General features: G+C 49.2%; 2 protein-coding genes and 1 long non-coding RNA gene across 8 annotated transcripts; 2 read left to right on the forward strand and 1 right to left on the reverse strand.

Moving 5' to 3' along the window:
* The first annotated feature begins 40928 nt into the window (after positions 1-40928).
* On the forward strand, positions 40929-288270 carry FARS2 (phenylalanyl-tRNA synthetase 2, mitochondrial). 6 transcript variants are annotated; one of them, XR_006719611.2, is made up of 8 exons: positions 40952-41063; positions 41469-42073; positions 54893-55052; positions 61350-61481; positions 148116-148276; positions 178463-178614; positions 284263-284441; positions 287973-288110. XR_006719611.2 is itself a non-coding variant. In XM_045505620.2 (7 exons), exons 1-7 carry the CDS (start codon positions 40991-40993, stop codon positions 288109-288111), a joined length of 1422 nt encoding a protein of 473 aa, XP_045361576.2. In that variant the 5' UTR covers positions 40943-40990; the 3' UTR covers positions 288112-288270. The 6 variants fall into 6 exon arrangements, 3 of the variants coding, with proteins under 3 accessions (XP_045361581.2, XP_045361576.2, XP_074204144.1); XR_012500924.1 differs by lacking the exons at positions 284263-284441; positions 287973-288110 and adding an exon at positions 176206-176332 and having other exon boundaries at positions 40929-41063; positions 178463-178602; XR_006719612.2 differs by lacking the exons at positions 284263-284441; positions 287973-288110 and adding an exon at positions 163543-163693 and having other exon boundaries at positions 40937-41063; positions 178463-178602.
* Positions 72354-146090, forward strand: LOC141574189 (uncharacterized). The gene is made up of 3 exons (XR_012500925.1): positions 72354-72431; positions 73226-73293; positions 145941-146090. It is a non-coding gene; the product is annotated as an uncharacterized LOC141574189 (long non-coding RNA).
* Positions 288271-396779: 108509 nt separating the features above from the next.
* NRN1 (neuritin 1) lies at positions 396780-405654 on the reverse strand. The gene is made up of 3 exons (XM_010968595.3): positions 405380-405654; positions 401043-401187; positions 396780-397947 (listed from the first exon to the last, which is right to left on the reverse strand). Exons 1-3 carry the CDS (start codon positions 405432-405434, stop codon positions 397719-397721), a joined length of 429 nt encoding a protein of 142 aa, XP_010966897.1. The 5' UTR covers positions 405435-405654; the 3' UTR covers positions 396780-397718.
* Between the last annotated feature and the right edge of the window lie 70927 nt (positions 405655-476581).

Below are 476581 nucleotides of genomic sequence, written 5' to 3' on the forward strand. Positions count from 1 at the left end.
ACTTCTTTGCTGAATCCCTGGGCAGGGAGACTGGACATGGAGCGATGAGAGCTTTGGCCGCAAGGATGAGCGTAAGAACACGGGAACAGCAAAGCAGAGACCCTGCAAGACCCGCACCGCGCTGGCCATTTAAAAGCGGCCTGGAACTCCCTACACCTCCCTGCGAGGGTTGGCCCCAGCTTGCCCCTCGGTGAATGTGCCTGTGGGGTGAGGTGGCCCCACGTTGAAATCAGTGTCCTCCTGATGGTGAGTGTTTGTTGCACAGGCGTGCTCTCCCTGACCTGTGTCCTCCGTCAGCCCCGCAGAGGCCAGTCCCACCTCCCCTGGACGCCTGGGTCTTGTACACGTGTGTGCACACCACCGAAGGGGCCACGTCCCCTGCTTCACCAGAAGTGACAGGTGGTTTGACAGATATATGTGTTGAAAACTTTAAAACTCTCAGGGATATGATAAAAGAGTTAAGAAATGGGAAAAGGAGGGATTTGGGATGGAAGGCTCAATATTGGAAGGGGTCAATTCTCTATAAATTAGCCTTCACAGTTCAAAGAGCAACCGGAGTCTTCTTGTTGCTGAGGGAGGGACTAGTAAAGCTGTAAGAAAGCACTAGTGGTTTGCTTGTAGTTCTGGATGGTGAAGCCCTTTCTCTAAGCAGCACGTAAATCTCAAAAATCATAGTCAATGATTGATTTCATTATATAAAATTTGTTTCTTTACATAACAGCAAACCCTACAAAGGTACCCACAAACTGGTGATCATTTGTGATACACACGACCAAGAAAGGGCTGCCAGTAACAATCTTAATTTTAGAAGAATTTGTGGATGTAAGTAATGAAAAAACTACCCAATAATTTCTGTGTATGAGACAGTTGACAACTTAAGAAAAATTATACAAATTCTGCTAAAAAAGTAAATGAAAGTGTACAGTCTTATTGACCATCAATGGAAGGTATGTCCATGAGATATTATTTTGGGCCAGTTTGGCAAAAAAAATTTTCTCAGAGCTCATGAGGGTTTGTGCAAACAGAAACATTCACCACTAAAACAGAACGTCCACAGACAATATCAAAATAGAACGCACATGTCCTTTCCCCTAGAAGTCCCACCCGCCTGTACTTAACAGAGGTTTGCTAAAATATGTGGGCAAGGATCTTATTTCAGCATCATCTAACCTGGGGGCAAAGCGCCCGAGTGAGGCACTGGTTAAATAAACCCTGGCACATCCAAACTGTAGTGTGATTTGTAGCCGTCCAAAGAGTGAGGAGGATGCATCTGGGCCGACGGAGAAATAATTCTAATGCATGTTGTCATTAAATGAAAGCAAGATGTGGTATTTGACCCTGTTGGTGGAAAGAATCAAAAAGAATATGTGTTATAGATTGAGTGAGTGCTAAGGGGCCCCCCACGCGTTCGGAAGGGCACAGCAAACGTTAACTGTTGCGGGGAGCAGAGTGGCCCAGGCGGGGCTCCGGGAGGGGCCCTGTTTGAATCTGTGTGTGTATGTGGTCTGTCTATTATTATTTCTACCACCGCAGGGGTTTTCTGTATGCGAGACTGCTGGGCTTTCTTTCTGTTTTAACTTCTCCGTGTTAACACTTACACACATCCATGCAACTCTGATAAATGTTACTAAGAAAAAAAAACTTAAGAGTTTTCTTTATTTGTACATTGTTGTATTGGACTCAGATCAACTTACCCTATTTATCCCGTCCTCTTCAGGCCTATGAAACTCTCAGATTGAGACCTCTCCAGGTTTTGCCCTTGGTGGCTTAATTTGCTGAGACCGTGAGCCTCTTTTTTATGCCTGGAGGGTGAGTGAGAGCTTCAGGGTTTGGAGGTGATGGGCTCACGGGGCTTGTGGTGGAATCTAGCTGTTTGAGAAGGAGAGAGCCACCACAGGCGCTTTCTCCCTTGACTGCAGGGCGTGTCTGATCCGTCTTGACATCATACATCCACGGTGGCTCTGGGTGATTTACCCACTGTAGATTTGTTTGGGGTAAAAGTTAGTTTAAATAACTTTCCATGCCTTATAGGATCTTCTGAAAGTTTATGGGTTTTATGCAGTACACATAAATATTCGTCCACAAACCAAATTTAGGTATTTAAAACTCTTTGACTTGTAATGAGCTTTTTAGATGTGTGCGGTGTCTGAAACTTGTAGACAATTCAGAAGCAAGCAAATGGCTTGGAATGATCTCCTGGAAGCATTTCAGATCGTGAGCGAAGCCGCAGTCCTTCCACGTGTGCCGTTCGAGTGAAAACACAGCAGTTTCGTTCTGAGTATTCATTTACCCCGGAAAGCAAAGTATAAGACTTTCCATACGTATTTCTTCTGGGCTTCTGCTTCCTATTAATCTACAATAAGCCTCATAACTTAACTTTGTGTAGTAGTTATGTGTGTGTGTGTGTTTCAGAAGACTTTTTAAACACATTCTCGCTTAGGTTCCTTGCCGGCCCTGGGAAGCAGTAGACTGGGGGTGGTCTTTATTGTCTGAGGACTTACTGTTGGACGTTTGAGGACAGTGGTGCCACCTTACAGGAGATGTCAACAGTGGTGCAGAACACTGGAGGGGACAGCAGGAAGGAAGGACCAAGGGGACATGAGGACTTAAAGGTGGAGCGCATATCTGTAGCTGCTGGGGATGTGCTCGCTGCGGAGGGTTTTGAAGAGTAGGGTTAATCCCATGATGTGCGGGAAGGTGTGGGGCTCTTTCTTCAGCACCTGCCCTGGGCTCTTGCTTCCCGAAGAGCCATCTCTTGGAGTTTCAAGAGCACAGGGCCACCTACTGACTTGTCAAATTTTAAGCAGTCCAACCTGGACTTGGAGAAAAAATTGAGTGCCCAGTAAGTGCTGGAAACCAGGGTGGGACAGTGAAATCACGGCCCCTTTCCTTAGGAGCTGTCTGCCGGGGCTGCATGGTCACCAAGGAGGACACGTCCCTGCTCCCAGAGCCTTGGTGTTTAGCGGGGGAAACCGAAGGTCAGTAGCAGACCCAACCCCTGGTCTTCAGGGCTGTAGCAGGGGAAGTACCAGCTGCCCGGGTTACGGCCGCTCACCCAGACGTGAGGACTCTGGGTGGGAGAGTGTGAGTGTGAGTATCACGTGGAAGGTGGTGAAAGTGCAAAGTTACCAGCAAAATACAAACAACCAACACCCCGAAAACAAACCTCAGATGATGGTTTATTAAAGATCATTGGATTCCGTGTTGGAAGTTGACCCTCCTACTGTCTGGACAAGACAGATCCCTGGCTGGAATATGCCCTAGGGTCCTTCGCTCAGGTCCCAGGTTGCCTGTCTGCCGAGAGCTGCCTGCAGGTTAGACCTTCATAGCTGTGCACACCCAGAGACTTCCGTCTGCTCCTTCTGCTTCCCCAGTCACTTCCTAAATTACTGCTAGTTCTATACTTCCCTTTTAGGCAGAGTATAAAAATTTATTGGCTAAAGGCCAATCTTGATCATCTTGGCCAGTTCCCAGCTGCACATCACACAACGATTACGGCACAACTCTGCACGCACCTTGTGTAATAGGTGTTTTCCTGGTTGGTGACTGATTGGGTGGCCCTTGGGAGGTAACTTCTGTTAGAGGAGTCTTTAGGAACTCTGCTGTAAGTCACAGCGAGCTCTTTTCTGGGAAGAGATGTGCACAAGCCTTAGGTTGGGGAAGAGTGTTCAGAGGAACAGCCTCCGCCAAGCCCCAGATGCAAGAAAGCTGAGAAGGTGCTGACCACCCAGAACATGGTTCCAGCAGGCTGGTTCATGACCTGGAGTCGGGAGTGGTGAGAGGTGAGTTGAAAGAGGTGAGCAGCGGCTGGTTCAGTGTTCCCAGAACTTTGCTAGCTTTGGAATCACCTGGGAGTTAAAAAATTTAAATATATGGATGACTGGCTCTTACCCCAGACATTGTAACTCCATTGGTATGAGATGTGCTGGAGCATTGGGAATTGTAAAGCTTCCCAGAGTCCAACGTACAGCAAAACTTGGCAGCTTCTAGGTCTTATAATTGCGTGGAGGAACATGGATTTTATGTTTTTGCTGTTTGAGAGCCACTGAATGACTTTAACTAGTAGAGTGACTTGATAGGACCTATAAATTGCAAAGATGGTGCTGCTGGTTTGGGGAGGATGGGTTGGGAAGGCTAAGACTGGGGCAGTGGAACCAGCTAAGGGGCTCCTGTAGATGGGGCTGGCCTGCTGGAGGGAGTGGCAGCAGAGACGGGAAGAGGTAGATGGATCCCTGAGATGCTGAAGAGGTGGGTTCAGCAGGACTTGTGACGGGTGGGGTGGGGGGTGTGGGGCGGAGGATAGAGACCGGCTGGCCTAGCGGGGTGGGAGTGGGGAGAGGGGGAGCGATGTGGGGAAGGGTGGGCTGTCTCCACGTTTCAGCGGGGATCACCAGCCCTGCTGGTTTCTCCCTCTAAGAAGTAGCTCAGGAAGTCCGTCAGCGCTCTGCTGAGCGCTGGCTGCATCTAGTGAATGGCCTGTAGTCTGATTTCTCCTCCGGTGGAGCCTGTCTCTTGGTCCACCTTGGTCTGAGCGGCAGATGCTTTGTCTCTCGTGATCACTCCTCTTGCACATCTCATTTGCATGAGGGAGCCGTTTCAGGGGTTCTCCCCGCACTTGTGTCCCTGGGAGTCCTGGTGGCTCCGGGCTCACCCGTGGCTCGGTGGCACCTGAAGATCTGCAGCTCCCTCTTGTCGAGAACGAGAGAGAGTTGGGGAGGTAGTCACTGCTCTTTCATATCGTTGAGCTGCAGATTCATATTACTTTTATCTGAAAAGTTTTTGGACAATTTGGAAATTTTGTATAGCAATTTGGAGTTTTTTGAGAAAGAAATAAAATCTATGTAACGAAAGTTCAGTTGTGCTTTATTTTAAGAAAACCCAGTACACAAAAGTCTTAAGGGACAAAAGGCACATTCTGGGTAGAGATAATTGGTGGTCGATGATTTTGTGTGAAGTTGTTCCATCTCTTTCCTTGTATGCAGCACCTACAGAACCCCATGGTGAGGTCACTGTGTGTGACATTTTGGCCTGTTGACATAAATATGATTCTAAAGTCATAAATCATATGTAATGAAATAGATTTATCTGGGTCAAAGTGTAAGTGTTGAAGCCAAAAATCACAGAGTTAGATGGGAAAGTCATTTGAGTGACACAAAGGGACAAAGAGACATGATCAAAATACAATCTGAAAAAAAGAACCCACATCCGAAAAATACTAAGACCTTCACATTAAGTGTTTGCAGTGAAGTAATATCTCTCCCCAGTCTTTGAAAGGAAGAATAATCTACCAGCAATAAAACATGTATTTTCCAAAGCATCAGTATCTTCTGTCGGCTACATGTTATTTTGAAATGAATTTGTTTGTTTTATTTCTGAAGAGTAAACTGGTTTTTAAAGAAGAGGGGAACCGAGGGCAGCAGAACACTTAACACGTTTGTGATGGATGGTTACATAGCACGTTCAGAGGAAGTGACTGTAATAAACTGCCGTGCAGGAACCTGCTTCATTTAAATGAAGTCATTTGCCCCCTGCCACCTCGCATGGCATCAACAGATGAGTCGTGCCCAAAAAGCAATGCAGCATGACTGGCGGAGCTCGCTCTCATCTCGCGAGGGCTTCGCTGTGGAGAGGGATGCTGGATGCTGGCGGCTGCAGACGCCCACCTGGCAGCCGTAACCGACTAATGGAGCCGTCGTCTTGTTGGCTGACATCTGCTTTTAGAAGTTGTTTAGAAGGAAAAGATCACTGTAATCAAAACAGCCGGAGGTATTTTCAGGTGTGCTAGGGAGAACGGCAGTGTGGGAGGTTTTAGCGCCTTCTCTAAACGCTTGTGTGTGCTGAGTCTGTGATTCCCATGGGTAAATAGTACTTTTGAATAGCATGTTAAAGGCAAAATGTCTGAAACACACATAGACTTCTGAAGTTTTGAATATTGTAAATATTACTATGAAACTACCAAAACAACACATTGAGACCCAAAAAAGTTGATAGGACAACACGTGAAAAGAGTAGAAGTCCACACTCCTCTCCTTGCAGTAAGAAAAGCAAGCTCAACAGACTGAAAGTCAACAGCTCTTCTCAGGTCTGTCAGAGAATGGAAGTCATGGGGTAAACAGCTGCCCTGAGGAATGGAGAAGTGGGTACCAAGAATCACAGTTTACCAGAAGCAGAAGTCCAAGAGCAGAACCCTTACTCCCTGCCCAACGCCCCAGGGCTGGTAGGAACAGTTAAACCATGACAGGTGAATGGCTGGCGGCTTGGTGTGCCCAAACTTGAGAGTTAAAGACTCCTAGAGCCCAGAACTGGGTGGGGCCGGGGTTGAGGGTAGGGGGATTCTGTGCTTTCATGAATTAAGAAAAAAAAGAAAAAAAGAAACCAGTTATGGGGATGGGGGAGGGTGTAGCTCATTGGTAGAGCGTGTGCCTAGCATGCACAAGGTCCTAGGTTCAATCCGCAGTACCTCCATCAAGGATAAACCGAATCCCCCCCCCAAATAGATTAAAAAATTAAAAAATCAGTAGCTTCCACTGTTACTATGTGCAGAGCACTGTCCCTACCTCGATTTGTTAGGACGGTCAATAATGAGATTTCTTGCTACTGTGAGGCTTCAGTGTGTGTGGACAAACATACAAATAAATCGATGGGGGAAGAAAAAACCTCCTAGGGCCCAGAACTAGGTGGGGCCAGGGTTGGTAGGGGTGCTCTGTGCCCACCAAAATCTCAGAAAAGTCCTCTTCTGTTTCTGGCAGTGGGAAGGGAAAAGTAACTATTCTGAAATATGTCCAGAGCATTCTGTTCTCCTTAACAAAAGGCTGTCTTGGAAAGAAATTGTTTTACCAAAGCTTAACAGGCTGTGGTTTACTAGCACCTAACTGATTTGGGGGGTGGGAAATAGACAGTTCCATTCCCTTCTAGACTTTTGGTCTTACCTAATGGGGTGGTGGGAGCCCCTTGTAAAAGTCGTGTTCCGGTGGGGCACAGGCTCAGGAAAGACAGATCTGATCAGAGCATCCCGTGGGGCTTCCCCGCCCCCAGCACCTTTCTACTCTGTCAACCAGGCTTCTTGATCGTAACAAGGAATTGCAGCTAAAAGAGCAGCAAGGCTCCCCTGTTTAAGGGGAAGCCGAAGGCAACAGGGAAGACAGAAACAAGGACACTGGAGGAACGCTTTGTCTCTGACACCTGCAGCCACAGCCAGCAGTAAACCCAGCCCGTCCTAGCCGGATAAACAAAAGCTCACACTGAAGGCCTGTTTGCCTCAGTTCCTTTACACCATAAACACATCCTGTCTGGCTTTCAGCAAAAAATTATAAGGTATGCTAAAAGGCAAAACACAGTTTGAAGAGCCAAAGAGAGTCAGAGTCAGATATTGTAACTGACCTGGGCCCTTGGCTCATTATTTTTCAATAGTAATTGATAAGAGGCCAGGTGAGAAATTCAGGCAAGGCGTTACTGGGGCTCCCGCTGCAGCTTAAGGGAGTGAAAACAAGAAACAGGTGCCCTTGCTTGCTTCCTGGATTGTGGGAGAGGTCAAGCCATTCCCTTAAATGTGGTGAGGGCAGGGGCGGATCCATGGGTCAGGCAGAAGGCGTGTAGCTTGGGTGATCTGCCCACCCCCTCGGTGGTGCCGTGTGCGGGGATCACAGGCAGTACCTGCTTTTGCTCCCAGCATGTCAGAAATGGCATTTGGTTTGAGGCCTTTTTATATCCTGTTGTTAATAATTGCCACCACTGCACATGCATGCAGTTATTTTTAATCACTCATAGTTTCTTCGTATTTAGTTGCTCAAGGAGTTAGTTCAGATGCAGGCACCGCAGGAGAGGGTCGCAGATCCCCAGCTTGTCTCAGCATGGCGGAGAATTTTGAGTTACCAGACTAGGAATTTAAATAGATTTGGTTAATATGCTAAGGGCTCTAATGGAAAAGGTGGACAAAATTCAAGAACAGATGGGTGTAAGCAGAGACAGAAACTCTGGAAATGCTAGCAATCACAAACCAGTACAGAAATGAAGAATGCCTTTTGGCTTATTACTAGACTGATCTGGGCCAAGGAAGCAGTCTGTGAACTTGCAGATACATCAGTAGAAACTTCCCAAAATGAAAAGTAAAGGAAAAAAGGAATAACAAATACCAGAACAGAATACCTGTGAACTGGGGGACATTTACAAAAGATGTAGCTCATGTGTGATGGGAATCAAAAGGAGAAGAAAGAGGAAAAGAAGAAACATTTGCAGTAATAATGCCTGAAAAGTTTCCCAGAATTGATGACAGACATCCAACCACCAATCTGGGAAGCTCAAAGAACATCAAGCAGGCAAATTCCAGAAAATCTACACTTAGACCTATTATAGTTAAACTGCAGAAAATCAAGACAGAAAATCTTGAGGAAAGCTGGAGGAAATAAACACCTCACCTGTAGAGGGACAGGGCTAAAAACTGAATCTGGTTTCTCATGAATCATAAAAGCAAGAAGGAAAAAACTCATGAACCTAGAATTGTGTATCTAGTGAAACTATTCTTCAAAAGTGAAGGAGAAATAGATTTGCAACAAAAATTGAGGGAGGGGATTTGTCAGCAGCACAACTGCCTGGATGGAAGTGTTAAACGCTCTTAAGAGAAAATGTTGCAGGTCAGACTGGGATGTACATGAAGAGTGGAGGCGTGTGGGAGGAGGAATAGACGGAGGGGCTTCCCCGCTCCCTCCCCTGAGGGCTGTCACCACGCCCAGCACCCATGCCCCCACCCACGCTGAACAGCAGACACGAAGAACTGCGATGCTGGCTCAGAAAAGGAAGAGTCGCTTTCTCAGCCCCCAGCTGCAGCCTCTGCGTTGAAATGTAACTGGGACGGACAGGGCAGTTCTCTGGCTCGTGGAAGGGAGGAATCTCCAAAGACTGGGAAAAAAATTGCAAGTGAGAAATGAAAATATTGTGAAGGCCGCCTCCCCCTCGGCTTTATGGGCTTAAGAAATTGTGACTAATTGTGACTTACCCAACAGAACATTTTCTTACATAATCCTCTGGCCATTAAGTTGTGGTATCATTTTGAGACCAATCACTCAGAGCTTCAAGAAGAAAGAATTCAATACATTGGGTAGACATTGAATTCTTTAAAAGCTCCAAATTATAGCTTTTTAAACTAGAAATGAAAAGCCCACTGACCACTCCTGTATGTTTTAACTTTTAGTAAGGGAAATATTGATTGCTATCACCCACACAAGCAAAGCCCCTTTGGGGTCCCCCTCCCTTTAAAAAGAAAGAATAAAGGCTTCTTGAGACCAAAAAGTGAGGAGACTGTGGATTATCCCCAGCCGTGATCGGTGCTCTCCTGCTGTGACCTCATCAGGAGCCGCTGGGAGGGACCAGGCACCTGTGTGAGCCCCTGGCTGGACCTGGGCTCTTGGCCCTTTAACCCAGGAAGCTGTTGGTGACCCGAGAGACTTGGGCCACAGTTAGCGTCCATCTTTCCTCTTTGGCTTTTTGTCTGTTTTTTCCTCCTTTGTTTTTTTTTTTTTTTTTTCTCTTTACCTCTTCAAAATTTTTCCCTTTTTCTTCATTTTTTAACTTTTTAATTAACAAGAGTCCACAGAGCTCCTCCTGCCTCGAGAGACTATTCCTGAAAGTCCAGACCCTGAGACCTTGAATCACCCCAATACCCTCTTTCTGGTCATGGGGTACATTACTGGAGGGGAGATGTCCAACTGCCTGCTGGACCACAGCCACCTGGAAGAGAAAGAAGCTTTCACAAATTCGTCCAGGTGGCGTCCTCTGTGCAGGACGGGTGTGCAGCCACCAGGAGGGCGTTGTCCACGGGACCTAAAGCCAGAGGACCTGCTTTAGGATGTTGACCCGAATAATAAGTGTGGCAGACTGTGGCTTCAGCAACGCGTTCCCCTCGTCAGCAAGCTGAATACCTTCTTTTCTCTTTATTCCAGGTATATTCTTTTTTGTACAACATGAACAAAACCACATTTTCAGTTTTCTCTTCATGCTCTGTTAATTCTGCAGCATTTCTAACCAGAGATGACAATGACTGTTTTCCTAATAGGATCAGAGATACAAGACATAGAAAACAGACATAGAAAACAAACTTAGGGTTTCCAGGGGGAAAAGTGGGGGTGGAGGGATAAATCAGGAGTTTGGGATTAGCAGATACACACTGCTTTATATAAAATAGATGAACAGCAAGTTTCTGCTATATTCAATATCTTATAATAACCTATAATGAAAAAGCATATGAAAAGGAATATGTGTATATGGATGACTGAAACATTATGCTGTGCACCAGAAATTGACACAGCACTGCAAATTGACTATACTTTAATAAAAGAAAATTTTTGAAAAAGAAAGTAATAAAAACATACTACTGGGAAGGATCTTAGAGAGTCCTCCTTTTTATAGACTCACAGAAGTTACATTACTTGCCCAAAGCCACAGCTAGTTGGTGAAGGAATTGGGATTCAGTCTTGAGGCAAGCTGAGCGCCCTCTGTGGCTTCCTTTTACTGTTCCTGGAGCCCCTCCGAAGACACAGTTATGATGACCCCTCAGTGGGAGTGTGCAGCCTTGGTGTCATCTTTTTTATGATAGTCACCTGGTCCCAGCCTTTTGAGGGAAGGAATTCAAAGGGCTGCATGAGCAAGTATTGGGTGGAATGACTTTTTTCTTTGTATTCATAGAGAATGAAAACCTGCTTAATACATTTCAGACCCTGAACCCCAGCGAGGGGCACATTAGAGGAAATCTAGAGGGACCTGCCAATAGATGGGCTCTGAGACTGGGGCTGAAACTTTTCAGGGAGACCCCCCCCAACCCAACTATGAGGACCCCAGCAGACTGAGTCAGTGCTGTGCTTGGGCTGCAAGTGGGAAGATGTCCAGGACTCGCTGATGGGTCATCACATGACGAAGTGATGGCCACCTGTGGGCTCCCGGGCTACGGGACAGCCCAGCATGAGGGCTGCACCATCACCACGAAACCCCTGCCCTCTGCCGACCCTACCCCAATCTGCAGTCCTGCCCCATCCTGTGAGCTTGTGCTTTAAACCCGGGCTCTGCAGCCTCCCGGGGCTCAGGTGTGTGGCTCTGGAATCCTAGTTTGAGTTTGGTGACACTATGTCTCTTAAGTGGACAGTTCAGTCGTGGGAGAGATGAGACAACCAACCACGTTGTGCAGGACTTTTCCGAGCTCCTTGTGAATTAACTTGCCTGCAGCCCCCTAAAGTCCTCTGCATAAGCAAGACAGTCCTGAGCACAATTCTACTTGGAAGACATGAAAGAAAAATGGAGCTGTCCAGAGTGCTGGAAATGCTGAGCATGGATGGAACCCTGTTCAGCCTGAGGGAAGGTTCCTTGCAGGCCTTGGGCACACATGTGGGCCCCAGGGTGGTTACAGCTTTTGGAGAGCCTGGTCCAGATCTAAACAGGAGGGCAGTGGCTCACGGTGGCCTCCCTGCTCCCCTCCTTTCCTTACAAGCTAGAGAGCGTATGTGGAGTGATGCCTTCCAGGCGGAACATCTGCTGTGTATTTAAAATTCGCTTGTTAAATTGGAAGAGCCCCTTTCCCCTGGCCAATCCTTTCCCATTTTGCACAAATTAATTTATCCAAGTAGTTAATATTTTGACTCCCGAGGAGATGTTGGGAGCTGAGTATGTATCCAGTATGGATAATAAGTATTTGTCAAGCAGACCTATCTATTGGGCAGCTACTATGAGCCTGAATAGTGCTAGAGTTAGACAGGTGAGCAAAGTATATATACTACTTGTCCTCCAGGAGCAATCACTGGTTGGAGATTCATTCACAAGTATTTATTACGTGCCCAGCACCCAGGAAGTAATGAAGAAGGATGTCTTTACTTTAGTTGCTGAATGGTGCAGACAGGTATCAAGATGGAGCACTGAGCCCAGCCTGGGGAGGAGGGAGTGGGGCAGGTGAGGCTTCCTAAAGGAGGAGGAGTGAGTGGGTAGATGGGTGGGAGTGAGCTGACTGGAGAAGGTGGTGGCAGCATGGGCCTTCAGAGCCCTGCCCTGACAGAACAGAACGTCCATTTCAGAAGTGCCTTTAGCAGTGAGCCATTTGTGTAGTGAAACAGCATTCTTTTCACCTGGAGAGGCTGGATTTCGGAAGAGGTAAGTTCTGGGCTGCTGGCGGCTGGCAGAGGCAGACAACTCGCTCCACCTGCTTTCCTGGGTTGCCCGGATCATAGACACTAATTGAGAAGATTTCAGATGCACAAAGTCAATGCTTTCCAGAAGATGTTCTGTAGGACACAGGGTACTTGGATATTAATAAATGCTGCATGATAAATAGGTCCCAGGGTCAAACTGGTTCAGAAAATATAGGAGATCAGAGTCCACTCTGTACCCCATTGTCTGTGCTTGTCCGAGCAAATATATATTTACCAAACATGTGCTTTTCTATCTGCACATCAATTACCTGTCTCCTCTTTGAAGTCCCAAACCACTAACCCCACATCGTCTTTTGTCTTTGTCTGAAGGTGGTGTTTAAGGGGAGGGCTTCAGCCATTAGGGGAGTCACTCAGTTTCCCTGCGTCTCTCCCGTGGTACGTGTCATTAAACTTCTGTTTGATTTTTTTCCCCTGTTAATCTATTTCACGTCTATTTAATTTTTATACTGGCCACAAGAACCTAGAAGGGTAGAGGAAAATTTCTTCACAGCACGGATATAATTAGAATTTAACAGTGACCAAAACAAGCAAAAGGGTTTGCAATCTGGTGAGTCACATAACTGTTCATCAAATAATTATGTAAATAGATATAAATTTAATTGGAATGTGAATTGTTAAAAAGTTAAAGATAAACATCAAACGTTTTTCTCTGCCTCTTTGGGCCTTCTCCCTCCCGTCTAGCACACACTTGCATCTGCATCACCCATTAACCAGACCCTTGGCCCCTAGGGGAGAAATGCCTGCTCAACCATAAAGATAAGCTTTTTTTTGTGCCAGCCATGCAATTCCTTAGAAGATGATGTTCCTTCCTCAGTCCTGCAAGGGATCCCCAGGAGTCACACTCATCTTGGATGAGCAGATGCCTTTGGTGAGCTTGCTGTACCGTGCCCTTGAATGTATCATTTCCCTTCACAATAGCAATTGGTACAGCACGCCCGGCTCAGCCTGCCTGGGATGTACTGGGCAGCGCCTAATGGAAGTTCTTAGCTTTAAAAACTTGCTTGTGATCTTATTAGTGTCATTAGTCGTGTTACTTGTATTCTGCTGATTTTGCAAGATTATTGCTCTTTTTAAAAATCTATTTTTGTTTATTTTGGGGGGGAAGATAATTAGATTTATTTGTTTATTTTTAATGGAGGGACTGGGGATTGAACCCTGGACTTGGTTCATGCCAAGCACACGCTCTACCACTGAGCTGGGCCCTCCCTCACAAGATTATTGCTTTCTGCATTATCAGATGTGTGTCTTTGTCTCCCATAAAAATAATGGTCCCTAGGTGACTTGAAACAACTCGCCAAACATACGTAGTTCTGTAAGATCAGTGACTGTGCTCGTGTGGCTCTAGCAATGGGAAGAAGCAACCGTTTCTTGGACCGTGACAGACGAGTAAGACAGGCGGTCCGGAGGCCTGTGGCTGCTGATCACAGGGCTCGTCAGTAACAGCACACGGAGGGGCCTGTGGGCGAAATCCTCGCCTGACCCGGGAGGGAGCATTCCTAGCCCTGTCCGACAGATTGCTCGTGAAACACTTCCATCATGGCTGAATAAACCCCAAAGGGAGGGGAATGTAAAAAAGTGTTCCCCACCATCCAGTTCTACAAGAGTGAAGTCATTAGCCACTGCAGTCGCTGGCCCACACTGCACCTGAAAGGAAGTCGGGTAGACCAGGATGAGACATTTTGTGCTCTGGAAAGCTGGCAGATCCAGACCTCGGATAGTTAGATATTTTTAGGAGAACATTTTATGAACCCAGTTTCCTGCATCTTCTATGTATCAGACAGGCACTAAAACCACGAAGTAAGATACCTGTTCCTGGCAAATAGCAACAGCCTCCTACCAAGATGTGTGCTTGATTGCAGGTACCCTTCCCCAAATCACATCTACACTGGCCTCCCGGCTGACCTCTTCCGAGCAGTCCTCAGGGCTTTCTGAAAGACTACCTCCCGGGTTACAGTCCTCAGGTTGGCTCAAATAAAGTTCTCTATTTGTTTCTGAGAGTGACTGTTAATTAATTTTTCATCAATAGACCTAAATGTTCAGTAAAATTGGGGAAATGAATTGTGACATGTTCTTTTGATTTAATATGTATGCCATTAAACTTGTTTAAAAAATTCTCAAATGATTGTAGTAACACTGGGTATGCTAAAGAGGGCGTGTGAAAGCATAGATTGTAATCTCTGTTTTATGAGAACAAATGCGTGGTTCCCTCTGCACAGGAAGGTTGGTCGCAGCACCCTGGGCCGCGCTCCTCCCTGGTGAGGAGGCTGTGAAGCTCACGCTGTGTTCTCGTTAAAGATGCTGGTTTGGCCAGGAGGCAAGAACACTGGCTTTTCCTTTGTTTGCATTTACAGTTAGCTGCCTTGCGTGCTTTAAATGAGGAACTACAGCCTTAACCTGTATTCTGTCTTTCTCGGTCTTCTCCTTTGTGTTTTGATGGGGAGGGAAGTGAGCTAAACGTCCCCCAGGCCTCTCCTCGCCGAGCGGGGCCCTGGCGGTCTGGTGGAAGCCCGCATCCATGGGCTTCTACAGATGTGGCCGTGGGCGCCTGTCCCCTCTCAGTGCTGCCCGAGCAGTTCTTCCTCCTTTGCTCTTTGTGTGGGTTGGTTCTTCCTTGTCTGCTGGTTTTGAAGAGGACAGCTCGTGTCCAGAGGGCAAGTTACAGACGGGCTTCCAGGGACACTGATGGGACACTGATAACTGAGTGAGCCTCCCTGGGCATCCGATTGAACTCCTTTGTTATTAATCAGCATTTGGATTGTGCTGGGTTAGTTCCATCCTTCAGAGGGATAGCCCCCATTTCCTACCCTCCTGACCGAAAGTGAGTGTTTTGTTTGAAAGCTTTTCCTCTCGGAAGCCACTGCAGTGTTACTATTTTTTTTAGCTGAAGACAACAGTAATTCTGTATTTCCAAGAGCTTTTTTTTTTTCCTGTCCTTTTTGGAGATGGAAATTGAAAGTACAGTTGGCCATCTTTATCCACCAGTTTTGCATCCATGGATTCCACCAACAGTGGATTAGGAAAAAAATATATTCCAGAAAGTTCCCCAAAGCAAAACTTGAATTTGCTAAGGGCTGGTAACCATCTATATAGGATTTATGTTGTATTTATCACTATTTGCTTAGCCTTTATGTTGTATTATGTATTATAAGAAATCTAGAGTTGATTTAAAGTGTAGGTTAGGATGTGCTTAGGTTAAATGCAAATACTATGCCATTTTATATGAGACTGGAGCATCTGAGGGTTTTGATACCCATGGGGGTCCTGGAACCCATCCCCAGCAGATACTGAAGGACGACATTATTTACTATGGAGGTACCTATGAGATACCTAGAAGGACAGAATAGGGCATATAATTGTCATAAGATATGAAAGTCCTAGAAGTTTTTCCTCCTAGCTGTAATATTTTCCCTCTCAAGAAAGATTTTTTCCCTTTAAGTCCTATTACTTATTTAAAGACCCACTGGGTGATTTAAATGGATCCAGTTCTCACAGACAGGATGATGTTGGAATTGCCTTGCTTTGCACAAGAGACACCAAGGTTTGGCCTTATGAAGATGGGGCTGTTTTTCCACTATTATTTAAGATGCTCAAAAGGCTGCCTGCTGCTTTCCCTGTACCTCAGATTATACAAGTAGCAAGTTATACTTTTGAATCATATATTTCTTATCATAAGTTTGTTATCATATGAATATCTAGGGTAGAAAGAGCTGTCATCCAGAATCTGACCGGGGTTTCCTGCCAGCCACCTGGGAGGAAGGAGCAGGATGGCCAGGTGGGTGAGGGCCTTAGGGAAGAGCTGGAGGAAGCTGGCCTCACCAAGGGCTTCCCACGGCTGCCCTGGTTCTGCAGTGACAGCAGCTCCTATTGAACAGGGCTGCAAATTAACGCAGAAGAGGGCGAGGATTATGCTGGAAACTGGTTGGCAGTTTACCTCTGGGATTTATTTTCTCTACCAATTAACTTATAGTCTGTTCTACCTTTCTTTCCCTTACCTGCCACTCACTGCACTTTTCAGGGATAATTGCAGGAAAGTGACTGTGATTTTCTACCAAGGTGTGTGTTACAATTCCATTCTATTACGTGAACACGTGGGTCCTCCCACCTCTCAGCCCTCATCACCTCTCTTTCAGTTCTTGTTCTGCTTCTTGTAAGTTTTTTGAACATGTCAGTGAGTGAAGGAGCACCTCAAATCACTTTGGTGCAATGAATTTCCATTTGCCAGCATTTGAAGAGCATACATTCCTGGACCCAAAACATAGCTATGTGGTCATCTGTGTACAAACAGTGGTCAAGAAAGTATAGCTGTTTACTTAACACTTGGATGGAATGAGTGACGGAGTCTAGGCTTCCCTCTGCCTTCCGGGGCTTGGCTGGCGGCCCCTGAGATGCGGCTCCCTGTCTGGGAAGATGTGCATCATGGTTACTGTGCTCAGTTGAAGGAGCGTCAGGCCAGCTCCACCAAGAACGCATCACCTGTTCCCTTGTCACGTCCCTGCCTCCTTAGCTCGTGTGTTGAGAGTCAGGCTGTCTTGCTGCAGGAAGGTGTCTGTTAGCAAGCACCGTAGACACCAGGTCCTCGTCTTTCCTGTGCAGCTCCCGGGTGCAGAGCTCCGGAAGTTCGAGCATTTACCAAGGGTGGCTTGCACCTTTCATAATAACCTTTTTAGTTTGGTTATTCTTTTTAGATTAATAAAGAATGTTTCTGGGTTGTTTGGCTGCTTCTTAGATCCATTAGCATGTCAGGTCATCCCCAGGTAACCTGGCAGCCCTGGTGGATGTTTTAAAAATCTGATTTTTTTCCCTCTATCAAAAGGAAGAAGAATTGCTGACATTCTCTGTGCCGGAGCCCGTGAAGCAAATCTACTCCAGCTTTAATACTGCAGCTAAGGAAACTGCCATACAAACTGCTGGGTACAGAGCAGATAAACAACAATGTCCTGGTGTGGAGCACAGGCTACAGTTCAGTGTATTCAATGGCTTGTCATGACCTGCAATGGAAAAGAATATGTGTATATATGTGTGTATGTATAACTGAGTCACTGTGCTGTACACCAGAAACTAATACAACATTGTAAATCAACTATACTTCAATTTAAAAAAGTAGGAAAAAAAAGATTTGAAGGAGACCATGTGAATCTCCTAGTATACTAACTTATCTATTGAAAGATTCAATTAACATTTTCTTTTGACAATTTCTCCTTAATTAAATGATATAAAGAAATCTGGAAAAAAAAAAAAAAAGAGTAAATTGCCAGATTGATGTGTTGTTAATTTTGCTCCCTGATGCTAAGTGCCTCTGGCGGGTCTGCTGTCCAGCAGGGCACAGGGACTCGAAGGACCCCCACTGCTCTGCCTGCGTCCCCAGCAGGGGCTGCTCTCAGCTGTGTCCATGCTCCCAGCTCCAGGAGCACAAGGAGCACTCGGCTGCTGAAGAGCAGGAGCCATAAGCATCTCTGCTGATTTACCTTAGGAGAGGGACCTACCTACAGCTCAAGGAACAGGTTCTGAACAAGCATCAGGTGGAACTATTTTGCACACATTTTCAGGTGAACTATGAAAAAAGTCTTGTTTAGGAAGGTGCCTATCATGATTGATGCTTTGTGATAAAATACTCCACATGATTATTCTTCTTATAAGCACCGTGAGAAAGTTGAAAGGCAGATGACCAGGCATTTCTAATATATGCGATATATGTGATGGACGAATTGGGAAGAAAACAATCAATAGCCCAACACAAAGCAAGAACAGGCAGTTTTTAAAAAGATACATGGAATAAGAATTTTAAACATCACTAATAAGAAATGAATATAAAAGGATACATTTTAAGTCATCAGGTTGGCAGAGATGAAAACACAGTATTCAGTGTCAAGCAGGAACTGGAAATGTGACTTCTGTCTCACCATAGGTGGGAGCATTCATTGACATGTTTTTGTAAGTGTTGGTGGTTTGCTGGTGTATTGTGACAAGTTAGAGACGGCAAGCACTTTTTTGACACGACAGTTGCCCTCGTCCAGCATGGCTGGTACAGCAGTATTTCATGTGGCCATCATGTAACTCACATTCAGGGCTTACACTTAGCCCCAGGGGAAGCTCGGGTTACTGTGCTGGTGACTGAGAGGACACTTCCTCTGGACAGTGATCGCGGACCCTAGAGCAGGCGCCCTGACCTGTTGCCCCGAGGATCACTTTCCGTTTCCCTCCATCACATCACGAGCATTTGCCCGGGGCCATCCCGACAAACCAACCCGGAAACAAGCTGACAGAATGTAATTCCTTCGTAATTAGACCACCTGGTGCAATACCAGTTTCCAAAGTCAGTCACGTACTGTATCTTACTCAGTTTGTCCCAACATTAGAGTGATGTTTCAAGATTATGGCTATGAGTGAAGTCTTGAATGAACTCACCAGTGTCTCTTAATTGACTATACTGTCGTCCTGCCATGGTTGAGGTGCCTCTTAGCTGTCTTGACTCGTAACATTTTTGATACCAAATGCGTTTGTTTGTTTGTTTTTTCTTCCAAATCTCTGGACACCAGCTGGGTGTCCTGCAGTTAAGTTGTGTACTGACTATCCAGAGTTATCTCAAACCCCGTAGGTAAGGGGCTTGGTCCCCCCAGCCTTTCCCTTACTTCAGATGCTAGTCACCATCCCAGGTCTCCCCGTGTACTTTTCACCAACCACCTATAAATCTTTGGTTTCTGTCACCCCCTCCTCGGGTTCAATAATTTGCCAAATTGGCTCATGGAACTCAGAAAGTACGTTGCTTAGTATTACAGGTTTTATGATAAAAGATGTAACTTAGGAACAGCCAAGTGGAGGAGCTGCATAGGAGAACGAGTCGGGAGGAGGCAGGACGACGGGGCGGGGCCTCTCAGGACGCGCCACTCTCCCTGCACCGCGACACGTTCACCACCTGAACACTCTCTGAACCCCATCGTTTAGGGACCTTCGTGGAGGTTTTACTATGTGGGCATGCTCACAAGTACAGGGGTATTGCGGATTAGAAGGAAAATTCAGAAATGTGGGCATCAAGGAAATGTCATGTTCATTAACACACCCCTTTGGATTATGCCTGCAGGCTCCCCCAGAAGTGTATTCATTCGTTTATTGTGATGGCTTGTTGGCTTTGAGTCGTAAGAACATGTGAGCACATGAACACACATGCTCTGTAACTTCTAAAAGATTGCACAGATGTTAGCGTTATTAGAGCAGACGTTAGGTCAGTGCTTGGTGGTGGATAGTCTTGTTAAAGACTGTCAGATATTTTTTGGATCATCATTTCTTATGGACTGTGAAGCTTTCAGGTAGTCTTTGGATGAAGGGTTTAATTCTTTCTCTTTTATTGTTTGGTTGAATGAATCATGGTCTTCATTCAAAGTGTGCTTATTAGACTGATGAGTTGTGGTTTTAAAGTGCTTTCTGTTTAGATGCTCATAGTGAGAAATTAACCAGCACCGTGTTTCACATCTGGGAGCGTTTAAACGTCCCTGTTTCCCCCAGGTCCAGCCTGCCCTGTTGTCCCTGTTTGACACCTTAGGATTCCTGAGCCACAGAGAAAGGCTCAAAAAATAGCGTTCTGTTGGTGGCTGGGGTCTCCTCTTTTCTGACCCTGAAGATGAACTTTATCGACATTGCTGTCTGTGTTACTTTGGAATGTTAGGACCTGCAGTGGAATGCCAGAGGTCAGAGACAAGGACATGTATAAGGCAGAGCTGGGGGTTAGTGGGCCTAGAACTCACATTAGTTGTGACTGGGTCATAGTGGGGTTGGGTCTAAAGGAAGTGTGAGGTCAATACTGGATCACAAAAAAAGCTGTGGGGAATATTCCAGAATGGTCCAGGTGAATTCCAGAGAACATTTGCTGCTTCTCGGCCTGGTACTGCCCCAGTCTGTTTACTGGTCTTAAGAGGGGATTACTGGGAACCCACTGTCTTACTTTACCTGTATGAGTGATGGTCCCAGAGCTTGTGTGAGGATGTGTGCGTGGTTCAGAGAAAACCGTCTACACTTTTTTCAGCCCTCAGGTGCCAGCCACTCTGCTAATGACTTTAAATATGTTGTTTCTCTAGTTTTCATGAAATCTCTGTGAATTGGGTATTCTTTATCCCCATTTTTCAGAAAGAAACTAAAGTCCTGAGACGTGACGTGATTCGTCAGATTAGACATGGACCGTACTGGAGCCAATAGTCAAACCCAAGACTGTGGCCCTCTGGGGATGGGGACAGACCCTGAGCACCTCCTGCCTGGTGGGCCCTGGAAAGGCACCAAAAAACTAAACTACCCCCACCTCCAGGCAGGTGGCACGTCATCCTCATTGGAATGCTGAGGAGGTTCCAGAATGACTTAATTAAAAGCGCTGCATAAATGCATGACATTCTCTTAGGCTGGCAGTGGTTTCCTGCCAATGTATGAAGTGCTGAGAATCAATAGGAAGAAGTATATGGTTATAAAACAAGTCAGCAGAGCAGAGAAAGTCTAATTGAAAGCATAGAATGTTAGAAACGTGCAGATTTATTTATGTGAATTTGGGAAGATGCTACTCCAGCAGTTTCTGGCTGCTGTGGATGATTGATGATACCTAAGATACCTAAGGCGGCTGAATCCTCGGCTTAACTCACGGTGCTGTATTGACAAGCTCGCTGTCACAGAGAACCTTACTTTCAGGGCACCTGAAGGCGTACACCTGTGTTTCATTGGGTGTAAAAAGCTCTAGATCAGAGAGGAAATGGAAGAAAACCCAGGCACTGTTACGTGGTTTCAGCACTATTTGTCAGTGTCCTGCCTGAGGGATGGTGCCCAGGCTCCTGGGATAAAGTGTGAAGGGCGGGGAGGGTCAGTGCGTACGTGGAAAGAGGGTTGCAATCAGGACCAGGGCTGAAGAACGCGGTGGCTCTGCATTGAGGACTATGGGAGAGCAGACACTGGAAATTTGCTTTTATTCAGCAACATGAGTTCCTCTAAGTTGACTCAGTCCTTAGGTTTGTAGATCAAATCAAGAATGTTATACTAAATGAGTACACGTGTGTACATGCCTGACTGGGATGTTGTGCTGTACGCAAGAAATTGACACGTTGTAACTGACAGTAGTTCAATAAATTTTTTTTTTTTTTTAAAAAGAAAAGAATGTCATACTGGCCCTCGCTCCCTCGTCTTCCAAGATGGCCTGCACTATCTATGGATGATCAATCTCTCTGAATGAATCTTTTACTCAAAAAAAAAAAAAAAAAAGACTGTTATACTAATATTGAGTTCCTTATATGATTTCCTGAATTGAATCCAAAATTCTTGTTTTTTATTGGTAACTTCTAAAATATACCATCCTACTTTTTGAATCGTCAAGGCGTTTTCTTTCACCAAGTGCTTTTTTTGGACTGTCCTGGTGGACTTCTGTCAGCCAAATGAGAGAGAACTGAACGATGTTCTTGGGAACAGTCAATGTTTAAGTGATTCTGTGCATTTGGATTCGACTTGAGCTAGGTGGGGAGGGAGGAGAAAGCAGTTTCCGTGTGGAACTGACCCACTGTGTGCCAGGCACCCTCCCAGGTGCCTTGTATGTGTGTATATGTATGTAAAACGTTATCTCGTTTCCCGTGCATACCGTTCGTAACCATTTTGCAGAGAAGGAAGCTGTGGTTTCAAGAGATTAAATGACTTACTAGTTTAGATGCTTGTTTAGATGGGTTTAGAATTTGAATCCAGGACCTTTTCTTTCAAAGCCCTTGTTTTTCTTGGTGTTTGCTGCTATCTCCGGTTTGTAAAGACCTAATTACAGTTATTGGCAAGATGACAGAACCCAGAGTGGTGAAGTTATAGTGGGTTTTGATCTACTTATTTTGAGCACCACAATCATAGTAGATTAGGAAGATGTTTTCAAGAGAGTCCTAGAGTGAGCGTAGAAAATGTGTGAGGAGAATCCTGCCTGGCTAGGTTTTGAGCCTTTTAAAAAGGATATCATCACCTAAAGCAGAGGAGGGTGCCTTTCTGAGTCACCAGTCTCTGCTTGTAATTGATTTTTAGAAATTTTTATTGGCAGCTGTTACTTGTGAAACTGCCATTTGGTGGCTGTTTTGTTTCACTATCTGGCCTCTTGGTATTTTGAGAGGCATAAATGTAGTTGAACCGTTAATTTCCAGGTTTTTTTTCCTATTGTGTTTTATTTTTATTGCCAACTAAAAATTGTCGCTTGCCATCTGGCTCTGTAAGAATAAAGTCACCAGCCACTGCAGTCACTGATTTTCAGCACACCCTGAAAGGAGGTCAAGGTGGAGACCAGGAGTGAGGTGCTCTGTGCTCGGGAAAAAACGGCAGGACAGGCCTTTGGGTAGTTAGGTATCTGCAGGAGACTTTATGAGCCTAACTTCTTGCATCTTCTCATATCTAGAAAAGCACTAAAGTCATTAAATGAGACACCTGCCCCTCATGACTAGAAGTAACCTTCTCGTGATTAGCAGCAAGCCTCCGCCAAAATGTGTGCCTCACTGCACGTACCCCCTGCACCAAAATCACATACATACTCGCCTCCCCCCTTACCTCTTCAGAGCAGCTCCTCAGAGCTGAGAGGCTGTTTCCCAGGCTCTAGTCCTCATTTTGCCCCAAATAAAACTTTGCACAACTCTCACATTATGCTTTTTTTTTTTCCAGTCAGGTTGTTTTTTGGTAAGAAAGCTTGCAGTGGAGGAAAAAAAAAAATCAGTTCTAAATGTATGATTCTGGAGATAAAATACGATGGGTTCTTTATCTGGAAGAACAAAGACTTGGCAGTCTGATGGTTTTTAAAAGTCTCAGAGACTTTATTTCATACCCATGTAAGTGGAAGCTGGGAGTCTTTTCAAAGTGTTTCTAAAACCAAAGATATTTCTTCACATATATGGCATCATAAATCTGTGGGTAAATAAAGTATTTTCAAAAGCCCAGATTTGTTTTTGAAATAAAATAGATGCTTGTGTTTCCCACTTCTGTCTTTAAAATGATGCGAAGAACTATTTATATGGTGTTGGATGTTGAAAAGACCATCAGCATTTCAAAGAGCTGGCATTCTGTCCCAGAGCTCAAGTAAACAGTGACGGACTCTGTCATTCAGTGCAGACATTTTTCCCAATTTCTTTTTTAACCTTTCAAATTTTTTGATGTTTGTAAACATCAAAAGTCTTAAATTTTTATGGAGTCATGTATATGTATCTTCTATTTATTTTATTTACTTGTTAAATAGTCATTCCTCACCCCAGGTGAGTTGAAGAATTACCCATATATGTATTTTTTCTTCTCTTACTTTTAAACATAACAGAACTAGCTACAGTCCATGTTGGCACGTGGGATGAAGTGAAGATCAGATTGTTCTTCTCCCAAATACTTAGTTTCTTAACACTGTTCCTTACATTAGCTATTTTTACATTCTTTAATGAGAGCATCTCAGAATCCATTCGCTGTGTTACACAGTGGGAACTTGTTTTTTCTCACAGCGTTTCTATCGATGTTATGTTGATGCTTCTGGTCCTGGGACTACACTTTGAGAACCACCGTCCTGCATGACATTATTTTAAGTGTTGTTTAAAATAGTAAGTTTAAATTTCCTGTAAACATTTACTTACATGTAAAGCTCATGGCTTACTACATAATTCTTTCCAGAATATCTTCATTTTGTATCGTCCTCCGCGTCACCCCCTCCTTTGCTGGGAAGTGAGAGACTAAGGTCACGGGACTGTTCTGCTTTCAAATGCATGATTGTCTGTGCCGTCCCCTCTTCTGAGAGTCTGCTGTCGGGTTCTTCAGTGCAGAGAAACTCCAAATATTTGTGACTTTTCCAGTTTTGAATTCATTTGTTTCTACTTTTATTCTTCCTTATTCTTAATTTTATTTGGTTAATTTTTTTTTTTTACTATTGGAACCCAAAACTTATTTTTACCATTTTTAAGATTATTAATATAATTTTTTTAGATTATTAATATACTCAGTGCTGTTTTCTCTGAGCATAGGTCATAAACTTCTGTGTCACGCACACACTGCAGAATTCAAAAGGCTATAGTGTTATATAGAAAGAAACCTAGTTTCTCCCCTCCCCCGTCTCCCTGCAGCCGCCCAGGTCCTGGCCTTGGAGGCATCTGCTGTTAGTCGTCCCTTGACATACATGCAATCTCTGCCATTCACCGATTTTGTATTTGTGAATTTGCCTAATTGCTAAAGCTTATTTACAGCCTCAAAGTCAGTGCTCCCAGGGCTTCCGTGGTCATTTGTGGACATGCGCAGAGCCATCAGCAGAGGTGCTTCCCCGACCTGCCCGTTCCCGCTGAGGTTGGACCGGGAGATGCTCTGCCTTCTCCTTTCAGCTTCTACTCTAAACAGGTGTCTGTTCTCACCATCTATTCAGTGCCATGCGTTTTGTGCTTTTTGTGCTTTGTGTGGGTGACTTCGCTGTTCACATGGCCCCCACGTTGTAGTGCTGAAGTGCCGTCCAGTGTCCCTACGAGCAGGAAGGCTGGGACGTGCCTTATGGGGAAGGGACGCGTGTGAGATGAGCTTCATCCAGGCGTGGGCTGCCGTGCGGTCAGCTGTGAGTTCAGTGCTGATGAATCAACTGTACATATGACCGAAGGTGTCTTTAAAGAGAAAGGCGCGTGAAACAAGGTTACGTGGTGTCGATTAGTTGACAAAAATGCGACCGGAGGCTCGCAAGAAACTGACTCTGCATCTTCCCGAGGGCAGTGGTTCAGTATTTACTGACTCGGCGTTCTCAGACGTTCCAGCTCATGACTACCACGGGCGATGAGAACCGACTGCGTGTATTATTTTCAATGCCTGTGTATTTTGTAATTTCAATTAAATACTTTCATGTGCTAGCTAATCCTTAAAGCTTACAAAGCTTGTAGGGACATGCAGAACTGTATTTCTCTGCAGGGGAATTTTAGCAGAGAGCTCAATGTAGGCAGGACTGGCTGGGGCCGATCACGGCTGATGGGATTGTGGGCTTAAATTGCACTCTTCTGCTGTCTTGCCACTGTGTTCTGAAGGTGATTTAGCAAGGACATGGCAGCCTTCTCTGAATTAAAGATTAAAGAGTGTTATTTGATTTCCATCCTTCTTTTTAAAAATTAAAAAAATTTTTTATCCCCACCCCCCTGACTTCCATCCTTGTGAACGACTTGCTCCGTGAACGTCAGTGCTGTTTTGGTTTTTCAACTGGTAGTTTATCATTATTTCTGCTGTGGGGAGAGGATGGAGCAGTTGAAATGTCACTGTGAGTTAAATGAATAGTGTCCTTTCTCAGTGAAACACTGGTGCAGAAATTGATAACGTGGATATTCTTAAGGGGACTATTGCTTTTGACTTGGGAACCATTCTTTTTTAAGGACAAAAACCTTGTCCCTGTCCTCCGGTAGCTCAAGATCTAACAGGTGGACTGATTACGGTTCAGCGAGCGTTTCATGTGCTTTTGGGGGAGAAAGAAGAGACAGCTCAGTTCTACCTGAGGAGGGTATGAAGGATGAGACCTGGGTTCATAGAGGTAAAACATCTCTGGAATTACCTGTTACGTGAATGGTAAGATACGTTTTGGTTTAAAAAGAAAATTCACGAGGAACTTATCAGAATGGTACCTATTGAGAAAAGCAAAGCCAACTGGTGTTTATCAAGAGAGGATGAGCAATGGAAGTGGCAGGGGACCAGCAGGAAGTAGACGGCCTGGACTTGAACCCTGATGCTGCCTTCAGTACCTCCAGTCGCTGGCGTCACTCTTAGATTATGTCTGTCACAGTGTTGTCAAGAGGAGTGGATGAAAGAAATAAGAAGAATAAAGGAAAGGCGTCAGAGAGAAGGCGATGCCACATCACCGTTTGCAGGTAGAGAAACGTTTCAGGCTGTTGGCATCTGCTTGATAATTACGGAGGTGAGGGCGGCCAGAGCCGTTGTGCTAGAATTACTCTTTCCTCCACTGTGGTTGAGACTCTGGGGTTTATACGCAGCGACTTTATTCGGAGGATTTTACATCAAGTCAGTTTATTTAGAATATTTAGGAGAGAAGAATTTTTAACCTGGAGGCTATTTCTTCTGTGTAGCAGTAATATTTGTAATTGCCTAAAATAGTTTTTAATATGCAGTTTAGTGAGTTGATTTAGAACAAGTTTTAATTTTACTTGCCGTGGTCATTCTGCTTGCTAAATTATTTCTGGGTGAACACTTTATTCTTTTTCATTAGCTAAATACTTTTTGTTTTAAGACTGTTGCATGCACGTACATTAGGAGAATTACTATACATTATTTTGTAATGCTGAATTTACTGGGTAATTAATTATGCTGTTATTTTCCAAATGTGCAGCGTGTAGAGCTACAGTAAATACCTTTCGCTGAAACCAAAAGTAAATGATGACTAGTAAGCTGATCTAAGTTAAGATTAACTAGCAATTCTGATGCCTCACTTGACTTTGATGAGATGCTCGAGTACTAAGGGTGAGGCTGTGTATTTGTTTTATAGTCTGTGTGTGTGTGATTTTTTATGCATTGAGAGGAATTTTTTCCCTGGCATATTTAGCAAAGTATGCATTCATACTAATGGTTATGGGTACATGAACTTGATTTTAACTGATGATATATATATAAATTTTTGAAGTGGTAGTTGATTTATGATATTACTTTCAGGTGTACAGCAAAGCAATTCAGTTATACATATATGTACATATATTTTTTTTTCAGATTCTTTTCCACTATATGTTATTACAAGAAATTGAATATGGTTCCCTGTGCTGTACAGTAGGTCCTTGTTGTTTATCTACTTTCTGTATAGTAATGTGTGTTTGTTAATCCCAAACTCCTAATTTATGCCTCCCCTAACCTTTCCCCTTCGGTAATCAGTTTGTTTTCTATGTCTGTGAATCTGTTTTTGGTTTGTAAATAACATTTGTATGATGGCATTTCTCTTAAGTGAAAAATTGTGAAAGAATGGTTGGGAGTCCAACCATAATTCCAAATATGGTGGCATCTTTAGATACTTATTAACCAGCCTTCAAATTAATTTTGCAAGGTCTTTGATCTACAGTCATTCCCTCATGCATTATTTAATTACAGGTTTTAACCTTTTGACAGCAAAAATGATTTCTCTTGGAACTGAGTGCACTGATTTGTGTTTTCAAAAACCTTTAAAAAGTTGTATTTTTCCATTTGTTTTTGTCTCCAGCACAAGATACTTTTTTTGATTACTCCTCTATTCTTGAATAATTAAGAAGTTTTCAGCGTGTCAAAATACTTTGAAGTCTCTCACTCTTGAAAACATGGCATTTGTTAGCAAAAATGGTATTAGAGTCATTTTTCAGCTGAATTATACTGATGAAAAGACATCTCTCCTAAATGGGAGCATGGCATTGTATGCTCAGATAATGATCGTGTTTAGAATTGCTTTCTCTGCTCCTTTTTCCCCCTCAGACTTAATTTTAATAAAAGGTTTTATCTACACGAGAGGTGCTTATTACCACAGCGACCGCAGTGCCCAGGGGTTTCTCGGCCTGTGTGACGCTTGCTCTGGCTCTGGCTCCCGTCGGGCCTGCCCTCTGCGCGGAGCTGCCAGGTTCTTGTGTAACTGTCTTGACAGGCGGCGTGCTCATTAATACAGCAGCTGGGCCTCTGCCCGCTGGTGGAAGCCATGTGCCCCAGGCAGCAAGGTCCAGTGCTAGGTTCTTGCTGGTGGCTTTAGGCCATGCCTTGAATACGTTGTTGAAACCAGTGGTGAACAGTCACTTGAGGTAAGAATTGCGTTCATCCATTCAAGCCGGGTCGGAGCTTCGCGAGTGGTCGGGCTGCAGTGTTCTGAGCTGAGACCCCTTCGTGTACGGGGGCCCCGACTCTCTGCCTGGGGGCTTCCCTCTGTCACTTCTATGCTTGGAAACCAATCAGAACCTCACAGGTTGGTTGGTAAATCCAGGAGGAAAGAGTTTATTCACTTTATTCTATTTGGTGCTGTTCAAGGACCCAAAGTAGACAGGCAAGATTGTTGTTCTCAGTGCCTACAAGCGTATCTAGGACTTAGGCACATCAGATGCTGTGAAAAGTAAGAAGTGTATCTGGATGGACAAAGCTCAAGGGAAGAGCGTGGGGCGCTGCCGTCCAGCTGTGTGTTGAACGTTCTCCGAGGCATTTCACGTTACTGCAGGTTCATGATTTCAAAACACAGTGTCCATGCGACCCTATGTTGGTTACTTTCTAGTGGGAGAGATGTACCCGCCCACAGAGAATTACTGCCGGCTTCATTTGGCGTGAAAAGTGTGAACATGTCTGTTTTAAACATCTGGGCTATTTATACTGGTTTCAGCCAAGCCAGCAGGAGGTAAGTTTTCCTGGTGCTTGGTTAGCGCCAGAATTTGTAGCAACAGTATCTTCTGATCTTTCTGCACACCCACGCTGGACTCTCGGTGGTCTTACTCTTTGCGTGTTGCACAAAGCCCCTCCCAGAGCAACCCCCTGGGTATTCTCCAGGGTGGAGCTGTCCAGGTACCGTGTGGCCTTGTCTCTGATGACTGACTTCCTCTGCCTGTGGCCTTTTTCCTCACAGTCCCACTCTCAGGAGGACAGAACTCTGGCGGGGTCGCCAGGACCAGACCTGGACTTGTAAGACCTTTGCCCTCTTTGTACAGGTTTCAGCTGTGTTCTTGGCTCCTCAGACTCCCTTGGCTTAGGTAAACATTCTGTAGCCGAATCCTTTTTCTCTACAATTTTGATACAGATTTTCTTGAATTCAGAGCAGGCTTCTACTAACATATTTTACTTCTCCAATATATTAAATTACACTTCCCTTCTGATTAATGAGTTAGGAGTGGGGAAAACACTTTAATTGAACCCAATTAATGTTTTGCCTTCTAATTAAAATTCCAGTTAGCCTATTAATATGCCTAAATTAATATATCAGAATGGAAGAAAATGCTGTTTATGGAAGGACTCAAAATCCTAGGGTCATTCCCTAACACGTAGGTGCCTGAGAAGTGAACCATGGGGTGTGTTCTGGGAAGGAAGCCAAGGGGAGGCAGGCGGGGTGGCTGGGGACTGGGCTGTGAAGTAATCTGGACTTACTGTTGTGTAGTGCTCAGGGTTTTCCAGCAGGGCCCGGCACGGTCACATCCGTACTTGAGAGGGGCCTCCTTGGATGCCCAGTGTGGTTGGTTGGAGGGGAAGCTAGGAAAGCTGAGGGAGGGGGCCAGGTTGGGGGCCAGCTGAGGCGAAATGGTAGAATTAGGACCAAGTGAAAGCTGGGCCCACAGTCTCTTGTTTGCAATTCTAAAAGCTGAAAAAACTGAAAGCTAACCGTTTGAAGGTCTGTCTGTGAAACCTCTTACACACGTGGGACCCCACCATGTATAACCGAAAGAACCAGAAAGGCGAGGTGTGGACTTCTGAGAGGGACCTTGATGACCAAGGACTGGAGACACGTATGAGAACATTACATGGCCAAAAACGTGCAGATATGGACTGTGCATTAATAGACAGGATTGAACAGCAAAGAACTGAAAGCGTGGCTTATTGGTTAGGAAGTAACTTAGAATATACTGTAGAAAGCTGACTGTCAGAGGTGAGTATAAATATTCAGAGACTGGCTGCAGACATTTTAGAAAGTTCACGGTGTGAAGTGTGGAAAGCTTTGCTCATTGGGAGCTAGTCTGAAAATCACACCGATGGATTTTCTAAGAGAACAGTCGCTGAAAGCCTTAGTCCTGAGTAGACTTGCGGTGTCGGTGACACAGAGTCGTACTGGGACTGGGTTCCTAGAAGCCATTCAGGATGACCAGTGCGAAAGCACCAGCTGGCTTCAGATGCTAACCACTGGGGGGCTCCTCTTGGATATGCGGGTCCCGCAGACACACAGGATTGTGTTGGTAGAGAATGGGGAAAAAAAACAAACCTACTCAAGGTGTTTGAAAGGTACACTCGGTTTATTTACACTCATAAGAAGGCAGAGGTAGCCAGAGAAACATTTTCTGACCAGTTGATTGCTACTTTGTTCCAGCAGCACAAATTCAGTAAAGCTAAGCTGGACAGCAAGAAAAGCAGATTTTTGTTGTTCCCAGACAACTGTTCCACGCAGCCTTACTTGTCAATGTCCTGTGAAAAGTAGTGTTTTTGGCTTTTGCCGACCCAAGAATATGTCCCCTGAAGACCAGCTGTGTAGTCATTACACAGTACAGCAAACCCGCTTGCTGGAGTTAACAGATTCCTCAGGTTCTGAGACCTGAAAGAACTCAGCCTTCAAAATGCTATTTCTGCAGTGGCCAGTGTTTGGAATGAAGCTGGTAAGTCAACACCAAGAAATGCTTGGCGCTGCCTCTGAACCACAGTGTTTGACAGTGAACCTGTGGAGAAGGCATTGAAGGCTTCCGTGTCGCTAATGCAGAGATGCCCCCACGTTTCTCCTCTTCCAGAAGTTGATCAGCCAGCACAGTGATTAAGTTGAACAGATGCTGAATTTGATACTCACACCTCTCGTGCATTCCTTGAACGATGGGGAAATTGCTGAATGGTGTTCAATTCAGACAGGCTTGAGGAGAGCAGGGATGATGATGACGTGACGTCATGAACGCAGGTGTGATAATGCAACTTATAGTGAGAAATATGTTTGGTCTTCTTCCTTGTTCCTAGCACATGGCCCCTAAAACCCTTCTGATTGTAATTTGTCACCGCGGGGGAAATCTTTTGTTACAATACTCAGGTTTGTTCTCAGTTCTTTAAAGAGCTCCAGGGCCACGGAGGTGAAATGGGTGTCTATTTGTTATTCATAGAACAAGCCCTTTTCCACCACACCTGAGTTTGTGTTAGTGAGCTGTTTCTGGCAAGCCCCTAGGTAACCTGAGGATGGGGGCTGATTGCCAGGGAGACCAGCCAGACCTCTGGGGAGGTGGGTTTGTGTGGGACATTGATCTCAGTGCTTATGACAGTGGCCAGTGATTTTGTGAGTCATGCTTTGGTACTGAAGCCTCCCTAAAACCCCAGAAGGATGTGGTTCAGAGAGCTTCTGGGCTGGTGGCCATGCAGAGGTTCTGGGAGGGTGGTGTGCCTGCAGGGCGTGGAAACTCTGTGACCTTTCCCCTGCACCTGGCCCTGTGCGTTTCTCCCATCTAGCTGCTCCTGAGTCATGTCTTTTTATAATAAACTACTAATATAGTAGTCAGCTCTTTCCCTGAGTTCTGGGAGCCACCCCATCCAAGTAATTGAACCCAAGGAGGGGAACCTCTGACTTGCAGTCTGCTTGATCTCCTGGACTTGAGCTTGGCATCTTAAGTGGGGAGAGACAGCAGTCATGTGGGACCTTCACCCGTGGGATCTAATGCTACGTCTAGGTAGATACTGTCAGAATTGAGTTAAATTGTAGGACACCCAGCTGGTGTCTGCAGACAGTCGGAGAATTGCCTGGTGTTGGAACACACACATCAGAGTGGGTGAACAGTCCCCATAAGCAGTAGTGCAGGATGGGTCATCAGTTAACCCCTGGCCTTGAACAGTGAGTGCGCAGTGATAGCGATGAGCGAGGGGGCTCAGCTGAGGGGAGCCTGCTTGGGTAGAAGCCCACGTGAAAGCGGCAGGAGGCTGGGACCGGCCATGTGTCAGGGCTGGCCCATCATTTGAGAATGACATTGCCGGTCCACCATCAGAAGTCCAGTTGAGGCTTACAGTTGCCAGTGAGAGCAACACGGAGAGCCCCAGACAGTAATACAGCCTATGTGTTAGCCTAGTTTGAACTACGTTTTAGTGAATATTTTCCGTAGAAATTAGAAGTATTTTTTCTTACTAAAATACATCATTGTAGCTTTAACATGTATTACAGACTTCGTTAATGGGTATATTTGAGAAACATTTCCTTGGTATAAGAGCCCCATATTACCAATTTCTTAGGAAATCTGAGTGTCTTGGGAAAAATGGCATTGAGTGCTTGGCGTTGTGCTTATGACAGTTGATTTGTAGCTAGGGGAAGAAGTTTGGAAAGGCAGAGAAGGGTTTTACGTGCCAAGCGTTTCATCTGTGTAACACGAAGCATGCGTGTTGTCCACATCCTGTTCTGCAAGAATCACGTCACGAGCGCCCGCAGCTGCTGACCTGCAGTAACTCTGAAAGGAACTCGGGGTGGGGATCAGGATGAGACGCTCAGTGTGGTGGAAAACAGGCAAGAGGCCTTTAGGTTGTTGGAAGTATTTTAGGAGAAATTTCTTATGAGCTGTATTCTTGCATCTCGGCATGCTTAGGAAAGCACCAGAATCATTAACTGAGGTATCTGTTCCTTGTGGCTCACGGTAACCTAGTGAGACGTGTGCTTGACTGCACGTACCCCTTCTCCAAAGTCACATGTGTACTACACTGGCCTCTCCCTCTGCCTCTTACAAGCAGTTTCTCAGAGCGATGTAACAGGCCGTCTCCTGGACTATAGTCCTCAGTAAGTCCCCAAATAAAGCTGAAACTCACAGCTCTCATGTTGGGCGTGTTTATTCCAAGTCAACACCTGTGTTGTTATAAAAACTAATCTCTTAGCTGGTCACTGAATGCAATTAATCCACCTATGGCAGTGTTATGTTTATACTGGCATTTATTCTTTTTTTTTAATTAAAAAAATTAAAAAAATTTTTATTTTGGGGGGAGTTATTTTAATTAATTAATTAATTAATAGGTACGGGGGTTTGAAGCCGGGACCTTGTATATGCTAATTAAGCATGTGCTCTACAACTAAGCTATACCCTCCCCCCATACTGGCATTTATTCTTCATATAATTATAAGTGGGCTTAATACAGCCTGTTAAAATGGCCAGAGCTCAACTTGCCATATTTTTAAATAACTTTTTTCTTACAAGTCGATTATTTCCAAATAACAGTTTTAATAAAAATGTAATAGATGTCTATTTAGAAAGTTTAGAAATATGAAAATAGAAAATAAGGACCAGGGATAATAGCTATTGGATCTTCCATGGTTTCTAAATATAATATGCATGTATTTATAGATACATATATACAGAGTTAAGATCACATTATACATACAATTTTATATCCTGTTTATCCCTTTATAAGTATGTAGTTAAGCCATTGACTACATACTTTACAACTGTTATAATTTAAGATTGCACAATGTTTCACTGTGTAGTTCTATTATAATTTACTTAATCACTCGCTCTGGGGGAACTTTATGTTGTTTGTAATTTTTTCCTATTATAAATCATACTGTTATGAAAATTCTTTGTGTTTCATGTGTGCCTTCGTTTACATTATTTCTTGTGATAAATTCCTAGAAGGGTAATTACCCTGTCAAAGGGTGTGAACAGTTTTCAGTCTCTGGGTGGAGCTGAACTGCTCCCCAGAAAGGCTGCACCAGTAACACTCCCACCAGTAATATAGGGAACTGCCTTTTTACAGACATTTTCTTTGTATTTAAACTACTCAGCAGGAACAGAAACATACTCCTGCCTTGCACTTTTATGAGTAAAAGTTGGTGGAAGTTGGCCATTTCCCCAGCATTACTTAGTGGGGTAAAATGTGTAAACTGTACATTGACTGAGGCAAGCTTTGTTTTTCTGGGTAGACGCTGTCAAAGCCCTGGGTCTGCAGGTGAATGGAATGTGCCTGATGTCTTTGTGTGGCTGTGACCAGAGGTGGTCGTGCCTGCTCACCGCGGCCCTTTCCACTAAGCTCATTGTGCTTCAGAGAAATTACAGTCCGGGAGATTCCCTGCACTGCTTAGTCTCCCCTTTACGCACGAGACTGAGGGCGATTGAAAGACTGTGTAAACAGCTACAAATCCATCCTTTCTAACAACAGACGTTTGTGTGTTTTACTGCTTCTTGACGCTGCTGGACTCATCGTGGTAAAGAAAGTTTACAGCGTTCTCAGCGTGGCCTTTTGGACACCCAGGAGAAGCCAGGTGTAATCCATTAACAGGTAATAGGATGCCTCAGATACCTTTATGTTTTTATTGATTCATTAATTTACTTAATTTAGCTTAATTTTTAAATAAAAATGTATACATGTAAAGTAAACAAGATGATGATTTGACACATGTGCACCTAATGAAATGATTTCCACAGTCAAGCTAACATTATCATCTTGTCCGGTAGAGTTACCCTTCTTTTGTGTCTAATAAGAGAGCCTGAGATCCATCCCCTTAGTGCATTTCCAGGCTTCCGTGCAGCACGATTAACTCTAGTCTTCCTGCTGTACATTGATTGGCTCTCACGACGTCTTCATCCCGCAGACTGCAACTTTGTGCCCTTTGACGCACTCCTGCCCACTTCCCCCACCTCCCACCCCTGGTAACCACCTTGCTACTCTTTGCTTCTGTGTATTCCAATGTTTTGGATTCCACGTTGAAGTGAGATCTTAACTGGAATTAACCAGTAGACTGAACGTTTACCTGGGAATCAGGCCGCTGGTTCTGTTATCACCTCCGACTACTTGATTGGCTGCAGATGGAGGAGTACAGCCAGTCTGTGACTTGTTTTCCTTTTTTACAAAATGTGAGCTCTGGACTCAGTAACCTACTCAGTGACCTCTGTAGGCCTTCCTAGTTTCTAATTTTTAAAAAATGTGTTCTGCTCGAGAGTGAATATCTCCTTCTATTTACATAAAACTGAAATCCACTGATTATTTTGGAAGCTAGTTTGTATATTAAGATACAGCCTCAGGGATCAGTTCTCATTCTCTTGGGTATAGAATTCCCATTTTTCTTACGTGAGGGTCCAGATCTGCTCTAATATGGTAGCTACCCGTCACAGGTGGCAATTTAAATTAAAATTAAGTAAAATTAAATAAAATTAAAAATTGAGTCCCTCAGGTGCCACATGTGGTTGGTGTCCCCTGTATTTAATGGTGCAGATATGGACGTTTCCATCGCTGCAGAAAGGTCTTCAGGGCGATGTTCAGAACGAGCTCCGTGTTAGTAAGAGTAACATTTGCAACGGAAGAGGCTGGGGAGGGGGCCTGGTGTGAAGTGTGCTGCTGAGACACCTTGTTGCCCGCATTCAATTCCGCTGCCAGTTCTTCAGGAAGCCTTTTCTGTCCTAGTTGGGACATAGAACTAAGTACATGGCTTTTGACACTTTTAGAAAGTGGACTTGAACTTCAACCTCGCTTACATGAGGATTTCACAGTGTTAAAACTTCACTGTAGAATTTTGCTTTTAAAACTGTTTGCCTGGAGTTTCAGTTGGGGATGATAAAGAGAGGTCCAGAGACGGGCGGTGGTGACGTTGTACAGTATCGTGAAAGTGATAATAAAGGACACTGAGCTGTGCACTTAAAAATGATGAATTGTATGTTATGTCTGTTTTAACCACACACACACACACACACACACACACACACACACACACACACACACACACACTGTCCTGATCAGTGGGAAGAAGAGCGTCAGGGTGGCAGTGAAGCTGTGTTTTAGGAGGAAGAACAGAGCACCCTGCTCTGTCGCAGTCTCAGGAGGCCAATTCCGGGATGAAGATCAGCTCTCAGGGCACTTCTTAACTGTGTGGTGTTGAACTTGGCAGTGGGACGGGCAGGTGGGCAGAGGGAGGCACAGCGCTGCAGCAGTCCCAGTGAAGGTCCCGGCCGGCTGCCTGGGGCCCCTCCGCCACCTTGTCCCGGATGGTTCCCCCGCAGTGGTGACGGATACAGGCTGCCGGGAAGCAGGCAGGGTTTTGGAGAAGGCACTTTTCTTCTGGTGAGGCTGTCCTCCAAGGAGGCTGAGAGGACCAGCCCTGGGCGAGTGAGCCGTCCATCCCCGAGGGCATGTTTGGGCGGTACACGTCAGTTACCCACACCCGTGATCTGTCTCCAGTGTGTTTTCCAATAACCCGCATTCCTGAGCTGTATGAACAGAGGACCAGAAAAGTGGGAGAAACAGGGCTTTCTCTCGTGGGGTCAGCTGATTCCAACAGCTACTAACGCGAACGTGAGAAAGAGCAGGCTCCTTTCAGGTTTTTTGTTATTTTTCAGGTTATTTATTTGTAATTCTTTATCTTTTCCTGTAAATGTGAAGTTACATAATAACCATCAGTAAAATGCCGTCTAGAGTGCAGTAATAATTTATATCCTCTGACCTTTAATTAGTCAGAGTCATTTAAAATGCTGTCTGTTGGCATAATTTGGAAGAAGAAGGAAGGAAGATGTCAGGGAGTGAATCAGCCCACAGTGTACAGACCGAGAAACTACTCCTGTGTTCCCTGTTTTCGTCAACAACCGGCAACCGCAGTGAGCACTTTTTATGGAGCTCCAAGACCCGCACTCTGAGAGCCTGGAGGATGAGTTTGCCTCCTTCAGACTTTTATGGGAAAATATACTGAGAAAAAAGGTCAGCATGAATTTACCTAAGTAGCCTTTTAAAAAGTTTTGACCCACCGCGACCTCTCAAGATGTCCTTGTAAATTATAAGGAAGAGAGGTTCCTCACGTGTTTCGGTACTGCCGACTCTATCCAGCATATTATTCTTAAGTCCTGATGGAGTGAGAGGTACGGAGTTCCTTGTATGCTTAATGCACGACATTTTTATATTCGTTTTATAGGACTAACACATTCTACCAACGACTAGCGGGACGCTTGCTTATACCTTTGTTTTCATGCTTTTATTGACTCTGTCTTTCTTTTTTTTTTTTTCAGAGGTTTAGAGCAAAGATCATGGGATTTTAAGGTTAGGAGATTAGGATCTGAGCCCCATAGTCACTGCTTTTATCCATGGGAATTGAGTTATGTTGTTTATGAACCAGTATTCTTTATCTGCGAATTGTGACTAATAAATCGTGTGTACCTCAGGAGGTATTACGGGCATCAGCAAGTAGCAAAGTACATGTGAATTTGTTTGATAAAACATAGAGCATTCTTGTTATTACGACTGTTCTTCAAAAGCTGCCGTTAACTTCTTGATCAGGAGCTGTACTGTTTTCTTCCTGTAGGAAGAACTGACTTGGAGACGATTGGTTGATCTAAAGATGGGCCTAGCATCCAGTGAAGACGGCTCTGTTAGGCAAAAATTGAGGGTGGGCGGGGAAGGTAGACTGTCTGGTACTAAAGAGAAGTGGTCAGAGCAATACACTTATCTCACAGCCACCAGAACCCTTGGTTGGTGACTTCTTGGATTCCTCCCAGAATGTGTAGTAACTTTTATTTTTTCTTTTTAATCACTGTCCTTCGAGTTTATCTAGAAAAGTTTCCAAGTGACTGTTCTCTGCTCTTACTTCCTTACTGAATGACAAAATTATATTTACTTGGTAAACGTTGAGATTATCCAGATTCTTTTTCTTCATGAATATAAAGATTTCCTTGGGAGACCAGGGCCATCTATAGGATGTTCCCTAAACTTTCCTTCCTTTGGTTCCAGAAGCTTTTAATACGTGTATCCACTCTCGGATTGGTACCCTCCTTCATTTTTACATGGTCCATTCATGTGACCCCATTGTGACCCAACTTCTGTCCTCACCCAGCCATCAGTCATTTTGTCAAATAGCTCTTTTCTTTGCCCCCTGCCTAAGCTCTGTGCTGCAGTGGATCCTGTTGACCAATTTTCCTTCCATCCTTTTCTGTTTCTCCTCTTTCCCTTCCTCCTTCCTCCTGCACCCGGCTTCAGGTGTAATGCTGGACTCCGGATATGCAAACATTTACGTAAGAGAGGCTGTGTGTGTTCTGTTATCAGGAACCATGTAATCTAACAGGGAGACAGACAAATAGCAATAATACGGCATGTTAAGAATTACATACAGTGGTGTTTGGTTCAGAAATAACAGAGGTTTCCTTCTGGAGCCTCTGTGCCCCAGGCTTCTGTGAGAACCCTTGGGTTCTCTTACTCTTTCCATCCCTTCCCTTAAATAGGATAATTTCCCAGGGCTCTGTCTTTTGCCCAGTTCTGTTTTCACTCTCACCTTCCCACGGGTTCTTACTCGTCTTTACAACATTAATTCTTACCTCTACGTGAGTAACCGCCAAGGCCTGCCTTGCTAGCACAGATCTCTTACCGTATTTCCATGCCCTCGCCTCAGGCTGAGTCCCAGGAATGATCGGATGGCCGTCTCACCCAGACTGAACTCAGCAGGTTGTTCCCTCCCCACCACAAACACCCATGTGAAAAGCATTTGAACAGACACAAAAGTCATCATGTGTTCTCCATCTGCTTCAGCGAATGACTGTCCTGCTCTGTTACTGGACCTAGAAGCCTCTGGACCACTTTTAACTTTTAAGTTGACTTATCCTGTGTGTTTGATACCGGGGGCAATGAGTTAAGTACATTATGAACAGGACGTAGCTTAATCCCTTCCGTATGAGGTAGGTCTTGCCTTCTGCATCTTCTGCACAGGAGCTTGAGGGCCGATAAGGTCAAGGACTGTGTCCAAGGCTGATACACAGAGGGCCTATGTGGCCCACCTGGGGTCCCCCCCATGGGTGTCTCTGCTCAGTGTGGCCTTTCGCCCGGGGTGTCGCCCTGACCCTCCCCACCATTGGTCTCTTCTGTTCCCGGGTTAGCGCGTTTAATGCTCACATCTGTACTCTTGTTACTTTCAGTGGCTCTGTCACCTATGTTTATTTGTGACTAGGAAGATATTCTGAGTAGTGTGGAAGAACTTCTCAGTGAGTTAAGCTGGAACTTCTCCTGTAAAGGACAAGGTAATGAGTATTTTAGGCCTGGCGGGCTGCACGGTCTGCGTGGGAGCTCCTCAGCTCTGCCTTTGGAGTGGAAGAGCCACCACGATGGGAAACAAGTGGGCGTCGCGGGGTATCCTCAAACACCATTTGCAAAAACAGGAGCTGGGCACGTCTGGTCCTCAGATCCTGAGCTGAGTGGCATTTCTTTTCCACCATGGAAGCTGCTGTGTTTTCTTTGATTCATTCATCCCTGTATTTAAAATGCACTGAGGTTTAATCTAAATTGGTCAGATAAGATAGAAGTTAAGATCAGTAACTAAAGAGATGTCATTTGAATGTAACAGTCTTGGTTTGATTGAGAAGTACTTGAATTGCTCAGAGTTCTGAACTTTGTCTGGGGGTAGACGCATGAGTTTTTGCAAGTTGCACAATCTCTTTGAAGCCTAGTTTCTTTGTAAAATAATGAGCATCGCCCTTGCCTCCCCGAGTTGCTGGAAGGAGGAAGCCCACTGTACCACAGAGGTGGGACTGGCGCCGACTTGGTCTTCCTGGGTTCCTGTTTTTTCCAGATGAATTCCTTCGCATTAGAGAAACTTGACGGGGGAGAAAGGCACTTACTTCTCAGATGGGAGTGGGAAGTCTGGCATAGTCACGCTCCCTCTGTAAGAGATGGTAATAGAAAAAAACAACAAACAAATTGTTTTGGGTGGGGAGAGGTGACAGATGGGGCGGAGCAGATAGAGAGAAAGTCTGAAAGCAAGGGCAGGAAAACCTTTCCTTAGCAAGCCCGGGGTGGCGTGAGGATGCGGCGTCTCTGTAGCATCAGAGCCTAGAAGTGGGTCTGGGGTCTGGGGAGCTGGGAACCGAGGGGCGAGGAGGGTGAGCGACCCGTGAATTGCAGCCTCAGAAGCACCTTCCCCGGGAGAGTCCTGAGCCCGGTGACAGCACTCGCCTCCGGCAGGAGAGGTGCTTTCTCGTGTCTGGCCAAGGGCGCTAGGACCTGGCGCTGGCAGCCTCCCAGCGTGACTGCGCTGTGATGCGGAAGGCGGCCTGTGAGTATTTAAAGTCTGCATCTACCGCAGTGACAGCAGCGAACGCTGCGGAGGGAAGACTGATTTCTGCTGAAAGTCAGCCAGAAACGCTTTTCACTACAACTCTGCCAAAACGGTGCCACACGTGCATAAATCCAGTGCCTCTGAGAACTTCTCAGACAGACGAGCTCCACACAGGCTTCTCACGAGCGGTGTCACCCGCGCGGTCATCCCACTCGGAGCGGGTTCTCAGCTCCACGCTCCGGGTGACCCGTGCTGGCTGGGGGCGTTCTCGCTATGCTTTTGATGGTCGCTCGGAGCAGTTTAACTCCCCCGATGCAACATCATATCGCAAAGTCACGTGTTTTCTCACTGTGATTGTAGGGTCCTTGAAGTAAAGCAGCCACAGGGTCCTATACCTTAAAGTGCCCCAGTGGGTAGAAACGGAAAGTTTTAGAAGATGGACTTGGCTCCTTTAAGGTCATGGTAAATTTTTTATGAACATAGGAGTATGACATCTAAAGGTGTTCGTTGCTAAGCTCCTTGAGTCAACTTAAACTTGCTTCTGGGCCGGGGCAGAGAGCCCTCGTCAGTGGTCCAGAATCCTCCATTGCTACCTCAGCTCTCCCAGTGCTTGGGGTTCGGTCAGCTGTGCCTGGTCTTGGTCACCTCATTTCTGACGTGAACAGCCAGTGCTTGGTGACTACCGCAGCGACTTTCAGCTGGGAAGTCCAGTGTTGTTCTTATTAAATTCTGGGTATTAAAAAAAAAAGTCTGGTCAGTACTCTGACTCTGGCTGCTCTGAATCACTTCCCAAGTCACTGTTCCTGGCTTCCTGTGGGTGCGTAGTAGAGAGTTGCCTGTTTACAAAACCAGCATGTCATTGATGGGATTCTGCAATGGTATTCTGTTTCAGTGACATGACCAGATGTGAGGATAAAAAAGGTTTGCATCTGTGAGAATAATTTCTGCTGTCCGTTGGTATAGTCTCTCACTCAGTGTCAGCTTTCCTTAAATTTTTTATTTTTATTTTTAAAAGTCTAACATAGAAAAAGCACTCCTGAAAGTGGTGTATTTTATTGGAAACATCCAACAAAAAACCCCCAACGTGTTGTTCATGTCATTTTGTAAGATGGTCAATGAATCCAGACGTCACGCGTGGTCAGAAGTGGGCAGAACTTTGTGGCTGTGAGGACGAGAGGTGGAAATGGGCGCACGTTGCTCACACTCTCCTTCCACCCTTCAGAGGCCGGCACGTCACCACGTGCTTCCTTTAACTGGTGAGACTCTGCTGGGGTCCAGCCAGCTCCTGCTTTAGGTGATTCCTCTCAGGCTTTTGGTTCTGGAATGTAGTCAGAATGAAAGGAAGGTGTCACATTTAAGGTTTTATTCAGCGTGAGGGGTTCAGGACATGACATGATAAAGGAAATTTTCTTTGAACTCATGGATATAAATGTTAAGAAAGGACAGCTAGAGGTAGGGGATCTAAAGCGACAGTCCTGATTCTTCTGATTCAGAGCCTCTGCTGGCAGATTCCCTCAACTGGACCTTCTGTCTGTGTGGAGGCGGGGGTGGGGAAGACACAGCTGTCAGGACGGCGGTGGGGGGCTGGCAGGAGACAGAGGACATGCTCATTTGCCACAGAGTGCAATGTAACTGGTGCTTCGCGTGTGTGCTCTTTCCAGAACCCGTGAGAGAAGCTGCTACCATGGTTTGCTCGGCTCTCAGGAGGCTCGTCCAGGTGCACGTCTCCCTGGCGAGGAAGGCCAGTGGTGTCTGTCGGGGCCACGAGCATCGGCCTGCCGCCCCAGGGGCCCCGGGTGGCGTGGTGGAGCTGCTGGGGAAGTCTTACCCGCAGGACGGCTATAGCAACCTGTCCCGGAAGGTGCTGTCCAAGGTGGGCCGGAACCTGCACAACCAGCAGCATCACCCCCTCTGGCTGGTCAAGGAGAGGGTGAAGGCGCACTTCTACCAGCGCTTCAGGGGCCGCTCGGGGACGCCGCTGTTCTCCGTCTACGACGACCTGTCCCCGGTGGTCACCACCTGGCAGAACTTCGACAGCCTGCTCATCCCGGCCGACCACCCGAGCCGGAAGAAGGGGGACAACTACTACCTGAACGAGACGCACATGCTGCGGGCGCACACGTCGGCGCACCAGTGGGACCTGCTGCGCGCGGGGCTGGACGCCTTCCTGGTGGTGGGCGACGTCTACAGGCGTGACCAGATCGACGCCCAGCACTACCCCGTGTTCCACCAGCTGGAGGCCGTGCGGCTCTTCTCCCGGCACCAGGTGAGTCGGAGCCCCTCCCGCCTGGGGCTTGGTGGGTTGCCTGGCGGAGGCCACGAAAGTCCATCCCAGTGAAGCCAGCGCTGCTGGCCTTGATCTGGGTGCGTTGCCTTGGTGAATCACCCTCCTCGATGGCTCACACATACCCTTCATCCAAGATGGCTCGGGGTACAGCGCTGAGGCCTGCGGTCAGGTTACCCCAGGTCTCAGTCAGCGGGGGTTACTGATGTATTCGTGCTGTGAGACTGGAGTGGATTTCTCAGATGGTGCAGGGGACTGGGGGCTGGCTGGCTGAGACTGTAAGCTGTGTGCTCATCCCCAGACCCTCCCCTGCCTTCCCCTGTGTTACACTTTGGGCGCTTTGCATTTTTCCATTGGGAGGCTTTGTAATTATTGCTCTTTTCCAGGTATGTGTTTGGCGGCGCAGAGCGTTTTAGGTCCGGAAGCCTGACATTCTGTCCAGTCTCCAAAGCGCCCGCTCCTGGCAGCTGTTAGCTGACATCCTAATATGTTGTAGGCATCTTTTTTTTTTTTGTGGGCAGACGATGACAATTCCTTAAAGCTTGAGTCTGTTTCCTAAAAAAGCGCAAAACCACTTGTTTTTCATTCATTTCTAAACTGTCTCTGTTTTTATGTAAGAAACAAATGGAATCAATGAGACACAGAAAATATCTGACTTGCATCCCTTAGTACTTCTTCCAGACATGTTCATTGAAACAGGATGGGTAATTAGCATCACAAAACTCCCTCCTGCGGAACTCCAGGAAATGGGCTGTCCGTATGAACAGGAAAGGGATAGTGTCCTTAGGCTGAGGAGTAACCATCATTTGTTGTGTTAGATAAGTCACGTTGTCGGAGGAGACGGTTTGCCCGGGACGCACTATCTTCCTGTGAGTCTGCGGTCGTACAGAAGTCAGTTACCTTTACAGGCGTGGCCCCCCCCAGCTCGACCCCAGCGCTGCTAGATGAGCGCTTCTGCCACTTGGAACAGCTGGCTGTTTCCTAAGTTGGGAGTGATAATAAGGACACAAGAAGGAAGTGGACAAAGACAGGTCAGAGTCTGGGGCATATGGCCAGGTGATGGAAAGTCACCTACAATTAATGAGCCAGAGGAGATGTGACGCCCGAGACGGGGACCAGGTCATGGCAGTGGCAGGTGCTCAACCCCACTGATCTCATAAAAATGAGAAGGAGAAGCGCCCACGGAGTGGTAGCCCTGTGAGCTGTGGCCGTGGAGCTGTGAGCCTCATGCTGGCGGTTTTTATTCGGGGGGCGGGCAGGCAATTAGGTTTATTTATTTATTTTAATGGAGGTGCTGGGGATTGAACCCAGGACCTCATGCGTGCTAAGCATGCACTCTACCACTAAGCTATACCCTCCCCTCTGAAAACTGAAAATGTAAGAGCAATGTAGAAAGTCTTATAAAGGTATATTTATTCACTTTAAAAGACTCTCCCTTGTCCTGAGGTGACTTCCTTGTTACTTTCTTTCATAAAGTGATGGTGATAATTAAAAATTGGCCTATATTTGGCCAAATAAATCATTGCCAACCTCTTCTTTGTCCCTTGAATTTTTTGGAATTTTTACTGGTCTATGAAATACAAAACTTAAGGTCTTAATAACTGAAGATGTAGTTATATTACAGAGAAGCTGTAAATATTTTATAATGAATGCATAATTCATGAATATTCACACAGAAATAAAAGGGCATGTTTTGGTAGATGAGATGGGTGAAGGTGTACGGAGGGGTAAGCTTTTGATACAGTCTTGACCACAGCAGTTACTAAAATACTGCGTCATCACGATGTCTGTGTCAAGTTCATCTCCCATCCTGCTCCTCTTTGAAAGTAATCACGTTGCTCCCCGTTTTCTCCTGTGGGTTGGGGCTCCGCTGTAGGCTGTGCACTTGCCTGTAAAGACTCGGTCCTGGTGGAGTGGACATCCTTCATTTCAAATGACCCCTTTGGCATCCATTGTGGTTCAGCTGTGTTAGAAAGCCACTCTCATTTATCGTTAGAAAATTTCGTTTCTCTCCCTTTGGTACTCTCTCCCACTTTGCAGATGGTTTGTTAGAACCCCGCCGTTCGCGGCTGCTTCCCCTCCGCGCCCCCATGGTGCTCTCGCTGTGCGCCCAGGGTGGTCTCTTTCTTCTTGCTTTCTGCCCCAAATCGCTTTCCCGTCTTTCAGTGAATGACAGGTTTTATTCTCCACCGTGTGGTTTTTGGGTTTCCTTAATAGCCTCACGCGCAGCGGCTTTATTGAAGGCGTCTTTGTTTAGCCTTGATAGGTTACAGTCATCATGTCTCCCTAATCTCTTCTTCAGAAGCTTTTAGGGAGAATGCCCCCTGTCAAAAACACACTTCAGCTGAAATGGCCTTTCTCTTTTAAAATTCTTTTTCTCTACTCAAATGTGCACTTAGGTTTGTCTCCTGACAGGGAGGCAAAAGGCATCAGGTCACAGCCGGGACCCACGATCCACTGGGTTGGAGGTCCAGCCCGCTACGGGGGAATGGGGAGCGCTTTGGAGACCCATTTCAAGAGAGTCCAGTCTCTGTTTTTTGTGGCTCAGGGCTTTTGCAGATAGTTAGTTCTTGCCTCTGACAAGGTAGAAATGAATGGCCTCAGCTTCAGGCCCCATCACTGACCCACGTATTGCCCGTGACCTCGTGGAGCCGTCGGCGCCCACCGCCTCCAGCTGCGGGTTTGGGCACCTCGTTCTCCAGTTGGTGAGTCAGTTCCTGCAGGGCGCCGCTCTGGCTTCCCTGTGCCTCGTCCCGTCTCCACCCTGGATCCTGCACAGAGTAGAGGTGGGGAACGTGCACTCGGTGCCTCCCTGGTTCTGCCCACGTCCACCTGGTGAGAGGTGGCAGCTCCCGGCACCAACCGCGCAGCGGTTCCTCTGTGGCTCCTCTGGCCGGGCAGCTGCTCTCAGGGCCGCATCTCGTGCTCCGGCCCTCCCAGGAGCCGGCGCGTCGGTCAGGGCTGGATTGCAAAGCAGAAGCCGCCCGTGACTCCATCGGGGAGAGCTTCACCTACAGATTTATTAAGAATAACACTTGTACGTAATGATTGGGCGATGACGGGGTGGCGAGTGAGAAGAGAGCTTGAGAGAGCACAGAATGAAGATTCAGGAGCAGCTGCCGCCCCCAAACCGAAGCTGAGCCCCCGAGAGAGCCCTCTGCCCCCAGGGGTGGCTCGTGGAGTGGCACTGAGGTGGCTGGTGGTTTCGAGGTGGTGGAACTGCTGGAGAGCCACGTTCTAGAATTTGCTGGAAATCTGCTTTCCGAGGTGCAGGAGAAGCTGTCCGGGGGGAGGCTCTTGCAGGAAGTGCTGTGCTGGGAAGCTGCCTCAGGGGGTGGTGGCGCAGGGGGCAGGGCGCACGGGTCCTGCAGGCAGCATCTCTCCAGCCAGCCCTGCTGCCTGAGCTTAACACCAGGCCAGCTGGCAGAGGACAGGTACTCAGAGGGCTCAACTCCATTTTCACGGAGCCATCAGTGAAGGGTGGATTTGTGGCCAAGAGGGGATGGACTGATGCTGGCACAGCCAGCTTGCTCCCTTTCCTGATACCTGGAAGGCTTCAGGGAGCTGGGCTGTTACTCACCCAGTGAGTGAATGGCCAGGGAAAGCCACGTTTAAGGAGGCACAAGCATTTACTCTTGATTCTAATTCAGTGTTTCTGATCTAATTTCTGTGATAGAGAAGCCATCTAGTTATTGGTTCTTAGTACAGGGATCGGGAGGGTAAAGGCCCCGAACCAGCACAGCACCGAGAGGAAAACAGGCGAGTGTCTTCTGCGTCTCACGTCTCGTTCTTCCTGGATCTCGAGGACGTCGTCACCATGTACGTTCTCCCTTTGCTCCTGGAGGCCAAGAGGGCCTTGTTAGGTTTTCCTGAATCCGCATGATTACAGTAATGGCATTTCTTGTGCCAGCTCCAGTGCGGTCTGGAAGCAGCAGAAGAGTTTTCATGGCGACGTTCCGCTCCTTCACGGTGGACGTCACACCTTGCTAGGGCCCACGTCTCCCGGCCTGGGGCTCGCTCCTGGAAGCTCTTGTGTGGAGGGGGTGTGATTGCACGTCTTCGGCCTGCTCAGTGCAGGTGGCGTGGTGGTGCCAGCCTCTACCAGCCAGCCTCGGCCGGGCCAGCGGCCTGTGACACAGCCCAGTGAGCTGTCCGTTCAGATTCCCGAGGCTGCGCGTAGATGTAAACGGTTACCCCAGCTCTTTAGCCAACAGCGTGCCCTTCGGCAGGTACTTTAAATGGCCTCCTTCTGGGGCTTTGCCCCGGACTCTGTTGTCTGATGTCATCCTCCAGCCTTGTCTGGGGTAGGTCTCGGTGAAGTTGTCAGCTTGTTAGTATGAGTGAATTTGAAAGATAAAACAGGCTTTTCTTAATCTAGACACATCCTCTAAACACAGGGCCTGTTTTAGCTGTATACGGACTGTATGTAATGTGTATGACATCACAGCATTTCATCATAGCAGTGATTTCTAACCTTTTACCATTTGAGAATCGGATGAGAGATTTAGACACGAACGAACACACACACACGCTCTCTCTCTCTCTTTGCATGTAGTTTAAGGGGTATGATGGGCACCTGGACTAGATGGTGAGCTCACCAGTCAGCGTCAGGGAGCAAGTTCAGGCGTCACGTGGCTCATCCCCAGCCTCAGTCTGGAGTACATTGGAAAACCCTGCTCTTATCCTGTGTCGGTTCCCTCTTCCCACTTCTGCTGTTTCTGTGTCGTGTCTTGGATCCTGTTGCCAAGCTGGGATTGCGCTTGCTAGGTGATTTGAGCTGTTGGGTTGAGGTCAGGAGTTAAGAGTCAGAGGCTGTCTGGAACAGGAGGGTGAGTTGTTCGTATCTGGGGAAGCCAAGGGAACAATCTCTGTGTAAGTCTGAAGGGCCTCTCTCCTGGGGCAGGGAACGTTCCTACGTAGTGGTCATTCCCGATCCAAAAGTGGCAGTGGTTGATCTGTGTTTAGAAAGCTTGGAAAGCAGAGAGCTACCTGGAGGTCAGACGCAGGCACAGAGCCAAGGGGCTGGGTCTTGTGGGAAACAGATCTTACCACACGTCCGACCAAGAGGTGACTCTTGGAGGCCTGGTATGTGTTGGGATTCAGATAATTTGTTGTATGTATCGTTTAAGGTTTATGACTGAGGGTCAAAGCAGGGAAGGATTTACGTCAGATGAATGGAAAGAAGAACTTTCTCAGCATAAGGACCTTGAGTGAGAGACCGATTTTCAAAGGGGATTTGGGCGCCACCTCCAGGGTGATATTTCTCACTACCCTCAGATGAGGTGACAGACCCCTCAGCTGAGCTGCCCCGCCACTCATCTCTTCAGTGCGCAAAGTACTCTGACAGCAATCGTGTGTCAGGCTGCAGAGAATTTGGCGGTGGGACCACGCGGAGTACGGATCCGTCTGCTTTGGCAGTAGTGGAATGAATGGTTCTTATTTGAATTACAGGGTTTTACGTATAATATTAACACCCAGTTGTTAGATGTTGAGTCCGTCAGGCCTGAACACGTTCTAAGTGTTTAACAAATAGCCCACAATAGATCCACAATGGTACAGCTAAGAACCATTGACGGCTGAGGGCTCTACCAGCATCAAACCTACAACCACCCCACGGCACCGTGCAAGGGGCAGCGATAGTTTCCTTCCTGTGAACTGTGGTGATTCCAACTTTTCAAACGTGTTCCAGGCCTGTGGGGCCTTTTTAGTGTTGCCCATTTATATTAGCCAGGATTCTGTAGAGAAGCAGAACTTGCAGGGGGCTGTGTGTGTGGGCAGGGGAGAGGAGATGCTTTATATAAAGAGATTTATTGTAAGGAGATGGCTCCCCTGCTTGTGGAGACTGGGAAGTCTCGGCCACGGGGAGCTGGTGGTGGAGTTTTACCCTGAAGCCGGGTCTGACAGCAGAAGACAAGTGTCCCAGCTCAGAGATAGTCAGGCAGAGGGAAAGAATTCTTTCTTAGTCTTTCTTCTCTTGTGGTCTTCAGCAGACGGGTGAAGCCCACCCACATGGGGGAGGGCAGTCCGCTCAGTCCACTGATTCAGATTTTTTTTTAATTGAAGTACGGTCAGTTACAATGTGTCAATTGCTGGTGTGCAGCACAATATCCCAGTCAGGCATATGCATACATATATTCGCTTTCATATTCTTTTTCATTAAAGGTTATTATAAGATATTGAATATAGTTCCCTGTGTTATACAGAAGAAATCTGCTTTTTTAAAATCTATTTTTATACATAGTGGCTAACATTTGCAAATCTCAAATGTTAATCTCATTTAGAAACACTCTCAGAGACACATCCAGAAATAAAGTTTAATCAAGTATCTGGGGACCCCATGGCCCAGTTAAGCGGATACACAGAATTAACCATCGCAGTCCTGGGCAGCCTGACTCTGTAGTGGAACACGCAGCGTCCCCGTCATTTCTGAGGACACCTCAGTTTTGCTCTGTGGATGCCACATTCTAGAAACACTTAGCCAGTTTCTAGTAAATCACCTTTATTTATACATGACAGTTGGAAAGTATGGAATTGTGCACTCTTTGCCCATCAGGACTGAATGAAGGACTTGAACTTCTGGCTTCTTGGCTCTTGGAGTCCATCTGTGGGTCGTGGCATCATGTGTGGAAAATGTTCCTCTTAGCAGTGTCTGTCATTCTGGAAATGACACCAGCGTTGGGGAGTCAGATCCTGGCTCTGCAGCTCACTCTCTGATGGCCGTAGATGGGTCCTTTAACCTCCCTGAGCCTCAGTTTCCTTAATTAAAACAAGGATAACTATTTTTTCTTTCTTTTTTTTTTTATTGAGGTATAGTCAGTTTACAGTGTTGTGTCAGTTTCTGGTGTACAGCACAATGCTTCAGTCATACGTGAATATACACGTTCATTTTTCTGTTTTCCACCATGAGCTACTACAAGATATTGAGTATATTTCCCTGTGTTATATGGTGTAAACTTGTTTATCTGTTTTATGTATACCAGTCAGTATCTGCAAATCTCGAACTCCCAGTTTATAAACAAGGACCACTCCTGAGTGTGGCCGGGGAACCCGGCAGGGTGTCTGATGAGTGGGAGGCGATCGGCAAGTGTCAGCACCCCCGGCCCCCACCGTTTACCTTGAAATAGATGTCTGGCCTTTCCGTGCTGGGTAAGCGTACATCCACCTGCGTATCATCCACGTGAATCGCTTATCTCATGGGTCCTACTTTTTTAGGTCTGATCTACTTCTTTTTGTTTTTCTTTTTTTTAAGCCACTGCTGTCTTTTCTGTGGCTGGTTAGTCATATGTCTTCTGTCATCTCCCTTGAGGGTAGGCGACAGTGTAGCCAGAGTCTTGCTGGGTCCTGCTGCTTTTCACCCACTGACATCACAAATGAGCCGACTGGCCCTCTGAGGAGGAAAACGCACTCTCTCTCTCGTCTGTCATCGTGGTCTAGGAGGAGGAGGACCAGACACCACGATTTTCTTGTCGACAGCTGAGTGGGCGAAATTCTCTCCAGTTCGTGCCAGGACGGGGTCTTTTTGTTGTTGCCCTGTTGGTTTTTGCCTCCACACGTGCAGGTGTCTAATCGTTCAGGTTGTTTGTGTGCAGCTTCCTGACACTTTCTTGCTTTGAAGTTTCTGATGTTTCCTCTGTGTAGGCCAGAGCTTGGCGGAATGTTAATCTCCATCCTTCTCCCACTGGTACCCTTTGGAGAACCCGTAAGAGAAGGAAAGTACTGAAGAATATACTTTTCATGATGTGTCGGAGTTAATTAAAGCCAAATAACCAGCTGGATTTCCCGAGTACCCAGGAGGCAGAGGTCACCGCTGGCCCTCACGACGCTGCTGACCCCCGCGGGCTAGGGGGTCCGCTGCGTGGAGGTTTGGGTGCTCACTTCCTGCCCCCAGCATCTTCCTGACCCTGGCTCCTTGGGAGCATGCGTTCTCAAGGACCTGAACAGCCTCTATGATATATTCAACCTGAGTTGTCGCTCCTGGAGGCTTGAGATTTTGACAGACTGGGTTGGGCCGTGGAGAACCTGTTTTGAGTCTGCAGGTCAAGGTCTGGCGTGGGGGCTTCCCGAAAAGGCTCAGCTGGAAACCCCTGGAACGTGTCCACTTGGAACTTGAGCTTCATGTCGGGTGTAGCACCCTCGACAGCCAGTGCTTTGTTCAGCTGCCTGGCAGAAGGAGCTTTTCAGCCACCAGGATGTTTCTTTCGCCACATCTTTCGTCACAGAAGTTGACGGTTGCAGATCTGTTCCCATTACTGCCCTGGCACAGGTCTCACGGCAAGGAGAGGAAATGCGACAGGCAGCCAGAGACAATCCCGTGTGCCCTCCGCAGTGCACAGATTCAGTGCACCCTCCTCTGTGCTAATCTCTGTAACTTGATTAATTGGCGTGTGGCGCGTTCCCAGAAATCCAGGCAGCCACAGAACTGATTCAGTCTCAATTAGCTACAACAGATCAGACTTCCCACAGAGACCCCAGGACAGAGCTGCGTTTAGCTGGGCCCTTTCAAACATGAGTCCTCCCAAATAAGAAGCAGGAGAAGATCTCACTGAGGGCCCAGTTGTTTAAAGAAATGAAAACCCGTGGAAATTAGCAGCTGAAATCCACTTGGATGAGTTGGCTATCCCTTTAATATGTCTGTCTGTTCATCTCACTAAGACATCCCAATCCTTCTTCCAAAGTGATTTGAATACTTAGTATTTGCTGAAATGCTCTGGTTGGATTTGAATAACGTAATTGAATTTTCTTGCTGCATCCAGGGCAGCAGAAGTCTTGGGAGTTCCTGTGCGAAGATATGTGAACTTGCTTATTTTTAGAAGTGATTCTTACTTATTTCTCTGCCTGTGAACCAAGAATTAATAAGTGGTGGGCCTGCCAAGTAGAATAGGCTGCATCCGTCAGAGTTTCAGGCTGTGTCTGTCACCCTCGAGGCGAATGGCGTGTCCCCGGGGCTCAGAGGTGATCGGCGCAGTGACTGGCTTTGGCTGAGCTGAACTGGGCAGAGAGTGGATGCCAGACGTTGTTAGGAACCTCATCCTAAGCGGGCTTGTTGTAGAGTAACACCCTGACTCAGTGCCGCTCCTCTGGTGCACGGCCGAGTGAGAAAGGCAGAGAGACTGGAACGTCTGCACAACACAGTCGGCAGCGTGAAGGGAAGAGGCCGAGGCCCAGAAGGAGGAGATCTTTATCCCAGGGGTAACGATGGGAGGCTGGCCAGAGGCTCTTCAAGAGGAATTTGAAGTTCTGCAGGCAGAGATGGGGTGCTGGGTTCCAGGCGGTGGGAGGTGCGGACTTGAAGGTGTGAAGTCAAGGGTGGACGGCGCCGCGGGGCGTGTGTCCTGGAGCGGCCGGAGCTCGGCGGGGTGACCGGAAGTGATGTCAGAGAGAGACGTGAACTCTTCCTTCTCTGTAAATTCTTGGTGTTGGAGCTCTAGTTCCAAAAGAATGAGGAGCCTTTGTAATTTTTAAGCAGAAGAGGGTGCCGTAGGGTTGGCATTTGAGAGGAATCTGCAGGGTAGCCCGGGGGATGGCGCCGTGGAGGGCAGGGTCGGTCGTCTGAGGACCGATGTAGACCAAGCGGAAGAAATGGCAGCGATGACAGGTCTGCGAGGCGGGGCTGGAGGGGCGTCAGGGAGGGGATTGGCTGGATTTGATGGCGGCAGGTGGGGAAGGGAGGGCGGGGGAAGCAGGTGAGAGGTGGCTTGCCTTCTTGGTGCTGCTCCCAGAGTTCGGGCTCACGGGAGGAGAAGCGTGTTGGGGTGGGGTCAGGAGAGCCAGTGGACTTCAGGGCAGGTTTACGTGGCGGCTCTGCTAGGAGACACGTCCAGTGGGGTGGGTCTGTGTGTCTGGGACGGAGATGGAGATTGACATTCCATCAGTATCTGGGGGGTGGAGGCAGCTGCGAGTTTCACTGCCTTCCCCTCAGGGACAGTCAGCAGACTAAGAGATGTGCCCGGGTTTCATTCTGAGTCTGTTACCACCCACTTTCTGGTAGGCAGTTAATCTTCATTTCTGATTCATCATTGCTGTGATATTTGTTTATTTTTGTTTTCTACAAATGAGCAGATCTGTGTGTATTTTATTATTTCCCCTTATTTCTGACATGAAAAGTACTGGATTAAGGTTTTTAAAAGTAGTATATAATATATGCCACTTTTTTCACATAGCAGTATATCTTGGGAATCATTACATATCATTTCCGAGAGATACTCCGCATTCTTTATTACGTCCCTAAGTACTCTGTTGTAGGGGGTGGACCGTGGTTTATTCAGGTTCTCTCTTTTGTACAGACATTTCTTTGTGTCCAATACTTCGCAGTTACAAACAATGCTGCAGTGTACAGCAAGATGATTTAATTATACATGTATATATATTCTTTTTAAGATTCTTTTCCATTATAGTTTATTACAAAGTATTGAACATAGTTCCCTGTGGTATACAGTAGGTCCTTGTTTATCTGTTTTATTTGTAGTTTATATCTGCTAATCCCCACCCCCTAATTTACCCCTCCCCCCTTCTGCTCTTTGGTAAACATAAGTTTGTTTTCTATGACTGTGTGTCTATTTCTATTTTGTAAACAACTTTATTTGTATCTTTATTTTAGATTCCACATATGAGTGATATCATATAGTATTTGTCTTTCTCTTTCTGGCTTACTTCACTTAGTATGACAATATCTAGGTCCATCCATGTTGCTGCAAATGGCATTATTTTATTCTTTTTATGACTGAATAGTATTCCATTGTATGTATATACCACAACTTCTTTACCCATTTATCTGTTCATGGACATTTAGGTTGTTAATATGTCTTGGCTATTGTATATAGTGCTGCTATGAACATTGGGGTGCGTGTGTCTTTTCAAATTAGCTTTCTCTGGATATATGCCCAGGAGTGAGGTTGCTGGATCACATGGTAATTCTATTTTTAGTTTTTTAAGGAACCTCCATATTGTTCTCCATAGTGGCTGCACCAATTTACATTCCTCTGGTGGTGATTTGAGGTCAGCCTAGTTTCTCACTGATTCCCCTCTCCCCTCTTCACCTCAGTTTTTCTCAGCTTGTCCTTGTTTACCTCAAAGGGTGGGGGCGCAGTAGCTTTCTACCCCTCTCCCTCCGTCTCTCTCGGTCTCTGTGGCAGCTGGCTTTCCTTCCTTCCTTCCCTCCTTCTTTTCCACATACAGTTACTTTGAAGTTGAGGCGCTCTTTGTTTCCTGCTGAGGGCATGGCATTTAGTAGTTACATTTTCTCTTTTTCTTGTTCTAAGTTATTTTTAGAGGAAATATTGAAGGACACAGACATGGCAGTTGCCCTATCTTTAGTTCTTACAGGAATAATTTGAGACTTGGATAGTAGAGCCTTTTTCTGAACCGATTTGTGCTCGATTTTGCTGGGCACTTCGAGGAGCCAGCACTCTGGGGTTGCCCTAGTGCGTTCCACGGCCTAACGTTCTCTCTGTTGCCAGGTGAGGTGACACCTGGCTGGGAGTCTGTACAAGAACTGGGCACTTCTTTGTTTGTTCTTCCCCCGAGTACCCTCATCACCCTTTAGTCCCAACCTGTTCGGACACGTGAGCTTCCACTTTGGCCTGACTTGCATGATAAGCTGTCACGACCGGTGTTCCATGTCCACTTAAAACCTCGGCTGGGCAGACAGTCTCGTGTTTCTCCCTGGCTTTGTGCTGTGCTTTTTTTCTGGCTGCGTGCTTCCCCACAGAGTTTTGTTTGGTAAATCCTCTCTATTGTGTTACTTCTTCAGTGCTTTTTAGAATTTTTGTACTTTTTAGTAGATTTATCAGGAGATTTGGTTCCAATTATCCAGCCCAGTATTACTTTGAAACAGCAATTGATTCAGTCTTTTATTAAAACTTTTTTTTTTAATGTTTGATTTCATGGGACTTTGGGTGGAAAGAATGGTAGATTGATTTGGTCAGCTCTCCATCCTGAGTTGGTCTCCTGACACATAAGGACCTGCTTTGTTGTTCTAGATGGGGACACTGTAACAACAGCCTCTGGGGGGAAGGTGCAGCTCAGGGGTAGAGCGCCTGCTTAGCATGCGTGGGGTCGTGGGTTCAATCCCCAGCACCTCCAATCAGTCAGTCAATCAATCAATCAATCAATCAGTAAACCTACCCCTTCCTCCCCAAAAAACCCACAGCAGCCTCTGACTTACAACACCTGTGATTAGTAATGACAGTTGTGACAACAATGAGGAAAATGTATTTTGCCACCACGATGAGCCAGGTACTCCATGCTTTTCATGTACTGTTTTATTTAACGATCATAAAGTCTGTTAATTTATTGTCATTATTCCCCCTTTACACACTGTTTCCCAAGGCTTAGCTCCCACATCACTTTTTGGGGTTTATTGGATAATAAGTACAGGGACACGTTTCGGCCTTGTCTGGCCTTTGGAATTCCAGGGCGGCCGAGGCCTAGGAGGACTTTGTTCCTAGACTGTCCCTCCTTCCCTAGTCTAGGGTCACACTGCAAGGAACTGGAAACCTGATTCACTGATATTTCCGCTAGCATGGAGGATAATGTCTCTTGTGAGGAAGTGACTGCAGGTAGATTAGTGCCAAAGGAAAACAGAGGGACAGCAAAGATGAGAATGGTGTCTTTTAATTTCCTGAAGGTTCCCCACTGCTTGTAGCATAGTGCTTTGTTCAAAGTAGGTACCAAATGCGTCTTAATTTCAGTAGGTTTGCTGACTGTAAGATTCACTGAGTTTTATTTCCGTATTATGTTTTTTGATATAGACTGGTCAGGATACTATTTTAATTTATTTATCTCATTCTTCTTGGTTTACAGTTATTTGCTGGCGTGAAGGATGGAGAAAGCCTGCAGCTCTTTGAACAAAGTTCTCGCTCTGCCCATAAACAAGAGACGCACACCATGGAGGCCACGAAGCTTGTTGAGTTTGATCTTAAGCAGACACTTACTGGGCTCATGACCCGTCTTTTTGGAGATGGTAGGTACTGAATGCCTTTGTCTTCCGGGGCTTCCGTATTCAACAGTTACCACCTTCCTAAAGTCATTAAGCCTACTTGTGTCTAGATTTTTGGTCTAAGTTGTGGCTTCATGGTTTCGGTCCTCAGTGCAGTAGAACTTAGGGATTTCCTGGTTCATTCGATTTGAAGAGATGGAGGCTATGAAAATGGAATTAGCTAGAGAAGGAAAAATGATTACAACCTTTGATAAGAATGATAATGGACTGAGGTCAGTATCATCAATGGGAAGAAAGTGTGCAGGCTGGTCAGAGTGGGAGTGTTACTGTATTATCATTAGGTCAGACAGGTCCATGGGGCAAGATTTGTCACCGTGGGAGGGGGCCTGGTGTAAGGTTTTACATATTAACACGCTGATTACTACTGCCAACAGCAAAATCTTAGCAGCCCATCTCCTGGAGGAAAAGCAATCATTTGAAGACCTGGGTTCTCACGTTAGTCACTTGTCCTCCATTATTGCTCCAAGAAGTTTTTTTGTCTGTAATGTCCCCCTCCAACTATTTCTAACTTGCTTAAGACACTGCTTTGTTTTTAGAAAGATGTAAAAAGAAAGTAAAGAGGTTTTCCTTAATTGTGGCCTAGATTTTAAAAATGCTTGGAAGACAGAAGCCCTGGGTGGTTAGGGTTATCTTTTATTCTCTTATTCTTGTGAGTTTTTTTTTTTGAAAGAACCACTTTATTGAGGTATAATTGACATCAAACTACATATTTGAAGTGTACAGTCTACTGAATTGACATGCAGTAAGCAACACGTTTACACAAATTTGGAAGTTTTGACACAGTGCACACGCGTGAAACCACTAGCGGCGTCAAGCTAATAAACTTGTCCATCACCCCACAAAGCTCCCCCCGTGCCTTGTAAGCTCTCCTTGCTCCTCCCTGCGCCTGCTCACCTCAGGCCCCAGTGACCTGCTTTCTGTCACTGTTGTTTACTTTGCCTTCTAGATGTATATAAATGAGATCCTATAATGTGTGCTCTTTTTTTTTCCCCAGCTTACTTCACTTAATATAATTTTTCTAAGGTCCATCCACGTTGCAGTGTATATCAGTAATTCATTCCTTTTTAGCAGCATCCAGGTCATAGTTTGTCTGTCCATCCATCCAGAGATCGCCATTTGGGTTGTCTCCAGTTCCTTGATGTTACAGGTAAAACTTCTGTGCATATTCGTGGACAAGTCATCATACGGACGTACGCTTTCATTTCTCTTTGGTCAATGCCTAGGAATGCATTGGCTAAATTGTATGGCAGGTGAATTTTAGCTTGCTAAGAAATAGCGGAACTGTTTCCTGAAGTGTTTGTCCCATTGTACATTCCGTCCAGCGGTGTATGAAAATTCCACGTGCTCCTCATCTTCTCCCACGTGTAGCGTGGCCAGCCGTCTTAATTTCAGCCCTTCTGACAGGAGAGCAGTGCTATGTCATAAGCACTGATGTGTAAAGAGCTCCCGCAAGTAAACAAGCAGAAACCCACCTGCGAGAGAGATGGGTGCACACGGAGGGGACGGATGATGTAGCTGGCCTGACTCAAGAATGCGTGAAAAGATGCTCGCCCTCATTATTAATCAGGGAAAGCAAACAGAAACCGTCTGAGCCATCCTTTGTCACTCTTCATGCGTGAAGAAATGTAAAAAGCTAACATTTGTTAAGTGTTGACAAAGAAAAACAGGATGTAGTACACGGTGTTGGCCTGACGTCGAGTCTCAGTCCTGTCCTCACTTATCCCTCATTCGCCTCCGCCTTCTCACCCCTCTAGATTTCGCCTGCTTAGGTGCGAACTCAAACGTGTGTTCGAAAGGATTCTCATTCCAGTCTTTGAGCCTCAGCTTCCCCGTTTCAGTGAGGTTTGTTAGATGATCTTGACTGCTGTGCTGTCAAACGCACAGTTCATGTAATATTTAAGAAACCGCTGAATGATTACATATGTTCTTTATATACATACAGTTTTAGAAAGAGCACCTCAACCTCATGCCAGTATCTTTTTCTAGGAGGCAGAGAATGGTGTTAGGGAGGAGGTACGAACCAGGCTTTCAAGTGTTCGTAGTGATCTACTAAACCAAGGAAGATAGGAAGTTAAATATGACAAAATGTTGTGATTTGATAAAACTGAATAGTGGGCGCATGGATGTTGGCTGTTTCCTATTTCTGTCTCTTGGTTTGGAATATTTCATATTAAAATGGTATAATGTAATCGTGAAACAGGTTTCAGATGGAGATGGCTGATGGGAAAATCCTATTATAGCCAGCCTCTCTTTACTTTCGTGATAAAAGAAAGGAATTGGGATCTTTTTAGTGGTGATAATCCGGTTAACACGGGCACGGGGAGATGGACGGTGCTGTTCAGGCCATTTTCGAGGCAGGTGAGGGTAGAGGGGTTCTGTATCTGAGGGAGACAGTGTTCCTCTTCACAGAGAGATTCAGGCTTTCTGCATTTTCCCATTGTCGAAACGTGAAGGAGGTTGCTTTAGAGCCCTTCTTAGTTATGTCTTGCTGCACATTTTATCATCAGATGGTTTACTGCTCGGAGAACACGTCTTGTTCCTATGCACTGAAGTCTTGTATGTGAAAAAAGCCTTGTATTTTTTCTTTCCTTCCAGCGGTGAGATCGTTTTTCACCCCATTCACACAGTAGCCAAATGTCCCCCGAATCTTCAAAGACGCCTTAGCCACGCAGTCTTGCCCAGCCATGTGCGCCTGAGCTGCACGTACTGCTAAGGAAGCTGTCGCTGGGAGGGGCGTTTGCACGTTTGTTTCATCTGCTAAGATGCTTCTCAGGGGAGGTGCAGGCAGGGTCGGGAGGTGCCCCAACCAGGCCCCTTTTGGGAACATCAAGGGTGAGGGGCTGTGTTGTAGGAAACGAGCTGAGTGCTGTCCCCGTGCCCACGCTGAGTCTTCACCGCGCCCTCAGACTCGGCTGTTTCTTCCTCACTCTAAGGGGCAGGGCCCTGCTCCTACGTTGGGCGTTTCAGAGGGTCACTTAATTGTTGCATTTGACTGGGGGAGGGGAGGTGCTAGTTGCTGAAAGATGTCTCAGTCAGCCTGTCTGGGTACCAGCAATCTGGATGTCCCTTAGAGTGACAGTAGCCACTGCAGTGATAGTGATAGTGAGAGGAAGTAACGGTGTCAGAGGCTGCTCTGAGCAGGCTGTCAGGATTCGCTGTTCCTGTTCTGACCTGCGTCTGCGAGATACGGTTATTAGAATCTTCATTTTTAGTTGAAGGAACCATGTGACCATCACACGCAGGGAGCATTTGAGGCCTGGTTTCAGCCCTGTCGGTTTGACTTCCAAGCCCAGGTTAGCGCTTCCAAAAGGAGAGAAGTCATTTTAATAATATTTCAGGGGCTGTGAGGCCCACAAAAGCTGTGGTGGTAAAAGGGGTCTCTCACTAGGTGGGCCCCCTCGACTCTCCCTGTCGCCAGCTCAGGGCAGAGCCCTGCCCGCTGCATCATAGTTACTTGCACCTTATTTATTTTTTAATTTTTTTGGTGGGGAGATAATTAGGTTTATTTATTTACTTATTTAGCAGAGGTACCTGGGATTGAACCCAGGGCCTCGCGCATGCTAAGCAGGTGCTCGGCCACTGAACTGTACCCTCCACCTCATTTACATGTTAGGTACCAAAGCTCACTTAGAAACTTCAAATTCAGGCTTTCTTTAATTAGCTAATGAATAGGAGCTGCCTCAGAATTATTCCGCAACTCTTTTTATGTTTGTTTTTATGGTCTGAGCTTTTTGCTCTTTTAAATGATTAGTGTTGTATTCCTTTGTTTTTGAAAAGCAAAATTAAAAATTAGAACACACTGTTTCCTCGTGGCAATTTGTTGTTATTACAGCTGCTTTAGTTTCAGGGTTGTCTGGTTTTTTTCCTCTTCCCCTCTCCAAAGCAGTTTATTATTTCCTGCTAACATTTCAATTGCACTAGCACCCTAAGGCTGTTAGAAGAGAGGTTATCAGTTTAGAATTGGAAAGAAATAAAATCACATTTAGAGAGTTTTTGTGCTTGTGGAATTTCACTGTCATTTTTTTATCATTTCTTGATTGGTTTCCCTTCAATTTTGGGGCCGTATTTGGCAGATCATTTCTTTCAGGGCAACTCAGGTGGGGCTTCGGATTTCTTGCATTTTAGTTTTACTTTCTGTCCTTCGGGGTTTACAGCTGTCTTTAGTACCATCTCCTTGGTGAACGTTGGGATTTCTGTTTAGAAAGCGTTGGCTTCGTTGCACAGTTCAGGAGAACAAGTCTGAAGGAGAAACAGATTTTGATTTTCTCCTGCTGTCCAGATATGGTGCTGTGGGCAAGTCGTGTCCCTTCTCTTCTGTTTACAAGCAGAACAGTCTCGTGGGTGTCACTGAGATGCGCTCCGAGCGTCCCTCCCGGGACCGGGCTGTCGGGAGTGCAGGTGGCTGCAGCCATCAGCTCCCTTGGGACGGCCTCCGCTGTGGGCAGCCTCCTTGGCCAAGGACATGCCCTTCCTAGGGCTGCCCACATCCCAGGACTGGTGGTGACAGGAATATCAAGGTCCAGCATTTCGGCCCACGGCTCACCCCCGACTGCCCCTCACCCTGCCCCACTCTCCCCCACCCTCCATGGGACAGTCCTGATGGGCTGTGTGAGCTCCAGAGCTCCAGTGAGTTAAGGTTTTTTGGGTCTAATTGCAGTTGGTTGACCTCCCTCTGGCCCAACCTCTTCCTTCCACAGGTGTTGATTCTCCCCAAATAACTTGTCAACCCCACCTCCACAGGGACCTGCGTGTGGCCCTTACCTTGCAGGGCTCTGTAGCGTGACTGTCATTCTGGTCGGGAGTGAGGTCACTGGGTAATGAGGATCTCGTGTCTTCCATTTCTTTTGATGTATTCCTCTGCCCACAAATCCCTATTAATATAAATGAAGTGAAAGAGATTGAGAATTGAGTTTAGAGTGGTTAGTTCTCCTTTGGTCCTAAAATTGAATCAGATTTAAAAAGTGTTTAGGCACGATACTGTAATAATCTTTAAATCCGCTCTTTTGGGCTGTCTAGCGTTGTCTGATTTGACCTAAGAGATTTTTTTCCCTATCTGTGAAGTGGGCTGACAGAGGCATAGTAAATGCTCAATAAATGGAAGCAATATTTGTTGTTGTTTTTATTCATTTCACATTCTGATTTCCACAAGTTTTTTTTTTTTCTTTTTTTTGGCTGTGGGGAAGTAATTAGGTTGGTTTGTTTGTTTATAACAGAGGTACCGGGGACTGAACCCAGGACCTTGTGCGTGCTAAGCACACACTCTACCTCTGAGCTATACCCTCCCACAACAAGATGTAAAATGCAGATAGACATGGGTGAGAAAATGATATTTTAAACCCACAGGGGCATGTTACCATGGAGAAAGGGAGTCAGGAGTGTTCCCTGACAGAAGAGAAAGATAGTTACACAAGTGGAAGGAAGGTGGGGAGGGACCGTGGATGGCTTGCCCAGTGCCCACTCTTTGGGTGCTCCTCACAGTGGGCATCTGGCTACTGGGTGACCTTCTAATCTCGCTTCGCTTCTTTTAGTGACCTCTGCTCTTTGCAGGCTTTAGTTGTTTTGAATTTGTTAGTCTTTTCGTTTGTTAAGTAACAACATCATTGTTCACAAGTGCCATGTTTATGATTGCTCACTGACAAGTACATCCTGTTTACCGTGTCCTTTTTTTGTTTGTCTTGGTTGTAAGTATACCGATCATTTATCTGCAGGAAAAATGTTTTGACTTCTTAAATGTATTGCTTAAATTTAGCTGATCTTATTTTATTTAACTTTTTACTAGCTCTTAAAAACTTAATAAAAATTAATATATCTGTTTATGGAAGTGAAAGTTAGTAAGTTGATCTTAAATTAGTCATAATGTTGAAATGTAAGTTTGAAGGACAATATAGTAAAAATAGTTCTTTAACTCTAAAAAGATGTCACTTTCACTTACAGAAACTGGCAGAATTACCTGCTTGCCCATGATCTTGACCTAATTTTTTCCTCTGCCAGGTGGTTGCAGGGATTTGACAGGTGATTGATTTGGTTTCAGAGGGTCCTGGAACTGCACGAAGTGTTTTTCTTATTGGAAAAGACGTGCCCAGTTTTTCACACGTTTTAAGATTTATTGCCTCCCTCTAAAGTGTTGCAAATTAATTTGTTTGCTATTTATTTGACTCAGAATATAGTAATTGGTGTCATTAGCCAAAGGGCAGATTTGATCACGGGGAAGGGAAGACTGCCTCTGACTCTCTGTGTTGTTTTTCTCTGGCGCATCTGCAGGACTGGACATTAGATGGGTGGACTGCTACTTTCCTTTCACTCATCCTTCCTTCGAGATGGAGATCAACTTCCGCGGAGAATGGCTAGAAGTTCTTGGCTGTGGGGTGATGGAGCAACAACTGGTAAATTCAGGTAGAAAAGAATCCAGCATTTATTTGCAGGCTCCCTGAAAGAGCACTCTCTTCCCAGTTGATGTTATTTGCATACTAATTTGCATACACATCTACATACCCCTGGAAGTCCCTCACAGGCTCTCTCTCCTTGCATTGCCCTGCAGACTTTTCCCTGGCTCCTTGCTCTGGGAGAACACAGTCTCTCCCATCTCATCTTGCAAAGGCTTCTTGGTTTTGGAGGGCTTCCTTGTCAGCACTAGGGTTGGGTTTGTACTTGGTGATTTGGTACCTGTCGATCTGTGGCTTTGTAACTGTCCACAGGTGTTTGATGCCTGTCCCAGGAGAGCAGTTTGTCTTCCAAACTCTTTAAGAACGAAGCCAGCGTGTAATCCTTTTCTGTTCTTAGTGTGTTTGGAACAGTGCCCCTGATTCAGCAGAAAAATTCATAAATACGCCAAAAACACAATTGAGAAATGCTTAGGCCTGTGGTGTTTGGGTGTTTGCCGTGCTCAGTGTTGGCAGTGCCGCGGGACTGGGATGAGTCAGAAAATGGGGTCCCTGATTGAATCTACCGGTACTGATAGGTACTTAAGGAAGATCTTTCCAGCTCTTCTTTGCAGGACCGTGGCTTAATTAAAATGATTATTTCTAAACTTGATTTCAGAGCTGTGAGGTTTTTTTTTTTAACAAAAGTCTCTCTGAATTTAATTTTAAACATACTTGTTCACAGTTTACATCCTCCATGGGAGGCCGGTTGCGATGCGGTGTTTGAGCAGGGGCTCGCTGCGGCAGCAGTAAGCGCAGGGCAACTGATGGGGTTGTGCTCGCGCCGCCCCCCTTCCCCGCTCCCCCCGCCCCGCCTCTTGTAGAAGGTCGTGCTCTGGGCCTAGGAGGGCGCTGGCTCTGGCCTCGTCCGGCACAGTGGAGAAGAGCTGTTGCTCTTGGGGACTAAGAGATGTGGATGGACCACGGGTGAGGTCACGGGGTCGGAGAAGGAGGGAGTGGTGAGACCCGAGCCGCGGCGGCTGTGCGATGCGGGAGTCCGTACTGCCCGGGCTGGGCGGGCGGAGGCCTGGCCTCCCTTCTTCCTCTTCGGGGGCCTCCGTCCGTCCGTGGGGCTGGACGCAGTCGGCGCACAGATTCCTCTCTGCTCTGCCGAGCAAGCCCTGGGCCTGTGAGTCGAAGCCGGGAGGCCCGGGCCGAGCGCCCGGAGCGCCGGGTGTCCTGCGGGATGACGGCTGTGTCTTCAGGCCGGCTGTCTAACGCCCGCGCGGCGCGGTCCTCCCGTGGCGGAGATGAGCACAGCTGCGCCTCCCTCAGAATTTCTTCACGAGGATTAGCTGAGGTGTCTTTGACGCATGGAGCGCGCTTATCAATAAGCACAAGGTCTGACACTTAATAAACATTCAGTAAAAATTAATCTCTAATGTTATTAAAAAAATTTTTTTTTTCAAATGGTTAGAACCATTTATTAACAGAGAGACTTAATCGGAGAGACTTAAACAGAGGGTGCCCTGCGTGTCACAGAAACCGTTTCTAACCACTGGGAACTGCATTACTTCTTTGATGTTCGTCATCTTAGTACCTATGGTTCTGGATTGATTTTAGAGGAGGAAGGAAAATTAAGAGTCGTAAGAAACAGGAAAATCAGCCTAAGAGATGTATATGCTCTTAATAGGAAACACAAAATCCTGGGAGCAATTATGTGAGATTTCATGTCTTCTTGGATGGGCGCTAACTCCAGCTATGTCTGTGGTTTTTGTTTTTTAGACAAAAGATTTGAAGGAATCCAAGCCTTCCTCCCAGGAGCTGTGGTGTGAGGGGCTAGACTCAGAAAGCAGATGGGGGAGGATCAGTTACGTGTCAATTGTTGCTCGGAATTGTGCTTCCTTGTACATTTCCAGTGTCCTTGACGGGTTTTTATGAGGTTTGTTCGCACAGTAATTGGCTGAATGTAGTTATCTGAAACAGGTTTCCGAGTCATTATTGCACGTTAATGAGACTGCTGTTCCACTGTTGGATCAGCCATGTCAGGTATTCTTGGAGGAAATGGCAAAGTGGGAAAAAGAAAAAGAAGGAAAAAAAAGAAGACGTCTAAGATGCAAATATTTCTGGGAGATTCACCGTGGTGGTAGGACGTGCTTTCGTTTGTTGGGAAATGGTACCTAGAAAATTTAAATTAAATACCTTGCAAGAGAGAGAGACCAAAGAAAAGAAAGAAGAGATGGTTTTATAAGAGAAAATCTGTGTGGGCTTTGCTGTTTGAACTTGAAGTTATTATGACAGAGTTTTGCTTCGTGTTCTCAGGCTCGAGTGCGTTTTGACATCTGTAGTTAAAATTCTTAAACTGTGTGCCTGGCAGTCACTAAACACAGACACGATTTGCAAGTACAGCTCAGTTTCTGTTTTCCGAGGTCCCGCGGCATGGAGGAAGGCTGGCTGTGTGCGCTCGGTCCCTCCGGGTCAGTTTGCCATTCTTGCTGTCTTTCCTCCCTCGTTTTCTCCCCTCCCTTCCTCTGCCTTTTTAAATAGAGCTTCCAAGAAATGGTAAAACTGGTGGTTGTAGAGCCTCCATCTTTATGGTTCTTGCAGAAGTGCAGGGAAATGCTGAAATTGCTGGCGGCTGGAGAGGCTGATAGAGCATGAGTGACGCTAGCTGAGCCCTGACTGTGTGTCAGCATCTCACTGAGTGTTCTGGATGCTTTTCTTGTTGAGCCCTGATGACAGGGCTCTGGGTGACGCTGCTATTATCCCCGTGTGACACAGCCTCAGGAAGGTGGTCAGGATCCAATGGCTGGCAGTGCGACTTCGCCCACATCTTTCCAATAAGTCAACAACTATGTCCTGCTAGTAATTATAGTAAATTGCATGATTTTAAAATGCAATTTTAAAATGGCTAGAAATTCCTGACAAATAAGTTTTTCTGCCTAACAAAGAACGAAGAACTGGCACCAAACGCAACAACAGCAAACAGAATTTATTTGTGGTGGTGGTATTTGTTCCCTGCAGAAGGGCTCTGCCCCCGTGAGTGTCATCTCATTGACAGAGTGCACTCAACTGAAAGCATGAGATGAGACTGCTAATTTGCACAGGCCGTGGAAATGCTTTTTCACACGTTTAAGTTGACTAAGGCGTATGTGTGCGTCTGTGCACAGTTCAGGGTGAGGCTCTTGGACAGCTTCTAGAATTTTGCTGTATTTCTTCTTCCTTCAGTTGTAGTGCCTTCACCAGGGCTTTCAGACGCCTTGCATTTAGTAATTGTGATGTGGATGGTGACTGTCGTCATGACGATTGGATTGGCTTTTCCTTGAGGAGGTGTTCTGAGAGCAGCACTGAGTCGTGTCTCCGAACGCGACACACTTATTTCCCACTGGGCTGACTCAGGCTGCCCAGTTCTTCCCAGGTTGTCCGCAGAGTGTGCACGTCTCTCCCTGGGGTGACTGTGGGTGTCGTCGTGCCAGGAAGGAATGTACCATTTATTGAGCCCCTGTGAAATTTAGAAGATTGTTCAGAGGCCAGGGAGCAGAAAGACTCCACAGTGGAAAATAACTTTGAAAATGGAACCGGCTTCCTTTACCTCGTCATTAAAATTAAAAACTTGCCTCTTTAGGGAAAACTTTATAGATATGTACATGAGCAGTTTCTAGTTTTAAATAATCATTTTTGTTGTTGTTCATTCGTTTGCCAAATATTTCTTCAGTTCCTTCTAAGCCTATAGAGAAACGAATAAGCATTGTCCTTGCCTTTGAAAATAGCACAGCACACACAAGGCTAAAAATAAATGATTGCCGTGCCATGTGGCGAGTGTTTCTAACAGAGGTATGGTGGGCAGAACGGGAAGGAGGCAGGGATTGGAGAGGATCGTGCCAAGCCCTTGTCCTGGTTACACCCGGGATGGAATATGGGTGGTATGGGTATCTGCAGTGTGCATCGCAGAATAAGTTAGGTTCCTGTTTGCAAGGGGTTATGCACTTTATCTTTGCTTGGATGCCCAGCTGGCGTACCTTATGCTGCTTCTCTTGTCTAAGTGTAAATTTGTTTCCAGTCTCTTCCTCTCTTTGGTAGCCAGTCTCTGCAGCCTCTGCCCGCACTTACATCATTCAGTGTGATTGATCTAAGATGGACCAAGACTGTACCAGTGCCGTGTTATCAGGTGGACATGCCATGCATATACTTAGCATCATTTCTGCATAAGGCATGGTGCTAGACAGAGGAAGACAGAATGATAAGATCTGACTTCTCCCTGTAAAACTTGGAGTGTCGTATGGAAGACAAGACTATAAGAGCATGGTAGCTCTGGTGCCATTCGTGAGATGCAGCCTTGGGATACGGGAAGAGGCAACTCGGTCCATCGTTGAGCCCAGTGGAGGCATCAGAGAGGATCCTCGTGGCATTTGAACTGGGTCTTAAACAGTGGTTCTCAGATGTGTGCCTAGTAATTTTCTGGAGAGCTTATTTAAAATGCAGCTCATAGGGCATCAGATTCTGTAGGTGTGGAATGGGGACCGAGATGTATATTTTAAACAAATACTCTGGATAATTCTTGTGAATGACCTGTACTCAGTCCATGCTTCAAAAACTCTATCCTTAGGATAGGCTGAATATTTTCCCCAATTTTGGGGGGTGGGTATAATTAAAGTAAGTGAGTTGTATGTATTTAAAGTGTACAGTGTGATTCATTTTTGACAGGTGAATATACCCACAAAACTGTCATTATAATCAAGATAATAAACATTTTCATCACAAACCAATGTTTCCATGTGCTCTTTTAATAATGTCTCCCCCCCTCCCACTTTCCAGGCAACCACTGATCTACTCTATCATGATAGCTTAGTTTGGATTCTCTAGAATTTCATATAAGTGGAATCATACAGTCTATATTCTTTATACTTTGCTTCCTTCCCTTCCTTGGCGTAGTGGTTTTGAGATTTGTTGTGTGTGTCAACCAAAGTTGAATGTATCAATTTATCCTTTTTATGCTGAGGTTTGTCTCATTGTGTAGGTATGCCCCAGTTTGTTTATCTGTTCACTTATTGATGGACATTTAGATTGTTCCCAGGTTTTGACTATTCTAAATAAGGCTGCTATGAATATTTGTATGAAAGTCTTTGTGTGCACATGTTTCCATTTCTCTGGAGAAGAAACCTGGGAGCAGAGTGTTCTATAAATGCGAAATAGGTCAATGTAACTGAATAGTGTTCAGCTGGTTTTCTGTGTCTACTGATTTTCTTGGTCTTAGTGTTCTGTCAGTTTCTCAGAAGAGAGTGTTAAAATTTTAGACTATGAATGTGGACTTGTCTATTTCGCTTTTTTTGTTCTATTAAATTTTCTTCGTGATTTTTGAAGCTATACTATTATAGATTTTACATTATATATATTATACATACATGCATCATAGATGCAGGCACTTTTATAGCTGTTATGTCTTCTGCATGAATTTCCTCTTTATTGTGAAATATCCAGCCTTATCTCTGGTAATTCTCTTTTTCTCAAAGTCTGTTTTATTTACACTGAAGTACCTATTCTAGCCTTGCTTACCCCCCTTCTCAGTTACCTTTATGTTCTTGTAATTATATGTATTATGTCTACATACATTGAAAACAGCATCATTCAGTGTTAACTTTTTTGCTTTAAATGGTCGTATGCATTCTAAAGGACTTAAGAGGAAAAGAGTCTTCTTTTGTATTTAACTGGCCGTTTATCATTTCTCTTGCTCTTTCGTTCCTGAGGATCCAAGATCCCTTCTGGTACTTTTCCCCTTCAATGTGGAAGACTTCTGCTATCATTTCTGGCAGAACGTGTCTGCTGGTGATGAGTTTTGTAGTGTTCCTTTATCTAAGGACGTCTATTTGCACTTTATCATGAAGGATAGTTTTAGTGAGTACATAATTCTGGATTGATAGATTTTTTTCTCAACAATTTATTGTCTTCTGCCTCTGTGGTTTCTGTAGAACTATGTCAGTCATTGTTCACCTGTATGTAATGTGTTCTCTTTCTCCAGCTACTTTCAAGATTTCTTTCTTTATCTTTGGTCTTCAGCAGTGTGATTTTGATGTGTCTGATTTTGGTGTGTTGTTTTTTTTTTTTAATTTATCTGTTTTTAGGTTCACTGAGCTTGACTATAAATTGATGTCTTTCACCAATTTGGGGAAGTTTGTGGTCATTATTTCTTCAGGTAACTTTTCTGTCTCAGCCACTTCCTCCTCCACTTCTGAAACTCAAATTACATCCATGTTACAGCTTTTGATTTTATCCCAGAAGACCCCAAAGCCCTGCTCACTTTTTCTGTCCCTTCTCTCTGTTTTTCATGCTGGATAATTTCTTTTGATCCATCTCCATGCTCCCTGCTTCTTTCCTCTATCTTATTCACCCTGCTACTTTGGGTGTCAAATATATTTTTTATTTTGGACTTTTTTTTTTAGTATCAAAATTTGTATTTGGTTCTTAATTTTTTCTTGTTTTTTTTTTTCCCCGGAGAATTCCTTAATTTTCATCCCTACCGAGTATGTTTTTTGTTAGTCACTTGTATATCATCTTTGGAAAAGTGTCTGTTCAAGCCCTTTGTCCATTTAAAAAGTTGGATTGTTTGTCTTTTTGTTGTCATACTGTAAGAGGTCTTTGTATATTCTGGATACTAGACCCTCCTCAGATGTATGATTTGTAAACATTTTTTCCAGTTGTGTTGATTTTCTTTTCATTTCCTTGATAATGTTCTTTGATGCACAACATTTTTTAATTATGATGAAGTCTACTATATCTGTTCTTTTTCTTCTCTTGCACCTGCTTTTGGTGTCATATCTAAGACTCTATTGCCAAATCCAAGGTCAAGAAGACTTACCCCTATGTTTTCTTCTGAGAGTTTTGAGGTTTTATACTAAGGTCATTGATCCATTTTGTGGTAATTTTTGTGTATAGTGTGAGGTAGGGTTCCAGCTTCATTCTTCTGCATGTGGACATCCCATTGTTCTAGGACCATTTGTTGAAGAAGCTGTTCCTCCCCCATTAAAAGATCTTGGCACCCACGTCGAAAATTGGTTGACCATCAATGTTTGGGTTTATTTCTGGACTCTTGATTCTGTTGCATTGTTCTGTGTTCCTGTCCTCATGTCCACAGTCTTTTAAATCCTGTAGCTCCGTAGTTAAGGCTTGAAATTGGGATGTGTGAGTCCTCCAACTTTGTTCCTCCTCTCTTCAGTCTTTACTCTTTGCCATAGACATGCTTAAGTCTCCCTAATTAAAAATTTTTTTTCTTAAAATTTTTCTTCATTGAAATTCTTTATTCTGATACTTTAACTGCCCACCTCTGTCTCTGTCTCTGTCTCTCTTTCAGTCCTTTATTCCAGGATCCACCACCCAGCTTAGGAGTTAGGACATTATACAGGGCAAGTCCCCTGTGTGTCCCTCCTGTTAGCGTCTTCCCTTTTCCCCTCCCTCCCGTGAGCAATCACTACTCTGAATTTTGTGTTGTTACCTTGATTTTCATTTAGTTCCGCTATGTGTATTGTAAAACTTTTTGTGCTTTAAGAAATGGAATCACACTGTCCCTCCTCTCCTGACTTCCCATGCAGTGCTGTGACGTCCATCTCTGTTGTCATGTGTAGAGCTTTAGTTCATTCATTTTTCACTGCTTAAATTCTGCTGGGTGAAGATGCCGTAGTTTGTTCATCCATTCTTTCCCGGACGTTTGACTGTTTACAATTTTTTTTTGACTGCTACAAATGCTACTCCTGCACATCTTTGTGCATCTCGTATGTAGAGGGGGAGGGTTTCTCTGCGGTATGTTTTCTTTAGCTGTGGAATTGCTGAGTCAGCACTTCTGAGGATCTTCAGCTTTATTAGATGTCACCAGATTGTTAGATGTCACCAGGTCAAAGCGGCTGGGCCAGTTTACACGGCCTGAGTCTTTGTGTGCAAGTTCTTGTTGCTCCACATGCTCTTCAGTGCTGTCTTTGTTCAATTTATTCTGCCAGTCTGGTGAGTTGAGAAGAGTGCCTGACTGAGCTCTCCTTTGCCTTTAGCAGCCTGCTGTTGAGGTTGGTCAGATTTCTATATATTTATTTGACACATATGGCTTTTCTTTTGCTCATTTTGAGGTGGGGCTCAGTTTTTTGTTTGTCTTTTAATAATGGATTGGTAGGAATTCAACATTTATTTGAAAACTTCTCATCTGTCATTTTTATCTGTTAAAATTGTATTCTCTGGGTTTGTGGCTTTTCTTCTTTTTTTTTTTTTTTAAGTTGCTTTTTCATGAATGGAATATATATATTTCTAACTTGAGTAGCTTTAGGTTTCTTTACATAACATCCTTCTCCCAAAAAGTCACTTCGTCAGGAAATGTGAGTGGGTGTAAGTTGACAAGTTCTGTGAAGATAACCTTCTGCTTGTCAGGCTCGATTCTAGCAGTTTAAGTCTCTGATGTCACTGCTGTATCATCCATATTTTCAGCGTGGGGCATTCGGAACATTTAATGACTTTCCGACATCTCCCCTCTCCGTCCCCGTGCGCTGTCAGGTCTGGTCTTGCCCTCTGCAACAGCTCCTGGTGCCGGGAAGGCATGGTCTGGGGTGCTCCTGTTTGACGCGAAGAGGGAGCTCAGAGCCTGCCTGGGGACTCCAGTTACCCTGTTTGCACAGAATCTGATTCGTTTCCTGGTATATTTTTTAGTTCTTTCTCATCCTGCTTAGAATCCAGGCCATCCCCTCCAGTATTTCTGTCACTGTAGTAAGAGCTGAGGTTTTGGTAACTTGACTCAAGCTGTTGTATGTGCATGTATTTCTGATGTCTTTGCAGCTGTCGTAGTGAGTGTCACGTACTGTCTCGTGGCATCGTCTCTATACACAGGAGACTTCTGGGAAGCAGAGATTCTGTCCTGTGTCTTATTTTCATCATCTAAACTCTTGGATATTTAGCAAACATAAAGCAATATATGTAAAACAGTGAAGAAATTTTCTTTGCCCTGTCGATGTGGCTTAATTTTCCATTTCAGCTGTTTTCCTTTTTCCTGTTGTCTCCGCATTCCTGAAACAGTGACCCCAGTGATGATGATGATGATGATGATGATGATTAATAATAATACAGCCCAAACATTAGCTTTTGACCTTGTGAGCCTGGAGTGGCTTGTGAGCTTCCAAATAAAAGGTGTGGATTAGAGAGAAATGGAAGCTTGGCACGTTTGGGCTGCTGCAAGTGACCGTTTCTTCATCAGAGCCCATCATTGTTCCCAGGCCGTCCGCTCACCCTGTGTCCTCACACTATGGCCCTGACTTTGAAGCACTTTTTGCCTTTTCACTGCGGGAGGAGGAGGGTACTTCTGTGCCCATTTGAATTTTGGCTTGGCCACCTGCCCGCTCTGGCTAAAGGGATATTAGCAGATGAAGGAAAAGAGGCTGCAGAGTCCTTGGCAGTTGGTCGTACCCTCTTTTGCCTCTGCCTCTGTTAGGGGATGAGCGCGCACAGCCTGCTTGTTCTAGAACAGGAAGAAGCATGTGGAGGGGACCTGAACCAACCCTGCAGCCCAGAGCCCAGCCCAGTCTGGACCAGCCAGGCCCCCGGCCCGCAGACCATCGCTGGGCTGCAGACCCTGAGGCTTGGGGCGGTGTGTCCGTCCGCGGTAGCCGGCTGGTGGAACGCACGCTGTGGTCGTCTTACACGGTCTTTCTCAGCTGACCCGGGCCCCCGAGTGTGCTAAAGCATCTCTCCTCCAGTGGCATCGCACAGAATTCACTTCTTTCTGTTCCTCACCGTCTCCCTTTCTAGCTTAGTGAGAAGGATGATTTAAACAGAGCCTGACTGCATCTGCTTCCCTCCCTCCCTGGAGAAGCCGCTGTAAGAGGCTCCCAGGGCTTGGCGGGCGTGGTGCTTGTTTCCCGAGCCAGACAGGGATCAGGGGTGGGATTTATCTGAGAAGTCCTCCTTGTGAGGACTTTTCTGAGACGCTCCTGACCTCCGGAAGACCACGTGTGTGTGTGTGTGCGTGTGTGTGTGCACGTGCGATCACATTCTCAGTATATCCTTTGTAAAGTTTTAGTTCCAGGTGTCTGTCTTTAATCGGTCTCAGGTAGAAAGCTCTGGAATCACTAGAATATAAGCTTCTTGAGAGCAGGCACTGTGTTGGTTCTGATCGCTGTTGTATTCCCAGTTCCTAGAACAATGCCTGGCACATGGTAGACACTCAGTACACATATTATAAATGAGTGACAGGCACACGAGTGAGTGGACCCCTGCTTCCTCGTCCCGCTGTGCACTGTTCTTTCTTCAGGCTCCTTGAAGCAGTAAATGTGGAGGGAAAGCACTCTGGTTCCCCAGGCTGACCCCTGGCCTGTGTGCCCCCAGCTGCTCAGTGCCTAAACACGCCAGAGAGGTTTAATGTTAGTACCATCCACAGGGGGTTGTGCCTTGTTTTATAGCATCACGTGGAAAATTGCGTAACCGCTGAACTTTGCACGTATGGCTGGTTAATCAGGTTTCTTCCCCGTACCCCTTAAATAAACTCTCAGGAACTATGAAAAAAATAAAAAAGGATGCTCATACAATTGAATTTTCTTTAAACTGTTTATGACGCTCTTGCTTCACGGGATCACTGCAGCCTTGCAGGCGGCTAGTGATGAGCTGCTCAGTGGCTCAGTTTCATTTTCTCCCTTGCAAAACGGCTCTTCAGGAGTTTAGGAATTATTTATGGTTCTGTGGGGATAAACACGATCTGCTGAGTTATTTTTCTCAGGGTTCGTTTCTGTATTTTAGGCCGGAAGCAAGGTCTTTGTGAAATGGCCGTGTTGTTTTGTCCGTGGATAAAGTGAAGTAACATCATTAGGCCAAAGTTTACCAGATTCTCACACGGTGTTTTTTAACTGACATTATTCAGGAGCTGGCCACAGACAGCATTTCTCACAGGGTGTGACCTAGAACCTGGGTACTCCTAGGTGCTTCCCAGGAAAAAGAAGATGTGATCTTCTGCTGAGTGTGGAAACTGGTGAGTTGGAAGAGTCCTGTGTCTCTCTTTACCGGAGAGCATCTCTGAGCTCCAGGGCGCCTGGGCCAGGCGCAGAGTGAGCAAGTCCCCCAGACCCACGGGACACAGGATTCCTTTATGAGAAGAGCCATGTCCCTTGGCTGCTGGGGGGGACCGTAAACTGGGAGACAAAAGGAGTGTATTTGCGGCGATAATGACGAAGCATAGTGAGATATCCTTTTTAAATTTTACCCCTAGGGGTGCCTTCAGCGTGAAGGGAAGCAGCTGATATCAGCATACGTAGTTTAGAACATTCATGTAATATTGTAGACTGTTTGTCTACAGAGCCCTGGAGACTGAGGGTTTGTGGGCTTTGAAGGCGCTAGGAAGGGAAAGCTCTCAAAATCCATTACTTGATTCTTCCATTTACTAAATCAGCCTTTCCTCTCTCCGTCCCTTCCTTCAACGAACATTTAAGGAGGAGCTGCGTGGCAGGCGCCATGCGGGGTGCGCAGGTACAGAGGCCACCTCTGCCTGGCCGGGTCGTGAGCCCAGTGGTGGAGCCTGGCAGGCCACGTGCTGTGTCCCGGGTGCAGGGACACAGCTGAAGGGTCACGGTTCCTGGAGAGACAGGGCAAGGCTTCAGGTTCCACGACAGGTGGAGTGAAGGGAGGGCTCTTCCAGACAAGGAGAGCGCTTGTTTCCTGCTCTAGGAACAGCCCTCATAGCCCCGCTCACTTTGTTCCCAGTTGAGACTTTTAAGTGGAGAAATCATGCGATCAGATTTAGTTTTTGTTTTTGTTTTGTTTTGTCAGAGAATTCCAGAGCAGTGAAGAACTGGTGCTGGGAAGACAGGATAGAAGCTGTTAATCCAGATGAGAAGGTGATGCCTGACTTTGAGCAGTGGTAACGGGGAGCGCAGGCGAAGGGAAGGTGGGCTCCAGGGGTGTTCCTGGGGCGACGTGGCCAGCTCTGAAGTGGGGGTCGGGTGGGGCTGAGAGGTGGGCCAGAGGGAGGATTTCAGTGTGATCTCGGCCCAGGGTGCGGCCGAGTGCAGCTTGTGTGACTCGTGACACCACTTCACCGGCTGGAGCGGAGGAGGGTGGAGGTTGCCCCCGGGCCTGGGCCTCTTAGGTCTGAAGTGCCTGTAAAGCACCAGCTAGAGATACCTAGGAGGTGGTTGGAAATACAAGACTGGAAAGTGTGAGAGAGCTTCATACGAGAATTTGGAGTCATCTGTGTTGTTCAAAGTCACGAAATTGAGATGATGTCAAGAGATTATCATGGAGGAGGAAGAGAAAGACCAAGGAATACCAGGTTTCAGAAAAGGACACATCCTCTGGGGTCCCTTCTTCACTGAACTCACTCGTATTTGTTGGCCTAGGGGGAGGTCTCACGTGGTTCAGCTTTCCATTCATTCATTCGTCATTCATTCCTTCACTCACTCAGTATTTGCTGAGCACCCGGTACCACCACGTGGCGATGGAGGTGTGAAGCCGGAGGCGGTCCCTCCCTGGCGGAGCTCGCAGTCCGTGTGCAGTGACCACGTGGCGCTGTGCCTGCCCTGCAGATGGAGCCCGTGGCGCTGCGCGAGCAACAGGATGGGGCTTCAAGTGCCACGTCGGGGGCGGGGGAGTCTTCAGGAAGACCCCCTCATCTGGGGCTCGAAGAAGGAGTGAGAGCCAGCGGTGAAGGGAGTGGGGAAGGGGAAGCCGGTGCTGGGCCAGGAGCTGGCAAACCTGTTCTGGAAGGACCAGATGGTGCACATGTCAGGGTTGGCCGGCCATCTGGTCCCTGCTGCCGTGACTCAAATCTGCTGTTGTTGCGCGGGAACAGCCGCAGACCTCAGCAAACAAACGGTGTGGCCGCGGTCCAGTGAAACTTTACTGATGGCCGCTGAACATCACATGTAATTTTCATGTGTCATGAAACGGTATTCCTCCTTTGATGCTTCTCAACCACTTCAAAATGTAAAATGCAGCCTTAGCCTGCAGGCCAGGCACACACAAGGGGAGTGGGGCCGGACTTGCCTGCAGACGGTCGGGCCAACTCCTGTTCTGGATGAGAGGAACCGCTTGTTCAGAGATCGAGAGGTCAGAGACGGTCCCTGGCTCTTGGAGCATCCTTTTCTGAGCTGATCTCCTTGCATCCAGGATCTCCGGTCCACCCTACAGGCAATTACTGAGGGGGTCTTCCTGGACTGCCTGTCTCATTACGTCTGTGCTTTTTGGAGAAACTTCCAGTGATTCTGCATGAAGGTGGCTGAGATTGTCCCCTCACTTGTCTGCTTTGTTCGCCTCAGCTCCCCTCCAGGGGGGATGTGGGAGAAGTTTTATTCCACTGACACTAACGTCGTGTTTTAGATGTGATCGGAGGTGTTGTCAACGCTTCGGGGCTTTCCAGGTCACTCCTCGTGCCTCTGCATGATGAGTTTGCTTTCCTTCTTAGCTTTTTGCCTATTTCCTGGAAAAGTTACTTTTGGATTAATTTACATATAAAAGTCCAATATTTTTCATCTCGTTTTTATCCTGCCACTTCAGGTAGAGGGAAATAAATGAAAGTCTTCAAATGTTGACTTCTAAGGCTTTATTACCACAGACAGCTTCATTATGTCTGTGGCGATCCAGTGTGCTCTGAAGGAATTAATCCAGCCTCACTTGCAATCTGTATATGTTTACATAGAATGAACAAACATTGCATCGCGTTTCATGAAAATTCAGTTACTCCTGTCTCCAGGAAGTATGTTCTTCTTAGCGTTTAATTCTCAAGTGAGTCAGTATGATGCTCTTTGAACTGTCGTAAGAATTTGGGATTCGGGGCTCACTGCTGCTGTTTATAATCGGGAGAAACGCCTGGTGAAGCCTTCACCCCTGCAGCCCCGATGTTGTATTTGGGGTTGGGGGCAGCATGTGTCTCCGTGGTATCGGGCTGATATGGGCTACTATTCTCGCTAGATTTTTCTTAGAATTAAGTAAAGTGAAGGCTAATGCTGCACATGATTTATATTTTTACCTTGGAATCTACTATATAGAGAATCTATTTGAAATCTCCATGACGGTTATCAACTTGTCAGTTTCTTTCGCAAGACCCTAACCTCCTTGAGGGTAGGAACCCTAGTCAATTCCTCCTTGTCAGCAGCTGCGACATTAAAAACTACTGGAGAAATGCTGAGTGGGGCTTCTGGCGGGCGGAGGTGGGTGCGGGGACGGTGACAGTCTGATTTGGGCTGAGGGCCTGGTTGCTTGGCGTCTCTGAGGAACAGGTGGACTGGGGGTGGCTCAGGATTGGGAGCTGGGACGGGGTCGGGAAGGGAGGGTGCGCATAGGTCAGGGAGCACAGGTTGGGACTGGGGAACCGCTGAGGCTTCTCAACAGTCGTGTTGCGGTCAGGGTGGCACGTGGGTCCGTGCTGACCCGGCCTCTGCCCACCCCCCAGCTCCTGCTCCTGCTGGAGCTCCTCCTGCCCCCAGGGGCTCCCGAGGGCACGTGCGCCCTCCCCAGCACCCCTGCGCTCGCTTGCCAGCCGTGCTGCCGTTTGTTCGGGGCTCGGCCTCCGCTGTGTCGGGGTTTATTTCTCCGTCACCCGCTTCACATACGCCTCCCCTTTAGTATGCGCTCAGTAGAGATTCGTTAGATGCGTGAATGAGTGAATGCAATCTGGCACAAAACCTCCACCTCTGGACTGAAAGGTGGATGGAGGGAGCAGAGACGGGAGGCAGTGAGTCGGCTAGGAGGGTCATGCAGTAGCCTAGAAGAGAAATGTGGGGGCTTGAATTACATCTGCGGCAGCAGAAATTCCAGGGAGGGAATCACTTCTGGAGACTCGAGGAGGTAGAACTGACAGGCCCTGGAGATCAACCGATAAAACGGGTGCTGTGAAGACCCCAGGGACGCAGAAAAGCAAGAACGCACTTGGTCCGCACCTGATCATGTCGCTCCCTGGATGGTTCAGTGGGTGGCGGGGAAGCCATTCTGTGTAGGTTTGATTGAAAATCAGCTTAACTAAGGGTTAACTGTCTTGGTTTGAAAACTTCTATTATAGAAGGTTGGACAACAGAGTAAATCATGGGGCACTTTTTACTTAATTGTTTGATTATTTAGATTTATTCATAACCCAGTCCTACGAAGGCTGCGAGATAGCAACATCTATATAGATACAGATTTATCTGGATGAAACAAAAATCTGGGGAGAAAAGGGAAATGACAAAGCTGGGTGAAGCTTGCAGCAAAGGAATACACATCTATCTGTGTCGCTGGAAGGGGACATACGTTTGGCTCCAGCTGCCCAACGGTAAAGGAAAGAGGGAAGCACGGTTAGTTAATACACTCTACAGTATCTGCAAGGTCTAGGCACGCCCCGCTTTTTCCCCAGAGAAAGCACGATGTTCTTGGCAACGAGGGCTGAGAGAAAATCCTCTCTCCCCCGTGAGGCCCTGTCTTCAACACAATGGGATTTCACAGTGTGTTTCTTACGTCCCTTAGTCTCTTCTTACTAGTGCGATAGGATTTGATTTGCTCTGCTTGACACGCAGCGAAGTTAACTGTGGAAGATCTCAGATCGGCAGATCATTTCCAAATCCCCTTTTCTGTCCTTTGCTCACCGCTCACTTGGTAAGCCCCACCTGCAGCCCCCATTGCAGCCCCCACGTGTGCGGCGTGTCACCAGGTGCCCCGGGGGGTCCCAGAGTGTGTCGGAATTGAGTCCGGAGCTCACCGTCCTGGCGAGCAGTCTGGGTGCAAACCCACGGGCGGTGTGTTAAACGCAGTGGGCGGAGACATGAGGTGAGGTCTCTGAGTTGAGCGGGTGGAGAGGGGCCAGTGCAGGCTGGAGGGGCCGAGGCAGGTTTGAGAAGAAGGAATGACTTGTTTATGATAGCCTCGATAGTTTTATTATTCAGTTTATGCAACCAATTGGAAATTGAGTCATTAGTTGATTCCTTCAACAAGTTGTGAATTTTCGTCAGAAACATTATGTTCCCCCATTTTTGTTGCTGCTGTTGTTGTTGTTGTTTCGTAGAAGTGTGCCTGGCGGTTTTGTGAGTGCCATTTGGGTCACTGAATATGCCGTCCTCCGCTCCACGGACGCCTGGGCGTGATCCTGCTGTCACTCCTCAGCGCTGTGCCAACAGCCTTCCGGCCTAGTTTACATCCTTTTGTTTGAAGTGGTTCATACTGTTCTGAGACATAAACACTTGTTTTGCAAAGGGTGACCTTTTAACAGTCAAGTCTCTGTCGTTACGATCCCTGTATAATCTTTGGCTCCTTGATGCTCTGAGGGTCAAGTCCAAACCCTCCACTGATGCACCTTGCAGGTGGTGCCTGCTGGGCTCTGGTCCTGGCCACCTCTCCGGCCCCACCAAGCCAGTAGCCCGGGCCCTTGGCCTTCCTGCCACAGGCCTCTCAGGTCTTCCTTCCTGCTCCGGCCCTGCACATGCCCTTCCTTCTGCTGGAACCAGCCCAGCCTGGCTGAGGGTCCCATAGGACACACCTGTGCCACCTGCATACGCGTCCATGTACGCGTCCCCACGGCGATGGTGATTGTGTCCCTGATTCCAGCCCCCTGGCCAGACTGTTAAGTGCCGTGAGGACGAAGCGCAGCGTCTCCCAGCCTCTGGTGCAGAGCTGGTGGTCACAGACACTTACTCTGGAGCAGCGGTGTCATTGTGAGTTCCCTTCTCCGGTCTTCATTTAAAACTGTCGTGGTTATCTCCCGTGTGTTGTTTTGTTCCTTACCCTGCAGATGGTTATTTACCAAACAGCTTTTTTGATTTTAAACCTTTGCAGAAGATTCCAAAAAGCCACTCCAAAGAGGACACCAGCCTCTGTTTGTTGCCTTTCAAAATATGTACACTTTTAGTGCCAGGGGAAGGTTTTGAAGCTTGCTGGTCTCTGGGGAGCCGGCGGGGAAGGCCCGACGGGGGGAGTGTTAGTCGAGTAAACGTCTGATGTGGTTTACTGAGCAATTTCAAAGCAGAGTAACGGAGGTAATCTCAGAAGTTCTAAGCGGCGGTGCTATAAACTCACAGAGAGCGTTGCTTTCACTCCACTGACCCGAATCAGGGTGTTTCCTGCCTCCTGCTCCCAGCTGGGTTTTTATTACCTTAATATTTTGTGTCACTGAGGTTCTGAACATTTTCAAAATAAAATTCTTTGGAGATCTATAATCTGCTGGTTTCTGATTTCATTGCTTTTAATTATAGGGCATTGAAAATGCAAAAAACTGGGAGGAACGTGGGACAGTGCAAAGTTTATCCTCCGCACCTGGAGGCCCGAGTAAGCGTTGTGGTTACTGCTCTTTCTCGGCTGACTGTGTGACGCTGGGGGCTCCTTTGACGCCTCCAGGCCTCCGTCTCCTCGTCTGTAACAGGAAGAGATGAAAGATACATTTAAGATTGCTTGTGGTCTCAGCTTTGTTTGTTCATGTAACATATTTATTGCATGCCTACTGTGTGCTCGAGACACAGCCGAGCGCAGACAGGTGTGCTTTCCGGCCCTGCTGCGGCCCGTGTTTAGGGGCGTTGGAAGGTTTAAGCAGGTTTCACCAGGACCGGTTCATTACGGTTCCGTGTGATTAAATGGCCTGGCTAGGGAGTGTGGTCTGAGAGCAGAGAGGCGCTGGGCAGCGGGACCGGAAAGCCAGCTCCATCCCGCCTTGGCTGGTGGACCCCCCTACCCGCCCCACTGGACATTTCTCACAGTGCGGGAAGGAAGGGCCACCAGGGAGGAGCGGATGTTCCTCGTCCCTGTCCCTGTCCCTCCCTGGATGTTCTCCCTCACGGCAGCAGAGTGGGATGGCTGCGGGTGGCTCGCTGGCCTTGGCCTGGGCCCGAGTCTTTCCCGCTGTTGATTCAAATTCCAGACGTGGGGCTCCCAGCGCTCTGGGATGCTCCACTCTCTGCAGGACAAACTACAAAGGCCAGCTTTTCCAGCAAGGCTTCCCTACCCTTCCAGTTACCAAGTCCAAATATTCTGCTCTCCACACAACAGGCCAATAAATTGGGAGGCGGCTTGCTGGGACAAGGAATAATGACTTGAGCCAGCAGACCAAGAGATGGGGGACTAATGTCGTGGAGAACCATCTTCCTCAAGTCAGAATTCAGGCTCCTTTTATAGTAAAAAGGGGAGGGGGTGGGGTTGGTTGTTGCAAACTTCTTGGTGTCAGAATCCTTTGTTCTTGCAGCTGTGCACGTGGGTCAGGTCACGGTGTCCCTGAAAACCAACAGCAGGACAAATGCCGTTTTCTATTCTGCCGCTCTTTATCTCTCTGTGTATGGGACAGTGCTAATACCCTTAAAGGTCAGAGCCTGGAGAACGGGCTGTCCTGTACATTTCAGGCTCTAGGCAACATTCTTTTACAAAAGGCGCAGAACCAGCAGGACCGAGCCCAGGGTTCGAGCTAAAGAAACAGATCCAGCATGGAGCCAGCTTTGTTCTTCCCCGTTACATTCCCACCCCGTGCCCGGGCAGCCCCATCACTGGGCTGTGGTGAGGCTTTCTCACTCATAGCTCCACTTCTCCATCTCCGCCGGCCAGTATCATCCGCCTCCAGGCATGCCGTGTTGTCACATCCTGCGCAACTCCTCCCATGGGACCCCTGGGGACCAGAGCCCCTCCCTCCCTCCCTGAACGCCCAGCCCCCGCTGCACTGTCGTCCCATGGAGGGCAGGGCTGGCTGACGTCTGTTGATCTTCCGCGTCTGACACAGCGCCCCGCGTGTTTCAGACCCACAGAAGTGTCTGTCGAGTGGACTGTTGACTTAGCCTCCTGCGATATTTACCAGAGTTTACCTTCTGCTATTATTTGAGGATTTTTTTTTTAACCTTCTATGTCTGAGCTCCTTGACAGCAGGGCCTGTGTTTGTTTTATTTATTTATTTTTAAATCCCTTGAAGCACCTGGTTCCTGGACTCCATGAATATTTCATGATCCGAAATCGACAGAATTGAATTCTTGGATAGCTGGATTTGAGGGGTGGGGATAAGCATGTGGTTTCCATTCCTGCCTCTCTGGGGAGAAACTGAGTCAAAGAAAAATAGATAGCTGATGAGTTGATTTTTCAGCCAAGGCTGGAAACTGGAGGGTGTAGCTGAGAGCTCAGAAATTAAGCAGAAAAAGAGCATTATGATTTTAAAAGCTTCCAGATCTCTCCCTTACTGTGGAAGTGTTTCCTGCCTTTGCACTCAGACCTGCTACGCAAACTGTGCTTCACTGGCTGAAAAGCTCCCTGATGCTGAATTGGCTTTGCTGTGGCATCAGCGGAGTCCGTGAGTTACAGTGGAGGGGACACAGGGATCGCTCTGCCGTGGCTTCCTTGTGGCTGTTGTGGGTCCCCTGCCCGCGACTCCCCTGTGGGGGCCGCAGCCAGTTCCAGGCACGGCTTGTGCGTCTGCCTCCGCGGCCGAGGCCGCAGGCTCCCTGCCCCTTGGCCCTGGTTTGGCCTGACTCAGCCTTCTGCTCCTGAGGTCTATCTAGGTCCTATGCTTTGTAATCATATCAAGTGAAGGCTGCCCACAGCTGAAGAGGGGTTTGGGCAGGAAGCCCCTGAACCGTGTCTAAAACACTTGTGGCCCTGCCGTGGAGGGAGGCGGGCAGCTGGGCAGGCAGAGCTTCCTCCCGGGGCCTTGAGCACTGCTCTCCGGGTCGGGGAGACTCTCAACTGCTCGGCCGGCCAGACCCGGGCCCACCGAGGTCTACAATGGCACACGAACTCACAAATGCAAAAACCTGGGTGTGACCTGGTTTCCCTGTCTCCCAAATAACCACTAATAATAATGAATCATTAATAGCCTAAAGTCAGGATCTCGTTTTCCAGGTGGAGATGAGGCCCAGCGGCCCTGGACAGTTCGGTAACCCGCCCCGTACCCGCGGGGACACGGAGGCTGCCACCTCCCCCTAGAGCCTGCCGGGGAGGGCACTCGCACCGTTCCCTCCACCCAGTCGAAACGTCGCTTGCTTCTTATTCCTAAGGATGGCAGGGAGTAAAGGATTATTGGTTTCCCTTGATATTTTTCATCTTAACAGTCAACATGGGCAGATTTATAGTGTTCACAAACATGCTGGTGGCAATCTGACTACAGGAAGAATGAAATTTCGCTCAGGCAAGTGCAGATCCATCTGTGGTGCTGAGCAGGGTCTTGCCTGTGTAAGGGGTTCGGCTCTGCCCTGAAGATAGATTTGAGTAGACGATGGGAGTGGTTTTTCTTCTTCTTTTGTTCTCTCAGATGCATTAGATTGAAAATTTAAAAGAATGAAATATATTAACTTGACTGAATGGAGCCTTTGAGCTGGATGTGTTGCTTTGTAAAACTTTTGCGTTGACTCCATCACCCATAACGCTTAACAGAACTGCTAGAAGCCGGTCCGTGAGGACTGCGTATGGAGGGAAATACAACTCCTGAGAGCAGTCAACGGCGCTGCTCCTTGGACCAACACTGCTTCCAAGGAAAACAAATCAGTTTGACATATTTCTGGAAACCATGACTCTTGGATACCTTCAGAAGCAAATTGGAATGTAGGCAATCTAATTAACCTTTAGCTCAAAATGTTGGTGTTTTCACAGCTGTTTTGAGACAGAGACTGTTAGTTATTAGTGCTTGCCTCAAACTTACTTAGATACTTTCTGAAAACCAATTTACGATTTTTTATTTGACCCACTGTAGACTAAAATGTTGCTTTTATATCCGATCTTTTTCTCTCACTGGAGTTAACGTTTTATTTGAGCTGTTTTCCTCTTTTGTGCCCTTGGCCTTTCCTGTTGGGAGTGGCCGTGGGAGGCGCCCAGGTGCTGCCCCTGTGGCTGTGCCCAGAGCAGGCTGTCCCCAGGGCCCGGGGTGGAGGGATGTCCCCCAGATGTGCCCAGAGGGCCCCAGCCTCCGAGTGACAGGGGCAGTCTGTACCACTTCCTTTTTTCTTCCTTTCTTCTTTCGTTTTATTCAAGTTTATTCACTGCACAGTGTAGGGGTCAGAGAGTTCTGCTAGGTTGAGTACAAGCCCCAGCAGTCCCTGGTGCCTCTGCCCCTCCCCATGGCCCTCCCGTTCCCTCCCCCAGAGGCATCTGGGTCCAGCGCTTAGCGCTGGCTCTGAAGTGGCCCTCTGCCTCTAAGTGACCTGCCCATGTTGCTGCTTCCTGATTTCTTTCCATTTGAAACTCTCTTTTGACTATGCGATATGAAATGTAACGACAGCCATTTCTTCTCCACCCAAACAGGTCCCCTGCCAGCCTCCCAAACTCCTCCATAGTCACAGCATAGTTTGGAATATATATATATATATATACGTATTTTATTGAAGTGTAGTCAGTTTACAATGCTGTGTTGGTTTCTGGTGTACAGCACAGTGCTCCAGTCATACATGCACATACGTATATTCGCTCTCGTATTCTTTTTCACTGTAAGTTACTACGAGATATTGAATATAGTTCCCTGCACTCTACAGTATGAACTTGTTGTTTGTTCTATATGTATAATTAGGGTAGGCTGGTGCTCTATGTTAGGTTGTTTTGACTGGCGCAGCGCCATCCACAGGTGAAATATTTAGTAAACTCTGGTTATCTTTTCTCTCCTGCACAGCTTTGTATTTAGTCTTTTCGTTTGCTTACTTTTCTGTATCCTTTTCACTCATGCAAAATCACATCCTGCAAGTTATCTGAACCTACTTTCAATACGTTCCCATCCATCAGGTTCTTTATCTGTTTCATCTTTCCACACTTTCTCCCCAGAGCCTCAGACCAGCTCCTGTCCTCCCATCCGGGCAGGTGTTTCCTACACCTGCTGCTCTGCAGGTGTCTTGCTGTCTGACTCCGTGGTACTCCTGGAAATGTCCTTTGCCTGTTGTTCGTATGGGCTGTACTTACTGCTTCCTGTGTCTTCCTCGTTTGTCGTATTATCTGGGGGTTCAGTTGGAGGAGACCAAAATGACACTAGATATTTTAAACAGAAAGGAATTTCAAATAGAGACGAGGTGCCTTCCAGTTTTTTGGAAGTGGTGGAGGTGTGGGCTGGGGGACGGGCGTCTGGGAATGCCTGGAGCCACACGGCTGCCCTGATCTGTCAGGAAGGCCTCGTCTTCTGCCACATTAGGATGGGACGGACTCGGAGGCCACCCCGGGGGCTGCCCGTTTCAAGGACCTTCTGCAGTAGCTGCCGTCCAAGGATTAGACCCTGTTGCAGCTGCTGTCTCTCGATACCCTGTGAAGCTGATGGCAGCTGGACACTGACCGCTTGTAGAAAAACCCGTTGGTCCCCATGCAGTGCTGACCAGCAGAGAGAGCCAAGCTGCACACAGACGGCCTCCAGCTCCACATCCCAGATCTTAGCTGAGTGTGTCTAGTTGGAGGAGCCTAATGTACTCAAAGAACCCCGTCACCAGGAAGGCTGGGAGGTCGTGGCTGGCTTCCCAGCCTCTGCTGGGCAGAAGGGTACACGGACACGGGCGTGAATGCTGAGTGCCCGCTCACACGCCGCTGCACCGGGGCTCTGGGCGTGTGTGTGTTACTATCTTGTCCCGAAGCACCTTAGGACCCCACGCCTTTCTGAGAGAGGATACCTTGGGTCCCTGCGAGTCAGTTACTCTGTCCTCAGCAGTTACACAGTCAGTCAGGATGTAACTTTTTTTGTGAAAATCTTTTCCTTTTAGGATGTTGAACATGGTTTGATAGATTCCAGCGTTCCACTTTCTTGTTTTCATTTTCAGGTTATTTGTTGCTGGTAAACAGAAATACAACTGGGTTTTGTTCTTTCACCTTGCTGAGCTTGTTATTGTCACAGAAGGCTTCTTGGGCTCCCAGGGCTTTTCAGGAACCTCTTTTTCTCGCTATATTCTGAAACTTCACATTGTATGCCTTGGTCTGGGTCCATCTGATCCATCTTGTTGAGGTGACTTTCCTGTCACCTGTAACAAAACGGACAGAGGAACCCCTGTCTTGAGTTTAGAGGGTTCATTTTGTTGCTTGTCTCTGTAAGGAAAAGTAAAACAGCGCAGGTGTGTTATTACATCTCCGCTGAAAACACCACGGGGAGATTTACAATGGTAATGGATTTGGTGAGACTTTAATAACACAGATCATCTATAGATTCCTTCCTTGTGCCCGTGGCGTAAATACGTAAACAGCATTTGCAAAGGATGGTTGCTTAGGTGTGTGCTATTTTTATGAGCAGATTTGATTTCTTAGAAAACGCTGGATTAAGGCGCACCACACATGCCACTTTTTGTGGCTTCTGTGCACAAAAACTGCTTTACTGATTCCACGTGTTAGAATCGCTCAAGAGCACGTCTCAGCCCCAGACTGCTTCCGTTTTTCACTTGGTTTCCGTTATGGCTCTCCTCCTTCCCCTCCCCCCAGTAATCTCCAGTTGAAGAAGGCCTTGTTAAATGGAAGGAACAGAGAAGTCTTCACTGAGGAACGCCATCATGGTGACGTATTGAGGTGAAGGAGGTTTTGTCAGGCGGCCCCTGGCGGGGATTCCTAGGACCCGGGAAGTGGTCCAGGATTCAGTCTCTGACCTTCAGCATCCACACCCGGTGGCTGTTCTCCGTCTTTCTCTGAAGGCTTGTGATAGTAGACCAGGCTGGACGTGTCTCTTGGAGGCTGATTTTAGTGACCATTATTCCTCTGTGCATTCATCAGTTTATTAACCAGTTTAATAATTGATTCAGTGACACTTCCTGAGGACCTGCGGTGCTGTTTCGTAGAGACGTGAAGAAACGCGAGCCCCGCTCGGGGCAGAACTCCACCTGGGAGGAGACAGAAGCGGTTCTTGCGCGGCCGCCCCGCCGAGCTTGAGAAGGGGCTGTGGCCCAGCGGAGCAGCGGCGCCGTGTGTGCAGGCCCCTCCCCCTGCAGACGCGGTCAAGACCTTGCCCGTTTCTCAGGCCCATGGCTTCAAGTCCACTGGGGCAGTCTGCGTGGAGTCCCCGGGCGTCTCAGACTGACTGCCAGCTCAGCCCAGAATCTTTCTCATCATCTGAGGTGGATTGGGGTAGAAACGGCCTCCTCTGTCAGGCTTTCTAGACCCCCCCCCCCCAGATTGTCTGGTCACTTAGTCCCTTCTCCATTTCCACCCCCCATCCTTTATTTAATTGTCATTGATGAGAACATTCCTTAATGGCACTCGGCGCGTCCTCAACCTACCGGAGGTCTGCTTCCCTCTGTGATTCACAAGCTCTTACAGTCCCGGGGCCAGATCAGGATTGTCAAGTCGCCGTGAAACCAGAAGCAGGGCCAGCCCATCCCTTAGCTTCTTACAGTGTTGAAAATTTTCAAAAACTACAGCCACCCCAAGTCAAAGAAAAATACCTCTTAACGTAGACAAAACAAAACAACAGAACCCCCGACACCCTCCCCGAACCCCCACAACGAGGTTTTAGAGGCGTCGGTGACCTCATCGTGTGTCTACACGATTGAGTCTGAGGAAACCGAGGAAAACCGAGTGGCCGTCTTTCCGTGAAGAAGACGCCACATCCTGTCCGGAGTCCTCGAGGGCACAGGAGGAGGAGCCACGCAGACTGCGGCACGCGGCGTGGGCCAGGCGCGGGGGCGGCCGGGCCCGCGGGGAGCAGCGGGGGCCGAGCTGCGTCCCTGCGCGGGAGTGAGCAGACGGCCTTGTCCTGGGGGCCCTGTTTTAAACGTAGCCGTCCTGAAAGGAACGGTCTTTGGAACATCTTCTGGCAAGACAGTTGTAACCCCAGGTATCTCTCAACTCTGTTTATTTAAAAGCAAAAAGAGGTGGAAAAAAATCCAGATTTTACGACTTAACATTTTGGAAGCTGTGTTAGGATGGAAATTGGACATAAGTTCTTCATCTTCCGTGACTGTTGGTTAGATCTCTGCCGTGCTGGCTCCAGACTCCATCCCTGTGACCTTATGAGCTTTTTAAAGCCCTGTGGTCTTTCCACTTTGTGTTTCATTCGCATGAACTCCGCACAGATAGACACACCTCTGCTTCTCCAGCCAGTGGGACCTTCTAGAGCCATTCCAGCAGAAATGCTCCTGTGAAAACCAGTCCATCAGTCTTTTGCATTTTTTGGAAGTTATTTGACAAGCACTCGGAGATACCTCTTTTCTCTCATATTGGAAGTTTTTTGGTATAAGCATCATTAACATTTTTACTTTTTCAGTTCTAACTTAAATGTCATAAAGACCAGACCTCTCACAGTCAGTCTTCAGTGACGTATTCTTTGGTGATCTGCTGTCTCAGTCTCCTTTGCTTGAGCCTCTTCCTTTGCCAACTGTTTAAAGTGTAGGTTTCCGGTCCTGACAGGCTTATTTTTTGCCCCACGTTTTTTGCTACCTATGCTAGCTGAGCAATCTGATTTTTTCTGGTAGCTTCCACCTTCCCCTCTGGAGGCATCTAGCAAATCACTTAACCTCTTCGTGGCTGGGTCTTCCCCTCTTAAGATGGTGAGAGCGAGAACTGCCGCCTGCCTGTGTTTCGGTTGCTCAGCAGTCCATGGTGGTTTTGTTGTGCTGGTGGAGGAGGCGAGCTCCAGGTGCCTCCCCACTGTCTTGACAGCATCTCCCGGGATCTGGTTTCTGATTAACTGCATGCCCGTCTTCTCTACTTTTATTATTTTAATTTATTTTTTTAAATAAACATTTTTGTCCCTAGTTTTTTTTTTAAACTTTTTAATTCTTTTTTTTTAATTTGTTTTGCTTTATGGGGGAGGGGTAATTAGGTTTATTTTATCTATTTGTAGAGGAGGTGCTGGGGATTGAACCCAGGAACTCGTGCCTGCTAAGCATGTGCTCCACCGCTTCTCCTTCTACTTCGGAGGCTATGAATATCACGTGCTATTTTGGGCTCTTCCAAGGAGGTAGCATAGAAGAAGAAAAAGGTTTCTTTGTTGTATGTAAGAGAGCAGCTATCAAATAAATATAGTTTTGCCTTTCTGCCTCCTGCCTGCTCAGCGCGCACCACCACACGGCCCCCAGGTGAGTCGCTTCACGAGAGCCTTGGTGGCCGCGGAGCCCAGAGGTTCTCGGGGAGACCTGCTAGCAGAGCTTCTGTTGGGTTTCAGCGTGTGCTTCTGTGTCGAGTCAGCACCCATCCTTGGAGCACGTGCTGGCTGCCTGCTCCCCTGCACATCCTTGGGCGGCTTCTGCTTAGCGCCTCGTCCAGGGGCCCGTGTCTGCATCTCTTAGGTGCCTCTAAGTACCTGGCACAGATGGGCCCAAAACTGTGGGCGTGGTAGTCCTGAAATGCGCAGTCTTACCTTCTTTAATTCCATGAGTTGAACTGTAAGGACTTGGACAGTTTGTGTGGAAAGGTGTGGTTTCCCATGGCTTTGTGGGGTTAAGAGCAGGGCTGTGGGATTAAACTGCTAGGTCCCAGCCTTTGCTCTGTCCTTGCTCCGTTCTTGCTGTCTGGATGAACTTGGACATGTTATTAACCTCTCTGTGCCTCAGTTTCCTTATTTGTCAAAGCAGGGATGATAATACTAATGTTTATCTCTTAGATTTCTTAAAAAGATTAAAGAAGATGGTATGTGGAAAACACTTAGAGCAGTTTGACACATAATTGCCTTTTGGTAGACGTTAGTTTAAAACTGCTGGTGTTTTTATTAGTGTTATTGTTATTAGTGTATTTCCTCAGAGTTTTCTGTTTCCTCCTCCGTAAGATAAATAATAAATAAAATAAATGAGGTTGCACTGAAAGATTACGTCTAAGATTCCTTATGCCTTTACCATTTTTATAGTTCTGAGATTTTTAGATAAGCACTTTGATAGTTGTAAGTGTTCACTGCCTTAAAGTTATCAGAAGGGAATGATAAGTCATGTTTCAAAACATATATTTTCTTAATAGTGTGACTTACTTTAGAATTCTATTAAATAGAATGTACACCGGTGCAATGTTTAGCATCCGTTTTCCTTATCGAGAGACCGAGACCAGCCGTAAAAACCTACAGTCACCAAACATCAGGGTTGGAAGTGACCTGAAGGAGTGTCTTGTCCATCCTTGGCAGAAAGCCAGAGGTAGTCTCAGCCCCAGATTTCTGGTGACATTAAACACATAAAGATAAACTCCTTAAAGAGCTACAGTGTCATGGAAACCCGAGGGTCAGCCGCATCAAAGCCGGTGATTTTATAAGTGGTATTTCTCATCCTGTAATGCTTGCGAAATAAAATTCTTAAACTGTGAGAGACTGCACGTCTGTGGTACCCAGGTTAGCTTAATATTTCAAAGCATGCCGATTAGATGTTTTTTCCCTGGTTGGTAATAGGAAAAAAATTAGCCATATTAATGAAAGGAGAATTTGTGTGATGGTAAAGTAACATTGTATCTTATTCTAGTAACTGAATTCCTTTTCCTATTGTCCTCAAGCATTTCCTGTTTAGAGAGAACTATTTAAGGGTAATCCATAATACTATAGAAAGAATACTCATTTTTTAAAATACAGTTTGACCAGAAATCTTTACATCTGTCTCAGAGGGGCCACTTCACTCTTAAAACATGTGACGTAATTTTGAGTACTCGAGTTCGATCTTTCAGCTTCTTCCTGTGTTCACGGAAGAGATGACAGATTCCCCGCACGATCCGTAAACCATTTCATTTCCTCACAATTAGCGAGTCATTCACACTTTATACAAGAATGGGAGGCCTGGGATGCTGCGTTCAGTTCCTGTTCTTAGACGAATTGATTGGGAAATAGTAGTGAGAGGAGACTGGAAAGACAGTTCCATCCGGCTCTGTAGGGTCAGGTGTGGGAGATGTCCCTGTGTGGTCATAGCCCTTCCCGAAGGGGGAAGGTTAAGGATTTCTGTATCTGGAATTTGTATCTGTGGATACACATGTCGATGGGTATTCAGCGTGGTGTCTTTTAACCCCATTTTCCAGCTATTGTGTGACGGAAAATCTGAAAACATGTCTTCCTGACTGTCTCAGTTGGCTGGATTCTGGTCATTTCTAGTCTGATGGGATTTGGGTCCTTGAAAAGGGCCAGAGACTGATGGGGACCCCTGACGCAGAGGTCAGCTCTTGCTCCCTCCACTCTGACCACCCCCTGGGGTGCGCAGTGGCAGCCCCGCGATCAGCTGCCCACCGGGCGGCTGTCTTGTTTTCCCGCCTGGCTCCTCGCCGCCCTCTGGCCCCCGAGGCTCTTCCTGGCAGAGCTGGGCCCCTTCCGAGCAGCCAGCAGACCCGCTCCTGCTCCCTGGCCCTGCAGGCCCCACGTACACATCAGACCCCTGCTCTGTGTGTCTCCTGGCATCTGCTGGAGAGACTCGGGGCAGGAGTGATGGGCCAGTAATCCCGCCACCGGATACCTTCTTGTCCTTCTCCCTAGACAACTGCTTAGGGCCCAGCGACCCCTTGTCCCCATGCAGAGGTCAGAACCAGCACTGGCTGTCCACTGCTGTTGAGCAACCCACCATCTACTGGCTTGGGACCCGTGTTCCGATCACCAGCCCTGGTGTTCCTCACTGGAGCGTGATTCTGTCAGGGACACTGACTCAGGTCAAGGGCAAACTGATGATGTCCCATGAGAAAATGAAAGGTCAGGGGAAAATATGTGGTCTTTGCTTCTAACAAGACGAGGTTTGAGTTTGGGGGAGGAAATAGATAAGATTAACAGAGTGTTCATGAGTTTGGTTTTTCTTTCTTGGAACTAGATTCCATGATGAACAGCTCGGGTCCAGGCTCCTCAGAATTTGGTTCTGCTGTGTTCTTCAGCATAGTTCAATGGTTAACCATGTGTGCTGAGGACTTAGGTGGCCTGGATTGGAATTCTGGCTTTGTCATTTGTCAGTGGTGTGACAATATCCTTGACAAAATACTTATTCTGTGTATCTCATTGGTCTAACTCAGAAGTGGCACTGGCACTGAACTTGAAGAGTTATAAAAATTAAAGAATGTTGCATGTAGAGTGCTTAGAACAGTTTCTGACCCAGAAAAAGTTCAGCGAATTTTAGGCTTGGTTTTTATTTGGTGTGTTGTTATTACTACTCGTATTATTATCAGCGCCTTTCCACAGGGAGTCAGTTTTTCATAAAGAAGCAGAATTTCTGCTGTGTGCTATCCAACCTCAGCTGCGAGCTGGACTTGCATTTGCAGTTGTTTAAGGGGCGTCATTTACATAAGGGAGAAAAGGATAAAAGTCATGTCAAATTCTCCCCTTTTTTCATCTGCACAGTTTTCTGTTCATGATGATAACTGGTGAGAACCCCTAGGCTGAGAAGTGGGTCTGTTTGTACCGTGTTATGGAGCACGGATCTGGGTTTCTTCAAGCTAAACTCAGAAGCGAAGTCGGGTGCTAACCAGTGCTGTGTTTACATGTCCAGGGAAAACGAGGCTTTCTGTTTCCCCTGACTTCTCTAGAAAATGGATCAATCAGTGAGATCCTGCTGTTACCCTGGTTGTTTTGCTCTCCTTGTCTTGAAAGACTGTGAGCAGAAAGTAAGAGACTCCCTTTTCTTTACCCTTTAACATTTGTTCGTGATGCAGATTGGAGCACTGTGAATTTTCCCAGACCGTCCTCACCTGCTCACAGTGGCCGTAGGTACTTTTGAGTCGTCTTGGTGCGAGGATGTTCCATCTTTAACAGTCAGCCTGTTGTCTGTTTCCTCTTCCTCTTCCCTTGCACCTTTCTTCCTGCTCCTACTGGTAAATACCTTCCAAGCCAGAGTGTAGGAATACTTGCTGACAGTTAGGAGCCCCAGCCATGGGGATGGCGTTTCAGACGCTGAGGCTGACCCAGAAGCAACAGTAGAGGGCGCTCCGCCTCTCGTTTGCTGGTCCCGCAGCCGCACTGGACATCTCCCGTTTGAGGAGCTTTCTGAAAATGAATTGCACATACTAATTAAGTCTTGCAGAGACCTTGTTCAGTGATCCACTGCTAAGTGCCTAAAATACGGAGATCTTATTTTAATCTTGGGGAAACTAGGTACAAGAGGGAATTTCGTTGGGGAGAGTCAGAATTTCAGTGATCACCCAGGAATCTTTCTCCTGCCTTTCCTCGCTCTGACCAGTATCCCAGTGTTCCTTCAGGAAGAACCAAAGGGAGGACCCTCAGGAGTTTTAATTTCCTCTCGAGTAGTTCCTTTAATGCCAGGTATATGAGATGTATGCCCTAAATAAACCAGTTACCTGCAGCACCATACCCCTGTTTCATTTTATTTTGTGTATTTTTTCATATCAGCTACTTAAGATTTTTGTAACACAGCTATTCCAGTGGCTCTTCGCTTTTAACAAAGGCCCTTAGAAAAAGGAAAAGGAAAAATAAATTGCATTCCTGGAATCCGTGCAGACAGATCATTTTCCGCGAGAGCTTGTTCGCTCACATTATGTGGTGATTAGAGCAGGGCTTCAATCAGCGCGGGGATTCCCCAAGGCAGGGTCTGGCCCCACCAGTGCACGGGGCGCGCCCCGTCCGACACCAGGGCGGCTGGAGAATTGAGCCCCGGGAGCCGCAGTGCGGTGCAGCAGATGCGCACCGGAGGTTGCCATGGAGACCGCTAATACCGCCGCAACTCCGAGAAAGGGCACTTGCCGCAGCTCAGGGGCCCGCCCGAAGATGAACGGGGAACAAGCAGAATTCAGAACAGGCTCTCAGCTCCTTGTCCCACGTGGAGTTTTAATTTCCTTTTCTTTCCTCTTCCTCTTCCCTTTTCAAAGAATAGATCGAAAACATGGCTGTGTTATAAAGCATCCTCGGGGACCCCCTACCCCGCCCCCCGACCTCACTGCAACCTGACATGTCCTTGGAATAGATGTATATTAATGATGATGCATGACTAATAGGATTGGGGGTGGGGGCCGGGGCCGGGCGTGTGCGGCCCTTCTGGAGCCCGGTGTCGCTTGTCACTGGGGTTTAGTAGGCACCTTGGGATTTGTCTGCAGCATATGTGCGGCTGTTAATGATTGAAAAATTACCACAACAATTAGTCACGGATCGCTAAAGGCAGGGCCCCCAAATGTGATGGACAATGTGATTAAATCCATGTATGTGACAATTAACTCTCCTGCAGGTTTATCCACCAAGGCGGATGCCCTCGGGGTGAGAGCAGAGGGGAATGAGAAGGAGGAAAAAGAGGGTAACAGAAAGGCGCTGGAGAGAATGACACTGCAGGATGGCCCGATACAGCTGGCACCAGTGGGTTTAATCTGATCCTGAATTAATCACAGTTTGATTAATCCTGGTTTATTGCACCTTCCTATTGCCCATTTATTTATTTCTCCCGTAATTTTATGGAGGCATGACTGATTAAATTCTGCCCATTCCATGTTTTTTTAAATTTTAAAATTGGGTCTTGGTATTTAATGTGATGTTCTAGGTGGTCCAAGGTGCAATTATCTCATAAAAGCTAAGCAGGCACCAGACAGAGCCTGTCAGGAACCCCCTTATGTATCACAGCTGAGTAACCCAGAATAAATATTTGTTTGCTCAATATTCTGCCTAAGCAAAAAAAAAAAAAAAAGAAGCCTGGGGATGTCAACCTGCTTGCTTATTTGGGTGGAAGAAATAAGAAACAGACACTCACGTTTCTGTTAAGTAAGAGGAGCCCAAATACAGGTGGGTCACGTATAAAATTTTGTGCACAAGAAAAAACCACCGTTAACATTTGGATGACCTGTCTGCCAATATATATTCACAGCATAAAAGGGTAATGCTTGTAGTCCACAGATCCATTCAGTGTGGGATCCTTTTTAACCAGTATGTACTATGCTGTTTCGTTCTGGGTTTAGATGTTATGTTTGGTGTTACTCATATTTGTGTACACACCACTGCAGTTATGTAATGCCAGGGAGGCGGAGACACAAACCAGCGCAAGCAGAGCCTCCTGTTTGTAACTCACATGCTTGTGCATGTGTGTAAACTAAGAATGCCCCGTGCCGGATTCATGACAGGGCACCGAAAGCTCTAGAAAATGTCAATTACGTACACAGACATGGTTTTTATTCTTTCAGTGCTCCTTAGGGTTATTCCATTGCTTGTTTAAAATGAATTTTGTAGAAGACTCAGTTTTTTGTTTTTGCTTTTGTTTTTGTTTTTTTAAATGGAGGCACTGGGGATTGAACCTAGGACCTCCTGCACGCTAAGCATGCATGCGCCCTACCACTGAGCTGTACCCCTGCCCCCAAGACTCAGTTTTTAAATTTGGAGACTAAAGCAGATTACCTTTGTTACTCACCTCCCCAGGCCTGCAAGGTCAGAGCGCCTGTCTGTGGCGGGGGGGGGGGGGTAGCACAGCAGAGCTTCCTGCACTGCACACACAGCACAGGTGCCCCTAGAACTTGTCTCCCTAATTGCTCATCTCACCACTGTTTAGAGCACCAACCAAGAAACCCAGTCTGGCTGCGGATGATTTGGGAACCTCAGGGTCCCCCCGTCGCCAAATCTGTGCTCTCCGTGTCACCCTCCTGATAGACCTTCAGTTCTGCCAGGAATTAACGTAAAGGCAGGAAAGCACCCCGTACGTGCCAGACTGACGTCACCACGCGCTTCCTGCGCCACTGTCTCGTTTCTGTAATCCTGCTCCAGAAAATCACATGCAAGGTAGAACTTGGCAGGTGCCACGAGAGGAAAACTAAAGTGATGTGACGGCTGGCAGATGGGAGAAATGACTTCTCCCCGGGCCTTGGAAGGTTTTGTGGCCTCTAAAGAGGTTCCCAGCGCTCTCATAGCCCATGGCCAAAAGACTAGCTTTCTTAGACAGTCCCTGAAAAGCACTGAGGTGGTGCGCAGGCTTGACGAGACGGATGTTCTAGGCGTGTGCAAGCATATGTTTGTAGTGTGGCTTAGGACATTAACAAGAGAAGAGAGTTGAATCTGTGCGACGTGGAAACAGTTGTCGGAGCCGGGTCGTGGAGGACCTCAGATGCTCAGCCAAGGGGTTTGCACTTCGTATTCTAGTCCATGAGTTGAGTCAGAGGAAAAGAGAATGAGAGAGTGTTTCATGGAGCATGTGTGTTTCCGACCAGGTCATCCTCCCGACCGCACCCTCCGAGCCTCTCGTGAAGCTGCGGGCGGAGGGACGCATCCGGCCCAAGGCCTCCGAGCCCCGCGCTTCCGGCCCCTGCCCGTCGCCCCGCTCCCTCAGCGCCCCCTCCTTCGCCCACTGCGCTGTGCTCACACAGTCTGTTGTCTGAGCAGGCAGACCTTGTCTTTGCCCGAGTCTCTCCTCTTCCTGATCTCGTTTCTCAGACACTCTCCCGGGCTTTGCTGGTCCTCCCCTTCCCCATCCTTGAAGTCACAGCGCAGTGTTTACCCATTTCTCAACTCGCCTCTCTCCACCTCAGCCCCAAGTGGCTTGCTGTCGCGGACACTGGCCCTTGCTCTTTCTTCTTATTCTCTGCCCTGATTTTGCTCAGGTAGCCACGTTGGCCCCAGCTCACCAGTGGAAGGGGCTTCCATCCCTCCTCCAAGGAGAGGCTCTTCTGCCTGTGACCAGTTTGGTCCCTGGCACGTGGCCCAGTGCCAGATGAAAGAGATATGAGGGGCAGCGGACCAGGGGCTTCTGGGGGAAGTGTCCTCCTGCGCAGGAGGTGTCACGGGATGATGTGGTCTCTTCTTCCTCCCCTGGGGCTTGACCATCAGACGGCACAGTGTGGGTCTGCTGTCTGAGGGTAAAGCCAACACCCGGACAGAGGCAGCGCCTCAAGGGGAATCCTGACGGAGCACGCCCAGAGCCCTCCACGTCGGGACTTCTCGCTTCCTGAGATGTTGTTCTTGCTCACGACCCCTTGCGTCAGGTTTTCGATCCCCCGGGTGCACAGCGTTCTCGTCAATGTGCTTGCTTTGCTGTGCTTTCTTCATGGCATCCGTTACTCTGTGGATCATCCTGCTTATTTACTTAAATGTTCATTGTCTGTCTTTCTCACCAGAATTTAAGCCTCATTTGGGTCGGTACCTCTCTGTCTTACGACTGTTGAGCCCACAATTCCTACAGCAGTGAGCGGCGTATCAGCGGCTGGTCTGTGGGTATTCACTGGCTGCATGAATGCAGTGCAGGAGTGAGGTTAATGTGGCCTCGTATAAAATATCACGGAGGGGGTTTGGACAAGGCTGGTGGAAAGCTATTGCTATTGCAGAGAAGTTCATAAAAGAGGCAGGGAGAGCCTGCCCCTTGGTTGTGGCATCATAACGGAGGCAGGGCCAGACCAGAAGGACGCAACAGACCTAACAGGGCTTAGCGACTGACTGCGGGGAGTGGGATTTTCTCTCGTAACGGGTACCCACGGTTGTTGAAAGGAATAAGGGATGTAGGAGTCAGAGTCAGCTAGGCCCACTCAAGTTAGAGTTTGAATCTTATCTTACTAGCTGGGTGACCTTAGGCAAATTACTTAACCTCTCTGAGCTTCAATTTACTAAATATTATAAATAAATTAATTTTTCTGTGTATTGTGTATTATATACATACATAATTTTATATATTAAACATCATTTATATATAAGCTACATATATATACAGGTTATATATTTATATACACATGCAAAATTAGTATCTTTTGAGAATTAAATGAATTAATCCATATATTTTGACAGTGCTTGGCCCATATATAAAGTGCTATGTCAGTATTAACCTGGCACATGGGGGCACTCAATAAATAAGCGTGGGCCACAGATAACATAATCAGTGGGGAAAAACTGAAAACTTACCCTCTAAGATATTGTACAGGGCAAGGATGCCCACCTTTGCCACTTTTATTCAACACAGTACTGATTGCCAAAGCAATCAGATGAGAAAAAGAAATTTCCAATTGGAAGGAAGAAGTAAAATTATCTCTGTTTGCAGATGACATAATCGTATACTTAGAAAGCCCTGAAGACTCAGCGAGAGGACTGTTAGAACTAATAGGAGAGTTCAGCAAAGTTGCAGGACACAAAATCAGCGTACAAAAATCAGGCACATTTCCATACACAAACAGTGAGGTATTGGAAAAGGAAGTGGAGACAGTCCCGTTGCAATAGCAATAAAAAGTGAAACACTTAGGAATAGTCCTAACCAAAGAGTTCGTGAAAGACTTACACTGAAAATTATAAAAAATTGATGAAGAAAATTAAAGAAGACACAGATAACTGGAAAGACATTCTTTGTTCGTGGATTGGAAGAATGAATATTGTTAAAGTGTCCACATTACTTACAGTGAACTACAGATTCAGTGCAATCTCTATCAAAATCTCACTGGCATTTTTTACAGAAATAGAGAAATCCTAAATTTCAAGTGAACCACGAAAGTCACAGCAATTTTGAGCAAGAAGAACAAAGCTGAAGGCAGCATACTTGCTGATTTCAGACTTTATTATAAAGCAGCAGTGACTACAACGGTATGTCCCTGGTATAAAAACAGCCGTATGAATTGGAGAGAAACAGAACAGGGGGCCCAGGAATGAATCCACACGTTATGGTCGATTGATCTGCAACAAGGGCACCAAGAACACCCAGTGTGGAAGGGATGATCTCTTTAATAACTGGTGCTGGGAAAAGTGGGCATGCACGTGCAGCGGCACGCCGTTGGATCTTTATCTCACACCATGTACGAACGTCAGTTCAAAATGGATTCAAGACTTAAATGTGGAAACTGGTAAACCATTAGAGGAAACACAGGGAAGAAGCCCCGGGACGGTGCTCCGGGCGACAGCTTCCCGGGTGTGACGCCAAAGGCACAGGCAGCGAAAGCAGGGACCGGCAAGCGGGGCTGTACCAGAGCAGGAAGCTCCTGCACAGCAGAGGGGACCATCCTCAGAGTGAAAGGCAGCTCCTGGGCTGGTAAAAACAGTTTGCAAACCACGTGTCTGATAAGGGGTTAATTACCCATCCGATTCAAAGTCCGTTATCGTCTATGCCAGCAGATAGCACCGCGAGGAGGGCAGGATGCGGGTCAGGAGTCCGGACAGGGAGTTGTCCTTAGTGTCGCCATTAGTCAGTGTCTCCTTAAAGCCAGGCACGGGAGGCTCTCCTGATACTCGTCCAGTTTTGTCCCCCAGCAGGATAAAACCATTTCTAGAATGTAGTAGTTTATCTTTTAAATTTTATTCACTTCTCTGATTCCCAACTTCAACTTTTGCATAATATATCTATAAAATTTATCACCTCTTGTAACAAATGCCGTTACATTTCAAGTCTCTGCATACTAAAACAATTGCCAAAGCCCTCGGCAGTGACCCAGTTCAGGTGGTATCGTTTATATAAAATTCCAGAATAGTTTTTCCGTTTTTTTTTTTTTTTTTTTTTTAGCATTCTGGTTTCAGCTAATAGCATTGACTACCTTGCAACTTAAAGCTTGACTAACAACTTTAAAGCAATTAAGCCAAAACTTACAGAGCTACACATGAGTATACTAATCTCTGGTAGACAGCAGTGAGCCATCTCAGTGCACCTGCCTTAGCGCAGCCCTCTGCTCCCGAGGAGGGACGGATGGGAGGATTAGGGACCAGGAGTCTGTTCTCTCCATCTGTGTATGTGGCTCCCCCACCTCCCCACAGTGGTGAGCAGGCATACACCAATGCAAGGTGCACACACACTTGCACACACAGACACATGGACACACACAGATACACATGCACACACAGACACACGGACACACATGAGCACACACACAAATAGCCACACGGACACATGTGTAGACACATGGACACACGTGTGCACACGTGAACACATGGACACACATGTGCCCACACACGGACACATGGACTCACACACAGCCACATGGACAGACACACACACACTGTATGGAGTTTTCTTGTCTCTAGCAGGTTAGGTCTCAAGTCCCACTCCTAACAGTGGGACTAGGCTGAATACAGGCAGGAAATGGTTTGTGCAAAATGAAGGTCCCAGGCAGCTCCCTCTGTTCACAGGAAAGTGGGTGAATCGTCTGGAAGACAGACGACTGGACCAGGGGCAGGTCTTCCGAGACCCGGCTCAGTGCCCATCCAGTAGAGCACCTCCAGCACGTGGTGAAACAGACATTGCCAAGGGCTCGGATTTTAGGCTTTTGCTGTTGGAGGCAGGTTTTTGTTTTTTTTTTTAAGTTCAGGTTCTGCATTTAATTTGTTTTATTTCTGTGGGTTTAACCTTAGGTTTTTAACTCACCTATGCAAAATTCTAGTAAATGGAGTGTTGAGCCATCAGATTGTCATTCCCTGATGTGGAGAGGATGAAGCTCCGGGAAACAGGAGGTGACAGGTATGAACTGAGGCTTGGGTTGCGGATGCCTCGTTAGGTGTGACCAGCCTGTCAAGGCTGCCAGGACTTGGCTGGAAACTCCTCCCTTCTTGCCGCGGACCGTAGTACCTGCATGTGTCTAACAGCAGGTGGAGCCCACATAGATTACTGTGTGTCAGGATATCCACAGGGCATTTGGTGAATTATCCGCAGCAGAACCTTGTGAATCACACGGAGAAACATGGAATGCTGCATTTACTTGGATTTGTATTTATTTGGACAGATCTTTCCAGGTGTGGGTTATCGGCTTAATGAGAACCTGCAGGCATATTTACAGGGGAGCCAGGCTAGCTCTGCCTTCAGACTTGTCTTGCTCACAGTTTTTATCAATGACTTTGATGAAGACCTGTTTATCAAATTGGCAGTTGACTCGAGGCTGGGAGGGACAGCTAGTATGATTGGTGACTTGATCTGGAGTCAAGAAAATCTTGATCATCTAAAATGCCATGTTAAAAATAACAGGGTGAAAAAGAGTAAAGACAAATATAATGTCTTTAAAATAGGTTTTAAAAAATGAATTGCACAACTCCAGCACGGGGAGAAGGGGAGGATGTAATTTGTCACAAACTCGATGTGAGTTAACTTACGAAAAGGCAGCTGAAAAACACAGACGACAAGGCAGAAGCAGAGTGTGTAGTTCAAGAAAAGCTTTAACGCTGAGAGACCATCTGGATGGTGGTATCGGATCCCTGAGATCTCCTGGAACTCAAGGATGACCCAGTTGTGTGTCCCTTTTAATGAGTTAAGTAAAAATACTCAATTGCAATCTGAGATCTATAACTGTTGGATAAACGGTTTGATATGGAGGAATGGCTACTTCAAAGGACATCTTGGGAAATTGTTAAAAACCTAGAAAAAGCCCTGCCCTTTGCTCTCTTTTTCTGGGCTCTTCCAAATCAGTGTCTTCTTTATTGAATGAAATCTTTATTCCTTATACAGATTTAACTGCATGGTGAATTTAAAGGTTTTTTTTTTCTTTTCTTTTTTTAAATGGTTCTATCTGTAGAATAGACTTCAGCAGCCTCTATGGAGGATTTAAAAAATAAAAACAGCATTGTGCGTGTGCCTGCCTGTGCCAGTCTGTTGGTTGAATCCATTTGGCAAAATTAAAAATGAAAGCACTCTTAAAAAAATTCTCTTTAGCAGTTAGCCTGCCGCATGGTGTTTCCTGGCAGCAGGAAAAGGCAGTCAGTCCTTTATGCATGTCTTACACCTCCCTTTCAGCCCCTCGTCTTTGCCCTGGAAAGAAAAATGTTCTGGCAGGAGCATCTTCCAGTCGCCTCTGTTTAGATCGGGTACCACCTGCCCCCAGAGCCCAGGGGAGCCCTGCATGTGGCTGCCCAGGCCACCACATGGCGATGGGGACCCGGTGCCAGGCCTGCTTGCTAATGGGCCCGGGAAGGGGAGGGTCGGGGTTGGTGGGGTGGGGGGAAGCACTGAGTTTACAGATCTCCTGCCCCAGCCCTCTTTATTAGCTTGTTAAAGCTGCCTGTGGTGTTATGAGGGGGAATAAAAGGACCGGGCACGTTGCAAGCTGTCAGTTGGATGCAGGGTGCGAATTGTAATTACAACCATAGTTTCTTTTCCTTCTTCCTCTTCTTTGAGCCACCCTGCACTCACGATTGTTAGGCTCAGGGATGGGGACAGAGACTCTAACCTTTGATCATCAATGGTCCAGGATGTGTACACATTAAGTTGACTCTTCAACAGAAAACAAAACCGTGATGTAATCTCTTACCACCCTTCCCACTGCCATGCACAGCACTGCAAAAAGAACTTCCTTCTGCATTTCTCACTGGTTATTTCAGCTTCTGCATTCATCTTTCCCTAGGAACTTGGAGTGTCTGTGTTAGTACACAGTGTGACGGGCGGCCGGCGGGGCAGGCTCTTTTGAAAACACTGCCCTGCTTCCAAACACTCCCTCCCGGTTGGCTTTGTGGTCCTGGGGACCGGTGACGTGCCCTGCTTCCCTGTTCCAGGCATAAGGAGAGGCAGGGCCTGTGACTGTCCCCAGAGGACTTTCCTTCTAAGTTCCTTCTCAGCATGAATGAGGTCATCGAAAGCTTTCTTGAGCAGAGGTCTTGCCAGAGTGAGGAGTGAGCCTCGTGAAGTGGAGTGGGAGGAGTGCCAAGGGACCACGGACTGTCTTCCCTGAATCCTCGATATTTTTTAATTGGTAAAATGCTAATAATAGTATCTGTCTCAAAGGATTGCCAACTGAAATCTTTTTTGGAACCAGATGTGAGGTAAATATCACATTTTCCAAAATTCCAGGAAGTAGAGGTTTTTTTCCCCCCACATTTTTGTTCTTCTGAAGTCAGTATTTGTCTTATACCCAGCCTTTTGATTATTTTGGCAGTATTTCCTAATGGTAAATAAAATAATGCAGCATCGAATAATCAGCGGTGTCTCAGGTTGGCGAAGGCCTACCTGACCAGGGCTGCTGGCGGATTAAATGAAGTGACATGAAAGGCAGAGCTATACAAAGGCCTGTGCGATTTGTCAGGACCAAGCCCTTTCTCTTGTGAGCCGAGAGCACGTACGTGGGTGGGGACTGGAACCCTTCCTCCCTGCGTGGTGTCTGCACATGCTGGCTTCTCCTTTCCTGCTTCTGTCCCCTGGGCGCCCAGGCCCTGAGACCCGTGCACCTTGCTGAGTGCTGGGAACGGAACTCCTAGAGGTGAAGGGCAGCTTTGCTTGCAGGGAGCTCGGAGTCTAGCGGAGAGAGGCCGTCTGTGAACACACACTTGTTTGTGATCGTGACGAGTGTTGCAGGGTGTCGGGAGCCGGAAAAGCTTCACAGAGGAAACCGCCCAGGCTGAGTCCTGCGGGATGATGAGGGGTTGGCAGGGAAGGTCCTGGGTGGCACTTGTGAGAAACTACAGTAGGACAAGTCATGCTGGTTCTCATTTGCAGAGATGCCTGCCTTGGGGAGCTGCCTCTCCACCGCTCCGCCCAAATCTGGGTCCAGCCCCACACACTTTTTGCCTGGAGGTGTCTCCGGTGCTGTGGGCACTTGCCAGGCCCCACCCGAAAGCTTCCTTGGAGTGCAGCCTGGGGCCGCGGGAGCGGGAGGGCCCCGGCTCGCAGGTCTTGCTGCTCCCGGGAGCGATCTCCGCACAGCCCCAGTGTCAGCTCTTCTTCTCGCGTCACTCTCCCTGCATCCTCACTCCATCTTCCCAGGACCACTTCCTCTAAAGACCTACCTGCAACAGAGCCCTGTCTGAGGCTCTGCTTTAAGCCACCCGAGCTAATTCACCCCTAATTACTTCCACCGTCATTACCCAGAGCTGGTGTTGAGGAGGTTGGAGCATCTGCTGTCAAACAGGCCAGCAAAGTGGGCCCGAGAGGTGCAGAGGAGGGTGGGTGGGTCCCAGCAGGCTGTTGGGCCAAGCCAACCAGGAGCTCACTAGACGGAAGATAAATACACATGTGGCTGTTGAGCTGGAGGTGCACCTGTGTGTAACTGAGGAACTAGATTTCTAGTCTGATTTAGTTTTAAATAGCTTAAATGGGAGTAGACACATGTGGCTCTTGGCTGCCTCAGTGGATGGTGCCGTATAGAGTGTTAGAAAAGGACACGGAACTCTGACAGCGCGTGTGTCACCTCCAGGGATGTCGGGGGACGGTCAGTGGGCCCAGGGCAGACAAGTGCAGAGCACCACCTGAGGCCCAGGGAGACGGGGCAGAGCTTCGCAGACCCTGGGGGGCCTGGACTCCTGGGGCTGCGTTCCTGTTGAATTTTAGGACCCTCTGCGAGAAAGCCACCCTGTCTTCAGAGACGAAGGAAGCAGCCAGGGAGGAGATCTGTGTGCCACGCCCGCTGCCCCCACGCCTGGGGGAAGAGCAGAGGCTGTTTCCCCTCGGAGGGAGGCCAGCCCCTGCCTCGCGCCTCTGAGTGGACCAGCATGGATCAACGTGGAGCGGTGGGCATCAGGGGCGTGGATCGGCATGGACTGGCGTGGACTGGCGTGGATCGGCATGGACCGGCATGGACCGATGTGGATTGATGTGGACTGACGGGATCACAGGTGTGGACCGCATGGACCAGCATGGACTGGCGGTCGTCACGACTCTCAGATGCTCGCCTCTTCTTCAGCTTCTCTGGGAGCTCGGAGTTACCACTTCTTCGATGCAGCGCTGAGCCCCATCGTGTCCCCATTTTCTCCCTTATAAGCGGCCTCCTTGCCCCTCGAGCTGTTTTCAATAAGATACGAGACATGGAGGCAAAAGCAGCTTGTCAGAGCGAGCTGTTAGTCGGGGGCTGACTGCACAGAACTTAATTAGGCCAGGCCTCGGTCAGCACTTTCTGCCTGTGCTCCGGCTCCGATCGCTTAACCGCTAGGATGGAAGATAGGAAAAGGCTCATACACCATGATTTTTAATGTCATCCTCACACTAAGAGTGAAACTGGGGAACTGGCTGGGACTCTCACCTCCCAGGGGCAGCGATCACAGTTGGGAGGACGGCCCCCGGGCCAGGGCCCCCTGACTGTCTCTGTCAAGGGCCAGGTCGTGAATATTTTAGGTTTTGGGGTCATATGCTGTCTCTATTGCTGCTGCTGCTTTTCTAAAAATCCTTTTAAAAATATAAAGGACATTCTTAGCTTGTGGTCTTACAGAAGCAGGCCGTGGTCAGAGGCCTCTGGTGTCACAACCCCTGCTCCAGAGCTGCTCTGTCCAGTCCAGTGTGGCGGCCACCGGCCTCCCAGGGCTGCGTACACTTGAACTAATCGAAATTCAGTTACCTTTCACATTAGCCACATTCCAGGTGCCTCGTCGCCGCGGTGCCCGGTGGCTGCTGCCTGGGCAGCGCAGACGCGGTATTGCCAGCACTCGGCAGGCTCCGTCCTGGAGCTCGCTGGAAGCTAAGCTCGGTCTCTCACTAGCCTGGGGCACCGAGACTGCTGCTTCCCTCTTTCTGAGCCTCTGTTCCGGAAACTGTAAGAGGGACGTGAGGGCGCGGCCTCTCTCAAGGATGCGGTCACGAGTTCTCGCACGTGGAGTCCGCAGCCCCGGGCCCGGCCACTCTCCGTCCGCGTGAGCTGCTGATATCATAGACGCAGCCACAGTTGTTTACTGTTAATTCTAATAAGCTTCACTTTTAAAAATTCTGTTTGGAAGGAGGGACCATCATCCTTTCTACAAGACATTCCTCACGTATGAGGGGGACGACGTTTGGTTTGGGTGTTAACATTGCCCCGTGAAGAAGTTCTCCAGGTCCCCAACTGTGGTGCCACGCAGGGCAGGGGCCTTCGGTCTGTCACCCCTAGGACTTGTTTTCAACTGAACCCTCTGTTCCAATTAGTGATCATCCGATGGTAATTTTGTGAAAAATCAAAGATAAATATTTGCTCAGCTCAGGGGTGGGGTAGAGATGAGGGCTGGCTCCCAGGAGACAGTGCCCCGAAATCAGAATTGCAGAGTAAATGATTGCTTTCCTTTTGCTTGTGAAGGAGTTCCAGGCAGGGCCGCGTTGACTAGCCTCGCTGGTGCTTGTCTGTGACTTGTTGCTGAGCAACGAGACCTATTCCATCTGCTGGACCGAGTCCGGTGTGATGTCGGGAGGCCAGCCTCTGGGCTCGGGGCTCCTGGTGCTGCTTCCTGTCCTTCCCCGTGGGCAGCCGTCCGCCATGTTTGCACCCTGTGAACGTATGACGGAAGGGACCGCGCAGAGCCCGCCCTTTCCAGGCAGAGTGATCCACCTCTGTCCTTGCTCAAGAGAGATCGTGGTCTTTACCTGCTAACGGCAGCAGCTGACGATGGTAATACTATTAGTCATCCCAAGTGATCGGCCGAGTTGCATGACTTACAACCCAGGCTTGTGTGTGCGCGTCCTGTGCACGGGACGCTGGGAGCGTCCCAGAGGGTCCCCATCATTACCAGAAAGGAAGGGGCTGATGTTGGTTGTTCACATCCTGGGATATTGGTGATTCTTTCAAAGAAGTTCCAAGGTGCCATTCACTTAGAAAGACCGTCCTCAGCTGAAGTAACCGTGCGCACGCAGAGAAGGTGTTTCAGTTGTTTGTTTTTCAATTTGCACATCGAGGTGACTTGATTCCCCTCGGAGATGTGCAGTCCTGTGTGTGTGCCTGGGCTTCTGGGTTCACCACGTGGACGGACTCCTTTTCAGGGCAAGCAGGCTGCTGGCGGGACCAAGGGGGGCCCTGCCGGGAACTCCTGACCTCAGGGGTCAGCAGCTGATGGTCTCGCCTTGTGAGTGTGGGGCGGAGAGGTTCCAATTGGTGACGGGTGAGAGCCGGAAAGTGGGGCCTCCAGCGTAGGGTACGTGAGCAGTTAGGGACCAGCACTGAGGCAGAGCGCTGAAATTTCAGGAACCAAGGGATCTAGACTGAAGGCTCATGCAGCGAGTTAAACACAGTAAATCCTGGAATGGAGTTTATGAGGATCCATCCCTAATACCCGTTGGATGAAACAGAATCCGGGTGGCAGCAGCACCAGCCAGCCGTAGAACTGCCAGCACTCTGTACCGGGTACCACGGCAGGAGAGCACCTCAGTCACCTCTGGTATTTACAGCAGCCCCTCGGGCCCCGATGACCAGGGAGCTGGAAAAGGCAGCCTGGCCCAGGTGGCACATTTAACCCAGGAGAGCTGGGTGAGGCCCAGGTGGTCTCTCCTCCCCGTTCCTGCACTGCCTGCCTGTGCCGTCCGAGCGGGTCACCGCTCTGGGCCTCGTCTCCTCGTCTGGGGACTGAGCAGCTGGACTAGACTGTTCTGGTCCTTTTGGTGGTTGGCAGGCTGTGATTTTGTAAAACCCCAGAATCGTCTGTCTCCCCTCAACATCCATACTCCTTTCCATGGGCTGAGCCCGTGATGAGACTTGGGACATAGTGACCAGGTGACTGAAACTCTGTCCTGCTCCCAGTGCCAGGGGTCCGGGAGTCGCCCGAGGGACAGTGCTTGTTCCGGAGAATATTCTCCCCTCGAGGCAGCATCTGCTTGAGGACAATTTCCTCCAGGCTTTTTTTCCACTGGGTCAGCTGTGTCGGGACAAATGTGTTTTTCCCTGTGCCCTGGACTCAGTCTCTAGTTTCTGTGTCAGGCCCTGACCTCTCCTTTAGCGGTTCCTCTGAATCCTGCCCGCATTTCCCCTCCACCTCCCCCCAGACCACTGTGGGTGAGATGCTCGGGCTTCAAAAATTTGTGGTGCTGTCCACAAGGCTGGCTGCAGTCGGCTGTGATTCTGTTCTTGTGGAGGACCCTTTCCCTGGATAATTTGTTACACAGCAGTAAATAACACCACGAGTTCTAGTTTCTCCACATCCTGAGCAACTGTCAGTCTTTTTAACTGGGGATTCCAGCAGGTGTGTGTGCTGTCTCATGGGGTTTTTAATTTGCGTTTCTCTGGTGACTAATGCTGTTGGGCATCCTTCATCTTTCTAATTGCCATCGTGAAGTGTCTCTTCCTACTTTTGTCCATTTTAAAAATAGGCTTGTCTGCATTTTAAAAAAAAATCATCCTGTCCTGCAAATCTATTGCACTATCTCCACAGGAGATGAGACACCTTACCAGTTGTGGTCTCTGTCATTTTTTGCTGAGCAGAACTGAGTAGGCCTTGCAGTAATTTTTTTTAAGCAGCATTTGACCATGCTTAGCCTTCAGTTCTCAGTCTCTGGCTTTCCCTGGAGTGACACTGAGTTAGCAGTCAGGCACCACTGACGCTCATTGTCTAGCCCCCGCTCAGAATCTTCGCCCTGTCTCTTGCCAGTTCCCGAGAGCTGCGTAGATGTGGCAGTTTTTCTGTGTGGCACAATTCCTTCCCTGCCTTTAGAATTTTTTCCCCTAGCATCTGCTTTACTCCACACACAGGTGCAACATGCATCATTCTATTGCCTGATTAGTATTTTATAACCATCTCTAATCTTTGTCTCCATCGTGATCTTGCCTTCTTCCTGACTGGTCCTGTTAGCGCTCGCTGCTCTTGTGTTTCCCAGATGTCAGGAGACTCATGGGATTCGCCTCACACCTCAAAATTAAGTAAAAAATCTTAGGCAATTCTAGTAGAATGGTCTTCAGTCGGATTAGCAGAATTTTTAAAGCACCCCCCTCATGAAGTTGTTGTGAAGATTGAATATGGCAGCATATCTCTTGACTTTTCCATCTTAAGAGATGCATTGAAGGATAGACTCCAAAAAGTAACATGTTTTGTGCAAACATTAGTACAGTATTGCTGTTCACTGCTGGTGCCAAAAATACTTTAAAAAAAATCTTCTATTTATTTCTTCTGAGGCTTGTTTTGAGACCCAAGGTTCTAATGTATCATTTTCCTTCTCCCTCAGAAAACTTAAGGGTTTAAATGGGCATCTCCTCACAGCTTTATGTTAAGCACAGATTTTAAATTCTACCAGCAATGGAATCATGTCAGCAAATATTTATTAAGTATCTGCTAGGTGTGCAGCACTGTGCTGGGCCTAGAAGTGCCTGGCATCTCTTCTAGGAATTTTAATTTATTTGCTATTGGGCAGGTATTCATCCAGTCCGCGTTCTGGGCAGAGGGTTAGGCAGCACACACGTGGAAGTAAATAAGCCGTGAAGCCTGCAGTCCGGGAGCTCGCGGTTGGAGCGGCGGGCGCACCGGGCAGCGCCCCCCCCCCACCCCGGCCCCGGGGCGGGGGGGGGGGGGGGCGCAGGGCTGACGCAGCGGGACTTGCCCCTGCGGAGCCGCAAGCCCGAGGCAGCTCCCCGGGGCGCGAGGCCACTTCTGCCTGCGTTTGCCGGGAAAGGTTTCCCTACGAGTAACGCTGGGACAGAATTTTGAAGGGCCGGTAGGAGTTCGCCAGGTGAGGGGAGCAAGGAAAGGACGCGCCGGGGCGTGCAGGGCGGAGTGCGGGACGAGGAGGCCCGCAGAGGCCCTGGGCGCGGAGTGCGGCCGGTTCCGCGTGGGCTTCCGGCCTCGCCCGGCGGCGTCCGGGTCAAACGGGGCGGCTTCCGAGGGACGCGGCGGAGCTGGTGCTCTTCTGTTTTATTCGGTGACCCATTTACTCTTTATTTCAGCATCGACCCGCGTGATTTATGCTACCTTTATTAGTGCGCTTGCTGCTTCTTTTTTGGTGATTATTAAGTGCTATGTACTTTGATTGTTTCAGTGCCTTTGTTATCTATTTGGAACCCAAATTAATGTAGCTTTAAGTGAGAGTTTTAGAGGGAAGGGGATAGCCCGGTGGTAGAGTGCGTGCTTAGCAGGTTCCATCCCCAGTACCTCCGTTAAAACAAACAAACAAACAAACACATTTAAAAAATTAAAAAATAAACTTAATTACCACCCCCTCCAAAAAAAGCGACTTTATTCTCACTTGATAAATTCGGTGTTGCTAAACCAGTGTGATGTTTCTCCCTGCAGCCTCTGCCTGTGTGATTTGCTCAGGGACTGCCACCAGGTGGCGCTGCGTCAGACTCAGCAAACCGGGCTCCTGTCCTGTCCATCCTGTCCTTCAGGGGTTTCAAGGACAGGAAGTCCTATCCTGCCCCGTCCTGTCCTGTCCTGTCCCTTAAGGGTTCAAAACGTGCCTCTTTGTGGAAGAAGTCCAGCGTTTGCCTGTGACCCTGTCAGCATGGTCTCAGTGGTGCACAGAGCCACTCCAGGCGCCTTTCTTTGGCCTTTGCTCCTCTGGACCGGTGTTCTGTGCCGTCCTCACTGAGAAACGAGCCACATGCCGCTCTGCCCTGCTCTCGCGGAATTCAGCTGTTGGATAATTCTCATTTCTTTCATTTGTTCCTTATATTTCCAGTAAGATTTTAATATTCCTGAAAGCTGGGGTTGTCCCAGCCCTTAGCAGAGTGCTCAGTAGAGAACAGTGTTTAAGAAGAACCTTTTTCCATGAAGGAGGGCTCTGACAAATGGTGAGAGAGTACATGCCTTTAGCTGTGCGACCCAGGTCTGGGTTAGGCTGGCCTAGGAGGGGGTCGCATTCTCCACGGGCGACTGCACTTCTCCACCAGGTCACCAGGCCTTGGGGCTCTGACCTCCAGCTGAATTGCTAACTGGCTTTGCAGCCTTGGAGAGGTCACGCGGAGTCTCCCAGCCTCTGTTTCCTCCTCTGTAAGGCGTGGGCAGTCATAGGACTCGATCACAGGGTTGCTTTTTGGATGCAGGGAAGCGATGCCCAGAAAGCACTGGAGTTGAGCACCTCTCACGTAACACTTAAAAGGTTGTTTCACAACACTTTTGTTATGAAGCGCTAGAGGTGCAATAATAATTCAATTACTTTGTAAAGTACAAAGTGTTACAGAATCATTTTACTGCCATTGGTTTTATTTTGGCTGTGGCATTCACAGTGATCCCTCTATATTATGGAAACGGTTTTAATTGGAAGACAGTGGGTAGTGCCGTGGGTAGCAGTGACAGCGAGACTGTCGTTGGCGTGTCTGGCCATGGGTGTTGGTTGTTGGAAGTCACGTCCAAAGCTGACCTTGGTCCCCTGCTGGAGTCGCTGCAACACCCCTTGTACTGCTTTTCTCTGGTTCTACTTTTCTGTTTCTCTTTTTTTTCTGTGATACCAAGTCGTCTTTGTGGGGATGGTTTAAAGTTTGGTTTGTGTACTCTAAGTTTCAGTAATTGGTGACTACTGTTTGAGTCAGATTTGGTTTTCAGAAGTACAATTTTGGAGGGAAGTCCTGGGAACCATCCAGTCCAACCACTCCCCATCTTATGAGCGAGGCTCTGCAGGGCCAGGACACCTGCCCGAGGTGGCACAGCCCGGGATGGGAATGGCTATGTTCCGGGGCCGTCTGTCCTGCCTCCTCCGCGTCCAGGGGAGCATCACTGTTGACGCCCCTGCTGTGTCTCGGTCATGTATCCTGGTCCCTTGTCACGTCCTCACCCCAGTGTCTTCCCATTACCAGCAGGAGCAGAGTAGAAACGCATCCCCCGTGTTGGGGATGGTGGCCCCTGGTGGGGGGGCAAACCGTGGTCAGATTCCCGCTCCCTTCCTCCTCCCTCTTCCCACTGCCTGTCCTTCCAGCGTCCGGCGTCCCCTCTCTTGTCCCTTTTGTGTTCCATCCTTCGTTACTCGCCCCATGTCTCCTAGCTGTATCACCGGCCCGAGTTCACGTGTTTGATGAATGAAATTTCAAACATCGTCTATACTGAGAGGTTCTATCATTTCCTTCTCTCTCCCCTCCCCCTTCCCCCTAGAGCTTAAGTGCTCAAGGGTCCTCCTGGTCTGAAATGTCAAAAGAAGACTAGTGAGGAAAAAGCAACAGAAAGTAACTCTACTACATGCTTCCTCACAGTGCAGGGTCATCTCTTCCTTCCTTTTGACTCTTGTAGACAGACATGCTGGCCCATCTCAGGGGTAATTGCTCTTCTCTCGGGAACACTCTTCCTGAAATGCCTCGCTCTGGGAGCCTTTGTGTTCCAGGGACAGAGGTTGGCAGGAGTGGGGATCTTGGTTGTTTGCCCTCCCTGCCTCTCATCACCTTGGTTTTCTACCCTCTCGGAAAATAAAGTCTTTTTCCAGCCATGGAAACCACAGGGTCAACAGTGTGACCGAGACGAAGCCCCGTGACGGCTGCAGCCAGCTTCCACTGTGGTGCAGTTTTTAGCGTTTGATCCAAGGTGGGGTGCCAGCTGGAGGATGCAAATTGGCCACCATTTTCTGCCCGTGTTTCATCTTTTCCCTCCTTTTCTGCATTGGCATAATTCTCTAACTTTATTATATTTTCCCCTGTTTCTCTCTCTCTTGGTAAACCTTTGTGTTCCCAGAGGAACCAGAAGAAATTGGACATGAGGTTTTGATATCTTGCCAACTCTTTTCTATAATTGAAAGTGAATTGGAAATGTGAACCCTGCCTCTGTTCTGCCGATGCTTCTGGGGTCTAATAGAAAAAAAGTGCAAAGGAAGAATCTGGAGGGAGGAAGGGAAAATGGAATGCTATTCAGGCTAAAGGTTCCTAATGGAACATAAACCCTTAAACCTTTGGGTTGCCTATTTCAAACTTGCTCTTTTATTTGGGTCGGAAGAGCACCTGTTAAGTTGTAGCCACAAATAAACGTGTAATACTGAGGTACTAGTTCATGGCTTCAGGATTGGCTTGATCCACATTAGTTGTCTTCTCAAGTGAAGTAATCCAGAGCAGAAACCTACACAGAACTGTTTGGAACCCTGGAGAACTTTCTACTTAAATTCCCATGCTCCGAGCAGGAACAGGAACCAGAGTGCAACCCACGTGTCAGTCCCAGTTGACTGGCCGCCTGGAGTACAGGACTAGACGGATTGCAAGGACTAGACTGGTTAAGATGTTGCAGCCTGGTTAGGCCCCATCTAGGCAGCTAACCAGCCCTTCACCTTGACATCACTTTTCCTTAAATTCTCACTGTTGCCTTGCATACCAGTTAGACTTGAAGCTCTGTGGAGACAAGGAACTCGTCTTTCATTGCACCTTTGGAGCCTAGATCTGTTCCTGGCACACGGTCAGCTCTCAGTAGGTATTCGATGAATGAATGAATGAAAGAAATGGGAATCTTTTAAAGGTTTCAATTTTAATTGGCGAGTTCTGTAGTTAGGTATGTGGTCTACCTATCCAATACATGTCTGTATTGAGGTAGGCTGGACATAGAGGTGATTCGGCAGGAAAACCACTGGACACTGACCTGCCAGAGGAAGAGCCAGGGGCTCAGAAGAAATGACACCAACAGATGTGTGACCAACAGCATCTCGGTCATCCTATAGTAGCTTTAAAGTTTTTTTACTTTTTTTTTTTTTTGAGCTATCTTATTGATTTTGTATATTTTTATTTAATTCTTTTTTGTTTGTTTTAGGGAGGTGATTAGGTTTATAATTTATTTGTTTATCTATTTTTTAATGGCGTTACTGGGGACTGAACCCGGGACCTCGTGCACGCTAAGCACGCGCTCTGCCCCTGAGCTACACCCCCACCTCTAGTAACTTTTTTAAATCACAAGAATTGTAGGTAGATTTTCAGGTAAACAGTTGAAAGAGATGACCTCTAAAGTCTTTTCCTTGTGTTTTACCAGTAATTTCACCTCTTCGGTGTCCTGTCTACTTGTAAGTAGATAATGTGCACAGCAAAGTAGCCTCAAAAATTCAGTGAAGGAGGAAAAAGAAACAGTTTTCTTGTTTCATGAACCATCAACTGGACTGAAAATGCACGTGATGAGGAGGCTTATCCATCGGGCTTCCTGTGACACGTGGGGAGGCTGCCAGGGTACTTAGTTCTTTCACGGACAGCCTGCCCTTCATTTGTTTGTTTAATTTAGCGTCATGATATTTAGCACAGAGATGTCTGTGTTTCTCTCAAGATCCTGTCTTTCCTGCAAAAAGGAAGGTTTTGTTCTTAAATGTCAGCAAAACATTTTTTGGCCGAATATTCAGTTCCTTTCCCTCGCGTCTCCATGTGGGAGAAAACTCATTTTCTCAATCATCGGTGACCTCCCCCTCCCCAAATTCCTGGCTTGTCCTCCAGGATTTTCCCTCCCGCGCCAGCTGTCCCTCTGCTGACTTCCTTCCCAGTCACTGTGGCCACCGCACATAAAACTATGTTTCTCGTCTTCCTTCTCTCCTTCTTGGAGAGGTTGTTCATTTCGCTCTGCTGCTCGCTGTTGGAATGTGCCACCTGCTTTTCCAGGTCCTTGGTAGCAGAGCATGTGGCCCAGGTGGGTCATTTGTCACTCAGATGTTTTTAGATGATGACTCTACTGTTGGTCTTATGGGAGTTGGTCTAAGACTATTAAAAGTGGGACTGCATGAGATAGTTGGCATTCAGAACATTTTGTCCACGAAACAAGGAGGAGTTTTGAGAAACTGGCGAGTTTGCTCTCCTGCAAGCTGGAATCTGTGTGCAGCATCCAGGCGGTGGGGTTGTGTTAGTGTGCTGCAGCTGCTGTAACAAAAGTCCTGCAGGCAGGGGGTAGGAGGCTCAAACAGCGGGAAGTTCACTTCCTCGCAGCTGTGGAGGCTGGACGTCCAAGATCAAGGCGTTAACAGGGTTGCTTTCTCTTGAGCCCCCTCTCCTTGGCTGGTAGATGCCTCCTTCTCCCTATGTCCTCACAGGGCCATCCCTCTGGGCACATCTGTGTCCCGATCTCGCCTTCTTTCGAGGACACCCATCCTGTTGATTCAACATCCACCTCAATGACCTCATTTTACTTCACTACTTCTGTGAATACCCTCCCTCCAAATTCAGTCACACTCTGAGGTCCTGGGGTCAGGACATTGGGACTTAAGCGTATGAATTGGGGAGGATGCAGTTCAGCCCCTAATGGAGTGAGACCTAATCCCATGTCAATGGGATTCAATGGAAACTTGCAACCAAGAATAACTCCCTTATAGGTTGGGACTAAGGATTAAATGAAATTGCGTGTGTGGAGATTTTTGAAAACTCCAAACCCCTGCTAATAAGAATGGAGTGTCATTAGCATTGTTACATAACATATAACAGAGAGTGATTATTATAATATAAAATGATAATGCTATTTGAAATGGCCAAATCCACATGAGAACTGAAAGTGTTTGAACTGGTGATACCTTTTCCTGGAGCCCCAGGGAAACGTGTGCGCGCGAGGAGGCCATGGAGATGCCGGGACGGCGCGGGCAGCCAGCATCTTCACGTCTGTCCGGTTTTGAGCATCTCTAAGGAGGGGATCTTTTCCCTGAGAATGAAGTTTTTAATGCCAGATAAAGGACAAACTAAACAGTATCTGAAATGATGGACTGTCGTGGATTAAATGTTAGAAAAATGAGTGAAAGGAACATTGTGCTCTTTGCTTAATAAGAGAAATCAGCACGTTTTACCAAACATCTCACCTTCAGTTATATGCCTGTTGTAACTATCACCGTGATAAGTAAGGTACTAACACTGGAAAAGAACTTCTTAGAGTTTCCTAAATATACTTGAAATGTTTTCCTCGATGTTGTTCTGATCACGAGCTGTAGATGTGGGGGATTCTGTTTCTCCTGGTTTCGTTATCAGTAGAATTTTAGAAAATGTCTGCTTTAAAAATTCAATCCCTTAATTTAGTCTCCTCTACTCCAAACAAGTCATTCATTAACCTTTCATTGTAACAAGAGCTGGTGCATCTGAAGCCAATTAAATGTTTTACATTATTGCTCATTGTGAATAAACAGACAGTTTCCAGCCCTCCTTTCCCCAAACTGCTATAATTTAGGCATCGTGTAGCTAATTACACAGCTCTCGAGCCAGTGTTGAGAAGGATAAAAATCTTCCAAACACATCTGCTGTGGCCGCCTGTGCTGGGGACCCCGGGTGGAAAGGGGTCCCTCTGGGGGTGTTTGGGACTTGGATACTTGCTGAGTTAGGCAACTTGAAGCTGCTCGTAGCTTCCCTAAATGGAATCTGGGACGCGTCTTAAAGGATAAGGAGTGGTAAACATTCTTTTTTCCTGTTTCAGAGTTCTACACGGGAAATACAGCCGCCTCTGACAGCAGTGTAGTCAGTTCTAGATTATCTGCGAAGACAGGTTTATTGGGTGGTAGTGTTCAGGCTCTGTATTTTCTCCCTCTTGCCCTCAGCATCAGGCTTTTGGCTATTTCATTTTTCCAGTCATCGCTCCGGAGTGCCCACAGGGGACAGAAATGCCAGGGTGAAAATCAGATCAGCCAAGTTAGCCACTTGACAGCGAGAAGTGTGACGGAGCTTACGTCGCTCATCATCAGGCTGAGGGCGTTGCGGCCAGGTGTGTGTCTTCTCTGGGTTTCAGATTGCCTGAGGGAGGTCTCTGTTCACCTCTGCGTCCCCAGCAGCCGAGGGGCCCACTTACACTGGTCATCCGATCCGTGTCGTCTGAGTTGATGATTGAACTGGGTTTATGATCGATGGAATTTTTTTGTTTTCCGTTTCCGCAAAAAATAAAGTCGGCTTTGTCTTGCCTGCAACTCCTCAAAGCGGCTCCTGCTCCAGCTAGCACCAGCTCACAGCCACTTGTCAGGGTGAATCCCTGACTTTCTGCAGCAGGGGAGCAGCATCGAGACAAGGCTACGATGGCTGCGTTGAGGAGAGCGGCTTCTCTGTGAACCTGGGATAACCAGGAACACCACTGAGCCAGGATGCCGAAGTCTGAACGCGGCGGTCACATCACAGCTGCACCCTGCCCTTCACTGGCTGTCCTCTAACCCGATTCCGGCCAGAGTGAAAACCAAGGAACCAGGGAGGCTGGAGCAAACACCTTTTTTCAGAGTCAGGCATCTCGGGAGCAGAAAGAGGTGAGGCAGGTCAGGCCAGGCAGTGCTTCCCAGTGGCTTTACGAGGGAGGTGCGGCCACGTCGTTACTTCAGGAGATGCAAGCTGTGCCTGGGAGTGTGACTGAGGGCGGTGTGCGGGAAGGGAAGCGTGGCTGAGAGTGGAATTAGGGGGGCGGGTGCAGCTCAGGGGTAGAGCCAGTGCTCAGCATGCCCGAGGTCCTGGGTTCCATCCCCAGCACCTCCATTAGCCAATAAAAGGGGGGTGGAATTAGAAGGTTGATTTCTCATCGCTGCTCTACCACCGGTCAGGTACGTGACCTCGGAGCAGGCGTTTCCTCTCACCCTCCACCTGCGCGGCCCTTAGGTGGGTGAGGTACACAGTTTGGTGGCTGATGATCGCTGCTCTTGAATTCTAAGCATCTGGAAAACTCGCAGCCCCAGGCTCCTCACAGTGTTCCCAGTGTCTGCTGCACTCTCAGCTGTGGGATCTTCCTCCCTGTTTGGTTCCCTCCGGTGCGGGGACGTCATCTTTCGCAGATTTAGAAAACTGATCCAGGCCGCTTACCTATGTCCGTGTGCGCCAGAATATCCTCGGTGAGGCCGTACGTTGCTGTTTTACTTTTGAAAACCGAGTCTGACTTGGGTCGCAGCACCACCTGCGTGGACGTCGGATGTGGCCGTGCCTGCATTTCCTGTGCATTTGTGCTGGTTTCCAGCCTTCTGCCCTCCCTTCCCTCTGCGTGGACGATGATCCGGGGCGTCGGGGATTCTGGCAGAAGCAAACGCCAGCTGGCCAAGCTGAGGTGGCGCTTCTGGGGCCCTAGTCCCTTGCAGTGTGTTGTTCCGTGAAGGTGTGATTTCACACGACCCTTTGCGTCCACAGCTGTGCCGCCCGCCGTCGTCCCAGAAGCCATAGGATGTGTGGTCGGGTTCTCTGCCACTCGGCTGTGCTGCCCCCACACCCCCTCCTCGCCTCCGGGAGGCTGTTCCCCCCGGCCTGGGAGAGCGTGTGGAGCGGGGACACGTTCGGCCGCATTTCCTCCTGCAGCTTGAGAAAGAGGCCGGCGTGGAGGCTGGAGGAGGCTTCAGAGGAATGCCGCTTTCTCAGGGCGGCCGAGAGCCGCCTGTGATCTTGCGGAGGCAGAACTGGAGGAGGGAGGCAGCACATTGTAAACCGTCTTTCCCAGACACGCCAGGGGACGTCGAGGCCACCGCTCCAGCCCAGAGCAGGGCAGAGCCGGCGCTCGAGGTGGAGGCCTCCCGAGGACAGGTCTGCGCCAGTGCCCTCCAGTCTCTTCCCATCGCGGCCTGGCCAAGAGCAGGCCTGTCCGGCACCAGGTGGGGACTCGGGAAGGTACCCGCTACCGCGGTCAAGGGCACGGACTCTAGACAGGCCTGGAGCTCATTTCTGAGGAGGCAGGGCACTTCTGTTATGAGCCGTAGGAGCTGTTACTGGCTAGCTGAAAATTTTAAAAGGGAGCTGGAATGTATTAAAAGGACACATTAGTTCATGGAACCGGCGAGGCTCAGAAGCGGCGGGAACCAGGGTAGCTCTGCTTTCCAGAACAGCATCTCCATGATGCTGCGACTAAAATGACGTGAAGTGAAGCGTTTTCTGTGCTTGTGACATTTCAGCCTAGTCCCTGAGGAAGAGAGGTGAGTGGTCTGGCCTTGCACTTCCTGGGGGGTGAGTGGGGCCGGGGTGTGGTGATTAGCATACACAAGGTTGGTTCACCCAAGAAAATTGGGCTCCCCTCATGGAAGGAAGGGGTTGGGGCGTTGGGGAGACCCAGCCGACTTGTGTGTATGAGACAGATGAATGCCGCCAGGCAGGCTCCCAGCGTCTGAATCTGCAGGAAAACCTCGGAGACTTGGGGAAGGCCTCGAGGACCCCAGCTCTTGTTAAGAAACCTAAAGGAAGTAGTCCACTGAAGAAATCGCCCCCATTTCTGGGGACATTAAGAAAGGTAACGCCAACATGGATGGACTTGGGGGGCATTACGCTAAATGAAAGAAGTCAGACAGAGAAAGACAAATTCCGTACGATCTCACTTATATGTGGGATCTAGAAAATACACCTGACTAGTGAATGTGACAAAAAGAAGTGAACTCACCGACAGAGAACAAGCTCGTGGTTCCCAGGGGGGAGGTGGGGAGGGGCAACACTGGACGGGGTAGTAAGAGGTACAAACTATTAGATACAAAATAAGCTACAAGGATGTCCTGTGCAGTATGGGGAACATGGCCAGTGTTTTACAGTAACTGTAAATGGAGCATAACCTTTACAAGTTGTGAGTCACTGTGTTGCACACCTGTAACGTATAATACAGTACAGCAACTGTACTTCAGTTAAAAACATGTACGTATACACACGAGGAGGGGGAGAAAGGTGACGCCTGTGAGGCTATTAGCATGAGCCTGCGGGCAGCAAGTTCTCCTGATTTTCAGCTATTTAGTCCTGTTTTCTTAGCAGAGCCGTCATCCATGGGGTGGCCCTAACACATGTCAGTTTGCTCAGGATGGCCCCAGTTGCTGCCTTCATACCTTCCAAATTCACCCTGTCTCTGATTTCTCATTTTTAAAATCAAATATCATCATTATTGTTTGCATTAAAATAAGCCAGGCTGGGCTCGGCAGGCCTTGTCCTGTACTTGCGGCCCTGGCCCGATGTCCCCAGTGGTGTGTGAGTGCAGGGCCAGTGGGCAGAGTGCCTGAGGGGCTTGGAACCTGACTGCCAGTGCCCTGCCCTCCTCCCCATCCCTCTGGACATGCAGCCTCACCAGTAGCTTCAAGAGTGGCAGGCGAGGGGCTCCGCTGGGTACTCAGGGTCTGGTCTGCCTTGGCTGCTGTGCCCACCAGCCCCACCCCCGCCGCCGGAATTGTTTCGCTCCCCTCCATCCTAGACAGCAGATGGGCATGGCCCGCGACCCCAGCTGGACAATCACAATTTTTGCACAGAAATTTTGGGTTTAAGACAATAAGTCGTACAGACCTTTTCAGTGCCTGAAGCTATAGGATGTGAAACCGGGAACATTTGGTGGCCGTGTGTCTCGTACGTGGGACTTGAGAGTCAGCACACAGACAAGATAGAAAGAAGGAGGCAAATGCAGACTGAAGGGCAGGGTAACGTTTCATCTCCTGGGTGGAGTTTTTCCTGAGGCTCCCCCTTGGGTTCTACCAGCCACCTGAATATTTTTACAATAAATTAACCTTTTGCTGTTGTAAATTCGAGTTTAATTGCTGTCAGTTACCACCAGAAGAGCCTTATTCTACCTCCTGAGCTTAAAGCAGATTAAGAATAAGACAGCGAAGCCGATGCAGGCAACAGGGCGCCAGCTTGGTTTCTCCTAAGGTGGTTGGACTACCTGACTTGACGTCCCCATCCAAGAGGGCCGTTGTCACCCGCCCCCCCCAGCTCCTCCCCTCCCCCCCAGCTCCCTCTCCCCCAGCTCCTCCCCACCCCCCACCTCTTCGCCTCCCCCCCAGCTCACCTGAGGGACCTGCGGGGTGGCTAACAGCAGGCATTCTCCAGCTGAGGTGGAAGCAGAGGAAAAAGCAAACTCCCAGTGTTTGAGGTCTTTTCAGAGATTAGCTCTGCCTCATCCAGAAATAAGGACCAGTCAGGAAATGACGCCCTCCAGAGGGACTTAGCTGTGGGCAGAGTGCGAGGTCAGAAGAGTTGCTCTACTGGGAATTTCTCTACAGATGGAAACACAGGACTGGCTGAACAGAGGGCACCTGGCACAAGTCTGAACTAAAGCCTGAATTGCAACTCTGGAGATGAATGGCCGCCAGGATTCAGATGGTCGCCTGGAGCGCCCAGGCCTGGGGTAGGGCTGGGACAAACAGTCCCGCTGGTCCCTGGGGTGCCCGCTGTCCTGACGGCCATGCCGGTTCCTGTTTGTCATCCTCTGAGTGCCCTCCCTGTGTTCTTGCTGGGATCAGTGAACACGCGTCCCTGGCTTGTCCCTTCACCTCCCACCACTGCCTGAAGATCCCCAGTGTGTCCCGTCTGCCTAAGACCAGCCCCTCCAGATGGCGGGTGGCACCGTTAATGCTTGCCGGTCACCTCTCTGACGAGGCTCAGGACCTGGGAAGGGTCTGCCCTGGGGGACAGTGCAGATTTAGGCCACAGACGTGGTTCCAGTGAGAACAGCCGTCTGTTGTAGTGGTTGGTCATTTAGGCAGTTGTGAAAGCAGCTGGTGAGAAAACACTCTGAAAGCCGGTGGACAATAGGCTAGCGGGGGAATCTGACTGTTCACCATCCGTCTTTGGTGTTGCTCTGGGCATTCCAGAGTTTTCCACAGAGAGAGGCTAAAAGGCTAACTGTGTATTTGAGGACCACCCCCCTGTCCTGGATGTGTGTCTGCTGTCAATGGCTTTGATTTTTCAACCCAGGATCACTTCTTTCCAGTTTTGCAACATTTGGGTGTACACACTGCTGTTTTGGGTTTCAGATCTTCCTGAAAACTGATGCCTGCAGACGCCTAACCTCTCTGAGCCCTTTCTGCCGCCTACCTTCTCTGTGAATACAGTGCTCACAGCCTTTCAGAGACAGAGCTTTCGGAATTTGGCAGCAAAAACTTGATGGCACCCAGCACACTAGGGGTTACCTCCCGCAGCCGTGCCCAAGTCACGTTCCCCTGGTTGAGTGTGGTCAGGCCACCACCTTCGACCTAGAAGCTGGATGCACGACTCAAATGTTTACGTCCAGGACCCTCTTGGGGTCTGAGGTATCATCTCCCACGTATATTGTACTGAGTCATAAAAAAGAAACTTTTTTTTTTTAAAGACTATCCTTGGCTCTTTCTGACTTGTAAGGGCTGAAAATGAGTCTGAAGTGTGTTCCTTTTCATCTCTTCTTCTAGGTAATCATTTTGCAAAAGCGGTTAGACGTGCAGGTTCCCAGAAAAGAAGGCATAATTGGCGGGCTGAGGTGGAAGACGAGGGCTGAGGTGGAAGACGAGGACGAGGGTGATGTTTTTAAGAGAATAATGACCTTAGCTTTCGAGGGAGGCAGAAACGATCATTGGAGCTTACTTGTTCAATTACGGTCATTTTGCAGTGGCCGTGCTCGGCGGTCACTGGTCTCTGGGATTGTAGGTCCAATCCCGAGGGGTGATGCTGGCATCTCATGAAGAAACAAGGAGAGGGGACCAGGGAGATCGCAGAGGAACAAAGCCGGGGAGAAAATGTCCTGGCCTCTCTTAGGAATTTTATAGCAAGGTTTTGTTATTTCCTTGAAAGTGCGTTAGCCCCAGAACAGAATATCGATAAACACTGAGTCTGTGGAGACCAACCATCCACGTGGGTGTCCGAGGCCGGAGCGCTGACCCCCGCTGGAGGAGTTTCCCTCTTCCTCCCAAACTCATAGTATCTGGTCAGCGCGTGAAGACTTCCGGGTTTCACCGTAGTTATGGAGAGTCAGCACGCCACTGGGTTTTCTTAAAGCAGGGCCTACTTCTGTCTCACGATCAGTTAACTTTTTTCAGTTTCTCTACTTGTTACCTATCGCTGCGACATTATCCCGTATCCCAGGGGGGCTTCTAAACTCTCGGAGGAGGTACAAGGCAAAAGTGTGAAATCCCTGGAAAAGAGCTAAATACGTGTTAAGTAAGCACGCAAGTCTCAGGGCCGTGTGTGCTCCCACAGGAGGAGTTTTGCCGAGAGTGTAGGTGGGACCGCGTGGCATTTTGGAAGCCGCCCCTCATAGAGGCTCGTCCCCCAGAGGACTCCCTCTGAGCAGACTCTCTGGTCCTAAGTTGTTTTTTGTCACCGATGGAATCTGTGAGGTGAGCAGGTAACTCAGCAGGAAGCCAGGTGGGAGTCAGTGAGTTCTTGGCTGCACAAATTGGACCAGGGGGCCGAATGGCGATCAGCCTCCGGGGCCCAGGAGGAGATCCCAGGTGGGAGATGGGAGCAGCGTGGGGTCTGGGCGGGGCAGAGGAAGCCAGTGCTGGGAGGAATGCCTGGGCGTGTGAGCAGCGGGGAGCGCACCAGCCCAGGGGGCCTGGGAGCGAGGGGCACGCCTGACCTGGGGGCCCTGGAACGAGGAATTAGGAAGCTGGCTTTGGTGACAGAAGAAAGCACGTGAGTCCTTGGGTGTGGGTTTGAGAGGAGTCAGTGGGGGTCAGAAGATCGGTGGAGCCATCCGTGGAAGTGAGGGAGTATAATTAAATTGAGAAATTCGATAATGAGAAATTGAAGGAAGAAATGGCAGGATTTAGTGATACCTGTCAGGTAGGAGCCAGCTAACCTTTTCTGTAAAGGGCCAGACGGTAAATACTTTCATCTCTGTGGGCCGGTTTCCAGCTGGTCTCTGTCACTACCCTGCACTGTCACTGTCGTGGGAGAGCAGCTCGGACAGGACAGACAGGAGTGGGCGTGGCTAGATCTGGCCCAAGAGCCACAGTTTGCCAGCCCGTGACAGAGGGCCGAAAAAGAAAGACAATAAAACAGTTCGAGCCCTAGGAGGAGAAATAGGCACTGGCATAGGCTGGTTACCTCCTGACCGAGATTTCATTTCACACAAACAAAATGGTGACGGACACATTCTTCTGAGACGCTAAACGGCCAGCATTGCCCAGTTCTGCTCCAGGTTGACCTCTGCTTCCACGGGGCCTCTGCCTGATAAACAGTTCCTAGCTGACGTTACGCAGCTGATGAAAATGTCACAGAGCAGTTTCAGCAAGCGTGTTGGCAAAGCGGACTGATGGCGGCAGAACAAGCTCAGCCCAGCTGTGTGCAGTCCACGTGGAGCTCAGGAAACGAGGGCCAGCCCCGGGGCGCAGGGGCCAGGAAAGTGCGTTCCTCCGGATAAGGAGAGGGGTGCTGGTAACTTGCGAGGGACCGACTTTCCAGGGAGGTGCCGGTGAGTGCGAGAAGGACGTGTCAGAGGGCGGGGAGCCAAGCCTGGCGCTGGGGCTGGAAGGCAGTGGGACAGGAGGAGGTGGGCGGGGCCTTTACGTGGGTGGCGGCTGCAGGTTTCCAGAAAGCAGGTTACCGGGGACAGCACCGCCCACAACGCGGGGTCTGTGTGCTCCGGCCCAGAGCATGTGTCTGCTTCCCTGGGTGTCTGTACACACGCACGGTTTCTGGTTTACTTTCCTTTTACTCAAAATACATTCTGTCTCCTGACTTTGTTTTCTGATGCTACACAGAGCTCTGTCTGGCGGCGTTGACTCTAATTTTCACTTTACACTTTGCGAGGCCTGCCCGAGTGGGGCTGCGGACTCCAGGGGCCGTCTCCTGGGGAGACGGCCAGGAGCGGCGGTGAGCCCGGGGGGTGAGAGGGGAGGCAGAGGGCGGGTGGGTGGGTTGGTTTTTCTCTTTCCTTTTTAGGCAAAGATTTTTGCCTCATTTCCATTTTTTTTTTTTTTTTAAATTTGGTGGTTCGGTGGTTATCTGAAGGGTGAAAGTTTTACTGCTCTGTTTTCCGTGAGGGCAGCTGTGTTAGGTGTTACCCGGGGAGGATCACGCTTGGTCCCTACCCCCTCCCTGTGTGACACCGGCCCGCCAGCTTCCTCGTGTGCACCCCTCGCACAGCCGTGGTGCCAGAGCGGCCCCTTCTGCTCACACCTCCGTGCACTCACTCTGAACCCGTTTTTGGCCGCAGCAGCAGCCTGCTTTCCTCCTCGTGTTGAAGGTCTCGGGGGCCCCAAAGCAGTGGGTACAGAGCTCTGCACTTCGTCATGTTTGTGGGGAGAACGGAAGAATCTGAGCTGTTGGAGCATCAAGCCTGTGTCTCCTTCATCTTTGTGATCCCCATGCTGAGGAGAGAGCCCAGACGTCACCCAGGTTTGCTGAGTGAGTCCGTGGGTGCGTAGACGATGGGACAGAGCCACGAGCCTGACCTTGTGGGGCTGAATGGGTTCTGAACTCTGGTCCCAAGTCCTGCCACCATCCCCGTGTCCTTGTGGGGATTCACTGCCAGGGAGGCTGAACTCACAAAACGAATATCCAGGTGATCAATGAGCTGCCGTCTGTTGATGGCCGGGCGAAGGTCCAGGAACCCCTCCATCTGTGCAGGGCTTTTTCATGGACGCCGACATGAGTTCTCCTGCTCCCGCTGCTCATCAGGGCTGGTGGGGGCAGGAGGGGCTGAGCCTAAGTTATCCTTGCCCCTGGCGCTGAGCTCGGAGAGGACTGGCGGGGCCGTTCACGCTGAGGACACACTGGGTGCGCTTCACGAAGGTGGAAATGTTCCCCGTGCCCACCCCGCACTGGCTGGACTCGCTGGTCAAAGCCGGGAAAGAAGGGGAAAAGCAGAGGGATGGGAACGATAACCAGAAAGAACAGTGGAAGCCGAGATACAGTTTGTCCGCACGGGAGGGGGTTTAAGAAATCTTGGGATTTTCTTGCCAATGAAAATGACGAGAATGAGGCAGCTGGGCTGCTGAGGGAAAAAAAAAACCCATAAATTACATTTAAATAACTTTCTACATACATATAAATCATGAAGTTACATAAAATCATTTTAATTTCATTGTGTCAACGTTAATAAAGTTTAATTTTCAGGTGCATATGCCTTAAGGCCTCAAGGCTCTCAAACACAAAACAATCAGAAAGCTAATTAATCACAAATGGGCAACTTTCCCAAATGACTCAAAGAACAGTTACAATTAAGAAATAATACCCTCTCTACAAAGTAGAATAAAAATGTACAAATAGACAAGAAACGTAATTACCAGCCATAGAAACCAGAAAGGAAAAACGGGAGAGGCTCATTTTCTAGGCTAGGTAGTGTCTCCAAACGTACTGGGGGGAAAACTGAGGCTCAGGGTCACTTCGCAGACCTGGGCCCTTCGTGGCCTTCTCTCTGTCTTCCTTGTCAGACTCACCTGCCTTTAGGCCACCACAGCTCGACTCGGACCTCTGTTGTGTTAACTGTGTCTTCCAGCCTTGAGAGACCTAGACGTCTGGTGAGCGTGCCTTTCGTTCCTCCCCCCGCCTGCTGAGAGCCCCAGGTAGAGAAGGGCGCGGCGTCAGGCTCGCAGGCGATGCGGGGGACCGCTCCCCGTGCCTGCGTGTCGGCGCATCAGAGCCTTCTGCGTGTTGGTTCAGCAAGTTTCAGATCCCTCTCAGTGAACGGTGCAGCCCTGCTCTCTTTCGTGGGGCGTCTTAAGAGACTTCAGCCAAGTGCTTTGCTGTCATCCAATATGCTTTATCTGTGGCAGCTTTTGGCTGACCCACACAGTAATGCCACCACCAGGGACACTGAGAGTGGGGTATCAGTCAGCACTCTTAGTTTCAAGAGTCAGAAACCCGACTAGAGCAGAAACAGGGCTTTCGCGTGCTTATGTGAATAGGAGGCCCGTGGGGGTGGGCTGGCCTCTCATCCAGCTGGGTCCAGGTCGCATGGCAGGCGGGAGGCAGAGCTAGGGCCAAAATCTCCTTCTGGTCCCCCGACTCCCGGGCCCCTCTGCTTCCGTTACGGGTGCTACCTTCATGGCACGAGGAGACAGGAAGGGCACGTCCTCCCTGGCGTCGCTGGAAGGTTGTTCTCACCCCCTTCTCAAGGCCTGCACACTCGCGTCCCTGAGGGACACCAGCAAAGGCACTGGCTTCTCACGAAGGAGGAACCGTTGCTCTGGACTCGCTTCATTCCACGCTGTGTCCTAAGCTTAGGTAGGCGATTTGTCCAGCAGTCGTGTGTCCCTCCGTTTATTCTGCAGATGACCTCTAGCGTTTCCTAGGTCACAGATGCTGTGCTGGGCATCTGGGATGCAAACGTGCTGAAGATACTGACAGTTGCAGATGAAGGACCTTCAAGCAGAAGGCTTGGGAAGTGTGCAAATATGATCACCTTCATTTGTTCAGTCTTTTAATCAACACATATGTATTAAGCATGTGGCAGGTGCCAGGGACCGTGTTAGGTGTCCCTGGTGGGCATGAAAGAGAACACAAGTGCGAAATTGCACGTAGCTCAGTGTGGCAGACGTATAGGGTACACCACGGGGGGGATGGAACCAAGGGCCGTCACCAGTGTCGAGTCTTCAGATGCGACGGGGACCCCAGACAGGTTTGCCACAAGAGAGCATCGTGGTGCGACTTGCATTCCAGGAGCTGCAGTTGGAGGCGTGTGTTGGGTCGGAGAGGGTGGGGACCAGAGGCTGTGGGAGTTGTTCCTGAGTGAGAGGACAGGCTGCTGCACCAGGCGGCAGGCGTTGGGATGGAGAGAAGCTAGATTCCGGACAGCATCCCCAGCAACCAGCCTTGGTGTCTCCTCAGATGTGGGGAGGGAGGGAGGGAGCGGTCAGGACGGAGTCTGAGCGTCTGGGTGACCAGTGAGGTCACGGTGAGGTTTGGAGCTCTGGGCAGAGGAGCAGAATCTTGTTCATGTCGTGTTCATATTACCTAGAGCAGTGCCTGGCACACAGCCAGGGCTCACGTGCACTTTTTGAGTGAACACCTGAATAAAACAGAGAGGACAATGTGGAGTTTTGTGGAGGAACTGGACGGCCATAGAAGGCCTCCCTGCAGGGGTGGCATTTAACCCACAGCGGCAGACGCGCGGGAGTGGGACACTATGTTTGCGTGTGACTCTGGAGCTCCATTCGGGGTGGCGTCTCAGCTCCCCCCCGCCCCGCCCCCAACTCCCGCCTTCGCCGCGAGCGCCTCTGGTCTGTCCGGGAGGCAGTGGGTTGAGAATGAAGCGAGGAGAATGGTGGTGACTGTCGCGGTACCTCCCGCTTGTGAAGCAGTTGGGTGGCACCAGTCTGCCTCAGTGGCCACTTAGGCCCAGTAGGGGTCCCTCCAGGTCCCCAGGCTGGGGAAGGCTTTATAGACCATTACCAGCTCTGAGAATCAAGAAGAAATGATTCTATGTGGTGTAATTTTGGTTCTTAAAAATCTGTTGCCAGGTCATATGTGGTATTTTACCCTTTCGTGTAGTTGTCTCTCTTCTCCCGTGTTTCAGGCGCGAGGGTGCGCACAGGAAAACACATCACACAGCGAAATAGCAAAGAATAAAGATGAAAATGAAAATCAGGGGTAGGGAAAGACGTAAGCTGCAGTGGATCTGGGAGTGTCCCGGGTGTGTTCTGACTTCTGAGAATTCTGTGTCTTGCAGTCACAAACGTTCAGCCAAACTCTTCAGTGCAGCGCAAGTAACCTGCCAACCGTCTAGTTAAAACAACTTGTGTGAATTGTAAGGAAATTCTTTCCAGCAAAGTACACATTTTTAATGGAAGGAAATAACTTCAGAGGAGCATTGAACAGACGCAAATCCTGACGGTCTCGGAGATGCGGGAAGCCGGGCTCGCGTGGTGAGTCCGTGATAGTAATTGGGAACGACCTAGTTCAGTCCATTATTTAGAAAGGGTTGGTAGCACTTTAAAGTCTAAACATCTATGAAAACCTGTTCTAAATGTCTGAAAGTTTTTCTGCATGAATTTAAAATTCAGACATTCAGGGCATTCACCCTACAACTGGCCGAAACTATCCTGGCTGAAACATGAGGTAATCGTGCTTTCAGTTTGCAAAATAACCAAGTGTTGCTGTGAGCAGCTCTTCCTGGTGGAGAGTGTTTTCTGTAAAGCTGATGCCAATTCTAAACTCTTCCCAAATGTTTCGATACAGTCTTCCACTGACATCCCTGTATGTACAGTCAGGAGGCTCAAACTGCACATTATTAATCCTCCCCCAAAGCCTCCTTGAAGTTCCAGGGGACATTTGTCAGTAGGAATTCCTCATCGGTGACTCCCGTGTGTGAAGGAAGCCCCAGGTCCCGGTCTCAGGCAGAGACCCTGACTGGGGAAGCCGTTTCATGAGGATAGCGCCAGGTTTGGAAAAAGTGATCGGTGCTGAAATCCTGCCTCACCATTCGGTTTATCCTCTGTGTTCTCTACGTGGATGCTTTTATGTCCTTAACCATGCTTTACACCTGATACATCTTAAATTTAATGGATCATTTATTATATCATTTGAAAATAAAAATAGTAGCAGAAAACACTTCAGAGCAGATTTATATTTAGTGATTTCCAGTAATATTCATTACGTTTGCTACAGTACTGGATTTCCAGGTACAGGTTCTTAGGTGTGTAATTTAGTTTTCTGTCGGTTATTGTTCTGGGTAATTAAGCATGAGCTTGCGGCCCCTGAAATACAACCTCAGAATCCCCATGATTCAGCACGAGCAAAGTCGGTTTCTTACCCTCGTGGGGGCCGACCCCTCCATGCGGTGACTCGGCACAGCAGGCCCCTTCCAGCCTGCGACAGTGCCGTCCCCGTGCTGGTTCGAGGGTCAGGGAGAGGAGTACCGAGGTGGCACATCCTGTCTTAAATGCCTCACCCCAGAGGTGCCACGTGCCACCTGCACGCATGCCCTGCTGGCTGGAACTAGTCCCGTGGCCCCGTGACCTGTAGCGGGACCAGGAGCAGCAGCACAAGGGATGTTCGCCAAGTGCTGCATTCTCTGCCCGCCATCTTAGGAGGAATTGACAGCAATGATAACACACAACTCCATTTTCAGTTGTACAAGTTTTGCCTGATTTTAAATGCATTTTAATGACAAATTTTGGTTAATGTGAACAGTTGACATGGCCACACATGCTGAGCGTAGGATGGAAAACTTCAGGGGCCCGGGTACGTTGTCGCGGTGCTGGTTCTGCGGGAGCTACTCGTGTGAGTTTGCATTCGCCACTCAGGTTCTTTCACCTGTTTCCTCCTCGTGTGCAAATTAACTGGATCACGCTGTGATCCCTCGTAACCTCAACCTTTAAATGTTATTCTGCTCATGTGATCGGTCCCACAGGTGTGATGTTTTCATAAGTAGGCTCTGCATTGAAAGAGAATCTGTAAAAGGACTGAGTCTGTTTGCAGTCTGTCCTTGCATCCTTTTTGTTAACCAAGGATATAAAATGTTCACTCAGGAACCCAGAATTGAAACGTGCGGACAACCCTGATTTCCGCGGTGCACGCGCTCCTCTGAATCTTTCTATTTCTTTCTATTTTGACGAAGATTTAGTTGTCGCTACTATGTATCAGCATTTTGCAGGCTGCCTGGGGTATAAAAATAAGTACATGTGGTTGGATTTTGCTCTGGAGGATGAGTGTTCTAGCATCGGAGACAGACGTGTAGATAGATGGATTCACGCGCTCTTTGGGAAGTGCTGGGAAGGTGGGGCGCACAAGGAATAATGGACTATGATGCTAGTTGGCATAGCTTGGGAAGGAGGAAGGGTTGTCTGAGCTACGTCTCCAAAAGTGAAAATGAGTAAGTTTGGAAAAAAGAACAAAGGCATAAAAGAGCGTGGTGTATGGGGAAATGCGTCAAGCGTCTTGGTGATGGCGCTGTACCGTCCAGCATGGTGGCCATTGGAGTGGAGCTCGCTCAAACTGAGATGTGTTTAAGTGTGACACACAAGGTTTCAAGTACTTAGTTCAATGAAGGAATGTCAACTATCTCATTAATACTTTTTAAAAATATTGATTACATGGTGAAATGAACATCTTAGATATATTGGTTAAGTAAAGTGTGTTAATATAATTAATTCCACCTGTTTCTTTTCCCTTTTTTAACGTGACTTCTAGAAAAATTTAAAACTACCTGTGTGGCTTTCCATTGGATGAGGCTGTTCCAGAGCATCACTCATGAAGGAAGGTGTGCGGGAGCTGATGTTGCAGTGGGTGGTGGGGGCAGGCGTCAGGGCGAGGAGAGTCCTATTCTCGCGCAGCCTCGTCTGTCACTCTCTAAAGTGGAGAACTTTGCACAGCGGAGTCACAGTCGTGTTTGCATGTGCGTTAGCTCTGAGCTCTGTGCGGTTCTGTGCCAGGCTCTTGAGTGGAGTCTGGGAGTCTGGCCAGAGGCTGTTGCCATATCCAGGGGGCCAAAGGCGAGGGTTGCAGGGCAGTGGCCGTAACTATGGAGACTGGGAGTCAGAGCTTTGGAACAGGCATCAGGAGTGACTTGGGTGTCTCAGGTGACCGGTGGGCATTTGTGCCACCAACTGAGTTCTCAGTGTTGGAGAGGCAGACGGTGCATCGGGGAGGAAACCGTGAATGCAGTTTTGGAAATGTGGACCTGGCTTGGTTGTGACACATCTGAAGGGTGTTTGGGTAGATGAATCTGAAACTCTGGCAAGAGGTCGGGGCGAGAGAAAGAGACGTGAGCGTGGTCAGGTGGCGAAAACAACGGAATTCCGTGTGTGATTACCTAGAGGAACGTAGGGTGAGAAAGACACGAGGCAGAGATGGTTTCCTGAGAACGGCAGCATCTAAGGATGGGCCAGAGGAAACTACGTGAATGAATAGGGCTGTAACTGACTGCTTAATGTATAGAAGTCTGTGCCCGTAACTGATCCCGTAAAGGATCACTCATTTTTATTACAATTAGTGTTACAGTATAGCGTTTCTGTTAATAGTAACATGACTGTCGGCATCATGCAAGAAATGTAGATTTTTGGTAATCATTTGATAATAATTTTTATTTGTATGTGCTATTTATAACTAGTAATTCCTAATAAATTCGTTTTTAGTTTTGTAAACGTTAGCAATAAAACTAATTCCTAGGAAAATATAAAACTTTCTGAAACAAAGAAGAGCTTTGTAGCGGTCGCCATGTCAGCGTTTGCGGTTTCGCTGCACGTTTGGGTTTTCCAGCGAACCTGAACTGACCCAACACTTGTGATGTCGTAAGGAACCATTTTTGCACAAAGTAAGAATGATTATTCTACAGTAAAAATTTCCCTATAAAATGTCGACATGGTAACACTTGGTGTAGCGCGTAACGTGCAGATCTCTGCGTCCAGTGAGAAGCATCATGGGAAGTTGGTCTCAGCTGTGAGGATGGTGCCCGGGCTCTGGCCGTGAGGAGGCAGGAGGCTTGCCAGCACAGCCACGTCGGGTGTGCGAGCGAGGGCTCGTCCCGACGGAACCTCAGGAAGCACCCATCACGTGGGGTGACGTGCAGCCCTTCAGGAAGGAGGGCGTCCGTGTCGGAAGCGGCGCGCTTGCTGTGAGGGCGCTGTCACGGATGGAGTGTTTGTTTTCTCCAAATCCATGTGTTGAGACCCTGGTGCCCAAGGTGATGGTGTTAGGTAGGGGGTGTGGCCTTTGGGAGACGATTAGGCTCCACCCTCACGAGCGGCATTAGTGCCCCAGCAGAGGCCCGGGAGAACTCCCTTCCCCTTCTGCTGCGTGGGGGCGCGTGCACAACAGGCCGTCTGTGCAGCAGGAGGCAGGCCCTCCCCAGAGACTGAACGTGCTGGTGCCTTGACCTTGCACTTCCCGGCTTCCAGATCTGTGAGAAGTGAGTTTTTGTTGTTTATAAACCACCTAGTTTTTGGTATTTTTTTATAGCAGCCTGAACAGACAGGCGGCCAGCCCTGGGAGGCGGCGTTGACTTTGCTGGATGGGGCTCTTGTCCACGTTCGCAAACGTCATCTTAATGGGCTGGTGTGGTGGAAGCCAGATTGCAGCTGAACTTGACTGTATGGAGGAGGCGATGGGGGCTGAAGGTTGGAAGCAGTGAGTGTAGACTGCCTTTTCCAGAAGCTTGCCCAGGAGCGAGGAGCAGCGTACAGCAGCAGCAGGGCAGGGAGCGTTTTGAAGGGAGAGCTTTAAACGTCGATTGGTTGAAGAAAGGGGTCATGATTTGGGATGCTGGTTGCTGGGTGAGGCTTGGGCGCGGAACAGACACAGTTCTATTGATCTCTCCATCGACCCTACACCCCCCACAAGGCCCAATGAGGAGATGTCTCTGATGCAGGAGCTGCTCTGTAAGCCAAGTATCCTTTTTCCCTATACTCTTAAAGCCCCTGTGGCTCTGAGCCCAGTCCCCTGTGCAACTTTAAAAAATAATGAAATAAAGTAAGAGTCCCACTGTGCTATCAGATTTAGTTGTGTGGCTGTTGATGCCATCGCAGTGTTTATTCCATTCTGTCTCACTGGGTGCATCCGGGTGTGTTCTTAATGCTGAGCTACGTTGAGAAAGTGGATGATTTGTCTATTCATAGTTTTCTTGTGTTGCTTTGAATAAATGCGATTAGAAGAGAGAATTCAAGCTCAGAAGCCTTAGCCATAACCCTACGTGACTTCCTCAAAGTTCAGTTTTGTTTCCCGTCAAGTGGAGTGACTGAGATTGTGGTCTTCCTGACGAATAGTCCTGGCCAATTGTCCACAATGCCATTCTGTCAGTAGTGTTCAGGGAGGTGGATGACAGTTTTTTTGACCAAAGACAGAAATATGCACACCGCTAACTATTAGAGAAATGCAGATCAGAACTACAATGAGGTATCACTTCACACCAGTGAGAATGACCATCATTAAAAAGTCTACAAACAATAAACACTGGAGAGGGTGTGGAGAAAAGGGAACCCTCCTACATTGTTGGATGGAATGTAATTTGGTGCAGGCGTTATGGAGGACAGTATGGAGGTTTCTTAGAAAACTAAAAATAGACTTACCATATGACCCAGCAATCCCACTCCTGGGCATATATCTAGAAGGAACTCTAACTTGAAAGGATACATGTACCCCAGTCTTCTTAGCACTAATTACAATAGCCAAGACATGGAAGCAACCTAAATGTCCATCGACAGATGAGTGGATAAAGTTGTGGTCTATATACACAATGGAATACTACTCAGCCATAAAAAATAATGGTGTTTGCAGTAACATGGATGGACCTAGAGATTATCATACTAAGTGAAGTAAGTCAGAGAAAGACAAATGTCATATGATATCCCTTATATGTGGAACCTTCAGAGATGATACAAACGGACTTATTTACAAACCAGAAATAGACTCACAGACATAAAAAACAAACTATGGTTACCAAAGGGGAAAGGAAGATTAGAGTTTGGGATTTGCAGATACGCTACTATATGTAAAATAGATAAACAACAAGCACCTACCATAAAACAAGAATGAGGAACTAGATTCAATATCTTATAATAACCTATAATGGAAAAGAAGCTGAAGAAAGAAAATATATATGTATGTATGTGTACAATTGAATCACTTTGTTGTACACCTGAAACTAACACACACAACATTATAAATCGACTATACTTCAATTAAAAAAAACTCCAAATTTCTAAAAATTTCAAACTGTATTTGAAGAATGTGTTTGAGGACCCTGCTGCACCCAAGGCTAGTGAAGCCTGAGCATTGTAAAGTCGATTCGGAGATGAAACATCTTGCTGGACTGGTGGTGGTGGTTATTATTTAAGACTGTGTCTCTCTCAGGTTTCTAAGGCCCAGATGCAGGCATCTCAGAAGAGGCTGTGTTTGTAGCTGGTGTCCATATAGTCACACTTCCTGTCTAGGTTCTGGCTCCTGCTGGGGACAGCCACCTCCAGTTCACAGCTGCCTTGCTAGGAAAGTACTTATGTCTCTTGCTTTCTTAGACTAAACCTGCGCAGTTATTTCTTTGTGTTTGGCAGTATATGAAGGAAGTGCCCTGTTCTGTCCCTGTCCTTGCAGGGAACATTTTAAAAATTATTGTTAAGAAAAATTTCAAGCATTCTACAAAGTATAGAGAATAAATCAGTAGATACGCTGTTCACATCACCAGCTCCTGAAATAAGACGTCGTGGGTGCAGCTGAAGCCCCTGGCAGCAGTGTGCACTCGCTGTTTGTCCACAGTCCTGCCAGCATCTCTCATTGTCCCACTGCAGTGTTTGCCAGTTTGATGAGTGAAAAATGATGAGGCCCTATTTTTCAAATTATCTTTGGAGTTCCTGAGAGGAGGTAACATGTGGAGGATAAGTACAGCAAGAAATACAGCCCCCAAAGGAAGTAAAATATTGATTAAAATTCATGAGGAATTTATTAAAACTGAAAATGAGGGAATATCGACAGGTATGTATGTTAGCGTGTCAGAGTGCTTTGAACGCACTGTTGGGTTTTGATGGGTCACTGAGTGATGGATGTGGCTGCTGCCCCCAAGGAGGTCGGGGGAGGCTGACTTTCGACAGGTGCTATTTAGCAAGGAGAGTGATAGCCCTGGACCTGCTTCTGTCCTGACGGAATCACCCCAAAGATGAGCTCCGGTTCTTAGGAGGTTTCTAAAAAAAAATTGTTGCCTACTTTTAGGAGTTCTTAGAAACCCTCTCTTTCCCTATGTAATTATCTTTGTATTTCTATTCTGTTTGCCTCTCTCTCTTTTTCACTTTTAAATTGGAAATTCTGAAATTACTGGAACCTGGAGGCTTGGAGAGGATCTCGATGGTTTCTTTTCGGCTTTTACCTAAGGACTGGGTTTGGATGATGGCAGGCGGTGGGAAATTTTCTGTGCGTCAACGTCCAGTAACATCCAGCTTTCAGAAAACGGTTGACAGTTGACACTGAACTTGAGAAGCAGTGTTCAACATCAGAGGTTGATCTTGTCCTGCCCAAAATATGTGAGGAGACCGTGTGAAGCCAGTTGGCTGAGAACCTGTAACAGAAGAGGCCGGGCCTCCTCCTTTCCCCGTCCTGCCCCGGGTAGTCCCTGCGCTGTGGACACGCCCACAGGTGGCGCCCACCAAGGAGCTGCTGGCATCAGAGGCCCCTTTATTTTCTTCCTATAATAGAAAGTCTGTGCTTAAACAAAGAATTATAAAGCTGGGAAAGCTCTCCTGGGAATTCTGACCAAGACCGAGCTCTGGCAAGGCAAGGGACTGACTAAAATTCTGATGCAGGCAGGACTGGGTGATCGCCAGTCTTAATTGTAGAGGCTTCCAGAACTCGTGATAGCACGACCTCTCTGGGTGACCTGTTTTCAGGCCTAGTTCCTCAGACTCTCAAGGATTTTGTCTTATATTTAAGCTTAATTCTTGCTTTCTGAACTTTTGCACAGTGTAGGAACATCATTTTCTTGATCACAGTTCACAAGTGGCTGACTGGCTACAGATCCCCTCCAGGGTTTATGTGAGATGTTTATGCTGAGTTAGCAAAATTGTTTTTACAAGACAAGGGGAAGTGGCATTGATCTCAAGAGTTTGGTACCAATCAGAGGTTCTGCGGTGCTTCAGTGAGTCCGATCCCGCCATCATGTCAGAATGCTAGGACTGACTAGCAGCTAGGAGAGCCTACGGCGTGCTGTGCTGACAGATGTGAGAGTGTGTTTCTCAGGCAGAGAGAGCCCACTGTGGAGTCCTCCGTCCGCGTTACAACCTCTGCAACATGCGGCTGCCAAGGTCCCCGCAGCAGGGGAAGAGAGCGGGAGGGTCCCCAAGGGCCAGCCCTAGGAGGGCGGGGCTCCTGCCTGCTCAGACTCCATTGGCTGGGGCAGGGTCACATGACTCCCAGGTTCTGCAAGGAGGGTCGGGACAGACGCTCATGTCCAAGACGCTGAGAAGGAAGCAGGCTTTGGTGTTCACGTAGCACTTCCCCCCGCGTGGACCGTCCTCACTGGCCTCGGTGTGACTTGGCAGAGTTCGCTGATGAGAGGGACAGTCTGTCTCATTGGGCCACCTCTGCCGATGTGGTCTGTCTGAGGAACACATTATGTTATAGACGTTTCATGTGCTTTGTGTTTTTAGCTTTGCCAACTGCTGTCTTATTTTTATCCACCTCTGTTCCAGTGTCTGTCTGAGTCCCCTTCCATCTGTTTTGTCTCTTCTGCTCCGTCGCCATGGCTAAAAACGCACTGGGTTCCTTGGGAAGGAGTGGAGATGTTGCTCACGTTTAATCCCCATTCTTCTGTTCCCTTGTGCTCTTCCCCATCATTTCTGTTCGGTTTAACACTATATGCTACTCGAATTCAGGTCATGAGTAAACAGTTTAAATACTGAGTATTTCTTTGTTACCTGTGGGCATAGCAGGTGTGGGACATTGGGAAGCACCGAGGGAGAGAGAACTGATGAGGGGAGGGGGGTAAAGTAAAACATGCTTACTGCATTCAATGTGCTAGACTCAGGAGACGTAAACTTCTAGAACAGTTTTATTTTTCACACCACTGCCTTCAACAGGTTCTGTCTGATCACCCTTCCTCATCCAGAGTGAAATTTCAAGCAGCTCCCAGAGCTTTCCTAGTCATTTTCCAGTCCAGTCCAGTCTCATGGCTAAGCTTCCATCTTCCATCCAACTTAAAGCTTTCCCCTCCCTTCGCTCCGAACAGGGTACAGGTGTGGAAGCTGGATGAGGGGTGATGGGGGAGCAGGGAGCAAGGGGTGAAGAGGGTTGGGTGGGGAGGAGAGAAGCGGGCAAGGGCCAGCAGAGGGCTTCTTTTGCTGTACAGCTGGGGCCTGGCATTGGTGACTTCAGGGAGTGACCAGTACCTTGATGCTGACTTTTTTCTCCTGGGGTGCTTGGTGGATCCCTTAATGTGATTCCCGACTCATGTGGACTGGAGGCCTCAAGAATGGGTTATGTCATCTCTGGCTGATGAGTGAGTGCCACCCCGGGTCTCTATTCAGTGGTGTGTTTGCAGGCTCTTGCTGCTGAGGTCAGCTCATCCACCACAGGACACCGGTGGGTGGGGTGCTTTCGAAGGTGGCTCACACGCAGCCAGCTGCTCGCTGCTCGGGTGCCCATCCAGGCTGCAGGACACCCGCCGTTCTCCTGTGCCTTGCACATACCTGTCTTCCCGCTCACTGCTCCGGCTGTTTCCATTCCATCTTCAGCCGTTAGAGTTTTTCAGGTGTGCATTAAGGGGTAGTCTCTGGGTCCCCCAGATCCAAGGAGACACATGCCAAGTTCTCTAGTCCCCACCCCCACTTCCTTCAGGGAGAGTCACCCCGTTTTCCCTGGGAGGGAGGGAAACGCATCCGTCCTGCGGCAACTCTCCAGAGAGCCCATTTCTCCAGCACAGTGAACTCTGAGCTGTTCCTAGCAGAGCGTGGAGGTGGGAGGTGGGAGGTGGGTGGCGAGTGGACCCGTCCCACTGTCCCGGGGCACTTCCAGCTTCTATCTTTCTTAGCCTTTGGAACGTCTGCCGACCATGGGGATATTCCTTCCGACGTGTGACATGCTGTTTTGCGTTCACATCTCCTGAAACGGCGGTGATGCCTCTGTGAGCAGGAGAGGGTTTGTTCACCTCTCACCGGAGTTGCCTGCTTACAGCAAAGGGTCCCCGTGGAGCATTCTGTCGGCTGCTTTCTGGGTTTGCGTCTCCGCAGACCGTGATGGTGACTGTCACGGGCATCCGCTGGGCCCGTCCTTTGCTCCAGGCCCCTTCTGAGTGGTGGCTGAGTAAGAACTCAGGGATGCCTCAGGATGGCTGCGTGAGGTGGGTTCTGTTGACTATCCTCACTTTACAGGTGGGGACGTGGAGTAGGGTCGCCCGGCCGGTCAGTGGTGCAGCCAGGGTGAGCGGGGGTCCAGCGTCCTTGCTCTGAGCCCACCGGCTCTCCGGGTTAACGGTGTGTGACCAGGTAACTGCAGAGGAAGAACCTTGCTGAGGGCCCAGTGTTCCTCTGAGGGGGACGAGGGCCGCTGGCCGTCAGCAGCAGCTCTCGGGGGCTCCCTGCTCTCCGGACGGGCAGGAGCCCCAGGGTGGGGAAGGTGGCCTGTCACCAGGCCTTTGTGGGACACAGACAGGCTGGCTTCCTTCCCCTCTCACACACATTTTCCTGGGGAATTTCTAGAAAAGGAGCAGCTGTCCTCCACTCACTGAGAGATGCCTCTCTCCTCAGCGTCCACATTCTCCCCAGCGACCAGATCCCGCACAGGGGAACTCCCTCGTCTGCCGGTCCGCAGGCTGCCCTGACCCTGAAAGGAGTCTGTCTCCTGCCCAGCGCTCGTCTCCAGCAGGTTCTGAGAGCCCAGAAATGTCCAGAAAGGGGAAGGGGCTGGGCTGAGAGCAGAGTCCCCGAGGGGACTCCGATTTACAGGGTGGGGGGGCTGAAAGAGGCCTCATGTGGGGAGCCACGCAGTCCTGCTGCTCAAGTTCAAAATGCACCGTTACTGATGGTGCATCTTGCTATAGAGGCAATAGGTGGCCGAGACCCGAGCAGGTTAATGGGAAAGGGGGAAGGGGAGACTGGGTAAAGGCTGAGAGGGGAAGGGGTTACAGTGTGGGGCACCGACATCCCCCGCCAGGTGTGTCCAGCGGCCTCCCTTGACCTGTCAGAACCACAGACAGCCTTATTAGGAAGGGTTTACCAGATGACCACGGGCTGGGGGTGGGGCTGGGGCAGGACGTTGCCTTTCACAAACGTGTAGAGCTGTGCTTGCTGTTTGTTTTTTTAATTGAAAATTTTCAGAATAACAGTAGATTCATTTGCAGTTGTAAGAAGAGAGAAATCCCGTGTACACTTTATCCCGTTTGCTCCGATGGTGACATTTTCCTAAACCGTAGTACCGTCGCATCAGGTTATGGACAGGGACACAATCCTTTGATCTTAGGCACCTTTCCCTCTTTTACTTGGCTTCATCTGTTTGTGTGTTTAGTTCTATACAGTTTTATCCTGTGTAGATTCGTAGATTCACCGCTGAAGTCAAGATACAAAACAGCTCTGTCACCACGAGGGTCCTTCACGCTGTGTTTCTATAGCTGAATCCCCCCCATCCTTCTCTGCCGCCCCGCATCCTTAGCCATCACTGATCCGTTCTCCATTTCTAAAATTTTGTTTTTTAAAATGTTAGAGAAATGGGATCATACAGTATCAAACCTTTTGGGTTGGTGTTTTCCACTGGACGTAACTCCCTGCAGACCCATGCGGTTTGCTGCGTCTGTCCCTGCGAAGTCTAGGCCTTTGTGCTGTGTGGACCAGTGTCCTGTGGTGTGGATGTCCCACTGTCTGTGCGGCCCCTCCCCTGAGGAAGGACGTCTGGTGTGCTCACTTTTCACCTCTTGGGTCATAGGCTGATTCGCCTTCTACTGGCTGTTTTGACTTTATCTCACTCTTTTTCACTGTATCCACACACCAGCAACTTCTGGATCGATGTGTATCTTATGTTGATAGAAAACAAAAGCCATTTAGTGTATTTTAAACCCAATTAGAGGCTTATTATTGTTACAATTGGATTATTTCTACATCGCTGGCTCTCCTACAGTGGGAAAACAGTAGGTGGCCGTGTGTAAGGTTGCTGGCTGTGTGCACATCCCCTTACAGAGTGAGTAAGTGTGTCCCTCTGGAGTTGAGTTAGGACCTGACATGTGTTGTGTCCGGCTTGTTGTGAGTGCTGCCCGCAGCCGAGCCAGTCGGACCCAGAGCAGCTCCAGGCTGGACACTGGTCCCTGCCTCCAGTCAGCCCCTGATGACTTTGGTTTCGAAAGGGAGGTGCAAACACTCTGTCAGAGAGTGACGTCCCATAAAGAAAGCTGTGGGAGTGCCCGTGAGGGGGACAGAGAACCGGCGGAAAAAACAAGGAGGAAAAAGTGATTCAAGTAGTTTGCCAAGAGAATTTTGGTTAATTTGTCCTTAAGCTATTTGGGAATAGATTGTAGCAAGGAGTTTAGCTTTCGCTCAGAGATCTTCTCTTGCGTATTGATAATTAGCTTGGCTTGGGCCAGGATTCCTAAAGGCCCCTGAACCGTGCACTTGGGCCAACATTAAAGGCCGGCTTTTCTCTTGGCGTAGGCAGTCGCTAAGGTAGATGGATTTAGACAGCTGAAAACAGCAAAGACCATAAAGGTGTAACTCAGAGACTCTGGGCCGCTGGAGCAACCCGGGAAAGAGAGCAGACGTCTTCGAAGATTCCCCTATTGTTTGTTTTCTTTTTGGAAAAGTCAGAAAACATGTGACGCAGTGCGATCAGTATCTGCCCAGCAGCAGCCAGCGAGCACCGCCCGGCTGTCCGTGCGCTGGCGGGCGAGACTGGCGCCCGGGCAGGAGGGGCCGGGGAGACGAGTTCCCCTGGGCGCTGCTGGCCGCTCTCGGGGGGTGAGGGGTTGCTTCTCAGTCGCTTTTCCTCTGTGGGGGTGGGGGTGGGGGTGGGGTGCAGTTTGGTTGTTACTTTGTTTTAAATGTCGTCTTTTAATTATATTTTGGATAATGATGAAGAGAGAAGCAATTTGGTTATGAGAGTAAATCTTAAAAGGCTCCGTGGCTCCTTTATCTACTGCTGAAAACGACTCCCACGAGGAAGAGTATTTCATTAATTGTCGTTACTTGGGAATTACGGAGTCAGAACGGCTGACGTTTCCCTTATCAGTCATACGTGCAAGGGACAGTGGCCTTACTTACTCTAAATTAAGTTCCTTCCATGGTTAAAAAAGTAAGACTATGACAAGAAATAGATCACTATTACCTTTTATTTTGGAAAGCAGTTTTTCTCACGGAGACGTGAAAGTACACTTTTTCCAACCACGAGGCAGGAAGTGTCATTCCTTGGTTCTGTAACAGGCAGGAATAGATGAGTACATCCAGCTTAATGCTTCAGCGTCTCAGTGATGGGACGAAGCCTGTAACAGGCCCCTTCCCCGGGGAGGAGAACGTCCTGCCTGCCTCACTCGCGCACTGCAGCCCCGGCGCTTCCCCTCTCGTGGGAGGGCCTCTCAGGTGGGAGCTGCCCCCGGAGTCTGTGTTTCGTGGTCAGAGGGATCCAAGCAGGAAATGCTGGTGGTGTCGATCGGCAGGACTGTGTTGACCTGCCACCCAAAGGCCTGTCCCTGAGGGTCTCAGCAGTCCTGTCGTTCGGGCTCAGGGTTTCACTTTCCATTCCTGCTCCTTCCTTCCTGAAGGACTTCTCAATTCTAGTTCGCCTTTTGCTTGTGACCAAGTTTTGTTTTTTTTTTAAATTGAAGTCTAGGTGATTCACAGTGTTGTAGGAGCAAACTCACTGAGCAGTGGCGGGGGCTAGTTTCAGGCGTACCGCAAAGTGATTCAGTTACACATATGCATGTGTGTGTATATACATTCTACAGAAGAACGAAATCTAGGCCCCAGAAAGAAAAGGGGATGTTCCAGAGTGAGTTTTCTAAGGTGGGTGTCAAAGGTTTTATTGTTAATGGAATGCAGCCCAGCTCAGACCGTGTTAAGGACCTCCGTGTTGCCGGCCTGTGGAATCTGATCACAGTATGTCCCCTCACACGGAAAGGTTCTTTTTGAAGGTCCCGCCTTTGGCTCGTGTGAAGGACACACTGACAGAAGTACCTACCACTAGGGCAAGTTTTCAGGCGGGAGATCGATCTCTGGGCATAGCTCGGAAAGTCGATCATCCAGTGACAAGTCTCTGAGGAAACAGTTCAAGAATTGTAGCTGGATAGTGGGGGATCAAGGACTAAGTCCGCGGTGGGAAGGGAAGCCATCAGAATTTATGTAGCCGTTCTGGCCTTTCCAGGCCTGCCTCTGGATGGGCGGGGTCGCCCTGGGCTGCGGGGGGTGGGGGGTGCTTTTACTCCTGCGTGGCTGTCATTGTGACTAACAGGAGATGGAAGCTTTGGTCGAATAACCAGTGCTAAACCCTAGCCCCGTCAGCTCTCTTGGCAGGTCTCTGTGGAGATCTATGAGATCCAGGGTGAAGGGCATGTTCAGGGTGACGAAGCCCCCCCTTCAGAAAAGCCTACCCGTGTATTTAAGCAGCTACTTAATGCAAACCGTTTTACTAGCTTCCCTGGAATGAAGACGACCTTCATCAGGAAGCTGGCAGTTACGAGCAGAGAGCGTACAGACAGAGAGGGAACTTCCTGATGCTTTGAAATGCTTTGAGCAGAGCCCCTGAGTTACTGTGTGAGTGTGAATCTGGGGAAACGTGCATTGACCGTAAGCTGGAAGTGACAAAACCCACGGGCTTGAGCTCCTTTGTCCGTGTGCTCTTGCTGAAATGGTGTTTGTTTTTTAAGCAGAGCTAATGATACCAGTCTGACATCCGCTATAGGGTCACTGTGAGGATCAGAATCAAGATAATGCAGGTGAAGTGCCTTCTAACTGGTGAAGTTGTGGAGAAGACCTGGATGTTAACTGCTGGGTTGTTTCAGCGTCTCTCGTCACAGTTATGCTGGGACAGTGTCAGTTCACTGAGTCACGGCGTTCCTAGAGATCAGCCTCTGTTGACTGGGGAGAAAAAGTACACTAAATAAATCAATAATTTTTTTTTCCATATGTAGTAAAGTTTTAATTTGACCCTTGGCTTTGCACAAAGCAGCCTGTGAGAGGAGACCTCAGGGTGCAGGGGCCGTTTCTGTTTCAACAGTTGGGTCACGGGGGGAGAAAATTAACCAGGACGAGGGAGATGGAGGCAGAAGCCCAGGCCCCAGGGAGCAGGCTCGGGGGGCACCGGTGAGGTAGGTGAGGGGCAGAGTGTTCATCCTTTTCCCCTGTTATTTCTCTGTTTGTGTTCCAAGCTCTCCTTCCTGAGAAGTCTTGTCAGAAATGGCATCTCTAATATCACCTCATAATACAGTAGATAAAATCTCTCACAGATAGAATGTGAAAGTCACTGCCTGTATTAACAACTTCATTTTACAGCATGAAATTCATCCTGATACAACCCATTGAAATAGAGCCGGTGAATTAAAAAGTGGAAAAAGCGCGAAACCTTGCCCTCCCGCCCCTCGGTCCTTTCCTCGCGATGCCCGAGCCCTTGTCCCAGCCGGACACTGTTCCAGCCCCTCCAGGCGTGTTAGCCATGGGAACTGGCCCACATCCTGGCCCCTTGGCTCCTTCCCCAGCAGCAGAGTCTGACAGTAAACAGTAAAAAAAATACATAAATATGAAAAGTTACGGTGTCTCAGAAGGTGACACTGTCAGAAGACAACGGGGCAGAGTGGATTGGGAGTGTAGCTGGTGGAGACTCTCAGAGTTTTAAAGTGGATTGTAGGGGTGGGGAGGGTACAGCCCAGTGACAGAGCGTGTGCTTAGCGTGCACAAGGTCCTGGGTTCAATCCCCAGTCCCTCCATTAAAACAAATAAATAAACCTAATTACCACTCCATCCCCCCCCCCAATAAAGCAGATGTCAGGGAGGCCTCCTTGAGAAGGTGATTTTGAGCAGAGAGCTGAACGCAGGTGGAGGGGAGGCCACGCCTTCTTTGCCCTCCCCGCCTTCTAGCATTCCCTGACAGAAGTACAGCCCTGTAAAGGAGCCTTTTCGCTGTGACTCGGGGTCATTGCACACTTGAGATGCGGGCGTGTGGCCTCACCTTCTTTGGCCCAGCCCCAGTCCCGGCTTGCTCGTGTGGAGACCTGTTTCATGGTCAGCAGCTGCCCGTTCTCAGCCTTTTCCCAGGTCTTGTGAAGTGGCCTTTTGTGCACGGCCCGGTGAGTTTTCTAAGGACTTCAGGATGGAGGTTTGAAAAGTGTCTCCCTGCCCCAGTGCCTTCCACAGACAGCACGGGTGCCCTGTGCCCTCAAAGGCGCCATCTGTCCCCAGTGCTCACTGCTCCCTGGCAACCCGTGTCCACCCACGTGCAGGCCCCCACTGTCCCTCTGAGCGGCCCTGTGCCCGCGGGGCCTCCGGCGCTGCAGACCAGGGCTGCACGCAGAGCGCTGTGGCCTCTCCCTGGCGGGCGCTGCTCTCTGTGGCCGCGGGGCAGAGCCCGGAGGACCACGTCCTGTCGGAGGGGCGGCTTGTGCGCTGAGATGGTTTCAGGCTCCAAGATCAACTTAGTTTCTCTACTTTCATTCTCCTGATTTCTTGCTGTCCTTTTTCCTGTCGCCATCCCCTCCCCCACCTTCCCCCTCCCTCTCCCCCTCCCTCTCCCCCTCCCCCGCCTCTTCTTTTCATGCTTCCCCATCTCTGGACTCTTACCGCACATTATTTTGCTTTTACATATAGGCTGGCCTTCTTAGAAAGATTTTTCAGCCACAATAACAAAAACAAATCTTTTTCATGCATGAGATGCTCAATCCAGTACAAAATTACATTAATCCAGATACCGACTTGCTCGCATCTTGAATGTGCTTGTTTACCTGTGGATGTTTCTTTACAGTCAGTTTTCTGCTCCAGGGATTCTCGCTTACTGGAACCCTCCAGTATTGGAATAGAGAAAAAAATACAGCCTTAAAACCCTGTCAGCCCATGAGCACCCGGCAACAAATTGCAGCCGAGGACTGCCAAAGACCTGGAAATTAGACCTGCCTGGGCTGACAATACCTTTAAGTGTCTAGTTATTTATGGCTCACTTTCCTCCATAAAGAATTTGAAGTGCTGAATAAAAGTACATACAAGAGGATAAAATAAGTAGTTGAGATAATCAGGACAAAGAGGATATAAGGATAAGAAAATAAAACTTGGACAAGAGTCACACAGAGAAATGTACCCTGGTAGAGGTGACCTATGGATGGCTCTAAGCTTCCACGAGGTCAGAGTCAGGAGTGAATTAGGATCAATCATGTTAAGTCAGGGTATCCTTAAAATGAAAGCAGTCCAGTTGTTTAGGAGAAGGAAGTTTTTTCTGTTCCCATGTTCTTAGATCTGAGATCAGTTTATTTCCTGAAGACTCATAGGAAAAACTAAGTAATGTATTGATCAGCATCCTTGGCAAGGAGTTCCTGGCATCTTAAGAATGTAATAGGCTGATAACCCAACACAGGGTGCAGTTCAGAAGAAGTAATTCTAGATGGTACCAAAATGAGGTGTTGGGACAGCTCAGCAAAGAGATGCCCTTTCTTGTGGCCCTCCGTGGTAGTCGGCCATCACAAGCAGGCTTTTCGATAAGCATGATGGTGAGAAACAGAGGCTGTGGGCGGTGGCAGGGAGCTGGAGGCCAGCCTAGTCCTTATGCTTCTACACACAAGGTGGTTGGGATTTCAGGTGCTGATGGGACGGCCCCCTCGCTGGCCTGAGCATGGGGTCCCCCCCAGGCCTGTCTTCACGGACAGCCAGGTGGGACTGGGGACCCCCGAGTCACACACACCACGGGCTTCTGTATATTGTGATCTTCCTAAATTCACATATATATTGGTTACCTTTGAAATACATTTCTGAAGAATTTTTATGTAGACAATCATGCCATCTCCAAATAAAGGCAGTTTTACTCTCTCGTTTCCATTCTATTAAGCTGGTTTTGTTTTTCCTTTACCTTTTCCCCCTAGCTAGGAGGTCAGGTTAATAGAGACAGAAATAGAACTGCTGAGAACAGATATCCTTGTCTTCAACGTGACCCTGAGGGCCAAGCAACCAGCCTTTCACCACTGAGTGTAACATTAGCTGTTGGTTTCTTATTGTGTCTTTTATCAGATTGGAGAAGTTCCCTGTGTTCCTCGTATGCTGAGAGTCTTTATAATAAATGGATGCTCAATTTTGCCAGTTGCTTTTTCTGCATCTATTAAGATGGTCATGTTTTCTTTTTTAATCTGTTTATTGAATAAATCACACTGATGGATATTCATATGTTGAGCTAACCTTGCATTCCTGGGATAAATCCAGTCATGATGTAATGTCCTTTCACGGATTGCTGGATTCCATTTGTTAATATTTTGTTACCATTTGTTTTTCTCTGTTCAGGATGCACATGGAATCCTCTTGAATCTGCCTCACTCATGTGCCTGCTGAGGGGACCAGGGTGACGAGAAAGCTGGGTTCACCTAGGACTGTCCTTGGAGTGCGTCCACATGGCCTCTCCATGTTACTGTGTCTCAGAGCTCAGCAGCTGGGTTCCAGGAGGGAACATTCTGGAGGGAGAATCAGAAGAGAGTGTCTGGAGAATGAGCATCCCAGAACCCAGGGGTTGCCATGTGGCCTTTTTCTAATGCAGCCTCGGAATTCACAGAGCATCACCTCCCCCAGACGCTAGTGCTCACAGCAGTCACAGCCCGCTGAGATTCAAGGGAAGCATATTCAGGAATTTGTGGTTGTTTTTTGAAACCCACACAGTTAATGACACTGATTTTCCGGGCTTAGAAATGCATTGGCTCTCACAGAAAGAGAGAGACCGACGCAGGCTGTGAGGGGGACGTAGAGGTCTGTTTTCACTGACCATGTGATTTTCCTGAAAGTCTGGTACTAGGGTGACAAAACAGGAGCACTTTGTTCTTATAACCTCTCAAAATAAATGGAAAAGAAAGGACTGTATTTTATCCAGCCATGAAACTTTTTTATCTGCAGTATTTCTTTTCACCTCTTTACGTAAAAGGCGTGTGATGTAAAGTCTCCCCGTTGTCTTCCATTTCCCCAGTTCTCTCCCACCCACCCCCCGAAAAGACAGACAGCTGCTGCTTTTAGTTTCTGAAATCTGTCTTTGAATCTTTCCTATGAGTCTTCAGGAAATAAACTGATCTCAGATCTATTTAAGCAAACAATAACTCTCCAATTTAAGGGCATAGCAGTGTTTACTTAACCAGCTACCTATTCATGGACATTTGGGTTGTTTACAGTCTTTTATTTTGTCTTAAGCAATGCTCCAGTAAATAGCCTTAGACGTTCGTAATTTCCCCTAAGTAGGAAGCATCGTCGTAGCTGCAGCAGCAGGCTGGCGTGGGCGCTGGAACTCCGCGAGCAGGGCTGTGGGCGCCCCCTCAGGCCCCTGGGTTACCGGCCCTCACGTGCTCCCGCCTGGCGGGAAGGGAGGGCTGGGCTCCCCTCAGCTTTGCTTTCACGTGTGCAGTGAAACGTTTTCATTTTTACCAATCCGATAAGTAAAAAATGGTACCTGGGTGCATTTTTATCTTGCGTTTTTCTTAAGTTAGCTTTTCGTTTGCTTAAGGACCGTTTTCTTTCCTTTTCGGTGAATGTCTTCCTATTCCTCACCCATTGGAAAAATTAGATTGTTGCTCTTTTTCTTACCTAGTTTTAGGGACTCTGGGTTTTTCTTGTTTTGCTTTAGGGAAGTTTCAGGGAATGAGGAAGAAAGTGAGGGCTGTGGATGAAAGTAGTAAAAGCTAAGACGCTAAAAATTGCTGGATGTGAAATAAAGTCAAAAACCCCAAATCTACTGCTCGTTCAGTTATAGGTACTGGGCTCTCGTGCTTGGTTTAATCTAAAAATTTCATAATAAAGGCCTAAAAGATTTAATAATTAAGGAAGAGCCTAACTCACAAAGCAACATTAACATTCTCACCTATTTTTACTGTTTTTTTATTTGAAAAGATGTTTCAGAAACATGTTTTAAAACTGTTATCATTATAATCTTTGAAGATCAGATTTTGTTTTTATTTTTTTACATTACCATCCTCATTTATACCTATTTTAAATAGTGTCATAGTACATACTCATTTTATCATAACTATCTTTCATAATTTCTTTTAGGCTGTCACTGAATAGACATTTATTTGTAGAATTATTATTTTTAATGACTATATTAAAATGTACCATAGTTTTTAAGGCCTTCCCTAATTTGGGGTATTTAGGTTATTTTCATGTTTTTGCTCTTATAAGGAATACAGCTTTGAGTTCCTTCCTTCATTTATCTTTTTTCTTCTGTCGAATTATTTCCTTAGGCTAAATTCCTGACTGGAATCACAGGGATAAAGAGCTGGAGCGTGTTAACGGAGCTTCGCATGTATTGCCGTGCTGTTTTCCCAATTGCTACAAGAACATACAGTGTGACCAGGGATCACTGAGGGTCCTGGGTCCCCATGACACCGGCGGTGCGGGAACCACATCGCCAGGACTGGACAGTGTCATTTAAAGAAAAATTATTCTTTTAGTCCACAAAAAACAGTCTATCACACTTACATTAATTTTCATATTCTTAATTAGTCATCAGCCCTCTCTTCTATGGTTTTCAAGCATCGGGATGAATTCCTCTAAATAGCTAGCCTACCCTTCCGTGCTCCCCTGGGCTGCTGGTCACGTGGTCAGCGCTGCGCACAGCCCCTCGCGGCCCATGGTCTGTGGCTCAGTGCCCCCTCTGTCCTCCTCATGAGTTCCTCTCACTCAGGACCCCAGTGCCCTCCGCATGAGCCCAGTGCCGCGCTTTCCTCCCGTGGGTCTTCCCTCCCACCATTGCGCCATCCCCTCCCCCTGCCTTTTCCTGTTTGTGATCTCATTTTGAATGCTTTTTATCCATTCATCTTTTCACCAGATCATTCGATGAGGGTCCTGCTTCTTCGTGGCTTCCATTGTTACACATTTGTCCTCGGGGTTTCATTTATAAATGATGGTGGTGGCAGCCCCTGGCCAGAGTCAGCGCCACTCCGTTGTGTCTCACCTGCCCCTAGCCTGCCCCATCCGTGTTTCTAGAATCCACTCCCAAACCCGCCTCCACGCACTTGCCTCCAAGACGTCTGTCTGGAACTCCCTCTCACTTCTCTCCACATTTTGGATCAGGATTAGTTTCCTTTGCTGGGTAACAGACAAACCTCATACTTAGTGGCTTAAAACCACACACATTTATTATGTTACGATCTCCCCACATCTCTGGCACAGATGGGCTGGGTCCCCTGCTGCCCAGGGTCTCAGCAGATTGAAATCCAGGTGTCCCTGGGCTGCATTCTCATCTGGAGCTCGGGGTCCTGTCTTCCCTCCTTCAGGCAATTGGGAGAATCTGTTTGCTATGGGAGTGAGCTAGCCATTTTCTTGCTGCCGGCCAAGCCCTCCCTCGGCCCCGGAGGCCCCCTCCGGTCCTGGCCATGCCCTGGGCCTCCTCACTGTCCATCAGCTCACCTCTCCTGAGCCGGCAGGAGGATCTCTCGAGTTTGCTGGGGCGGACCCGTGTAAAGCAGCCTTACCACACCAGGGAGGCTGCTCCAGACCCGCCGGCTCACAGGGGGCCCACCAGGTGTGTGCGCCGGGCGGCATCTCGGCCTGCCGGGTCCTGCTCATCCTGTGGCCTCCAATTCAAATGATGCTCTTTCCTGAGCTCTTTTCCCTGTAATGGCTCCCTTGCCTTCTTTGTCCTGTAGTTTCCATCTTCTATCTCCCTCTGCTTCCTGTAAACACACCCGGGAGCCCATGGCGTCGCTCTGGTCTGAACCACACACTGGCCTCGGAGGGGGTGCGACCAGGCGTGCGTTTCGCCTGCGCGGGCTTGCTCCCTGGTGCTACCGGGGTGGCTCTTACTAAGAGTAAGAGTTGTGTTCTAATGGAATCGAGGGCTCCCAGAGGCCTGACACACACTTTCTGAATATTGACAGTCCATGTTTTAAGCAAACCTGCCCATGTAGGAAGCCCCTGGGGGACAGAGACTCTCCCTTCTGTCCTCTGTAACCTGGACCTAGTGGGCTCAGTGTTTGAAGAAGGGCAAGCAAGGATTATGGGAAATAGTACCTCAGAGGCAGGAGCCTGGGCTCAGTGAGCCCAGGAGTTAATCAGAAATGACAGGCGGGGGAGGGAACAGCTCAGTGGTAGAGCACCTGCTTAGCATGCACAAGGTCCTGGGTTCAGTCCCCAGCCCCTCCATTAAATAAATAAATAACCCTGATTACCCCCTCCCCCAAAATGATAAGAGAAATGAAAGACAATACTGGAGAAGTGTGACTCCAGACCGCCCCAGGGCCGGAAGCAAGGAATGTGAGACTGGGGTCCCCAGGATGCCCCCCTGCCCCTCCCCTGCGCCTTGCCTCCGGTGGACCCTCACTCACAGCGCTGGTTGGGTGTCGGGGCGGGGTGGGGGAAGGTGCCCGAAGCGCCTCGTGCTTTCTAACCTGTTGCTTGGTCTCTCCTCCCTGTAGCTGGTGCTCAGGACCGGGTGGGCTGGGCCTGCGGCCTCGGGCTGGAGCGCCTGGCCATGATCCTCTACGACATCCCCGACATCCGCCTGTTCTGGAGCGAGGACGAGCGCTTCCTGGGGCAGTTCCGCGTGGGGGACATCGAGCAGAGCGTGCGCTTCCAGGTACGCGGTGGGAAAACCAGCCTTCAGGAACTGAGGGGGTCGTGTACTTGAAAAGATAATTACTGCACTGAAAGGTAATGTGACTTTGAAAAGAGGCTTAACGAGAGATTCATAAACCCCAGAGGAGATCGTAAACCTTCAGGAATTACATGCGGAGAAAAGGGATTTATCAGGCCTGTTAGTCCAAGCAGAGAACCAACCTTGGGCTTTGTTCACGGCCATTTTATCATAAAATACTCATCTTTTCACTGATGAGACTTTCACAGTTTCGTTTTTCTCATTTAATATAAACACACTGGCTTTCTTATGATGACTGTTTTTCAAATATATATTTTTTTCATCATTTCATTTTCACTCTATATCTTTATATCAAAAGTGTGTCTCTTATAAACAGGGTCTTTTTGTAAACCCAGATGTAATTGGAGTGTTGAACACATCTTACATTTAATGTAATTACATGGGATATTCTTGGGTTTCATTTTATCATCTCTTTAGTTCTTACCTGTTCTCTCCTTTTAAAAATGCATTTGGAAATTGAGGTTTTGTGGGGTTTTTGGTTTTTTTGTTTTTTTTAACTCCGCTTTATTAGCCCTGTTGCTATTTGGTTTCATAATCTTTGTATGATTTTAAGTGGTTCTTCTAGATCACAGTGTGCGTAGTTAGTTCATCACCCTTTACCATGAGTAACTACTACGACTTCATGAAACATTTGAAGACCTTGCAGTGGTGTGATTCTGTTTCCTGCTCCTGTTTCTTGTATCATTATTGTCGTGTTTTACTTCTCTCTGTGTTATAATCCCGCAGAAATTGTTCTTTCTCTTCGCTTCAAATAGCCGATTGTCTTTTAAAGAAATTTAAAACTATGTTGTTTTTTATTTCCCTCAGTATTTACCCCAGTGATTACCGTTCCCTTCTGCCCGTCTTGAGTTTTCCATGTGACCATCTCCCTGACGTCTGAAGAACCTCCTTTACTCTTTGTTACAGCGCAGCATGAATCTTCCCAGCCTTTGTTTGTCTGGAAATGCCTTTGTTTCACCATTATTTTTTAGGAATATTTTCCATGGATATCGGTGTCTAGGTTGCCAGTGTTTGTTCGGTTTTTTTTTTTTTTTCTTCTTGAAATGTGTCATTTAATTTATCTTTTTACTCTGGTTTTTAGCAGGTTGGCTATGTATGATTTTCTGTGTGATTTATCCTGGTTGGGGTCGCACGGTGCTGGATTAGTGTCTTTTTGACTGTCTTGCAAATGCTCATCATATCTCTTCCAACAGTTCGACTCCCTTCCTCCTTTGCTTTGCAGACTGCGACTGCATGTAGGTCAACCATTTGGAATTATGCCGTAAACTCTGGTGCCCAGCGTTTGTTTTTTATTATTGATTTTATTTTTCACTCTGTGCTTTATTTTGGGTAGTTTTCGTTGTCTTATCTTTGGGTTTACCAGTCTTTTCTATTGTGTCCGGTTAACCACTAAGCCCCTCAGTGAGTTAACCATTCCAGATCCTGTGCTCGTCTGTTCTACAGATTTCTATCTGCTTCCTTCGTAGAGTTTTTATTACTCTGATGAAATTCTGCATCTTCCCACCCATCTTGTTTCCCTTCAATTCTTTAGCATGTTCACAATCATGATTTTTAAGTCCTGGTCTGTTATTTCCAGCGTTTATTTCCCTGCTGTTCTCCTGTTAGTCTCCCCTTTCTTCTTAGTTACAGGTCACCTTTCTCCTGCTGCTTCTCTTGTCTTACTTTTTGAGTTGTGTTTAAAAGAACACAGGAGCGGAAGTGAGCGATGCATCCTCAGGAAGCCTTCCCCTTTCCCCGGTCAGGTGGCGAAGGTGATGCGGCCAGCTTTCTCTGTTGTAACCAGGAGTGGGGACCGGATGCCTTGCTGGTGAGACCCGGCCGTGTGGCAGAGCTGGGGTCTGCGAGTGCGGCCGCGAGAGCTCTCTCTGCTTTCCACCCGGTTGCCGGTTTCTTCCACCACTAGCGCTTGCTAAGCAAAGCTGTCCTGAAGGCGAATTGGCTGGCAGTGAGGGCAGGCTGTCCCCGCGTTTTCCAGTCTGCCACACCAGCCAGACTTGGTGATAAAAATTTGGCTCATTTCTCCTAATTCCAGCAGAATTTCTTCCTTAACAGCAGGCAGGCCTTCTGCCCACCCTGCCGAGGGGTGGGGGCAGCCTCTGGGGTCTGCTGCCCGCCGGGCCCCCCTCTCTCCAGGATTTCTTTCCTGCCCACGGGCATCCAGGTCTCTCCAGTATCTTTCATGGCAGGAGAGTTCTAAATTTATTGTTTTCTTATTGTTACAGTGGGATCGATGGGTTTTTTGTGACATTTTGTGTTCTAACCAAAAGTGATACCTCCTGTCATTTATTTAATTTTCTGGTTTCCATCTTTAATGGCCTTAAAAAATCCTATTCAAAAGAAATAAGCAATTAATTTTTATTCTAGCACCAGGTCCTTCTAGGTTGATTTGGAATAAAGCACCATCTAAATGATCAAAAGGATTGGCTATGGATCTAAGTCTTTCTCATTCACTTTTTCATCTATTCGGTCGCTTATTAAATTGGCAGACGTGGATGGAACACTAACCGGCATTGTACAGAGCAGTGGGCTTGACACCGCGGAGGGGCGAGCACAGGTGAATGACACTGTTGCTACCGCAAGTTAGTGGCTTAAGTCCAGTTTTAAGTGTGCTCACAACTGTCTTCTCTTAGGAGACAGAGATACCCGGAGTAGACTATGGCCCTCTTGTATTAAACATCATTTAAAAACATCTTTCCTGCCGTCAAAGCGTAAAACCAGCATCTGCATACCTGCACTGTTACATAACTACGTGGTTGCCTTGTGTAACAAACTTAGGAACTTCAGGTCGGTAGTTAGGGTTTGATGGCTGGAAAAGCACATGTCTGTAAACTGCTTTGTAGAGGATAGATCACAGAGCTGTTTCCTAATTATTCACTTATAATTAGAACCTATCGATCAGGTTCTGCGTGAGTTTCCTATTGCCCGTGTAACAAAGTGCCACAGACCTGGCAGCTGAAAACAGTATGTCTTTATTACTTTACGGTCCTGGGGGTCAGAAATTCACGGTCAGTCGGGGGGCTGGCGCTCAGGGGGCCACAGGGCTGGCCCCTCGGGAGGCCCCGGGGAGAACCCCTCTCCTGCCCTTGTGAGTTTGCCTGTGTGTCACATTGTCTTCTCCCTGAATCTTCGTCCCCTTCTTACAAGGGCCTTTGCGACAAGATAATCTCCATACATCAAGGTCTTTTTGTAATCATATCTGTCAAGTTTTTTTGGATGTAAGGTAGCGTGTTTGCGAGTCCCAGTGTCTAGGACGTGGACATCTTTGAGGGTCAGTATTCAGCCTTGTCTGTTCCATTTTCATCACAGCATACTGCTTGCTGCAGGCCGAGCAGAGCAGACTTTGTCGCTGGGCATCCGCGATACAGATCGGGCGAAAGTGTTAGCAGTTTTAACTCTGTGTGTGGAAGAGCTGTGGTTCTCTGGATGAGGGATTAAGAGGCCCCTTCTTCCATTTCATGTTGTTGGACTGTCTTAAGAAGAGTATTTCACATGACCGCAGTGCTGTGCAGGACCCTCCCGCAGCGGAGAGCGCGGGCACGTGCGGGAAAGGGCTGCCGGCTCTGAGCTCGGGCTTCCCTGGCCCAGAAACCCCGGGGCCACCTGGGAGCCGTATGGTGCGGGGCTGGTGGGGGGCAGGGCTCCTTTCCCCCACCTTCTCCCTCCAGGCCCTCCTGGGCTCTGCTTCAGGCTCTCCTGCCTTCCCTGGCCTCTTCTCCACGTCGTCTCCACGTCTCAGAACCCGTCCGTCCAGCCGTGACCGCACTCCAGCAGGTGCCGGCGCAGTCGGGTTTCTGCCCCCGGGGCTCACTGGGCCTGCCCTTCCTGAGCGCCTTGAGAACCGTCGTTGATTCTAGTGAGTAGGACACTCAGGCTCTAATGTGACTTAGATTTCGGTTTTCATTCTCCGTGTTTTGTGTCTCTCTTTGCTCAGCCTGGGAACTCAGCTGTGGTAACTCTCCTAGTGAGGGACAGAGCTGGGGCTTTCCCTAAAGCTGACTCCGGAGAGCCCCTGACATTGAACTGTGGCCTCCGCTGGGGCACTGTTCTGGGGTCAGTGCGGTGACATGGACAGTTCCGGACTTCAAGTTGTTTCCAGTCTAGAAGAGGAGATGGATTTCAGATCAGGAGATAATCATCAAATAATACAAAGTACACTGATGGGGCCACACATAGGTGAAGGTAGAATTTTCCTGGTACTGACCAGTCCGTGTGGAGGTCAAAATTTTCCTTTTTTTTTTTTAATCCTGTTTTGCTACTTAATTCTCTAAATCCTTCCGCATCTCCCCAGAATTGTACTAGGACTTGAGCCTGTGATTACTTGCTAATCTCCAGGGCTTAGAATAGCCCCTAGATCTGGTTTCGCTGTCATTCCCAGAAGTGTTTTCTGATAGAGACTTAACGCAGGATTGTGCAGTGTCTCCACATTCTGTTCCCAGATAAATCCGGCTGGGAGAATCCCATCAGCTCCACTCTGCTGCAGTGAAATTGGTGGCTCTCAAATGTTTTCACTACTTCCATGAGCATTTTTCCCATCTCAAAAAGAAAAAGGCACATAAATATTTGTCTTTTTCTGGAAAGGGGATGTTGATCCCAGAAGAAAGTAGCAGAGGAAGAAGCAGGGAAGATGACCAGATGCGGGACTTTTGCACGTGCCTTGGGGTCACTGGTGACCGCCAGGTGCGGAGAGGTGCAGTGGGTGAGAGGGGACCCGCTGGTCGCGGGCGTCACCGCAGCGCTGAGGTGTAAAGCGGTCACAGCAGAGCCTGTCGTCAGTGAGCTCTGTGCCCACGTCAGCCGCTGCCTCTGTTTCCGCCACCGCCGCGACCGCCGTGACCGCCGTGACCGCCGCCAGCCTAGGCCGCCCTGAGCACAGCGGCCGCAGTCCTGGTGTTCCTGGTCCGTGTGCCGCGGGTTCCATCCTCAGCCTTGGCAGCATCGACATCACATCCCAGCCTTCGGATGCGAGGACATTTCATTGAGCCGCAGTCCACTGAGTCCTCTGGATTGTGGCCCCGTCTTCAGACTGGGGCCTCTGCCATCAGAGGCCTGTGGATTTGTGATTAATTTTTATTTTTGTGAACGGTGGGTCTGGTGGTACATTTGCATATTTTGAGAATCGCCACCACAAATGTCTTTCTTGTTTACGGCACTTGGGAAAAAATAACAATGAGTCCTCGGCATCTCCTCCCGCAGCTGGTTGCGCTGTGGATCGGAAGGGTGTATTACGCCACCTTTGTGTGGACACACACCCAGTCTCCGTCTTACAGCTTCTTGGCCATTAACCTGATGCAAATGTGCAAGGACTTCCTGTTCTTCAGCAACGCGTTAAACCTTAGATCCTGCCGACGCCTATGAAAGTTGACCCATTAGGTGCAGTGTGTTTAGGAGAAGGTCTGAGGAGAGGAGGTGTTTGGTATTTCTAGCTCCGGAACCACTGGGGTAAGTTTATAGTGCACGGGATCATTTAAATCAGATCCTAGTAGCTGATGGATCACAAGTTAAAACTTAATTATCTTTCATACCGTATGTGTATGTCTAACTATCACCTTAAAATCTATACAGTTCTGATTTGTCAGTTACACCGCCATAAAGCTGAGGGGAAAGTTGCAGTTTAAAAGGAGATCCTCGGAATAGAGACCTGCTGCCGCGGGGAGAAGGAACTCGTCGATCAGGCGGTGGCGGAGGGGCCGGTGGGCTTTCCCGGGTGTGGAGGGGGAGGGACTGTTGCAGGACAGCCGTCCGGATGCTTTGCTTCAGCCAAGGAAGGCCCTGCTCACGTGGTTTACGTGAGAGGCTCAGAGCAGGAGGCCTTCAGCGACACCAGGGCTCTAGATCGTGGAGTGTGTTTTCTCTCCAGCTTGAGCGGCAGCAGCAGGAGCGTTAACCAGGACCTCATACCACAAGGTGCAGAGGCAGGAAACAGAACCCCCTTGTTTCCTTTCTAAGCGTGAAGAAGAGGAGGCTTGTCACATCTCCTTTTCGAGGGAGTTGGTTGGTCTGTGACGTTAGCCTGCTGTTTTTTGGCGTTTCTCCTGAGCTCTTAGAGTAAGGCTTCTGCTCTTGCGTTATTTCACCACCGGCCGTGCCCAATGTGGATGACGGGCCCTTTCGGCAGGGCCCTCTCTTGCTCCTGCAGGCATCAGTATGAGGACACAGCCACCCAGGAAACGGGCTGATGGGCCGCTGGGAAAGCTGTCTCAGCCTCACGTCTTTTACCTTCCGCTTCCCAGTGCTTGACATCATCCCTTAGACTTTGCTTCCTTTAATCTAACGGCTGTGGGTATTTTTTTCTCTGCTTGAAACTGAGCACAGAAATCAGGGTCCTCATGGCACATCCAACTAAATTAACTATATTGGCCAGATGTTAACCTCTAGGGGACTCAGCCTGGGACTGAGAACCTCGGAGTTAGCGAAGAATAGCCAGTGTTGATCAGAGCCATTTCAAATGGAAAATTCATGGTTTTTAATGAATGTTCTGGGGACCAAATAAAATCAAAATAATTTACCCTACTAAATTATCGGTCAGGAAAGGTAAGTGTGGTTGTTCTGTGTCTCTGATTTGCCTCATCCGGTACTGAAGGAAAAGCAAATCTCTTCCTTTTTTGATTAGGGATGTGCTCTGCGTCTGTACTCGGAGGATGAGAGGAGCAGTTGGGTTCATATGAAACTTAACGTTGGCCTGTGTGTAGACAGAGAAATGAGAACTGCTTCGTGATGACATCATCGCACAGCCTTTCAGACTGTGCGTTTCAGTTGGCATTTTTTGTGTATGATCTGGTGATCTTGAAAGTGAAGAATGGTTAAATAAGCAGTAATTTATATGGTGGATAGCTTAATTATTCTTTCTATCACTTGGCTGAGTAATGAATCCAATGTTTTCTTTTATTCTGAGGGAAGAATTTATCTTCTCAAGGGCCTCCCTGTGAGATTTGTAAATTATAATTATAGGCTGTAATTCGCGGCCAAGGAGAGTGGATTATAAATAAATGACCCTTGTAGCATCCATTCAGCAGAGTTTGAACTCCTGGTTAACTGCTGTTTGAGAACCAAGTAGATGTTCTGTATTTATTTTTATTCATTTTTAAAATGATGAAATAGTCGGAACATACAAGCATATATCTCCCGATTGGGTTTGCTAATAACACAGAACTGTGCACCCTCCACCCAGCGACCACGCTGGGATTTGCCGCAGAGCCTCGTAAAGAAGAAAAGCATTCAAAATGCACTTGACACACCGTGCTTCCCTGAGGACCCCCTTCCCGCTTCCCCCTCCCGGAGGTGACTGCTGACTTCATTTGGAGGTTCGCCGTCCTCGTGTGATTTCCGCATTTACGTTTGTCCAAAAACAGTTTGTAGATTTGCTTCCAAATGTACATTAAATGGCAGCAGTAGTTAAAAAACAGCGGTTCAGAGAGGTTTTATGAGTCATTTGATGAGCATGTTCTGAAGTTTATATGGAGATGCAGAGAGCCAGGCATGGCCAGATAACCACGTTGAAGCGTCTGCTTGTTCTGATGTCAGGTCTCCCTTGAAAGCTGCAGTCACTGTGGCAGTGAGCTGATGCCGTGTGGACACCGGGGCCCAGGGAAGGCAGCCGGGAGCCCGGAAACACACCTCTGTGTGATTTCTGGGCTGTGGGGCAGGTGGGAGGAGGAGACGTCTGCGCAATGGAAGCCGGGATAATTGAGTATCCACAAGGAAAAGATGAAACTTGACCCCGTACCCCTCATTATTCAAAAATGAATTCCAGGGGGTTTGCAGATCTAAGTGGGAAGGCAATTTATTAGCTGCTGACTTTGAAAAAGTTGTTTTACCGTGAGTGATTCTTTGATTCTTGTTGGAGTAAATTGAACTGGGGAGATTGAACTAAATGAACTATGGTAATGTAAAATTAAAACCTAATTAAGTGTCTGATCTTGAAAGTTTTGAAATAAGTATTTATTTAAAGTGGTTGCTGTAGTTTTTTTGTGAAAAGCCTTCTATCAGATTAGGGATGTTTCCTTCTATTTCCAGTTTGCGTAAGAATTTTTATCATAAATGGCTATTAAAATTGATCAAACCCTTTCTTATAGTTTGAGGTGATCTCATGACTTTTTGGCTTTATTCAGTTAATGGAGCGACATATAGTGATAGTGTTTTGGATGTTAAAACAACCTTCTGTTCCTGAAATATAATTTGGTTGGGATATATTATCATTTTTATATATTTCTGGATTTGATTTGTGAAGATTTGATTCGGATTTTTAAATCTGTATTCAGGGGTGAGAGAGGTCTGTAATTTTCTGTGTTTCTTATGCCCTTAATAGGTTTTGATGTTAAGATTATGCTCTCCTCACAAAAACTAATTTGGAAGTATTTCCTTTTTTGGTTCTCTGGGTTTTAAAGATTGACATTATTTCTTTCTGAAGTGTTTTATCATATTTACGAGTGAAGTCTTCTGGGCCTGGCTTTTTCTTGTGGGAAATTTTAAACCGCAGATTAAATTTCTTTGTGGTTATCAGGCTGTTCAGATTTTTTTATTTTGTGTTGGTTTGATAAACTTTTTCCCCTAGGAATTTGCGTATTTCCTCTAACTTTAAAATGTATTGGCATAAAATTGTAATATTCTGTTATTATCCTGAAATTTTAAAAAAGCTTTTTTAAAAAAAATTAGTCAAGAGTTGAGTACATTACTAACATTTTTATCAAATTCTGTGTTCACCTTTTTTTCCCCGCAGAGCCTTCTCTTAGGGTTTGTTTTTCTTCTTAATGATGTACATCCTTTGAATATTTTTCCTGTGAAGAATTACAAGAGGTAAACTCTTGTGGTCTCTGTATATCGGAAAATGTCTTCACGTTGCCTCATTCTTGAGTGTTGACGTAGCGGGGCCTGAAGTTCCGGGAGGGCAGTCGTTCCCCTGTGGCGCCTTGAAGACACCGCTTCTGACCTCCGTTCTGCGAAGTCTCCCGGTGACCGCAGTGCTATTTCTTTGCAGACGATGATTGTCTTGGGTTGTGCTTAAGCCTCCCTCTTCACACTTGTCACCCTCCCGTTTTACTCGGATGCATCTTGGCATGGACTTGTCGTTATTTATCCCACTTGGTGCCTGAAGGTTTCTTTCCTTCCACCCTCGGAGCGTCTGCGTTGTTGTTGCAGAGTGGTTCCCCTCAGTCCGCTCCCTCCCTCCCCCTTTTCTGGGTCTCCTGGTGTCTGTGGGAGCATCTTCATTATCAGCCATATGTTGTAACTATTCTTCGGTATTTTTTATTTATTTGTCCTCCTGTTTTAGTGAATTTTTTAGTATTTTCTACCAATTCAATCATTTTCTCCAAGTTTTTTTTAATTTAATAACTTCTTATTTCTAAGATCACTAATTTGTTCCTTTTCCTCTCTACCTTTGTGTTTCATTTCTGTCTGGTTTTGTTTCCTAACTCCTTGTGTTTTTAAATGGTTGTTACTACGCTGAGAAATCTGAATATCTTCATTTTGCTTATTTTAAAGTCTTCAGCTATTTTATGATGTTAATTTTATCTAAAGTGAGTCCATATTATGATTGTCGATTTAGTTGGCTGTGTTTCTGGGTATTATAAGTTTTCAGTGTTTCAAAAATCTGGCTTTGCAAGCTCACCTTGAACAACGTTCATTTTCCCCCCATTTTGAAAAATCGTGGCTGCTCTGCTCATCCCTCCTTGTCCACCAGCCTGTGTGGCCTCCGTGCGCCCCAGGTGACAACTGGTCTTTTAATGGTGGGAGTTTGGATTCAAAAGACTGTATCGTCTTCCTTCTGTTTCCCTGGCCCACAGCTTCCTAGCAGCAACGGGGTGATTCAAAGCCTGAACCAGAGCAGCTTCATGACAGGAAGTTGAAACGAGACCACGGAGCAATAATTTTCTTAACATTCAGGTCTTTGGATGAGTCTCCTTGTTCACCAGAAACCTGGTGATGAGGCCTGTGTCTGTGTGGGTTACTGGCAGCCATTTCCCTGCCCTGATGTTTGTTGACACAACTCACTTCCCCACATCCATCCAGGCTTCTGAACTGTGAGTAGCTCTGCCTTCCTTCTACGAAACCCACAAAGCAGACTTTTATGTGAGTGAGTCAAATTGATATTCTTAAAGCGACATCTTGACTCCACTCTAAATATATTATACATATTATAAGTAATTTTAGGTAATATAGAAATTTGTGTTCTATATAAATTATTATAGAAAATGTATCTATATAATATTTTAAATTTGGGTAAAATAATATGAAATTTGCCATATAATAATTTTAGATTAAGCGGCAATAAGTACCCTCATGTTCTTGTGCGACCATCACCACCATCCGTCTCTAGAACTTCTCACCATCCCAGACTGAACTCTGCACCCGTGATGTAATTATTCCCCAGCCCCCTATCTCATGGCCCCTGGAACCCACCACTTCACTCTCTGGCTCTGTGAATCATAAAGGGACCCCATACACATGCGTCTTTTTGTGACACATTTTATTTATCCATTCATCTGTCGATGGATACTTGAGTTGCTCCCACCTTTTGGCTGTTGTGGAATAATGCTACTGTGAACCTAGATACGTGAGTATCTCTTCAAGGCTCTGCTTCTAATTCTTTCGGGGAATATTTCCTATATACCCAGAAGTGGAGTAGGTGGATCATAAAACAATTCTGTTTTTAACATTTTTTGTCGAACTGTCATACTGTTTCCCACCACGGCTGCGGCATTGTGTGTCCCACCAACAGAGCAGCGGAGTGTGTTTCACTTTCCCCACATCCCTGCCAGTATTTTCTCTCGTGTTTGAACGATGGCCGTCCTCGTGGATGTGAAGTTGCATCTCACTGTGGTTTGGGTTTTCGTCTCTCTAATGATTTGTGATGCTGAGCATCTTTTCTTGCGCTTACTGACCGTTTGTGTATCTTCTTTGGAGAAGCGTCTATTCTAGTCCATTTTTCAGTCAGGTTGTTCGGGGTTTTTTTGTTGTTTTTATATATTGTAAAAAGTAAATCTTTTGCAGATTTGGCCATCATGGTGCTGGCAACACGTTAGTGGCATTACAGACCACGGTCGTCAAACAGCATGGTTGAAAATTCAGTGTGCCACACCGAAGCCATCCCTGACTGCAAGGTCACTGGTCCTATTTGCGTGTGCTTTTCTCAGTCCATTCTTTGTTGTCTCTCTGTATTTTTCTAGGCACATCTGTGTTTTGAGGGCAGCCCGGTGCCATGGCTTTCGGTAGGTCTCGTATATCAAGTTTCCTACAGTTCAGACAGCAGGTGGAAGAGGAGTTCTGTTCTCGCCGTCTTTGCGAATCGTGCATGCAGTTTCTGACACACCGGTCACATGAGCCCCCAGCATCGCGTCTGAGTGTGTGTTTGGAGCGAGTTGATCTGGGATTCAGAAGCCTTGGGCCGCAGGACTGGCAGGCAGGCACTAGGCTTCTTTGCCTTGGGCTGCCCACCTCAGCGCGGAGTCACTGGGTCTCTGCGCTGGTGAAGTAAGTCCAGCCCGGGACTCCCAGGCCGTTCCACGGTCTGTGATGCCAAGAAAGCGAGGAGGATTTCTGTGTCTCCTCCGCCCACCCCAGATGCACTGCTGCTCCTGGCAGTCACTTGGACTTCATTTTGCCAGTTGAAAAAAAATTGCTGGTCATGGAAAGAGGTTATAACTGTTCCTGGGCCCTTATCCCTCAGAAAAGTCCTGTCAGAAATACCTCAATATTAACTACTATATAAAAAAATAGATAAAACCCAAATTTCTCCTATTTAGCTTGCTGTTTTTTTCTTTGTGACACTTTCTCTCACTCCGTCCCTCTTTTAATATGTGGTTCGGATCCAGGTTAGGATGTCAACATAGCAAGAGGGAACTGGTCCCAGGCTGTGTGGAATCCACAAAGGGAGTTCTTCCCCTGCTGGTTATTGAGACCCTAGTCCATGTGTATGAAATGTGGCAGGATTTTCTCAAACACAAGAGCATTATCAGCTATTCACTCATAAACCTCTGAGCATCTGCTCTGTGCCAGGCGCTGTACCGGCCACTGTAGATGCAGGGATGGTCCCTGCCCTCGGGTAGCTCATGCACTAGCGGAGGAGACGTTGCCATGGTGACGTGCTCCGATGAAGGTCCCCGGAGTCTGGACTGAGTGGGAGGCCTGGAGGCACGACCCACCCGTCGTCTGGGGCTGTGCTCAGTGTTTTTATAGGGAGTGCTCTGAGACCAAAGAGGGTGTGGACAAGGGCGGGCTCTAGGGTGTGAGGACTGGGGTGTGGATTTTCTCTGGAAGGCAGTGAGCAAGGTACCAGATGTCTTCATCATCAGGTGTCCATTTTAGATGATCCCAGTTCTGAAAATAGGAAGGGTGGGCCGGGGCCACAAAGCGAGGACTTTGCTCCAGGCCTAGTGCGGTGACGCGGGAAGAAGTGATGTGAGATTGCAGAGGGCATCGGTGGAGAGACTAGAAGGCAGGGTTTGGGCTCGAGACATTTTAGGAGACACACCTGGAAGGCCTTGGGTCCTGGTGTGTGCAGACGCCGCGACCATGTAGTTTGTCACGTAAGTTGAGACTTGCCCCCTGTGACAGTTGAGGAGGTCTGCTCGTAACTGCACTTGTGCAGACTCGTGCTGACCTGGGCAGGCTGGGTGTTTAAACACCTTAGGTAAAGGTGTGTGAGAAAGAGGAGGAGTCTTCGGGTTCTGGCTTTGGGGGCTGGGTTGATGGGAAACAGGAGGGAAAAGCAGAATCCGATCTGGAGCATTTACCTGAGAGGAGACATTTAAACCCGATTCGCCAGCCTCGCCTGCACTGCACACTCGCTTTCTGTTGTGGCTGTCTCTGCCAGTGCTGCTCTGTTTGTCTTCGTTGGCACAGACGGTCCTCGGTGCGGGCGTGGCTGCAGGTGTGTCCATGCCCGCGTGACCGCTCAGGCCGAGGCAGAAGTTAGACATTGGAGCAGGGCCGTCTGCTGTGGAAGGTGAGCCGGAGCTGCGTTCTGCAGGGCGGGCCAGCATCCCAGGCGGCCCAGGGCGGGGTGAGACGGATGTGGGCGTGTCGCTACCCAGCGAGACACAGTTGGTGAGTGAGTCCAGTGTTGGTGCTGGGGAGTCGTTCAAAAGAAGACAGTGTGTGAGGGCCAAGCAGCGAGATCCGGATGACCAGAGGACCACGTTAAGAGGGGGCGGGGATGGAAGGCGGCAGAGGCACCGGCCTTCAGTGGTGCCCGCTCAGCCGGGTGCACTGCTGACGTCACTGTCTGAAGATGCTCTCAGCTCTTGAACTTTGTTTGAGGACAGTTACATAAACGCCAGTCGTCATTGAAGGCTAGCGACCAATTACTACGGGGGGGGGGGGGGCAGAGAATGGGAAGGACGGTGGTTTTAAGGTTTGGAGATCTCTTCCAGAACAATTCTGTATGTTAAGTGGAACATATTTTTTCCTTGACCAAGACTGAAAAGTGGAAGCAAAAAACAAATCAAAACCAAATATTCTGGTAAAATCTATCCACGTCTGAATGTTCGGAAGCTCTTCCCAGGGTGTATTTTGTTGGAGACGTGAGGACACGAGCAGAAAAGGTGGCAATGAAGATTGGTTGCATTGTTTGTCTAAAGCTTCGGCAGCCTCGAATATTACAGCGTGCCCTCTGCATCCCCGGGGATGACTAAAAGCCGTAGCATCTCCTTTTCTCGCTCTTAGTCTTGTATTACCATAAATTTCGCATCTTCGGAAGGTGATTCAGTTGCCCTCTTCCCAGACACTGCAGATTTCTAGTGTTAGAGGATTCCTCCTTCTCCCCCAGGTTCCCAATTATCACCTTGTTAGCTGCACACCTGCTTCACAGAAAATTGCGCGGTGCCATTTAACCTTTGAAAAGAAAAAAAAGAGAGAGTGGAAAACACACCTCGTTAATCAGTGAATTCAACCTCAAAGAAAGTGATGTCTCTGGGTGTGGGCCTTGAGCGGCTGCTGAAGGGAGATCCAAATTATGTTAATAGATTCTAGAACCAGCACGAGAAAGATGACTGGCAGGCCCCCGGCATCGGGGCGCGCGTCTGCCCTGTCCCAACTGCTGGCGTTTTCAGCTCCAGACCAGAGGTCAGGCCTGGCGAGCAGACTGCTCTTCCTGTCCATCTCTGCACACCTCTTTCTGGAGGAGGCAGCTCCTCCGCTGTGTCATTCTGAAATCATTCTCTAATCGCCTCATCTCTGCTTAGCTGTATTTCCCAGCGTAGAAGGAATGCACAGAGTCGCCGGCTGTTTCATTTTCAGATTTCCCCCGAAGATGTGGTAACTTAACACCTAAATGGTTATTTATTTATGATAAATAAGTGGTTATTTATTTATGATACACTTACGCCGCATCTAATAAAGGCAGACATGCCTCCGTTAGTATGCGAGGTGAAGCAGAATGGGCGTCCGCTGGAGCTGTCCACGGTGTTCCACGATCAGGCTCTGACTGCGCCTTTCTTGCAGGGCTGCCATGGAAGTGCTGCCTCGGCCTCCCCGTTGTGTTGTAGCAGGACCATCAGGTCCATTTGCCCCCCGTGTTGAGGGCAACAGCTTTGATCACTAGGTTGACATAATGTCCGCCATATTTCTCTACCAGGAAGAGCTGTTCCTTCTCCCCGACTTATTTATTTATTCATTCAGTTGTTCACATAGGATAGACTTAGGGCTTCTTATTTTAGTCAATGAATTTTACTCCATTATTATCATTTTTTATTGTGAACCTCTCATTTCCCCAAATTTGGCTGGTGAGAGCCCCTTCGGGCTGGCTCCTAAGCCCTTTTGATGTGTCTCTGTGAGTCTTAGACAACTTTTGTGTTATCTGGGCTGATTGGAATGTTCTGTATCTTCATGGCTGGGTTCCAAGAGTGTATCACCTCCATCGCGACCCATGAAAATGTGCAGTTACGATCTGTGCATTTCACATACCTATATGTTACCCCCAGAACAGACTGAAAAAATACTGCCCTCTAGTCACTAGGGTCTCCTTTAACAATGGTGTGGGTGAGTAATTCTGAACCCATCTTCTGTTTGTTCTTGCTTGAGCAAAAGGGTAGGTAATACTGAGGGTTATGCGAGTCTTGCTTCTCACTATTGAAGAAAAGAGTTACAGACACAGAGAAGGAAAGGCAAGAACGCTAGACTGGAATCAGACGAACTGTATTTTTTTAGGTAGAAAATACAAATGTGTGTGTGTGTTCTTCTCCCCTCCCCAGCTCTGCCCACTCTGCGGGCCCAGAAGCAGTGATAGACGGCATCGGTGAGCACCCCGGTGCCCGGGTCTTGGTTTTTAAGCACCATCCTCCACTAAAAGGAGGCAGCGTTCCTCGTGGAAAAGACCGAATCTGCGGCCAGAGCAGGGGAACTGTACGTACACGAGCCTGGAAGGTGGTGTTAAACTTGGCGTGATTCTGTCGTATTTTTTCTCTGTGGTCATTGCTGAAGTATAGAATTGCATTCGCTTCTTCCATTCAGCTGCTTGCTAAGTCTGTAGGGACGCAAGCCCGTGGAGCCTTTGTGGGAGCAGAGACCCGGAGAGCAGGAGATGCTGATATCAAGGGGTGCTTTGGAAGAAAAGGCAGTTTGATGGCCATTGTATGTCTTGTCGTTCCCTCTTGAAGCTGTTCGTCTTTTTTTATTAATTGAAGTGTAGTTGATTTACAGTGTTGTGTCAGTTTCTGGTGTGCAGCATAGTGACTCAGTTACACGTACATATTCTTTCTCATTATAGGTTGTTATGAGATATGGACTAAGGTTCCGTGTGCTGTACGGTAGGACTTTGTTGTTGCTGTTTTATATATGGCGGTCAGTATCTGCAGTCTGGTCACACTCCTCTCCTTTGGAGGAGAATGAATAGTGGACAGGTCGTCTGGTGGCTGCCTGGCCTGGCATCTCTGCCCTCAGCACGTTTGGTGTCCAAGAGCCATTCCCGGCCAGTGTCCCAGCACCCCTGCTCCCCGACCCGCCTGGCAGCTCGGGCCATGGCCTGTTCCCACTGGGTGGGGCCACCACCTGCGGAGGCGCCCTGGACTCTGGTGGGATTCTGCTCAGACACCTTCGCAACCCCCAGGCTGCCTTCTGCTCCTCCAGCAAATGACCACGCAGAAACCCACGTGCAAGGCAGGGTGTGGGGGGACGGTGGACTTCATTACCTCTCGGGTCAAAGAGAGATTCAAAGCTAAACTAAAAATACTGTTAGGGCACGACCTCTGGAGCCAGACCACCTGCATAAGCCCCGGCCGTCCTGCGTACAAGCTGTAGGGTTTCTCTGGACTCGTTTTCTCACCTGTAAACGGGCAGTAATATTAACTCCTACTCGCAGGAGAGCATTGCTGTGAGGAGCACGCCGTTTAACTGTACGTAGTATTTTTAGCACAGTGCCTGATATAGACCAGTGTTACGTCGGTCTTGACTATTCTGTCAGTAAATGTCAGTGTATTCATGTATTTAAATGAACATAGTAAGTTCTGTGTATACACCCTTCTCCTGCCACGTGAGAAGCTGCTAAATTTACTTTAAGGTAAAGGTACTCCCCAATTTTTAGAGCTCTTACTTTTTGTCAGCATGACTTTGCCCACAAGAAGGAAAAATCATGAGGTTTTAATGCCTTTTCTCCGGGTTCAGCCGGAGGACCAGGCTGTTTTTCCCCCAAGCCAGTGTTCTTTTGCTTGTTTCAACATCCTTCCCTCCTTAGTGGAGGGCATGTGCGCTGAGCATCTGTGAGCGGCGCTGGATGTCGTGTTGAAGCACTGTTGATTTCTCTGTGGTTATTTCTTTCCTATAAACACGTAAATAATCACCAGGCAACACTATCACTCACTGGTGACACAAATAAGACTTAATATACCTGCAAGTCTATTCAGAAACAAAATTGCATTTAAAAAAATACTGTCCTCTCGCTGGGACTCAAATCTTCATCCTCTTCTTTGCCTTTTTTTTTTCCTGCCTTTGATTTCATCTACTTTTTCTCTGTCATAAGTTAGTACTCATAGGAAGAAAGGGTGGAGTTCGTTCAAGACAATTTGTTTTTCTGGGTTATGTTACCTTCATTTCTTGTTTGAAGAAACCGAGGCCCCAAGGTGTGTCTACTGTACTGAATAGTCCAGTCAAACAGGAAGGCCACCCCCAGAAACCGGGTAGCCCTGTGCTGAAACCTGCACTCACCCAAAGCCCAGACCCCCAGATGGCCAGCAGCATTGTCCCCCTGTGGTGCTACAGCCAGAGGTTTATTCTTTCTAAACCTCAGTTTCCTCTCCTGTAAAATGGGTATAATATCCCCCAGACTCGCATGGCAGGAGTAACTGAGACCTTGCATGTGGAAATCACTTTGCGTGCAGGGCTAGGACTGGACAGTGCTCTCAGATGTGAGTCACCACTGTGCTCCTGGAGACCACCATTCACGCTGTGAAAGCTGAGAAAGCCCTTCGGGTCCAGGTAGCCCTTTCACTTCCAAACGGAGTGCTGGTTCCATCTCCGCTAAGATGCACAGACATATGAAGTATCTATCAACACGTGCAATTAGTGGAGAACTTGGGTGGCCAGACCCACTCTCGTTTAGTATAAAGGATACACAGAGCCATTGGGACAGTGGTCCACTCATTGGTTCTGGAAAGTTATCCCTCAACGTGCATGGAATTATTAAGCCAAGTATTTGGAATCCTAGCAGCGTGGCCGAGTTGACAGAAGTCAAAAAAGGACACGGTTGTTTGGAAGGTCTGCAGCCTCTGAGTGTGCAGGGTGACGAAGAAGAGAGGCCATCATCAGGGCTGGCTCTGCTATTCTCCATCTGTGTACTGGGGGTCGGGTTCGTGTCCAGTGCTGGGAGGGCTCCTGCCTTGGGGAGCACTGGCACCCCCGGGGAGAGAGAGGCTTCCAGAACGTGACCAGGACTGCCAAAGAAGTTAAAACAAAACACACAACACAACAAACAAAACCAAGGAGAAGAGAGGGAGCCCTTTAGATGGTCTACATTTTGCTTTTTATTTGAAAAAACAGTCACCTGTCTCGCCTGCCAGCACTGCTGCTGGAGTCACAACCAGTGTTGTTGACAGGGTCCCGCAGGGCACCGCGCGGGCATCTCGCAGGCGGGCTGCCAGCCAGGGGTGCGTGAGGAAGCTGGGCTTCTCTGCTCTGCGCTCTGGAACCCTCCTCTGGCTGGCAGCTGCTTTGTGAGAACTGCGGCTGCTCTCAGTGCCAGAGAGGGAGAGAGATGGCGGCGGCAGGGCCATGTGCCCTGCTGGGCACGCAGGCTCTCGCTCCCCAGGGCACTCTTCCAGGACCACAGTGAGATGCTCCCCGTCCCGGTTTCTTCCTGGAAGTTGGCATCAGAACCAGATGCGAGCATCGTTGCTGCACGTAATGAGTCCCTTTATTCAGGACTGATGTTCCCACAGTGACAGTGCCAAGTACTGTCCACACATTTCTACCATCTCTATGACAACACAGAGAATGGACTCAGGATATCCCCGTTTTATGGATGAGGAAACTGAGATTTAGAGAATGCAGAAATCTGCCCTAAGTTATCCAACTGTCAGGATGAACCATGTGAAACTGCTTTTGGGGGTGGGAGTCAGAACAGCCAGCCACACCAGTTTCCTGTGAGTGGTTCCATCTGACCATCTGGCCGGGCCTTGGTTACCGGACGGCTCCAGGCTTGTGCACGTGGACTGATGTAAAGCTGTCCATGGCCAGGCTGCCTCTAATCAGACTCCATCCACTGGAGAAAAGACCTTTACCAAAAGTAGAAAAAACTTTGGGGGGGACAATCTTGTAACAAAACAGGGTGGTCCTTTATGTTAAAATGTGAGGCTTCTGATGTCATTCTGACCCGAGAGCACTCCACCTTGCAGGCTCTCTGGTGTGATGTGTTATATGTTCTGTAACATATACATGTTACATGTTAGTTAGCGTCTGATTCCTGGAGTGTTTTCAGAGCAGGGTGACCAGTGATGGGCACTTAGAGATGTTTGAGGCCTGTGACAGCAGTGCTTAGTAAGGCCCTGGTCCATCCATCGCTGGACCAGTGACACTCAAAACAAACATCTTACCAATGAAAGAGTGTTCCCTGGGCCCAAAACATGATCCCCGCACTCAAAAAAAAAAAAAAAAAAAAAGTCACTGTGAAAACAAAGTGGTGAAGTGTTTCGGCGTGCTGAATCCATCACTGTTCTTCCATAGTGATTAGAATCTGTAAAAGGAATGAAATTAAAATAAAGGACACTTCTGGCAAGGTTATGTTCCCAGTTAAGTCTCAGGCCTCAGGAGGGTCAGTTCAGGCCCCAGTGTTTATGGAGCTCCCGTGGTGCGTGCAGCTGGATGAGGCCATGTGGAAGAAATACATATGCCTCTGTGTGCCCTCCAGTGCCTCAGTTTCCCCATCTGTAAAATGGATGAAGATGAAGACGGCTTTACTTCTAAGCGATTTCATTTGTACAACAGTTTAAACTCTTCCAGTGAAATGGGGATGCCAGTTAAATTACTAATAAATCAAATTGTTCCATAACAGAAGCCAGCCCACTCACTCTCTCCTTTATTTATAGACTTGTTTGTTTGTCCTTATCGCACGCCTCCAGGCACTGTTCTAAGCACTTTACATAAACCCTATGAAATGGATACTATTAATATCCCCATCTTACAGAGGAGGAAACCAAGACCCAGAAAGGACCCACCATGGGCCCCGGGCCCTCGCTCTGAGAGTAGACACTGGAGCCAGGTCTGAATGCAGGCTTTCGGGTTCCTGCCGCCAGTGAGCACGTGACAGCCCTGCCGTCCGATCTGGGCCCAGGCAGGTGGCCGTTGTCACTGGGGAAGCCTGCGTTGGCGGGTTCTCTTTTGTGTCCCTAAATGTGAGGCCTTCTGAGGAAATTACTGCTTCTGCCTCAGGGTTCAATAGCTTTTCCATCCAATTTGTGGTGCAGTTCAGAAGCAGAAAGGTGGATTTTTCCAGGAGATGTCTCTGTTTCTGTTGGGAACAGCACCAGCTTGGCCCTGCTTCCTTGGCTGCCCCTCCCCCTCCCCCTGCGTGTGCAGGCGAGGGTCCCCGGGAAGAAGTGGGAGGCAGGGTCCGCCCGCTCCCGTCCACTGTGGATGCCACCCCGCACCAGAATTCCACTCCCCCCCCCTTCCTTTTACTTTCATGAGCCCGTTCATCCAAGCTGTAAGGCGGACATAGCAGAGTTCAGCAGGCTCTCTGGCAGAGCTGAGCATCACATGCGCCGTCAAGGCAGACAGGCAGCCGTCCATTCCCATCTGCATCCTCAAGTGCTTATTACCCTCTGCATAGGAATGGCATGTATTTTCAAAGAGGTTTTAAACGTCTTTTTGTAATGAATTTCTCCTTCCTCCCCGATGCGTGTGAGCACGTGCACGTGTGTGTGTGTGTGTGTGTGTGTGTGTGTGTGTTTCCAGTGTGTCCTTTGCAGAAAGATCGTCTTAGGTTCTGCAGTGACACATTTCCTTGATGGTTATTTTATCAGCATGGTCTTTTTTCTCAACCTTCCATAGATATGTATCTGCCTCCAAATAGCATTTAATGAAGAGGTGTTTGAAATAAATCTCTGAAAACAAAAGCTCCTTTATCCATCATCTGCGCGGAGAGCAACCAGGGATGCTCATCTGTAAAATGCATAATTAGAACCCGAGGACCATGTGTGTGCACAGGCCCGAGCGTGGGTAGATATCGATGGTGTTAATAAAATCCTGGTTTCGGTTCCTTCTCCTCTGATCAGAATAAGAATTAGGTTACATGGAAACCAAATGATGAGAGGCAGCAGACGGAAGAGAAATGCATTATTTTTGTTACTGTAATAGCCTCCTTCCAATACTCTTTCTCATTCCAAAACATGGCGCCAGGGGTCTTTAGGAATAACTACATGTGAAAAGAAAGCAGAGTTTTGTGGGAGAAATAAACATTTACTTTTTTGTAGAATAAAAATAAAAGCCTGTATCTTTTTTAAGGCTGTTGGTCCTTAGGATTGGCTCCTTGATGTATTCAAGTCCTAGTAATCACAATAAAACTAAGCCATGTTATTCAGAAGCCTCGTTATGATACCTTCTCTGTAAACCACCACAGTTGAGGAATTGGGTCAATCAAGAGTGTGGTTATCCGGGAGCTGTATGACTTAGCTGGAGGACCCATCCTACAATGACTCTGTGTGTTGGATTCATCTGGTGCCTTTGCTTTAGAGCTCCTTGCTCTCCTGCCTGGGCTCTCACATCCTCGTTCCCCTCCCATCTCCGCTGTCTCCCTCATCTCCCTGCCAGAGTCCGAGAAAGGGTGAGGCCGGCACGGCCTCCCTGAGCGCCCCGGGCCCTGTCACGGTCCTGGTTCGTTGGCAGTGGGCGGAATGAGCGGGGAGGGGCAGGCGGCAGGTCACGAGTGTATCGGCTCAGGGCAAGTTCAGGGTTCTCCAGCAGCTCACTCCCCTGCCCGTTCTCCCGGGAGGCTCACCACTCCAGCACCTCCCTGTCGCCCTCCCCAGCCTCTGCCTGACCAGCTGATGCAGGTGCGAGAAGAGATGTGGCCAAGAAACACAGCCCTCCAACTGGACGGGGGAGTCAGTCTTCTTCCCTTCATCCTCACCCTTTTCTGCCTCCCTCGCCAAGCAATAAACAAATAAATAAGAGATTCAGGGCCTTGGAGAGCGCTGCCAAGCAGCTGGTTTGTCCAGTTGCGGTTCCTCACACTTTCCGTGGGAGCGAAGACGGGGTCTCCAGGGAGGCCCTGCAAACCAGTCCAACCCGCAGGTGACTGGGAAGGAGGTGACTGGAAAATAGCTCCTAGGAAAATGTTTGATGCCATTTTATTCAGGCTCAGGCTTAAATTCCTTATGACCTTGCAGGGCGGAGGGGAACAGGGCGGAGGGGAAGCCCTGGGGGGCAGGACGGAGGAAGCGTCCTGTGCTGATTGATGAGAGCAGGGGGAGGTTGTCTGAATCGGTGCTGTTTATCCCGCAGTTAATACCAGCCCCTCGGGGCAGCAGCTGGCTGGACTCCGGTGGTGCCACCCTGGCTGAGGGTGGTGGGGGGGGGTCTCGGCCACATGGCAGCCTCCTCGGTGCGTCCTCCAGCCAGTGCATCCTCCCTGAAGCACCAGCCCCTCCTGGTGCTCCTCACACATCCTTTCCCTTTCTCGGGGCTCTATCAATAAAACCACTGAGTTTTGTTATTGTTTTTGTTTTTGTTTTTGTTTTGATAAAGGAATAGAAACTTGAAGGATCCTAGTCTGGTATTTTCTTCCTTGCAGGGATGGAGGTACTTTAGTTGAGGGTGTAGCCCTCGGAGAGCTTTCTTGCTGAGTATTGAAGAGACGGAGACGGGGGGTAGGGGTGGGAGGTTGCGGAGGGGAGCCAGTCCCTTCTCCCTCCTCCCGTCTGCAGCCACCCTCCTCCCGTCTGCAGCCTCCCTCCTCCCGTCTGCAGCCTCCCTCCAGAGAACCACTGGCAGAACAGAAATGCCCTTTGCTGAGCCCAGCCCAGCCTCACACAGATTGAGCAGAAGCAGGTTTGGAGCCGAAGCAGGTGATTAGTAACTGGCCCACAAGGTCAGCTGCTGTGCCAGCCTGAGAGGAAACCCGAGGGCTTTCCCCCAACCTCGTGCTCAGCCTGGGGCACCCTGTGCTGGTTCCCCCGTCTCCGGCTCCACAGTCGACCTTGCAGCCCTCAGAACAAAGTCTAAGGCGGCCCTCAGCATGTCCACGTTTCCTGTCCATCATCCCTTCATCCCCTCGGCCAAAAGGATCTGTCCTTTAATCCTCTGAAGTATGTACCTAAGGGATAAGGCCGCCCCAGCGCCGTGGAAGTGAGAATGCGGTCCTCTTCTGGCCTCTGGGAGGAAGGGTGGCACGGCTCGGATGACCAGTGGGTCAGAACAGTTGGGTCGCACTTGGTCCTTGTAGTTTAAATTTTAGGAAGCCCCGGCCTGAGGAGGAGGAAGGGCCATTCCCCTGCCAGCACTTCTCAGGTGCACTTGACAAGATGGCCTTTGTGACGTCATGGGGGACAGTTTTGATCAGACGACAGTGTGAGGTGCTAAGTGCTTTCTTGCAGAGGTGGAGACTTGGGCTCAGAGAGAAGCCGAACCCGGGGACTCTGTGCGGTGGGCGTCCTGTGACGGCAGCGTCTTCCCGTAAAGTGATCACTCACCGCCTTGCCCTCCTTGTCGGGGGGTTCTGGCCCGACAGAAGGCCGGGGTGTGTGCACTCCATGTTTTCTTCTTGTGTTGAGTTTCTCTTACTGAGACTTCTACCTGCTTCGTGGAAGGTGTGACTTCCCCAGGAAAGGGCCGTAATCTAGTGACCCCATTCAGGCTTTGAGCCATGTTTACAAAGATGGCGGTGTCTGCCCCTCTGCCCCAGGGCACGTACCACTTCTCACGACCTCCTTCCCTCTGGCCTGTGAGCTTTTCGGTGGCAGGGATGGTCTGAGGAGCCAGGGGAGCCGGCACAGGCAAGACCCAGAGCAGGGACTGGTGGGTGCTGGCTGTCTTGTTCCCAGGCTCCAGTTCAAGCCCCTCTTTCTGCCATCTGTCACCTGAGTCAGGGGCGGGGCTCTCTCCATCAGGACCCCGAGTTCGCGGTCCGTTTACCTTTACCTAAGGCGTCAGTCCCACCTGCCCTCTGTGAACTGTGTCGTAAACTTTGTTGGACTCGTGTGGATTTGGAGCAGAAGAAAATCCTGCTTCATGTTTCTCCCTGACGTGAGGAAGCTGAACTCTTTGTTATTGAAACAGAATCTAATATCAACAGATGGAATTTTATCTTAAATATAGAAAAAGAACAGTTTCTTTTTAAAATGTGACTCACCAGCTGTGGCCATTGTTTCCCTCTGTTATATAATTTCTCTGGGCAAATGACTAAAAATTGATATCACTTTTTCTTTAATTTTCATTTGATCTAATATTTGGAAACTAAAATGTTTGTTAGAAAGTATAATAATACAGTGGATGCCTGTACAGCCACCACCCACCTGATCACCAGCGTCTTGCGTATCCTGGGATTTCCTCCCATCCCGTCCCACCCCACCCCCTGCTCCTCCCTCTCCCTACGAGGTTTTCTCAAAAACAGGTCATCACAGTTAGCTTTGTGTTCCATATCCATTTCTCCCCTATGACTGAGGGTTGATTTAGACTATTTTCTTGAAAAACCAAATCAGTAAATGTTTTCAGAAGTAGTTTGCCCGATGCCCCTCCCCTGGGCATTTCTGGCTCCGAACAGGACAGAGCACAAAGCTTTAGACACAGATACAGGGGGAGGTCGGCCCCCGGGGGCTAATTCTTATACACTGTGGGGTCAGGAAGAGATACCAACCCATAGTATCAAGGGATCTGGCCTAAAAGGAGCAGCAGACGAGTGGAGGGGGAAGAGGATGGGGTGAGGAGGGAATGAAGAAGGTCGGGTCCAAGGGAGTCCATTCTATAAGAGGCCTAAAGTTTGATCTTTTCTCCAGTTTTGAACAAGCCACTGGAAATCAGATGTCTGAAGTTCTTCAGGTTAATTTTGGTTTTGCTCCTTTTCCTCTGAACACTGGAAGAGTCAGAAGGCCCGCTCTGCATGAATGCAGGCAAGTCCAAGTTCCTGGCTCTCCCTCACGGCACATCCCGTCCCTGTGAGGACGGGGACTTGCCGAGACTGAGATGATGTGAAATGAAACAGAATCCGCGAGCACCTCAAAGAGGCCCTGCTCGGAGCTTCTGCCGTTTCCAGCTTCTGCCGTTTCCAGGTTACTTGGGGTTGGGGGTTAGCAGACCTGGCTGCCCGTGATGTATTCTCTCCTCTAGGACCTCCGTTCACGGACCTGAGGCACACGGAAGGGAGAAGGGTAGATCCCGGTAAACACGGTTAACTGGGAAAGCTTGTACTCACAAAACTCTAGGTGATGGCACTTGAAATACAGTGATTGTATAAGGCTGTGAAGATACAGGCACGAAATTTAATGGAAGATGTAAATGGTTGTGCAAAACTTCTCCAAGTATTTTACCTCTGGGAAGAAAAGCTAGGTAATGCTGGCCCTGAAGTCTCCATCTTTTAACCTGAAAAAATGAATTTAAGAAATGAAGCCTGTGGTAAGTTCTGAAGGTGACATACAGAGACCGAGTAGAAGACGGAAGTTTTCCATTCTAGAGACCCGTATTTCTTCCTTGAGACATTTATTTACTCATTTATTGTTTTCATCACAGTTTTGTTAAGATGTAATCCATGTCCTCGACAATTCACCCGTGAAACTTGTGCGACTCAGTGGCCTTCGGCAGGCTCACAGAAGTGTGCGACCTTCTCCACAGTCCATCTCAGGACATGCTCGTCACGCCTAAAAGATATTCTTTGACTTTTGGCATCTGTGTTCTGTGCGAATGCTCGGCCCGTGCTCTAAGGCAGCAGTCTGCGCTGCAGGCCTCACCCCGCTGCGGTGCCTTCTTTAACCCTCAGAGGCACGGGTGAAATTTTACTTGAACAAGGATTGCTGAGGCTTACTTTTTTCGTTGTTTCTTAAGTTCAAAACCATGACATTCGGGCAGGGCTCTTAAACTGTGCTCCGGACCCCTCCGCCCTACAGAGCCCGTGGGGCCATGTGCGCTGGTGGCCTTTCCCACTTTCCTAACTGAGGTCTTAGGAGCCACCCTTGTTTTCCTTGCGCCTGGTCATATCTGATTTGCTTTAAATAAAGAATTCTTGAGCTTTAAAGGAAATTTGAGATTGCTACCAAGTCCAAACTCGTTCTGCTCGCCGCATGACAGGCTAGTAAATCAGGAGGAGGGGTGTTGGGGCAAAGAAGAACAATTTTAGCCAGCAGACCAAGCCGGGGGACTAAAGTCCTGGGAAACCATCTTCCTCAAGTCAGAATTCAGGCTCCTTTTATACTAAAAAGGGGAAGGGGAGGTGATTGTTGCAAACCTCTTCGTGTCGGAATCCTTTGTTCTTACAGCTGTCCACATGGGTCAGGTCAGGGTGTCCCTGTAAACCTCCAACAAGACAAGTGTTCTTTTCTTTTCTTTTCTTTAACTTTTTATTGAAGTATAGTCAGTTAGAGTGTATCAATTTCTGGTGTACAGCAGAATGTCCCAGGCATACATATACATACACACACATATTGGTTTTTATATTCTTTTTCATTAAAGGTTATAATAAGAAATTGAATATAGTTCCCATTGCTGTACAAAAGAAATTTTTTTTTTATCTAAACAAATGTCATTTTCTATTCTGCAACTTTTTATCTCTGTATGAATGGGAAAATGTTATAACCTTAAAGGTCAGAACCTTGAGAATGGGCTCTCCTATGTGTTTCAAGCTCTAGGCAACATTCTTTTACAGAATGTGCAGAACCAGCACGGCTAAGCCCAGGAAACAGAGCCCAGGGTTAGAGCCAAAGGAACAGATCAAATATGGAGTCAGGTTTGTTCTTCCCTGTTACAAGAGGATTCAGTAAGATTTGAAATTCTGTTTCTGTTCTTAAGAACTTCAGTAGATAGTTGGGGGCCGTACTAGGGAAACAGGAAGTTAACTCCATACAAAGTTGCCAGAATGATTGTTCCGCGTGATCTCATTGTGGAAATTCTTTGTTTTCTGTGGATCTTCAAACAGAACTGAAATTCTGTCAAAAGATAAGAACAAATATGGGAAACTTCCTGAAAGTTTGGAAGACTGCTTAGAACTTGGTGTGGGTCTCCTGTGGTTTCTTGATGAAGTAACGGAACAAAGGTTTCCCGAGCGGGCTCTGTGCCTCCTTCTGACCAGCACGCTGTGCTCCTGGCGCTCGGTGAAAATAAGTAAGAGGAAAACAAAATGTTGGAACAAAGGGAGGAAATCTGTAAACATCAAGACAGCATGAAGCCTTGAGTTAGAACAACCTGAATTTGTCAAGTACCAAACCTGCCAGCCAAGTCTGAGAAGCAGTTTTTTTATTACAAAACAATTGGATAGGATTAAAGTAAGGGCTCTCATTTGGACGTAAAGCCAAGTCATGGGTGGTGCACACTATTTTTATAGGTAACACTGATTTTTAAGTTAATTTAGAGAAGAACACGATCACATAGACGGTAAACAGACTATAAGTGCTTACCAATCAAGATAATTAACCTAAAAGCTAAATGAGTCAGTGAGAAAGGAAATGTCGCGGAAGGCACCCTGGGGATAAACGTTAGATTTGGCCTCATTTACAGTTGCTAATTGGGCTGCAGGGGCCACGTGAGGGAACAGGGTTAGAAGCTGAGCTGGTTCCGTTGTTGCAGAAAAAATGTGTTATAGCTCGGTTGTGACAGCAACCTGGATCCAGGAGAGAGACCAAGCAGCACTCGCAGAGTTGGAGAAGTCAAGTTCATTACACCAGCGAGCCCAGAGGAGTTAACACTCCAAGCTTTGGACCCCATCTGTACGTTTACACAGGCTTTTATAGGCTGCCAGTTTACACTTTGCAACATCATATGCAAATAAGGTATAATGAAAGTTGACTAATTAGGAATAAGCTTTGTAGAAATGGACCAATCAGGAGGGAGAGAAATAACCAATCAGAAGTGAGCTCCATGCAAATGAAGTACTACAAATGGACCAATCAGAAGTTAGGGAAATGAACCAATCAGGAGTGGAGGAAATAACCAATCAGGAGTGGAGGAAACAACCAATCAGGAGTGAGCTCAGGGAACCAATAGAATTTTAGGGGTAAGTAAGCCGTTTCAGAGGCAAAACGTGAGAGAGAGGCTCTGGGCCAGGGAGCTGGATGGTGCTGGCGGGAGGGTAGTGGCGGTGCCTGGGGGCCCTGCCTCACCGTGAGCCCTTTGTTTTAAAGGGGAGGCCTTAAAGCGGAGGGGTTAAGAGCCCGGCCTGGCCCAGCATTGGGTCGTGGCTCTGCTGCTTCATGGCTGGTTGACCGTGGAGCGTTTTCACCTCACAGGGTCCATGGCGACATCAGGAGGGGCGAGTCCGGAGCAAGGAGCCAGCTAGGACGGAAGCGTCCCGTTAAACCCCAGCCTCACTTCCCGATAAGCCCCGTGTCCCGCCCCAGGCACTGTGGCGTCCTGGTGAGTTGCCGCCGGGTCTTGGGCAGCTGTCAGACTGTGTGTCCGTTGAACTGTCCGAGTCCGAGTTTTGGTTAGAAAACGATGAAGGATGTGCTATAGGGATGTTATTTCATGTCCTCCTCCCTGCGGTCTGCTCAGCAGACACTGTCTCTGTTTTATATACGTTTTCCTCAGGGGTGTGAACACCGGCAAGGCCGAGGCCGCCGCCTTTGATCTGACAGCTGTCCTTCCCTGGTGTGGAGCAGGGAGTAGCCAGGGCCAGCTCCCCGTGGTCCTCCTCCAGGCCCAGGAGGACGCCTGCCCCCAGAGGGGCTGGGCTGTTTCCCGGGGCCGCCGTGGCGAGCACCACCCTGGGGGCCTCAGACACCTGTTCTCCGCAGACCTGGAGGGCCTGTCCCCAGCCTCCCCTAGCTTTGCAGACTTTGGTGTCCCTTGTCCTGCAGACCCATCACCCCAGCCTCCGGCTTTTTCCCACGTGGCACCTCCCTGGGTGCACATCTCTGGGCTCAAATTTCCCTTTTTATAAGGACACCAGTCATTTTCGAGTAGGGGCCTCATTTTTAACTTGAGTCCCTCTGTCAAGACTTCTCCAGGTTGAGTCACATTCTCAGTTATTGGGGGTGCCTTAACCTTGTTACCGTTTGTTCGCTTGAAGCAGGTTTGCAATACAATAGTCTGGGTTTTTCTCCGTGATTTTAAAAACTGTCTCTGCCATAATGTCTACTGTATGTTGTTATTTGACGTCTGGGGGGCCCCGTATTCCGTTGACTGCGTTGTCCCCTTGACTTGCTCGTGGGTTCCTGACGCCAGCGCTCACCGCGGTTGGGCTCCTCCTCCCATGTCTGTCACTGAAGAGGAGATTTCATGCTAATTCTTGGCAATCTCTGCCTCTAATCTAATCTCCCTAAATTTCCATGTTCCTTAAGTGGCCAAAGGGTCCTGTCAAAGGGAAAGCACCGCGTAACCATCCAACTCCCGCATCTCTTGTTGCTACACTGCCCCGCGGATTATTTATCACAGCGTCTTAACTCTTAAGAAAGGATGTTTCTTGGGAGCTGTGGTGTTTTGTCAGGAGCGCCTGGATGAGAGCTTTATTATGTTCACTTGAAATGTGTGTTCCGAACCCATGCTTTGGTTTGACAGCTTTATTGATATTTCAGTTTGAATAATCATTTATGTTTGAATATTTGGTTCTTCAGAGGTTTTGCCATTTAAAAAGTTGTGTACTTTTTCTAATCAGTGATTCACCAAGGGCTTTATCAGGCTTGGTGTCAGTGAACTTATAAACTTGTTCTTCTAACACACTTACAGTTGTGGCAGATATTCCCTTGGCTGGAAGGTTTCATAATTACATAGTGAAACGTTTAATGAAATGTTTTTTTGCTGTGGTGGTAACGTATAGACATACACCACCACAACCATCTGTTCATAAGTGTGCATATGTGATACATATATACATATTGGTGAGGTACGTGTGTAAGCCATGTAAACAAATGTGCTAACTTCTAAAAGTATCTCATTTTAAATGTAAATTTTATATAGTGAACTCATTAGTGAGCCCTAATAAACTGGAAAAGTGGGGTAAAATGGGAGAATGGCTCCATTTGTGTTTATCACATCCTTAGGGGCCTAAGTTATTAATGATTAGGAGCACTCCCTTAATAATTAGAAATACTAACACAAATAATGACATTTCTAATTGAAATACCAATTTTGACAAGCCCTTACTTATTTCCCTATTAAAACGGCTTCCTGAAAGTATCGCAGGAAGTTAATGAATTGCTTGTTAATTAATTGTGAACTTTTCTCCTCTAGTATCCAAGTGGAAAAAAACTGAAATATGATGTATTCAAATTACTCTGTACTAAACTGAACATTAGTGATAATGTAAGTATAATATATAGTAATGTCACACATAAGTGTGATAAGAATCTGTAACAGTCATAATGGAATTTGCTAATTTTGAATACTGACTTACTTTTTAAGTTCATTTTGTTCCTGAAAATTCAACTACTGAAATAATGTCTTGCCAGCAGTTTCTAACTAACCCAAGTGAAACTTTCCATGAAAACCTTAAACATTGTCAACCAACTAACCAATCAGCCTGTCTTTCCTTCTCTCATTTTGTAGCCTCTCAGCAAGTACCCTGCTGTGATGAACGACATCTCCTTCTGGCTACCTCCTGAGAATTACACCGAGAACGATTTCTACGACTTGGTCCGAACAATTGGAGGAGATTTGGTGGAAAAGGTTGATCTCATAGACAAGTTTGAACATCCAAAGTGAGTAAAAAAAACTTTCTGATTTTATCCCCTTTTGTCTCGACGTGGCAAATGGCATATGGAAATATATATAATACAGTTTTGCTGAAACCCAGTGCACAGGAGACAAATGTCTTCTGAATTTATAGTGAAGATACAGCGTATCAGAAAACTCTTTCTATATCGGTACTTTCTGAAAGTCTTTCTAAAGTGCATTTTTAATCTTTCCTGCCTTGTAAACAAAGTACGTAAAGCAGAAGGTTTTAAAGACCTTGGAGTTTCTCAGTATTGTTTTGGGAAGTGATTTCTTGCCGTGTCACATTCCAGGCACCAAGGAAATGAAGCAGAAAGAGCAGTGTGTGGAGGAAAAGCTGTTTTATTAGTCTCTCAGTGAATATTTATTAAGTGCTTACCACTTGCTGAGGCCTGTGTTACGTCCCAGGAATTAAGTGTGTTCCAAACAAACTTGGCTCTGCCTTCTCTGAGGGTTTACAGTCTTGTGGGAGAAGCAAATATGAAGTAAATAACTGCACAGATTTTTGGTGAGTGCTGTGAGGGGAAAAAACATGGGTCATAATCAAAACACTGAGTTTGGTCAAGGAGTCAGGGGAAAACCTCTTTGAGAAAGTGAGGGAAGGGGAAGGAGCATTCTAGAACGTGCATGTGAACCCTGGGGGGCGTGTCATATGTGACTTCAGGAGGGGCAGAGAACACGGCAGCTCAAGGAGCTGGGGCAGTGGGTGAGAGGCGGTGGGAAGAGACGTGGATGCGGGGTCAGGCAAGAACCAGGGCTTGCAACGTCTAAGACTGGGAATGGTACCCTGATTGCAGTCAGAACAGGGGACCATCGTGCGCCCCGACCATCTGGAAGCTTGCTCAAGGACTTAGGGAAACAATATTCCCTGAGCTCTTGCATGTGCAAAGCTGTTTATCTGTTTATACTTAAATGACAGTGTTCTTGGGTATAAAATCCTTGGCTTGCCCATTTTTTTAGTAAGGATCTTGTAAGTGTTGCTCAATTGTCTTCTCAGGTTTAACTTGAAATAAAGAAATCTGAGGCCAGACTCCACCTTTTTCCTTTTCTCCCTAAAAGATTCTTTATCTTAACAATTTAATGACTGTGTCAGCATCCATCTCAGTGTTGACTGGTCTCCCTGGTGAGTGTATTGTTGCCTCTCACCAGATTTGGCTCTGCCTGGGTCTTAGGGAAGTTTTCTTGAATCATATCTGTTAGGATTTCTTCTGAACCCTCCTTCAGGGATCCAGACATGCATGACCAGCACCTCCTTTGACCTCTCTGCCTGCTGTTTTCTCTCTCGTGTTTTAAACTCTTTCTCTCCACTTCGTTCTGAGGGTTTTCCTGGTCAGTACCGTCTCTGTCCCCCCAGGTCCTCTGTGGTCGCTTCTGACGCCTGTCCCATTTCCATCTTCAGTTACTTTGCTTTTCCCCCTTTTCTGAGTTCTTCAGGCTCACGTTTCAGTTCTCCTGTTTTCTCCCTGCCTCTTCCTGGAGTCATTTCTGCTTTGTGATTTTTCCTTCTTAGAGGAATCGCTTCATTTGGTTTTTAAAAGTCACTGCAGAATATTTGGCTAGAAATTTCACATGATCAATGGCAGGATTTTTCTGTGACTTCCCTGTTAGTAAGTTTTTCTGCCACTTTCCATATTTTTTTCCCTGTATTTTAGTAGCTGCATCAGTGGTGTATATATAGATGCCTTTCTGTCACTCGTATTTGAAGGCATTGCGTTTTCTGAATCAGCGTTTGCACAAGGCCGAGGGCCGAGGTCGGGGCTGGCGTGGTGGGAGGGGCCAGGCAGTCATTCAGGCTAGTTGTTTTCACAACTGTAAGGCATTTTTCCCTCCACTGCCGAAAACCGATCTTCCTTTAAGTACGGCTCATTCATCTCTTGGATTCTTTGCGTGGGTCTGCCTCCCCCCCAGACCTGCCCTTGTTACACACAGATTTACCTCTGTGCAGGCCCATTTCAACGCTTGGCGGTGACGCAGGCTTTGCACCTGAGAGTGTAAGCCCGGCTGCGGGGAAGACATTCGTGCTCGTGCTTGCTGAGCTCCGCCGCTCTGTTCCTACTTTTCACTCCCTCCCGTTTGGCTTCTACTTGACTTCAGCTGCTTTGGCAGATTTTAAATATATTTTGGAGCTTACAGACAGTATTTGTCTGCTGACGTTACAGAAAATAGACTATATCATTTGCCGGGGTCCCTGGCACGGGGGAGGTCCTGCCTGGAGCGTGGACCTGTCTTCCTAGGAGGCAGGGATTGCCGTAAGGTTCCTGTGGCAGAGATTGCTAGTCATCACTCAATATACAACCTCCCACTGTAAAAATAAAATAGTCTTGTTTTTATCTCAGTAACTTACCAACCAACTAAGAGTGTACACTTCTGAGCTTCCAGAGCAGCAAAGTGTATCTCTGTGGCCAAGTTTAGCCAGTGATTTATAAGCAGACATTTTTAGTGGTATTTCCAGAAGTTTCCTTAAAAGCTGGACTGAGGCTGTCCTTTTCCCTTTTTGCTGCCTGGAAGTGGATGTAGTGGCTGGTGCCTGGGCAGCCATTCTGGACCACGGTGTGACCTTGGCAATGGAAGCTGTGTGGTGGGAGCAACAGCATCAGAGTTGCCTGAGTCTCTTAACACTAGGGTCGATTCAGTCCTGGACTTTGATGTGAGAAGGAAGTATCTTGTTTAAGCTGATATTTTTCAGATTCTTATCAGTACAAACCTTGCTTTTATAGGCCTGAGGAAAGGACCTAGTTGAGGGAAAGAATGCGTTATTTAGTAAACATGGCCCTCTGTGTACTGGCTCTCGGGGAACAGCTAGGGCGGGGTGGCAGGCTTTTTCTGTTGGGATCAGATGGCGAATATTTTTGACTTTGTGGCCCCCATGGTCTTGGTCACATCTCCCCAGTTCTGCCGTGATGGATGCAGCCACAGACGAAGCAAAACTGAGTGAGTGTGGCTGTGTTCTAGTTGTGCGTTACTCACAGAAACAGGTGGCGGGCTGGATTTGGCCCATGGTTTGCGGGCCCGTGATATTGGTGGGAGCAGGGAGATACAGGTAATTTTTTAAAGGACCCCCTCTCACAGACTGTGAACCCCCCCCCCCCGGGAGGTCTTTCCAGGAGCACCCTGTGTCCTCCTGTTCTCCTGTTAAGAGCCCCTGCCTCAGTGGAGAGGGTGTCGCTCAGTGGGTAGAGCGCGTGTGTGCCCGGTGTGCACGAGGTCCTGCGTTTAGTCTGCAGTACCTCCATTTAAAAAAAAAAAAAAGAGCCCCTGACTCAAGTGGTGGCAAGGGACCCTGTGCTCGTCAGTGCAAACCTCAACCTCAAGATTTATTTCCTTCTCTGAACATGTAAGTCAGGTATTTCCGGGTAGTCCAGAAGGGCTCTGCCCCCTTCTTTGCCTCACATCAGAAACTGTGAAAAATACTGGGACAGAGTGAAGGACAGAGGCTTGTCTCTGAATAAACAAGTTGTTGGACAAATGAGGTGTTATTTTTTGAACGAGAACAGATCCCAAGATGTTTCAGGGGGAAACTGCTGAGCAGAAGCCTAATTTCAAAATGTTAGACGAGTGAGCAGTTTTTTTCTTGATTACAAGTAGCAGTTTGAGTCCTGAAGGAGGATCGGTGTTTCAGGTTTGAAGAAGGTGATGTTTTGTTCCAGTTCATCCCCCAGAACCTTCTCCCAGGGGCAACCTTTTCCACTTTATGTGCACCAGTATTTTTAGAGTCCTGAAATTTCATGTCACAGAAAATGTAACAGTGATTGCCTCTGGGGAGAGGAGAGCTGGCGTCACAGGGTGTGCTCTGATACCTTTGGAATATTGCACCACATGCATGTACTGAATAATGAGAAAACTTCAGAAAATAAATTACGTAAGTCAACATGAGAACCTGGTGGGAAGAGTGTAGCCCAGTGGTGGAGTGCGTGCTTAGTGTGCACAGGTCCTCGGTTCAATCCCCAGTACCTCCAGTATGAAAAAAAGTAAGGAAGGAAGGGAGGAAGGAAGGAAGAAACCTAATTACTTCCCTCCCCCCCAAAAAAACCCCCAAATTTTTTTAAAAAGAACCTAGACATCATTTTTTGATACATTCATGAGTACGCTGATCACTTTAGTCTCTAAGTCTGTGCAACTTCAGGAATTGTGGTGTGCGCTGTTTATCGCCTCCTCTAGAGCAGTTGCTCACGCTGGTTCTCAGCCCTGGGTTGGAGAAAGAGCAGAGCTGAGGGAGAGGAAGCCGTGGTCTTCACCTGCCCCCCCTTCGTCGGGGGTGCTGCTCAGCTATTCCTGAGCCGTGGAGATGGGCTCTGACGTGCCCTGGACTTGGGTGGAACCAGCTTGGCTTGAGCCGAGGGCAGAGCTTCTGGAAAGTTAGAGTGCAGGGATTTAAGAGAAGTATTTGATTGCAAAGAAGAAGGGGTCGGTGGTGAGAAATGTCTCAGGTGTCTGCGGCAGGGGTTGGCTGGAGATGTCCCCAGGTGTCCTCTAGTTGTCCCCAGACCAGTTTTGCTTCGGGATTCACACCATGGTCCCAGGGCCACCGCTCGCTCTGCCACGTCCTGTGGTGCAGTCACGGACCCGGTTTCCTGAGCCTGTGGGCGGTGGGTCAGGGTCTGGTGGGGGAGGGCTGAGGGGAGCAGGCCGAGCTCCGGACACCAGCCCCAAGTCTCCGCCCTCTGCCGCCCTTTATCTTCCTAGCAGCTGGTTCTTTGTGGTAATTTTTAAAAATTCAGCAGAAGTTGTGCTAGAGCACTTGCCATCATTTGTAACAGAATTCTGAGAGGGGCCGCAGCATGAGGGCCTGGCCCTGCCTCTGAGTGGGTGCGGGGCGCACGTCACGCGCTCACAGCTCCTCCCGGACCAGTGGGGGCACAGTGCGGATGCGGCAGTTCGGGTCTTGTCCTCCCCCCATCCCTCCAGCCTTTCCTGGCCTTCCTTCTTTTCCTGGGGTGTTGATATGGCCTTGCTGTGTCAAATTGCATCCAGCAACAGTGCCAACACGTAGAACATCTGAAGTAGGAAAGGGTGGAGGTGCGCCCGGCATCTCATCTCCCGAACACGACAGCTCTGACTGTCATCACATTTTCCCCCAAGCTCGGCTTCTTCCACGTGTGCATCAGGTGGCACCTCCTGCATGCAGAGGCTGGTAGACGCTCTGTGTATCACCCCCTTGGCCTAGGGCAGGGCTTTCCAACTTCTGCTCTACTGATGTTTGGGGCCAGGTAATTCTTTGCTCTGGGAACTGTCCTGGGCACAAGATGCTTAGCAGCTCAGCTTACTGGGTACCAGTAGCATGTCCGGCCCCACCCCCTTATGACAGCAAGAATGTCTGAAGACACAGTCAAACGCCTGTTAGTTGGCCAAATTGGCCCTAGTCGAGAACCACTGGGACATGGGTTAATGGAGAATGTTTTCTTATGAAAAAAGCTTCTTAAAATGGTGCTTGATTTCTGTGTTACGACCAGTGAGGTGAAGAGAGAGAACCTCACACGGGGGGAGGGGTTTGCTCCACCGGAGCTCCTGGCGGTTCCACGGATCACACCTGCTGAAGCGCGGGAAAGCCGGGCGGGCCGGACAGGCTGCAGGGGGACGAGGAGCGCGGCGGCTCTGACCTCTCTGTCCCCGTCGCTCTGTGTCTACCCAGTCGCGACTTCTCTGTTCCATTTTGTTTCTCACACTCTCTCTGCCCACCGTCCCACCAGGTAGTGTCTGTGATTCCTGTATCTTGCAGAGTTCCGAATGCCCTGCCCAGCCCGGGGTCTGCGCAGCCCTCAGACTCCAGCTCGAGCACCGGCTGCAAGCCCCCCGCCCAGTTCTGACCCCCTCCACAGAGGAGTCTGGTCAGTTCAGCTCAGCTGCTCTCGCCCAAGCGGAGATCACTGAGCAGCCGGCCAACCGGCTCCCTGGAGTCGGACGCCCACCCACGGTCTGATTAGCCGCATGGGCCAGGTGGACAGGCCTCTCACCTTGCTTCACAAGGGAGGAGGGTTACTGTGTACACAGAGCTTTATGTTTTCTTTAACCTGGACTCAGTAGCTTCTGACTCAGGCACCACCATTTCTAGACTTCCTTGAACCTCACACAAGGGGCAGGCTGTAAAGAAATTTACCAATTAATTCTTGAGTGCCTGTGTTACAGGAAACATTGGCTTAATTGGGGGCACAAGGGAAGATCCCAGTTTTTATGGAGCCAAGAAACACAGGAAGAGTGAACTTAGCAATAAAAGGCACGAGGTGACAATACGCTTGGTCAAGCCTAATGAAGGCTGCCTGGTTTCTTGCACGTAATTGATGCTCAGTAAACTGTCATTGACCCAGAATGAGAGGCATGTGTCTAGGGCTGTAGATTCAGAGGAAAGAGGCCATCGGCCTGGAGAGATTCACCAGGGAGACAGGATGGCAGGCTCTGTGTGTCCGCCTCCCTCCTGACACCCTGTGACTGGCACATACCCTAGTCTTGATTCTAAGTGACGTGAGTGAGCCCTCTTTCGTAGAAACCCTCAGTTTCTGTAAAAACAACTCTGGGTTGTTGGACTCTTGTTGTCAGGACAGAGTCACAGTGGCCGCTTCAAGACAAAGGGGATGTATGTCAGGAAACACCTGAATGAGAGCTGGAAAGCCCCTCGGAACTGAGGCAGGTCCAAGGCCGTCTGCATCTGGGGGCCTCTGGCTCTGTCCCCCTCCTCGGTCCTCCAGCCAGTGCCCCCCCCCCCCCCCCCCAGTTACACACACGTTCACGTCTCTGCCCCTTTCTGCCTTGACTGCAGTGTTCTCCTGCCAGTCTCTCCGTTGTCCCAGGACAGATTCTGGAAGGAACCAGCCTAACTGGCCGAGCGAACTGTCGTCACCCAGGATGGGCAGAGCCCTTGGCACCAGGCCACTTCCTGGGGTTCTAGGGGGTCTGGAAGAGCCACTGTTGGTTCAGGAACTCAGTGCTGGCCAGTCAGGGGCCACCGTAGACAGCCCGGCCCGCCCTCCTGGCAAGAAGCCAGAGGCTGAACATCTTCAGCCAAGTGGGCCCACTGGGCAGTTTTCAGAACAAACGTGAGCGCCGCCTTCCTGGTCCCCATCCTTGTGTCAGGCCCTGTACCTCCTCCTGCCCGTGGGCTCAGTCCTGTCTTTTATTCTCCATTTGCACTTAAACCTCTCCAGGCTGCTCCACTTGATGGAACTCACTGGGGGGTCCAGTGCACGGTGGCGCCCCTCCACCTTCCCTCAGTGCCTTAATTGGATGCTTAGTTAATCCTCTTTCATTCCTTAGAGGCACTGTTTTCAGACGGCTGGAAATAGCTTACGGCATTGGAGGGAGAGGCAGTGTAGTCCAGCAGGAAGAGCTCGGGGTTCAGAGCCAGAAGCCATGGGTCGATTCCTGACTCTCCACGTCCTGGGTGTCTGGTGTTGGGGTACTCTGAGCCTCCGTTTCCTCAGCTGCCATCTCTACCACTGTTATCTTTAAGTGGCAGCTGCAAAAATAAGATGGGCCTGTATATGTGAAACGCTTTGAAAATCACAGAATTCTAAAAAAAATTGCTTGGTATTAGAGGATGAATCAATAACTCTCACAGTCAGCCTATCTTGGTTTTTGTTTCTGTTTTTGTTTTTTTAAATAAAGAATGACCTCAGTGTAGCTAGTAGTCTTGGGTTTGGCAGTCAAATGCAGTGACGAGGGAGCCCTGATCCTAGGTGGAAACAGAATGAGACCACACAGAAAACTGTCACTCTGAGGTATAGTCCGTCACAATGTGTCCATCTCTGGTGTCCGGTGCAATCATGCATATACATATATACTTACGTTCATTTTCATGTTCTTTTTCATTAAAGGGTCCACATTATGACTGACTGTACTTCAGCTTAAAAATTTAAAAAATAAATATAAATAAAATAAGCTGTCACTCTGAAATGACACACAGTCTCCCTACAACTTGAGGAGGCAATTTTTAATCAAGACAGAAAATTAAAATACTTTTTCCCGTGGGGTGGATGCTGGCCAGCAGGGCTCTGTAGTCAGGGCGACCATGCTCTGGGTTGTCTGCTGGCAAAGTGCAGTGAGCAGTGGCAGGTGGCCTGGTGCCACTGGTTTGCAGATCACTCCATGGTCTTGTTTTTGAGCCAGAGCCAAGTTAAGTGCAGTTAGCGGAACTTAGAGACTGGCCAGCCAGGAAGAGCCAGCTTCAGCTGGTCTTCAGAGGTGATGTCCCCTTGAAATTGACAGCTCACAGTACCAAGGAGACGGCCGGAGGCGGCGGGGCCGGCTTAGAACTCTCCTGGCTTCTTGCCCTTCCTTCACTTTTACTGCAGCAATGGTGGCAGGAGTGTAAGAACGTCTACTGTCGCGGCTCAGACAGCCCAGAAAGCAGTTCTAAGATAGCTATTTTTAACCTAATATTTCTTTTCCCTGTTCCTTCGCTCCTCTTCTCCTCAAAGCCTTCTTTTTAAAGCAGCCCACGAGGGGTACATTTTATCGCTAACACAGAGCAGCCCCGCCGGCCAGCAGCGTGAGACACATTAAAACACAATTAGTTCCGTCCCTGACCTCCCCGTCCCCTCCCTGTCCCCCATCACTATGTACTGAGGGATTCTACTGGATTACCTTCAGCAGGGCCCCAAGGAGCAGGTCTGTGCAGAACAGGGAGGCAGCAGGCGCTGCTGGGTGAGGCGAGGCTGGGCGGGGGGCCGGGCACTCCGTGGGCTGCGTCCCTGTGACCTGCTGCGTCCCAGCCCACCTTTGTGGAACTGAAAACCAGCCAGGAAGCTGCTCTCTCCCCATTCATTCTCGAGTAGCAGTTCTCAGGGGGTTCTCTGGCTGTGTCTCCGCTTGGCATCCTGGGCACCTTTCTGTGATGTGGAGACGGAATGCTCTTTCCAAGATGCAAGGTGGGAGAACTTCACAACCCTCAGTGTCACCCTGTCCCACCCCCAGCAGCACTGATCAGAGTAAAGCAAGTGACAGTGTGCCCCAAGGGCGGCCCATCAGGGGCAGCAAGTCTCAGATTTGTTGGCAGAAATGGGATGGGGAGGGGCAGCCCCACCCCATCATTTGGGACAATTATGAGAAAGGCTTTCAATCATTTGGGGTCTTTAAAGTTGTTATCTGTGTTCACAAGACCACTTCTTAACACTGGCTGCCACCCATATAGATGCCCAGAGCCAGCGGGGAGAGGCAGCCTTCCCCCACCCACCCCACTGCCCGTCCCCTCATCTGTCACCTCATGCTTCACACCCCAAAGAGGCTTTGCCCCAAATGTACCACGCCCCTCACGGTCAGTGATGCTGTCGTGGTGACCAAGAGACTCACAAATCCAAATATGGCCCTGACACTGCACGACCGCAAAACTGTACGTAGCATCACCACACAGTTGTCCTCATGGGCGGTTTTGGAGCTGGGTCTCTAAAATGGGCCTTCTAAGGAAGTCCCAGGTGCGGACAGGTCAGACTGTATGGTCACTCTTCAAAAATTCAGATTTCTGAGCAGAGACGCCCTGGCGCTGTGAGCGTCCGTCAAGCCCTGGGCCTTGAGCTTTCTACTGTATTTGGATTATAGAACATAGTAGCTACTCGATTAAAAATGTTTATGCATGAATGGTAAAGAGCAAGAAAGAACGTCCATTCTGTCATGTTTCCCAGGATATAACCAACATCCCTTTTCTGTGTAGACCAAAAAGACACCCCAGTTGGTAGCATTTTCTGGTTGAGTGACCAGAACTCTTTCCTGTCGATATGATTGTTTCTTACGGGAGAGAAAAGCAGGGTGAGGACTGCTACTCAGGAACAGGAGTCAGGTTGCAGTGAGCTGGGTTCTGAGTGAACTGCTGGTTTAAAAATAGTGTGGGTTGGACCAAATGTTCAGACAGAGAAAAGGAAGGAAAGAAAAAGAGGGGAAAGTGCTTTTCAGAAGGTTGGTCGTATCCTATATAAAATGTGTTTTAAAGCTCTGAGTTCCCAGGATCAGGAACCTGGGGGGTCGGAAGGAAGCAAATTACTCATGGTTTCCTAGGAAACCCTTTTCTGATTGGAAGAGGAGCGATCACAAGGCTGGATAGAAATTCAGGCAGTCACATGTGATGTGTTTATGTGGATGCTTGTTTGCCACAAGATGAGGAGCTAGGGAAGTTACAGGAGGAAGGTAACGTAAGCGGAAGGAGATTGCTGTCTGCAGACGGAAGGCAGAGAAACTTCAGATCTCCTGATCGTGGAGTTTGCAGACCGCTGTGCACTGAAGCCGTCCTGTCGAGAGGAACAGGCGTGGGGGACCCGACGTGGCTGTCGGCCCCGCTTTCTGGAGGCAGCTTTGGCTGGGCTGCACACACAGGGCTGATGGGGGAGCGTCCACACTGGTCCATTGGGTCTTGCCCCTCCGCCCCGTTGGTTGGCCCAGGGTGAGCACCTAACAAAGCTGGGCTAATTGGCCTCTTCTTGGTAATATTTGGGTGAAAAACACAAGAGCTTAAGCTCTAAGTGAGCTTCCTGGGGCCCACCCCTGGCCATGTTTCCCACGGTGGGGAGGACGGGGGAGCAGAGAGAGAAGCAAGCGGCAGAGTGGAGTGAGAGATGGAGAGAGAGTGCTGGGGGTTGCGTACCCCCCCCCACCTCCCTGTGCGGGCTCCGCTGCGCTGGCCCCTCCCACAGTCCTTCCCCGACTCCCCCCACCAGTGTTAATTCCCCTGTCGTCTCAGCTCTTCACGTGGGTTTCCATCACTTAGAGACCAGATGGGTTCCAGTGACTCTGGGCAGTGGAAGAGGGCAAAGAGGGAGAGGAAACAGGCTGAAGCCATCAGCTTCCTTGTCCAAGAACTTGGAGCAGCCCACAGGTGTGCTGCGGCTGGCCCTGGGGCTCCAGAGGTTTCTATTCAGTGCAGGTTTTAAATGGAGCCAGAGTAGCTAAAAATTAATGCTCTCAGTGTGATGCATCCATCCCAGTGAACACGCATTGAGCGCTTGATGCGGGGGAGGTCCTGGGCTGTCTGTGGTATTCGTGGTCAGGAGGTATAACGACGACTGTTAAAAATGAGCTCTCGTCCTCAAGGAGCCCCCAGTCTTGACAGGAGGTTGGTGCGCGGAGATACCTGCTATCGCTGGGCAAAGGGCCTTAGACGAGAGAGGCCCCGCCATGGTGTCAAAGAGGGGCAGTCTCTTGCTTTGCCTTAAATGCTCAAGAAACTTTTCCAGATCACAGTCCAGCTGAATCTTGAAAGGCAGACAGGAGTTAGATAGGGACAGGGCAAGGCAGAGCAGGCAGCCTGCACGGAGGCAGGAGGACAGAGATGGGAGAGGAGTTCAGTGCAGTGAGCCTGGTGGTGGGTGGGGGTGGGACAAGCCGAGAGTCTGAAAGGGGCCAGATCGTACAGGTCTCATGTTCCCTTCCAAAAACATGGGCTCACCTGTAGAGCACATGGGGCATCATCGAGCTGCTTCACCTGTTGGCAGTTTATGAATGATGCTCTGTCTTGCCCGTGGAGACCAGGAGTAAGGTTGGCAGCAGGAAAGGATGTCTGCTTGGTCCAAGTGAGAGGAGGTGAGTCTGCACCCAGACGTGGCAGGAAGGAGCCTTGATGGAGAAGATATGTAGGGATTAAGATCCATGGGAAAGGTGCGGGAGAGAGGCTGGAGGAATGACAACTCCAGAGCCTGCATGCGGTGACGGAGAGGATGGCGTGGATACAGAGGTAGGGAGGGGGCAGGGAGAGCAGCGCTTCGGCAGGGGTCACTTGATGACTTTGCACTTCTTGAGCTCAGGTGGGGCGCACAGGAAAGTCGACCTGAGAGCTCATGAGATGGGGGCGGGGATTAGAACACGTATTTGGCAGCTGGAGCACCAGACGTGCCCGAGACCCCAGTAAGTGTCCAGAACGGGAGAAGAGGCAGATGTGGAGAGGGCCCCAGGGAAGACTCAGGGAACAGAAGAGACAGTGAGTTGAAGGGACTCAGCAGGGTGACCCAAGACGCCGAGGTCTGGGCGCAGCGGCTGGGATAGAAGCCGCAGGAGGGCCAGCCTCGCCGAGGCGCCGCGATGGAGCCCGGTCGCTGGTGCGCCGCGGCCACGTGGGTTTGGCCCTTGGAAGGTCTTCAGTAGCAAGTTCAGTTGTAGAAGATATTTTGGATAATCAATTTCTTCACCTTCCACTGCCCCTGTCCAACTTTCACTTATATTTATTCCACAAATGTTAGTAATTAGAGGATACATGAATTATGGACAGATAGCTAGGGCTGAGTTGTTCTGGAGCAAACAGAACGTCCCGACTCTGGCAACCAGGCAGACTTGCCTCTTGGGGGCTGTGTGACTGGTGATCTTCCCTCCGAGTAAACGCTGTAGGGAGGCTGCGCCTTTCCGCCACTTCCCTGTTTTTGTGTTCCCTCCTGTATAGTCAAGGGGTGGAACAAGGCAGCTGAAGGAGCTCGCCCAGGCCCCCTGTGCGGAGCAGGAGTTGTGCAGACGTGGTGCTGAGAGAGCAGCTCCCCGCTGCGGGGGCCCCCTTAGGACGAGCCTCACTGGGTCCGCCTCCTAGGGCGGAGCCAGTGCATTCAGCTCAAGAAAGGATGTGGCCTAATAATTAAGACCTGGAAATATGAGTAGAATTTAAAATTTGAACAATACTTTGATCAGCATTTCTTAAAACAGCACGTGGAGAAAAATCTCCTTAAGATCACACACGCATCCCGCTGGTTTTGTGTGGCTACCAGGGCAGGGTCACCTCCTCCAGAGCCCGAGACCCCTGGGAACGGAGCGCAATACCGGACAGTGAACGCGCAGGTCTTGAAATCGGACCTGACCTCCACTCACCTCTCAGCCCAGAAACAGGCTTCCCAGAGCGTGAGGAAGAGCGCCAGGAAGGAAGTGTGAGGGACACGTTGCAGGGAAAGCAGAGGAGAGTCGATTATATTTAGAACGTTGTTTTTTAACCTCGATTGAATCAGTGAATACCTGCCCATTGAGCGTCTCCGTTTCAGGATTCCTGCTGCAAGGGAGCCTGCTTAAATATGAGTCCCCAGTGCTGGTATCTCATGTCTGGTACAGGAACGTACCCGGCAATATTACACAGATCAGACTCTGGAGAAGCCTCGGCTGAACAGAAGCTATTCTTAGCGTTGTTTAAGTAAAGGAGATCAACACAGCTATTCAAGATGGAAAAATCCTAATAGCACGACATCAAAATTCAAGGACCCTCCAACCTTCAAAGCAGAGCTGTTTCAAGTGTTTCTCAGGAAGCGAAACAAATGTGTCTTAGAGATTTCAGCGGGGCCCCCAGGCTACTGGTACCCACTCCTCCACACCCTACGCCCTGGGTGGAGCCCCCCCCCCACCTCTGCATCACCTGAGGTCTTGGATGCCGCGCTGCCCTGCAGGTGCCTTTGCTTGGCCACTGGCTGGACCAAGTGCAGGTTGAAATTGGCCTCTATAACAGGACCCAACTTTGACATCTATGTATCGAAATCATGCTATTTGACGATTTTAAATTAGACTTTGACTTGGTTTCCTGTGTAGCGCAGTACAGCTCATGCTGTAAAGTAAAAACGGCAGGGCAGTTACTGTTCTCGTAACTGCAAATTTGTTTAATTAAAATTACATTCGATCGTGCTGACACACTTCTAAGTAATTGTGAAAAAGAGCTCTGATGGTACGCAGCCTTGAGTGGCTAATAATTGTACTTAAAAGGAGGTTTTAGTTCCATGTTGTCAGTAAACGTGAACGTTAAAGTTTGAGTAAAACAATATCAATAATTTTAAACCTTTGTATTTGTTTATCACTTGGGCCTTTGCATTGTTTTTTTCTTTGTTTTACTTTTTTTATTGAGTTATAGTCATTTTACAATGTGTCAAATTCCAGTGTAGAGCACAATTTTTCAGTTATACATGAACATACATATATTCATTGTCACATTTTTTTCACTATGAGCTACCGCAAGATCTTGTATATATTTCCCTGTGCTCTACAGTATAGTCTTGTTTATCTATTCTACATTTTGCATTGTTTTTAAAACCAGTTTCTCACCCGATCTCCCAATGAAAACAGGGAAATGATATTTGTTAAAATGTCCGATGGGAGTGTTCCATGGAAAAACAGATGTAAACAATCCACAGCAGGTGTGAGGGGTCCCGGCCTCACGGGCATTACTGCATCTCAACTCTGAATCCGGAGACTTTCAGACTCAGGGATGAATGACAAAGTTGGAAGGCCCTCTCCCAACTTGTATTTTTTACTGCGGTGAGATTCACCTGATAAAGTTAGCCATTTTCCAATGAGCAATTCAGTGGCATTTAGTAGATTCGCAGTCTTGTGCAGCCATCATCTCTGTCGAGTTACCTAGTTCCAAGACATTTTCATCACCCCAAAGAAACCCCGAACCCATTACACAGTTCCCTCCCATTCACATCTCGAGCCCCAGCCCCTGGCGGCCACCAGTCTGCATCCCGTCTCTAGGGATGTCCCTATTCTGGACACTTCAGACACTGTGTGACCTGTTGTATCTGGCTTCTTTCACTTAGCATAATGTTCCTGAGTTTTATCTACATTTTAGCGTGTGTCGATCCTTTATGGCCCTTTATGGCTTGTTCTCTGTTGTATGTGACACTACGGTTGCTTATTCATTCATCCTTCAGTAGACACAAGTTGCGTCCACCTTGCGGCTACTGTGAATAATGCCGCTGGAAGCATGTGTGTAGAAGTATTTATTCGAGTCCCTGTTCTCAGTTCTTTTGGGTGCACACCTAGAGTTAGAATTGCAGCGTCGTTTGGTGATTCTGTGTTTACCTTTCTGAGGACCTGCCATACCGTTTTCCACGATGGCTACATCAGTTCTCACTCCCAGCAGCAGCGTGTGAGGGTTTCAGTTTCCCTACATCCTTTCCAGCGCTCCTCCCTCCCTTCCTCCCCCTCTCCCTCCCTCCCTCCCTCCTTCCTTCCTTCCTCCGGGTTTCGATTTGTTTTTCCTTAGTGACTAAACGATCTTTTCATGTACTTCTTGGCCATCTGTAAATCTTCTTTGGAAAAATATATATTCAAGTCCTTTGACAGCTATTTAATTGGATTGTTTGATTTTTTTTTTTTTTGGTGTTGAGCTGTAAGAGTTCTTTATATATTCTGGTTTCTAGACCCTTTTTGCTGCAAACTTTTTATTGCCTCCAAACCTTTTGAAGCTTAAAAATTATTTCCTTCTTTCCTTTCTTCCTTCTTTTCTTTTTTTACATAGTGAAAGTACTGGATTTTGATTTTGAAAGTAATGGATCTTTATTTTAGGAAAGGAATGCTTAGGGAAGAGAATTTAAATTCCCCACAGTTCTTCCACTCAGAGATAAGCATTCTTCTGTCCTTTTTTCCACTCTTTTTTAAAAATATGTAGGATAAGCATGCATATGTTTGTATTCAGAGAATTCTGCTTTCATCATGTATTCCTTTAAGTTTTAATGCTTTTTTTGACATAGAAAAGTCACATTTATTTACATATACCTACCAGAGCATGTTGTTTCACTAATTAGTGAAAGGCATCTTTCCATATATTTGTTAATCTTTTGTGTTTCTCTCTTAATGTTCAAATGCTTGCTTTGCCTACTTTTTCTATTGGGGTTTTATAAAGGATAAAATATCTGGTTATCAGCTTTTATTAATCTATTTATATACCAGGAATACTAGTCCATTTTCTGTTAAAGTTGTTACAAATTCTTTTCCAATTTTTACCTGCCCTCTATTATTCTGTTTGGAACATAGAGATGTTATTATCTTTTTTTTTTCTTTTTGGTATTGTTACATGAAACATTTTTTTATTCTTTTCATATAAAAAGTCCTTATCCATCAAAGGATCATATAAATATTTACTTACATCTTTTTTCCTAGGTTGTTTATTAAAATTTTTATTCCTTGTTCCCTCTGGAATGTGTCATGTGTTGTGAGATGAGAGAATCAAACTTTTTTTTTTTCCCTGAGCAGATAACCATCTTTCCTGACGTCATTTATAAGTTTGGTAATTTGCAGTAAATGAGTCTGTCACCAAAGACATGAAACCAGTAATTTTAAAAGACACTTTAAACAGTGGCTTGTATATGAACTGGATCATCTGTGGCTTAGTTTTCGGGGGTCCCATTCTCACTGAGAGTAGTCCCGCGGTCCTTTCAGACCAGAGTGGCCCACGAGGTGGTCCCAGGTCCCTTCACCAGAGGCTGCCGTGTGGCAGAGGGAAGTGGGAAGGCCAGGCCCCGCATGCCTCCCTCCAGGCAGGCACTGCCTGTTCTGTTCTGTTTTGTTTCGTTTTTATTTTTGTTTTCTGGTCATTTTTTTCTTATTGTTTTATAAAAACTCTTTATATATTATAGATATTAATTCTTAAACATGTTACAAATATCTTTATTAGCCTGTCATTCCTTGAGTGTCTTTTCCTCTATACAAAGGTTTTTCCTTTTCAGTTGGGCCGAGTCTGTTGATCTTTCCTCTTAGAGCTTCAGTTTTCTGTCTTATGTGGAAAAGTGCCAGGTGCCAGACGGTCCTTACATGGTCAGATTGATCCATCTCCTGAGATTGGGCCGTGGTTCCTGGAGCTCGGTTCACCTGCAGAGGCTGCGTGATATGGTTTTGTCATATCCTGGCTGATGTGTTACTGTGTCCTGGGAGGATGGAATGTGCCATCCCTGGGGCGGGGAGGCCTTCGCAGACTCGCAGCTCCAGCATTGGCCCTGGGCTCAGGTCCTGGCTTTGCCACCTGGCGACTGTGGGACTTCGAGCAAGTCGCTTTCTTTCTCTAAGTTTCTTTGACTTTAAAATGGACTTAGCATTAGACTCTATCTTAAAAGGTTATTTTGCAGTGCCTGGCACGTACGTATACAGTAAGTGTTAACTGCTGTTGGTGGTGACGGTAAGACCCTAGTGGTGAGTTTCTTCTGGAAGAAACTAATTGTAACAGAATGTTGGCGCTGACCACACGCCAGGAACAGCAGTTCCCAGTCAGAAAGCTTTGTGCATCCTGTTTACCGTAGTTACGCTCATTGTTGTTTCCTCAAGGTCTAACCGTTTTGGATAGAAGGGGAGAAAAGAAGGCTGAGGATGTGGTGAAGGAAGAAAAGTGTGATGGGGTTTAAGACCCGAGAAAGGAATTGTTTCCACACCTTAAGGAAAGGTTGCGATATACTTTTTTTTTTTTTTGAGCACAGTGAGTGCTTTAGGACGTAGTGGCCCGATATTGCTGATGGAGGAAGTGGGAAGAAATGACAGGACTGGAATTTGCAGCCGGAACACCGGTTTGCAGGGCAGTGTTGGATGAGGCCTCCGTTCTGGGCAGGACTTGCATCCTTGTTTTCAAGGTTTTGATTCCGGCCAGACGTCTCCCCTGTAGGGTCTAAATTCCCCCAGGGACCCTGCAGCAGACAGCCGGTACTTTGTATTCCGATTTGGGATTCAGTGAGCAGCTGATCTGATGCTGTGCTCGAATACCAAAGAGCTGCTGTCAGTGTTCGTGAAATGAGGGGTATCTGTCATTTTTAAGATATGACACTCTTTTGCCATCATCTGTTGGTGTTTTCAAACCTATCTTATGGTAAAATAATTTCCGAAGAGGACCTCTTTTAAAATAGCACTGTTACACTCATTTGCAAAAAGCAATTGGGTTTCTTTTTGTGTTTTAAAGAAGTGTGATGGGTTTCTTTGTTTTTTCATTCATTTTCATCAGCATGTCTGTTTGGAGATGTCTAACGAGCATTCCAAAGTTCAAAATCATATGTGAAATGGTAACACTGGATGCAGCTGAGAAAGTGGCAACACTTAGAAGGAAGTCCAGAAATAAACAGCTCTGCTAGGAAGTGTCATTCATATGAGAGTGGGTTTGAGTTTGACTGTAGAGCCCCGAGCTTCTGCATCTAAGGCTTGAGCACATGACAGTGACCTTTTGGGGTGTCTCTCTGGCTCCCTGTGAGTTCCCCTTCTCTGAGAACTGCTCCTGTCTCCCAGTTCAGAGTGGTGAGCCCTGGCAGCCATCCCCACCCCCACTGCCAGCGGGCTGACGTGGATGGACGCTTGACCCACAGAGGGAATTCACAGTTGTGATAGAGGCCCCTTCCTTCCTGTGTGCCTTGAGAAGCAGAGGGGCAGAGCATGGCCGTCTGCAGAGGAGGGTTGGTGATGTTAAGAGGGAAACCGGGATGGAGCCCGGGGGCCGTCAGGTCCCTTACTCCTGTGCTTTCTTGGGCTGGAAGGCCTGCCTTGCCCTGGGACCCTCAAACCAGTTCCCCTTCCTGACTCTCTGACATAGGAGCTGCTGGTGCCAGGGCAGTGGGTCAGTGAGGTTCATAAACGTACATCCAAATATTTTTTTTAAGCGGAGCGATTGGATTTTTAAGTTTAACATGTGTTCTTCAGCCCCTGTGCAGCCACCGCCGAACCCCAGCGCCCAGTGTTTCACGGGGGTTATCCTGTACCCAGAAGCCGCGCCGTTCTTGGTGGTGGTTTGGAATTTGCGTATGAAATGTGATCACAGTTGTGCTGTGTGTTCCCGGAGACCTGGGCTCATCTGGGAATCAGCTCAGGTATATTCACAATATCTTCGGGGATTTTCAGGAGTGAAAATAGATTGATTCTTCTTGCTTTGGGTGGAGTGGACTGGGTCAGAGTTCATTGGACCATATGCACAAATAGCCCATAGGAGAGTCGTGGGAGCCTGGGAAAGTTCGCACTTAGCTGTAAGTCTGGAAACCAGACCTACCTTCCTCTCTTCTTTAAAAGACATTTGGTTCTTTATTTGCAAATCGAGGATGAAAGGGAGGCCAGTGTCAGTGAGGCCCTCGCAGTGTGGGGCTTTGCTAAAGCGTGCGTGCGTGTGGGGATTCCGCCGACTCACAAGTGGGTCCTTGAGAACCGGCGCATCACTCACGTGGTCGGCACCGCCCGCCGCTGCCTCGGGTGCAGGTGTCTGGTTAGGACAGGAGGTCTCTGAAGTCTCACCTGCTTCTTCCTCCTGTTTCTGAGCACAGCGCCCGAGGGCCACATACTTCTCTAAGGTAAGTTGTCTCTAGTCAACTCCAACCGTCTGGTGGGTTTCCAAATAATCCTTTTTTATTTAAAAAATCACACTCTGTTTTGCTGCTGTCTGCTTCACTTCTGGACTAAGTTTTTAAAGGTTATATCCTCAAGATAGTATTTAACTTTTTTGTGAGTGTACGTCTTTCAAGGGTCTTCTTCCTGTAATCCTACGGGGGCAGTTTAATGCATGTGTGTGAGTGTGTGTGTGTGTGTGTGCGCGTGTGTGTGTTCGCGCGCAGTCGCACGGGCTGGTACACCTGTTCTGTATGAGGTACTATAATGTGTACTGGTGCAGTGGGAGGACTGAGGCTCAGAGAGTCCAAGTCACTAGCCTGAGGTCACACAGCTGTTAAGTGGTCCGGGCAGGACGTAAAGGAGGCATGGAAGCTCTCACTTTGCTTCATGTCATGCAGAACAACCGAATCAAATCTGGGCGTCGGCCGTCGCCCCCAGTTGGAGCACCTGAAATTCTGTTTTTCCAGGTCAGTGTAATAGACTGAAGTCCTGGCGCGCTCACGTGGTAATTCACATCAGAGGTTTTGTGACCAGTGCGCCTGGAGACAGGCCAGCTTCTCTTCCTGTTGGGAGGAGCACCGTTAGGAGGATAAACAGCTCTTTCAGGAGATTGTCCTGGTTTTCAAAGCCCCATTCACTCCCCTTGGTGAGCCTCTCACTCAGGGCGGTGTGTCAGCCCAGCATCCAGAGCGGGAGGCACGCTAGCTGACTCTGTCCCCCAGGTGTCCCTGTAACCAGCTGTCTGCTGTATTTTACATGTCAACGGTCCAAGGACCGCACACCCCCAGGCTTTGTCCCCTGGATGCCTCGTGCAGGGAAGGAGACGTGGGACTGGTGGTGGCCCGGGAGCTGATGCAGGAGCTGCCACGTCTCCAGCATGGTTGTCCGTGAGCCACCACACACACCAGGCATGGGTTCCCCGGGGGCGGAGGGCTCACATCCGAAGGCCAGCCAGCCAGCACCTCCACGATGCAGCTCACATGGTTGTCCGTGAGCTACCACGCACACCAGGCGTGGGTTCCCCGGGGGCAGCGGGTTCACACCTGGAGGCCTCCCAGCCAGCACCTCCACGATGCAGCTCAGGGTTTAGGAAGCCTTCCAGGATGCCCCTCTGAGGAGAGTTGGTCACCTGTGCTGTGCACTGTACCTGCTGTCCGTCCATCCAAAAGCCATCTTACCGCACTTCGTGTTCTCGTGTCCCTCTCACTAGACTATACGCTCGAGGGTCGGAATTTCGACTTACTGATCTGTTATCCTCAGTGCTTACCATAATGATTGGACAATTAGTGCATAGTCACTGAATGAATAGAATCCCCCTAGCAAAACTCTTGTGCTAATAACACATACACACCTATATGTGTAAATGCGTGTGGTAAGGATTTTAATGTGCATAAATATAATACATATTTTAGACACCTGTAGCTTATCGTTTTGGGGGGACAAGTTTATTACTCTAGAAAACTATGAATGTCGAACAGTGGAGGCTGAAAGTTGAGCAATGACTGATTGAGGACAACCCGTGTATAACGAGCTTTTGAATAATGTAAATCCCCGATGTGACTTCAGTCACTCATCCACTGTGTAAGCTTTCTGCTTGTTCAGATTAAGGACTAGTGATGGTTTACTCCAAGATAAAACTGTTACTTTGAAAAAAACGTACCAAGTTAAAAGCCTTTTGGAATATCTGAAGTCACTCTTTCCCCATCGATGCAGTAACTGAGAGTTAACATTATACTACGTCTTGCCTTTGCCCCATGCGTGGAGTCTAACCTAGCGCCACGAGAAGGAGACTGGAAGAAGATTTTTTAAATTTTCAAAAAAAGGAGGAGGGGAAGGTATAGCTCAGTGATAGAGTGAGTGCTTAGCATACCAGAAGTCCTGGGTTCAATCCCCAGCACCTCCGTTAAAAAAAAAAAATTTAATTAAATAATAAATAAACCTAATTACCTCCCCCATCTAAAAAAAAAAACTGGAGTTTGGAATTAACAGATACATATTACGATATATAAAATTGGTAAACAACAAAGGCCCATTGTATAGCATGGAGAAATATATTCAGTTTCTTGTAGTGAGCCGTAATGGAAAAGAAACTGAAAAAATACATATGTATGTATGTATGTATGTCTATGTATAACTGAATTACTTTGCTGTACATCTGAAACTAACATTGTAAGTGGACTACACATCAATGAAAAATTAGAATGAAAAAACAAACAAAAAGTCTAAAAAAAAAATAGAACTTCCTCCTGTGCACCTCCCTCCAGCCTCTGCGGTGGGCCTTGGGTGCCTGCTCTCCAGGATCAGACAGGAGAGTAATTTGCACTGCCGTAAACAGCTTAAAAGGATGGCTGTGGAGTGCATTGTGCTGGGTGGGTGCTCATCGTGTAAGCGTCCACTGTCGGGGAGGGCAGGCACAGGGAGAAGGGACCCATGAGCACCCTCACTGGCTACATTGAACCCTCCAGAGCCCAGTTCACATCTTCAGAGATCTCTGTGTGTCCTCGTGGTACTCCCACGCCCGGCAGCCTTGATGGGCGCATTGACTCTGGCTCTGGTCGGGTCTGGTCTTGCGGTACACAGCATCTCGGAGCATAGCTCCATCCCAGAGGGACGGGATGGAAGGAAATAACATTGAGGGCTCAGAACGTGAGCTTTGGGAAAAAAGCTTGATTAGTGGCTTCTTAAAGAAGTATTTATTTTAGGCTAATTAAAGAAATAAATAGCTCCACTCTGAGAAAATCTCTTCACTCCCTTACAATCTATCTTCACACACACACACAAATTTTCTTCCAGGAGGAGGGAGCCAGTGTACGTGGGTGAGACAAAGAACTGAAATAATAATCCAGCTTTGATCAAAACGCCTTGTTATGGTGTTCCCTCTGAAAATGATTTCTAATCAGTGAGCGTTACCACAGCACGCAGAGGAGTAATTTACCTTACATGTGTTTCACTCTGAGCTGTGATTAGAAACAAGATGTGAGATCAGAGGGGCGTAAAACGAAGATAAGAAGGAAAAAACCTCAGATAGGAGCTGAAGTGCACAGGCCGTGGGCTGCCGACGAGGAGCTGCCGACGAGGAGCGGGGGCCGCTCTGGGGGGGGAGGTCGGCTTCGCCCGCCCCCTCCGTAAACACCCCACTGCCCTGGGCAGCTGGCGGCAGCCGTAGTGCGCAGGTCACTTCCCCGGCGGCTCTCATTAAAGCCCGAGCTTGGAGCTCGCGTTCGGAGGTGTTCCTGTAGCAGAGCCGGACTTGGGCTGCTCGGGCCCCTCCCGCCGGTTCCCCAGGGGTTGAGGGGCAGCTCTCGGCACAGACCGCTTCGTGCTCAGCCTCCAGCCTGAGCAGCCGTTGAACCTGGGCTTTATTCATCCAAGAGGAGACACGGGGGCTGGGAAAGGGAGGACACGCCTTGGAATCGTCCTACCGGTGACAGGGAGACCTGAGAAGGGGCGGGGCCCGTGGGCAGCGGGTGGTTGAGAAGGTGAAGACCACGTGGTGCCCGTCCAGGAGACGGGAGGCCTGTGGCCCCTGTGCCTGCTGGATGCGAAGGCGTTCCCAAACCTTTAAGGTACACGATGGTAATGAAAACACGTGCACGCTGAGAAGCAGGATGTTTATGGTGACTGTTGAACTGCCGGGCAACCCCCGATCCGAGACAGTTGTCCTCCCTTATCAGGGAGACTGATCCCTCTGCCACACGGTCATGGCACAGCCTCTTCCTTGCCTTGGGGGACGCCAGGCAGGCGCACTGGTTTCGCTTGGCCCTTGTCTCAGGTAGCCGTGAGGATGGCAGCAGGTTTACCCGCGTGATCCCAAACGCCCCTCAGCGCGCGTGGCCACGTGAGCCCCTTGGGGGCACTCTCGCTGGGTGGTGCTCTCTGCTGAGGAAGGCCTGGGGGCTCCAGGCTTGGATCTGCCAGTTTTAAACGCAGTGCCAGTGGTTTGCTTTTGTGAGGGCATTTCTGGGCTTTAAGCTGCACTCCTGCTCCCACTAGGTAATAACACAATGTTTAAAATTCTTACCCTCTGCAAAAGGATTGAAAGAAGCTAAAATGAGTGGCAGGCTTATTTTAGTGATCGTTCTCTGAATATGTTTACAAACAAGAGGGCTACAAACTCTAAATGTAATGCAGGAAAGAGACTAAACTCTTAGTTGACTCAGATCTTAGGATTCTGAAGAGGTGATGCTTAGCCACAGAGTAGTGCCTCACTGAACGTCTTTGCATCAAAAACCAGCCAACTTGGTTAAGCTAGCCTCCCGCCCTCAAAGACGCTTACGTTCTTCCCAGACTATCGTGCAGACCTTTCACCCATCAGTAAGTATTAGCAGCCTCTGAAACAGCGAGTCACGGTCCTTCTGCATCTGCTGAAAACACCGGGGCCTGACCAGGGTGCCCTTACCTGCTGGCAGAGTTAGAACAGCCAGAAGGGGCTTTCAGTATCGAAGGAGGAATCAGGCCAAGGCTCTGGGCCAGTGCGTCTGTTGTTTTAGTTATTCAATTAGTCACCAGCAAAGGAAACTGAGCTGCGTGGCTGATTTGAGTGTGACGTGGAGGAGACTGGAAAGAGATGAACAGACCCTCGGCGGGGAGGGGGGCCAGGCCCTCCCTCCATCTGGCGCTCAGGCAGATCCATCCCCGCGGGACCAGAGGCACAGCCCAAGAGCAGGCGCGCCTTTGGGGCACGGCCTCCTGGTCACTTTCCTGCTTCACATCCTCTGAAACCTCCTCCGTGGGTGTGAGCAGCGGCAACAGTGAAGCTAGCATGTGTGGAGGCCTTCAGGCTGAAGGGGGCCTGAGAGCCAGGGGGACTGGTTCCCATCGAATTAGGCCTACGTCTGGCACAGTCAGCTGTGTTGCATCAACCTGCTGCTGAAAAAAAAAAATCGGTGCATGTGCAATATTACAGTTAATTGCTGAGCCTCATATGTTCCTGTAGGCTGAAGGATAAATAAACCACGCATTTCCACAAAGAAAATTTACAGCGCTCCGGTTTTTAGTGCCACGTCGCAATTGGCTGTCTCACGCTTCATTCAGAGAGTGAGACAGCTTCATGTTTTTCACTCACAAGTTAGTAGGGGGACGCGAATAGGACGTTGCAAGGACACCAGCCTGTTTCCAGGAGCCAGCTGGTGTCCTGAGACATGAGTCTCATGGTTGGGGGCGTCGGGGTGATGGTGTTTTTCTGTGGAGCAGCAGTGGGAGACGCAAGATGAGAAGGGTCAGGTTTTCTTGGGGTTACTTTGTGCCCTTAATTATGCCGTTTTAACGTCATCCTTACCCCCACGGCCTCTCCCTGTTCTCAGAACGAGGCTGACGCTGCCCTTCACGTTGGAGCTCCAGAGGTACGACGGGAATCAGGTGAGGGGGGAGCTCATCTGGGCTGCGGTGGCCCTGCCACCAGCTAGCTGTGTGACCTTGGACCCACCTTCTAGCTGCGAAAGGAGGGGCTGGTCTCCCCATCCACGCAGCCCTGCCAGGGCTCCTCTGCTTTGATAAAGAGGAAGCGGTTCAGGAAGAAAGCCCAACAGGGCTTGGATGGTGAATCTGCTGAAACCAGTATGTCAGCATCCTCGGAACTGTCTTCAGCGGAGACTCGAGAGGGGCGAGAAGGCCTCCTGTCCCCTTCCTCGTGGCCAGCACTGGCTGGCTGGAGATGTGGGAGCAACACGAGAACAGAGGCCCAGCCGGACGTTTGGTTCGGTTTTGGTCTCTGTGTCCTTCACCCAGTTAGGGTCCAGTCGCTCTCTGCTGCAAGCTTCTCTCCCCCCAGGGAGGGTCTTCGCTCATCCCATCCAAGCCACGAGCTCAACTTCGGTCCTGCCCCTTCCTGCCTCCTCTTCCCTTCCTTCCTACTCATCCTTGTACCCTCAGTGTAGTGTGTGATGCACAGCAGGTAATCAGTATATTGATTGACTGCCTTGGTTCAAAGTAAGCCAAGAGGCTGAGAAGGAATATTTGAAATTAAAATCGAAAGTTGATATAATCGACTCAAACACGATGCTGTACACCAGAAGTTGACACAACATTGCAAACTGCCTATATTTCAACAACCAAAAAAATGGAAATAAAATAAATGCCAAGCTGGTGTTGCCCACCATCGTGAAAACGTATTTGCTGAGTTAGGTTAATAGGAGGTAATCTACTTACCGGTCTTCTGCGCTGGCTTATGTCTTAAATGATTACGGAAATGGTCAGTGGGCTTCCATTTATGCCCCTGCCCCAAGTTGCACAAAAGTCAACGTTCCGAAGTATAAAACAACAGCTAAAATTAAAAATATCAAAGTAAAAAAAAAATTTTTTTAAGTTAACATAACCATGTTCTCAAAATAAAATGGAATTAACGTTACAAGCATGGGAGGGTGGAGCGTCAGCCACTTCCCAGCCAGCCCTGCACGAGTGTTGGATGGGGGGGCATGAGTGTTGGATGGGGGGACACGAGCGTTGGACGGGGGGGCACGAGCGTTGGACGGGGGGGCACGAGCGTTGGACGGGGGGGCACGAGCGTTGGACGGGGGGACACGAGCGTTGGACGGGGGGACACGAGTGTTGGACGGGGGGACCTGCCAAGTTCTTGTGCTTGTTCGGTGGCCTCTGATTTCCGTGTCTCTGTGGAAGATGTGTCGCTTACTTGGTCAAACCCACCCCCACCACCTTCTTCATTCAGAAAGCCGGAGAAGCTTGTCCCTGACACATGAAGCACCTCACGTGAGCCCCGTTTCATGATGGAGCCCGATGTTCACCCACGGAAGGGGCAGGTGGTGAGATGCCCGGAGTTGAATTCAAGTGGAACAAGCATGTGCATTGACTTTCACAGACTAACCAAGGATGATCCTACCACACGTCCCAACAGCCGTGTGGCCCAAACGAACTTCTAGAGCGACTCCCTCCCACGACATGTGCAGTCAGCTTGGGACCTCGTGGCTGGGACCTTGCAGTCTGGAGCCCGCCCGCCTGGGCGTCACTCACAGCTGGGCACTCGGCCTGCTGGTACTTCAGTCTCTCTGTGCCTCTGTCTCCTGATCTGTGAAGTGGAGGTTATAATCGTAACAACTACGTTTAAATTGTGAGAAGCAAACGCACGCATCTGTGTAAAATGCTCCCTCGATCTCAACGACAGTTACTTTTCTCATCTTAAACAAATGTCCTGTTGTTTGGTTTATAGATAGTCTGGGAGAAATAGAATAATTTCAAAGAAATTCCCTTCAGGAATGTCATATGTCCCAAACCAGAGTAGCTTCTCCAAATTAGATGCCAAACGAGACCCCTCCCGGCAGCAGCCAAGGCCCTTAACATCAGTGCCTCTCAGGCCGGAAATGGGACTGGTCCCCTAAGGCGCCCTCGGCCCCTGCTCCGCCCCGCCCCTGCTCGGCTCGCGGTCCCCAGACCCCCCATCCCAAGTCGGCCAGGCCCTCCTGAGCGTGCTCTCTCCTCCCCGGGAGCTGGCTTGGCGCTCCAGCGCCCTCTGCCTGTGGGGGGGACCGCTCACAGGAGGCTGAGGAGGGAGGGAGCCGGCGGGGCTCCGCAGGTGAACTTCCTCGGCCCCTGCTGTGTGTGTGCAAGGGCTCCTTAACCTCCTGCCTGGTGCGTCTCTTCTTCATCTTTGTCTTCCCCCTTTTCTCTCTTTTTCTTTTCTCTCTCTCTCTCCCCTTTCGAGAATTCAAATCCTTTAGGCTAGCCTCTCTATTTGAAGTGTATCATTTAAGTCCACTACCCTTTTAAAAGTTTCTTTATGGCATTTTTTAGTTATATAAAAATATTACTTATCAGCATGTTTAGAGTCTACCAGCAAACCTGGGGATGAGAACTTGGTGTCACCCTGCTGTCCCCAGGCCCAGGCCGGCCCTGGCACTCAGTGGGAACTCAGTCGTTGCTAAAAGAGTGAGTGCTGTGTAGAATAACGTGCTCCCGAGGACTTATCACGTCTGTGAGCTAACAGTCAAGGCTGGGCGTTAGAAGCGCCTCATTTTTCTGTTCCAACAGTCTTATTACAAAATGTCTTAAGAAATCACCTAAACTCACCATGTCCCAATTTGCCAGAGGGTTGATTTCTGTAATTCCGATGGTGCTTGGCAAAAAATCTCTTTGAATTAATGTCTTGCAGGGTTCTGGCTGATGTGAAAAGGTATATAGTTAGCATCGGTTTGTTCTGTGCATAGATCTCTCATCCATGCTGTATGTATATTTTAAGGAACATTTCTTCGGGTGCTGTGTTTTTTTCTATTTATGTCTTCAGCATAAAAATATAAATAGATCGTTTTATCTCCGGTGTCCTTCAAGTAGCTTGCATCATTTGAGCTTTTACATAACCAAAATTTCTGCCCCCAGTACCCATTTGGGGGGAGTTGTGAGTGGTTGGAAACAGCCCTAGAAACACAGAGGCTGGCGTCCAGAGACCCCGACTCTCACTGCAGGGCCCGAGCTGCGCCGCTGGCCATCGGGCCCCCTTCCTGGTGACACCATACAGGACACCTGCTCTGGGTGCCCTGCCTGGCACCCGGCCACAAACCACTTACAGGTAGAGCTGATTTTCATTCATCCTTGTATCCCCCCCAACATATAACACAACTCTCTAAACAGAGTCGATGCTTTAATAAATCTTCAGTGAATTTGTAACATAAACATTTCTTTTTTATTGAGGTAAAATTGACATACAACGTTGTATTAGTTTCAGGTGTAACAACATAATGTTTGGGTATTTATATAATTGTGCAGCGATCACCATGATAAATCTAGTTAACATCTGTCACTGTACGTAGTTACAATCTTTCCTTGTGCATAAACATTTCTTGAATGTGGTAATAGCAAGGAAAATAAAATATTAGCTAGTCTTTATCAGCTGTGCGCTGCTAAGTATTACACTTAATGTGTGGCTCATAATTCTTATTTAAACCGATGGCAACTCAACAAAGTCAATGCCGCGACTGTTACCATTTTATAGATGAGAAAACAAGGCTTAGAGAACGTGCACAACTTGCCCCGAGGCCACGCATGGGGTAAGTGACAGAGCTGAGACCTGCCCCCAGCCTGTGTGATGCTCACCCACTCGCCGCACAGAAGAGACTGACCTGATCAGGACCCACAGGGCAAGGTTCATGTGGGGTCTGGGACTGATCACGAGATGACAGCCGTGACAGTTGGCGAGGGAGACCTACAAGTATTCTTCTCATTGCCTTTTGGGCAAAAAGAACCCAGACATTTTCTGAGAAGGCGTTTCTTTGATTTCACAGAAATACTTTGATCACTGGACAAGGTAACGGTGTGATTCTTACTAGGCCAGGGCCCCGCTGTTAGGGCCATTCCCTTCCCTGTTAGGGGCCCTTTCAAACTAAGGCCCCGGGGCCGAGCCTGGGCTTTTGGTAGGATCCGTGGAATGCAGCAGGTGTGGAATGGGGTGTGGGCACAGCAGAGGCTGAGAGTCCCCTGAATCTTCCAGGGCTAATGGTATCTATGCTGGTACAGATCTCGGGGCACCGATCTCTAACAGATGACTCTGAAACGAGATCCCCTGCTGCTCTGGGGAGGTTGCGAGCGCTCGTGGAAGGAGCTGGCTTTCAGGATCAGACCTGAGTTCAGGTTCTTATTTCATTTCTTACTGGTTTCTTGAGCCTCAACAAATTACTGACCCTCTCCTGGTACCTCAGTTACCTTCCCCAGGAAGTAAGGTTGATAGACTTTTGATTAAAGATGGCAGGTTGAACAGGCGTTAGCCTTGGTTACTTCTCAAGCACTTACAAAGCAGGACGGAACCAAAAACAAGAAATGCAGGTTGAAGGAAGCGTAGACCATGGAGGGAGAAGAAAACATGAGAAAGAGAACTTGCCTTTAACATCTTCAGGGAAGTAAGAGATGATCACGCACTTAGCAAGAACAGAGAAGATTCATTATGCAACGGGATATTCAGAGCGAAAAGGAGCACTTGAAAATTAGAAATGTGATAGCAGAAATGTGAAGATCGCAGAACGGTTGAAAGCTAAAGTTGAATTCAAGAAAGAAAAAGAAAATTTCAGAGAAAACATAAGAAAATTAGAGCACAATGCAGGAAGTCCAACATCCAGCTAAAAAGAGTTCTGGAAAAGGAGAGGAAAAGCTTCTTGAAGAGACAATGAAGGAACATCTCCCGGAACCCAGGGCGTGGGCCTGTGCCGTGGCCGCACTCGCCGAGCACCCAGCGTGGGGAGGAAGACCAGAGCCGCACCGTGATTCTCGGGGCCTGGCTGGGCGCTGGCGGCAGAGTGAAGAGCCTGGAGCTGAGCGGGGAGAAGGCGAGTCAGGAGCGAGGATGGCTTCACAGGTCCTGCCACTGGAAGAGCGGTGCTTTTAAAAGCTTGAAGAAAAATAATCTGTAATCTAGAATCCGATGCTCAGCCAGGCTGTCCATCAAACCTGCGGGCAGAGGAACAGCACTTTGAGGACACCAGAGGACGTGCCCGCCACAGTGAGAAGTAAGACGAGAAGAATGCTTGAAGCAGGAGCTCCAACACCAGGGAAAGACACTGAGCACCCCGTCCCCGGGAGGATGGAGAATGGCTGTCCCAGAGCCCCCGCCGTGCGGCGGTCCTCCCGAGGGGCCCGTTTGACTGGAGCCGAGCAGGAGGCCCCAGGGAGTCTTCAGCAGGAAGTCACAACCAGGTGCCTGGCAGTCGTCACCTCCACTTACCTGTGCTGAGAACTCACTGTGTGTCAGACACAGCCCTCAGCACACATGTATTCACAGGTAAAGCCCAGCAGCCCCCTGTCCAACAGGTCATCGTGATTATCTTCCTTGTGCAAATGAGGGAATCGAGGCGCTCCGTGCTCAAATAATTTGTCACATAGCTGGTCAGCGGCAGGACAGAGATTTGCACCCAGGCGGTGCCCCGCACCGTCCGCGTCCCTCACCGCAGGGGGACCTCACCACATCCCTCAACACGTCCCTCAACACGTCCCTCAACACATCCCTCACCACGTCCTCACCGTGGGGAAGCACACGCTGCAAAGTCAATGCAATGAGAAGTCACTACAGTTACGAAAGCAGGGAAAACAAAGCTGCACAGGAAAGGAAAACTGACCACTGTGTGCGCCACACGGCAGTGCGAGCCCTGACCAGCTCCCGGGGACATGGGGGGACAGGTGTGTGCAGAGTGGTGGGTGGGGGCAGGGCTAGGAGAGCTCAGGCTCTTCCTCTCCAGCTGGGCGGAGTGTAGCAATGCTCCAGACAAAAGACGAAACCTCAACAGGTAGCGATGAAAACATCTTATTTATTTGTTTTTAATTCTTATTTTTTATTGAAGTGTAGTCGGTTTACAATGTTAGTTTCAGGTGCACAGCAAAGCGATTCAGTTACGCACATACATGCATACATTATATATATTTAGATTCTTCTCCATTATGGCTCATTACAAGAAATTGAATATAGTTCCCTGTGCTATACAGTAGGTCCTAGTTGTTTACCTATGTTTAAAATTTGTTTTTATTTTAATTAATTTGTTAAATTTTTAAATTTTTGTGGGGGTAATTAGGTACATTTGTTTATTTATTTACTTTTAATTGTTTAATGGAGGTACTGGGGATTGAACCCAAGACCTCGTGCATGCTAAGCACATGCTCTGCCACTGAGCTGTGCCCTCCCCCATCATTTCATACATACAAGTGGGTATCTGTTAATCCCAAACCCCTAATTTGTCCCTCCTCGCACTTTCCCCCTGGTAACCACAGTTTTTTTTTTCTATGTCTGTGAGTCTATTTCTGGTTAAAAGCATCTTATTTAAAGATCTGGAGATGAATACCGAAAGAATCACCCAGAAGGGCTGGAAACAGGGTCCCCCTGGGGGGCCGATGGAGGAGTGGGGCTGGGGCTGCTGTCTTTCAGAACAAGCCCTAGAATTATTTGGCTCTTCAAATACGTGCGGATAGAACTTTGATAAAAATAAAAACTAAATTTCAGAAGGAAGACGGTGCAAGACTATTATAAAATAAAGCCTTTTCATCTTCCCAGGAGCTCCGTAAATGTGAGCGTCTCCCCTTCCTGTCTCTTCTGAGGCACCACGTCCCCCTGACACACAATCAAAGATGGGCACGCGGCCGGCTCACCGACCACTTTCCTCTCAATTGCTCGGCTCCCCTTCAGCTCTCTCATTTTTTGTTCCTGACGTCCGGTGAAAAGAGAAAAGCAAGGAGTTCTGTGGACAGAGACTTCTGATCAGGGCTCGTTAGCGTCTGCAGGCCTTGCTGGGCGCCTGGGTGGAGGCCAGATGTCAGGTGCAGCCGTGTGGTTAGAGAAACCTCCGGCCTCGATGGAAGGGCATTGAAAGCATCCCCCCGCGCGGGTGCGGGTGCGTCCAGCGCGTTTCCTGACCGAGGGGGTGGACGAGCTCTCCCCCAGATGGCCGATGAGGAAACGGCGGTGTCGGAGGTCCTGGCGGTTTCTGTTTGGGCCCCTCCCACTAGGGCCAGAGGCCAGCATCTCGAAAGGCAGAGTTTGGGGTTTGTGTGTGTGAAGGAGAGAGAGACAAAGTGTGTATTTTTATAAAGCATGCCATATGCCGTTCGTTCAGTGCAATATGCATTTTATTTTTGTCTCTTCTTACTTCAAAGATAGGGACAGCCTGTCAGTAACCCTAGTCATCTATATGTGTGTCTGTCCATATATATCTGTGTTAATGTCAAGGTTGATGTATTGATAAATCGATTTCAAAATGCTTTTCCCTTCTGGATATTGGTGAATCTGCATCCTCATAGTGGGAGATTACTCCTTCTTTTATAGGAGTTCTTTCTATTACAGGTTAATTATGAGTTTGAAAAAAAACAGTACATTGATTTGCTATGATCTTCTCATCAGTAATCCAAGTGACATTTAGATGCAGACCCTCTCTCTCCAAAATAATTGGAGAAAAGATGCCTTCCTGATTCAAATCTTCTGGTATTTATTGACGGCACTGGGTTGGATGCGATGGATATAATGACAGATCAGGTGGGCTCAACCCTTGGCCTTTTACAGTTTATTCTGGAGAAGAAATTCATGCGAATGAAGTGACAGCAACACAAATCTGAAAAGAGTAGCATCTGAGAGGAATAAACAGGCCCTTCCTGGGGGCTCAGCGGGGAAGATCTCTTTTGGAGAATCAGGGAGACAGAATACGAGTTAAGTCCAGGGGTTTGCCGTATTGGAGCCATACTGTAAACACAGCTCCAGCCTCCTTTCACTCATGCATTCACTCGTTACACAGATGTGAGGGCCCTCTGGCACTGCGGATGCGTCAGTGAACAGGCCCCCTTGATGGAGAGCTCAGTCCCACTGGAACAGCCTCCATCGGTGATGCTCAGACGAGAGATGCAACAGGGAGGGCTGCACCGCCTCTGTTCCGGCTCCAGCTCGTGCCCGTGCCCTTTTGCAGGTTCCCTGTGTGATGCTCACGTGACATCAACCTTCAGCAAGGCTTGGCGGTCCTTGGCGGTCCTCGTTGGTCTCAGGGTCTGGCTGACATAGATGCTGTGTGTAAATGCTGTATCAGTGACACCCTGGGTTCCCTGACAGCCTCCGCGACGTCACCGGTGGAATGAGCAATGCCCGTCAGAGGGCAGAAGCTCCTGGCCTGGCCCTTTGGCCTGCGAGTCAGAGTCCAGTGGGGGTCAGGCCTCCTGGGAGAGGCAGGAGCAGGCCAGTGCTGAAGGCCAGGCTGCCGCCCGCCCCCCGCTGGGCCGTAGGAGGGCAGGACCTGCTTTGAGGGTTCACGACATCCGTTTCTGCACCTCCCTGCCGCCACGCCCGTGTGCCCCTTCTGGCAGATCGTGGGTCAGCCAGCCCTCTCCCAGCCCTTTCTTCTGCAGTAGCTGTCGTTTCAGAGCGACGAGGTCAGAATTTCGCCACGTTTCCCCCAGAGCCGCAAGTCACGATATTTGCCCTTCAGAGACAGACGCTGTCAGACTCGCGTCGCTTGGTCTGCGTCAGCTGCTTGGGGGTGAACTGAAGGTTTGGTGAGGAGAATCATGAGACCAGTAAGCTTTTAAGACTTGAAATTAAAGACCTGAAGCCCTGCGAGGGGCCGCCAGCCGTTGTGGACTGTGCGCGCTGGAAGGCGTTGACTTCCTCCCTGGCTCACTCCACAGGCCGGCCGGCCTGCCGCCCCCGCCTCGCCCCGCCATCCCGGAGGCCAGTTGCTGGGCACGTCTCGGCCATCATTCTGGTTCTGTGCTGTGGCTTTCTAGCCACACTCAGTCTTCCATAAACCCAGCAGAGCTTGACCTCCCCGTACGTGATCTGAGCAAGCCCTCTTTTCCTACAGTTCGAGCCATGCTCCTTTCCTACTTGATTTATTATTTCATTCATTCGTGTGCCCACTCACGTGAGGACCGCCCGCTGTAAAGGAGGTGTGTTTGTCTCCTACAGCCGCCCTCACAGGTTAGCGCAGGCTTTGTGGTGCATGACAACACGGATCTGTCAGCTTACAGCTGCGGAGCACGGGAGCCGGAGACCATTTCACTGGACCAAGAGGAGCTGTTGGCAGGCTGGGTCCCTCCGAGGCTCTCGAGGGGAGTCCACCCCCTCCCCTTCCCCGGCTGCTGGGGACCAGCTGACTCCGTGGCTCCACGCCCCTCCCAACATCACTCTGACTTTGCTTCTGCCATCACACCTCCTCTCTGACCCTGACCTCCTGCCTCCCTCTTTTAGGGTTCTTGTCGCATCGGGCCTGCCTGACTGGTGCTCGGCTTGCCCTCTCTAGACCCCTAACCAGCTGCAAGTCCATTTTGCCGAGTCAGGTAACTGGTTCCCGGGATCTGGTGGGAGACCATTCTTTTAGCAGAAGCTAATTTTAAAACCTTTAAAATCAGCTGATTGTTTCTTTTCCCGTTCTCCGGCCCTAAATACTTATGGGCCAGGCTTTCAAAATGCATAATGTACTTTCCAGTCATAATTTAGGAGCTTTGAGAAATTTTCTGTTAGTTCTTTAAAATAGTTAAGAAACAGATCAGCTCTCTGTACGCTGACTGGGAGTTACCCCTTGGAAACTTGACCTCCCACATGCATTGGATGTAATCCTGGGGAATCAGTCTTCGACTCTCTAGAAAGACCACCATCTCTGTTTTCTTGGAAACTTGCCTTTTGTCTCCCAGTGAAATGGAGAGCAAGGCGGGTTGTTCCCGCCACTGTCACCATCGTGGTGTCGGGGCTTCTTGGGGTCTCCGCAGCCCAGTGTGGAGCCCCCGTTCCTGCCTGGGGTCCCACTGCTCTTCCCTGGAGAAGTCTCAGCTCTCACACACACACTCCCTGCCCTGTCTCCAGGCTTCCGTCTGCCACCCGATTCTAATCAGGCGTGAGCTCATCCGAGGGTTTGCAAATGAGAGGAAGCAGGCTGGGCGGGCCACAGGCTCGAGCTCAAGTGTGCCATCCGCCTTCTTTTCTTTCCAGGGCTCACCCGCCTTCCAGAGCAGTGAGCCCCGAGCAAGCCCCAGACAGCAGCATGTTAACCTTGCTCCCTGCTCCGGCCGCCTTAAGCCCCCATGGGGTGTGTCCCGGTGCAAACGAGGATGGCCAGCCGGGCTTGGGTGCGTTTTGTTTTGGTGATCCAGTGAATGTTGCCCAATTGACTTTTGACCAATACTTTAATATTACACAGATACATTATAAATACTAAAACATTGCATACTTTACACGTTATTCTGGAATACATACACATATTGTGTGTACACATTATAGATGTATTTCACATGCGTTATATGTAACATGTAAAATATATAATAACACGTAAAATATACCATAATATGTAAAATTCTTGAAAGTTACTTTTAATTGTTATCCCCTAATTCTTTTTTCATGGTATATATATATATATATATATATATATATATATATATATATATTTAAACATGATAGAAAGTGCCCTTCACTGTTCAGCCACCAGCACCCCCTCTGCTTAGAAGGCTGATAATCCCTGTGTCTTCTTAGGTGGAGCCTTTCTCTATAGAGGGTCCAAGAGCTTGAGTCCCCCTGGCTGAACACAGATTAAGAGTCACTTGGTGCATGAAGGCATATTTCCACTTTGCTGCACTGATCAGATTGCCCAGTCGAGCTTAGAACAGGAAATGGCGTGGACTATCAGACGTGGGAAATCACTGCAGTATGTGCCCTCCTGTCAGAAGAGCACTGAAGTCCACTCGCCGTGGGACCCAGAGGTGTCCGCCGTTAAGATGCAGGGAGGTGGCAGCCGTCAGAATGGCCCTGGCGGTTGTCGTTCTAAAGCCCTTTGTCCTTGTGAGTGAGGGTCTGGCTTCAGAGGGGCTTTGGCTTATTAATATCCATCCAGATTGACATGCATTTAGCTACAGGAATTGCATTAACGATTTGTAAAAGCAGAGAATACTGAACGGGAACACAGTCACTTTCAAAAACCAATGTTCAAAGTTGTAACTCAGTTTTCAGTAAAAGTTTACATTATGAACTTATAAAGTAGCTTATAAAGGCATACGATCGAGTCGTGGTTGAGAGTGTGGGCTTGGAGGCAGGCTGCCAGGTTTCAGTTCTTGGCATCACCATGTACTTGCCGTGATGCCTTAGGCACGTTACTTAATTTCCTTGTGCCTCAGTTTCCACACCTGTGAGATGAGGTAGGACAACAAATAGTGCCCTCCTCAGAGCTGTCATGGAGATTGTGTGAGTTAACGCACAAAATCACGCAGGATGGTGCCTGGCACAAAATAAGCACTCAGTAAATAAACACTGGTGGTTAGTCCTGTCACTGAGTTATTATTGTTACTACTCTGCAGAGATTGGAAGCATTGACATGTCTTTCTAAGATTTTCATCCCAAGTAGTTAAAACCAAAAGCACATGTGGAAGCTCCAAGCGAAGGAGCACAGAGCTCTGCAGATGTGTCCCTCTGGGGCAGCCGTTTAACTGCATTGCGCTACACAGTTGCCGACTTGCACACGTGCTTCTGTGAGCAACACGTATCACACAGCAGTGCGTTGTCCTGGGCATGGTGCCGTTTACATTGCATAAACTGGAGGGAAGTTGCCAAGAATTTTCCATTAAAGAACTCAGTTTTTCCAGATTGTGATAGATACGTTGTTAGCAAAATATATGACTGGAATTTCTGCCAGAAATTTTCAGAGAGATGAGTTTTGGGAGAAATCAAGCATTTTTCTCTCCTAAGATAAAAACCAAGCTATTAGATAATTTTAAATTCATGTCAAATTGCTTTTTCCGTACATACTGATTATAGTAATATTTTATGCATGCTTATATCCCATTTGAGATTTGGGGATTTTTTTGGATTCTGTTTTTTTTTTTGTTCTTTTTCCATCTTTTTTTTTTTAATTGAAGTATAGTCAATTTACAATGTTGTGTCAGTTTCTGGTGTACAGCATAGTGACTCAGTTATACATATATATATTCCTTTTCATATTATTTTCCGCTATAGGCTGTTACAGGATATTGCATATAGTTCCCTGTGCTCTACAGTTGGACCTTGTCGTTCATCTGTTTTAGATATAGTAGTTAGTATCTGCAAATTAGATTCGGGTTATTTTTTATTTATATTTATTTTGAGCTACTGCCTCCTGACCTGCCAGGCTACTCGGCACTGATACTCATCCATGTGTTATAATTGTTCCCGATAATGGTTTGCAATATATTGAGAGGCTTCCATGCAAACTGCCCATACTGGGCTACAGTTGTTCCCTGACCACGATCCTTCTTAGCAGTGCCCGATAGGATTAGCAATATGCAAGGTTTTTCTTTAAAGTCACACGTGATTCATTGCGATCAGTACAATTGCTTAGGCCCTGGCTGTCCCCAGCTTTTCTCGCTTCTTTGGATGGTCAATTACAGATTCATCAAATGCTAGAACCGAGAAAAGATCCTGTAGATTGTGCAGCTCCTACCTCATTTCACTGTCAAGATATTAAAGCCAGAAAGATGAGACTTTTCCATCCAACACTTACCTTGCTAGTTAGTGTAAAAGCTGTGACTAGACTTGGATTCGTTTGGTAACTCAGTTACGGGGATTGAGATTACCGACACCTTCTCAGCACAGAGACAAACAAAGAGGCCTGCCGTCCTTGGGGAGCTCGCGGTTCAGGGAGGTGGCAGTCAGGTGAGCAGATAATTACGGTGCTGTCCTCCGACTCCCAGCCCAGCGTTCATTCCCTCCTCTCAGGTGCCTCGTGTCAAGGTCATACAGTTATCTGGTAGACACCGTTTTAGTCTGTGGACACAGTTGTAAAGTAGGCAGCTTTGTATTTGAAGCCTAGCTTTCCACTTCTCCAATTATTTATTTTCCCATCTGTGAAGTCATTCATCAGAGAACAGTTGTGGGTGCCTGAGCGGTGCTGGACACCAGAGTCACTTCAGTGCTCCTCGCCGGGGAAGGAAGCTCAGGGTCCCTGCCTTCGAGTAATTTATACTCTGGTTGTGGGAGACGAGCATGTAAAGAAACAGTGCAAAGATGTGTCCGAGGAGCTGTGATACAAATAAATACGGCGGGGTACGCTGGAGACGCAGTTTCATTCCTGCTAAATCCTGTAGGTTTTCACAGACATCTTGCGTGCTAGTTAACGGAATGAACTTTAACGCGGACCTTCTTGGGGGCATTTACACGTTCAGGTAGGTTGGAAATCCTGCTGTGGTGTCTTCTCTCCTCTGCTTCGTTCCCTTTCCTTCCTCTTGGGTTGTGGGCTTGTCTGGAATGCGTCATTTCTGGAGGAGGGCCTGCTGGTCGACCCAGCCCTTTGCTGCAGAACAGAGCAGCCACCTCCCATCCGAACCCCACTCTGGAGGGAGAGTGCACCGGCGGCTTCTCAGTCTGGTTACTCCCTTCACCCGTTAGTTTATTCACTGCTTTGCGTCTTCAGCTACATGCCTGCTGTGTGCATGTGCAGCAGGTGTGGTGAGAAGCGGACAGACCTGGCTGGTGTTCCCCAAGAGCTTAGAGTCCAGACCAGCTGGAGAAACTAACTTTAATCAAATAATCACACATGTAAATGTGAAATGCCTACTGGGAGACGAGTTGTCAACACGGTGCTTTAACTGCAGCTGGACGCGGGAATGGAAGTTGAGTGCTGGTGGGGGAGGCGGGGAGAGAACGGCCAGCGCTGAGCAGCAGCACGGGCAGGGCTCGGGCAGGAAGAATGGGTGCGTCAGGGACCCATGAGACGGCCAGTGTGGCCATCAGATACCCCATGAGATGGCCAGTGTGGCTGGACAGGTGGGACGTGATAACGAGGCTGAGGCGGTGAGGCCAGACCTCACCAAGCCTTACAGGCCGTGGAAGGGTCTCTCACTTCATCCAAGAGCGGCAGGAAGCCCCTACGACGTGTTGAAGAAGCAAAGCACGTTGCATGGTCAGAAGGATGCACCAGGGCTCCCCAAGGAGAAGGGACGAGGGGGTGCCCTGGGCCAGGGGGAGGTGATTGCAGCGGCCACACAGGTGGTGACGGAGGCCGGGACCAAGCTCCTGGCCCAGGGGATAAGGGAAGTGAACGTTCCAAGATGAACAGGAACTGAAATCTCCAGAACTTGCTGCCTGGTTGCGTCTGAAGTCCTGAGGGGCGGTGCCGAGTGTCTGACTTTGGTCAAAGGACAGGGCTGGCTGAGGTGGTGAAGTTTGAGTCCACTGACCACTGACCTTGAGGTTTACCTGAGATGCTGAGACAGGCGATTTGCACAGGCCTGGGCGTGTGTGGAGTGGTCTGGAGTTTACAAGAGATGTGGGGACTGGAGTGTGAATCTGTGAGGAAGCTTCATTTAGGGTGTATTTGAAACCGAGGGTGTGAAGATCGACCAGAAGTACCGAGTGAGAGGACGAGGGACACGGGGCGAGTCTGGAAGAGCAGGGCACCTGGTGGCCGGGTAGTGGACAATGGTCCTGAGGGGGACGGGGGCGCTGGGGACGGGAGAGCCAGGGCGTGGCAGTGTCAGAGGCCAGAGGGTCTGCAGGTTTCCAGATAATGAGAGGAGCCACCATATCCCAAGGTATCAAAAGGCTCATGCTTTGACAGTGGCTGACAAAGAGCCACTGTATTTAGCTCTGGGGGATCGCTGGTGCCCTTCGTGAGTGATGGTGACTTTGAGGGGCAGGAGCCAGGTTGGATTACCTGCTCTGACCTTAGGGGATGGAGACAGCAAGTAGAGACACCTAAAGGGGAGGGGAGAGACAAGGTGGTACTTAGAGGGTCAAGGGAAGCTCTGTAGAAATGCAGGGAACTTCAGCATGTTCACAAGTCGAAGGAAGAGCTCTGAGAGTGAACCCTGATGTGAGCTGTGGACCCTGCGGGACGGTGTGCGGCTGTGGGTCCATGGACGCTAACAGGTGCGTCCTCTGGTGGGGGTGCTGTTGGTGGAGGCTGTGGGGGCAGAGCGCGCGTGGAAAGTCTCTGTGCCTTCCTCCCAGTTCTGCTGTGAACCCACAACTGCTCTAAGAAATAAAATCTGTTTTTTAAAAAGTCAAAGGAAGGATCCAGCAGAGAGGAGATGCTGACTATGTGGGGTGTGGTGGGTGGGGGAAGCAGTGTCCCTGAGAGAAGGCAGGACGTCGTGGGCCGGCAGAGCTGACCCTGGGAAGGAGGAGAGACAGGGAACTGGGTGAGTGTGGGCACCGCCGGCTTCTCAGCTCAGCGACTGGAGTTCCCACCCGAGGGGGCTTTTCTCTGCTCTGTGACGCAGGTGGTTTGAGGACAGTGCAGAACATCTGAGGGCGGGTGGCGGGTGGGGGGCAGGACAGCCACGTAGTTAAAGGCCTGCGAGGGGTGGGCGCTGGTGAGCAAGGGGGACCGTCCTCCTGCGGTCAGCTCCGGGCCCAGGTCCTTCCCAGGCGTCTCCCGAAGCCAAATGCGTTCCTGTCTGCATCCTTCCTTGGGAAACCTCTTATGAACTAAGCTCTTGAGAAGTTAGTATGTTCAACTGGACAAAAAGGTATTTTACATTGAATGAAAAAGGAAAGGAGAAACGTTCTTTATTGTTCTGCTTCCATTTCCTGCCCGGATTCATCTCTGACAGGGGTCTGGGCCACTGGGGTTTTGTTGACTTCTTACTGGGGGTCACCCCGCCTCAACGTGTTTTTAAATTGGCAACTTTTTTTTTTAATCTTCTTTTCTTCTCTTTATTGCGGACTGTATTTTTCATGGGTTATATTTTCCCCGGCCTTATGATGTGTTGCTTGCAATGTTATTCCTGCTGTTCTGTGTGCATATTATTACTTTAGTTTTGCAGGGACTTCCCTGTTGATAGCAGAATGTAATTTATGAAATACGATGGTCACTCTCCTAACACCTCTGTACTGTATGTTCAAGTCACTCAGCAGTGATGTGGGCGTGGGTAGCTGCCCAGACCACCAGCTTCATGTCGCCTCTTGCGTTTAGAAGGCCCCTCCCAGATCCTCCCCAGGATGGAGCATGCTGCCCGCCCACCCCCATCTCTGGAATTTGCCAGCTGAACTAACTCAGGAACTGGTGTCTCTAGATTCATGCAAGTGTGTGTAAAGACACACAATTCTACTTTAAGTTATTAATCACTTGTAATATTTAAGAAAGTGATGTTAAGTAGTCATTTTTCGGGTCCTTTCGTGAGAAGCTAGCGACATATGGTTGGCGTGTGCAGCGGTCAGGAGGGAGACGGCTGGGGCGTGACCGCTGGAGCTGCCCTCTGCTGGCCCCGTGTGACCTTGGGCAGGTCATAGTTTTTTTGTGCCCCAGTTTACTTCTCTATAAAACAGACTTAATGCTACTCATCACATGTGATTATTGTCAGGGTTAAAAGAATTAGTTCACATAATGCTCTTAGAACAGTGCCTGGCGCAGGATCAGTACTCGGCAAATTCTAGCTGTTATCAGATTATGTTCGATCCTGTGATTTTGTGCTGCCTCCACATGTTGGTAGTTTCATTTAGCAAACAGTTTTCACCATATGCAGCTCAAAAAGTAAGTTCTTGTGAGTCTGATTTTTCACGTCTGAATTTATACGCTCCACAGTAATAAGATTTTATATGATACGAATATTGATTTCTCTCCTCCCATATATGTAATAAGCAATATGTATTCACTTTGCATTAAAAATAGCCCCCTCCTGCCAGGACTCCGTGGCTCTTAGACACAGGGAAATGTCTTCCGCCAGCTTGGTACAGATAAAAACATCCTTTTCCAGCCCTTTTAAACAGAGAAATCAGATGATTGAACTTTCAAGAGAACGTCCCTCCTAAGTCTGGATGGAATCATTTGCTGTAAAGATCCAGTGTCATTCAGAGCCGCTCTGTGCTCCCTTAATTGAAGAGCCTTGACATTGCTGTTGAAGAGGGATTGCCTCTGGGGCCCCCGGTGGACAGCTTTCTTTACCATCCTGTATGGTTAATGACTCAGAGAATGTTTTCCAATGAGATCAGAAACGGTCCACTAAAGAAAAAGTGAAGAGGACTTGAGAGCTTAGGAGAGTGGAGAGGAGGGATGTGAGAAAACCTAAAAAAAGACCAAAGTTGGTTTGGAAGAAGGGGTGGGGCTGGCTTTCATCCCAGCCCAGCTACTCAGAATCTTTTCTCGAGTGGGAAGAGATGAGAAGAAATCCTGCCTCAACCAACAGTGAAGATGCCTTTGAAATGATGTGAGGGAAGCCGGAGACAGACGTGGAGTGGGGCTGGACCAGGTCCTGCCCCGCGGCTCTCGAGGAAAGATGCACCTAGCATTGCTGTTCGCCCTGGGCCGTAGACGTGTCCGCTGGAGGCGTGGAGGACGGACCGCCCTGCTGCCGAGCGCCCTGCCCTGCAAGTGCTCCGCTGTCCCCAGGGTGGGCGGCTCTGCTCACAGCCCCCGCTGCCGTCTTCCTCAGCAGTGCAGGTGCAGTGTGAACACTGAAATCAAGTGGCCGTCTTGGGGTTTAAAGAAAAAGGAAAACTTTTTCATTTTAGAAATGAAAAATGTAATGTCTCCCGTGTCAGTTCACTGTACGTCCCCCGAAATGGTTTCATCTCTATGCTAATTTTATGCTGAAAACAGAAACTCTCCTGATTTGGAAGAGGAGAGAAAGGACTAGAAATCATAGACTCTCTGGGTGGCTGAGAGCCAAGCGCACCCCTCGATTCAGTCCCACTTAGAGAATGTCCTCTGGGTTGGCCTGGCCCTCAGCACAGCCGGCCTTGCACGGAGGGCTGTTGGGGGAACCCAGGGCTTCCCTCCCCGCCCAGGAAGCCAGTTCGCAGGCCAGGGGAGAGGCTGTATGTTTCTCCTCGCTCTTAAACACCAGTGGGTCCCTCATTTGTCCGGGTCCCCAAAAGTGACTTCTTGGGATTTCCTCCCTTCTGTTTTAAATGAAGAATTCATTCTTAAAAAGGATCATCCCAAAAGCACAAAGTAACCCATAATTCCATGCTCGTAAGTTCTTCAAATAAGTAGACATCGTATTATGTTCAGTGCCTGATGTATCTGCTTCTCTTGGTAGAACCTGAGATGCTGAGATGGGAACCCCACCTCTGTCCCCTTAGCGCTAACGTGGAACCTTCCTCATGGCCCATCCTTTCTATACGCTTGTTGAACTTTGTAACCGTGGTCTCTGGAGAGTCCTATCCATCTGTCCCTGGAGCAGTTCCAGGGCAGTTAGACCAAGAAGAGACTGGAAGGGTCTCCTCGTCACTGCCCTTCAGCTGGCTTCCCAAAGACGCTGCTCCATCAGTCGGATCCTGCCAGTTCTCTTCCCCGAGTTTCCGCGTGTGTCCCTCCACACACGATGATGCTGGCTTTTTGTCTATTCGTGTTGTTGTAGAGACAATTCATGATGAAAAGGGAGTACACTTGTTGTTCAGGGGCAGGACCAAGACCAGTGGGAGAGTCATAAAGCAGTGATGGCAGCTCCATTCAGAGGGCTTTCTAATGATGGGGACTGTTTGTGACAGAGCAAGTCCCCCGTCACAGAACGAGTTTGAGCAGAAGCCAGGTGGTCACGTACACTGTTGTCCTCAGGGTGCTGGCCCCAAGGTGCCGCTGGCCGAGGTGCTGACCGACAGCTAACCTTGGACACCGTCTCAGCTCTGACATCTGGAGCCTCGGCTGACAAAGGGAGTGGAGGAGATGTCATGGGTGAATATGGGGCCGGGGTTCCATAGCCTTCTCTAGGGGCGGGGGGGTGGCTGGCAGCCCACCGAGTGGCTTGAGCCCATGGTGCGCCCCTACGAGGCGGCACAGAGAGTGCTGACTGGGCAGGCATGCTGGGACGGGCGGCAATGTGGCTTGTCTTCCAAACAGAAAGAAATTCTTAGAAACTTGTACTCACACACTCCTGAGGGATCTGAGATGAGAACATCCAGGAGACTGGGAGGTGTGGGTGTGCACGGATGGGGCGGTTTCTGTCTCCTTGATGACAAGGCTGTAAGCTTGGTGTGTCCGGTGTATTCGTCTCCCCACACATTAGGGTGTCTTCACCAGAAACACTGCGCAGGGCAGGCACCTTGGTGACCTGGGAGAGAGAGAGCACATTACAGACGGTTTCTGGAAACAGAAGGGGCCAGAATGCATTTAGCCATTTGGAAAAATAATGGAAATTGCGCCTCCTCCTTTCTTTCAATGATTTCCTTTCAGGCTTAACTATATAGTATTGCCTTTTTAGTTCTTTCACAGAACAGACCCTGGCAGAACTCAGATGAGTAAAGGACAAGCTAGTCACAAACCAACTCAGCCTCCTGCTTGTTTTCTGTGGCAGCTCCACTCCTCCGGGTGGGAGTGGTTGGTGACACAGCACAGTGTCTCGAGGGATTTGGAGCTGAGGTGGCTGGGGTTGTAGAAGCCCAGGGAGTGAGGCGCATCCGGCCCCATGGCAGGAGGAGAGGGGGGCTCATGGCCACAGAAGGTCTGGGGCGCTGCACTCCAGAAGCCTATGATGGTTACTGATTCGTTGAATTTAACTGATTGTCAAAATACTGGGTACCTCCTGTGTGTGACGCCCTGTGATAGAAATAGTGTGCTAGACAAAGAAGGACCCAGTCATTCTGTCAACTAACTCAGGACGTTTTTTCCTTACCGAAAAGGGACAGAACTAAGAGCCACCGATTTTTTCCCAGTTTTACTAAGAAGTAATTAACATACGTCTCTGTGCAAGTGTAAAGCAAACAGCATGATGATTCGACGTTTATGTTTTGAAATGATGACCACAGCAGGTTCAGCTAACATCTATCTTCTCATTTAGATACAAGAAAAAGAAAAGAAAGAAGAAAAGAATAAAGGGGAAAAATGATACTTGTGATGAGAACTCTTAGGATCTATTCTCTTAACGGCTGTCTTCCGTGTTGTAGGGCGGTGTTAGCGGTAGTCCTCCTGTTGAAGGTTACATCCTAGTGCTTATGCATCTGACGACTGCAAGTTTGTATCTTTTAACCGCTTTCGTCCAATCCTCTCTCCCCCAGCCCCCACGTTTGATACCCACAGGTCTGAGCTGTTTTTTCTGAGTTTGGCTTGCTTTTTTTGTTTGTTTGGGAGGATTTTGTTTTCGTTTTTGTTTTTAATTCCACTTAAGTTAGAATATACAGTATTTGCCTTTCACAGTCTGACTTACTTCACTTAGCACATAGTGCCTTCAAGGTCCATCCCTGTTGTTGCAAATGGTAGGATCTCCTCATGTTTTATGGCTGAGGAATATGTCATTTTATATCAATAGATACACAGATACGTACACACACATACACATACCACAACTACTTGTTTATCCATTCAGCCATCAGCGGGCACCTAGGCTGTTTCCATGTCTTGACTTATTATAAATAATGCTGCAGTGAACATGGGGGTGCAGATATCTTTTTCAGTTAGTGTTTTCATTGCATTTGGAAATCTTCCCAGAAGTGGAATTGCTGGATCATATGGTAGTTCTAATTTTAATTTTTCAGGAGCCTCCATACTGTTTTCCGTAGCAGCTGCACCAATTTACATCCCCATCCACACTGCACAGGGTCCCTTTTCTCCACACCCGTGCCAGCATCTCTTATCTCTTGTCTTTCTGATGATGGTCATTCTCATCCGTGTGAGGCACCACTTTGCTGTGGGGTTAATTTGTGTTTCCCTGATGACTAGTGATGCTGAGCATCTTTTCACATGCCTGTGGTATGTCTTCTTTGGAGAATTGTCTGATCAGCTTCTTTGCATATTTTCCAATTGGGTTATTTGTTTTTTTGCTGTTGAATTGTATGTTGTTTGTGTTGTGGATATTAACTCCTTGTCAGATATATATATATGGTTTGCAAATATTTTTGCTTGTTATACAGAGCGAGATACACTCATGTGCTTGGTTAACTGTAGCTAGTGAGTAGCCATGCAGGTCCCAAGATGTGTGTTGAGTTAGAAGAAACGTTTCTAGATGCCCCTTGTGTGACTCTGCATCCCAGGAGAGCAGCCAGCCTGGCTGTGCACGAACAGTGCTGAGTTCTCTCCTGCTCAGTGCCAGGAGCTCCAGGACACTTGCCAGTTGAAAGGAGAGAGAGAAATTTAATCAGTATTCAGTGTGTGATGCAGATTTGCCATGTACCAGGCATATGCAAAGCTAGACCCTGGAGACACAAAGATAGACTGAGAAACAAAATAATTAAATGTGATCAAGATCATGCCCAGCAAAACCAGATTTGGAGGGAGGAAAAAGACGTACCATTTGACATTAAAGACAGCCCTTTAAAAACAAACCACCGATGCCAGTTGTAGAGCCAGCAGCTGAATCCACTAGGAAATCTCGGAGCTAGACGAGCCCACATAACAATCTCTCCCAATCTGTTTCACGGAAGGGGGCATGGGGACCCAGTTAAGGGAGGGGAGGTGTGGGCCACGTTGGCTGGCGTCTCTTTCTGGCTGCGTTTGCAGTGGGTGCAGGCACCTTGACTTCAGTGGGTTCCTGAAGGCAGATGCTCTCATTATGCTCTCATTGTAAAGTATTTTGGCTGCTGGCAACTAACTCTTAGAGCAAGAGAAGCACTGGTGGGACTGCTTACACCTGTGCTGCGGGAGCTCCCTCCGCTGCAGGGCTTTCTCAGCACTCTGCCCCTCCCCAACTTTATTGTTTTATGGCAACATTCCTTTAATGCCCACATCGTCAGAGAGTTTCTCTCTGCTCAGCTCTGCTCCCTCAGAAGCCTCTGTACACGGACAAAAAATAGTAAGGCTGCAAAGACGAGAGGTTTTTAAATTTGGCTCTTCCCGCCCCCCCACCCCCCACCCAGGGATGAGACAGAGTTATTAGGAGCTTAGGTTATGTTGAATTTACTTATGAGTGTTGAGCACTTATGCATCATGTGAGTTTTATTTTCTGTTTTATATGTATTTTACATGCAGCCCCATAAGGAAATATTTAACTTGCTTTTACTCTTGAGCTGTTGGCAGCAGCTGTTCACACGTGTGTTGTTTAGATTCAAGCCTGGGACTGCCTGAGAGAAGGCTCGGTAGACACCCAGCACACCGTGGGGTTATCCCGATGTGTGCACGGCGCCGAAGTCGCTGGTCGGCTGGTCGTTTCAGCCAGTCAGAGGAGCCCCAGGGAAAAGCACCCCTAAAACTTACTTAAATAAATGAATTGCTTTTTAGATGGTTTTTGCAGCTGCTTCAGGCAAAACATTTCGTCAGTAGTTTTTTACGTAGAAACAGCTGAAACAAAAATGTGCAGCGTTGAAGACAAACCCGAGTTTGAGTTCCAGCTTTGACGTTCCCCCCAGTTGCTGTGTCCCTTGAGCAAGTTACTGAACTTCTCTGGGCCTCAGTGTGTTCACTTGCGAAAGTGGGGGTGGTGGTACTTACTGCACAGTGTTTTCAAGAGGGCTGTGTTTTAGTAATAAACATAGGTACTTAGCGCAGCCCCCGAGAAAACAAATGTTAAGTCCACCTCCTCCTAGGAAGGAGAGTTCTCGCGTGGATAACTGGGCGTCCCCTCCCAGCACCGGGCAGACCGTGTTATTCTAGCCTCTCCCACCGTTGCCTCCGCTGAGAGGTCCGCCAGTGGTAACTATTCAGCATCCGTCCCTGCTCGTAAGAACAGCCGTGGGCACTCAAGTCACTGCACGTCCAGCGGGGAGATTGCTGAGAATCTGGCCCACTGAATCCCTCCCTCAGCGCTCCTCTGTAAAACCTTCTGTGAGGAATGTCTCGAGAATTAACTGCCAGGAGAAACGTAGCTTGTCTCAAGGCGCAGGTGAATTTGATCTGAAGAATTTTGGAAGTCACCCTGGAGCCGACTTGAAGCTCAGCTGATTCTCTGCAGAAGCTTCAAGCTTGCGACTTGTGTTGCCCTCGTCCCGATCTCACAGTCCTGCTCTTGTTATTGGCCCCCCTTCCCTGAAAGCCATGTTAGGAGAGATGTTTTGATGTGGTTGGTTAGAGGGCATTTCAGCCACAACTCAATAGCTGCCAAATCCTGCCCCCCGTGTCGCTTGCCCATCGCGGCCCCTGGCACCAAGCAGAAGGAGTGCCCGGGGGACACCTGGCTGGGCAAAGGCACCCGGCTCCCCTGTGGAAAGCAGCGAAGGAGGGGAGGGGCTCCCACTCACCTGACCCGCACCCTCAGGTCTCCGTACTGCTGGCGTGGCTCCTGTGAAGGGGATTGAGGGGTGGGCAGAAGTGAGTCCGGCCTGGACGGCATGTCGGCAGCCTCCCACCCTGCAGGTGGATCCTTTATTTTCACTCACATCCCAACGTTGTTGTGTCATTTCTTTCATAAACCTCTTTGAATCCTTCGTAGAACGAGGCAAGATGTAAAAGCATGAAGCTTCAGAGATGCTACATGCAGGTCAGATGGGTCATGCCACTGACACACGTGCCTGCACATGGGAGATGGAGCCCGCGCACATGTGTGCCTAGGGCATCCGAGGGCCCGACAGCCCTACGCAGTCCGGCCACTGGTCCAGTCCTAGTTAGGCTTCTCTCCTCAGATCACACAGACCAGAGCCGACCAACGACTGTATTTGGAGGCAGCAGCCCTGCCCAGTCACCGCGGACGCGGCGCTGCAGGACGTCGCCCGTTGCCGCGTGGAGAGCAGAGACCACGCCGTGTGCGCCTTGTACCCTCAGCACTGGGCCCCCAGCTGCTGCCTCCTCAGCGGATCAGGCGCGAGTGGACCAGTGAGGCTTTCTCAAGTGGGGGAGTTACTCAGAATAGGTGAAGTGGCGTTTTGGACGAGTTGTTATTACTTGTAGGGACTTTCAGAGACACAAACTGTTCCCCTAACCAAATGCTGCTAAGATCCTGCTTTAATGGATGGATAAACATGATTTCTCATTAGCATGCCCAGCACTGAAACCCAATCACTTTTTTTTAATAAACACACTTTTTAGGTGTTTCCATGGTGCTTAGTCTCTGAGAAAGCTTCCTGTCTGATTGACATTGCTCACCTCCTTCGTTGCCCTGTTCTGACAGTCCGAAAGTTCCACAGGAATCATTCACAATTATTACGCATTTTCTGTAATCGATGCAAAGTCAGTTTACAGTGTTGCATCAGTTTCTGGTGTACAGCGTAACATTTCAGTCATCAGCTATTACTAATTCTTCGTGACAACCGGAATCAGGCGGCTTCACTGAATTATGTGCCTGAAATATCTTTTTTCCCTGTCCTTTCTGTGCCCACCCACGACACATACTCAGCAGCCGCTGTCTGATGTTATAGAAGGTTTGAAGGTTCACACCCGGTCATAAATAAGGAGCATCAGTGAGCTCATTACGGTAAACCCTTCGGTAATTACTTTCTGCCTTAGTGAGGGACTTCTGGTAGCAGAAGCTAAAATTATTCCATCTCGAGACAGACCCCGAGGTGGCTGCTAGAGTTAAATACAATTCATTTGCAGCATGTCTGTTATGGTTAAATTTGACTCATTTGGGGCCTGTTGCCGGCCAGCCGCTGAGGAGGAGGAGGTTCCCGTGCCCACGGGCTCCTGGGGAAGGAGAACAAGCTTCCTGAACACGACTTGAGAGCTGCTCCCGCTCTGTCCCCGCCCTTCCTGTCCCTGGAGCTGGACGGCTTGGTGGCTGAGAGTGTCTGGCTACCGGGTGCTTCTGGCCGCGGGTTAGCTTGGGGCAGCGGGAGGAAGTCGCTGCGCTGCGCTGGGCATCTGTCCGGCTCTCGGTTGGATGCAGGGCTTCCCGAGGGACAGGAGGAACCCTTCCCTCCAGGGTGACCATGAGCCAGCGCTCTCTGCGGTGTCCTAGGCCTCTCCTCTCCCACCCGCTTCCTCTCAGATTCTTAGGGCCTGTTCTGGCATGGTTTCTCCCTCGGCCTCTCAGCCTGGAAGAGTGTTGGGAAAAAAAATTGTAAATGAAGGACTTGTTCAAAGAACCGAGCGTGTGTTTACAGAGGATGGTTTCACCATTTACAGTGTTCTGCGGGGTGATCCCTGTTTGGAATAGTGTTTACCTCCTGAGAGGTCTCCCAGCTCCATGTCTCCCTCTACTAGAGATGGCACGGGGACCCTGTGGCAGAAACCACTCCAGTGTCAAGGGGGTGACTTGACCTGAGAGCCATCAGCCTTTATCCAAGAACAGAAGTTAGGAGTCACTGTAGGACGGGGGAGGGTAAGGGTACAGCTCAGTTGGTAGAGTGCTTGCTTAGCATGCATGAGGTCCTGGGTTCAATCCCCAGGACCTCCATTAAAAATAATAAATAAGTGGATAAATAAAAAAACCTAATTACTTTCCCCCCAAAATAATTTTGTATAAAAGATAAAATACCCAAGAAAAGAGGAAGAATCACCATAGGTGGCCCGTCCCCTGCAGACAGGGACCTGGCCAGGAAAGGAGGCGAAATTCTGACCATCACGAGGAAAACATAGTCCTACTTTCCCACCAAAACATCACGTATCTGAAAACACGTGCGCCATCCTGACAGCTTAAGGGAAGGTAGCTGTTGTTAGGAATTCAGAGACGTGTGAGGAAATGGATGGACAGGGGCGGCCCAGGGGCTGTGGGATGGTTAGAGTAGCGGGCCCCCTCCCTGGAGGGCTGGGGGTAAGCAGACTGCATCCAAGTCTGTGGGGCCCAGCACAGGTGCGTGGAGGTCAGGACGGTTTCCTTCACCAAGTCCAAGTGCACAGCTATCAGGGCCGGCGCGCCCAGCGAGCCCAGCGGCCCAGCCTCACCCACCTGGGCACGTCCCAGCTCTTCAGTCCCAGGCACTCAGCCGACACAGCCAAGCTCTGACCCTCGAGCTGGTGTTCCTTCCCCCGCCGCCCAGCTGCTTCCCTTGGGCCCAGGCTCTCTGAAAACTCCGCTTCCCCCTTCTGCTCCAGCAGATTCTCACCATGGCAATGGTTTGTGACTGTAATGGGTGAGCTGTGATATAAAAAGTAAACTGGATAGGTTACATAATCTCAGAAGCAGGTTTACTTTCCCAAATGATACCCAAGTGGAGATTTAGTTTAAGCTGTTAAAATTCAAGAAAAAAATAATGAAGCCTTTCTGTGTCTCCTTCCTCCCTCTACTCCCCCCCTAAAAATAGCATCCGAAGTCCGTCGTAGCTGAGTCACTGCTTGGTGTGATCAGGGCCAGGCTGCAAGCAGACCTGCCAGAATGAGGCCACGGCGATGCACGGTGGAGGCTGTTTGGTCGCCACCGACAGCACGTGTTGCTTTCTGTCCTTTCCCTGGAGTTTGGCAACACCATATTTTGCCTGTGGGGTTGAAACACCTTTGCATGGTGATCATCATGGCATGAGATGGGCCTCCCGCAGTGACACACAGAGCTCCCAGCCATTTATTAGAGGGAAGAATGTGTAGTGTGACCAAAGACCTATGGAGAAAATACAGCTGGGCAGGAAAGGTACCTCGCCTACCATTGCAGCTCAGATCGAGCCAGTCTGCCAGCCAGGTGTCCTGGCAACCTCTCTGAGCCCCAGGCGGTGCTCCCCCAACTCCCGGAGAGAGACAAGATTGAGGAGAGGCCGTCCCGTCCCGACCCCGAAGGAACCTGGGGAGACACAAACTGACGAAGCAGCAGCCCGCACTTCCTGTGTTGATTGAAATCCCACGTGTCTGCTTCCAGTCAGTTTCCTTGAAAGCAGAAGCCACGTCCTGTGCTCACGCACGACGCCTGCCGTGTCTTTGAGGGGTCGGTGAGTTTGTGGAACTGAAGGGGCTGGTACAGCCTGCAATGCCTGTTTATCCCCGTCTGCCATCGGGACTCGGTCCCCACACCATTCCTTCCTGTCCCTTCTGGGGTGCACGTCTGGGCCTGTGCGCCCTGTGCAGAGGTCTGGGGAAGGGAGGGGAGATCTGTGTCAGCAAAGACGCGGACTGTGGTTTTATTCTACATGTGGGCCTTGGGCAGTAGGAGCTCTCTGCTCCCCCGTTTGTGCGGCATTCGGCTACACTGACGTCAGCTGGACTTGTGCCCGCTCTTTGAAAGTAGGGGGCAGATCTGAGAAGCCTGGGTACTTTTCAAGAAACAAAACTGCTTCACAGCAATGCTGGTGGTGCTTGTTTCAGATAAACTCAGATTTATCAGAAGCGTAGAGCAGAGCTTCCCAAATAGGGTGTCTCTGCTTACAGGTGTCCACAGGTGTAGAAGGGCCAACATGACAGTGTCCTGAGCAGTCTGGACTCTAGATATGCCTGGAGTGTGGGATGGATTTTATATGGATATCATTGTGGATAGACATACACATACACTTTCCAGAAGAGTAGAAGGATTCACGTGCTCACCTCTGGATGGGAGGATTATGGTGTCCTTTAACTTTTATTTGCTCATTTATTTATTTTCATTTTTTAATCATTTATATGAATTAATCATGTAATTTTTTAATTCAACCAAATACAAAGGAGAGTGTTGGAGTAAGACTTACCAAGGCTCGGTGGTCCAGCCAGAGACTTAACTGTGTGTTGTTTTCCAGCACTGACTTAGAAGCCATTTGTCCTGAGCATAAGTCCTTTTTTGTTTTTTTGTCAGTTTAAAAATGACTATTTGCAGCCAGTGCATACTCTTCAAAAAAAAAAGAAAAGAAAAAAAATAGGAAAGCAGAATCACAAATCAGAGAAATTGTTCCATGTCGGTCGATTCACACCATGTATTTTTTTGCATCCAAACCTAGCATTGGTAACAACCCGGATTCTCTCCATTTGTAGATGTTCTCATAAAGTTCACCTCCTATGCTAGATATGCTGGTCAGGCATATGAAGAGAAAAGCCTGTTGGTCAGAGGTTGCTTTTCATTGGCCAGACCACAGAGGATGCTAGTGACCCCGGAGGGTGTGGAAACGCGCGGAGACCAGAGGTGGGGAATCTTGTTTCCATTCTCCTCCCCCACTTACCCGGCGACCGTGGCCAAGGAGTGACGATTGGACACTTGTGTTTTATGCCGTGCTACGTGTGCAGGCTGTTTACGGTCGTCCAAGCCTGTTTTCTTCACAACAGTTCTGTGGATGCCTGGCTTTTACCCAGATTCTTAAGTGCGGGTTAGAGGGTGTGACAGGCCCTCCCCGGCGTTCCTCCTTCTCACAGCGGGATGCCTTGGCCCTGAAGGAGGTCGGCGTCGTCAGGTTCTTCTGGGGGAACGACTCCTTTCCCTAGTTTCCAACGTTGTAAAATATCTCCCATATTTGGAACTGTGGCATTTTGGACTCAGAGGGATTTTTAAAAAGCGGTTGTCTGGTTCAGTTCCTTCGTTGTACAAGAGAGAAAGCTGAGACCGACACAGTCAGAGGGCAATGCCCGAAGCCCCGAGAAGCAGTTGGTGGCAGGGCTGCGGCCAGAGCCTGGTTCTCTTTTTACTGCTTCTAATACTCAGTGCTTCTTACCCCAAATTTCCAATTATTATTTAGAATTAAAGCAATGTTTTCTACCCTGCATTTTTCAGAGGGGAAAGAAATGAAAAACGTTTGCTGGAGACAACATAAGTAGTCAGGAAGCACTTGATGAAGAAGGTATTTCATAAACTTGCATATATTCACCTACTGAGTCAATAAAAAGCATAGCTCATTTGCATATACACACAGAGATGGGTGAGTGGATGGATGGGTGGATAATGGGTCCTAGTAGTCAGTAGTAGTAAGTAGCTGGTAATACTGACGTGGGTGCTCTCAGTCAGCCCAAGAATCAAGTTATCAGGTGTTCCCAGTCTACATGGCTCTCTTCAAAGGAAGATGCCCTGGAGAGCAATGGCAGAGAATTTTAGAAGACAGAGGAAATGTACCCCTTTTCAGTGAAAACCTAATAGGAGTGCTTTTAGGTTAGAAAGCCACGCACACCTGTGTACCTGTGCTTTGACACGAGTGTAGTATTGTCCACAGTAACTCTGCTAAGTCAAAGTTACCAGCCACTCCACGGGTACCAAATGGTGTTAAAGAGACCTGTGAAGTTAGGATACATCACAGAGCAAGTCTAGGAAGAACGTTACCCGGTAATTATACAATGTATCTTTGTTTTGGGTTTGTGTTTCCAAGTTTCTCATATTTAGTTTGGAAAGAGTAACTTAGAAAACCTTTAAAGAAGAACTAACCTTCAACAAAATAGAGAAGTCTAGAGTTAAAGAAAGTAACCTGGACTAATTCATAAACACCCTACAGGAGGTACATTGTTTTCATCATGTCTTCTGCTGGCTAACGTACCCAACGGGAAGGTAAATGTCTCATTTTCTTTTCCATATCACAGCATGTGTCTTCCCAATCACCTTGTCCACATAATGAACAGCATCTTGGTCATAACTATAGCATATGTTACATTGAAGTGATGGTGGAATCATTGTTTCTCCCACCTAAGGGAAATTGCATTTTTTTTTATTGAATGAAGGAGGCATTTAAAGTATAAATTAAAATAATGATAACTCATATTGGTTTGATTCATATAAAAAATAATAAAATAACAGTCAAAATTCCCTGACCCAAGTTTGCTACCAAAAAGGTTTAATTTAATACAATCCATTTAAGTATACAAGAAGGTTTTCTTAATGGTACGTGAAGATGTCAGCTTTGGTTATCAAGGAAACTCGTCTGAATGGAGCGTGAGATGAGGGAAGGGTCTCTGGACGAGTCTGCTGTTGGTGATTTCTTTTATTTGATTCTTCTTTCTCTCTCCTCCATTCTCACGTTGGTACCTTATGCCTTCAGTTGGATTTTGCATTTATTAAATACAAGCAACATCGTGCATGTTAGACTGGATACACGTGCAGAAATACGCGTTTATGTAATCGTCCCTTTTTAATTCTTGAGACTACCAGTGTATTTTATTGCACATGCCTCTGGTGTCCTAGTTTGGGACTGCTTAAATTCTCAATAGCATCATAGCAGAACTATCGTGGAGAGCAGAGCTATCCACCAGGACCTTTACAATGTCACACTGAGGTAGCATGTAGGTCGTGTGCCTTGTAATAATATAGTAAATGATTGCCAATAGGATTTTATATAGAAAAGGTTCAAAGCAGTTTAAAAATTTCTGTGTGGAGCCATATTTTTGAATGTGAAAGTCTCATTTTGTTTAATTATTATTAAATGCTCCCAAGCTTAGTAAACCTCAAGCTTCTGTGCTTTTTTTCTAGATTAGTGAGGGAAACCCTTACAGTCAGTCTTGCGTGTCTGCCGCATCTTGCCTTGGCGATCCCGGCTGCAGGGTTCCCTCCCTCCCTCTCGTGTTGTCCAGGATGTTTGCTGCTTCCTGAAGTCGATAGAGACAGACTTGAGCCGCCTTAAACGCTGTCTCGATATTTACCTAGTGCAGAGACAATTCCATTCGCGAAAACCACCAAGTATGATCATTCCTGGAACAACGAAGAGATGGTTATTACTATTGGAAAGAATTATTTTGCCTGCTTTGCTTGAAGAGTGACCAAACAAGTTTTTTAAAAACCCATCTCAGATTTGGAGCACTGGTCTATTTTAAGTGCCCACGTATCTAAGATTGTTCTTGATTAGCTTCATGAACTATTACTCTTTTAATTAAAACTTTTTGAAAGGTGGTATCTTTGTAAAGCTTTTATATGGATTTGTGAATCAAACCATGGGTTCTGCTTTCTTTTCATACGGGGTGGTGTAACTGCTGAGAATCGGTGCAGACATAGTTGGAAAGGACCAGTCCGTGAGAGCCCCGAGGAGGGGGCGCCGTCTGTGTCCTGCTTTCCTTCATTCTCATCTCAACTCCTTCGACGAGCCCCTTTTCCCCACCTCACTCTGCCTTGCCCCTTGGCACCTTAATATCTGTTCAAAATTCAGCAATGAGCCAACATAAGAAAATAAAATTCTGTTTGCCAGACTTCTGTGACAACAGAGCATTTAGGATGCTCTGTCCCAGACACTTTCTAGTAACTGGAGCCTTGGCACAGAGACCCAGGCAGCCGCCTTCAGTAACCAGCCCAGCTGTGTGGGAGGAGGTCCTGCAGGTGCTGAGTGGGCTGCTCCTGGGGACGGTGGCCTCGCAGCGCTGCCTGGGGAAATTAACCTGCTTCAGTGAGGAGGACAGAGAGGAGTGGGCACCGCCCCAGACGGAGACCAGCAAGGGACGGCTGCCGAGTCCAGGGCGATTGTCCCTGCGCCTGTGTGCTCGTGTAGTAGTGTGTGTGTGTGTGTTTCCAGCACTTCTGCTTTTGCCTTGCGCTTGTTTGAAGTGATTGTTTCCGTGTCTTGTGGAATTCCCAGGGGCAGGAGTGTGTCTCACGCCTGGCACAGAGCGGGTGCGCAGTGAATGGGTGTAGAGTGACCGAGTGAGTGAATCAGCCCGTCAGACAGTGAGTTCAGCCAGACAGCAACGGTGAGGGTCTGGGTTCAGGTGAGGACAGCGAAGGTGGCAAACATGGACGGACGTGAATTCCAGGGAGGTGGGACTGAGAGAAAAATGACGAAGGTACCAGGGAGTCGATGCCTCCAGGTTCTGAGCTGAGCCCAGGGGGACCTCGGCGGTGGAGGTGGGGGTGGGGACTCGCCCAGAGAAATTTCTTGAGGGACGTGGACGAACACACTTTCAGCCAAACTGAATGAATGTTGAGCAACTGTGTCCAAAACCTTTTTCTCAAAGAAGCAGTATCTAAAACATGCCTCCCTTCTCACCCTGGACCTCCCCCCCCCTTACCGCTCCCAAACCGGTCTCCTGGGATCTGTGTTGGGACAGATTGCCTTCTAGCAGGAAAAAAAGCCTTTTATAGACCCAGCAGACATACGAGTTTTCAAGAACATTTCCCTCAGTTCCTGACAGTCACCATCCTTCGTGGACTCGGGAGGCGAGAACGCAGGACACTGAGGCCGGGGCGTCAAGGAAGAGGCTTCCCAGCCTGAGGCGGGGGCAGCCCCTCGGCCTTGCAGGCCCCCCCTTACCACAGTCGGGCGCGAAGTCCGCGCCCCAGGCCACGGCGTGTGTGCCCTCGTAACTTCTAAGTAAACAACGTCTCGGGGAGGAGAGGCACCTTGCCGCGCCCCAGCCACCCTTTGTACCACGGGGACCGCCTTGTCACTCTTCCCACTGTCTCGGGCCCCTGGGGCCTCAACCACACTGTTCCCACAGCCCTTAGGGACACCGAGGACGATCTGCTTTGCTGAATGGGACATAATCAAAGGGGAGAGCCCGTCGTGAGCGCCTTAGGGTCCGGGAGCCGTGAAGAGGATGACGTGAATAGTTCGTTTTCAGCTTCCAGCCCCTTGCTCCTCACCAGTGTGCAGTCCGCTCCCTGACGCCCCTGGGTGGGTGGGTGGCGGGGTACGGGGGTCTGCAGCTGCACCAAATGCAGGATGCCGGGCGCTCCCGAGTCCCTGTCCGCTGTCTGTCTGCGTCCCGGTGAATTCGGCTGCAGTCTCGTCTTGACCCAGAGCTGTGCCCCTCGGCTCAGAGGACTGTCTGACACGCACTGATATGTGGCTGGAAGAGCCAGCTGGGCTCCAGCAACATCCTGCCAGGGGCCTGTCCTTAGGAAATGGTCTCGCAGATTTTTTTGCTGGTGGAGAAACGACTCACTGCAGCTGGCCTTCTGTTGGAGCCAGAAAACAGGAGACAAAGCAGCCCTTTTCTTGCTGATACTTCCTTCAGGCTCTGCTTTTTGAGGGGTGAGAGTCTCTCTCCTGAGAGACGGTACCTGAAAGACGTTGAAACTCTTGAACCTCGACTCGAGTGATCACCGGCCTGGGGAGTAGGACTGTCACCAGAGGTGGCCTCGGGTCACCAGCCTTCTCTCCCCCTTTCCTTTAAAATCTAGATGCTATGAAGCCCTGCTGAGTGGCTTTGCAGGTTTGCTGGGGTGTTTGGGTCCTGCTGTCTCCTCTGGCTCCAGACCCCGGTGTCTGGACCCCTCTGCCACTCCCGCCATCCTGCCCACACTGCAGGCTGCTGGTTCCCCGCACCCGCCGCTGTCCCCTTTCCACTCCCCAGGATGCCCTGAGCAGCGCAATGATGTGCCAAAGATTGGAAATACTGGAGGGGAAGTAAATGCTGAATTTGTGCACTGCACTGGGGAGGACGGTTCGCTCACGGCCACTCTTGTCTGGCCCCTGGGGTAACACCAGGAGCAGCGGTCTCTTTGAAGGACACCTGCTCTCATCTCCCGGCTTCCCCTGAGGGCCTCTCCTTCCCCCACAAATCGCCTCCTTCATAAGGGGCCCCACGCCGATCCTCGTCAGCACCAACAGCGGGCGTGGAAGATGCCTTGTCCTTCCCTGTCTGCGCTGCTGCCCTGGGAAGGCGCAGCAGGCGCTCCGGGGCCTGCTGCCTGGGCCCTGGCTCGTGGCTAGCGCTCCTGTGTGCTTCCTTCTCGTCTTGCGGCGCTGCGTGTTCTTCCCTTTGGCAAAGTTGCATTTTAAATATGTATAGATTGTTTTACCTTTCACACACTAATATTATAGTGGCTCAAGCAATCCATGAAAAAAAGTCTTGTTTTAATAGAAAAACGGATAGTTCAATAGAAAATAGTTCACTAAACAGTTTATGTAAACTTACAGCCAGAAAACAAATTTGGAAATTTCAGTCTCACCAGTAATCAGAGAAATGCAATTTAAAATACTGGTTTCATTTTTCATCCACAGTTAAAATAAATAAAAACAACAATGATGTTACCGGCCTGGTGCAGGGCCGGGTTGAGCGTAGACTCCAGGAAGGAGTGCATTTTGGCTGTGACTTAACCCTCAGGGGTCCACACCCCGACGCAGTGACTCTCGTTTGTGAAGTCTGTGCTAAGGGACTTATCTGAGAAGAGTGCGAAGACTTCTGCATTGTAATTTATAAGAGTGAAAATTTGGAAACAACCTAAATATTAACCCATTGAGAAAAAAATAAGTTATACTTGACTCATCTGAACAATGAACTATTTGTCACGTATTTAAAAGCATTTTAAGGAATCGTTCGGTTATTGACCAAAAGGTCCGCGGTAGAGCAGTAGGCTTACAGGGAAGGAGAGGCGTGTGTGACCCCTCATTGTATGAACCTGGGTGGATGCATCCACAGGGGATGGTGGGACAGAGACAGCGGCAGCCACGGTTATCCCAGGCTCACCGGACTGCAGGTGACTTTCCCTTTCCTCTGTATACGCTCCCAAATTATTTTCAGTGAACGAGTGTTTTACTCGTATATAGGGGAGAAGAAGTTATCTATGGGGAAAAAGGAAAACCACACTCCTTCACAGCAGCTTACCAAGCGTTTTAACAATGCATGATGGGAAAATCCCAGGACGCACAGGCGCATGCTCCCCCTCTGACTTTGGCTGATCCATCTGCTAAGAAACTGCTGACTGCTTTCTCAAGAGATCAAAGAAATGAGACCGGCTCTGGCCGGCACCTTTATTAAAGTCTTTTCAGGTCGCTTACAGCTGTCACATTGCCCCCTCCTCTCCCTCCTCCGGCCCCCGCCCCCCTCCCTCCGTCGGTGCTTTTTCTTGAGGCTGGTTACGTCTGGCCAGTGGTGGAGGTCATCCTTTCATAAATGAATTGTGAAGTGACTTGGGGTTTTCTGATGACAACCTCTGGTGCGGCCTAGGAAACTAGTGCGATACGGAGTTGGAACTAAGGCCACTCGGTGACAGGCCGTCAGACCATCTTACCCTGCCCTGGTCAGTGTGGTCTTGGTTCTGTTGAAGGGACACCCCTAATACTACCTTGATTTAGAGAAGACTATTACATGGTTATGGAACACCACCAAGGCTAGGTTACAACATCAAAAAGTGTTATAAAAGAAAGTCAGAAAACAAATTAATACCTGTATATGGTTACAACAATGTAAAACTATATACTTGTGTTGAAAGTAAATAGGGGAAGCATGGAAAAATGAAAATGCTTAATCTGATGGCAAATGATAGAATTATTTTCTTAATTCTGCAGTGAATGTTTATTCACCATAAGCCAGACACTGTGCTGGGCCCATGTATTTATTTATTTTTAACATACAGTTATATAATATGTTAAGTTCTAAAGAAATATTAAGTAGAAGTGATAGGATTCATCTTCAAAGATGTACTGCAGGCAGTGTTGGCTGTATCTGAGGCAGTGTTGGCTGTATCTGAAGGGGACCCTTCATGCACAATTCTTTCCCAGACTGGATCTGTGTAGAACTCGCCCTGCTCTACTCTGGTCCTCAGTGACAAAATGTGGTTTCTCCCCTCCATTGAACATTCCTCTTTCCCACGTGCCCACAACAGACGGGGAGCCCTGCTGCGTGCCAGACGGTCCAGCTGTGGTCAGTACACAGGGTCCAGAACAGCAGAGCTCTGTCCTCATGGGGCTTCCCAGGCTGCTGGGAAGGACAGATACTAACAAGTTCATTGGCAGCATGATTTCCAGTGGCGACACCTTCAGTGAAGAGAAGCAGCGATGCCAAGAGAGAGAGGGAAGTGAAGAGCGGGAGCTCATCTTAAGGAGAGTCAGGGAAGAGCCCCCGAGAAAGCTGGGAGGGGGAGGGGCAACCACAGTAGTCTAGGGAGGTGCAGGATGAGCACGTGCAAAGGCCCTGTGGCAGGAACAAGTTTGGTGTGTTTGTGAGATGAAAGGGGTTCAGAGAAGTGGGCAGTGGCTGGGGAAGGTAGGGCTGCACGGGCTGCGGTGAAGGACCCATTCTCAGTGTGAGGGCAGGTCTCACGGAGTGAGCAGATGCACTACCTCTATGCAGAGAAGGGGAGGAGAAACAGGGCCCACTAGGGGTTCAACCGCCCAGGTGAAAGGTTGGAAGTTGAAGGCCGCTGGGCCTGGGAGGGCAGGCACAGGCGTGGGTCAGGGTCTGTTCTGAAAGCAGAGCACTTGGAACATGCCGACGATGGGTGTGGGGGAGCCAAGGGTCGTTCCTGGGACTCAGTCACCAGGCGGATGGTTATGGCATTTTCCGGGAGGGAGAAGAAACGGGTTTCACTACTTCTCGGTGAAAAGGTTACCTGCCTCTGAGCTGCGTGTGCTGGGTCAGGGTGGCAGCTGCTGCTGGAGGGGAGGAAGAGGCTCTCCTGGGGCAGTGGCGAGAACCCCCACCCGTCCACCTGAGAGCCGGGACGCTTGGGTCTGTCCACGTCTGCTACAGACGGCACATCGTTTTGCCTCTCAGAGTTGCAGTTTGCTGCGTCTCTGCCTGGCCTGCCTTTTAGAGCTTGGTGTGCCACTTACCGTTGAATCCAGACACGCAAAGGTGCCCCCACTGTTACCTGCCCTCCTGTGCAGTGAGCCTTCCTGCCTAGAATCGGAGCATGTGTGAAGGCACAGTCATCAGAAGGTCGCCCCGGCTCCACCGCAAATCCCCGGGCTCGCCAAGCCCCGGCCCCGCCCTCGCTGCTCACCCGTCACGAGCCACGCCGCTCACTGCTGCTCAGAGCAAATGGCTTACAAGATCCCCTTCGAGAGCGGAATAAGGCGTGTTCTGATGAATCCCTGGGTATCCAGAATTAAATTTGCACTCCGTTCTCCGAGGATCCCTGCCAGCTGGGGCCCTGGCTTGTGTTCAGTCCCCGGCCCTCGTGCTAGCAACGCTGAGCTTTGTTTCCAGGGGCGTTTCCATCAGCCTAACCCAGACAGCCAACTGTCTAAGTGAGAAACCACAGCAAGACACTGACTTCTCCCCTCCAAACACTGCTTAATAGTCCTGGTGGGCAGACTTCTTCCTTTTCTCCCTCTTAAATGCCATCTGCAAGAGTCCCAGGACCCATCACCTAAAGGACACATCTCACATGTCGAATGGAATTTGAAAGGACAATTAGGGAACTAATCTATACCATCAGATGTTTGTCTTGCTCGCAGGAGTCTAATTCGATTACGCCTGCGAAAGGACTCTGTGAAAGCGGTTCCTTTGGCTCCTGGAACTGGATTTAAACTTCCAGTCATTCAAATCGCCAGCTCGCATGCTGGAGAAAAGTGGCAGTCTTTCCCCATAGCAATTTTAAAAAAATTAAGTGAAGCCTTTTATGATTTTTCTTCTTGAAGCAAAGAAACTCAGAATCCTTCCCCCAGAACCCCGTGGGCTCCACAGAGGCTCACGTTCATGAGAAGGCGCTCACCCCTGCAGGCGTGCCTGTGCCGAGGCCCGCGGCCTGGCCGCGTGGAAGCAGAGCCAGCCCCGGGGCGGGGCAGATCGCCCCCGCAGGCAGCCGAAGGCACCCGGGGAGCGGTCCTGTTTCGGGACAGAACCAATCGATAGCTTCTTCATCTCTGCCACTTTAGGGAAAGAATTTTTTTCCTCGTATATGTAATTGCTTTTGCATGAAAGATTCACGCTCGTGAGCCAGGTTCAGGAGCTGAGGCCTCCCCCTCAGTTTCCTGCCCGCCTCTCCCTCTCTCTTGCCCAGACCCATGTACCGAACCGATTTGGGCTACAGATCCAGTGGCTGACTCCACACGGTCCTGTCTGGCCCTCCCACCCGGCCAGACTGCACCCGCTGAGACGAACCGGCCTGGTGGTGACATCCCGCAGGTCCCTGCTGGGACGGGCGGCTTTAAACCCGGGGCGGGGGGGACCTCGACGTGGGAGTGGTGGGAGTGCCGTGTGAGGAAAGCCTCTCCCAGGGGCCTGTTGGACTCTGCAGTGAGTGGGAAGAACTTAGTTCAAGGACCAGGTTTAGCTGGAGAGACTCTGGACTGGAGGGCTCACTGTAGACTTGCCCCGAAGTGGAGAAAGTGTCCGAGGTTCTGGCCGCAGGTCCGAGGGCGGACGAGGGGAGCAGGCCGCGCCCTCTCTGGGACTGGCCGCCCCGGGCCAGGGCGAGGTTGCGTCCGGAGGCTGCCTGGAAGAGCCTCACTGTGGGTCTCTTACTGTTCAAGTCAGTTGCCTTAACAATATTTTCCCAGTTAGTGTGGGGATAAGAAAACCTTCCTAACCTAGCCAGAAGGATGGGGACTGGCACTGATAAAGGGTGTTATCTAGGGCGAGGAATATGGGTCCCGTGGTGCCGCTGGGTAGACTCCCAGATCGCTTCCCACTCCCTGCAGGTTCCCACGGAAAGCGGTGAAAACAACATTGGGACAGCCGCTGGTGACGGCAGTCTTGGTTTCCACGAACCTCTTACTCTGGTTAGAATCGGTCACAGCTTCAGCTTGTAGGCTGGTACCTCGCCATCGTGTCTCTCTGGCCACGCCACCTGGCCTCGGCTTCCCTTTCCCAGCCATGAAAGTTGTTAGTTGAGTGCTCACTCGGCCTACCACCCTGACAGGCCCTGTGAGGTCATGTTCACAATTTCCTTGGATGATGATATTTTTGAAAACCTTAGGGGGAAGTAACACACCTGTCGAAGCCAACAGGCTTAAAATGTCACACTCGATGGTTAGGAGTTTACTCTGTTGACTGCTCACCCACCAGCTTTAGGCAGCGGAATGCTAAATTGTTTTTATAAGGTGCCCCCAAAAGTCTGCCATAATCGATGCTGACATGGAAGTGTGGGACGCCACCCTACGGAACCTGTGCCACGTGAGCCTGTGGGGTATGACGTGGGTGTGGTTCTTTTGCGTCACTACCTTGTTCGGGGTGGTCCACAAAGACCAAGTCGGCGGTACCGTCCTCAGGCCCCCAGCTGGCTGCCGACCGCCCCAGGCACCGGGGGGAGCTCCAGCTCTTTATTCCGTGCTCTTCACTGTTTTGCCACCAGAAACGAGGGTCCCTGGAAACGCAGGTTAATCAATACTCTGTTGCCCGTTGCCCATCTGGAGTTTTACATTAGACCTCATATCAGAGAGTTTGCATTTCATCTGTTTTGCAAAATAAATATTAACAGAAAGTTTTCATCGCGCTCTTTGGGCAAAACGCCCTAGTAGCTGACTCCTCCACACGTCGGTCCGGCCTGCGTTCGTCTTTGCTGTTCTCAGAATGAATGGTTTTAAGCTCTAAGAGCTGCAGAGACACCTGTCAAATGCTGTCGGCTGGAACCAATGAAAGAAAAAAAAAAATGCAGCCTCTGAAGAGCGACTTGCAAGATGATGTAAATATTTTATTTTCTTTTTGAAAGCACCAGACTTGCCCCTTCACCACTAATCTCTGAGCAGCCTGAGGATTTGGGGGATCCATAGTTTGGCTTTTCTGTGGGGAGTCAGAGCCAGACCCTGGCTCCCCGGGGTGTGGCTGTGAAGTGGGAAACTCATGGACAGCATGGCTTCCCTGTTGGCATTGTTCCTGTGGGAGTTCTGCGGGGTGGGGAGTCATTTATCCTGGGTGGTGGCAAGGCAGCCTGTTTCCTAATCAACCTAGAATAAGCACCCAGGTACCTGTTGCCGTGCAGCAAAGTGCCGCCTACGTTGTGACTCAGTGCGCCAGCTGCGATCCGCTTGTTTGCACAGCCTTGTCTGTTCTGCAGTGTCGGGGCCTGGGCTGGGAAGCTGCAGTGGCCAGCGAGGAGGAGGGAAGTGGAGTGGAGCGTCCTCCCTCCTGAGTCTGGAGGAGGCGCTCGCTGGGACTTGTTGGGGTCTGGGCTGGAGAGCACATGGCCTCTCCGTGCGGCCCGAGCCCCCCCCCCCCCCCCCGCCGGGGGCCTCAGACCTTTAAACTCTTTACGTGGCAGCTAGTTGCTGCAAGAGTGAGTGTCCCTGGGAGCATCTGGGGCTGGACCGTTTTGTGCCCCAGCCTCGGGAGTCGCGTAGCATCACTTCCGCTCCCCACCCATCAGCGAGTGCAGGTGTAAAACCCCATCTGTTCTCAGGAGGACAGGACGCGGCCTGCACCCTCTGGGGGAGAATTGTCAAGGTCTCACTGAAGAAGATCGCATAGGATAGAATGTATCGTCGCTGCCACTTTTGGAATCATGCTGCGATCCGGGGGGAGATTCCTGTAGGAAACGAGGGAGTTGGGTTCTCTGGCTAAAACACATCTAATAATGTGTTTATGGGAATATGACTAACCTCATAGTTTTTACTGCAGGTGCAATGTCAACGTGTGCTGGGCCTGGTACCTGCAGGTAGATCTGAGCGCTGAGTTAACTGTGGTAACCAATACCAGTGGTGTCTAGGTACTTAAAATTAAAATTTCACCAGAAAATCTACTGCTGCTCTGAACAGTCACAACATGCCCTTTAGATGTAGGCTAGCTTTTTTCTTGAATTGTAGTGATGTTACAGTGGTTAGAATGTATGGGAAAAGCAGATTCCTTCATATAAAAATTGCTTAAGATTTGACTCCATACTCTGTTAAAGTAAGAAGTGTTTTAAATAATTGAGTTATTTGAAGAAATTCCTATATTTCGTTTTCGTGACGTGTTTAGCCATGACAAATAAAACCAGACGAGAGTGAAACCTTCCACAAGACGCAGGGCCGCATGTCCTCCATCATGCCGGGGGCTGCCAATGTGTGTGGTGTTGACGATTCCTCAGTTAACAGAGGGGACCGTGTGGCACGCCATGCACACGGTGACACTTTGCATTTCTTGTTGCAATTCTGTTCTTTGCTCTGGAGCAATTTCTCCTTTACATGCTGGTGAAAGTTAAGGTAAAGACCTTGCACTTTCCCAGAAGCTGTGGCCATCCCTGGCATTTGTCCTGAGCCTCTTCGGTGATCCCAGATCCCAAAATGATCTCTTAGATCCCAAGGTGCTCTAAGGACCGTGCCAAGGGTTTGGCCTGCATCGTGGGAAATCGCACAGCATGGACACGCGTGCAGTAGCCCAGCAAGCCAGGGATGGGGCTGGAGTGGGGGGCTGTGACCCCCAGCCCTGTCTCTGCCTCCAGGGAGATGCGAGCTCACTGCGGGACTATGACTCATTCGCTGGAGCTGCTCAGGGCGGGTGATGTCTAAGTTCAGGGGAACAGAGCTACCATTTATTGAACACTTCCCCTGTGCCGTGTTTTCGTCGTAACTACATTACTTTATTTGGTCTTTGCAATAATCCTTGGAGGTAACTCTTATTATCCTAACTTTACTGATGACGAAATTGAAGTTCTAGGAGAATGAGTAACTTGTAGAAGGTCACACTGTGTGTGAGTCATGGAGCCAGCCTCACCAACTATGTTCAGCGGTTTATAGAGATTATATTAAAAGCAGCTCTTCTTTTCTTGGAAAAATAAACATAATAGAAAACTCAGAAGTCATCTAGGAAAAGAGTGTTGAGTTTCTCCACGTAACAACTTAAAGCTTCTGCTCAAAAAAATGTACCCCAAATTTGGATGAAGGACATATAACAAACTGGAGGAAGATGATAAAAGATGATATCCAGGCTGTGATATAAAGACCTGGAGATTTTCTTAGAAAAGATAGAATTTTCTTATCTTAGAAAGATAAAATTATCTTTTTTTAAAAAAATTTTGGGAGGGGTAATTAGATTTACTTATTTTTATTTATTTATTTTAATGGAGGTGCTGGGGATTGAACCCAGGACCTTATGCATGCTAAGCACACGCTCTACCACTGACCATTATGAAGGATTACCTTCACCATTAAGAAAAGATGACCAGGATCTATGGAAAGAACCAAGTCGTACAATATTCTATAGATTATTATCCCATTTTCTGTTCTCGTAAACATGTAGATTTTCTTGTGCATAGAAAATTTCTAAAAAGATACACAGGAAATTGTTAACTGTTGCTCTCTCTGCAACAGGGGACTGGAGTGGGGGGTACCTTCTGTTCTCCTGTTCAGACCCCCTTCTGAATAATTTAAATTTTTTACTATGAGCATGTATTATTTTTATAGTAAAACAATAATTTTTAAAGCCTGGTGTGGAAGACATTCATTTATTAGGGCTCCATGTGTAAGAAGCAGCTGTAAAGTGAATCCTCCCCTGTTGACAGAACTTACCCAGCCGTCGAGAAAAGGTATCAATGACTTAAGACACAATAAAGGTAATAAAAAGTTTAGGGAAGCCGACTGGAATCTCTTGGGGGGCGAGTCTCTGGCTAGATGAGTTTTTCAGCCCAGTAGAAAATAGGGAAAGATATTTTAGGGGAAGGATGCTTTCTGAGACGTCCTCCAGTGTCATCCATTTTAAATATCTTCTTTTCCTATTTACCAAAGTGACATGCTCGTTGTCAAAATTTGGAAAATACCAGTAAGTTCAAAGGAAAACAATTTGTCTCACACAGGCATTATTTTTAACGGGCTATAATTCTAGACACGGGTGACAATTGCATCTAAACAAAGAGGCGAACCGAGGATAGCTTAGAGTGAAGTGCGAGCTTTTTTGAACTGTTTTATGTGAGAAGTAAAGGAAACCAACTGGTGGGGGGGGGGTGGAATTGGAGGCTGTTCAATAAGAGTCTGAAGGAAGAACTGAAAGCATCTTCGAGAAGTACTCCCGTTTCCAGTCAGGGCAGGTTCACACCCGCTGTGGGAGGGAGTGCAGAGCAGCCCTGCAGAAACTCTGGAGCTGAAAGGGCATCCATCTGCACCCTGCAAATGAGAAGCTGGGGCCCCGTCATTCATCAGTTTAATTTTAAAGTGTGCATCGAGCGCCCAGTGCGGTGCTGTTTCCACTTCCTAGTGCTGTCTTCGGCAAGAATATTTTCCTAGTGCCTTCCTTATTCACTCGAGAAACAGATATGACTTTCAATAAACAAAGACAAAACCAGGGGCTACGGGGAAAGTTGATGATTGGCCTTTGAAGTGGTTCCAGGCCATTATTTTCATACTGGGTTCGCTTAGAACCTGTTTTACATTCATTTGCAACCTTCAGATATCTGATTTCGGGTGAAGTGGGGCTGAGTGGCTTTGGTGCCCTCTGAACTGTCTTTGGCTGGGTGTGAATGAGAGGTCGGAGAAGAATCTCAAACTACATCTCAACTTAAAAGCAACACCTATTTTTTTAATTAAAAAAGCATCTGATATCATTTGAATCTTCTTAGCCATAGATTTGTGTCATGCTCTTAGTTAAAAGTCTGGATATTGAAAAGTGGCTTTGAAGGAGTCTGCACTGAGCAGGAGCAGAGGGGGCAGCTGGATAACAGTGTCTGGTCCTCTCCCGCCGTGATGTGGGGGCCGAGGGAGGGAAGACACGCCCCAGCCAAGCATCCCTGCTTCAGAGAGACCTCGTTTATAAGGAGAGCTTCCAGGGCCGAGGAAAGCCTTCTGAGACGTGGACCTGGTGAAGTGGCCCCCAGTGGCCCCGTGGGTCTTGCGAGTCCTTAGGACCAGGGTCCTGAAGCAGTACCCCGGCCTCACTGGGATTGGGGCAGTACACCAGTGGGCCTGCCCGGCCACCAGGGACGTCAGATCACCTCTGCCAGATTCCTGGGACTGGCCCAGGGGAGTGTAGCCGCCGGGTCGGTGTATCCATTGGGTTTTCAGTAACAGATAAGCTGAGAGTCTCCGCCGCTTAACCCAACAGAAGTGTATTGCTCGTTCTGTCTACCTGTCCGCCTGTCTGCCTGACTGCATCATTCTCATCCCGGGAGCTGGGCTCTGGCCTCTCTGTTCTCCCTGGAGCAGCCGGGTGGCAGGGCGGGAAGGGTGAGGAGCCCGCGTCATCTCTCAGGACCAGTTACCCGGCCTCCCAACAGCAGGGGGGCAGGCCCGCTGCCCCCCGTGTGCCCAGAAGGAGCGGGAAGAGGTGGGGGCCACACAGTCTTGTCCACAAGGGTCAAAGGCGCTGGCTCTCCCGCCCTCGCCCTGCTTTTCAATTACTTAGACTCTGGGAGAGACCAGACTCTAAAGTCAACTCATTTTATCGAGTCTTCCCCTGCTGAGCAGAGCTTTCTACCAGCCCGCTGCATAGCAGCAGCCCCTGGGGGTGGCACTGAGTACACTGGGGTTACTTGTCTTCAGGGTTCCCGCAGGCTTGTCAGCACTTGTCCCCCAGTGCTTCCCTCCTGGTCTCCTGTCTCACTCCCTCCCCTTTAAACTGACTTACGCTAACGGGTATTTGGTCCATCTTTGCGAAGCCCAGCCTTGATGACACCGCCCCTCACACAGAAGTTTCTGGTGGTTTCCCATTTTCTGTGGTTTTGCGACGGAAACTAATCCACAGGCCACCAGTGGCATCACCGGGTCTTGTTAAAATGCAGCTTCCCGGGCCCCACCCCAGACCTGCCGATGCGGAATCCGCATCCTGACGAGTTTCCGGGAGGTTCCTGGGCTCATTGAAGTTTGGAAAGCACTCGTCCGTGGCACTGGTGCTCGAATTTGGCAGCTCCTCCAAATTACTCGGAGAGCTTCGAAAAACTGCCAACACCCAGCGTCCAAGTCTGGAGGGAGGCCTCGCACCAAGACTTTAAAGCTCCGGATAGGTGACCCTGTCCTGCAGCAGAGTCTGCTGTGCGGGAACCCAGGTGCCCATCCCAGCCACCTCGGTGCCCCCCATCCTGCTCGGTGCCATTTCCACTCTAACTTTATCAGACGACCTCCAGTCCCCAAGTGCACACGATGCTTCTAGAGAAAGTGAAGTTTTCACCTGTTCCCAGAAACCACTGGGCATTCTGTGTCCCTGTCGTGATGGGGGTTGAGGGGCTGGGCACCATGTGTGAATTTCACTTTGAAGATGCCGTGACTGCAAGTCGTGGAGGTACAAATACAGCCACTTACTAAATTGTGCGCTTAAAGTATTCTTCTGATTAATAGAATTTAAAACTCAACTCCCCGGATGACAGCATAAAGGTGCCCTCACCGTGTTGCCATGTTTCCTTTTTGGTTCTAACCTTTACTGGACGTCAGATGTGTAGTAGGTTGTGGAGAAAATGTGCTTGGATTCATTTAGTTAACTTTGGAGTTACAAATGGAGGGGGCTTTTTAAAAATATATGTCCGAGGAGGGACAGGGTACAACCCAGTGGTAGAGTGCCTGCTTAGCATGCACAAGGTCCTGGGTTCAATCCCCGGGACCTCTATTAAAAAAAAAAAAAGGTTAAAATAAGAAAATATATATTAAAAAAAAGAAAAAAATGCATATGTCTCACAGGAGCCGTGGGAATCTGCTCTGGCGATTTTCCCTGCTCCAGCTCAGGGGGCTTGTGTTTGGTGACACATGCTGGAGGGACACTTAGCTTTGGGGACAGTGCAGTGAAGCTTCTCGGCCTCATTGGCACCTTTTCTAAATGAGGCGTCGGACACTCAGACACCTGCATGCTCACTGCAGGGGGCACCGGCATTAACACTTGCTCCAGGAGGGTTGTTTTCCTCCCCAAATGGCCTCGGAAGAAGATAAACACTTTTCCTCCGTGCTTTCTCTTGAGCAAGGTGTTATTTTCCGAGAAGACTTTTATGGGCCCAGCAAGCAGCAGTTACTCTTTCCTGTGAACGTTAAATAAGATTCAGGGTCTGGAGAGCCTGCGGCGAGGGCTGGGAGGCCCCGTGGGGTTTGGTGGCCGAGGCAGACAAGCAGGCGGCCAGCCTGGGCCGAGCGTGCAGTGCGGGGGGGCTGGCGCTCTGATTCATCGCAATTACCTGGCGCTGGCCCTGGCCCGGCAGCCCTTGGGGACTCTGAGCCCTGCCTGTGCCTGGCTCTGGAAAGGCCCGGGCTCAGCCCGGGTCAGTGAGCGTCACCTCTCCCTCAGAGCCGTGCTCTGCGCAGCCTCCCCCTGTGAATTCAGAGTGTGACCTTGAACATGGACCATGCGCTTGTGCTGGGCTCCCCGGGACCAGGCCCTGTGCGCATCGCAGCACCTGGGGCGGGCACTGGGCAGAGGTGTCTGGACCCTTCGGGAACTAGAATGAGGGGTTCTCTGTCACAGGTTTTTTTTTCAACCTATAACATTTTTAAAAATTTAAGTTCACATTTTTAATTGATGTGTAGTTGACGTAACATTTTATTTTCTTTATTTTGTATTGACCTGTAGTTAATTTACAATGTTGTGTTAGTTTCAAGTGTACAGCAAAGTGATTCGGTTGTGTATATACATACATATTCTTTTTCAGATTCTTTTCCATTATAGGTTATTAGAAGATATTACCAAAGGGGAAAGGGGTGGGGGGAAGGGATAAATTAGGAGTTTGGTGGAGGGTGGGCAGTATGGTTCAGTGTTAGAGCAGGTGCTTCATGTGCATGAGGCCCTGGGTTCAATCCCCAGGGCCTCCTCTTTATAAATAAATAAGTAAACCTAATTACCCCCCCAAAAAATAATAAAAATTTTAAAAGTAATATTTAAAAATCTTCCATTAAAAAAGTAATAATAATAACGTATCAATATCGTTTCATCAGTTGTGGCAAATGTACCAGACGAGTGAAAGATGTTAATGGAGAGACCGGTGTATGGGGTACACAGAAACTCTGTGCTATGTTTACAATTTTTCTGCAGATCACTTCTAAAATAAAGTTTATTAAAACAAAATCATTTAAACTTACAATTAAAGAACATATTTAAAATAGTGGCATATGCAAGAAAATGTTAATATTGCCTTGACAAGGCTGTTTTGAATGTTAACAAGGAATGCAGCGCCTTGCGGTGCGGTGGGAGCAGTGGCCTCTCTCCTCCCTCCTGTACTTTCTATGACAGCCGTTCCTGGCATCGCAAGAGATGCTAGTGGGTCCACAGAGTTCAGTCTAATAAATTTAGGTTTAAAAACCTGAATTACTTAATTACAGAAATAAATCAAGTTGACCAGTGCTGTAAACTTGAGTTCTCCCTTGAGATAAACAGTCAGCCTCTCGGAATCCTTCTGATTTGCTGGCCTCGGGGTCCCTGGGACAGGTGCGGGGACAGTGTCCAGAGGAGGCGAGAGGGGCTGGGGCCCGGCTGCTGAGTGGTTCCCCGGGAACCCCATGGGCTCCACCCAGTCCTGCTGCCGCCTCCTTCAGACCAGGGCTGCCCCACGAGGCATCCGCTCTTTGCTTTCATCTGTAACCCCGGTCGGTGGGTTGGCGGGGCCTGGGGAGCACCCGCAGTCCTGCCAAACCGCTGCTCCACAGCTGCCTGCTCATGGGACACGTCACCAGGGATGCACTAAAGAAGCCGGGACTGGGTGTTAACGGTGGCGCTGTTGAGCTGTGATTTTTTTTTTTTTAACTCTTATCCTCTTTATCTTTTTTTATTATTATTATTATTAAAAAAGGACTAAACTTTACTGACAAAGTGTTGCACTAGATCCACAGCTTGACCTCTGCAAGAACCTCCTCCTTTGGAGGGGAAGACAGGTGATGAACCCAGATGCCGTTGATGCTGTGTTATTCTGCTTGGAATAAAACAGTAACGCTGGGCAGTGTCACTGAGCGCTGTGTTAAGTTGGATGGTCGTGAAAGGCTTCTCAGAGAAGGTGGCTTTCAGAGAAGGAAACTTCAGGCCGGTGGCGTGGAACAGGTAGTTCAGCCGCTATGGCAGGAGAGTTGGAGGAACGGAAGGAGGGCCATGTTGCTAAGCATAGTGAGAGAGGCAGTCAAGATGCCTCACTGGACGGGGCCTTAGAACCAATGTCAGGTTTTATCCTGCATTCAGGGAGGACTTGGAGGCGATGAGCCCCAGAGAAGGGGGGTGGCCACCTTGTACCACCCCCGGGAGGGTGTCCTCACCCCCCGCCCCCTTTCTTCTCGATGACCACAGCTGTATTTGAAGTCCTGCTCCCTGGCTGTAAAAGTTGTGACCACAAGTGGAAAAAGTCCCAAAAGATTACGTATAGCATGATCCTCCTTCTAAAAAGGAAAAACAGCTTCTAAAAATATTACAGTTGTGAGAAGGCTGCCTGAAAAGGAAGCCGGGAGACCATAGACAGACCCTCAGCAGAGTGATGGCCTCAGCTCGGGTGTCAGGAGGACCCGCAGGGGAAGCCGTCCCCGAGGGCGGGTCCACGTCGGAGTTCCGGTCCTGATGCCGAGTGGTGCTGTCCTGGGTGTTTATTGCTTCGTCTCATTAAGCACAGCTGAATAAGAGACAGCAGGCAGCCTGTGGGTGGGCCGTCAGAAATGCTGTCAGAGCCACGATCGTGGCTGACCCAGGTGTGTGCAGCTGGGGTTTAATATAAAAAGAAAAGAGAAGTGGAGAAGAAACAAATCTGACATCTCTTTATTTCTTCAAAAAGCAAAAGGCAGCTGCTTCTCATTCTGACCATAGCTGTGCGGATACCAACAGCAGCATCGGGTTAAGAGCCCGGGTCCTGGGATCAGACTGCGTGGATTCAAGTTGTTGCTCTGTGCACCGCCAGCTGTGCACCCTCGGACACGTGCTGACCCCTCCAGGCCTCAGTGTCTTCATCTGTAATGTGGGGCAGTAGCAGAAGCCCGTGGTAGAGCTGCTGAGAATAATAGAGTAATTAATAGGATGATGCCTAAATGCTTGTTGCAGGGTTTCTTGGTCACCTGTGCAGGGCGAGTGAAAATTTTCTTTCCTTTAAATATTCCCTGATCTTTCCCCTTTTTTTAATTTCTTTATGTAACTGGGGGAAACCAAGAATGAAGCAGATCTGTTTTTTTGTTTGTTTGTGAGGAGAATGTTGTTGAATCTATTCTTAAGAATGTTTGAATTAAGTTCTTTTCGCCTGAGGATGGTATTTTTATCTTCTGTGATTGTTCCTTAAACAAGCAGGGAAAAAAAAGAAAATGAAATTGGGAGGCTCCACGCTTTCTTCCTGAAAAGAGGCTTCAGGGCTTTGGGCCAAAATGTGGCTTGAAATGAATTTTAGAAGCAGCCGCAGCAGCAGGCAGCCCCAGTGGTGAGGGGCCCTGCTGGTGACAGGCACATTCCCCCAGGACAGCGGGCGCCCTGCAGAGCCCTCGCCAGGGTGGGTTACCCGGGAGACCACGTGCTGCATTTCAGGGCTGCTCTCCCGCACTGCGGCGCCTCCGTTCTCTTACAGGTGCTGGGAATCTGCCAGATGGGGCGGCTTCCGCAGCTTAGACCCTCTCCTAAGGGAGGGCTTGATGGGCACAGGGCTGTCAGCCACCGGAGACCCCAAGTGGCCCCTCCCAGAGCCTCCCGGCGCAGGCGGTTCCGAGGGGACAGTTCCATCACACTGCACAGTCGGGGAGGCTTCTGGCGCTGAGGGTGGATAGGAATGGGGGGCTAGGGCGGAGCTTAGGGGGCTGCGGAGGGGAGGGTGATTTGAGAACAAGAGGCAGGTGGGAGAATGGTCAGAGTCTGGAGTGAACAAAACAAGAACTTTGGGGAACTCCAGTGGGCAGAGTCCATGCCGACAGAGCAGGGCTGAGGTGACTGAATGAAAGCCTGCTCTACGGGTGGACCAAGGCCAAGGCAGGGAGTGGGTTTGTTCCTCAAGTCTCCAGGGAACTTGCAATTTTCTTTAACTTCCTTATCTTTTTCTATTTTAAAATCAAGGTATGTTTACACACAGTGAAAATCACCCTCTTGTGGAGAGTTCTGTGAATCTTGACAAACACATATCATCGTACAGAACGGTCCCCCTGCCCCCCCCCCAGTGCCCTCCCCCTTGGGTCCCTTTAGCTGGCCTGCCTCCCGCTCTCAGCCCGCAGCATCCGTGGACCCGATTTCTAACTCCGTACTTTGGCCTTTGCCGGAAAGTCATATCCATGGAATCATATGAAATCATAACTTTTTGAGCCCCATTTTTTCCATTTATGTGATGCCTTTGGGACTCGTTCATGTCAGGTATCAGGAACGTGTTCCTCTCCTGCTGAGCACTGTTCTGTTGTGTGGATGAGACAGTGTGTTCACCCCTTTCCCACGTGAGGTCCTTTTGTCAAATGCACATAAAGCATTTGACGTTCACACGCAGGTGTCTGTGTGGAAGTGAGGTTTCAGTTCACTGGGGTGACGGCTCCAGAGTGGGATTGCGGGTCACATGGTAGGTGTGTGTGTAACTTTCTAAGGAACCACCGAGCTGTTTTCCAAAGTGGCTGCACCGTTCACCTTCCCACCAATGGTGTGTGGAGGTCCCCGATGCTCAGTGTCCTCGCCAGCGCTTGGTGTCGCCAGACTTTTTTGTGTGTTGGTGTGTTTGTTTTGTGGATAGTCTGATAGATGCAGTGGTAAGTTATTGTGCTTTCAATGTTCACTTTGCTAAGATCCGACTTGTTAAGTATCTTTTCATGGGCTTATTTGCCATCTGTACGTCTTTGGTGGACTGCCTGTTCCTGTCTTTCGTCCATTTTTTAAATCAAGTTGTTTTCTTTCTATTAAGGTCCAGGTGATCAATTTTTGTCTTTTATGGACCATGTTTGGTGTCATATCTAAGAAATTTTTACCTAGTCCAGGATCGTGAAGATTTTCTTCCAAATGTTCTATAGTTTTAGTTGGAAATAATTTTTGTAGAGGTCTTGTGCACAGCGTGAGGCGGGGTTCCTTTTTTCACTGTTTCTGATTGTGGATTTCCAGTTGTTCCCGCACCCTGCTGAATGGACTCTCCTTTCACCACTGAGTAAAATGAAATTTTATTGCTTTTTTGCCTGTTTCAGAAATCAATTGGCCATACGTGTGTGGGTCTGTTTTGGATTTCCCGTTCTGTTCATTTTATCTCTGTCTATTCTTCCTCTAGTATTACCCTGACCTGATTACTGTTGCTTCATAGTAAATCTTGAAATGAAGCAGTGCAAGCTCTCCAACTTTCTTCTTTTCTGAAATTGTTGTAGACATCCCTTCACTTTTGTATAAAAAATGTTGAATTCAGCCTGATTTGTACAAAAACTTCCGCTGAGATTTTGATTGGATCTGCACTGTCTTTAGATTAGTCTGGGAAGAGGAGCTGACATCAAACTACTCTTGAGTCTGTCAGTCCACGACCGTGGTGTGTCTCGCCGTGTAGTCAGATCTTCTTTGACTTAATCAGTGTTTATACTTTCAACATACATATTCGGCACTTATTGTCTAAGATTTATTCTTATGTATTTCATATTTTTGATGCTATTGCAAATGGTACAGTTTTTATTATTTCTGTTTCCAATTGTCCATTGCTAATTATAGTTATATAATTGATTTTTTAATATTGCCCTTGTATTTTGCAACCTTCAAAGTTTAGTAGCCTTTTTATAGATTCTTTGGGGTTTTCTATGAGGCAAATCGTCTCATCTGTGAATAAGAGAATTTTATTTCTTCCTTTCCAATCCATATGCCTTTTATTTCTTTTTCTTGCCTTATTATACTGGCTAAGACCTCTAATATGATGTTTATTAGTATTTATTATTAATTTATTTCTTTAAGGGTTTATCATATTGGTCCTTTTGGAAAAAGTTATTTATTCATTCATCAAAAAGTGTATTGAATGTCCATCAAATGGCAGGGTTTATAAAGGCACTGTGGGAGACGTAAAGAAAAATAGAATGTTAAGCCAACCTCTCAGAAGCTTAGGATCATGTAGAAAATATAAAGTATTTTCCCAAATGAGGATAACACCAGGTGAAAAGCACAGGGCATGCCACCGCCCCTTGGGTGTAAGAAATGCGACACAGGCGCACTTCCGTGTTCAGGTGGGGAGAGCATGAGCACCTGGTTTTCCTTTAACGTTTCTGCAATGTTTTTACAATATGTAGAAAGTAGGACAAAATAAGGAGGGAGCCTGAGATTTCCAGCTCCTCAGAGACCCCTCTGTAGGGCTTCCCAAGACACACTGGGACACAGTCCCAGAGTACGTCGCCTTCTCTGCTGTTGGAAATTCCTAGCCAGTGGCTCCAGCACCAGCTCTCAGCAGCAGACGGCACTCCCCTGGGGCTCTGCCCCTGCAGAGGGGGCCTCCTGGGTAACCGGACGTGGGGTGAACGGCTCAGTGATGGTCTCAGTTAAACAAACACAGTTCACTCCCCAGCTGTGCCACTACCACGTGCAGAAGCCGTGACCTTGGGTGGGACACTCAGCCTCCTTGAGCCTCCCTTTTACCACCGGGAAAGTGGGATTATTAATACCTTTGTCAGTGGGCTGCTACGAGTAGGGAAAGGGTGACTACATGCGCGGCCCCCAGGAAGTTGCTCGGAAACGCAGTGGCTGCTGCAGCTGCAGTGGTGGAGGGGGCGGGGTTGTGTCCCCGTCACTCGGAGAGGACCGCCACTCAGCACCAGCTCACGGGGCGCCGCCTCTCGGGGGTCAGACGCCGTTCCCCTGCCGGGAGCTTCCTCTCCCTCCCCTGGCCTCCTGGAACATCTTGTTTGTACCTGTTTCCCAGCGTCTGCTGCTTTCTCCGTGACAGTGGCGTCATTTATACCTGTTATCACTTTACAGAGGAAACGGCATAGTGCTGAGGGGCCAGAACGACGGAAGGACCAGGTCAGAGTCTTTCTGTCCAAGCCGAGACCAGAAGTGCTACCTTGGGGGTGGGGGCAGGTAATTGTGAGGAAAGCGCACTCAGGGACCTTCTGGAGTCAGGCTTTGTGACCTGGATGCGTCTCAGTCTAGAGCAGGCAGTGAGGGGGCGTCATTTGAAACCAGGAGGGCCATTCCATGTCTCTCCCAGCATCCTTCCTCCGTGGTCCCTGGCTCCACTTAGGTGACGGTGGGCCCACGTCGGCGTGATCAGAACTTGGCTCTGAACTCTGAGCAGTGCTCAGCCCTTCACTGCGTCCCTCTCACTGTTTGTACATGAGATGGTGTTGGTAACACTGCAGACACTCAGTAAATATTTGATCAATGGCTGGATTAACGAATTAAGGCCAGATAAAGTGGGTCTGAAGAATTCACAGACTGAGGTCCCACCAGGACCTCTTTTTCAGGGGCGTTTCCCTCCAGTGCGCTGGGACAACCTGGAAACCCCCCCAGAGCATCGCACCAGGCTCACTGCCCTCAGCACTTAGGGGTGTAATGCAGGGGTGCCCAGGGAGAGCGATTTCTAGAGGAGTTTCCTGCCTTACGGCCAAGGTCAACGAGCCTGTGCAGAGAGGCGGCCACCAGGTGCGTGGAGCTGTTAGGGGGACGTACTGTGGGCAAAATGTTGCTCGAAGCTTAACTTACTGTGGGCGCTTAATGGATGCTAAATAATTGAAAGAATAAAGTGGAGGGGGCAGCACTGCACCGATGGACCCTGATGAGCTAAAGGGGTCCTGGAACACCTGCAAATTGGTCATTAATGTTTCGTCGACGTGTCTGCATCCGCGGTTGGTGCTGAATGGTAGCAGGAGTTTCCAATCACAGTGAGAGATTCCTACGACTCTTAAATAGGAGAATCACACCGGGCCTGCGTCCTACCCAGTCATGTGGGTTTGCCTGCGTCGTCCAAGGGCTGGGGCCGGTTTAGCACGTCCTGCTGTTGTGCCTAAAGGGGCTTGGCGCTTTCACATTGTGACACTTGGAGGGAGCTTACGGATTTTAGAGCGTTACAGCTTTACTGGCTTTTTTCTTTTCTTTTCTTTTCTTTTCTTTTCTTTTTTTTTTTGCTTTGCCTATTTTTGAAGCAAGGTTTGCTGAAGCCGAAATGCCTGTTTATTCATGACAGGGAGGGAGCGAGGAGGTATAGGAAGAATAATTTTACTCCTCTGGAAGGAACGCCTTCTTCAGAATGATTTTTGCTGTTGGCAAAGCTGAGAAGGCGCTCGCCTGGTTCTGTCCCTGCAGTAAGTGACAGGAGAAACACAGCATGCGGCCTGGCTCGCTCTAACTGGCAGCGAGGTGGTTGAAATCAGAAAGCCGGCCTCGGCACACACCGCTCGCTGAACTTGAGCTCGGGTGCGAGGCTGGAGTGGGCCCCCTGTGGTTGGGTTTCCCCAGGAAGTCGCCAGGTACTTGCCCCACGTGAGCTGTGCTTCTTGATAAAATTTTCCACTCTCTGTGGCCACCCTCGACCCTCCATCCCGGGACCCTGCGTTGTAGGGGTGGCCGAGCCAGCTGTGGCAAAGGTGTCCCACCTGAAACCACCCAAACCTGCCTGGGTCGGTGGCCTCCTTCCACGGACTTTTGAAGGGGGTGCAGAGAGTCCCTTGTCCGTAGCCCCGGGCAGCACGCATTTGACAGTGGCCCACCTGCAACCTGTCGGAGCGGCACTCCCCGGGGAGCTGGCGGTAGCTTGCTGTGGCATCTATGGGGCTCACTCCGACTGCAGGTGGCTGTGATTTCCATTTTTCACAACTCAACTGCAAAGGACACTTAAGCAAAACAGGCATCACGTCCCAGGCAGAATCAATCTTCCTGCGGCAGGAAAACCAGGCCCCGTGCAGCCAGTGTTGGAGTTGGTTTTAAGCGCATGTGGACCCAGCCTCCTCTCTTGGTAGCAGAAATAAATGGCTTGTGCTAATGAATGAGATGTGCCTGGAGCCCCGTCCATCTCAGGCCACCCCTGGTTAGGGCCCTTGTCTGTCCTGGGCCCTCCGAGGGCAGAGCAGAGGGCCAAGCGTCCTGAGGCTGTGTCCAGCCCACGTTCCAGCCCGGCCAGAGGGGCCTCAGAGCCCGGCCCCAGGGCTGGGCCTGGACTTCGCAGAGGACGAGGATGAGGAGATTGGAACAGGAGAATCAAAGGCGATGCGGGGGAGGAGGCAGGGGGAGGCATAGTCTTAGAGGAGAGAAGGTTTTTCAGAAAACACAACATGCATCCAACTGTTTGTACTTTTCCAAGATGACGTGTGTGCTCGTTTTATTTTTCTCTTCGGAAAGTTTCAGGCTGTGGCGCAGCGCTCTGTGTTCCTGTGAATTCAGGGTTCTGCTTCCTCCCTCTTGAGGGATGGGAGTCTCTGTCACTCACTCTTTTAAGCCCAAGGCTTCCTTGCTTTGTGTTTGTTTTCTATTTTCTTGGTTTTGAAGCACAGCTTTCCACGTCTAAAATTACTCACTATATTCCTTCACTTACCCTCAGAAAGCCTGCCTGTTTCCCACGGGATTGACCTGCATCACCTAAAGCCCAGCTTCCCAACCTCGGCGCTCCTGCCATTTTGCACCAGATCATTCTCTGTTGTGGGGCCGTCTTGCTCTGTAGGGTGTTCACAGCATCCCTGGCCTCTACGCACGAGGTGCCAGGAGCAACCCACCCCCGCCCCACCCCCAGTTGTGACAATCAGAAGTGTCTCCAGACATTGCCATGTGTCCTCTGACGAGCAAAATTTCCCCATTGAGGAACCACTGGTCTACAGGAATCATGCCAAGCTCTAAACCCATTTGAAATGTGCCAGCCCACGTGGCAGGATGTGTGGTTCTGTTATTCAGATTTGTTTATTATTGGTTCATTCATTTACCTGCCTGTTGATCCATTGATCCATCCGTCCGTCCCCCCAGCGAACCCACCAACAGTCCATCCGGGGAATTAGTGCCTTTGGAGCGGGACACACTGGAATTTGAACTCTGACTCTACTACTTTCTGACCACGTGACCCTAGATTTAACTCCCCCGAGCCTCCTAGTTTTGGTGGCTCCGCTCCCTCCAGCGACTTCCCTGACTTCCAGCACAGGGCGGGTGTACTTGGGGTTCAGGAAGGCTCCTGAATTAAAATAAATGAATGCATGTTGGGCCCAGCGAGAGAGAATTAGAGAAGTTGGGGAGAAGAGCAGGCATTTCTGGAGGGGCTCTGGGGGAGGGCAGTCTGGGGAGAAGAGACGGGGTCCCACGGGCACACCCACCTTTCCTCCCGGGAGCAGCCACGCTCCTCCAGCCGGGTCACTGGTCCCCTGATGGCCCCTAGTGGGTCTCCCCATTGCATCGCTCTATTTTTGTCCAGAAATAGGACCTTTTCATATGCCTAACTTTGAAATCAGGAATATTTCAAAGCCTATTCCTCCATTCACTCTCCCTTCAATTCATTTCACTTCTGCAGCCATTTGTGGGTTGGTTGAAGTAGAAGGACTTATGGGGTCCTTCCTATGTGCCAGATACTGTGCTGAGCTCTGAAAATATGGCCGAGGACGGGGACCCCTGCCCTGCCTCCGGATCGCAGGCTGGTGAGACACACAAGGGACCCGCAGGGCATGGGCGCCCGGCCCGCCTGCGCTCCACACCTGCTCACAAGGAGGCAGGTAGCGCGCAGGTCATGCTCGGATTCCCCTTTCCCAGGATGGGGTTTTGTGTGATTTTAACTTATTTGCAGATAATTAACCCTCGGGTCAAAAAATCATACCCTTCTGCCTCTGCGGAGACTGAAATCAGATTTTTGAAGAAAGGCAATTGATGTAGAGAATTAAAAGCTTCGTGATGAATGATGCTGTCATTACATAGGGAGGAAATTACAGTAGTACTTTCTGCTCTGTAATTAAAAAACCAAAAAAGCAGAGATGAATGAAATACCCACAGGTGAAAATGGGATTTGGATTGCACCAGAGGGAACTGCAGCTGCGGCGGTCACATGGTTTCCGTCTCCCGGTCTCAGCGGAGTGTGTCCTGACTCGTTTCAGATCGAAGCAGGGGATTTCGTGGCCCTCTTCTTGAACAACGTGGCCCAGGAAAGGGGGATTTTTACTCTAAAAATACTATGTTTTTTCCATCCACTGACTTTCTAAAATACCACAAACATTTCATAGACCCAGGTGGTTCATAACCTGTTTAGCTTTCCCTCCTCCCCACTGCCACGCCCTGGCCTTAGGAGTCCTCAAGCACCTTTGTCCAAAAACGTACAAAGGTTAGTAGTCAGAGCTGGACTTGCTGTCACAGCCCGACTTGTGGCCCCCATCTGGCTTTTCCTCAGTGTTGTGAGATCAGAGCTCCTGCCCCGTGAAGTCCCCGCGGCAGGCGTGCTGGCGTCAGAGGCCTGCGTCCTGGTCCAGCCTGGTGACTCGCTGCGCGTGTAACCCGTGAGATCAGTAACTCCTCTGAGCGTTGCTTTGTGTGTGCACAGACTGGGGACTGGAGCAGCCTCTCAGCAGAGCTGTGAGGCTTCGATGAATTGACTGTGAGTGTCTAGTGCCCAGTAAGGGCCACAAGAAACGCCGGCAGGTGTTGGAAATAATCGTGGGACCCAGGAGTGCGCGGTCGGTGGTGTAGCCGAGGGCCTTGGGCTTCCGACCCCATTCTCCCTGGGATTCCGGAAGGCTGGGCTGGAGCAGGCGGCCTGTCCTGGAGGCCTGGGAGACCCCTTCCGCTGCCCAAACCAAGTCTCAGGGTTGTGCTGTTGGAGGACAAGAAACTAAAGGTCCTGAACACACGTTCTCCTGAGAAAAGAAGAAAAAGGAGACTAGGCGGGAAAAAGAGTGGTCCAAGTTCATGGAAGCAGGAAGCAGGCCCCGCACCCTGCAGCTTCATTCACTCTTCGGAGGGAGCGTGGGGCGGAGGGGGGCAGGGGGGCAGCAGTGAGCACTTAGATGTATAACCTTGATGACCTGACAACATTATAAAGGCTTTATGTGAATTTTCCCACTTGGTCATAATGACCCTTTGAGATGGGCTTTTATGTTGTGCTCATCTCACACACAGGGAAATTGACATAAAATGAGGGTAAGTAATTAGAGCCAGGAGAGTGCCTCTGTAAAGTGAAAAGTAAGTGGATGAGTGGATGGGTGGGTGGGTGAGTGGATGGATGGATGGGTGGCTAAATACTGTATCTGTAGTTTGGGGTACTGTCTCTATGTACAGATACATCATATTCTCCTCCTCCTCCTCACAACTGTTGCCTTTAAAATGACCAACCCAGTAAAGTAAGTAGCCTTTCAGAAGATCAAGTCCACATGTATTCCAAGACCTGTCACCTGGTGATTTTGCAGATTGTGTTAACATGGAAAAAGTGTTACTAGTTACTGGTTTTAAAACAAAAACTAGAACCGTATTTTCAGTTTGGCATCAAGGGATTTTGTTGTTGTTGTTGTTGTATGTACCTCTGGTTATTTATTATAGAACATTATCTGTCTATCTGTGAACGACTCAGAGATGTTAAGTAACTTACTCAAGTTCACAGAGCTAGTAAGTAGCAGAACTCTGATCTGGCTCCCAATCCTCTGATTCTGTCAGCTGCCATTTCCATGTCTCACGTGACCCTACACATCCTGTGGGTAGTTCACCATTTCAGGTCAATGGGCTGAGCCAGGGAAAACATGGGTACTTACTTCAGTGATCAAAGGCGTGGGGCTTTGGAGTGAGGGAGCTCCCCGCCCAGCTCCTGGTCCCATCAGTCCTGTAGCCCTCCACTTACTTCTCCCCACTGGGCGTCTGTTTGTCCCGGGCTGTCGTGAAGATTGGTTGGGGTAATGATGTAAAGCATCAGGACATCGGAGGTCCTCGTGGTTAGAATTAATAGTGCACCTTATGCCCCTGGCTTTTTTCTCGGGAATTCTTCTTCTGCCTGCTGGTAGGGCAGTGCGAAGTCTACAAGGCCAGGGAAGCCTCTGACTGTTATTACTACTAACAACCGCAGTGGGTGCCCTAGACCTTCATCTTCTGCGCGCCACCCTGCCTCCACCCCTGCCTGTGCACTCATGCCGGGACTGGCCCCGGCTCCCGGCTCTTCCCGCAGTGGAGAGTGGCAGCTGGTGTCGGTTGGATGAGGCTACCCTCATCCACAGCCCTCTCGCGTTCTTGGCCTAGCGGTGGCCTTCGCAACCCAGTTCTGACCAAAAAGAACAAGCAGAAGTCGACAGATGCAGTTTCTAGAAGGCTTTTTGCCTGGCACGCCCCCTTTGGCCTTTTAACCATGCGACCCTTCTTCCGTCTGTCTGTCGCAATACTGATGTGAGGCCTGGAGACGGAGCAGCCGTCTTGCCACCCGTAGGAAGCACACATGACGATGGCGGACGATGGCGGCCTGCTTGCTAAGGACGGTGGAGCAGAGGACGAGAGGGTCCGGTCCCTCCAGCATCCCTGCCACTGCTTGGTCTGCGCCTCTGAAAGTTGTTGGCGTGCAGGAGCCAGCGCGGCGTCTGGTGCTGCGCGCCGCCGAGCTCATCAGAACCGACGCACAGTGGGGCTCCGAGCTCTGAAGAGACAGAAGATGCTGCTCTGTTGCAAACAGTCAAAGGGAATGGAATCCTATAAGCGCAAGAACAGGACAGGACCCTCGAATGTCCATTCCTGCAATCTCGAGACTAGTCGATGAATCAGACCCTCAGAAATGTCTCAGGACGGACGGCACCGTGGAGGACGTCATTTTTACTGAGAAGTGGGGGCAGAGTTTTTCCTGTTTACCAGATACTAAGTTATCTACACAATTATAGGGAGTGTGTTTTATTGCCAGAAACCTTTAACTTTTTTCAAAGTTTAAAGCAATTTTTTTATCATTATTTCTGCAAAATGTTTTTATTAAAGGAAACACCATATGGCAACAGCAAGAAGAGCTAGTCACAAGTCACGAAGCTAGTCACAGATTTCTTCCCAACAGTGAAATTCAAAACACTCATTGCAGGCCCTGCATTTAGAAAAAAAAGATTGCAGGTTTCAAGACTCCTAAAAGTATAAAACTTTTGTCAAAGAGTTATGCCTTTGGTTTGCTTTTTGTTTTCTGTTTTCATTCTCTAGAAGAGAAAATAAAGGCTTGTCAGACCTGGGAGTTAGAGTCTATATATTTAACAGCCAGTCCGGCCTGGACACCGATCGAACAGCCATCAGCCGCAGTCCCGGGGTGGGGGGTTTGGTGCACGGGCTCAGGACGCCAGCCCTCGGGAAACCTCTGGGGAGGGGGGGACCCTGTATGTGTGATGCTGAAACTTGTTTCCATCGTCCACACCCTATGTGGTGAGCACTGACAGCCTAGGAGCCCCTGAACTGGCCGAAGCTAACACACCTGGTGGCGGACTGGCTTGTGTGGCTTCTCTCTCTGCACTGGTTTGGATTTTAAAACGCTCTAGTGCCCCGAGTTTAGGTACAATCCAAGGTGGCCTCACCCCACCCCCAAAAGAGCAACCTCAACCAAAAAAGAATTCTAACCTCTAACTCAGTGGCTTCTAGCTTTGAAGAAGTTAACACTCTCCTGTTTTTTGACAAGATACAGCATGATTGTTCTGAGAAGCCAGCAGTGGGGGTGTGTGTGTGTACACGTGTGGGTGTTCGTGGGTGTGCACGTGGGGTGTGCATGGGTGTACACATGTGGGGTGTGCATGTGTATGTACACGTGGGTGTGTGTACACGTGGGTGTGTGTGCACACGGGGTGCGTGGGTGTACACATGTGGGGTGTGCATGTGTATGTACACGTGGGTGTGTGTACATGTGTGTGTGTGCACACGTGGGGGTGCGTGGGTGTACACATGTGGGGTGTGCATGTGCACACGTGTGGGTGTGTACACATGTGGATGTGTGTGCAGATTGGCACCAGCACTGTCGCCTGCTCACACGGAGCGATTCCATCATGAAAACCTTTGTAGTCACACCCTCCCCACCCCCAGCCTCTAGCAACCACTCATCGCTATAATTTTGTCATTTTCCATCTCTGTAATTTGGTCATTTTGAGAATGTTGTATGAATGGAATCATTCAGTGTGTGACCCTTTGAGCCTGGCTTTTTTCACTCTGCACGATGCCCTTGAGATCCATGCAAGAATCAAAAACAAACAAGAATCCTAACTTCCAGCTCAGCCACTTCCAACCCTGGCCGAGTTGGGACTCAGGCCTGTGGTTTGACGGATCCCTCCTTCCTGGGGGAGGCAGGAGTGAAAACCAAAGCGCTGGGTTGTTTTCGACACTGAGAGGGAATTACGAGTGAATTACAAATTGCTTTGGAGGAGGAACTGTGGCTTCTGGCCCTTGGGGTCCCTGAGAGCCTGTGTGGGAAGGGGGACCAGCCTGAATGAACATCTACAAGGCAGACCCACATTTCTGGGCTCACTGACCACTTACTCCTCGCAGCAAAATTCTAGAATGTGAGTCAAAAACAATCTCCCTTCTAGGTCGTCTTCTATAATCCTTGCTCTGGGCCCAGGCCGGCAGGGGATGTGCTCCTCCCCAGACAGCGGGTCCCGGCAGGAGGGCTCCACGAGCTGCCACGTGTTCACACAGCATCTTAGAGCGAGGCAGGGGAGGGGAGCTGGGTCTGGGCCTCCATCTCCAGGTCCCCGCTACCCCCACAGGATGTGTTACTTGCAGGATTCTATTTCATCCTCTCAACGACTGTACAGGATAGATACTGTGACCCCATTTTACATGTGAAGGAGTTGAGGCTTAGAAAAATAATTAACTCCCCCCCCCCCAGGGTCATAGAGCCAACCCAGGACTGAACTGAGGTTTAAAGGACCCCAGAGTCCTTGATCTGCACCACCGAATTATTTTAGTCCAGGGTGAAAAGCAGGCCAGCCCCCGCCTGCACCAGCTTCTGCCACCTGTGGGTGGTCCAGAGCACATGGCGGTCGAAGTCTTGAGGTCCCCCTAAGTCGAGACCTTTTCATCTAAGGCGTGATCAAATACACATGCGAGCGTTTACACTGTTCCTTCAGAGCAGGGAACCTTGAGAATGAAGATTTGCGGGGAGGAGCTGCGTGGGGAGTTTTGAGACACCTGGGATTTTTGAAGACATTTTGATTCCTCCCAATGAGATAAGTAAGCGGCAGAGATGTCTTAAGTCTGTAGGAGCTAAAGCCAGGTTTTCTGTGATCAAAATTGAGTACCCGTCGAGTTTGTCTCTCCTTTAAAAATTAGTGGCTACAACATGAAGCAAAGCATTAAAAAAAATTGTCTTAATCTTTCTGTCTCCTCTGTTCTCTACCACTTGCTTTTTTTGAAAAAAAACAAAATTCTTTAGCTGAGTTTAAGCAACCCCAGTGAGGATGTTTATAAAACCTCCCCCCGCCCAAGTGTCGTCACCGAGCCACAGAGGACTCCCATCTCCAGACGCCCAGGTGCTGTCTTCCGGCGTCTCACCACTGACCCACGTACCTGTGGCAGAAAGGGCAGCACCTCGCGCCAGGGGAGCCCTGTGGACACTTGTCCTGTATCCCCGCTGAGCATACATGTGCCTGATCGGGAAGTTACAGGAGATGGAATGAGTCCTTGGTCCCTCACCTGCTGAAGCTGGCCTGCCAGGACTCATGCTGCACTGAGTTCCCCGTCTCCTTGGTGCTTGTTCTCCTGACCAGGAGCCTCCCTGCGGCAGATCATGCACCACAACCTCCTGGATCAGTAAAGAGAAAGCAGACCAACTTCTGACCACCACACCTTTCCATCAGGATGGCCCTCGGGAAACAGCCGCCTTCCTCCCCCCACCAGCCTCTAGAGCCTCCCAAGAGCGTCAGCCCACATGTTCCTCACTCTCTAAGGACAAAGGTCACTCTGAGTTGAGGAGGAAGAGTTTAACCGAGTTCCAATAAGACCTCATTCCCACTTAAAGCTTCTCCCCTGCCGACTCGCTCTGTGCACTGGGCCCGCCGCCGCACGGGCAGGTGCGTGTGCTGACCGCGCATGTCCCCTGGTCTCCCCCCGATGCTTCCTGCTCTGCACAGGATGTAATGCCCAGCAGCTGGGGGGCGTCTTGCCAGGTTCGCTGGGGTCAGACCGTCAGCGTTCCCAACACCATCCAGCGATGTCTTTGGTGCCCCCCCACTCCCTTCCGCACCTGCCCTTCCCCTCCCAGACCGCAGCCCTGCTGACTGACTTCTCCTTGGTCACAGGTGCCTCCGTGTTCAGCGGGCCCCCGGGGCATCCCCCAGGTGTCTGCTTCTGAACTCAGCCTTGGCCATCACGGTGTTACTCTTGAGACAGGCAGTTTCTGTGTCCGTTTGGCCTTGGGACAGACAACCCTAGCTCTTAAAACTCTACAGTGAACGAGCACCTCGGAGCCAGCTTTCTCCCAGAATGTGCTCGGAACTCCAGGTCTCCCGGCTCCTAAACCTCCTTGTATCATTTGTCCCCGAGGTGCGCTGGGAGCAGCGGGGCTCGTGGGGAGGCCATGGGGCCTCCTTTCCCACAGACCCCGCTGGGGCACCTCTGTCCCCCCACACTCTGCTTTTAGTCGTCGCTCATCTCCGGCCTTGTTGCTTCTTCCAGCCTCGCTGTCCTTCCCAGACTTTGCGTCCCTTTGATTCTAAACATAGTTTCTAACAAAGAACCAAGTCAGTTATTCTGAGGGGTGAGGGTGGGGAAATGGATGACAAGCCTCAAAAAATGCAGCAGGTTTACTCAGTTGAGTTTCCTTTTTCCCGTTGCACGTACAGCCCTCTGGCGTGACGCGCAGTGGGCACTTTGCTGGTAGGAAGCCTTTAGGAGACGTGCAGGCTTTCTTGTTTGTGCGACGTTTCCTCTTGTTTCTCATCCAGCAGAATTTTCCTTCTATTGTTTTGTTTTGTTTTCCGGCTTGTTTGGCTGGTTGGCTGCTTTTTCTTCCCTTCCCATGACCCTGACTGCTTCCTCTCCTTCCCTCATACATGTAGTTGTTTCGAATCTTATTGCCAGATTCCTCTTCCTGATTTGCAGCACCCTCAAACACACCTTCCCTTGCAGACACTTGCCTGTGCAGGGAGTAGAGGTGTGAGGACTGTGAAGAAGGCGCCCCAGTTGCGATCTATCTGTGTTTGGTGATTAAATGCTGGAGGCAGAGAACAGAGTTGCCATCGTCCCGGTCTTTCTCCCCAGCCTCGTCGCATCATTAACTTTATCTGTACCATTTGGCAGTCTCGAGGAAAAGCAGTGGTGTTTATGATCTGTAACATTTACGCTGTAATTAACACCCACAAATAGACCCGCAAAATGGCATCCTAAAAAAGAGCCATTAAAAAAATAACACAGAGTTCTGAATCAGGGCTAGCGCGGTGAGGAAGTTATTATTAGCCCTGCTCCACTTTCAGGCTCTCACGATGCCCATTTATCAGGGAAGATGGCCTCTCACGAGATTTCCTGGAGATCCCGAGCTGCGGAGTGGGTCCCGGGGCCGTTGGGGCGAGGGGATGACTGCCCCCCACCCACGGCCTCGCCTTCCGCTCCTTTTCCTTCCTTTGGGAAGTAACGAGCCCTTCGTCTGAGAGCCGGGACGTACCCACGGCCGTGGTGGGAGAGCCTCAGTACACACACTTCACTGTGTGGGCCAGTGGTCTAATGACCCTTTTGTTTTCCAGCAGATACCCTGCACAGATGAATACCAGTTTCTACTTGTGTGTGTCCCTTGTAACTGATTCTTTATTAGCTTTTTTCGGTAGGAAAAATGGTCTGTTTGAAGAAAGCACAGAATGTTCACTGCTGCAAATAGGAGCATAAATTAATCAATGGGTCTTTTACACCAAAGGGAGCCCCGTGTGACCCTGTGGGCTGGGGTCAGAGGAGAACACTGGGAACGGCTCACCCCGAGAGGAACCCCAGAGGCCTGGGATGTGGAACCAGCCTCCATCCTGCCTGCCTTATAATCAGGAGGCCGACTGATCAGGACACGCCTCTCCAATTTGTATTTTAACCCTTGTTTAGACTCTCCAATGTAAAAAGACAAAAAAATACGTTTCAGGCCTGATGCCCCCTTGCCTGGCTTTAATTACCAGAGTAATCTGTTTGATACCTTAAGTCCCCTGGCAGCCAGCAGAGAATTACGTGTTTGCACTGCCGAGAGCAGCCCAAAGCCGGGCAGGCTTCCTGCTAGAAGTCAGAGCCCCACTTGCGAACCAGGACGGTGGTCCTGAGATGCCGAGTGGGGAGGATGCGCGTGCGCACAGCTTCCACACTGCTGGTCCCCGACTCGCGCGCCTGCGCATGCGATCCCGTGTGCTGCTGCTTATCCCGTGTGCTTATCCCGAGGGTAATCCAGACGGTGGGTGGCTCTCTGTGCCCCTTATCAGTGAGCTCCCACCATTCAGAGTCCCTGGCCAAGTAGGGTGGATGGTGCTGTTAGGTTTTTCAAACCAAAGTTCTTGGCAAACAGCCCCTTCTTAGGCCTGGGCTTCAGTGAAGTGGCCCGGCCTCTCCCTAGATTTAGCCGGGGAGGCCCGGGGCGTGATCGGGAGGAAGCCAGGCAGGGAGCTGCTGCGGGGGGAGGTGGGGAGCATCCTAAGGCAGGGTGAGGTCGTATTCACCTTTGTCCCCTTGTTACTGACCCAAACTTGGGTCCGCTCGTCTGAGCGCAGTAAAGCCAATTCCACAGGCTGGAATGAAGGAAAGTGCAATGTTTATCGCAGGGCACCAAGGGAGTTCGGGTCAGTGCCCCAAACAGTGCGTGTGGCTTGCTAACAATCGGCACCAGCATCAGCTAATGTGTACTACGCACCTGCTGTTCGCCTTTTCAGAAACCAAATCAGTGCCCAAAATTAAAGAGAATGCACTGTCTGCATACCGCTTATGTTCTGCTGGGGAGAGTCAGATACCAGGCATTGTAAGAAATAGTCAGAAATAACGGGGCGCCAGGTCACAGGGTCTTGTGGGCCATTGAAAGGCACTGGCTTTTACTCTGAATGAAGCGGGAAAATCTTAGGAGGTTGGGCCCAGGTTATGTGCTGTGACTTGTGTTTTAACAGCATCACTTTGGCTGCTCCGTGGAGGCAGGAGTGGGAGCAGGAGACCAGCTAGACTCTCGCGATGGTCCAGACAAGAGACGGCGGTGGTTCAGGTGGCGGTGGTGGAGGTGGTGGAAGTGGTCAGGTTCTGGATACGTGTGGAAGCCAGAGCTGGTGGGATTTGCTTTGAGGTCAGACGTGGGGTCTCAAAGTAGGTGGCACGCTGTCACGTACGCCATGTTCTTTTGTCAGACAGGCCAGCTCTGGTGTGATGTGGGGAGCCACACACGGACACAGACACCAGTGGTGGGGACCACTGGGACCATCAGGGGCTGGATACCACCATGCGGGAGATGGGAGGGGTGCTGGAGAGGCACCCACCCTGCCCTGCAGCAAGGCTCAGGTGCTGTGCAGGCGACTCGAGAGTCAGGGGACAGTGGCCTACAGTCACCCAGCAGCCCTTATTCTGTCACCAAATAATCTTTTCTCATTGATGACTGAATATATTGGGTTCTCAATCCAAGTTAGATTTCTAAGGTGCCTCTCTTTTTTCAATTATTGAACTTAGAGACTGATTGTTCTTAAAATCTTTATCTAAAGCCTCCATTTTCTCCAATTTTAAGCTCACTCCTTTCTTTAATATTCTTTGCTTTATCCTGTGCCATTTCTTAAGACCAAGACTTTATCCGAAATGGCTTTAACAAATAGTCTCTTTCAAAAATCTGCCTACAAGCCAGTTCCGTCCCCACCCCTCCCCTAAATGAAACTCCCATGAGACCCCTCCCTCCCTCCCCCCTCGTCCCCTCTACCCACCCGGCCTTCCGCCTTCTATCACCACCCCTAGCGTGGGAGCAGGCAGATGTGCCACCCAGAGCTCTGGTCCTGTCCCCTCCGTGTCCCGCCGACGTCCTGGAACCTTTGCTCACAGCCGACCAAGAGAGCAAGTGCTACCCCCCATGCTGAGCAAGAGAGAGAAGTGAGTGTGTCTCAGGGCTCGTTTCCAGCGGAAAGGATGGTTTGTTTGGTACCAAGGGCGCAGCCAGCTTAAATGTGGGGACTGTGGAGAGAAAATGCCCTGGAGAGCTTTGGGGTTCTCAGACCTCACTCCTGATGTGCTGGGAGAACTTGACTCTTTTCCCACCAAGAAAGGTGAGGGCCAGGCAGAGCCGGGCACCCACCCTCCCGGCCACAGGCAAGAATCGGGGGTGGGGAGTAGAACTGAAAATAGAAAGAAAGCACCTTGATTATGAACGTGTGTCTGACGAGGCGTTAAGTGTACCACATGCAGTGGGTCAGCTTGTCTTTTTTTTTTTTTTTTTTTTTTCATTTTTTTTGAAGTGTAGTTTATATTACAATGTTAGTTTCAGATGTACAGCAAAGCGATTCAGTTATGCATATACATACATACATGTTATTGCAATAAATTGAGTATGGTTCCCTGTGCTCTACAGCAGGTGCTTAGTGTTTTTCTTTTTCTATTTTATATATAATAATATGTGTCTGTTAATCCCAAACTCTTGATTTATCCCTCCCCTCACTTTCCCCTTTAGTAACCATAGTTTGTTTTCTATGTCCATGAATCTATTTTTGGTTTGTAAATAAGACTTGTATCATTTCTTTTTTAGGTTCTACATATAAGTGATGTCGTGTGGTATCTGTCTTTCTCTATCTGGCTTACTTCATTTAGTGTGATCACCTCTGGGTGCATCCATGTTGCTGCAAGTGGCATTACTTCATTCTTTTTATGGCTGAGTAGTATTCCATTGTGTATATATAGTAGGTCATCTTATCTTAATACCTTGACTGAGGCTCAGGGAGGCTAACTTCCAAGACACCCTCCTGGTCCCTGGCAGCCTGGAGCGGTGACCAGGAGTCAGTCCCTTCAGCTGCTGCCCCAGTACTGAGTGCCTCTCCTTCAGCAGGTGCCAGGCGGGTGCTGCCTGTGGGAGAACGTGGTGGGTCCTGGCTACTCTGCTTTTGACCTTGCATGTGCTTGGCCTGGAACAGGGACTGATTGGGTTTGTGATGTTTTGAGGAGAACCAGTAAAATGGCATTTTTCTCCCTCACTGGGTTCCAATGCAATTAAGAAACAGATATAGGACTCAGACAGGTGACGATCAAATACAGTTTAAATATTGATGCGGTGAAATGAGGGGCTACAGCTCAATTTACAGCTACAGTGTACCTTCTGTGGGGGGGCGCACATGCAGAGGGGCCCTGACGGGGTGAGTCCCACGGTACCTGTTCCTCCAACTTAACCCTCTTCAGACTAGCCCCTCCCCTAGGGAAGCGTCCCAGACAGCGGGCAGCATGTGTGCCTTGAGGAGGAGGAAGGTCATGTGTTCCACCTGCACTGGGTGGGGGGCGGTGAGGAGAGTGAAGTGGGCGGGGCCAGACCTGCAGGACCTTCATCCCAAGAGCTGGGCGCTGTGACTGCGCGTGGTACGCATAGCACCCATCCAGTTTGTGTGCTTAAGAGATCGCACGGGCTGCAGCGGGGACAATGGGTTGGAGGAGGGGCACCAGAAACAGTGACAGGACGGACTCAGAGGTACTGGTGACCCCCCCCCCCCCGCCCCGCACCCCGCCCTGGCCTCCCGCTGTCAGCTCCCGGCTCAGGGCTCAGGAGGAGGCTGGGCCCTACCGGACCCTGGAGAAGACTGGCCCGGCTGTGCCCGCCCTCAGGCCATGGTGAAAGGAGCTTTCAAGCTTCACTCCCAGTGTGAAAACTTGTTCCTCCCAGTATTTTTTTTACAGTTTTTGAAGCCAAAAGTCCGTAAGGAGATGTGTTCTCCCGCTCTCAAAGTTGTAGCTGAGGCGCAGCTCCTGGCAGGCCCTTTCCCCCGCCCTGGGGAAGAGGGGATTGTTGCTGATGAGGGACCCGGAGACCTGAGTCCACACTTGCACGTGGACCCCACCTGATGTAAACGGGGAACAGTTCTTGGGAGCCTGAGGGTCCTGGGTGTGGGGGGGTTTGCTGTTTGCCCAGCTCGCTCCCCAGCAGGCCTTCCGCCTGTAAGGAAGTCTGCTCTCCTGCCATCTGGCTCGCACCTCCTGAGCCACTCCAGTGACCCACACATCGTGCTGGTGCCGTCCTGCCTGCCCAGAGTTAGTGGGGGCTGGGGGCAGGCACAGACAAGCGATGGACGTCACAGCCCAGCAGTGCAGGGCAAGGGAGAATTAATTATTTATTTGACTTAATATGCAATCTTGAGTAAGCTACTTGCATTGTCATTTTTCTGAATATTGTTTTCAAGTCATTTCAGGGGGTAGAAAGGAAGGTGGAGTGATGTAAAGTGGAGTAAAACTAAAATTTAGTTAATGTAGATTTACAGTAATTTTAAGTTTAGTCAAACACCTAAAATTCAAATAAGAAAAGTATCTAATTTGGCGGGGGGCATAGCTCAGTGGCCGAGCGCACGCCTGACACGTACAAGGAGGACTCACAGGAGCAGCTTCAGGGCCAAGACCTGCGGGATGAGTGACAAGCTGTGTGACGGAAGGTTAGGGGTCGCGGGTGTGTGGGAGGAAGGAGACGGGCCTTCTCCGCAGCCCTCCAAGTGCCCTCAGAGGAGCTGGCGGCCAGGCGCCCCTCTCCTGGGGCGCAGCCCGAGCCCCCCACATGGTGAACAGGGCGAGCTGGACTTCCGCCCCTCCTCACCCTCCGACCAGACACAACTCAGTGGGCCGGAAAGCAAGGGGGCAAGGGGACCTGGAGGCAGCGAGGTAGACGTTTGCAGGAAGCTTGGATGTGATGGGGAGGCCGGAGTTCACACGGTAACCAAAGCTGAGGCCCAAGGGAGCATGTCTTTAAGATGGACTAGACCTTGGCTTGTGTAAATACAGGTGGGAGAGCGGGGAAGGGCCCAGAGAGGTGGAGCACTGCAGACACAGGGGAGAGATGGCATCGCTGGTAGACAAGGTCCCAGTTGAAGGCAGTGGAACACAGATCGCTGTGCTGGGGCTCCGGCGGGCGGAGGGATGGATGAGAAAGGGGGGAGGAGGGGTGTGAGTGCTGGCGGAGTCGCGGGTTTGGGGACAGGCAGTTGGAGGTGACTTCTTATTCCTGCCTGGGGAGGAAGGCAAGGTCAGTTAAAGATGACCATTCACAGGCTCTTTTTCAACTTTCCAATTCATCTCCCGCCTCTGTCTCGGCCACCCATCCTTAGAGGATTTCCAAGTCTTCTCGCCGTTTCAGGGATTGCTTAGCTAAAGCCCCCTTTAAGTCAGCCTAGAAGTTTTTGCTTCATCTTTTCATGCTAAGATGAACTTCATAAACATAGTAAGTCAGGTGTGTTTTGAGAGACTGGGCTGGAATCCTAACAGCACGTACAACATTGCTTCTGGGTTGGACCATGCATTCTAGGTACAAACTCACTGTCTTATAAATGGTATTTCGGAACATAACTCTCCATAAAGGACTCTCCCTCCATGATTTTTAACTATTTCAGGAAATCGTGAAGTTAACCCTCCTTGGTATGTCAGTCCAGGAAGCAAAGCCACAAGCAGCTGATGACGTGACTTAAGCCAGTAAGATTGGACTTTTCAGTGTCCACTTTAGCTTATTGGCAAGTGGTGCCGTCCAGCCTGGGATCAGGTGCTGCTGTCCTGGGCACTTGGTAGTTGATGGATAATAAAAATGCAGCAGTTCCCAGCATGCAACCGGCAGCGTTCTCGTGGTGAGCAGAGCAGGGTTCAGGGTGACCCACCGTGTGAGCTCTGCGCTCAGCAGCACCCGGTCCGGTGAGAAGTCCTTTAAGAGAGTTCATCAGTCTAGTTCCAACGATGGCTCCTCCTGAAGCTTCGACAGTGCGGTGCCCCCTCCACGCCGACTCCAGACAATGAGGTAGATGAGTAAGTGCTCCCCTCCTGTCTGTGTCTGGCTCTGGTGGGGGGGGGAGGCTGGTAGGACCTGGAGCACCAGGCAGTGTGTACCTCAAAGACCCTCAGTCCCCGCCCTTGCTCCATGGCCTGATTTCCACCCGGGAGCACGGACTTGCCAAGCACTAAGTTGCTGCTTATCTGTAATAAGCCATTGACATCAGGAGAAAGGATGCTCAGTCCATTTCCTCCATTTACAGTTTACTCCCTGCCCCTCTGCCATTTGTGCCTGATGCCCTAGCAGACGTCTCTGTTTATGGCCTAACGGAACCCATACCTAACGGTACCCATACCTAATGGTGTGGCCCACTTCCCACCCTGTCGATGCTGGAAGAGTAAAAAGCGTCTGCCACCAGCTCTGCCCAGGCTCCGCTTTGCCGGGCACCCTTCCTGTGCCCAGAGGTGGTTGTGTGAAGGGCTGGGCTTGCCCGATGCCTGTGCTGTGCGGGGCAGCGGTCCCGGGGAGGGAGGGAGGGGCCAAGGACTTGCACGAGGCACGTGAGCTGCTCTTTTCCACCCTCTTCCTCTGACGTCGCCAGCAGCGCATCAGCCTCCAGCCTGTGTTTCTCCGCCGTCCGCATCGAAATCTGCATGCAGTTAAAGCAAATCCTGGGGCGTGTTTAATTAAAAGACAAATGGAAAATAAGGTCATGGTGGGTGCTTTCTGACTGTGGTCGGTTGGGTTTTAATTACCCGTCGGGAACTGTGAGAGCTGCTCCCAGGCTCTCTGGGTGCCAGGTCTCTTTCATCACAGGGATGATGTTTTCAGCTGCTGACAGGACGGGCCTCCCCGTCTGTGCAGAGCGACTTGATCTTGGCTGACAGTGGCTCAGCAACGTGCCGAATCCAATTAGCAGCTTTGTAGCTACTTACTCAGAGCGTCTATAGTAAAGCCTGGCTCCAGACGCCTCAGACAGCCCGATCTCCCGGCCCACGATCTGCTTGTTTGTCATCAGCAGTTACCGTGTCCGGAGCGCACGGGGACGCACGGTGGGGGCCCTGGCGAGTTAGAAGCGTGCTTTCCCCGGGGTCCCTGCGTCTCTCTGTCCTTACCTGTGATTAATACATGAGCTGGGGCGCTCATGGTCAGAGCAGCCGGAGATCCCAGTGACCACCCAGGCCCCGTGAAGGACCAGAAGACGAATCGTGAGGGATTCAAGAAGGGTCATGAGGCCCAGAGACGAGAGATGCGTGTTTGGGGTTACTCAGGGGGTTAGGGAAAGGCTACCCTGCAGGGACCGAGCCTCCCGACAACTCCACGTGTTCCCCACCCCGCGCCCCCCATGTCTTAGCCAGAGCTGCGTCTTAGGAAGTGGGTAGAGGGTGTCCTGGAGAGGCCCCTGCAGACCCTCCCTGCCCAGCAAGCAGGGCAGGTGAGGTGGGCGGGTCACGCAGCCCCTCTGGGTCTCAGTCCCCTTGCCGTTACTGTGGAGTGATGCTGTGCAAGAGAGTTTTGAAAAGTACAGAAGAGTTTTAATGAAAGTGCCCAAATCAGAGTAGCTACTCAGCACCTGGAAGTCCCTTCCTCCTTGATTGGGGGGCATCGAGGCAGAGGGGAGACCAGGGAAAAGGAGAGAGAGAAAACCATGTTTGTGCGGAAACGTTCTGAAATGGCAAACACTGGGAAAAGCAGGTGGCCAGCAGGGCCCCGCTTTGGGCGTCGACGTCTGTGGCTGGTGGCAAGGAGGGAGGGGCCTCTCTGCCATTATGCTCGAGGGCCCAGGACAAAACTGGTGCCTCCGTTCCAGCTCCAGAGCTCTGCCCGCATCTGCCGACAGACCCTAGACCCCTCCGCAGCTCTTCTGCTTGCACACTGGCCCGTGTTCTGTGAGTTGCTATTTTTGTTATTGGGATGGACCTGTATGTATACCTGGAGGCTAAGTGAGTGAGCATATTTGAATGAATTGTAAAGTGACCAGCCCGGGCACAGAGCCATGAGTGACCTGGGCATCACCTCCCCATGTTGACACGCATAGAAATTTCATGGCTTTGTCCTCTCTGCTGAAAAGGGCACAGCAGACCTGTCTTTTCTCTCTGCTCTATTTTGATTTCCTGTGTTCAGAGATAACTGCAGAGAGTGATTTAAAAAAAAAAAAAAAAGAAAACCAACTGGGATGTAGTTTCCAAATCAAGGACAGTCAGTGCGGTGTTTCAGAGGGAGACTCGCCAGCCACTTCCCTAGAGTTTGTATAGAGTCGCGGAGTCCAGCCTGCACCAGCGCCGTGGTGGTGCCAGCAGAGGGGCTGCTCAGATGTCCCGCAGGTGGGTGTGCGCGGGCCAGGGCCAGGGTGAGGATGAATGGACAGCGCCTGGCACCCTGCGCCCAATAATACACCACAAGCAGCGTGAATGCTTTCGTTTGTTTTCTTCTTTTTAAGTAAATTTGAGGACCTGTAACTTTCTATTAATCTAAATATCTTAATATTGGCACTGCTCATTAAACAAATTAACAAAGTTGACAGTGCTAGTGTGAATTGTAGTAAGCGCTATCTTTTACTGAGTTTTAATTTTGTGCCAGGCGTTGTGTGAGAACCTTATCTCATACATCTAGAAAGTATGTTTTATTGGCCCTGCTTAAAGGTGTCAGAAAGTAGGCTTGGAGAGAGTCAGTAACGTGCCAGGAGGAAGCCACGCCTGGTGTGTGTGGAGAGCAGGTCTGCGTGACTCCAGAGCTGGGCTCTCAGTCCTCCTGCTGACCTGCCTCACGGTGTGTTTCCACGAGTAGCTAGGTTCTGTGGGACGCCTGGGGCTGCTGGTAATGACCAGGACAGGGGCTCAGCTTTCCTGAGCTACTGACTCCGACTTAGGGCATCTGGTATACCATCCAAGATGGAGCCTCTCCCTGGGAAACCGGGACATCTGAAGCCTGAGCTTTAGAACAGCTCGGATGGAGGGTGACCTTGGCTTCTGCTCCGTCATGATCTAAGCTGTCATCCTATCGTCCGGGGCTTCTAACACCCACTTCTTTTTCAGTTTCGTTTTCTTCTCGAACTATTCTTGTCAAAGGGCTTTCATGGCATGTGTTGAGTGGTAAACGTTCTCATTTTTGCCTCACTTTGTCTGAACATGTTCTCATTTTGTCATTATTCCAGAACAACAGCTCAGCTGAGTATGACTAACACAGGGTGACGTTTTGTTGGTGTCATTCCATCACCTCTGGACCCCTGTGTGGTTTCTGAGAAGTCCCCTGGGATTTTAATTGTTCCTCTGTCAGGTCTCTGGTTTTCTCTCTAGTTTTGTCCAGGTCGTCTCTTGGTCTTGTTATTCTGCAGTTGCACTATGATGTGCTCAGGGCAGACTTTTTTTTTTTTTTTTTAATCCCATTCAGAACTTATTGTGCTTCCAGAGTCTGAGGACTTCACTGATTCTGGAAATTTCTCAGCCATTGTGTTTTTAAATATTGCTTCTCTCTTCCTCTGTGCTTCTTCCAATGCTCAGTGTGTCCTGTGTGTCTTGACCCTCTCTCACATCTTCATTTCTGTTCCTCTCTCTGCATTCTGAGTAGTTCCTCAGATCTGCCTTCCAGTGTACTAATTCTCCATTCAGCTGTATCTAGTCTGTTGTTTAACCCTTCCACTGATTTTTAAATGATAACTATATTTTTATTTGTATACATTTTCTATATAGGTCTTTTTTGGACCCATTGTTCTTTTCTCATAATGTTCTTTCATATCTTTGATGTCTTGAAGTGTTTTAAGCACTTTTAAGTGTCTAACTTTTAATCATTTTAAACACTCTTGGATTAGTCTTGTATTTGAAATTGGGGGGGGGGAACTAATGCTTCTGTGTTTTTTATCTAGTGACTCTGGCACATAGTGGGTGGCTTCCTCACATGTTCTGTGTGTTTTGACTGTGAGCTTACGTTCACCAAGGTCTTTCCTGAAGTGACTCCATGGGCTGAGCCTCTTCTCCAGGGCTGGTCTGCCGTTTCTCCTGCCAGGTGTCCTGGCTATCCTAGGCTTCACACCGTTCCAGGACCAGTTTTGTGTTGACTTCTCAGCGTGGGGATCTGAGGCATTTCTTAATCTACTGTCACATCAAGGACACAGCCCTTTACAGTTCCAGCTTTGTGTGAGAATCTTCGTGCCAACGTCTTGCTTCACGTGGACCCAGGCCTTCATCTTCCGTTCTCAGGTGGACATCGGAATCCAAACTGAAGGTTACGGTAACTGACACTGCTCCCTGCTCTAGACAGCTGAGCATCAGGCACTTACCCTGTGGGTTTTTTCTTAATTTTTTGCACCCAGAGATTTTCCCTTTCTTTCACAAGCTACTCAACTATCCACTTTTTTTTTTTAAAAAAAGCCACTGTTCTTACATGTTACTCAGCACATCTGGGAGCATGGAACCGCAGGATCTTCGTCACAGTCTGCCATCATCCTGCAGTCTTCCCGGCTCTCCTCTCTCCTCTTCCGAGCTAATTGCTGTACCTAGAACAGACTGTGACAGGGCAAGAGACAGATTCTGTGATCACCTGTCCTGGCAGTCTGTCCAGAGCGCATACTGTGCCCAGCTCTGCACTCATTCCTCTGCCTGGGGAAGACGCGGCATCAAGTGGGGGAGCCTGAAGGTGCTGGCCCGCACACACGGTTTCTCCAGGGCGTGGCAGCGTCACGCTGGCCCGCAAGCCCACCCCTGAGGTGTCTTGTTGACGCTCTGCCTTTGAAATCAGCTCATGGGCAGTCTTACTGAATCTCGCCTAAGCGTTTATAACAGACAGAATTCAGCTTCAGAAACTTGATTATGTTTTTCTCCAGTACATCAGAAATGTAAGCCTGATGCCTTTTTTTTTTTTTTTGAAGTAAGAAAATAACCAGAAAAGGGCTGCTTTTTTTCTTTAAGTTTGAAAATGTACAACCACAACTCAGTCATACTGTGACATGGTTTATTGACTTGGCTTTTCTTCCAAGCTGCTGACAACACTTTGCTCACGTGACTCCAGTATTTCCTAACTGAGGGACTAGTTACGGACAAATAACATGGCTTCTGTTTTACTGAGACCTGGAGAGGTCAGTAGGTTATCCAAGTAACAGAGATAGCCAGGCCACCAAAAAGGCTGTGTGCTTGAACTTGCCCACCTCCCTGGCTCCAAACAAAATTGCTTTTTCACGAAAGTACATTTTAGAGCTTTTCCCTCAAGTTTCATCCAGGGAACAACTTTATGAAACCCACGACTGCCTTGAGATAGAGCTATGGTTGAGGCGCTGGCCACTAAGTCAGACGGCACCCCCGGCCCAGCACTCAGCATAGCTTTGGAGGCAGCTGGACGCCTAAGTTGGAATCCCACCTGTGTTACCTTCCACTTGAGTGGCTGGGAAGACACTTTTAACCTCTCGGAGCTTTAGTTTTCTCACCTGCGAAACAGGGGAAGTAAACCCCGTGGTGACGGGGCTGTGATGAGGATTAAATGCGAGGCTGCATCTGGGCGCACCAGGGGAGCAGCAGTCACGGCCACTGCTCATCAAGGCCTCCGCCTGCACACCCCTCTTCGCCGGCAACCCCGGGGTGGGGTTCCTTCCCTGAGGAACTGTGACCGTTCCTCCTCTTGGACAGTGGGAGCCTTGGAATCGATCAGGCGTCTTTCACCGCGGCTGCAAGTTCTAAACCAGGCTTTTCTCTTCAGTTCCTACCTGCACGTCCGTGTTCTGTGTGTTCTGGGTCTGACTTTGTCTTCATCAACCTGATGTTTCCCCTCATTCTGGCTCCCCCCGCAACAACCCCGTATTTTCTACTAATAATAAGGATAAGATGAAACATTCAAGTGCCTGGCACTTAATACGTAATAGATCTTTCTTCCCTTTAAAGTCTTTTTTTCTTTCTTCTTCTGCCCTTTCTTTCTTTATACTCCCACGGTTTCTCTGCTAAGTCGTACTGACTAGTGAATTCGTATTCCACTTTTTATGGTACAGTCCTACTCATGTAGGAAGGGTGTCACGTGGGAGAGAGACTGGGGTTCTAATGCTTTAAAACAAGAAGCCCCTAGGCCATGAGGCCCTCAGGTGATGGTGCTCTCGTGACGACCCAGGGCTGAGCTCACGAAGGCTTCCCCTGCCTGACCTGCAGAACCGTCGTGGAAGCCAGCACCTGGAGAAGGTAGCAGACTGACCACCATCACGGGGCTCAGGAGAGGGGAAACTGAGATTTGAACTCGGATCTCTGCTATGTGCCAGTCCCTCTACCTGGACTCCTGCCAGGGGGTGGAACCACCCGCCCCCCTCCTCCCTCCGCCCAGTGAGCCCCTCCCTGCCGTGGGGCCTCAGCCCACTGGCACGAGCACAGGAACTTTCTCAGACCCTCATCTAAGACCGTTGCCCTTCTGTGTCGCCTCGTGGCTCCGTGTGCCTCTCCTTCTAGCCCTTCAGCGTAACTGCAGTTCTCCTGACTTTGTAATTCTTCGATTACGAGGGACATGCTGTCAGCTTTGTGAGATCAGGTCTGGCTTGTTTTGTTTTGTGCCACCATTGGTCCTCAGTACCCAGTAGAACACATGCCATATAGTGGATGTTCACTTTATTTGATGAATGAATGAATGAATGGAGTGGATGGACAGGCAGACAGACAGATGTCCAGCCTCCCAGGCAGTGATGTTAAACATGACGTGTGCTGCCCCCAAGGTCCCCTCCCACTCTGGCCACCAGTGGTCCTGGAAGTTCCCACCAGGGCCATCAGGCTGCTGACTATGAGCTGAAGAGTCTGCGGGGCTGTCCTGGGGCAGGGTGGGGGGAGAACTGGGGTGAGTCCAGGACCGAGCAGGAGAGACACAGGAAGCCGTTACCAGCTCCCTGTAAGGGGAGCACCCTCTCTGCCTGGGCTGTGGGAGCCCGTGTGGGCTGCCCAGAAGCAATCCAGTGTCGGGCTTTGCAGAGAGAACTCAGGCATGGACCAGGAAGTCTGTGGTTCCTGACCTTGGGTTCTGTGATGCCTTAAAATGTGCTGCTCGGATGCTGAGCACTTACTGAAGCCATCGCTGCTGTGGCCCAGCCTAGAATGGTATGTGTAGGGGAAGTTCGTCCTCCCATCCACGTCCCAGCCTCGCCTTTCTCTCCCTCAGTCCCTCACTCACTGTTTGTTGAGAGGTGATGCTTTAATGAGACCTGGAGAGTCCCTTCTGAAAAGCATGTGCAAAATAACCATAAATCACTGGAATTGTGTATAAACTTTTCTTTACTGATATGACTTCCTTCACGGGTAACTGGACACTGAGTCTCTCCTGGAGTAATTAGCCCGTTCCATCCGTTGCTCGCTCCACGGCGTGACACTTGTGGGTAATTCTGCTCCTGAGTAACGCGGTGGAGGGCGGCCTACAGCATGCTCTTGGCCGGCTGGTCCTAAAACCACATGGGCGACATGGTGTACACCGCGGTAGCTTGGTGACCCTCTGTTGCTTGGGGGCGTGAGATCTGGGCTTAGCTCAGGGCCTGTCTCTAGGAGCAGTGAAACTGCCCAGAGCAAGGTCCTGCCAGCCTTTCACGGGATTCCGTGGGGACCTGATCCTCGACTCTGGTTTGGCTTGATTGCCTCGTGATGGATTTTCAGCTGAGGCTTCTCAGCTGGGAAACTCAGGCCCTCCTCTGTAGCCCTCAGCCACCCCCCAGTCCCCTGCCCCCCACTTCTGTGCCTTGTACCCGCAACGAGCCACTGAGCTTCCCTTCCACCTGTCCCTGCGAGCTCACGATTCTGTCTGTAACTTTGCAGGAGTGGCCTTTCCCTTCACCACTTCTCCGTGTGCCAGTCTCATACCTCCAGGCCCTGTCCCATGGGCTCTTGCCTGTGAGACTGCTACACATGTCACAACCAGAGCCAGCTTCTTGCTGTCACTGGACCCGACCCTCTCCCCGCAAATCCAGGCATCCTCCAGACGGCTCTTCGCTGGACCACTTGTACCTGGAACATACACTCAGCAACCCCCACCAGAGCCGTGTGTGTCACCCGCTGCCTCGAATATGCTCCTTGCCCTTCGCCTGCCCAAACCCTCCCCACCTGTAAGGTCTGGATCGAACCCCACCTCCCGTGCCCGCCTTGTCTAACCCCCAAGTTATTTAACACTCAGCGCTCACAGCTTTGTCCTGTTCCTTATCTTTTGGGGCATCAGTGTCAACCCCCAAAGAGATGGATGTTTAGCCTGATCCTTCCTGTCTTATTTGGGGATATTTCTTCCCCCTCACGCTGCCATGAATATTTATGTATTGATTGAGCAATTCATATCCCTGTTTTGAATTTCCTGCAGTGTTTGCCTCAGCACAGAATAACTAATCGCGGATCAGTTGATTGAGTTGAAAATGTAGCACTTGGCTTCCCCCAAATCTTGTGTTTTGTGACCTTACTCAGCCACCGGGTGCCAGCGCGTTCAGGAGGCTGCCGCGCCCCAGCGCAGAGCTCACGTTAGCTCTGTTGACTTGGGCTGGGCCAACCCAGCCAGGGAGAAAAATAAAACCTCTTCTAAATTTTCCACACAGCCGAAAAGCGCAGAGCTCTGGAAATCTGTGCAACAGGAGACGTTCCTTCAGGTTTGTCAGGAGCGTAGGAGGGTGGTTTGGAAGACAATGGAATCGTCGAAGAGGATTTTTCACATATGGGAAGCCCTGTTTAGCATTTTGAGCCGATGGTCCTAAAACCCGTTTGTAGGAAGCGCAGGGCAGCCTGGTTACTAACTTAATGAAGTCGAGGGGATGAGCGAGCCATCTGGGGAGTGGGAGCGAACCGCACTGCCACTCGTGACAGTCCTGCCGCACGCAGTGGTCTGGTGGGGTTTTTATTATTGTTTTTTGTTTGTTAATTTTTAACGTACATGTGGATTCCCAGCTTCCGTTTCCAGTAATAGTCAACTGGGTTGTTTGGGCCAACTCTCCTCCTCAAAAAAAATTTTTATTGTGATAAAATATGCATGACATGAAGTTTACCGTTTTCATCTTTCTCAAGTGTACATTTCGGCGGCATTAAAGTACTTACCCGTGGTTGTGCGACCGTCACAGCCGTCCACCTCCAGAGCTTTTGCATCTTGCTTGGCTGGGACCCTGTCCCTCTTAGGCACTGACTCTGCCCTCCACCCGCCCAGACCCGGCGACCACCGTTCTCCTTTCCAACCCTGTGAACCTGCAGCTCCACGGGCCTCGTGTCAGTGGAGCTGGGCAACGTTGGGCCCTCTGCGTCTGCCCCATCTCACCTAACACGGCGTCTCCAAGGCCCCTCCGTTTGCAGCCTGTGTCGTGCTGGGGTCCCTGTATGCAGAGGAGGAGGCTGGGGCTCAGGTGACTTGTCTTAACGCCAGGGCCCTTCTGCGCGGCCCGAACTGAGGCTCTGGGACCCTCGGCTGCAGAAGTAGTGATAACCAGTTGTTCATGGAGGCCTGAGCTCTGCTAAGCACTTTACATAGCCCTGTGGTCCCTTGTCTGTGTCTCAAAATGAGAGCCCGGGTCAGCGATTACGAACTGGCCCCAGGTCCTGTGTCTGGGAAGCGGTGGCGCTCGGCGAGGCTGCGTCTCCCGCATCCACAAAGACTCGATGGGAAATTTCCCCGAGGCGGTTATTTTCACGTGCATGGGGAGACGGGGCGCACTGGCCCCACCCTCCAGGAGGCGAGGGCAAGAACTTCCTGCCTGCCTGGCCGGGCCTGAGACCCCCCTTGGAAGGGCGAGGAGAGTCACAGGGACTGATGGAAGTAAGACGGGGGAGGGGAACTTCCCCACAGACCTGCCGTGTGTGGATGTGAAGAGGCGTGTCTGGCCTACACAGCGCAGCGTGTATCTCCTAGGACCCCTTCGGGGCCAGTGCGGGAGGGGTAGGCTGGAAAGCAGGTTTCTCTTTCCCGGCCCCGCCCCCCCCACCCCATCAGGGCCTGGACTGGAGTTGTCCTTCCCAAGGCAGTGACTGTCAGAGGAGCCATCTGGTCCGGTTTCTTCTGACTGACTCCAAGGAACAGAAACCCCTCTGGGGAAAAATCACAGCAGCACCACAGAGTGGCGAGAGGCAGTGATGTCCGCGCGCTGCCGGGCGGGGAGGTGCCCTGGAGCGGCCCCCTTGGGAGTGGCATGCCTGAGACGGCCGCGCAGTCTGACAGGGAGAACAAACCTCTTAGTTGCAGAGTGTGCGATAGGGGAGGGGCGGGAGAAGGCAGATGAGGGGGGCAGGGCAAGAAGGTGTCCAGAGGGCCTGTTACCACCCGAGACCCGCCTCCTCCAGGACATCCTCCTTGGACGCCCACCCCCATGATGCCAGCCCACGCCCCCTGGTTTCACCACGAGTACCGCAAAGGGAGCTGCATCCCTTTGTCAGCCTGTCTAGAAGTCCCCCCAGATCACCCCTTCCCTGCACCCTGCGGGCTCTGAGGGAGCTCTGACCAGCTCACTCCCTCCAGAATCTCCTCTGTCTTCCGGCCAGCACCCCCCCCCCCATTGCAGACCCCAGAGGAACCCGGCCAGCCCTCGGTTTCACCACCTGACTGGTCTCAGGGCTGTGGCTGGGCCTGGGCGGGGCTCAGGCGGGGTCTGGGTTCTTTCCTGCATTGAGCCAAGGAGGCCTCTGTCCTGGAAAACCCCGGAGCAGTTCGTGAGGAGGGGCCAGAGTCTTTGGACCCTCAGTCTTACTTATCAGGCTTTCACTTTCTTCTCTCGCTTTGGTCTTGTTTTTTTAATGTAGGGAAAGTAGAGGGGGGACCTGATTTGCTTAGTTTCCAGAGCACTTTTTAAAATAGTGCCCAGTTCTGAGCAGTCACTCGTCTCTCTCCCTGACTCCCACTCCTCACCCCTTTCCCAGCCAGAGCCCCCCCATGTGCTCATGCCCCACCCCTCCCACGGCGTCCCTCCCCTGCCCTGCAGCCCCGGTGCCGGGGTCTCCATCAGCCTTAACTGGCACACACCCCGCATCAGTCAGCACCAGCCTGGGAAGCAGGTGTCATCCTCAGGTCGCACAGACAGCAAAGGACGGAGGAGGGGGTGGAACCCAGGGCTCCAGGCGCAAGATCTGGCTTCTCCCCTACCCCACACCCCGTGTCCTCTGTAGCCAGCTGGCTTCTGATCCCCTTCCCATCCCACTGTCCCCTCTCTGGAGTCAGGCCTCCCACGAGAGCACCTGCACCTACCGGGGCACAGCCAGCTGGGCATCAGACAGTTTCGGCATCCCACGGGCAAAAGCGGATGTGGGGTCCCACTGCCCATTACTCTGAAAACAGAACCTGCCCCGGGACAGTTGGAGGAAGCCCTGCCTGGTGGGTGGCCTCTGCAGGGACAGTGGGCACAGTGACCCATTCTGGGAGGTGCCCCGTGTACCACCCCCACCAGGGAACGCGAAGGAGCTGCTCTGGTCACCGAGGGAAACGCAGACATCTCAGGCGTTGCAGGAGCTGGGTGTCGGCTGCGTCTGGGGAGGGTGTGATCTCAAGTCTGGAGCCCGTGTGCCAGCCAGGGTCAGCCACGTGGCCGGATGTGGAGGCGGGGTGCCACGGCCTCGCCAGCGCTCTGACCTGCTGTTCCTTCTCTCCAGGGATGCCTGATGGCCCCCGTCCCTTCAGAAGGTCTGTCACAGGTACACTGCTGCCTGGGGAGCAGCAATGGGCTTCACGGTGCTTCTTCATCATCGACGTACAGTTGACGTACAAGGTGGTGCTAGTTCCAGGTGCACGACACAGCTCAGTGCTTTTTGTGGGTTGCACTCCACACAGGGTGAGCAGAGAGGAGTGGCTGCACTCCCTGCGCGGTGCGCTGCGTCCTTACAGCTCGCTTGTTTCACGCCTCGTGGTTTGCACCTCTTAGTCCCTCCCACCCACTTTGCCCCTCCCCCACCTCCTCCCCTCCGACCCCCTCTGTGAGTCTGTTTCTGTTTTGTTACATTTGTTCATTTGTTTTATTTTTTAAATTCCACATAGAAGTGATAACAGAGTATTTGTGTTTCTCTGTCCGACCCACTTCACTAAGAATAATACCCTCCAGGCCCATGCACGTCGCGAACGGCAGTGTCTCGTTCCTTCTCACAGCCGACTGAAGCTCCGTTGTGTGTAAACACGTCTTCTCTAGCCAGTCACCTGTCCGTGGACGCCTAGGCTGCTTCCACATCTTGTCTCTGGTAGCTAATGCTGCCGTGCACGTCAGGGTGCAGGTGTCTTTTCACGTGAGTGTTTCTGTTCCCTTGGCCCTGGCCTCCACCGGTCTGCTGGCCGTCTGTACCAGTTCCCCTGCTCGGACACTTCACGGACGTGGAACCACACCAGGTGTCGTCTGTTGTGTCTGGCTCCTGTCAGCGTGTTTGAGGTGCATCCGTGATGCACCCTGTATAAGTACCTCACTTCTTTTAATGACTGAATAACACTCCATTGTTCCTCTCCGTGCTGTGTTTATCCGTTAACCCACAGAAGGACATGCCCATCTCCAGCTGTTGTGAGTACGCTGCTGTGAAAATTCTTGCTCGAGTTTTTGTTTGAACACCTGCTTCCAGTTATTGTGGGCCCGCCCCCCGGAGCGGGATTGCCGGGTCCTGCGGTAACTCGGCTTAGGTCCTGGAGGGACCACCGGGCTGCTCTCCGCGGCGGCTGCGCTGTTGCGCGTCCCCACCAGGCTGCTGGCTTCAGATCCGGCCCTGCCGCTTGTTAGCTGTGCGAACGCGGCCAAGTGCCTTCTGCTCTCTCTGCCTGGTTTCCTCGTGTGTGTGCCAGGAAGGTGGTGCTGTCTGCCCAGCAGGGCTGGGCTGCTTAAATGGGTTCACGTGCGTGCAGGACCCGAACAGCGCGCAGTGTGGACGGGCGCGGCGTGCGTGTTCACTGCTGTTTCTCAGACAGCGGGGCCCGTGGCAGAGGGAAGACTGAGAAGCTTCTGGGCTAAAAAAGGCCAAGTTGGAGGGTATAAAAGAATCAAAAGGGCCCTGACCCAGACACTTGGGGTTGCCGTCCGATAGAGGGACCCATCGCCTCACCTGTTCCACCATCAGCTGCAAAAGCCTCAGCCCCGGGCTTCCTGCGGCTGGACCACTCCTCAGGGTGAGAGGCTTGGTCCTCTGCTCAGACCGTGCTCAGCTCCACGGCTTCTGGTCCCCGACTGCAAAAGGAGGACAGGGGTACGTCCCCCGTCAGAAAGCTCCAAACAGAAGTTTCTAGAAAACAAACAAAAGGAAACCCCCTGCGCGCTCTCACCAGCGGCAGTGGGAAAAGGCAGACCTGGTTGATTTTCAGTTGAATCACTGAATCACCGCCATGTGTTCTGCCAAATACTGTTTCTCTCAATTTTTCAAATTAATCCATATGTTTGTGATTCACTGGCACCCAACTCATCACAGTGTTTTGTAAAAACTGTTTGAATCCCAGGAACCCTTAGAGCGGCCTTCCGCGCAGCCCTCAGAAACAAGGGGCTGCGCGCTTCCCTTCACCTCGGGAGGCCTCCACCTGCAGAGGGGCCGGGCCGTGTCACCTGCTTCTCAGCTCGGAGAGGCCTGGGGGAGCCGCCGAGAAACACAGAATGAGACTGTCCTCAGCACACTGTCACCTCACGCGGCCCACTGTGGTTCAGAGCCCCTCCACCTTCTGAATGTGTCTCCATAGCAGTTGGGAAAGGCCGATGGGGTCAGTTACCTCTTTCAGTGGGGAGGAAACTGAGAATCGGGACCTGTGTCGTGGCCTGGAAGCGCGGAGCCCGGGCGAGGACGCTGTCCCCGCTGCCCTCAGGCCCTGCGTGCGTCAGGGGGAGGGAGCTAGGAGGGCGCACTCCCGCCGGGCTGGGGGGCGGCACCTCCCCTGCAGGAAGCCACCCTCATAGCCTTGCTCAGTCACCACCTGCAGGCCGCCCAGGCCCCGAGACCCTGTCTAGTGGATGTTTGCGTCACCGTCAAGCCACCTTCAGCCCCTCCCCCCTTTTTCTTGCTCCTGAACTAATTTCTCATCCCCTGGAGTCCTCCGTCTCTCGGACCCCGGGGTGTTGGCAGCGTCCGTCCTTGATGGAGCCGCAAGGGAGAGGCCCTTCCTCCGCGCCAGGGCCTCCCGCCACCGCGAGAGGCCAGAGCAGCAGGGCCCGGCGGGGCTCCACCTCTGCAGGGGACACTGTTCCCACAGGACCCCAGCACGCCCAGGAGCCTGTCTGGTCTGCCTGAAGCACACGGGCATACCTGCTGGGGAAGCACCTTAAGGCACGGACGCAGCCTGTGCATCGGGCACGGTGCCCTGTCCCCGGGGGCCTGGGCTCTGCGGGAGGCTTCACTCCCGGGAACCGAAGCACGGCCTGGGCTGCCAGCTCGCTGCTGCTCCCGCGGGTTCCCCGCTCACCTCATTTAGACCCACAGGGGGAGGGCATACTCGGTGGTAGAGCGCGTGCTTAGCACGCACCGGTCCTGGGGTCAGCCCCCAGTGCCTCCATTAAAACACACGCACACGCACAGGAAGAGGCCCCGCTTTCCGAGCTCTCACGGTGCACCAGGCTCTAGGCCACGCGCTCTGTGTGCTTCACCCTCTGGTTCTGCTTTGAGCCATCCTCTGTGGTAGACATGACTCTTAGCCACCTTCTTGTAGGTGAGGGAACTGAAGCTCCATGCTGCAACCAGCCAGGGCTGCCCCGAGAGGAAACCGCTGGGTGTGGACTGGATCACTGGCCCTAGGGCCTGCCCTGTGGCTTCTGTGCTGTCCCTTGGCTGTGGGAGGGGATGAGGCTCATGTTGGCTGAGGGCTTGGGGCGCCCTGGTGTTTACTGCCCGCTGCTCGCCTCTGCTGTGTCCTCGCTGATTGCATCTGGCTCCATCACTGTCACAGGCGGGGGCGAGAGGAGAAGAGAAGAGCACGGCTGAACATGGGCAGGGGCCGCAGTAACCCGGCAGGGCTGTGCGAGGCTGGCCAGCCTCTGCGAGGCCTGAAAGCAGGTTCCCACCCAGGGGTTCGGTGATCGTGTTAGCACTGGTTCAGTGGTTTTTATGCAGCACCTGCTGTATACTAGACGTTGCCCTGGGCACGAGAAGAGCAAAGTGGAATAACATGGGCTGGCCCAGGATTTCAGGTCTGGGAGAAGCTTCCGTCCCAGGGACGTGGATGCAGCCAGTCCACGGAGACCTCGATTATGCAGCCTCGATTAGTCTAGTTGGCTTCTGCCTCCCCCACCCCAAGTCTGTGAGGAACACACGCAGGACCGTGCTGTCTCTGTAGTGCCACGTCGGTGGTCTGTTCTGGGCTCTCACGGGTGGCACACCTGTCCCTCACTCACCTGCCTTTCTCTCCCGTCCTCCAGGACACACAGGACCAGCCACTGCTACCGCATCACCTACCGCCACATGGAGCGCACCCTGTCCCAGAGAGAGGTCGGGTGCATCCACCAGGCCGTGCAGGAGGCGGCCGTGCGGCTGCTGGGCGTGGAGGGCAGGTTTTGACGTCCCTGCCTCCTCCAGCCCCGGTCCTCCCGGGGCTCCGGAATTGCCGAATGAAAGAGGAAAACATATTGTTTGTGGGTGGAGGCATCAGTCATCTTGTGATAAATGGGTCAGTTTTAGGACTTTCAGAAAATAAAGAATTGCTCTTGAGAAACTGTTGACATAGCATTTGTCTTTTATTTGGAAAAAGCGAGGGAAAAGGAACAGTAATACAAGAGTTACCTTCTAGTCCTTTCAGAAGGGCTTTGCCCGTTGGCGCTCTGTGCCTAATTGGTCCCTGGGCTCCATAAAAGTATAAACACTGGGCATGATTTCTCACCTGACAGGCTCCTCCACCTGTGTAACGAGCAAAGCCACACAGAGGGACATCGGAAACTCCAGATCCTAGAAGCTTTTTCCAAATCAACTTCCATTTCTTTCTCCTTGCCTCCTCTTTTTCTGTTGTGCAAGGGGCAGGCTGTGTACAGGGCACAGATGGTGGAGGGAGTCACATCTCTGAGCGGGCGGCGCCTGTCGGCTTTTCACCAGCCGGGGCTTGGAGCCAGGCCTCCGGCCCCGGGGCCTGGGCGCAGCTGCCTTCTGCCCCCAGAGAGGAGGGAGAGGCAGGGAGGCTGGAGCCAGGTCCCTGAAGCCCGGGAGGGTCTTGTGTCCTAACGGGAGGCCTCTGCTTTCCGAGGCGACCTTTAAGGAGGAAGAGGGGCTTTGATGTTCCCCTTTTCCCATCCCGGGTGCTCTGTAGTCTGCCGCTTCACTCCTGGCCCGTTGTCACGATCAGATCCCGTCCCCGGTGTGACGCTGGTGGCTGGTGGAGGACCATGAGTGACGGGGTGAACGTTTGACAAGGGCGGCCATGAGCAGCCAGCGGCGCGGGGGTGCACAGCTGCTCCAGCGGGAAGGGATGGCTTCAGTGTCGTTTCACCCTGTTCCCCACCAGGACTTTTCCCTTGGATTTTCAGGGGAGTTGAGGCCGCACCACCGCCCGGCCGAGTCGCTGTCCCGGGTCCTGGGGCCATGGGTGCTGCTCCTCAGGAGGCTGGATCTGACCTGGCGGACACAGTGATGAGTCATCTCCGCTCCAGGAGTGTTTGCTAGCAGAGGGTTCCTGAACCAGCCTTGACCTGCATTTCCAGAGGTCCCTTTTATCTCCAGGACCAGGTAGGCACTCACAGGCATCCTCTCACCGGATGAGCCGGGCGTGGGTGACACCCAGAAGACCAAGGCACGGCCCCTCGGCTCAGAACCCCAGCGGACACGGCCAGGGCTGGGCTTGTGCGGGCGCTCTGCCGGGCCCGGGGGGGCTGCCATTCCGAGGGCTGCCCCCCGAGCGCTCCTCTCAACGCCCTGTGAGGTGTGATCAGCCGTCCTCTAAACCGAGGCCTGGAGGGGTCATGGGCCTTGACCAGGAGCACAGCCAGGAGCCTGCTGCCTCCGAATTAGTCATTTCTGGCTAAACGGGCGGCGGCAGGTGGCCAGGTCCGCGCCTCCCTCCTGCTCCCCGGGCCTCTATTCTGTTTCCGTGAGAACCAGCGGCCACGCCGGGTGGCGGCACCTGTGCCAAAGGGGAGCCTGCCTACCAGGCAGCCCAGGGAACACCCCGCCCTGGACTGTTTCATGGGTTTCCCGCAGGAGGATAAAGAGTGAAGAAAAGGAAAGAAAGGTGATTTAATCCCTCAGATGAAGAGCACTCTGCAGCTCAGCGAGGGTGACCCCCTCTGAAGCGGAGTGTGGTGACTCACACCAGGGCCCTCGCCGCCGCCCTCGGGAGGCCCCGTCCCCTCCTCTGAGGAGCGGGGACAGCGATCTGCCTGCCGCAGAGGGTGGTCGTGGGGCGGGAGTGGGACGTCACACGCGCTGCTCTCAGCAAACCTGGAACCTGAGAAGCCGCCAGTAAGTGGCCCTTGCTGTGACCACGGACGGGAGTCAGGCTGGAAGGGACGTCAGGACTGCAGCAGGTCCTGGGCAGCAGCCAGCCTGCACGTGAGGACACGAGCCCAGAGGGCCGAAGTGACTTCCCCAGGGACAGAGCTGTGGGCTATGGAGCTGGGCCTGGGACCAGGCGTCACCCCGCCTCTCGGGTCATATGCCCCGAATGTCTTGGTGGAGGGTGTGGAGGCGGCAGGCTGAGGGTGCAGCCGGGCCCTGGAGCTGAGGATCCAGCGTCCCCCCAGCACAGCATCATCGACCCTGACCCTCTGTGGCCAGGCCTCTCAAGATGCCAGCCAGACTGAGGTCAGCGGGCACTGGCTGCTCTGAATGTCGTGGCAGGAAATTCTGTGACTAACCACAGCCTCAGGGTGGGGCGAGCGCCGTGGGGTTCAGCAGCCTTTGTGCCTTTGTCCCCTCCCTGCCACCCGCTTCCTGCCAGGTGGGAACCCGCTGAGCAGACTCCCCGCGCTGGGCCCTGGGGCTCGGAGGTCCTGGAGCCGGTCAGGGCGGCTCGACGGTGGCCCAGTGTCCCTGGCTCCGGTGGAGGGGGGGCAGGCAGTCAGGATGTAAGGACGGAAACCCTCCACACTGTTTTTCATCTAGAAGAGATGAGTGAACTCAATCAGTGGAGCCTCTAAATGCCCGCCCATCGGCTCTACCTCCCCTGACATCCAGGGGCCTCTGCCCCGTCAGTTGTCCAGTCTCCATGCTGACCACTGCCACTCGGGTCCACAGCTCCCAGACAGGGCTGTCCATCCCCACCCATCCGCAGGGGCCGATGCTCAAAGTGGCCAGTAGATTGACACCTGCAACCTTGGCTGCTTCCAGACGGCAGGCAGGTCAGATGGAGAGCCACAGTCAGAGCGGGAAACGGCAGCTCCAGAGGGACAGCCAAGTCCAAAACTGAGCAGTCTAGAGCCCCGGAGGCCACCGCATGGCCCTAGGAGGGCAGGTGGGACAGCAGGGTGGGAGGAAGTGTTACCCCCTCACTCAGAGGTGGTTTGCTCCAGGTCCCGCTGGCTCTACTTTTCTAGGTGACTTTTACAAAAGTAAACAACAGACAAACAAAAAGATGCCCCGTTTGAAGGCCGGGGCCACAGGCACGTCCAGCGACACTGATGGGAACACCCTGCTCGGGCCCTTTTCTTGCCCATTCCTGCGCCCGGGGCGGGTCTCAGGCTAGTGGAGCAGGGGCCTCGGGAGCGCTGGGCCATGCCTGGGGCTGAGCCGAGCAGGGTCTAAACCCAGCTCCGCCCTGACAAGTCACTTGGCGGCCCTGAGGCTGAATGTTCTGCACTGTGACAGGAGGAGGTGGTGACCCCTGCCCTCCCTACGGGGAGTGAGTGTGAATGGCTCAGCAAGCGGTAAGAAAGTCGTGTGTAAAACTCTTAAGCATCTCCTTTTAGCCTCACAAAAAATCTGAAAGTTAACCACGGTACATCCACTTAGGAGCTAAGAACATGAAACCAAGGACTGCCAGGCCCAGGGTCTTCCGGTCAGCGGGTAACAGAGCTGGAACTTAAGGCCCCCTCTCTGCAAGATCAAAGCCCGCCGTCTTCCCGCCGTGCCCTGTGTCTGCCAGGAGTGGACCACAGATGAGAACACGGTGAGAGCGCATCGCCCCGCAGCCTCAGGTATAAAATGGGGCACGCCCTCCAGGGCCTTCCCTTCCAAGTACCGGCCGGCAGGTGCACGTGTGTTAGCTCTGGGCACAAGCCTCAAAGGGGGCTTGGCGTTCTCATGCTTCAGGAGGACGTGGGGAGACCGGGCCGCACCGAGTTCAACAGGAGACATCAGGGAGGGTGCTTGAGCCTGGTTAAACTGCAGGGATCCATGTGAGCAGGAAATCAGTGGGTTACACTGTAAAGCAGCACCTCCCAGCCACGTCCCCTGCCACTCCCCGGGCCGTGGGAAGTCCGCGGGCAGGACGGGCCCGCCCAGGGCTGCGCGCAGAGCACCGCTGACCGGTTGTGTGGAACGGCGGCGTCCTTTCCTCCCAGACGAGACGGGGTAGCAGCATGCAGGTGTGCGTGTCTGACCTTATTATAGAGGGAATTTTGAAATCTGTATTTAACAGCATCCAATCTAGTGAGTGAATCCTTTGAAGTCATCTACACTTTCTTATTAATAAGAAACAAGAAAAAGACGCCAAAGCAATCCAATGGAGAAAGGAAAGTCTTTCCAGCCAGTGGTGCTGGAACAACTGGTGATCCAGAAAAGAGAAGAAAGAAAAGACTCCCCACCCTGATCCCACACTTCACACAAAGTCAACGCAGGATGGAGCACAGAGCTAAGTATGCAAGCCGAAAACTTCTAATCAGGCTTAAAAAAGCAAACACAAGGGACCTCTGTGGCCTAGGCTAGGCAGTGATTTAGAGAGGACACCGAAGGACCCAGTAGAGGAAAAAATGATACACTGGACTCAGTCAAGATTTAAGACCTCCATCCTTGGAAACACATCATTAAGAAAACACATAAGCAAAGGGCAGATTGGGAGAAAGTATTTGTGACACACGTATTTGGCAAAGGATTTATATCCAGAACATACAAAGAATTCCTACAATTCAATTAGAATTTTTAATTAAAAAAAAACTTGAAAAATGAGCAAAGAGTTCCTGCAATTCAATAATATGTTTTTCTAAAACCCTTTTTTAAATAATGAACACTTCACACACAAAAAAGATTAAAAAATAAGAGGAAAAGATGCTCGGCATGATTGGTCGTCAGGGAAACGCGTTTATGAAGTTGCAGAGCAGACAAAACTCCTCAGCAGTGGCCAGAAAGCAGCCCAGAGGCTGCCCGGGGCTGGGAGGAGGCCGGCAGAAGGGAGCACGTGGGGACTTCCTGGGGGGTGGACGCCTGCCGTGTGTGGGCCTTAGAACTTGAAAAGTGCTGTTGGATGGGATGGCTTAAAGCACATTGTCAAGAAAACACAGGCGGTTTAGCAAAATGGCTAAAAAGTTGGGCTTTGGAGTCAGGCAGAGGCAAGTTCAAATCTGGGGGTCTTACGAACACCTCTTAAGCTCACGGAGCACGTCTGCAGGAAGGGATACTTGGGGTTGTAAGGACAGCGTGACGCAGTGTGTAGGGAAACTGCTTCATTGCGCCGGGCAAGCAGACGAAAGAAAGAAGGAAAATCTGGTTGTGGTTCAGAGAGGGCCACACACCCAGCTAAAGGGATTGTGAGTTCTGGGACACGTCTGGAGAGATGTGGCGTGTGGTGTTATCCCAGAAGGTCTGGACTCAAAGGAACCTTAGAGATCGTTTGTCCAATGGCCCCATTTTAGAGATGAATTGCTAAGACTCAGAGAAGTAACATGACTTGCTGTCTTACTTGGATATATAACCAATCTCAATTGGCTTAGACAGCAATCTCACAGAGCAGTAAGTCTGGACAAGACAGGCTGGGGTTCAGTGGTCCAGTGCTGTCACTGAGACCCCAGGCTCTTCTTCTGCTTTGCCAGCTGCAGCAGATGGGCGATGTCTTTCCCTCATGGTTGCAATATGGCTGCAAGAGCCTCATCAACATATCTCCACACAACCCCCTACAGCAGGAATGGGGAGAGTCTTTTGAAAATTTCTTTTTATCATAGAGAAGACATTTCTCAGCCTTCCTTTCAAGTCTGACTGGCCAGGATTGGTTCACAGGCCCACACTCTAGCTTCAAGACCTGGGGAAGGAAGTGTTTATCATTTCCAGCCTCTCTTGTGGGAAAAAAAGGCTCTACCAAAAAAATTAAGGGGAGTTGGCATGCTGTTTCATAGGAAACCAACAGTGGCTCCCAGACCAGCTCAAAGGCATCCAGCTACTCCGCCAGCCAGACACCGCAGGGCCTAGACTAGAACCACTTCTCTTGGCTCCAGGCCCAGCATTGCTTCTAGATCTCATCTCCTGTATTTCGCTGCCTTCTTGCTGAGCAAGAGCTTCAGAAATGACATGGAGTGAAGGGCCAGGTGAAGGGCACCTGGTCCCTGGCCAGAGGACTGGTTAAGCTGGAACTCAGAGTCCAAAACGAACAGGCTGCTTGGAGGCCAGGCCGGGGAGGCAGTGGGAGCTGCCCTGTGTGCCCGCGGGGCAGTCGCTCAGCTGAAAGCCCCCCCGGGCTTCCCTCTGGGCTCGCCCTCAAGACCTGGGACGTTTGTCAAAGAGGGTGGCGACATCCGTTGGATTAATCAGACAAAGACTGTGGTGTTCTGGGTGGGAGAGTCTACTCTCCGGAGGGGGCGTGTCTCCTCAGTGCTGGCGCCTGTCCTTCTAATGTTTTTACGTCCTTTACAAATGTTCATTTATTTGTGTCACTAACTCGTTGTTCAGTAGATGGCAGATCCGCTTTCCAGTGTTGAGACTGTCACCACCTGGGCCGGGGAGGGACTGGTTCAAAATTCACACAGAAACCCGACGTTCTGGTTCACCAAGACTCATTACGTTTGTTGTCAGGGACACTCTGTGTCACCAGGAATCAAAATGCTAAGCCCTTGGTCACTTTTTCAAGCTAAATGTCAAGAAAGCAATTATGGAAGACCTGAAGGTTTGGAGATGGAGAACAGCCAGCTCCCCGCTTCCCAGGGGTGCTGCACGGGGCTCGGTCCAGGTTTTAAGAAGGATGGCATGGGATGTGCCAGAAAGGGCAGGAATCGTGGCTGCTTTAGATGCCAAGGAGGGACGTGGCCGCAGCTCTGCAGGCAAAGAGCAGAAGAACGTATCCACGTTCTGAGAAGGCGGCCGGGGAGCAGCGGGGAGCGGGCAGGAGGAGCCCGGCAGGTGGTCCCTGTGGGAGCCAGCTGTGGGGTGGAGAGCGCGATGCAGAGGGTCGGCCGGGAAGAGAGAGGAAGCATCTGGGGCCCGGACCAGCGGATGACGGCGGTGAGCGGCTGGCATCTGTCTCCAGGATGGAGGGCACACGGGAGAGGAGTCTGGAGGGGTGGTGTGGTCCTGTGTCTTCCCCGTTTGCAGGGTCTCTCGTCACTGATCACGCTGAGGTCCTGGCGGGGGCCAGACTGCACTACAGCCTCGGGAGAAACATCTCTCACCTTCCCCCATCGTGGGTCTGAATCAGGGGCCAGGGCAGCCAGTCGTCCTCCCTGGGGAGGAGGCAGGGACTGAGGTCCGAAAAAAAAAATTTCATGGTTTTTTTTTACCACCAAGAAACTCGTTGGTGATTTTCCTCTCCAAAGACCCCATGTTTTGAGAGTCTCATCTACCAAACAGCTATATTTACCAAGCAATGATTTATCCATTTTCTCATTTTTAAAATTAATCAAAGATACACATAGCTGCCAGCCAGCGTCTCTGGTCAGCAAGAGATAACCCTCAGTACCACCCGGGGGTGATTTAAGTCCTGCCAAAAACAAAGACACTTGACATTTTAGATAGCCTGAGCACCTCGCTCGGGGGGAGGTTGAAGGGTTTCCATCATACTCTGAAATGCTCGAAACAGCACCCAGACCCCCATCACTGATTCATGGAGCCTTGGCCTCCAGGGACCCCTCCTGGGACCCAGTGCACCGTTTCAGCAGGAAATAAGACATGAAGGGAACCTCACTGTCCCAGAGACTTGCCACTAAACTGTGGATGGGTTTGTAGCCTAGAACAGCCCCGCTGGCTAGGAGCCTAGAGCAAACCGCTCTCTCTCCCTGAGCCTCAGTTTTCCCATCAGGAAGATGGGAATGAGATATTCATCAGGGTCCTTAGATGCCCATTTAAGCACAAAAGAATGTATTAAAAGGATGCTGGGGGAAGAAGCAGTCTGGCTGTTCCTCAAGAAGTTAACATGAAATTACCACATGACTCAGCAACTCGACTCCTGGGTCTGGACCCAGAACTGAAAGCAGGTGTTCAAACAAAACCTTGGACACATATTCACAGCAGCTCTAATCACAGTAGCCCCAAGTTGGGAACAACCCATATGTCCGTCAATGGATGAATGGTTACACAGAATGCATTGTATCCATGCAATAGAGTATTATTCAGCCCTGAAAAGGAATGAAGTTCTGATAACACATAACAGCAGGGGTGCCTCTGGAAAACTATGCCAATTGAGAGAAGCCAGACACAAGACCACAGAATGTGTGATTCCATCTATATGAAATGTCCAGAACAGGCAAATCCACAGAGAAAGAATGCAGGTTAGTGGTTTTCAGGGGCTGGGGCTGGTGTGGGGCAGGGAAGGAGTGGAAAGTGATTGATACCTGGACACAGCTTTCCATCTGAGGTAATAAAAAACATTCTAGAACTAGTAGCAGTGATGGTTGTACAGCCTTGAGAAAGTGCTGAATGCCACTGCATTTACCTTTGAAAGTGGTGAAAATAGTAAATTCTATGTTATGTGTATTTTATCACAATATAAATAGTGTACATACAGAGAATTCCAAAAAAAAAAAGTTACTGGCTAAGTTGCAGGGCGGTGGGATGAGCTGGGATTCTCAGTCCTGTAGCCTCAGCGTGAGGACAACATCACAGCCACACTGGCCACCTGCCCTGCTGGCCCAGGGTCTCCATCTCCTGCAGCCACTCTGGCCTCAAGGTCCTGGGACCCTGCACAGTTGTAGTGGGTGGAGGGAGGCTGGGTCACATCCCCCGGGTGCTGCAAGGAAGGCTGAGTAGGACAGTCTTGGTCTCGATCATCTATTGCGGGAGTCGGGCCAGGGAGACCCAGCAGGCGAGACTCCCCCAGACGTGGGGAGGCAGATCACAATGACAGCTGTGTCCACTGCAGAGACAGGAGAGGGCGCGTGGGAAGGACCCGACCTCGGGGGATGCGATGCGATGCTCTGCCCTTCCTCCTGCGAGGTACCAGGATGGAAACAGGTCCCGCAGGACACACTGCTCTTTAAAGGGTTCCTGCTGGGAGGCAACCCCTTTCAGAACACCCCCCTCCACGCCCCGTTCATGCTGCAGAGACCACCCCTCCCTCACCCTTCCCACCCAGGCCTCTCTCCCTCTGGACAAGGCGACAGCCACCACTGGCCATTTATCCAGTGGATGCTCCCCTTCCCTTTGGTTTTCTGTGATTCAGTTTGCAGCTTAACACAGGGGCCTGGCCACTTAGAAGCCAGATGGCAGGTGGTACCCAGGTTGGATTGGAGCTGTGGAGCAGGTCTGCCCTCTGTGCTAGTGACAAAACGCCTGCCTGCCATTTGTCCCCACCTGGCTGTTACTGGAGGAAAAGGCCAACTGGCGCTGGTGGCTGTCACTCTAACCTCAGGACCACAAACCTCAACCGCCCCTTAGTACCGCCAAGAGGACCTACCACGTTTGTGGGTCAGCCCACTTCTCCCTCCTTAAACCTCCATATCCCCCACTCCCTGGTTCTCAGGAGCTGACCCCAGTTCTCAGTGCCCGGGACAGGAGGCCATCAGAAGGGAGTGTCCTCGGCTCCCGGCACCCTGTCCACCCATGCCCCCCACCTGCCTCTCCTCCTGTTCTGCAGACTACTTGTCCCCGCGTCTCCCTGTGTCCCCCGCGGTCTGATTTTCTGAGCCTGCAGTGGTGTGGGAATGGCCGTGACTGACCCAGTACCAATAAGAGGGGCAACTGGAGAATAGTTACCTGGAGACCCAGAGGTTGCGCGGGAGGCGGTGTAAAACAAATAGAAACAAAAAATGAGCATTTTGCCCAAAGAAATGAAGATAAGGGTAGGAAGAAGAGCAATTTTAGTGTTTTCGTGAAAAGAGGTCTTTTTCCAAATCTGAAGAAGTTCAACTTTTAATCTTTCTTAACTCACTTGGCCCCATACATAACAGGTTTAGTTAAAAAAATTTTTTTAAACTGGTAAGAAACCTTTCTAAATAATTACGATGTTGGTTTAGATTTTAAGAAGTTAAGGATGCTATTCATTTTATTAACTAGAAAAGCAGGGGACAGCTAACGGTATTTTATATGTCCCTTCTAGCCCTCGGTCCTGTGCGTGTATGTTTTACCTGCTATATGTATAATTTTGTATTCTTTTAAGACTTAACATTGTGAGATGTGTTTTTCTCTGTTGCCATGTAGTGTTAGAGTTTTGTTGACTGCGTCATCATATATTTTTTGTATATACTACAAGTTACATCATCCCCCCCTACGATTTTATATGCATATTGCTGTCCATCTGTCACCAGGATAAAAAACACTGCTGTGAACATCTTCAGGACCACAGCCTTTTCTGTCTTGTGCATTACTAGTTCATTCGGCTGGATTCCCAGGAGGGAATTTCTGGGTCAGAGGGCACTGTTTTATTTCAAAGATTGTTTCTGATGACATAAACAGAGACTTAAGGATAAAATATGGGGAAGGCAGATCTGCGACAGACACTCAGAGCAGATTTAGAAGTCCCAAGGGAGAAGCAGGGGCAGTGTCACCAGACGGAGACGGTCCTGGGAGCACAGGGGCATTGGTGCTGTCTCTCATGCTCCATCGGTGCCTCCAGGGCAGGATGCTGAGAACTCAGCACAGGGCAACTCAGGGACGCTTGGCTCAGATCCGCCAGGCAGCGGGCTGCAGCCGCTCAAAGATGCCTGTTACCAAGGCGACCTTCACTTTCCCCCTCTTTTCCAGGTTAATGGTTCTGATTCTGTGCTGGATGGTTGGATAGAATCAGTTCAGAAAGGGGAGGCATAAAGAAAATGGCTCTAAAAGAAAACTGAACGGTTAACCTGACGTATCGGCCCCAAGCACAACGCAGCGAACCTTCCGGTTCATTCCTTTCTCTGCAGGACTTTTGGGTTGATCTCTTCTCAGAGGTGAATATATTTCCATTTTCCTTTAATAAAACAGCACCACCAGCGTGTTCTGCTGCGCCTGATTGCATGAAGCCTGTGGAGTGCCAAGCACGCCCGTCCCAACGGGAAGGGCAGCGCGGCGTAATAGGGTGCCAGTTGTGGCTGGGGAGGAAGCAGGGACGCGCGGCCTCAACGCACGCGCCCAGGTGCGGCACCGCAGGTGTGTCTCCGCGGGGCTTCTCGAGACCTGGGAACATGGGACCCCCTGCTGATGGCAGGCGGCTCCTGGGTCTCCACCGTCCTTCTCCCAGCTGACCTTTTGCAGCCTTAAAAGCCAGCCTCACGGAGCCTGGTGGGTCACTGCTGCTCCCCGGGCACGCGGGTGTGAGTCAGGCATCGGGGACGCTGCGGTTTGCAGCCACAACCCAGGAACAGCCTGAGCGGCGGTTTTGGGCTAAGGAGACAAAGACGTCAGAGCTCACCCCTTCCCGAGATGTGACACGTGTGCCCCGTGGACCACAGACTGAATGATTCGCCAAGTCACACCTTCCATGATGCATTTGCTGACTCTGACCTTCCACGCAGGCAGGTGGCGCGCGTGACCAGGCTCATCCGCAGGGCTTCTCCTCTCGAGCCCCCAGGGTTTGACAAAGTGCTGGTCTATGGGGCATCGGTCTGGTCGTTGGGTAACCGCACACCCAGGCAGCTGCTGAGAGGCCCGTGGGGGCATCAGGGACCTGCCAGGCCGGACGCCCCCTGCGGCCCCTTCCTCCGGGATTCATCCTCTCTGAGAGGCAGGCCTGGGTTGCTAGACGGCAGAAAGCGCTGGGCACCTCTTTTAAGCCTGTATTGAGATTCATTTGTAATAAATATGAAACATGAATGTGACGTTGTATCCTATGTAGAAATGCACGTGTGCACAGTAGCTGTGGAGAACAAAGCAAGGCGGTTATAAGGTCGGATCCCACGGTAGTGCTTACCCGTTCGTGGGGGAGGACAGTACACTTGGCAGCCTGGAGCTGATACCGTGGGGTTTTCAGATGTATGGGCAATGTTTTATTTCTTTAACTGGATGGTGGATACACTGTAGTTCATGGAATTATTCTATATACATTATGTACAGCTTAAATATTTCAAAATATTTATTTGAATTATCTTCAAATAAATTTTGAATTAGCTATAAAAGGAAAAAGCAGAACGGGGAAGCAGTCACGGGGACTACTGTCTGGACTAATTTTTGATCTGCGAAGAAGAGTCCGTAAGAATCTCGGGAGAAAGGAAATTGCCATTTGAGGACTTGCCGTGCTGGACACGTGCGCACCTCCTCGGGGACTTCGGGGGGAGCTTAAAGAGAAAAGAACGTGTGAAAATGACCATAGCAGAGAACTAAGTTTAAACTCTGGGTATTGAAGTCAAAGGCAAGAAAAAGCCAGTGGCCAGCCCCCAAGTAGTCCCTCCCAAAGTCACTGTCCTCTGAAGTTGTCCCGACTGAGCCAGGCCCTGGGCTGAGTTCAGACTTTACAGGGCCCTTTGCAGGAGACAGAGGCAGTGGGGATGACAAGAGAAGTAAGAGAGAAGCGGGGACCTATGAAATGAGCGTCAGGAAGGCTGACCCCCAGAGGGAGGTGATGTTCGCCAAAGGCTTGTAGACCCAGACGTCCCTGCAGAGCAGCTGGGCACAGGGAGGCCCCAGGCACCTGCTCACAGAGTCCGAGGGTCGCCTTGCTTCTGGGAGCGAGTCCAGCAGGAGAGGGAGCAGAGACACCCAGAGGCCTTCGCAGCTGGCCTTAGGGAGCTGCTTTCTGGGGATCTAGATTCACAGGACTGAATTAGAGGCAGGGATCACAGACCGTGTGCTACCTGGGGGCCAAAAGGCGGGCTAGGAAACTGGTGGCTGCCAAGAGTCACTGAGTTTCAAAAAAGGGGAAAAAGGGATTTCAGAAGCTTGGTTTCAGCTCCCTGCAGGACCCTCCCTCCCTCCCAACCTCCCTGCTTTCCCTTTCTTCTTTCATTCAATAGACTTAAATTTTTTAGAGCAGTCTTAGGTTCACAGGAAAGTTGAGATTTCGCGCATACCCCCGCCCCCTCCACGTGCACAGCCTCCCCCACCATCAGCACCCCCCACGCGTGCATTTGTTACAGTGGATGAGCCCACAGTGACATGTCATCATCACCCAGAGTCCGTAGCTCACCTCAGCTTCACTCTGGGTGTTGTACATCCTGTGGGTCTGGACAAGTGTGTAATGACGTGTCCCCACTGTGACAGTATCACACAGAGCAGTTTCGCTGCCCTCAGCGTCCCCTGTGCTCTGCCTGCTCACCACCCCCCCCCCAACCCCTGGCAACCACTTATCCTTTTACTGCCTCCAGTTTCGCCTTTTCCAGGATGTCACACAGTTGGAATCATTCAGGAAATGTAGCCTTTCCTGAATGGCTTCTTTCTCTTAGTCGTATGTGTTGAGCTTTTCCCCATGTCTTCTCATGGCGTGGTAGCTCATCTGTTTTCAGTGCTGAATAATGTTCCCTTTTCTACATGGACCATAGTTCATTTATCCATTCACGAACTGATGTCTCCAGCTTTGCTAGTTATGAATAAATCAGCTCTGAACACCTGTGGGCTGGTGCTGGTGTGGACCTTGGCATTCAGCTCCTTTGGGTGAGAGGCTGCGTCTCTTGCCAGGTGCCACCACCAGGGAGTGTCAGTCATGTCACAGGTCAGGTCCCTCCAGGGAGGGGCAGACTGGGCTCCATGACAGGCCCACGAGTAGGGATTTCACCCTGCAAGGAAAGCACCACGGACTGCAGGCAAGAGCATGACATTTCAGGACAGAAGGATTGGCCATGTGGACGGAAGGCGGGAGGGAGGGAGACACCACAGGGCAGTTGCAGAAATTTCATCCCGCGATGGAGCCCACAGTCAGGCAGGCGCGGCGGGAGGAGAGCTGGGCAAGGACTCAGGAGCCATTCGGGAGGTGGAATCCGCAGGGCTGGGAGGCTGAGCAACGTGGATTAAGGGCGAGAGGTATGACGTCTGGGTCCGTGCTTGGGTGACTGGGTAGAGGAAGGGAAGGTATGGAGGCCAGTTCTGGACATACGAAGTTCTAAGAGCCCGTGGGACATTTGGAGTGTGAAGGCTCGTGTTACGTGTAGGGTGCCCAGATCTTTGGTCAAATGTTATTCTGAGTGTGTCTGTGCTGGCGTTTCGGGTGAGATTAGCACTTGAACTGGTAGATTGAGTAAAGTAGATTATCTCCCCAGTGTGGGTGGGCCTCGTCCAATCAGTCGACGGCCTGAATAGCACAAAAGCTGAGTATGTGGGGCTTTGGCTGCCTGCCTGCCTGAGCTGGGACGTCAGGCTCCTGCCCTCAGATGGGAACCATAGCATGGGCTCTCCTGGGTCTCCAGGTCGCCAGCTGCAGATTTGGGCCTTCTCGTTCTCAAACATTGTAGTGCCGGGGTTCAGTCGTGAAGGCTGTGGGGGAGGGAGGAAGTTCTCATATTTCTGCTCCCTTGAGTCAGGCCACACGCTCACCCGGAAACCTGGCCCTCACCTGGGCGAGGCTGCTGGCCCTACCTCTTAGCACGTGCACACACCTGGGTTTGCGTGAACGGGCAGAAGAGGGAAGAGCTGGGCCGCTGGTCCACAGCCACAGGCCGGTGGTGAGTGTGCACCGAGGGGAGCCGGAGGAGGCTCGAACCGTGCGTTGTGGATCTGAGCTGGAAGGAGACGGAGGCACCGCTGCCTCCCAGGCTCTAAGTGAGCAAATGTTTGGGAATGAGGGCGCCAGAGCAAAGCTGCCGGTGCTGTTGTCCCAGCCCCTCTGCAGCTCAAGTCACACATGTGCTAAGAGGCTTTTGGCTGCAGGCGGCTGGTAGACATCGGCTGACAGATTTGGGATCTGATAAGAGACTGTGGATTTCATCCGTGTGTGCAATGTCGGAGATGGATTTTAACAGTTAAAGTGGGGAAAGGGAAAACAGAGCCCCACAGCGTTGCCAGGTTTGCCACACTGGCTGTTTCTTCAAATGGTTTTCTTGAAACTGTTAGCTCCTCAAGTTCAAGGAGCCTGTGGATAAATTGCTGGCGCGCCCCGGCCGGGGAAGCTGTCTTGGGGAGCGGTGGCCCCTGGGAACTGTGAGCATCTATCTTTCCCTGCACACCGGCGGTCCCTGGGCGGCCTGGGGCTGTCGGAGTGTGCAGGGGTCTCTCCCAAGGGTTCTTCTTGTAGAACCCAGGATTTTAAAAATAAATTGTCCTCTGCAAAAAGAGACACCAAAACCAAAGCTCCCTTTCCCAGGGAACTCAGATGAGAAACTTGAAAGTATATATATATTTAAATGTAACGTCGAAGGGTTGGTCATTTTGGAAGCCACTAAGACGCCCCTCAGACAACCCAGAAGAATTGCATCTGTGACGTGAGGGGTGGGCACAGAGGGCCTCCACTACAAGCAGGCCTGTATCTTGACTTCTTTGCAAGCTGCGTTTGGTTGAACACTGACCCCCTGCCCCCTATTAGAGGGCCAGGGGCAGGTCAGGCAGGTAACGATGCCTTGAGTCCAGAACACTATGCGGTTTCTTCACTGACACCATCCCGCCTGCTCTCTGCTCTGGTTCCCCGCCGCACTCAGAAGCCTCACCATTTCCAGCCCTCCTGGCCTTGTCCCTCTTCCCTGAACTCTTTCCTGGGACTTCATGTCAGGATTCGGTCTTCCTGCTTTTCTGTCCTCGGTCCTTCCAGGCCGTGGCCTCTGGGTCCGTCGCATGCATCCGCCTGGGCCTTGGGCCCTTGAGGGTGGCATGGAGGAAGGCAGGCCTTCGGGAGAGATGTTCAGGATTGCCTGTGACACGTGGCTTCCCGGGCGTCACCCCACTTCCCTGCCGACTGGGGGGAGCCTAGGAAGAGGGGGCCGCCCTTACGCAGAGCAGGTGCGGGCAGTGGCATTTGAAGGGTGCTGGCCGTCTGGTCAAAGCTGGAGGCTGCACCGGCTGGGGCGGGTGGCGAGTGACAGGCCGGGCTGCTATTCCTGCGGGAGGCAGAAGGGAGACAAGTCCGGAGCCCCCGTCACCTTCAGACAGTGCCCGACAGCTCAGTGTCCACGGGCCAGGAAGCTGCCCTTCTCCCCTGGGCCTGTGAAGGGCCCCACTGGGCCTGCCCTGGCCGTGGAGCTCACACTGCCGCCGTCCAGTGAGTCGGGAGGAGCCAGCTCTTCTTCTAAAGTTAAGAAAACACATGGATGCAATTTCATCCAGATAAAAACAGGAAATCTGAAAACAGACCAGCGCCAGCAGCCACCAGCACCGACACCTGAGCACCTCCAGGGGGCGGCACGGGCGGGGGCCTCACCATCTCTCCCGCGAGGCAGGTGGCATCTCCGCTTAACGGTAGGGAACTGACGCTCGGCCGGCTCACGGCAGGGCCAGAATCCCAGGGCCCAGGTGCGCCCAGGGCGCCCGCAGATGGAAGACAGAGGTGGCAGGGCCTCGGCTGCCGGGTGCTGCACGGGGAACTCAGGGACCGTGAGGAAGGAAGACGGGACCCAGGACGAAGATGCAGGACCCACAAACCGAGGGGGGTGCGCAGGAAAGGCGCCCTTCTAGATATGGGGCGTAGAGAGCGACAGGGCAGGTAAGTGGAGACCAGGAGGAAGGAGGAGAAGTCGAAGCTGCTCTCCTGCAGGACAGCGGGAACTTGGCTGTCAGGCTCTGCCTTGTCCGCGGTGATGAAACGCAGCAGCCGGTGGTGATGAAATATTTATGAATGGGGAGAAGATGCCGCATTCTGCAGTGCAGCGCGGGGGAAGGCGAAGTTTCAAGAACACTGTAATAGCGAAACCCTCCATTAATTATCGGAAGCAGGCTGTAACGCCAGTTCCTATGGCAACGGGTCCCCAATGGATTTTGTGCTTTTTTTTTTTTTTTAAAGCTGCTCCCATTTACTGTGGTACATGCATTTGTTTTCCACCAGAGGTTTCAGCTTGTCCTCTGCAAATGAATTCCTCCTGTCCTCCCAGTGGCTGGAGCAGAGCCGGCGGGGGAGGGAGAGCTTATGCAACTTTGCGCTAAACGCTCTGGAAGGAGGGCGATGGGGGCTAGGAGCCCTTCTCTTCTGGGCGTGGGGTTGGGTGGGCGGGGGGGCCGGGCAAGTGGCACCGCAGGTGACTAGCAGGGAGCAGGGGCAACAAGGTCTCTGCAATCCGGGCTTTGACCCGGGAGGTGTCCTGGAAGCCGGCGGGGCACTCCGTCAGCGTGCCTTCTGCAGCCGCAGTGGGATCTAATCTTGCACACGAAGCTCCGACGCAGAATGTCCTGGGGCAGGGATGTTTGACAGAACAGAGCTCCGGGTCCCGGGCACTGAGCTGACCCCCCAGGAAGAAGCAGTGTCGCCGCCCCGCCTGTGGCTGCTTCTCCCGTATCCCGTACCCACCACCACACACCACTGCCCTCCCAGCTGAAACGTGGGTTTGATTTGGTGGTGGTCTGGAAGCAGCTTTTCCGGGGAGGCCGTCCTGTGACTGCCTGGCCCTGCTCTTCGGTCCTGAAATGCTCTGTCCCAGGCCGTGAGGTCCCCGTGCATGACACGTGGGGTCAGAGCCTCAGCAGGGCTTTGTGCCTCCAGCCCGGCTGGTGAGCAGCCCTGACCCCACTGCTCCTTGGGGAGGACGGGGCGGCCTCGCAGGAGGGAGAGCGAGCTCTGCCCCCTCGGGGCCGCAGCCTGCGGCCAAGGAGCTGTCCCGTCCCTCTGGTGGGGCGTGAGCCTGGTGTGGGTCATGCAGAATGGCCTGGACTCGGAGGGAGGGCACGTCTCACGTCCACGGGGCTGTGCAGGCCCCAGATAAATGTCTGCTGCTCTCGCGTCGTCTTTCTGGCTCTAGTCTGCTTTCCGAGTTGTCAAGGGGACTTGCAGGCACTTGAGTAAAACGGGGAAGATGCCAAAAGAAGGGTTAAACCAAAATGACGTGTGTGTGTGTGTTTCTGCTGGAGGAGTTTGACCCAGAGTGATGCCTGCCACTTCCCCGTGGGAGACCCACCTCCCTGGTGGGGGCGAGTGCCCCGAGCCAAGGGGGCCTGGGGGCCTTGGCTCCTGCGCCATCTCCTCCCCATTTAGACTCATCCTCAGAACTGACCTTCAGACACCCAGGCCACTTACGTGCCTCCCCAGCTCGGTGGGTCAGAGCTCGGAGCGCCCACTGTGAGCCTCGCGCACACGTGCCCTCCCCGTGGGCATCGCCTCATCACCTCTGCGTGGAGGCCTGGCTGTCTCCCTCGTCTTAGGGAGGGGACGGAGGTTCTGAGGAGGGAGGTCACTCCCTGGGCACGTGGCTCTGCAGAGGCAGAGCTGGGCTCAGAAACTGCTTCCATGCGGGGGTAAAGCATCAGGAATCGAGTTGGAGTCAGTGCTCCCCCTTAGAGCTCCGGCCTTTGTGTCTGCCTCGTGACGCTCTCGTTAGCTCTGGAGCACATTTATGGAATGCATAAATCATGCCGGGGTGCATGCTTGAAATTAGTTTACCGATACTGGGCGTGACTGAAGAGAATGACCAGGGTCCCCCCCGGGGCCTCTCAGGGCCGCAGGCCGAGAGAGTCTGGTTCCCATCCTCGGAGCTCGGCTGTGTGACCCCGGGGGACGTGACTGAACCTCCGGGCCTCAGCCCTTCCTCTGCACACAGGGCTGTGGTGGTCCCACACACGGTCGCCGAGAAGACGGGATGGAATCGAGCCTGGAGTGGGGGGGGGGCGTGTGTGTCACGTACTGACGGGCTCCCCGCACTCAGCTCTTACTTCTAATCATAATAATTGGGGGCTCTGAAAGACCAAGCAGCCCAGGGCGGAGGGTGTCACAGATAGCTGCGGCCGGGAGGGTGGCTGACGGCTGAGAGCCGGCCCGCGGTTGTAGAAGCAGCGGGCGGGTTTGTTGCTGGGAGGCAGCGAGGGATTGGCGGTCAGGCTTTGGGAAGCCAGGGAGGAACAAGACCACCTTCTCGAGCCTCTGATTTTGCCGTAAGCAGCCTGGAGCCTTCACTGAGGCGGGAAGGAGGCAGCTAGACCCCCATCCCAATTTGGAGAGAAAGACTTGTGACCCAGAGGACCCTGGGGGGCCTTCCAGGGTCAGACCCCTCCCCGTATCCCCTGCTGCAGCTCTTCTCTGAAGCACCCAGATAATAGTGTCTCATACATATTTCCTAAGTTTTTCAGATGCTGAAAACCACCACCAAAGGGAAGGAATGCACTATTTGATGATGGAGGGCATGTGGCCCCCAGACCCTCCGGCGCCCAGGGGCTGACAGTGTTGACCGCTCTGTTATCTCAACATGAACCTGTCAGAGGACTGTGCACAAGCCGATCCCGGGCCCTGCAGTCCCCACCCCCCTCATCTGCCTTTCACTATGCTTTGCTGAAACCTTTCAGGGAGTTCGGGGTGGTGGGCCACCGGGCGTGGGCCACCCGGTCCTCCTTGCTCGGCCCTGCAGTGAGACTTTCTCTGCTCCAAACTCGGATGTTTTGGTTTTGGCCTCATGGTGCCACGGGCACACAAACTCGCCTTCGGTAACAGACACACCACCAGTTTTTCAAGTCAACCAGCACGTCTGTCAGTGTCTGTCACTTGTCACCACATCTGACCTGCCGACCACAGCTTCCCCGGGGGAGGGCCTTGGAAGGCGTGTCCTCTTCCAGACCTTTGTCGTGTGGAAGCCCAGGGAACCTAAGAGGCATTCCTGACGCAGCCACGTCCCACCGTCAAGGGGGGCCTCCGGGGAGCCCGCCTGTGTGCCCACTGGTCCCCCAGCCCTGAGAGCTGCTAAGGCGATTAGCCACCTGCTCTGCGCTCCCGAGACCCCGTCTGTCTGTCGGGGAGCCCCTCCAGCCTGGTTGCCTCGGAGTGAGCAGCCTGCCTCGAGGCTGCTTATTAGCCAAGCAGAACCACTTATCCACCCAGGGCGTACTTTCAGGACAGGAGGTGCAGTTATAATGCGCTGCTGGGAGGCGGGTGGTTAGAGGTGGAGAAGGGGTGGGGGCAGGGGGAGCAGGACCGCCCGAGGTTCCGGCTCCACAGCGCTTGATGGGAAAATGAGATCTTTTCCCTGGCAATTGCTTTTAAGTGACGATTGAAATTAATGCCTCATTCCAGCCTCACATCATTGTTAGAGCACTTGCCTCTCAGAGGGAGCAAAAAAAAGAAGAATAAATTAATTAATTAAAAACCGGAAAAGAGTTCAGTGTAGCTGCTGAGATGGCTGAGGGTGGGGCTGAGCTGCAGGGCGCTGGGCGGCGAAGCAGGCTCTAGGGTGACTCCAAGGGCTTGTGGTGACAGGGGCCTGGGTCGGGGGGGACTCCCTGCTGGGGCCCATCTAGCCCCGCCCCCCAGCGATGATGGGGAGCTGAGTGACAGGGCCAGTCGGGACAACAATGGGGCCTGCAGTGACGTCTGCTCGACTGTCAGACCCCCGTCATCCGAGCCTCGGCCGGGGCGCTCTGGTCCAAACGTGGCCTCTCTGGTTTGGTGGCCACAGTCACAGTCCCCAGTTTCCCCACGTGTGGGTTCACTGAGATGTCTGGGCCCTGTGGTCATCATAACAGCTGATTTTTGAGCACATCTTAGGTGCCAGGCACAGTCCCGGGAGAGGGGACACTGGCCGGAGGCCCTGGATCCAGGGCTGACACCGAGGAGGGCACCGTCAGCCCCCGTTTGAAGGGTGTGACCGGCTCCCGAGTTTATCGTGGGAATTCCTCTGAGCTGGTTCACGTGCCTGGCTTCACTTGAGGCCTGAAAATACTTGTTTCCCAAAACGGGATTGGACCCTAAACACCCTCCGCATGGTCACAAGCAACCCCAGCCCCCTCCCTCTTCGACCAGCTTTGAGCTTTCTCCCAAGTTTGCTGCCCACTTGCCTCCCTGCCCCGGGGCCGGGACGTGGCAAGGAGCCGCTGACTGGGGGCTGGTGAACAAGGGGGAAGGCCAGGTGCCTGTGCACACGCGCTCCCTCCCCCGGGGCTCCGCCGGGGCTCGTGCTCTGCAGATGCCTAGACGCTGTGCCCTGTCCCGCCCTGGCACCCGGAGCTGGAGTCGGGGGTGAAGTCAGCACGGCTGCTGCAGCCGTGGGTGAGGGCGGCTGGCTGTGCTCTGGCCCCACGGAGGGGAGGGGGGAAGGTCAGGCTTTGCTCACTGCAGGGACAGCTTCCTGGGCTCCTCGTCCCTGCGGTTTGGATGATCCCTCACAGGGCTGTGTGCCATCCCGGAAGACCTGAGTCCCTGGTCCTCCCTGCTCTGTTGGTGGCCCTCTCTCCCTAACTGCAGGCCTACTGGGTGGAGTTGACTGGTAGGCCTGTTTTCCTGAGCAGAGCAGCAGCCACTGGACAACCAGAGCTGTGTGGGCAACAGGGACAAAGCCTGACTGGGGCAGCCTGCAGCAGGCAGGGCTCCTGGGGGCCTCCTGTCCCCGGCGGGTCCTGGACTTCAAGGGCCTGAGCTCCCTCTCCAGAACCTGTGAGTGGGCGAGTCAGGATATCTGAGATCAAACCCTAGGCCATCAGAAGGGGCAGCACCTCAGGGCACGGAGCTGTGGGTGGGGAGAAAATAGGCTGTGTGACCCCGGGTTGTCACTTAACCTCTCTGGACCTTAACTTGTTCACCTATAAGGTAAACCATTAGAGCAAACTCAGGAATGTCGGACACAGGTTTTTCTTCTGGAATTCCTCCGTGCAGTCAGGACAACGTGAGCAATGAGAAGTCCTCACTCTGTATCTTCCAAACTCAACAAAGAAGAGTTGGGGACACCACGCTGTATACAGGATGCCAAGGAGGCAGCCCCGGGGGGGAGGGTCCATGGTGGGGTCCACGGTTCCCATCGTGCTTGGTCTAAACACCACCCTGACTCTACATGTTGCAGCAAAATGTGTTACATGCAGCTCAGTATTATGGCTCAGTGGTGGCAGCAGCCTGGATCTGGGCGAGAGACCAAGCAGCACTCGGAGAGTTGGAGAACTCAGGTTTATTACGCCAGCAGGCCCAGAAGACTTAACACTTTAAGCTCTGAACCCCGTCTGTAGGTTTACACAGGCCTTTTATAGGCTGCCAGTTTTACACTTTGCAACATCATATGCAAATAAAGTACAACAGAAGTTGACCAACCAGGAACAAGCTTTGTAGAAATAGACCAATCAGGAGTGAGGGAAATGGACCAATCAGGAGTGAGGGAAATGGACCAATCAGGAGTGAGGGAAATGGACCAATCAGGAGTTAGCTCGGGGAACCAATAGACTCGTAGGGGTAAGTTCCGCTTTCCTAGAAGTAAGCCTTTAAAAAGCAAAATAATGACGCTGGGCCAGGGAACTGAATGGAGCTGGCAGGAGGTTAGTGGTCCTGCCTGGGGGTCCTGCTGTCTTTTTCACGGGGTTTCCCACCTCATACACACTGGCTTGGGCTCCCCGTTTTGCGTCTGTCATTTTGACGCTAGAAGGTGCCTCACGTGCTTCACCGGAGTGGGACGGGCGTGGACACTTGTTCCGTCTGCTGCGGCCGCGCTGGGCCAAGCACCTCCTGGGCTTCAGCTCCCTCTGGCCGTCAGACGAGCCATGAGGTTGGCATCGTTATCGCCCCCAGTAAGCCAAGGACACAGGACTGGGAGACGGGCAGTGACGATGAGGCTCAGGCCATTCTGCCCAATTCAGAGCATGAACGTAACAGGACGAGGACATTTGAAAATAGTAGCGCCATCCTCCCGGGAGGCACGATTACTCTTGCTTAAAAAGACCTGGGGCCTCAGATGTGGAAACAGAGGCCAGAGAGGCAAGGCCTGGCCAGGGCACGTGGGTGGCCGTTCTGGGATGGCATCTGAGAGGGCGAACTACGAGAAACTCCTCTCACCCCATTATTGCCCTACATACTGGCTGACTCACCTCGCAGGCAGGTCCCTGGGAAGTCCGATGCGGAGGGAGAGGAGGAAAAGCTGAGACTGGAGCAGCAGGGGGTCCCCTGGGCTGCCAGAGGGCAGGCGAGGCCCTGGGGCGTATTCAGGAAGGGGACCGTGATGCTGAGGAGCAGGTGCAGACTTACCAAACCGGGAACCCTCAACCCCATACCTGCCCCGCCGGGTCCCTCTTCCCGCTGCCTCGCAGGGAAGCCCCCAGACACCAAGGGCTCTTTGCTGCAGGCCCAGCTTGACGTTGTGGTTGAAAAGAAACCCGTTTTCTGCCTCCAAAAGAGTCCTCGTAGTGAGAAACTGTGGAGAACAGAGAGATGACGGCCGAGGACAATGGTCTGTGGGCCCTGTGCGGGGCCGACGTGGGGAGAGCAGGGACTGCAGAGGCACCAGCTTGGACTCAGCCATCGAGCCGGGGGCGGCCCCAATCTGGCCATCCTTGAACATTGGAAGTGACCATGGAGGCTGCACGGTGCCCCCTCACCCACTCATCTGATGCCTGCCTTTTCTGCCTCCGTGTCCTGTGTGCGAGCCTCCAGGAGGGTGATGGACTTTGGGTTTCAAGTGATGCGGGAACTACCCTCATGGCGCAGCCCTGGGTGTCAGAGTGGCCCAGGAGCTGCATTTCCTGCCCTCCTGAGAAAAACTGGAGAGCTGGATCCCGAGGGCAGCCGGCCACTGACTTCGGTGCCGCTCTGCAGGACACGGTTCAGAAGTGCTCCCTCCTGCTGCCCAGCAGAAGCTGGGTTTCTGCCTGTGTCTTGGGTGCCACCTGAGCCCTGGGGCCGGCTCTCCTTTGGAGCCACCATCGCTGGTGAGTCCCTCGCAAATCTCCCTAGTCTCCCAATGGAAAGAGAGCAACTCCAGACATTCCTGAAGCAGCCACCTGAACCCACGTGGGGCTAGAGGGGTCCCTTCCTTTCGGAGAAACCAGCCTGGAGTGCCCTGTGTGGGGTCATCGAATCTGGAGGCCTGCATTCTCTTCAAACCCCTTCCACCCCATGGCTGTGTGACCTCGGGCACGTTGCTGAGCTTCTCTGGGCTTCTTTCCTCACTGGTTAAAAAGAACAGTAGATGGTCTCTATGGTGCTGGCTGTCTGAACTGAGACTCTGTGACCCCTGCTGGGATCCCACAGTAGTTTCTTTCCCAAGGATGAGGCTGACATGAAGTGCAGAAAATGGTCACGGGAGGCTGGCCAAAGGCCGGAGCCAGGAGACCCTGGGCACAGAGATTGTGGGTGTCCGAGTGCTCCCCAGACATGCTGATTTAGCTCGAGGCTGTCTTTACTATTTCCAGGACTCCTGGAACTCCTGGGCACTGAAGGGAGGTCAGTTTGCTGCCCCTGGTTCTGGACGAGCAGATCTGGGGAAAATTCCAACTTGAGGCCAAAGAAAAGGCTGTGGGCTGAGCTCAGGGCCAGCAGCTCATTTCTCAAAGCTGAGCTGTGATCATATCACCGAGTAGCACTGTGCCTTCTCCAGCACATGGCAGAGCGGCTTCACGTCTGCAGAGGTAAGCTGGTGTGATCAGGAGTGGCTGTGTCTGAACAGCTGGGCTGCGATGTGAGGGATGCAGTCAGGCTGCCTGGGGGGAATTTGGGCGGCCAGTCATTGTCTGTAAACGGGGCAGCCTGACAGCATCTGCGGGGGCCGGGCACCCGGAGCAGACGCTCCCCAGGTACTGATCAGGAATGGCTTCCATGCTCCGCCTGCCGCAGAGAAGCTGGCAAAGCTCTGGGGCTTCCTCTGTCTCATGCAGAGAGAGAACAGGCAGGCTCAGAGTCTGCTGACACTCTCTCGGGCCCCACTGGGATCTGGGGAGAGCCAGAGCCTCTAGCAGGTGATAGATTGTCCCCAGGCCCTGAGATGGAGGAGGTGACAGCAGAGCTCCCCACTGATGGCGGGTCAGGGATGGCTGATCAGAAGGAAGGCAGCCACTCAGGGAAAGTTAAAGTTGCCGAGCGAAGCTTCTCTGGGAAACACCAGGCAGGATGGTGCAGTGACAGAGGCCAGCTGGACCCTGGCGCCAGCTCATCACTTCCCAGGGATGCAGCCTTCTGGGTGATGTTTCTCAGTTTCATCCTCTGTGAAATGGGCATAAATTAGGGAGTAGATGGATTTGCAAGTAATAGACGCTCCCTCCCTAAAGGACAGGCACCCAGACTCAAGAGCTCGTCCCACGGCTGAGCTACAGGAGTAAGGAGTCCTCGGCAGCCCAGCGCTGTGTCCTCTGAAGAATCCTCTGGCCCGTTGGGCATTGAGGGAGCGGTGGAGTGGAGAGGAAGGAGAATGTAAAACTCAGTTGAGGACGTGGCTGTGGGGCAGCTGGAGGAAAACACCAGACACACACGATCCGGGGCCACCCGGGGAGACGTGCCCCTACATCCTAGCTCAGTTCCCTGTCCTTGCAGATTGTGAACAAGTAAAGATAGGGTGGGAGAGAAAATACTCAAACCCAGTTAAACATAGGGGGTGCATTTCACTCCGGATGGCAAATATGTTTCTAGAAAGTTCCATGCGGCATGGGAATCTTACACATTGAATCATACTCAAAACAAGTTTTTTATTAAAGTATAATACACATCCTGAAAAGTGCACGAATCACAAACTGAGCACACCTAGGCAGCCCCCTCCCCACGGCCCCTCTGGTCACCTACCCCCTCAGGACAGCCACTATCCTGACTTCTAAGACAACTGGTTAATTTTGCCAGCTTTTTCTTTCTTTAGAGGGATTCATATAGCATATGCTCTTTTGTGTCTGTCTTCTTTTGCTTAACCTTGTGTTGGTACGTTTCGTCCATGTTGTTGCGTGTGGTTGTGGGTTCGTTCTCATTGCTGCAGAGAATCCCTTTATGTGGATGTGTCACTGTTCATCCATTCAGCCGTTGACTGTTGTTTGTATAATGACCAGGTTTCTTTTACAGCAAATGGTGCCGAGAGGCACATCCCAGGAAATGCACGTCGGTGGATGCGTACGTGCTTTTCTAGTGGGTAGAATCTCTGAGTCAGAGGTTATGCGTACGGTCAGCTCTATAAATACTGCCAAACAGATGGCTGTAGTGGTCGTACCAGTCCTCCTGCTCACTAGTGAGTGGGAGTTCTGGTTGCTCCATGTCCTTGCCAACACTTACTATTTTCTGTGTTTTTCACTTAAGCTGTGCTAGTGGGTACCTGCTGGTAGTAGATTATGGTTTTAATCTGTATTTGCATGATGACTGATGACATTGGGCATATTTTTCTATGTTGTTGGCCATTTAGATCAACGTTTAAAGGAAATGCTTGATCAAACCTTTTGTTCATTTTTCTGTTTGGTTATCAGTTTTATTCTTATCGATTTGTAGGATTGCTAAGAGGACAATTCCTTTGAAAACAGAAGCATCCTATTGTGGTACAAATAGTGTTTGACTCTACCTTTTGGAATCTGAATATTGGATTTTTTTAGAAATCAGTCACACAAGCACTTACAAATTTCAACAGGGAGGCCAATCTAAGCAAGGAGAGTTTCAGCCTCAGCCTTTCCCAGCTATGAAGCCTCCTCTTGAAAACTGAGAAGACTGTTGCTTTTCCCTTTAATTCATTTCATGCTGGTTTGCCATGTGGGGTCAGGCATGATCATTTTACAGAGGGGTTGGCACGAGGACAGTGAGTTAAACGGCTGGCGGGCAGTGAGGAAGGACACAGTAGGGCAGCCAAGGAGGGTGTGTCATCCCTCAACGGGACTTGTCGTGTATCTGGGACATCGACATGCTTAGCAAGATCTTGTGGGATGACATTCCGTCCGCTGGGCTTGTCGAGAAGTGAAGGAGGAGTGCTGGAGGGTTAGATGGACAGAGATCCAAAGAGTCAGTGTCAGCCCAGCCAAAAAACATGCTTTTGCTTAATTTGGGAACCATCTGAAAGGCCAAAACACAGGAGCAAACTGTCTCTGGCAGCCCCCAGATAAGCCAGATGCGCCACCGGGCCCGCGTTAAGACCCTGTTACTATATTCCTAGGCATGTTCCCGCAAGTGTCCTAAGTCCACATTTCAGAGAATGGCCACCAGCTGTGTCCCACCAGCCACTGCACGTGTGCAGCAGACCCTGCAGCCCTTTGATACTGCTATGGTAGGGCTTTCCTTTTTCATTTTCATTTTACGCAAGGCAAGATAGACATATTCGTCCTTTGTTGAATTAAAGTAAAGCCCAGGAAAAATGTTCTTGGCTTTCATTCATTCATACACTTACACTGAGCTGTATGCCGGGTGTCCTGCCAGAAGGCACAGAAGTACGGGGGAGAGTGCAGCTCCAGTGGTTGAGCACGTGCTTAGCATCACAAGGTCCTGGGTTCAATCCCCAGCACCTCCTCTAAAAACTCAGTAAAACCCAGTTACTTCCCCAACCACACCAAAATAAAATAGTTAAATAATACAATAATAGAAATAAATAACACAAGGTTTTACCCTCAAACGTCTCACAAGATTGTGGAGGAAATAAAAAAGTAAACAATGTGAAGAGAATGTGGCGATTGTGAGACAGAGGTCTGCAGAGTGTTCACAGGGGGGGAATCCTCACCAGCGACTGCGGAGGGGACCCTCAGGCAAGGGGTCTTGGGAAAGGCTTCCTGGAGGAGTTAACAGCTTTCAAGCCTATTTCTTCTCATCACCTGCAAAGGGGATATGTTTGAGAAAAGCTAGGAATTCACAAAACCCCGCCATGCATCAGAACAGAAGAAAAACATTTCTAATTTTCTATCCTGTTTAAATACCCCATGCTGTTATACCTGGGGTCCTCATGGCTTATGTTAATAAATCCTTTTTTCCATTTTGAACATGAACTCAATGAAAGTTAATTAAAAATGATGTAAAATGTGACCTCGTGTGAATTAATCATTGTTAGGAAAAAATGAGCTTATTTCCTTTTCCTTCCTGTTACTCACATATGGGAACCCAAGGACACATCCACCAGCCCTTTACGGAGCACTGTCAGGACTTGTGGTTCTCAGCATCTTTCTCCTGCTTGCAACCACAGGGATGGGCAGCTGGGTACCCCGAGGATTTGTTGTGCTGCAATCCAGCGGAGACGCCCTCTAGCAGGCTGGGGGCTGGACGAGCGGAATGATGAGTGACAGCAATGGGAAGGAGTTCATTACAGACCGGGGTGGAGGGTGTAAGCTAAGAGTCTAGCCCCAAAGTCAACGGAGCCACTAAGCAAGGGGCTGAGGGAGCCTGAAGCTCATCTGTGCTCTTCTGGATGGAACCTGCAACACAATATCAGCTGACTCTGTTGAGATGCATCTGGTTGCAAGTAACAGAAACCCTAATTCACCATGATCCAAACAACTGAGTGGTTTATTATCACGGAGGGACGGCAACTCCAGGGCTGGTTAATTCACCAGCTCACCGATGTCTCAAAGACCCACGTTATTTCCAACTTTCTACTCTGCCATCCTAAATGTACTGGCTTTTCCTCATCGACTGCTCACCTAATGGACCCAAGATGATTGCTTTGGTTTTACGAACAATACACAGACTCCAAGTCCAAAAGCCTCATCAGCAGATTTCCTGCTTAGGTCCATTGGCCAAAATCGTACCCCACGCCCAAGCCTAAACCAGTCACTTGCGGGCCCAGATCATTCCATCACGTTCAGCCCAGGCCATGAACTCTTGCCTCTGACTGGGGCAATAGCCTAGATTTCCCCACAAAGGACTTGGTAACTTGGATGAGGATGAGCAAAATCAGATTCTATTTGTAAGGACATGGGTGGATGGCAGAACAGAAGGCAACCAGGATGTCCCAGCTAAACAAGAGATCCCTGCTTCCTCTGCTTGGAGTTGAGGGGCACAGCCTTGGGGGTTTGGGGTTGGCCTCTTTGGTCATCTCTTTTCTTCTCTTCAGTAACAACTAGTCACTGGAATCACATGAGACAGACGAGCACAGTAGTGGACAATCTAGGCATCGTGACCCAATACGGCAACGCTGAAGAGCCACTGGGTCTCCCAAGCCTCCCCTGGGGTTGGCCAAGGCTGCCACTGGGTTTGGCTCATTTTCTCTCTCAGTCCGCTCCTCCCTCCTCCCTTCCTTTCCCCAGGTGCTGACTCCTTAATCAACGTTCTGCACGAACCACTACATCTCAGAGCCTGACTTCAAGGGCACCCAGCTTGCAACAGTCACGTTTCTCTCCCTCAACAGCCAGGACCCTCCCTGAGGGCACCAGGGATGACCAGCATGATGGCCACAATCCGGGCTGGATGCAGGTCCCGCCAGATGTTTTCAAGCCCTCTGGGTCAAGGGCATGCAGAAGAGAAAGCCTCAGAAGGTGCATTTAGGAGACAGTGCAGTGGCCGTGGTCTCCTCATCTTCATGCTCACAGAGGGCAAGGGGGCTTTTGTGCAGGGGAGAGGGTTTGCAGTCTCGGAGCGTTCTCCACTCAGAGCAGTTCCACGTTTCTTCTAGACATCCCTGCAGGCCCCCTCTCCTTCATCGTCACGTCCAAGCCCCTGGCAAGTTAGAAAGTCCTGCAGGCTCTACATCACAGCACATTTTGAATCTATCTGCCCCTCCTGCTCCCCTCTGTCTCCGCGCTCATCTCTTACCTGGAATGGTTGCATCTTGCCTCCTCGCGTTCATTCTCCACGCCATAGTCGGCGTGAGTTTTGAATAATCGTACTTTTCGTTTCTGAGCTCTCTCATTGGTTCTTTTCGTAATTGCCAGCTCTTGGTCATGACCATCTTTTTCTGTTTGATACACAGATACCTTCCCTTTAGTATCTCTCTGAAGATACTACATAGACGGCTTGAAAACGTTCTGTTCTGCTGACACGCGTAGCTCAGTTTCCTCCATGATGTGTTCTGTCTCTTGTTGAATTTGTCGCTGCTCTTTTCCGGGGTCGGCCGTCTCCAAGTGGCCCAGGCGCATAGACTGCGCACTTGCGCTGTACTCGCTGCGTCTCAGTAAACTACGCGCTGGTTTTCGGCAGCTCAGCGGGGGCGCGGGCGGGAGCTGATGCCTCAGCTTGTGCCGTGGGGAAGGTCGGCACCTGCCGGCAGGCAGGGGTCTCCCTTCCCATCTGTACGCGGGGCTGCGCGTCCTCCTGACGTCCCCGAGGGCCCTGCCCGGCCCTGTGCCCTGCCTGCACACCGGCAGGTCCCAGATGGAGGCAGGCGCACCCTGTCCCGGGAACTCCTTCCTGACGACTCATCCTGAGGGCAGCCCTGCCTTCTTCCCCTTTATTGCATTGGTCATGTGATTCGTTAAATACTTGTTTGGTTACGGTCGGCCTCACTCACTCAGCCAAGCTCTGTGCCGGCAGAGAACAGGTTGACCTGGGCCGTCAGTGGGTACCCAGGTCTCAACGCCGCACTTAATACACATTCATCCCAAGAAATGATTTTTTAATTTTTGTTAATTGATCATTTCCATTTTTATTAATCGGGGAACTATAAGGTAGTCATTTAAATTAAAAAGAACTGTGTTTGGTGGACAACACACTTAACCAGCCTAGATGCCTTCTTCAGTGAAATACTTATTTCATCCTGTTATCAGATTGTTTTTGTTGTTGGGACGTAAAACATTTTTTTAATGGAAGTATAGTTGATTTACAATGTTGTGTTGGTTTCAGGTGTGCGGCAAAGTCCGAGAAATAATTATTGGATAATGTGTTGTTTATGCTTCTACATAAGAGTGCATTTCGAGAAAGGATGCTGAGAACAGCTGCAGGGGAAGGCACCACATCAGATGAGGAGCAGGGATGATGCTGACGCTTCCATTTGGGTTCTGTGGGGCGGAGGAGCGAGCTGGGTGTCCTCTGCACAGACCCGCACAGGCCCCTGCCTGGGGGACTGCAGCCCGCCCGAGAGCAGGGAGCCTGCTGCCCGCAGCGAGGGGGCCTGCCGCTGCAGGACTGGTGTGGGCGTCGGAGGAGACGGTTATGTTAGTCTCTGGGTCGGGGGCTCAGTAGGGGGGAGGGGGAGGGAGGGAGGGAGGCAGGGCTGCGGCACGTTGGAGTCACCCCCCTGCCCCCCATCAGCACCACCTGCCATCTGCGCCGTCGTCCCACCCCAGTCACAGCAGCATCAGCTGCAGGTGGCGAGGGACCTTCCAGGGAAGAGAATGGTGTGACACATGAGGAGGAGGGGGCCTCAGGACCACTACTCTTCCCACCTGCTCTCGTAGACCCACGAGCCGGCCCAGAGCAGAGACGACCGCCGGAGGTCACGCAGGCGGTGGGGCATCTGGGGCCGGGACGCAGACGCCTGACCCCGGGCACGGGCGCTGCGCCAGCCGCCCTCTCTCTTTCTCCTCCTCTCTCTCCCCCTTCTACCTTGTCTCTGCTCCGTCGTGTACCCCGCCTTTTCTTATCACTTCAGCCCCGACCACAGCTGCAGGGACACTCACCAGGCCACCAGCGACTGCCTCCCTCCTCCCTAGTATGCTCAACCCTGCTTGGGGCCGAGGGGCTTGTGGCCTCTGACCACAGGACCATTGCCTGCCTGAGGCTCGCTCTGTGGCACCAGGCAGAACTCGGGAGCTTCAGCAGGGAGGCCAGGAGCAGGCTGGGCAGAGCACATACCAGCCCAGGCCCGCTGGCCCTCCACACAGGCACTGGGCATTATTAACTCCTGGGGCCCCAGCGAGGCTGGCCGGGGTCCCCTAAGCCCGACTCTCAGATTCCAGACCTGCTTCCCAGGGGTGGGAACACTGTGGAGGCCCCGGACTGTGTGCGTGTGGGTTTCATTTGACAAGCTCAGGGCTGACTTCTGTCTTTAGCTTAAACCTATGGCTTTCGTCCCTGGTGCCACACCTCCTCCCACCTTCCCCTCCAGGGCAAAGTCCTCACTCCCTTCTTTCGAGCTGCTGCTGTCCCGCGTAGGACCTCTACTCCTGTACCCAGCACGCTGTGTTGCAGTGTTTCTTGTCCTTTCACCGGAGACAACTTGAGGGCAGAATCTGAGTCCCGTGCCCGAGGATGCTGGTGCTGACAAAGCCCTCGGTCACTGTTGGCTGGATGGCATCCTGGGCACCTGGGACCCAAACCTGGGCACAAAGGGGAGGATGGGAGGCAGAGCTAGGCTGCCCCAGCCCCAAACTTCTCACCTCCACATCCCCCTGCCCCCAGCTGGGGCCATGGGGGACCAGGGCAGCTGCTGGTGCTCTGTTATGTCACAACCCTCAACTAACCAGAGCCTGGCAAGGGCAGACCTCAAGGTGTGTGTGAATGCATGAGAACTGCCGAGCAGCGGGGCCCTGAGCACGACCAGTCCTGGTAGGAGCGTTTCTAGAGCGTGTCTGTGGAATGCTGGGTCCCCGACATGCCCTGGGAATAAGGGGGTCTGAGGTCATCCAGGTGTGAGGTCATCCAGGTGCTCACGTACAGGCATCTCCCTGTTGAGGGTTCACAGCACCCTTTAATGTAGTTAAAGCTCGGAGCCACGCTAGGGTAAGAAATGAGAACTGTAAAACTGTAAAAACAAAAACCAAATATTAGGGGAGAAATCCCACCACAGACCCAGAAGTTTAGCGGGAGCCTGGGGGAAGAACCCGGCCTCCCGGGCCTGTTGGAGTTTTAGAAGCCTCTGTCCACCCATCTGGCAGTCAGCCTCTCTCCTCTGTGTTTTGTTTATGCCTACTTGCAGTTTCTAAAAAGCCAAATACATAGTTTGAGCCCAGAAAGAGAGCTGGCCAATGAAACGCTGAGCTGGAGCATTACAGCATCAGCGAGATCGCCCATTGGCTGGCTTGCCCTGAGGAGATGGCTGCATCTCCTCGCCCCTCCCCTCAGCCCCAGCTTCCCCCGCCCCCCGGCTTCAGTGAGGACCAGGGGTGCTGGAAAGGTCGCGATGCCCTTGGCCGTGGGCCCCCTTATCCTGTCAGCCTGTCCATCCGAGGCTGGCAGCTGCTGCCTGCCAGCCTGCTGGGGCACAAGCCTGCCTTCCCTGGGGGCCCTGCTGGTTCCCGGGCTGAGACCCCAGTGTCAAGCTGCTGTCACAGTGGTGTTTATGCTCACCCTGGAGCAAGGGTGCTGGGATGCCCTCCTGCTTGAGCAGATTAACCCTTCCCTCAACGTTAGCCCAGGTCTGCTTTCCACTATGGCGCCCTCTCTGCCTGCCCCTGATGACATTAATCGCCTCTTAATTTCTCAACAACTCATTCGTTGTTGGCATCCATCATTTGGTACTTGTTGTAAATGTTACTTGTTGCAAATGTTGTATTTGGTGCCATGCCACATCCATTCCTCCTTCTACCATTGTATAAAATCTTTCGGCTTTAACTGGGCACATATGTTCTGGAATAAAGCCTGCATTCCCAGTTCCCTTACAGCCGGATGTGACTAAGCTCTGGCCAATGGGAAGTTCACATCCAGCTTCAAGAAGGTGCTCCTAAAGGGAGGAGGTGTGCCCTCTTATGCACCTTCCACTCTCTTGCTGGCTGGAATGGAGACTTGATACCTGGAGCTCAGACAGCCTGATTGCACTATGAGGTAGCACACTAAGGAGCAGCAAGACGGAAATAGCCTGGTCCCTGATGATTTTTTAAACAACCTATCAGCCCTGGACTGCCCACCTCTGGACATACACTTTTATCTTTGGGGGTATGTAGTGTAGAACCAGTAAGGTATATGTATATCTGTAAAGAGAGGTTTATTTTAAGGACTTGGCTCACACGATTGTGAGGGCTGAAAAGTCCGAAATATGCAGACCCACAGAAGAGTTGATGTTGCAGCTGGAGTCCAAAGCCAGTGTGGAGGCAGAATGCCCTCTTTTTCAGGGAACCTCACTCCGTCTTTTCTCTTAAGGTCTTCAATTGATTAGATGAGGCCCACCCACACAGTGGAGGCTCATATGCTTTACTCAGAGTCTACTGATTTAAATTTTAATTACATCTGAAAAATAACTTAACAGCAACATCTAGACTGGTGCTTGACCCCAAACTGGGTACTATGGCTGTTATGGGCTGAACGGTGTCCGTTCCAAATTCGTACGTATGTGGAAGTCAGCCCCCTGTGTGTTTGGAATGTGATTGTATTTGATGACAGGACCTTTAAAGAGGTAATTAAGGTAAAACGGGCCTTCTAAGGGGCACCCTAATCCTGTCTGACTGATGTCCTTCAAAGAAGAGGAGATCAGGACTCACAGAGGGACAGCAGGGGTGCACATGAGCAGAGAGGCACACGTGTGGGGAACGCAGCGAGAAGGCGGCTGTCTGCTCACCGAGGAGAGAGGCCTCAGGGAAAGCCAGCTCTGCTGGCACCTGGACCTGGACATCCGGCCTCCAGAGCTGCAAGGGAATACTTCTGTTGTTTTAGCCCCCCAGTTTCTGGTATTTTGCACAGCAGCCTGAGCAACTGAACACACCTGACCTAGCCAAGTGGACGATAGAATCGACCCTCGCCGTGGTGTTTCTTTCCCGAGATGGTAAGGACTCGGGAGGCAGGCTTGATTCATTCATCTCTGGGGCCCGAGCACGTTCTTATACCTTGCAAGGAGCCTGAGCTCTGGATTCCTCAATGCTGGTGGGTGATGGACAGTGGCGCGCAGGGGAGTGTCATGGACAGATCTGGATTTGAGAGAGAGCTCTCGGGAACCACTGATGAGACTGCAATCAGGGAGACCGGCTGAGAAGTCAGCACCTAAGAATGGAGAGCGATGCCAAGGGGCAGTGCCGGTGCTGAGATGACCACATAGCACCCGGCTGACCTGCTAAAGCAGGGACTGGGAGGGCCTAGGAGGAATCCCAAGTGTCCAGCTGGAGGGGCTGGGTGGATGATGACGCTGCCAACCGGAAGGGGGCCTGCAGGGGCACTCTCCCCAGCGGTGGGCGCGGGTGGGTGCAGCGGCCGCTGGCTCGGTGGGTTTTAGGCCCGCTGAGGTGTGTGCCTGTGGGACGCCTCGGAGGGATCCCGGGAGCAGTGTCGTGTGCTCGTCTGAAACTCCAGGGGGAGTCTGGTTGGAAACCCGATTCCTATGTCCGTTTCTATCCAGCAGTTAAAATTCTAGGAGCAGAGAGCCTTCCCACCATACGTGGATGTCTCAGAATTTCCCAAACCTGCGTGGCTCTGGTTTTTCTTTTTTCTCTTCTTTTTCATTGTCATTATAATAAGGTAAATTTCAGAGAAAAAGCAGGTACTTTGAGGACCCCTGCCACCTGAGAAAAGCCCAATTACATAACAAACGTAACTCACATGTCACCAGCCTGGAGTCTTTCTCTTTTCTAAATTTCGGAGTCTTTGGCTCTCCAGCCCCAGTATGTGAGACGACCTTGGTGTTCGGAGGGATCCGCCCGTGGGCTGCAGGGAGAAGCCTGGCTGCTCTTCTACAGGCAGGTTTCCCTAAGAAAACGCTTTCTTCCCTCCCACCTGGAGCTTTCCCCCAGGAGCCAGAGCCCATCCCTGTTGCCAACCCCGTGGTCTCCTGCCGGGAGCAAGGAAGCAGAGAGGGCCGAGTGGGGGCAGCTGGGGCCGGCACCGTTAGGACCTGCGTTTGGATCTCTGCTGCTGGCTGCGACCCGGGCAGGCCCTATCAGTCTCTCACTACTGAGCGCCTGTGCCGGGGCCCAGCTCTCTGGCTACCCCTGGGTCTCAGCACCCTCATTTAACAAAAGGTGTAAACATGCCTGCCTCGCGGGGTTACTGTGATGCATACAGTGAAACAGTCAACGTGGAAAGGCCTCGCAGCGTGCGTGCCTCGGAGCAGAAAGTCCGCAAGTGCCGCGGCCTTCTGCGGCTGAAAACCTCGCCTCCATGACTCCCTTTCCCTTCCCAGTTAAACACGCTGGTGGCGGCGGTGGCAGCAACAGAATGCAGTCCCAGGTACCTGTGTCTAACCGTTTCCTGCTGGAGGAGCGCCTGCCCCCTCGGTGGGTCAGGGATGACGTGCTGCTGGACCTCGTGGGAAGCCCCGAGCTGCCCGGGTACTTTGTTCCCATCCCTGCACCTGGTTCTCAAGGCTTCTCATCTCAGGAATTCAGGCGCTAATGCAATGTTGTCTCACCGGGAGTCTAGAAGGAGCGACAGCCACTCCACCTGGCTCGAAATGAAATAGAGACCTGGGTTAACTCTTTGTTGCCCAGCAGGGACTTCTAGCCCCCAAAGACCTGGGGAGTCTGCCCTGCAGGGCGGCGGGCTCCTTGTGGGGAGCCTTCGTTCCTTCCGGCTTCCCAGGGAAAATGCGGACCTCTCGGGGAGCCGCCACTGGGCCCCGTCTGCCCTGCTCCGGGGACCAGGTTCCTCCTCCGTGTTCTACCACGTGACAGAGCAGCCTCCTCAGGCCCCTCTACCTGCTGGCGCCAGGCCTCCAGCGAGGACGCTGCCGTCTGGGTATCTCTCTGCAAACACAGATGACATCCTGAGCGTCACCGCGGAGTAAACCCTCCCCCGTGGTGGCCAAAGCGCCCCCTCCGCTTTGGTGGAGCCACGTGGGCCCGTTCCTGAGCGTTTTTCCATACGACCCTCAGGATGACCGCGGTGGTGATGGTGCTGACGATGATGGTACAGCCTGCAGGAGCTCCATTTATTGCCCTGTTTGGCTTAAGATTTGACAAATCACCAACACCTCTCTCTCTCTCTTTACTGACTATGGGCCAGAGGCTAAGGGCCTCGCGTGCACTGTAACACTGACTTTCCCCACCGTCCAGCCACTGTCATCATCCCACTTGGGAAACAAGGAGTTCAAAGGGGAGAAGTCGCCCACGGCCATACGGCCAGCAGCGGCAGAGCCAGGCTGGTCCCCAGGTCCGCCCGCGGGAAGCCGGCACTTGGAACCCACGCGCCGTGGTGCCTCGCCCGTGGGACGTGCCCCCTGCGGTGGGACCGTCCTTGTTGGCGGTGGGGCAGCCTGGGGACCCTGGGCTCCGGTGGAAGCAGGGTTTGTCCTGCCAGGGCTCCGTGGGCAGAGAGGGAGGAGGGGATGCCGGCTCAGCTCTGCTGGTGGGGAGGACAGAGCCGGGAGGCGGGTTGTCTATTGATTGAGTGAAATTGGATTTGTTGACACAAACTGCCAGCATTTCACAGTGATGAAAGGATTGCCCACCAGCCTCATAACAAGCCGAGATTTCCCTGAGGGCTGCTGGAGCCGCTGGTGTGGTTCTTTGTCAGGAGAAGAAAGCAATTAGGAAGACGGGGGGAGGTTATTAGGCCTTATTGCTTCCCTCAGCTCCTGCGTCCACCGCACGCGGGGCGCGGGATGGTGGGCTCCCCAGGCTGCGTGCCGTGTGTCCTGTTTCTGCCGCATCCACTGAGCAGTCGGCCCGGGGACAAACAGCCCGTGGACCCTGACCCCAGAGCAGGCGGAGAAGGCACCTGCAGATTCGGGCCACCGAAGGAAACCGGCAGGTGGAAGCAGCCCCTGCCAACATTAAAAATCACATCGTTGGATTATGAACACCAGTCTGTGTCTGCACGACACACACACCTCTCCGCCTTGCTTTCTCCATCCCTTTTCACATTTGGCCACGTTAAAAATGTTCAGACTGGTCTACTTAAAAAGACGTATTCAGGTAAGATCCTCCGCTGTCCACGTCTGCAGAGGGGCAGGTGGAGGAGGATGTACTTCCGCGGAGAGACTCACTGTGCTGCGTGAGTGACAGTTACTGGGGCCCGGGGGACGCCCAGGAGGAGGGGCGAGCGGATGGGGGCAAGGTAACAGCCTTCCAGGAGTAGCGCCATCCTGCATTTGCGTGAACGTTACAGCTGACAGAGCACGTTTGCTGACATTGCTCTGTGTTTTTGTTGTTGTGATAAAACAGACATAGCGTTTTCCACCTAAACATTTCTAAGCACACATTTCTGTTACATTAAGTACATTCACGCTGTTCTGCAGCCGTCACCACCATCTATCCTCAGATATTTGCCATCCTCCCAAACTGAAACGCTGTCCCCGTTAATCACTAATTCCCGTTTCCCCCCATCCCAGCCCCTGGACACCCCCATCCTTTCTGTCTCTGTGCCCTTGACTGCCCTAGGAAACTCGCACAGGATTTGTCTTTCAGTGACTGGCTTATTTCACTGAGCACGGTGTCCTCAGGTTTCATCCACTTTGTAGCATGTTCCAGAATTTGCTTCTTTTGTTAAACCTGAACAATACACCATTGTATGCATAGACCACGTTTTGTTTATCCATTACCCATCAATGGGCACTTGGGTTGTTTCCACCTGTTGGCTATTGTGAATAATGCCACTGTAAACATGAGTGTGCAAGTATCAGTGCAAGTCACAGCGCTCACTTCCTTTGGGCGTGTGTCCCCAGAAGAGCATCTGCTGGGTCATATGCTAATTCTGTTTTAATTTGTTGAGGAAGTGTCATACCATTTTCCACAGCGACTGCACCATTTCACATTCCTACCAGCAGTACACGAGGGTTCCAGTTTCTCCACATCCTTGCCAACACTTGTTGTTTTCTGTCTTTTTAAATAACAGCCATCCTACCAGAAGTAAAGTGGTCTCTCGTTGTGATTTTGATTTGCATTTTCCTAATGAGAAGTCATGTTGAACATCTTTTCATATGCTTGCTGGTTATTTTTATATCTTCTTTGGAGAACTGTCTTTTCGGGTATTCAAGTCCTTTGCCCATTTTTAAATTGAGTTGTTTGTTTTTGTTGTTACGTTGCTTTTTATTTTGATTCTTCCAATGTGTGGAGCCAGAGTTATGGATAGATCCCGTCTCACAGGGAAGAAAAGGAGAATCACGGATGTCTGGGAACTTGCCTGAGGTTTCCCAGGCGGCGGGGGGTGGGAGGACGGCCTTTTGGCTCTCGCTCTGCGCCCGCCGGCTCTGCCGAGCTGTCTCCCCGAGCGGGTGAGACGTGGTCCACGTCCTTCTGGGCTTCACATTTCACTTAGGTGTGACTGTGGGAGGTTGCATGTCAAGAAGGGCTGACGTTGCCGATGGAATTAGGGTGCTGTTGAGCTGCCCTGAGATGGGGAGGTTTTCCTGGATTACCCAGGTGGGCCCAAGGAAGTCACAGGGGGAGGACCCAAGCAGGAGACACAGAGGATATGTGATGACAGACTCAGAGGGTGAGAAAAACGTGATCTGAGAAAGACTCAACCCGCAGTTGTCATTGGATTTGAAGATGGAGGAAGGGGCCACAAGCCAAGAAATGTGGGTGCTCTCCAGGGGCTGACAAGGGAAGAGAACCAACTCTAGGGTCCCCAGAAGAAACGTCGCCCTGCTGACACCTTGATTTTAACCTGGTGAGACCAGTTTTGGACATCTGCTCTCTAGAGCTGTCACATAAAAAAATCTGTGTTGTTCTCAGCCATGACACTTAAGTCTGTGATAATTTGTTGCCGCAGAAATAGAAAACTAATAGAAATAGCCGGGACTTGGTTAACTGGAGAATCAAGGTGTAAGTTATGAGGACGGCATGGTCGCAGGCAGGAGGTAAGTCTCCCCAGAGCAAGGGCTCCCCCTGGGAGGGAGGAATTGCTGACACGCCGGAGAGCTGGCCTCGTCTGCACCTGGGATAAGCATGTGCGCATGTGTGTTCAAGAATCCTGTGAGGTGGGTACCGTTTGATCCCCGTTTGCAGGTGAGGAGGTCACCGCAGTGGTCCCTGACGAGGTGGGGAGGGGTGGCATTCAGGTGCTGAGTGTCAAGGCCCCTCCTCGCTGGTGAGGATGGCGCTGGCCACCTCTCAGCTGGAGGACGGCTCCCTCCGCTGGGCTGGCTGCCCCCCGACCCCGGGCATGTCGCAGGCCCTGGCATCTGGTCTCCTTGTCGCCTCATTGATAGTAAACCAAAGTGACAGAATCACCACCATTTCCCCAAACCCTGAACCTGGGCTGGACTCGTGTCCAGCTTAGCTCACTCTCAGTTGTACGTGTGGCCTCTGGTTCCAAAGCCCTCGTCCTGACCACGTGACCTGAGGTCTTTCTAGACCTTACGGTGTTATTGATTTGGGAGATAACACGCTTCCTATAGAATCTTCTCAAGCCAGTTCTTAATCTTTATATTTTTAAAACAAAGTCCATGGCACTCAGTTGTATTTCTGGTTGCTCTAAGCAGGTGTTATTTGGTAATGCACCACCAGTAGGATGAGTGGATACGTTTAGGTAAATACCATATTGGGTTAAAGAGTGCTTTCAAAAAGAAAACCAATAAGACAACCACAACCACCACAGGCCTGAAAAGCGTGACACAGGGCAGTGCGGGTGCTGGCGCTGCAGACGCGCAGCCTGGGAGCGGGCGCGGCAGGGCCTTGGAAGGCACGGTAAGCTCTTTCCCGATACATGTCTCCTCCCGCCTCTCGAGTATTCGCCGTCTTGAATTTTGTTTTAGTTAATTCGTGCTTTTCACTGTAGTTTTACCATATACGTGTATATGTATCTGCAAGCAACAAATGGTTTATGTTTGCCTTTTTTTGCACACTGCATGCGTTCTTTTTGCCTTGTTCTTTCATTCCCGTCTCACTTCTGAGATTAACCCATTCTGATGTGCATAGCTGTGGCTCATGCATTTTCACAGCTGAGCAGTATTTCATGGAATAATTATGCCGTAATATCTATTCTACTGTTAATGAGTATTTGATGTTGATGGACAGTTGTTACTGGTGGACGTTGTTTGTGAATTTTGCTGTTACAGTGCTGTGAAGATTTCTGTATATGTATTTTGGTGTGCATGAAAAAGTATTTCTCTGTGATATGTTCTTAAGAATGGAACTGGTGCGTCTTAGAGTGTGCATGTGTCTGCATGTATGCAAGTGTCTCAGTAGCTAATGTTACGTTTCTGCAGTGGTTCCAGCACTCTACACTTCCATCAGAGGCTTCTGAGAGGGTTAGAAAGGTTCCCCGAAAAGTCCTTTCATCTTTGCCGTATTTATTCCTAGGTCCTTTGCATTTTTGTTGCTTTTATAAATTGCAATTCTTTATTTTGTATTTTTTTTTTTACTGTTCATTGCTGGTGTATAGATATCCGATTGACTTTGCGTATTGATTTTATATCCAGAAACCTGACTAAACCCGGATTCATTTGGGTTTTCTGGGGCAGACAGTCATATCTGGAAATGTTGCCAATTTTGCTTTTTACTCTGCAGCCCTTAAACTTTTTATTTCTTTTTCTTATTTTATTTCACAATGTAGAACTTCAGTAAAATTAGTTTACTAGAAATGGCCGTGGCAAGCCTCCTGGTCTGTTTGATTTTAAAGGAAATGCTTTTAATATTTCACCACTTAGTATAATGTATGCTATATAGTTTTATAGATTAAAAATCATTTTAAGGAAATTTTCTATTTTGAGTTTGCTTAAGAGTATTTTAAAAAATCATGAGCGATGGTTGCTAATCAATTTCTGACTTGCGTCCGCTTTAAAAGTTTCAAAAGATTATCTGGATTCTTCCCCTTGTCTTTTGTCCTTGAAGCCTGCACTGTTGTTTTCATACTGAGCTAAGCCAATGTTCACATTCATTTATTCATTCATTCACCCATCAAAACTTTATGGGATGTCTACAAACTGGGAGGTGCTGAGGGGGCATTAAAAGATCTACCAAGTAAGGGAAGAAATATATCAGTAATGAACAGAGATTTCCCATTGGCACTTCACGATTCCTTCAGGTTTTGGCAATGCTCTTCAGAGCCAAGGAGCCAGGGAACAAGGAGCCAGCCAAAGAGATAATATTCCAAGTGGTCCTGAGATCACAGAGGATGAAAAGTGTCACTGCCTCGTGGAGCGGTCTCTAGCAAACATCACGGAACAATGAAACTGGGAGCCAAGACTTCATTCCTAGAGGCATCAGCACTTAGATCTAGAAGGCGCTCAGTGCCGTTGGGTGGAGCCAAATGGTACCCCTCTGGATGGCTGTGCAGTCACTGCTTACGTAACTCCAGCCAAGCATGGGAAGTTCCAAGGTCATCCTGACCGCACTTGGTCTGCTGTAATTTTTAGAACGATTTCTCTTAGGTTGAGGTGAACTTTCTTTCCTGGTGCTCTTTTTCCAATTATCTCACCACGCCCTGTGCAAACACGAAAAGACTTCTGCCTCCCTCTCTGCTGGTCCTCCGCAGAGTAGAATGCAGGTGTGATGTCCTCTCAAGACTTCTCCAGTTCAGACTCACCAACCCTAGTCCCTTCCACCCTAGTTCCTGGCTGCTCGTGAAGATTCTTTCCTACCTGCCCACCTTTCTCCCTTTGGACACACTGCATTCATCCCCGCCTCTCCTCAAACTTAGTGCTGGAGTCATGTGAAATTCTCAAGCGAGCAGATCATGGTCAGTGTCTGGGGAAACTGACATCTTCCATCCTCCTCACCTCTACCTGTTCCCCCCTCCTTCCCCACCTTTATTCTCTGAATCAGTTCTGGCTTTTCCTGTCAAAACCTGGGCGCCTTGGAGAGGCATGTAGGTGTCATCAGGGTCAAGATGGCAGGGAAGAGCATACATCCTTTTCTCCAGAGGAACACCGAGCAGTGTGTCTAAGGAACCACCCCCCTCAGCCCTGCAGTGCTCAGGAGAACAGTTTTTTATGTGCTAAGACATGAAGAGTTTTCCCTCCACAGTCTCAGACAAGAAGACGCTGCATGGTCCATGAATAATATACACAATAAATCTTTCTAGTAAATAGAATAATGAATTTCTGTTTGTTGGAACATTCACCATGGCTGGTGAAAATGTATGCATCAAATATGCATCGTGTCAAAATGTGGTACCGGAGTTGCAGTGGGGTATTGGCTGAACCACCCAGATTCTCCCTTCCTCGGTTTCCTCTTCAACTCTGAGTAGGCTTGGCAGTAACAGTCACTTGCAAATCAGCCTCCCAGGGAGAGAGGCCCATGATGGACCTTTGCAGACTGTGACCTGCAGTAGAAATGCAGGCACCGTTGCCACGGCGAGCGTGGTTTTGGTGGATGGCAAGAGAATGTTGTTGCAACAACAGAACCCATTCTTAAATTGCTCCAAGTGATGTACACTTTTTAGATGCAGAATTTTTAGCTGCAGAATGCTCTAGAGACCGTGACGACTCAGAGCATGCCTCACTGCTCTTCATCAAGTGTGGTCACCTTAGGGCCTCCCGGGAGCGCATATCCAGGTCCCTGCTTGGAAATGAACTTTATTTGCATCAATTCCTCCGTTAGCTGCTCATCTCCCTGCTCATGGCTTGTCCCTGTCTAGATGTGAACACTCTGACCTTCCAGGCAGCAGAAACCCCCCAAAACCCGGGCTCTGCCCTGAGGTCCCAGTTCCTCTGATCTCTGGTCCCCACCGCCTCCTACTTTGGGTTCTCTGCCTCAGCCCTTTTCAGTTTCCGGTAGCACAAGGTGAATGAAAGGTACACAGACAGCCAAGGGAGACAGTAATTTACTAACGTGGACCAATGCAAAACGGGCTATAAAAGGAACAGCCTAGCCCTTTGAGGGTCGTAAATAATGAAGATAATTTTCCCAGGTTTTATGCAAGTACAAGTTTTGGTGGCAAACAGTCAGATGATATATGTGTATATTTCCCATCCAAAACTGTATGCAATTAGCATTTGGAAGATTGTAATTATAGCCTGGTTGGGCTTTTTGTAGGTGCTAAAATTGATTTCTTGGCTGAATTATTTTGCAATAGACTTAAACCACTAATTGTACACCTAAACGAAATTGAGTGTGAACAAATCGAATACCTTTTATTTTACCTTGGATGATAATTTATTGATGCAAATAAAACTCCTTAATTAAATCTGGCAGAGCCAGGCCTGTAGAGGCCCACATAATGGCGTTCTGTCACCCAGCTTTAGTGATTATTTTAATTTTAGAATAACACCCTGCTATTCTTGGGGAGAATTGTGTATCTGTTGAGGACCGTGCAGGCAGTGAGTTGTCAGAGTTCAGTACCTCCTTGAACCCCAGAGAGGTTTAGGATAGGCCTTTTGGGGAGCAGTGCCACTGATTTACGAATTATAATTAAATACATCCAAAATTGAAACTTGCATCACTAGTCCTGAAAACAGCCTCTTAATGCAGAAGCTGCCAACGTCTCTCAAAAAGGGAGGAGATGGGTGAATGGTGGAGACGCACTTTGCTCCTGATCAATACATGTGAGGTACTTGATCAAAGGGAAACCATTTATGTGAGTCCATTTGTTTCCTGGGGCCACCACAGCAAAGCACCACAGACTGGGTGGCTTAAAACAACAGAAATTCCAGTTCTGGAGGCTGGAAGGCTGAAACCAGTGTGTCCGCAGGTCGTGCCCTCTCTGCACGCTGTCGGGGATCCTTCCTTGCTTCCGCCAGCTTCTTTGGCGTTCTGGGTCTACAGGTGCATAACTTGAATCTTTGCCTCCATCATCACAGGCCTTCTCCCTGTGTGTGTCTCTGTCTTCTCGTGGGACACGAGGACACCAGTCAGACTGGAGTAGGTCCCACTGTACTTCAGAAGGACCTCATCTTAGCTGATCATATCTGTAAGGGCCATGTTTCCAAATAGTCGGATTCCGCAGTACTAGGGGTTAAGACTCAGACATGTAATTTTTGGAGGGGCCACAATTTAACTTTCCATAATAAGGAAAAATTATTGTAGCTCTAGTTCTATATATCTGCACAGGGAGGCGAACACGCATTTAATGAACAGCTCACTGCAAATAAGAATTGCTTGGTACATGCATTCTCAGCATCCTTTAATTCCTATTAATCACAGCGCGATCCAATATAAAAACTATTACCTACCTTGAGGGATGTAAAAGGATGGCGTAAAATGATGGCGACTTCTCACTGTTTCCACTGAGATTAGGACAAGGAGAATGAGGATTCAGCTGCCGTGGGAAGGCGTTAAAGCCGTGTCCGTCTGGGTCAGGATGGCACAGCACCGCCAGACCTTCCCCAGTCCTCTGCTCTGGGATGTTTTAGCAAAGTGGAGGGTCTCTCTCGGTGCTAGAGACGGATGAGTGGAGACATGTCTAGAAGAAAGGGGTGGGTTGGTTCAAGTTTTCAAACTGTGTTTCACAGAACCTTGGGGCCACACAAGGCATGTCTGTGGTTCTTGAAAGTGTGGGCAGCAGTAGGCACGATTACGACGTGCAAATGCCCTGCGTCTGTAGGTGGAAAGGGCTGACCCTGCCCTGCGACCCTCCCTCCGGTCGCCAGCTGCGTTTAAGCTCAGCAGGCTGTTTATTCCCTGCGGAGGCTTTTTTCTCTCTAGCCTTTGGCTCATGACTAGGTGTGTCCCATTGGTGATGCCTTGATAAGGATATTGTGTTTGTGGCCCACAGAGCCGCCGGGGTCCCCTGTGCGGCTATAGTAATTTTTTTCTTATAGTCCTGTGTGTGTTGTGTGTGTGTGTGTGTGTGTGTTGTGTGGCTGCACCAAAACAACGCAAGCATGTGTTCCCAAACCACAGGGGAAAGACAGGCGTGTCCTCCCGATGCCTTTCCAAACTTCCGTGTGCCGTGCTCGCACTGTCAGGGCCCGAAGCCTGGGGTCGTCGTGCTCGGCGAGGTCAGCCAGGAGAAGAAAGAAGATACCACATGACATCGATTGTACGTGGAATCTAAATAAGGGACCCGCATGAACTTACAAAACAGAGACAGACTCACAGACGCAGGAAACAAACACGGTTACTGGGCGGGACGGCGGTGAAGAGGGATAGAAAAATAAAAATAAAAACATAAAACCCTACGTTGGACGCGGGCCTGTTGAATGAGCTGGACATGGTGGGACTGAAGTTACAAAGCAGCCCCCCGAGCCGCCCCCCCGCCCCTCCCCCCCCAGCCCAGTGCCTTTTCCGGATTATGCCCCCCTGGCCTGGGTGCAGGCTCGCTTCCCCGGCTGGTGCCGGGTGTGCATCGGTGGTTCCTTTTGGCCGGATGCAGCTGTTGCCTTAGTCTGGGAAGCGCTGGAAGCGGAGCCGGGGACACGGCCTGGGAGCGGTTACCTCAGACGGGAGGTGAACCGGGAGCAGGGAGGGTGAGAGCGGGAGGGAGGAGGCTCGAGAACAACGCGTGTCCCTGAAGGCGCTGCCGTGAGCCGCGGGGACTGCGTCTTGCGGGCCCCCGGGACGTGCGGCAGCTGCTTCTCGGTGTGGCCCGCGCGAGCGCGGGACGTGGGCGCGTTGATCCGCGGGCGCCGGTTCCTCGCGGGCGAGGGCTGCCCGCTGCGGTTACCGCCCTGCGCTGCGGGCTGCGCCGTGCACGGGCTGGCCGGGCCCGGGGCTTTCAGGGAAAGCCCTGATGGGGACAGCAGATCGGCCGGAGAGCGAGCCTGCGCGGAGCGCCCCCCTGCCCCGCGGCCGCGCAGGGGCGGGCAGAGGGACGTGATGCAGGGGAATGAGAGCGTCCTCCGGAGCCCACCTTTCGCACCACTTGGATGCACTCACGCCCCACGTTACGTCTACTCTGTCATTAAGTCTTCAACGTGATGGCGGGCTACGCGCTCTTAAAAGTCTGTGCCCCACGCTGAAGTACCAACTTGGGCATCGGGCTCTGAGGCCATGACTAAAAGTCCCCATCTCTTCTCCCATCGCCCATTTTAGAGCTCCCTTACCCTTCGTGCTGCCTAAGCCGATGTAGGCTGTTTACCTCGTGGGGTAGCCCAGGAACTCGGTGAGTTCTTTGATGTGTTGCCGTTGTTGGTCCATGGTTGTGCACATCATCCCTGAGTGTGGAAACCCGAGAGAGGCCCCGGTGAGTGCCCTGTGTCACACACCAACTCGATCCCTCCCCCACGGTTTCGCAGTGACACCAGCTCCTCACGACCGGCAGGGGCGAGTGTTCTGCCAGCATGGTGCCCCCTTTCCTCGCCCGCTGGTCTGTGAGAAGAGCCCCCAGTGAGCTGGGGACAGTCCTCACTTTAGGGACAGTGGAACCCTTGCCGTGTTCTCTCGTGGAAGCCTTTCTTCTCCGGGAAACAAGACCTTCATCTCACAGAGTCAGGAACTGCAGGCAGGGAAGAGAAGTGCAAATTTTCAAAGTGGGTGACTCAGAGTGACAGTGAGACGGGTTACTCCCGCCTCCACCGCCTGGTTCATAGGTGCGTGTATGCCAACCACTGGGGACAGAGCGCTGTGCCGTGATCACTAGTTCAGTACCTACATTGCATCTGGGAGAACAAGACCCCAGCCCTGCAGAGTGCTGTCCGTCAGGCGGCTTTGCTGGGCCTTTAAGACCATTCAAGCGTTCAGTTAGGCGGCCTTTTACAAGGGATGCGATGCGTGGCAGGACAGTGGGTCCTGTGGCCACACACTCGCTGTGACACCCCCTTGACTGTAAAATGGTTCCGTGGACTGAGGGGATATTCTGCAGGGGCCCATGGAGTCAGCCAGGCCCCCTGACATCCTTGGATAATGATGTTCTCAGAGTCACTGCAGCAGAGAAGCAAGGCAGACTCAGCGTGGATGTCGGTTCTGGTGAAGATGGGTCTCTGCCCCCTCTAGGTGGAAGGGCCTGATGTAACAGACTGGCCTCCGAGTGGCGGGCGCGCCTCCCCGAGGGCGGCGCCGTGTAAAGCACTCAGCGTCAGCGTGTGTGCGGGGAGCCGTGAGGAGGGGCCCCGGCGGTCCCGCCAGGCTGGCAGGTGGGACCCCAGTGGCAAGAGCGAGTGAGAAACAGACCAACCTCTGCGGCTGAAACCATGTTCCCGACCAGCTCAGTCACAGGTTAGGGTCAGGGGCTCTGCTCCAATTCCGTTTTCCAGAAGCACAAAGGAACACTTCCGGGAGGAAGAGACACCATTCAGAGCCTTTCCGATTCCTCATACACAGCCCTGGCATCCAACCCAAAGGGAAAAGCACGCAACAGAAAGGACGCGCTGCTCGCAGGGGAGTTGATCCGATACAGATTTGAAATAACTGTGATTAATGGTGGGAAAAGGGCTGGAAATCTAACGAGATGAACCAACTATTGCTAAGCACTGCAATGTCACTGAAATTAAAAAGCCAGACACAAAAGCATCGTACAGGTCCTCTCTAGTCATATAAATTTAAAAAACCACCCTCTGGTGTTCAAGGCCAGCTGCCTTTGGGGGCAAAGGGGGTGGTGACCAAGAGGGAGACACAAGAGGCTTCTGAGAGTCTCATTTGGGTGGTAAGTGTGTTCATTTTATGAATATTTGTCAAGCTGTACACCGAGAATTTACGCACTTTCCAATAAAAGTTAACAAAAAAGACAGAGAAGCAGCAGCAGTGGCTGCAGGACTGAAGATGGAAATAATTGGTATGTTGGCAAATTCAATGGCTTTTTCCACTTCAATTGCTCCCCGTCTATTTCAAGCCACCCTCCTCTCTTGTCTGGGTTAATGTGCAGCCTCCGACCTGATGTCCCCGCTCCAGCCTCTGTCCCCTGGAGTTTACGTTCAGCACAGCCGCACAGGATTCTTTTGTGACTAAGGTTTATGGGGTCGCAGCTCTTCTGATCCCTCCAGTGGCTTCCCGCCTGTCCCCAAATTCAGGCAGAGTCCTTCCCTGCAGCATCTGGCCCTGTTCCCTTTCCGACCCATCTCTCACTGCTGTCCCCTGGAGCACCGTGTGACAGCCACACTGGCCTCCTCCATCCTCACATGTGCCAGGCACACTTCAAGCCTTTGTCTGGGCGGACCCTCCGCCGGGCTCACTCCTGCACGTCCTTCCAGGCTGGGTCCACTCACTCCGTGTGCTTCTCCACAGACTCCTCCTGGCTCTCTTGGCCCCTTACCCTGCGAGCGTTCTTCCCTCCACAGTCACCGCTTTCTGACATAATATCTAATGTACTTTTCCTTGCATTTGTAGCTTGTTATCTCTCTCCCCCGCAACATTAAAAACTTCGTGAGGACAGAATGGATTTTTGGTCACTGCTGTATCCTTCACATAGAACGGTGCTCGACACAAAATAGGTGCTCAGTAAATATTTGTTTAATACATTTTGCTGATGCAGAAGCCATCGGGGAAGCAGTCGAGGATAAATGGGGAGCTACAAAGAGAACCTGGGCCACATCTTAGATGTTTGTCTCTAAGCTGCTGGTGTTTACAAGCTGTAGTTAAATGTACATGTTTATATCAATAAATCTATGTGTTCTCAATGGTCTGTTTCCAAATTCCACTGTAAACAGTCCTGTTCAGTTTAGCATAATTGTGGGGGGGTGGTTGGCACTAGTCAGAGCTGAGTTTGCACCCTCTCTCCCCTGGACAGCCCTCACAGGCCCCGAGGAAGCTGTTGAACCCTTTGTGTCTCAGTTTCCTTGTCTGTCAAATGGGAATAAAAAGGCCCATTGTGTAGGATTGAGTGACGTGACATGTAAACCCACAGACCCCTCATGCAGTCCGAAATTAATTATTGAGAACCTGTGTGTTCTGGGTGCTCTCCTGGGCGCTGGGGGACACGCCATTCATTCTGCATTACGTGTTTATTGAGTGCCACTCTCTGTGCTAGTAACGGGGATGCTACACTGCACAGAACAGTGCAAACCCCTGCCCCAGGGCTCGCCCTGTCGAGGAGGGAGACAGCCGCTGAGCAGACACAATAAGCAGTTCATAGCAGCGCTGTTTACAGCAGCCAAGACGTGGAAGCAACCTAAATGTCCATCCACAGATGACTGGATAAAGACGATACACACACACACACACACACACACACACACACACGCACACACACACACAATGGAATCCTACACAGCCATAAGAAAGAATAAAATAATGCCATTTGTAGCAACATGAATGGACCTGAAAATTGTCATTCTAAATGAAATAAGCCAGAAAGAGAAAGAAAAATACCATATGATATCACTCATATGGGGAATCTAAAAAAAAGAAACACAAATGAACTTATTTACAAAACAGGAACAGACTCACAGACATAGAAAACAAGCTCATGGTTACAGAGGGAGGAAAGAGGGTAGGAAGGGATAAATTGGGAGTTTGGGATCTGCAGATACTAACTACTATATACAACTAGATACACAATGAGTTTCTACTGCCTAGCACAGGGAACTATATGCAATATCTTGTAGTAACCTATAATGAAAAAGAATATGAAAAGGCATATGTATGTATGTACATGTGTGACTGAAACATGATGCTGTGCACCAGAAATTGATGCAACATTGTAAACTGTATTTCAATTTTAAAAAAGACACAGTAAGCAAACACTTGGTAAGTTAGATGGTGACAGGTGCTTTGGAAAAAATTCAGAGGAGGGAAGGGGGCTGGAGAGATGCGTGCAGAGGGGTGGGGTGGGGAAGGCGGGGTGGGAATGTTGCAACCTTCCCACCACAGAATCTTGACCTTGGTGGCGAGTCACAGCACCTGCCCTCCAGGAGCGCACGTCAGAGCGGGTTCTCCAGGACACGCAGGCACCGCGTGGCGCTCCACGAGTTACCTCTGCTGTGGCTGCAGAGGATGCTTTGCCAGGAAGGGAGAAGCATCTCACCTCGATGCCCTGTGAGCCTGTGTCACCATGCAGGCTCGCGGGGGTGCTGGGTCTTCCTGTCCTGCACCAGCAGGTCATTTCCTTCCCTGCGAAGGCACTGACAAAGGCTGGACACTGACAGGACGGGAGAGAATTACCCTCGTGCCTATTGCTAAATCTGCACAATTTGAGAGCTGGAGTAGACCCAGGTCCAGAGAGTATAAAACGCTCATTTTGTGACTGTCATAGAAGAACAGACTTTCTAGAAAAGGAAAGAAATCCATTATCTTCCCTCATGGCTGTTATAAGAAGTTTCTACTAAATATTGCATAAAATAAACTTAAAACAATTCTCCGTGCTAAGTTTATAATGCAGTCTACAGCTCCCAAAAGAGGATGAATGATGATGGAGAGAGAAATATTTACCAAAACCAAAAGTGGGAGCTGTTTCTTTAGTCATTAACTGTGAGACTGGCAGTGTTACAATGATTGGGCGGAAGAAACTCATTTCTTACACACATAAATAGCATCATCATGCCATTTAGTGGTTTCAGTCTTAACTGTCCATTTGAAAGAAGGAAAGGATTAGTTAAATAACCCTAACTCAAATAAGGTTTTATTTTAGGGAGAGAGGAAAACCTCCCCGGACAAAGGGACTGGGTGAACAGCCCCCCTGCACCAGAAGAAACAGGACTTTACATGAAGAGGAGAATTGAGGAGAGGAGGGTGTAGCTCAGGGGTAGAGCACGTGCTTAGCATGCACGAGGTCCTGGGTTCCATCCCCAGTACCTCCATTAAAAATAAATAAGTAAACCTAATAGTCTTCCCCCCAAAAAGGAGAGCTGGATGTTCCTAAGGGGGGTTCTCCAGAGAAGCGGTCATCACTGACTGAATAACTGTGAACATACCAAGCCCTTTACTTAATCTGGACCTTTCTTTTCTCCCCCGCGCCCCCCTCCATCCTTCCCTCTCCTCAGGACTGAGGTGAGCTTCCTGGCAGGGCGGTCGTCCCCCTGCCCCCCGCTCACTGTAACGCCTACAGTCTGAGCACACAACGTGTTTCCTCACTTTTCACACTCGCTGCACAAGAGACGGACCCTCACCAGCAAGAAAGAGCCGTGCCTCCAATAGGTGTCCCCAGTCCCTCTTCATACCAGTCTGGGCACTTCGTTCATGTTAAACCATTTGATGTGAATTGAAAGCTCAAACAGGACTCTATACTATGTTTTGCCACTAAAACTTTCCCAAGCATCTGCTTCCTCTGAGTTCACGCGGCGCAGACGCCCTTCTGCCTGCGACTGCTTCTGGGAAATTAAGCAAAGATATCTGAGCCTTTACAGTCCTCTCCCTTTGGAGCTGTAACGTCTTTAGCAGCTATACTTACCATCAGGAAAACAGAAAGCCATGAAGTGGCCTGGAGGAGGGTTCTGTATGGACAGACCCAGGGTCAGGAGGATGGGAAGCGGCATTGAATTTAAACGACTTGCTTTAGCAGGGGAGGGTATAGCTCAGCGGTGGAGCACATGCTCTGCATGCAGGAGGTCTTGGGTTTGATTCCCAGCACCTCCGTTAGAAAACAGCCAAACTATAAATGACTTGTTTTATTTTTCCTGGTTAAAAGCTATGCATATTCATCTTGGGAAAAGTAGAAATTAAAAATAGGCAAAAGAAAAAATAAGAAAATAATCTTTCTCCAGAGGTCATCACTGTTCACAGTTCAGTGGACATCCTCCAAGACTTTTCATATTTATACACACGAGTCTTTTCCTTTCCAAAAATGGAATCGTTTTGAACACACTGATTGATAGCACGCCTTTCGCTTAGAAATACACTCTATATGAAAATGAATGTATGTATGTGTGCTGTGTGAACCAGGAGGTGGGACACTGTGCTGCACACCAGAAACTGACACATTGTAACTGACTGTAGTTCAAAAAAAGAAAAAGAAAGAAAGAAAGACGTTCTGAATGTTTCCCCATGTCGTTGCATTTTCTCCTGCACATCGTTTGGAACAACTGATCCTCCTTGATTTCTGTCCTGTCACAGCCTGGGTCCAATGTGGTGGCAAATCCTGTCAGGCCCCCCATTCACAATAGACCCAGAGCTTTGCCGCTACTGCAGCCCTGGTCCTCTTGTCTCACGTGTGGAATATTGCGGTAGCTTCCTGACAGATCTCCGCTTCCTGGCCTTGTTCCCCTCAGTCTGTCCTCAACACAGCAGCCAGAGTGGGCGTGTGAAAAGCGGACTCAGAGCACGCGGTTCCTCTGCCCTGCGCCCTCCGTGGCACCTCCCTCTGCAGAGGGGACGTCCAAGCTCTCACTGCGGCCGCAACTGCCTGCCTCCCCTCCCCTCTCTCTGCCTCAGGACAGCGGCCTCCTTGCTGCTCCTTGAACGAGCTCCAGCCGGGCCATGCATTTGCTGTTGCTTCCTTCTAGAACGCTCTAGGGCTTTCTCTCCCCTGCCCTGTACATTCACAGCTTGCTCCTCTGCCTCCTTCAGGTTTTCACTTGAACATCATTTTCTCAACAAGCCCCTTCCCGACTCCCCTTTGAATGTATTTTCTAATTCCTCCCCAAGCCCCTCCCCACTGCCTTCTCCACCCTCCTGCCCAGCTCCGTTTCCTCCACAGCCCAGTATCACCCTCCAACACACCATGTGTTGTGCTTTTATGAAAAAATGTATTGTGTCTGTTGCTTACAGCCATTTTTTAGCCCTACCCCCAATCTACACGGAGGCTCCACGGGCCAGGCCTTCTCCCTGTGCTGTTCGCTGCATTTCTCTGACCTCTGAGCAGTGCCTGGCCCAGAGGAGGCATTTGATAAACGCTTGTCTGATGGAGGAGTAGCACCCCACCTCTGGGTAGGTCCTAGGATGCTTAGCCACCTCGGCTGTTGGACATCTGGTGGTGTCTCACATTTCTTTACTTGCATCGATAATGCTGTGGTGATCCCCATCCAGAAAACTAAACCACGTCGTCCACACACAGCTTCTTTCTTTAAGACAGAGTCTCAGGACTGGGGAGACATTTAATTACGGCGTTCAGTACACAGTGCCGATTCACTTTCCCAGATGCTTGCGTCCGGGGACTCCTGCAGCAGCAGCAGAAGCCCGTGTGCCCACCACACCCATGTCAACTTGGAGTCATAACAGTTCATCAGGAAAAATGATGAGAAGTTTACGTACTTTAGACACTTGAGGTGAAAGGAACTCACTGAGCCAATACTTTCCTAAGAGGCTGGACCACCAGGGAGCAGACGAGGTGGGAACAGAAGAGGAGGCTCATGAGAAGGGGGAGGTCCTGAGCCCACACGTGAGGCTGGAGCATTTCCGCCAGCAATGAAGGAGAGTGTCTGTTGCTTACAGCCATTTTTTAAAACAGTCACACTTCACAAAAAACACGAGGCTTGAAGAAGACCTTGAGCTGTGGACCAACGAGACTCAGAAGTGGACAGAGGGTGGGAGAAGAGATTCTAGGTCGAGAATCATGTTCGGGGAAACTGTGCCGTCCAGAAAGGACCTAGGTGTGAGGGGCAGAAATGGACAATCCTGTGACCTGCCGCATGGGGACAGGATTGCTCCCCCTCCAACTTCTGGAACACTGCTGGCAGGACCCCTCTGCCCCCAGCAAAGCCCCCGGCAGAGCTACCGGGGTCTCCTTCCCCTGACGTAGTGAGGGACTCGGCCTTGCACAAGGAGACCTGACGCCCACCTCTGGCTCCTGGGAGGTGGCCTCCCTGAGTGACAGGAGACTCTCTGCTGCTCACGCCAAGCTCCTTGCATCGCTCCTGAGAGTTTCTGTTAATGGAGACTTGCGGCCCTCGGGCCATCTGGTATCGGCCTGAGCTCAGCAGAGAGGGGAGCTGCAGCCGAGTTCAACCGCGTGGGCCTCAGCCGGCCGGCCAGGCCTCGGTAAAGGAGCCCAGCGGCAGGTCTGGACGCTGCAGCCTGGGCGAGCCTTCCCGGGTGGGATCGCCCCAGGCAAACTGCCGCACACGGATGCCGGGAGGGTGGTGAGTCCTGAGGGTGATGGAGGTCCTGTGTTTGGAACCAACGCCCCCGACCTCCCCCCAGACCACCCCAGCTCTGCCCTGCGCGTGTCTTCCTTCGTCTGGTTCCAGTCCCTCCCCTGTAGTGGATTGCCGCCGTGAGTAGGACAGTTGTCAGTGAGCTCTGTGAGTCCTTCCAGCGGACTTGAAACTAGGGGTGGTTTGGGAAAGCTGAGCTTGCGGGTGGTGTCAGCAGCAAGGGCAGCTTGGGGGCTGTTCCCTCAGACATTGCAGCTTGACTGGCTCTGGGCGGGGCCCTCTCTGCCCCTGCCCCTCCTCTAGGCAGCAGACATCCCGCTGTCCTCCAGGCCCCTGCCACACAGCCTTGTCGCTTATCACAGACAGCAAAGGTGTTCCTCAGAGGAAATGACAGCGTTCTTGTCTTTAGCTGGGCACCTCCCGGTTCATACAGCATCGTGATAAAGACTGTGCACTTAGGTATCTGGCCACGGGCCTGGGGGGGCGTCAGCTGCCGTCCGTGTGGTGCGCGGAGGATCCTGCTTTCTAGAAAAGTCTCTCTCGTGCTTTCCATGTGGCAAGGCCATCGCTGCTCATCAGATGGAGTATTCACAGAATAAAGCCAAACTCTTCTACCTGCGCTTACTCCGGCCTTCCAGATGGAACAGATCCTCAGCTGGCGAAGGGCCTGACGAGCGTTCAGTACTAATTAATCCCTGGAAGCCTCTGGGGAGAAGGTAAGTGTTCTTGGGAACCGACAGAACGGGTTGTTCCACCAGGCAGGTGACCGTGCGCCCGGAGGCCCGAGCCGCTCCCGCCTGCGGGGACCGCTGCCCGGGGCTGGCCGGCGCCCCGAGCCCCCCAGGCGGGAAGGCCGGGCTGGGCGCGGGCTCAGCGGGCCCTGCGTTTGTCTCCTCTCTCTCCCTCTCACTGACAGCCTCACTCCAGCCGTTTCAAATTCCAGCTTTTCCCTTATTTTTAGGCAATGAATTTGACTATGGTTTCCCGCAAAAGTTAGAAGTGGAGGATGGAAAGGAAGGCCCCCAGGACCCGTGGCTGACACAGGGCGCACTTTGCTTGGGCTGAATGTCTGTCCTTTGTAACCTACAGTTTCCCAGGTCATTGTTTTATTATTGTTTTTAAAATGTGCCAGCAGGCTGGTTTGCTTTCTTCTCCTCCGTCCTTCTCCCTTCGTCCCTTAAGGGCTCACGTTCCTCAACCTGGACGGAGGCTGGAGGCACTGATGGGCGGGGATGGAGAATTTGCCGGACTCCGGGTCACCTGAACTAAACTGCCGCGCAATGTGTCTGTAGTTAGAACACTCACCCTGAGAGCCTTGCCATGTCATCTCTGGTTTTTTTTAAACTGAAATATAGTCAGTTTACAGTGTTGTGTCTGTTTCTGGCGCACAGCATCCTGTCTCAGTCGTACAGGTACACACAGATTCCTTTCCATGTTCTTTTTCATTACAGGTCACTGCAAGGCATTGAATATAGTTCCCTGTGCCAGACAGCAGAACTTGTTGCTTATCTACGTTTGGGCTTTTATCTCGCGTAGAAGTGAGTATAGAGTTTTCGGCTTAAGAGCCCTAGACCCCGCTCACCTGTCACGTTGCCTTACGCCTGGTGTTCGTGCAGAGTGTCCGTTCCGCCCACCACCAGGCAGAGGCCTCCGTTTGGGCACTTCCTTCTCCTGAGTAGGGCTTTGCACATCACAAATGCTCCTTGGGGTAGACAGTGCTCAGATCCACCGATATTCAGTTCCTTCTAACTTTGCATTACAATCGTCAACATGCTTGAATTCAGGCGTGGCCAGGTGATGAGTTCCAGACCAAGATGTGAGAGCAGAAATGCTGCGTGTCCCTCCTGGGTTCAGGCCAGAGCTCTCCTCGCTGCCCTCCCTCTCCTGCCATGGGCGGCACTGAAGCCCCCCCCCCCCCATGGGGATGGCAGTGCTGTGAGATGGGGTAGGATGCCTTTGGAGCAAAGCCCCTCCACCACCGGTCCACGCTGGACATGCAGCATGAGAGGAAATAGCCCTTCAGTGTGCTCGGCCTCCGAGACTTCGGTGGTGTTTGTTATGGGAGCCCAGCCTAGCTCATGGATTAGCACACTACTGCCTGGGGACCAAATCTGGCCCTTCACTTGTGTTTGTCAATAAAGTTTTATTGAAACGCAGCCTCACTCATTCCTGTACACCCAACACATCTATATACAGCTGCTTTTGTGCCGCAGGGACAGAGGTGAATGGTCCTACCAGAGGCCACATGGCCTGGAAACAGAAATATTTGCTGTTTGGCCCTTTGGAGAGAAGGTTAGCTGATGTCTGCCCATCCTGACCAATATACTCGATGAAAACCTCTTGAATGATTAAATCGACAGCATAAAAGATGGAAGCCCAGAGCTGATTCTAAAACAGAACGCCTTCAGGTTATTCTGCGTGATGAGCAATGCAGCTTATTTGGCAAGTGCTCATCAAATGTCATGATGTCAGGGCCGGGGAGCACGCTCCTCCCTGGGCACGTCCGGGCTCCGGGGTCGGGGGAGGTGTTCCCTTCCTTTGTAAGTTTGGGGAGGAAAGACTCAACGTGGGAGGGAGGCAGAGACAAGAGAATAAAAAGTCCAGGGACTCTGCATGGGCCGAGGGATTTCTCATTCTCACCACAATGTCCATTAAAATAAATTTGTTCATTCATTCATTCATTCATCCATCAAGTATGTCACAAGCTGCTGTCATTTGCTAAGTCCGGAGCTGAATAGAAGGCCCTCAAAAGTCCCTAGGCGATGACACTGCAGTGTGACGAGGGTTAGCCCCGGGGAGCACAGAACGCAGGGGAGCGTCCCCCCGGTGCTTACCCGACCACGATCTCACCGAGGTGGTAGCTGGTGTAATTCCCCGAGACGGAAGCCAGGCAAGGTCTGAGAATCGCTGATTCACCACCTACTGGAAAACTTGGGAATTTTCTTCCCTCTGAAGTATGACCTGGAACACGTCTTCACACGTGGCTTCGCGTGGCAGTTCCTAGATCATTGCTCTGGGCAGGACCCCATCGTTGAGGCTCATAACACAGAAGAGCTTTGCCCAAGTACGTCTGCCTTCAGCTCTTTCCACTTGATCCTCCCCTAACAGGCAGCACGGAGTGATCATGACAGCACAATGGGGACTTAGGTTTCCTTTGTTGGGTGGGGCGGGGGTCTGGGGTTGGGAGGAAGGGGCTGGGGAAGCCCGGTGGGAGGTCAATGAGAGGCAGGCACACACAAGCTGAAATGATGGTAAATTGGACACTGCAGTCTGCGGTTTTATGTGAAGTTTGCCTTCCCCACATTTGTACCTCCAGCAAATTGATTTGGTACCCAGTTCCAGCCATCATCTGATTTTAAGTTCGGTTACCTAGGAAACAGAGGGCACACTGCTGGGACAGTCTGCCTGTGTCCTGTGCCGACCGAGGCTATTAGAGCCCATCAACTCGGCCTCCGAGCAAGCTCTGAACACGATGGTTTCAACTTCCAGCCAGGTTCTTATTTATTTATTTTACTGCCTCGGCAGCAGAATGAGTTATTGAACTGTTCAGTCCATTGATTGGGGCAGCTTTCCCCTACATCCCTCAGATGCCCGAAGCTCTCTGGAGCTGATGGCAGCCCAGAGGCCTTTTGTTGATGGTGGGACCTCAGCAAGGAAGCCAGGTGGCATTCGCCCTCGACCCATGGAGACAGGGGTTCAGGCTGAGGTGCACACGGCCCCTCCACCCTGGAGATCTTACAGAGCCTTTGAACACGTGAAGAATGGTACATACGTGTTGGCCTCCTCACAGGAAATCACACAGGCACACAGAACTTTGAATATAATTTACTGGAGGAACTAGATTTCCAGGCTAAATACTTTTGATCTAAGTTTGTTCTGCTTGGGATGAATGTCTTAGTTTTAAAGAAAAGTAAATACATTTGTGTTCAGGATTCAACAGTCGACTGTCCTAGGGACTATCTGCCCCAAAGGAGAGACTGCACGTCACTGCGCCTCCTGGGGACTCTCACAGTCCTCTCAGCCCGCTCTGAAAGTGACGAACTTGATGGAGACAATATTGCAGTGTCTCCAGCCTGCCGTCTGGTTTTGTACAGCCTGTGAACTACGAATGGTTTTGACATTCTTAAGTGTAAAATGTGAAAAAGACCATTAGCCTTTTGGGAGAACCGCTTGCGTGAGGAGTTGGGGAAATTGCTTCTTGGCCCCAAAGCCTGAAATGTTTACTGCCCGGCCTTTTATAGAAACAGTCTGCCCCCTGCCTTCCCCACAGGCCTGGCTGGTGAAGGGGCAGTGATGTCAGAGACACCACTTGGCGTTTTCCACCGTGAGAGCTCTTAGCCCATAGGACAAGGGCCCAGTGTGGGTGCTGTGATGGCCTCCCAGTACGCCCACGCCAGTTAGACATTCAGGGACCAGGGAAATGAGCACCAGGGGGCGGTCTGTGGCCACAAGGGGCCCCCTGAGAGCTGGGCCTCGGCCAGGACTCCGTTTATTATGTTCCTGATGAAGGCGGGTGGACATGACATTGCTTTGTGGCTCCACAGTGTCCAAAGAGCTGTTTAGAGTGTTGCTGTGTGTGTGGATGGTGTGAAATTAGATGGGACAGAGAGCCACGGCCACCGGATGAACGGATACCTGTGTTCGCTGTGGCTTTGTGTTAGCCTTTTTTAGTAATTAAAAAACTAAGAAAGCCAGGAAACTAATATAGTATTTATTTACCTTTGCTTTCCGGAAAAAAATACTTCTTTCTATGAAACAGGTGACTCTCTCTGAGTTCTCCACGTTAGAAGGCATACGAGTCCCGTGGGGAGGGTGCGGCTCGGGGTAGAGCGCGTACTTGGCAGGCACAAGGTCCTGGGTTCAATCCCCAGCACCTCTCCATTAAAAACAAACAAATAAGTAATATACCATTAAAAAGAAGAAAGAAAAGAAAAAGACAGACGAGTCCTAAGTACAATGAACGGCTCTCACCATCCTGCTTGACTCTCACAAAGACACTTAATAAATCACGCTGTGTTCAGGGCCCTCACTCACGCACTGCATCCACACTGGGATATTTTCACAGCATCTGGCCCCTTCTGCTTCCGCCTGGTTATCCTTTCCCAGAGAAGAGGTGCCAATGGGCACCCCTTCCCCATTTTCTTTCCCACGTCTTGCAGCTCGCTGTCACCCTGCAAGAACCGCCTGCCTTACTTCCTCTCTGCAGAGCCCTCTGTGGCCTCCCAAGCAGAGGTCCCCCTCCTCCTGCACCGTCTCTCTGCTAAATGGCCCCATGGCTTCTAAAAACCACAAAGGCACAAACGTCTCTGTTGCTGAGACGAGCTCCCAGCTCAGCTACCTTCTCCTGGTCAACTGAACCGGGCGACAGAATGGAGAGTGAATTGTGGTGATGGTGGCGGGGAGGGAGAAGGGGCTGCTGGTCCTGACAGAAGGTTGAGACGCTCTCTCTGAAGAAGCCATATTCAGACACTGAGCTCGTTAATAAGGAGGGAGCCTTGCAAACATCTGGGGGAAGGGGATTCGGTGCATGGCTGGCGAGTAGGAAAGGTGGACACAGACTGGGAGGATGGCGAGCAGGTGAGGGGAGGAGCGGAAGCTGGGGCCGCTTGGAGGGGTCAGATCAGAGACGGCAAGGAGGTCCGAGTGTCAGGGACGTGCTAGGAAAAAAGCATGGGTTAGGGCAAGCGTTCAACACAAGGTGCCTTCTTTGTTTTGCATTTTTTAAAGAATAACCAGCTGTGAGAGGGGAAGGACAGGGTGTTGTTCTGGGCTGAGGGAACAAATCTGGGGAGAAAAATCAAGCTGCTGTATCCATCAGAGTTCAGCCAGGAGACAGACGTCCTACCACTTGTTTGAACAGAGAGAGTTTAAAGAAACCTAAAAACAACACAAACGACCTTTCTATTTCCTCACACCTTCCGTTTTGGGGCCTCCTCTTCTTTCGTTGTGTGGGTGCAGGTTTCCACCTGGCATCATCTGTCTTCACCCTGAAAACCCTCCTCCTCTCGTAGTGACAGCGAGACTTCCTTTGACATTCCTCAGAGCGGAGGTCCTCTGGTGACAGTTGCTCAGGTTTTTTGTTAGTTTGTCTGAAAAATCTTTACTCTGTCTTTATTTTTGGAAAATGTGTTCAGTGGATATAAAATTCTAGCCTGACAGATTTTTTTTTTCAGAACCTGGAAGAGGCCGTTCCGCTGTCTTTGGATTTGCATGGCCTCTGACGAAACGTCGGTTTGAATTCATGTCTTCATTACATTTTCTAAAAATGGCTTTTTCCGTTGGCCGTCTTTTAAAACTCTCTTTTTCACTGTTTTTCAGAGCCTTGATTCTGATCGGCTTTGGTGTAGTTTTCTTTGTGTTTTCTTGATTGGAGTTTCCTGTGCTTCTTGGATCTCTGAGTTTATTGTTGCCATGAAACAGACAAAGACGTCACTGTCATTTCTTCAGGTATTTGTTCCGGCCCCTCCCCTCCCTTCCTCCTCTGGGGCCCCAATTATACACGTGTTAGGCCACTTGATATTGTCTCTTTTAGGTCACAGGGCCGTTGTTCACTTCTTTCCAGTCTTTCTTTCCTTCATTCAGGGTCAGACTTCATTGTGGTTCGATGGCTCTCCCAGGCTTATCTGACTCTTTCCCCCTTTTCTTGCACACAGATCTCTTCCCTAATAAAATCCTTGCCCATTTAGTCTCATTTTGACACCAGCTTCTTGGATAAGCTAGAGTAACATGGTTTCTACCAACTGTTTTTGCTCCTGTTTTTGCTCTTCTTTTAAAGAACGCTGGTGTTCATTCTGCAAGCAGTGAAGTTACTTGCAGGTCAGTTTGATCATCTCCAGGCTTATTTTTAAGCTTTTTATGGGTACATCTAAAGTCGCCTTTACTCTAGGGATAATTTAACCCTGTCATTGAAGTGTGACCTTTCTGGTGCCTCCATTGAAGAGCCCAGGTATCAGCTAATTCTGTCCACGGAGGCTGGGGACTCACACATCTCTGGCCTTGAGAACTGTCATCATGCAGTGCTCTGATGGCCGTTCTCCGCCTGGCCTCCCAGAGCTTCACCCTGGGCACGCCCGGATCAGTCTGCACCCGGAGACGGAAGGGGCTATATTGGAGATTTGTGAGTTCTCTCTCTGTGTAGCCCCCTCCTCTCTGATGCTCTGCTCTGCAAATGCCAGTTGCTTCAGGATCTCCAAGCATCTGTCTCTGTCCTCTCAACCTGGAAAGAGCACTGGGCTCTGCTTGGATCCCTCCTCTCTGGGCCCTGGAGTAGGAATTACCAATACGCAGAAAGCTGGGATGACGATAGGGTCCCTCATATCTCTGTCTTCTCTGGGACCACATCCTGCTTGTCCAATAGGCGCCTCCCAGACGAGCTATCCCTCTTGCTGGTGGACTTCCTATCCGGGCTCAGCTCCCTTTTAACTAGAGAGCTTGGCTAATTCACTTTGCTTCTGTGCCTCCGTTTCCTTGTCTCAAACATGAGAAAAATAAGCATGTTCCTCACAGAACTGGAAGAATAAGATAACACTCATCGTTCTCACATAGTAAATGCTCAGTAAATAACAGCCATCATTATAACACAAGTGGCCAAGTAAGCTGCAGTCTGCACTCTTCTCCCCAAGACACTGGAAAAGAAATGAGCTAAGGATGTAGTGCCCAGCGATTAGAATCGAGGTGATCAGACCTCTCAAACCTTGTTATGCCTAAAATAACTAGATAATTAAACAAAAGTTTTCTTTGGCTTTGATGTCATCGTGCCCAATTTTCCTTTCTGCTAAGAATTCAGAAACGGTCCTAAGTAAAGCTGGAGGTTAAAGTGTCTGGCAGCTATACAATGTAGCTCAAAAGAATACCCGTTCTGCCAGTTCCGATGAATGATATTATTTGGAAAACAGATACAGACACAAAAGTGACACAGAACCGCATGGTCCTCAGAAGCATTTAACAGCCAGTAAGCCTGCTACCCGTGTTAACTGTGACCGCCGGCACCACCAGCACCTTCATCACCACCGTCGTCACGTCCCCAGAAGCTCGGTTCCCTAAATGAGCACTGCAGACTTTGGCTAACGGAGGAAGGCACCGTGTTGAAAGTTGTTTTTATTATCACTTCAGTTTCTATTAATTGAGAAAAATGTCTATCAGTAAAAATTAAAGTGTATTCACAGTGAAAATAGTGTGATCTAGGAACTTCAACTTTTCTCTCTTTTATAAATGAAGTGCTTGGATTAATAGGAAAAGAAATGCCATGTCCACAGGAATCCGAATTGCACAGACCTTTTAGAAGTCTCGCAGGAAGGAAGACAGGAAGGAAGGTGTGGGTAAGGACCCCGACCTGGTGACCAGGGTCCGACCCTGACAAGCGCATCACATTGGGAGAACACCACCCAGGCCTCACCGGTCGGTTTTCAGGACTAGAGAGTTCTGTTGAACTGGCAGCCACCTTAAGACCAGCAGCATTACATTCTCAGTATTTCTTTTTCTACCACCTTTGAATTCTACTAATTTGAGTTAACAAGGGAATTTTTCTGTGATGCTTCGTGTGTAAACTGTTAGGCTTTGGAACTGTCATCTTTATTCTTCTTAATGCTTTAGGAGAATTCCAGATCCCGGACGGCGCGTGACGCCGGGAAAGCCCGCCAGCCGTGCGCGGCTGGTCCGTCGTCAGTGGGCTCAGAGGCTCAGAGGATCTTGGTCCAGACGCGGGTCGCGCAGAAGGTTTCTTGACGAATACAGAATTGGAGCAAAGGGAAGCGGGTGGCTGAGGGGGGCTTCCTTTCAGTCAAGCCATGTGTAAATCTGAGGGGCTTTTCCTGCCTTTTAATGAAGGCAGCCACTCCGGCAGCTCTGATACTCCGCCCGAGAGCGCAACCCTGCCTGCCCTGGGCCCTGATGGGCGCGCACCTCCAGCCACACCGTCACTGGGTTCTCCGGTGGAGACTCCACGCGGGCCGCCGCCGTCGGCGTAGACAGTCTGCCTGCAGCCCTGGCTGCTGAGCTGGTCAGGCTACCGCTTTCCTTTTGGTCAGTTCCATTCCGGGCAGAAGATGCCCCCGGTCCTCCAGTGAGGTGTGAGAGTGCTCCAGGCCTCCCCAGTCACACGTTCACAGCCCTCTTTCAGGCCGCGTCTCCCTGCAGAGCAGTGACTCCCCTCCGTCCTACGTGAGCCCTCACTGGTTCGCGGCAGGGCTTGGGGGCCCCCGGTCCAGTCCCCTCCGTGGAGACCGCGGTGACCAGGAACAGTCTCTGCAGAGCCACGCGGTCTCAGCTCGGGCGGAGCAGGAGGATTTTCGAGGGCGTGAAAGCGGGCCCTCTGAGAATAAGTGCTCCCGAGCCCTTAGAATCTGGGCGTTAACAAGCTTCGTATCTGTTACCTGCTCTCCTCTCACCCTTTCCCGCTGCTCAGAGGGCAGACCCTCCTCGCACACGGGGCCGCTGAAGTCCTGCTCGGCAGCAGCCTGCGTCTTCGGGGGAGGAGGGCGGACTCTCAGGCACACGAGTCTGGCCGGAGAGGAGCCCGGCGCCCTCCTCTGCGCGACCCAGAGGCGGAGCCCGGACAGCCCCCGGAGAGCGCTGCCCCCCCCGCCCCCGGCCGCTCGTCGGCGTTAACCGGGCCGCGTTCATCACGGCGACGGGACCGCCGGCCCAGGGCAGCCCGAGTTCCGCCTGTTGTCCTGGAGTAACTATCGTTCATGCCCTTGTTCACTCTCAGAAGTGTCCCTCCTTGGATGAATAATTATATGGTCACCCTTACTGGGTGGCTTCTTAGCTCTAAGAGTGGGCCGGGTGTCCACAAGAGGAGTGTGAAGACAGCTGATCGAGGAGTGATGTGCTGGGGAGGCCGGGGAGAGGGGACCCTGTTAAGCCTTAACTTGAGCTTGGGCTCGGTCTTCTGAAACTCCTCAGAGATGAAAGTTGTTAGAAACTACGTTTAGGAAAAATGCACCTTCAGTAAAGGGACAGAGGGAGCTCGTGTTCCTAAGCAGGGCTTCTTATGAGCTGTCTGAGCGAGGTCTGCTTGTCTGTCCACTTCCTTCCTGTCGGTCTGTGTGGGGTGAACTAGTCAAAAGCCATCCTCTTCCAAACAGCAATTTTTCAGCTTATAGGTTCGCCTCCTACAAGAGTTGATGGAGCCTGGCCGCAGGTAGAGCTGCAGAGCGGAAGGCGCAATGTCCCCTTCCATCACCTGTTCCATCGTGCACGGCGTCTCTCCCGCCATGGTCCCATGAGGCAAAGACAGGGCGTCAGCTCAGAGGCTCCTGACCAGAGTGAGGTCAGTAGACTCGGAATCACAAGAGGGCAAAGGCCGTTTCCTTTTCTGTAAAATGAGAAAAAGTAGCTGTTGTACCCGCCTCGAAGCACTGACTGACTGTGAGATATGCAGGGAGTGGAGCAGGCGGTGCGCCTCCTGCTGGGAACAGTTTTCTCCGTTCCGGCCCGTCACTGGCTGGGACTGGCCCCCACCAACACGCCAGGGCCGTGCCTCTCACTGGTACTTTGGGGCTCCTGCAGGGCCTGTCCTGCCTCTTCAGATCAAGTTTTATGTTTCCCTCTGCTGTTTCTGTTAAAACACAAACGCTTATAAATGTAACCTCCACACAGATCGTTTTTATAACAGCGAATTTATATAATTTAGGGAAGAGCTTTTTCTGACGGCCCTCGCCGTTTTCCCTTGACAAAGGGAACGCTTTTCCAGTGACTTTTCCAGGCGGACTTGGCCATGCTTTTCTCGGGTGAGTGGTGAGACGTTTAGTGGAGGGTTCAGACTGGAGAGACTGGTGAGTCCCCTGCAGCATAACACGCAGCTCTCAGCCTGGAAAGACTTCACCCCGCAGGCATCTGTGGGATCCCACCGTGCTCTAAGGGCCCGCCCGGGTGCGACTTCTCCCTTGATAGGCACAGATTTGGGCAGTACTGCCCCCTGCCACCGGGAAGACCCTGGTGCTGCCGCTGCGGGCTGTGAGAGCCCCGGCGAGCCAGAGGCGGCAGCTGAGGGGCTGGCCGGGCAGCCCTTCCACGTGGCGCTCTCCTGCCCAGGAGCCCCTCCCCACGCCGGTCTGCTGGCGGCAGAACTCACGTCCCCGCGGCTGTGTCCCGGGGGGCCTGCCTCTTGCCGGCTGTTGGTAGAGGCCGCTCTCAGTCCCGGAGGTCGTCCACGCGCCTTGCCACGTGGGCATCTCCATCATAAGCCAGTTTCTTCATGAAGCCCACACGGACTCTCTCTGCTCAGAGAGGCTGGTGCCTCTTTCAAGGGCATTGACCTGATTAAGTCAGGCTCACCCTTTTGGTTAAGTCAAAATCAGCTGGTTTGGGACCTTAATTATACCTCAGCATCCCTTGACTGTTGCTCAAAGTGAGCCACAATCCCCTCCCACGCACCAGGGGAGGGGGTTCCACAGGCAGGGGTCCTGGGGCCACCTGGGGCCTGTCTTCCCTGGTCCAGAAGGGGGATCTCAGTGGTTCGCTGTATATTCATTATAATAACTCAGACTATAAAATTTGGTAAACAAGATTCTCCCACACCAGGTGATGTTAGGCTTTAGACACAGCTTTAACTCTTTGGGACAAAGAGTTTTTGTTTGTTTTTTTTTTTTTAAATTAGCAAGAAGTCACGCGGATGGTCTTTAGAAGTTACTGGGGTTCTTTTATTTTACAGAATGGGACATGGAGGCTGGGTGTGTGCGTGCGTGTGTGCGAGAGTGTGTGACTCGTCCGGATCACCCACTCACTGAGTCAACAGATATGTATCAGGACTGGAGCCGGCCCCCTTGCAGGCTGCGCAGAACGAACCCACAGATGCACGGAGAACGCCAGCACAGCCGTGGGCTTCCTGATGTGGCTTCACGCGTGGCTGAGCTGGGCTGCTCACTGAGGCTCTGACCCTCCCGCTGCCCCGCCTCCACGAGGGGCTTGACTCACTCAACTCCCCTGATTTCTCTTGGGCTGGGAAGTAGCACAGACTTGACTTGGACGCCCCAAATCATTCCTTAAGCTCGGGTGTGTCATTGCCTAGATGGACAGAGACAGATAGAGCAGTGCTCTATTTTTGTGTCAGAGTTCCAAGTAAGGCGGTTTCCTTTGATTTAACCATAATGGTCGGTAACACCCACGCAGCGCTCCCGTGTGCCCAACACTGTTTGAACACTTTGCCAACACTAATTCAGGTAATCCTTCCAGCATCCCAGCTGGTAGCTCACAGGAAAGTTATTAACAGAGAAATGTCCACGAGTGTGTTTGAGCTGCGTTAGCTTTATTTCAGAAAAAGTCCTGGGCTCATGAACTAACGCTTGGAAGAGACAAGTCAAACTTTTTAAAGTTTCCATGAAGCCCTGCGTTTGCGGGTAATTCTCGCTGCCTCTGGGATACAGTCTCTTTCAGGTGTGGGTATTATGTAAAATGCTTGCCTATTCTGAAACATCCGGCACCAGTTACCAAAGGTTTAAAATAGCCCTGGCTCTTCACCTCTCTCCTCTGCCCACCTGATACTCTCTGTTCCCGGACAAGTCTGCGAACGGAAGGAAGGATGGGCGGAAACGCGCGCCTGTCAGATGGAGTTGCCTATTACCAGCTCTGCTGAGGGCCGGGTGGGCGAGGAGCCAGAGACGCGTGGGGCGCCCTGTCCCGGGAAGTTTCCACCCGGCCGTGCCCCGCCCCCGCCACGGAGACCTGGCGCTTCCTGCAAGGTGTCCTGACCCCAAACCTCCAGGCACCAGGACAGCACTGCTTCTTTCACCAGCCTATTTCGGGTTGTGAGCCTTCCCTCTGTTGCCACAAAGGTCCTGGTGAAACACCAATTTAGTCCGGTTCTGCTGACTGACTGAACGCGCTCCGCGTCTGTTCTCCGCTGCGTGTTTGTTCGCTTGTCGCTGTTGTCTGGCCGCCTTCTGTGCTGTGACGCCCCTCTGTGGTAAATCCTGAAAAAGCACATGTCCCAGGTCTCTGCCAGCGAGGAGCGGTGGGAGACAGAAAATAAACGCAAACGGACACAATGAGAAGACGAAGCGCTTTGCTTGTATCTTTTTTTGGTAAATCGTGACACGCGTCTGGATTCCTTCTTGTCTGTTTCATCAAGAACCCCAGCGTGTTAGTTTCCTATGACCTCTGTGACCGGTTACCCGAAGGTAGTGGCTCACAACACAAATGGATTATTTTTCAGATCTGGGGATCAAAATTCCAGAATGAGTCTCAGTGGGCTAAAATATGGGCGTTGGCTGGGCTGCGTTCCTCCTGGTGACTCTGGGAGAGAATCTGTTTTCTTGCCATTTCTGATTTTTAGAGGCTGCCCCCGCTCCTGGGTTCATGGTCCCTCCCACGTTCAAGCCAGCGCCGGCCAGCTGAGCCTTTCTCACGTTTTGCATCACTGTGACACTGTTTCCCGCTTCCTTCTTCCGCTTTTAAAGGACTGTGTGATCACAGTGGGCCACCTGGATATTCCAGGATAACCTCTTGTATTTTAAAGTCAGCTGATTAGCAAACTTCATCCCCTCTGCAACCTTCATTCCCCCTCCCCATGGACCACAGCAGGCTCTGGGCATGAGGGCAGGGGCGTCTTTGGGGGAGGGGCATTATCCTATCACACCCCACTTGGGGATGTTCTTCGCAGAAGGACACCACGTAGGCCAAACGTCGTGCAGACTGACAGAGAACTATGGAAACACTTAAGTGCGAGAAGGGCAGTGAAAAGCCTGTCCTCCTTCAGTGCTCCCTGATTCCAGAACACGGAGCTCGACTCTGGGTTTTGGGTGAGGCCGTTGTGGGCACCGCCACTGTGATTGTAATTCCCTCTGAAAGAGACAGATGAGTTGGGACTCAAAGTGACATGGAAACAAACGCTACTGGTTCTGTGTTAGGTGAGCATTCCGTGCACTTCACTGCTGAATTCTGTGGTGTAGACGGTGTGTGTTTCGAGAATGAACCTCTCTGCCCTTCTGCTCGTCCTGGTGATTCACAGCTGCTGGAGATGGGGAGACGCACCCCGAATCCACGCAGGCATTCAAAGCCACCTGTTCCCTCAGCGTGTGTTTCTGCGGGTCTGGCGACTGTCAGGTGCAGTGCTGGACGCTGGGGGAGTGGTAGGCGAGACCAGCTGTGTTCTTTCTGCTCCTAGAAGTTTTGACCTGTGAGGGTCCACGTGGGGAATCCTGTAAGCCTTACAAGGGAACTAGGGAAGCAGACCTTGAGGCACTAGGAGGATTTAGAGAGGCTGAGAAGAACGGGCAGGACAGTTCGGACAGGCGGTGGGGGAAGCTGAATAGAGCCATCTGCACAGAACGTCCCCGGAGACGGTCTCTGTGTTTCCACCTCTCCTGATTTCTGTCCTTTGTTGGTTCCCACCACATCACTTTCAAGCCCGCAAACTCAAAATCAGGGTGGAAGGCGTAAGGGAAATACATTTTCTGGGCTCAGAGGAAGAGACTCAGAAATCTGACTTTAGGAGAAAGGCAACTGTGTTAAAAGCGAACAAAAGAAAAGCTTTTTGGTGCCCAGTTTGGGAAATGCTGAATGTCAAAGGGCAGCTCGTGGCATTCCGTCAGAAAAGGACACACAGGGCACACATTCCAGACAGCTGACACAGAACAGGGGAGCGTTCAGCTCGAGGACTGGAAACAGACCCAAAGGGGAAAACAAGGAACACGTTCATCCCCTAAGAGGCTAGACATTCTTTCTTAGTTTTACTTGCGTGGCATAGGCTCTGAGTCCAGTTTTTCATTTTGAATAATCAATTACCAAGTTGTTACACTGGCTTGGACTTTTTAAGTTGATTTCCCATTAATAATTACTTGACAAACGCTTTGTCCCTGGCAGATTCATTAAAAATTAAAAACAACAACAACAACAGCAACAAAAACTCCAAAGAGCAGAAGACCGACCCTGGCCTTTGTAAGCTGTGAGGGACTTCGGGAGGTGAGGGAGGAGGAGGCTACCCCAAAGGCTGTGAGCCCGGGCTGTGCGGCCGCGAGGGTTCACGCTGGCTGCTGTGACGGGCACGCCTCCCGTCTCAGTGACTCGGCACAGTAAAAGCTTCCTGCTCGCTTTCATCGCAGTTCAGCGTGGCTGGGGGCTCTGCTCCACGCAGTCAGTCGGGGAGCCAAGCTCCTTCCAGGCTGAGGTCCTGCTGTCCTCAACCTGAGCTTTGTGGAAGCCCTGGCATCAGCTAGCCAGGGGACAAGGGTCAATGCAGAGAGAGACTGAGAAGGCAGCCTGCTCCTCATTGCCCCCGCCTGGCAGGACGAAGCACCTCTGCTCACTTTTTATTGGCAAGACTATGTCACATGGCTCCGTCTGACACTATGGGGTCTGGGAAACGTAGTGTAACTGTGAGCCCAGGAACAGAAAGCAGCTTAGTAACCATTTAGCCAGTCCATACATCAGTGCCCTCCTTAGATTTTCAGTTGTTTGGCAAAAATGTGATCTTTGGGCTGTGATTCCATCTCCTGGGCCAGCAGCATCTTCCCTCTATTTTATTCTTGGTGTTTACATCTAGCCTTGCTGGAGGGAGGGGGTGAGAAAAGGAAATCAGAAGGATCACCTGCGATGTGCATTTCCAGGCAGATACAGGACACTTTCAGGTGGTTCCCACCTGCGTTTTATCTTATACCTTCACTCCTACCTGAAAAGTTTCATCCAGAAGGGGCTAGAGTGAACATGGACACAAGAATCCCTGTGTGTGTTGGTTTGTCATTTCATCCCCCTTAATTTATCATGTCTTCTTTAAAATTAATTTTTGTGTTTGTGGAGGATAATCAGGTTTACTTATTTATCTTAATGGAGGAACTGGGGCTTGAACCCAGGACCTCGTGCACACTAAGCACATGCTCTGCCACTGAGCTACACCCTCCCTCTTCATCCTCTTTAACGTTGTGGTGCCAAGGAGCCACAGATAAACCTGTGTTTGGGGGATCACCAGCACCCTGATCCACTATAATCCCACAGAACTGAGCTCACCAGCCACAGAAGCCAACTTTGAAAGTGGAGATGACACTGCCGTGACGATTATCTGTCTGTACCAGCAACACGGTGAAGCAGCCACGACCTCGTTGTCCCCCTGCCCCCCGCAGGTGGCCAGAGCTCTAACCTGTCCTCCTCGGAAGCAGACTCACAGATCACAACCACTTTCTCCTCTCACGCTTTGCCACCCTGTCTGGTGGGCTAGAGAGACAGGCGTTGGCATCTTTGGGTTAATTTTAGGAACATTCTTTATTCGTTAATTTTAGAAAGCACAAAGCAGCACCTCATCCAGGCAAGAGAGACGGGTGGTCACAGCTCCAGCAGCCCCTCCTCCCTCCCTAGACTCTACCCAGAGGCACCTTAATGGGAATAATGAGGACCCTGGTTATTCTGAAGGGAATCTGGGCCACACGAGACCACAGTTTCCTACTGAGCTCAGAGGAGATGACAAGTGAGGTGGAGAAGTAAACAGCTTGTCCTCTCACCCCCAAATGGTGTTCCCATTAAAACAGACCCAGTGGAGGAGACGTCTCAGGTGTAATTGCCACCAGTAAATCTGTCCCACCACAGACATTTCTCCTGAACTCTAACCCACCAGCATCATTAAACAAGGACAAAGGAGCAAAGTAATTCACGGGGGTCGTCCACGCGGGTCAGGTTTAGACTTCCATCGTCGGCTGGCGTCATTCCTTTTTCGCACGGGACCCCCCTCCTCCACTGCAGCCCTCTAGGCTCAGAGGTGACGCGCTTGCATCTCACAAGCACACGCGCGTCCTACGAGGGACTGTCCCTTGAAAAGTCCTTTTCAAGTAGAGAGATGTAAGTTGGAGGCTGGGCTCTGCATACACGGCTACTGTCTCTGTGACCCAAAGTATTTAACCTCTCTGAGCCTTTGAAATGGGGACTGTCAAGCTCATTTGCCCCACTTTGCCAGGATTAGACAAGCAGAGGACAGCGTGCTCGACAGATGCTCAGTGATCACGGGCCTTTCCTTTCCTCCCTTCCCGTCTCCCCTTTCCCCCCTCTCTCCCCTCTTTCTTTCCAGAGATGCTCAAGAGTCCCATAAGCATGACTCTGACTGAAGAGCTTGCTAGGGGCTGGGCTGCAGCTGCCCGAATGGAGATGCTCTGAGCAGGTGTATGTTCTACATAAAGCTGAATGAAGTTGAGCCGCTGGAAGCAGAATTCCTTGTAAAGGAGGCAACCTTTGAAGACACCTTGGGAATACAAAGGAAGCCACTCTGCGGGGAGGTCCATGGGGACCCAAGTTCCAGAGCCACTAGAGGCCGCATCCCAGTCCCCCCCCCCCCCTCCGCCGTTGGCCTCCGTGAGACCCTCCCCAGGTTCCTCTTCTTCCTCCAGGGGCTTCCTTCAGGCTCCTTTGACAGCTCACCCTCCTCCACCCAACCTCCAAGTCTGCGTTCCTCGAGACACAGCCTGTGACCTCTCCACATGTCACCCACACTTTCCCCCAGGCAGTCACACCCACGTACATCACTTCAGGCACCAGGTACGTTCTGATGACTTTCAAATGTGCTTCTCCCACCTACACGTCCAGCCCACGAGCTCCAGGCCACGCACCCTCCTGCCTCCGTGACGTCTCCTCTTGGGTGTCTCAGCCACCTCGGGTGCAACGTGGCCAAAATTAACCAGTGTTATGCCCACCCAAACCCGACCCTGCTGTGGGGTTTTCTCTGACTCGGTGAGTCGCCCTGCGTCTAGGCAGTTGCCTGGGAGGCGACCTTGACCCCTCCCTCTCACCACCTCCCATCCAGTCAGTCGTGAACCCAGCCACGAACCCCAAAGCCCCCGTGCCCACTGAGCTCTCTCACGGGGCCACTGCCGTGGTCTCTGCCTGACTTTCCCCTCCACTTGGGCCCCACACGGCCCACTCTCCCGATTCTAAGTGGGAGATCTTTTAAATACTTCCTCGAATGCAGCTGCCTCTCACCCTCCGGTATCCACTTCCCGCTGGCTTCGAATTGCTCTTAGGATGAAATTCGACCTCCCAAACTTGACTTGCAAGGCATCGCCAAGTAGGGACAAGCCCTACTATCAGTTAACGTCCCACGTCGTCTCTATGCTGTCGTGGGCACCAGTCTTGCCAATGTTTTTAATTTCTTGGAACGCACCATGCTTTTCCCAGCTCCGAGCCTAGACATGTGCTGTCCCCCGCTCTGAGACACCCCCTCTCCCTCCCTTCTTGGCTCAGCTAGTTCTTGCTTCTCCGTAAGATCTCACCTTAGAAACTGCCGTGTTTTGTTGGTTTGAAAACACATGTTCCACATTTTGACAGCCCTGGAAGTGGGGTGCGTCACACTGGGGTTCATTGGCTTCTGCTGGCAGCAGCTGAAGCCCGGGTGTCCGTCACCTGCATGCGTGCGCACCAGCAGTGCCAGCCTCAAAACCTGCGGCGTGGGGCTAGTGGCTTGGCGGTGGATCCAGGACACAGCCCTGAGTGCTTTTTTAATCCCTAGGAATCCATGGTTGTGGGGTTGGGGTGGGAGAACGGCGGATCAGATCTGCTTGGCAACATCCCCCAGCAGGAGTCAGAAACGCTAGCCTGCATCCTCCCCAAGGCGGCATATGAGCACGGTACCCACAGCCCTCAGTTCTCGCACAGATTCCTTCCAGAAATATCCTTTCGCCAGTGCTCTTGGTGACACAGAGAAGGACAATGGGTGGCCAAGCGGAGACATCAGCCCCGAGCTGAAGGTGATGGGGAAGAGATGGACCCTGAATGGGAAGGCAGCTTAGCCATTCCTTAAGAATCTGTTTTACTGCTGTGTGCTCTCTTAGTTACGCACAAAATCACGTGGAATAAAAGTCTGTGTCCAATTAAAAGCAAAATAAACATCCTAAGTCATGAGAAAGCCTTATGTCACATTTAATGGGAAGCGTGATTCTTCTGTTTTAGTGTAACGGAGGAATGGCGTGTCTTACAGTGGGTGAGAGCTTAGGTTTAATGAAACACAATAGTGCCTAGGAGCCGCCTTCTCTGATGCCCCAAATCAGGCCCTCCCTTTGTGGGCGCTCTCATATTGCAGAACCCCTTTACTTCACTACTAAGAACTGGGGAAACTAGTGAGCTGTCTAATTAACCACTAAAAGTCTGCAAGAGTGTGAGACCTGCAAGACAAACGCTGCGTCTCTCACGGGCCCTGCTTTTCCCTGGAGCTAGAACGCAGTGGTCGCTTAAGACGTCTGTGTGTGAATGAACTAGTGAGTCTGACAAGGACGGTGTCCTCTTCCTTCAGGTGGCCTGGAAATAGACGGCTGTCCCCCGATGTTTCAGGTCATGGCCTCAGCCCAGAGCTTGGGCCCAGCCTGCGGTGAGGGAGGAGCGAGGCCGTGCGCCCAGAGGCCTTCGCCCCGGGGAGAGGCCACCGTACCTCCTGCCACACCGGGGAGCCCCACACCCCACGGCGGTGACGTCGCCTCTCCCTCCCGGGCCCCCAGCGCCAGTCCGCCGGCCCTCGGGGCACACTCCCGGCTCACCTGGGAACGGCACCGTTCCTGCCGCGGGGAGTGAGGGCCCGAGTGCCAGGAGACGGGGTGAAAATGGGACAAAGCGAAGGCGCACGTAGCCCACTGCGAGCCCCTTCCTAAAACGAAATGCTGAAACAATTTAGCCTAGAAAGAAAAAAATGAACCTGAAAAGAAACGCTGAGGGCAGTAAACCTCTTACTTGCAAAAAGGAATCGCAGGTTATTTTCTACCCTGCCTTGTTCCAGACAGGCTTTTAAAGTAAGCAGAAGCGTCCGCCACGGCCCCCTTCTCACAAGAATGTGGCTCCAGTGAGCCCTGTTTTAGAGACGACTTCCGCTGCAGTGATGGCAGGGCATGCCCGCTGCCCGCTTTCCGCGCCCCTTTGGCAAGGCGTTCAGTCACTGTTCGCGTGCAGTTCCGCCGCGGACTCTTCTGACTGCAGCCTGGACCTCGGGGGGCCAGAGACTTACTAGGGGCAGCCCTTTCCACATCCTGCAAAGACTGCAAAGGCCCAGTAACCAGCCATGACCCGATGCCTGGGGACCCAAAGGGTCTACTTGGGCTGTGAGTGTGCAGGAGAGATCCTTGGTTTCTCGTTACTAGGCGGTGGCTCCAAGTACACCCTGTTTTCTATCTTGATACCTTATTAAAAAGTTGGAAAGTCTCTATCAGGCTGAGAGAGGCAACTTTTACTTGTTCAGTGGGTGGTTTTTAAAAGCCTTAGAGATTCACTCCTAACACGGTCTATTCAAAAGTGTCAAAGGCACTTACTGCTCACCCACACAGCCCGGGAAGGCAGGAGACAGAATACAGAAGGAATTAGACCCTCCAGGGCGAAAGGAGGAATCTTCTCTGTCGGCAGTCAGGAGCCCTTCTCACGCTGCAGGGGGCGATGTCAGGAGAGAGCTGCCGCAGCCCATCTCTCTGCACCCACTCGCGGGGGAGTGAGACACGCCCCGGGCTTTGCAGACGTTCACTTTCTCAACAAAAACCTCCCTTAATTCAACGCACTTACTGTGGCTTATATGAGACACTCACAGTTACTAATTGTTTGCCATCCAAAACCAAGGAGCATAAAGCAGTTGAGTAACTCGGCAGTTCTGCAGAAGGCCCCCGGTCTCCAAGCACCCACTCTGAGTTTCGACACAGGGGACAGACAAGACGTTCAGGTCACGTCGATGACACTGATATCCAGGTACTTGCATTTCCCAGCTCACACGGCGGGGCCCCGGAAGTCGGTCCCTGAAATCCTGGCCTCATGTCTTAACACTGTCAGCGTTGCCGGTGACCCGTTTGGGACGCATCAGTGAGCTCCACATCTCCTGGTAAGCCGGGCGGCCGCCCAGCGTGGCCCTCCCACTGCATCAGCTCCTTGCCACTCAGGATTTGTCCCCGTTTCATTCCCAGAAAACTCAACCCTTGGCTCCAGGCTTCTGACCTCAATCATCTCCCCGCCCTCCTGGCATCTGGACTTTGACGTTCCCCCGCTGCGTACTTTTGCCTAGCTGGCCCTCCAACTCGCAGTATCCCTTGCTACCTTTAAAGGTTGAGGGTTCCCTGCTTTAATTCTGACCCCACAGAAAACAGATTTGACCTTAGACTCCCAGCGCCGGCCCTTGTGAGGGGAGAAGTGCAATGGCCACGTGTGTCCCAGGTAACAGAAGCAGACCCCATCTTTCCTTCTTCCTTCTCTCTCTCTGTTACCCTCAGCTTTTAATTCACTACTTAGACTAATAATAAAATTGACCCGTCTGCACATACCTGAGACCAGTCCTACCACGACTCTGGAAATGAATGCCCCCAAGATTCTTTTTATTTTTTTATTTTTTAAAATTTTGTTGAAGTACTACCAGTTACAACGTGTCCATCTCTGGTGTTCAGCCCAGTGTCCCAGTCACACATACACCCACGCAGATTTGTTCTCACATTCTCCCCGAGATTCTAATGTAAGGAATCGCTCGTTTCCTTTACGCCGGGATTGCATCCTGCCAAAAGGGGAAAAAAACAGCCCGGATTTTGTTAAGCTTTCCATACCAATTTACCTTTATGCTGAGGAGAAATTTTATCCCAAAGGGTAATTTATTCAAAAAAACACCAAGTGTCTGGGAAGAGGGCCTTCTAATGAAGGTGCCTTTTTACCCATAACTCTGTCGTGTCCTGACATTTATAATGAAGCCCAGAGCCAGAAATAGATTCTTCCGGAGCACGGGACGTGTCTAAACAGCTCGATTAAGTCTAGTCGGCTTCACCTCTGCCTGGGCCGAGCCTGGGGGCTTCCACGCCAGTGGGGTTCAGGGGGTTTCTGGAACTGCTCACAGGGCTCCCTTGAGGGGGGCAGGGACGGGCACACCCAGACCACGTGCATGCGCAGGCAAACCAGGAAAACCCGGCAAACCAGACGAAAAACAAAACCAAAAACAATTGCCTCCATTGCTACGCAAGGCAGGCGCTCACCCTTCACGGCCGCTCTGCTCGCCCTGGCATTACGCTGGCTCGGTCTCTCACTCCGTGACGGCGCGAGCGTTAGTCAGCGGCTGACAGGCGCAGCTCGCACCTGTCATTCTTGCATCCGCCTTGGAATCCTTGGGTAGAGGGTTGGAGCATTTTGGAAAATTCACTTAAAGACGACAAAAGTTTCACAGACCAGAGAAACCGCAGAGGGCCACAGACCCTTCCTTCCTTCCTCAGTGGGGAGCTCTTTTAGACATTTTCAAGGAGGGGGAATAAAAGCTTGTGAAGTAGGTGTGAAAAAAAATCATCATAGAACTTTGCTTAAAAATTGTGGCTGTTGAGGGGGAGGGTATAGGTCAGTGGGAGAGCACATGCTTAGCATGGAGGGGGTCCTCGGTTCAGCCCCCAGTGCCTCCATTTAATTAATAAATAAATAAATAAACCTGGTTACCCTCCCCCCCAAGTTGTGGTTTTCCAAATGTCTTCTAAAGAAAATAGGGCACTTTAAGAAATTGTTCGCTGCACATTGGAGGCACGAGGGTAGAAAATAACCCTTAGAGACTTCGGTGTTCCATGCAAAACTGAGATTTAGTGACCACGGAGGGTGGGCGGGGCTTGGGTGACGGCCAGGGGGACAGTTTTCTGGTTGAAAAGCGGCCACTACAGGCTTTTATGCTGATGCAGAAGAACAGGCTTCTCACCTTGGAGGATGGATGGGATGAATCGCAGAAAAGACAGAGGGGAGAGGCAGATCAATGTCACTTCTCTTGGCAGAGAGAAGGCTGTGAGCAGGGAAGCATCACGCAGATTAGAGAAGGGCCGTCATTCAGGCACAGGTGGCTGGAGAGTGGGCTGACACCTACAATACCTCCAGGGGCCACGCCGGCTTCAGGAACCCGGGTGACATGTCCGACTGGGGGGTGCGGGCCCAGCCTGTAGGGGGCAGCACTGCTCGGCCCCAGCCAGCCCGCTCTTTCAAGAAAAGCCAGAAACCGGATGTTTTAACCCAAAATCTCACCTCCTTCAAAATGTCAGCAACACACCTAAAACCTCTTTAAAAAACGTGTCCCAAGATTGCCCCTTTGCAGTCACACACAGAAACTTTCACTAAGGCAGTGGCGGAGGGAGCCGTGTTAGGAACACAGAAGACAGAAGGAAACGGCACGTTGCAAGCTAAGGGCAAGGGTTTTGCGGGAAAACTCCCCTGGAGTCTCAGCGTTGGAGCCAAGCTCTGAGGATATTGTGTGTGTCAGAAGGTTACTCACCGCAAGTCTGAAGTTAAAACCAAGGCTCTATTAAACAGTGATTAATACCAGTGGAAGCAGAATATGAAATCTCTTCTACCTGCAAGAGGTTAAAAATTTATGCTGTTATTTGAACCAGAAGTTATACTCTGGTGGAAAATTCACGAATGGCTGAATGTGTTTTCTGTCGGGTCTCTCTGTGACTTGCCTCCTTCAGTCACCATAAATCAGGAACACTGCTCGCCTGGAAGCAGCTAACGTCTGGAAAGAACAAGCCCTTGCAGGGCAGACCCGGCAGCCTCTCACTTATAAAACGACGGGAACTTTCAGCAGGATTGGAACTTCTTTCCACACTGTGTTGAGTTTGAATGTTGCTTCACCTCATGGCTATCTTGCTTGAGATAGCACATTTACCCTCCCCACCCCGCCCCACCCAGCATCACCAGCTCTAATAATGTGCCCTGAAGGTTAAGTAGGGGAGAAAACACTTCTAATTATATCTTTGTGGTGAATCAGATTACTGTCCAGAACTATCCGTTCCTGCCCACCTGCGCCCTTGTGGGCGGAGCACACTTCCCTGACCTGTGGCGTGGGGCGTGGCCTTGGGGTTTGCTTTAATTGCTATCATGTTAAGAGTCGTGATGTGATCAAAAGTGGGAAAGTACTTGACCTCTGTTGACCTTCAGCAGAGCTGCCACTATGGGCTCTATGATGGCATCCAGAGTGAACATGGCATGTGTTTCCCTTTCTCCTAAACAAATTAAATTATTTAAATATATCTTGCCTTTAGAATTGGACGATGTATTGCTGGTTGGAGTCTCAATCTGCACAATCTCTCAATGAAGGTGATTTAGCAATTTTATCAACAGTCAAATGCATGACCTCTTTGAGCCAATAATGCCCAGTTCCAGGAATTCGACCTCCATGTGTACTCGGAAGTGTGAGTGGTGACTGATGTGCAAAATTACTAACTATTATAGCATTGCTTGTAATGGCAAGAGGTTGGAAACAACCTAAATGTCCCTCAAGAGGAAAGAATTTAAATAAATGATGGTACACCTGTACAATCTAATCGAACTGTGGATGTTAAGGAGAACGAGGCATCTTTTTGTACTGAGAGACTGATCTGCAAGATGTATTGTTAATACTACTCAGCCATAAAAACCGACAACATAACGCCATTTGCAGCAACATGGATGCTCCTGGAGAATGTCATTCTAAGTGAAGTAAGCCAGAAAGAGAAAGAAAAATACCATATGAGATCATTCATATGTGGAATCTAAAAAAAACAAAAACAAAACAAATACAAAACAGAAACAGACTCATAGACATAGAATACAAACTTGTGGTTGCCCAGGGGGCGGGGGATGGGAAGGGATAGACTAGGATTTCAAAATGGAGAATAGATAAACAAGATTATACTGTATTGCACAGGGAAATATATACACGATCTTATGGTAGCTCACAGTGAAAAGAAATGTGACAATGAATGTATGTATGTTCATGTATAACTGAAAAATTGTGCTCTACACTGGAATTTGACACAACATTGTAAAATGATTATAAATCAATAAAAAACGTAAAAAAAAGATGTATTGTTAAGCAAAATATACACTATATAATACAGATTTGTATATATGCAAATACATGTGTATAGATGTATATTTACATTTGTTTATATGTGCGTATTTTACCTCTAGCAGGAGGCCAAGCAATTGCAAGTTGTCTATGGAAAGAGGAAATGGATTACAGAGTCTGAAGGAAAGTTTTTACGACATGCTTTTTATTTTGCAATATTGGAACATGTGAAATGTGTTTCTTATTCAAAAATAAATGAATAAAAACATTAAAAATGGAAGCGCATGGGAACCTGGGCCCACGTCAAGCACACATGTGTGGTGATCAGCACAGACCAGAGGAGGCTGCTCCCGGCGCCGAAACTTGGTTCATTTCTCAGCTAAGATGTCTAGCTGCCCTGAGACTCTCAGACACTGGGTGATTTCGCTTGGCTGTAATCCTCATCAAATATTGTTTAATTATTTACCCCGTGGACCCCTGGTTAGACAGAAAGCATAAGAAACTAATGGAGAAATACAGCCAATTAATGTGGAGGGTAAAGGTGACATTAATTCTGCAAAGCTGCGTCAAGAGGTCTGAGCTCGCATCATCTGATCAAAGCTCTGCAGAGCACATCACGATGGCTCAAAGAACCCCAAATGCCGATATCGAAGGGAAAGCACCTAAGCGATGGTTTTATCCAGTTTGGCTTTTCGCTTGCTGGGGTCTGGCTGGGCTTCCCCCCACTGTACAGCAGAACCTGTACAAGGATTAATTTCTGCAAGGATCTGTAGAATTATTCGTGAAGTAATGAAATTCCTACTCGATCCCTTGTGAGCAGCACTGGGTTCCCCAGGTGAAAAGCAGTTCTGTTCTGAATTCATTTTGGCAATTGGGTCCGCCTGTCCTGTCGATTTGTAATTTGGGGCGCACACCTGAAATCTCTGCTTTTCTGTTGGACCGTTCGGTGCACCCTGATATATACAAGACGTCACTTCTGTGTGACGGTCACCGGACCTCTAACTTGACCTGTTTCCACTGCTCGTGGGAGTGTCTGCCTCTCTCCGTGGACGCTCTTTAGGTGCCCAAATGGCATTTCGTCTGTGCCATACAGCCTGTGTTTTAAGTCATGTTATCCCAGACGTACCCTCTGCTCTTGGTGAAAATCCGCCCAGTTCTTTTCGTGTGATGGAACAACAGACAAACCAAGCAACACGATTTCCGTTTGTCTGGGCTCTGCCCTCTCTGCTGCAGCGCATTATCTGCAGTGAAGGGCTTATAAATCCTAATCCATAACCCTTTGTAGAAACAGAGCTACAATATTACATAAATGAAACGATTTTGTCTACTTTAACGCTGCAACACAGTTAAATTTCAATATATGTTAGTATACATACAGTCCCCCAAAGCCTCACTGCAGATAATCCTGTAGTTTGTTAATAGTTGCATAATTTGTTTACAAAGGCAGTACAGAAGGTCATCTATTTAATGAGGAAAGAGAGACAATTTTAAACGTAGTAGTTTAAATCACGTGATTCACTCTTTAGTTACTTACAAACATATTTTTGGGTTAAAATCACTTTTTTTATCGTATGGGAAGAAAATGACAAAATGATGTTAAAAGCTCGAAAGGAAGTTTTCTCAAGATTATATTTTTCTCCAAGAAGAAATTATGAGACAGAGGTGTTCAGGGGACATGCTATCTGAAGGAGAGAGATTTGCCCAGATTTGGGGTGTCCGGCGACATCTCTGCAAAGTGCACGCCCTTTTTCCTTCCCCTCCCTTTCTCTCCACTCTCTGCCTCTCCCATGTCCAGTTCACAGCCAGCAAGACATAAATTCTTCCCTAAAGTAGCTCTTTTAAGTTTGATGCTTTTTAAAGGTTTCATTCATCCTGGCCACTTACCAGCTGAACAGTCAGTATTACTAAGCACGTGCTCTGTGTGAAAACACCGGATGCTCGAGCAATAATATGGATGTCGGCTGTCACCGCCATCACCCTGAGGAACCTCCCCTCTGCTAAACAGAGAAATAAGCAAATGTGTGAGTTAATGAGGGGAGAGCAGAATTCGTGGCAAAAACGAGGCAGCTAGAACACGATCTTCTGGGGATGAGCAGATTCCATCAGAGGGGAAGTGACAGCTGTGAGAGCTTCTCCACCGGACCGGCTCTGAGGAAGGGGCTGGCAGGGGCCCCTGGCTCCTTGGCACACCAGTGTGGGGTCCCCAGCATGCCCGTCTCTGAGCTTGAACATGGGTCTTGGCTTCTGTTCCACCCCCCGCCCCCCATTTCAGAACCTTTCCATAAAATGGTGCTACGTAAATACTGATAAACGTAGACTCGAGCTCTTAGCTGGAACCCTGGCTCACGTTAAGCCCCGCGACTTCGGTGTGAGCTTTTAGGAAGCCACATTTCTCACACTTGTTAGGGGCGGAACTTCCACCTTGCCCCTCGAGGACTCCAAACCATGCACTCTGCTCACTCTCCTCCGTGCACCCTCGGAACTCCAGGCGGCAGGGCTTCTGGTGCTGGGGCAGATCTGTGCATCCACTAAGCGGAGTTAGTTGCTCCTGCTTCTGGGTGAAGAGGGGCCAGGAGGAAGAAATGCATTTTGCAAATTAAAAAAAAAAAAACCTTCAAACTTTCTTTGGGAAATGGCTGTTTGCTAAGTTAATTATTTCAGGTGTGTGTACAGACACAAGACAAAGGGGGAATGTGAGCTAGTCCTTCAGAATTATTAGTCCTAATTCTTTTTTTTTTTTTGGTTATTTGTTATTTGTTTATTTGTCAAGAGAAGCGATTCCTTAACCCAGATACTCATAGTTCGTAGCTTCATAGTTTAGGAACGCAGGTAAGTGACAAACTTCCATGGAATTCAACCCAAAGACATTCCTTGCCTCCCGAGATCACCTTGTACTGTGAAAGAGACCAGCCTTCCTCATCTCCTCAAAATCTTTTATGGAATCACGATTTCTGTAGAAATCTGCATTTGCCTTCTTTGCTGACTCAGCACCGCACGCTGAGGGCTGTAGCTCCCAGGATGCGACGGCTGCTCCAACAACGTGAAATCGCGGGCACTTGGCCACGAGGCCTCGCATCTCTGGTCAAAGAACTGGAAGTCATGGTGGTTACTCTCCTTGACAGCCCAGCAATGTCCTCCTGGACTGATGGAGAGATGGACTCATTAGTGCTGGTTCTGAACACTTAGCAATGATCTCACTTGCTTTTACTGATTTCCTCTAAGCGTGCACGGACCTCAAGACAAAATTCTGCTGAAAGCAACGTGGTATCCGGGAGAAGATTCAGGAGCAGAGAAAGGGGCTGGCTGGTGAAACGAGGGAAATCCAAACAGTCTGACGTTCAGCGAATAGTAACGGGACAAGGTACCGACGTAGCTAACGAGGATGTCGGCATCGGGGAAACCAGGTGAGGGTGCGAGGAGACTGTGCGCACTATCTTTGCAACTTTCCCACAAATCCAAAGTTATCCCAAAATAAAAGGTTTATTTGAAAAAAAAAAGCTGTAATTCTGGAGGTTGCTTTTCCATTTGAAGTGTCCGGGGAGAGGACCCCTCATTCCTGACAGGGATGGGAGTGAGGTGTTTGGAGGTGCCCACGGCCAGAGGGCACTGAGAAGGCGGACCATTGATTGGAGAGGTTGACTGAGGTGAACAGCTGATCAGATTCACTCAGAATTGGCATTTTGGAAGATCTGGCTTTTTAGATCTCTTTCCCTTCAATTACAGGATTTCGGTTTTCATGATTCGGATCAGGTGCAGCGACCCCGGTTCTGTTAGGCATAGCAGGGGCCACAGGGCTGGCATCCAGTAGGTTATCAAAACCTATTTGCCAGATACGTGTTTGCAGAACACACGAGTGGATGGATTTTTCCTAGGTGGACGTTTGACATATGCTATTTATTTCCCCTCTCTAGGTATCTCTTTCAACTCCCTTTGCCTTCATATGTCCGGTCTTTTTTCACTTCTGATTTTCTCTTTACGAGCTTGGCCAGCCCTGGCTCCTGGAGGTGCCCCTGTGGGCTGCAAAGGGCTTGTCTGTGCATGAGGGATGCCTCCGCAGGGCTGGGGACCAGGCTGGTGCCCTGTTGTCACTCACACACGCCATGAAAGCAGACGTTCCCCTCGGATATGAAAGCCTCATTGTGAAGAAGCTGAGAGACCAAAGCGGACAGCCAAACCCGCACGGGGACAATAGAGAGAGAAATTCAGTCCGGTGGCAAAAGGAAATCTGGGTCACCTAAGGCAGGTGACAATGTCTGTCTGTGTCTGGCTGGGAAGATTCAAACCTTGTTCCTCCAAACCACTCACACATCCCGGGGTGCAGCTTGGGATTCGGAAGGTGGCTGTGAGTCTGTCTTACTTCTAGGAGAGGTGGACCGCTTGCAGGGTTTTTTTTCACACTGGGCCGGCAGTGAACGTGGCACTCGGGCTCTCACTCAACACGGGCCTGCGGAGCAAGGGGCGGAAGGCTGGGAGGTGTCCTTTACAGTCATGGTTCTTGGGCCCAGGCCTCCAGGACATGCTTTGGAAGGGGTCGCTGAACATGGGGTAGCAACTGTCGGGGGACAGAGCTGCCCCGCCTCTCCAGGCCTCTGTGGAGTGGTGGCCTCCTTCGTGGGCGGTGCCCTGAGCACACAGCCCGTCAGCCACTGTGCCTGCAGGGCTGAGCCGTCAGGGAGGCGCGTGGTTAACCAGCCGGACGCTGACCGGGCTCGGGTTGGACTTCTCAGTTCGCGTTTTACCTCTGTCATTGGCAACGTCCAGACTTTACGCCCTCACATACCTTATTGCAGGATCTCAGTCTCCTCGGCTGTAAAATGAGACTCACGAAAGCGGCTTACCTTCCATTTCTAATGTTTTACAAATGAATTTGTTGGGTGAGACGAGAAGTTAGGTATCTCGTGTCCATGTCTGAGCTCTCCACCACTAACTTTCCACTTTCTGACTTCACTTGTCCTCCCATAAAAATGAGTTTTTAATCTAAAGAGAGAAAGAGAGAGAGACCATTTTCAGGTTGATTTAACTTTGACCTTCATTTAGGGCAGCAAAAAAAAAAGGTTCATCTTGAAGGAAGGCATACTTCCGTTATTTATTCCTGTTCTTTTTTCCCTCTGTGACGCCGTGTGAAATTGGGGAACTGGCTGCTTTGACAGGTGTGTCCTGAGGATGCTCTACGGTGGACCAACTCACAAAAGCTCCCTGAACGTATTATTCCAGTATTTGAAGTGCTTCCCTGTTTTGACCATACTAGCTTTTTATTTTTTTATTGTTTTTGTTTAAGTTGTTTCTTTGTTCTTTTGCTGGTTTTTAGTTGTTTTTTTTTTTTAAAATTTCCTACTAGCCTTTCAACTATCATATCTTCTTCCCCCCTCCCCACCCTCTCCTGAGGGTCCCCTGGGGTCTGCGGCTCCTCTTGACTTTCTCATGCTTTTCTTTCAGGTTGAAACACCTTCTCTCCTACACTCACCCTGCTCGATTTTTAGCCACCTGGGGAGCTGTCTAAAGCGACTTCTCAGATGTCAGTTCCCAGGTAATCTTTCCTCCACCTTGCCCTGCCCCAGTGCATTAGGAAGATCCAGACCCCCCTTGCCTGTCATCTCTTCCTGTCCCAACGTTGTGGGATGTTTCTGCTGTGTTGCAGCCGGCAGTTCCCAGTGGCCCCTCCTACAGGCTGGCAGTTCCCAGTGGTCCCTCCTACAGGCTGTCGGTCCCTTCAGGCAGGGCCACGTCCAGCCAAGTCGCTTCGAATTACAGGCCAAGCGGACCTAGTCCCTGTTCAATTTGAGAATGTGAAAAGAGGGGTCAGGGAAGGCAGAAGCCCGTCTCCCCACATTGAACAGGGCTCAGTTGTGAGAGTCCCCAAACCAAGCTTTATGAGGTTTGTCTGCTCATCATGTGACCTGTGTTCTTTTTGGTGTTTTTTGGGAGGAACTAGGAAGCCTTAAAGTGGTGCATTGTGGAGCAGATGTGCCCCTTCCAAGCCCCAACATCAGAAGCTAAGACGGAGAGGGGAGGTGCAATGAGTGGTGGGCCGTGCACCTGCTTGCAGTGCGTCCCAGAGAAAGTGTCACCGCGAGGCACACCAGTGACGTGCCTGCCTGTCACATGCAGCCCCGCACGGCATGTACCCAACGACAGGCGCGTGTGTCAAACCACAACAGAAAGTAGCCTGGAAAAGCCTGGGGCAGCTTCTGCAGAGCTGAAGTCAGACATCAAATCAGCCCCGGAAGCTGGGGACGCTGGCCCGCTGCCTCCCGTTTTGCTCCTCGGGAATCAGTGACGGCAGGTCCTGTGTGAGCCTCAGCTGGTCCCTCCATCCACCACAGGTGCCGAGAGAGAGCGAGCCTTTGGGGCTGTGCCCCGCTGGCCCTGATGAGTGCAAAAGGGTCCACTGGAGCCTGGGGAGGGGTCAGGATGCCGGCTTGACCTCAAACACCCGGCCATCTTATCTGCGGCTCCGGGAGCTGCTGTAAGGGAGAGGTCGTGGAAAAGGGACTGTCTGCTTGGCTGTCACTGTGCTCAAAGCCCCTATACCTTGGAGGGCCCTACTTCATGGCATCTTCCCTTCATAAGAGTAATTGTCATTTCTTTCTTTTTTATTGAAATATAGTTGATTTTCAATATTGTGTTAGTTTCAGGCATACAGCAAAGTGATTCTGTTACAGATATATTATACATTTTTTTTCCAATTATTTTCCATTATAGGTTATAACAAGATACTGAATATTGTTCCCTGTGCTGTACAGTCAATCCTTGTTGCTAACCTATTTTATATACAGTGGTGTGTATCTGTTAATGCCAAACTCATAATTTATCCCTCCTCCCCCTCTCCCCTTCTGTAACTATAAGTTTGTTTTCTATGTCTGAGAATCTGTTTCTGTTTTGTAAATAGATTCATTTGTATTATTTTTTAGATTCCATATATAAGTGGTATCATATAACATTTGTCTTTCTCTGACTTACTTCACTTAGTATTATATTCTTCTAGGTCCATCCACATTGCTGCAAATGGCAATATTCCATTCCTTTTTTATGGCTGAGTAGTATTCCATTGTGTAAATATACCACAACTTCTTTATCCAAACATCTGCTGATGGACACTTACATTGCTTCCACCTCATGGCTATTGTAAACAGTGCTGCTATACACAAGTCACTTCTGTTAGGGCAGCTAACGTTAACAAAGAACGTACTGACTGCCAGGTACTGTACAAACCCCTTATGGGATTAACTGACTTAATTCTCACAACAGTCTCATAGGGTGGGTGCTATTATTATCTCTGTTTTACAGATGAAATGATTATGGTTTAAATTAGTTAAGTAAGCTGTCCATGTTCACTTAACTAATGATATAGGATGGAGGCAGGACTCAGACCCAGTGGTCCTGTGCTCTTAGCCTCACTATACCTTGTCCACCCAAGACCTGGAGAGAGAGCGGGAAGCCGGGCCACATGGGGTCAGATGGGGCCAGGTGGCCCAGGAGCACCTGAGAAAGCCACATCAGAGGCATCTCTTGTTCGTCCTCAACCCAGGCAGTGAGAAACCACCTGGGAAAACCTCTCAACCCACCCACCAGATTGAGCGTTTGGAGTGTGGGACTCACACAGATAAGGTTCTCTTGGTTGCCGAGTGGCCTGACCTAAACTCAAGGAAGGGGCTGTCGCCATGGCAACCGTGATGTACCCTAATCTCTACCCAGAGAAAGAAGAGAGTTTTATCTTAAAAAGTGACTGCCAGAATAATTTCCCATTGACATTCAACCTGGGTAGCAAAAAGCCAGTGGAGAAATTTGGTAGCTGAAATACTGGCCTTCAACCATGCAAGTCCAAAGTTACAGGAAGAGGGGGACTCAGGGGTCAGACAGTTCAGGTCCCCATCCAGGAGCCATCAGTGCTGGGGTCAGGAGGCTTGGCATCTGTCAGCATCACTCTGTTCACCAAAACCTCGAAGACTCGTCCTGTATCCCGTTGAAAGCAATGATTTCCTTCCTCTTGCACTGGCTCACTCACAATGTTAGTAAGCAATTTAAGAAGCGAATTATACTAATTTTGCTTATCCCTGAAGTGTGAAATTTTAGAAGATGGTGCCAAATGAATGATCATGTATATTTCTCAGTTCGTTCATGGCTTTTTTTTTTTTTAAGTTTGTTCATTCTTAACAGCATGTCTCTGCTGTGTAAATTTCACTGAGCAAAATGGAAGATGAAAACAATTATGAAACTATCTAGAAATACAGGCTTTGAATGCTGATAAAAAGAAGAAAGAGACTTTTGTGGATCTGTAGGTGCATTTTTTTTTTTTTGCCCACATAAATTCTAGGCTAGTTGTTCATTGCGTAAAGACACCAGCTAGGTTAACAGCTACAACAAGTTGGCATAACTTTTGCTTATGAAACAAGACTAAGACAAAGTTGTCACTGAAGGCAGGATGGAGTCTCATCTGGCACCTGCATTTGAGTCTAAAGTCATTACGCTGATGGTGGAAATTGAACGCGGTCAAAGCTAGCCTTGAAAATTCTTAAATTATTCCGTAAGGACCAGGATCTGTGGTTTGATGCGGACAACCTGTACCATGTGGCCTTTGACACAAATTCACTGCACCCCAAACAGCCCCACAGTCTCCATGGAAAACAACAGCAGGCGTTTGGTCGTCCCTCCTGTGCCTGTGGGTTGGTTGTAGCATCTCTGCTCTGCGTGCCTCACGCTGGGGCCCAGGATGGAGAGAGTGCAGCTGCCTAGGGTACATTCTTCCCACACTGCAGGCAGGTGCACGGAAGAATGAGCCTGGCCACATAAGTGCATTTCAAGCCTCTTCTTGTATCAGCATTTGCTAACGTCCCATTGGCCAAAACGCGTTCATATGGCCACGCCCCCAGTCGTGGGAAGGGAAGTACATCTCCAGCAGTAAAAGGCCATGGCCAAATGGGCTCTCTAGGGCTGCCACCAAGGAGTCAAGAAACAGGAAAAATAACTCAAGGGACCGCAAATCATTAAGGAACATTATTGTCAATTATATAAAAGACATGGTTCTCGTTTAGTCAACTGAGCAAGTTACCGGCTGTGTGACCTTGGGCAGGTCATTTAACCTTGCTAAGCCTTTAATGGTAAAGCCAAACATTTTTCACCACACACCGAGCCCAGAGCAAAGCGTAATAAATGTGATCATTGTTGTGATTAAGAGATAAGTCAGTGAAGATATTCAGGCCCACAAACAAAGGCCCCAGCAAACTAAGAGGTAAATGGGCAGAGTGAGTGAGCTCCCTGCAGCAGGGCCGGGAGTCCCGGGCCAGAGGTGAAGACCTCTCCCTGCTCTCCACGTCCTTGTCCTTTGCCAGCCCTCCAGCCTGTTCCAGGCTCCCTCGTCTCACGCTGGGACCTCAGTGGTCTCCTGGCTGCCCCCAACCATTCTTACTCCAATCCATCTCCCTGATGCTACCAGCCAACGTTTCCCATGATGGAAACCTGACCAAGTTGCAAACTCTTAAAAAAGGGTTTTAGCAAGACCCAGCCCAGACTCCCTGGCCCGGCCACCTGCTTCTGTCTGTCTCCTGTCTCACCCGCACCCACAGCACACCGGAAAGTCCTGGATGCCAGAGAAAGGCCAGACACCTGCTGGGGGCAGAGAAAGGGCAGTTACCTCGGCACTTACCCTAGATCAGTTCTCACCCTCACTGCACAGGAGAATCACCTGGGAGTTTATAAAATACCCCTAAGGCTCAGGCTGTACCCCAGGCCAACTGAATCGGAGTCTCCGGTGTGGGACCCAGGCATCAGTGTCTTGAACCTCCCCCGGTCATTCCCACACGTAGCCAGGGTTGTGGCTCGCAGCTGTGCACTCATTCTCATCTTCTAAGGAAGGAGTCTTAAGAAAACAAACTTGTGGTTGCCAGGAGGGAGAGGGGGTGAGGAGGAATAAATTGGGAGTTTGAGATTTGCAGACACTATAAAATAGATAAACAACAAGCTTCTTCTGTCTAGCACAGGGAGCTATATTCAATATCTTGTAGTAACCAGTAATGAAAAAGAATATGAAAAGGAATGTAAGTATGTAAATGCATGACTGAAACATTATGCTGGGCACCAGCTGACACAACATTGTAAACTGACTATACTTTAATTTAAAAAAAGGAAGGAAAATTTAAAAAATGAAGGAGTCTTATCACCTGTTTGAAGTCCAAATACTTCAGCCTCCAATTCTAACATCAGCCACCCGCCGGTCATTGCTGACTTTGGGGATCCACAGGGGTCAGTGTCAGGAGGTGGGAGGTGGGCCAGTCTCCCGCAAGGCCTGTGGGTTTATTTACAAAAACCCTCCTGGATGTCAAGAAGCAGGAGCCCTCGTGGCCTGGGCGGCCCTCGGGGAGCAGAGCAGCCCGGTCCCGTCCAGCTTGGCTCGGCAGGGCCGGCGGCGGGAGGGAGGAGGTGACTCAGGGCTGCCCTCGTCCCCGCGGCGTGACGGGGCTGCAGCCTTCTGTGAAAGGACAGGCAAAGATAGCAGCAGCCCTTGAGGAAGGACTCAGAATTTGCAGTTTCTGGCCCACCCGATTACGTAACCGGCGTAAGAAGGGCGGGTACCGGTGGTGCACCGTCTTGTACGAGTCCCGGGCTGGGGGCTCTGCGGGGGTCTCCTTACCCAGGCCTCACCAGGACCCGGTGAGGCAGCGTGCCACCTCCTTTCCATACATGAAGAGCCAGTGATTGCGAGATGACGGGCAGGCAGCAGAGAGGGGCCCGCTCCCGGCGCCGGCGCGCAGGAGGCATGCTGTGCGTGCCCGCCGGCTGGCTCTCGTCCCCCGCAGGCCCCGCGCGCGGCCCCGCACGGCTCGGCGGTGGCACGGGCTTGGCCTGCTCCCCGGCGCCCCCGCGCTCACGTCTCGATGTGGGGAGCGGAGGGAGCAGGGCCCCGTGCGGGGGCCCCGGGGTGTATCCTGTCCGCAGTGCAAGGGCACTGAAAAGCGTAACACTGGGTTTCAGGGAAACGCAAATCTACCTGTGGTGCCTCCTCACGGGAGCGAGCAGAGCCCAGGGAACAAGCCGGAAGTGTCCACACGTCCTCAGATTGCGGTCCCTGAACGGGCTTCACCATGAAACGGCACCAGGGCTCCTCCGGAAAGGGGCCGCTTCCAGGTCTGGTGCAGGAAACTGAGGCAGAAGGAAAGGAAGCAAAGACCAGACTGCTGGGTCGTGTCAAAAGGACACAGGCATCCATGGAGAGGCTCCCATGGGCTAAAAGCGGGACGATTTGAATAAAAAGGAAAAAGGGCTGAAATGGATCGAAACACACCCAGTACATAAAAATCCGTAAGTTCACCATAACACACCGCGCCTCCCCGCCACCTGCACGCACCCAAACAGAAGCAAAACCCAGACCAGGGAGTTCAGCGCGTACCGGGGGCGTCCAGTACAACAGGACGGCTACAGTCAGCACGGCTCTGTGGTACATTCGAACGTGAAGAGCGTAAACCCTGCGTTCTCATCCCAGAGGAAAAAAAATGTTTCTCTTTCTTTCTCTGCGTCTCTGTGAGCTGATGGCTGTTACCTGAACTTACTGCAGCTATCATTTCACAACATACGGGAATCAGATCATGGCACTACACACCTTAAACTCACGCAGTGCTGTGTTGTATGTCAACTCTACCTCAATAAAACTGGAAAAAATTATAAAAGGTAACCTTAAAAGGTAGGAGAATACAGTTCAGGGGTTAACTACGTGCGTAAGATGTCCCTGCTGGGGAAGTGATGAAGGTAATCCCCACTTCCCAGCTCTGTTTCTCCTCCATCCCACCCAGAGCGCAGCTGTAGCGAGAGCGAGGCCCAGGGAAGCACCCAGGCATTCTGCCTTCCCACCCCCCCTGTGCCGTGGACAGCCCCACCCCCTCACACTAGATGACAGCCCCCTCTGGAAACCCAAGAACATTATTCCAGAAATTCTTTTGTTGCATCATTATTTTTCCTTCCCTATGAGATCGGTAATACCAGCATAAGACGGGTTTATTACTTTTCTCGTTAAAAGTATCTTTTCTTGAACCCACTTCTCCGCCCATAATCAGCAGCATTTTAGCTTCCTTTTATAGGAAGGGGACAAAAGACTCACCTATTCCTGCTCTATCTTGTTACTCTCTAAAACACCTTCTCCCACCCCATCCTCACCGCCCCCTCTCTTCTGTCCCCAAGGTCAATCCCAGATCTCTCGAATCCCAGACTGTGCTCTGCCCGCCCACTGTCTCTCCTGGGTCTCTAACAAACCTCTCAGATTCTACCTGCGGAAAGCGGGATGTTCGACCTTTCCTACTGGCAACCTTCCCACCTGCAACCTGATGCCAGCTGCATCCTTCCAGTTGTCCAAGCTCAGGAGTCTAGACTCCACTTTCTTTCTCAATCCACATCCAGTTTTCTAAGAAGTTCTGTTGACTCTGCTATCAGCATTTATACTCTTAATGCTTCCACCATGAACTCTGCTTCTTGCCATCATCAGCTCATGTTTAGGTCACTGAAAATCTTCTGTGACAGAGACGGGCCAGCTGTTCTGATTCCTCTTCTTCCGGGCACACCCCTGGACCGCAGTCTCGGGCCACCCTCGCAGATAGGCGTGGCCATTTGACCGAGTTCTAGCCAATGGAATGTGGGTGGGAGGGAGGTGTGCCCCCTCCAGGCCTGGCTGTAAAACCTCCCACCGTCTTGATGCAGATGGGTCTACCTGCTTCAGCCCTAATCTCAATACAGCATCCAGAGTGACCCTTTTAAAAAGACGTCAGATCATGTCACTCTTGAACACTTTCCAGTGCTCCCCACTTCCCCCAGTCAAAGCCAGAGTCCCCCCAGTGGCCCACACGGGCGAGAGTCCCCTTCCTGTTTGCAGACGGCCTTCCCCCGGCACCCTCTCATGGCTGAGTGGGAGAAAGCATCTTCCTCACGTTCCTCTTTCTAAGAACACTGATCCCACCTGGAGGGCTCTGCTCTCCTAATCTAATTCCTTCCCAAAGACTCCCCCTCCTAATGCCAGCCGCTCGGGAGTGAGGATTTTTAAAAAAATTTTTTTTCTTTTTGCGGGGAGAGGTAATTAGGTTTATTTGTTTGTTCATTTTTAGAGGAGGTACTAGGGATTGAACCCAGGACCTCGTGCATGCTAAGCGTGCACTCTGCTACTTGAGCTGTACCATCCCCCAGGAGCTAGGATTTTAACAAATGAACTTTGCAGGAGACACAAACATTCAGTCCACAACAGCTCCCTACTATATGCTCTTTTTAGACGCTTTTATTTCCGTGTTATTTAATGTGCTGATTGACCTCTTCATTGTAAGCCTTGTTAGGACAGCAATATACGTGTTTTCCTAATAACTGAGTTTCTAGCCCTAACGTAGTACATAACACACAGGGGATGCAATCAATATTTGATGAATAAAGGAAATGAAAAAGGATTAAGGAAGGCAAGTGGGAAGGAAGAAACAATCATCTCAACCAAGTTCATTTACTATGGTGAGTTTTGTGAAATACAGAACTATTTTTTATACCAAAGTTTTCCTTCGGTGCTTAACTATGGTCCTAAGTCTGAGTTGCCACAATGCACAATTGACCAGTGTCTGCAGAATATGATCAGTACACACAGCAGGGGTATCATTTAAGCCTAGATTTGTTTTTTAAAAAAGGGAAACATTACATTTAGAAGCTGGGCTTATCCAGACAATGTGTAACAGATTTGCTAATCAGAGTATTTACAAATGCAGCTACCAACTGCTGAACTCAGATCATTTAATATCTCCTAGTTTGGGCTGGGCAAAGCACTCAAGGGCACAAGGAAAAAAATCCATGGTCGACAAAAACAAATAAAATTATGTTTTCCAGAATCTGTGTTCTTCCTTTCATTCAACAAAAGGCATGAAGTGGTTATACATTTCATGAGCACGCTGAGTGGCTCTCAGGGCATGTTTTGGCATCCAGGCTGTAGACCAAATGGGAATCTATTGTCAGCAGAGCTTCCGTTTAAGAACTTAGTCTTCCCACCAAAAAGGAGTGAAATAGAACTGCTGTGTGGGCAGAAGTCGTGATGCAGAGAGATTCTGAAGCAGGAGCATTCAGACACAAGGTTGTTCAAGGCCCCAAGAACAAGGAGACAAGTCCTAGTTTGTGACCCAGTCAGAGCCAGACGCGGGGCCACCACCCCGACTCTTAGTTGCAACAGCATCGTTTGGTCCACAATTGAGTTTCTCCTGTTTTGAAGGATGCCTTTTACTTCAAGACATCCATATCTGGGTGTGGACACTCCAAGTTTCAGACACAGACGGTCCCTGACTTAAGAATGTTCGGCTTTATGACGTTGTGAAAGTGATGTACGTGCAGCAGAAACCGTACTTTGAATTTTGAATCTGGATCTTTTCCCAGGTGGGCGATAGGTGATAAGGTGCACTCCTGTGATGCTGGGCAGCAGTGGCCGCAGCTCCCAATCAGCCTCACCCCCATGAGGGTCCACGACCGATGCGCTGCCCACCATCTGTGCTCGGTCAGCTGCTCTCTGTTTTTGCTTTCAGGACAGTATTCAATATATGACATGAGATATTCAACACTTTATATGGAGTAGGCTTCGTGTTAAATGATTTCCTTGATGTTCAGGAAATTAAGGGTATTAAATGCTTTTAAAAAAATCCAAGTATAGTTGATTTGCAATGTTATGTTAGTTCCTGGTGTACAGCATTTAGTTATACACACACACACACACACACACACACACATATATATATATATATATATGTATTTTCATTATAGGTTATTACAAGCTATTGAATATAGTTCCCTGTGCTGTACAGTAGGACCTTTTTGTTTATCTATTTTATATGTAGTATGTGTATCTGCTAATCCCAAACTCCTAATTTATCCCTCTCATACCTTTCCCCTTTGGTAACTATAAATTTGTTTTCAATGTCTGTGAGTCTGTTTCTGTTTTGTGTCATTTTTTTAGATTCCACATATAAGTGATATCTGATGATATTTGTCTTTCTCTGTCTGACTTACTTCACTTAGTATGATCATCTCTAGGTCCATCCATGTTGCTGCAAATGGCTTTATTTTATTCTTTTTTATGGCTGAGAAATATCCCATTGTATAAATCCACCATATCTTCTTTATCCAGTCATTTGTGGATGGACATTTAGGTTGCTTCCATGCCTTGGCAATTATAAATAGTGCTGCTATGAGCATCGGGGTGCATGTAATTTTTCAAATTGGAGTTTTCTCCCAATATATGCCCAGAAGTGGGATGGCTGGATCAGGTGGCAAGTCTACTTTTAGTTTTTTAAGGACTCTCCATACTGTTTTCTGTAGTGGCTGCACCAAACTGCATTCCCACCAGCAGTGTAGGAGGGTTCCCTTTTCTCCACAGCCTCTCCAGCCTTAAATGCATTTTTGACTTATGATATTTTCAGTATATGGTGGGTTTAGAGGGACATCATCACGTGGTAGGTTGAGAAAGATCTGTGTTTGCTTTCACCTGGGCTGACTTGGCAGAGGACACCTTTGATAAAAGTTGTAGTCACTTTCTATTGCTTCCATGACAAATAACCACAAACTCAGTGCCGCCAACAACATGCGCTTCTTATCTCACAGTGAGAAGTCAGTCAGATCGTGTTCCTTTCCTGATCCCCTGCTCAGTCGGGTTGTTGGCAGAATTCAGTTCCTTGCGCCTGTAAAACTAAGGTCCCTGCTTCCGCTGACTGTCAGCCGAGGGCCACTGCCAGCTTTTAGGGGGCACCGCTGTCCTTGGCTCGTGGCCCCTTCCTCCACCTTCAAATCCTGTAATCCTTTTACACTTTGAATCTCTCCTCCTTCCCTCTTGTCTCTTTTCAGCAGCTGGGAAATTTTCTTCACTCTGAAGGACATTTTGGGGCCCACATGTGTAATCCAGGCTGTTTTGTCCCTCGAGGTCCTTAACTTTGTCTGCGAGTGAGGTGTCCCATTCCGGGGTTGGAGGGAGACATGGCTGAGGGGCCATTATTCTGCCTTCTCAAAAGTGTTCGTTTGATTTAGGTGTGGTGGGTGCTGAAGAGAATTTCTTTAGAACTTTGAGCTTTTCTGTGAACCAAAAATATCCTTGTAAAAGCCTCTAGCCTGCACTTCTGATATTTAAGCCATTTCCTGGAGAACGCCTCTGTCTTTGAGCAAACCCTCAAAGAACGTTATTACCCTCCCCCGTGGGCTTACGCAGCACCTCGGTAGCTTTATTTTATTCCTTGCACCCCCTTTTTCCTTAGCATCATCAACAATAATGTGACTTGCCTTTCCTTTTTGTATACGTTCGTTTTCTTTCTGTGGGGTCTCTGGGAGAGGACCCAGAGGGAAGAGGAAATCTCCAGGCGGGGGAAGCATTTTCTCACCGCTGTCCGCTTTGTTTCCCTGGACTTCTGGATCTCTGTGTGCACTTGCGCCCCGCTCTTCCCGCGAGGACGGTTTTAGCCAGAACTGCCTGCACACTTTCCTTGCGTCTTCACTTCATGTTATGAATATGGCCGAGAGGTTCCGCCTTTAGAAGGCTAGATAGCTGAATGCCAACCATCGTGTCATTTCTGGCATGACCCATAAGCCTGTGCCTGCCTCGGCTGTCACATGTTACCAGCGTCACAACACAAGCAAGATGGATGAGGCACCTTGTGGTTACACGGTCAATACCCGAGCAGTCAGATGGAAGCAAGCGTTCTACAGGCAACGCAGGGTGAAAAGCCTTCTTTGAAGGTTTGTACGTTGAAATGTCATTGTCAGTTGACGTATACATAGATTTTTTTCATTGAAAGAGGAAAATGCTACATGACTAATGATTCCTTTGGAAACTCTTAATTTTATGTACAAACATGAGTACTAAAACCTTCCCACGAGCCCAGGTGCTGCGCCGCGAGAGGACGCGTATCTGAGGCCCGAGGAAGCTGAGGAGACGTGGCAGGCTGGACGCAGACATGACCCCGGAGGACCGGGCTCGGGGCGAGGGTGGCTGTGAGAGATGTTATGGGGACAGTTCAGCCTTCCCATCTGAAGCTGTTGACTTTTTTCTTTGCCAGGGCCTCCAAGGCGACTGTAATCTCTAATTAGAGACTCTCTAATCATGCAAAGGCTTATCACAGAGAAAAAAATCAGGCTAAATTACTGCCCACAAGAGAGGAATTTGGGAACCACAGGATGGTAACTATGCTTGACACTGATTTATCAGTCTGGAAAGGAAGTTTATAAAGTCTTAACAGCTCATTCAAATCAACATGTTATCCACAGGAAAGAACAGGAAAGAGAAGGCTATCACAAAGCTGTTTTTTCTTTTCTTTTCTTTTTTTTTTTTTTTGCCGACTCTAAGACATTTGAATCATCAGATTTCCCGTATTACTAACTTACACCACATGAGGCATTCATCCTTTGATGGCAGACCGCCAAAGTGTTCTTAGAAAGTGGTTCAGAAGGGAGAGGAGTGATCGCTTCCTCGGTTTGGGTTTGGAGCTCTGCTAGGAGCCGCTGTCTCTAAGACTCAGTCTCCACTCTTCCCCTGGCTCCCTGGGAGAAGGTTCTGATAAGCAGGACCCAGAGCTACAGCAGCAACGCCCTTCAATGCACCATGAGTTTAAATGTCCTCTAAAGGAGCACAAAGGTTTGTTCACTCTTCCCAGTGGGACACAGACAGACTGATACTATCCGTCCGTTCATTCATTCATTCATTCATTCGTATGTATTGATTCGTGAATTCAGCAGTCAGTATTGAGTTTCTTTTCTGTTGAAAGACCTGAGCCAGGTTCTGGAGGTGTGGAAACTTGCACAGGAGATGGGCTCTGCGTGTAAGAGCAACCAGGTGGTCCCCAGCTGCCTGAATTCATGAATTCAGTACATATTGCTTGTCTCTTCTAGATCAGGCAATGTTCTAGAAGTTTATACCCTAAATGGGGTGGATAGTCAGCAGTTAAACAAGTGACAAAGGGTGTTTCTCTTCACGAGGAAAATGAACCTAGTATGTGTGAGCCATGTAGTCATGTTATTTAACCAAGTGGAGCTTAAAATACATTATCTCATGGAGACATTTTCAGCAAAATATTAAAGCCAACCTGTAAAACCTACTTAAGCCACCATGCCTCAGTTACTAAACCAAGTGACCAGAGCATCCAGCAAACCACCAAGTACGTCACTGGGCCACGGCAGGGTTCCTCAGCTTGGGCACGGCTGACCTGCTAGTCAGACAGAGCTTTGTTGCGGGGCCCATCCTGTGCGTTGCAGGATGCTTAGCAACATCTCTGGTCTCTGTGCACTGGATTCGAGTAGCAACCCTTCCCCAGATGTGACAATTAAAACTGTCTCCAGACATGGCCAAGTGTCTCCTGGGAACCTGATGGCCCTTGGCTGAGAAGCACTGATCTACAGGAAGAGTGTCCCAAAGCTCAGGGAGGAACCCTGGAAACACAGATGACCTCATCCAGTCGTCTCAGGGAACGTCTCCTCCTCCCAGTTCCTGCTTGTCCTTCTCTTATCTCTGCCCTGGACCAGGGACTTCTCTTCCCCTCGGCTCCTGCAGGGCAGAGTGCAGGAAGAGAGCGCAGGAGAAGGCGCTTTCCAAGGAGCAAGTCGTCTCCTAGGTGGGAAGCTGGGAGGTGTTGCCTTGGAGACAAACTTTGCCTCCTGCTCCATTCTGCCCAGAACCTGGACGACCCTCTGTCACCCTCCGCACGCAGCCCGGCAGTCACATTTACTTGTGCACCCGTGGGTTGGGGAGCTGGCGGCAGGCCACAGAGAAGGCAGTTTACACCAGTTTACTTTCTGCTCTCCTGGATGGACAATTAGCTGCATTGATTTCATATTTGAAGACAAAGTCCTTTATCGTGCATTTCTTTTGAAGACGGTGGAGTTTTATTGTATTGAATTCTGACATAGTGGCCTGTGGCATGGACCTGGGTTCAGAGGTGGCTTTTCCTGGAAGAGAATGACCAGCCCAAAGTGAAGGAAGTTGCTTCACCAAGCGCACAACTGGGAGTGATCCCCAAGGCTGCTGTGGTCTGTGAAAGGACCGAGAAGAGCTTCGCAGCGTTGGGCTGCTGGGTGTCGGCGGTGGCTTACATTTGGGAAACCGGGGGACGAGCGATCCCAATGAGTGTCTTTGCTGTAGGACTTTTATGAGACTCCAAACTCAAACCAAGTGTTGACTGCAAAGGGGGGAGCAAGTAAGTAGCGTGTCCCAACCTTTTCTGATTATGGAAAGTCCTCTTTTGCTTTAATTTTGACAGAGCTTCTTTCTAGATTACTGTTCCCTTTCAAGCTGCTGCTGCAGGGGACCCAGAGCAGAAGGCGGTCCTCCTGCTCATCCATTTGGATCTCACTCTCTATGTTCGCTTTCCCCAGTTCTTTTGTAGCATCTCTTGCAAAAGGCCTTGTTTTGTCCATGCGGTTTAATGGGAACTGGGAGGAGTGACAGGGCTGGACCTACACGTGTCAGCGAGCGTCAGCCCCGACGCTGGCCTGGATCTCGTGCTGAGTCTGGGACCCGCCCTGCCCCCCGCCTGGCCTTTGGATGGAGTATGGCTGACTGGGATGGGGCCCCGGTCAGGGTGACCTGCACTTTGAAAAATCAAACAGAACGTCTCTCAGGAGACTGGGATACAGTCAAGGTTGAAGCCCCCTGGGTTGGGGATAGGGGCAGTTTGTCAAAGAGGATGCAGGGGTGCCTCCCTGAGGCCAGCCCGGAGGTGGGTGACAGAAACAATCTCCCAGAGACCCTCGAGGGACTAGGGAGTCTCCCGGAAGAGGAGTCAGGTGGATGAGGTCTTCCTCCCATGGAACTCCTCCCTTCATTGCCCACTCTGAGGGCCGGGGTTTGATTTTACTCAGGAAAGTAGCAGTTTGCTACATACATTATATATCATATTACAAAGAAAAAGAGACTCCCTCATTAGAATGAAGTTTGCTTGAAAGTAAACATTTGAGTTATTTCTAAGATAGTATGGTTTCCCAGGAACTGAAAATTGATACAAATAAACACCTTATCCCTGACACGCTGTGTTTTGTGGATGACTCTGGGTCAGGGGCTTTGGACCAGTGATGGATCTGGGCTGTGTACCTTCTACTGTAATCAGATGTAGATTTCTGGGGCTGTTGACTGTGTCCGGGATGCAGTTGATCAGACACCCACCTTTGCCCCAGCTCCAAGCTCATCCAGGAGAGACCAGGCCAGCCCAGCGCTGCTGGTCAGTTGCTACCTGTGCAGGTCACAGGGAAGGGGTCAAGGGGAGGAAGCTCAGGGTCTCTAGGAGAGAGAGCCACACAGAGCGTCTGTCTGCACAATGCCTGGGCAACAGCTTTGCCTGGTGCATTTAAACTTAGAAGAGGCAACAATGTTGACAGGAATTTATTGAATTGTGCAAGTGGTGAGTGATGTCAAACAACAACAACAACAACAACAACAACAACAACAACAACAACAACAACAACAACAACAACAGCACAGCCAGGCGATGTGATAGAGCCTGTTTGCTGGGGAGGGTTTCAGGAGGGGACTATGATTTCTCAATGAACGGTCAGAGAAGGTATCGCAGAAGTGGTGAGACTGGGGTTGAAACTAGGTGGCAAGAAGGAATCTTCCATGCAAAGACTTTTGGGGAGAGGCAGAGGAAATCATGAGTACAAAAGCATTAGGGCTGATAAGCTTGAGGCATCGGGGGCAGAGAAATTGCTGGAAGGACGTGAGGTCAGAGAAGAAGGCAGATGTCAGGCCAAGCAGGGACGCGCATTTTATAGAAGCAGCGAATGAAGATCCGAGCCCTGATAGGTCCTCCCATCTCCCTGCTGATAGGTCCCCCCATCTCCCTGCTTCCCTTCCCGCAGCAGACTTGCATCTGTGACTTGGTATTTGCACCCGGTTTCATAATGTCGCACCTGCTCAGAAGCCACTGTCTGTGTTACCGAGCCCTGGGAGCTCGCCGGCCCAGTGCCAAGTCCTTTCTTTTCATGTTGACAGTGTAACATAAAGGGACCCTAAAGGGAGACAGACAGAACCGACAAAGGCTGCCCTGGCGCACCTACGTGTGAGCTTTGGAGTCACCACCGCCCTGAGCTGGGCGCTCGCGGCAGGGTTTCCAGTCTGCGTGTCCCCGCCACTCCGCCTGGCTGCTGCAAGACGGCTGTTTGGTAGCAGCTCTGTACTTGCAATGAAAGAAACACATATTCTTTAAAACAAGCCATTCATTTGCAGAAAGGCTTTTGTGTGTTAATTCTTCTTTCCATAAACCTTCACTCATAGCCGCACGCAGGTACATGGCCATCAAAAAATAGATTCACTTTTCTTTTTACTTTGGGGTACTCTAATTTTCTCCTCTGGCAGAGGAAAACCTGATTGGTTTATGGTGCAAGTCTGTACATGGAACGAGTATAAAACAATTTTTTTTAACAAACTGCATGAAAATCAGTCTTTCCCACTGCAGTCAGAGCTGTGTAATCCTTTATGTTTCCGCCAGTGTTCTCTGTTTCAGATGCCCCTCCTAGAAGTCAGGAGTTGGATCTACTTTCGTTAACCGTGTACCGTGCAACCCAGTACACAGGGATGCTCTCCAGTGCCCGGCGACAGCTCTGGGCAGAGTGGGGCCTGCCCTTCCACCCTCCAGGGGCCATTCACATTAGCTCAGAAGAGGCATTAGTGCTCCTGGTATCAGACTCAGAAGGACTTGGGGACTGTGCGTCTGCCATTGGAAATTATTCAAGAATCCACACATTCCACTACTGCCCTGCTCCTTTTAAAACCTAACAAGTAGGGCCAATGTGTAGTCTCCAAGAAAGAAAGAATCTCCAGAAGATAAAGGTGGTTGGTGGGAGGGTCTGGTGCTATTATGTGTGTCCTCTGTCCTCTGTCCTCCTTTCCTGTCAGCCTAGAATCTCTCAGGTATGATGACCACTTCAAGTCACTGAGTGAAGGGGCCGAGCAGTGATGGGGTGTTGGGCAGTGACGGGGGGCTGGGAATTAAGGGGGCTGGGCATTAAGGGGGCTGGGCAGTGAGGAGGGCTGAGCAGTGGGGGGTGGCTGGGCAGTGAGGGAGCTGGGCAGTGAGGGGGCTGGGCAGTGACGGGACTGGGCAGTGATGGGACTGGGCAGTGACGGGGCCGGGCAGTGAGGGGAGGTGGGCAGTGATGGGGCTGGGCATTGAGGGAGCTGGGCAGTGAGGGGACTGGCAGAGCGGGAAGGATCACATGTCACTCACGTGATCTTCCAGCATTACTGCGTGTCTGCCGCGGGCTGGGCAATTCTCCAGAAGCTCAACAGAGAAACGGGTCAGTAGTGGGGGGACAGTAGGTGGATGAGGGAAGAGGGTTGTCTTTTAGGCCACCAGGGATTTGAGTGTGTCTGTGAGCTGAGGGGACGGGGCCCCTGGAGAATGAAACACAAGATGGCAGCGACCATTTATCCAGGAGATCCAGGAGCAAGGGAGAAAGAATGAGGTCAAAGCCCCAAGTGCAGTGTGTGCACGCGTGCTGTGTGTGTGTGAGTCTGCGAGTAGCTCTGTGTGTCTCAGAGAGAATGTGAATTAGAGAGCCTAGGAACTGGAGATGAGGTGATCAGGAGCAGCTAAGGCGTATATGTGATCCACTTTGGATGTGAGTATACACGTCTAGCAGTTCCTGAAAATAAAGGTTTGAGCCATTTTCCTGTGCTCTCTGTAAAAGTGCCAAGGGCTATTCAGAAAGAGGAAAAGGCACACAACACATCCTCTAAACAAAGCGATTGAGGAAATGCCATTTGCCCCCCTCATTCTGTTCAAAAGAGCAGGAAATGGTGCAGAAAGGAGGGCACCTGGTCACCTGGGAAAACCCACCGGCCCGAGGCTGCTCCAGGGAAGGTCTGAGCTGCGCGGGCAGCGGCCGTGACGGCCCCACGCGTGAAGCAGACAGAGCGCCTCGGAGAGGCTGGCCGGCCCCCAGGCGGGGACCGCCGCAGCTCCGGAGCCGGCGCTGATGGATGTGCCTCCCGCACGCCTGAGAGGCTCTTTGCCCCCTTCACCATTGCCTATTTTGAAGAATTTGTGTTTAGCCAGAGTTAAATGAACCACTTTGCTTGGGATTTCTCTCCCTGCCTAAGGGAGGCACGGTTCAACGTTTCAGGTGACCAGAGGCCTCTGAGGGTCACAGAGCCATTTTTCACGGTCACCCCTAAAGCTCTGCGCCCCCTCCCCTGCCCGAGGCAGCGGGAGGGCTGCGGCGGGCCCAGGTGCGGGACTCTGTGACCCCCGGCTGTCCGTCAGGCTGAGGCTAACTGTCCCCACCTGGCCTCGCCCGCTAGCCTGCCTGCTCAGTCTTGCTTCTTTCTTAATCAAGGAGAGACTCCAGTGGTGTCTTGATGTCAACAAAGCAATCTGTGACTTGATTAGCCCAGATGGACAAGTGTGTCCTTTTTCTCTCCTCCCCTCTTTAGCAGGTTCGGTCTATTTTAAGGAGTTTCTCTCCACGTGGAAGGCGGCGTCTGCCCGTGGCCGGGGCGGCTTTCCTTTTGCCTGTTTCTCTTGCCCACCTCCCTTCCTAGACACCCGGAGCGAGTGTTCCTCCCAGGAATTCTGTGGAGATCGGACCCGCTTCCTTCTGTGCTCTGGGTCATGTACAGTCAGAAATGCCACCGCTATTAAAAATAACCAATGCAACATGTGATTTGTCCACGTGCTAAGGCTTGTAGCTGCTATTAGCTACTGTGATTTATCAAGAGGATAACCTCCCAGTGATACATTTCATGAATGTCCCCTCACACCATCTGTCACTATAGATGGACGTCTCATATCCGAGCAGGCCTGTGGCTGGTACAGAACCAAGCAACTCACCTGCATGTCTATTAAATTCCTGGAGAAAAGGGAAACAAATAGAAGAGTCTTGCAGCTAGAAGGGTCACAAAAAGGGGGGAAAATAATGAAAAAAGTTCCATGCCAATACATTGCAAACTGTCACTGCAACTTTTTGTTAGCTTGTCCTTTGTGGATTTACTCCCTAGTACCTTCTTTCCTTCACATATACTACTGCCCCAGGCTGATTTAAACCTGCTGCCACCCGCTGAACCCCCAAAACTCAAAGAACTCTGAGCAGTTCCCAGAAAACACCGCCTGAACACCTGGATCCCGCAGCTCAAAGTAGGACTTGTATGATTTTTCTGTTTGCAGGTGTAACACATCACTGTAAACCTGGTGCCTTAAACCATGCAAATTTCTTGTCTCACAGTTAGTTCTGTAGGTTAGAAGTCCGCATGGGCTTCCCTGGGCTGCACTCTCTAGGCTGCACGCCTCTCTGAAGACTCTGGGGGAGAATCTGATTCCTTGCCTCTCCCACTTTCCAGAGGCTGCTCAAACTCCTTGGCTTGTGGGCACTTTCCTCCATCCTCAAAGGCGGCAAAGGTGAGTGGAGTCCATCTCCCATCCCGTGGCCTCCCGGGACCTCCCTCTTCCACTTTTAAGAGCCCTTGTGATTGCATTGCACCCTCGGGACAACCCAGGATGACCTCCCTCTTCTAAGGCCAGTGCGCGAGCAATCTGACTCCAGCTGCAGCCTCGGTTCTCTTTGCCACGAGGCTGACGCGCTCGCAGGTCCCAGGGGTCAGGATGTGACACTTTCTGAGGCGGTTATTCTTCCATCCTGGAACTGAAGGGTCTTTGTTGCTGCTGCTTTTTAACTTGGGCTCTGTCTCTCTCTTTCGGCTCAAAATAGTCACAGAACCAGCAAAGTGAAGTCTGAAGGCAGGTTCCTGAAACAGATAAGTGCTCACATTCAGGTCCGCCTGCTGATTTGGGGCAAATTGCTAACCTCTCTCTGCACCTGTTTCTCATCTGTAAAATGAGGATAACACCATCTTCTACAGAAATGAAGACAAAAGTGGGCTGATATTGGCAAAATGCTACCGTGATGCTTGGCGTGTAGTAAGTGCTCAATAAAAGTAAGTTAAATTTTTTTAAAGAAGTGACGCAGAATAAGAGAGAAGAGACAGAGTATGATCGGGGTCTCTGTACCCTGAACCCCCGTCCTCCTGGCTTGCTCCCAGCCAGTCTCGCTGGGTGGAAAAGGGTTCAGCTGTCATCTCTGCGGCTTCCTTCCTTCCTCTCTCTCCACTGCAGACAGGCCAGGGGACCAGCCTTGGCACCACCCACGGAGCCGTGGGGGCGTGGGGGTGGTGGGGAGAGGAGGGTAGTGGCTGAGCTCCCTCTCCACCTGCCCATGGTCACTGGCCAAGTCCGGCAGCTCCGGCATCCTTGACTCCCAGATGTGATTAGAAAAGCGAGAAAGTCAGGTGTTTCCAGGATTAATTATACCTGACTTTGCACAAAAGGCATTGCTTCTGCAGCTCTTGCCACCTCCTGCTGCTGCTCAGGGGAGGGGGATCCAAGGTCTAGCTGGACCTGCCCCCCCAGCTGGGTGGTGGTGCTGGGGACCTCTGGCGGTGATCACAGCGGAGGGGTCCCAGAGCACCCAGTGCAGAGCTGGGAAGTGTGGCCTTCCAGAAAACTGCCAGGTTAAGCCGCCACCTACTGTTTTGACAAAACCAAAAGAGTGTTAACATTCAGTGTTGACCAGGCTGCTGGGAAACGGGCACTCCATGCTCTGGGAAGATAACCCAATATTTTTTAAAAAATTAAAAGCACATTACATTAAAAAAAAAAAAACACATACATACCTTCCTGTTCAGCAATCCAAGTTTGGGGGAGTCTAGTCCACTGAAGAAATAAAAACACTGGAACACAGCATTGTATGAACAGGAATATTTATTACAGCAATATCTGTAGGACACACACACAACTGGAAAGACCTAAGTGTCCATCAATGGGTGGAAAATGAGCTGCATTGTAGCAGGGCCACCAAGACATACTGTGTAGCTCTTTAAAAGCAGGGGTTACGTGTTTAGCTATTGATCTTGAGATGTTAGTAGAAGAGAAATACATTTCATAACTTTGTAAAAACATACCAGAAGCCCACCCTCCACATGGCGATACGTCAGCAAGGGGAGGGGTGGGGAGGACACACCTGCCAGTTAACAGGATCGCGGGGGCGAGTAGTAGTCTCTGTCTCGTACTGTGAGGCTGATTACAGTAAGTGAATTACTTTGGGGGGGGTTAATTTTGAGAGAGGAGTTCAATATAAATGGTGCTGGGGGACGCAATGGGGGTGGGAAGCGAAACTGTGGGGGAGGCCCCAGGGGCAAACCCATCAGTACTTTGAGAACCAAAGACTCCAGATTGGGGGTCCAAGGCAGTGGGAGCCAGGGGTCTGGCCTGGGTGGCAGCAGGTGGGGTCAGGTAGCATCTGGAGACACAGACCCTGAGGCTAACTTAATTCAAGGAGCTTACCCAGAGCTTCCCAAGAAGGATGGAGAGGGGAGGAGTGCCGGGTGGCCCTGAGCAAGAGGGACTACGCTGCTAGTCTATAAGGGAAACTGCCCCCAAGTATCAAAGGTCATGATGAGGCTTCTACGCCGGGTTATTCTGAAGAAGTCAGGGAGACCCATGGGGCCAAGCCTGTGTGCAGACAGGAGGAAACAAGAACTGCGAGGGCTATCACTACTGTTACATTACTACACTAGCTGCCATCATCACAGCAAGTAGGTAAGAAGCGTGCAGCGCGAAGGCGCTCTCCCTGTGCCACCACGTTCCACACAAGCACAACCCCATGAGGTGGGTATGATCAGCCCCATTTTACAGAGGAGGAACCTGATGTCTGGATGGGTTAAGGAAGCACCCATGGTTATGCGGCTGGTAACAGAGGTCTTCTGACTCCTGAGTCCTCACTCTGAAGGCCTTTCCAGGGGAAGAATCTGGAGGGGATGTCACACTCCTCCTTACCCCCCCGACCCCCACCCCTGGGGTCTGGAGTGGCTCGAGCGGGTGGGAGGGGAGGTATCCGTTGCCCCAAGGAGCCGGGCTGGGTAGCGCTGGGCCCAGTTTCTTTATTTGAGGGTTTGCCTTTGGCGCTAAGGCTGCCCAGGCCCCAAGCTCAAGGAGGGGCCCTGGGGAGACTGGAACAACTAGGGGGTGCTCTTCTCCTTGGGGGAAAACCACAAACCACAGCTTTACAAAGTTCCCTGACACCCGGCTCGGAAGGAGAGCCGCTAACCTCATTGTGCCCCGCCCCCCCCCATTTCACCCCAGGGGCCGGGGCAGCAGAGCTTTCATTTCCTCGGGAAGGAAGGAGGAGAGAGGCGGTGAGCCTCCCCTCCGGCCCCGTGGGACAGGGCGGTAGGCTGTTCCAGAGAGTGGACCCCTCCGGGGCCACCCGCACGCCCCGCCGGGGGCTGCCAGGGCTCCGCCCCTCGTGTGCGGTGGGGAGTGGGGGAGGGAGAGAAAGTTTGAAGAGCTTCCTGGGAGCAGCTCTGTGGGGATCTGAGGGAGTTTCAGGAAGGGGGAAGGGGGAAGGCTCCGTCTCCCCTGTCCATGGGAGTTCCCACGCTTGGGCTGGGCCTGCCCGGCCCCACTGCGCGCCCACTCCTGTGGCTCAGACCCTCAAGGCTCGGGCCAGAGTGAAAGGAGCTCTGTCTCCACGGAAGAGAATCTGTGTGGCGGTCCTCGTGCAGGCTTGCTTCTCTGAGCGTTCTGAATGAAAGCAAGCCCCAGGTTCATCTCTGTCACCCACGTCCCCCGCCCCAGCTCCGTCATCTCCAGCTCTCACTTTCTCCATCCCCTCCTGCTGTGTTTAGGATGACCACCTCCCTCTCGCTCCTCTGCCCACTCTGCTTCTGTATTGGTCTTCCCCATCTTCCTCCAAGTCCTCTGTTTCCCAGTCCACCTCCTCCTCCTGAAGTCCACCTTCCGAGGGCCCTGGAGTTCTTGGGCTGAGCTTGAGGCCCTGAAGTTGGCCTCTCTGACATATTCGTGAGGATAACCGAACGTTACACTCAAGTGGACTTCTGTGTCTTGAATCTACTTGGTCAGGGGATGGAGTGAAGGAGGGGCCCTTCCCCACCCGCAGCAGGTCCTCAAGGGCTGGCGGCTAGCGCGAGTGGCCCACGTGCCAAGCCGGGCACAGAGCTGGAGACACGCGGTGGAGCAGGTATGATGGTCTCGGTGCCTGATACCCACCCCTCACCTCCCCGCCCGCCGCCCCTCCGTCTCAGCGACGGGGTGGGCTCACCTGGTTGATACCCACCTGAGCTGGATACAGGGCTTACCTCGTTGCTGCTTAAAAACAGTAACACCAGCTAACATGTGGAGGTGTCATCATGATTAAACAGCAAATTGTAGTCGGAGACGGCGCGGCCATAACCAGCAACCTCCATAACCAGGGAAACACCCTCCAAGGGGCCAGGCGAGGAGCCTGCGTTTCTGAGACCCACAGCCCTGCGTTCCCGGGCTCTCTCCGAGTGAGCGTGAGGGTGGGCCCCGGGCCAGGGCGAGCAGCCCCAGCACCGCGCGCAGCGGCTGTCTGGAGGCTCCGCGGGGCGATCTGGGACAAGACTCCCTCGGGGGCGGCCCCGCTGGGGGGCAGCTGGAGCCGCTGAAGGCGGACCGGTTTCCTGGAGGGAAGAGCGGCCGAGCCCGCGCTCCCAGTCCCGCCCCTCTGTCCCCGCGCTCGGCCTCGCCTGCTCGCAGATCTCGGAGGGGCTGATCTCTGGGTCGGAAGCCCGCGCCGCGAGGGGAGGGGCGTCCTCCGGGGGTCGCCGGGTCTCCCGCCCCCGCAAGGCCTGGGGGGGCTACGCCCGCGTTTTCTATCCGCGGGCGGGGGGCCGGGCGTCGCGCGCGGCTCCTCCCCTGCTTTGCGGAGCGAAAGACGCGAATAGGAGGGGCGAGCTATCAAAGCAAGACTGGCCGGAGAAGACCCCCTTTCTCCTCGCTCTCCTCATCATTAAATTGATTCGTATTTAAAGCAGGCTCAGACATTTTGATTTGAATTCCAGGGGCCGAGCTCAGGTTAGAACCGTCCCAGTTAGACTTAGACCGAAAATCACCATTGAAACGAAAACAGTCAAAATCAAACTCTGTTTTCCAAAAACAGCCAGCATTCCCCGGTGGGCGACCACTCCGTGCAGGCAGCAAGGCTGTCCTTTGGTTTGTACTGAGACCAGGGGACCGGCGGCGGCGGCGGCGGCGGCGGCGGCGGGGTGCGGGGCAGCGGGGGAAACATTCCCAGGAGTGGCGGGCGCGGCGCGTGCGTGAACTGGCCGCCGTTATAGCGGATGCCATTAAGAATCCGGGCGGCTTCCAGCGCTCGGGGCGCAGGGACGCATGTGTTGCTGGAATTCAGTCCGTGGAGGGAATGCAGATCGGGTTGAGACCTACTGGGTTTGATTTATGAACTATTACTCCAGCGAGTGTTTACACATTGCATTTCAGGCCCCCGTGCATCCCCCAGGAGCGGCTGGCCGGCTCTCCGGCTCAGGAACCTGCTGCAGCCTCCGTACCGGCCCCGCACCCCCATCCTGCTCCCCCCCCCAGCCCCCGCAGCTCCCTCCCACCCTCACCTTCTCTGAGAAATCCGATTTCTTCGGCTTGGAGCCCAGAGACCTACATTGGGCTCTCCCTCCCCCAGCCTGCTCCCCTCCTGCAGCCCCAGACCCCCGTCCCCTCTGCTCGCGTTTACTCTGGAATGTTTACTTCTCCGTAAGGCCATGCGGGCCTATAAATAGGAGAGGTGGAAACTGCCCGACTGCCTGCCAGATCGATAGGGCCTGGTCTCCTCGCCATTTCAGCTGAGCTCTCTTATTAATTATGAAAGGATTCACCTGATCCCGGCCAGGGACCACAGCCTCTCGGCCCCTCTTGCTAGAGCCCTTAATGGCGGTTCCTCCGCAAGATGCCTCTGGCCACCGCAGAGGAAGCGGCCAGTCGCCGTCAGGGCTCGGCCCGCAGGGCGATGGCTGTGGCTCCGACCTGTGCGGGGCGGGGGCGCGGCCGGCTGCTGGCATTGGCTCTCCTGGTGAGTTCTCAGCTGCGCGCCAGCCCAGTGCCCCTAAACCTCGCCTAGAAAGAATCTCTGCCTTTTAGTTTATTTACTTGGAAAATAACTTCCTCTTTCTCTTATGTAAACAAAATTTCAGGGAAGTGGCAAAGTGTCCTGGTGGAAGGGGGTCTGACAGTGAGCTATCAAGCGGCTTGTGAACAGGTGAATTTATAGCCTGGCATCCTGAATCCCTCCAGCTCGCCCCGAGAACTCGGCCAGGAAAGCAGGCTTGGGGCAGGAAACAAACGACACCCCCATTTCAAACAATAACTTTTATTTTATACTTCTCTATACTTTGTAGCAAATCTTTTTTTTTTTTTGCTGAATTTAATTTATAATAAATTTTTAAATTACATCTCTCTCTTTTTAAAATCAAGGCTCTTTTATGTCAAAATCTTTTTTAACTATATTTTAGATGAACATTTAACACCCCCCCCTTGTGATCTATACCGTTGGATATTCGGGTATTACTGTATGTGTAACAGCTAAAACAAGAGGGAAAATCAAGGCAGTGGACTTGGAAAGATGCACGAAGAAGAGCAGTAAAGCTTAACCGTTCAGTGACTTGAGCAGTGCCACCGCTGACAGCCTGAGCCTCTAACCCAAGGCTTCCTCAACCCCTTCCCCCTCTCCCTCCTAGCCTTGCAGCACAAGGCCAACAGTCTGTCCTCTCACTTTCCTCGAGAAGAAATGTGTGGTGGAAATGATCAAAACAAGATACTGTGTCGGAAAGACGTGAGCGTGAATTATTCCCCAGATGCTTCTCTCTTCAATTCACCCCCCCTGGCCTTCGCCTCTCCTCTTTCCTATTAGGAGGAGCACGTCATTTGTCATGTATTAACATGATTAATATAGTAGGTGGCCCAGGGCCGTTCCTGAGATTCTTGTGCCAAAAAATAAAAACTAAATAAATGGGGTGGGTTTGCCGTTTTCATATGTTGGTGTGAAGACGGACTGAAGCTGAGGTCCGATTTTGGCTGTGCTTGCTTGCTCACTGATTGGTAACATTTGGCAAAGAAAACACAAGGGATCAAACGAAATCGAAAAGAGAATCGGGATTTCCCACAATCCTATATGAGTGTTTTCAGCATCACAGAGAATCACAACGTCCCCAAAGAACGAATGAAATCTTCCTCTCGATTTCCGGGAGCATGGCGTGAGTGTGGGTGGGCGCGCGGGGGGAGCCGGCCCCGCGCTCAGAAGGGAAGCCAGGTCGCTAAAGCTGCCGAGAGAGACACCAGGAGCACGGGGAGCGCCGGGAGCAGGGACCCCGCCGCCCCGTTGCCACTGCCGCAGAGTTCGAATAAGCTGCCTTGGATGTTGAGATTTTTGGATTCTTTCCTCAGTTTATCCCACATATCTTTCGCCCCTTCCTGGCAATCCGTAAGGGCTGTGACCGTGCAGCTGTGGAAATCCTCCCAGTATCTGGCGAGGAACAGAACAAAACAGAATCGGGTTCACTTTGGGAGCGGGGAGGGGGGGGACCCCGGCCTGCGCCCGCGCGCCGCCCCCTCCTGATCGCCTCTCCACCGCGGGACCTCGGCCCACCCCGGAGGCCGCTGTCCAAGGTGGCGGCCGCCCCTTCCCGGTCTGGTTCTGGCGCCCCGGGAGCCTGGCCGCGCCCGCGGCGCCGCGCTGGCACCTCGGCCTGCGCAAACAGATTGCTGGTCCTCCGCGGGCAGAGCTAGGAAAACAGTGCTAAGCCTCGCAAGCTGCCGCCCATTAATGCCTCTTAGCTTGCAAGACGGGTTACTTGCTCCCAGCACGGCCCTCCCCTCCTGGCTCCCCGCTCTCTCCTCCCCCTCGGCCCTTCTGGCTCCCTCCCTCTCCCTCCAAGCTGCTGCACTCTCTCGCCTCGGCCTTCAGTCTCCCCCGCTCCTCCTTTTGTTTCCCGCTCTCTTCTTTTCCCTTTCTTTCCTCTCCCTTTCTTTGTCCTCCTCCTTTTCCCTCCCCTCGGCTTTCTCCACTCGGTTCCTCACATTCTCTTCGTCCTCCTCGCTTGCTTCGGTCCTCCGTGGCCCCTCGCCGCGCACTCCACAACCCCCGGCTCAGATTCGGTCCGGAGACTCCTGCCTGCCTCTCCCCTCCCCAGGGTCGGTGAGTCAGTGCCCCAGCCTCTGGGCCGGCTTCGCAGCCTCCTCCAGCCTCCTCCAACCGCAGAGCTCCCGGCGCGCTGGGTCCCTGCTCTTGTCCCCTTCCAGAGGCTCCTTCGTGGCCTTGGACCCCCGTGGCCTTTGGGGTGCAGTGCCAGCCCCCCAGGCCTGGACTCTGGGGCTGGCGAGGTGCCTACCACTGCCAGCCTTCGCGGTACCCCGCTCCCTGTCCTTCCTTCTGGCCTCTTCCTGGGGCCCCCAGCCTTGCTCAGCCACTTGGTCCTCCTGGGCTCAGCTTCTAGCCCCGCCCCCACAACCTTCGTCCAATCTGTCCCCTTTTTAAAAAACTGTCCCTCTTTCTTCTGAAAACCCAAAATAGATATCCAGACTAAATATAATTCCAACCCATGATCAATTCCCGGGGCTCTGTCTCCTTTCATGGCCAGGTGGATCTGAGCGTCTAGGTAACTCGGGACTGGCTCCCACTTCACCGTGGCCCTTAGCATCTGGTCTCCAGCAACCACTCTCCACAAAATTTGGTTGTTACTTTCTCCTCTCTGTCCCTTCTGCTTGCTATCCTGGACTGTGAGCACCTCGAAGGCAGGCACTAAGTTTGATTTCCCCTTGCTTCCACTCCCACCCCATCTGCTGGCTAATAGTCAAGTTGTAAATGATGCTTGTTGGACTGCCTTGAGCTCTATCTGTTTTCTAAGGAGCTCTATGAGTCTCTGATTTATGAGGACTGGGAGGCCTGCGGCACAGGGCTTCTAGGTTCCTCAATTTGTAATAAATACTGGGATTTAGAGAAACCAAGAGGTGGCAGGACGGCTCTCTGCATAATTACACCTCCCGAAGGATGTCTAAATCTCTCCTTTCTTTATGCATGCCCAGATGGGGACAGGACCTTCCTGGAAGAGAGACAGTGTGGAAAAGGACAGAATCCAGGTGGGATTGAGAGGAGGTGGGCTTCAGTACTACTAGCAGAGTGGCAGCCTTACCCCAGCTGTGGTCTGCCACCTCTGGGAGGGGCCGACCTCATTTCCATTTTTCAGGACCAAAGTCCTGCTTAAAAATTAAAATAGCTTGGAATAACCGAGTTCTGGCAAACCATGGAGGATCTGGGAACTGATCTGTATTGAACCTTCTGTCCATCTTCATAGGTACATTTTCACCTATCATCAGACATTTGGGATTAAAGTAGGTGGCTGTGCATCCCGGACCCAGTCTTTTGTTCCTTTCCTGATAGGAAAGTCCCAGCCACTTCACTGCTAATGTGGCTCCTGGTGGCTATCAGAGTATTTAGTAATGTGTGTAGCAAAATGGATCCTCATGTTAATTACTCATAATTTAAACAAATAACATCCCTAAAGTAGAGAAGGACTTTATAGTATATAAAGGATGGTGCATGAAATGGTCACTACAACCTACGGGAAACAAGGAACACCTCTTGCCTTGGCTTCATTGTAAGGGTCATTATGGGGGCATCGGGAGGGTTACAACAGTTTTTGAAAAATAAAATAAAGTGTGTGTGCATGTGTATTGAAGAAGATGGAGGTATTTCTGAGCTATACAGCAGCTAAAATGTGGCTGGTCCACCACAGTAGGGTTCTGGTATTTGCCAGTGGGAGCTGTGCTTTCCAGCCAAGCTCTGGGAAAACACCATTGGGCCTGGCCCTTGTTAAGCCCGTAGCTGCGCTGGCTGCGGATACTGTGAAGATGGGGGTGGGATGGGGAGGGAAGCGAGGAGGGTGGCTCCCCTAAAGCTCAGAATTGGCTAAAAACTCAGCGAGATGGTCACCGGACTCTGGGACACGTTCCTCTTGGGCAAAGTCACTGGCACAAAACAAAATATTCGTTCAGCCTCTCTCCTAGAAAGACGAAGAGGGACCACCCCTCCCTTTGCTGCTGGTAAATTTTCCTGGCCTGCTCCGGAGGGGAGTTTTATTAGACGAAATGGACCAAATACAATACGAAATGGACCTTTCCTTTTAGGCAAACCTAGGACGAACTGCCTAAAACGCCCCTCAAACCAAATCAGCTGTTCTTCGGCAAGTATTCATTCGCGCAGCAGGAGAGGTAGAGGGAGATGAAGATGGCCTCAAAGCAGAGCGAAGAACTGCTGGCAGCAATCCGTGCCCCTCGCCCAGCGTTTCAGCGCGCTAATTGGGCGCATCTCTGCGGGCGGGTCAGGCTGCGGAGGCTGGGACTGGGCCCCTCGGAAAGGATCCTCCTCTGCCACCCCAGGCCACCGGGTCCCCTTGGGCAGGGGAAACCCCGGCTAAGGCCGGAGGCTAAGAGTCAGAGTAATGCGCGCCAAGCCGATTCGCGCTGGCGCCCATTCGTAGCGCAGGCCGGGAGGCTAGGCGCTCTCCCACCTCCGCAGCGCCCCCCAGAGCAGAAGCCTCGCAGGCCAGAGGGGACACTTACGTGCACACGGTCTTGATGTTCGTCTTGTCGTCCAGGCCCTGCGGGTAGTTGGCCATGCTGTCGCCCAGCTTGAGCAAACAGTCCGAAAAGCCCTTAAAGACGGCATCGCACTTGCCCGCTGCTCTCACGGCCTGCACCAGGTATGCTGCGGGGAGAGCGGACACGGGTCAGCAGCGCCGCGACCCCCGCCCTGCAGCCCCACAGCCCGCCCGCCCGCCAGGACTCGCCGCGCTTCGCCCCATCCTGAGGGTCCGCTAGCGCCCAGCCTTCGGCGAGCCGAGGCCAAAGGTGAATGAATGATTTGGCCCAAGAATGAGCGACTTGCACCCAACCACGCGTCTTCTGCAGACTGCCGGTGTGTGAGCGGGTGTGGACGGGGGTAGACGAGTCCATTCCTTTACTGCTCCTCCCTCCCGCATCTCGCTCCACATCTTTTTCTGTTTCCATCGCCCCCTCTTCTCACCTACCCCGTCTCTTTTATTTCTCTTTCTCCTCACTCCCTCCTTCGTTCCCCAGCACTTCCCCAGCAAGCCCCGTCAAGGCTCTCAGTGCGAGCCTCCATTTCTGAGGAGACGGAGGGGGTCTGACAGCAGAGTGCGGGGGCGAGAAGGGGCGGGAGGCGGCGGGGCGTGGGGCCACGCAGCCCAGCCGAGCGCTACATCGGGCGGAAAAGCCTCGGGCCGGCGCTCGGCCCTTGGCAGGCTCTCAGCAAACACTGCTGGAAGAATAAACTAAGAACATCCCTGGAAGCACCAGCAGCCACCGGCCCGGGCTGTGTCACTGTAAGACCGGTTGTCTACCGCTGAGTGTGCGCTCCGAGTGAGGTCCCTTCCCGCACCCTCCCCGTCCCCCTGGAGAGAGAGCAGCCTTGGGGCCCCAAGACTGGGTGGCGTGACGAGTGGTCCGGGGCAGTCAGGGCCCGGCAGGGTCAAGGATGTGTCTGAGTCAGTGACCCCAGGTCACCTCCGCTGAGGCCAAATCCGTGAGCCTGGCCCCTTGCTTCCCCCCGCCTCAATCCACGGCTCAGCATCCCCGGAAAAACCGGCCACCACTCCCGCCAGCGGCAGGGTGAGACCCTTCCTGCACCCAGCCCTCAGGCTGAGGATCCAGGTGGCTGCCGCCAGGGGCTCTCGGCCTTTAGCTCCGGGCTCCCTCCAGAGGGGGCCGGGTTAGGAGCCGGGGCGGTGGGAGGAAGTGGAGATGGAGGTGGTGTGGGAAGAGAAGGAGGAGGAGGAAAAGGAGAAGGAGGAGGAGGAGGAGGAAACTCAGGCCGCACCGAGATCCTCGCTTCTGGCCTCAGGTTGGCCAAACCCCGCGGCGCCCGACCCGAAAGACAGGCTTCAGGAGGCAGGCGCGCTGCCGTGGCCTGTCTCTCCACCCCAAAGCCCACGAACCAGGCCGAAAACTCCAAGGCGAGCGGCAAAAACCCAGGGAGCCAGGACGGCGCGCAAGAAGCGTAGATCTGCGGTGCTGAGGCGAGGGGAGGGGAGAGGAGGGGAGAATCTTCTCAGAATCGAAATCGGCCTGCAGTGCCCCGACCCTTCCGGGCAGTGCTCAGGCCGCCGCGGCTCGAGTGTGAGTGTCTCCGGGGAGGACCATACACCTCACCGCCCCCAGCCTCCGGTCCCCGAGAGCCGGGCCAGAAACGGGAAAGGGGAAGGTGACCGGATCTGCAGCAGCCTCCGGGAGCGCACGGATTGCAAATTGCTGCAGGAAGAGCGGGGCGGGCCTTGCGCTTTCTAATCCGGAACGGGAAGCGCTGGGGAAGGGACTCAGGTTAACTTCGACCTCGGCTCGGGCAGAAACGTAAACCTGTCTAAATCTCCGTCTCCCTGCGAAATAGTAAGAGACCCTGAGAGTGCAGTGTCAGCTAGAACACTGAGATAGAATAAAAGAATAAACGAATCTTTGTTCTAACAGAACGCGATCCCAATGAAATGAACCCTACACGGCGTCCCCTATCATCCATACCAGAAATGCTGCTTTGCAGGGAAGAAACGACATCAAATACAGTTCATCCTCCCTCTCGCCCCACCTCCCAGTCTCTTCTAACCCCTTACCTCCACCCCCAAAACTCGGTGGCGAAAAAGTAGCCCCTAATATGCATAATTTAAAGGGGAATTGGGGTTCCCCCGGGTGGGGAGCGCGAGAAGCGCTCTCGTCACGTTCTCCTTCCAGCCGCTGCTGGAGGAGACCTTCCATATCGCGCATGTGTGTATGCACGCGTGTAAAACAAATCGTGAAAATTTGTTTTTTTTTTTCCAACTCCGTCTCCTAGGTCTCTAGTTGGCTCAGAGGCCGAGAGCTTGCGCGCGGGACATGTTCCCTAGGCTCACGCATCCGGGCAGATCTCAGCCGGCGGAACCCTGGCTGTCCTTCTTGAATACTGGTTCAGCGAGGCTTGGGCCGGCGACCCAGGCTACTTCCCTGTCCTCTCCGGTGTCCAAGTCTTGTGCCATTTCCACCCTTTCATTCATTCGTTCGACCTCTCATTCATTCCAAACTTCCTCCCGCCTAGTCTTCCTTTGCCTTCACCACCCTCTCCACCTCCCCGTCCCTGCCCAACCCCCACTTTTCTTGCCAAATGTCAATGATTTGGGACAGCTCCCAGCCATGAATTAATGAAGATCGAGGCCCTGGTGTGGGAAAAGACAGACCTTCGGGAAAAAAATATGCTCAGTTTCAATTCCACAGCCAGCAAATGATCATTTTGGGGCCGAGATTCCTGTGTTCCAGGCGTATTCCGCATGCACAATCGCTATCTTTTTTATCCCTCCAAAGTCAGGTCATTTCCCATCGGGAAAGCAGAGTTCCAAACCTTCGCGGATTACAGCCCCTATATCAAAACTAACTGCTGTCTCTTGCTTTCTCAAAATCTGCAGGCTAACTGCAAAAGCCGTTTCCACTCATTTCCAAGATCTGAGGGGTTTGCTGCAGTCAGAAATGTTCTTTATTTATTGCAGTTCTTTGCACTAATGTCAAAGATTCAAAACAACCAGATTTAAAACATTAAGTCATTTCTTAGAATTAAAGGAGATGCCAATATTCTGCATCCACACACTCTAAAATCCCTACGATGTTCATGCAACATCAGATACTCAAAATCATGTCAAATGCATTAAAAAAAAACCCTCTGCAAAGAAACCATCTTAATGTATAGATAACTCCAAAGCCTGTTTCCTCCACATTTCTCATGAAGAAAAAATGGTATGCATTTTATCTCTTGCCCCAGATCAATTCCCTACCACCCCCCCCCCCAATACTGCAAGGATTTGTCTGTAAGGAATGCTACAGCCTGAAATGACAGGAGGCAACAATTCCCTCGGTCTGCAGAAAACCCGTTTGAAGAGTTTCTATTTTTTCTCCGGTCCATTCTATTAATAATCTGCTTCACTTTCAGTTTTAGGCCACATTAATTGATGCTCTGACCCGCATCAGAGGAGGAGGTTTTCTAGTGCTCCCTCCTGTAACGTCTTCTTCATTTTGGATGGAAAAATGTGAACTTTAAAAAGCTCCAACGGCAGTGTAACTAGGACTCAACATTCCTTAACATAAAATGGGGACTATATGAATCCATCCACAATCAATCCCAAGCAAGCAAAGATAACAAACACCCCACACGACAGACTGCAAACACTTCATACCCCTTTTTATATATAAAATACAGATGCCTATGTAGAAAGGAACAGGCAAATGTTCATAGAAAATTATATCCACATATGTTTAGCTGAACTCAACCTCCTCAATGATAAGCAAATTAAAATACGTTCGCTGGGGTTCCCTGGCACTCTCAATTTGCCCCCCAGCCGGATCTGCGGTGCCCGATGCAAGCGCCGCAGCTAGGATACAGGGGGTGGGGGGAGGCGGGAGAATGACAAAGTTCTAAATGCAGCAGTCTGAGCCCCAGAATATCTTTGCTTTCTGCACATAAACTTTCCAGGTCTAGCTGCCTAGCCATCTTGTGCCTGCATTCACCTTTCGACCCTTCGGAATAATACTTTGCGGTATCGCAGGGGCCAGTGCATGTCCCCAGAGTGCACCAAACCTGGTGGAACCCAAGAGAGAGAAGCAAAAATGGACGTGCGCTTTGGAAAAAGGGGGGAAACCCCTCCTGGAAACGGTCGGCCGCACTCATTTCCTGGAGAACGTTTGGAGTCTCTCTCTTTTTTAGAAAAACCAACCTGGGGCGCACGAGTTCCTAGGAGCCAATGCCCCCATCCCTGGGGGTTTGCCGGCTTTTCCGCACCCCCGGGCGGCCGCGGGCCAGTGGGTCCCTCTGGGCGCCTGGGGCCCGGCCGCCCGCCGCCCTCCCCGAGCCCGGCCGGCCGGCCACTTACCTATTTGCACCGCGAGGATCAGTGAAATATATCTGCCGTTCAACTTAAGTCCCATCCTACGTTTAGTCAAACCATTTGCGACCGCAGACCTTTAAATAGTTAGTTTAGAGAACGCGGGGGAAAGCTGAAACATAGGCATTGCCAACAAGTTCCAAGAGCGACGGAGACTTTATGCACGGGGAAGGCAGAGGGAGGAGAGAAAGAGAGGGAGCGAGGAATAGAGAGAGAAAGAGAGAGAGAGAGAGAGAGAGAGAGAGAGAGAGAGAGAGAGAGAGAGAGGGAGAGGGAGAGAGAGAGAGGCTGAGGGAGAGGGGGAAGTGCTGGGAATGGTTCACTCCATTAGGAGGGGGCGGAGGAAGTACAGCCTCACGCCCACTAGCAGGCCTGACGTGGGGGATGACACGGAATGATTTTTTTTTTTAAATAAAGACACCTTGGTAGAGAATCGCCATTTATAGTCATCAGAAGCTGGAATTAATCAGTTATCTCCAATTAATGTGCGATCCGAACGAATTCTCGCCTCCTGGGGTGACCACTTCCCCAGCCCCGCAGCCACCCCCGCCTCCTCGCTGTTCCCGGGCCCCCAACCCCGCCCCCTCTCTGCGCAGAACGGGGGCTCCCTCTCCCCACCCCGCCTGGAGCCGGGGAGTCCTGGCGCGCCCACTCGATTGTTTCAACCTACTCCCCCTCCTCCACCAGCTCCACGGCCCCCTCCCTACGCTGCAGCGGGGCTTAAAGGAGCGAGAGCCGGAGAGGGAAAAACAGCTCTGCCGGCCCCATCAATTCGACACCCCCTGAGTTGCCTGCCTTCTGCACCGGCCTACCCTCTTTCTCCAACCCTGCAGCTGGGCTCTGGGCGCAGCCTGGAGCTCGTGAGCGCGCGCACACACACACACTCGCGCACACAGACGCGCACTCCCGTGAGCCGAGCTTAGCACCCGGACCCGACTGCACACAGGGCACGGGAGCGCGCGGACATGCCCAGGCCCGAGGGTTTGGTATACATACACGGGCCCACAGAAATATACACTGAGTGCCCTCCGTGAGGCCTGCGCGGGTGAGAGGCCGCCTCCGGAGACAAGGCAGCACCTGTTTTGGGTGCGGGGAGAACAGGGAGGAAGGATCCTCTGCTAAGACGATTGTCAGATACTAGGGATTTACTAACTCCCAGAGCTTTCAGAAATTTCTGAGGTGATCGCTAGTATGCCGGCTTCCTTCTGATCCTGATGCGCCTTTTGAGGTTATTTGCTGGGCCGCACACACACGTACACACATGCACACACGTACATCACGTACGCACACGCACAACTAGACCCACACACACCTGCACTGTCTTTTGATGCTCGGGAGCACACCTTGTGTAGACGCAGCCTTCTCTGCAACGAAGTGCTTCTGCAGCTGCGCTAGTGGTGGTGCGAGGTGCTGTCTCGACAGCGGGAGTCAAGGATGAGAAATGAACAGAGCTCTTTTCTTTCTAAACGCCTTTAGGCTTTGATTCCCTTCTCTTTTTCTGCACCGAAAGAAGCCTAAATCCTAGCTTCTTTAATCAAATGCAGAAGAAGAAATTGGCCAAATTGAAGCCCGTGAAGAGAAAAAACGGTGGAAAAAAGTGAAAATGACCCCCTAAATATTCCAAAATTATGGGAGGAAACATCAAGGTATTGAGTAAGCAATAGATATGCAAATAGTTAAGGTGATGTCGAATCGAATTTGCTTCTCCAAGTACCTTGCCTTTTGCGCGCCCATCCAATTGGAGACGCTCAGAGAAAGGGAGAGAAGGGGGCAAAATAAGGGCGGTGGGACGTGCTGTGGAGGGAGGGTGAGGGGCTGAAGGGGAGAGCGGTGGCACTGACTGCAGCACTTTGTGACGTGGCACGTCGGCACCAGGTGGCCCCTTATCGGAGTCCCCCGGGAGCCGCGCACCCAGAGGTGGGGGCCCGCAAGCCAGGGCCCGGGGCCTGTGGGCGGGGCACATAGTCACCAGGCCGGCGGGCGGGGCTGCAGTGGGGCTCGTCTCCCCCGCGTCCAGGGGCTGTGTGGCAGCCCGAGGTGTTTCCTTTCCCCGCGCTCTGAGGCTCCTGGGGGAGCCGAAAACATGGGCGGGCAGGGGGCGGGGCGGGGGCTGGTGGCGAGAGGGCGGTGTCCCTCAGACCCGCCCCCGACGCCCTCCAATGGCAAGGCGAGAGGTTGGCCCGAGGGGCGGGGCCTCGGGGAGTAGCAGTAGACCCCGCCCACGCCCCTGCCCACGCCCCTGCCCACACCCCCGCCCCACCTCGGATCCTCACGCACGCGGCCAGTGCCGCTTTCCCCTCTCCGCTCAGGGTCGGGGCGCCAGCTCGGCGTTCAGAAGACTGGGGAGCCCTGCGAGGGGCGGTGTAAGATTTTTTGCCCTTTACGTCCTTGCCTTTCTCCTGCTCAACCACCCACTCACTCCGAGCTTCCAAAACGTGGTTTTCTGAGAGCGCCCTGGGATTTCCCCCATCCCACCTCCTGTCATCCGAACTTGGGGCGTTGGGGGTGTGGGAGCTGGCATCGCTAAAGGACTAAAAAAAACAGTGAAGAGGGGTGCGGGCGGGCAGCAGCCGGCGGGCCGGCGCGTGCGCACAGCTGGCCTCGTCGGGTGGGCAGGTCCAGGCTAGTCTCTCCCCGGGGGGTGGGGGGGGCGCCACCCACTTGCGGCCCAGCCTCCCCTCGCTGGCTTGGCTGGTTAGAAAGTGAGGACGTGAGAGAGCAGAGTTAATTCTGTACATTAGTGATACTGGGGTGAATGGTTGAAAGCAGATGCTAACAGTGGGTTTTTTTTTTTTAATTCTTATTTTTGAAAGTACAGGTCTTTCTGCAGTCGGGGCTCCATGAAAGGTTGGTTTTTCCTAGTTCCTTAATTAAAGGGTAATGAAATCCCTGGATGCCAACGCATGCTGGCTCCTGGGGAACACTGGAGGCAGTACCCACGGTTGAACGTGGCCTTGGCGAAGTTTTCCTCCTTCCTTTTTAAAATCTGAAGTGTCCACTCCACGTCATACTTGAGGCAAAAGAGCAGTGGACGGGAGTGGAGCGACGCGGGTCGGGAGCCTTGTGTTGTCCGTAGTATGATGACCTTGGTCATCCGCCAGGCTTCTCTGAGTTGCAGTTTGCTGATGGTGCTACCACGTCACCTCCAAGGGGGTTTTCACCTTTGGAATTTTGGGAACTGGAAGTTCTCTAGAATAAGTGGTTGTGCAGCCCAAGGTGTAAAGTCCATGCCAGGATGCCTGTTGCAGGCATCTTCTTGGGAAGGGCATGGTCCTTTAAAGAACAATTTCCTTTAAAGTCAAAGAAATAAATGCAGTTCAGGGTAGAAAAAAAAAAACAAAAAAAACAAGCCATCGGTGCTGTTTGGATCTGCATATCAAATTTAGCCAGAGGTACCCCTGAAAGTAGGTCTGTATAATTAAGGCATAAATATGCAAAACTCCTTGTCCCTAAAACTGCCAGAAAGCGGTCGTGTCTAATTTTAAGCCTGGTTTGCACCACCTTTTTTTCTCAGTTCACATTTTTGCAGCCCCAGGCTCAGTGAGCAGGTGTGCAGATTTCCACACACATGTGAACACCTGGTGTGGCCCAGGCCCTGCGTGTGTGTTCTTGCGTTGGCAACAGGGCAAAGCACTGAGCCATTCCTTTCCCCAGCTCTCTCTACCAATCCATCATAAGTGGAATTTCCAGAAGCTGCCATCTCAGAAAAACACCCCTTTGAAATTATTTGCAAGAGCAGCTGCCAGGGCCAGCAGGAAATTCCACCTCTTCTTGGTCAGAAAAAATCCACTGCTCTGTTAGAATGAATTGCTCTAAAGAGACATCGCTCTTGTACATTTAGTCTGTCATTTTTTATACCTTCAACTAAAAACTTTACTCAAAATGTGAATATTAATGTATGTAGCTCTCTTATTTAAAATGACGACAACTATACCATTTTTAAATAATGGCATTCATGTGCCTTAAGAGTGGGATGAAATTTTTGTGGCAGTGTGTTGGTAGGGGTCCTAATGAAAATCCACTTTGGGAGGCCTGAATCTCCTTTAGCATCTGCTGTTTGGTAAGGTGATTTGTCACTCTGCTCACTGCTTTGAAATTAGTTGAAATCTCTAAGGCTTAATTATATGGCTGGCCAAAGAAACTTGATTTTAATGCAGAAATCTGGGAGCAAATGCTGTGTTTGAAATGCTTGAGTGTGATCAGCTTTCTATTTAACAATAACTTTTATTTTAAAAATTAACATTTTTATTATTAAATATACACACAGAACAATGCACAAAACAAAGATGCACAGCTCATTGGTTTATCACAAAGTGAACATCTATGTGGTCTCCATTCATAAGGAAGCAGAACAGACAGGTCTTCTAAAGGCAAACTGTATTCCTAGACCAAAAGGTTCAGAGCAATTACTAAGACAGCAACTTTTGAATTCGGTCAGTGAATTGGACATTAGTTTGTGCTAGTGTTGATTTCCCAGTTGGAGAGTTGTGTGGCGATCCCAGAGAAGAATGTTCTGGTTTGGGGTGGGGGGTGGGACACATATTGGAGTGTTTAGGGGGTGATAAGACATCATATCTGCAGCCTGTTCTCGTAAGGTTCAGAAAAGGAAGAGCAGTAATGGGGATAAATAGATAGACAGCAATTTTAATGCCCAAATTGTCCCCTATTTAGCCAGTGGGAGCCCCTTTAAGCCAATTTTTATGTCCTTTTGGTGTCAATGATTATTCACCGAGAATTCTTACCATCTGACACAAAAAGACATTCTGGGCTTATCTTGTCCTGACCCAGCCCTGGAATCAGTCGTTTTTCCAAAAGTTCTGCTTCTTTTCAGTTTCCAAACCAAGATCCAGGCCCTCGTCGCACCTGTTGCTGCTGGTCACCCAGTGCTTCTTGGCTCTCCCAGAAGCCAGGGGTGGGAATGCGTGCAAATCCGCACACGCGTGTCTCCTTTCTATCTCTGCACAGTCTGTATAAATCTATTATAAAACTCGGAGTTTATATTGATACTTTCAGGATCAATCCAAGTGCTTAAGGGTTTTTCTAGACTTCCCCCTTTCTGTGTGGGTAAATATGTTGAGAACCTTGACTCCCACTGTCTGCAGAATACTGTTTAGTTGCTCAATTTCCTTATCTGTTCGGTGTAACCGATCTTTGGCCACGGTGGCGGTCTCCTCCCCCCACTGCCCTCATCCTTGGCGGCTCCTCACTGCTCCTCACTGCCCCGCGGTTGCACGTCCCAGCCCAGCTTGCTTCCCCATGGGTCCACGTCCGCATCCTCCGGGCCATGGAACTGCCCCTCCTAGTGGCTCCTCAGCTCCCTCTTCCTGCCCTGTGTTCTTGGCACCACGTAACTCCTCTGTGCTGGGAAGGAAAGGGAAGGGAAGACAGCTGGGTTGATTTTATACGTGGCTTGCGGAAGGGGCCCAGTTTCATCCTTTTCTGTGTTGTGAATCGCCCCGCGCCCAGCTCGCTGCTACTGACCAGCCCCCCTCCTCTCAGTGGAGTCCCAGACGGTGTCGGCACACACGAGGTCCGTGCACAGAAGGGTCTGGTTCTGGGCTCTTCCAGGGGTCAGTGTGTCTGTTCCTGGGTCAGTGCCTCCCCACTCAATCACTGTTCCTTCATGAGACGTCCTGATACTGGAGAGGACTTTTCTGCCCTTCTTCAGAAGTATCCTGGTTACTTACGCCCATTTTAGAGTATATTAAGTGGATACTTGTTCAGAATTATTGTTTCTTTTTGGTGGATTGAATGTTTTTTGTCATTAGATAACAGTCCTCTCCATATCTCATAAGGCTTTTGCTTAAAGTCTATTTTATGTGGTATTAATACAGTTAGGCCAGCATTTTGTTTTTTTTTTCTTTTTGATGGTTAAATGCCTGATATGTCTTTTCTTCATGCTTTACTTTTAACCTTGGCCTTTCCCTACGCTTTGGTTTGTCTCTTGTAAAATAGCATATAAATAGAATTTTAAAAGCCCAATTTGACGAATATTTATCTATCTTTTAACTGGTGTGTGTAACCCATTTATGTTCATCATAATTATTGACATGTTTAGACTTGATTCTATGTCTTTTTTTTTAACATTTTATTTATTTATTATTGTATTATTTAATTATTTTATTTTGGTGCTGGGGGGTGTAATTAGGTCTATTTATTTTTAGAGGAAGTACTGGGGATTGAACCCAGGACCTCATGCATGCTAAGCGTGGTGCCCCATGGCCTTTTCAATCTAAAGTCTTTTTTTTTTTTTTGGTTTTTCAGTTCTGGGAAAATTAATCTCCATTTCTTTCTCTCCACTGAAAATGTTCCTATCTTTTTAGAACTTCTGCTATCTGGCGGTTAGGGGGGTTGTTTTTAGATTTTTGATTTACCAGCTTGGGGATTTGGAGGTGGTCAGGTGGGAAAATGGATACCCTAATGTCCTTGGTCGCTTTGCCCCCGAGTGTTTTTCTCAGCTTCTCACTAGCATGTATTAGCGTTGTTTCCTCCAGACAGGCGGGTCACAACCGACCTGGAGCCACTTTTAAGTAAATTGTGTCCAGAGGGTTTCTGGACATCACAGGGGGAGCAAATTCTGGCTGCAAGCTTGCTGCAGTTCTGGCTTGAGGTCCCAGATTCTTCGTGGGTGTTATTTTCTCTTCCATCCAGCCTTCTGTGTGTTTGAATAAACAAAAATATGCCTACGTTGTAAGAAGATGATGATCGACATACGTGTGTTATCATAGGGAGATGTGACATTTGTGCTGATGACACTCGTTCCCCAAGAACTGCAGTTTCTCCGCGTGGACCGTGGATCTGCCCATGGGGCCTAGAGTCCGCGGTCAAGCTTTCCAGGCGCGAGGAGTTAGAATATGGTTGTGCTCCCAGTGCGACCTTTTAATTAGGACTTTATTAAAACATAAAGCATTACACTAATAAAGTAAATATTCATTAAGTGAGAATTATCTTTTTATACATGTGGAATGTGATTTAAGTAGGAAGCATTTAGAATAAGATTTAAAGAAAAAATAACGAGGCAAGTGAGTGGATCGTCTTAAACTCAGATGTAAACAGCCCCTCAGACGGCTCCTTTCCAACGCGCCCCCTGAAGCAGCTGAAAAGTATTCTAGGTTACTTTACGTGCATTTAGAATTGGACAGCGGCTGTCTTTTTGCTTTCAACGAATTGGTCATGAAGATTTCTTAAATATTCCGCAAACGTTGAATGATGAGAATTTAGGCTCCTACGAAGGTATCTCACTTTTACTTCTACTTCATTTATGGGGCTCTCTGGTCCACCACGTCCCGCGCTGCTTCTCGGGTGGGCAGGTAGCGCGCAACGTTGTAAATCGTCGGCGCGGCTTCCTGGCGCGGCGTCCAGCACCGTCTGGCTGCGGGCTGCTGAGCCCGCACCGCGCGGCCGCCCGTCCCTGCGGCGATGAGGTGAGGGCCTGCGGTGTCCACGTTCATCGTTCCTACTTATTCTACCCGCTGCATGAACTTCTTAGCTGTTTTCAGGAACATATTAAATTTGGCAGCTTTTTCTTACTTCTTTCAATGGAATATAGTTTGATTCCATCATTTTCTTGTACACCTAGAAGAAGAGTTAAAAGTGACGTTTATGATGTAGTGCTCGTCGCCAGAGGGTGAAGTTCCACCTGCCCATTGGGGTCCCGTGGCCACAGAGGAAAGAGCAGCCACTGCTCCCAGCAGTACCTACGGGGTGTCATCTTTCCTGTTTTTAAAGGATTCTGTGATTTAAAAAAAACAAGTTCAGCTAATTCATCTGTTTTTTTCCCCCAACTATTTTATTTCCTATTTTTTGGTGGGGGAGTAATTAAGTTTAATTAATTAATTAATTAGTTGTTTTAATAGAGGTGCTGGGGATTGAACCCACTACCTCATGCATGCTAAGCACACTCTCTGCCACTGAGCTATACCCTCCCTGCTAATTTATCTGTTTGAAGTGCCATTTTATCAGATACATATTTTTTCCAACTATAATTTTGAAAAAATATGATTATATCTTCAAGGACGTATGCTGCTCAAACACTGAGACAGTCCTGATATGGAGGCCAGCCAGCCACAAATGTCCTCGGCTGCTTTGTGAATACATCGAGAAATGAGCCTGGCTGACAGCGAGACAGACACTGAGCGGATGTCCTCTCTCCCACCTCCGCCCGGGGCTGAGGCTGGGCTCCAGGACCATCTTTATGAAAACTTTTTGGGTAGGCTTCCTTTCCGCCTGTGGGTATAAAGAGGCTCCCGGTAATAAACTTTTGGAGGTCAGTCCGTCTCGCCCTGGCTACACGGTACATCCAGCCTCGCCGCTTACAGCCGGTAAGTTCCTGATCCTCATGAATCATTTATTAACACAGAATGGAAACGACCACATTCCAGGTCACCCTCAGAGTCAGACAGACAGACGTGGGATTGGGGTTCTGGCTGCCTCCCTGAACTTCTCTACTGTAGAAATATGGTCCAGTTATTTACTTCTTTAGGCTTCAGTTTCCTTATCTCTAAAATGGGCATGAAGACACAGATCGCATGGGAGTTGTTGAGAAGAGAAGGCGTGTATTGTATTTAAAAAGAGCGCTCTTGGGGTGTGGACTTGGGAAGAGAGGAAACCTTCTCCGCCTCCAGGCTGCAGTTTTCGGCCGTTCTCGCCCTGCTTGCTCGGAGGCACTGGAGCAGCCCTGGGGGTCTCTCAGTCTCAATTCCCTCCTGTTTCTTCAGGATCTGATTTTTGGAGTCACTTCTCCCACATGGGTCAGGTCACTGTGCTACTGGTCAGTTCTTATGCTGGGTGGTGGCCTTTGTTTGTTTCCAGGAGCCTCTGGACAGCTGGCTACGTACCTGCACTTGGAATCTGCTCTGCAACCTGCTTATCTCTCCTCTTCTTCCAGAGACAGGTGGATGCAGCACATTGGCCTCAAGATCTCAGTTTGGAGTGGGAAGTGGGAGACCCTCCGTAGGCATCAAGATGAAGCCATCTTCTAGGCTACAAGGACATACTATATGTATACCAGGAACTACAGCTGATATTTTGTAATAACTGTGAATGTAGTGTAACCTGTAAAAATTATATAAACAATTAAGTTAAGAAACAATTTTTAAAGTAATACATGCAGAAAAAAAGATGAAGCCACCTTCTCTGCTCGGGTCTTTGCTGGAGGTTTGCTGTGAGATGCCAAGTGCTCATCAGACTGGCGGTGCTCTTCTGTTTCTGGTCAGTTTCGCATTTATGTGTGTTCTCTGTTCAGAGTCTTGGGCACAGGGGGGAGGGAGTGGCACCCCAACCCCTGACACCTTGCACACAGTCACTGATCAAAGCATGGGTATCGTGAAACACAGAACCCTGGGCGAACCTAGACCCCAAGCTCTTTTTGAGGGAGACTTGAGTAAAGAATTTGAATGAGCTTGAAGGAGCCAAATCTGGATTAGTTGATAGAACACATTTCAAAATGAATAACTCATACTTTGAGAAATAGGTGGATGTTACATGATGGTGTGATTGTCTCGTTGGGGCTATAGGTTATGGGTTGAATTGTGTCCTTCCAAAAAGATACGTGGAAGTCCTCACCCCCTGGACTTCAGGGGGGATGTTATTTGAAAGTAGGGTCTTGGTGGAGGTAGTCAATTGAAATGAGGTCATCAGGGTGGACCCGAATCCAGTATCACCCGCATCCTTTTAAGAAGGAGAAACTTAAACAGGCAGGCATGTATAGAGGGAAGGTGATTTGAAGACAACCATGCCATGATGGAGTCAGGACTGGACATTGAATCTATAAGCCAGGGAATGCCAGAGAGGGCCAGTAATCCACCGAAGCTGGAACAGGTCCTCCCTCTCGGCCCTCAGAAGGAACCAGCCCCGATGACCTTGATCCCAAGCTAACAGCCTCCAGAGCCTTGAGACAGTAAATGCCTGTCCTGTGAGCTGCCCAGTCTGTGGCACTTGGTTATGGCAGCCTCGGGACACTGATCCAGAGGACAGGCGGCCCTGCTGAGGGCGAGGGTGGGGCTTCCCTAAAGGGGGTGGGGTTCTTGGGAGGAGCCAGTCTTGGAGCCGGAAGTGAGGGAGGCCTTCTGCTGAGCTGAAGGAGGGGCTTCCCACCGCCTCTGTGGCCAGAAGGCAAGACTTAGAGGCCTGGGGAAGCGGGAAGAGCTTCGGCTGGTGGTGGGGGGCCGTAAGCGTCTCTGAGGCAGGAAGCAGGCTGGAGCCAGGCCGGGGGGATGGCTGCGGGCCGGGCTGTGCTTGTGTAATGTTTTCTGTGTTATGTTTCCCTTCCACTGTCCCTGGTCCTCGGGAAGTCTCACCAAGAGCTTGCAGCTGTGTAGTGAACAATGAAGCCCTGCACTGGGGATGAAGTAGACACGAGGTCAACAGAAGGGACCAAGAGAGGCACGAGGGCTGTCCTGGGGCCACGGCAGGCTCGCCTGGCCCTGGTGGTGTTTGAGCAGGGGCGTTTGAGGGCCACGTCCCTGGCCCATTTGAGGTGGCCCTTTGGGAGATGCTCAGAAATACCTGGGGGAATTCTTTGGGAGTCATTAATTGGGTAATTCAGAGCAATAAATCTTGCTACATTTGAAGCGTACGAAGCTGAGACACACTCAGTTAAATGAGGGCCTGCCTTTGCTCAAATGACGTCTAAGGAAGACGCTGTCCTGAGCCACGTGCTTGCTTCTGCAGGTGAAGGAACGCCGCCTTCAGACCCGCAGGTGAGGCAGGCGTGGCCAGTCTAGGGCTGCGGCTCAGAAGCAGGAGTGCGCTGACAGCTGGGAGGAGTGACAGCTGGGTGCACGTGCAGAAGGCACAGTGTCCGCATCTGCAGAACCAGCGGGGCTGGCGGGGCTGCAGAGCTGGGTGATCTCCAGCACTCTTTCCAGCACTGTGATCCCGCGGTTCTGGGAGGACAGCAGATATCAGACCAACAACCTGAGATTGTTCAGTTTGAGGACAAAACACCCAACCCATGAAGAGCCCCAAAGAGCAGGAAGCATTAGCGCCCGCACGTAAAACTAAGAGCGTTTATGGAGCATCTTCTGTAAGACAGGTGAGGTCCAGCTCTATGGGCGGGGGGCTAGCGAAGTGGACCTGGTCTCCAACCTCATGCCTCTTCGGGTCTAGCGGGAGAGACCCAGGGAAACAAACTGGTGAATCACTGCAAACTGTGAAGGGAGCTCACACTTCCCCGTGGTGTGAGAAGGAAGAGCCAGTAGCAAGAGCCCCCTTTACACGGGTGACCGTATCAGTGTCCTCCGGCTGCTGTAACAAGTTACCACAGACTTGGTGGCTTCAAACAACAGAAATTTACTGTCTCATCGTTCTGGAGGCTAGAGGCCTAAAATCAAGGTGTTGCAGGGCCATGGTCCCTCTCAAGCCTTTAGAGAAGCATCCTTCCTCGCCGTCTCCTAGCATCCAGTGGTTCCCGGCGCCCTTGGCATTCCTGAGTTGCTCGTTACCTCCAGGCTCTGCCTCTGCCTTCACACGGCCCTGCTCCCTCTGTATGTGTCTCCGTGTCTTCAAATCTCTCTCTCCTACAAGGACGCCAGTCACTGGGTTTGGCATCCACCCTAATCCTCATGACCTCATCTAAACTTGATCATATCTACAAAGGCCCTATTTCCAGATAAGGTCACATTCATAGGATTCTGGGGTTAGGACTTAAACATCCCTTTTTCCCCTACTACTTTTTAAAAAATTTTATTTTATCAAGACTTTTTTTGGGGAGGGGGATGGGTTTGTTTGTTTATTCATTACTGGAAGTACTGGGGATTGAACCTGGGACCTCGTGCATGCTGAGCACTCGCTCTTCTGCTGAGCGACTCCCTCTCCCCAGAACGTGCCCTTTTGAGGGACATGACGGTGATCGTGGGTGTTTTCTCCAAGGAGCTGGTACTTAAGTTGAGCCCTGAAACAATAAAAGGGACAGATGGGCGAAGAGCCAAGGAAACATAGACCTAAGGTGGGTAGGAGCTTGCATGTGTGAGTCCCAGAGAACCCAGCAGTGAGAGTGGAGTGTGGCGAAGGGGACCGTGGTGCAAGGTGAGTTTGGCCAGAGGTCGGGGCCGTGCAGGCCGCCTTAAGGAATTCGGATTTTATTCTAAGAGCCCTGGGACGCCATGGGGAGCCACTGAAGGGTTTCCAAGGAGGGCGGTGTGTTGTGAGGGTGGGGCCATGACTCGATCTGGTCTGGCCACAGCAGAGAACAGCTCTGTGGGTCATGGTGTGGATGGACCAGGGGGAGGCGGGGAGTCTGGGCAGGGAGCTGTCGAGGTGGCGGATGAGAAAGGATGAAAAGAAGTGGATGGATTCCTGAGATGTCAGGAGAGTGAATCAATGGGACCGATCTGGATCAACTGATTTCTGATACAGATCTTGGTCCAGAGGCACAGAATGAATTTTTAGGGACTTGCATGTAGTGAAACTCAGCTCATCAATTGAACTTGTATGACTTAAGTAGTATCCGCATCAGAGCTGGAATCCAGTGCCTTTTACCAGATGTAAAAAGGTTGGTCCTCAGGCCGAATTTGACCTGAGACAGTTTTTGCATATCCCACATGGCATTTTAGTAACAGGGATATGCCCCATTGCAACCTAGAGTTCCAGTTGCTCTCGCAAAGTCAGGAAAGCTGGCGGCGATGGGCCTGCAGCCTCTCTTGGCCCAGAGAGCTGGAGCAGAGCGCAGTGCCCCGCGCTGGACAGACAGCATGCTCGCCCGTCACCCGCCTGCAGCTGTGTCCTGCTGTACACCCCGCGGATTCCCTCACTGAGCTCAACCTCCCTGCCCCCGTGGGGCTTGGGTTTGTGCCGCGGCCTCATTATAATAAACAGAGTGTTCTTGCTTTGTGCGGCCCCTCTGCATTTGTCTCCGGTGGGCTTGTGTGGCAGGGGGTGGGTGCTTAAGTATTTGGGGTTCAGGGTTAACATCTTCCTCTCTAGAAGCGCTGGAAACTTGAACCAGAAGGCGTATGACAAATCCAGAAAGCGACCTGAGCGATTCCTGCGTGAGGGTATTGAATTCAGTAGGTCTCTTGCTTCTTCACATTTCGTCCTTCCCCCCGGAACTGTCTGGAATGGGTCGTGACAGCCTTTCTAATAACCAAGGGCAGCAGTTGATGCACACAATATTCTGTTTAAGAAAGCAGGCAAATGTATAATGCGTTCTCGGGGGGTTTTCACAAACACGATGAAATCCTAAAAAAAGAAAGCTTGCCTTCACTCCGGTTTTCAAGGAGATTAATCTTTGTAGACGATGACATTTCCTAGTATTACTGGGAAGAAGGCCTCTCAGTAATTCTAAGTGCCTTAGAAAATTGATTTAGATATTTTCCCCCATGAACTGATTTCTAAATTATGAAACTATGATCTAAATTATGAAACCACAAGGGATGGAAAATTGCATAAAACTTCAGCTATGGGAACAAATGTTTTCTGAGCAAAGGCTGCCCGAGGTCTTGTGTTTATTTCTTTGGGTTTGTCTAAAGCGAAAGTGAGGCAACCTCCTGCCCAGTCTTTTAGAAGCAGGCCGGCTGCGTCGCTAAGTGGGTTTTATTCACAGGCAAGAGACTAAAAGGAAATTCTTGTTTCCACTCATGAAGAAGAAACTGCCATCTCCAGGAGAGTCACAGAGGGGAAACTCCTGCTTCCACTTGCGTGCTCTCCTCCAGACGACAATAAAATATTTATTAGCAGCAAAATAGAAGGACAGCTTACTCTTCAGGTTCCTGTAACTTTGCTGAGCTTTACCCCTTTGGCTTAATCGCTTGTCACAAAACAGGGTGAAGCGACCACCAAAACCTGGTGACAGATTGTTCCCATCTAGAATCTGCCTTGAACTGAGCCTGAAGTTGAGGTGACAGCTATGGTCTCCATCAATGACGGCATTTTAATGGAAAAGTAGGAAGGTGGTTTCATTAATGTATGTGTTTCACTTCTGGTTCGAAGCAGAAGTCCTTGATAGTATTGGTGTTGGAGAATAGGATCTGTCTTATTGGAGTCCCTTACGTTCCTCGAGGAATTAAGTAGAGAGAAGGTGCGGGTGACACAGCTTGCCCAGGGGTTGACCCAAGCTCCTGCCGTTCTTTGGAATCCAATGAATTGTTGATGGTGCTCTTTTAGCCTGACCTTGGTTGTAAGGGAACCTTTTTCCTCCCTCCCTGCTCTTCTCCCTTCCTCCCTCCCTCCCTCCCTTCCTTCCTTTCTTTCTTCCTTCCTTCTCTTCCCCTTTCTTCCTTTATTATAATGCTTGAGTCTTATTATAGTAAGTGCACACACAGATGAATGAATACATATCAGCCATCAGCAAACTGGTTGTGTCCTAGAAATATGTCTTGAGCAATAGGTCATGCAATCGGGTACCCAAGAAATAATTTATAATGGAGCTGACGAGTCAGCGAAGGTGCCACCTGAGGTTAGGCAGGTGAGAGAACATTCTTGTGCTCGTCAGCAGAAAGTCAATGCTCACTTGTCATTTAAATCAACAGACCCACTCTGGGTGACCACATGTTCCCTCCCCGGCCTGTGCACCGTTATTTGGGTCCAGGCGTTTATTTACCACAGTGTACTGCGTTGGTCTTTCCCAGCCTTCACCGCCCCATCTCACTCTGAGGGGCCCAAAGAGGTGACAGCAATGTAACCCCCACTGCCAGAGAGTCGCCTGCACCCTCGGGGGGCTGCTACGGCAGTGGTGTCGCGTGGCTTTCCTCTGTCTTGGGTTCTGCATCACAGTGAATTTAACTGAGCAAGAGAGATATCTGTTTTCTCTGGGCCCCTGCCCATTTGTTACAGGATAGCATTTGAAATTCTTTGCTCAAGCCAACTAGTGTAGGAGCAGCATTTTGGGGGTGGAGGGAGGAAAGGGGTGGGAAGTGCAATGAGCATTTTTCTTTTTCAAAGCTGAAGACAAACAGTGTTTACCTCCACCTGGCTTGTGGGTGTATAAATGTGTTGGGCTCTTAAGTGACGTTTTGGGAGATTGGGGAAGCCTGGTAAATGAGACTCAAGTTCACTCTTGTCTCTATTAATCAAAAATAGAAATGTTTGCCTGCTTGTATGAAAGTATTGACATCAGAGTCTTGCCCTGTAACTGAGTGTTCGCTCAGAGGCCATTACAAAATAACTGGAAAATGGGTGTGCGTCTCCCAGTCTAGGGGAGTAAGGTGGCTCAAGCAATATGAATTTATTGTGGCTTTTGGGGGCCTCTTCCACACTTCTCAGCATTGTGAGATGCAGAAGAACAATGCTCTTTTATTTTCTCCTTTTGGTGATGTAAAAGATTGATGATTTACATATTTTTACTCTTTGTGAACACTGGAAAAATTAGCAAATAATGTAAGAAAGGATGTAAGTTAGACGGTACAAACTGTTTAGTTCAGAAAAGAGAAAGTTCACAGTAAGCCCTTGTAGCTGGAGAGACTTTTACTTCTCCAGATGTTTCCTCTTCTCTCTTGCCACTCACTGGATAAGATGCTCGTTCTCTGGGCCCCAAGGGCGCTGGGCACCTCTCATCCCCCCACTTGCCTCATTTTATAAGGATTGTAAGAAGGGTGACTGGACACCCCAGTTTCCCCAGTACAATTCTGATTTATGTCTGTTATTCCAGAATAATCATAAAGGGTTCCCCTTTTACTCCCCAAAGTCCCAGTTTAGATTACAAATATAAATAGAACTCAAATATAAACTGAGGACCACATGGCTCAGGCTTGTTTATGCTGTTGCAGGCAAAAAAGCATAGTCTAGTAACAAAAGTAATTAAGAATGTTTCTGTGTCTCGAGAAAAACTTGGGAGTTCTGAGTTATAACCGGCAGTGACATCCTTCACTTCTCTCCAGTCTTCCCTCAGTGCCCCAGTCGTGGTGGCTGCTCTGAACGTTTACCTTTCGACCAAGACACCCCTAATGTTTCTGACACCCAACCCACACCTTTTGTCTCTCTTGCTTCTCCCTCTCCCTCTCCCTGTCTGTCTCTGTGGTTTCTCTTTTCTCTATCCCTTCTCTTAATTCTGCTTCAGAAAGCTGCTGGAGGCAGTCTGGCAAAGATAGAGCTCACTTTTCACGAGTTGGGAGGGAAAGATTCTGAACTGGCCAGACAAAATTGTCTTGAGTGGGCTGGAAGTGAGAGTAGGGGAGGAGGGAAGGCTGAGAAGTCTGACTGATGACTAAGTGTTGTCTCTGTCACAAGTTATCCGAGAGCAGGCTGAGTTCTGCATCCTAGTGGGCAGCACAGTGTTTGGCACAGAGAGGTCTTCAAAATGTGAAAGGATTGAAGGAAGTTAAGGAAGAATTCTACCTGGCTTTGAAGGGTGTAGTGTGAGTGGGAGTAGAGGCAGTAGGAGGAATTCCAGGAAAATAAGAATTAGGGTGTATGTAATTGTGCATTTACATGTGTGTGGTGGGATGTGAAGAGACTGGGGAGATGGCATTAGAGCCTCTCGGTGGGGAAAAGTGGAGAAGACTTTGGATGCCAGTGGCTTCCAAAAGTGAAGACAGCTCAAGAAGAGTGCTGGAAGTCTGGCAGGGAGCTGTGCAGTGGAGAGCCAAGTTAGGTTCCTGAAGCAGGGAATGGTGTGGTGGAAGTTATTGTGCAGGTTAAGCTGCCAGCTTTGTTTGGGGTAGTTAGCATGCATGGCACACTGGATAGCATTGTGGTGGGTCGAGAGCAGATAGCACATAGAAGGAACTCAATAAATGATGGCTAACATCACCAGCACCATCATCCTCATCACCGTCAGCAGCATCATCCACCACCATTACCATCTTTGTCATCATCACCATCAACACCCTCCGCCTCCTCCACACACCATCACCATCATCTTTACCATCGTCATCATCACCACCACCATCCTCCTCCTCAACATCACCATCACCATTATCTTTACCACTGTCATCATCACCATCACCACTGTCCTCCTCCTCAACATCACCATCACCATTATCTTTACCATCGTCATCACCACCACCACCATCCTCCTCCTCAACATCACCATCACCATTATCTTTACCACCGTCATCATCACCACCACCACTGTCCTCCTCCTCATCACCATCACCATTATCTTTACCATTGTCATCACCACCACCACCATCCTCCTCCTCAACATCACCATCACCATCATCTTTACCATCGTCATCATCACCACCACCAGCAACAGTATCATCATCATCATCATCATTTTGAAGACTGGGAAGGTCTTGAGGCAAAGAGATAAACTGGTGGCTTGTGTAAGGGTGGTTTGTGGAAGGGAATAGAGAAGCTCCTCTGGGAAGAAAGGAGCCTCCGTATATTAGAAGGGCTTTGAGGTAGAAGAGGGGGAGACACCTTCTGTAAAGCTCCTTGGGTGAAGCTGGGATGAGAGGCGGGAGGCTTATTTAGACTCAGCATTAATGAACTTTCTCATGTTCAAAATGCCAACCATCAAAAAGAGAGTTTCACGAGGAAGTGAGCTCCCTGATGTTGGAAGAGCCAAGCAGGATCTGGGTGGTCACCTGCCAGGGATGGTACAGATGCTTACTAAACAGGTGGAAGAGAGGATTTATTTCCTCTAACAGGTCCCTTCCAACTGAAATATTCAAGGATTTATAGGCCTTTAGAGCATAGGCCAAGCTGGTAGCAATAAAATGGCACAAAAAGTTCTCAGCTGTGGATGGTTTTGCCTCCGAGGAACACTTGGCAACGTCTGGAGATTTGTTTGGTTGTCAAAACTCAGGGGAGGGTGCTGTCGGCATCTAAGGGGTAGAGGTGAGGGACGCTGTTAGACCTACTGCAATGCACAGCAAAGGATTATCTGGCCCCAAATGTTGATATTGGTGAGGCCGAGGACTCCTTGCTTACAGCTTCACAAGCCCTTGACTTCTTCTGTTGAAGAGTGAAGAGAGTTCACTGGGTAGTCACATGTTGCCTTACACTCACCAGGTAGTATTTTCTTAAGCAAGCAGCCAGAAATACTGCCGAATATGCCCTTTCTGTTGTGGTTTCCACACACATCTTAAAGGTTCTTCTTTTTTTCTTCAAAGCTTCTTTGAAGTCAGTGAAGCTGGTTAAGACATGCAGTAGGCGACTGTTCGAACTTGGTTGAAACCTAATTCTGTCTGCCCCCCGGGAGCCTGTGTGGAGTGCAGAGTTGAGGGTAAATGACTTCCCTGAAGGCTGAAGATGAATAAAGAAGGTTCGGGTTTCATGGATTTTTCTTGGTAACCTGGCCATTTCCTCATTTTGTACATGGCTCACACAGAGTTCTGGTGACCGTATGTCCGGATTTGCCTGAAACAGTCATGGTTTGCCTATAATGTACTGGGTGATCATTAATAGCACCTCCTTTTACCATCAAATTATCCTAGCTTAGACAATACATTATATGGCCACCTTAATATTAATTGGCCAATAGGTGTTTTGATGATACATTCACATCATTACTTATCTTTAGTGCTATTGGTTTAAAAATAACTCCCCAATATTAGCTCATTTGATTCATTACCACCATCACAATAGATCATTTGAACAACTTGTCCAAAATAGTGGTGATCTCTGTCCTTCAAGCCACATTTTGGCCCATTTCCTCTTGTAATCTACAACCCAAATTCACAACTTGCTTGTGTAGACGGTGGAGATTAAATCTGCGGCCACAGAAAAAAGCAAGTAACTTGCAAAGGACCAGCTGACCTTGCTCTGATCATTGCCCAACCCAGAAACACATGCCTGTAAGACAGACAGCCCTTCTCTAACCTGTTGTGCAAATTCTTTCTAAATAATTACCAATTCTATATTAATTTTTTTTTACGTCTCATTTTGTCTTCTCTACCCACTTCTCAGCTCTGTTTCCTAAACCACTGCCCTTTCTTCAACTTTGATTCCCAAAGAGCTGATTTTGAAACACAGGTTCATTGGTTTCCTGAAGCCCATAAAAATGATAGATTTGATTAGGCTAACCCATATTTTACAAGTACAATGTATAGGATCTCACCACTGAATACTTAGACGGAGAATGATTTCTGTTCTATGACGCTTTCTGGCCATAAAGACCACAAACAGCTTTCTATTTGTCTAGACTATGTTTTTCCTGCATTGTTTTGTCCTGCATCGTACCCTTCTCAGCTCTTTGTGGGAGGGAGAAGTTTGTTCAGCAGGTGCTGTGTATGGTAAATTGCCGAATGCATTTACGCTGCTGTATAAATAATGAACATTGCTGCATTCACAGACACTTTGATAGCCACAGTGATAATATATCTCCCTTATTCTAAGGGAAAAAAATGTGTGTAGGAATTTTACCTTGCTTCAGCAGATAAGACACATCGGGCTGGCACACGACCTTATTTTTCTTCTTCTTCAGAACCGTAGTGTAGCGGTCCATGAGATTGCTCATAAAATATGCCAATCGCTTAGAACGCAGAAAAACATGACATTCACTGTGCTCAATCTCAGAAATCATCCCATTTTCCCTTCCCAGTCGACTCCCCCAGTTTGGGATTTATAGGTTAAATAATCAGGAGATTCTTCTTCTCTCTGCCCTGCCAGCTCTGTGTGTGATAGCACATGTGTAGTTGGAAGCAGGGGCTTGGGAATCCATCATGAATTCGAAAGTCAGACCTACCACTTACCAGCTGTGTGACCTTGGGCACGTCAAGTAATCTCTGTGGGCCTCATTTACTGCATATGCTTTAGGGGGATAAAAAGTGCTCACCTGATAGGGTCATTATGTCAGTTAAATGATAGTGTGTATATATGTCTCGAGCACCTGAAACATAGGAACACACAGAATAAGAGAGCAATTCTTGTAGGCGCTCCCGTAGCTCTGCTAATACGTAACCCGTAAGTCAACTGCCATCATCTGTTCAAACGCCTGTCCTCATCCCTAGGTGGTGAGCATCTCAGGGGCAGGGCAAGGCTTACTCATCTACATAGCTCCAAAGTCTGGCTCAGCAAGTGCTCGGCATTCTGAACACATTTTCTGAATCAATAAACCAATGGAAGAATTCGACAGTTTCCAAGGGTGGCAATTTATTTACTCTCTCTCCCTACGTTAAAAAATTTGCCTCTCAAAATTCCAAACTGTGAAGTGCCCAGGCTCTCCCATGATCTTGAGTACAATGTCTGGTTTGGCTTTGGGGTTAACTGTCCCTCTGTTCCCGTAGCACTGGAACTAGCAATGGCTACGTCTTCGGAGTAGACGATGTTGGTGTTCCACCCACATCATCTTTACTGGGCAGGTGCCTCCAGCCCGCCGCTAACAGCACACAGCTGCAGCCTTTTCTGGAGACTTCTCCCCCATTAACATGAGCCCCTTGTCCACAGGTGTAGGGAGGTTATGTCCACCTTTCCTGCCATGTAACCAGCTGCAGCCAATGACTAACTGACACAGGGATGCAAAAGTCTGGCCCCTTTGGGATCATAATGACACCAAAGTGAAATCAGGTTGATGGTATGGTGGATCTGGTCAGTTAAGAGGCTGTCAGTGTTGGGGTTGTGTGTCTCAGTCTTCAGTCAGCTCACACATAGGGCAAAATCAAAGCCTTTCTTTAGAGTTGTTCTTATAAGGGCCCCATCCTATGCGAGTCTTCAGTTCCATTACAAATTCGGCAGGTCCCTCTCTCCCCCCATCATTTTTTTGGTAATTTGTTCACACTTGTAAAAGATAGGTCATATTTTAATCTTTCAGATTTGAAGTCCATTTGACTTATGAAGATTTACCAGTTTATGTACGGCAAAGAATCAAAATGAGTTTCTTATTAATTTTGGAAAGCTGGGATGTTCTAATTGCATCACTGACAGAAGTACAGGTTAAATTACTTGTGGTAAACCAGCTTTTTTCCAGAATGCTTGGAATATGACATTCTGGTGAGACAGGGAGAGAGATGACAGGACTGATTTTCCGAAGACTGTATTCAAGACTAACAAAACTACAGTGAGTGTATTTTCCCTGTGACAAGCTCAAGATTTTGTAGTGCTTCAAGTTGGAAATTATGAACATCTGTTGACTTAGCATTAGAGATACGTAGCAAAAATTCTAATGATAGAGATTGTTCACTTATTACAGCAGAGAGCGTGGAGCCCATGCGTAAACTGAGTTGACCTGATTGGTCTGCACGACGGCCAGGAGGTTTCCAGAGTGATCCTGCCACCACGCACAACCTCTTCACCCACAAAAAGGTCTGTGTGGGTGGGGCTGGAAGTGACATTAAAGACCATTTCTTTTAATTCATCTGTTTTGCTTTGCAGATGAAGAAACTGAGGACTGGGGAATGGGACCAGAACTACAGCTGGCCCTTGAGCAAGAGGGTTTGAACTGCGAGGGCGCAGGTCTACTCACAGGCAGAAGTTTTCAGTAGCAAACACCGCGGTCCTGCACGCCCGGCTGCTGGCTGGATCTGTGGGTGCCGAGCTTTGGATATGAGGGCTTTCTACAGGTTTTATGCAGATTTCTGACAGCGCGAGGGGCAGCGCCTCTAACCTTCGCATTGTTCAAGGCTCAGCTGTATTCGCTTTTTAAAACATATACCAGCTTGTTTCCCTGCGCTCTTGCCCTGGAAAGGCTGCCGCAGCTCTTGGCCACCCTGCAGTGGCCAGGCTAAGGATGAGCCCGGGGGCCAGCAGTGCGGGAGGGCTGTGCAGGGCGCGTTTTCTCCCGTCCTCGGCAGTTTCAGGGAACAGTTGTCCTGTGAGGTTGTGGCCAAAGAGACGAGATGGGAAGTGAGTTTCGGCTTGGCCGGCTAGCAGGGCAGCACCCTGCCTGCACCCCTGCACCTTGGGATGGTGCTGGGTATTCTGGGATCATCTGAGGCTGATAGTGGTCGCAAGGCCCATACGAGGCTGAGAGTAGCCTGGAGTAGAGGGAGAGATGTGTGTTTTGGGTCATGAACACCTCCGGGAGGGCGTGTTGATGTTAGATTTTTTTTTCCCTTCTTTCAGTCTCAAGGTTGCCTGTTGGATTTCAGAGATGACGAAACATGGAAGGGGTTCAGGATTTGGATTTTTAAGGGTTCACGGGCCAAGAGACTGGGTTATCTTGAGTGGCTCCAAAACAGACTCAAGACTTGACGATGTGGGGACCAAAGCTGGGTGGGATGGGATTCACGGGACCCTGAGAAGAGCACAGGGGCTGGAGCGTTGCTGCCCAGAGTTACAGACCCCCGGATGCTGCTCGGACCTGCTCACGCCCAGCTCACCCCAGGGACCAAATTATTGTGGAGCGCTCAGAGCCCTTGGAAATCATTAAAGAAGCTGAGCCAGGCAAGGGCGTGAAGACTGAGGAAAGAAAAATGAAGTCTAGTGTGGTTCTGGGTGTAGACTGAATCCTAAATTTGGGGGCCCCTCGTTTGCCTTTGCTGAGGGGGAGATGCTGAGTGGATTTATCAGTAGATTTGAGATACAGAGGCTGTTCATACAGGAAACACGTGTGTCAAAGGGAGTGAAGAAAGGGCAAGAGAGTAACCAATAAATAACCCTCAAGCAAACAAGTCCCCCAGCATCACTGCTTGAAATGGCCTCATTTTTAAAAACAACAAACATAGAAGTGAAAATACAAAACAAAATATACTCTCCCCATGCCGTTCTCTCCCAGGAGTTTATAAGCAGCTGGAGGAGATGGAAAATAGATTGTGTTGGTAACAAAACAATTGCCCATGACATTTTCGGGAGAAACCGAATATTAGCTGAGAAATGATACAGACAGCTGTGAGAAAACACGACGCTTAACGTCTCACGTTTATTTCATAAAGGTATTTGTAAAACCAGCAGGCAGTTTTCTGGTTTTTTTTTTGTTTTGTTTTGTTTTTAATGACTCTGGGTCTTTCCTAAGCTCTCAAGTCACGTTACTGAAGATTTTTGATAATTAGCAACCAGGACAATCACCGACGTCACTGTAGGTGTTTGGACAGGTGGACAAGCGCTGTCAGAATGCGGCACCGGACTCATCTACGGTGCCTTTCCCACAGCGTCCACAGGGCGCGGCTCCATCACCAGGTTTATAATTAAGGTCAGATCAAGGGCCCCTCTCTGGGCGCGACCCTCCCATCTCTCTGTAGGTAACTACCTGACGTGTATTCTTTTTGAGGGTCTTTGAAGTGAGTGTTTTGATGTAGCCATGTTGGCATTATGACCACATTTTGATGGAAGGAAAGAAGCTATCGAATTTTGGCTTTCCGGAAGTCAGCAGCGGAATGGGTACTAAGGTCAAGATGCCAAATGTGTAGCTTTGACCCCGTTTTGTTGGACCAGCAGCGGCTCTAACCCCCTCCCCCTCTTGCTTGTGTACACACGGCGGTGGCGCTGCACACTGCCGTGCATATTTCTGGATTTTGATGATTCCCCACAGAACGTTGCAGGGATTGTAGAGCAAATAACATTACAATTTTTACAGCATTCATAAAATATATTGTATAAGCATGTGAGTAATGAATCAGCCTTTTAGAGATCTCAAAACTTGTCCTTTTCCAAAGAAAATATGGCTTAACGAATTTTGAAAAAAAAAAAAAAGATTGAGTTTCTAAAAAGAGGCTTCGTGCTTCCAGATTGTGACTCCATAAGTAATTTTAACAAGCTAGAATGTGCTGTTAAAGAATGAGAGCAAATAAAACATACTTCATGCAAAAAAATTACATGTGGATTTATTCATTTTCAAAACACTCTTTATTCTACTGTGATTGATAATTTCATTCATGTGATCGTCTTGTCCACCTTTGATTTTGACATGAACAGTTGGCACGTGACTAGCCAGCATGTTCGCTGCATCCGTCTCACCTCTGCACCCTGAAGATACAGATGTACCTGCCAGCAACGTCTCTGTACCTGTGCTCGCATTTCTCCTCATGTCAACAGAAAAATCAAACAGAATTAACTATAAAATCGCAGCTCAGGAGCACAACAAAAATGCATGACCCCCAAATACATTTTTAGATGGAATGAAATGTTTTGTTGTTTTTATTAGGGAACACAGTACATAGTTATTTCATAATCAAAAGACAAAGGATATAATGAAGAAAGTTAACTTCTCCCCTGCGTTAGCACACCCTACAAATAAAACACAATTAACATGAGATTATATATACATATATATATATACGTATATATATATATATACACACACACACACACACATATTAGCTAGCTAGCTACCTATCTATCTATCTATCTATCTATCTAATCTAAATCTTTTTTTCCCCAATGAAATCATCCTGTAACCTACTTTTAAAACTTAACAACACAGCATGAATACGTCTCTATGTCAATATAGACAGAGCTACCACCTCCTTTTAATCACCGCCAAGCAGAGTAGTTTGTTTGAGAAGCAGCCTGGAGGCAGGTGGGGGCCAGCCAGTGTAGGGCCTGGGAGTACACCTGAATTTTCTTTTAAGAGTGATGAGAAGCCATTGGAGGAATTTAATCAGAGGAGGGACAGGATCACATCTGCCTTCCTAAAGCCCACAGGGGCTGCGGTGTGGAATGGATGGAAAGAGGGCAGGAAGGAGTTGGGGGAAGGGACGGGGCTCCTGCTGTTTCCACAGTGGGGAGGATGCTGCCTTAGACCAGGGCGGTGGTGGTGGAGGAGGTGGCAGGAGGCAGATGGATTCAAGGGCTGTTTAGAAGGTGGAGCAGAGATGTTCTGACTCTTGATTGGCCATGGGTTTGGGGAGGAGGCAGGTGTGGAGAATTTCCTGGTGTTTCTGGCAAGCAGAGTTGGCTAAAGGGAGTCCTGTTCGCTGAGCGAGGGGATGTTGGAGGGTCGCACTGGGGGAGGCAGTCAAATCTCAAATCACGAGTTATTTTGACTTGAACTTGCAGTATCTGCGGAGCACCCCAGTGGACACTCACCACTCTGGCGTCCGGAGGAGAGGGCTGGGTATCACAATTCACTGGTGCTGAAGGTTGAGGAGGTAAACCTCCAGCAGAGACACTCAATGAGGGAAGACTTGTGTCTGGAAGAACCCCAGGACTTAAAGGCCGGGTGGAGGCAGGTGAAGGAGGCCGAGAAGAAGCCAGAGGGAGGGGAGAACCTGTGCACCGTCGGGGAGCTCCCCGCCGTCAGGAGCCAGGTTAGTCTGCTCGCTCTTCTATCTCTAGGGCTTAGCTCCATTCCTGGAGTATCGCTGTCATTCCAGCCACAGGCAGAAAGGTGTGGCAGGAAGGACACCTACTGGAAAGCGGTCTTGAATTTAGTGACGTGGAGTCATTGGCAACTTTGGCAGAAGCACCTTGAGCAAGGAGAGTGGTTAGAGTGAGTTACACTGTTCACATCACCACCAGCAAGTGCGTGAGGCGCTGTTTCACCGTGTCCTCACCAACAGTAAGTGTCACCAGTCTTGCAGATTTGCAAGGCGCAGATTCCTGTTATTTGGCTTTGAATTTCTCTAAGGCTTTGAGCATTGTTTGGGTTACTTTTTGGAGAGTAAATTGTTCATATATTGTGCTTGGTTTTTTTTTTTTTTTTTTCCTATTCAGGTGTTTATTTTTTTCCTTCTTTAGTTTAAAAGGCTTTATACATATTAAGGAGCTTAACGCTTTGTCACCTGGACGGCAAACATTCTCTCCTCTGTCATTTGTCTACTCTATTTATGATATCTGTTCTGAAATTATTTTTTCACTGTATTTATTTCTTCAACTTTTGAAATGAGCAATACATTCATGTAATTCAAAAAGCTGAAAATAAATAAAAGTGGTACAGTGACAAATCTTTTCCCCACTCCTGGGCCCCCCCGTCGGTTCCCAGACTCCACAGCTGTGACAGATCCTGTATTGTTAGCACTGGTTGCATCTTTCCAGAGTTTATTTTTGTTTATGGAAACAAATACAAACACCAATAATATAGATGCCTATTTTCCCTCCTTTTATACACAAAAGGCCGAAAATTATACACACTATTCTGTACTTTTTAAAATAAATTTAACGGTACATTTTGGAGTTCTTCCCATGCCAGTCTTAATAGGAAAAGCTCTCCATCTTTTAACATTACAAAAATAATTTCTCATGTTTCTTATATTTTCATAGTTTTAATTTTTACATTTATATATTTAATGTCTGGAAATTATTTTCATGAGGTTTGAATTTAGCATTATTTCTCTCTCAAAAAGAGATCCAAATGTCCTGACAGTGCTTATGGAATAATCCATCCTTTTCCCACTGATTTGAAATGCCATCTTACCCTATAATAAATTCTTACAAATGCCATTGTCTGTTTCCAAAATCTCTGTTCTGTTGCGCTGATTGATTTGTCTGGGCTGGAACAGCACTGCACCGTTCTAACTTCTCCAGTGCTGCAATGTGTTTTGTTAACTGCTGAGGCAAATACCCTTTCTTCTTAAGTATTTTCTAAATTTTTCTCATTATTTTCTTATCTTTTATTTTATAGGGAGACTTCATGACTAATTAGTCAAGTTTAAAAAAAATCTTGTTAAAAATTGATTGGAGTTGCATTAAATTTATAGATAAATTTGTGGGAAAATGATATCTTTAAATGTTGACCTTCCACTTGGAGCATCAAATGTCTCTTTCTTGATTAAGCTGTTCTATGTCTTTCAGTCAAGTTTTATAACTTCTTTTTTTCCCCCTTAGAGGTCTTTTCTACTTTTTTAGTTAATTTCTAATATTTTATATATATTTTTATTATTAAGATGTCTGCCTTCTTTTCTCATTATATTACCCAGCTGATTATTTTGTGGGTTAGAATTTGCCACTCATTTTTTTAATAAGTTTATCTATTTTTGTTTTTTTTTTATAGCTTTTACCCTAGAAATTTCTAAACATACACAGAACTAAAGGTGACATACAATCTTTGTGTTTCCAGCCCCCAGCCCCCGGAAGCATCACCCCACGGCAGTCCCATCCAGCTAGCTTGCGTGCCTGACCCCCAGCACATCCAGGTTGTTTCAAAGCACTTACCAGGTCTCACACTTCTCTATACATTTCTAAAGGATATGAACTCTTTTTAAAAAATTGTAACCACAATACCATTACATGCCTAAATAATATTAACAACAATCTCTTAATATCATTAACTGCTGTCACTTAAGTGTCTTTTAAACTGTAAGTTTGCCCCATTTTTTTCATTTGTTGTAGTTGTTGATGTATTTGTCCTCTTTTTCCGTACAGCGCTCCACATTCTGAGTTTTTCTGTTTGAATGGCATGGCGTCACTTACCATGCTCCTCTGTTGCCTTCCAACTCGGTCCTCTTGGCCTCTGGAGTCATTTTGGTTGATTGTAGCTCACTCCCCTGGGGATTTCCAGGAAGGGATCATAGGGACACATTCGTGAGTTCTTGCATATCCATGAGTTTCTCTGCAGACCTGTAAAGTTCTTGGTGACTGTGGCATTCTTCTGTTCTGAGACTGACAGACATCAGTGTCTGCATCCTTCTGTTGATGCCACATGGATCTCGTGTCCATTTGCTCCTGATTGAGGCCCTTGGGAATATGGTATTGTCTAGTTTTGTTGTAAACTTATCTGCGGCTTTTTGGTTACATGGTTTAGTTTCTCTTTTTTAATGGGATGGGGAATTCAGGGAGATTAAAGAGCTCTATAACTATCTCTTAACTCAACAACTCACCCAAACGCATGGCTTTAAAAGGTTTTTCCAGCTAGCCCTTATGATTTTTCGAGGTGGAAAATCTTACCATCTGTTTCTTATTTTGTGTTCCCAAGAGTTCTTTCTTATTCTCATGTTGTTCCTCCGCTGATCTTGTTTCATCTTCTCAAACTTCTCAAATTTCACTGAAGGTTCAATCTGGAATATTTTAGAAGTTCTGTCCTTTACTGCTTTACTTCAGTTTTGGTGGAAGCCAGTTGTTTCGATGACTCAGATATTTTATGTTTGTCTTTTTAAAATTAACATCTAGGTTGGTGAGTTTTGGAAGATGGCACGGTCTCTATCAATAGTTATGTGAACGAACGACTGTCTGGCTTCCTGATGGTTTCCTCTTCCTTCCATCTGCTCAGCAGTGGCAGGAGGCTTCTGGAGCCCGCAGGCTGAGTCTCACTCGGATGCAGTGGCTGTGAGAGCAGCTCTGCAGCTGGCCTTCCTTTGGGAGGTACCAGCAAGGAGACGGGAGATGCCCTCAGGAGCAAAACGGGTAACGGGAGGAGCCCACTGGGAAATTCTACTGATGGTATTTACGGTGGGTGCTCACCATCGGTTATACCCAGTTTTGACTCAATAGTTATTTCTCCAGCATCCTCCTTTTTTGTCTTTTTCTCTTCAACAATTCAGAGGAGTATGAATGGGGGCAATAGCATATGGGGGATAACCTTGACTCTGCTCTGACACACACACACACACACACACACACACACACACACACACACACACACACAAATGGCGATTTATAAATATGGCCAATATAAAAGGCCATTTACTCAAAAACCCAAGTACTTTAATGAAATGTGGCAAATTATTTGTTATGCATCTCAGAATTGATACTGACAAGCCAGGTGTCTCGAAATCACAGCATCCTGCATGAAAATAAGTGATTTTATGCAACACAGCACACTTCACATAACATATTTTATGTTCTGTGTTGTATTGACATAAGTGCCATCAATTAAAGAAACCTTGAGATTCTTCTGTTGAACCTGGGCCTGGTCAACATTAAGAGTCGGAAGTGGTGTCCTTTATAACTGACTACGTTAACAACTCGTTAGTTGGTTTACTTTGAGTTTGACCGACAGTGACAGTACCAAGTCCTCCTTAGCTGTGCTGTGCGTACAAAGCCGAACTGCGGGAGAGTATCTTTATGACTTTCGTAACATCTTCATGATGTAAGGACTTTTGCGGTGAGGACACTTTGAAGGACAGAGCTCGTTTTGAATAGATATGCTACAGCTGATGCTAGTAAGGTTTATTCACCGTTGAATGAGGAAAGCCTGCATTAGGGCTGCTGGCTGTGAGCATTCTCTCAGCTTTAACTTGGTAATATATCCTCAAATTATGATCCACCTTATTTAGAGAATTTAGACTCCATGGTGGAAATGGGATCTAAAAATATCTTAGTAGATGTTCTCAAAGCAGAGTAGGAAATTATTTCAGAGACAAAGACAGGAGGGGAGCGTTCCTGTGTTCCTCCCAGATAAACTGATTTTCAGGTGCCACGTGAGGACACATTTTGACCATTATCCATTTTTTTTTTTTCAAATTCTCTTTCTCTGGAAAGCTGATGAAATGAGGGCATTTTATTTGCCTTTGAAGCAGACAGCATGCCAAGTGTCGTTAAAGATGGCTCTGCTCCCGAATCATTAAAGGGCAGGAGAGAAGTGGCCATGAAATACGTCGCTTTTTGACATTCCGAAACATTGCCCTTCACTGCAGCTGCCAACAGCGAGCAGCTGCTTCTCGCATTCCCCTGCCGTCTCCTAGCTCTGCGGAACGAGGTCAGCTCTGCTTTCTCATTACCCATCTTTCCACTAGCTGGACATCTGGATTCGTCGTCCTCTTGCCTCCTAATTCAATATTTTCGTTACTTCATCAATGACATGGTGGACAGACTGGGCAACCTATGGCAAGAAGCATTTTAGGTTTGGCCCCAGTGACTCAGCCCCAGGGATTTAGCCCAAGAAACCCAGCCCTTGTGATGCAAGAATCATTGTACTTTTCCACTGAGCTAAGACCGAGAAGTGCTCCTTGGGACAAAGACAGAAGGGAGGCAAGGAACCAGAGGTCCGCCGCTTGTTCCTGCTTCCCCCGGTTTGCAGACGTTTGATAAAAGTAATTCACCTGCAGGTGAAGAACACACAGGGGCCCTCCTTTCAGTCACAGCGAAGTCTGATGTTCCACGGCGGTTCGATTTCACGTACAGGGTTTTTTTTTTCTTCTGATTCCAAGCAGACAACTTGGTAAACATAAGTAAATAAACTCAAGGTACAAGATTCCCACTTAGATATCGGAGTTAAATAACAGGAATATAATATTCAACAGGGCATGAGATGCCTTCACACAACCAACCCGAGGTGTTGGCCTGGGGTCTGCTCGGACCGTGGCAGCCCAAGGCCAAGCGCTAGCACAGCTCTGGGGGAGAGGCTTCTTCTGGGGTGGGTGTGAGGGGCCCTCGGGCGCTGGAGGGTCTGGGGTAGACCCAGGCACCTGAGACGGACTTCCACGTTGACCCCAGACCACTGCAGGAAAGAGCTTCATGGTTCCAGCTGCTGTCTTCTCACCTCTGGGTGGTGTTTAGAATTCTACCACCAGAGAGCCATCCTCTTAGCCGAGGTTAACAGCTCGTTACGCTGTCGTCATTTACACGTAAATGAGTTAGTCACATTTTTCTCTTGAAAGAATTTGTGTGTGTGTGTGTGTGTGTGGAGAGGATGAGGGATCAGGATGGAGAAGTACTTGATTCAGATGAAGGTGGGAGGTGGGGCTGGGGGGAAGGGATGATGAAGAGGACGGGGAACGAGCACCAGGAAACAGGAAAATTACAGCATGTGAGCAAGTCCAATGCCGTCAGTCAGCCCCTTTGTTATCAGTTTGCTTATGAGTAGCCTTGGTGAGGGTCCAAAATAAGATTTGCCTGAACAATTGCGTGTGACATTGTGATGATCTTTAACCCACATGTGGTTCCAAGAGACACTGGGTGCAAAAGAGATGACTGCACATCTCAGATATTCCAGAATGATTCAACATCTCAATTTTCGGGCTCAGTGTCACTGTCATCAGTGAAATACCTCAGAAACACTGCTGTTTTAGTTTCTGAATACGTTCTAGACCCTTGGTTCTCCAAGTGTGGTCGGTGGACCTGTAGCGTAGGCATCACCTGGACGCTTGTGGGAAATAGACTCAGGTCCCGTACCAGACCCAGTACGTGCAAATGAACAAGATCCCCTGGCGTCCAGGGCACCTCTTAGAACTGGTTGCACAAACACTCTTTGTCAGAGCAGGACCAAGAGACCTTTGTAGGGAGATCTGGAAGAGGCTGGGTTTTCTCATTACCAGAGCCCAGCTCCTCCCTGACAAGGCCCTGAGTGGGACCCAGCTAATATGGTTCATTTAGCACACATCTGGTCTCCCTGGTAGAAAGGATTAAGAGCTTCAGAAGGGAAACAACATCACAATATGTCTGCTACTGAGACTCTTTCGTCCTTGGATAAAGATATTTCATTCTAAGTCCTGAGTAAAACCAAATACTTGTTTAATTTGTGATGTTTTCGTGCACGAGTGGAAATATGACCGAGGCCACATGGCAGCTGGAAGGTCCTATGTACCATTCCAGCCCAGGCATGGCTCGCGGCCCCTGCTGCCTGGCCAGCAGAGCTAGGCCCTGGCTCCCCCACGGGCTCCCACGAGGACGTAACATTCGGTGAGTGCCAGCAGGGCCCCAAGACAGAACGTTGAAAAAAGGTTGATCAAACAAGTCCCATTGTGGACGACATCCAATAGCCTATTGAAAGAGGCCCTCCTACCTTTTGAGAAGTTGCTGGTTTTTAAATTGCGGAACTGCCTAGGAGAGCTTTTCTTTGAGAAGAGAGAACTTTGAAGGCATCTGAGTCTTGCCCCCAGGGTAGCTTGGCTGATGGTGTTTAGGTGCTAAAGTGGGTGAAGCCCTTAAGATGAAGACTCTCTCACCAAGGGGAGGAAGACATGAGTCAAGGGACGTAGTCACCCGAGCCAGGACACCCTGTGGTTGGGGCGGTCATCCATCTGGGTTGTCCTGGGCAGCCCAGGCTTATGTCTGCTATCCCGGTGTAATAATTATTAAGCCTGTCTCTTCCTTTCTCCCAACTTGGCTTGGACCTTAAACTTCAGAATTATACAACCGGCAACTTTGCAGGTTGTGAGAGTCTTACACGGTCATTCACACATGGTTTGTGAGACAAATTCCCAGTCAACTATCCAGACCCACGTGGCCCTGTGTGAGCTGGCCCTGCCTACCATCCCATCCAATCCCCAGCCCTCTTCCTGTGGGACTCCTGGGTTCTCAGAACATGCCGTATTTTCTTCCTCTGTGGCGCTGTCTGCAGTTGTTCTCCCCGCTGAAGGGGATTCATTTTCCCCACCGTCTGCTCAGCCAACTGCCCTTTTGCTCCAGGCCCTTCTCACATTCGCTCTAGTGAAACCTCACTCAGAAACCTCCATTCTTTGGTGCTTTTCCAGCACTTCGGTGCACCTGTAGAGGAGGTGTGGGTTGTGTCAAGCCCAGAGTGCCACTCCATACAAGTCTGTGCAGGGAAGAGAGGGCGGGAAGGAAGGAAGGAAGGAGGAATAAAACAGACGTGGTCATTGCGGAGTCAACAGCTGCTAAGAAGAAAAGCTGGATTTTGGGGGCGACTCTCATAAGACTGTGACGGTTCCCTTTAGTTCTATGTCCGAGTTTATTTTCCCCTCGTCTTTTCCTCCTTGTTGCTTGTCCTAAACCTTCAAGAACATGTGAAATGTGTTGCGCCCTTTGTAAGAGGCAGCGAGGGTGGGGAAAGGCGATGAGACGGCTTATTCTGCAGCCCTGCAGTGAGAAGATGCTGGTCGGAGAGGACAGGTGGAGGCAGGTTTAAGAAAGGAGCAGGAAGCCCAGTTCCTGAAGCTGGGGCCTGAAAGTAAAAGCGCAGCGGGGGGGGGGGGGGGGGGCTGCTCTGGGACTGAGGAGTGTCGCAAGTTGTCTCCGCTGTCCTGCGTACTGACGTAATGGTGAACCTCAAAGCAATTGCTACATTGATGATAATACAATTTGTGTAAGAACAGAAGTGAGTACAAGGCGCTTTTACTCCACGAGGAGCTCATTGAAAGATGGATGTTCATAGAGAGAAGGTCTTAAGATGTCAGTGCATTTGGCTGAATATATGTTTCTTCACTTCCTCAGACAGTGTTTCTAATGTGCGGTCCCAGGACGACCCGTGTCAGGGTCACCTGGGCTGCTTGCAGAAATGCAGATTCTCGGGCCTTTCTCCAAACTCACTGAAACAGAGTTTCTGGAGGCAGCTGTGGGCTCCGGATTTTCCCCAGGCCCACCAGGGGGTCCCTGTGTTCACTGGAGGGGGAGAACCCCAGCCAAGGGAGGGGTTCATGGCCTCTCCTCACCACTTTTGACCTTGGACAGAAGTGAGCTTCTTAGGAAAGTCAACACTTTCATGTGATGGTGGACGTAGAGCTAAAACACCCAACAGGGCTGCCTGGGCCTCCCCGGGAAACCTGGGCAGGGGAAATCCACCTCCAGTCACGGTTCTTCTTTTGGGTCCAGTCTACACAGCCCTCCTCTGTGTTACTGATAGGACTGGCTAAGAAGCTCGAGAAAATTCCTCTCTCATGTGTCTTTGCAGCTGAGGTTGAAATGGGATTGCTGTCAGCTTGACATCTTCTCTTTAAATCCCCTGCACCAAGGAAGCAGGCATCCACGTTTCCAGCGAGCTTATTTTGGAGGCTGTGAACTTCTGTAACAAGCTCTGTCCAGCTTCTGAAAAATCTGTGGACAGGTAACCTTGTGGATCTTTGCACTTGGGAGCCAAAGAGATGGGATTCAGGTCAGGACAAAGGTCTCCTCCCGAAAAGGAGATGCTGACATTTTCAGTGCCACAGTGGAGAAGACTCTTACAGTGCAATGGTGGCCCCAGTATTTTAAGAATCCCTCTGCTCTCCAGCTGTCCCTCCGTGTTGCACACGCGTTAAGCTGCAGTGCGTGGAGTGTTTGTAACTATTCTCATCATAGAATAACCTTTTCTATTCTTTTTCATCATTGCCCGTAAATTCCTAAGCCCATTATTCCCAGTTTTCAAGAATCCACGTAGGAGATGTGATTAACAGCTTGTTTGGGAGCAGATGTGTCTTTCCATGTGTCTTCCTTTCTGTCTGACTCAAGAACAAATTACTCAGAATGACGATTTCTGTATTATTTAACTTGTCTGTATAATGCTGCTTTTAAGCCATTACTTCTCAATTTGCCTAATGGCTTGAATTGTCCAGCCTTTTGAACATGGATACTGTCTGGTTCTTAGAATTACAGCTGATTAGTTCAAACAGCACATAATAAAGAAAGTTTATATTTAGTCTGGGAATTACAGAGTCTGGATTGTTTGCTTAGATGGCTCAAATTAATCAGTCAAATTTCCCCTTACTTTGTGTTATGCATTGTCCTCCCAACACTGCAGATCATAACACAAGTGCACCTTCAGAGTAAATTTGAGTAACCCTTTTGAACATGAACGATGGAACACAAGGCCCAGTGGGCAAGCATCACGAAGACAGACAGCCCCCAGAAGGTCGTTTTTGCTCGTTGCGAGTGTAAACCAGAGAGGAACCACCAGACATAAAGAATCACCTAACATTAAAGTTTATATTCTGGTGTTGATAGTCACTTGAAGGAAAGTTAAATTAACTATTTCGAGGGAGAGGTTAATTGAGTTGAATTTGATCCAGCAGAGGGCACTGTATCTCTGTTCTTATGTATATACATTTATGTGAACATCATACGCAATTAAATATGCCCATGTTACAACAGTGAGACAATATAGATCATATGTGTCTACTTAACATTCTTTTAAGAACTTTTCTTTCCTCCTCCCCAAAGGATGAGAGGTTGCTTGTTCGTGAAAACATGGCTTGTAGATGAAACATACACGGGAAAGCATTTAAATGAAAAGCAGCCACCACATTGTTGCATATTTACCCACCCGTATCAGCGCACTTCTGGAGTAAGAAAAACAGGGGTTTTCCTTTTTCTTTTCTTTTTAGCATCATTGTTCTTCTTGATTCTGGCTTTTAAAGGAAGGAGTTACTGCATTTTTTCATCTCCAAGGAGAAGGTGGTTAATTTCTTGAAAACGATTTTATGGCTAAAATGCCCGAATAAATACTGAGTTTATTTTTCACTTGTGTCTGACCATAGAGTACCGACGTGCTGTGGGTCGGGACGGCCAGCTTGGGCGCAAGGGCGGGGAGGTCGCCGGCGACGCGCGGCTGCGGCGCTGCCCCGGTCCTGTGCGCAGTGCGCTGCAAGGGCTCGCGCAGGTCCTGCCCCGGTGTCCCCGCGTGCTCCGTTTACGGCCGAGGGCGCCCTGGGAGACAGCACTGCGAGATGCTGCGGTGGGAACAACGCTGCCCCCGCCCCTGCTCACATCATTGTCTTGGTGATTCCTGCTCCCGGCGCCTCCTTTCCAGTCATTCATGTTCAAATGCGCCGGTGCCGAGCAAGTTGAAGCAACCGGAGAATTAAACACAGCCCAGCAGCTGGTTAGAGCTGAGAACCTCAGCTTTTAAACCGTAGCTTGGCAATGCAGGGATCGTTTAGCTGCGGTGAGGATGGAAGGGAAACATCCTTTTTCTCCAGTTAACCTGCAACAGGCATTGCTCGCGTCGTGGCAAACATTATGGCTTCTAGAGAGTAGGATTTAATTGCTGGAGTCTCCTGAATTTTAGCCCCACTGGAAAATGAACGTGTCTTCCTCTGTCTTTATTAAAGGAGAGCTTGCTCTTTAATTCTTCTGGAAGAGTTTACTAGTTCCTGTTAGAGAATCTACTGCAGCTAAGAGGGCTTTAAATTGTGACACTTTCTGAAAGTGTTAACAGGATAAAGGAAAATGTTGGATGTCATAGGTCTCGATAATTATTTAGGAATAATTGGTTTCTAAAGTTTTAGTGGCCAGAGTGCAGTGGCAAAGGCCTGGGAGAAAGAGGAAAGACGCAGCCTGGCCTCCAGGATATTCCAGGTAGTCCACAAAATCTGCAGAAGGATCATTGCCTTCCCGGAAAACTGCTAACTTTTTAAAAGAAGCGTTCCCCCTCATTTCTTCTTACTTTATAAGGAATAAAGATTCAGTTAGCTACTAATACATATTTTTTCTTCCATTTTTATTGACGTGTAATTGACATACAGCACTCTCTAAGTTCAAGGTGCACAGCATAATGATTTGACTTATAAACATCATGAAATGATTATCATGATGTGTTTAGTGAACACCGATCATCTCATGCAGATAGAAAAGAAAAGAAAAAGGAAAAAAAGCTTCTCATGATGAGAACTCTTAGGATTTACTCTCTTGTCTACTTCCATAGATGACATAGAGCAGTGTTACCTGCATTAATCGTGTTGCACATGACATCCCTAGTACTTGTTTATCTGTAACTTTGTGCCTTTTGACCACCTTCCTCCAATTCTGCCTCCCCTATCCCCCTACCTCTTGTACACAAATCTGATCTCTTTTTCTATGAGTTTGTTTGCTTGACTTTTTTTTTGTTATTGAAGTTTAACTACTTGACCCACAACAATATGTTGGTTCCTGGTGCACAACACAGTGGATTGATATTTCTGTGCATTATAAAACGATCACCATGATCAGTCTTCTTGCCATCTGTCACCATGCAAAGAAGTGACATTATTATTGACTATATTTCCCATGCTCTACATTTCATCCTGTGACTCATTCATTTTATAAGCTACTAATATATTTTTAACAGCTAGTGCCATTAATATCCATTGAAATACAGAGCAAATAAATACTCTGGGCAAATAAATATTTGCTAAATGAGTGAATTCTGGCAACACAGACCTAAAGAAGTCAGACTGTTTCCCACCTCTGTGCCTCTGCTGAGGCTGTTTCTGCTGCCTTCAACGACCTCCTCCCTTGACTGGGCCAAGTTAAATCTTATTTATTTTTCTGTACCACACTTGTAAGAATTTTTAAAAAAATTTTTATTTAAAAGACAACCCAGTGTTGGCAAGTGTGTGTATGGTGAAAAGGGCACCGTGTCCGCTACTGGACAGAGAGAACCTGGTGTCACCAGGTTAAAACAAGCAGTATGACTTTAAAACAAGCAGTATGACTGATTTACTGTCAAGGGTTGGCAAGGGCAAATCAGGATTTACCCTTCAATAAACTTATTGTACCAAGGAGCATAGGCAAGTATTCAGGTACCAGTGAATTAACCAAAATGTTGTTTTTATAACAGGTCTTGGCTGGGCTCCATCTAGACTAGGAGCTGAATGCAGCTTGAACTAGGTAAGTAAGTCTTGTCCTGACATCTATTCAGCATCTGATTAAATGGAAACTGAGATATTTCCTGAAGAAGCAGTGGGGATGGAATCAAAGAAGATCACTGAGAAACATTTCAAACACACAGGAATAGAGTAACAGAATAAACTTCCGTATACATATCGCCCAGATTTAACACGTTTCAAAATTTCACAGCGGTTGTGCCTGTCCCTTCATTTTCTTTGCTGAAATATCGTCAAGCAAATCCCATTTATCATGCCATTTCATCCTTGTGTACTTCAGTATGCATCTCTAAAAAAACTAACTTTTCTTATATTCCAAATGCCACTATCACCCCTAACAAAATCAATATTTTCTTGGTGCCATCAAATACTCAGTTCATAACCAAAAAAATTAGTTATTTGGGAGGGAGCGGTCAGGATCCCAACAAGGTCTGTCCATGGCCTTTGACTGTTAGGGATGGACGTTTAATGGTATTTTCATTTGGAGTTCAGATATACACAGACTTCCCAGCTAAGCAAGGGGGGTGAATGGAAATTAGATTGAATGGGAGCGTGGTGAAGCCACTGAGAGAGAACCTGGAATGTTTTCTGTCTTATTTCACAAGTGACTATGGAATCGTGGCACCAAGCACTAGGCTGTCAGTGGAGAAAGCAAAGACCAAGGCAGGGGCCATCAAAGATGGCAGCATGGCGGAGCTCGGAGAGCGCAGCGCCACGGAGGCAGATGAGGCCAGGGAGCTTGTCTGAGAAAGTCTTTATTTTTATCTTCAGTTTTGAAGGATAATTTCACCAGATACTGAATTCTAGATTTGTGGGGGGTTTTTTGTTTGTTTGTTTGTTTCAACACTTTAAATGTTTCACTTCGCTCTCTCCTTGTGTGCGTAGTTTCTGAAGAAAAGTCTGATTTAATTCTTATCCTTGTTTCTCTAAAAGTGAGGTGTTTTCCCCTCTGGCTTCCTTCAAGATTTTCTCTTTGCCTTTGGTTTTCTGCAGTTTGAGTATCACATGCCTAGGTGTAGATTTTTTGGTATTTATTCTGATCCTCCTAGATGTGTGGTTTGGCGTATCTTTTTAACTTTAGAAAATTCTTGGGAATTATTAATTTAAATGTTTTTTTTGCCTTGTCCCTTTCTCTCTTTCGTCTCCTTCTGGTGTTTCCACTACATGTATGTAATATCTTTTTAAGTTGTCTATAGTTCTTGTGTATTCTGTTCTGTGTATTTTTCCCTCTTGGCATTTCAATTTGGGAAGTTTCTATCAAGCTCACTGATTCTTTCTTTGGTTGTGTCCAGTCTACAGATGAGCGCTTCAAAGGCAGTCTTCATTTCTGTTAGAGTTTTTTTTGTTTCTAGTATTTTCTTTTCTTTCTTTTTATTGAAGTACAATCAGTTACAATGTGTCATTTCTGGTGTACAGTGCAATGTCCCAGTCCTGTATATACATACATACATTCATTTTCATAATATTTTCTATTTAAGGTTATTTCAAGATACTGAGCATAGTTCCCTGTGCTATACAAAAGAAACTTAAAAAAAAATCTATTTTTATATATAGTGGCTAACATTTGTAAAATCAAACGCCCAAATTTATCCCCTCCTATCCCCTTTCCCCAGTAACCATAAGATTGTTTACTAAGTCTGAGAGTCTGTTTCTGAGTTTGGTGCAACCATTATGGAAAACAGTATGAAGATTCCTCAGAACACTAAACATAGACTTGCCATATGATCCAGCAGTCCCACTCCTGGGTATATATCTGGAGGGAACTCTAATGCAAAAAGGTACATGCACTCCAATGTTCATAGCAGCACTATTTACAACAGCCAAGGCATGGAAACAACCTCAGTGTCCAACAACAGATGACTGGGTAAAGAAGATGTGGTATATTTATACAATGGAATATTACTCTGCCATAAAAAAGAATAAGTTAATGCCATTAGCAGCAACATGGATGGACCTAGTGATCATCATGCTAAGTGAAGTAAGCCAGAAAGAGAAAGAAAAATACCACATGCTAGCTAGCATTTTCTTTTGATTCCTTCTTAGAATCTCAGTCTCTTTGCATTATTGTTTTACCATTTACACTTACTATTCTGCTTTACCTTTCTGTTCTTGCATGTGTCCATTTTTCTATTAGAGCCCTTGGCATATCAATCACAGTTATTTTAAATTCTTAGTCTGATCATTTCGAAATCTCTGTGATATCCAAGCATCTGGTTCTGATGCTGGTGTTTCCTCTTCTGGTTGTGTCTTTGGGCCGTTTACCCTGCCTTATAATGTTTTGTTGAAAGCTGGACATGAGGTATCAGGTAAGAGGTACGTGGGTAAATGGGCCTTTCATGTGAGGTTTTATGTTTATCTGGCCAGGGCTTATGTATTGACTGTATTTGCTGTTTGCTGTATCTGTCAGTGTGAGAGGCTAACATTTCCTCCAGTGTCCTTATTTATGTATCCTCTGTTGCCTTTGAATTTCCCCGGAGACTCCTTCTTAAATAGGGTTAGACAAGGTGAAACAAATACAGTTCTTTCAGCTGTTATTCTATAAGGACTTTATTGATGGGACTTTATTGAAGGGGTGTGTGTGTGTGTGTGTGTGTGTGTGTGTGTGTGTGTGTGTGTGTAAAGTGTATTATAATCCTACGTCCTTTAGTGGCCCGTGCTCCTGGGTTAGGACAAGGACTCTCAGCTTTCTTCCACTTAAGTGAGATAGGAAGCTAGCAGGGCTGCTGTTCCGTATTTCCCTTCCCCCTAGGCCGTTCGACTCTGCTAACACCGAAGCTGGTTAAGCTCTAGCAAAATAGGTTCTCTTGAGGGCAGGCCTTTGTTGAAAAGAATGCTCTGGGAATACTTAAGGACGGTGACTTTCCCTCTCCCTTTCCAGAAGCAGGAGAGAATTCTCCTTTGCTCTTTGCCCTGAGAGCCCAGCGGGCCTCATGGAGGTAAACCTCACCAAAGGGGGCGGGGCTCTTCCTAATTTGGGCCCCCAGGAGTTTTTACCTCTCAAGCTAGTTCCTGCTCAGTCTCCAGCAGTTAGTCAATTAATCTTTTTTAAATTAATTGAAACATCAGTTGACATATTTAGGTTTAGATACATCCTCTGTGGACATTTTCAACATTTACAGATGTTGAGAAGGTTTAGAAAGAGTTGAATATTATTACTATCTTCATGATCATCAGTTGCAGCAAACATTTAATAAATGCTAAGCTGGGATATAAAAAGCAATGGAGAATGATCCTTGTCTTTGGTGGGCTTTAAGTCTGGGTGGAGAGACAAGACTTATGCATAGGAAGAAAAATAGCCACATGAGAGATGTATGTGTCCAAATGCAATGATGCTGGGATACTGAGAAAGAATTCAGGCTTCAGAATTCTCCTTTGAGATAGAGATTTTAATGCAGAGTTTATGAGACTATCAGGATAAAGTCACATTTTGTGGGGTAGCAACAAAAAGTTTCTTAGGCATTATGCATCTTTATAAACATTAGAATTTTCCCTACATCGTAAGTGGGGCAGTCAATATTTATAAAGGATTAAAAGTCATGCATAAACTTAATGTAGCTCATACACAGTCAAATAAAGTTTCTTCTGCACTGAGAAAATTTTGTTTAAAGTATAAATTTAAAATTGACATTCTGCTCTATATCTTTAAATGAACTGAATCACAAAAATATTTCTGAAATATTTTAGTTTGTGAATTAAAGTCCGAGTATTCTTAAATCGCTTGTAAAATTATCTTGTGCTCATCTGGGAACAATCCATTTTAAACAGTAATTTAAAACACTAGTTTTACACAGTACCTTAGATAATAAGTCCTTTTTTTTTTTTTAAGGGTATAGAGTTTTTCTTTAAAATAATCATGATTTCCTTTGGTGAGGGTCTCTCTCTTTTTTTTTTTTCCAGTTAACTATAATTTCTTTTTTTTTTTTTAACATTTTTTATTGATTTATAATCATTTTACAATGTTGTGTCAAATTCCAGTGTTCAGCACAATTTTTCAGTCATTCATGGAAATATACACACTCATTGGCACATTTTTTTCTCTGTGAGTTATCATAACATTTTGTGTATATTTCCCTGTGCTATACAGTGTAGGTGAGGGTCTCTTGGTGGTAAACTTTCTCAGTTTTTTTAATTTGAAAAATGTCTTTATACACTCTCACTCTTGAAAGAGAGTTTCACTGGGTATACACTTCCAGGCTTATGCTCTGAATTTTAGGTTGGCTTGTTGAAGATACTAGTCCACTGTGTTCTATCATCAATTAGTCTAACTATCTTTCTTTTTAGCTAAGCTCTCTCTCTGGCTGCTTCTAAGCTCTTCTCTTTGTAGTGTTTTGTAGTTTCATGGTGATGTACTTAGGTGTCCATTCCTTGTTATTTATCTTGCTTGAAGTCATTTAATTATTCTAGATCTGAGCATGGAGTCTTTGAATAGTCGTGAAAAACTCTGTCATAATCTCTTTGAATATTGGTTTTCCAAGTGATGTTACTCTATTATCTCTTTTTGGAATTTCAATTGGGTGTGAAGTAGACCTTCTCACTTAATACTCCATGTTCCCTAATCTCTGTATTACGTATTTCATCTCTTAGCCTCCTTAGAGTGCATTCTGGAAGTGGTTCTTTGGAACTCTCCAGTTCAGTGGTTCTATTTTCAACCTTGCCTATGCTTTTGTTTAAGTTATTCTTGAGTTTGATATTTCTATTGCATATTTTTTAAATCTTTGGGTTTTAAAGTTCTTTTATAAAAAATTGTAATTGACATATAACATTATATTAGTTTCAGGTGTGCAACATAGTGATTTGGTATTTTTGTACAATATGAAATGGTCACCATAATAAGGCCAGTTACCATCTGTCACCATGCAAAGTTGTTACAATATTATTGACCACATTCCTTATGTGTACATTATATCCCCATGACTTATTTATTTTATAGTAATGAGTTTGTAACTCTTAATCTTTTTCACCTGTTTCATCTACCCTTCCCTTTTCCCCAGCAACTACCAGTGTGTTCTCTGTATCTATAAGTCTATTTCTATTTTGCTTGGTTTTTTTTTAGATTCCATACATAAGTGAAATTATAGAGTATTTTTCTCTGTCTGACTTGTTTCACTTAGCATAATGTCCTGCAGGTCTATTCATGTTGTTGCAAATGGCAAGATTTCATTCTTTTTTATGACTAAGTAATATTCAATTGTATATGTGTATACAGATATATCTATATCTATATCTATCTATACCTATCTATCTATCTATCTATCTATCTCACATCTTCTTTATCCACTCATCTATCATTGGACACTTACATTGCTTTCATATCTTGGTTTTGTAAGTAGTGCTGCTATGAACATAGAGGGTACATAAATTTTTCCAAGTTAGTGTTTTGTTTTCTTTGGATAAATACCCAGAAGTGGAATTGCTGGATAATATGGTAGTTATAATTTTAAGTTTTTGAGAACCCTCGATATTGTTTTCCACAGCGGCTGTACCAATTTATATTCCCACCAACCGTGCATGAGGATTCCCTTTCCTCCACGTCCTCATCAACATTTACTGTTTCTTGTCTCTTTGATAGTCACCATTTTGATAGGTGTGATGTGTTACACATCTTGTTGTCTTGACCTACCATTCCCTGATGATTAGCGGTGTCGAGTGACTCTTCATGTGCTTGTGGGCTATCTGTATGTCTTCTTTGGAGAAATGTCTATTCAAGTCCTCTTCCCATATTATAGTTGGGTGATTTGTTTTTTGGGTATTGAGTTGTATGAGTTCTTCATATGTTTTGGATATCAACTCTTTGTCAGGTATATCATTTGCAAATACCTTCTCCCATTCTATAGTTAGCCTTTCATTTTGTTGATGGCTTCCTTCACTTTGCAAAAGCTTTTTAGTTTAATGTAGTTCTATTTGTTTATTATTGCTTTTGTTACCCCTGCCTGAGGAGATATATCCAAAAAATTATTGCTAAGACTGATGTCAAAGAGGTTACTGCTTATGTTTTCTTATAGAAATTTTATGGCTTCAGGTTTTACATTTAAGTATTTAATCCATTTTGAGTTTATTTTAGTATATGGTGTGAAAAAGTGGTCCAGTTTCATCTTTCACATGGAGCTGTCTAGTTTTCCAACACCATTTACTGAAGAGACTGCCTGTTCCCCATTGTATAATCTTGCTTCCTTTGTTGTAAATTAATCAACCATATGAGTATTGTTATTTCTGGACTTTTTCCTGTTTCACTTATCTAAGAGTTTTTGTGCTAGTACCATACTGTTTTGATTACTATAGCTTTGTCATTTAGTTTAAAGTCTGGGGGCATGGTACCTCTAGTTTTATTCTACTTTTTCAAGATTGCCTTGGCTATTCAGATCTTTTGTGGTTCCACACAAATTTTAGAATCATTTGTTATAGTTCTGTGAAAAATTTCATTGGTATTTTGATAAAGATTACATTGAATCTGTAGATTGCTTTGGATAGTATGGACATTTTAATGATATTGTATCTTTCAGTTCATGAGCATGGTATATCTTTCCATTCATTTGTGCCATCTTCAATTTCTTTCTTCAATGTCTTATCATTTTCAGAGTACAAGTCTTTCACCTCCTTGGTTAAATTTATTCTTAGGTTCAAGTCTTTTGGTTGTATTAAGGTATTATTTTCTTTGCTCATATTTTTGAATCTCAATTTTATTTTTTGTTACATATTAAACATACTAATTTTATATTCAGAAATATTAGTGGTTCTGAGTTTGCTCCCTATTTTTTTCCCACTGGTTCTCACTCATAGTACTTATCTGTAGGTGTATTTCTGATGGGCTTTGAGCTATGAATTCATTTCCTTGGACTTTAATCTTTTCAAATTCTTTTAGTCTTATGTTGAAGTTATATTTCTTCACAGAAGATTTGCATTTATTTCTGCTAGTTTCCTGAAACACTAATTATCTTAGACTACAGTAAATTAAATTATCTACTTGAGGCCTTTTTTATTGCACAGGCAGTGTGAACTTGGTCCCCAAATTTTGGCAAGAATTAACTTGTTGTTGCAAATTCTTCAGGCAATTTATATAGGTATTTTCTATTTGATTCCTACTTTGGTTGAATCCTAAATTTTATTGCCTGTTTTCCATGATCTAAGTAGCTCTCACAATGGAGGCACAAGATTACGAGAGTTGAAGTTCAACCTCAAGGCAAAAACCAGTTTGGATGTTTTTTAATCAAAGGTTTTCACTTTCACACTGACGTTTTTCCTTTGTAGATTCTTTGCTTTTTTTGCTTTGTTTGGTTTTTGTTTCCTTTTCCTTTTTTTTTTTTTTTGGGAGGCTTAGCTCAGCAATGAATTAATAAGATATTTTTCCTATTTTACTGAGCTTTCATATTATTTACCTTTATATAGCATTATTCTAAACCATTTGCCAGCATCTATCAAAACAAAAATTCATGTGTCCTTTGAACCAGCAGTTCTGCTTCTAGAAACTTCTTTGGCAGAAATACTCAAAAATATATGCAGATCTTTTTGTTCACTGCAGCATTATTTATAATAGTGAAAAAATTAAAAATGTTCATTAATGACTACTCCATGCTGTGGACTAATGCTAAGCAATCATTAAAGAGAATGAGTAGCCTTGTGTGTGCTGGCTTAGGATGATCTCCAAGATTTACAGTTAGATGGAAAAAAGCAAAGGAAAAAGAGCTTCTTAGCTCTTCAATGCACCTTCAGATTTTCAGATTTTATTTTCGATGCCTCAAAGCATTTTTAATAGAAGTGGTAGTATCAACATTATATGCCAAAAATAATAAAAAATAATAATTTGCTCTGCTGGAAGCCTTTCATCTCTAGATTTCAAAGAGCATACATTATCATACCATTGAAGCATGAATAGACTAAACATTTATTATATGCATAAAAGATAAGATCATTTAAAAATTTCAAAATAGGATATTAATTTTATAAAGGACTTTTCAAAGCAAAAACAATCTAATCTTTTAGAATTTTTTGAGAGGTAGATAATTTCATCCACTACAATGTTTTTGCTTATAGCACCCAGAGACAAGTTACTTTTTACAAAGGACTTTTATTTTGCCTAACTTTATGAGTAACTTTTAAGTGAGTAGAATAGAGTTATTTCTTCTGCTAGACATTTTAAGATTATTAGTATAGTGAAGTCCTAATGCCGTATTTCACCAACTAGGAGTAAATGCTATTCCAGTTAGGCGAATGACATTGTGGAAGAAGGCAATCTCTGTTCTCTCAGCAATTGAGCTGAGTAAGTTACCACAAAGTACATAGGACATTTTATGAAACAGTTTGATTCAGAAGAGAGAAAGAAATGGAAAAAGACGATAATCATAATTACTCATCCTTGAATAGATGTAGCTGAATATTTTAAATAGACACTAAGAACTTTTGAAAATAAGAAAGAAAAAAGGCCCCACTGGATTTCTACTCTTATAGACGAGGAGCCATAATTTTTTTGGAATGAGTATAAATTTGAACCACTTGTTCCTTCAGCGAAAGCCATACTTTAACAGTCTCCTTCTTCAATGTGCCGCGAGCGCACTCTTAACCTGCAGAGTGTAGGATCTTACTGAGAGCTAAGTTTATACCTGAGTAGTACTCAGTCCTCAAGAATGAGAGCCAGGTTATTAGAAAGAGTTAAGAAGCACTCAGCCTGGTAGATAAAATAGGATTATGAGATAATAAACCTGTGACATTTTTGTGAGTAATTTGTGTAAATAATAGTGACAGCACATAGATCAGGAGGATAGAGTAAGGAAACAGTTCATATTCAAAGTTTACTTTCATAGCTTCTTGAGTCTCCTGCTTTTGGAACCATTTGGGTTCTCCCCTTCCTCCTTGTCAATGCTCTGAAGCTGCTTATATAATTGGGGAATTTCATTCCTGAGAAGTTTGAGAAACTTAATTGTAAAGCATCCTTAACCTGGAGTCTTTTGAGGAGATACTTCATTTTCCTGGATATTTCCAAAGTTACTATTCTATCCCAGTCTCCATTTCTTCATGAGTCATTTGGCAGCTTTCATTTTTAAGCAAAGTGGTCTATTTTGTTGTGATTTTAGTTTTTTAAACAAAATTTTTACACTGTGCTCTAATATACTTTTCAAATCTCTTCTATTTCTTTGTTTTGTGTTTACATGTTTATAATTTTGTGGTTTTTTTTTTTTAACAGTTTCACAGACTTTTTATTTAAATGTAAGTAAAGGATAGGACATCTGGAAAGACAGAAACCCAAACATTCAAAGCAGATATCCCTCGGTTGTTTGATTATAAGTGATTTATTCTTTATTAATATTTTCAATACATTGCGATGGCATTAACTTTTTAATTAGGGAAAGTGTAAATTTTTAATGTCTTTATTTTATTCACACAATTTAGTGTTGTTTCTCTGGGTGTAGAATTTTAGGTTAACCTTTATTTTCCCTCACCCTTTTGAACATATTATTCCATTGACTTCATGCTTCTGTCGTTCCTGTTGAAAAGTCTGTTGACAGTCTGCAATTGTTCTTTTGTAGATAACTTTCTCTGGTTGCTTTAAGATTTTCCTCTTTGATTTTAGTACTATAGAATTCCCTACAATGTTTCTATATGTGAATTCATTTTTATTTATCCTGCATGAGACTCAGAATTTCTTCAGTCTGAGACTTATTGTTCTTCAATTCCGGTAAAGTTTCTAACATTTTTACATGGTATGTCCCATTCTATTTATTCTTTTCTTCTAGAATTCCTATTAACACACCATATCTCCTTTCTTTCTCGATGTCTGTTAACTTTGCCATCATGTCTTCCATCTTTTTCTCTTTTTGTTGCATTCTGAGGAATTAAAAAATATTATACATTTCATTAATTCTGTCTTCATAATAGTCATAATTATTATTTAACACACACAAAGCATTTTATATTACATGACTGTATCTTTCAGTTCTAGAACTTGAATTAATATCTTTGCAAATCTACTTGTTCTCTTCTAGACTCTTTTTTTCTTAGAGCACCAATAGATTTTTATGTCTCATATTATTTTAAACATACTTAATTTGTATTCTTTCTTAGGTAATCTACTATCTTACATTCTTGACAGTTCTAAACCTACTGTGTATATCTGCTGATTCTTGTCCATGGTGCATTATTTCTTCATCAGTTTTGTAATTTTTATGTGGACTCATTTTAATTTGGACTTTTTTCCCTGTGGAACACCTTGTGATCTGGGCGATGGATGCAAGCTTCTAGAGTGATGTTGGGTTTGTTCTGACACAACCCCAAGGGTATCAACATCTCAAGATGAATTCCATTTTAATATTTCTTAGTTTAGTTTGAGATTCTGACCACAAAAGCAGTGACATTGGAATCTCAAACTTGTGTGATGTTCAAGATTGGGGTTTAGAAATCTCAGATCTATTTTTTTTCTCACTCAGAGCCCCTGGGATACAAACAAGCTTTATGTTCCTGTTCTGATTCACCCTTTAAGTGAGGATGCAACCCTTCAAAAGTTCTAATTCAGGGGGAAAAAAGTTGAATCCAATAGTTAGGAGTGGTATACAGGAGCGAAGATAAATAAATGGAAAACATGGAGTTAAACAGACCCCCTCTCCACTACAACGGCCACAAAAGCAGTGACAACACTGACGTGACTATTTAGGGGAATACAAATAAGATGCAGCTAAAAGTATAAACAATAATAGAGAAGATGGAAGGGTATAATCAAAATCAGAGTTAAGATGATCTAAAAATCTTTGCAGTGTTTGAGTGGAAGGCAGAAATTTTAACTCTAGTTTCCCCTTGTTTGAACATTTACATAGTTAAAATGAAACCACTAAAGTATTAAAAATAGAATCTATAACTTCTAACTTGGTAGAGGGAGAAAATAGGGAATTAAAAGGCAATTAAAATGAAAAAGAAGAATAGAAGAGAAGAATAAGCAATAGAAGCACGTTAAGCAGAAAACAAAATAAGATAATAGAATAAGTTAAAACTTAATAAAAAATATAAAATGCAGAACTAAAACATAGTTATTAAAACTAGACATTTTTAGATTAGATTAAGAAAATCCCACCAAATCCAGCTATACACTCTATACAAGATACACACGAAACTTAATGATTAAGAAATGTTGAAAAATGAAGAGTAGAAAAATACCTCGGACGAATGCTAACCAAAACAAAACTGCTTCAGCAATATATATATTTTTTAATTTCTTTTTTTAAGCCAGCATTTTATTTCATTTCATTTTATTTTTTTGTTTGTTTTTGGTGTGTGTATGGGGAGGTAATCTGGTTTATTTATTTTTAGAGGAGGTCCTGGGGCATGAACCCACGGTTCAGCAGTATTATCAGACAAAATGAAGTTTCAGGCAAAAGGCATTATTTGAGAAAGAGAGCCATTTTTCAAAGACAAAAGAATAACTCACCAGAAAGCAGAAAAAGTCTGAACTTGTTATGCAACTAACGAAATACCAGCGACATATACAAACAAGCAATAATACAATTACAGGAGGATATAAACACATCCACATACTTGTGGAAGCTTCTAATGTTGTCTTTTAGGAACTGGTGGGTCAAGTATAAACTGGATAAATATCTGAAAGATTTGAATTGCATACACAGAACCATGTATCCGATATTTAGAGAATTTACACTCTCTAAGCACAAGTGAAGCATTTCCAGTAAAACTGGGTGTTTAATCAGCTGTAAAACAAGGCTTAAATCTGCTAAGAAGTTGATGTTGTATGGATATCAGTAATAGCCACATTCTGTCATCTCAATGGAATAAAATTAGAAGTTGACAAAGAAAGATGCTAACCGTTCTATGGATTTAGAAAATTAAAACCACACCTCTAAATAATATAAGTCAAGTAGAAGTCACCATGAAAATTTAAAAATCTTTAGAAATAAGTGATTACAACATAATCTCTACATATCAAAACTGTGAGATTATAAGGTAGTACTTACAGAAAAAATCATATTCTTAAACATACATAATTGAAAAGACAGAGAATAGAAAAATCCATGAGGTAAGCATACAACTCAAGGATTTAGAAAAATAAAGGAGTGTATCCAAAGAATGAACTAATGAAGGTAATGAAGATATAGAAAATTAATAATGGAGAAGACCAACCCTATCAAAAATTATTCCTTTGAAGGAAAAATAAACCTTAATAAAAAAGACATAGCTTTATTAGTGAAGGCATAAACATGACATTAGAAATAGGAAAGGACCTCTAACTGCAGGGACTTCACAGGCTTAAAAAAAATCACAGGATGATCTGTGTCAATAAATTGAAAGCTTCATTGAAATAGTCAATTTCCTAGAAAAATATATTTCTCCAAAACTTCCTCAAGGAGACAGAAAATCTCTGTATTCCTATGACTTTTTTTTAAATTCCTATGACTTTTAAAAAGTTGAATGGAAAAACAATTTCCCCCTAAAAACACCAGCCCAAAGTATTTCATTAGTTATTTCTATCAAGTATTAAGGAACGAATAATTCTTGTCTTCTACAACATGTTCCCGACAATAAAAAAAGAAGGAAAGCTCCCATTTTCTTTTATGAGGTTGCTCTAATCTTGTTGCAAAAATCTGTCAAGGGCATTATGAGCAAGGAAAATTATATGCAGTCTTTACTCATCAACACAGAAGGAAAAATCCTAAAGAAAACCTTAGCTCTTCAACTCAAGGAGTGGACAAGTAACCTGTCAGGGTAAGTCTGGGCATGTAACACACCACATGAGCAGATTCAAAAAGAAAGTACATGATCATCTCAAAAGATGTGGGGAAAACGCTTGTTAAAAATCAAGAGCCATCCAAGATAAAAACTTTTCATCAATGAGGAATAAAAGGGAACTTACTTCGGGGGACACATTAGAGTTGGTTGGTGGCAAGATATGGCTGTCTGCTCTCCGTGTGTCCACTAGATGTTGGCTGAAGGTCATCCCCAGGGCAGCAAGGCCGGACGCTGGAATACAACATGTAAGGGCTGGAAAGGAAGGGAAAAACTGTCTCTGTGTCTCTATAAAAAATTCAAGAAACTGCAGGTAAACTGTGGGAACCAAGAATATTCAGCAAAGCTGTTAGATAGAGATGGATAATACAGAAGTCAATAGCGTCCTTAAACAGCAGTACAGAACGACGGACAATGGGATTTTAAGAAAGACAACATTTACAGTCTTATCCCAAACTGTACGATTATCGAATACAGCCACAAAAAATATGACAGCTTCATGGAGAAAATTAAAAACATTTACTGTAAGACATAAAGGAAGATGTAAACGAATGTTGAAGCCTACCACATTCCTGGATGAGGAGACAATATTGCAGGGGTTTTAATTCTCCCCAAACAATTTATAAATGCAGTGCAAGTCCAATAAAAGTCTCACTTATCAATAGTAAAATCCTCGTATCATTTTTCATGCAACTCAATATGCTTTTCCTAAAATTCACATGAAACAGCAAAGGGCCAAGAACAGTAAAAAATTTTTATTGAAAAGCAGTCGCGTCGGCGGTAAACATGCAGTAGAAGCGAGAGAAGCTGAGAGAGGAGAGGGGCAGACGGTACGTCGCTGTGGTAAGCAGAATGGGCAGCCACGTCAGGGTCTGGCGTGGCGTAAACGAATAAGGAGACAAATCAAGACTCTAGAAACTGGCTCACAGGTATCTGGTAACTTAAATGACAGAGAGGGTATTACAAATTATTGGGGACAGGATGGATTCCTTAAGAAATGGTATAGCTACGATGGATTATTTATATGGCAAAAGATGCCATTAGATCTCAGCCACTTACCATGCAGAAACACCACCCAGAAAAAAAATCCCTCGTGGGTTAAAGGCCTGTTGTGAAAAATCAGCTGCAAGCATTTTAGCAATAAACCCCAGATGTCTGTTATTTTTAGCACTTTTCTATATGCTTAAAATATTTCATAGTTAAAAAGTATTTAAGAAAAAAGAAAGTGAATCAGATTATACTACTCTGGGGGGGGCAGTTTCAGAAGATCTAAGGTGCAAAATATTTATGATGATCATCAAATAGGCATTTTCCAGTTTCCCGTGGTTTAAACCGCACTGAAGGCCAAAACTGAGTATCCTGGGCCGCTGAAGAGTATCACTTGGCTTCACTAACTCCCTATAAAAATGAGGAAAATAAAACTCACTTCATAATGTTGTGCCTTTTATGTCTTTTGTGACCTTTATGGTCAGGTTTTTTACGGTAAGGGGACAGGAACCCAACTTAAATTTGCTTCAGCAAAGGTAGGAAGTTCGGCGCGTGGAACTGGGAAGTCCAGGGGCGGTAACGGTAAACCCGGGCAGGGCCCGGCACCGGTCTCAGGGCGTCACGCCCGCCCGCCCACCCAAGCCCACAACAGCCCTAGCGAGCTGGGTTCTGTTTCACTCTCATCTTGCAGATGAGCAAAGGGATGCGGTGGGGTAAGCAGAGCACCAAGAGGTGAGCCCCTTGTGTCTTCCTGTCCGTGGCCAAGAGAGGACTTAGAGATCTGCAGGGGACACCTCTGCTTCCGGTCGGGCTTGCTCAGGGGCGCGCCGGGTGAGCTCCTGCTCCACATCTCCTGTGCGACCTTCAAGGGCTGCACTGCTCACTGATGCCTTGGGAGGTCTGGTTTACTTGGAGAAACCCCCCCAAAGAAGGGCTGAGCTCTTAATCTCGTTGGATACGGAGCAAACATAGAGGCAACGCATGGAAGGAAGAACCGAAGGGCTCCACTAGGTGGTCTGGAACCTACTCTGGGATTAGGGAGCCCTAGGGAAGTTTTTGAGCAAGGCTGATATGACGAAAACAGCATTCTGGGTGTTTTAAGCGATGTGCACAGGAAATGAAAGGTGGAAAACTCAAAGGCTGGGAGACCCGTTAGAAGACTGCTCGTGTTTGTATAACACTAGAAAAAGTTAGATTAATGTGGAGACATAGGGTTGTGGCCATACAAAAGTCAAGAAGAGATGAACGATGAAGGCATCACCACAGAAAATTCAGCAGCACCTGATGACCGAGTACACATCTGTAGAGGTGGGGGAGTTAAAGAGAACTCCGAAGTGACAGTCTGGGTGATTGAGAGAATGATGTCATTGGAAAGAAAAGTTACAATAAATAACAAGTTTTAGGGGGAAAAAAGCAGAATTGGATTTTAGGCAAGTTGAATTTGAGATGATGGATAGAAACTGTATCAGTTAGGAATCTCAGTTGGAAGCAACCAAAACCAATTCTGTTTTAAGTGGCAAAAGGAACTTTTCAAAGTGAGTTTGGGTAGTTTGCAGAGTTTTCAGGAGATCTACTGAAACAGGCTTAGAGGTACCCAGCCTGGGATGATGCCCCAAATCATGAGGTCACCCCTGGCACTGCCTCTGAGCCCTGGGCACTGCAGACTGGCTGACACTGGACCTGTTCTCCTCAGCCTCTTGGCCACTGCTTCAGCCACCAGTGCTGCCTGGCTTCTCCGTCCCTGCTTCCCAACATCACAGCTCCTGATTCAAGGGCAAGTGCAACTGATGGCCATAGACAACAAGCAATGCCTCGCTGCAAGAGAAGCTGCGAGAGTGACTGGGTTATTCAGCTTTATAATGGGGTGCAGCCTCTGTCTCCTGTCTAAGCTCACTAGGTCTTGGTCCAGAGTAGGAGAGGGGGTCATATGCCAGGCAGCCAAAAGAGCATTCAAGGACAAGTCCCTATTGGTTCATATAGTTTGGACTGGAGCTCAGGGGAGAGGCTGGGGTTGGCTGTAGCTCTGGGATGTTCCCCAAAGTAGAGGACCCGGCACGCGATGTAGAGAGAAGATGGCTGAGAGCAGGAATTTGAAGAAAACAGTATTCAGGTGGCTGAGGGAGTGAAAGAAGGAGCCGTCAGACAAACTGGAAGATTCAGCAAGAGAAGGGAGAGCTTCTGTGGAGCGGAGTGGGGTGAGCAAGGGTGGGATGGGACTGTAAGCCCTGGGAAATTATCAGGATTTCTACAGAGGTCAGAGTTGGCCATCCCATCATTCAAACCAGTTACAGGGAAGTAGTGAGTGGATGGTAAAAAGGGCAGGCAGGCGGTGTGGTCATCCCATTTGTGAGCATTAGCGAGAGAACACAGTGTACAAGCGGAGGCAGTCACTTGTGCTGTAAAATTCTTCCACGCTCCATTATGTGCCCCTGATGGAGAGCCCTGCTCTGGAGAGCTGCTCAGCAATTAGCTTTATGCATTTTCCTGAATACTTAATGGTTTGTTTTTGGCCAGAGCCTGGGCAGTGAGGGGGCAACCTCTATCAATATTTGAAATCTCTGGTTAAGTATGGAAGCTCTGCTTGAGTTTCTGCTGATGTCTGCTTGATGGTAGATCACGGTCATGGCACATCAGAGGTTGGTTTACGGGGGAGACACCTGACGTGCAGATGGGAAGATGAAATTCAGGATCCACAGAGCTAGGTCCAGAAACCAGTTCTCCTGAATGCTGGTTGATTCAGACATTTCATGGGAACTTAATCAGTACGAGGCAATTAGCTGTGTTCTCTGGGACGGGCCAGGAAGGGAGTGCGGTCTCAGGCGCAGACTTAAATCCCCCAGGGGTTTTCTGTTCCTCAGGAGTGTAGGATCTGTCTGGGTCTTGGGGTTTGGGATTGAAGGTCAGAGTGTTGCAGACAGCCCTTGGGCCAGGAGTGGTCAGCTCCCAATTGGGGACCACAATGTGACTTCATTAATTTATTCCATTTTCTGCAGTAAAAACTCAGAGACCATAGCAACATTAAAATATAGTCAGGAGCGACTGCTGCATAACTATCAATGCAGACCCCCCAGATGGATGGCTTTTCGGTTGGTGTGTGTTTTAAGAGGGCCTCAAATAGAGCCCTGGGTAAATTCTGAGTTTTGAGAAGTGTTAAAAAAAAAAAAAAAGGTAGGTGAGGTAGCAGATGTGGGGTTGTCAGAGAAGACAGGGAGGGGAGGGGAGGGGCTGGGTGGTTGTGTAACACAGTGACCCATTGGAGTGAGCTGTCTTGGGGGGTTATTGTTGAAGTTTTGTAAGGTAAGCCTTTTCAGATGAATCTGAACAAACCCTGTGTTGTTATGAAGAGTTGTTAGTGGCTCCCTGATGCCCCCAGGTCCAAGTGATCTTTCTCAAAGTTCTAACCTCTAGTCATTTCTCTTTGTTTTGTATGGATCCTATGAAAGCTGTCATAACATCATTTCCATTAAAAGGTTTCCATTAAATCTGTCACATGTCTTATCACACCAAGGGCACTTCACTAACTGGGAAACACCATATAAATACTAGTTATGTGTGTAGCATAAAAGGGATGTCAACACTGAACAGTCTCAATTTCTGAGATCCCGCAAGCCTAGATGCCAACCAAGCACACATTTCAAAGTGAGGCATGAGAATGCCCGCGTGCTCACCCATCGCTCTCCTTCCAGGCTGTAGAACTTGGAAGCTAAGAATTTAGGGAAAGAGGTTAGAAATGAGCCAGTGGGTTCCTTCAGAGTTGTTGGGAGGCTGTGGCACTTTCCTTCCCTCCAGCTACGAGAGAAGGGCTTCAAGAGGAACCAGGAACAGATGAAGGAGACCTTTGACTTCTGGAGTACGTAGGGCCCAGAGATCGATAACTAGTCCTACCTCTGGAAGGTGGAAGGCGTGCTGGACTCTGTTAGCCTGGTGAGGGAATGAAGGAAGATGACTAATTTGGACATGAACATCACTCCCAGAGATGGCAGACCAAAGGTGCATGCTTGCCCTGGGGACTAACAGTGGACGGTGCCCATCTAGGGGTGGTACCAGGGTACCATCCAATAGAACTGCCTGCATGAGTGAGGCTGGCTCCAGAAGAGGGCAGTCTTCAGAGGCTGGTGAAAAAGCACAGGTTGCCAGGCAGCGCTCCGATAAAGGAGGTTAAAGTTGGAGGGTTCCCGGGGGATGTCTGATCACTTCTATCCCGGTTGAGTAAGACCTCTCTTACTCCTTGCCTGTCCTCCTTCCCCACCCCTTCCCAACCCAGTGCCGTGGAAGAGCTTGGTGACGAGGGTAGGAGGGACAGGAGAACTTGGCTGGCAAATAAAGAGGAAGGTGAGTTTGCCCACCCTTCCTTACCTGCTTCCGCTTTGAAGTAGAGGACAGTGTGTGATGTTATGTGACTTTGACACTGAACCAGAGATTGGAATTAATGAAATCAGCCTATTCCTAAAACCAAAATGGACCAGAACCTTTCTGTTATCCAAGAGGGCCTGGAGAGACGATGGGTCCTGTAGGAGACTCCGTCCGGGGGGCGAGAACACACTGAACCACAGTTGAATTTGAGCTCCCCTTAAAGGGGCATCAGGAGAGAAGACTAAAGTTTTCAGATTGGACCCCGTGAGTGCCACTGGTTCAAAGAAATGGTTGCAACAGACTCCTTGAAGGCAGAGAATACCCCAGGGTCACCGTTCTGCCCCTGCAGTAGTGAGAACGGACAGTGCTTGTGTGGTACTTTTCCTTGTTCAGACCTGGGGCTTTGCCCCAAGCGGAGGCTCTCAGACTTGCCGGGGGGGGGGGGGGGGGGGCGGGCGGGGCTGGTAGCACACGCCCACACCCAGAGCTGCTGACCCTGTTGCGCTGTTGAGCTTTGTGGGGAGGAGCCTTTTCTAACGGACACGTTCCCAGGTGAGGCCGACTTTGCTGGTCAGGGGACCACACTGTGAAAGTCCTGGCCTCGAAACTAGACCAGGGAGCGCAGGGCTGCTGGTCAGTGAACTCATCCATCCATCTGTGCAGCAAGCCTTTGGCGCGGGCCTGTTGTGTGCTCTGTGCAGGGCCCGTCGGGCCTGGGACCACCCAGGGACCTCATTTGCTGGGTGAGGCCGCAGCGGCCCCACCAGCCAGGGGGGGCCGAGCCAGCTCAGCTCCGAAGCACCCGGCTCTCAGGCGCACATCAGCCTCACACGGAGGCTTCGGCTTCCCCGCGTGGCCTAGTTCTGGCTGGAACTGAAACCCTGCTTCATATTTAATGGCGGCTTTTCTTTTCCCTTCACACGGTATTGATTCTTATAATTGGGCCTTTTTGCTTTTTCCCAAACAACATTACCCACATTAACAGCTAGCTTAAAATGCCATTATGAAACCATGCGGGTCTTAGTGGAAGAGCAAAAGAGGAAACGAACTTCTCCGGGCGCCTTCTCTTCCAGTAAGGCGTCCCTGGCTGGGGAAGCGGCGTTTGCGCTTCTGCTCCGCGCTGGCCGCCGTCCCCCCGGGTCCTCTGGCCGCCGTCCCCCCGGGGCGCGGGCCGCCGCCAGCCGCTCCCTCGGCGCCGCCATGGAGGTTGTGAGAACGGGGAGAGGGGGGTCTTCTGCGTTCCTACGGCTCCCTTTGCTGATGAGCCCCCCAGCCTGCGAGCCTGCGTGGACGTTTGGGAACCGTCGTGCGCTTTGGCTTGTTGCACTGGAAAGTCGCGAGGGCTACACAGCCCCGTGGGGACGTCCGTGCGCTCGGCGCAGACCCCGCTTCAGGGCTTGCTTGTTAGCTGTCTCCTGGCGCTTACTTGGCCAAGGGCGTTTTTGGTCATTTCAGTGCTCCCGCCTTGTGCTTTTTGGCACTTTCATCAGTACGAGGAGGTTTTGAATGTGGGTAACTGCTGTTATTGGAGGGTTTCCCCCTCATCCTTCACCCCCTGCCGGCAGGTGCGGTGAGGAGAGAGGACGAAGCTTCACCGGCGAGGGCGGTCCTGCAGAGGGACAGCGACCCACGGGTCTGGCCAGGGGGACAGAGCACTTGCTTCCCAGGAAACGGGAAACTTCTTTACTTCAGTTTGACTCTCTTCCCCTCAAACCCTGATTATGCCTCGTGAAGCAGCGAAGCGGAGCGCGAGCGTCTTCTGCCCCTTCTCCGCGGCCCGTGCTGGTGGCCGGCCACCTTCTGCTACTTAACGTTTCTGGCCAAGCCCTGCGATGCCCCCAAGGCAGGTTTCTGAGCTGCCCTTGGTGCGGGTGCTAAGCCGCAGGCGAGTTCCTCCTCCCCGAGTAACGCAAGGAAGGTTGCTGGGACTGCCTTCTTGGCAGCTCTTCTGATGAGCAGTCACCACCCCGGCTGCAGGAGCCCTTGTGATGATCTGACAGCGCTAGGGACGTCTCTTCAGCGTGGGTCAAGTTACCTGCGATAAATGAGCGGTTTCTCTCCTAGAGACTTCTGCGCGCACTTCTCCTTGCTCATTTTGTATAAAATCGCAGTGATGGGGCTGCAGGGTACCCGCGGTGCTTTAATTTCCCAAACTTCAAGACGCCAACCAAACACGAAGGGCCCGAAGCAGGCGTAATGTTGCGCTTGACTCGCTTCCAGCAGTTTTGTACCTTCCTTTCCTTGTAGCTAATGCATCCGCGCTTCCCACAAAGCCCGGCTTCTCTAGGGTCAGCTTCCTAATGGAATCCAGTCACAGGATTTCCTTTCACCCTTCTGCCGCGTTCTGGGAACATCTTTCCTATTTTACAACTCACTTGGCTAACTCCCTTTGGTCCTTTCGGGGAAACTTTTTCCTTCTGAATCTGTGGATCGATAGAACACCATGGAGTCCCGCCAAGTCACCAAGTCATCCCTGCTCCTTAACATCAGTCACGTCTAAAGACAAACGTGCTGCCAGTTCAGAGGGATGTGTGATGTTTGCCTAAAAAGAGAGAGAAATTGATATGTTGATATTCTGACCCCCCGAGTGATGGTATCTGGAAGGTGATTAGGTCATGGGGGTGCGGCCCTCACGAATGAGATTAGTGCCCCAGACAGCTCTCTTACCCCTTCCACCGTGTGAAGACACAACAAAAGAGTCTGCGACCCGGAACAGGTTCCCCCCACTGTGCTGACACCCTGATTGTGGACTTCCAGCTTCCAGAACTGTGAGGATTAAATTCCTGTTGTTTATAAGCTCCTTGGTCTGTGGTTTTTGCTGGAGCAGCCCAAACACACAGATAAGCTTTCTGTCTCAGAACAAAGCAAAGCCCCTGGGATGGCTCCCAGGCCCTGTGCGGTCAGGTCGAGGCTCACCTTTTGACCTCAGCGCCTAGACCCTCTCCCTTTCCCTGCTCCAGCCGCCCGATTCCCTTGCTGTTCCCTGTGCAGATCCTCTCCTATGTCAGAGCTTTGCCCTTGATACTCCCTCTGGTTGGAAGGAATTTACCCAAGGGATGTGCTTGGCTTCATGTACTTACCTCTTTACTGGCGGCCTTCCTTGGCTGTTCCGCCTAAAATGGCCATGTCCACCCCACCCCCAGCCACTGACCCTCCCTCTCCCCTTCTCTGCTTTATCTTTCACCTTAGCATGCACTTCCAACATAATGCCCATTTTATCTAATGGATGACCTATCCATTGTTGAAAGTGGGGGGTCCCCTACTATTATTGTATCATTGTCTATTTCTTCCTTCAGATCTGTTAGGATTTGCTTAATATATTTAGGTGCTCTGATTTTGGGTGCATAACTGCTTATAATTGTTATATCCTCTTGATCCTTTTATCATTACTTAATCACCTTCTTTGTCTTTTGTTAGAGTTTTTGACATAAAGTCTATTTAAGGTAGTTCTGTTTTATTTGAGTACAACCTTCTTTCACTAAAACCTGAAAAGGACTTCCAGGCAGAAAGCTGAAGAGATAACAAGGCTCATTGTGTTGTTTCCCTTCTCATAATGCTCACAGTTCTGCGCTGCCTGATAGTCAACGTCTTGAAACTGTACATTTGGTCTAGATGAGAAGCTAGCCTAGTACCACTCTTCCATCATCATCAGAAGTTGAAGTCCCTTACTATTGCTTTAGAAAAGAACCTTTGTTCTCACCACTCACAAACCTTCATTGTTGACAGATCACACATGTTGTTTGGTGGCAAATTATAATTCTCCAGAACTTGTTTTAGTTTATTTAATAAATTCACAGACAGATGGCTTGCAGTTAGCAAAAACATTAAAGATCATTCATAGCATATTATATTAGAATATGCATGCAGAATAATCCCCAGTTAAACAGCATTTGTCACAAATACTGTAGACTCTTCCATAACAGAGTAGGTTTATGAATTAACTTTGTACACATTTCCCCCATTATTTCAAATAATTCTTTGTGAAATATTTTGGATAAATTAGGTTTTTACTTACATCTTTCTAAGTGGTCATGAATAGTGGATAAAGTTTAGCAATTAACTTGACAATTCTAATCCTATTTCTTCTACTTGAAGAATGCTATTTTTCACCATGACCTGTATGAGTAAACCTCTTTATATAAAAAAATGTAGTAGCTACACCTCTCTGATAGCTCGTCAACACAATGTTCTTCCTTGTCTGTTTCTTTAACAGATTGGCTCTACACATTTAGATTTTATTTAAATGTAATCCGTCCAAGCAGATCCTTGTACTTTGCGTAATCTTTCTGATTCTTGAGAGATTTTTAATATATTTATCCAATCCGCAAATCCACCTGATCTAAGAAGTTTTTGCTTTGCTGAAAGTAGCTTACCAACAAAGTGAATAAACCAAAGACAAAACAATAGTAAAACTTTTGGTTTTGTGATAGGCTACTCTGGGTCTCAGAATAGTTTGAATATTTAACTTTTATTACTAAAATATCTTTCTGAGAAAAACCTTTTAGAATTCATTGTGTATTCTGATTGATCCTGTGTTAACATTTCTGAGTCACATGATTTTAAAAATCAAATGGTCTTTTACTAAAGAAGGTCTTATGAAGTTAATAACAGGTTATTTGGAAAGATCACGGTACAAGTAAAAATCAACACATTTATCAAATGGAGCTGCTGCTGCCTTCCATACGTGCTCTGTTGACTATAAAATCACGTGTATTATTAACTGTTACTATCATCTTCCTTCTGATTTTTATTTATTTTTATTTTAGAATGTTTGTTTCCTAGTTGAGAGTGTACTGGTTCTCATAATATTCTTTGTTTCTTCTGTTGTTATTTTTATGATCTATATTTCTTGACTATCCTGATTCTTTTCCTTATGTTTCTGATCTTAGCTATCACAGGTTTTAGTTTCCATTATAATAACATGAGAGAGATTTTTGACATTCTTATTTTTCTTTTGTCATAATTTCCAACTTAAAGAAAGTTGGAAGTACGATGCAAAGACTTTCCCCTCAACCATCCTACTGTAATTTGCTGACAGGATATCCTATCACTGGACTGAGCACTTTCAAGTACGTTTCCTTCAAAGGCACTCATCTACAAAACTACAACGGAACTGTCAATATCAGAAAACTAATATTGTTATATTATTACACTTCTTGCTTCCAGTCATGCTTGAATTTTAGTATGATGAATTTGGAGAATGTCTGAAAATTTCTCTGGTAGTAATGCATGAACAAGAGCAATCTGAATGCATCTTAAAATGACTGCTACGTTACTCCTAGCTGTGTAATTTGTGTGGTCAGGTCATTGTCACGGCGTGCCTTTGACTCGTTGGTGAGCACGTGTAAGAGGTTGTCACTGGGATGCTTGTTTCTTCAGCCTATTTCACTGCGTCTGTGGGCATTTTCACAATGTTTCATCTGATACCACCAGAATCTATTAGGATTAGGTAAATCAAACCTGCTGGGGTGGGGTCTCAATCTTGGGGACGCGTGAAACATGTGAGTCTGCATGCTGACATAATTGCTATAAATGCTATTTGATAGTATTCCCATTAAAACAGACATAGAGTGTGTCTAAAATGATACGTGCTGCGTTATTTGGCACATGCCTGACAGAAGAGTTCTTTCGTTTTGATTTGGTATTGATAAGACCCGAATCCGTAGTTTACAAGCGTACACAGACTAGCCTCCAGCTCTCTACATGTTAAAGCTCGTTTCTCCTGCAAGCTTCCAGGGAGAAGAGCCCAACGGCACATTCATATCGTGGTAGGTTCCTGCTCCCTGCACCCTTTGTAAGAGGCGGTGTTCTTAGCAATGACTTCGTACACACGAGAGGCACAATGAACCACGTAAATGCATCCAACTAAACCCAAAGTGAATCTATTCCCAGTTCATCCTTCCCTTATCTGGGTCCCCAAAACGCCTGTGGGTGGGCTAAGGCCGCCTGACACAAAGGGCAGTGTGACGGGGGGGAGCTACTAGTTCAACTGATGGTGGTTAAAATACCTTCCTTCTGCAAAATTTACAAGTATTTATGACAGTTCCTCCTCCAGGGTTTTGGAAAGATGCTCTGCAGGCGAGGGGCCAGGAAGCACAAGATTTGTTAGCTTCCCGGTTAATCTGCCTGGGTGGGGGCAGCAGAGGGGTCTCTGTTCTGTACACGTCTTTGGAACCTTGGAATGCCTTTATCCTTCATCATGTATTTCCTGGGTGCTGTCATTTTGTGATGCTATGAGAATCTGACCTTAAGTGATTTTTACTCTCAGTAAGTCCAAGGCATTTGGGAGGAACACAGAGAAATATTAAGAATAAAAAAGTATTTTAGTTCGGTGTGAAAAAAGAGTTTAAGTGGTCTTTTGCACGTGGATTATGAACCTCTCCAATAAGTGAAGATGGATGAAATTCAACTTACATTTAATTGAGAACTTACTTCATGGAAAGCATTACATGATGACGTGGACAACACAGAAGTTAGACGAGGCATAAAAATTAACCTTAGCTAGATGGCCTTACAAAATGGCTAATTACACTTGACTTAGGTGGTTCAATAAGAAAGATAATTGACTTTGCGAATCAGGACATACAGTTTTGCCCCTGTAAGCTTTAGCGTGTAGTGGCTCTCTCCTTGAGATGAACACTTACCAAAGAGTAGATAATGAATTGGCCTTTGGAGACTAAAATAATACTGCATTCCAACAACTAACATGGAATGAAACCATCACTGCTGGCTCATAGACTGCTAGACCCCCAAGAGACCATCAAAAAGCATACTTTGATCATTTAACTTTGAAATCGCTTTTCACTCATCTTTTTCGTGTCTTTTCTTTCGTTTCATATATAAGAAACAGCACTAAATGTAAATGTAACAGAATTAAAAGGAAATTATCATGAAAGTCGATGAAATTAGGTCCTGCCAAGAGTGACTGCTTCTCTAAAGAGAAAGTCTCTTGTCTTTCTCTTAAGCTTCCTTAATACCCAAATCTAGAATCCTTTCGGTGAGCTCTGTAGTTGGTACTGCTTTTGTGCTCAGCACTGCCCGCATTTTCATTTGTATCCATTTAAGGGCCAGCTACAGTGGGACCATGCATCTGCCTTCATCATCCTTTCCTAGAATTTCAAATGCTAATGGTTTTCATATGCCATGTAAATGAGCCAAAGTAGAGAGGGGATGCAAAGGGCAGGCAAAGATGCTGAGAACCCTCCCCGAGGGCTAAGGGAGCGCGAGGGGAGAGAGCCACAGCGGATCTGAGATGAAGTCTGTGAGTCAGCTGTGTCAGTTCCCAGGCTGCTCTGCCCTTCCTGCCCTTTCTTAGGATTTAGTGCCAATGCATCTTCTCTCAGGAGACTTGGTGTCAGCACTGGTCCACTGAGACATAAGACGCTTCCTTTCTCTCTTGCATCATTTCTTTTCATTCAGATTTCTCGGAGGGCATAGTTTTCATACATTTAAAGTCCTAAGAATTTGGAAATAATCGATCTCTATATTGCATTCTAAACAGGACATCTGTATATCTGGAATCACAGGCTTTTTGTTTCCTAGAAAATTACTTCAGGGGAAGCAGAGAGACAGACACAAGAATGGAATTTGCACATCACTCTTTGTTGTCCAGGGCTAGTGTGTTTTCTGTGCCGTGTTAAGATGAAGGACACAGAAACGGCTAATTATATCATTAGCCCTAATGCCTTATTCTTTACAGAGCAGACAATTTCAACTTTCTATGACCTTTAGTAGGGTTATAGATGGTAGGGACTAAACCTTCAGACTAAGAGCCCAGCTCAGCTCTGAACGATAGGAGACTCTTTACCGACCCCTGGTGGATGGAGTAAGAGAAACACGGTTCCCAAAGAGCAAGACCAGAGAACCAACAAATCGGTTAGTTCCCCCCCGGGGAGGAGGTGAGGCCAGGGAAGAGGGGGGCGCCATATTGGGTGGACGCGGAGCTGTGATGGGGGGATGGTTTGGTGCCTCCCTTATTCAAATGCCCCATCTCCCTGTTTTGTGGTGTCCGCTGTTGGGCCCTTCATGACTGTGGTGGCTCTGTGCTACCGCTCGGGCCTACCCTTCCTATCCAGGGCCCCCTAACACTCCCCATGTGAAATGAGGCGCCTCTCTCCCAGCGACTTTAGCTGGGGGACGAGCGTCACCTCTCATGCACTGCCCAGCCGTCGTGCTCCTGACGGCATTTCTTCCCAGACACGTCTCCTCATTCCAGCCATCTCGCAGCCTCTCCACGTCCTGGGCAGTGGTCAGCCAGGAAGGGGTCTGTGCAACTCGGAGGACCACATGTTTTCCATGAATTTATGTCACCGTATAGATGCAGTGTTTCTTGAAAATCTGACCTCTCCTGACCCGTTAATATAATTAACAGTCACGTTTGGAGCCTGCACTATTGTTGGTTGTTTAATCCTTCATATGTCTTTGCTTCCGCACGTTTACTTACCTGCTTTTTGACACCCCCGGCCGTTGAGTGGAAGGCAATAGTCATCAACAACTGGGCCTTTGGCACTGGGAAAACAGCCTCGGAATCCAGCTGATAAATTGACACGTTTCTCTCTTTTTTGTTAATTTTGCCATCTTCAGTTACTGATAGTTCAAGAGCATATTGTCTTTATCTGATAAAAAACGGTCAGCTCGGAGGGCGTACCTATGAGGCTCGAGTTAGGAGTGAAGAGAGAAGTAGCAAAGCGTTTAATCTGTGGACACCCGGCGAACGCAGTCCGTAATGACCACCGAGGTCGCAGGAAGGCCTGGGTGATACAGTGAGTATTTCAGCGCAGACCGTTGACAGGGAAATGCCAGGCGCTCTGTCAAATAAAGATCTTATAACAATACATTTTTAGACTTGGAAGTGACTTTAGAAATTCTTTCCCCTAGTTTAGAGCCCCATGAAATGATTCCCAGTGGTCGGGCTGGGTGCCCAGCCTCCACGTGGACACCTCCCGCTTGAGGACTCGCTGCCTTGAGTGGGTGCTTGGTCTGTGGTGGGAAACTGTACTTGTGGTAAGGTCAGCACATGGTGCCTCATTTTGAGATAGAAAACGAAAGATCAGCTTTTCTCCCTTTTGTAACCTTCATCTCTGCATTCCCTAACCCAGCCTCATTCTGAACCCCAAACCCGTCAACAGAATGGTGACCGATGTTTTCTGCAGAGCTGCCTAAAATCACTTTGGCAGTACTATGAGGAGAGAAAAGGGCTGTTTCTGACTCTCTGGTTGTTGTCTTGAGGGTGCTTGTGCGTGGAAAAATGGGAGACAGGTTTCTGGAAAAACTTGGTTAGGATAACTCAGGTTACAATGCTTCAGGATGTCGCATTTCCAGGGCGGAGCAGACGGACAGTGGGCCAAGTTTAAATGAGCTGCATTCAACGGCTGATTCTCACCCAAAACTGACCCCTGTTCCCTTTGGTATTATTTGGGCTTTAGTGCTTCGGTCAACCCTGAGATTGTAAAAAGAAAATGAACAGCTTGGAGACAAATCACTTTGGGATTTTAGTGGCATGAAAAATGCTTGAATGGGAGTAACTGAGATGACAGAAGCACCCCCCTCCCTACTCTGTTAGGTGGCCATTGTGAAGATGCATTCACTCAACAATGCTTATTGACAGATTATTCTGCACCAGGTACACAGCGATGTATGTACCCGAACCACAGAGCTCTTTATATAAGTTGAAAAGTGGAGGCTCACCTAAATGGAATCTATTTTAATCATTTGACACTGTTAGTCGTTTTTGGCAAAGGAAATCCGTCGTGATGGGTCAGCCAGATACTACAACTTCTTTCAACACTTGGTAGAAATTGTCAGGGAAGCCGTGCCAAGGCACAACAGAGAGAAAGAGAAAACCCACCTGACGCTTTCCCCACGTGTTAACACATGGTCCTCCACGCAATCTCTGTTGTGTTTGCTGGCTTTTGTGTGCAGTGGTGTGAACCCCACTTGAGGTGGCCCGGATCTGAACTGTGAAGGGTGCTGGCTTCCCAGGTTCTTTCCACTTGCATCTATAATGTGATTTTGAAGTGGAAATGGCAACTCCTCCCGGGCGTCCAGACTTTGCCTCCTTAGCTAGAGAAGTGGACCAGCACGCAGGTCAAAGATGCTCACTGGGGTGCGGTCAGATGGTGGTCTGCCAAGAATAAATCCAGAAGCATTATGTCTTCTGCTAAGCAGGAAAAGGCCCTAAGAAATGGAATTAAAACTCAGTAAGTATCCATGGACAACTTCTTAGGTCAAGGAAAAAGGACAACATGAAACCGAAAGAATTCTTGTGTAGCCAGAACTTGTGACTTCACTTGGCAGTTCTAAGAGTTTTTTTTTTTAATGTAAATTTTACTGAGACACAACTAAGATAGCCCCAGTGATCCCTGCCTCCTAACATTCATGCTCTGTGTGATTCCCTCCCTCTGACCTTGGGCTGAACTCAGTGACTCAATTTTAACAGATATGACAAAAATGATGGGGTGTCACTTCTGAGGTTAGGTTACAAAAAGGTTTTTGGCTTCCATCTTGTTCTCTCTTGCTTTCTCACTGTGGTGGAAGCCAGGTGGCAAGTTGTGAATGGCCCTACGGAGAGGCTGGTATGATGAGGAACTTAGAGAGGGCTTAGCCCACAGCCAGCAAGGAACTGAGGTCCTCAGGCCACCTGTCTGTGAGGAGCCCACAAATGAGCTTGAAAGCATAGCCTGTCCCAGTCAAGCCTTCAGATGAGACCACAGCCCTGGCTAACTTTAATTGCAGCTTTGTGAGCAATCTTGAGCCAAAGCATCCAGCTAGGTCATACCTGGATTCCTGAAAACTTTCTGGGTTATTTTGAATGCTATGGATGCTCTTATCTTTTGGCGCATCTATGCATCATATTTCCATTGGATGTGTACCTAGGAACGGAGCTGCTGGGCTGCAGCATGTATTCAGATCCCACAGATACTGCCACGTAGCTTCCCAAGGGGACAGTACCGATCCATACTCTCACCAGCGGTGCCCACATCCAAGCTCTTACCTCACTATTTTGGCAGGACTCTGCTGCTTCTCAATTCAGCACAGGACCAGGTATGCGATGGGACTTTAATGGCATATTGTATTAGTAATAATGCTGATAAGAAGAATAATCCATAATAAGATATAATAATAAGAATAATATTAATGTTAAGAATAATAATACATCCGAGGCCATCTTTTGCATGCCCAACTACCTGATGCTTTAATTTTCAAAAAGCAATATGTAGCCAGGACTTCACAGTGTTATTATTATTTTATGTGTGTGGAGCACTGAGTGAACAAAACGTTGAGCGCTAATGAGAACATATAGGTATCATGGCTGCCCCTAAATTGGATTTCTTAGGAGATACCAAAGGTTAAAGAAAAGAAATGGCTGAGGTGGAAAGCTTTTGTAGTATATGTCCAATATTTAGGTTAGTTAGGCGATCACAGGCTTTTGTTTTGCCTTAAATTTCCCAGATAATGATCTTCATTTTCTGCTTGATGTTGCTATTGAAGCCGTCACCGAGGCCTATTGTTTTTCATCGGAGAGAGTGTTTTTATTGTATTATACCTGTTTTTCAGTTTTACGCCGGTAATTACATTTTGTTGATCTATATGGGTTTTTGGCATTGTGTACTCAACAAAGCTAATTGGGATACTGTTGAAGATCCCAGAATTTCTTTTAATGACCCACATAAACGGCACATTTCTTTATTAGAGTCATATTTTTTGAATTCATGGTTATGGCCAAGACAAACGAGTAATCCTCACGAGCTCGGCCTTATGTCCACAATAAAAGCAGTCTACGAAAAAACTCAAGTTTGGCAGAAGCAAGCCAGCACCATGGGCACCTCGTCCTGGTCTGGGTAGGGAAACCCTTGGTGGGAGCGTGAACTTGTCACTGGAAACCCCTGGAAGATACAGAATTCCAAACTTGAAATGTGGGCAATGTTAGCCACCAGGAACTCGCCCCAGACACAGTACTGGAAAAGCAAGTGATCAAACATCATTAAAATTAGGGGAATAAAGATGCCATCACAGCAGGAAAACATTCAAAACCCACATTAAGTGCCACGGCTCATGATCCAAGGGCGTGCTCGAAGGTGTTCAGCACTCGTTTGCGGGGAGAGGTGTAGAATGGCAAAGCTGATGCCCTTCTGCCTCCCGGGGAAGTCGTGGGTGCAGCACCAGGGAGCAGAGACACTAGCTCCCAGCGCGTCCTGCCTGGGACCTCGAGGAGTCCCCTGGCTGTGGGCCTTCTGCGGGGTTTGGATGGTGCTTTGATGAAAGACTCTGCACACAAACGTGGGCCCAGCTGTGGCACAAAGGCCCTGGTGGATGAGTGTGGACGGGGGGTGTGGGGGTGGTACCCATGATGCCCCCTGGCGGGCACTGAGGACACGCTTTTAGAGAACAAGACTGTTCTAGGACCACTGCCAGCAACTGTGGCTAAAGGGTGACATTCCCTACGTCCATGGCTAGTTTCTGACTCATCTTTAACCAGAAACTCCAAGGTTTAGGCCATTTCTGGGCTTACCCGTAACAGTGGCCACAAATTTTGGGTTTAGGTATAGCTAACATACAAATGAGTCACATAGTTAGAGGTAAATCAGTGTAGCCCTGTGTGCAAATCAAGGCATTTCTGAATGTTCGGGGGGAAAAAATGGCATTTACGTTCACGACCAGACTGTTTGGCGGTCCCCCAGGACCTCAGCTCATGGGGATGCTGGGTTTGCGATGGCACCGGGGGAGCTGGCATCTCTTCGAGGCTCTCAGTGGAATGGTCCTATTTCCCAAGCTTTTGTGGAAGAGCAGTGCCACCCTCTGTGAATGTGTCTTCTCTTCCAACTTCCAGTTATCTCTAACGGCATCTGACCAAGTATCAGTGGGGAGGAGGGTAAGGAAGGACCTGGAAGATCATAGCTCAAAAGGAAGAGGTAAAGGAACTGCCAACATTGAAGCTAATATTAGACTTTTAGACTCGGGAGGACATGTGTTAAATCGCTTCAAATGTGTGCGGCTGTTGAGTGACAGCAAACTCTGCATCTCTATCCTTTTTGGGGTCAAAAAGATGAAGTTCAAAACACTGAGCATTTCCTTAGAGCAGGAGGAGCATTAGTCAGTAAACCTCTCTCCTTTCTGGGACTTTTGGGCTCAATGCTCTGGTTCTAGCTTACCGCCCCACAGATGCCCTCCAACCTGGTGACTTCAAACAACAGCCGAAGAGAGAAGGACCGTATCTCATGATGCGGTGGGTTAGGAATTTGGACAAGGATTGCTCCACGTGGCACTGACTGAGGTCACTTGGTGGTGTTCAGCTGGAGGGTGGGCTGGTCTGGAGGGCCCCGGATGGCTTTGCCGTCATGTCTGGTACCTTGGTGGAGGTAGCGGAAGGCTGAGCTCAGCTGGGACGGTTGACCAGAGAGAGCACCTGCATGTCGCTTCTCCAGTAGGGCAGTCTCAGAGAAGCTGAGCCTTTACACGGACGCTCAAGACTTCCATGACAGGGTTTCGAGAGACAAGAAGTGAGAGCCACCCTTCTCCCAAAGCCTGGGCGTGAGAACTGTCAGCACTGCTTCTGTCACATTCCATCAGTCAAAGTGGCCAGAGTCACGGGGGAGGCGAGTGACTGCGATCTTTATGCTTCTTCGTCATCTACCACCTTCAGAAAACAAATTCAAGCCTGACTGTAATTTTTCCCCTGCTTTCTAAACTTACTCAAACCAGAAAGAAGAGGAAAGAGCTCTCTTTGGTGCCAAAGGCACCTGCTCTCACTACCAGGAAGTCCTCATTAGGACTCCTTGTGGTTGAATTAGTTTCCGAGCAGTGAAACATTGCTCAGGTAATTACTTACGTCTTAGAACCATGATTAGTGTGAAAATTAATGGGAGCTCATGAACTGTATTAACAGCAAGCTTACCAAGCATCCTTTAAAAATGCCTATTGTCCTTGGAGCTTAAAAATGCTCCCAAACTCCCAGCAGGCGAGGTGAGCACAACTTCCTAGGAACTTTTCTTGCTGCAACAGAGGCGCTTTTTCCCTTCTTCTCATTTGCTTATGCGTTTGTTTGCATAGAGTGATTTCTGACAGACACATTCAAAAGATGCTGTGATCTTCCTGCTTTCATTCTTCTGGCTTGTGAAGACTCATGAAGGTAAAGCTGAGTCTACATCAGTTGAGGTGCTGAGGACTGAAGGAGACGCTTGTCCCAAGGTGGAAGGAAGGTCTCTAGGAGCAGGGGGCTCTCTGGGGCACTGAGTTGGAGAGCGCTGCCTTGAAGACAGAAATGAGCGTGGTCCTAGGAACAGGACCCTGGGTCTTCAGCAGTCCCTGCCCACGGCAGTTACTGGCTGCTCAAATTTATCTTCTAGGATCTTGTCTGTCACACATGTCTATCAGGTTTTGAAACGGACAGCCCCCTGACGGGCTTGCTCTCCCACTTATCCACCTGGGCTTTAGTCACTTTCCATCCCTGAACCCAAATGTAGCCACACCCCAGTCGCATCCAGTTCTCCCCGGCCTTACTTAAGCGTCCCACCCCACACTCTCTTGGTCTGGTCCTTCCTTGATGCATTTGTGCTTTTTAATTCTGCACCCAGTGTTTTATTAGCAGCCTCCTTTACCTTCCTCCACCACACAGCCTGGAAGGAACACATTCTTGTTCCTGGAAGTGCTCCAACTCTCACATCTGCACGTCTGTGCTAAAATCTCTACTTTCTGATGAGTGATCTCACGAGTCATCACCTTGGTGACTACCGGGGGCCCTGCCTCTTCCTGCTGGATGCTCACCGCTCCAGGGGAACCGCGGGTCCGTGGAAGGGCCACCTCCTCTCTCCTCTGGGCTGTTACCTGAGCTCTTCCCTGTCAATGTTCTCCAACTTACCTCCTGTTCTTTCTTTCTTTTTTTTTCCAACCAGAATATGTTTAATGACCCTTACGAAATTATAGACCATCAGTCCATATGCAGGGAAAACATTTTGAGTTAATTTAGGCATTTAATTAATTATTCCCAATTTATAGGTTCTCTCAGCTCATAGTCCAATGGAAAATATAAAACTTACAATTATCAAATGTTTTTTGTCCTATTCTGTTATCCCCCAAGATTCAACTTAAATCTTTTCTCCATTATTCTTGGCAATATTAGGGGGAGCTTTTTTTGGCATCTTTTTCTCTTTATTCCTGTGGCCTCTGCATACCTGTCCCCATCAATTATAGATTTACAGATACATGCTCTCTGTATACTTTATCTATTTAAGTATCTGGCTCCCCATCTGGCTTGTGAACGCTCTCTGGGTAGGGACCATGGACTGTTCATCTTTGAATCCCCAGGCTCTAGAATGGTGCTTAATGTTCAATAAATACTTGTTGAATTCATGCTTGCATACGATAATTAACGACTGGTGGAACAGGGGACAGGTAGGCGGCTGGAAGGCTGGCTGGCTAGTGGGCTGGTGGGAAGATGGCCACTGGCTGGGAGAAAAGATGAATGAATAGATGATTGGGTTGACTATTAATTTTATAATAACGTTGGAATGATGTTCACACGGGATGACCTTACACCTGGAATTTTATGACTTTTGAGTCCCGGTGAGACTGGCACCACCTCCGTTTCCTCCACATTCCTATTAGAAACTTGTACATGGATTCATTTGTTATTCCACTACAGCTCTAACAAAAAAGAGTCTTGAGTTAATTTTAATTCAGCATTCTTAAAACTCTGGGAGACAAAATGAGATTTACAGAATGTACAGTAAATAAGAGGTTAATTTCCCTGCTGAGGCTTGCTTGATATGCCCCTAGAAGAACCTCGTGGAGTGTTACTTCTCTTAAGTCATCGAGGCCATAAACACAAATAAAGATTTGTTCAGAAGCCGAGAAGCACAGGTGAAAACTGGAAGTTAGAGTCTTGGCTGCTGTCTTAGGTGCACTGCTTGTCACCATCACTAAAATGTGATTTTTAGAGACACAGCATTAGGACACAGTGTAGGGTCCCAGCTGTCAAAGGGGAGGCTGGCTCTAAGGTAGGCATGGAGAATGGGTTTTATCTTGAGTGCCAACTCCGTATCAGCTGGAAATAGCTGCCTGGAGCACAGTGTTGAGAAGGATTCTGAGGCCCTATATAGGATGCAGTTCTTCAGCGATATCTGCCGTGAGTAGGGAGTCAGTTATACGTATCTGTCATATACTCGCCTTCTCTGTTCTAAGACCACAAAAGGTGTTCATTATGACAGGTGTTCACGCTGGCTTGTCCACTGATTCTCCCTAATGATTCATAAGATTGTTCATG

Source organism: Camelus bactrianus, chromosome 20 (genome assembly GCF_048773025.1).
Source record: "Camelus bactrianus isolate YW-2024 breed Bactrian camel chromosome 20, ASM4877302v1, whole genome shotgun sequence".
NCBI classification, from domain to species: Eukaryota; Metazoa; Chordata; class Mammalia; order Artiodactyla; family Camelidae; genus Camelus; species Camelus bactrianus.

Bases quoted from the DNA above. Each gene is read 5' to 3' on its own strand.
- FARS2 (XM_045505620.2), top strand. From the start codon at position 40,991: ATGGGCGCACGTTGCTCACACTCTCCTTCCACCCTTCAGAGGCCGGCA. The intron at 42,074-54,892 runs GTGAGTCGGAGC...CTTGGTTTACAG, and splicing joins GGCTCTTCTCCCGGCACCAG to TTATTTGCTGGCGTGAAGGA. The intron at 148,277-178,462 runs GTACGCGGTGGG...CTCATTTTGTAG, and splicing joins AGCAGAGCGTGCGCTTCCAG to CCTCTCAGCAAGTACCCTGC.
- NRN1 (XM_010968595.3), bottom strand. From the start codon at position 405,434: ATGGGACTTAAGTTGAACGGCAGATATATTTCACTGATCCTCGCGGTG. The intron at 401,188-405,379 runs GTAAGTGGCCGG...CTCTCCCCGCAG, and splicing joins GATCCTCGCGGTGCAAATAG to CATACCTGGTGCAGGCCGTG. The intron at 397,948-401,042 runs GTAAGTGTCCCC...GTTCCTCGCCAG, and splicing joins AACATCAAGACCGTGTGCAC to ATACTGGGAGGATTTCCACA.